Source organism: Hypomesus nipponensis, chromosome 18, assembly GCF_054491055.1.
Source record: "Hypomesus nipponensis isolate SF chromosome 18, ASM5449105v1, whole genome shotgun sequence".
NCBI classification, from domain to species: domain Eukaryota; kingdom Metazoa; phylum Chordata; class Actinopteri; order Osmeriformes; family Osmeridae; genus Hypomesus; species Hypomesus nipponensis.
In genome coordinates, this window is record NC_140378.1 from 17410669 (window position 1) to 17910000 (window position 499332).

Below are 499332 nucleotides of genomic sequence, written 5' to 3' on the forward strand. Positions count from 1 at the left end.
CTTTAGCTCCTTTTCTTTCTTTCCCTTTTGTGGAACTCACCTGCTTTGAAGTCCTGTTTTTCTCGTGAAAGAGAATGACAAAGAAGGCTAAGCTCACAAAGCAAGAACAAGTAGAGAGAGAGAGAGCGAGAGAGAAACAGAAAGAGAGAGGGAAAGGCAGAAAGAGAGAACTGATGATCAACAAAGGTTAAGAAAAAGAGTGCAGTCTTGCAGGAGGCTTTACATACCTGCAACGTCTCAGGCACACGGCAAACATCTCATCTAGATATTCTTACTATTCTGAACGGACAGCAGGAATACTTGAGAAAAGTGTGCCGTAGCAATGTGGAGGCCTTGCTGAGGGAGCATAGAGGGTTTGTAAGATCCAGTGGAAGTCTTTTTGTACTGGGCCCTCACTACCTCTCCTCTCTCCACAATGAGGCCCTCCAGAATCTCTCCCTCTCCATTCAAGCCCTGTGTTCCCATGGAAAACAGGCCCTCATCAGACTAAAACAACCCCAAACAGGCAGCCAAAAACAGACAGCCAATCACAGATACACAACGTAAAAACAAGCAGTCAAGCACACAGACAAAAACCTCCAAACAAAACAACAAAAGCAGCCAATAAAAGCTGTTTAACTCTAATAAATGACCAGACGGTTTTTTGTGCATGTACACGAGCCGAACCTTCCTCAATCATGAGGATATTGTCTTTATTTGGATATCCATGGATCTGATGGCTAACTTATATCAAAGGAAGGCTACGGCGTGTCCGCTTACTACCTTAGCAGAGACAGAGCTTCCATTGTTACCTGAGGGGTGGCTGTCCAGCTCTCCACTCACAGCCCTGGAAGGTATGTGGGGTCCAGGTGGGGTGGGGAAATACTGAGGAACACTAGTATGGTGGCCCCCTGGGAACAAAACACACTAAAGGTCTGGAACCTAGACTGTGAACAGGGAACGCACTTTGAAACAGTTTATAGGTCAAAGGTCTCTACTATCCCAGAATAATTGTCAAGTCGATGGGGAATTCTGGTATTACTTTATTAAGGCCAGTTTCTCAAACTTGCTGTCTGAAAGCCGAGTGACATCATCCTCCAGCTCTCCTGTTGTCGTTGTTTCTACAACCCCGTCAAGCAGCAACTTACAACCACAGAGCTCTGCACCAGAACACTGTAATCAGGATGTGGAGTGATGAGAGGTGTTGAGATGCAGTCGCACACACCGCTCTTCTGGGAGCGGGCTAATGAGGGTGGTCAGTGATGTTAAGAGGTGATCATACGGAGAGCTCTGATCTGGAGGGAAAAGGAGGAGGAGGGGGGAGGAAGATGAGTGAGAGAAGAGAGAGCAATGAGTGCTGGTCAGTGGTTGAACAGGCTGTTCTCTCTGTCTGCTTCCCCACCTGGGAAAGAAATTAGTTAGAAGGAGGGGGGGGGGGGGTGAGGTCAAGGCAGTACTGTGCTTGCCAGAGCGATGTGAAAGGGAGGGGTAAAGACGATTATGAAAGAGATGAGAAACTGTGGGAAAGCTCTACTCAGTTAAAATGCACTTACAGACAGCTGTCATTAGCTGAGGATGCCATGATGCTTCAGAGCCACTCTGGGTCTGGCTGATCACTGAGTGTCTAAACACTGATGACTATGTATGTACTTAGTCCCTGTCATCTTCAGACAATGTTAGCCTGCACTGTGAGAATTACCCAAAACCAGATGTTCCTGAGAAGGACACCAGCCCCACAGGACCAGATTACTAGCATGTGTCTCTATATCCATTCTCTCCACCTTTTTAGCAAAAATAGTAACTTTGTAAATCCTCAAGCATCCATTTGTGCTGCAATTTGTGATCCTGCACTGCCACCTGGTGGTGACAAAAGCTATTCTCGGGTGAACAAGGAATGCCCCAATTTAAATGCTTGGGATAAACAATGCCAAACCTTTCATATCAGACAGAACTATATCTGGGGCAGCAAACAGCCATAGTGTTTGATACTTGTCAGGACTCATTTGTAGCCCAGGACATGACTGGCATTTGGATGCTTCAAATTTCTGAAACGTTCAGCCAGCTCAGATGCTTTAGGCCAGCGGTCCCCAACCTTTTTTGCGCCACGGACAGGTTTAATGTTGCAATATTTTCACGGACCGGCCTTTAAGGCGTGGCGCATAAATACATAAAATAAAATGATACGACCGGCATACAAACGGTGGCATTTTCTAAATACAATAATAAACGTGAATCCACTGTGTACTCTTATGCAACTTTATTAGCAGCGGCCTCGTAACATCGTGCCAACAACATAACATGAATCCTCTCTGCCCTTATTATGTCCATGTCTCTGCGGCTCTGCCCCGCTCTGCCCCAAACACTCTCTGGTCGCTATGGTAACATTTAAACATGCCTTCAAAATAAGACGCAACACAAACAAATATTTAAAGTGCTTTTTTTTTTTATAAAACTGAAATAATGTAATTATTTATTCTTTCTCTGCGGACCAGTACCAAATGACCCACGGACCGGTACCGGTCCGCGGCCCGGGGGTTGGGGACCGCTGAGTTAGGCATTAGAGGAATAACCTTTGAAGGAAGGACAGCAAAGCCCCAAAAGCCTTAAGATGTCTATCAAGTTAATCTTAAACAAAACAAAAAGCTTTGATTCAAAATATGAAAAGCTATCCAACAAAAAAAAAGACACCAAGAACGTCATTTTTCCATTTTCTTTATTTAACAAAGTTTCCACTGTTGTAGCTTCTCCTTTAGAAGGTCCTGGAAAGAAAACAAAGCATTGGTCAGACCTGGTGTGTAACAAACCTCATACACACACACCTGACACGTGTACACAAGATCCGTCATCCTTACACACTGGACCGCTCTGGAAGTCTCTGAAAGACCAGTCTCTCTGAACTGCTGTTTTAACACTGAGATGGGAAGGGTGATATCTTGGGGGAGTGATAAATCAAAACAGAACTACCCTACAGTAACAGAGGGGAAAGCTTGTTCATCCATATTGTGGGGGTGGGGGCACACATTTGCGAGTGCGGGGTATTTGTCTATCCTGTTACCAGTTCAATTCCTCTTCAACAAACCAAGTTCCTCTCAGAAGAAAGACAGACAGCCATGAATACGAACTCATTGAAGTGGTTCTTACTTTGACACGATGCTGTCAGTCTTAGCCAGCCTCAGGAGAGAGTCATCAGCCTCGCCCTGTTCAAGACAAAACCACCAATTAAAAAGCTGCTGCTGCTGTGAATGAATGATAACCCTTTCATGTCTTCGATAGTTCATTCATTGCTGAGGTGATTGAGTGAAGGTGATTTTCAGGCATCCTACACAGCAGCACATTGCTATCCTGATGAGGCTGGCGAGGTGTCAAACAGAATGAAAGATCTGCTATCAAACCTACCATTCTACGGATGGCACCACAGATAGCGTAGGTCTTGAACTGACCGTTGAAGCGACCCGTTGCCTTGTCAACCTGAAAAAGAAGGATAAATAAATATGTGTAAAAGTTTAGGACAATTCTAGATTAGTTTACTTTGTGCCACACGCAACCTCTTGATACATCAGAGGAAATCATGTTTCCATGCAGGTAGTCTGCGTTTCACAGCCTCTTACAGACACGGGGATCACAGACAGGCATGATTTGGCCACTGACCTCAGCAATGTTGATCTGGATAGAGGCATGGTCCTTGGCTCCAATGATCCTGTTGCTAGCAGAGCTGCGTATCACGGGACATACAGGATGTTGTTATCACAACCTGTTGCAAAATACTATTGGACAGCATGTGTAATACACTGTCACATCAAATTGCACGTTTGCACAGTAGGATACATGTTTTACTGTGGTAAACCGGCTAAAGAACCATACTCACCATTTACGTGGGACGTAAAGGTCTACGAATTCACCAGCGTCGTTCTGCATTTTGTAAGGTTGTAGGGATGATCGCCGAAGGGGATCTGGAAATAAAGGGGTGAAAAAAACATCAAATCAGCAGGAGTTGTTGACTGTCCACAAATTGTTGATTGGCCAACACAAGTGTTCAAGTCCTAGCTAGTTAGCTAGCATTAAGGGTGCATAGCATGTCGTATACACTCTGTCCGCATGTGGCAGGCTCAGGTACGGTAGCGTCATGTGTTCTAGCGTTTAAAAGCCAATACATCTTTTGAATTGGGGATATTCAAAGCTATATTTTTTATTAACTAGTTTATTTTGAGACAGTATAAGGAAACTGAGGTTGAATTAACCAAATTCCAACAGCTTTTGCATTTACAAAACAGCGAAAATATCTTGCCTACCGTTCGTGACAAATGGCCGACGAGAAAGGAAGTGTGGGGACCAACCCGGAAGTTAAAAGATCCGACACAACAACTACTTCCTGCGCAAACCTTTTTCGTTTTTGTATATTTTTGAAATATATTTACATTCTATAAATACAGGCCAACGAAACATGGTAACAATGTTTTAGGAAAAACAGGAGACATAAATAAAATGTATCTAGCTAAATAATAATAAATAAAAGTTACAGTCCTTGTTTGACTCAAAGGAAGTAGAAACAGAGCCTGTTTAAGGAAACACAGCGCGCCCATTGGATCCATTGGATCTCGGTAAAAGTCACGTTGAGACCTGTCGTTTGAAAGGACATATCGGCATATTGCTAATGGATTTGGGTAGCTACATCTGGACGATCAATTGAGCGAAATCATAATACATAAAATAATTATATCTTGGTTTCAAGGATTTTTGTTTAGATATGGTTTTTAGATGTTGTCAACTCAATAGAAACATCATAATTGTGCACACGTTGTTATCCATCGAGATCAATAAAGCGTATTGATTTTAAGAGCATTTACTAATGTGTATGAATCTGCCCCTGGCCTGTTGCTCCATTATATTGAAGACATGTTTCCGTGATATGTACACAAGAGGGGCCGCGGCAGACAAATTGTCTCAAAAAGCAGGACGCAGTAGGCTACATGAGCTTTCAAGGATATAGCCTCATCTCTGTACTGTAAGGTTCTGCCTGTCTGTCAAGGGGCGAGAGACACTTCAAAATAGCAGGATTGATGTTAATGGTTGTGCTTTATCTAGTTAGTGCTTTATTTATCTAGTAAAAAAATTGTTTTATCTTTACTAATATATTTTTGCTTTTAATGTGTTTATTGTCTTTTTAAAAATTGTTTGTAAAACACTGAAATATATGAAAAAACTGTAACAGAAATACAATTAGATGATTTTTTGCATTCATGCGTCTGATTAGCATAACATTTATTTTAGAAAACACATTGACAGAATGGAGTCATGGATATAGGGGCAGTTATGGTACAAAGGTTCAGGACAAGAAGTGGGATAGGCTACCTGTAGTTTGATAGTAGGCCAGATGATTATCAACATGCTTATGAAAGGTATATCCATTGAATAGGGTTTTCTTTTGTTACAATGACAAATTATAAAAGCATGCGCCAACAAACATTGTTTTACATGATCGGTAGAATACAATACCTTTAAAAAAGGCAAATCCAAATTGATTGACACTCTGCTCATATTACTGTGGAACTACTACCACAAGGTTTACAGGCAATTAATATTGAATGACACTAAGCTTAGAGGTGAGGTGGGTGTGGAATTCATATCCTTGAGTAGTATATCTTGTGAAGGTATTGTTGCAAGATTCAATCTAGTATTAACAGCTGTTGCCAAGGTACCCATTTCCCAGGCAACCACTGGTTGTTTACACTTTCCTATTGAGTTTGTGCAGCATTTACTAGACTAGCTGTCTACTAGACTGCTAGGGACGGGCAACTTAAAGAGGATACGAACTAATTGACTTAAAACTGTAGGTTGTCTTGTGCCTTAAATTTTTTTTTTTGGACTACATGGAAATGTCCATAAGCAGAAATCTTGAGTAACTTTTTGGATGTGGGCTTAATGCTTAGCTAAAGGTGAAAGCAAATCTCACCAGTTCTGTACAGTAATGTGCAGCAGAACCAGTTACTAGTAAGGTCGAAGATACTTCTTGTTTCAGTCTGTAGATCATGTCTCATACATCAGCAAGGCAATGGACATTTTTCTTTTGTGGAGTGATAATTTGTACTTTTAAAGTAGACGTTTAATTTGACATACTTTTGCAGTACAGTGGACAAAGGTTAGTTTTCTTTCACACTCCAGTTAATCTTAAGTGCCCTCTGAGTCACTTTTCACATGGACTCAACAAACTCATTCCACCGTTTTTGACCAGAGGTCACGTGGTTTGAGGGTGGCTGCAGTTTTCAGTGTGACAGTGTCCAATGACAAAAATCCCTGTTCTGGTCCCATTTTCTGGGTCAGTGGTGAGTGATGTCATCTGAGAAGTGGGACGAGGCCAGCCCTAGGGGCGAGCTGAAGGTGAGAGGCCAACAGCCAGAGCACACGGAGCAGCCATGTGGAAACACCCAGCCCAGCGACAAACACAGCCAGCAGGGATCTCAGGAGGACCTGGGAGAAGAAAGTGGGTCTTCAGCCCATAGGAAAACACAGGAAGTGACATCAGACCGGCAGGTTCAGGTTCAGGAGGAGGACAGGAGGACATGTCCTGAGGAAACACAGGAGAGGTCTGCGAGAAGTCCAAAGCAAGAGACAGACAGGCAGGATGGAGGGTCAGGTGTGTGTGGGGAAAGGTGGGATTTCATTTTTGGATTTTAAAGTCATAATTTAGGCTAAACTGTTGACACTGTCCCAACAGTTTAGCACTTATTTTACACAACTATCACAAAGAGAAGTTACCATTGACCTCTCAAAATTTGGATTTCATAGACTACTCATTTCTTAATGAATGATACCTAGTTTTACTTTAAGGGTAGAATGGTTAGCGTCAGAGATCGCTGAAGTCTTTATAAGTCTCTTGCTAAAATGTGCGACTGGAGCTGGGATCCTTGTCAGGCTTGAGTACAAAAATAACCAAACTGAGTAGAAATGAGTATGCCTGCCTGTGTTATTGTAGTTGTTTGACCTTGTTATGTGCACGTGAATTTGCTGTGAATGTGTGTGCGTGTGTGCTTGCATGCATGCATCTGTGCCTATATCTGTATGTATGGGTGTGTATATGTGTGTGTGCGTGAGCAGGTGTGTGTCTGGAGGAACGCTTCCCCAGCGTGGGCAAGCTAGGGGCCTCTGCCAGGGGAGTGCCACTGTCATATCCAGAGAAAGAGAGGGAGAGGCGGGTAGAGGAGCCCAGAGGACATGGGCCTTTCTACTTCTTTGGAGGAGCGAACGGAGCTGCTATGTGTGTAATAAAATATTTTTTAAGAAGGAAAATATAACTATATTGAGTGTTTTTCTGAATTCCTTTTTATGATAGCTGTTTTCATTATGATGTCCAAAACACATTCCTGTCACACATTCATGTTTTACAATAAGTGTTAGGCCTACCTATTGTTGATGAGGGATTGTTCATTGAATAAATACATTCCTCCAGAGTGACATCTTACTGTGAGAGCAAAGGATGGCAGCGGATCTCTGACAAGCACAGAGAGGACTTTAAACTCAAGTGGTGTGAGACCAAATCAGTAGCCACCTACTACAACTTCAGAGAGGGTGAGCTGCTTTTTGCTTTACTAAAGTAGGACCTAGGGATAACTGCTTTTACAAATATTTGGATCCGCGCCATACCATACATACTGTATCTCTAATGAGCTCCCGGGTGGCTGAAAGTGTCTGCTAAATTCTGAAATGCAAACATCTAAAACCAAATGTACGACCACAGATTGAATCGTGTTGCTTGTGTCCAGGTGAACAGCTCATCTACCAGATCCCCAACAACAAGGTTCTGACCACTAAGATCGGTCTGCTGAACAGCCTGAGAGAGTACGATCGCGTGAGCAGCAAGGTCAACCACGGACGAGGACTCAGGTGAGACAACTAGAACATCTAATACTGGACTTTCTAGTATAGAGACCGAACGTTAAAGAGACTCTTGGCACAAGGGCATAATTGGCATAATGGTGGGCGATGCAGGACTGGACTCCTAAGCCACAGGTCAGGGGTCACATTACCCTGACCACAGCACTGTCTCTTTGTGATCTATAGGAGATTAAAAATGGAGGAGTTTTTCCCCGCCACCTTCCGTATGGATGTGAGGGATGAGAGAGAAGCTTTCTTTTCTCAGCAGGAAGGTAAAAAATGTCTACACTTCAACTGCTCAATATTGATACTATGTACCATATCCGTGCCATACTATATCACTATGTGACCTAAATCTAGCACATCAAAATGTCAATTCAACTAGATGGATGAGAAGGAAATGGGTAAAAATACCACACATAGACAGTATCGTAGTTCAATGTTTTTTTCATTCTCAAGTGTTGGAAAAAACAATGTACTGGAGAGGTCTCCACGACCCAGTGTTACTATAGAAACCAGCCAGCAGAGGGCAGGGTAGAGACATCCATTGATACTCAGCCACAATCCTTAATAAGTTATTATCAACAAACGAAAAGATGAAGCCACTTCGTTTCATACTATTGTATGACGACGGGGTCGGTCAAATCCTTCAGATACATGACACTACAGAACACAACACACAACAGAACACGACACACAACAGAACACGACACACAACAGAACACAACACACAACAGAACACAACACAGATGTAAAGTGTGTTTGACTGCAATACAGCAACGGTCTCTGTTTTGTGTCTAGTTGTGTGTAGGGAGGATATCAGCATGTGGATATGTAAGCCCACAGGCCTTAATCAGGGCAGGGGCATATTCCTCCTGCAAAGCCGGGAGGACATCTCCGCCTTCAGACTAAAGCTGCAGAGCAACGCAGAAAGCCAGTGCAATAGGAAGATACCTGTCCGTGTGCCTCAGGCACGTATTGTGCAACGGTGGGTTGACTCAAGTCTTCAGAACGCAACTCTACGACACACCGAAAATAATCTGCATATCGATGTTGATCACTGTACAATCGACGTTAACGGTTATATATTTCAATCATGACTGGCGATTGTCTCGGTCAGGTTACACAGTTATGGATTATGATGTTGATTGGCAGAGAACCCTGTGTATTTGCCCTCAGGTATGTCACAAACCCGTTACTCTTAAAGGGGAGGAAATTTGATGTGCGCTCCTACTTCCTGATTGCCTGTACCAGACCATACATGGTGTTCTTTCGCCATGGCTACGTACGATTGACCTGTGAACTTTATGACCCCAACTCCAATAACCTCTCTGCACACTTGACGAATCAGGTAGATCAGTAGGTTATGGTCAGTATGGTTGATGAAGTCACGTTATTTTGTGTCATGGTCTCTGACTATTTTTTGAATCAGGCTTCTCAGTAGAGACATCTTCACAGGACATCATTTCTAAATAGATCTGAAACTGGGTCATAAATCTTGTTTCTGACCAGTCTTAAAATGATGGCCCTAATTCTATTTACTGCTGCAACCCAAATGTTGGTCAAGAGGAACGTACTTGATCTAAATACGACTTGAAAAACAGGCCTCCAATGACAAAGTATTTTAAGTAATATCCCAGTGACTTAAATTTGCCATCACATTGTAGTTATTTTCCCCCAATGTTCCCAGTTTATAACAGCATTACATTTCACATGTAGTACAGTGCATTGTTTCATTAATGTATTACAAAGGATAAACCACACACTTGTTAAGATAACTCTAACGTCAAAATATGAAATATAAAAGGAGGTACTTCTTGCCCTCAATTTCCAAGTTTCTCATCTCCCCTCTGTCTGTGTGTGTTGGTCCTCCGGCTGCAGTACATGCAGAAGAAGAACCCTCTCTACAGTGTGCTGAAGGAGGAGACGGTGTGGTCCATGGAGAGGTTCAACACGTACGTCAACGAGAAGTTCAAGGACGCCAAGGGCCTGCCTGACGACTGGGTGCTGGGTGTCTTCACTGTGAGTGATGCTGACAGTTGTTGACACGTCTCAAGGACAGCATGAATGCAGGACATGTCCTCTTGACCTGAGTCACATTTTGTCTCAGGAGACTTTGACTCTGGGAAGAGGCAACTCGTCTGTCTGTCCATCTGTGTGTTTTTCTGCATTTTCCTTTTTTCAGAAGCGAATGCAACAGATCATGATCCAGTGCTTCTTTGCTGTCAAAGCCAAGCTGGAACGAAAGCTGGGCTACTTTGACCTGATTGGCTGTGACTTCATGGTCGACGAGGACTTCAAGGTGAATGAAACTCCTCAGAGACGTTTCCCGTTAAATACACACGCTGTACATGTCTATGAGTGGGACAGTGAAATAGCAGCCAGCTTGGTGCTAACAGTACATGTCATCCTCTGCTCCATGCCAGGTGTGGCTGTTGGAGATGAACTGTAACCCAGCTCTTCACACTAACTGTGAGGTCCTGAAGGAGGTGGTGCCCAGCACTGTCGTGGAGACTCTGGGTGAGTTGATGACCAGCACATGAATGTCCTTGGTTTGGTTCATTAAACAATTTGCAGCTATGAATCCAAGGCAGAAGTTAGATGTCAATAGAGATTTAGTTACAGTAGATAGTAGTAGGTTCAGTTTTACTATATGTACTCCATTCCCTTTAATTCTGTCATGACAACTTCACACACAAGTCCTAATCTCTGCATACGGATTGGTTAAAGATAGCTCATGTGTGACCTGCCCCCCTCCCTCCCTCCCCTCTCCAGACATGACCCTGGAGATCTTCAACAAGTGTCGCGGTGGGCTGAAGATTGTCCCATTGGCCAGTCAGAAGAACTTCATTCTCTTGTACGATGGCGAGACTCCTCCTCTTCCTGCCGTGACTCGTCCGATCAAACCGTCCGGGGTGACCAGGACCCAGAGGCTGGAGAGCGTTCCGCAACAAAAACCCGTCAACAAAACTCCCACAGGTGAACCTCTTGTGAGGCAGAGGTCGTGGCGAGGGGTGAACAAGATGCAGGATCCTCCCGCGACCGTTTCTCACGCCCAGCCCACCACCGACAGTTCCTCAACACTTGCTGCCGCAACAGCTGCAGTCGCCTCTTCCTCCACAGCCTCCTCCTCCATAGTCTCCTCCTCCACAGCCACCTACTCTACAGCCTCCTCCTCCACAGCCTCCTCCTCCGTAGTCTGCTCCTCCACAGCCTCCTCCCGGACATCTTCCACCACAAACGTGGCCCTCAGACCCCAGCCCTCCCCGAAAGCCTCCGAGGCCCCCAGATTCGCCCCTCGCCCCCCGAAGCCCGCACACGCCCGCGTGGAGCTCCCGCTTCGCAAGTGCACCTGGCTGGGTCGCGCCGGGAGCCCAGAGAGACCCCACAGAGCCCCGGAGCTCCAGAGCATGAGTATGATCACCTCTCTCTCCACGTCGGCGCTGAGCGACGCCTCCGGACGGTCTCTCCGCCGCGTGGCGGTCATCAAGGCCCGTCCGGGGTCCGACCTGGGACAGGCCTTCTCCTGCGCCATCAAACCCACCCGGCTCCACCTGGCCCCGCCCGGCCCGGAACAGCCCGTGTGGACTGTGGACAGTGTGGCCAAAAAGAAGGAGGAGTTGACTGAGGAAGAGGAGCCCTTGAGGACAAACAGAGCCTCAGCCAAGTCATGATGCAGTGACACGTGAGGCTGTTCTTGGTCATACAGACTGTGCTCTGCCAAGATGGGTCAAGTAGTACCGTGTGGACAACTGATGTATTTTCAGTTTTTTGGCAAAATATCAGTGTCTCTATGTCGTTGCTAAGAGAAGTACTGTGCTTGATCATGTCTCATATAGGAATAAAATATATTTATTCCTGTCTTGTTCTAACCCTTTTGTACAGTACATCTCATGCCAGCCATGGGCGGAAAAACTGTGTGTTTCAGGCTGTCATTGTTCGTTTTGACGATCCCATATATATATATACAAACAGTTCTGTTCATTTACCTTGTGCCACAATGGTGCGATCAAAATTTACAGGAAGAACAAAAGGACTGGTTGTGGTTGTGGTTTGTTGTTTTGACTGCAACCCTCTATCTCCTAGCTGTGTAACACCTAATTAACTAGTCTGTGTGCTCATTCTCAGACTCACACATACGCACACAGGGTTTAAAAAAAAAAATTATATGGTCAGCTTGATGTAATGTTTCCCAATAGGTGTGTAATTGTTTGCTTCATCTACATCATTCTCCAGAAGACAACAAAGCTCATCAGAAGCATTCCCGTTGGTTTCTGACCATGCTCAACCCCTTCAACGAGTCCATGAAGGATACGGGTGTTCCTTTCGACCAAAGACGCTCAACACATGGTTCTGTGTCAGCAGACGGGGTTAACGGAGGAGAGACGCTCTACACGTACCACTCAGTAGCAGACCTAACCCTAACCCAGCCACTGAGGAAGTCCCTCGTCAGACTGCAGACTTGACAGGAAGGAAGGGCAAAATGCACTTTGCGTTACCACATGCTTCCCTCTGCGTCACATCGCGTCTAACTTCTACATTCTAGCTTCGGCTCCAGTGCAGACAGTCCGGCTTGTGTAGTTTTAATTGAATATCTGATTTTCTTGGGGTTGAAAAAGGGCTTAGCAGGCTTAGTAAGGCCCCCGCCCCCCCCCCCCTCCTCCTCCCCGCCTCAACCTTCATATCCTCTTTCCTTGGTAACAACCCCCCCCCGTCAAGTCACTACTTCTCTCTAGTCTTGTCGTGCGGCAGGAGTGGTAAGGATGAGCGCAGGGGCAGATGGGACTCAGTGTGCGGACTGACAGCTGAGGGAGAAGGCGTGGGGCTCTGTCTGGACTGTGGCTGAGACCCTCTCCAGTCATGGGATGCTGCAGTGTGACCCAGAGGCATTCTGGGATTGACGAGGTGGGCCCCGATGAGATCGAGCTGCTGGAACTGTCGGGAGATCATTCTGGGTGAGGGCGATTTCTGTTCGTGATTCTGCACACCTTGTAACTTTAATGTTATACACAAATTCCTTGTCCCTTACGATCAGCAATGATTATCAGGAAGCCTTATAGCGTTGACAAACTCTTAGTTAGTTTTTCCCAAAACAGTCAAAATGTTAACAATATGACTGGAGTTCTGTCAAACATCCAGACATTGAAATCAGCTCCATGTTTAGCATTTTAACCATGAATGGCTGTACTCTGAACTTTGAGCAGTTTGACAGTTCCAACAACGAGAGTTGGATTTGTTTATGTTGTTTTTAATTGTTGAATGATGTTGTGTTGTTGTCGTGTACGAGCCTGGACAACTTAACTGTATGGAATGTGATGAGTTGATTGATGACTCTGGAAGATAGCAGTTTCACAGTTCCTGTCGGTGAAGGATAGGAAACAGAGCAGGCTTTGGCAGGATGTGCTAGATTCAACCTCGCCCTGACCTGGTAAAACTGGTCACATTTGACTGTCTGATCTTATTAAGTATTAAGTATGTAAAGTTACAGAGGGTATCATATTTGAGTGTAAAGTTATCGGTCTGTCAATCACGTGTTCAACCACAGGACCAATACAGACAGAATCAGACAGATATCCTGTACATGCACAACTATTTTAGAGGATAGCAACACAATCTGCATTTGCGATCTTGTAAATGTGTTTTGTTTTTTTGTGTGATACAGTTTTATGTCTCTAAAACCATAAAACCATCCCAGTTTGGAAACATTTTGAACTGACTGCTCGAGGTCCTTAAAAAAAATCAATTTCTAGATCATTCAGGCCCCAAAACAAGTCGTGGCGGGAAAGACAGCCTGACTCGTGAGATTGTGAACACAGTGACGCAGCAATAATGTGATTAGCTGTGGTTGATCCTGTCACAATAATTAAAGGACAATAGCCCTGCGTCTCAGCGTCTGCCAACACCGCAGCCTGACGTGGGCCTGGGTCTGGCTGTGCCCCTCAGTGGAGGAGGGGGGGATTATTAGAAGGGCGAAACACACCGGGAGCCCACAGACTGCATGTGAGAAGCCCAGGGATTAGCTACAAACAACACACACACACACACGAGTGTGCATGCACATACACCGACACTTAGACGTACACACATGAACACGTGCACGTTCATACATGCACACACACATGCACACACCAACACACGTGCGCGCGCACACACGTAAACACACAGATTAAATAGCTAGACACACACAGTTCTGTGGTCGTGTTCTATAAATAAACAAACACATCTCAATTTGCGGTCAAATGAAGTACTTATTGAAAGCCACCAACATGCACTAAGGCACTAGGATTGAGAAAATAGCTGCAAGTGCAGCAACAGTTATGGCTGCACCTGATGAGCACAGTCAAAAGGTGTCAGATGGCTGTGTCTGCCCATCAGACCCAAAGTAATCTGCTTATGTCTGGTGGGGTGGAAGGGTGCGGTGCGGTGTGGTGGGGAGGGGTGGGGAGTAGGCTAGAGGTGGAAATTGGGAAAGGGAACAGACACTGTTATTGACCACACCATAGTCGAAATTTGAACAGCAAATTTGCTTCTGCTGTCAGGAAAAGTGCTGAATATGTATACAGTAGCGCTGTTAAAGGTACACAGGTCACATGATACTATTCCCTGTGTAACATTGTTTCAGGATATGGAGTTTAGGAGAGACCAGACTGCAGCTCTCTGTGAGGAGCGACCAAGATGAGCCACTTCCACCCAGACCATCAGTACGACACCTCGAACCAGAGGTTAGTGGATAGAAGAGGTGTAAGTGTGTCTTTGTCTTATGGGTGTTTGTGTGAGTGTGAGACACAGGCCGTTTGACAGAACAGTTTATATGAAGAAATGCTGTGAAAAACATTGAGTGCAATATTTCCTCTTTGTACAGTCATTAGTCAGAGCTCAGCTAACAGTATTAACAGATTAAATGAATCATGGTCCACATACACTATTTCCACATCACAGGTGATATCATTTTTAGTTCCTGCTTGTGAAACCAGAGTGTCGGAGAAATGTAGAATGGAACATTATATTCTGAAAATACTGGTGCTAACATTCCTTGCCAGCAGAGAATCCTCTCCTCACATGACTTATAGATGACACTAGGCTTATATAAACAAACCGACCTAGGCTGACCATTATCATACTAGAGGTGCAATAAATGTGTTTCTGTGTTGAGTGAATTATATGGTCAAGCCTAGGGTCAGAGAACTCTGTAAGTTTCTATGCACACACTGTCTCTGGGATCGATCATATTGACAGCTGGTATGCAGAGGAGGGTACTTCTCTCCATTAAATGGTCCAACATGATAATTTGTGAACCAGACAAACTTTGTATTGCGATCAGACTTTGTCTCCTTGCTGGCAAGCATTAAACTATTGTAATTTCTTTGAATCCGACGACTCTGTGCATTACTTGAGAAATTATCCTAACACAGAGATAGGCCTAAATGACCTTCTTATAAACTGAGAAGATAAGTGGGACCTAAAACCATGAAATGGGGGTTAAAATGACTGGAAGGGAGGATCGGAAACAACAAATAAAGCTGTAAGTGATTTTCAGTTTTAGCGGTTCGATGGTCCGGTTCGAGGTTCCGGTTCTCTGTCGTGAATGTTTCCCTCCTCTCCCTAGGTGGTGCTGTGGGGCAGCTGCAGAGATGAGCTGCATCACAGGATCTACTCCCAGCCAATCAGGGACTGGGAAGGCCAGCCTGCTCACATGTATGGAGAGATAGTTCACTCGTCCCTGGTGTCTCTGCTGAACAGCTACACTCAGGTACCATCTGCTAAGGTTACCTTTGCTTAGGTGACTTCCATTGTTGTATCGTTGCAGCTGTGCCTCTGACGTCACTGCACATCAATGTCAGCAAAGTTATTTGTGGACTGACCGGGCATTTTGTGCTACTGTACATTGCATTACGAAAACATGCAGTTGGCATCCACCATAATGTATGGATATGATCATGAGTTGCTGAAACACACACCAAAAACTGTGGAAACTAACCCGGGTTACTTCCCGGTTCAGTGCGTATCTGATGCCTGGGTACACTTCACTTATCGTCTGTGTATGTGCATGTGCGTGTGTCTGGGTGTGTGTGTTTTCCACAGGAGATGACTGAACATTATCTAGTGCTGTTCTCCTTCCACTTGTTGATCCTGTCTCTGGATCATTCTCGACATGACTTCATCTACGGAGGCATGTTGCCTCTGTCTGGACTCTCCTCGCAAGTCCTCCGTCTGGACCACAACACCTCAAACTCCTTCGTGTTCCAAATCAGTGGTGAGGCCCACGACTCATCTCAATCACACACAGCAGAAGAGAACGAGATCGCTTCAAACTTGACATTTTCCCCCTCTTGTCATCGTCCCACCAGGTCCAATGCTGGAGTCTAAAGTCTTTCTGTGTACCAGCGCTGCAGAGCTGAACGAGTGGATGGAGCACCTGGAGGAGAGGAGATACAAGGCTGTGTCACCACCTCTGAGCCCCTCACACTGCGCCCTGTCCTACCTGGTAAGGTGTTCACCCGAGTGGGGCGTTTAAGTTTGAGTGGATTCTGATTCAGAGAGAGGCGTACACGACAGTCAAGGATGTCCAATCGAAATCGATCTGCGCTTTCAGTTACCCTGTGACGAAACCTGGATGAAGGAGGAGCTGAAAATGTATCTGCTCCAAGCTCCGATCTGGGAGTGGGAAGGTTCTCCTATACAACACATGGGCCCACCAGGATACCTGTCTATTGTCCACATCATTAACACAGACAGACAGGTGAGCCAACACCAGACAACATCCATATTTCAGTTATTTACCAAAGTTAACTTTAACCTAAAAAGCAATAAATGGATTGTTTGTTGCAGGGACTTCAAGAAAGACTTATGGTACTCTTTCCTCAAGACGTTCTTCTGCTGTCAGTTGATAACAAGCGTCTCAATATAACTTATGAGGTAGGCTACTGTTAGATATAGGCAACATGATGTGGAAACACTGGGTTCATGGTTTCACAATAACCCTTTTGAATCAAAGTTTCCCAGGTTTTCCTCGTGTCAAAACAAAGTACTAAATTTCATATGCAGTCCAGCAGACAATGGGAATTGTGTGATTGAAGACACATCCATTCTTACACCACAATGGAGATGTGTGCAAGTTGAGGGTGACAAATACAGACGTAATCAGATCTACTTTAATAGTTGTTAAACGAGCATATTGTTTAACAAAACACATAAATCTGAAGATTAATGGAGGTTGTCATCCATTTTTGGTAGGGTTCAAATTACGGGGGGGATTGGGGGGGGGGGGGGTTGACCCACCTATTTAAGACTTGGAACCCCCAAAAGAGATAAAAACAACAGGTCGGTGGTGTCAATACACGCCCTGGAGAAGAAGTTGGCCCCCCCGATTGTCATTGTATAATTTGCACTCTACATTTTGGTGTGTGTGTGGTTTGTAGAGTGGGAACAAAAGCACCAAGGACATGCCTGTCTCAAGCCAACACTGCTCGCACTGTTACCAAAGCTCTACTTTCATTTGGCTTTAGGGTAGATTACCTCGGAAAACCATCAAAGCCGTAGAGAGGTCCCCCTTGCCTGGAAGACTGCAATTTGAGTTGACAGGTAACATGTTCATACATTTTGTGCTGTTCTTGAATGCGTCCATTTTTTATGTGCTGATGTGTTAAATGTGCATCTGTTAACTAGCATGGTAATATATTATGTGTGGTGCAGGGGATTTTATGGATCCCATGCAGGTCTCATGCACCAGTGCAGAAGACTACCAAAACTGGATGTTCCAGTTACAACAGGTATGGCCTTTAACCGTCGTGATTAACAGAAGCACAGAATAAATCCGTCTGTTATTAATAATCCAATCTGTCCTTTACAATACAGTATACAGATGATCAGAAACCTTGCTTAAGCAAAATGGTAATTGAAGTGTCTGGTTTGTTTTCTTCATAGCCGGAAAGTAATATTCAAGGTACCACAAATCACACTGCTCCACCTCTTATACCACAGAAGAAGAAAAGCAGGAAGGAGTCCCAGGAACCCATGATCACATGACTGAACCACACACCAGGACAATGTCATGCCTGAACCACACACACACCAGGACGATGCTATGACCGAGACCCCCCCCCCCCCCCCCCCCACACACACACACACACACATACACACACACACACACCAGGATGAGAGCATCAGACTTCTCGGTGAGGTTTCTGTCTCACTGGTCCTGGTGGAACCACGTGTGGATGGTGTGTGATGTACATATGCAATCTGTATTTGTAGTGGTACTTCAAAAAGAAGAGGTTGCTGTAAAGCCGTAGACAGGATGTGTCATACAAAGGAAAGTATAACAGTGTATTATTCTGAATTTTAGAATTAGACCTGTGAGTTAATCATGTAGTGATATTTTAAGTTGTCTTTTGTTACAACTTTCCTTTCTAATACAGATTGAATAAAATATTTTTCATAAACAAATATTTGTACGGCCATGGCCACAAATGGTAAAGTACGCTATCAAAATCTTCCAAGCTGGCATTCACAACACAGATTGAAGTATTTTCATTTATTTGAAGGGTTAGACATGTACATCCTTGTGCTTACATCCAGTTAAACACCCAGACCCAGGTTCCCAGACATAGATTAACCCGTAGTCCTAGACCAACATATTTTTCAATGGACATCTTAATTGAATTGTTCTCTTACTTTAGGACTAGTCTTAATCCATGTCTGGGATCCACTGGATCCCAGTGTATTGCCTCCCTTAGCCTTCAGCTATCCACATTGTTCATCACACTGTCAGTTTATTAAAGGCTTATTTTAAAGAATAGGGAATATTTTTTGGCAGACCTTGGCTTATATAAATTACAATTCAATATAGTGAATTAAGTGTTATACTATTCATTTCAACAGGTAAGTACATCTACAATATGACATTTACATCATTATATCTCCATAGAGAATAACCAGCTATAGGAGCTTCAACAGGAAGGACTTAAATTAGTACTACAACTCCGTAATACAACAAAAAATATATATCGAAGAACAGTAAATGTGCCACTGGAATTGTGAACATCTGTGTAGATGGAAGTGGTTGGTCAATAGTGCAAGCCTTTGCACAGGACAGTAATTCAATGGGTAAATCAAATCATACACTTTTAAGATTTGGTCTCTAATAACATTGGCGTGATGCTGTGGTGTTGAATGCAGTCATAGCAAGCATGAAAGAAAACGGCCGCTAACCAGCCCTATTGCTTACAGTATGTTTAAGACGAGCCAGTATTTCGGTAAACACCTTGTTAGCACCTGCTGACACTAAATCAAAACTCCCACTTCCACCACTTATAAAACTCAATATCGTTTCAATGACATGAAGCAGTTCTAGAAAAATACTTGAGCTGGATAACCGTGAAAGTTTACAGTTTACAGTTTGACATTCTGAGTGTATCGAGTGAATTAAAGGTGGCTGTTTAAAAGAGCTCGTCCTCCAGCTTCTGGGTGACACATTTGACGCGGATGTTCTCGCGGAGGTTGCGGAGACGTGCGCTTCGACTCGTGATCTCCTCAACATAGGTTTTGGGGAACCAGCCCCGCTCTCCATCAGACAGTCGAATGCCCTCCACCCAACCTGCGGATACAGGTTCAAACTATAACGCCCACCCTGAGCTCTGGCGTTCTGTATCATGTACGCATTTCAGGATGAGTAACAATAGGTCATGTTTTTTCTTGTTTGCTGGATTTTCCCCTTTAAAGTTCAGATTTTAAAGTATTTCCATCGTTTGTTAGGATTGAATCTGAGTCTTACCGTCACTTGTAATTGTCTTTGCTTGAAGAATATCCGCTTTCTCCAACGTTAGCTCATCGTGCTCCTGGGCTTGGTAGCTCCTTATGCACTGAACCTGCGAAAGATCTGAGTCCATACCATACAAAAGAGAGAAAATGTGATTTTCAAGACTTTAACTCAACATAATCCTCAGTGTTAATGTACAATAGTATCGTTGAGAACTGAAATGTAATGGTACATTTATGCTAACTATTTATGCTAACTTCTAACACACCATCGTTGATGCTGGCTTGTTCAATGTCCTCCAACGGATCAGATCGTAACATTGCTGTGATCCATCTCTGTTTGCCACTCCTGTATGGACACAAAACATCACTGGTTGTGAACTACTGACTACTGCACTGGTCTATCACCTACACTGACACTGGGAATTCAAATGACGATGTAGGGTGAGATGTATTCAGCGGGAACTGAATATTAGTCTCACTCTGTGTGGGCCTTGAGCAGGATCTGGTGTTTGAGCTGCTGGCCTTCACAAAGCTGGAGGTAAAATATGAACCCTGAGAGGCCGTGAAGCTTCTGACCGAGGTCCTTCACCTTCAACTCCCCGATCTTCGCATGCACAAACACCATGAACTTCCAGGTGCTGCAAACAGGGAGAGGACAGCGGGATTTACTCCAGTTTACTGGGTTCACATTCAAACCATGCTGTGTCACGCACAACCTTTAGACTATACTTATTAAATAGTGTAAGACCTTCCAGTGTTCCCACAGAATTAGATTATATTTGTGGTGCCAGACTATGGAAGCAAATCAGTGACATCATGTTTTGAAAGGCATTGAATACTTAATTTTGAAATTTAAACACTACCAAATTTGTTGGTTTGGATTCACCTCTTTAAAATTGAAATAGGAATTTATTTAAATCTGAAAAAATTCTGATCTGAAAATTCAAGTTTCAGAAATTCAGGTTGCTCAAATTCAAACAGTAACATTCAGATTGTCAAAATTCAATAAAAAAATCAAGCTTCAGAAATTCAAATTGAACAAAATTCAGGCTGCTCAAATTCGAATGGTGAAATTCGAGTGATGCTGGTGATGTAGGTATGTTACTGTGATCATTATGTATAACAAGTTTTATCTATACGTAAGTCTTTTACATTGAGAACACAGGGGGAACATATTTCCCTGGAGGCCAAAGAAAATCCCACTTTTTTGGGATCTGAATTTCACCATTTGAATTTGAGCAACCTAAATTTCCGAACCTTGAATTTTGGGATCAGATTTTTCTTTACATTTAAATTAATTATTTTTAAAATTTTAAAGAGGTGAATTCAAAACCAACAAATTCGGTGGTGTTTAAATTTCAATAGTAAGTATTCAATGACTTAAAACATTTAAAAACATTATGTCACTGATTTCCTTCCATACTTAGCCCCAACCTAGCTCCTAGTATAATTTTGATCTGAGTGTAAATAGACACCGTAACATGTTTAAGCATGAATTTGAGCGCTAAATCGTTTTTGAGCTTTATGTAATATAAACATTATACTGGACTCATATTGTTATCCACTACAGGGCCTTAAGATAGATGGCCCCTCGAACTCACTATTCATTTTCTACTTGAACTGTGTGGTTGTAAGTACTCACTCTTTCCTCCTGGACAACAGAAGACAATCGTTGAACAAGTGCAGGTACACAGGTTTAGTGGGCAACTTGAACTTTGACCCGGAAATGCTCATAGTCTGTGTGTCCACCTCCAGCAGTTCACCGTGCTTCACCAGCCAGCGAGACTGAGAGATCAGAGGGAAGATCTGATGTAGAAAGAGAGAGCAGAGAGAGAGAGGGTAGAGAGAGAGAGGGCAGAGAGAGAGAGAATGCAGAGAGAGAGGGTAAAGAAAGAGAGAGAGAGGGCAGAGAGAGAGAGGGTAGAGAAAGAGAGAGAGAGGGTAGAGAAAGAGAGAGAGGGCAGAGAGAGAGAGGGTAGAGAGAGAGGGCATAGAGAGAGAGAGAGGGTAGAGAAAGAGAGAGAGAGGGTAGAGAAAGAGAGAGAGAGGGTAGAGAAAGAGAGAGAGGGCAGAGAGAGAGAGGGCCGAGAGAGAGGGCCGAGAGAGAGAGAGAAGGCAGAGAGAGAGAGAGGGCAGAGATTGGGGGCTTAATGAGAGAGCGATTTGTGCCAGTCATTGTAGGGTATATTTGTTTAGCCACTCATAGCAGATAACATTGTAAGTATTTTATATCCTTGACTTTTATTATTGTGATTTAAAATGGGACATTTAAGAGATTATACTAGGTTTATGTACCTTGCCCTCAAAGTTGATTTTCTTATTGAGGTGAATTAGCTCCTCCATCCTCTTCATTGACTGCACGCTGGAGTTACATTCCTTAATGATCTATGAAAATACAGTTACAGCATCTGTGTCACACATTTGACATTGAAAGAAAGACGGCCTTTGTTTATGCCTCTTCAAAGACAGCACCAGTGATATCCGCTGTTTGAGCTTGTGTCTATCTCTGAGCCTGTGTGAGCTTGTTGTTGGCAGGAACAGGGCTACCTTTTTCAGTTCATTGAAAGCCTTGGTGGCTGTGTCCTCATCGCGAGAGCCTGGCGTTGTCCTCTTCAGAATGTTCTAGAAAACAACCGTGGAACAAACTAAAACATCGAGACAAAACTGAAAAGCTCCTTGTCTTTCTGTCACACAGTGCTAATGTCAACTCTTGAACAGCAAAGAGTTTCTGTTGAGTCGAGTTCTTTTGGAAAAGTCACTCGGTTGGAAAACTATGTGCTGTCCGCTATCCCTTGCACGCGATCGGTCCTGTACCTCCACCAGCATCTTGAGCCGCGTTATCCGCTGAAAGGGCAGGATGAGGAAGGAGGTGAGAGGAAGACGCTGGCAGATGGGGTCTTCCTCCAAACGAGCCAGAATACCAGGGAAGCGTGCATTCTCCTGCCTGAGTGGAGAAAATGGCTGCCATTCAGGGGTTTCATTTTAGTCACACAAACCTCATCATTGCCGTTATCTTCACATTCAGTTTGAAACAAGCCCGAGTGGAAAACACACGCAAAGTAAGAGTTGCTCACAGCAGCCGCTGGTAGGTCTGTTCCTGGTAGGCCTGGTTGGTGACGTAGGGGAGGTAGACCCGGCGCAGGGCTGGACAGTGGGCGAACACGATGTCACACACGTCAAAACGCAGTATGTCCTCCTCCAGCCTGTGCTCCAGGTCTTGCAGGAACCTTAACGTTAAAGAGAGATTCAGAGAGAGAGAGAGGGGGAAAGATTTAAACCAAGCTCAATGATTAGTGAAAAAAGATGTGATGGAAGCAGTGGTGTACGTTTGTTTTCAAACCGGGGTGGGTCCTCTCTCGTTGATCGAGGATGCAGCCATTAAAAATGTTCTTAATCAAAAGTGGGGGGGACAGATTTGCCGTTTTCAAAAAATATTCACGTACAACGAAACCTCCCCCGGATGGAATAGATAGAAGTGAGACATGGGTGAGACATGGGTAAGGAGACTGGGGGGAGGGGGGGGGGTAGAGAGGTCTGCCTGTACCTCTCGCTGACGTCCTTGACCTCAGGGAGCTTGGAGAAGAGCCACTGTCTGTCCTGTACCCCAAGACATTCCCCCAGCTCCTGGGACTGCATGAAGTGGTCCACAGCGATGGTCAGGCTGCGGATGTACGACGCCTCCGACGTCACCAGCTCAAACTTGGCCTGCCGTCGTCACGAAGGACGTTGATAAACAAACAAACAAATAAACAAGACAAAAAAAACCTTGTTGGCATGAATTTCAAACCTACAGAAGTGAGTGAGGAATGGGACGCTGTGCTGCGTTCAGGTTCACCTCCTGCAGCTTGCACTCCTCGTTGCTGAAGTTGTCCAGCTGGCCGCTGGTCCGGACGTCGGGGATGTCTTGCCACAGGGAGAAGGCGGAGCCGCGCGAGGAGCGGAAGGAGCTGGATGGAGACAGATTGGACGGAGACGGGGTGTCACCTGACTCCTCCTCTCTCGGCCCCTCCTCCTCCGTGCCTGGCTCCGCCCCCTGTTGCCTCTGGATCTCTCTGTTGATGGCGACGTCGCTGTACTCCTGGTACAGAATGGCTGAGAGAGGCAGTATGTGAACGGAGAGAGGAGGAGAGGAACGAATGTAGGTTGAAAGGAAGAGGCTACTTTAATCAAAGGCAAGAAGTAATTCAACTGTCTCGGCCAAATTAAACTTCCTCATGATATACACTATTGCCATGCCAGTCAAGCAGAGTAACACCATAGTAACACTCACAGCTGGGAAGAAATCGCGACAGGCGGTTGGAACTGCTGAGAGTGGGAGGAGAGCACCAGTCCTCCTCCGCCGACTTCTTCCTCATGCTGCGGAGAACACGTACGAGAGGTTAACGTACGTCCGATGAAACACACATTCCAATTGGAATGTGGGACACTCCGTCTCGATTGGCTCTCGATCACCTGAGTTTGGTGCTCCATCGATGCAGCGTCATGTTGCTGTCTGTGGGGGGCAGAGGTGGGGCGGGTCCTACAGGGCTGTGGGGGGCGCTGTCACAGGAGCCCCCTGAGCAGCGGTGCCTGGAGGTGGACTTACCTGCAGAGCAGGAAGGCAGCAGTTAACGGGGAGAGAAGCAGAAAAAAAGTGTTTATTTATTTATATAAATTCTGTTTTTGGTCGATTAGATTTCTGCACAGGTCAGACAAAACGGCAAGCAGTAACCATCGGTGATGGTGTTCCTTGATACGGCTACTCACAGTCAGGGTTAGGGCTGAGGCTGTTGGGATTCTGCCGCTCTCTGGAGGCCACGCGAGCCGAGAGGGACTTCCCAAGCTTCAGGGTGAAGGAGTTCTTCCTCTGGGACAGCTGCAGTCTGGAGATAAGCTCCGAGGCTGAGAACCGCCGCCGCTCATGGTCTGTCGAGCGGGCACGAGTCGAGGAGCTCCCCCTGGTGGCGAGCGATGTCTCTGCAGCTCCGCCGTCCTCTCTGATCCCTGGTATGGAGTCTTCAGACAGCTGCAGTGGCTCTGTGGGTAACAGTAGAGTCTTTGGGCAGTTTGACGTTTGGTGGTCCACAGCCTCTGTTGACAAGGGACTCGTTGACTCCTCCAGGAAAGTCCCGCCCTCTGGGTCCTCCTCCAGGAAGGACGCAAAGGATCCTGGGAAAAGGTAGTCAGTGTCCAGGACGGGGCTGTTAAGAGACTCGTCGCTCAGGCTGTCTGGGGAGTACACTCGCATTTTACGCCCTGGAACAAGACATAAACAACACTATAGCAGAACTATAACTATAGTAACTTGGCTACTAGATGGAGTGCAATATGTGTCCTAGCTCATTCGCTCACACTTTTAACTCGCTGACAAAGTGATTTGCACGTGTTGACAAAGAGATCCATATCGCATGCTGATCAAGTCGAGTGTCGCTTTGGACTCTGCACTTACGGATCGACTTCTCTTTGAGGGAGCCCTGCGACGTCCGTCTCTGGGGCTGACAGGTGTCTGGGCTCTGGAACCCTGGGCCCTCTGGGGAAGGTGGGGAGCCAGGCAGCTGAGAGTCCCAGGAATCCCTGTCTCTGTACAGGGAGGACAGAGGGAGAGTCAGGGGGAGGCTGAGGGCAGCATAGAGGGGACGGCACACGGTGGAAACCGCCAGGGGCTTCTCCTTTGAGGAATCCGTTCTCGCGTTGTTCTGGGCTTCTAACTCATCGTCGCCCCCTAGGGACTGGGCGTCGAAGCTCAGGTCTGTTCCAGTGTCTCGATCTGGCTTGTTTCTCTGGTTTCTGTTTTGGGCCCCGTTGACTGTGTTGTTGAGGCTGTCCAGAGAGAACGGGCTATGCTTCGTGTCCAGAAGGCTGGACTTGGGGGAAGCCTGTCCGTTGATTTTGGGCGTCACTGGAGGCTGTAGCTCGATAAACGCCAGCGTTTCTTGCTGGCACACGGCAACGTGCTTGTGGTGGCATGGCCTAAGGAGGGGCCTGTCATCCCGGGCCTCGCTCAGAGCCTGGGTCTCGCCTGAGCCGGGGATCCACATGCTGGGGCTCTCTCCTCGGCAGCGGAAGGCGTGGAGGTGAGGCTGGAAGTCAGGGAGAGGGGAGAATCCATACCCGGGGAGCATGGCTGAGAGAACGCATGGAAGCTGAGGAGCAGGAAGAGAGAAGAGAGGAGGAGGAGAATGAAATGAATATATTTGATCACACTGAAAAAAGTACGGAGAACGACAAACTTGGACCAGGGAACGCCTAAAAAGTTGGCCATGCCTTCAGAAAACCATACCAGCAACAAAACCATATTGAACAGTTGGCGACGTCTGACTTGTCATGTCGCCAGAGGGTTCCCTGGAGTGAATCAAGTGTGACACAGCAGTGGCCAGAGTGTTCCAGTGTCTGTCAGGCCTTCTGGATCTGTCCTGGAGCTTGTACTGTTCTTTCACTGTACACTACTTACGGTACGTTTCCAATAATACCTGTCCATCATATCTGTGTCTCACAGGATATATAGCCTGTTGAAATCCATCCATCTGGACTCACTACAAGGTGGCTAAACTCAGAGTAGCCATGCATTGATTATATAAACACCCTGAAACTGAGTTTATATACTGAGTGCTGATATTCTGACACGTGCAGGATGTGCTTCCCTCTAACTCACTCACCTTCATACACACACTCACCTTCATACACACACACACACACACACACACACACAGGCCTCTAAGTCTGGCCTATGTGGCTGTTGATCCGTGTCTTCCTGCTCTTAATTAGAGGCTGCTTCACACACTGTTCTTAGCCCCTGTACTTATCCCCTCATCACACACACACACCCACACACACCCACACACACACACACACAACCCCTTCATCTTCATGTGCAGATGGCATGCTGGGCCTGGCCAGAGCTCTCTATGTCACACAGCAGATACAGCACAGACACTGACAGGACAGAGAAGTCTGTCTGTCTGCTTGCCTATCTGTCTGTCTGTCTGTCTGCTTGCCTGTCTGTCTGTCTGCTTGTCTGCCCAACTGTTTTCCTGTCCATTTTGTCTACACAGCTACCCATTTTCCTTTTTCCAATATTTTGCACTAGAATCACCACTCAGTTAACACGAACATGCCGCAGTTAACCGCTAACCAGTCTGCAGCACAGGACACCTGAGAGGGTGTGGGAACGTCTAACTACTTCTATGCACATACAGTTGTGATACAATGCCTATTACATTTACATTTACTCATTTAGCAGGCGCTCTTATCCAGAGCGACTTACAGTAAGTACAGGGACATTCCCCCGAGGCAAGGACACAAACGCCGGGAATTGATATGGCAGCCTTCAGATTACTAGCCCGACTCCCTCACCGTTCAGCCACCTCCCTCACCTTAACTCTATATTCTACTCTATAGATATTAGAACTCACCTGTTACAGGCAAAGTAGAGCCGGCAAACAATATATACTTCAGATAAATGTGGTTGACATTCACACAGTTGGTTTGTATTGAATTGATTTCAGCACATAGGCCTACAGCAATTCCAGTAGGATAAGTTAAATAACTCAGGATGACTCCCTGTGTTTGTAACAAGCAACATTTTAATCTGCAAAAAATCCACGCACTTACATTCATATGAGGCAGGTGTTGTGTATTGGTGTTCTGTTTGTCCCTTCTGGTTCCCGGTAACGCCCCCCTTTCTAGCGGACGTGGAATCTTGTATGCAGTTTGTTAATAAAGGAACGAGTAATGTGGTTTCTACTCCCATCTCATGTTTAATGTCTTTTCTAGGCGTATAAGGTGCACTATAAAACAGCAGGGGTGTGAATTCCATGCACAGATATCATTGTCACAACGCTGCGTATTCAAAGGGTTTATAATTTGCCTTATCATAAGCTGTTATTTGTGAGTGTTATGGACTTTGCTTTATGAGGTTCTCCCTGTAATCTTTGAAGGCCTCTGTTAGACAGAATGTCTACATAGTTAGTTAATGAGTAGCACCTTGGCATTGCTTCTATGGCAGTTACAGTACCATATGATTAAAGGGTATTCAACATTGATGTGCATCTTAATCCCTTAATAGAATAGATGGCTTGCTCACATGAACATGACCTCAGTGCTGATTTAGCTTCATGAAAAGCTTTGAAACTATTACAGTTGGACACTAAAAAGTGGCTTGGCACTTTGGTGCAAACGTCATGCAGTAGGCAAATGCATCATGTGACTTCCCTCATAATGATATTGTTTAATTGTTAACGACTGTGTCATGAGTATGCTCATGACACAGTCAGGTGGGGGGTCAGATGGCTTAGCGGTTAGGGTTATTAATCAGAAGGTTGCCGGTTCAATTCCTGGCCGTGCGAATGACGTTGAGTCCTTTGGCAAGGCACTTCACCCTACTTGCCTCGAGGGGAATGTCCCTGTACTTACTGTAAGTCGCTCTGGGTAAGAGCGTCTGCTGAATGACTAAATGTAAACTCATTCTAGGACCATACTTTGTCTCTCAGTCCAGTGTCAGAACTTCATTCTTTTCAACAGCCACTAAATCCGGTCTAAACCTTTCACGCCTCCGCGGGTAGATCATAACATTGGAAAAAGAAAGCCTGTTTAAAACAGTGGCTTATATCCCCTCCCTTGTCTGCCCATCTTGTCTCTGTCTAATAAGTCTTTGTGTGTGTGTGTGTGTGCACGTGTGTTTGTGAGTATGTGCGTGCGTGCATATGTGCATGTATGTGTGTGTATGAATCTGTGTGTTTGTGTGTGCATGAATGTGTGTGTGTAAGTGTGTGTGTTTGAGCAGACGGAGTGCAGAGGCCTGGCAGGGAGGTGCGACTAGGTCCTGTGTGTGTGTGAGGCAGCCATGATGCTCTGTCGCAGAGGAGTACTAATTGTCCTGAGGCAGACAGGAGGACTGCTCTCTCAGGCTCACTGGGTCACACTGCTCTCTCAGGCTCACTGGGTCACACTGCTCTCTCAGACTCACTGGTCACACTGCTCTCTCAGACTCACTGGTCACACTGCTCTCTCAGGCTCACTGGGTCACACTGCTCTCTCAGACTCACTGGGTCACACTGCTCTCTCAGACTCACTGGGTCACACTGCTCTCTCAGGCCCACTGGGTTACATCAGAAAGACAACCCAGTCTTTCTGCAGAGATGCGCTTAAGATCCACTACACACAAACTATTCTAGACACGTTTGAAGAACGACTGAGGTTGTTGTAAATATAAGAGCAGTATACCGTGTATGACACTAAGGTGACACAGATCAAAAATGCCATCCTGTGTATGAGGAGAGATGATAAGTTCAGTACATGTTGCCAAATAAGAGAATAACAGCAAACAGCTGAAGGAACACTCTCTAAGAGCACATCTCAGCATCCCAGGAGACAGGGGGTCTATCCGTCTTAAAGCGTGTGGAAAGAGGATATCTGTGTTTTCATTACGGCCGTGGTAGAATGTGGGTCAAAGAGTTCCATTGTATGAATCTGCCTTCTGCTCAGTGTACACACAGGTGAGCTTCCCAGAGGCAAGAAGAAAGAACCCCCCCTCCCACTAATGTTTACACATGCAGTGGGTCCTAATCCTGTTTTTAAGCCCCGGGGGCAACTAGCCGTGTCCTACGAAGACACCATGCAGGCCCGTACTGACAACCTGGCTTAGGCTCTCACAAAGACCTGACACATGGAAGACCTTGGGTGGACCGCACCTGAATGAGGGGCAGTGTGATGCCAGCTGCCTTTGATTGAAAGCGACACGACGTAAGAAAGGCTCCTCGTGACCCCGGACGACCCCTGTGACCCCGGACGACCCCTGTGACCGGCTGCTCGGCATCGCAGCTAATAGAAACCGGCAGCACAAACAACGAAAATCGTCCTTAAAAGCCCACAAAAATGGGGAACATCTCGCATGTAAACGCCAAGACTGGAGCACTTTGCCTTCCCACTCCCGCATCCTGTCTTTTTCACAACCCCCCCCCCCCCCCCCCCCCCCACCCCAGTCTCACCCCCGCCAATCAGACAGACTGTGTTAGTGGACGCATGGACGCACATGAAAACATTTCGAAGCTCCCCAACACAGAAACTTGTCTAAAGAAAGTTTTATGGCTATCAAGCACTGAAGTGGGCTCTAGAATGATTAGATCTATGATAACGATTTAATTAACTAATGAGTCTGAGAAAACGTCTAAGGCCAAAGAATAACCGTTAACATTATGGTGTTAAATTCCAACTTTTGGTTAGGAAGACTCAAACGGTTTTGTTGAGGTTCTTTGCCCTCAAACTGTCAATCCGATTTGTTAGACCTGATTACCTCAGTATTACATTCATAGAATGACCTACTTTGACAACTTGCTGATAACTCTTGTGTTCCTATGCGTCCGGTTCGAAATCTTTCTCTCCATCCCTGTTTTCGCACTCAATCCCCATTGCTGTTTTCAACCAAGCCATCGTTTTCTTGTCGTTGCTAATGTTTGTTATCTGGACAGGTATGGACAAGTCATCCCCAGCTTTGCTTGTTGTGAAACCTGATCGAATGTCAGAAACACACCTTGACGCTGACCATGGAGCAGGTCTCACGGAAATGTGTTTCTGCCCGTAGGTGAAACTACATAGCAATAAAGACTAAAGTGTGTGCAGTCATTAGGAGTAAGTGGTGAATGGGAGGGAAGTTAACTGGCGACAATACAACAGATAAAGAACTCCATAATTGTCTCCCAAGCTAGCAGCCGCGTGAATCGTTTAAATCGAATAATTGTTTAGCCTATATTTATTATCTTTTATATATGTATATTTATCTAATGTGCCTTTTCAAAAAAGGCCATTCAACTTTTAAACTGTAGCCTATGCATGAACCTGAGGAATTGAAACTCACCTTATTAAAAGAACTACCGTGGTAGTTCCCAGTCTGACACAGCCTGAAGGCTACAGTCCTAGACAGATGTGCATGCCACTCAGGCGGAGAAGCGCCTCATTCACGCAGCCACGGGGCTTGGCCTCTGTTAATGCTTTTACACTCACTTTCACAGGGGGGCAAACTCTCTCCAATACACACAAGAAAAGAAAAAGAAATAAAGGACAATTTTGTAGCAATTTATCGAAATGTTACCCAAACACGAGGTGGCCTAGGACTACATCTGAGACAAACCAGAACATTCAATCATGTTTGATGGGTTTTGTTTTGGATATCCACAGCAGGTCTATAGATGTAAAAAAAGAGTTGAGCATTTCAGAACAACTTCGGTGTTTTCAGTCATAGTCAACTGTTCATGTAATAGCCCAGCCTATCAAGTAGCACATACAATCACACACAGTCACAAACAAACCAACAAATACGCGAAAAACACCTGGAAAAAAAAATACAGGCTACTGTTTTTTCAGCGGGTTAAGTTACAAGTTCATGTCCAACTTCATTACCACCCTGCCCCCATCAGGACTCCTTTCCACATTCCCTTGATTACAAGTCTCCTGTCATTCCTCTGAAATTACCGTGTGGAAGAGCGGCAGAAGACAAACAAAGACGCTGGACTTTCCACGTGCAGAGGCAAAGACCGCTATTAGTACATATAGACTATTTAGGTCACTGTTTTTTGGGGCCGAGGTGTGAGAGTAAAAGAAAGTGGTTAACCTCCATGAAATACGTATCAGTGAGCATTCATTTAACAGGTGGCTTTGTTCAGTGAGTTGAACACACAATTGAGTGTAGTTCGGTTTTTGGAAACGGGGTCAGTTAAAGCAGCGGTCCCCAACCTTTTTTGCGCCACGGACCGGTTTAATGTTGCAATATTTTCACGGACTGGCCTTTAAGGCGTGGCGCATAAATACATAAAATAAAATGATACGACCGGCATACAAACGGTGGCATTTTCTAAATACAATAATAAACGTGAATCCACTGTGTACTCTTATGCAACTTTATTAGCAGGGGCCTCGTAACATTGTGCCAACAACATAACATGAATCCTCTCTGCCCTTATTATGTCCATGTCTCTGCGGCTCTGCCCAGCTCTGCCCCAAACACTCTCTGGTCGCTATGGTAATATTTAAACATGCCTTCAAAATAAGACGCAACACAAAAACAAATATTTAAGGTGCATGAAAAATACATTTATTTTTATTTTTTATAAAACTGAAATAATGTAATTATTTATTCTTTCTCTGCGGACCGGTACCAAATGACCCACGGACCGGTACCGGTCCGCGGCCCGGGGGTTGGGGACCGCTGAGTTAAAGCATTTCACATACTGCCAGCAAAAATAGGCAAGTATGTCACTCTTGTGATCTGATTTTAATAGCACAGCCTCAGTCCGAATCTGAGGGAGTGTGTGTGTGTGTGTGTGTGTGTGTGTGTGTGTGTGTGTGTGTGTGTGTGTGTGTGTGTGTGTGTGTGTGAAAGAGCTGGATAGGCTATGGAGTATGTGAGTGCAAGTTCGATTTGCATACAAGGTCAGAGAGAGAGATAGAGAGAGAGAGAGAGAGAGAGAGAGAGAGATAGAGAGAGAGAGAGAGGTAAACACAGACAGGGTGTGGTAGTGTCCTGTCCTGTAGTGCTCCCTGTACATCCCTGTACTGTACACATACAGTCTGCAGTGACTGACAGGTGATGGGGCAGGTGCTCCAGACTCCAGCATAACAGATTTAGAGAGAGGGAGGGGCAAGAGAAAGAGAGAGAGAGAGAGAGAGAGAGAGAGAGAGGGGGGGAAGGGGAGAGAGGGAGATACAGGGGAGAGAGGGATCTTGGAAGGTACAGGGGCAGGATAACACTACTAAACTTAGTTCTACATCTCAGAAAGAGCCCATGACTGAAGTGTACTACTCAAAAAAGCTTAAGATCAAGAAATCAACCTTTGGCAAAACTCAAAAAGAAAGAATGTGAGTAGTAATAACTGGATAAAATACTACTGGATATTATCTGTCTAAGATGACTACTGAGCCCGTGGCCGTTTAAAATTCCCGGAGGCGTGTTACTTGTAAGAGGCCCTCAACCAAGGCAACATTACACTACATTTGTAGTGCACATGCACAGTAGTCCAAATCACAACGTGACTCAATCTTTCACACACTACGCTGAACCAACCTACAGTCTTTATCTGAGACAGCACACACACACTGTTTGTCTGACCTCCAGCTGTTGTGTTGTCTGTGAGGACTGTGCCAGACAGGTCACGGCTCAGCCATCCGACAGACAACAAGGTGTGACATCACAGACGGTTAAAATCCAAAGACTTGCTTGTAGACTTGTCTACAAATCAGCATGGTTCAGGTGAGTCCTTTACCATATCAAAATACTTAAAGTGCAACAAGTGTGGATTTAGACCACCTGTGTTGTGACTAGTATCCACAATGGATTTATCATATCGCACTTCGTCAATTCATTTCAAGGCACAGTAGCATACACACAAGCTTAGACACACTATTCTGTTCGGATGACAGCACCCTTATTCATCGTCTAGACAGACAGAGAATCCAAGGGATTGTTGCACTTACGTCCCCTTATCTTACCCTCTCAACTCAGAACCATTTCTGATGAATTATCTATAAGCATCAAACTTAGAAGAAGTCTTTGGGGACATGTCCCACTTCCAACAGGTCGGGGGAAAAGCGTGCCTAAGAGCCAGTAATAGCCTCTCAAGCACTGAACACATATTGCCTAGCTGTTGAATGCCATCATTGCATCGTTTGTTTGTCCTTCATAAGAGAGTGTAAACAACTCAGGTCAATAGCAGTTCTTACGACACAGCAGAGTAAACTGACAAACAACTTATAGCGGTTGTGAGAGAGGAAGACAGAGAGGAAGAGAGAGAAGAGAAAGAAGGGAGAAGTAAAGAGAGAGAGAGAGAACGAAAGAGAGGCTGTGTGTAAGAGAGGGAGAAGCCTCCCCCTGCAGAAACACTGCCTCTGAGAAACACAAACACACACAAACACACACAAACACACACAAACACATGGGCGCTCCTTGGTTTACAGCCTAGGGTCACTAAACCAGCTCTTGGACGGAGGAAGGCAGCAAAAGGAGTGAGAGAGAGCACGACAAAGCTCAACTGTCCCTCTGGAAAGAGAGTTTATGCACCTCTGTGCCAAGTTTCAGCCATGTACAGTCCCCCAACATACTCCAGACATGCTGCTACTTGCCCCGTTTAGCTGCAACTCAGCGCCTCACACTGGAGCTGTTACAGTCAGGTCCGTGGCTCGCAAATGGCTCACCAGCTATGCCAAAACATTATCAATTCAAACAACAACGCTGTATTGGAATACATTTTCATGTCATGACCAAGCTTAAGAGGATATGCCTCTACTTGCATTAGTTATGAAAGTAGCATTTGTATTAGCGTAACGTTAGAAAGTTTGCGTCCTGTACCAGCAGTGATTTGTTGCATGTTTTGAATAGTGTTTGGCTAAAGCATCATTGAACGTTCTCCCTTTTCTCCTTTCTGCTTTAACCATTAAAGGTTTTTTTTTCTCCAGTATAATTTATTGTTGCATGAATAACCTACCCAATACTAAAACTAAAAGTACGCAATACTAGTCTTTAAGCTCCTTTAAGATCGGGCTTTCTACCAGTGAGACTATTTCATGCACCATGCTGAGATAGACACAGCGCACCTGACACACAGCCAAACACAACTTTCCTAAAGTAAGCACAAGGAACTGTTACCTCTATCACCAAACAAAACAATCCCCATTTTCACACATCCAAACCCCCCCCCCCCCCCCCCCCCCCCCCAGCCAGTTCTTCACTCTCAGTTCTAATCTGGTGACAACTGACAACTGGTACACAATTCATTAGACTACAATTCGGGTTGTTCCTGCGACCAACACAGATGGGGACTCCCAGACAGACGGTATGGATGTATGTTGTACCTCATGGGTATCAGTGTCTTGTGGGCTGGACCGCGCCAGCAACCGTGTTCAAATCCCAGCCATCCTAGCGTGATAGTCGAGCCACTGTGTCATCCATGACTGCCTTGAGTTCCTCACGGCTTCTCTTCCCCGTTCTCTCGCGTTTTAACTCCACTCTTCCACAGACAGGACGGCAGGGCAGGAAAACCGTCCCGAGACGCTCCAACACTCCTTCGTACCAGTCTCCTCTTTTCTTTTCCTTGGCGAACAAAAAAAAAAGAAGAAGAGAGGCAGAAACACTGTGCTGGCTGTGCCGGCTACTTACAATGCAGATCCCTCTTCAGGTTCTCTGCTCCCTTTCCTCGCTCACATTTCTCTCTCCCTCTCTCTTTCTCTCTCTCTCTCTCTTTCTCTCTCCCTGTCTCTTTCCCTATTGCTCCTGTTGGGGAAGTGCACTTTCCCCGTTCCTGTCTCTCCTCCCTCCCTCCCTTTTTTTTTCTTCCTGTCTAATAGTTATTTAGTGTTTCATTTCAACACCTGCTTATAGAGAGAGACAGAGAGAGAGAGAGAGAGAGAGAGAGAGAGAAGAATGAGCTACCAGTCATCTACTTGGAAGAAAAATGGTTCCTTCTTTGTGTGTGTGTGTGTGTGCTGCGGTTAGATTTGTGTGTGTCAACAGAAGCCTGCTGGTGTGTAGGAAGCACAAAGGGGGGGGGGGGGGAGAAAAGGGAGGTTGACTCAGTGGGTGAGGATTCAGGACAGTGTTTAATAAGAATGTGTCTGTGTGTGTCTGTGTGTATTTGTGTATGGTGACTGAGTGTGTGCACATGCCAATAGCTGCACTGTGCCTGTGTGCATGCAAGCCATAAACTGGCAGTTTGAAGAAAGAACTGCCAACTCATGTTGAAACTATCCTTTTAATTCAATCCATCTCCCTTTCACTCCTACAATTTAATCACTCTAATTACTCCCTAAACAGACCTGAAAGGAGGGGAAACAGGTTGCCACGGGCTGACACTTGCTTCAGCGTTGATGAGCAACAAACAAACTGGCCTGAGATGACACCACAGACTACTCACAGTATCAAATAGACGAAAAACAAGCCACTGAGATCTGATAGATCTGAAACAATAAGCCGTATTTTTTTTTTAACCTTCGATCAAGCCATTCATTAGTAATGCCCCGCAGTTAAAATGACAACAGAAATGTGCACATTTTAAGTCAAAATGATCGTTTAGCCAGTATGCTGTGGGTTTCAATCCCTCTCGAGCATACGTTGTATCACAGGTTCGAGTCCCACACCCCGTGTAGATTCCATACATAGTTTATAAGTCGCTTTGGATAAAAGCATCAGCTAAATGAATACGAGGGAAACAAACACATAAACATCAGGATGATTTGGCCTCTTCTCTACCTCTGCGTCACAAGGTTGCAGAGGTGCAGGATTCTTCTTCCCTTGTACAGTCATTCTGCCCTCTTGTTTTACATGTCGGGGAGATCATCCAGGACGGCTACAGAGACTGTATTAGAGTACAGTGCTGGAGAGGGCCTGGTGTCCAAGCTGCATACCTCTGCTACCTGACATGTACTAACGCACTCTTCCTCCAGGCACAACGGCAGAGGCACGCTCAGCAATCCAAACAATCAAAAAGTCGGTGAACTCTCAAAGAGAAAGGGGGGGGGGGGGTGGAGAGAGAGAGAGAGAGCGAGGGGGGGTGGAAAGAGAGATAGAGAGATGCAGAGAGAAGGGGGAGACGGAGAGAGTATGAGAAAGAGACAGGGAAATACAATAAGAGAAGGATATGGAGAGAGGGAGAGAGAAAGAGGGGGGGGGGTGGAGAGAGAAGGAGAGAGAGAGAGAGAGAGAGAGAGAGAGAGAGAGAGAGAGAAAGAGAGAGAGAGAGAGAGAGAGAGAGAGTGGGTTGTTCAGCGAGAAAGAGAGTGAATCGAAGATGAGGGTGAGAGAGTGAGTCAAAGATGGGAGTGAGAGAATAAGAGAGAGAGAGAGAGAGAGAGCGAGAGAGAGAGCAAGAAGGGGAGAAGGGAATGGACGGAGAACGAGAGAGAGAGGGAGGGAGATGAATAAAAAGAGCAGTAGCCCAAGGCCTCAAGAATATTTTCTAGAGGGCGGAGGGGACGAGAGAGAAATCATTAAGAGAAGAACACCTGTCTCTTTTTGACTCCCAATAAATCAACATAGTTTCATCTGTCTCTGTCCCTGCAGTTTGTGGCATTTTAATTTGCTGGAATAAAAATGTGCTTATCACCAGTGAGCATTTTATCATTCAAAAACAAGAGGCTTTGTGTTTCACATTCATCACATCATGTTTATTTCCCCAAAGAAAAACATTCAAAACGGACACACTTACAAGTCACATAGATGGACTTCCATCTTCAGTTTACATACATCTTACAGTCACAACTCTTATACCAACAATATTCCCAATGTATTCAATCTCTATATAAATATAAAGCAATACTGTAGAAAAGCCATAAACATTTAGGCACATTATATTTACATGTCAGTAATGTAGCATGGCCTAAGAGAGGTGCAGATGTTAAATTTATGTTAACGTTAAGTTCAAAGGTCAATTACATTCCAACACTGTAAAATGTCAGTAATTATTTTTATAGTAACCGAAGGACAATAATTACCAGCTCACCGTCAAGCAGAATTGTGGATCAGCAAAAATGTACCCATCTCGATTCTATTCTGTAAACCTGAAACCTGGGTTCGACCAGCCTGCACAAGGGGAACCCCCAGAACCCTCTAGCTTCTCTTTCAGCACGTGAATCACTCAGTTACGAGTTTGGTGCTATGCCAATCATGCAAGACATGAATTCAGGGTGCTGATGCTGGTTTTTGCAGAACAGAACTTGACGACACTGGAGAGTTTCAGAACCAGACCAGAGTTCTGCTGTAAACAATGTCATGGACTGACAGTCTCACATGGTCAAGCAGCCAATGAGAAAATAAGTCAGTGTTACTATAACAACCCGTTTTAAAAATCGATTTTGCATATCCCACTGAACCCCCATGCCCCCCCTCCCAAACCCACCCACCCCCCCCCCCCCCCCACACACACACACACACACACACGAAACCCCCCTCCCTTTCTTCTTCTTCTTCTTCTCACTGTGCACACCCCCCAGCTTCCGCACTGCAGTCCTAACTCATGTTGCCAAAGGACGCGTCGCTTGCTTCAGGGCACACAGCATAGTTGAGTTTGGACAGGGAGAGTTGAGAAGAAAACAGGCAGGCAAGAGTCTTCAGACCAGAGCAGTGTAAAATAGCTGACACATGAACCACTACAAACTGACACAAAGAAAACTGTCCACATATCGTTTATCTGAATACACTACAATTTCTCCCAAGTCCATTACACTGTTACACTCCAGGATTATATTAATGTCTAAGCAAAAAAATAAAAATGATAGCAAGACAGGACCAAACATGTACAAACGACCACGGTGGACTCATCGTAACAGCCCGTGCTACAATAGACTACAAGAGGGAGTGTGTGAGAAGTACTCACCCCAGCTTAGACATCAACCACACGAAACACACCACGACAACAGAGCAGTCAGAACACGAGGGCACACACACCGACAGACACATCACTGACCTCACAACGCTGATGGACAGGCATGTCTCAGTGGGAAGGAGGGGGCAGGGAGAAATGTGTTTGTATGGATGAAGACCTGCAGTGATGCTGCAGTTTAGTGGTTAGGGTTTAACCTTTAGCCTCCACATACAGTATATAGGCTTATCTGTATCAAGATGTCCACAAACATTACATCCTGTCAAATGTGAATAGTAAATAAAACTGTTGTAGGTAAAAAGTCAAGGTTCGATACAAATAAAATATTTGTTATTTGATTAATTTGATCAATTATTATGGAGCAACAAGCTGATATAAGCAGCAATGCATCTACCTTGTAGTGAGCTGGTCTCTCTCCTTGAACAAGCTCCCAATTGAAACTTCCAGATTTCCCCCCTCATCCAAGCAGTGGGTGAAGCACCATAACAAGGTGTGTTTTTAGAATCCCTAAAAGGTCTGGAATTCATTGATTGGAGATTCTGACTCCATATGTATATGATATGTAACCTATTTACACCATAGTTCCAACCTCTACGGATCAATACATTTACCTGAGTGATTCATCATACACCCCCACAGAGCTTCACCCAGCTTGGCGTGAACTCCTGTGTACTTTAGTAACTTTGTGGGCACATGATGACACTGGCCTAAAACCACAGATGTGGAAATGCTCGTGTTTGAGGGCTTCTTATATTTGGTCTGAGGAAGTTCACCTTTTCTCCTGTCTTTACCACTCAACCCAGTCCCCCTCTAGGTGAATTAACTGCGCTATAACTAAATTCATCTGAATCTGGTTCCTGCCATTTAAAAATACAGGGACAGCTACCATGGGCCATCCGAAACAGACCTGGTGTTTGCTTAACAGGGGGAAAAACTCTCTCACACACACACGTGACATGGAGGTGGCTAGGGGTGGGTGAGTGTGAGTGTGTGTGTGTCTGGAGGTGTGTGTCCCCGTTGCTGTGTTCCACCGACCTGGGCTGGAGAGAGGAGCTCCACTCACCAGCAGCTGGTTGTCTGCCAGCGCTTGCTTGGCCAGGTAGCGCTCCCTCTTGATCTGCAGCTCCAGAGACTCTGGAACGTCAGGGACCATCCAGTCTATCGCTCGCAGGACGAAGAACACCACATGCTGAGGAGAGGTATGGGGGAGGGAGAGAGAGAGAGAGAGAGAGAGAGAGAGAGAGAGAGAGAGAGAGGGAGAGAGAGAGAGAGAGAGAGAAGGGAGGGAAGGAAGGAAGGAAGGAAGGAAGGAAGGAAGGAAGGGGAAGGAGGGGGGGAGGGAGCAGGGAAGGGATGGGGGAGAGCAGGAGTGAGATCGAAGTATTAGACAGTTAGTGGTAAGATGTAGGAGTGAAGGAGAAAGGAAGGAAGGAAGGAAGGAAGGAAGGAAGGAAGGAAGGAAGGAAGGAAGGAAGGAAGGAAGGAAGGAAGGAAGGAAGGAAGGAAGGAAGGAAGGAAGGAAGGAAGGAAGGAAGGAAAAAAAAGAAGGAAAATAGCAAGGGAGGATGGTGGATGTAAAATTACAGAGGAACTGTCCAATAGAGCGTGCGTGAAGAAAACTGAATGTATGGAGTGAAGGTGATAAACTTAAAAGAGATAAACACCATTTCAAAGACGGAGGGCTGAAGATTACTAGGGAGAGGGAAGCTTCAAAGGATCCCAGAAACACAATAACACCCGGGGAATGGGCAGCAGGGATACTGAATGGAAAAACTGACATCCAGGAGGAGAATGATCAGCAGGTGAGAGAGAGAATGCCGGCAACAAAAGAAAAGTCAGAGAAGAACAGAAAGACAATTCTGTGACAGGAGGAACCCTATAGACGGAGAGACAGAGGGTCACTTCTCTACCTCAAAAGCGATTATGAAGCCTAGCCTCACTGCAAGTAGTTCCCAGTAAACCAGGGTGTAGCTTCCATTGTTGTCCCGGAAAGCTTTGTACCTAAAAGGGAATAGAACAGCAACAGGAGGCGGCAAAATGAACACGAGTCAAAAATATAAACACCAATACTGCCCTCTGCTGGTGACTTGTCTGTCAACCGGGAGAACGGACGGTGTTACCTGCACATGGAGTGGTTTGTGTAGCTTGGTGGTGCGTAGGCCAGGGTGAAGTTAACGTATCCACTCAGATTGTTGTCAAACCTGTACTGGTACAGCAGTCGAGGTAGGAAATCGGACGTGAAGGCAATCAAGAAAGCCTGTAAGCAAATTGTCCATTGTATCAGTCTAGACTAACCCTGTGGGTAAATGGTATGACTCTGCTGACTTGCATGAGGCAGGGGGACTCACATTGACGATGACCGACAGGTGCGAAAGGGCTTCCAGGATGTTGAACCACACTCCTATGTTCTGGGCGCGCTCTGCCACCGGCCTGCGGTACTCACACACAAACTTGTGAGCGTCCAGGCGAACCTCAGCCCAGTTGTTGAGGAGGGCGAAGAGTGGAGCCAGAGGGAACGCTGCCACGAAGATGGTGATGAAGCCAAACTGGAGCACTACAGGGTGGAGGACAACAACCATGTTGCTGGGGAATTACACTGAGCAGCCATCCCTCTCTCTCATATCTCTCTCTCTCTCTCTCTCTCTCTCTCTCTCTCTCTCTCTCTCTCTCTCTCTCTCTCTCTCTCTCTCTCTCTCTCTCTCTCTCTCTCTCTCTCTCTCTCTCTCTCTCTCTCTCTCTCTCTCTCTCTCTCTCTCTCTCTCTCTCTCTCTCTCTGTGTGTGTGTCTCTCTCTGTGTGTCTCTTTCTGTCTCTCTCTCTCTCTGTCTCTCTCTCAATCTTGCTCTTCATATCTCTCTCTGTGTCCATCCATCTGTCTGTCTGTCCATCTGTCCAGTGGGTGTCCAAATGAGTGACAGTTTGGTTGCTGGCCAGTGATTGGAGGGCTGCTCACCAATCTCCAGGTACTCCTCAAACAGCCCCTCACACTCCACCAGCTGGTAGTCCTCCTCCCAACGCCGAGACTCCTGGGAGAGCCGCGGGCCCCTCACCTTGTCCAGGGCCCGCTTCTGTCTCCACGCCTTCACTTTCCTGGAGAGAGGAGGGTGAGGAGAAAGAGGAGGTGGAGGAGAGATGAAAGAACGAGGGTAAGAATGTGGAGGAGGTGGAGGAGAGATGAAAGAAAAAGGGGTAAGAAGGTGGAGGAGGTGGAGGAGAGATGGAAGAGAGAGGGTAAGAATGTGGAGGAGAGAGGGTAAAAAGGTGGAGGAGGTGGAGGAGAGATGGAAGAGAGAGGGTAAGAATGTGGAGGAGAGAGGGTAAAAAGGTGGAGGAGGTGGAGGAGAAGAGGAATGATGAGGAGGAGAAGAGAGAATGTGGAGGAGGTGGAGGAGAGATGAAAGAAAAAAGGGTAAGAAGGTGGAGGAGAGAGGGTAAAAAGGTGGAGGAGGTGGAGGAGAGATGGAAGAGAGAGGGTAAGAATGTGGAGGAGAGAGGGTAAAAAGGTGGAGGAGGTGGAGGAGAAGAGGAATGATGAGGAGGAGAAGAGAGAAGGTGAGGAGGTGGAGGAGAAGTGAGATAGTGAGGAGAGATGAGATGATGATGTTCACACACACACACACACACACACACACACCACATCTACTGGCTGTGCCAATGCTGCAGCAGTGAGTGTTGTACTGTTCCAGTCACTGCAGACCCAAGACACTCAGAGCAGATTACAGTAAAGCTGTAAAGCATCATAATGCAGCACCAGCGCACCACTGGGTGTGAAAGCTTCCTTTCATCTCTGTAGTACGTGTTCCAGCATTACTGTGCATACATACAGAGAGAAATAATACTGTATGCAAAGCTAGCTGGAGGTATGTTTGATATAGAAGACACTGTGACAACAATATCTAAATAAGTCAAACAGTTATTTATAATCAATGTTGTTTTTTGGCCTTATGTATCCAGAAGAGTCCAACTGAGAAGTGCGTTTTCCCCAAGGCTGTTACAGTCTAGTCAGACAGCAGTGAAGCATAGGGATGCCAAAACATAACAAAAGCAGTCGTATTCCTGACTCTACAGGATCTGAAGACTGAAGAAACATACGGGATGACAAACTCCTGAACGTTGCTGATGAGCTGTTTCCCCACCATGATGATGAAGAGCTGTTCAGCAAGCTCAATGAGACAACCGCCGGGGCCACACTAAAATACACACACACACACACACACACACACACACACGTATACACAGTTTCAATAAAATACATGCTCACACTTGCAACATCATTTTTCACAATCACAATCTAATTACATTTAATCATCATTAAAATATCAGTCTAGAAATCAACAGCCTCAACTGACACTTACATCCTCATTCCTCATCCCGAACAGAGTTCCATAATGACCCGGGAACCCCACAAACCTGTCAATGATAAGGAAACAAACAACCCAGTTTACAATGGGTTTTCATTAGTTTTTAAACAGACATTTGCTCCTTTCCCCCCCCTCACCTTCCCTTGAAGAAGGCCACATAGAAGGGAGAAGAGTAGAAGTTGACAAACTGGAACACAAACACCTTGAACGTGAAGGCGTCTTCATACTGGGTCTGGGTTCTGTGCATCTCTGTGCAACGACAACAACAGCAGCAGCATGTGTACAGTTATCACAGAAATACATTCATGAGAGGAGCAACCAGGGAGAGAAATACAGCTCGACTTTACGCGGTAAAATAATGTGACAGTGCCCTGTCTAAGTGTGGATATAAATGGCCAGTAAATAAAAATAAGTGCCCACTACAGTGAGAGGCCCTACTGGATCAGTCAGTGCTTCGGGTATTGGCAGAGTTACAGCGTTTCCGATTAAACACAAATTGCGATTACAAATCTTCGACCCTGAAACCTCTTCTGTGAATAAATTCAGACACTTAAAATCTTAGCACTGCTTCCCCTGCCAGGAGCTGGGTGGTGCAGCCCAGGGGGCCTGGGTGGTGCAGACCAGGGGGCCTGGGTGGTGCAGCCCAGGGTGGAGAAGCAAAGCTGTTCTCACCCCATTTGGTGAGCTGCTCTGCTAACGCTGTATAAACCTGCCCCATCAGCAGGATCAGAGCCAGATTCACCATGCTCCCCGAGATGTTGGCAATGTTGCCTGCCTGAGGAAGACACACATATAGACACACACATATAACATACACACACACACATATAACATACACACACTCACACAAGCATCACACACACATAGACGTAACATACACACGCACATGCAACACACACACATACACACAAAGACACACAACGAAGGTCAACCACATGATCAAAGTATACAGGTTTCAGTGACACTAAGACTAAATTAAAATATTTTAATCAGAACCAATGCATGTGCTGGCACAAGTCCAGCAATCTGTCAGGTGTTAGGAAGATGCTACTGCTGAGTTAGCATCAGTGTTGCAAAATGAAAATCTCCCTCAAACTCGCTTTTGGCTCTCTGAATAGTAGCTAGATTACGTGATGACGTGAATTCAAACCAAATTGAGCCCCTCATCCACACCCTCGCTATATATAACATTTAAAAATGTATTAATATATCCAGACTATCGCAGCTCTGGAGGTGGCTTTTTCTATGTGAGGGTGAGTTTTCTATGACAACATGAAAGTACATATCCAGTTATTTTGCTGCCGCTCAACAAAGAAAACAGAAATTGCTTTTAGCTGCTAGATTTGCCTTCAGCTGCTAGATGAGAGCTTTTGGCTAAGGAAAGGTGAAAAGTCGCAAGACCGCTCAGCAGTAAATTAAATTGGCAACACTGCTCAGCATACCTGAGTGCGCAAGACGGCGCTGCCCGTGTCGTACATCTTGACACTGATGATGCCGCGGTACATGATAACTGTGACCAGGAAGATCATCACCACGCACAGCTGTGGGCAGACACACAAGCAGGGAAACGCGCATAGGCTTCCACACTCTGATATAGTATAAACAAGGTTATGTCAATGACAACACGATACGTTACAGTATTGGAACTAACCAACCACCCGCACACCACACACACAGAGAAACGCAAACTGTAACACACACACTCCTACAGTGAGTCAGATGGCTGAGCAGTTAGGGAATCTGGTTATTAATCTGATGTTTGCCAGTTTGATTCCCGTCCATGCCAAATGACGCTGTGTCCTTGGGCAAGGCACTTCACCCTACTTGCCTCGGGGGAGGAACGTCCCTGTACCAACTAACTAAGTCGCTCTGGATAAGAGCGTCTGCTAAATGACTAAATGTAAATGTACAGTAGCTCACCATGACGACGATGACCATGGAGCCAGTGAGCATGCGGGAGAGGCGGGCCTTCTCAGGGAAGTAGGGCTCCTTCACGCCGGTCACTGGGTTGTGCTCCATGGCAGGAGCCATGGCAGCAAACTCTGGCCTCGGACGCTCCTGCGACAAGGAGGCCATGTAGAGAGACACGTCACTCACAGAGGTTTAGAGAAAGATTGCTATGAGGACATGGGGCGAATGTCAATGAATGATGTACCGTAAAAGTCTAACTTAATAGGAATCGCCATAAAGTACTTGGAAGGAAAATTCCAGTCGGGACTGAGGCAATGTCACTAAACAACCGTCGATAAATGCTTCTACAAGCCTTGTTTTTACAGTGAAACCATAACCGTGCTAAATGGCTTACTTCCTCCTCGTGGAAATCCATACAGTCCCAGTGGTGAGCCAGGGTGGCCATCTTGCGTTTCCAGTACTCCAGGAAGGTGACGGCCCAGAAGGACATGAAGACGCTGAAGAACACTGTACCAGGGTGATCGAACAGGTAGCCCATCTGCACACAGATAGACTACAATGTTGACATGTTACACAGTACAATAAGGCACCCTATTATAGTCTTGTGGTATTTGGTAAGACACCATATGTGGTCCTGTGAAGAGAGAACAACGATATTGTTAAGTTTAGGTATTGTTTCCTTAGTTCTGGATTTACTGGATGCTCCCATGGAAGCAGGGAAATGTCCCTGTTGAGACTTCCTGGTTTGGGTCACATGGTTAGGTGAACGTCTGCGATGGTTGGCTGGGTGTACCTTGGCCATGGGGCAGATGTCAGACATGTTCCAAGCCTGGCATTTCTCACAAAGAGGACACATCAGGAAGCTGGACCCACTGGAGCAGATCTCCTTGCTGTCGACAAGAACACACACACACATACAAACACACATACACACACACACACAGATGGAAAAAGTACACACATCCTTCACTCAAGTAGAAGTACAGTATAATTGTGTTTAAAAAGTCTGGGCTCTTACATAATTAAGTAAAAAAGTAGGCATTACTACAAAGTGTTGTAGTGTCATGCTGGTAAACTGGACCTCACACCATATTAATACATGAATACAAAATTACACTATAGACACGCCGCATTCGCCAGGAATCCTTTTTGACACCGACGATATCAACACGACACAAACATTTTCCAAGTTTTAACTTTTTTCTCAATAGTTTAAACCTTTCGAAACTTTTTTGTTCAAAACTTTTTTGGCAAACTATTTTTTTTGTTGAAATAATAGTTTCAGCCATTCCAAACTTTTTTATTTTATTTATTTTCTCTCAATTTTTTTCAACCTTTTGAAACTTTTTTTCAAAACTTTTTCCCCCACACAAAATGAAAGGAGAGGAGAGACAGAGATCATGCCATCAAATACAGATTCAAACTAAAGTAACAAGCCTGACTTGAACATTTAAGAAGTACAGATATTTGTGTAAAAAGTTTAAGGAGTGAAAGTACACAACGTTGTGTAATGAAGTACTGATACCAAAAATCTACTTCAGTGCAGTAACAAAGTATTTGTACTTTGTTACTTCCTATCTCTGTGCACACACACACACACAAGCAGAATTTACATGATGGCAGAGATAAAGAAGAGCGAAGGAGATGAAAGGATAAACAGGAGGGTGAGCTGGAAGAGGATTTCTACACTTGTCTTGGTAGGATGTGAGGTACATGGAGACAATACACAGCATGTCACATATCAGATATATCGACATACACTTAGCTGACTGAGAAACTTCTTGTCTGCCGTCGATGTAATGGGAAGATCATTATCTGTTGATTGCCTACAGACTTTACACTACATCAGCCCGAGCTAATGTTTTTTGGCTTTTCGCCAATGATCAATGGCTCTAATCTCAGGGATATGTTGGTAATTACAGTAATCCCCTCGTGTCTGCAACACTATACTCCTTTTCCTTCTTCCTCCCCTAGCTTCCTCTGACACTGGCAATGGCTTAATGTTCCACCATCTTATTTCCTTGAGTTGTTCATGTTTATAGCTTTATAAATCTACCGCTAGTCACCCAGGACCCTCGACGCACGTCCCCAGGACAGTGGTTGCACTGCGGTTGCCAAGGAAACACATCGGAGCCCAGTGAACAATCAACGAGACCTACCTTCTGTCTTCCCTTGTGCACGCACACACATACACTCACACAATCTCTCTCACAGACATTACACACGCACACGCTTTCTCACACACAAATGTGAAAGCATGCCAGTGTTACTGCTTGGTTTAAGACAGAGCAGAACACTGGAGGAGGAACAAGAATTCTTCCAACGTTTCCGCACAGCTTGTTGACCACACGAGCAGATGTGGCAGCAGCCCACTGTATCTCTCAAAGCAAGCTGGCGCTGCCCAGCCCCGGAGGAGGGGAGGGAGGAGGAGGAGGGACGGCCTGAGGAGGAGGTGCAAACCTACGCAGGGGTGTTGCTCCCCATGGACATGACCCCAGACACGAAGACGAAGGTGCCCACCACAGCGGCGGGCAGCAGCCAGGCGGTGTAGAAGCCTGCGGAGACACAGGAACCTTCTCAACGCCCCTGGCTCACACACAACACTGCAGGGGCTACTAATTAACCCGCTTTCTGGCCGTATCGTGCTGCCGGTGACAGCTCTATACTGGTGAACGGGTATCAGATGAGGGTTTTAAATGGGTAGCATCTCCTCACATTTGACGCAATGTCTTGCTGCTCACAGTACAACAAGATACACATTACTGTAAACAATCTGGACTTCCAATGAGCATGCCATAGTGTGTGAGGGGTTCTGCTTACCCAGCCAAGCAAAGTACAAGGCTATCTTCTCTCCAAAGTACTCTCTGATGTGGTCCAGAGGCTGGTACTTGTACCACCTGGACCAGCGGGCCCAGTAGTGGAACAGAACCTGCCTCTGGTTTAGCTCGTCTGGCCGCACCTCATAGTCTGGGAGCTCGAAGGGACCCTTGTGAATGAACACGAGTCAACAGAAGGGCATCAAGCAGGACCTACACACACTCACACACACTCACACACACTCACACACACTCACACACACTCACACACACTCACACACACACAAATACAGTAGACACACGTGGCGGCACAAATAAACACACAGAACCCCCCCCCCACACACACACACACAGTGTGTCTGACCTCGTGCAGGGGAAAGGCCGCGGTGAATGCCCCCTCGTTGAGCAGTCGGGCCACGCCCACCTCCGCACGCTTCCTCTTGCCATACAAGGTCCTCGACAGAATCTCATACACCTGCAGTTACACACAGATCAGGAGCTATGTAGATAGGGTTTTTTTGTAACAGATCCATTGATACAAAAATCTATAGATTCAAATTGATGTTTATTTGATGATTGTCTGTTAGCCAAAAACTTGGGGTGTAGAAAACAACGGACTCACAATACGGTGTCTCTGTGTGTTTGTGAAATAGGTGTCACGTTTTTCACAGCCTAAAAACCTGCAAAGGAACAAAATTGGTTAAACTAGTTGTGGGTTACAAGCTCAGACATTTGTACGAGGATGTACTCTCAAACAGAAGTAATTTTTCTATTAATTTCTAGGATAAAATACAACCCTCCTTAGTTCCATGTTTGATTCAGTGCAACAAGATGGATTACAGTTGGGCTTTGCAATGAATGACCATGGCTGTTTACGGTCTGTGTGAAAACTCACTTCTCCATCTTGGACTTTCGGAAGGCACAGGTGTAGTAATCCAGGGGTCTGTTGGGAACAGACTGCTCCATGATGTTTGGAATGCACATTTTCCTCAGAACCCGAGCAGATGAGTTGAAGTCAGGGTTCGGCTGGGCCTAAATAACAAAATGCACTTTTGACGAACACATTTCAATCGAAAAAAAACGTTAGACAAACGGTGTGTCATTAGCATCAAGTGAGACGATTAACTTTCACGGTTGACGTTTTTTCTCTCCAAATTGCAATACAAGCGTTGACCTGTAGTGGCGCTCTAAGGCAGAGCTCCTCCGCGTAGTACAGCAGCACCTCCCAGGGAGCATTGAGTTTCAGATAATGGATGGTCTTCTTCTCACTTGATGTTACTTCCTGACGCAGTGGCCAAAGACAACCCAAAAAAACAGCAAAATTAAACAAAAGATATCAACACGGAATACATTTACATTCAGTCATTTAGCAGATGCTCTTATCCAGAGCGACATTCCCCCCCCCCCCCCCCCCCCCCCCCCGACAAGTAGGGTGAAAGGCCTTGCACAAGGACACAACTTCATTTGGCACAGCCGGGAATCGATCTGGCAACCGTCAGATTACTAGTCCAATTCCCTAACCGCTTAGCCATCTGACTCCCGGAATACATGAATACACCAAGTTTCCACAGAGCAGGGGTGTCCACCGTTTTTCCTGGAGAGCTGCCTGCCTGTAAGTGTACACTCCAACACGAATCTAGCACAACTGATTTCAATAATTATCTGGTGGATCAAGTAACTAGTGTTGAATCAGGTCAAACAAGTGTGGTTGGAGCAAAAACAAACAGGCAGGTGGCTCTCTAGGAACCCGGTTGGGAGACTCCTGCTGTACAGTAACCATCTTCATACCTTCTCCACCAGCAAGCCGGCAGTCCATAGATTCTGGGTGAATTTGTCCCTCCAGCGAGCTAGCTGGGCATGGTGCCTCTCGGACCTGCTCTCCTCCTCAGCGCCCACCTCGTCCCCGCCCTCATCTCCCCCGCCCCCCCCTTCACCGGCTGCCCCCGCCCCCCTCCCTTTGGAGCGACGCTTTTTCCGGGAACGCAGCTCCCACACCAACACAAAATCTGACGCAGGGTCAAACACACAGAGCTACAGGTTAAGAGTCTATCTGGTTCTGCTTAGTTCCTTAAGGAACATTTGACATACAGCTCTGAAGTGAGTAACAAAAACCCGTGTTGAAAAACTGCACAGTGCAACTCAACGTTTTGTGATTTGATACACGTAATAAAAGTGCTACGCTACTCCACAACTGTGAATGACCTATTTTGGTTCTTCCGTCTCTGAAGTAGTTCCCAACGGGGGGTGCTGGTTGGCTGGTTCTGGCGTCACAGTGGATGTAGATGGGGTCATCATGATCATCCTCCTCCAGTCTGTCACCTGTGGCCGCAGTGGAGAGCTGAACAGATATCAGATCCATGAGAACACACAGCACATTCACATCCACCATCTTACACCAGTAACTTGTAATGAATAGGATCACTTATACAAAAATTCTCTGGATGAGAATTTGGAATGCATTTTACTATATTAAGTCAATCTGACATACTGTCACAGCAATAACATAATGTATTCCCACAGAGCGACATCTAACCATCTAATGATCTCTTGGTAAAACGCATTGCGATGAAAGCCTACACTTCACAATATTGATTGAAGATTCTATCGTCATAAAAAGAACACTGGTTGAAATGAACCAAGCGTCTTCCAGATCACAGGAAAATCAATACAGCCAAGTGGAGAGACCCGCGGTCAGATGAGTCAAATCCCTGCTTGAATCTAAGATCATCTGGGACTCGATAAAACTGCGAGGTTCTTTTGGAGTCAGCGTAAAAGCCCCTTTCAAGATTGACTGCGCCGTCCAGGTCAGTGGAGCGTGTGCAGTGTGACACCAGGGAGAGGAGTCCTGGAGGGGCTTGGGGGAGGTGGGGGGAGGTGAGGGGTGAGGGGCTGGGGGGAGGTGGGGGGTGAGGGACTTGGGGCTTGGGGGAGGGGTGAGAGTGGGACTCACGTATCGCTGTGGGATGAATCCCCCGTTGTGCAGGCTCCCGTAACAGTCCATAGGTTGTGGTTCGCCCGCGTCGTCCAGATCCAACAGCACCTCCCTGTCAGACATCATCCGCTCTGAAGTCTTCCTCAACATGATGAGGAGGATGGAAGGATGATGACGGATGATGACAAAAGGGCTAAAAGTGAGTCTCGGTCAAGCTGCAGAGATAAACAGAACATGGAATGCAAGCACTCTTTCCTCACTCTCTACTAAAGCAGTCTTGTGCAGTGTTTCCCCTCATGATGGTTCACATGCCAGTGTTTAGTGTCTCATGTTTCTATCATTTCAATTAAATAAACTGAAAAACATACAATTATTGCGTCACAGATAGAAATAAGTAAGAAAAGAGCAAGATACCTAAGCATCAGTGTCAACGGTCCTGTAGGCAGGACGAAGATGAAAGAGTGGGTATGGTGCATTCCCTGCCTATCCTCTCTCTCTCTCTCTCTCTCTCTCTCTCTCTCTCTCTCTCTCTCTCTCTCTCTCTCTCTCTCTCTCTCTCTCTCTCTCTCTCTCTCTCTCTCTCTCTCTCTCTCTCTCTCTCTCTCTCTCTCTCTCTCTCTCTCTCTCTCTCTCTCTCTCTCTCTCTCTCTCCCCCTCCCTCTCCTTGCCTGCATCCCTCTATCTCTCCCACTCCACAGGGAGATACCGGAGCAGTGTGGGATACCGTAAAGCTCCCAATATACGGGCAGAAGGCTTTTGTTTCAGCAGAGGAAACATACTGTTCAGGAACACAGATGCCTGCTGGGTCATACATAATACATGGTTTTACTGAGTAGGATTTTGAGGAGGAGAATCTGAGAGGGCGGAATCCCAGGAAGCTTGTAGGAGAGATGAGTGCCTCTCTGATCTCACTGTCAGACTGCATGCTTCCTTGATTACCACCAACTGTTAAACATAATATAATGTTATATTTAACGTAATATAAAAAAATAATCTAATTGATTATTTACACTACAGGGTTAACACAAGCTGGGGCTGGTCTCTCGTCAACAGTCAATATTCAGACCCACTCTGAGTCAAGCCTTAGTAGCAGAATATTGACACTGTCTGGATTATATTGATTTATTGATATTACTTTTGTGACTTTCTCTTCCCCTCTGTCACTTTCTCTCTCTTGCTCTCTCTGTTCCTCACTTTTACTCTATCTTGATTGTATAGTGATATCTATATAACTCATATTTTCTCTGCATTGCTTCAGTCACACTAGGAAGAAAAAGAAGGGGGTGAAATATTACAAAGTATCTTGAGTGCAAGAGGCTTGAAGAGGAAATCAAGTTTGTTAAAAAGACAACTTGGTATAACGGGGAAGATAAACTACATTCCATACCAGTGCTGAATGATACGTTTTCCAAAAAGAGGTGCAACAACATCTGTGACAGTAAATACCTTTACAAGGAAATGATGTGTCCATTATTACAGTAAACTCATTCATGAATCACACACCTAGCAAAGAATGGGGAAACATCATAGAAACTTTTGTCACAATCCACAAAAGTAATATTTGGAATGTTTACAAAGAAAAAGTACTTGAAACATTTTCCGAGTGAGACTCCGCCCATACAGATCATGTTGAAGATCCTGACTGGTAACATTCAGACAGTTCTGAACAGTTTTCAGTTTATCAGTCAGCATACAAGCCTACAACATGGACACCAACCCTTGGAAAAAGGAAGAAATCAGCTGCCTGGTTTGTTTGAATATTCTAACAAATCCTACTACTCTTTCATGTGGGCATAACTTCTGCATGGAGTGCATCACCAAATACTGGGACCAGGCTTTCAACACTGGTATCTGCTGTTGTCCCTGCTGCCGACAGACTTTCACCCCAAGGCCCACTCTGAAGAACAACACCATGTTGGAGAAGATGGTGGTCAAGCTGAGCAAGAAAGTCTGTCATGACGGCCCTCCATTTCCTGACCGTGCACCTGATAACACACCCGTATGTGCTGTGTGCACAGGGAGGAAAGGCAAAGCCACAAAGACATGTTTGGACTGTCAGAAGTCGTACTGCCAGAGTCATCTCAGAACCCACCAGGTGCGCGCTTTGCTGGGGACACACACCCTAGTGGACGCAGAGCTGGGGTTTCAAGGGAAGCTGTGCCCCCAGCACAATGAGCTACTGGATGTTTACTGTCGAGAGGAGAGGCAGTGCATCTGTCAGCAGTGCAATGCAGAAGAACACCAGAACCATGAGACTGTCCCTGTTGAGACTGAGAGAGACAGAAGACAGGTAGGAGACTAATGGCCTTGGATTGCTTGTGAAATCATTCTAACATTCAGCATTTCATCAGAATAAAACAATTGTTATTCTAGCCACTCACAGAATTGCATAAAGCTCATGTAAAAGGCCAACTTGTTACTATATCCAGTGATTTCAAACAAACCATGTATTGGCTCCATAACAACACTGTTTATCAACTGCATTTTCTTATTTATCTAACCTTTAAAAAATATTTTTGATGATGGCACAAAGCAGTATTAAACTAAGAAACCATTGAAAATGAAGCATCAACAATATAAATAAACCATATAACTGTGTGTGCACAAAGGCCCAGCTGACTACAGTGCAGGATCATTGTAGATGTCAACTCCAGGACACAAAGGTGCTACTGAGGACACTGGAGGAGGCTGTGGAGGCTCTGAAGGTAAAAAGACTACAACATGATGATAAGATGACCGTGACAGTATAACATAATCCACAATTTTTCAAAGAATATTAAATGCCTTCGATTCTGCTTTCTGTCTGTCAAATCCGAGTGTTTATAATTGTGATTTGATAAACTCACCAAATTGACTGAACTGGATACACTACATTTACATTTAGCAGACGCTTTTATCCAAAGCAATTTCCAAGAGAGAGCTTCACAAAAGAGCATGGATCACTGATCATAACAACGAGATAGCCCCAAACATTGCGAGCAGCCAAAACATGAAGCATACATTGCGAAAACCAAATAAGTGCCAAAGGGAAGAACCATAAGAGCATGCAGTTAAACAAGTTACATTTAGTCTTTTAGCAGACGCTCTTATCCAGAGCGACCTACGGTAAGTACAGGGACATTCCCCCCAAGGCAAGTAGGGTGAAGTGCCTTGCCCAAGGACACAACATAATTTGGCACAGAGGGGAATCGATCCTGCAATCTTCTGATAACTATCTCGACTCCCTCACCGCTCAGCCACCTGACTCCAAGTGACAACAACATGAAACTCAAGATGTGCAAGAGTGTACCTGTGGAAAAACAATCAACAGTAAAAATAGTTCACAGCGAGTACCATCATGTAAAACACCTAACCAACAAGAACAACAAGTCTCTCAATAAGAGTCATTGTGATACTGGAGGAAACTAACATCAGGTCCAGCCTCCGCATTCCACCAGATACCCATGATGCCTTGTGCTCTCCCACAGGTCTCAGCACAGGCTGCAGAGGAGGACAGTGACAGGACGTTCTCTGAGATGATGAGCTGTCTGAAACAGAGGCGACAGGAAGTCACAGAGTGTATCAGATCCAGGACGAGGGCTCTGGAGGACAGGGCAGAGCAGAAGCAGGCCCGTCTCAAACTGAACATCGAGACCCTGCAGAGGATAGACGTGGAACTGGAGACATTGAGGAACATGCAAGATAGCACCCTGTTCCTGCAGGTGATGAACAGGAATGACCATGTGACTAGTCTCACAAGTCATGACACAGTGTTTACATGCAGCTCAAGGTGAAATAGGACGGTTCGAACTACCTTGCTAAACGTGGCTGACACAAAATCAGTGCATGTCTGTAAGTCTGTGTGACAAGTCTCCCTTCTTTTCAGACGTGGCAGCCAATCAGGACGCTGCCTAAACGCGACTCCAGCATTGCTATCAGTGAGAAAGCAACATTTGATGAAGTGAAGACTGTCATCAGTGAATACAAAGAGCTCTTTGATGACATTTTGAATGATTTCTTAGAATTATTCACGCACGCGCGTAAGTAAGACTCCCGGTATTGAAAACCAAAACCCAAATCCCTCGCTCACAATCTATGATGTGGATGTAATGTTTCAGTTCATTAGTAGGTCTATCTTACCGTGCTGAATGTTGTATTTATTCTGTCCAGTTGGGAATGTGCTGATTTTGGAACCTCCAGTGACCATGGCGAAATCTCACACCAAAAACCGTAAGAACTTTTGTACACACAGCATCATCCCTCCCTCCCTCCCTCCCTCCCTCCCTCCCTCCCTCCCTCCCTCCCTCCCTCCCTCCCTCCCTCCCTCCCTCCCTCCCTCCCTCCCTCCCTCCCTCCCTCCCTCCCTCCCTCCCTCCTTCCCTCCCTCCCTCCCTCCCTCCCTCCACACACAGAAGTATACTTCTCATCTTTTTGTTCTTTCAGTGAGACGAGCGGAAACTCAACTGCTGCCAACACCACCAACACCCCTTCCTAGACAACGCTCTAGTGAGTCTACTTAATTGTTATCGCTGTTCATTGTGAACACAAGATTTTAATAATTGAATGAGGGGATACAGATGGTCTTGCTCTTGTCTTTCCAGTGCATGTCATCAAACCTCCGGTTCCACCACTTCCGAGAAGCAGAGCGGACTTCTTACAGAGTGAGTCACCACGTCGATAAAATCTTGCATTTGAAATACGGACACTAAAACGTCTGACTGTCAAACACGTGACGTGACCACATACCGTAATAGTGACAATTCGGAAATAGTGAATCACTTTTCATTTAGCGCTTCATGTTCCTCCAGATGCTTGTCAACTCACCCTTGATCCAGACACGGCACACCCCAGCCTGGTCCTCTCTCACCACAACCTCAAAGCGACGGCCAAACCAGGAAAGCAGTTGAGAAGACCTTCCTCAAGGAACTTCAACCACTGGGAACAAGTTCTGTGTCGGGAGGGCTTGACCGGCAAACAATACTACTGGGAGGCAGAATGGACTGGCAAGGAAGTGGTTATGGGTGTGACCTATGAGGGGATCCAAAGGAAAGGGAAGGATGAGCAGTGCATGCTGGGCCACAATGAGAAGTCTTGGAGTTTGACGTGTTCTGAGCTCCATTACTCTGCCTGGCACAATAACGAGGAGATCCGACTGACGGCTGAGGTGTCGTCTCCGAGGATAGGTGTGTGTTTGGACCACCGAGCAGGCACTCTGACTTTCTACAGCATTTCTGAAACCATGACTCAACTCTATAAGTTTTTTGTGGGGGAATTCACAGAGCCACTCTACCCTGGTTTTGGAATTGGGGTGAAGAGCTCTTTGAAAGTCTGTAAACTGAGGTAAATGATGATGATACAGATTGGGAATGTAGTTTAGCAATAATCTTTAATTCATGACTAACATCTGAAGCAATAAAACGAGGAGAAAAAATCAATTTTCTTTTACCTGTCGTTCCATTTTTTCCTTGGAGTGTCTTGGTTTGATCTTGACTATGAACCCCTTTGTAACATTTATTGAAAAAAGAAAAAAAAAAAGGTTAAACTGTACCAATAACATTTGACTGGATTGGGTTGCTTGCAGTAAGATGGATATTTGTATTTGAATAGCATTGTACCCTCAGATATATATATATATATGGATTTTAAAGAAGAACCATTTAAAAAGAGGTGGTATAGATTCTTTATTCATGTTGTCCTATTCACAAAGTAAATGTGTACATTCGTTATCATATGTACATTATAAAAACAATCAGGACATGCAGTGTTTAGTGTGACAGAGTATTAGAATGTATTAATCCTAAATCTTCATACAACTCAAATTTTTAAAAAAAACAGCTAAACGTAATACAAAATAAAAATCCAACATATATAGAAAAAAATCAAAGTATGTAATTCCATCCATAAGTGTCCAATTCAATTAAAAAGGTTTAATCCATCATTGGCCAGCAATGCCCAACATTTCTGTTCAAATAAAGCACTCATTTCACTTACATGTCCATGAGATAGACTTCCATAGTACACATTTCTTTTCACCGATTGCATTGAGTTTTCTAGGACTCACAGTCAACTTATATTACAATTGGAGTCCTTCTCAACACTGGACTTGTCTTAAAAATAAAAATAAATCAGTGGGTTATCAAAATAACTACACTAAAAAGAAGAGAAGAGTAAAGAATTTAAAATAAAGAAATAAAAAAGCACATCAAATGCAGGCAAATCAGATTTTAAACGTGTTAAGGTGTTGGGTCTTTCCTGCTTGAAATACTATTTTGAACCTGAGATAATAGTGTCCTTCAAAAACAGCAAAACAGTGGAGGGACTGAGTGGCGCTTCCAGCTTCTCAGAGCAGGAGAACATGTTCAGTGGTTACAACATGTGTTTGGACTGACAGTGGGCACACAACACACACACACACACACTGTATGAACACACTTTGACACACAGCCTCAGCTACACAGGATCAACACTGAGGCCAGCTGCTTGGTGCCACATCCTTCCTTAGGTTCTTAACCCTGGGGCTATCAGTCTGATGCACTAGTGGTTTTTCTGCACAGACTACCGGCTGTTCCAGCAAACAGCCACAATTCACGATTCACTGACAGTCAAAACACATCTATGCACTGCTACCCAAGTTACACACTAATGTTGAGAGTGTTAAAATATAAACATATATAGAATTATATTTTACATAGATGGCCTATTTTGGGGCAGTTGAATTCAGAAATGACTTGCAGGGGTGTGACAAATACTTATTATCTCACAGTTGGCTAATACCCTTCCACACAGACCGACTGTACTGACCAAAGGACCAGTGTGGGGAGAAACAAGTTAACATTGAATCCCGCAAAAGAGCACTGATTGTAAGCCATGTTTCAATAGCCAAGAGGAGATTAAGGCCACATTCAGCAACAGGGCTTTATTTGGTGTACCCCTATATGCTATAATGTCCAATCAAGAAGATTATCAAAAAGGCCACATAATTATGGAGAAATTGGCAATACAGCCTTTAAAAAAAAAAATACTCTGCTTGTTCAAATTCTGATTATTAGACAGACTTTACGTACATTTTTAAACAGTTGAATGAGCCAAGAAGTATTTTTACGCATCATTGTCAAAGTAAGATTGTGAGAAAGTTAGAAGCACTTTGACCATGCGATGAAAGCAATGATGGATAATATCTTTTAAATAAAAAGAAAGATGGTGGATGGATTCCTGCAGGAGGCCATAACAGTGATCAGTTAAAAATGAGCCCTCCTCATTTTCTAAATGCATATGAAACACTAGCATATTCAACAACCCATTTTTAGATACAGGTAATACACAAAACTAAAACTACTAACCTTTAGCCACTTGTCCACAAGAGCATTTCTGGTCAGCCATTTGACTGGTCAGATAATACTAGACAGAAACATGAGCACTTATCCCATGTGACACACAAGCACTTATCCCATGTGACACACGTGCACTTATCCCATGTGACACACGAGCACTTATCCCATGTGACACACGAGCACTTATCCCATGTGACAAACGAGCACTTATCCCATGTGACACACGAACACTTATCCCATGTGACACACGAGCACTTATCCCATGTGACACACGAGCACTTATCCCATGTGACACACGAGCACTTATCCCATGTGACACACGAGCACTTATCCCATGTGACACACGAGCACTTATCCCATGTGACACACGAGCACTTATCCCATGTGACAAACGAGCACTTATCCCATGTGACACACGAACACTTATCCCATGTGACACACGAGCACTTATCCCATGTGACACACGAGCACTTATCCCATGTGACACACGAGCACTTATCCCATGTGACACACGAGCACTTATCCCATGTGAAACAGTGGCCGACGATCATAACATCAACCTCACAAAGACCTCAGTTGAATCCTATCCTTCACACTGCCCACCAATCACAGACGTGTGTACCAATAGACACAGCCAGAAAACCTCAACATTTCCCCGTCATACAAGTACAAGAACAGTTACCATACAAATAAACAATAATTTGCTCCCACTATGTTTTAATTTAAAAAGCAGCATTCAAAGATCGTAATAATTCCCACACAACCATGGTTATTTTATCAGTACCCATAAAAAAAAAAAACTCAAGTTCTGTGTAACTTCAAGACCACAGTCATAAAGTGTTGTGCAAAGTTGCATCCCACAACACAGGCCCATCTCCTGTCATCCATATGACAACCGTGTCCACGACACCGGTTTTTGAAATAGAGAAACAAGTCAACCAAATTGACAAAAAAAAACACCCCCCAGATTAACTTAATGCTGTAACAGATCAACTGTAAACACCCCATGTCTATCCTTTCTTCATATGACCTTGGTATACAATTATCCCAAAACTTGTGCATCGTCAGAAAAGGCTACAATAATGTTGCTTCCTATGTTAGAGACTGGAAGGCATTGAGAACTGAAATCAGAACAGTACATCTTAATATGGACAGAATATACATTAACACTGTACAGCTTAATAATGTTCTTCTAAATGATAACACAGCTGCACTATTTATATACATATATGCACTAGGAACATAGTGCACCTGTGTTATCATTTAAAAGAACGTTATTTTCTGTAAGAAAACAGCTTCATCTTAGTCCAAAATGTGACATTGAAAACCGCTGTCTTTAGTAGTTAAGCATGACATACATGATGTGTGCAAAACCAGGAGTGTGTGAACTGAGATTGAAACAAACCTCACAGCATCCCATGACAGTATTACCACCACTTCATTTGACACATAAGACTCCAACTTTCCCTCTGTCTTTATGGCTTTTCATTGTCCCACAAAACGAATTCAGGGTCCATTAGAACTACGGTACATTCAAAATCGAGTTTCTGAACTGAAGAAAAGTCGTCGCAGTCAACGATCGGGCATTTTGATCATGAGCTCCTGAATAGGAATGGTACTGGCCCCCACCCTTCTGTGGAGAGGCCACTTTGTCTGAAGTCTCTTTATCACTGAAGTCTCTTCCTCCACATTATCTGTCTGTCTGCTCCCAGGGCTGTGTCTGTTTGTCTGTCTATGTGTCTGTCTATGTGTGTGTGTGTGTGTGTGTGTCTGCTCCCTGGGCTGTACCTGTGTGTGTGTGTGTGTGTGTGTGAGTGTGTGTGTCAGCACCATGGCTGTACCTGTGTGTGTGTGTGTGTGTGTGTGTGTCAGCACCAGGGCTGTGCCTGTGTGTGTGTGAGTGTGTGTGTCAGCACCATGGCTCTCTCTGGGAGCGTCCTCTGGCCAGGCTGTCACTCCTCTGCCAGGCGCTCTTCATCAGGGCCAGGGCCTCCCCACAGCGCTTCTGCACAGACGGGTCCAGCACACTCTTACGAGGGAGACACACCTGGAGCAGGCACATAAGACACACACGTATATAGATATATATATATATATATATACATAGTTTTACATGTATTCATTTAGCAGACACTTTTATCCAAAGTGACTTCCAAGAGAGAGCTTTACAAAAATGCATAGGTAATTGATCTTAAACAACGACAAAAACATTGTGGGTAGCCAAAACATGAAGCATACACTGTGAAAAGCAAATAAGTGCCAATGGGAAGAAACACAAGAGCATGTCGTTTGTCTGTAGGGTTTCTCTCCCTTCCTCACCTGGAAGATTTCTCTCCAGGAGCTCTCTAGCGCCTCCAGCAGGCGGTCTCTCTCCTCACAGCCACTGAAGTAGAGAACCCAGGAAGGCAGGAAGTGGGCCCGGTCTACTGAAAACTCCTTAACAGAGAAACAAATAAAACATTTAAGTTAAAAAAAAAACATAATAATACTAATCATTTTACTACCATTTGCCGTATTTTCTTTTTGCCTTACAACGACACAGTACTCCTTGTCAGCCTCCACGCTGACAGCGATGACATCACAGAGCTCGGCCCCGCCCAGCGAGCGGAAGAAGCTGGTCTGGCAGTCCTGATGACAGGTCAGCAGCTTCCTGTCTGTCACCACCAGGCAGCACGGGATACAGGGGGTGGGGGACACACCCTGAGGGATCATCTGGAGGGGGGAGAGAGAGAGACAGAGAGAGAGAGAGAGAGAGAGAGAGAGAGAGACAGAGAGAGAGAGAGACAGAGAGACAGAGAGAGAGACAGAGAGAGACAGAGAGAGACAGAGAGACAGAGAGAGAGAGAGACAGAGAGAGAGACAGAGAGAGAGAGAGAGAGAGAGACAGAGAGAGAGACAGAGAGAGAGAGAGACAGAGAGAGAGACAGAGAGACAGAGAGAGAGACAGAGAGAGAGACAGAGAGAGAGAGAGACAGAGAGAGAGACAGAGAGACAGAGAGAGAGACAGAGAGAGAGAGAGACAGAGAGACAGAGAGACAGAGAGAGAGACAGAGAGACAGAGAGAGAGAGAGAGAGAGAGACAGAGAGAGAGAGAGAGAGACAGAGAGAGAGACAGAGAGAGAGAGAGACAGAGAGAGAGACAGAGAGAGAGAGAGACAGAGAGAGAGACAGAGAGAGAGACAGAGAGAGACAGAGAGAGACAGAGAGAGACAGAGAGAGACAGAGAGAGACAGAGAGAGACAGAGAGAGAGACAGAGAGAGAGAGAGACAGAGAGACAGAGAGACAGAGAGAGAGACAGAGAGACAGAGAGAGAGAGAGAGAGACAGAGAGAGAGAGAGAGAGACAGAGAGACAGAGAGAGAGACAGAGAGAGAGAGAGAGAGAGAGACAGAGAGACAGAGAGACAGAGAGAGACAGAGAGAGACAGAGAGAGAGACAGAGAGAGACAGAGAGAGAGACAGAGATGGAAAGGGAGATGGAGAAAGAGTGACACAGACAAACAGCAAAAGGAATAATGGTCAATTTTAGTTGTTGGATTTTGCTTCTTCACAAACAGCACAGCTGACTAGGGTACTGGAATCCACATCGTGTAATCCTACAGGGTTCAGAGCTCATCTCAACTGCCATCTCAGCTGTGTTTATCAGGGAAGGTCCATCCACACTGAAATACTAGTATGCCTTGACGTTCTCACATGGGGATGTCAGCAAAGGCAAGATGACATAAGTTATAGTCTTCACATGTGCTTGAATGAGACACACTAGGTGTCAAATCATGGAGTTCTTCCTGTGCAATGCACAGTCTGTCCTTTCTTGGTAACAGTTCAGATACATTTCACAGCTTAGAAACCAACCTCTGGTCTCTCTCTCAGGCAGTCTCTGTGTCTCTGCTGCGTGCGGGTCTGACTGGAGAACAGTGTGTACGTACTGGGTGTGAATGTGTGTGTGCAAGGCGTGTCAGCAAAGTGTCCAGTGTATCCGTATGCTGTGTTTGTGTGAAAACATGGGCGTACAGCATGTGAGAGTGTGGGTGTCTTTGTGCGTATGCATGTTAACATGAATGTAGAGTGTGTGTGTGTGTGTGTGTGTGTGCATGTGGACATGGGTGTACAGTGGGTGTGTTTGTGCTAACGTGTGTTCAGTGTGTGTGTTGTTCTCACCCCTTTGGAGACGGACTGGCACAGCACCAGCATCCATTCGGCCATGTCCAGCTCGTTATCTGCACTGAGCTGCAGAGGAGGCCGCTCAGTCAGGATCACCTGGAAGGCATGGGGGCGCTCTGTGCTGTTGGAGCGACGACACCCTCCACAGTGTTCCCCTCTGAGGGAGGGAGGGAGGGAGGGAGGGAGGGAGGGAGGGAGGGAGGGAGGGAGGGAGGGAGGGAGGGAGGGAGGGAGGGAGGGAGGGAGGGAGGGAGGGAGGGAGGGAGGGAGGGGGTTGTAGAAGCAAGAGTAGGTGAGAGAGAACTGGTTATTTACAGTTCAGTACTGCATGCAACAATCACCATCACTGTAAAAAAAATGCCCACAAGCAGTTTTGAGATGCCCTGAGACTCAGATCCATGCAGCGCTGGCCTCTCTTACCCCATGGTGATTGACAGCAGAGGCTTCACATCCGTCTTCTCTGCATACTGATACAGGATCCCATTACTGCACATAAAGAGAGAGAGAGACAGATAGACAGTGAGAGAGAGAGACAGAGAGAGAGACAGCGTTACAACATCACACCTCTCGATAGAGGAGGCACCACATCAAACACACCGTTCCTTAGCCGTGAGTCAACACAGAAACACTATTCCAACTGTGCACTTCTGCTCTTTGATTACCAGCTGTATTTCCTGCTGCTAAATGAATAAACGTCTCCTTGACGACCCCACTGTGTTGTCTACCTGAGGACGAGGTAACAAGGCTTCCACTGCTCCATGACCAGGTAGGCGGTTCCAGCTTTGTAGAAGAGAGCGCCCTCCTTGGTGTTGGAGGTGTCCCCTGAGCCAGGAGGCCCGGCCTGGGGGGTCAGGGCCGCGTCCATGGGGTCCTCCCAGTGCACCAGGGAGTACAGCCGGATGCACACCTCAGACACCTGCACAGACGGGTGGAACGAGTGGACAGGAGCTCAGTGAGCTTAGCCGAGATATCAGATATCAAAAATGTTCAAAGACCTTTGTGCCTCTGCTTAAAAAAAGGGGTTATACAAATAAAAGTTTGATTTGACTAAGTTTTGATGGTGTGGTTATATAAAGATTATAGACAGTAATAGACTATGGTAGCGAAGGATTGTCTAGGTTGTGGTACCTCGCAGTGGGACTCCTGGGAGACAAACTTGGTGAGGGCCAGTTTCTCCATGGTGGCGTCGGTCAGGATGGAGGGATATGGAGGCTCCCTGCAGCCCTTTATCATGGCTGACTTCAGGGCTGCAACGAACCAGCTGGGGGAGGAGAGGAGGGGAGAAGGGGCATGGGGAGGGCCAAAGAAAATCTATTTTAATCAATCATCTTACTACCATGCTAAGACAGAGAGATACAGTGAAAGAGAGCAAGCAGCAGATACAGAAGAGAGACAGAGACAGACAAAGAAAGACATAAAGAGACAGAGAGAGAGAGACATAGAGACATAGAGAGAGATACGGGTGTGGCACTCACTCTGTCAGTGAGGAATCCGCCGTGTCCAGAAGGAACTGGCGTCGCCTGTTGGTGCACACCAGGGTGACAGTCTGCTGGTCCAGACCCACCTAGGACACACAACACGGCTTTGACACCACTGGACACACAGCACAGCCTTGACACCACTGGACACACAGCCAGCTTTGACTCTACTGAGGGGAGGCTGTATGGACTTCCTGATGTATAGTGATGTTTAGGTATGGCCAAATCTTTGTTAGCAGTTATGAACAAGATTAAAGTCTTGTTACAAAAACAACAGTGTCAACTCAAGAACCTTGTGACTTGTTGCCACAGACACAGCTTCAAACCTCAGCCTTAGACGAAAAACACAATGACCTTAACTATAGCCGAAGATTTGAAGAAGGCCATCCTGGACCAAGGCACTAAGCACTTGAACACGTAAACACAGCGGCCTTGCGACACTGTGAGGCCATCTCATCCCGACCAGAATAGACTGATAACACATCTGTGCTGTAACTCACAGAGACGTAGTCCAGCTCGTTGTAGGAGATGGCGTCCTCCACTGTGTAGGGCTTCTCAGCGGCTCCTGTGTCAGAAAGGGAGAGGGGAAGGAGGGAGGAAATCACTAACGTCAACAAAAGACACACCGAGTAGGACTGTAGAGAGATAATGTTGCCATTTCCTGAAACTAAACCTGACTCATTGTCATGAAGACACTGTTCTAAACCTGACTCATTGTCATGAAGACACTGTTCTAAACCTGACTCATTGTCATGAAGACACTGTTCTAAACCTGACTCATTGTCATGAAGACACTGTTCTAAACCTGACTCATTGTCATGAAGACACTGTTCTAAACCTGACTCATTGTCATGAAGACACTGTTCTAAACCTGACTCATTGTCATGAAGACACTGTTCTAAACCTGACTCATTGTCATGAAGACACTGTTCTAAACCTGACTCATTGTCATGAAGACACTGTTCTAAACCTGACTCATTGTCATGAAGACACTGTTCTAAACCTGACTCATTGTCATGAAGACACTGTTCTAAACCTGACTCATTGTCATGAAGACACTGTTCTAAACCTGACTCATTGTCATGAAGACACTGTTCTAAACCTGACTCATTGTCATGAAGACACTGTTCTAAACCTGACTCATTGTCATGAAGACACTGTTCTAAACCTGACTCATTGTCATGAAGACACTGTTCTAAACCTGACTCATTGTCATGAAGACACTGTTCTAAACCTTGTTGAACTGCACAGTGAGAGTAGTTCTTTGACAATATCATTATTGGTTGTTCAGCTCATATTCAGCTACGGAAGTCTTTATAACCTAGTATTATGTGGTCCTTGTAGACTGGGATCAGTGTTGTGAGTGAGTGTGGTTCAGCCCCCTACCTTTCCTCAGCAGGTAGATGTAACAGTCTGTCAGCAGCAGAAAGAGAGGCTGCAGGTCTCCTTCCATGTGCCCTGTACTCATCTTCACCATCTGGGAACACACACACACACCTCAGGGTCCGGTGCACACTGCATCTTCTTGTTCCTCTCAGAGAAGGACCCTGAACACTGTCCTCACCTTGAAGTGCTGCTCCTCGTTCTCTCTGAAGACATGGATCATGAGCAGGAGCAGGTGATTGTTGTCCACCCTGAGACATCAATGAAACACCGTTACTGAGGAACAACAGCGTCACTATGGAGTACAAAACGCTTTGCTGCCGATTGTCAAAATTCAACCGAAATGATCGATCGACCGTGTCTTTCTTCAATTAGCTCCTTACTTGAACTCAGCAGGATGCGTGACGTCCGTCGGACTTAGCCTATCATCTTCATTCTCCTTCACAGGAGCTCCAGAAGCAGCCAATCCGTTCTCGACGACCACCTGCAACTGCTCTCCCGTGTCACTTCCTTCCCCCTCCCCTGCTTCCTCTTCCCGTTTCAGGACGTCTTCCTGTCCTGCCAGAGCCTCTGTCTCTCCCTCACCTTCATAGCTACCAAGAAGAGCCTGCGACTGGCCATACCCTGCAGTGTCATGGTGGCCACCACCCTGGGCAGAAGGGTCTGGACTGTGGGGGGTAAAGCAGTAGAAGTCAGCGGGGGCCGGGGGGGCTTGCAGGAAGTTGGGGCTGGGGGCCAGAAGTCGCAGTGAGACTCCAGCCGGGTCGGGAGGCTCGCCCCCCGGATCCCCTCGAAAGGGCTGCTGCCCTGTGGGGTGTGGGCCCGAGGTCGCCCCCGAGCATGGTCCTCCTGTCCCGTTGTGGTGGCTCTTATCCCCTCCTCCTACCCCCCCCTCCTCCTCCTCCGCCGCCAGGCGTTCCCACACCTCGCCCCCGTCGAGACGGTCGATCACGTCACGCAGGGGCTGACCCACGCTCTCCATGGATGTGTCCGTCATTTCCGGCAGTCTCAACAGCCCCTCCGCCTCCTCACCATCCTCCTCCTCCCCCGTTCCCTTCCTGCTCCTCCTCCTCCTCCTCACAGTCTCAGAGCCGGAGTCCTGCGTGGGCCCCAGGGAGGAGCTCCAGGCGTCGGCCTCCCCGGCGGCAGGCAGGCTGAGGTCTTCTACAGCCTCCACCTGCTCCAGGGAGGACGTGGGCTGGCTGCTGGCCGAGTCTGTGGAGCCCTTCCCCCGACGCTTCTTAGCAGGCTTGCGTCGTCTAGCCATCCTGGGGAAGATGAAAAAACAGGCTTCAGGGTTGTAATTTTTAACAGGTGCAAGTACACAGTACAGTTCTAGATCCTGGTCCTCTTAACTGTTGACTAGCCGTCTGACCTAACATGGTGATATGGCCCATCAGATATGCGTAAGTAACGATGCTCATAAATAATAAACCATGTAACCGTTAACTGACAATATGGATGTTAACCGGTTAATACTATCAGTTAAACAGTGTTGCCAATTTAGCGACAACGTTGCTAGATTTAACCATTTTTCAACTTACCCTATTGACAAAAAAAGTTGCATCTAGCGGCTAGCGACAATTCTAGCAACTTTCTGCTACTTTGGCAGTCTCCGTTTTCGTTGTTGAGCAGCATCAAAATAACTGTAATTGTACTTCTGTGTAGCCGCCAATCATGTAGGCACAACCGGCTCTCTCGGATTTAATCTGTTTTTGTGTTGTTGTTGTTTATGCTGCTATTAAAAAATATTCCCCTTATGGGAATAAGAAAATTGTGGTATTTTTGGGGGGGGCGGCCACAGACACTCGTCCATTCTACATTTTTAATCTTGTCAGTTAGATTAATGGCTGTTAAAGAGTGTTTTATTTATATATTATGAGCATTACTATGTGAAACTGTAATAAAATCGAAAACAAAACACACCTGATGACCTCCAGCTCGTTGCTGGTGCTTTCCGTGTCGTCCCCGGTGGTGGCGTCGTAGCGGCTAGCTGTGTGCACGGGCGTGACGTCGGTGGATGTGTTGGTATCAGAGTCCTCGTTGAAGGGGTTGTGTCTGAGAGTGGGGCTCCGCGGTGCGGGGGGTGGGGGAGGGGCCACCTTGACGACGACAGAGGAGGCGCCGATGACCGACTGGGGTTCGGAGCCGGTGGAGCGAGGACAGCTGACCGGGTCTGTGAGATCTCCCTCTGAGATAAGGGGAAACGGGTCAGATGGAGCTAGTGGGATGACGGAGCAGTCTACACCCGCACCCACCCGCGCACTCACACTGGTCAAGCATGCACACGCCATACATTTGAAATGGGGGGGGGGGGGGGGGGAATATGGCGATGTGGACAGGACAGACGTGCAGAAAAAGAATGACTGTATGGGTGCGTTGGATAAAAACACAGAGATAGATGGACATGCTTCATCTCGTGCCTGGGTAAAACCATTCCACCATTGCTCACACTGGCCTACTTGTACTACAGCTAGTGCAGTAGCCTATAAACTACTTAGGCTAGCTGTTGTCAGAAGTTGGAAATATTGAATATCTCCAAATATAATATTCCCTAAAAGATATAAATTTACATAGCTTAGACCTAAGGAATGACAAAACGGATCGGGGTTGCTTACGCTTCTTAAAAAGTCAATTAAGCCCCATGTTAACCTGCTAACTGTCGCCATGCAACGGCTGACAATCCAAGCTATGGTGGTTCAGTTACACCTCAGGACAGAGCAATGAGCTTCCTCCTGACACAGCTGAGAGCAACACACCAGACAGATTGAGCACCAGTGGCATCGAGCACCACACTTCCCCTTCGTATAACGAGACAGAAATGCAGAGGGAGCATAAGGATCATGGTTCCCTGGGGGAGGCGGGGGGGGACTGCAGTTTTCGTAAAACACGATTCCTCCCATCCAACAAGTCACCAGCGGATAGCACTGCCCACACTTACCTGGAGGATGGACTAGCACTACTGCAAAAGTTTTTTCTTGGCTTCATTACAAAAGGCTACTGTACAAAAGTAGCTTATATTTTCACAACTAAGCAACTATGAGTAATGCAGCCTATATTACGAATGATATCAAACTTTGAAAACTGTAAACTGTAAAGAATGTGTGCATCTTCATACAGAAAATGTATATTCATCTTTCTCAAGGGAACATTAAAGCGTTTGAGTTAGTTGCTCTCCATCAAAGTTTTGCTTCAAGCAGTAGTATTCAGTTATCTTTTTTAAAGGTGGTTTTGCCTTTGAATAGCAGAACAGCATTCATTCAGCACATACTGTGTGATGAGCATGCATGATGCTGTGAGAGGAGGGGAGAGGAAGAAGGAGGGAGGGGGGGGTTTAACCATGTCCCACCTTCCCAGTCTGCAATGGGTATTGACTGCAACACGGGGAAGATGTCACCGAAATCATAATCTAAAAAAGGAGGGATGAGATTCAGCATTAGACAGGGAAGGATGAGACAGGAGACTGATGAGAAAATGACAACAGAACAACGCGACATGAAACGCATGATAACAACAGACACGGAGAGAAACAGAAAAGCTCAACCCGATGGTGACTATTAATAGGGTCACCGTGGTGACAAATGAATAATTGTCAGGGGCAATGGGAAATGTGGCAGCATTCACACACAACTATGAAACCAAGGCAATCGGAAGCCTTCGGTTTATCTACGCCAGCCATTCCCGACCTTTTTCACTTTGCGACCCACTTGCATAGCTCAAATATTTTTGGGGACGCCCGACATCTGTTCACTTAATTTGCGCTTATCAAATGTTTAACAACACCGGAACCAAACAGTTCGCTTTCACGGCACAATTTATTTAAGCGATTAAAAAACACAAAGCAAAGAGTATAGAACCCCTTTTCCCTTTTGCTTGAAGGGCAGCAACATAGGATTCAATGTCCATTGCTTATTGTCATTTTGGGAAGAAAACCCAAACTCATAAAAAAAAGGGCATTTTGTGTTTGAGAACTAACGTAACTGCTCGCTACCGGACGTTGTTGACTTGGATTATGTCATATGCGGAAGTGATCCATGCATGATGTTTTTCGTCTTCCTTTTTTTAATTTTTATATAGTGGATTTAAGCAGGCGTATGCAATTTTTTATTAAAAAAATTATTTTGCTTAGGCAAGTTAAGGCGGAAATGTCAGTTGGTCATTCGTCAACGTGCCAAGCGTAACTATTGGCATTTCAGTCATGATAAATTAAAGGCTAAATATAATTAAAACATTTATAAGAATTGTAATAATCATTTGCCAACAGTATATATAAATATTTTGATTCTGAAATTTTTAATTGGTATGGTGGTGTAACGGGTGTCAACCTGTGAAACTCACTCCTCAGCTATGTAACAGGCCACCCGCATCAACAAAGAGCTAGCTTTTCTTTGGCGTAGTTGGTAGTGGTCATGCTTGGCAGGTCGGAGGTTGTGTGTTCGAGCCCAGTGAGTGGTGAACGAGCCTTGTCGTGACGGAGCGTGGCTACAGCTGTTACATAGGCGTCACAGTGGCACCCTTGTATTACCCTAGCGGCAGCGGCCCACAGATTGGGAATTGCTGACCTATACGTTTCCGATCACATGAGATCACGCTGAGTGCCCATCACGTCATTTAATAAAGAGCACTTCTCATCAAGATGAGTTCTTGCCAATCATTTCTACATCTGTGAGTCACTTGTGCCAGCCAGGACTGATTCACTTGCTGGATCGATATTTAATTACGTGGCATCAGCCTATAAATGAGTGCCTCTGCATGAGACTAGGAGATGGATCGAGCAAGAGGGGGAGAGAAAGAAAGAGAAACAGACACAGAGAGACAGAGAGAGAGAGAGACAGAGACAGAGAGAGAGAGACAGACCGAGACAGACCGAGAGAGAGAGAGGATAGTGTTCCTTACCCTCGCTGGACGGGGCTATGGCACTGTCGTCCCACTCCAGGTTGGTGGAGGTGAGGGAGGTGAAGGAGTGCAGGGATAGGCTGTCAGAGCTGGGCAGCCTCTCCTCAAAGTCCAGCAGGTTCTGGGGCTTGTAATATTCTGGCATGTAAGGGGCCACATCCAGGTAGGGCACATCCTACAGTAAATGTGGGACTTTACTTTAACGCTGATGTGGGATTTTATTTTGACAGTGATTTAATCCTTGTCAAAAACTCAAAAACTCTGTCAAGTGAACAGTTCACAAGGCCTGTGTGCTTTCATTACTAGTGTCGTTGACTAACCAGCTCAAGGTCAAAACGAATGAACTCCAATCCAGACACCAGTGTGAGGAAGAGGGTGAGGTGGTCGTGGCTGCAAACCAGCGCATTTCTGAAAGAGATTGATTTCTGAATCAGTTACTTAATTTGCTTAAGTGGAGCTGCTTGCATTTATCTTTTTTTTTTTTATGATGAAAATTGTTCCAATAGGACTGCACTTACTTGAAGTAATACTTCTGTAGCAAGCCTTGATTCTCGTGAAAAAGACGGAGGTAACTTTCTAGAGAGCTCTCACTAAGAGCAAGGTATAACCAGGCGCGGCCTGCGGCAGAGAAGATAAACACTAGTCAGTCCTAAACGTGTGGACGGTAATTGGGTCTTTAAAGACCTATGCATTCTTTCCTGTCTGGTGTTGCTAACGGGTCGAGTCAAACCCAAACCCAATAATCTCCTCTCTGTAAGGACAAACGCATAAGCTACACCGTAGAGAAGCTAAGCACTCTAATCCACAACAAAACATCCTAGACGTCACACATCACAGCGACTTGAAAAGGCAGTTGTTTCTCTGAGCTGGGACCAAATGTTGACACGCAATGCGTAATTGGGTTTGTGAAATGGCTGGTGTCTTACTGCGGCCGAGGTTGGTTGCAATGTGTTGCAGCTCTTCTATCTGTCTGACCGCCTCTCTGCGGGTGAAGTGAAGGACTAGAACCCAGTAACCTGAAGAAATATCCTGAAGACTGCAACACACACAAGTTAGGCAATTTATAAAGCTTTGTTATCCCTTTCTGCAAAAAACGCTTCACTGTTTATATTAGTACATTGTATGCACCATTAAACATCCTGTCATTCTTACACGTCTCTTACCCGTAGAGTAGAGCGTGGTCGAGGTGTTCGCACAGCCTCTGCAGCACCCGGTCGTGATTACGAATGGCTGGAGTCTCATCTTCACAGGCAGCAAAGTAACTCTGCAGCTGCGGAACGTGAAGGACAGGGGGAGATGGTCACATAAGGAACACCACACACCATAAGGCCCCCACTCATGACAAAGTGGAAACATGCATTCATGCTTGAGTAATGTTTGTCTATGGAGAGTGCCAACGGAATTATGTGTTGGAATTGAAAAAGGCTGTGAGGCTGGCATTTCGTTGCCTGTCTGTCTGTCAGTATGATGATGATACGCTGTGTTTACAAAATACTGTAAGACTTACTATAGATATATCACGTAAATCTGCAAACGCACCACTGAAAACATTTGAACATGGAGCATAGAAGAATTTGAGTTCCTTACAAATTCCTATCACCTGACTGTCATGTGACCATGAGACTTACGGAAACATTCAAAATATGGGCTAAGCTATTTCAAAATCATATCATCCAAAGTGTACACTGCACTTGCCAAGTCACTTCGAGTAGACTTCATTGGAGTCAACCACAACGCATAGTTTTAAACTGAGCCAGGGACAACGCCAACAATAGCACATTCAAGGAAGGCAACCGACACAAATATACCAAAACAGAGTAAGTCCTTCAGACTCCCAAGGACTAATACACAAAATAAGCAAAAACGCTGTTACTACACTGTAGTTCCAACCAAGTTTATATTCGCTGCATTAACAGGGACTAGCGCGTAGAAGCACACCGAGCATGTTTACATCATGACAGCATCGGTATGCCGCAGTCCAGCCCTGGCAGGATGGTTAACCCACCATCAACGTGGTAGTCAATTAATGATAAATGACAGCTAGACAACAAATGAGGCAAACTGTTTAGTTTGCTGTAAAATCATTGCCGTTATCAGATTACAATGGTCGCACTTTCCGTTTCTGTTCTAGTACACCCAGCTGTTCTCAGTTCAATAAGCAAGGCCCACACTGCACTGCCCAGAGTCAGTGTGTTGTTCAAAGGAGCTGGCACCCTTCAGAGAACATGTAGATTAGCTAGCTAGACTAGACCGATATGCAGTGAACAACATTTTTACTGTACACTCCGACTGGGCTTACCTTTTTGACTGACAACGAAATGTTCTCCAATATTCGGTCCTTGACTTTGAGTTGATCCATCGCTGCTTTGCTCTGGTCTTGTCTTGGCAGCCCACAGCTGTCAGCTGATATGTTGCTCACTTATGTTGGCTAGCGCGGCAAGTTAGCCTGCCTGCTAGTGCTACTCAATCAGTTTGAACTTCATAAAAACTGGTGGCAACATGTACTGTACCCTTACATATCCAACAGCCTTGTTACATAAATGTCTACCATTCCGTCAAACACTAAAAACAGCAGAAATGTTAGCTATTTTGCAAAAGTACTAGCACTAGCTAAAGTAACTTGTAGACCAGTCAGTTAGATTAGCGCCCACTTCTTTGGTGTAGCCTTACTAGCTAATTAGCACTAGCTAGCTAACTTGAACTAGCTAGAGATAGCAACTAAATTTGATAGTGCAATAAGTCATTTTATGAGGCCGACAGTCAATTTCAGCAATTTCCTTTACCTGTAACTATGTATTTCGACAGGCAAATTTCAATAAGTTAAAGTTGTACGCACTAACGCAGTCCATTATTTATTTCTCGCTGTCGCGCTAAGCTAGCTAGATAGACTGGCTTTCAAGCGCTGCTATATCCATTTGTCAACCAGCTGGCGGCTAGACAGTACACACTGAAGCTCTAGCTATAACTGACTGCTACGTCACTTACCGGTCAGTTCAAGGAGGTGACAGATCGTATCAAGTATCAGTCGGTAATCATTCACACAATTGTATTCAATGGGATGTACAATGTCAACATTTTATTGTGGCTTACATGTATTTCTGGAACTTAATATAGCAAACACCGATTAGACCAAATATGATCAGGCAACAAAATATTCAGTGCATGTACCACATTGTTTCCGAAAAAATAACAAATGACATCCTTGAAACGAGTTTAAACAAGTGTTCCACCACTTCATATTGAGCTCATGAGTAGATCAACCATATCCTGACTGAATTCATACTGCACGGATCCTGTGAGTGATAATTACACACAAACAGCATTTATTTTCTTTTAGTACAAAAACAAAGCTTAGTCGCAGCTTCTAAATGCTGAACGAGTTAAACTTGCAAATCCTTGGCATAGTGTTCCCAAAACCAATAATGACTGTCACATTTTCAACTGTCAAAAGGTTTCCAAGTCTCTTTCTCAATTTCAGCAACCAAGACCTTTGATTGATTTCAAACCCTCTCCCCCACACAAACCAAATTTATAATTTCTTCTTCCTCCACCTATCTCTCTTCTTTAGTCAGACTTCTCCTTTTCTTTCATGTGAAGGAAGACTATGCTGAAGACAAAAAGGCCAGCCATCATGGAGAAGACACTGGCATAGTAGGGATAAGCTGAGGGGATGAAGCGCTCGTACTGGGTGTGCTGCAAAGGGCGCACCGATACCTAGGGTCAACAAAAAGATGTAACATTTGGTCAGAAAACAGGAAGTTAATTTCTTGGTTATGCTCGATGCCAGAGTTCTTTAAAACACATAATCAGGATCAGGAAAACAGTTCAGCGGTCTGGGCCATTGTTAGGCAATCCCTTTTGACTCTCGCAATAACCTCATTTTTTATGTGTAATGCCTGGTGAATATTTGAATGCGTCACCTGAGTGGAGGAGTACAGGTGCGTGAAGCCTAGCCTGTTGTAGTCCACCTTGAACTGGAAAACTCCGTACACGTCTGGAAGCTTGAACTGCACACTGTATTTTCCTCCTATTGGAAATAGCATCATTTAAGTAATATTGAGAACACTAGTATTGCTATCATCATAACAGCGAGTTCTAACGAAACAAAAATCAGTCAATTAGGTTGTGTCAATAATATAATTGTCCATACCATTTTTCTTTAGGTAGGTCCTGACAAATGGATCGATCCTCACAAATTCCAGCTGAATGTCATCGCCGTCGAAGGGAACCCAGTGACCATCAGAAAGCATCTCAATAACAACGCTGTACTCCTGTGTAGGAATAGAGAGTGCCATCATTGCCATGTTTTAGAAATCAAGTAAAAGCGAAACTCCACGTGGGTGCCAAGAAATGTTCTCCACTGCCTATTAGGGTTGTTCCTGCATTGAAAAGGCCCGACTAATGGCTTCTAGTAGAAATTGTGCCCAAAAAATATTGGTGGATTTATTGCTGCAATTAGGGCAACCCACCAGTCCGTGGTGCTAGACTTTCATTACGATATTCACGATAGCCGCAGAAGACGAAGAAGACCAACCTATTAACGCTACCTTTCAGAGCTGGATAAAATTGAAAAAGACGTGTTGATAGATTGCATTCAGTAAGCTGCAAACCGCCACAACAACAACAACAATAATTGTTAACAATGTGCCCCCCCCCCCCAGACTATTTTGGAGCTTGAAAAAACCTGTGCTATATGAAAAGAAAACAAGCATGTTGGAACATAATCAAGGCTTAAGCGTCAGTTACAAAGTGTTTCACTAACATCAAGATCATGGATCATAGACAAAAATATGCTCACCACAAGGTCAGTGATGGTGTACGCAGCCGGAGGACTGATTTCACCAACGGGATGATGGGAAACAGCTCCCACCCTCAGAACCCCAGCCTCCTTAAACACCCACCTGGAGAGGGCTTCTGCCAGCTCCATGTTCCCATTCTGAGCATGCCTAACACAGGACAAGAAGTCAAAAGACCTGGTTACAATACTGTAGTACATCCTCTCGGTTAATTCATACACTATAACATTTGTTCAATTAAACAATGTACCCCTGGGAGCCAGGTGTTGCCTTCTGCACAGCAGAGTTGAAGAAGGCGTCGCTGAAGAAGAGCATTGACCCGCTGAAGACGACTCTGGCGTTGTTCCTGGCCTGAAGCCCGGCGATGAGCAGCGTGTTCTTTCCAACAGCATGAGGGTACTGAAGACAAGTCGACAACAACGCTCAGAAATGAGGCGTCTTAAAGGCACTATGCAGACAAAGATTACCGACTTTTTGAGAGCAACATTTAAAAAATATAAACTGAGGCTAATTTTACGATACCTGAGAAATTGGTCTGTCAGGGAAGTAGGAGTAGGAAGTGGAGGAACCGGTCAGGATGTCCAATACCAGAGGGTTTTCTGGATCTGCCACCATACTGGAGATGTAGGGAAGGGATTAACGTGTGGTTCAGCATCATTCAAATTCATATTACTTGTTCACCTATATCCCTGACGAACTGCAGGAACATTATCAACATCATACGATTTCCCAGTTTATGATGCTGGACTTACCCAACACCCTTAAAGAGAATGGGTTTATCTGTAGCTTTGCCAACAATGGTGGAGGCTTTCAGTAGATTTTCTGGGTCAGCAACAATCAGGGTGTGCTAGGTGAAGTAAACAGAAAATATTTATATCCATACATTGTTTTTCAAAAAATGGGGATTCTGACACAAAACATTTGAGTTTGTTTAAACTGAAACTATTGAAACACTCTTACTTACATCACCGGGATCTGACACATCATAGTTGTGGTGATCGATGACAGCAGTCTTCTCCTCATCAAACTCGATACCACACTCACTGCCCAACTCTCTCAGTGGGTCACCTTTAATAAAGGAGTAGACATAGCAGCAGCATTCAATTATATATACGCATTACACTAGCTGAGTCGAAAGTTAAGATTGATGAGTTCAAAGTGAGTCTGTGGCTTTGCAAAAGGATACATGTGATTAAATATGTGTAATGTTATCCATACTCTTACCAATATCAGAGCTGGCAGCAACAAGGACATTTCCTCCACCATCAATGAAGGCAGTGATGGTCTCAACATTGATATTGCCACCAAAGTCTGAAAGGAAAAAGTGAGTAATTGAGTATTGTGTGGTGTCTTAACTCCTGATTGAGTGGAATAGGGGAAACGTATTCATGCAAATAGTCCGTCAAATATTTGTAATACAAATTATTATTATTTTGGAGCCTTAAGTGTTGAGCCACATTAGGCATTGAAATGCAGAGGACTGAGTTTAAGACTGAAACATACCCTCAACTGATGGGGCGAAGATGACAAGGTGGTCGTAGAGAAACTGTCCGTATTTGATCAGAGAAAGGGACGAATCATCTGCGGTCTTGAAGGTTATATCAAATCCTCGGTCTAAAATGAGAAAAAGTAATTTAAGCTCTACTGTCATGTTAGTCAACTGCTACTTTGGCGACAGGATTTCACTCTCAGCGTCGTTCTCTTATCTGTCCACCCTGTGTCTTGATTGAGGTTGAGAGGGAGGGAGAGCCAGTTAGGAAGCTAGCTAGCATTAGCATTGAGTTGTAAATGGTACATGCACACGCTCTTGAGACAACACGGAAGTACACTAACAATACAGATAATAAGATACCCAGTTGCCGATTTCATAAGAAACTGCAAAAAAAAAGTTGCATAAACTAGTTTGCTAACTAGAGCGGCTACTGTAGATTGTACCTGCCAGACTGCGGAAGAAGATTGAATGGGTGTCTCGGATGTTCATGTTGTCCAGCAGAACAAGGGTCTTTCCGTCAGCCCATGCCGAATGCATCATCAATGATATCGATAGAAAGAAAATAACCCCGTTTCCTAGCATTGTAGACTTTGTGTTGGCCATGCTAAAAGATCGTTTTTTGGACGATAGTGGACAAATAGACCGGATCGTTTGCATGACTGCTGTCAACGTCGCCATTTTCCTGCAGTAGAAGTAGACGTCAGCGTTAGAAGAAGGCTAACCTTCCGCCTCGTGATTCAGCCAATCACATACAAGAACGCGTCACCGAAGTACCCATGATGAAGTGAACAATCAAAAATGAATTTCTTCAAACAAGTGAAATCATTCCAAGAACAAAACCAAATTAAAAAGACAAAGGAAAGATACAACTGATTTAATAAATTACACAATGTACTCTCAATCCATTGTTATTGAATCTTTATTAATCTCTGTGTTAGATGAAACATTTTTGTTCGATCATAAATATTTTATTTTCAACACAGGACCTACTAAATGTTATCATTTAAAATTAGTTGACTGACGAAAACATACCTGCATAAACGGAAGCATACAGGAATGACCCTGCATTTGTTAGTGTACCCTAACCCATTTGACTGAAACCCCTCCATGCTTATGACGTTAACAGTAAATCTGCAATTCATACTTTTCCTCGTTTCCCTTCACATCAACAAACGAAAACAACACTCCCATATTTTCACAGAGGAGGTCAAACATCAACATGCACAGCATTTAACAATGTTTCCCATGGACGTGTCACTGAGAAGCAAGACCAAGTCAGGTGATCGTGACTCTCTTGTCGTCGAGTAGTTAGAAGTAGTCTAGAAAAGTCCTCCCAACTCACTTTGCCCTCACATATCATTATTGTACTTGTACACTGTGCTTTTAATGAAAATATTTTAACTAAGTATACCAAAATACTGTAAGTGGAAAATAATGCACACTGCATCTCAGTAGGGCAATTTGTTTATCTAACACACAAGCTAACGTATCTGTGGTTTTACTAAGGAAAGCTCACAGACGTGTAAAATCTACAGGTTGTTCGTGGATACCAAGCCTAAAGATTGTCGACATAATGAGGATAACCCAGTTCATTACTTCCATTTATACATCTTGCATACTGTGCAAATCTACCTTTGCATGTTTACAGGCTACTGCTGACATTTCTAGATTCTAGAATAAAAGAGCTGTCAGCATCAATACTTTTTTTTTTCCTTCTGTAAATGAAAGGTGATCTCAGTAATATACCCAAATCTGCCCAAGAGTTGTCATTGTGAGTTTGGCAGGCGGCTGGAGTTTTTGGTTGACCAAGTGACCTGACCACAAAAACTCTGAGCCCTTATCATAGATCCCCTGTACTTCTATAAGTAACTACGGTGGACTACTTCTAACTCTTTCCCATGTTGTCAAATTTTTACTCCTCTGCTAACCTAATCCTGACAATCCATCTCTTCTCCTTCTCCACTATCAATGGTCTCATTCTTCACCTCTAACAAGGTGTCAGCTTGGGCCACCTCCTCTCCCTCCCCACCTCCCTCTTCTCCCTCCTCCTGTGTCTCTTCCACACCCTCGCTTTCTTTCGCCTCTCCCTCTGCATCCTGGGTGCGGAAGATGAGCTCCCCTCCCTGGATAACTTGCTCGGTGGTGGGTTGCCAGGTTGTGGTCGTATCCCCCTCAGTGGTGGCGGTGGTGGTGTACTGGTAGAAGTCAGAGTCAGCCTGGAACATGACCAGGGCCTGTGCTGTGTGGATGCGTACATGCTGGGCTAATGAGCTGGCATCCAGAAACTTGTCACCACACGAGTCACAGGCATACAGGATCTGGGTGTTGGGGTCTGGGAGGATGAAAGTGGGGGTCATGTAGAAGTGAATCATACAGAAGGAACAACTGCGATTTTTATTGATAAACTTTATAGAAGCAGAGCGTGTACTACGCTACTGTTCAATTTATAGCTGCCTTACTTACCCGCCTCTTGCACCTTCTCAACAGCTTTGGTGATCTCTGCCTTCAGTGCCTCTGTGTCGTCTGCCGACACATCTGCAGCCATCGGTACCACTGGAAACACAGATATGAAACCATGTCAACACATAACACAGATGAGATTAGGTGACCCAGTCCTTCTTCTGTCCTACACTACCCAGAATGCTCTCTGACCTGTCAGCTGGGCCACAGCACTAACGGCCAGGGCCTCTGTCGCCAAGGTGACAATGTCCTCGGTTGTGACGGTGACGATGTTGATCTCGCTGTCAGAGGTAGACATGCCTGGGTAGCTGTCGCCCCCATCGTCACTGTCTCCCCCGGCAACCACCAGACGCTTCATTCCGGCCTTGCCCTGGTGGACGGTTTTCACGTGGGAGCGCAGGTTGTCAACGCGGTTGAAACCACGACCACACTTGTCACACAGGAAGGGTTTCTCTCCTTGGGGACATCATGGAGGAAGATAAAAAGAAAAAGCCCAGATGATAAATTAATGAATAAAATCTATTTGGGGGTAATGCAGTGCATGCAGAAGTTACAAATTTCCTATATTCCTGCAGTACCTGTGTGAATTATGATATGCTTGGAGAGATCACCAACGTTGACAAAAGCCTTGTTGCACATGTGACACTTGTGTGGTCGGATGTTATCATGATGGCGGATGTGATTGGCCAGCTGACTGGACTGGACAAACCTACATTTTGAGGGATCAAAAAAAGCTACTTACATCACAAAATGTACATGTATTGTAATATAGTGTACTGCATGTATGTTTCTACATTCTGCAGTGCAATTCTTTAGATTTCTACTAGTACACAACTATTATATACATATAATAAAAGTTGTATTTGATTTGTATTAGATTTAAAGCATATGCTTTCATATAACATCTTTATTATATATATATATATATATTTCGTCATTTAGCAGACGCTCTTATCCAGAGCGACTTACAGTAATTACAGGGACATTCCCCCGAGGCAAGTATGGTGAAGTGCATTGCCCAAGGACACAATGTCCTTTTGCACGGCCAGAAATCAAACCAGCAACCTTCTGATTAATAGCCTAAGTCCCTAACCGCTCAGCCACCTGACTCCCGTCATAACAACGTTTGTTTGGGATCCAGGGTTGTACCTTTTGCCACAGCGATCACAGACGTAGGGCTTCTCTCCAGTGTGCTGGCGGACGTGGGCGATCAGGGAGCTGGCCTGGGTGAAACCCTTCCCACAGATGAGACACAGGCAGGGCTTCTCTCCTGCAACACACACACACACAACACTGAGGTAGATACTTCCTGGTCTCAACATGCGCAAAGGCATTTCAAAAGCCACTCCCAAATGATGTGACATTACCGGTTAACAGATGCGTTCAGCAAGTCTACCTGTGTGTATGCGTTCGTGCCTCTGCAGTGCCCCTGGGTCAGCAAAAGCCCTCTGACAGTGCATGCATATGTAGGGCTTCTCCCCGCTATGCACCCGCAGATGTCTCTTCAGGTTCCCTGTAACCACAGACTCCACAGTCAAATACCCAAACCCAACCCCATAAGTCAACAACAAACTATTCGAAAATTGCGGTCACATTAACGTAGGAAAATTAGACACCACAACAGAAACACGTAGAAGTGCATCTAGTTTTTCCTCACCTGAAGTGGTGAACTGTTTACCACATTCTTTGCATTTCAGTGGACCGTCTGTGATATGGATCTTCAAGTGAGCCTTTAAATTCCCCATCTGCATGGGCAGCAAAACAGACCGAGTATGTCATATCCTGTACACACTGACCAATCAGTAAAACTCCGTCGAGTTTAAATATTACCCCAAATCCCATTTGTAGCCACACTTAAACACATTAATTAGGAGCTCCCCAATTAAAATAAACGGGAACATTGCCTCGCTTCCTAATCAATTAAGAGCCTCTGTCTCCATGACCAGTTAGCATCTCCTGACCTGGTTGAACCTCTTTTCACAGTGAGGACACTTGTGCCCTTTGTCTGCGTCATGCGTCTCCAGGTGTCGCATCTTGGCCGTGGGGTCGGAGAAGGCCCTGTCGCAGTAGTCGCACTGGTACGGCTTCTCGCCGCTGTGCACCAGCTGGTGGCGTTTGAGGTTACCGGACGTGGTGAAGAGCTTGCCGCAGTCCTCGCAGCTGTAGCGGGCCTCCCCCGTGTGCCGCTTCCTGTGCAGGTTGAGCAGGCTGATCTGGCGGTAACTTTTCCCACACGTGGAACAGCAGTACGGTTTCAGAGGGCTGCAATGAGAGCGCAAAATGGTCAGGAGCCTGAGGTTTGATTATATGCACATTATATGTATGGGAGTCAGATGGCTGAGCGGATAGGGAATCGGGCCCGTAATAAGAAGGTCACTGGTTCGATGTAATTATATGTGTATTATTATTTTATGCACCCCACCACACACACACACACACTTTTTATCAATAAAATCATATTTCACGTCTGCATTTTCAGTAAAAAAAAAGCTGTCCCACCTACATTTGAAAACAAACCTACGCCCCTTGAGAGGGAAGATTCAACAAGGATTCCAAACATTGTTCTGGTGCGGGGAAGCTTGCTCATGCAGGAGCTTACTCAGACAGACCTGTGTGTCTTCTCGTGGGCCTTGCAGGCTGCCGGGTCAGAGAAAGCCTTGTGGCAGTCCCTGCAGCTGAAGGGCTTCTCTCCTGTGTGGATGCGGATGTGTCTCTTGAAGTTCCCGGTGTGTGTGAACTTTTTCCCACAGTCCTGAAATAGATCAGTGGCTATTTATATATTTTAAAAGGCACGTTTTCTATCTACAGTGTATGCAATTTGTAAAAAATGAATACATCAATAAATAAAATTGAAATACGTGGAGTCCTTCGGGTATAAACAACAGTTTTCAGGGGTGAACAGGAGTTTTGTGAAAGTGTGTAGATTTTTCATGAGAACATGGAGGTGATTTGACGGGACATCCAGGGTTTCCATACCGGACACTCACCTCGCACTTGTGGGTCACTGAGCCGTAGGACCGAGACTCTGTTCGGTCGTTGATCGCCCCGGAGCGCGTCTGCCTCCCCTCTCTTCCACTCTCTGTGTCGTCTTCCTCCATCTGGCTGTCATCATCCTCCTCCTCCTCTCCTTCTTCTTCCTCCTCTCCTCCAGCCTCCCTCTCCTCCTCCCCTCCTTCCACCTCCTCCTGATCCTTCTCTCTCTTCTCCTCGTTTGCAGACTTCGGCACGCTACCTTCGTCCGAGTCATCTGGGAACGGGACACAGTGAAGACATACATCGCTCACTTGCCTTTGGAGTGCATAGATGGATTGGAGAACAGTTTGCTGGTCGTGGTTGCATACAGTATGCAGATCTATAGGGCCCAGACATCCATGTCCCAGTCCAGGTGCATGATGCTGAAGTTGGTTACCTGGGGGGTAGTTCCGTCTCGGGGCTCTCCTGGTTCTCCTCCTCCTCGTGCTCATGTACGATCTGCCTGCTGAAGACTTGAACGGGGACTCTAAAAACACAGAACACCTCTATAAGACACACGGGGAGTTTATAATGGTCAGACTGGGTCAACTGGGCCAATCGACGTCATGACGGACGGATGCGATAATACATGGGACTGACTGGGGGTGTAGTCGGCATCCGAGGGGTCGTCCTGAAAGGGCACGTCTTTGGCTACACTCTCATCCTCCAGGTCCACTTTCTCAACCAATGTTTTCTTCAGTGCCATGTGCGAGGCGTTCTTAGGGGGTCTTCCTCTGCCTGGGGCTGGTTTGTCTGCGGTCTTACTGACTGTTTCTTGGACATTTGCGGCGGTGTCTTTGGGATCCTCCTCAATGACATCTGACCCTTCCTGCTCCATAGAGGTGCTTGGGGTCTCGTTGTCAAGGGGACCCATCTCTGGAAGTGGTTCTTTGGATTTTGGATCTGTTTCCTCTGGTCTATCTGTTTCAACAGAGATGGAGAGGAGGAACAGTAAGAACGTTTTGTTTCATTTCATTTTAACGTTAAACTGTTTATTAAATGTGTGTATATTGATTTGAGATCAATTGGGGGATGTTGGTGTACTTACGGGCAGTGCAGTCTAGTGGTGTGGCTGATGTTGAGGAGGCGACTGACTGGTAAGCAGAGCAGGCATTGACAATCTCCTGCATCTGGAGAAAACTGGCGACCGCAAAAACATCTTCCACATTCTGGGGGCTTAGACTCAGTTTGGCTGTGTACATGAACTCCAGGACTTGGCCCAAACCTGAAGAAGAGAAGCTGATCTGTGAGATGGGATATCCTCTGTAGGATTCAGAAAATGATTGGACATATGAACCATTTGTATTGACCCATGGAGTGTCCTAGGCAATATCATAGATGAGAACAAAGCTCTCACCTGCAGCATTACTGATATCCAAATGCACCACATCTTTCTGGTCCAGGAACAGCGTACGAAAGTAGGCGCTGCAGGCGGCGAGAACAGCCTTGTGGGCTTTAAAGTCCACTCCATCTACCACAAAGGTACAGTCACACAACAGACCCAACTGACGCTGGTGGTTAAGTTGCTCCAGGACCTTAGAGCTGTGCCAGGGAAAGTCCATCTTGGAGATTACATATGGTACCAGTAAATCGGGTCCGGCAAACCTGCTTCAGCTTTAATGAGCTGGAAATAATGATAACAGAAAAAAAAAACAATAGTGATTATGGGAAGGTGTTTGAATAGGATAAATAACCTAATAACATGCGCGTTTTATTTATTATATACAAGGCATCTTGTCTTTTACATTTCATTGAGAGTAATAAAAAGTGTATAACATTCTCAGCAGACTTGACTCACAACAGAATGACATTATGACAATGACAAACAAGACTGCTCTTCATTTAAAAGAGAAACAAAGACAATGTCCGCGTAATAGTCTATTTGGGCGAACGAACAATCATGAAAGCCACTATTTTTATGAATTAACTTGAGAAAGTTTAGTTTGACGATGCATCCGATTGATTATCAATCCTCTATCCTTGTGCCTTTGCTATCAGGGATTAATTCAGCTTGCCTAGACAAGCATGTTATGAACCAACAAGATGGCGTTTAGCTTGAAGGCCTTTCTTTTTACTCGTCCCTTCCGATCCTAGTCCTGTGTGTAACTACGCACGCCATATTCTGTGACGAAAACGCTGGAATTACCTCTTACGAAACGTTACCTTTTCTGCTTCACAAGCTTGTTGTGTTCTCTTTCAAAGTATTTTCCAAAAGTCTCCAGGCTGAATGCGTTCAATCGAGTTTTTCGGCGATCGATCCAGTTCTACAGACTCGATTCACCGCCATCTTCCACTCTCTGATCGATTGATAGTGGCCGGGTGGATGGTTTACATAATGCACATGCGTAGTTCAAGCTCGCGGTCAGCTGAAATTTACCACGCGATGGCGCCACACAACAACTTTTTTTTTTTAAATCTCTACCACTAAGAACTGGCAACAAGTCCACCCTGTATATGGCAACAGAAAAGTGTGACTAACTTCTTAGTTGTTACAGTATACTTACAAGCAGTAATATCCGAGGTACTCAGACTGTGAATAAAGTATTTGTTGACTTAACTTTTGAAAGATGTTTATTTTATTGTAATTATTTATGTCATACGGTTTTGGGTAATGTGGTTTCACACTGGAAGTACTATTACTTAAATGTTGGCAACATTTCTGCAGTGTTGTCAATACATAAGTCATAGTACTTGAGATTTCATGTTATGTTAAAATAATTGTGTTTTAAGACATTAAGTAAATTATTAATAAATTCGACTTTTATCCTTAATATTGGAATATTATCCGTGATCAAACCTGCAATTTTATTATCATGATTACGGAAAAATAACAGAAATTGATGCACACACCAGTTTTTTTTATTGTCAAAACAGGCAACATTTATTCAGACTTAAATGTACAATAATTCATCATTATACAGAGAGTTGAGTAAAACCAACTGTTCACAAAATGACTGAGTCAACAAGACTTTGTGGTAAGTACTCTCTTAATAACGTCAAACTAATTATTCAAACAGGAGGTGTGAGTGCATGTGTGGTGATATTGAGGTGACGTTGCGCTAATGACAAATTCATCGTGGATATTAATTTAATTAATAGTAAGTGGTAGCCTATAATGCGAGGCTAGTCTTCGAACTGCAAGAAAGCCATACGATGTGTCGAAAGTTGGCATTAATTGTGAAGGAATCCGGGAAGTAACCATCAAAATACAGGGACAAAGGGAGTTAAAGGAGAGCTGGGCTATATCTTGATCTCAGTGCGGAAGGTCTGAGTGAGCTCATGTTTGGAAGGGTTTCTGCGAGCCCTAACTGTCAGTGTTCCCTCTGCCTCCAGGGATGATGTCACTGAGGTGGGGTCGACATCCTCTGGCAGTTGACACTTGTGGGTGAACGTGTTCATCACTGTACCATCAGCTGCCAACTGTAAAAAAAAAAAAAAATGCAAAATCAAATAAAGATGAAAAAGTCAAAAGAAATATTTCTAAATCACAGTGAATTTAACTTTGAGTTACAAACCGAAACACTCATCCAGATGAGACTGGATCAAACTTTAAGCAAAGTCAGAAGGCGTAATCAAGGCAGGTTTGATCATTTAAGTTTTGGGTGAATTCAACTTTTTCACCTTCTCTGCCCGGACTTCAATCTGGTTGTTGGAGGTGGTGACGATAACATCTTCGGGGGAGAAGTCTTGGACATCCACTGTGAACTGGTACGTGTCTCCAAGGGTCTTAATGTTCCCTGCTGCCCCTGGTCGACCTGGAAACAAAACAGGATACAAGTTTATTCACCATTGACTGAACTACCCAGTTGTGCAGAGACATAAACACAGAACATTTACAAATAATCCCCTGACCCATATCCTTTCCCCCTTGTAAAAAAAAGCCTATAGTGAGAAAAAAAGACTTGTGAAAGCCATTCTGATCCATTCTCAGAGCTACTTGAATACATAAATGCTGTATGGACTATATGAGCACATGGATGACTGGTGTCACCCAATTGCAAATGAGCAGTGCTGGAAAGGAGCGACGTGGGCTTCAGCTCAACACACTTGACGCTAAATGACGCCACAGATGTACCAGTTTGTGTGTGTCTGCGTGTGTGTATCGTATTGCCCGGCAACCGTCTGGCCCACCCTCTCCAAGGCGTCATCCCAGTCATTCTCTGTGCGTGAGCTAACAACGCTGGCAGGGGCTGGAGCATTCCTCGGTGTGTGTGTACACCCTCCCCTCCTCCCTCCCAGTCTGTCCCCCAGCACCCTCTACACCCCCTCCCATGCCATGGGCACACACAAGCATACCAGTAGCAGTACCAGAATACCCTGCTCTGCCTTAATGCTGACCAACCTATCCACCCTTACCCTCTCTCTCTCTCTCCCACACACACTCCCACACACACAGACACACACACACACACACACACTGCCCTACCCAGACCCTGGTGAGAAGTCACAGGCTCAGACACATGGGAGGAAATGTATTCAGTAGCTTGAAGGGAGTTCAAAAGGCAAACTTATAGACATGCACAACACGTAGACGTGTAAACAGATAGGGCAGTGCACCCATGTATTCACAAAGCATTCTCAACATACTGTATACTCGACTGTATTGTCGTTCTTAGACCGGTTAGACCAGGGGTGTCGAATCCTGGTCCTCAGGGGCTGTTGTCCTGAATGTTTTAGATGTTTCCCTGCTGCAACACACCTGATTCAAATTAGTGGGTTGTTATTAAGTCTTATAACAACCATTCATTTGAATCAGGTGTAATGGAGCAGGGAAACATCTAAAACATTCAGGATAGCGGCCCCCTGAGGAACAGGATTCGAAACCCCTGGGTTATACCATGAACATCCCCATCATCACAAACAGTGGGATCTATACAGGTGGTCCATAATATACCAGTGTCTGTGACAATCAACTCACTGGGAAATCCCAAGGCATCATTTCCAGGTCGCATGAAAGATCCAAAGTCCTCCGCAAAAAGTCCTCTGCTCTTCTCCATGTAGGGGTTGGTGGAGGAGGAGGAAGACGTTTGGTGGAAACTGCGCTCCGATCGGTAAGCAGAGCTGTTGGTCCCACTCATGGATGTCTTGGTGTGCCGTAGAGAGAGAGGGAGAGAGGGAGAGAGAGTGAGAGAGAGAGAGCAAGTGAGAGAGAGCAGAGAGAGAGAGAGAGAGAGAGAGCGAGTGAGAGAGAGCAGAGAGAAAAGAGGAACTCTTGTTTTGCCTTTCTCACCGGCCCAGTCCCACTCTGGTTGGTCGTTAACGGGAGACAGATCTGACAATGTGTTGCCCCCTTCTGTTCTTTCCTCTTTCCACAGTGAGTTAACTGTGTACCGTGTTATCCAGTAAGATGTTTTGTCTGTCTTGCATCTGTTTGTCTGTTTTCCCTCAGTGTGTGTGTCTGACAAATGAAAAACAGAAGTGTCCAGAAGCAAAGCCACTGTCACAGAGCTCTTATAGTGTGTGTTTAAAGGCTGGGGGTAAGGGAGGGGGGGGTCACCACTCAAAAGCATAACACTGGGCTATATTTATAATTGTGTGGGGGGGGCTGTGGTTGGAAAAGTTTTGTGTGATGAGGGCTCAAAGTTAAGCGAGGAAGAGAGGAAAGAGAGAGAGCGAGACAGAGAGAGAGAGGGGGAAGAGCTGTTAGCATTCCAGACTTCCCGTCTGAAAAAGATTTTCACCTTTTTTCCTCTCTCTCTGTTTTTATCCTCCCTGTTTGCTAAACAATAATTATCATTATTTTGTAAAAGTACAAATGGAAAAGAATGATTTGCCTTCAATAAATCAACATTACAACAGGATCCGTTTAATCTCTAAAAACACATCTTCGATAGAATCTTCAACATGGAAAGAATCTGACTTGAAACTAGGCTGTTGGTCAGACGATTATGGTTTGACCTGGCGGTCGATGACATTGGTTGTGAGAATCCCATGTCTAATAATACCCATAGCCAGGACAGAGCATCCATGTAGAATGTTCTCTTGTCAGTATTCATGAGCTCATAGTCAAAGATAGTCATCTGGTGATGATGCCACACGATAAACCAACAGTGTACCATGACACCACAATTTTTATTGTACAATTCACAGATAAACTGCTTTCTTTTTCACTTCCAGGATGGAATAAGGGGTGTCCAATGACGCAGCACAGGGTGACACATCCTATTCCACGCTATCTGTACAATCAGAAAAGTCCTCTGCTAATCGTCTAAATCCAGCCCAGCAACTCGCCAGCTTCTTGACAGACAGCAGAGCCCCCGTCAGCAGCCCAGAGAGCTGTCTGAGTAAACTTCTATTCTAGAAAGATAGAGTAAGAGAGCGAGAGAGGGGAGAGAGACATAAAGATAGAGTAAGAGAGAGAGAGAGGAGGGAGAGAGAGAGACATGAAGATAAAGAGAAGCGTGGGCCGATTTGGGAAAAGAAATGGGCAGATAAAGGTCAGCAGTGAGAAGAACTAAAGACAGTGTGCATGTGTGTGTGTCTGTGTGTTTGTGTGTGTGTGTGTGTGTGTGTGTATATGTGTGTGAACTTGTGTGAAGCTGTGTTAACACATTAAAAATGAATCCAATACACAGTGTACCAGTAATCCCTGTCTCTATCAGTGACATTGAGTCACCTCTGCAAGGGGTTACAGGCGCCATTTGCTCTGACCAGCACAAGTGCATGTAGCTTGGCTTAATATGGACAGAGGCACATTCCAGACAACAGGGGTTTAAGATAGTGGGATTGAACCATGATGCACACAGTACACACAATCATATGCACAAGGGCTCAAGCACACTTGCTGCTCACACAAACACACAAACACACACAACACTTAAACACTAATACCCCTCCTAGTACTGGCCATGTGGCAATGTTTGCTTCGTATGCCATGTTACATGATGTGCTCCATCTGTCTGCTCCACTGTGATGGGTTTCTGGGTGGAGGAAGGCAGGAAGACAACATCAAATCCTCACAAATATCATGTTCTCTGAGCTCTGTACCTAATGCAAATGGTTAGGGTTACCCCAGTGTTAATTGATAAAAGATTACATGAACAATATTTTTTACTGTGAGGTCAACTCTTATGTCACATCTACGGGGATATTCATTGTGCGTATTCTGTTTTTAACAAAGTAGAATTCGAAGATGTTTTCATTAAACCCTCCCGCCCTGTTTTCCCAACTAAGACTTATCGATAAAGGTCGGACTGTGATTCGCATCAGACCAAATCGATTGTTCATGATAGAACCCAATTTGTATTTACATTCACATCGGTGTGCTGTTTCCATGGAAACAAGTTGAAAGTTGAAACTGATTGGGTTTGTGTGAGATTCGCAGCACAGAGTATTCATAGATATAAAATAACACAAATATACGTGTTAATTGAAACCAGAAGAGATTGTTAACCAAGGGAGAAAACAAAATGATAAACATTAACTGTGTGTGTGTGTTTGAGATAGCGTTTGTGTGTGTGCACCTGTGATGAGTTTCACCTTCAACAAAAAATGACAAGGAATTATAATTTGTATCCCATCACAATTTCAAAGCCGTCGACGGGTGTAATGAAACCAAACCTTTTTACAAAGGCTTTCGAAGTATTTCTTGTGCATACTTTCATGTTGAAAGAGACTTTCGAGATCTAGGGGGCTTTTAAGCAACAGCCTTTAATGTCCACAGACAACCTTACTGAAGGTCATAGTTGTGGGATTCCATTTATATCTGTATTAAAAACACTCAAACCTCATTGTATTTTACTAACCAATTTCACTAAATCCTAACTAGCAGACAAGCCAAAACAATCAAAAAGCTGACAGTTGGGATATGAACATGACACAGAATAACATAATAAACATTGCATTGTTATTCTTCAATTTCTATGTTTATCATTATCGACAATATTGGGGCTTGCTTCACCATCAGATACAATTTAAAATGAAAACATAAATTCATAAAATGCATAAATTAATAAGAAACTAAAATTAATTTCAGCCGTGAATACAGATTTAAGAAGAGAGAACAAATAGAAACATTTTCGAAAATGCGTAACCCGTGATCAATTCTTAGCTAAAGACTGAAAGTGAGGTTCACTGTCTTGTAGGTTTAAACGGTAATTAATTCCACTGCCTTCAGATCCTGTGGGAAGTTTTCCAGAGCCTGAGGCTGAAAGCTGGTCATGGTTCTAGGAACTACAAAATGAGTCATAGTCATCAAGTCTCACGTACGTATGATGTAAGAGGAGTAATATAGGATATTAGTTTGGATCTAAGGGTCAACCGAAGTCACAGGTTTTCAAAAATGAGGTGATACTGTTGGCTCTTTCTATCCGGTCTGTCTGAAAACGCTGAAAACAAGCCTTTTGTACAAGTAGCAGCTAAGCTCCTGACTTCATGGACAGACCAGAAAGAAACACATTGCATTATATGTATTCGGCTGAGGCACATTGTACTGTTATAAAATCTATCAAACTCACAGTGTACAAATGTAATACTTTTGGCTTTGTAGAAATTATCTTTCAAACATATCGAATAGTACTTGATAATTCTAATTACAAATGATGTGAAACCTCCAAGTTAAAAAGACCAACAAATGAAAACATAAAAAGCCGTCAGAATTACAGGAAAAATGAAATTAATGAATCACCCTTGCAGCAAAAACAGATGAAGGGCATTCTCTTGAACAACTCTGTGATTTTCCAACTGTGACCACTGCACAACAGTTATGCAAAATCACCTTCGGTCTGCTTGGTGAAGAAAACACTTAGAGGCCAAACAGACCACAGTGAGGAAAGGTAAGTTTTTACAGAAGGTTAACTCAATCTTTGAATTGAATCTGAGTGGCTTATTATGAAAACCTTTGATTGGATCCTGTCTACATTTACTTTGTTGGAGTTCTGAAATGACAAACCAACATCTAGACTTTACAAGCAAAGTCGAGGAGGGCTGCCTAAAGGACAAAGAGACAGAAAATCAAACAGGAGAACAACACAATGAGGCTCTTCTCCTTGCAAATCCATGGAAACCATGGCAACGATCCCGCTCCTTGGTCAAAGGTCAGATAAAAGTCAAACGTCTTTACTGGTGGTTGATGCTAACGCATTCGTTATATCGGACAAGCTTTCAAAGAAATCTTTATATCTTTTGTGTGGCATAAATGTACAGTCTGTGTATGTGCCTGGCCCATTGTGGCTTCGACAAAAGCAGGCTTGGTCAGACACCTTTATGTATTCTCTCCAGGCCGTGTGCCCAGCACACTGTCCTGCCATATTACATGTCTTTCCTCCGTCAAGTCTTTTTGCATGAATCGTATAAACCAGGAGTTGTCCAAATCCGATCCTCGAGGGCCGCTGTCCTGCATGTTTTAGATGTTTCCCTGATCCAGCTCACCTGATTCTAATGAATGGTCGTTATAACAACCCATTTGATTGAATCAGGTGTGTTGGAGCAAGGAAACATCTAAAACGTGCAGGACAGCGGCCCTCGAGGACCGGATTTGGAGACCCCCCTGGTATAAACAGTGGCTGTCCTTACCAGCTCCAGGTTACAGGATTTTGGCAGGAGTGCCCATTTTGTTGTGTTCTGGGGTGTCCAGAGAGCCTGGTGTGGGTGAGGCGTGGGCTGGGCCTGCTGGGGGGAATGGAGTGGTACTGCTTCGCTGCTCTGGGAGTCCTGGCATCTTTCCTCAGTTTCCTCATGGATCTTAGTGTGGCCAAGCTGCTGCGAGGTTAGACTGGCTCACACACACACATATACACACATATACACACACAGAAGTGCCCCACACACATGCATACACACACGCACGTACATACATTCATGTACAGTACCAGTCAAAAATTTGGACACATTTTCCCATGTGTCCAAACTTTTGACTGGTACTATATAAGTTTACCTGATGAAATAATGTTGTTTTTATTTTTTACTCTTTTCATCCCTTTAGCTCACCAGTGGCTGTATGTGAAACTAGAGGGCCACATGCTGCTTCAGTTTCTTTGCTGGACCCTGTACCCCGTCTCTCTGTGTGCTCTCTCCTCCTCCTTCACACACAACATCTGCCCATTTTCAGCAGGTAGGACGAAGCAGGACCACGTTTCACAGCGGGCAGGGGGGCGAGGGGGTGGACATCCTCACAAACAACACGTTGTCCTCACAAGTAGAAAAAGCTTCTTGAAAAGCCACATTGGCATTTTGTGGGAGTTATTTTCTTCTGTTTTCTACCTCTGTTTGTTCCAGGTTCTGGGGTTCCTGAGGTGCGAACAATGCTGTCAGGTGTGGAGATGCCTCATTACTTATCTGTGACCAACCTGTTTGTCAAGGTTGTGGGTCTCATCTGCACCTTGGCAGCTGGTACTTCAGTGTTCCTGGGGAAAGTGGTAGGCTATTTGCCCTGCTTTAACACCTCTGAATCACCGCCTGTCTCATTGTAAATCTCTCTTCGTGTATCTCTCTCCTTATCTTTCAGTTTCTATTGTTTGAGATGAGTTCTTAGCATCATGAACGATAGAAGAAAATTGGTCTGGTTTAATTTCAGGGCCCGTTTGTTCATCTAGCAACCATGTTAGGAGCATATCTGAATCGTCTAGCCACTCTCCTCAGTGGAAAAAAAGAGGTACGTAATATCACATTTCTTTGTCCCTTTATAATCCCTTTGTCCATTGTAAACAAAAGATAAGTTGGAATGGTGATTTTTCCTGTTAAATAAACAATTTATGAGCGCCCAAATTCAACCTGCGTCCTCTCCTTGTTGTTTTAGGAGAGACCAGCGAGGGCCATGCTGGCAGTTGCTTCTGCAGTTGGGGTAGCTAGCTGCTTTGGGACTCCCATTAGTGGTGTGTAAGGCTATACCTTCCTCTGACGCATATGCCCTGTCAATCAAAGAGCCCCATCATTTCAGTGTACCCCATTTAAATACATATTGTCATTTTATCTGTCCGTCTCTCACTCGTGAAATTGATTTTGCACTTTCCCTCGCTTGCTTCCTCTCTCCTTGCTATCCCTTTCTCTCTCTCTCCCTCTCTCTGTATTCCTCACTGCCCATCCGATCCCTCCCTACCGCTCTATTCTATTTCTTAATCTTTAGATACTCCACCCTATCTCGTCTCTAACTCCCTTGGCCTCCCGTAACCCCGTCTTCGATTTCTTTTTCTCTTTTTCCCTCCTCCACGCCACTCCTCTATATCGTCTTATAACAGGGAGTCAGATGGCTGAGCGGTTAGGGAATCGGACTAGTAATCTGAAGGTTGCCAAATCAATTCCTGTGCAAAATGACATTGTGTCCTTGGGCAAGGCACTTCACCCTACTTGCCTCGGGGGGAATGTCGCTGTATTTACTGTAAGTCGCTCTGGATAAGAGCGTCTGCTAAATGACTAAATGTAAATCTTGCCACATATCGTCTCTCCCATGCTCCTCTTCCCCCTCTCCTCCTTCTCTCCAAGGTGTGCTGTTCAGTGTGGAGGTGATGTCTTCTCACTTTCCTCTGAGGGACTACTGCCCGGGATTCTTCGCCGCGGCGTGCGGAGCCGTGACCTTCCGCCTCCTCGCCGTGTGGAGCGGGGAGGGAGGTAACAGCTCTCTCTCGCCACCCGTTGGGTGATCCGGGGAACAGCTACTGGCCAGGGGTTAAGTACCCTTGAAACATATTTATTCTAATAGAACAAGTGTTCTAAAGATCTGTTTGTGCTGTTCCCAATGAAGAGTTCCTGGACCACCGGGCAAGGACTGAGAGGGTCGAGGGATGATTGGATTTTCTCGGAATTCAATCTAGATATTGTAGAAAGCAAAATGCAGATTTGATTATCTAAGGCCAGCAGACATACATACATGGTAAAGTGATTTGGGATCTGATTGTGTTTCATTCTTTTGCCTCCAGATACTGTTCAGCCCTTGTTTAAAACCAGCTTCTCCGATGACAAGCCGTTTTATCCACTTGAGATCCTGGCCTTTTCTACAGTGGGGTAAGACAGCTTATCTCAACATTGCAGAACCTTGGATGTGTTGGACAGGGTTTAAAATCATTTGGCCAGATAAATATACCATCCACAATCCCATAATCCAAATATCTGTGTGTCATTTGTATGTGTGATTTTGTAGCGTGTCATTTCTAAGTGTGTTGTTGCTGCAGCGTGTAGATATTGTGTTTTCTGCTTCTGTACGTGTTCTATTTTGATATTCTCTCAAATTGATTTCAAACATTTACATTTAGTCATTTAGCAGACATTCTTAGCCAGAGCGACTTACAGTAAATACAGGGACATTCCCCCCGAGGCAAGTAGGGTGAAGTGCCTTTCCCAAGAACACAACATAATTTTACACGGCGGGGAATCAATCCGGCAACCTTTGGATTACTAGCCCGACTCCCTCACCACTCAGCCATCTGACTCCCATCAAAAGCTCCCATAGATCTACATCTACCAACCCCCCCCCCCCCCCCCCCCCCCCCCCCCCCCTGTTCCCGTCTCCATCCTGTTGCCACTTTGCTTTTAAAAAAAGGCTTTTGTTTCCATTGTGACATTGTATGCTCTTCCAGTAATGACTTCCGATGGCCCATGGCTGCCAGGTCTATAAATACCCTGCTTCTCAGTGTGTATCTGTGTGTCGGCTCTGTCCTGCTCTAAGACTGCTGTGCGGAGCTGCCAGCTGTGTCTACCTCTTCTGCCACCGCTCCATCCTCCGCCTCGTCAAAACCAACAGAGTCCTCGCAAAGATGTTGACGACAGAGTGAGACCTGTTTCCCGACCAAGCACTGTTTTGTGACTGAGTGATTCAAGCCTGCCTCGTATTGTTTGACGCTAATAACTTCGATTGCTTACTGCTCTAGGTACATTGTATACAGTTTGTTCTGTTGGACGTGCTTGTGATGACAAGCAGTAAAGTCTGGAAGGGCACTGTAATGCCTTCTGAGAGGCAATTTGTGGCACAGCACAGAACATAGGACTATAGAAACACATTAAAACAAACACACAAACAAACAAAACGACAGTCCAGCGTCTCTACAAAAGGGAGATGATGTCATGTCATTGTGTGTTTGTCTCCTTCTACACGCACGACCCTCTATCCAGGAAAGCCCTTTACTCAGCCATGCTGGTGTTTCTCCTGTCCTCCATCACATTCCCTCACTCTGCAGGTCAATACATGGCTTCCAAGGTGACACACTTTAAAACACTTTTCCATTGAATATTTTGAAGGATTGCCTCTGTATCTTCTGAGCTGGGCCTTAAAGACGTGTTCTCTGTCTCTCTGCAACAGTACACTATGAAGGAGCTCCTCTCTTCTTTACTGGACAGCAGGCGATGGGACTCCAAATCCCACAATGCATCACTGGAGCTGGGGTCAGAGTTGAGTCCTTGGTCAGAGTGGAGCCCAACAGGGATTCCAGTCCATGCTACTCTGGTGTGCTTTCTGGTGATGAAGGTATGGAATGTTCCTGCACGTAATTCTGTCCTACTAATTGGGTGATGAGAGCACATAGCATTATCCGGGTTTGAACACTCGTGCTTTAGCAACGTGGCAAATGCAATAGAAAGATCACAACATCACATATCACCATATTCCGGATCTAAGCACACTAATGCAAATGGGAAATGTAAATTTATATGATTTTTATGATTGTTTCCTCTGTGGGGGGGAATTGATTCTGAGAAATATCTTAATACAAACAGATTCACAATGATTACTCGCTAACTCAAGTAACAATGCAGACAGGCACTTTGGCAACATCTGACTCCCAGTCTCATTCATATTCAGCTGTGGATGCTTGTCTTGGCTTGCACCTTACCCATCCCCGCTGGCTACTTCATGCCTGTATTTGTCTACGGTGAGAGGGAACACGCCAAAAACAATACACCTTTTTCACACGTTTCACTCATTGCGACCACTTGCAATTATCATCAAAATCAATCGACTCTTGACTCTGAACGGGACATGACCTGACACGCCTCCCTGCCCCTGCCCCTGCCGCTGTGCCTCAGGTGCTGCGCTGGGCCGTCTGGTTGGAGAAACGCTGGCTCACGTCATCTCAGAACAGGGTGGGAGTCCCATCAACCCCGGCGGCTACGCTCTCGCTGGTAAACCAACCGACTGTTGTTACATAACAGGCTTTCAAAAACGCATCAAAAAGCAACAGTAATGGGGATGCCTAAGTTGACATAAGTTAACAAAGTCAAGGCAGAGTTTAAGGCGTTGCTCGTCTTGATGCATGTGGATGTTGTGAAGTGCCTCTTCCGTCCTGTCATGGGGGAAGCAATGCATAAAAGACGCCTCATTTGTTGTGCTATGAGGGACTCAACATGCACTAAAGTGCCTCTTTTCCCTGCCTCAGGTGCAGCGGCCATGTCAGGAGCGGTCACTCACACTCTGTCGCCCGCTCTCGTGGCTCTGGAGATGACGGGCCAGTCCTCCCACGCCGTCCCCGTCATCCTGGCCACCCTCATATCCAACGCTCTGTCTCGCTCCGGGAAGAGGCCATCTTTTTACGACGCCATTTCCCTCTCCAAGAAGCTCCCGCACCTCCCCTCCTTACTCAGAGCCTGCCCCAAGTGAGCCTGATTAAAACCGACACCCAATTAAAATAAGCAAGGCAACTGTTCGTGAACACTTCTCTGCTCGCTTTTGAGAAGGTGTTTTCTCTAGTGTGCTACCAGTAGGTCAGACTTGATGACTGGGAGACTATATCTGGCTTGCATAAGTTGTTTTCATGTTACGTGATGTGTTATGGCTCTACTCTGCTTCTTACATTTACATTTAGTCATTTAGCATACACTCTTATCCAGAGCGACCTAAAGTAGGTACAGGGACATTCCCCCCGAGGCAAGTAGGGTGAAGTGCCTTGCCCAAGGACACAACGTCATTTGGTAGTCAGCCGGGAATCGAACCAACAACCTTCTGATTAATAGCCCGACTCCCTAACCGCTCAGCCATCTGACCTCCCCCCTCCTACCCCTCAGGATTTCGTCTGTCTGCCTGGGACAGGTTCTGTGCCCTCGATGGGCCTTGCTTCATAGGGGCGCTGGGCCCAGGGAGGTTGAGCAGGTCCTCAACACTTACACAGACCCGGAGGTTGCTGTGGTGGAATCACTGGGTGAGAGCACTACAAAGTTCTGCTAGATTGGACTCACCTTGTGAAGGGGCTCTTGCTGCCTTGCTAGTATTGTTCGCTCCTACTTCAGCAATAAACGACAAGCACTTCCCTAACCTCACAGCAAGCATTGTCAAAGAAATACAAGAAAGAAAACATTGTAAGGTCTCAAAGCGTTCAACATCCACAATGACCCTGTACTATTGAGAGACAAAATGTTCCCTTGAGTGAAAGAATCGGGTGAAAACAATTCTGCCAGATGAGACCTGTCACAGCAGTCTTACTGAATTGAATGAATTAGCATATCTTTTATTTGACAGAGTGGCATGTTTCCTATGGCAGCATAATTCACTTGAGAGTTTATGACACTCTCGGCTTGTAGGTCTGCTTCAGTCAGTGAAATGAGGCTGTCGCTGTCTCACCTGTTCCTTGCTGTCTTCTCAGACTCACCGGTTCTCCTGGGGTCAGTGAAACGGTCAGACCTGCAGGTGTTTCTCTCCCACACCAAAGATAACGTAAGACGAGACACTTTTCGGGGGAGAACATTTAACGTGCTGTCCTTTCTCACCCACATACACCATCGTACCTGTGCCTCCGATTTGCGATTCTCCAGGTTTTGAAATCACTGGAGGACGTCTGTTCCATCAAATCACCTTCTCTCCAGATCTCCAATGACACCACAATTGTGGAGGTAAACGAAATGGGAGTGTGGATTTCCTTTACCTGACAGTTTATTTGTCAAATGACTCTGTGACTGATCACATGCAACCGGTGTTGTGTGTTGTCTCCTCCCCTGTGTCAGGCTCACGGCGTCATGAGTGTGATGTGTGCAGAGATCTTGTACGTGACTGAGAGAGGGAGGCTGGTTGGAGTCATCACATGGCTGGAGGTGTGGTAACATGTGACACGGGCAACACACTGCACATGAAACATCACATGCTCTAACTTCAACCCTGGCCGAAGAAATAATAATACGTGTCATTTTGGATTGTTACCTGAATTTTGATTTTTAAATACTATGAGGACCTTTATGGATTTTGTGTGTGCGATTTGAGGTAATGACCTTGCTTCAGTATGTTAATCGGGGGTTGCTGGTAATGGAAAGGTGGTGAACCTTAAAGTGATTTGAAAGGGTAATACAAGAGTATTCCCAGGAGACAATACTGTCAATTCAAGAGTCAGAAGGGTATGCTTTTTTAATTAAGCTTAAAAAAGATTGCATGTTACAGTCTATTTGTTGTATTGGTTTGTTGTGATTTTGTTGTTTGAATGCATCCCTCTCTCTATCTCTTGATCTCTCTCCTTTTACTTTCACAGATGAAAAGAATAATGGAAAACTTGGCCAAGGACATCTAACTCATTTGTGAGCCCAGGAGACCGACTAATATCAACTGTAATAATGACACGTTGTTTCTAATTCATCCTCATTCTGAGATGACAAGATTGTTTCCTCCAGCCAGCAGTAATTTGGCTTCAGGGCCATGTGATAAACATCTATTAGAGCTTCTTGATGAAGCACTTCTTATAATTACGTAAACCTTTAGCCAGCCATGGGTGTTGGATTGGCTCATTAAATAAACCACAGACATCTCTCACATCTCTCACGCATTTCCTGAAGGGAAGATATTGTTTTTTGAAATGTTTAATATTCATCACAGAAAGTCCTGATGTCATAAAATGTTAGATTAAAGGTCAGTGATCTGAAAGCAGATCTAATACAAAGAAGATCTGCTAAGCTGGACCGATGACCTTTCTCAGTTGTCTTTGGCAAGGCGTGTGAGAGTGAAATAATTCACAGGGCTGCCAGAATGATGCCCCACAGAACACATACACATTACTAAAGTGCATTGTCATTAGGTAAACAAAATTTCATTATCTATAATTGCTTGTCGTTTTCAACCATCAGCACCAATGCCCTGACCGATTTTCCCAACCTTTGAAAGAACATGGCTATTGTTTGAAGCCACTGTCTAGCTTTCTTCCCTGTGTTAGTCTCGCTTCCATTGTGTGTGATTTTCCACCGTGAGCAGGACAGCTACCCTATTTGTTGCTGTCGATCTCCTATTAATATTCCAATTAGGAGATTGTTCTGTGGAAACACATTTGTTTTCTGAATGAGATCATATTATCCCTGTCACTTCCTTTGTCCTCGTTATCTTATGGCCTCCACTTTGTCTCCATTCAGTGCTGTAATGGGGTAACAATAGCAGGCCTTCATGTGAGACACAACAAATGGTTCAGATTGTGTAAACTTCTATTAAAAGAATGTGGGACAAGATAGCACTAATATTCGCCACCATTCTCCTTTTATCTCACTCTCTCAGGACACCATTTTTTTCTTTCTTTCTCTCTCTCTTTCACTCTCTCTGTCTCTGTCTCTGTCTCTCTCTTTTCGTCTCCCTCCCTCAAACACAAAAGGCTACACATGCGCAGACACACACACAAAATCACTATTTTCTTCACTCACTCTCACGTACAAAATATCAGCAAACACGTACCCACATCTCTGACTTTCCTGCATCTCTGCCCCTCTCCCTCTGCCCCCCTCCGCCTCCCTGGCGGAGATGTGTGAATAATGGCTAATCATAGCTGAGACTCAGGCAGATAATTGGGTGCGCACTTTCTCTCCTCCGCTCCTCTTTCTCTCTTAACTATCTCAGTCAGGAAAAGGAGACTCCAAATAGACCGATTTAAAATATATATATTTTTACATTTCAATGTACCTTTTCTGTTGTTTGAGCGTGTCAATTTTTTTAAGACTGTAATCCGATATGAAAAATTAAACCTAGAGTAACATACAAATAGAAGTACAATCTGTATCACAACATACTCAATGCACAAAATGGAATGGCGACCTTCCATGTACTGTTCTGTCCTTCACACAACTTGAAGAGATGTCTGCTGCCGTACGTTCAATACATACAAAGGCTACAGGTGGATCTAGATATCGTTTTGGCGATTTATAAAAACATAGATTTTAACAGTTAGTCAATAAGGGTTCCATAGCTGTCAACCAATGACATTGTGGAACCTCCCCAGGAAACTCACTTTCAAAAATACTTTTCCGAGTGTTCATGTGTCGTACAACATGGCTTTTTGACCATCAGTCACTGGTCCAAAAGTAAAGGCCTCCCATTGTGTGTGCTTTCAAAGACTATGACATCATCAAGTTAGAAACTGCTCTACAAATGCCTCCTCTTCTCAACTGACCAGAATCTAGTTGTAAAACACCTCGTCCTCAGATAAGGAGCTGCTGTCCACATGGCGAACTGTGGCCCCTGCCGCAACAGTCCCCCCAGCCACCAGGGGGCGCTCACTGTCTGGCTGGGAGGCGGACATGGGGGAGATGGAGGAGGCTGGCTGAGGGGGCCCCAGAGTGCCATGGTAGTTGTTGGCCTGGGCATGGATGCTGTACAGATGCTGAGGGACTCCGACACTGCCACCGTCCAACAGGAAGTGAGACAGGAAGTGTCTGTTCGTGTCTGCGGACAACAAATGGAGAACCATTCAACAGTGAGAGGAGGAAAGATAAAACTAAAATTAGGCGAAATTAATAAACCCCCCAAAAAAGACGCTGGATGCACTGGATCACAACTTGATACATTCAGAGCGGTTCCGAATGTTTTGCAGGCTAGCGTACCATGTAAAAGGTCCGAGCTCGTGCAGGGATGGTCTGAACCATCGTGGTTGGACCACATATTCATGGAAGCCTCCGCCAGAGCGAACTGCTGAGCCACTCCTGTGAATGAAAAGTAAACGCCGATTTATTCTGGAGCTTCTTCATGTAGACAACCACCTGCTGTCCTCTCCATTGAAATAAATATCGAGGACACTGGGTTCTGTTTTCAGGACTTGGACCACCCATGTCTTTTTTTTGTATCGCTCCGCAGAAAGGTTTTAAACACAGAGGACGAAATCAAAAGTCGAGTCATCATCAGAAAGTCAATTGAAGTCTAGAGGGAACCTCCCGCGATTCTTCCCTCAAGACGCATCCCTCCCCCTACTCACCTGCGGCGAAGCGGGCTTCCTTGATCTCGTCGGTCATTTCGGAGTAGAGCTGCTCATCCTCCTGCAGCCCTAGTCCCGCCCTCCCCCAGCCCCCTCCGCCCCCTCCCTCCCCCCCTCCCCCCCAGCCCTTCCACTCGATGAGGTGAGCCACACGACCCTGGGCCATGGCTGTGGGCTTGGTGATGTGCTCCTTTATTGTGGCAACCAGACCTGAGTGAGAAGGAGAGATGTAGAAAGGGAGGACGATTTTGAGAATAAGGATAAATAAAGAGAGAAATAACATTTACAGGTAAGAAATAGATTCAGCTCGATAAAATAAGAAAACTGCAGGGAACAATCACATGCTTGAAGGAAATGACATTTACTCATCTTTTACATGTCTGCATCACCACAACAAAAAGACACAGCTCACTGTTTTATTTGAATCTGCCAAAACACCACAACTACATACAGTATCTACACAACCAGTTGGCCACAGTGACCATTTTTAAGGCATAATTTCGATATTCTAAGAACTGCAAATATTGTTATAATTTTATTGCAGAGCAAATTTAAGTTGTTTTTGAAAGAGAATTACCAATATAAGAATGTCTTTACCAGTGAGAAAATCGGCCTACCTTTTCCTAGTTCTCCAGCACACACTCTGTCACTAATATATTCATTGGTTTTTGATCAATTTTATAATTACTCTGTCGGGATTAAAAGCTTCTTTCCTTGGACACTTTCATTCACACATTAGTCTAATAATTAACTTACAGAAGAGAGGTTCGCTTGAGAAATGAAGGTTGAAGACCAACGTTAGAAGTTCAGAACTAATCAGGCAGGAAGGGACAGATTATCCAGAAAATTGTGTGTGTGTATGTGTTTAAAATAGTAAATGCATGTTTTCTGATTGAGTACTGTGTGCGTCTGTAAACATGTGTAGGACAAATAGAGAGAGGGAGAGAGAGAGGGAGAGGGAGAGAGAGAGAGAGAGAGAGAGAGAGAGAGAAAGAGAGAGAGAGAGAGAGAGAGAGAGAGAGAGAGAGAGAGGGAGGGAGGGAGGGAGATAGAGAGAGAGAGAGAAAGAGAGAGAAAGAGAGAGAGAGAGAGAGAGAGAGAGAGAGAGAGAGAGAGAGAGGGAGGGAGGGAGATAGAGAGAGAGAGAGAAGGAGAGAGACGGAGACAGACACAGAGGGAAATGGAAAGAGAGGGAGGGAGAAGAGAGAGGGGGAGAGAGAGACAGACACAGAGACAAAGGGAAAGAGAGACAGAGATGATGAGGACTATGATGATGATAAGATGCACCACAACAAGGAAAATTACATTAGCCATCTCCTGTGGAGACAGCTTGTTTTATTCCCCCCCCCCCCCCCCACATGAATGATTCATAAATAAAACAGAGCGCAGATAACAACAACATGGGCCTCACCCAGCAGAGATGAGGTGGCCAGTTCCCCAATGTCATAGCCACTGTTGCTCTTCTTGTCTGCCATGCTGCCATTGGACGGCTGGGGGTCATCCTAAAAGAACACAACCAATCAACGGGTCAGAGAGCTATACTGTAAAATGATGAGTAAAAAGTAGGGTTGAGTTTTGCACCGCAAACACAAAAAACACACAGATGCAAAAATACATACATTTGCACACATGAGTACAGTCATTACGCCCCAAGCCCAAAAAACACTAATTCACCCCAGCTCCTGCAGGTGTGCCCACTAACACAAGCTGAAGTGAATCTAACAACGAACATGGAATTGAATTTATAGACATTGTAATAATAATGAATCACTCGCACACACACACACAACCGAAAACAATCAGATACAGAATCTCAGTGGCTTTCTGAAGTATCTACCAAACAGGACTTTAGATTTCTGCAAACAAAACATTGCATTTTTCTGGCTGAGAACAGACCTTGTCTGTTGGCTCCCCCTCAGACTGCAGTACCACCATGGGGTGCTGGGGGGCACTGTGGAGCTCTGTAGAGGACCAAACACACGCAGCGGTATTATGTTTGGAAGCAAAGTGTAGCTGGATTTTAGGAGATTTGTGCATGTGTGTGTGTGTACTTATTGGCAGGGCCAGAGCCTCTGAAGTTCAACATAGCTACTTTGAAAGGCCAGGGTCAAGCCTCATACATAATGGATGAAAAAGAGAATAAGAGAGAGGAATAGAGAGAAAGAGAGATAATTAATGATGATTCGAATGAACAAAAGGCGGGCTTACTGCAATGAATTCAAATTCATTAATATACAAGCTGCCCTGTACAACACAGTGTTCTCAGGCCCCTGTTCACTGGTTTATTGACTAAATCAACAATGACATAAAATATATTAATTAATGTGGTCCAAGACCTTTCTCTAAGGTGCTGGTGGAATCAGTTAAGCTAATGAAGAAACTGGACACACACACACACACATTGGGTAACCCCTGGGAGATGTTGTCATGACTGTTGGCTGTCGCTATGGAAACATGAGAGAAACAGACTGGGAGTGATCCCCTTCCATTTACCTCAGTCACATTGACACACACACACTAAATTACACAAGAGAACATACAGACACTCACACGTAGAGACACACGTTAATAAACAGCCCACGCCACACGCACACACACACAGATACGCACACACAGACGGACACACAATTATAGACAGCCCCCTCTGGATCAAGGATTTACAAATCCATCTTATTGGACCAAGGGGCGATATCTCCGCCAGCATCAGCAGGCTTCATTATGAGGGAGTCACATTCTCCATCCAATCCTCCGTCCTTATGAGGTTAAAACAGAATCCCCACCTTCAGCAATAGGGAATAACACCCTGGAAGGTGGGGCATGTGATGTACAAAACTGCCCCCCCCCCCCCCTCCTGCCTCTCTCCATTACAGCCATCCACACAGACATGCACACGAGCACATACACACACCCTCATCCCCTCAGAAATTAGGAGCACCTGAGGCCAGGGGGGAAATGGATGGAGAGAGACATGTATTGATGTCCCTTTGCTGTCACTGGACAGCCCTCCTCTGTCCCCATCTCCAGACACACACACACACACACACACGCACACACACACTCAAGCACAAATTAACTCTGTCTTTTTCTCTCTCTTGCTCCTGTCTGGAACAACTGAAGGTTCTGCTGTGTTTCCGGTTCTTCATACAACAGTTTCCACACAGACTTCAACACTCATTCAGAGCAAAAGAAAAAAATAATGTCCAGCTTGTGTCCAGCTTTTTATCAACATGTATTACTGTATTTTGTAATATTTTACAAACTGGAAAAGCAAGTAAAACAAAACTGTGAATTAAAGTAAACCTGTGTACTAAATGCACATTCGTTTTTTTTTTTACTGTCTGGTTGTGTTGAACTGGTGTAAACCTGACAATCACTTTGAGGTTTTCTGAGATTGTTAAATGGGACTGAGACTATGACTTGGTGCTTGTCATCCAGTTGAGAGCTATTCGCACATACATGTATCTGATGATCTCTCCGATATGTAAAAAACTCCTTTAAACAACATCCCGATGCGAAGAATAAAATGTACAACTCGGTCGTAAGATCCCCCAAAAGGATCCAAGTACCTAAAACATTTGTTTGAGGTAAACATTTGTTTGAGGTAACAATGTTTTGAAAGGACAAACAACTGGATGGTGGGATGAGCTGAGAGACAGAGAGAGTGATGAAGGGACGGACGGACAGAGACAACAGTAGTACAGACAGAAGGACGGACAGTACGACTGACCTTTGTGACCTCTGCAGAGGCATGCGCCCATGGTAAACGAGACAGCCAGTCAGTTATCTGTTGACCATCGTGGTAAAGGGAAAGAGAGATGGATTCAGGGAGAAAAAAAATAGTAAAAAGATAAGCAAAGAGAGAAAGAGAGTTAAAAGTAAAGCACTGTAAGAAGGAATGTAAGAACTGTCTCTTTCCCTTCGCTGAATTCTCTACCACTGCCTTCCATCTCCGGAACTGGAGGTGAGAAAGAGAGATAGATAGAGTTAGAGAGAGAGGGGGATAGACAGAGAGGGAGGGGAAAGACAGAAAGGGTGTGAGAGAGAGAGACTTTGAAGTAGAGAGGAGGCAAAGGAGAGTGAAGGAGAAAGAGAGAGATGGTGGGAAAAGGGGAAATGTAAGTGTGACCGTTTGCTGACGATTCAGTCTCCACCCCTCTGCAACTCTCCTCTCTGCCTTACTCACTCTCCCTCTCTCTCCCCTACACTCTCCCTCTCTCTCTCCCTCTCTCTCCCCTACACTCTCCCTCTCTCTCCCCTACACTCTCCCTCTCTCCTCCCTACACTCTCCCTCTCTCTCCCCCTCTCTCCCTCTCTCTCTCCCTCTCTCTCCCCTACACTCTCCCTCTCTCTCCCCTACACTCTCTCTCTCCCTCTTTCTCTCTCTCCCTCGTTATTCTCTCTTTCTCTTTTTAGCTGTCTCTTTCTCTCTCTCGCTGGACAGGGACACCCAACTGTTGCTGAGGGGCATGGTGCTCAGAGCGTCAAGATATAATTATTGCTTCAACAAACGACCCCTGGAGGTCCTGCAGGAGAGGATCTAGAACACGGTTCCTCCTCTCTGTTCTCCCACCAGTGAGAGGATGGTAAACATTGTGGATCGTCCCAGTTACAGTCTGGGTTATGAGTTAGTTTACTTTTATCTTCTGTAGACTTAAGAGTTTAGGACCTCACTTGACACTGCCCATCCACGCAGACAGACATTGGCCTGGAACATTGGTTCTTCACAAACAGAGGGAGGGGTGCTGTGAGGGAGATTGTATCATGTTATCTTTAACAATGTCAAAATTAGAGTGTGGACTGTCATTAATTGTTTGTCAGAAAATGAATGTACCAAAAGCCCATTAGGTATGAATTGTTTTAAGCAAAGGACTACCAAGCCTGATTTTGAGTTCCAGGTGAATTTGGTCTTTGTGATTACATCTTTGCTATTTTAATCATGTGCTCCACTGATTTCCATTAACGGTTTGGTAAAGCTTATAGCCTACTGTACATATAGCTAATAAGGTGACCTATATATATATACACGCACACAATGACTATAAAGTCCTCGTGTGTCTCAGACCCTCTCAAGACTAACACAATCTTAACAGTGTTCCAGTGACATCATCCCCTGCAACGACCAAATCTTTGTCACCGGGAAAATCCTGTTCCTATGGCAACCCCCCTGTTCCACACTTTCAAGCTTTTCCTGTGCTAGGGAAGCTAATGTGACGAAGCTAATGTGGGAAGCTAGTGTGATTAGTTTAGATCATTTTAACAAATGCTGCAAATTTCCTTCTGTTGATGTACGCGCTTTCAACTAAGAAAAATCATACTTGGTGGTGCTGTGATGACAAAACTGAAGCTCTGGTGAAGAGTGTTGAGAGGTCGATCATGAGTGTATGTGGAACAGGAGAATCCGTGCAGTTGGGTGCAGCCTGACCTCTTGTGGTATCATGGTTAAAGCACAACGTTTTGACATCTAAGCAATTTAACTCAATTGTTATAAGTTTCCAAGATTTTGTTATTTTAAGGACGAAGGCCAAAACACGAATGCTTATGGCTAACATAAAAGTTGTAAATGATGGACATTCAATGTATCCCAGATCTAATGAAAAATAACAAATAACACGTGTACTGAAACACATCCTTAAGTGATCAAAGCTGAGTTTATAGAAGATAAACATAAGAAAAACCAGATACTGGAGGAGAATACAGACTCTTCTTTAATCCTGAGGGGACGTTAAGTGACATCCCTAGAGAGCGTTCTGCTTCTCAGTCCTCAACGCTGCTCACGTTCCCTCCCTAAAATCCCATAACCTGCCTTGACCTCATTTCTTCTGTAAGCCCACTCCCAAGGAGAGTAGATAAATAGCGATTCTCAATTCTGGTTCCTACATTCTATTGGAGCTTGTTATCGCTGAGGGACTTCCCAAGTTCCTCTCTTCTGTTTGTTTTTACCTGGTTCTGTAGCCAAGGATGACACAAACAAATCTATATTGTGCTTAATCCAAGATCTTATTAAACGGGAGTTTGTGTGTTCTATACAGGGAGATCTGTGAACACAGTGAGGTGTTCAAGTAAAACATGTAATTTGTTTTCCTCATTGAATCATCAAATGTACCATTGTTTCTATTGCCACAAGTGGCACCGTTTCCCTTCATAAACTATTTATTTAGCATATATACAAATTATTAAAACAGCGGGAGATTCAAGTTTTTAGTTTTAAAACAGTGGATGTGTGGAAAACACATAAACAAATGTCTCTTGTCTATGTATCGATTGCTTGGTCAATTACTGAAAGTGCTACATTTGTACGTTTAATGCACTGAATAAACTGCAGGAGTTCAATCTGAGCAAACTAAAACTCAAGATTCATAATATTGTCCTTTAAGGACCTGTGGAGCTTGTCCTAGGCATAGTTCACACACACAAGAGCCAAATACAACAACATGAGAACACCGGGAACAGGTCCATGAAACAAAGACGGGTACAGAAAGTGATCCAGTCCAGCTAACCATACGAGAACTTCCACGGAAGTGTGAGGGACATTCGGGGGTTTTGTGGACTGTTACTGAATGATTTCTTCCCGTTTGTTTCAGTGGCTCAGGATCAATGTTGCCTGTGCACACCATGTCTTAAAGCCCCGTGAACTCCCATGCCCGGAGCAGTGAAATGATAATATGAACTCAAGAGTCGCATGACCGCTTTCCTTTCCCCCCTTCTCGCCACGCTCTCCTCATCCCTCCGTCTCCCTCCGTCTGGCCTTCTGGGCTCCACACGACACATGTGGATGACACAAAGCTAAATGGCAGCCTTGTCCTATGGGAGTTTAGCGGGGTGGGGAGAGGGTGGGGGAGGGCGGGGGAGGGTGGGGGTGAAGCGGAGGGAGTGCTCTTTCGCCTGCAGCTAAGTTGGCAAGGTCCATCCGAGGCGGCTCTGACAGGAAATTGCATTAATCCAAAACTGGGCTGAAGTAATTTCTGCCTCTGGTGGGTTGAAAGTGATGCCAGAGAGGAGCTTGAGGACCACCTTGACAGCGCCGGCCGTCCCGATCCTGGCTGAGGGGACTGGGAGGCCTCAGGGCCAGACCAGCCCTCCCCTCCATGCGCTCCCTAATTGGTTTAATGACTGTAATTATCTGCTGGGGTTCACGTTGAGCCGGGAACGATTAATGGCCTCCAAAACACATGTAGACAGGGGGGGAATAGGGAGGGGGGCGAGGGTGGGCAAGAGACAAAGAATAGCAGGGTTAAAAAAAAAAGAAAAAAGAAAAAAGGCTATAAAGTTTGAAAAAGACAACATGCTGGGTGAAACTGTGGGGCCAAGAAAAATGCAACGAGTTTGAGAAGTTTCTGTGTTTTAGTGTTTTGGCCATAAGACGTTTTGTTGAGGTTTCATATTCCCAAAGGAGGTTTAACTCAAGAGTCTATAGTAGGCTTTAGCAGCTTAATATTTATTCAAATTGAAAGGTAAAAAGAACGTATGGCACATACAGTATGAACATGCATTTAAGAATCCATCCCACCCACGCTGTATAGTTAAAAGCGAAAATTGGAAGCTAGACGTTTTTATGGAACTAAATCCCCCTCTGAAGAGAAGTACATGTCAAACAGAACAACTGCCTACCCCGTGATTACATTATATTCAACAAAATAGGCTAAATAAAATCTTGAGCCCAGAATTATTCTGTGAAATATAGAGCCCCACAGAGAGAGCTGACACAGTGACTTGAGGGGAAATGTCAGTACACAGCCTGTCTCCATGGAAACGGGGTAATATATTCTTTGTGTATCTGATCAGCCTGCACAAGTTTGACTTTCTTTAGTGACATATTACCCCAGTAATCCAGTGTAGTAGAATCCACAGACATTAGGAGCATATACGTAAAAAATGTGAGGCCTGAGTTCGAAGTAGGTTCACAAAGATCAGACACCTAGCCAGAAGGACTGTGTTACAGTTTTTAAAAGGAAACTGGAATTTGATCAATCTGATCTGCACTGCGTTAAAAATGTGTAATCATTGAGAGTTATCTTTCAATAAGTTATGTTGTTAATGTTTCCCGCAAATGTTCATCTTGAAAAAGCTGTTTTTATTTACACAATAATGTTTTGGGCCAGATATTTACTTCAATGAACAAGTTTGTTTATACATTTTGAACCATCAAAAGCAATATCAACAACATCGACGAGATCTGCTTCAAAGGAGTGAGTTTCTGGAGTGAGACTGCAATAAAACCTGGAAAATTCAATTAGGCGAGAGAATTATTTTAAAAGTGGGAGGCTGAGCTAGATGGAGGTTGAGAGGGAAAGAGAATGAGACAGAGAAAAAGAGAGAGAACGAATGAGAAAGAGAGAGAGAGAGAGAGAGTGGAGAGAAAGAAAGAACGAGAGAATGAAACAGAAAAAAGAGAGAACGAGACAGAAAAAATAGAAAATGAGACAAAGAAAAAAGAGAGAGAAAGAGAGAGAAAGAGAGAGAAAGAGAGAGAGAGAGAGAGAGAGAGAGAGAGAGAGAGAGAGAGTGGGGGGAGCAGAGAGACGGACGACCAATTTAGACAGAAATTGGAGGATGTGTTTTTGGTCAGGAACCCATCTCTAAAATTAGCAGGGATGTAAATTCCACAGAGGTTTCAAATCCGCACATGAAAATGTGAGCTACCCAGAACAAAAAGAGAAGTACACAACAGTGCATGAACGGCAGCATGGCCTTAGAAGCACGGTTAGTTACTCTTTCTACATGGACATTATCTTAAAGACCAGAGACATCTTAAAAGCCACTGGAAAGGATGAAAGCTCAAAAAACGGAATCCGCAGCCGCTACACAGAATACTACACAGGGGAGGGCTCAAGTACCAGGCATCGACTCACAGCCTTCAACACAATCACCAAACATGCTATTGCGGCCTACAACTAAGCCCTGGATGGTGCAGATACACATGCTTTGGGGCTCTCTGGCTCTCTAAGTATCGCTCTCTCCATGACTTTCCCTGTCTCTCTCTCTTTTTTCCACTCTCTCTCTTTGAGTCTCTTCCACACAAGTTGCATGATACTGCTTTCTGCATGACTTCGTTTACAATTGCTTACATCCTGATATGACTTTACTTGCATACAAACATGGATGCACACATTTAGCAATGAAATTGTTTAATGTGGTTCATTCTTGTTTTTCCTTCTGGGAAAGAAATGTTTTCACCACATATGAGACACGGGCAGAAAAGGATGGAAAAAGTGCAGAGCACTTTCTTGGTTTGTGCTTCACACAAAGCCATGACTATTTCTAGGCATCCTACTCACCTCAAAGACACATAAAACACACACAATGCAAAAGTCAAGGACGAAAAAAATAAGGAAAAGAAATAACGTCTCCCAAGTTCCCATATTGTGTCCACCTGTACTGTTGAAGTAACAAAGTACAAATAAGTTGTTACTGTGCTTAAGAAGACTTCTCTGGAATCAGTAGGCCTATATTACTGATGATTTTTCTGACAACCTTTGAATTTCAGTCCTTACATTTTTACACAAATATCTGTACTTTTTACTTCATACATTTTAAAACCAGGCTTGTTACTGTTGTTTTAATCTGTATTTGGTGGCATGGATTTATGGATGAGACAGAAGGACTTAACCATGTCGACATGACTGAGAATGGAGACATTCCTGATCAACCATGGCCATATGAGGGAGAAATAGTCGGCGTCAAAAATAATTCCTGGCGAGTGTCTACAGTGTCTTTTTGTATGTACTAATATGATGTTACAGTGTGACTAGGGGAGCTAACTGTCTTGTATTTATCCGGGACATATTGGGCCTAACAGGTTATGTAAACCCATAGGTATTGCTCTCTTATACCTACACTCGGATTGTGCGGCTTCTCACTTTTTTGCATGGAATGTGAGCAGGTCGATCTCTCCCATTTCTAGATTTATGTTAGTAGCCTAACTTCGAAATCCATGTTACATCATCCACAGGGAACCAATACTGACTAGTGTTGATTATTTATACGATGACATTAACGACTAGCAAGCAAGCTGACAATAATTAAATACATTATATTATAGCTTTCAGGGCTACCAAATTGAGATTTTGGAGTGAAATTTGGTGGGGCCAACCACATTTTTGCTGTGTACAAACCAACCTTCTCAGCGTGAGAAATACAAGGTGTGCTGTGAGGGCATGTGGACTGGTGTTTCACGGCCAATGAGTGAGAGTTGGCTGCCCTTTGGAAAATCAAGTTTCAAAGATACACATCTTCTTTGCGCATGAAAAATATGGTTTTGAAGATACAAATCTATATACAAATTCAGTTTTACACTTGCAAATCTTTTTGACCCATAGGTCAACAACTTCCGGTAGCAAGCAGCTACGTACCTATGGATTATGTAAAATCGTGCTTGTGCAAATAGCCAGCTATCATTATGACAAATGGCTTGAAGCAATACACTGTATATTTACACAAAACCATACCGTGGCACTAAAACAGTAGTTGTAATGACTACTTTTTACTGAAATATGTCAGAGCCAATACTTCTTTACTGTAACTTAAGTGAAAAAGTGTAGTCAGTAGGCTACTAAAACTTTTACCAGTCTCTTTTTTAAATCAGTATCTGTCCTTTACTTGAATGAAGGATGCGTGTACTTTTTCCCTCTTTGACTGTTTGTTCTTTGTAGGTCAAACTTGGCTGACAGATTAATTCACTATCCAAATATTGACATTCCTATTTTCATACACTCCTATTCGTATACACTCCTATCAGTGGAATGCATTAAAGGCTTTGTTACAGACATCGGTCAAACATGGATGATAAATTCAAAATGGAGGGCGTCAAATTAATGGCTCTCCCAACACTAGGTAATCTAGTAAGAGATTAGGACAGGGTTTGGTGAAAAATAATGGGCCTGGCAGGTCTGGTCTTGCTGATGCATTGTTGCAGGCATTTCATAGACTCCCATCATGTTGACTTTGACCTTGATGCCTGACGGTGTATCTGTTTGTCTCAAATATCCATTGATTTGACTTTGTTTCCAAACAGATTTATGAATTATAAAGTAGCGGGGTATCAGTAACGTGAAAAGCAATGATGTGAACTTCTAAATCCCTCTTTCCTAAATCTAAGCAATATTTATTGTTGAATATATTTTAGTTGGTCGATGTACCCCCTAGTAGAAGCTTAGCAACACTTTCTCAGAATACGAATGCCCATCCATGACTGATATCAAGTCTTGATGTCACACTTGTTTCAAACTAATTAAATTCTGCCTGCAGCTTTTATCTCCTTAACTATAAAAGGGAGGATGCCAAAATAAATAAAATGGCAGGCTTTATTGGAAGACACGGTCATGAAGATCAGACAAAAATATAAACATGATACAAACTGATGGATAAAAGAGATCAAAAAAAATTTTTTTTATTGTGACTGAAAAACAACCTTCAATTATGCATAAATCCCAGCTCAATGTTATGAAAATAAATACAAGTAAAAAATAAATAGGCTATTAAATAAAGTAAAAACAAAACAGTGGAGAAAATAAAGAATGAAGCAACTGCTATTTGTCAGAAAGACAGATCTAGTAAGAATTGTAGGGGTTATGGGGTCAGATTCTCAAGTCCAAAACAATATAAGGTAAAAAGAAAGAAAATAATCCCTTTTTAACAATGAGGACTAGATATCTAGCACACTAAAATAAAATGCTGTAAAACTTTTTTACGGATGCATATATGATGGAAATAAAACACAAAATTCAAGTAATGGGGAGGGATTCAGTAACAAAATGATTTGCAGTCATTATTTAAGAGCATTGTGGTAAAATAAGCATGGGCAGGTGGAATCTTTGAGGCATCCAAGGTATTTCCATTAACACAGAATCCATCCACTCAGTGGAATGCATGAAGTGGATTCAGGATATGCAATGAAAAAGCAAAATGTTATCTTGACATTTCCTTTTACTAAACTTCAAAAACTATGAAAATATAATATCCAGTTTCCAGATGTAAAAATCTGGTCACATTGAAATTGGAAACCAAACTAATATATACATGATATGAAGACATCAGAGACATAACAAAAGTTATCTGTAGAAAGCACATGTTTTGTTTACTGATTGAAAAAAGATCTTGCAAACTATGTATTCCTAACTTGCTGAAGTTCGACACAATGCATTTGAAAGGTAATCCAGATATATTTATTTAATTCAAGCATAGTATTTCATTTGTCTGTTTCCTCATTAACTTAAAACATGAATACGAATAATTACAAATTAATCAAATGTTATCAAACCCAACCAAGAACAATGGATTCTAACTGATATAAGTGCTACATAAGTGATGTTTTTGAACAAGCAGTGAGAGCAAAAACAAAACCTAAAAACTAAACATGAGTACCTCATTTATTTTCACTTTTAACTCGTAATTATATCATAGCTTAAAATCGAAATAAAGCCAGTAGTAGGCATGGCAACAGCCAACAACATCCAACTTTATGGAGATCTCAAATCAAACCTATGCAACTTGTTAACTTCTATGGCCAGCACATGCATGTTTCAGTCCGTCCTCTGTATGGAGTGCATCGTTTAGCAGGAGACGATGTGGACTATGGTGTTATTACTCTACTCTCGTGAGACAATACCACCACTGGCTTTCTTTCCCAGAATGCTCAGAATGCTACAGCAGACCACTTTTCCCCCCACACAGTCTCATCGATTGAACAGATCAATGTCATTGAGTGTCCTTTTCTCTTTGGCAATCATGGGGCCTGCAGCTACGAGAGACAACCGAAACGTTTTTATTTAACACACCAGCGTTAACAGGAAAGGCTTCGCTTGGTTGACTCGATCGCTTTCAAACACTTGATATTATGTGTGGGTTAAAGTTGGAATGCAAAGAAGAAAATATACAAAGCTTGAGAAATGGCTTGTATGTGTACACAAGACATGGATAATAAAATATATATAACTCTCATCTACAAAGGCTAACTGGCCAATCTGTTACTGTGTATTTTTACCCAGTCTTTTTTTTGTATGGATAAATTGAACTGTTACAAATCTGTTATCTGATACAGAATCTGTAATCTGGTACAAATCTCCAAGTACAGCAAGTCAGTCTCTTTTGGCTGGTCATGATCGTCAGGCTTTGCCGGTCCAAAGCCGTCCCCGCAGCTTCATCCAGCTCAGCTTAGTTTAAAGTTCAGTCTGAGGGCTGCCCATTTCAGTGTCCGATTCAAATTCCTGTGACAGTGGGATCAAGTCACACTGCAAAAACACTCAGGGTGCTGGTCTGGTCTTTCAGTCCTAAGATGCTGTAGGCGATCCTTTTCAAATGGCCGGGCAGTCTCACGCCAATGTTCTTGATATCCCTGTGAAATAGAAGAGACAAGTGTGTCAGATCCAGGACTGGCAACCTTGGCTTTGTTCTAACATTTCAAATGTATTCTTTGATGTAACGGTTTTATTGTTTGTGAGAGGTTAAATTCCCATTCTAGTGTACTATATCACAAAATCATCTCTTAAATTTTATTTAAAAAAAATATATTTCAGGAAATCCTTCAATCTTCTCTTTGAGATAACAGAGAGAGCATGTAACATCATTACAGTACACCTCCCACCCCACCCCCCTTGACAGAAATCTGCAGAAGAAAAGAAGAAGTGCGACATCCCAGCCCTTCATTACAGCTTTAATTAAAGCCTTGATTACTTAACTAGGATTCTCCCTGCCAGCCACGAATCACATATCTGGTGAGCAGAGAGTGTTGTAAATAGCTGATGGTTTTGTTAGAGTGCTACCAGATGACAGAAGCTGGAATATAGGGGATGTAAAAATCTCACCAAAGAATACAGCACTTCAAAGACATGTTTCAGCACAGCCCGCACTAAATCATGTCTAGGATTATGGCCTTAAATTAATTAAAATCTCTATGCACCTTTTTTTTCCCCCTACACATACAAAAACTTTTTGAATAGAGATTCAATTATTTCATCCTGACAACTTTTTGAATAGAGATTCAATTCTATGCCAGTGTTCTCCCGGTATCTCATTCCTGCACCCTAATTAAGAAATCTTTCCCTCGGAATTTCCACCATGTTACATGCATCTCTTCCATCTTTTAAGACAGAAGTGCAGAGGGCTTAGGGGGCAACTCCAACTACTCCATCCCCCTAATCGCCACATCACCCTTTCTGCTCTACTGGAGTTCTGCTCTCCTCCTCCACATCTCACTCCTCCTCCTTTTTAATGCTGTGGAAACCACAAAGGCCTTTGCCCTGCACAGACAGAGGCAGTGGGTTTTAGCTCAAGAAAAAGTGCTGCCCAGAGGAGGGAGGGAGGGAGGGAGGGAGGGAGGGAGGGAGGGAGGGAGGGAGGGAGGGAGGGAGGGAGGGAGGGAGGGAGGGAGGGAGGGAGGGAGGGAGGGAGGGAGGGAGGGAGGGAGGGAGGGAGGGAGGGAGGGAGGGAGGGAGGGAGGGAGGGAGGGAGGGAGGGAGGGAGGGAGGGAGGGAGGGAGGGAGGGAGGGAGGGAGGGAGGGAGGGAACCAAAAGCCGCCACCACCAGGCAACCACAAATGAGCCTAGTCTTTCTCTTTATCCAGCATATTTTCCATCTCACTCGTTTCTCATGTTGTAGTTGAGGCTGGAGTTTATATTGTGCATAAACTATTCTACTGGCTGTTAAAAGTGGCTATTTTTTAAACAAAAACAGGACAATAACGCTACTCCTGACCTCCTTCAAAACACTTCCAGAACATTTCCAGTATAACACAGCTCGGGAAACAGAAGCAATGAATGTGTTTTGTCACATAAACTCTGTCAGGGTTAATCATGATCTTCTTTTTAAAACATGCGTCATTCTTTTAATGTCAAATTCATCTCCACTTACTCATTTTTCATCTGCAGCACCTGATCCATGGTGACTACGCCAGCACAGGAGAAGTTCTCGCTGTACTGGTTCATCTTAATGGACTCCAGCCATTCTGACACCGACCTGAAGGGGGAGCCGTCCGAACCACTGGTGCTAGGCAGGCGAATGGACACCCTTGATGAAACCAAACAGATCCCAGCGATAATCACCAACAGATCCTCCCACCCATCAGTCACAGCACAGCAAAGCAAAGGATGTAATTATAGTGTTCCGAGAGGAGAGAGAGAGATAAAAAACCAGTTGGGGCAGTTGGGTAAACTGATAAGAAAGGTGATCGTGACAACTCTATTCTCTCGTCATTTGTGACTCTCATTCAGACGAATATGCATTGAAACACACATACAAATACAACCACACGCAATCACTAACGCTTTCCCCTGTGCTGTACTGACTCAGACCCGACAAGACTTAAAAAAACAACTTTGTATTTTTCCACATAGAATTTTGAATTCCGTTCGAATAAACAAAGCAATTCAATTGGCTTTATCAGTCCCAAAAGAAATTCGACATCATAAGTAAGCAGTAAAGCTGAGAGTAAACAAGTCCAGTAATGCAAACGCTACCGTGGGTCAAAGTCCGCGATGGCCTTCAGGGAGTCAGGGCTCCGAAGCAGCTTGTCCAGCAGGCTGACGATGTCTGGGAAGCGCGGTCTCTTGGAGCGGTCCTGCAGCCAGCACTGGAGCATCAGCTGGTAAACTGCCGACGGACAGTCCATGGGCGCCGGCAGTCTGAACGCCTCGTTGATGGCCTTCATCACCTGCCACAAGAGGTCAAAGGTCACACGAAGATCTCAGACACCCCCGAACACTGGTGACTGTTACTTCCTGAGACTTTGGTGCTGGTGTGAGAGTCTGATTTACGAATGAATGTCCAAATGTTGTATGTGTTGGCGTTTTCTAACAGCAAATAACAAGGAACAGAATCAAATCAAATCAAATCAAAATCAAAGGAACAGAATGATAAGACGAGAACACCCTGGGCAGCAGGGTTTGAAGCTTACCTCGTGGTTACTCATGTCCCAGTAGGGCCTCTCCCCAAAGGCCATGACCTCCCACATAACGATGCCAAAACTCCACACATCACTGGCAGAGGTGAACTTCCTGTAGGCAATGGCCTCTGGAGCTGTCCAGCGAATGGGGATCTTACCTCCCTGTTTGGCGTGAGGGAATAAACTCCTTCAGAACTGGAAGCACTTGGATTCGGGGACAGAACCAGTCCGGTATGCTCAATAAAATCTATACCTAGCTAGAAAACCTCATTCTGAATCTGATTAAGAGCTCCTTTAGTATATTCAAGCTAACAAGTTGTGCAGCTTCAACTCACACTGGTGGTGTAGGTTCCCTCGGGATCGTCCTCGAGCACGCGGGACAGCCCAAAGTCGGACACCTTGCACTCGAGGTTGTTGTTCACCAGGATGTTGCGAGCAGCCAGGTCTCTGTGGACATAGCTCATGTCTGACAGGTACTTCATACCGGCCGCGATGCCCCGCAGCATGCCCACCAGCTGGAAGGACGACATCTCACCGTCGTGGTCCTGGAGTCATGCACAGACACAGACAGAAAGACAGACAGTTGTGAATGCTCAGCTACTTCCCATCAACACACTGTTCGGCTCTTATTCCCCACTGCTTTGAGGTGGGTGGACTGCTGTACACGTTTAATGAACTCACCTTCAGGTACTTATCCAGAGCTCCATTCTCCATATACTCGGTGATGATCATGGCATGCTTGACTGAAAAAAAAAAGAAGAAAAGCCAGGTAATGTCAGTCAAAGGAATGAGATGTACATTTATGTAATTTTTTTTTACTGGCCAAGTAGAGAATGTCGTATTTGAATAATCATCGGTGAAACTGTTAGGATTTGAATAACAGTTTGTTGTTGAGGGTGTGGTTAAACACGGGTGGGAAACAATAACCAAGTGGGCTCTTACATTTGGTGACAACCCCCTCTAAGTGGATGATGTTCTGGTGAGAGAACTGCCCCATGATGCTGGCCTCACTCAGGAAGTCCTGTCTTTGCTTCTCTGAGTAGCCGGGCTTCAGGGTCTTAATGGCCACTGCCACCTCCTTCCTGGCCGGAGGCTTCAGAATACCACGGTACACCTCTCCAAACTCCCCTGTAGAAACAAACATATATGTATGTAAGTAAATAAATAGCACAAACAATTGATCCAGAGTTGTCTTTTTTCTAGGGGGATCGTTTTCTATGCTTTTGTCTGGGTTTTCTTAGTTATTGGATAAGCAAAGCGTAAACAAGGCTGCATCCAGAGTTGTTTTGCTTTGGGCGTGTGCTGAAGGATTGTGTCAAAGGCGGTGAGATCTGATTGTTGGACGGCCGGCAGTGTGGGAGCATGAGAATCAGCTGTTGTATGGGGGGGGGGGGGGGGGTTGAGGAGAAGGGGGGGGGGGGTCAAGCAATGTTGTCGTGGGAAATGAAGGGGTGGGTTTAAAGGTTAAAGGTGGTCACACCAAAATAAACTGATGTGGTATTGAGCTGAGGAGTTCTCTCCTCTTTCAATACTTGCTTTCAGGTCCAACAACTTTTCTATACAGTGATTATTTGCTATGATTACAGAGTATTTAGAGTCTAAAACTGTGGTCCCTCCTGAGCCTTAAGGAGTTGCCTCACATTGATATGTCCAAACTTGTTGAGTGGGAACACAAAAAGAAATGTAACCACCGTCTCTCAAAAAGCTAGTCTGTAAAACTAACAAAGCTGACTTTACAGTGACTGGAGATGGAAAAACCCTTCAACACTTTCGTCTCAAACCCCCGATTCAGATTGTTTTTACAGCATTTCTCACTCACCAGCTCCAATGACTTTCTGCTTGGTTACATGGTTTGGATGAATCTCACTGGCAAACTTGAGGACGGCCGTGTTGGGGTCCTCGTAAGTGTGTGGATCCACATAGGTCTTCAACGGCTTAAGTTGCTCTAGAAAGAAATACAATTAAAAGGTAATATATGTTAATATTTTGCCAAATAAAATGAGGAAAAAGAGAGAAAGGAGCTTTTATTCTTTTGTGTACCTGAGCTGGAAAAATATGTGTCTTCTGGTCCTTGTCTTGCATGAGAGTTCCTTCTCCTGAACAAGAAAAATAAGCAACTGTCATCTCAATCCAAACACATTTTTCACTTTTCTCTTTATTTCCATGCTTCTTTTATTATATTGGTTGATAGACCAGGCAACTCTACTCAGCAACAATCGTCTCTCTTTTCAAGGAGAGCTCAGGGACGAGCTTGTCTCAATAGAAGCCTAGTCATTGGCACACCGCGTCTATTCACTCAAACAGTGCTTTGATAAAAGCCAAAGACAATCTGTGTTTGCCATTCCATTTACCAGACAGACAGACAGACAGGCAGGCAGCGGGCAGACAGACAGACAGGCAGCGGGCAGACAGGCAGGCAGGCAGGCAGGCAGGCAGGCAGGCAGAGACAGACAGACAGACAGACAGACAGACAGACAGACAGACAGACAGGCAGGCAGGCAGGCAGGCAGGCAGGCAGGCAGGCAGGCAGGCAGGCAGGCAGGCAGAGACAGACAGACAGACAGACAGACAGACAGACAGACAGACAGGCAGGCAGGCAGGCAGGCAGGCAGGCAGGCAGGCAGGCAGGCAGAGACAGACAGACAGACAGACAGACAGACAGACAGACAGACAGGCAGGCAGGCAGGCAGGCAGGCAGGCAGGCAGAGACAGACAGACAGACAGGCAGCGGGCAGACAGAGAAAGACAGACAAACAGACAGGCAGCGGGCAGACAGGCGGCAGCACTACTCTTGGAGCAGGGGGGTCACCTTTACAAAATGGCTACAGTCTGGCACAGAAAGAGGCAAGCAGCCCTCATCAGTCACAATGTCCCTCTCGGGCTCATTTCCTTTCAAAGCCCAACACTCACTAGAGTATACTCATTGAGCAATGACAAGCCGCATTCAACACCAATTCTTCCCCAGTGAGTGCAAGGACACAGATACAGATAAAGAGAAAGTGAGAGTAGCAAAAAGGGAAAGGAGGAGGTAGGTGGAGAGAGAGAGGTGGAGAGAGACTGAATGAAGGGGCAGTTGGAGCCCTCACAAAGGAAAAAAGGGAAGCATGAGAGAGGAAACTGCTAAAGGAGTGTGTATTATGACTGTTTAACAGAAGTGCGAGGAAGTGAGGAGAGAGAAGGGGCAGGGGGGTTCGTTATGGCTTGGCGCTGACCGTTTGCGTACGAGCAGGACCACCACCACGATGAACAACACGGCTGCTACCATTGCAGCTGCGCCGAAGATCACCGCTGTGTTGTTCTGGGCCGAAGAGGCTGGAACACAGAGACACACGTTAAACACACACCGAGGGAGGGAGGGACTTGATGAAATTGGGATCAAATTGCTTCACCACTGAGTTCCACCCATCCCTGTTTTCCTGTCTTACGTTCAGACATCGTCTCAAACTCGTCCTCCATGCCTGAGCCCCAGGGAACGCCCTCAAGGGAGAGGGGCTGCACCTTGAAGAGGTAGGCCATGCCTGGGGCAAGGTCAATGATCTGGGCTGAGCTCTTGTCCAGGACCAACACTGTGTACATGTTCACGTTGTCATCCTGGGAACAAAGGACAGGAGACAAAAGTGTGGGCAGAAAGAAGGGGGGAAAGGATTGGTCAACTAGGAGCTGGTGAGATCTGGTCGTCGAAGGCCTTGGCGCACTATTTTTGGAGAGCTTTGCTGCTGGGCAGAGGGAGGTACCTTCTTGCGGTAGATGAGTTCGTATTGGATGGGCCTGGGCTGAGCCCTGCGGGGGGCCACCATCCAGGAGAGAGACAGGCTGGTGGAGGTCCGCTCGTCCAGACGCATGGAGGTCACCTTGGGGGGCTCTGAGGAGAAGAAGGGTGCAGGGAGGGAGTTAAGAAAACACAGATAGATCGGCACATATATAAAAAGGAGCATGTGCACCCCCACAAGTTGTCATGAAGTCGTTGCCGTTGAACTCTCTCGTCGCCCACCTGTGTAGTCCAGGGCGGTGGTAAGGGTGCTGGTGTAAGGCCGGTTGCCCATGCGTGGCGTCGCCTGGCTGGCAAACTGAGACACGCCGCTGTGGGCCTCCACGGTGAAGGTGTAGTTGAGGTGGGGCTCCAGGTCGCTCAACGTCACCTGGGTGTCCGTCAGGCCTCCGCTGGCCGGATCGAAGCGGACCTTCTCCCCGCAAGGCTGGCAAGCGGCGCCATCGCACCGGCGACACTCCACGCTGTAGGTGATGTCACTGCGCCCGCCCGTGTCCAGAGGCCCGGTCCAGGTGAGAAGCAGCCGGCCCGCCGCCAGCTGAGTGGTCGTGGCAACCAGGTCACGAGGCTCCGATGGCGGGCCTGAGGAAAGGTCAGAGGTCAAGTAGAAGGGTTAGGTCTGTCTCAAGGTTTTTGGTCTTTCAATTATTTTTTATTTTTTTATGACATGTTTTACTTTAGCTCCTTCTACTACCATTCTAATTGTCCATCCTTTTATTAAGTAACCACTTTTAGCCTGTCGCAAAACGTGTGTCATAAACTTCAGTTGTTTTTCGGACGTCCCATAAAAAAAATAAGAAAAAGCACATGACCCAGTTTGGCCTCCTCCTCACCTGAGCAGGGGCCAGTAGGAGGATCGTCCGGAGCTCGGTAGAAGCCCTCCGTGCAGGCGCAGAGCAGTGCTCCGGGGCTGAGAAGCTGGGTGTTGGCAGGACACGCCTCGCACTCCCTGCTGGACGCCGAGGCTTTGAAGAACCCTGGCTGACACTCTGAGAACACAAACAGAACAGAAACTGCATCAGGCGCCGATTATCCGAGACTCTGGTCCCCGTCCAGAGGACAACCCTTCTGAGCCTTTCATCACAGACGTGCGTGTAGATCTAAGAGGGTTAAGGGTGAAAAGGAATCTTCCTGTGGCCTGTTCATGGTTAGGCTGAACGGCCATCGCATAGCTGAGGGTGAGAGGTTGTGTCTGGTCAGGGCCATTGGGTTGAGATATAGGAAAGAAAACATGGCAGATCTTCTGTACAGTGTTTACATTGGTGATTAATACGCCGCGCTCAGATCTGAGTGTCGGGGTTCAGAAACACAGCCAGACTCCCTGCTTGCTCTGCACTTTTAGTCCTCTGTTTCTTCTTCTTTCGAACCATCCCCCTCTGTCTCTCTCGGTCTCTCTGTCTTTCAACAAACAGAACCAGTCATCCCACATTCCAGGACTGAAAGTCAGCCATCAATGCTTCAGTACCGGAGAAACTGAAGGGAAGGCTGGGCTGAAGAAGCTGCAACATCCCATAGAGTCTCAAAACTGCCATTTTGCGCATTCTTCAACTGCCTTTTTCAAAGACACCCTGCGCAGAAATGAAACAGTATCACTTAGCTAAGATGACTGCTAATTTCACACATACGAGTTTTGAGAGAAATGCAGGTATAGGATCCAGCTGTGCGCCACAGTAGTGAAATCTGAACTTAATACGGTGTGAAATTTCACTGTGAGTGCCATAAAGGAGAGTGAAAAGAAGAAGGCTCCCCCCTTTTGCCCTCTGAAAACATTCCAACGACTGCTGGTCATGTCCTTGGCTCTATCCCCTTTCAAGTGCACACACACAAACGCACGCAAACACCCACTGGCCCCTCAGAAAGCACATCTGACATCAGAGAAGGGATTATCGGCCTCTCCTTGACACCTGTTCTTAACATGAAACAAACACGTATGCAGACACTCACTCACTCACACATAATCTAATCAGTATCCTGGAAATCTCATTAATCTCGAGTATTGTCTATTTCATAATGTAAATAGTATGAAAAAACGAAACAAAGTAAAACAAAAACTAAAAAATGTTCATGCTGCCAACCGTACCACAAGTATGACAAGTGGGTATGAGTGTTGGACAGAGAGTGTCTTGACTGAAAAACTACTCGCAAGAATAAGGGGAAAAAAATATAATCTCAAGTAAAGGGCCAATTATAGTGACCTGTGAGGGAGGCAAAGTCATGTTTTAAGTGAGTCACTGATTTATAGTTTTAGTGTCTCTGAGCCGAATCTAAGACAAGATGAAAGGGAAACTGAGAGGAAAAAGACATATCATATTTCAAGTCATGCAGTATTATCTGTGATCCAGTGGACTGCTTTGTGGTCAAGTTGACTTAAGTTCACTTGGAACCCACATGTGACCACACACACTACAGACAGAAACCACACCCGTCCCATTGACAGGATATCAAGGCCATTCGCTCAATTGAGTATGAGAGTTTTCTCTGAAATCCATTCAGTCTTTGTCTCATTGTGGTTCCAAAGTTGTGGTTAGGGCAGTTGTTTCAAGGGATACTTAAATATAGCTATACACCACTCTGAATGAATGACAGCAAACGCATTCTTTGATATTGAGAGAAAATTCTTAGCATGAAAAGAATTTGGCATTTAACACGCATCCCAGAGCCTGGCATGTTGCTCATTCCTCCTTTCAACACAAACTCTTGTCTCTTTCTCTCTTTCTCTCTACCAGCTGTTTCACAAACATTCACGACTACTCATTAACACAACCTGTGCAGACAAGGGGCCGTCTGAAAAAAGAGACGGATAGAAGAGAAGCAGAAAGACTGAAGAAGGAGAGAACAGAGAGATTAAAAGAGGGATACTGAATCCTACTGGGGAGTTAGGAGGAAGAAAAGCAGAGAGTAAAAGAGGGAGGGGAGGGGAGGGGAGGGGAGGGAGGGAGGGAGGGAGGGAGGGAGGGAGGGAGGGAGGGAGGGAGGGAGGGAGGGAGGGAGGGAGGGAGGGAGGGAGGGAGGGAGGGAGGGAGGGAGGGAGGGAGGGAGGGAGGGAGGGAGGGAGGGAGGGAGGGAGGGAGGGAGGGAGGGAGGGAGGGGGTATATGAAGAGAATTACACTATTGAGTGGGCCTAACAGCTGCCGCCCCGAACCCCAATTCCCATCTACCTCTCCTCTCCTAATCCTCAGATTCCTCCATCCCCACCCGACACTCCCCAGACTCAGAGCCACCCCATTAACATTACCATTCAGCCCTGACCAGCAGCCCGGCAGAATGCCACGCCATTCAGCTCAGAAGAAAAACACTTGTTGCAAACGGGGAATAGCCCAGATGCCACATGGCAACTGAATAGAAGAGACTAGCCTCTTCTTTTTTTGTTGTGCGTTCCAGGGGCCGCCCGAAGACCGACTGCAATGCATTGTGGTTAGTGCAGTGGGGAAGATGGCCTAACACTGGGAGCTTGACTCTATAATCAACATGCATTCCTGCACACACCACCCAACAGGAGGCACAGCCATGGCCATATTTGCAGGCCATTTCCTGAACAGCCATTCCCCATAAAGGTCAGCACGAGTGAGCATGTGCAGGCCGCGTGACTCGCACGGACAGTAAATGAAACCTACGAATGTGTTGATGGGTTGATGGGGTATTCACCAATGTATTCCTCGACAACAAAGTGAAGCACGGTTAAGGAATGTTCCTGGGCAGGAGAGAGGAGGCGGAGGGCTTTGTCTTTGCCTTGTTGCTGGACACAACAGGAAGCAGGAAGAGCCAGGCTGACGCGGCGCTTCCTTCCTCGAGCAGCCAATCAAAGTACTGGTAGGGAAAATGAGCAAGAGTCAAAGAGCCACAGATTGAACGCGACTCTCTGAGATATAGTCTAGTGAAAACGAATACCAGGGGATAACTCAACTGATTACTGAAGGGCGAGGGATCGGAGACTCACGGAGAGTAAAACCCCCCCTGTCATTTCTCACGTAAATAAAAACCTGTCAACCTCTTGAAAGTCTGTCTCGGCTGAGAAACTTAAGATCAGATGTCTCTGTTTTCCCTCCGACATCCCTAGAGTTGGAGGTTCTGTTTGTCATCTGAGAGGCCCCGTCGCTAAGTACCTCTGCGTTTGTTTATTGTGAGCGAGCAGCGGGGCCAGTTTCTCTCTGGGAGCCGAGTGGGGCCAGTCTGTCAGCAGGAGTCAAGATGGATGAGATGGAGACAGTGATGAATGTATGGTCGGATGGATGGATGAATGGGTAACATGGTGGCTGGACGACAGAAATCTCCCCCAGGACTTGATTTAAGTGGATGGGGTGGGGGACGCACAGAGAGAGAGAGAGAGAGAGAGAGAGAGAGAGAGAGAGAGAGAGAGAGAGAGAGAGAGAGAGAGAGAGAGAGAGAGAGAGAGAGAGAGAGAGAGAGAGAGAGAGAGAGAGAGAGAGAGAGACAGAGAGCGAGAGACAGCGAGAGAGCGTTGATGGACTTGTGGAACAAAAAAACTAGTCTACCCTGGCTCTTAGGGTTTAAAAGCTAAAGGGTCACGTCTGCCCCAGGGTAGCAGTGAGTTAAACTGTCCTCGACAACAGTGAGTCGATGGCCAACTAAAACAAACACAGGCTGGAGTGAGCTCAGAAGAAGGGAGGAGGAGAAGGGAAGAGAGGGGGAGGAGGACAAGGGAAGAGAGGGGGAGGAGGACAAGGGAAGAGAGGGGGAGAAGGAGGGGGGGAGAAGGGAGGGAGGAGGAGAAGGGAGGAGAGGGGGGGAGGAGAAGGGAGGGGGAGAAGGGAGGGAGGAGGAGAAGGGAGGAGAGGGGGAGGAAAGAACAGCAGCAAGCACCTTATTTCACAGAAAGAGTGAGAGGTTCATTTCAGAAAGATGGCAGACTTTAAAAGAAAAACCTTTAAAAGAAACTGTAGGGGGAAAACACAATGTCTAGATTCTTATCAAGACAAGCCCTTCAAAGGGTCGATTTGCATGGAAACATCAGCATTTCAAGTCAACATATCTCACCAAGCCCGTAGGCCCATCCTCAATTTGAACCCTCTCACCCCCCCCCCCCCAGCCCATTACATAGGTCACCCAACCCACCCCTCCTTCCCCACCTTTACTATGTCATGTCACCATGTTTATAGGTGCATGACAACTTGTCATTTGTCAGATGGTTGGGGGCTGGGTAGTTGAGGGTAAACAATGGAGGTCTCTGATGGGGGAGGTGTAATGGTAACATGAGTCAGGGGTCACCAAGACAGAGAGTGGGGGTTAAGGTGTGGGGGTGTTGATGATAGGAGGAGGGGGGATGCATTAGTCAAAAGGATTAAGGGACCAATGGGGAAGCTGTAAGGGAATTACATCTGTTTTACAATTCTACTCTGGCTTTCATCTTGGGGTTGTTAACAAACACAATAAAATCTGTAATCCCCTTTCTTTTCACGCTCTTCTATCCCTCGTGCTCACAGGAGAAACAGAAGGGAATGGAGAGACGGAGTGACAGAGGGGGCAGAAATGGTTTGAAAAGAGTGAAAACAGAGATAAGACAAGTAATGGCTGAAGTCAAGTGTAAAGAGTGAAGATCTGATTAGAATATTTCTAAATCTAAGGCCATGCCAAGTCTCACTGACCACAGACTGACCACAGTCCCAGTCACCTAGGACATATTTCCCCTACACCCCCCCCCACCCTTCCTAAAAGTCAAAGCCAGACATCCAGGTGGCAGTAACACATGTCGCATTCCAAACAAGTGTCTGCTTCCTGTACAAAACAAGAGGCCAAACTCACCAATAAACAAAATTAGTTATCAGGGAGGACAAAAAAATGCAGCAGTTTGACTGAAGCGAGCGACTGAGGGGCAACAATGGAAAGCCCTGATACAACGAGTAAGAGAGTCACAGAGGGGATTAGGGTGGCCTCCGGTTTCCGCTCTTGCTTGTCCTGTCCGACCTAGGGGGGAGGGGGGGAGGGGGGGGGGGGACGAGGACGCCAGACTGACGTGAGGAAGGAAAGTGCTGACCTCACAAACCAGCAGCACAATACAGTCCACACGGGCCTATATCTGCCCCATGGCCCCCAGCAAAGGAATGTCACAGAAAGGAAATATGTCCCTCCGCAAAAGCATACTGAGTAAAATGGCCCGGAAAATACTTCAAAAATGCCAAGGCATGCAGAATCCAGAGTAGAGTTCATGTCAGCTGGTCTCAACATAAAGACGCTTTTAACGCATCTCAAATATTACTTTTATCAGGTTGTTTTACGGTCAAATCTAAACATCTACATCTTCAACCCTCCCTATGACAGAAGGAGAGAGAGACTCAACTTGCAACCTGAAGGTAATATCTGACATTTCCTTGATATGCATTTAATCTATCCGAAGTTCAGGCCGACATGAAACGAACGTCAGACCAACAGACCACATCAGTAGCGCACGTTTTTAAAATCAATCTTTACGATATTGGAAGCCAACTCTCTCCCAACCACACTTCCTGTCATCATCTCAAGAGTTCACAAAATAACCACGTTTCCTTAAATTCATTCCAAATGGAGCTAAACAAGACGGTGCACGACAATGCTTGGAGGCATCTCCAGAGCCCCCATCTCCCATTATCCAACCGTCTCCTCAGAAGCACAGTTAAAAGGTTGACATTGACTTGGCAGGAGATCAAAAGATCCTTGCTCAAAGTAATCATGACCACTCCAGAAAACCTTGAATTCTACCAAGAGCCTACAAGACAGAAACATTTACACAGTATGGGCATCCGAACAAAGTGTAACCAAGTCTGATAAGACGATGACTCAGACTTTTTTTCTGTCTGTGCTTAAGGAAAAAAAGTAATCACGGGCCCAGGAATACCAGTAGACCAGTAGAATAATAGCATGGATATAAAGATAATCTCCTAGGATGAGGATAATTCCATCAACTTCAATCCTCTGACTCAGAGGTAAAACGAGTTAAAGTCAATACACACACCCAATCAGATAAGGAGACATAGGAGTGAATCCTCACCAGAGCACTATGGTATTAGAGAGGTATGAGAATGACTGGGATTGCCAAGTTGACTTAAGTAGCAGATACTTGTGATACTGGAAAGAACAGTTGTTCTCAACTTCTTCATGTTAAACAACAGATAATCCTCTTGTTCTATAACACACTCATTATCTGTCTTGGGTCTTTAGCTCCCAGATCCCTAAAGACACGTACAAAATTAAACTATCTTGACTAAATGTTTGTGTTTCTTGGCTTGAGTGCAAACACTGACAACTGTTTCCCCTGCGAGAACGTCATATCTGCACCAAAAAATGTTTCACAGATTGGGAATACTGGTCAAATGAATACTCTATTTATCTTTTGGAGACAGTTGTCCAGTTTGCAAGCTTGTTTATTTACTGGGGAACACAGAACAGTATGAAGCCTAAACAGTCTCATCTGGGCCGTGTGAAATGGGATGTTTAAAAATGATTTGTGTCACACTCACTACCTGCGGAGGCCAAAAATAACACAATCTTCATAATCCGCTAAACAGAACAACATTTTGCAGTTTGTTACACACGGGAAAACTTGTGATGCACGATTGTCAGGAAACTCACAGGAGAACCGGAAGTAAGAAAGGGTAAAGGGACAAACTGAAAACATAAGATATGAAATAAATGTTAACAAAGAGCAAGAGAAACAGAAACTGATCACGTGTGCACAAGTGAAGGGTATAGGGGGGAAAGAGGCAGAGAGGGAGCAAAAGAAATTTGACTACAGGAAGACAAAAACGCAAGCCGAACCAGTAGTTACTTAAAACACACACACCCAAGTCAATTACTACCCATACAAGTCATTCACCACACGGCACAGTCAATACAGCTTCAACTTAGTCACCAGCAGTTGTTATATGAGTTCAGGGAAAAAAAGGGGGGGGAACTAGATTACTGGAACCTTTCCTAAATGTAATGAGAAAAACAACTTTACCAAAACCTATTTTCTAGTACCATGAAGACTCCCATTCTTCCCACAGAAACTATTGTAAAGAACCCAAACATTCAACATTCAGACTTAATCTGTAAACAAGAACATTTGGGAACTCTATATTTGCCCTGCTTTGGGAAGAGTGTGTGTACAGAGCTTTACTATAGTACTCAAGGTGTGGGCAAGGACAGCTGCTCACAATCCAAGGAGCAGCCAAAAAAGCAAATGGATCTTTGTGTGGTCACATAAGGTATGTGTTTCCATTGTGCCAGCTAAGATTATGTGTAAGGAAGGGCGTTTTAAGAGAAGGAAAGCTGTGTCAATGTCAACAATGAGTCAACTGGAACTTACATAGGAAAGGAGGAAGAGTGGGTGTACGCGCACGTGTGCAGGCGCGCACTCACTTCATGTGAGCATATACGTAGCGATAGCTTCATAGAGTGTGTGTGAGATGACGGCTAACCGCGACCTCCTTGTTCATTCGTCTTGACCTTCCATTGTACTAAAGAGAACCTCAACCTTCATTTCCAACCGATTCAGTTTCTCAAAACCATTGCCTCTATCCATTTCCTGGTAAGGGCTGGCCTGGGTCTCTCCCTTGGGAAATTCTCAGGTCGGGGGTAATCCGTGAGGCAGCTCAGTAAAGAGAACAAGAATGTACCATCCGCGAGCACTGGTAGGGGAGGAGAGCACCCTCCAGCAATGAACACAGCACTTCATTGTTCCTCTACCTTTGCATTCCATTCCTCACCTTTTTATCACACCACTCTCTCAAACACAAACACACACGAGCTCTCTCTAGCCCTGCTGCCTTCTCTCATCTGCTCTCTCTCGCTCTCTCTCTCACTTGCTCTCTTTCTCTCTCTATTGCTCTCTCTCTCTCCCTCCATCCATCTCTTTGGATGTGTTTCTCTTCCACCAGAACCAGAACAACTGACTGACAGAAAGTTCTGTCCTGTGATAAGACACTGTTGGGTAACAGGGAAGGGAAATTAAGTGTGAAAATCCATAAATCATATAAACGCATGCCTATTCAGGGTGTGTGTGTCTGTGTGTACTAAGCAATCCAGGTGATGGGAGTCTTGTGGTGCTCTGACACGGAATAAGTCCCAACAGGCCCTAGCACGCCGGCCCCTCTCTAACACGCCACTGTAGTCAAACAATACACTCAAATGATGGAACCCCTGTCTTAGAAAGAATCTTGAAAGGGGTGGGTGGGTAAGAGACATACAAGAGAGAAAGACAGAGAGAGAGTTGGGAAACACAGAGAGAGACGGAAATGCAGAGACTGAGTCCGGTAGGGAACAAGCCCAGTCACAAGAATGGAGCCAATTTCTCTGATGCATGTAATGAACAAAGTAACAGGGGAGCCAGGCAGGTCCTTCCTCCCCTCATATGCCTTGAAGAAGAACATCCATCACTGGCGCATTTGCTCAGTGACTCCTCAACCTCCTGTCTTTGATCAAGTCCTGTCATCTAGGCAGCACCCCAGGACAGGGAGGCCTCTGATGAGAACCTGATGAATGCATAATGGTTGCAGCATGACAACAAAGTTAAATTGCTGAATTACGGTGAGACTTTAGGACAAGCGTTTTTTTTCTAACCTTCTTAAATGAGTGATCGAGTGGTAATAAATTACCTGGAAACTACCTTACAACATTGCCAACGGCCCTGATGAATATTACTACAGTACCATACGACAGTACCATTAACAGTAGGTGACTACAGAGATACTTGGGAGTAGAACAGATTTGAAAGGATTTACTAGAGGCTGTGGTTCCTTGGATAAGTACGTGGTTCCACATGTGCTGAGGTCTTACCGCAGCGGCCTGGGGTCCAATCCAGCCCAAGCCCTTTTCTGTATGTATATCCCCTCTCTCTTCCCTGCCTTTTTCTGTATATACCTTCAAAAGGATATACTAAGTGAATGATGAAAGGATGTACCCTTTAGGGTTTAGGTTGGTTATAGGTGTCGATCTATGGGCATCTGTGAAACCCTCTGTGGTATGAAATTGGCTTTGATTTGCTACTGTGTGAAGAAATCATGCTGTTCATCAATAAAGCATGTTTCAGTCCTGTGCTGAAAATTCCTGAAAGTTTTTGGATAGGGTAATTTAAATAACCGAACCACTTTGTTGCGATTTCAATTATTTGGTTTAAGGTCAGAGATGATGCCTCTACATGTAGAAAGTAGTCTGGGCATTCTTTCCATCTCAGGAGAGTCAGCTTGCCCCGGGGAGAATTCCAACACAATAATGAGCCATACCATAATAAATAAACTGCCTTGCATATTCGCATGTTTTGCAACCAGCACCAAAGTCAAAACAGAAATGAAAAATGACCCTATAAACATCTCAAGAGGGTAAAGACACTCTGACAATTCACAGTGCCATGGGGTTCAAGACAACACGATCAAGACAAAAACCTTCCTTACCTTGACATTTGCTGCCAGCAGGTTCATAGCCTGGCTTGCACTGACAATGCCCCACAGGCACCACCCACTTCCCATCCAGAGTGCAGTAGATGACGGGCGACTCTTCGCTCACGGCGTTCTCCACGCACACCCCTGCCACCTCCCTCACCGCCTGGTTCTCCACCCCGGCCACCGTCTCGGGGAACTTGGCCAGGCTCTCCACCGTTGCCGGGCAGGTTTTGTAGTAGACTCGGACGGAGAGGAGAGCAACGCAGGCCCCGATGTCCTGGAACGCCAAGTAAAAGCCCTTCCTGGACAGGTTCTCCACCACCCGGGTCTCCATGTTGATGCGAAGCTCGTTATTGCCGGTGATTTCGTCGGGCGCGATGGTGGTCACCTTCTTGAACTGGCTCTTGCGGAAGCTGGTGCCCACGTCGGCGTCCGCTTCGGAGGCGAAGAGGTTGAAGGTCTCCTTGCAGGTGAGCGAGGGACCACCGAAGGAGTTGCAGTCGCGCACGATGAACTCCAGGTCCACGAAGACGCGCGAGGCAGATGGACGGCGCTGGATGAAGGTGGTGCGGAGCCAGTTGTCCTCTTCGCGCTCCCCTACGTTACACACAGAGTAGGTGTACAACTGAGAACCGTTGATGGTCCTCTGGACGACCTCCCACTGAAACACGGCAAGGTAAACCAGCAAAGTTAGAAACACACATCGCTCCAGAGGAACTTCTAAAAATATTGGTCTAAGTTACAGGGGCCCCCCATGTTGATATTTTGCAGGCTAATTGAGAAACATGATATCTATAGACTTTAAGCAGCAACCTGGAAATTTGAACCCTGAAACCACAGAGAGTGTACGTGTGCGGGGGGGGGGGGGGGGGGGGGTAAGCCCCAGGCCTCTAGATTGTTTTTCCAGTACTTAATGCTTTCTGCTTTAATGTTTTCTCTCGTGAACTATTAAAGTTTATACTACATTTTTTCCCCAATACATGTTTCCTTTCAAGAAATCTCAAAATACTTACAGTCAGATGAAGTCTGATATCTTTAGAGGCACTTGACGTTTATCAAGATGTAACACTTACTCTATCTAAAAGATCAGGGTAACTGATACCTAAAAATACCATCCAAACCAAAATCTTTGATATACAAACACTATCTTGTGGTTCTCAGTATATCCAAAAAAACTCTTTGTTGCTATAGACATCTGTGTGAAAAGCTTAACAACGTCCTTTAACCTAATGGTGGGGGTGGCTGAAATATATTTGGCCCTACAGGGTGAGAGGCTGTGGTTTGCTCTCTGCATGTTGCCACCATGCTATTAATTAAAGGAATGTGCTTTGTTGGCTGACTCAGGGGCTCTGCATATAAACTTGATGTGCATCTAGTGCACCAACACCTCCATAAAGCTACTACTGAATGTTTTAAAGGGGTATTTAACCACAATAAAACTGATTTAAAAGATGATCATCATAAATGATGACGATAATGACGGTGAGTATGCCAGTAATAAATTTAAAGTCTTAAAAGTTGAGTATTTCAGAACTACAAATGTAATATGCTAAATGACTAAATGCTGAATGACTAAATGTAAATTTAATATTGCAAGAACAAAATAAGAACAGCAGCCAGGACAATTGTTGATAACAAAAAAAGATTATGGCAGACGTTGAATATTGTGCTCGAAGGTGCAACACGTCCAAACATGATATTGAGTCATCAGCACATCCAATAACTCCATGTGCAAAACATTTGCATGAACCTGATCGGTCACTTTATATGGCAATGTAACATTGGTCCCAAGTACGCATACACACACATGAACACACACACTACACACACACAGAACAACACACCAGCTGAGAGAGTCACAGATATAGACCACTACTGTAATAAAAATGTCAAGCCAAATCATCTTGTTGGAGGATAACTCAACATAATAGCTGGATTTACATTTCCCCCCCCAAAAAGGCACCATATGTTACAAACTTAAAAAGTTAATTGTAGCCTAACATCCCATTCTGGAGCTACTGCCCTTAAGCCACGAGAAACCACAACTATTCTGTACAAAACTACCAGCTCTTCTCTTGGCCGTCTTTCCCCAGGAGCAGCCGAGACAGGCTCAGACCCAGTCTGCAACCCCTTCCCTTGCTCAACCATCCATTAGGCTTTCACTATTGACGACTGAAAAGCATCAGCACTGATGAGAACCAATGGACACTAACCACAAAAGTCAGATGCATTCTCCATACACATTCTGCATACACACTAAACAATATAGTCTGTATCAGGAACACTTACCCCTTGCTTGTCCCCTTGTTCTGAATGCCATGTCAACCAGCCCAGTTCACTTCCCGATGCCTTCATGTCCAAAAGCACTTCTGAATAGATGGGAAAACACATTGAGCGCATATTTCGAAATTGTTCAGTGAAATGTGAGAGTCATGCGTTTTTAGATTCCAATAAGCATCTGCATCAGTGGAGGTTTTAAGTTATATGACAGAGGGCAAGGTGGGGCAAGTTTGTCAATGGGTAAAGAAAAAAAAACTGATAAGGACAAAAAGATAGCCTTAATCAGATAGAATATTGGTATGAATCTAACTTGGTTAATAAGCTCCAGTAAGATAAGTTAAATGTTATAAAACATGTAGCCTATGAATTGCAGCCTGGCACATGAGGGATCCCGTATCTCCCTGTCAGACTGAAAGTACACAATGATTATCGGATAATAATTCGTTTTGATATATTATTTATCAAGACTAAAGTCAAAGTGAACGTTGCTTAAACTCTGAAACTTAAATTGCTTCGCTGTCGGGTCTAAAGTGGCAATGTTGTCCGGAACAGGTTACGCACTGAAAATTACGACAAAAATAAATTATTGTCGAGAAAATGGTTAAAGAATATCCAAGAGCCGATAAAAATAAAATGAATATGTCCAACACTGCTCTATTTAAACATATATGTCCAACACTGCTCTATTTAAACATATATGTCCAACACTGCTCTATTTAAACATATATGTCCAACACTGCTCTATTTAAACATATATGTCCAACACTGCTCTATTTAAACATATATGTCCAACACTGCTTTATTTAAACATATATGTCCAACACTGCTCTATTTAAACATATATGTCCTTGCGTCCTATATCTCTTATAAGACACGTGTGGAAGTTTAAAAACCTGTGCGGACTAGCAGAGCATTTACTTTCTGAAAGTTTGCAAAAAAAATCAAATTAGTTGAATATCACTTACCTTCTTTACTTTGTAACGTAATAAATATGCCGTTTATAAATACATAGGAAAACAATACACGTTTAATTCCCGGATAATCCATTTGGCAAACTGTTCCTTTTACTTCTTGGCTAAACTGGGACCCTTCTACTCAAACTTTAGTTGTTCTACTGAACGGTGTGGATATTTCGGAAGCCTCATTCACAAACGGGAACGTCACCGGCTCCGCCTGTTGGAATGTGCTCCACATTGGAAGGGGGTGTGGCACACGGGAAGTGGCTGTGGTTCCTCTACAACTCTACCTGTGCAACAGGCCCGTGGAAAGCGGTTCAACGTACTTCCAAAACAAGTTTAGGTTGCAGTGGATTTTCAATGGTTTATTGTATCGCGTTAACAAAGGGTGAAGAAGTGCGTTTTTTTGTTCATATAGTTCACATAATCCAGTCACACATCTTTGGACATTGAGTCAATGTGACAAGCGCAGACAAATTTATTCACAAAGTAGAATACCAGGATTCAATAGCCATAGACTACATTATTCTTCTTCAGAATTAAAAAGGAAATATCCCCCCCAAAAATGTATCCAGCCCACCGCTTGAATATTGGCAAAGTTGGAGTTAGGGGGGGCTGAGGGGCTGAATCTAAGCTATTATCTGGGGAATGTAGGGGAGAGAGAGAAGGGAGTAGAAGAGCAAGCTGGTATGATTATCTGTAATGAAAGAATCCTTCACCTAGCAACTACCATGCAATGGAATCTGTCAAAGTCTGTCTAGTTTTATTATTTGTTGCACACCACCCTGTAACTATGGTAAAATATTGAGTAATGTGTTTGAGAATTGCCTTGAACAGTTCTTGTCCGAAGCTTGTTCTTTTTCAAACAATAACCTCACTGTAAAAATGCATGAATGCAGTATCTCCTCCACTCATAAAAGCCTTGGTAAATGTTTACCTTTGAATGCTAGGCCTCAGAGTAGGACACTATTATACAGTGTGTCATTGATTGGACATGGGTCACACCTGTGACACTAGCTGCGAGAAAAGAGCTGTAGGCATCTTTCTTTTTCTTGTCACAATAGCCTGGGCCATGTCCAGACTCCCAAACCCATCAACTACCCCCCCCCCCCATCACACACACAGCACCCCACCACCCCCTGATCCCCGCCCCTCTCTCCCTCCCCTCTCTCCCTCCCCTCTCTCCCTCCCCTCTCTTCCTCCCCTCTCTCCCTCCCCTCTCTCTCTCCCCTCCCCTCCCCTCCCTTCCCCTCCCTCCTTCCCTCTGTTTCACGTACCCCCAAGGCTCCAGTTTCACAAAGCCCCTCTCACACTGGGGTAAATGCCTTGGGTCTCAACAGGCTTTTGAACCACTCAAATCCCCTCATCTCTCTCCTCTCACTTCACACAAGTCTCCGCTCTTTCTCTCACCTTGTCCTCTGTTCCAGATGTAGAGAACAGGGAAGAAGGAATAATGAAGACAGACAGACAGAGAAAGACAGAAAGAGGCAACCAATAGAACAAAAGGTAGAGAGGGTGTGTGTGTGTGTGTGTTTGTATATGTGTGTATGTGTGTGTGTGTGTGTGTATGTGAGTGTGTGTGTGTGTGTATGTGTGTGTGTGTGTGTGTGTGTGTATGTGTGTGTGTGAGTGTGTGTGTATGTGTGTGTGTGTGTGTGTGTGTGTGTGTGTGTGTGTGTGTGTGTGTGTGTGTGTGAGTGTGTGTGTATGTGTGTGTGTGTGTGCGATTGAGAAAGAGAGAGAGAGAGAGTTATTGCATTTCCTTGTTATTTGGTTTAGAATTTGTATGAAACAAGCATGTTATTAAATTATGTTGAAACACTTTAAGGGAACACTTATTACGGCTGTGACATACTTCTTTGAATATGCATTGTCCTTTGTAGTGTACCACCAAAAGCAAATGCAGGATGTAAAATGAGAAGTAAAGTGGATGGGGGCACGGACTTGGGGTGTAGGGTTTGAGGCACAGGTGTAAGGCAACTACAGCAGGAGCAGACGGGCGAACAGCAGGCCCATTGTGATCGCCCCCTCGACAAACACACACTCACAAGCACACACACACATTCTCACAAGCACACACGCACAAGCACATACACACCCAAATGCACTAAATAGCACACAGACACACATAACTGCATGCATGATTGTACATGCACACACAGTGGAGAATGTGACAGCTTTGAGAAAGCAGGATGTGGCCTCATTTGTTAGTCTGATTACCACCATAGATGAGAGCTTCCATACCTTAAATAATTATGCTCCAAACTTGATACTGTTGAATTGTGGCTACTCTATACCTTTAGTTTGGCATTGCTTGAATAAGACATTGTTCTATGTTTCCTGTCAGATTTACCTATTCAATCCTGGGCAAGGTTGACCAAACTATACGTGAGGTATTAAGATTATAAAGTGTTACATTAAGAGGGATTTTCTGAGAGTTTGAAAGAGGATTGAATGTTTATAGGACATCTGAACCCAGGTGCTACACAGTACTAATTGCTTTGTCAACCAGATTAGCATAAAATGACAACCTGGGGACAAATCAACATATGGTATAGTGTGGTTAGTTTGTATGTTTAAGATGTGTACATGTTGGCATAAGCAAATGTTGGTGGTCGTGGGGCCCAGTGACAGTGTTGGCGGCAGGGGGGTGGGGATATGGGGTATGGGGGTGGGGGTATGGGGGTGGGGGTATGGGGGTGGGGGTAGGGGGGGGGCAGGCTTTTGGGGGCAGCTGTGACCTATGTGTTGAAATGTAATGTAAACCTGCCATGTGTGGCTGGATTGAATGCAGCTATGTGGCCCCTATACAGAGGAATGAGTATGTGAAGTAAAACTGCCTAAAACTGCTTTTCCTAGGCTGTACGGTGTGAGTCTTCCTAGCTGTAGACCGAGCTAAAGGACATCGCTCTCAGAACCTGCAACAAGGGCTTCTTCTTATCGAAAGGATCTTCCTCTTATAAGGATCCTTGAACAAGGAACATGACACGGCCTCGGAATTCCATGTCGAAACCTCATTCTTAATTCCGAACTTATCTTGGAAAATTACAAATCTTCCCTACCCGACCTGAATACCGATGGTAGATGCCTTGTATTCATACGGTCGTTATCACAACATTATCTCAACATTCCGATGCCATGAGCTGGAACACACTCACCCTCTTTAGCCTGCCTCCTGTCTTTATTGGAGATACAGGTCACGCCACAGCGAGCCAGCGAGGGCAGATGTTCAGTTTGCTCGCCCAAGCAGAATGCCCCGATCTTTGGGCCATCTCCTTCGTTAAATATCAGATGACTACTAGCCCAAAGGGCATTGTGGGCTGTTGGCGGAAGCGCGGAGAGCTTTCAGAATGTGTGAGATGGATGTCCACAGAGCTTAGAGCTGCCTTGAGTCCCGAGGTCGTGAGAGTGTCCATTGATAGCCACCTGTTAGTTCTGTTCCAAGTGACCTGAGAAGGTCAACCTATCGGATGTAATAGCGCAGGGCAAGATAGAGCTGTGTGTGTATCTTTATATCTATGACAGATCAGCATGCCATTGCTTAACGTTCACAGACCTTTCTGGGCATTTCCAATCTCATGTTCGTAGCTGTGTGAACTGTGATTTACATTAACATTTAGTCATTTAGCAGACGCTCTTATCCAGAGCGACTACAATACATACAGGGACATTCCCCGAGGCAAGTAGGGTGAAGTGCCTCGCCCAAGGACACAAAGTCATTTGGCACGGCTGGGAATCGATCCGGCGACCTTCTGATTACGAGCCCGACTCCGTCAGCGCTCAGCCATCTGACTCCCCACTGGTGGCACTGCAGAAGCACCTGTCCTGGAAGCTCTCCCCTGCAGACCTCTAGGGGTTTGTGGTCTGCTGAGGTACAGTAGGCATGCGAAGCATGTCGGATTCCACCCTATGTGCCACCAGTCGCTGCTTCCTGGTAATCGAAAGTGATGGAACAGCTGAGCAAAGTAGTTGTGTGTGTGTGCGTATGTGTAAGGCTACCATGTTCCAAACTCATATCAAATGATATACCACATAAATACCAGGTAGGTGTGTGGGTAGACCTGGTGTACCTGCGTGAGCTTGCATGTGGTTAAAACAGAAATAGCTGCATGTGGGGTGATATCATTTCACTTCCTTGTTTATAGAACTTCACACAGGTGGTGCCATCCAGCTGTCATCCTTGCAAGAGAAGACCCATTTTCCCGAGTCTTAACCCTTTAGAATCCCACAATTACTGTCCAGATGACAAAGCACTTTCTTACCCCCCCCCCCCCCCCCGCCACGTCAACCCAATGAACACACACACACACAACACACACACACACACACAGGCAAACCACAATGATTGACTTACACATCGTCTTTGGGGAAAGTAGTGTACGAATTACAACGTTTAGACAACCAATTGCAGCTGTGACATCCATAGGGAACAAGTGTGGGAGAAGGGGGGGGGACAAACAGGTGTTCCCATAGCAGTCTTAGACAGCCATGTGTCAGTGGTACCAAGGTAGTTAATTGCCCTCTTACAACAAAGCAACACATGACAGCTGCGAGTGGAATGGCAACGCATATCAGGGCCTGTCTTTCACTCCCCCGTCCTGTTATGGAAGACTTGCCCCTGCTTGTTTGTTCTCTTTCAAAAGATCTACAGTAAAAAAAAAAAAAAAAGGAAAGTAAAAAAACAAAAGAAAACCTGTCAATCAATTTTTCAAGATGGTGCAGAATGCACAGAAAGTCTGTGAGCGTGTTTGCGTGCAAGCGTGTCTGTGGGTGTGAGGCTTGAGTGAGAACACACGCACACACACAAAAAGTTATGTAAATTTCAAGATGGATATTTATGTGTGATTTTCTCAAGACCTCACATGTTGGCTGCCGTGGAAACATGTCCGGTGCTGTGACAAGGATGTTTGACTGTAATCTAACATTGAGTTCAACTGTAATAACTCATTCAATGTGTCCCTATGTGACTCCACAAGCTGAAATACTTTTTACAAAGCATAAATCAATGTTTTATGTAAAACCAGACTTTGTTGATTGGTTGAAACCAGATTGGAATCGCAATGCCATGTAAATCATAATAAGAGGTTTAGAGATTTGGTTTTTGATATTATTGTAAACAAGTTAAGGTTTGGATGTGGACTGTCTCTATAGTGGCACTAGTCAACCAACACACACGCACAACGTTTCAAAACATTCCACAAAAAGAAATGTTTTTTTCTTGGTTAACAATGACAAATTCTTGTTCTTTAATTAATTTTTAGCCCTCTGGCACCAATTTCACTCTGAGAATGTTTGTTTTGAAATGTACTACTTGTAGAGAACATTGGTCCAATCATCTGTATGGGTTTAAATGTCTTAATTGCCTTCTTATTTACCCTATTTAGTGCTGCCTTCTCCTTCTGCTGCCCTATGACTCACTAGAACATACAGGTGATACATAACCTGAGGTGACCTCAATCAAGCTTCACCGACCAAAGTATCCAACAGAATCCTCCTTTTTCACACTCCTCCTTCACTGCCTGATTAGGTTTCAACGCTGGAGTGGTTAAAACCAAAATGGGAGGTGCCCATGGACCAAACTGAAAACCCACAGAAGCCCTCTTATATACATCTTATATATATATACAGCAGGATATATATATATATATATCCACTGGAAAAGTGAAGCGGCCACAATAGACATCACAACCCGTCGGAGCCTCATCCCGCTCAAACTCTCTGTCGACGGAAGGGAAAAATAGAAGAGAGAGGGAGTAGTCATAAGAAAAAACAATTTGAGGTGATTAGAGAGGTAAAAGAGATGAACCCCCTACCGACTGACCCCCCTCCAGCAGCCCCCGCAGCCCCACCAGATGACACCCACCACCACCCTGTCCAGTTGATCTCACTGCCGTCGCAAACAGTTTCAATGCACAGGACATGATTTGAGCAAACCCATATAGTTAGCGGTTATCGGGATCAGATTGCAGCCTGGGAGAAGAAGATATGATGTAAGAAGAAGGTGGTATATTCACAGTATATTGCCATGAGTCACCAGGGTGAGAGCCATCCATACCTGTAGCTGTCTCTGTCCCCACCTTAGTGTACTATGACCCTGCGACTACTTGAGTTACTTCTCAGCCACTCCTGTTCTGATTATACAAAGGTATTGACAGTTAGAAAACAGAACTTTCGCATCACGTCATTTTTTCATTGGTTGTATCAGGTTCTTCACTATGACAACATTGACCTTTCTGATGCGGCCCTCGAACACACTCTAACTTATGTTAAGATCAACTGTAGCCTACTGTCAACGTCATGCTGCAAACACTGTTGCTGAAGCGCCACCCTTTTTTGTAAGACCAGGGAACAGGGCCAAACACAGACTTAAAGCGATGTGTTTAAAAGAGATTTGTGAGATTGAGCAATTTAGACAAAGTTACACTTTAAAGAATATGCCCAAGCTGCAAGGTTATATCTAATGAGGCATCATGTTTTCATTGCTTATTGGATAAATGGTGTGTATATTTATCCACATGACCTTTGCCCCCTTGTACTTCCTGGTTATGTTTTGCTGTTGAAGCAGCTTCTTATCAATGTCTCTCTCTTTCTCATTCTATGTTGTCTGTGTTTGAATCAAAGTTCTTGGATTGAGGAGTTTACATTCAGGCTTCAGTCAATGTTTTTCTCCAAAACATTCCACATGTGAATATTTATGATTTGGACCTTTGGAAACGTCAGTTCAAGTGTTCAAGTACAACAAACGAATGCAATTTATTATTAATCAATTATATCCAAAATGTAGCATCCAAACATATATTGTTCGTCCATTTATTTTGATGGGCACAGCATTGCCATAGCACTGCAGAGCACACACCAGCATAAAAGAAATGACAATTGTGGTCACTCAAACAATCTGCTTTAAAACATATTTACTATGGAAATGGTCGAGTAAAAGTTATTTGATCATAAACAGTCCCACACACTGCAAAGCCACAAACAGTGGTTTGGGTGATAAATCTTCTCACGCTATAAAGAATCTGCAGGACCTCAACTAAGGAGGGGATCTCTTAATCACTCCTCACCACCCCCCCACCACTGGAAATGAGAATGACCTGAACCACTCCACAACACCCTGTTATCATGTCCGCCCACACATTTGAAGGGAGGGGTGACTTAAGTGACATTCTGGGGGTGTCCCACAAACCAGCCATGGAAAAAAAACGCAAACGTTTTTTTTCCCCTCACCCCTCAAACGGAGAGGTTACTGAACATCCGTCCTCTCATTTGTCAGGAGGGACACAACTCCTCAACTCCCCCAGGATACAACTACCGGTCAGAGTCATGAAAAGTCCTTGGATGGGGTTACGCTAAGGTTACTTCACTTTACTACATGCACTGTTTACTACTTATACAACTAGCTATCAACTGAAATTCAACTCCATCTTGGTTTAAGTATACCTCCAACTGTTCATTTTCTGCACCAGTGTTTCATTCTAACAGATGCAGTCTAAATAGGTCAACTCTCTGTTTTCTACCTTCGGCATTGAAATTGTTTTGTTTTCAAAGACACTTTAAAACTCAATATAACTGAAACTTGGCTGTTACCAGAGCATGTCAGTAAGCACAGAGCATCTTAGGCTCCTCTTTAGTATTGCATTGAAGCCTCCACATCCACGCCCTGTAAAGTTCACTGAGCAGCTATGAAACCACTCACCCATTGATCATTGCCTCTGCTCTCAAAGGTGGCTTGAGATTCCAGCTAGATGCGCTCTTTTTTGTTGTACAATAGCTGCTCATCTACCCATGGAGATTGCTTGAGAGAGCAAACACATAGAATTTTCGCCGCACGACACACAGGCTTCTAATGTACACCCTTTTAGAACTGCAAACACAATTTTAGAATCATTGTAAAGTTCTAAGCAACATGCTGTGTGTGAAATCATTGTGTTCATGCTATGGTTTCCTTTATCCTAAGTTGCAAGTCAGCCTTGGATAGCAGGCCACATTTGTATGGAATGTTAGGGTATCAAGCCAAAAATAGACAAAACAAGAAAACAAGCACTTATCAGTGTCAGGAAAAAAAACAGACCCCAGAATTTTCTGCATGCTTTTAACATTCTCTTCCTAAATTCTCTTTTCTGTTTGCAGGCGTAGAAATATAAATAATTGTGATGGGCCATCGTGCTCAAGAGAAGTGATGAGGTCTGCCTAAAAAAGTGTCTCTTGTTTGCCCTCTTGTCTCCTCTTCCCACTTATGTCCTTTTACTATTATTCTCCTTTGTCATATAGGCTGAGTCTGTAATTTTAGATGGCAGGGTTGGAGAGGGGAAATTGGGTGAATTGTAAGGGAACAACAGCATCTTAAGTTTCCCCTTCAGCCTCTGTGTCGCTAGGAGCTCTGCTTCTTCTCACGCTGCAAGTTAGACATCAGTTAACATTCCTCGTCTTGGCCTGTCAAGGTACTATAAATCGCTTATGTTTCACCTCTTTTGCCAGGTCTCACTCTTCTCTTCCTGCTGTGATGACAAGACACGGGGGGAGGATGTGGGGCTGAGTGTTTTTCAGGGTTTTAAATGTGACCCTTCAAACCCTCTGCTTAATTTCCAGAACTACTGTCTGTCTGGATCTCACAATCCATCCGAATCATGCAGCTTCATCAACTATTTAGGCCACCTCTCTACGTAAACTTCTGCAAAAATGTGTAAATCTTTAGGACGAAAACATATAGAGAATATAGAGAAATTAAATATAGAAGAAAAAACAAACAACCAACAAACAAACAAAGAAAATAGAAACAGTTTTACAATTCACTTCAAGAAAATTGTTACATTTTGAAGAGGGTCCTCTGAATACTGAAATTGAGGGGTACATAAACCTGATGATATATAGTTGGGGTGTCCTCACAGCAGTTGGTTCTCCTTGAACACATTCATTTTACCCAAAAGAGTAGCCCCAACCCTAGCCCTAACCCATGATGAGATACCCAACAGGCCTGACCACAGAACATTCCCAGAAGGAATTCCTTCACCACCATCTCCCCGTAGTCATCCCACTGAGGAATCTGGAGTGTGCTCTTGAATTTGATGGGAGCAGCTGGAAACCAAAATGTTTAAGGAGGAATCTTAAAATTCCCAAAACTATGAAACTCCTTGCATGGGGGGACATGGACAAAAACTGCAACTGAAATTTCCTTCGCACTGGTCCTCCTTTTAGGGGTCATTCCACACAGTCATTAAAGTCAACTCGTTTTCAGACCGGCTCTACGAAACGCTATCCAATACTGATCGTCTCAAAAGCACAACACTGTATAGAGGAGACAAATGGTATTTTGAAAAAACTTTACAATATAACAAATCCCAAGGATTAAATAACTCCATTGTCAAAAAAACTCAGTCAACACAGAAGTCAGTCCTGTTTCACGACCTACCTGAATAGAAAGAGCACCGATAAAATATTTGGCCAAAGTTATGGTTTCATAAAAGCAGTTAAGTCTATGTACATATTTGCATTGGCCAGGATCTCGTCTCAAAGGAGAATTTTGCTGACGTTGTTTGAGCAGCTCCATGTCCCTAACATGTTTTGGGTCTTTTGTAAACAGGCCTGTGAGGACATCTTGTGACCACAGGACATACTGCAACTATTCATAGTCTGAATCACTTTCATTTAGCAAACGTTTTAATGCTAACTGTAAAAATATAACATCAACACAGTGCAGGAATTTGCCTTGATTGGAAATTTAGCAATACTATTAAATTGACTCAGAAATATTACTCTGTCATAAGAGTTTAAAGTCGAGTGGGAGGATCAAAGAAAAACACAAACCAAGAATGACCATTTAATGATCTGTAGAAGCATGTTAAACAACCATTTATTTTACAGTTTAAAATGTCCTCATGGAGGAACAGCAAAATACACTCAAAATGAAATTAAGATTGATCAAAAGACAAAGTTTAACATTAATCATTTTGTTTCTTTTTTTTCATTTTTCTTTTCATTTGTGTATCAAAATTATAAGTGCCTTCAACGTAACCATGACTGTAACTCAAGTCTGCGGTCAAAGAAATATGTACACCAGAAAAACTGAGTCGTAGTTTGCTTGCATCGGTTCACACCTAGCTTGTCTCTTTCAGACTGCTTTGTTTCGTCACACAAAACAAAACGAGGACCCTGGAAGGACACAATAAGGAAAAGAAGGAAGTACAAGAGCACAAATTGAGAGCGTAAGTATATACAGCTTGGCTCAAGGACACACAAGTTCTGAGGAAGGAGACAGATTTACAAACCCATTTGCGGCATGATTTCAAGTCACATTCTTGCCTTATGGATTAACTTGACCCTTTTTGAAAGTTCAAAAGAAGCATGCTGTTGTTGACATAAGCCATTGCCTTTTACACTAGGGTACTGTACAGACACTGATGTATAGCCAACTCAAACAGTAGAGGGCAGTGGAGGACACAAGGACAGATAATGACAACTGGTAGTTTGACGAACAGCATCAGAAATTATTTTGATATTAAACATCAAATACAACTGTTCATAGCACTTCTTGGAAATGTAGACAATTTCACAATGTTGAGTAATTACAGAAAATTGACCAGATGAAAAGAAATACAAAGTAGTCAAAACAGAGGCTATTACATCTGCGTTGCAAATACAAAGTGGTCAAAACAGAGGCGATTACATCTGCGTGGCAAATACAAAGTCAAGTATGAAAATAGGTTCTGGTTATTTAGATACATTGGGTTCTTATCTGAAAAAAGACATTTTGGCACAGAATCTATTTCTGAAGAACCAAGATTTCAATGTCACTCCAGCGACAAAAGTTGAAAGTGATGAGCTTGTCAGAGTTAAGTAATCCACAGTATCCTTCCTTCTCTTCAGTCTTAATATTTATAATATTTACAGTTTTGCAATTGTTCACAACACCTATAGGCATAAAGAGGAGCCAAAACAAAATAAACAAATGATATCTTCTTTTTACATACAGTCCCCTGTTGAGGCATTGAGTGTAAACTGTACAACTCCACAAAATCCCACTTTAGGTTCCTGGGGAAGGAACATTGAGGATAGATGAAGTTGATTCTGGAAATGAAGTAGAAGTACATTAACTCGGCTGATTATGATTTTTTTTCAAGTGGGTTGATCAAGCTATCATGATTCTCAAAATGCAGATTTTTTTTTTTAATAACAACTTGCACTAGCAAAGCTTTTCATAACACGTCATCATTTTATTCTCGAATCTGTACAAAGTTTTCTTTAACATAGTGCAATGACTGATAAGATCAGTTTTTAATAAAAAAATCAACAACAAAAAATCACAATATATATTTTTTTCCCAATGAGAGTAAAAACATCCCTTAATCATCCTTGTCTGTAAATTTCCTCATGCAATCCGGTTTACCTCCAATTATGGCAAAAAGTGACATGAATGATCATAGAATTGATCATGAAAAAACCCCATTCCACCCTTCCATAAACTCTTGGAAAGTAAAAGAATTGTGGAATTAGAGGTGGAAGGATGACTTAAGGACTTGGTGACGCAAAATAAGTGTGACTACATGGTTCATAAAAGACAAAAAGGTCAAAGCCTTTTAAGAAAGAAATTATGAGGCATTTCCAGTCTTCAAAACTGGATGAGTTCAACAACAACAACAACAACAAAAAAGGCTGGTGTTGGCTTCGCTCTGGAGAAAGGAGGTAATTAAACTGAGGCAATGACAATCATTAGGTGAGGGGAGATGCTGGAGATGCTGTTGAGAAGGTCCGGAGCGAGCCGTGACAAGTGGATCTCGGAGAACTCGCACGGTGGGAAAATCTGCACCACGTAAGCCGGCTGTGGATGGGGCGGGGGAAGGATTTAGGGATAGAGCACATAGGTCAGAGGTCTTGTATATGTATCTATGCTAATGATAATTCACATCAATATAGAATGAAAGACATTTGATACGATGATGTTATAATCAAACCAGAATGCACACAGACCTGATTGGAGCCGGGGTTTGGTACGTTGATGATGCCAGCTGCCTGTTTGGCCTGCAGGTAGGTGATGAAGCCTCCCTTTAAGGCGTGGGTCTGACTAAGTACGTCATCTTGGTCTCTACCGCACGGCAGAGCCAGCAAAAGGCAATAGTCACTGTCCACCTAAAAAAAATAAAACAATGAAGAGCAAAACATCTATTTAATGATGTCCATAGTTTGTTAGATTACGGGTTCATCTTTTCAAAATAATGCAGACATTACAACAATGGAAGACAAATTAACTCACCATCATTCTGCGGGCCACACCCTCCAGTTGAACCCCCTCCAGTCTCATTCGCTGGGCGATGCGGAGCAGGGAACCTCCCTCTGGGGGCGGAAGGGAGCGTTGGGCCAACACATTGTTCCCAGAGACAAAGTGAAGCTGGACAGCCGCCTGATCATTCTTCAGTGCCAACAGACCTTGCCACACAATAGGGTATTTCTGCACAAAGATAGAAATGAGTTTAAACATTATTTTTTTTTTTTTAAATTTAAAGGTAAGTTAGAGAAATGTTAAAGCTGAGACAAAAATCTTGACTGAGGCCAGATGAAACAAAACGTACAGTCGTCAGTCATGACAGAAAAAGAATCAGCAAATACATTTTTAGTGTTCACAGTTATTTAATGAACCTCCCTTACCGTTAGAAGCTGCACTGTGTCAAGGGACAGGTGTCCGGAGTTCTCCATTTTACTCTCAGGCCGCAGCTTTGATGGGAGAGCTGTTGTTGGGGGGCTGGACAAGAAGGCTGGTTGGCTCTTTTGCAGAGTTAGTTCCTGCTTGTGGGAGAGAGCCATGGGTGATGGATACGAAGGTGAGACAGTGTCCCTCTGCATGCGAGACATGTTGGAGAGGTCCATGGTGGCTGTGTGACGAAGGTGAGCCGTGTCCGATTTTGCATTGCTTCCTCCACCTTGTGGCCCGGCAGACAGTGACTGAGACAGCTTGCTCCTGTGACCCATATCATCCTCCTGATGAACCTAAACAAAAAACGTTAAATCAACCTCAGTGGATTCCCTTTTTTTCCCCATGAACATGACAAACATTGAAAAAGTTTGATTTTCACAACATTGGAAATAAAAAAAAGCATATTCTCTAACCTGGGAAGGTGTTAATCCAGAGGAAGTGAGGTTCAATCCCATTGAAGGGTGGTTGGGGAACTGGGAAGGGAAGCCTCTCATGTCCCGGTACACAGGAAAGGATCCTGCACCGCCTGGATGCATCAGAGGAACCCCTTGAGGATGAGGCGACACCATGACGGGAGAAGACGTGTGCACTCCCATGATCCTACTTTCTGCATGAGGTGGATGTGACATCTTTCCCTCCATGGGCTTGGATGTTTCTTTGACAGGCTGCAACATACTTTTCCCCATCAAAGGACTCTTAGAAGGCGCAGAGATGTTACTGAACGAGTTTCCGCCGGCTTCCGGGGTGCGTGACTGCCTGGCATCGGCGGCGCCATGTTCTCCTAGCTGATGGTGCATGAGTATGTGCATGTCCCGGTACTGGTCCAGACGAAGGCCTGGACGCAGCCCTCTGTGTTCTGCCTGCAGCATCATCACATCCGACTGCATCTGTGGGGCGGAAGGGCGGCGTAGTGCCTGGTGGAAGTGCCTGAGGTCCTCGTCTGTGTTGTTGCTACTGGGAGGTGGCCCGGCTGTACCAGTGTGCGAATGCAGCACCATGTCTCTGATTATGACCGGCTGAGGGGTATTGGATCTCTGTGGAGGTCCGCGGGGCGATGGCAGGGAATCTGCTCGCCTGCCGTAGTTTATCCCAGAGAGCTGCGGGGTGTTCATCCTGACCTCACCGTGTGAGATATGGCCTATGGACGCTGACTGGGTGACACTGTGAGGTGGCATTATGACTGACTGCTCTGGGTGAGGGTGATGCACACTGGGGGCATAAGGAGACATTGTAGACATGCCAGAACTCATGACCACGGAGCCGATGGGGGAACTGTTGGGAGGACAAGCTTTGGCAAAGGGGGACGGTGAGTGTCCCATCGTTCGAGGGGAGATGGGTTCTTGCTTTAAGTGTGGAACTGTCCGATCAGTTGGGGTGATGGGGCTGGGGCTCATTCGGTTCCCAGCCAAAGATGGGTGGTGTGGGCTCATGACTGGGCTGAGGTTAGACGGTTTGACCAGGTCCTTCATTGCTGTCGAGTCTGCTCCAAGACCTTTCTTGGCATGCTGCTGCATCACAGTTTGATTGTAAATCAATACTTGAGAATTAGTGACTGGTTGTTGGAACATCTTCACTGGACCAACTGGGGGTCCGTGGTGATACGAAGCTTCAAGTTTATCTGAACACTGATTTTCTTGCTTAACAGAGGATATAACAGGCTGGGAATTGTACAACTGGCCAGTAAGGAGCACACCAGTATGTCCATACCCAGTGGGAGTTGGCTGTCCTTTTGGTGTTGTAGGTTGGGATGGGGTCAGAAGTTCTTGTTTAATCTGAGACTTGGAGACTGACTGCTGAAACTCTATGTCACCTGCACTGGCTTGTGGGATCAGGCTAATTTTAGCACTTATCCGCTGAGGTCCCTCCATTTTCTGACCAGAGTAACTTAATACCACCACACCCTCAGAAGTGTTGACCCTCAGACCAGGACTGGAGCCTGTGTTGTAGGGTATGTTCTCCACTACAGAACGCCCTCTACCACTTCCATCATCTGATGCCTCTATGCCATGATACCTGTGATTCTCATTCATGCTTGATTTGAATTTCTGCTTGGGCAGTGACAGACCAGAACTGCGGTTGCTAAGGGATATCCGTGGGGCTTCGTCAGTGTCGAAAGGCATCGGTATCCTGCTTATGACAGAGGTGGTAGAGGATGAAATGACTGAGTGCATCTTTTCTCCAAAGTTCTGCTGGGTCTCAGTGAGTGGGGATGGTTTTTGTGGAGTGTGCTGTAGTGTCATAGATAACGGTCTGTCTTCTGCATGTGGGTGCCTTGTGTCAGAAGAATTTTCATTCTCTGACATGCGCGGGTCCGCTAGGGTAGTCGTCAACACAGTTGTGGCAATCGAGTTGCTGTTAGATACCGTCACATACTTTGGTTCCATCAGTATTTTTCTCAGTGTACTTGAACTTGGATCAATGTCTGATGCCTTAGTATCAGGGGGTAATGGAGGATTCCCTGTAGGGGTCCCAAGAGTGGTTACTGTTGGTGCCGAGGAAGCGACTATAGTCACCTGAGATGCAGGTGTAACATGGATTCTACTCTCTTCAGCTCTTGGATGCCAGTCTGGGGACAACGGCATCTTACCGGGGCGAGACGGAGGGATGTTAAAATGGGTGGAAGGTGGTGTGGGGGCTGGAGATGGAGATAGAGTAGGGGCTGATGTTTTTGTTGATGTTTTTTTACAGACAGAGATGCTGGTTGTGCCAGAGTGAAAGGCTGATTCTTGGGGTACTGGTTGCTCCACAGCAGGCTGTTCCGCCTCCTTGGGGGTGTCAACGGTCATGGTGCACATAATACCCCGTTTGCAGGTAGCAGCTGCGGTGACAACCGATGCTGCTGTTGTTGCTGCAGCTGTGACTGTAGCTGCTTTGGAGTTGGTCTCTAGATCTTCAGGAATGGAGCCTGGTAGCTTCAGAAGGGAGGGTGTGGGTTCTGACACCTCTTCAACAGTCTCACCCTTTCTGTTGATGGCACCTTTCCGACTCCTGGATTTCTTTGGAGTCTTGGACCTGATTTTGCTGGCCTTCTTGGGGGTTTCTGGTAAAGGGCGGTCCTCTGGCACAGAAGATGCTTTCTTTGAATCAGGCATTTCTGGTTTGGCACGAGGCATTATGACACTAACATCAGAGACTGTTTCATTTATATTGGTGATGACCATGTGCGTTTCAGGTTCCATTACCTCACTGGAAGGAGGCGAGACCAGTGGTTCAGGCGTGGGAATGAGTGCAGTGTAAGTAGGAGGGGCTGTAAATCCATCTGTATCAGCAGATACGTCTTCAGCAGTTATGGAATCGATGGCAGCGGCAAGTTCGGTTTCACTAGCCGGGTTTGCCGGCTTTTCCTCCTCAACCTCTGCTTGAACTTCTGGCTCCACTTTGACAGGAGGACGTAGGATAGGTGGTTCTGTAGGTGGTTCCTTAAAGGGTTGAGGAGGTTGCTCTTGTGTAAGTTTGGCTATGTTTTCAACTGCTCTTTCAAGTTCCATCTGCCGTGCCAAAAGAGCTGCTGCTGGATCTACAGGGGGCTCAGCATCAGATGAAATTTCTTCTTCTTTTCCCTCTGTGCAAAGCTCATCTGCCCCTTTAGGATGAGAGGTAGTCTTTTCTTCTGCCGTTCCTGGTTTAGTCTTTTTTGGAGGAGCCTCTAAAGACTCAGCTTCAACCTCATCTGGGGGTAGCAATCCCTTGACATCATCAACACTTACTCGAATCTCAAGGTTTCTTAAGCTGAGGGACTTTTCTTCGGTCACTTGTTTAGTGTTTTGAATCAACCTTGGGGCTTTACCTTTGATACTCTTTTCAGATTGTTGTCTCTTCTCCACACTGGTTGATTCCAACTTCTTGGCCTTTTCGGTCGATTTCTTCTCCATGTGATCTGTTGCGTCTTTTTCATTTTTCAGCACTGCGGTTCTATTACTTTCCTCCACTGAAATATGTTCCACCTGCTCAGACTCGTCATTAGCATCAAGCTCAGGATCTTCAATAATTGTGTCAACGGTCTTATCTGTTGATATCATTTCGGATTGTTTATCTACCCTGCTTGCCTTCCTGCCAGCTGAGATTCCAGAGGGGGAAGTATTTTGAGCTGATTGCACTTTCAGGGTTCGCGGTGAACGCCAACCCTCAGAAACTTTTGAGACATCCCCTGTGCTTGCAGGCTCTTTGATATCAGTGTCATCCTCTGAAGTTTTCTGATGGTCCCCTTTTACTGGCAATACATCTTCACCCCGCTTGCGTGCCTTGGGAGGGCGACCTCGCCTTGTGTTAGTAGCTGGATTCTGTCCATCTTGCTGCACAAGTTCTTTGTCAGCTCCACGCTTACGAGTGGAGCGAGATGACTCCACTACATCTTTGCCAGCTTGTTGAGCCTCTCCATCCTGCTGTTTCGCATACACTGATTTAACATTTCTGCGCCTAGCCCTTCCGTGGATTGAGTTGCCGTCAATGTTTTGCTCAGAGTCGGTGGCATAAATAGGTGACTTATTACTGGTTTTGGGGTCAGTCAGTGCTTTTGAGACATCCCCTCGTGGAGATGAGGCCCTTTTGAGCTTTTCTTTGTCAATTCGTTCACTCTTCCGTGTTGCTGGTTTCTCCAGGGCTGCAGTTTGAGAGGACTGTGGCTTTTGAGTTGCTGACACATTAGACTTGGCTCTTTTACTCTTGGGCTGTTTGCGGGTTGGTTGTGTTGCTTTAACTTCAGCTTCCAGGACTGGCATCTGAACCTCATGACAAGTTTCCGATTTCTGTAGCAGCTCAGAGTCTACGGAATCAATTTTCTCTGCTTGAGGCTCCGTTTTGACCAATTCCATATTTTCCTTTAGCTCAGGAGAAGCGGAACTGTGTAATTCCATGGGTTCTACCTCAAAACTACTTAAAGAACTGCCAGGAGTGAGAGGCTTGTCTTCAAAGAGCGTAGTATGTTCCCTCAAATTATTTTCTTTTTGGGGTTTGTGCTCGCACAATTCTTCTTTTGTTTCCACTTTAATCTCTGGCTCGGTCAGGACCAAAGGAGAGGATATACTTGAAATGGGGACAGCCGGTTCTGTTACCTCTGGAGGGGATTGTGGAGGAGACACCTCGTGAATAGGTTCAACTTTTTCCTCTTTAATAAGTGAGTTGGTTTGCTCTGGAGATGAAGTTACAATAGTTTCTTTCTCGTGCTGTGGGGACATCTCTCGGGGTGAAACAACAACTGGTGAAACTGGAAGAATAAGTGAGGGACTCACAGGTTTAATGTCTGAATGCATTTCAGGTTCAGTCATCATGGAAAACTCTTCTTTATTGCCAATTTGCCCTTCTGTTTCAGCCACCATATCGACACACTCAACCTGCTCTCCTTTCTTTTGCTGAAGTTCCAAAAAGCGACTTTGGAATAGAACTATGGGCTCTTGAGGAAGGTCCCCTCCTTCTGCCACAGGTTGTCCTTCAACAGCACCTTGTTTGACGTGATGCTTGTTGACCCCCGTTTCAAGATCCTGATCTTTGCCTTTAAGATGTTGCAGTCGCCTTGAATCCTGTTCAAAGATTGAGCTGTGAAGAAAACGAGAAGCAAACAGCTCCTGTCGTTCTTGATCCTGTGGCTTGAGCTCCTCTTTTTTAGCAGACATCTTTCCTTCAGAGTCAGTACGAATCTTCTTCTTCTTCATGTACCATGAGGGAATAGGTCGAGGTGCCAGTTCTACTTTCTCTTTGTCTGAACAACTGTGGGAACTTGGAAAGCGAGAGGGTAGAAAGGACCAATTATCTTCCCTTGAGGATGACAGTGACCTGGCCCGCTCTAGAAGTGCCTTTGTATCAGGAGTTATGGTCTTGTCCAGTGCAAAAGAATAAAACTTGTTCTTCTCCAAAGAGCCTGAAAGCTTTAGGTCCGTCAACCTTTCTTCGCGTTCCCCGAGTATGTAGGAAAGTGAGGTGCTTGACTTGGGGGAATGGTGTTTGTTCTCTCCGTCATCGTCCGAATCTGACTGCACCTCTCCTGGTTCCAGTACACGGACAAGACGCTTACGGATGTCCTCGCTTTTCACGATGCTACTGGGGAAGGTCATGTCCAGGTTGACAGAATCAGATTTGATCCGTCTCTCCCACCGTTGCAGCAACTCTTCATCACAACCAAGCAACGTCGTCCTGAGTTTTGGACATTCAGAATCAGGAGACGGAAATTGTTTGGCTGTCATGTCGAAGTCGTATTTCAGTGACTCAATCCGTGAGAAGACTTTTTCCTCTGCCTTTAGACAGTCTTTAGGTTCTGTATTTGTGACTGACTGTGATAACTGGGACGCCTCCTCTTCCTCATTTGAGGGAAACTGATCCTTGCCTGTCGATGATGTGATACGTTGGTCAAGGTCTTCATGTAATAACCGGGAACTCCTGTGGTTCGGTTCTTTCTTGAGAATTTCAAAATCTAAACTCTCAGATTTTTTCCGTTTATAGGATACCGAATTTTCCAGGGCTTCATGAGGTAGTTTTCCTGTCTCATGCATGACACTGCACCTTTCGATGTCATCCATGTCAGAACCCAGAGGGCTTTCAGATTTGCCAGAATTACCCGACTCTTCTTTTTTCTGTTGAAGTGTTTGGCAGTGAACTATTGGTTTCACACAGCTCTGAGAATGGTAAATGTCAGAGTCAAGCTGTTCTTCACCCTCTTCTATGCTTTTGACCTGTCCTTCTACGTGATCTTCACTTTCTATTGATCTTCCTGTCTGATTCTCTGCAACTTCATCCAAGGAAAGACTACCATTGTCAGAGACATTAAGGAGACTCTGGCTTTTCAATCCTTCATATTCCATTGTAAGACACGGGGGCTCTAAATAGTCGACAGCCTCCTGTGTCGGTTCCCCGAGTCGAGACTGCAGTTCCAAACTGAGACCCATTCCCATAGAGATACTTTCCGACTCTTGTGGTTCATCATTTGGACTATGAACCGTGACCAGTCTATCCGATTTAGACTTCCGGTATTCCTTCTTAAGTATCGCTTTCAGCACAATATTTTTGTCTCCTTCTGTCTCTTTAACAAAAGTATTTTCAACTAGTTTCCTAAACCCTAGTTTACCATCCTCATCATCTTGACTAGGTCTCTTAAGTCTTTCAGTCTTTCCCATAGACTCCTCAAAACGCCTCTTCCGTGCGGCTAAACGGTCATATTCCATTGAAATGGATCCATCAAGGTCAGATTTTCCACGTTTCTTGGCTTTGATTTTAACATCAAGTCCAACAACTTCAACCAGACTTGCCATGTTTTTGTCTTTTGGCACCTTTCCTTGCTTGGAGACCTCTGGTTTCTGAGGTTCCAAGCGGAAGAGAGGACTCCTCTGATCAGTCGAAGGCGATGAAAGCCCAGGACTTTCAGTCTCTGCTTTTGGTCTCAGTTTTTCCTGGACAGTCGGGCCGATAAGTTTGCCTTCCTTTTCTTTCACTCTTGTTAACTGCACAACACAAGGCGGAAGGTCCAGCTGTCCTTTGCCAGCACCATCTTTTTCCTTCGCCAGAAACTTGAAAGTTTTGCTTCGGAGAACTGAATCCGGGTTGACATCACATTCAGGTTCAGGGTCGGTCTCAGATGATGGAATGCTAGGTGACATCACCTTCAGCTTCTTCAGCCTCTGTTTCTCGCTTTTTTCCTTTTCGCTTTTCTCCTTGCGTCCAGTTCGCTTCTCCTTTTCACTCCCATTCCCACGTTCAGCTTCAACAAAGAGTCTCTCCTTCTCCGGCTTGTCACTTTTGTTATAGCGATCATTTCGTGCCTTGTCAGGCTTTTCAAATCTAGGTGGGGAAAGGGAACTACAACTTTCACTTTGTTCCGAAGACCGACCGCAAACCCGTCGGTCTGAATCACTAGGTGGACGCTCGGAGAGGGAGGGAGATGCAGTGGGGCTGGCCGGACGTCGTGGATGAGAGGGGCTCTGACTCCGCTCGATTGTCCTCCGTCCGTGATCGCGTTCACGGTCGGTTTCAAAGCGCTCCCTCTCCCTTTCTCTCTCTCGTTGTAGGTAACTGTATTTGCGGATATCCTGCTCATAGGGGTCCCTGTACTCTCTGTATTCACGGGGGTCGTCGAAGTATCGCGGGTCATAGAAATCTCCTTGATAGGGTTCCCATTCGGTATAGAATTCACGGCCTCTGGCTGGGTACTTGCGCCGTGGATCTTCAGTGTAGGTTCCAGGGGTTCTCACATTCTCATAGAACGCTCGTTCTGCTGGAAACTCATATTGAGGTCTGCGCTCATCCCTATTCAAAGAGAAACAAAAACAATATGTTTTTATTCCCTTTTCATTGGAGGTTTGAATTGATGATACGCATGTATGGTTAAAAATGACTCTTGGAAACTATGCAAACCTTCGTTCAGATAGGATTTCATAAAAGTCTCGAATATCCTGTCCAGAAGCCTGCATTGAACGATAGAAAGCCATCTGACTTTCTTGATTTGCAAAGTCCACCTGAAAACAAAAACATAGAAACTTAAGTCAGAAAATATCCAAATCTTGCGATGACAAATACTAACTACAGTACAGTGTGATATCCTCCATTCTATTGATGATTTGAGGTATTTATGTAGTTACATTAAAAAATGGTAGAGAAAAAAATATCTATATTAATTCCAGTTCACCTTGATTTTATTGCCCCCAATCTTCCAACCCTTGGTCTCCTTGACTGCTGCCTGTGCATATTCTATGTTATTGTACAGAATTAGGGCCATTCCTTTCATTCTGTCAAAGACAACCTGTGGAGGATGGAATAATAAATAAATACAAAAGTATTGCTGAATTTTAGAAGTATTTATATGGGTGAAAAGAATGGAACGTTTACCTTTACAACGTGTCCATAGCGACAGAAGTGACGGGTTAAATACTGATCCGTGGTGTTTGAGGCTAAACCGTCCAACCAAACACAAGTTGTGGGCATACTCTTTCCAAAACCAAGCTGGACAAGAGACAGACATAACACAAAAAAAAAGGTTAATTTTCACCTTGATTTCACACAACACAGCCTTCCTCTGTAACACAATACAGGTCAACTACCATCGACAAAACATCTCAGCTTAAATAACGCCATTGTCAATCATATAACCACCGTTGTGTAGAATAACTGAGGTAGTCAATTAAAATTAAAAAGTAGTCATTTTAAATTTCTTACCTTTAACCTATTGTTGCCAAGATATTCCCCATCCATCTTCTTTATGGCCTTGCAAACACTGGCGATATCGCAGTATTGCAGAAAGGCATATTGAGGGGCACCATTAACTTTCTTGATGTCAATATCCTATGTGAACAAAAAGAAAAGAAAGTGCAATGAATCAGGAGGTGCAGAAAAATCAACTGCAACATGCAGCATGACTTTACTACTAATGATCAAACACTCCCCCGCAATCCTCTAGAACATACCACGATTTCCCCAAAGCGTTGAAAGATGTTGAGGAGGTCATGGTAGCTTGTGGTCTTCTCCAGATTGCCAATAAAGAGCGTCCGTGTGGCTTTGGGGTGAAATTCATCTATCCTCTCATCCAAAGGCCGGAACTCGTTCTCGCTTTCTGTCTCTGAAAAGTGCAGTAGCTTCTCGTTAATGCCTCCATTGACCTTAGCTGTTTCTCTTATTTTTTTCTCAAATATTATTCTATTATGGGAAAGTAGTAAAACTTACCAGGGCCATTCCAGGCAGTGACATCAATTTGCATGCCAAAAAACAGCTTCCCCTTCGATGCACTAAAGGCCTTCTCCTGGTCCTCTTGCTGGCGAAAGAAAACAAGGCCATACCGGTCCTCTGATGCTCCGTGGATTTGCACCGATGTTACCTTTCCATACTTCTTAAACTCATGGAACAGGCCATCTTTCAGACTCGTATCTGAAAAACAAAGAGGGGAGAGAGACAGACACACACAACATGTAAAACATTTCAGCTTGACAACAAGCATGAAAACCATAAATTTACAAAAATCAAAGAAAAAAAGTTTGTTTGAAAAACAAAAACAAATCATTCATACATTGTGGACATGTGACAGGTGCAAGTTGACCACTAACCTGTAGATCGCACAGGAAGATTCTGGACTTTGATGCCAAAACTTTTGCGAGGCTCATCCTTGTCAAGAGCAGGTAGAGGAAGTGCTGATGGTGCAGGGACAGCAGCCGATTGGACAGATCGAGCTGGGGAATCATCACTCGAACTACTGCTGGAATCACTGTTGCCAGAAAAGAACCGCTTTGGTGAGCATCATTTAATAATAGGTCACCTTTAGATATGGTTAATTTAGACTGACTGACTATTACACACAACATTTAACCTTATCTAGACAGGTTAAAGTGATATTTTTGTAAAACAAAGGAGAATATGTAATGTCTGTCTGGCAGTGGCCAAACATACCCAAATCAAGTATTTCTGGTGTTCACTAGAAACACAATTTTACATAATTTATTGTAATTATGTGCATAACTATATCAACCACAAAACCTAATCAACAATGACTGTATTTATAGAGAGCTGTTCAGCTGTTCAGTATTTTAACATGCAGAGGAAGTATCAAAAAATGTATTAAAGAAAGTATTTCCACAAATGTCCGGCACAAATGTACTTGTACCCCACTTCCGTTACGTCAGTATAACTGAGGTTAACAGAGGACAACAAGCAAGGATTTACAAGCAGTGGACAAAGCCTGCCTTTTGATTGGACATCATAGAGCAACATTGATGGAGGAGGTTGCCGTCTACAATATTAACAATGGCAAGATACCTCCTACATTCACATACAACAAAAAGGAACCTATTTTCAAGACAATGGTGATTTATTTCTTAAAATTTTGGCTTGCAGTAGCCCGTCGTAAATTCATATGATCATAAATCCCAGTATTCCCATGCCCGTCTCTGTATCCTAGCTTTCCTCTGCTATTTCCTCCTCTGATCCTTCTCCCAGACACTCCCGGAAGTACAGCTGATAGAGGCTGGCCTGTGGGAGTGGGCAGGGAGCCAGCAGTGGCCAGAAATTTCCAGTTCCAACTGGATCTCACGGAGGGGGGGGGGAAACCCTCACCCATTCATAGAGGTAGGCAGTGAGAAAACACACCAACCATCTCCTAAAATTTCCCAGTAGCATTTTTTTTCTTCTTTCTTTCTGAAACCTGAAATGTGCTGCTGGGTGAATTCAGATTTCTGAGGTCTGTTGTGTCTGATTGAACACTGAGATTTTTTTCTTTTTCTTGAATAGCGGAGCCATTTCTTTTGTGCTGTAGAATTATCCTTGTGAGGTTACATTACAATACCTGTACTGGGTAATTAGCTGAATTGCATACACACAGCACATCTAGTTTTTACTTTATCTATTTAAATCTACCATTTTCAACTACAACAGTATTTCAACATCAAATACAATCGTATTATGCTTATTTTAACGTAACAAAAATTCGTGAAGGACTCATGTTATACTAGAATTAACATTGTTGGGTTGTATGAATTCATAAAAAAAACAGTTAAACACGATTTGTCATTTGGGTTTTGGAGAGATTCAATTAATTTTGTGCTGTTTTTAACCATAATTGTAGGAATACCAAGTACTGCAAATTAAAAGCAATTTCATGGAAAATGATGTAGAATATGGCGCAGGATTTGTCTTTACTGTTCATTAAAATTTTTGCATCATGTTTACATTGTATTGAGTACAAGCTTGGCTTGCTTCTATGAAGGTGAACAATTAGTAATCGGACAATCGCCTATCTTGTCATTACGCTTTATCGTTCATCAATATTTCTTGGGTAAAGAAACACTAATCCCCGGACATTTGAAAAAGCAATAAATTATATACAATTTAAGGGCTTACCTAGTTTTAATAAAATCTTTTTTTAATAATGTAAAATGTTTTACATTAAGCATCACATTCTCAAGGTTTCGCTGAATCTATAAACATTTTCAGTTGATTCTAAATATTTTAAAGTTAGTGGATGCTACTATTAAGACCAAAGGTCTCTTAATTGGCAATAGAGCATGTGTCAAGGTTGCAGGTAATGATTACATTTCAATCATGACGGCCCACCTCAAACAGTTTAACATAAAGAACACAGAAAATCTGTGTAGGTATAAAAGGTATAATACCTTCAAGACCTCGTCATTACCAGGGCCGAAGAGGCTTGTAGTGGCAACTGAAGGTATTACGCTTGGTTTACAGCTTAAGCTATAACACTATACCAGGGGTGTCCAATCTTGGTCCTCAGGGGCCACTGTCCTGAAAGTGTGGGTCAGATGGCTGAGCGGTTAGGGAATTGGGCTGCCAATCAGAAGGTTGCCGGTTTAATTCCTGGCTGTGCAAAATTACGTTTTGTCCCTGGGCAAGGCACTTCACCCTACTTGCTTCGGGGAATGTCCCTGAACTTACTGTAAAGTCGCACTGGATAAGTGACTAAATGTACGTTTTAGATACTTCCCTGCTCCAGCACACCCGATTCTAATGAATGGTCGTTATCAGGCTTCCACAGAGCTTGATAACAACCCATTCATTTGAATGAGGTGTGCTGGAAACATTAAAACATTCAGGAAAGTGGCCCCTGAGGACCAGGATTGGACGGCCTTGCACTGTACACACACCATGGCTGTTAACCTGTTCAGTATCGGAGTGCCCACCTGTCGCTGGTGCTGCTGCTGGTGCTGCTGACGGAGTCGGAACTAGAGGACCGACTTCGGGATCTGGAACTGCTGTGGGAGCGAGGCTGGCCCGTGGCCTGGCTGGCCAGCCTCTGCGGAGAGGGGTTCCGCGAGTGCGACGAGTGCGGAGACCGGCTTCGGCTGTGGTGGTAAGTCCGTTCCCCGCGACGTCCCCTCTGTTCTCTGTAAAGATCCCTGTGGACCGCGCTGGCCAGGGTGAAGGGTTCTCTTGCACGGGGGTCATACCGAGGGTCCGTGGCCTCAAAGCGACAAGGGCTCCGGCTAAGCGAACGATAGTAGCCCACTCCGGAGGACACGGATGCTCCGCTCCCCCCAACGACAGTACCACTGATCCCAGGCGCCCCGCTGCCGTTGGCACCGGCACCCACAATACTTGCGCCAACTCCAGCCGGGACAGATCCACCAGCTCCACTGACAACGCTGGAGACACTCCCACCAGCGCTAAGAGTCCTCTCCCTGCCGTCACGGTAGTAATCCGTTTCGTAGTGGCGTTGGCGGTCAAAGCTACTACCAGCACGGTCATGATGTCCATAGGCACTGTGATCGTATGCACGTTCCCGACTCTCAGCGGTCCTGAGTGAAAATGAGAAGGGTGAAGAGGAAATAGAGAAAGAGATGGCTGTTACTTTTTCTTTTTTGAATGAAAAATAACGTAGCTACACAGGATATAAGGTTAAAGACTGGCTGAAACAAACCGTTCTGAGCATTTGGGGTTTTTCATGAGAAGAGTATTAAAATAAAATTGTATTTGTTTTTGTATTTATCTGCTTTACAGATACAATAACGACTAAATTGTCATGATTAAATGTTATCAAATATACCTATTTTCTTTCAGCAAAACAGTGATTTTGTTATTAACAAAATAAAAAAAGATTGATATTATGGCTCAACCTACATCTGCGGAAGCAAACTAGGGATGTGAGCATTCACCACAAAAGGATAAACAAAACTTTACATAATGACCCACATTCCACAAAATATCATGATGGAATCTTTTTTTTATGCTGAGTATCATGTTACATATAACATCCAAATGACTGATACCACTATTCTCTTGACCAGTAGATGTTTAAAATGTTGAGACAATCTGTTCATTTATATCTGTACTTTTTCATGAGACGATTTAACAGTAATATTTAATACAGACAGGATTATTTTGCAATGTAATATGTTTTGTTATTATAATAATTGTCTTTTTTAAGATTAAACAAACCAGTACCAGATGGAGCAAAAACATTAAATCAGATAAGACTGACAAGAACTGCAGAGGCTAGCACAAAAAGGCTAGCATGCCTGTATCTAAATAATCATGCTTTTGATATTCTCTTTAATCTTTAAGAAAAATTCATGCAAACGTTAAAAAAAAGAGCACAGTACAAGAGTTAGATTTAAATTAACCTGAGAGTTTAACGGGTAAGATCTAAAAGCTTTTCAAAGATCTAAAAGTTTAATGACTGTATGCAGGACTTAAAGGATCATTTTGACCTCAATTTGTAGTTTTGAAAAACTGTTTTGATGACCTGAAGCTTGGTGTTTAGGCAACCCATGCCGCTTTATTATTCATTTCGGACCAAACTTTGGTTTTCTTTTGGTGATCTGTTAATTTATTTGCCAAAACATTCATTAATATTCAAATGCAAAGGATATGTGGTCTTCATACCTTTATAATAGACAAGGATCTAATATAAACTGGAATCAAACCTCCTGGTTTTTGTTAAGCAAGTAAAAATATGTATTGACATTAATGGGGTGATAACAGCCATTGTAATAATGACCCAGGTAAATCTAGAATCCTTTTGCCCCACATTTTAACAGCAGGCTTGGGGCCAGCAGTGGGATTCAGAATACGTTAGTAGCATGTGTGTTGTAAACCTGACATATTACCTTGACCTCTATGTGCCCTTAAATGTGCTAATGAAGCAATGAATCATGCCTGTCCAATAGAAATCCTAATATTTCAACGTCGCAAACACACAAAGAGAACACATGCATACATTTTTCCTCACGCACTCTCTCATACGCACATTGAAAACACACTCCATTTTCAAGCTATTTACATTATTCATGAAGCCTGAAAATAATTCAATCGCACACTATGCACGACCACTTTCAAACAGTGATGGATTAGCAGTATGGTCCTAGATTATACCTTATCAACAAATTCCTTCTTTTGGTCTTCAGTTACATTTTGTGTGATAAAAGTAACATGCCTACTATTTGAGACAATCTGGCTCCAAATCACTTAACTATTCTTTCTTGTTGACAACGTAGCAATATTGTAACCATCTTTAATACTCTGAATTGTATGGGGCTGCATCTAATTCTCTCAAACCATGAATCTGGCATATTTTATTTGTATTCGAAATCAGAGCCTAGAAAATCCCTGTGTTAGCACACTATACTGAAAAGAGGTGTACAATGCCCTAGTTTCCATGGTTACCACCTAAGCCGAAACAGTCTCAGGATTCTACTTTAAGTGTAAACCCTGGGGCAGTACAAATGTACGGTTATGTAGTAAATGTGAAATGGCTACATTTTAGGTAATTTAGGTTTTAGTTCAAGAGTAAAGAGGTGCATTGCAGCAACAGTCTTTCCAAGCTACGCCCCCTTTGTGTTTACATTCAGCCGGTCTCAATCGAATTGCATTTTTTCATTCTCATCTCATGAAAAATGCTTCAGCAATGAGCAACTACAGGCTAAAGGGAGCAGAGGTTAGGAGCTGGGGTGTGGGGTAGGGTATGAGCACGGAGGGAAACAGGTAAAGGGGTACGGAGTCTGGAGCAGTTATGACTTGGTCTAAATTACCAGCTACTTCTGTTAGTGGGGGAGATGAAGAGAGACAAGGGATCAAACTAGGGGTTAGAGAGAACAGCGAGAATACACAGGGCAGGGCATACCAACCTTTTGAGAGAGCGGTAACTCGACCTACAATCCCAAATACAATCTAGGGAGACAGAATTTGTGAGCAAAAAAAAAAAAAAAAAAGCAACAAAAAAAAATGTTTATATATATATATATATATATATATATATATGTATATAAATATATATATATATATGAGAAGTTGCGCGGGCATGAAAAAAGGGAACAAAAATGTAGGTAGCTCATTGTTCCAAAAAGGTAATCCTTATTGCCACATCGGGATGCTTTCCTTGTCTGGAAGGGGTGCAATGCAACATTTTATTCCCCACAAACGTCAACATGATTGGGTTCGGTTGGATAGAAGTCTATTTCAGCTGTCCTTACACAAAAAGAAAAAAAAAAAAAAGAATTGCATAAAACAAATCGATTGAATTATGTAACTCATTTCATGGAAGAAGCCAGTAAAGTCCCGTCATATAAAGAAATAATATCCACAAGGCCATCTTCAGTACTATTGATCACCCACCAGCAATAAATCTCAAGGGGAAAGAAGGAGTCTTTCCGTCTTCTTCTATAATTGTCCAGCTCATCCTACTTCCTTCTCAATCTGAATATTTGGGAGTTGTTACAACAGTCACAAAAAATAAAAACATATCTCTGGGTGATAATCCAGGTGTATTCAGTCCATTTTCATTTCATTGCAACCTTTAAGTCAGCCTTTTATCCATGTTTCTCCAAAGCAGGTTAGTAAAGTGGCAAGCAGCTGGACTCGTCAGGCAGGAAATGATACATAACTGATTGTATCCGTGGTCAGGTGTGGTTACAGATTCAGGAATAAATCCACGACAAAATGCAGGTATCTCCGTTTGCACCGTCAAGGCTCGGAATTCCATTGCATTTCTTTGATTTGTACAATCCCAAACGTACATCCAGTACGTGTGATCATGTGTGAACTCTTCTCTCCGCTGCAACCACCAAATAAGTCTTTCAAAAAACAAAAAATGAGGGGGAGAAAAATTCCCAACGGAAAAAAAGGTTTGGAAAAAATGCTCACTGTTTCTGTCATCTCTACGAAGTTGATCACCAGTAGAGGTCTCCCCGCAATTAATTGTAAAGCCCTATTACCAGACATAATCCAAAACAAAAACCAACCCATACCTTTATTGCACAATAGAACATCCTTTTGAAGTTTGGCCGGGATTAATCCAACAGGAGAATACATGTCCTGGTTAGGTTATCCACATGATTCCAGGCAACGAGGTAAGCACATAACACCGAAGGAGATGCAGAATGAGGAACGAGAGCTCAATTTCTATTAATCCAAATACTAGTTAATGTGTCTTAAATGTGTAAATATGTAATCTTGGTTGTATTGTTACATGACAATAAAAAGGGTGATACATTAATCCACCAAGAAGGGCACTGTACTCCAGATTAGGGCGATCCCAGGAAAGGCCGCTGGACCAATCTCTCTCCAGCATCCAATAATCCTGGGGAATTTTTACGATATCCAATATATTGCCCCGTACTTTCCGCAACTGTGATATCCACCACACAGAATAGGTATAGCTCACAGATCAAGATCATCGCCAAAAGCCATAACGCTATTCGCGACACAGATGGAAATACATTTGTGTGCGTAGTATATAACATGCTCATGTACAGTGCATCTTGGTGTCTAGCATAAGTATCAATCCATGAGTGATGGCAACGCTCAGAGGACTTTTGAGGGGATCCCTAAAAGATTAATTCTTGAGTTACGAACTTCTTTCATATTCCCTCTTTTTTTTCAGTTTAACCCCCAAACAAGTAAATGAATAGATGGTGGAAAGATGCTTGGGGGTTAAGGCGTTACAAGAAACCAAGGTCCCCCCTGCCTTCAGAGAAACTTTGTCCACTTACCCGTCTAGTCTGCGTTCAAAGCGTCCCTCTCTGGTGTGGAGCGACGCAAGCGGCCCATACACTGGGCCCCCTGCTACTCTCGTGAACCCTGAAACATCCCGGGCACGAGAGCCTAAACTCAGACTATCGTCCAGCCCTCGCGCGGCACTAGGGATCGTGCCCGGCTCATTGTAATCAGTGCGGAGGTCTCTGTCCCCCATCTTATTGATAGAATTGTGAGCCTTCTGAGCACTTTTAATGTCCACGAAATCCACAAAGGCTGCAACTCCGCCTTCTGACCCTCGCTTTGGTAGCACCTTGACACTCTCAACACGTCCATATCTAGAAAATAAAAAAGGGGAAAAAATGGATTAGCAGGGATTTTCTGTTTAATTTTATTTCTTATGTTTTTTACTGTATTTAAACTTGTCCCATTAACAAAAACTGGATTCTCACTTGCATTAACACATAATTCAGCAAATTAATTATTCACATGACTGTTGATTGATGAAACTAATCAAGCAACAAAGTTTGAAAGACTGGCATATTCAATAAAGATGAAAATATATGCATGTAGATGTATTGCAAGACTACTAGCATTGCTCCAAAAGACCTTATCAGGAAGGTGCTTTATTGAGCCACCTGAACAAGGTCTGGGCAGATGCCTGAAGACACGTGACATTCCTTGTAAGCTTCTTGCGTGTTTTCCGATTCTTATTATGCAATTCAAAAGATGTATCAGTTAGGTATGCCCCAAACCTCGTCAGTTTTTCAACGTATATGCGCAAAACAATACGTTTCCAGTATAGCCTGCATGTCCGTGGGAGGTTTGAACACGTGGGCCATTTCAAAAATAGACTTTTTACAAATTTGTAGGCGTTACTGTCCGCTTCAACAATCGTGAACATATGCCTAAATAGACGCACATATGGATGGATAAATAGGTTAGTTTACAATTCTAATGACAACTGCGACGCAGTAAAACAATAGGCTACATTGTTTTCGGTAAATAAACAATCAGGGCACGCTTACGTGAAAAACTTCAATATTCATATTTTGTTATGAACACAAAATGTGTATCTATAAACGAAATATCACTAGGTCTACATTTTAATTTCAGTTGTAAACATAATCAAATTACTGAAAATAAATCGTTTGGTTGCCCAGGACTCCGGAGGATAACACCTGGAAAACTGCCCATAAATATATTGGTATGCCAGTTCCCACATTGAATAGCTTCTGACGCCATTTTAGAAAGCCGTTCACACTGCTTACTCATTCTGCCGTCCCCCATCTTCAGTGACTCCTATCAGACATTGGATTGTCATGCACCTGCATACTGACTCTTGTTACAATACAGCTTGAGGGTCCGCTATACGCACTCAAATGCTCCCCTGCAGATTCACTGCTCTCCTATTTTGTGTAGACATAGTGCAGCATCAGCGCAACAGTGTTTTGAGAATATTTAGGCTGTGCAGATTTAGGCTATATAAAAACACGTTTGTGGACCGATTGCAAGTAAATAGTAACACATACACACAGTATGAAAGAAAGGCTTAAACCTATTAAATATGAATGTCATCGAGTATCTCAATGCGCGTTAAAATGATTTAAAGGTTGGACCACCTAATTTAGATGTGCATTGGTCAGTAGGAATGTAATACACATGCAATATGTTAACCCGTATTGACAAAGCACATGTCAAATCGTCATACTTCAGATTGATGATCAAGCTCGTGAAATTGTCCCACTTTGTATGCTTGGGTCAATTAGAAATTACAAAACGTAATACGGAAATTGTCTTTCAATTAGCCTTGCATTCGTGCATAGATTGACACATTGGTGGGTTGTTATTTCATTGACAGCCACGAGGAGCGAGACAAGCGCTCCACATCAGTCAAATCCAGGTGGAGTTTAAACCAATGTTCCTCTGTTTTGTTTTGACGTTTAATAATGTACGATGACACTATCCACATATGTGTCACATTTATTGATTTGGAATCCAATGGATTGCATCTAAGAGCCATTTAGACAAATATGTGCAGCAGGCGCAGTGTCCAAAGCACAATTCTAATTAGTTGAATTCTGAATGGATACAGTAGTGGGGAACATTAAATCACAATCACCGTCCTAAAACTTATCCTTCATACAACAAGTTGCAAAAATGATCAGTTCTGCTCCCCACGCCCCGCAAGTACAACCTCAATTTTGCAACAATGTTGCAGAGTGACCACCATGAAGACTAGCGTGCGACACAGCTGTTGGTAGGTGACTAGCTACTGGGAAGCGATTTTTATTTAAAGTTGGTGTTGGTCAGCCTACCGGAAGGCGTATTATTGTTTCGCAAGCGTACATTCATTGCACGTGGATAAGAGTTTCGCATTAAATGATAGATTGCGTGCATTTTAAACTCTCGATCTGGTGAAGCGCTAACAACAAGGCACAACTGGACTAGAGTCCACTTTGTCAGGCACTGGCAAGCAAATCCATTAAGTTCAAAGCTTGCTTTGCTCTGATGCAGATTCAGCCAGCCAGTTATAAAGTAGGCTAATTAACTGCAAAGCTTGACTGGTCCTTTCCACAGCACGAGAAAGACTATAAAACGGCAAGGAAAGAGACAGGTAAACGGTTAAGTTGAGTTATTGGGGGGTGTATACCTTGCCACCTCGCTTCCTCATGGTCACAATTTTGTGAACAGTCGGAGCTGGTAAGCCCGAGCTGACACGACTGTCACTGGGTAACGGCAATTCACCACAGTGGGATTCTTTGACTTTATTAGCGCGATGCTGAACAGTAACTCTTTGTTACACTAAATAGGCTATGCAGCTGCAACGTTTACTCACCGTTTGAAGTGCTCAATGATTTTCTCTTCTCGAACATTTTCGGGTAAATTTCCCACCCATAGATGTCTGGTTTCCCGGACCATACTGTGCGCTCCTGTCCCCCGATCATACAGATGAGTTTGTATAGTCAATCCCTTCCAAAACGAAATAAAATGGAATTGTGCGCAGTAAAATACTGCATGTAAAGCATCGACGTATTGTTCTGACCTAATATAACCATTAGGTTGAGTCTTCGCACGCTGTTTTTGATTCTCTTTGCTATTCAAGCGCGATCTTGGTTTACGAGAACGCGCTCTATTACAGTTCCCGTGACAAGGCGCGTCCCTGACACCATGCGACCTTTGGCTGTCGAAAGAATGCTTGTAGCTACCTAAAAAGATGCAGCAACCTCGCTCGTAATGAGACGCATACGGCGCACGCGTGGCATTGTGTGTGAACTATTTTTTTCTCTATTCGATGAGATCGTTTTTCATCTTGCGCATGCGTCAGTAAATGTGTGAGCTTCGGATTTATGACACAGTAGAGTAGACCTTATGTTATGGGGCCCATAGCAACATTGTAAGTGAGGTAGTGTTATGCATGACAAAATAACATGAAAACATGAGAAGGCCATGGGTGCTATGAATCTGCTATCAGTCTATGTGGCTAGCCTATAGGCCTAGCCTGTATATGTATTATTCATAGCCTATGTATTGTTCTATGGACGTATAGTTTTTTATGACAGTATCCTAATGTGACGTGCCTAATTGTTCAAATCCATTGATTAGTCCTACCAACAATTAACAGCATTAAGGAAGGAATTAGACCTCAGATCTTTGTGAATTGTAGACTAACTGTGAACAAAACGGTAATTATCAATAACATTGAACTCTTTCACCAACAAAACAAAATGTCATATGTGTCATATTTAATGTAAATTCATTCGATTTAACGTAGGTCTACGATGGAGGGCCGGCGCGATGGCGTGAGCAGGTTGGTAAGAATTTCCCAGGTAATATTAAGTCTTATACTCTGCCCTCTTGTTTAATAATTAACTACACATAACAGGCAAAGTCCAAAAGTCCAAGATGGACAACTTCAGTTAAAGGTAGATAAGACAAAACACGGATTACTACTGATCAAAATCAAGCAATCACCACTAAATCTTTGAATATTTTCTTAGCAATGTAGATATTGGCAGTTAATCCAATGTAAAGAACACCGATTAAGGGTTAACAAAGCGGTTTGAATAATGGCATTCAGAGGGAGCATTGCCCAAAATCAATGTACGCATGCGCCACAATGCGGTAAAAGGAACCGAACAAACAACCTAGAAAGCGCATGCGATTGAAAACGCTATGACTGGCCACTGATCAACAGACATTTCTGGAAAAAAGAAACAAAGAAACTGGTCTTTTTCAGGAGAAGTAATGTAGACGCATTAAAATCTGTATCGTAGTTTCATGATTGATGGAACCTCTTGGAAGTGGTCTCGTTTCATCGAATCGAAATCTTCTGATTTAAAAGGAACTACTCAATAAAGTCTGCCATTACCTTTTGGATAGTACAATCTTCTACTAAAGCACTTTGGAATTACTTGATAACTAAATTCGTTTCTTGGTAATGCTCTTCTGGATTATAATGGATATATTTGTAGACCCCACTACTATTTCTTGCCGTGGAAGGAATAAGCGGGGAAGTAGTCTATACAAGTGGGATAGTGAAAACATAGCCTAATTCACAGTAACTTAAAATATACCACAGTATGAATATTTCTTGTCTGGTTACAAAACAAAACGTGTGCCAGGAGACGTTTGAGCTAGAAATGGCTAGACTACTTAGAGCCTTGATAGGGCGTTCCGTGAATTATATGTTTTTGCTGATTTTTGGTATAAAGTTAACATATTAAGCATTTTGTCGGTAGACTACACGACATATTTCATGATTCCTGTTTCAACAAACGATATTCGCATAGGCTACAGAAATGTTTTGAAAAAGCACTTTATGCCAATCATTTGTAAATCCATGTGTCTATCAAGTAGACTATTCAATCAATAGATTGTATTCGCATTGATATCGACTTATTGTTCCTTGTATAACGCCATTTTGTGATTTTGCAAGCATTAACATTTGTTGTCAGCCATTTTGCCCACTTCAATTCAAGCAGTCTTGCAGTCTAGAACACTCAAGGCGGTTATAAAATGAGACTAGAGGCTACGTAGTAGTTTTAAGGCCACCGTCCCCCCACCCCCCCCTCCTAAAACGGATGGACTACAAACAATGATGTTCATTACATAGCTAATTGCTGTGAATAATTGCAAGTATTTATTTGATTAAGATCTGTGTTGCAAAGCTCTTGAAGTAGCTTACATTGAAACACATTCATCAGAGAAAAATAATAAGGCAAAGCCTATAGGTGTGCCAAGGAGTACAGACAGCATCAGAACCAATGTGAAGACAGTGCAGTGAATTGAGCTGGTAGGTCCAACTCTAACGTTTGGCTAGTAAAATTGCCATATTATTAAGGTTTGCAGATATACTTTGTTTTTAGGTTTCAACACGTTTTCAATTTTTTTCATTTATATTCACATACGACAAATGTGTTGCCCACTGTGTACAGTTAATAGGATATCAGTCTCACATTGAATACAAAATAAACTAATAGTAGGCTGAGCTCAGACAGTTATCTCTTGTGGCTTGTGGTCTTTTGAATCCTCCAGTTTTCAGTGTCCGGTCTCGAAAACTGCTCATCTTCCTACACACAAACAGAAAAAAACTATAGAATTATACCACTTAAATTAGCAGGCAGTGATTTGTGACAGAATGGGCCCTTCATGCTCACCTGTGGTGTAGCCTCCAGGAGATCTGTAGTGGGAATCAGACAGCCTGCTTCACCCAGGAAGCACATGAATATGTGGAAAACATCTGCCCAGCGCCCGATAGTCAGCATCAGCACCATTAACCCCCCAAGACGCACTCCCACTGTGTTGAGAACAGCCTGCCCACTGGACTGGCGGTGCTGTTCCTCTGAGAGAAGCAGGGTTGGCATTAGTTTGGATGGTCCCCTATGAAGTCTATCTTTAAATACCAGGCTGTCTAAAAGTGAAACGTGTTAAACATCACAGGATCTACTTAAGTCAAGAACTGCTACCTGTTTAGGCTCACCTCCAATTTTCTGTCCTCTAACAGCCCGACTTCAAGCCCACACAGCACTACTTTTATCATTTGGGCTACAGTTTGAAAATGTTTTGTGCAGTTATCAGTCTCTCACCTTGCATGTACACTACCAGCAGTGTGTAGCAAATAGTCAGTGGTGTCCAGAACCTGAGTGCTTCTGAGGTAGAGAGGAAGTGTTTATTGATAACCGATATGGCAGCCACTGCAGCAACTGTGAACGTGATCACAAGGGCCTTGTTTAGAGATGGTAAAACAGAGCTGCCCGATGACAAGAGCGAAATGCACACTCCGCAGTAGCGCTGGGAGCTGTGGAGTCTGTACAGTCTCCTGACATGGAGATGCAGGCGCACTGCTTGCTTGGCCATGTAAGAGCTCAATGCTGCAGCCAGAAGCAAGCAGAGCCAGCGTTGTGCCGCCCCCTCGTGGAGAAAGTGGAGACTGCAGCTTAGCGCACAGCCAAGAGAGAATTGGCATTGAACGAGCTGCTGCCGCAGAAACGTACTTGACTCCTGCAGCGGGAAATTAAAAGTTGGTTTAAAAAATGACCGACATTTTAAAATGTGACATTCCAGAATCATAACACATACAACGTACTCACAGGCCCAGCAGTGAACCAAGCGGAGACTGCTCTGAGGGAAAATTCCAAAACCACAAGGGAGGTTACTCGAGAGCCCACAACAGAGATTATTCCTGTTAGGAACCAAAACTGAAGTGTTCCACCTATCCCACTTGTAACATTGCCTTGATGGCTAGATTTCTTCTGGCTTGATGTGTCTTCACTGCTGTCCTCGTTCCTGAGGAATGCGTGAAATACGAGTGCTTGAGTATTTTAGGCAAGGCCATTGCCATGCAAGGCTAGGCCTACTTATATCGTTGATAATAAAGTATGTTGATAATGACGTGGCTCACGGAGGCTGTCATCAAGTAGGACTACATGAATGTAAAACGCGTCTGGTACACTTGGCAGGAGATTTTAGTAGGTCATGTATCCTATTATTGTGTATACCTAACCAGGGTAACATAATACAGACCAACTTTATAGGCTAAATTGAAAGTGTCTCAGTATTTGTGTGAACATTAGTAACTGACCTTTCTGACTCCAAGAACAAGTGAACTCTCAAAAGGTTGCATAGTATTGATATTCCACATGCGCCCACAACTCCTGAATAAGAAAACAAAATTGGATTGACATCACCTGTGACACACGGCACTTTCAGTTGTTGACAGCTTGTTAACAATTGTTAGAACACCTGGAGCATAGTATTACAACAAAATCTCACCTTGAAGTAAACTCTCCAGAGGATTTGCGTCCAGCGTAAGCCATTCCGGTAAATTCGGGAGAAACGATGTTATAAATGAAAACATTGTTACTGTCTGTCCACGTTTCAAAGAAATGGTTGACCATTGGCCGTAGGTTATTATTGGGTGTGCGTGAGTTTCGTTTTAAATTCGACACAAAACAAACGATTTAAACTATAGCCTAATCAAAACTAGAGGCTATTTTCTTGTTGTAGGCTAGTTGGCTTAGTCGGGAACACCTGGTTTACTTTCTTGAATCCTCGAATGATGGAACTCTGGGTTTGCTTGTGTCCATAGGCTACTACTTTAAATCAGCGTTCAATCCATGATCTGTGCTCTGTTTCAAAGGTCATTTGACAGCGTCAACCCAGTGAGGCCATGGCCATGCCGACTCTATAAAGTGTTAAATTTCACATAATCTACCTGTGCTTAAGTAATCCACGCATACTTTTAAAAAAAATACATTATTTTTTTTATTACGTCAACATGTAGCCTAAATTAGTATCATTATTGAAAACAGTTAACCCGTAAGTATATCCTTGTGCCATTTTCAAGTATAGAAATCAATAAATAGAAACATTCATTTGCATTATACTGTTTTGACATTAAACGTGTTGATAAAATGCAGCAAGTGGGTAGAATACAGAGATGTCACTGACTATTCTTTAGTGTCAAAATGGTGCTCTCTTAAGTGCAATGTAGATAGCCTATTTTATATTAATAGAATAATAGTTTTAGTTTTCACTTACAGTAAATACTTTGAACAATGCCCTCTTCACAAAGATTATCACATTTAGTTGCTCATTGAGTATGCTTGTGCAATTTATGAGGGAGATGGGGGTCAGATGGCTTAGTGGTTAGGGAGTCGGGCTATTAATCAGAAGGTTGTTGGTTCAATTCCTGGCCGTGCAAAATGACGGTGTGTCCTTGGGCAAGGCACTTCACCTTACTTGCCTCAGGGAGAATATCCCTGTACTTACTGTAAGTTGCTCTGGATAAGAGTGTCTGCTAAATGACTACATATCATGTTAATGAAAATGTAGACAGTATAACTGATTCTTGATGATTGTTGAGGATTTCAAGTACGCACATCTAAAATATTCTTAAACTGAGAAACAAAATGGAATGTCAACATCAGCCATCATTGTGTTGTAATGTTCTTCAAACGCTTTGTTTTCCTGTGAACTAAAATGGTTCTTCCAGTCTCCGACTTCTCCTGTGAACACACAACAGCGCACAGAATGAAATGTGGTCAATTCAATATGTGTAACCCTAGAGCAATCCCCACAAAAACAACACTCACCCTTCCTTAAGAACTCTGAAGCCTGACGATCGAAGATGGTCTCTGGTATTGTAGAGTAGTTGGCCATGGGGTTTTCTCGCATGGCTGCAAAGGTCGTCATTTGCATGATGTTGTCAATCAGCTGATCTGATATCATTTGTCCCAGGAATTCAGATATGCGACGAATCTCCTTAGCAGGGTCCTAATTAGCAAACAGAAGAGAGCAGAACTATTTAAATCGCTGACGATTTAGTTGTTTACATGGTCATGTTCTTCTTTAAAAAGGAGACGTTTGTTTTGAATTCTCCATAAAAATTCAAATAAATACTACTTTACCTTCTTCATGTCCTCAAAGAAAAGGTAAAGGATTGGCTTGTTTTCTCTTTCCCTCCAGTAGCCTTTCACATGCTCGTACCAGGAGCCCCACCCTACTGCACAAAAATAACATTTACATACATTGAGTCATTTAGCAGACGCTCTTATCCAGATTGACTTACAGTAAGTACAGGGACACCTAACCCCTAACCACTCAGCCATGACTGACTTAAATAACATAATTTATCAACATCTAAAGAAATAAATATAACAAAAGAGACATAACCAGTGATGCTACTGTCAAGTTATTAAGTGTTTGGAAAACTCACACTGTCCTTTCATGAACTTGTGCAGATACTGTGGCCACGGCCCGGGCTCAGGCTGAACTAGATTCATCCGATCAAAATGAAAATATGACACCACGTTGTCCTTAGCGTTGCGTGCCACGTAGATGATCTTAACAGATACATAAACATGTTGTTTAAATTGATGTATATGCTGTTGTCTGCATCGTTATGTCATTCCTGAAGGAGTACTGCGCATGTCGAATATCGTTTCTCACCTTGCAGCCTGCGTCCCAGAATGTTTTAGGAACAAGCTGGATGGGAAGATGAGTCTTAATGACACGAGGTGGTTCCATCTTCTCTAACTGTGTAATCCCTACAGGTGAGAAATAAGATCATGCATGATTATACTATGAGGGGGGGGGGGGTGTTTATCAAACCATATGTTTATGTTCTAGCATTCATAACCATGCTACACCTAAGCTAACATAGGCATTGCAGATATAACACACCACTGACCAGAGAGAGTTGGATTCGGGGCAGTCATCTCTAGAAAAGGCATTCGAACATGTGTGGGTGCACGCCTGGCCAGCTCTGAGTCCCCGTGATTGAGGATCAGATCCACTATCTCCTGGGTCCATGTGGTTCCTGGTGTAAAGTTGATCACACAAGCTGTAACTTAAATACTCATCGCATATGTTGCATCTCCTCTCAGTTTGTTACATTTCCTTACCCGCTTTTGGATATGTGGCAATTAGCAAGTCCTCTGGGAATGCTTTGAATTTCTCAACTCTGTCCCAGTTTGTCACGATTGGCTCTAACAATGGTATTCCTTGAATCTCTTTCAGAGAGGAACGGGTCCTTAACTCTGGCTGAGCAGAGGCAAAATAGATTTCAGTCAATTATTTTAATTCTGTTAACAATAATTTTGGTCAATTAGCTTAAATCTAGTCCCAAGTAAGGTATGCTGACTATGATTGGTAGAGTAAGACTGGCATTTCCCATGCCATTGGTTGAGAACATTACTGGTAGCTCGGGCATCAAGTTTATAAACAGAGGTTACCCATTTGAGGATAACATATTGAATAGTGTCTTATTCGCTAATTTACGCTTCCCACATGACCACCGTGGTGACTTGATCAGACATGTACTCGTGGTAGTATCACTTAGTAGGCTACTGGTCTGCTTACCTTAGTTTGATCATTGTTTGCCATTTGATCTATTTTGTAAGTCGTTGCCAATTGCCGTATTTTTTAAGCAGACGTAAGCGGGTTTCGTGTTTAGATAGAAGTTTGTTTCCGTTTCCGCTGTTTTTGCCTCACATTACAAACTTACCTACTCACACCTTCATTGTCTCATATGACAGATTATCGCGTTTATGGCCGAGTGTAGTTGCCAAAACGTTCCACTTCGTAAAACATGGGTTTCAGACTTGTTATATTAGTTTGAGTTGCAACTTTGCTGGAAAGTACAGTCATGTGAAACGTATTATTAGACCTAGTCAAACTACTTCACTCTAGCTAGACTAACCTAGCTCTAATAATAAAGTAGATCGTTAGCCTGTTGTTTGTGTAGACATGAGCATGTATGGACATTTAATTGTGTCATCATATGTGTCACTTAATTAACCATTATCCATATAAATAAGATAATAAAGAGTTGGAGCTATTTATAGTTAAGGATAAGCTAGCCAACGCTCGTCTACTTACATTGCCGTCTCATAATGATGTCAGTGAAGCAAGGGGCGGATTTGCACGGAGCCCACGAGAGCAAACTCCCTAGCAGCGTGTCTGAAAGAATGAAACATGGATGATGAGGTTGCCGAAAGTTGGGAGGAAGCCGCAGACAGTGGGGTAAGAATTAACAGTTGGGTACAGGGGAATAGTAAAGTCTAGTTTTCCAAGCTTAAAAAAAACTAACATTTGGACAGAAGCTTTGACCAACGTCACCACATTTAGTCGTCTCATGCCATGGTTGCAGTCATTGTAGCCTGTTAGCGGTGGTTCAGACTATTTCCTGAAATGGAAACGTTTCATGTAAATTTCACTTTCGTCCCATCGGTCTTTTTTTAATTTGAAATGTTAAATTGGAAAGTCTCAAGTACAATGTATCTTGGAAACAAGTCACTGAGATTTTTTTACCGTACAAATGTCAATTCACATGTGAATAGTGGCTAGCTAGTAGCCATCTTGCTAGCTAACAAACGTTACTTGACCGTCTCGTGGGACTAGCTGTAGACTAATTCTATTTCAGGATGTAGACTGGGCCTACAAGGTAGCTAACTTGTACTTATGTAGCAGACACATTTCAGTATCTTACATAGACAAGCTAGGTAACGAGGTTGGTGAGCGGGGCCAGAAATGGAAGGCAAGTGAGACGATGTTATTTTTAGACATAGCTAGAGGTGCGTAGTAGCGTCTAAATTCACTTGTATTGGCGGTTTGCTCAAATGTACAGCAGGCTAGCCTAACTAGCTAGCTTTCGGTTCACGCTAAGATTCAATCATTACAGTAGCGCTAGCTTTGCTATCTAGCAGTGGTAATCCTGTCTGTGAAACAACTTGCAATTGATGGCCAGTTCGGTAGCATAGCTCGATTGGCTGGCGCGGGGGACTCCTATCTGGCAACAGGCAGGCAGAGCTAGCTTATCTATTGCATCTAGCTACTTAACCAACCAACTTGGTATGAAAGCTCCAGACAGAGCAATGAAGTTGGCTAGCGAACAACACGAGGAATTTAACAGTAGTCCAGATCAATTTGAACTAAAGAGAACGAGTTGACATTCAACTACGCAGTATAGTACGCTTTAGCTTGCCTATAAGGTCGTATTAGCTCTCCAAAAAGATGAATAGGGCGAATAATTTTCAACAAAATCGATCTTTTCTACAGATGGCCAAGGGTTCTACATGTGATTTGGGAATAATCTCTATCATTATGTTAGCTAACGTTGATAAGCCATCATACATTTGAATAGATAATCTATTGTTTTTGTCCCCAGTTATTCAGTGGTGCAAGTGTCCCTCAAGCCACCGTTGAGCTTTGCCACAGCTTGGCACTATCATCCTGATGTATAAATAACTTGAAATTGAATCCAACTCACCATAGTTCCCAGTCTTTTGCACCTGACCACCAGCACATTTCTAACAGTTTTCTAATGTGTTCTGATCAGACATTCATAATTCTTTTTTGAATGAAACACAGGAAATGGAAAGAAGATTAGAAGAGAAGCTTAGGATCAGCCAAAAAGAAAGGTAAGCAGTGGAAAAAGTTCAAACTATTAATCCGAGAGAACTCTTAACCGACCAACAGACACACAACCCCTTAGTAAACTTTTCCAACATCGTGTCCGAAGTTTCATTCGTCTCAAACACTCTCTACCTTTTTACCGAAGCATTTAACTAATTGTATCTCAGAAGTGTTTTACTACTTTTATTAGTTATATTATTGTTGCTATTTTAATTATGACTTTTATCACTTGTATTATTGTTTTTATTGATTTTATGTAAAGCACCTTGAGCTACAATTCTTGTATGAAATGTGCTATATAAATAAAGTCTTACTTACTTACTCTTGCCCCATTCTGTGTCACAGGGTGTCCAGCAGCAACACTTCACATTCGCCGTTGAAGACGGCCATCGTGATCCAGGACGACTCCCTCCCCGCGGCCCCCCCACCCCAGATACGCATCCTGAAGAGGCCCTCCAGTAACGGGTCGTTAGGGTCCCCCTCGTCCCAGAACAGGCCCACGCCGCAGGTGAAGTCCTTGGCTCAGCGTGAGGCAGAGTACGCAGAGGCCAGAAAGAGAATATTGGGGAGTGCCTCTCCCGAAGAGTCGCCTCAAGAGAAGCCTAACATAGAAAGGTAAATCGGTTGATTCGCCAGATGTTGTCAGCGGAGCTAGTGCCGTAAATCTTGACGTGTAACCCCAGAGTTAGTGCTGTTACGATGCAGAGAACAAGCACATTTAGTGTAGTATGTGTGGTTACTGTTTGTCTGTGAAGGAGGATTAATGATTCGAGGATGGAAAGCATGTCAGTTCACACATACATGTTGTTTTTCTACCGCAGCTGCAGACAAGGGCGCACAAACTCTGCTCATCCTTTAGAGGAGTCCCGATCAAACAATCAGGCAGTCCGCCAACCAGCAGGGCCTGATGGCACACAAGGTTTCCGGCAGCACAGATAAGAGGGAGTGAGGCCATATAGCCATGGGGGAGTAAGAGGGCTGGAGAGGAATATCAAATGACCCCAAGGAAAGAGGCATTTATATAAAGAAAAAGGACTTCCTTCAGTGAGCACAAATGCATATCCCCTTACTCCCGAATCCCACTTTTTAATGTGGGTGGGATGGGAGGTGATGTAAAATGCATGGAGGTACTTTGTGTACATTTACAAAACGCATTCTCTCTCCGACCCCCCCCCCCCCAACACTGACACTGTGATAAAGGACATTTTTCTGGAATCGGCTCACTGTGATGATCCCTTTAAGAAACCCCACCGATATCCTCACCTTACCAGGTAGTTCTCTACTTCTCTCCTCATCTGGCACCAACGTTGCTGCAGGAAACCTAAGGGAATGACGAGTGTTTTGTCATGGATGCCTTTGCAAAAAGACTACTTGTTGCAGAGAAGGAAGAGACACCGAAGAGAGGAGTAGTGATCGGTCCTTAGCAAAGCGATAAATGGAAGGATGGCTAATGGTATCGTCTTGTCCTAGCAATAATACAGAAATATCACTCAATCCCCTGCCTATACAGCCTATATAGCCTGGTCAAACTTTTTGTATTTGTCAAATGTTGTCCCACTTTGTTTTACTTTTGATTTATATTGTTGGTAATGTTATCTACTTTGCCATTTATTTTTAAATTGAGGGTGGTGTGTGTTTTTTGGAAGTTTAGTTTTCTGATCAGTTCTGTTTACGATTTGTCTTTTATTTTTTTGCTTTTCTGGCGTCTTCCTTGGACTGTCCTGAGTTCTATTTAAAAGAGAAAAATAATTTTAAAAAGTGAACAAAATTATGAATTGACACAAGATTGCGGATTTCAATCCATTTGAAGCAGTTTTCTGCCTTTTTGTATGATATAGGTAGTAATGTCGGAGCAGTATTTTAATCCAAATAAACTACAACCCTTCAACTTTTAAATCATGCTGTAAATATTGGTTGTTTTGAATGCAGTCTTTTCAGATTGTACTGGCAGGAAATGGCAGGGTGGGCCAAATAGGGAATGAATTAACTGCTGTACCTTTTCGGACGCTTGTAAATCATCATTCACTGTCAGCTGTGTTCATTTCTTAATGTTCTTCACTGAAGTAGGAACTCAGGTGCTTGTGGAAGAGACCGAATGAGGTGTTCTGATTGTAAAGTCGTTGGGATTGATTACGTGTGTGTAGAGCCCATTGGCGCATGCCAACTACAGCACAAACTACAATAGAATGAGTTTGTGCTTATAAAAACAAGTTATGAGTCAAGGTATACCAAAATTCCTTCCCTGTGAAAAGTAGAGGATTTAATTTACAATACAAATGATTTGGAATTGGTATTTCACTGGAAGTAATATCGTTTTGTACCTTTTTAAATCAAACCATGTTTCCCGTAAACATGCTCTGACTCTGGAGGGTATTGGGCAATGGAAGATTGTTCCCCATGTCAGTATCTGAAACAGATACTGTAATGCTGTTCAATGTGTGAACATGTGGGGTGGGGGGGGGGGTCACATGCCCCTTGAATTTGTTCCCAAATGTTCCAAGAATGCATGATGTTTGGTATGAAAGAAAGCAATGGATGCCAGTCCAAGTTTATCAGGTGGTTAGATTCTCTGCTTGTAATCCCACCACTATACCAATGGTATACTATTGTGGAGAGGTTGGAACACCACTCCCTTGAGTGTTGTTTAGTCTGAAGTCTCTGGGTTGTTCAGCTGGGATGTTACTTGATACTCAAAATACTAAAGCAATGTGTTTAACACACGGTCCAGAATAGGTATCTTAATCTGACCTAGGGTAATGTTAATCAAGCGTCTATTTTTCATTTGAAGTGTTCAATAACATTTTACCCTCTGAATATTCATAGTTTTCTCAGTGTGATGTCACAATAAGCCTAGATGTGGTCATGGGTTAGCCAACTGACCATGTTAAGGCATGCACAGTGTATCAAAATGCTTTGAAATAGAAACTGAAAGTCTTGTTTTAAATTGGCTCAATTCAGGTAGTGCCTCCTTTTTTCGTGCCTATGGATGACCTGTTTTCTATGAGTGAAAAAACTATGAATACTTCATGGGGAGCCCTCAAATACTGTAAAGATAATTCTTGTAGTCCTCTCAGTAATGACAAACACAGCCAGCTGGGAGGAAGGGAAAAGATCTACAGGGTGTGATGTGCCCTGAGCGAGAACCTTAAACTGCCTGTAAATACTGATTTAATAAAATGATTTGTAAAACACTTTTTTTTTGCCTCTACTGAATAGGTAACTGTTGAAGGTGTTCAACTCTGGTACTCACAATTGGAAGTTTCTGTAAAAAAAACATTTGTTCCGGAATATTGACTTGCCCTTTCATTTGTGGCAGCAGTGCACCAAAGCTTTTTGAATCTCAAAACAATATATATATAAAAAGGCTTTATTAATATAATTTCAACACATGATTGCACGGTTAAAGCGAGTGGTACAATACTGCACATTGTCCATAAATATACATACAGTATAGTTTTGGTCCACAATTAAGCCTTGTGGGCGTGGCTCAAAGACCCGTGGCACTATGGCTGGTAAGACAATTGTCCAATTAGAGGCAAGGTGCTAGCTCAGGCCAATCACTGTGCACTGGGGTGAGGATAGAGATTGGTGCAGTGGGGGCCAGGACGGTGAGTCTGAAAGCAACACGTCTAGACGCTTATACAGTTTCTTGGACTCCCGGTTCCTTCTGACCACGCGCAGACAGCTGACCAGCCCTTTGTCTATCAGCACCTGCAAGAGAAAAGCCATTGGAACACTGATTTTATTTGAAATTAAGCATTTCACATAATTGGATGGACTTGGCCCTGTTTTCCCAGACATGGATTGAGCTGAGACCTAGAGTAAGATCAATTCAAAGAAGATTTCCATTGAAAACTTGGTTTAGGACAAGGCTGAATCCATGCCTGGGAAATTGGGCCTTGGAGTCCGGATCGATTTCTTAAATATTCAATTGGGTAAGAGTGATTTGTTGGCATGGATACCTCCAGGACGAAGCAGGTGAAGAAGTTCAGCGCAGCCACGGCAACCAGTAGAAGTTTGAAATTGATGTCCCGGAAATCATAGAGCTGAAGTATATTTTGAATAGCCAGAGGGGGGTACAAGACTAGCCAGTTCATCAGGGCGAACAAGATGAGGATTAGAATGAAGAAGACCACTGAAAAAAAACAAGAAAAACATCCCCACACTGCGTCAGTTGTCAGTAGGTTGTACCTTTATCCAGATTCTTTGCACAAATGTGTCCAAAATAGATAATTTCAAGTTAAATAAAATAATATTCAAAGTTAAATACAACGTAACATTTATAAAAACGATTTTGTGCTAGAATTAATGCACGCGACGCGCTCGCATTACTTGTTGAAGACATTACTCTCACATCTGACAGATACTTGGACCTGCCTACTGCCACAATTATAATTACAGTCTGTGAGAAACACTGAATAGCTTGAAGACCATTTAAAAAAGTTTGTAGAAACTCTCACCATTGTTATACAGAGGTTTCTTGTATGGGTAGCCTTTGGTCACCACCACAGCCATGATGATGTATTGGTAGCCCGACAAGGCAAACACACTTGTATCCTCCATGTTGGGTAAATTATCTGCCCCTGCTTTTGTTGAATTGAGAGGAACAAACCTAAAAAAATAAGGAAGAGTGCATGCAATTGTTACATTAACTGGATCAAACAGATGCGCTGTCTCTACATCTTTGTACGAGAGCCATTGGGGGAAAAAATAATGATTCCAAAAGTTCAAACGCTAATTGACATTACATTTATTCATTTAGCAGACACTTTTATGGGTAGGAATTTTAACAGGAGTGCTACAACAAGCTCTTTGGGTCGTACCAGTCCTGGGAGGTGGTGATGAACAAGGCCCCCAGCTGACCAAGGATGAGCAGACAGGTGTGCAGAAACAGGCTCACCAGGACGGGCAGGGCTAGCAGGCGAGCTGGAGGCCTCTGGGAATGCAGCACAGAGCTAGGCCCGCCCTGACCCATCACAATCGCGAGCAAAGTCACCAGGAACATGTCGACAAATAGGAACTGCAACTCGCCCAGGTTGGTTTTCACCTGAACGGACAAAATGGTGGAGGGAATCACATATACACACACACACACACACACACACACACAGAATTGCACGTCGACAATTTGAATAACGAGGAATGACGGACAACACAGCTACTCACGGTGTAGAGGATAAGCACAGAGCTGAACTGAATCAGGCTGTACAGGGCCATGTATTTGAAGAGACTGAAGGAAGTCACCAGAGAGCACCTGCCCTCCCTGTGGTCCGGAGCATGAAGGGGGCCGTTAATGGGACGTTTATCCAAATAAGTAACATTTAGTCATTTAGCAGACGCTCAGGGACATTTCCCCGCGAGACAAGTAGGGTGAAGTGCCTCGCCCTCAGCCTTCTGATTAATAGCCTGATTCCCTAACCGCTCAGCCATGTGACTAAGCACACAAATGTTAGGAAGATGTGTAGTGACCTGCCGAGTCGTTACCTGATGAGCAGGGGCACACAGCTGATGTTGTCAGACTTGGAGGTGAAGGGCGAGGCCACGGACGCCTCCGCATCAGACAGAGACACGCCCACGTCCGCCGCCCTCAGAGCCCCGCAGTCATTGGCTCCGTCTCCGCACATGCCCACGCGGTAGCTGCACACCAGGGAATGGAGGAGGGGGCGGAGGATGGGGAGAAGAGAGGGATTTGAACTCTTCTGCCTTTTCTCTGTACAATCACTGCCTTTGTTGAGGAAAAACTTATGTTCCCATTTTAACTGTGATGACATGTACCGAGACTTACATTTAGCAGACGCTCTTATCCAGAGAGACTTACAGTAAGTACAGGGACATTCCCCCCCGAGGCAAGTAGGGTGAAGTGCCTTGCCCAAGGACACAACGTAATATTTCACAGCCGGAAATCGAACCGGCAACCTTCTGATTAATAGCCCGCTTCCCTAACCGCTAAGCCATCTGACTCCCAGATAAAGCAGGTAGGTTTAACCTATAACTATAGACCAATGGTGCTCTACTGTTAATGCCTAAAGTACTTGCTGTGTGAATGTGGATGACGTTGATGTGGTACGTTAGTCATTCCTGACTACATACCACTAGACATCACTCTCTTGATCTCTTACTTTAGTTTCTGCAGCTCTTGCACCAGCTGTGTCTTCTGTTCAGGGGCCATCCGGGCGAAGATTGTGCCCCTCATCAACACCTGCAGTCATGACACATAACACAACAATACAGCAACTTTAGGAATCACTGTCTATGTCTGTTCTTCAGCAACACAATGCGTGTGTTGGATGAAATCACACATTACAATGTGAATAAATGAATATTATAGTAATATAATAGTAAATAGAAAGTAATAGTCTGGAGCAATACGTAACTGAACCAAGTACCAGTAATGACGCAAGACATGGATGATGCATTTTAAAAATTAGTTTACCTTTGGTAAGTATTCAGGGAAATGGTCACACAGGGCAGAGAAAGACTTGCCATTGATGGCCATGTGATAGTTCATGCCACTCTGGTACAAACCCTGAGTAAGAGATGATTGAAAGAAACAAACATGTACAAATCAGACAATAATTCTTTCTCTTTCCGGTGACCATGCCAGCTTATAACCTGTGCAACAACAAAAAAAGAAAAAAAAAAGCATCTAGTAAAATAAGACGTCTCCTAGGGGGCAACATTCCAGCTCAGAAGCTTCATGGAAAATGGCTGTAAAATGGAAGTTCCCACCATTACTGACGTAATCAGAGCTAAATAACTGAGGTTCTGAGATGAGATGATCACAAAGGCTGGCGGTGCCTCCCATACAGTCAAGCCCACAGAACTAATAAGCTGAGCCAAAACTCCCCTAAATCTCTCCACATACTCCTCTTGATTACCACTGAATTAAAATCAATGATTTCTAGTCTGACAAACCATGATGACAAACCTGTGATAAGACTTCCGCTGAGTTCTGGCTAGAAGTGGCCCCTCCCTCTCCAAGATGGAATCGCAGAGTGGGTCTTGACTCGGCTGTGTGGGGGGTGGCGTGGACGAAGATCACCCTCTCGTCTGAGCCAACCATCTCACAGCTCCCCGCCACGTTCACGGCCGTCAGAATGTTGTCACCTGCAGCGCCAACGAACGCAGAGCTCCTGAAGCTGTTTGACTACACTCAGATATACACTCATATCTACAGGTGAGCTGTGTGTGCCTTTGGATGCCAAGAGTTCACTTGCATACCTGTAATCATGACAGTGCGAAGGTTCGCTTGTCTCAGAGTTTTGATGACCTCTGCACTCTCGGGCTTCACCAAGTTTTTCATCACCAGTAAACCCAGGAACTGCATGTCTCTCTCTACCTCTTCTCTGTGGACAACCACATAATAGCATTAATAATAGTTGAAAGTAAACGATCCCGGAAACAAAACGCAGAGCTGAAATCAATAAAAACATCCTGGCTTTGCTCACCGTTCAATAGTCTTCAGATTAGTCTCCCGATCTAGGATTTTATATCCAAGGGCAAGCACCCTGAAGCCATTGCTGGCAAACTTCCGCAGCGTGTTTGAAAACTCTGCGGGCACTGAAACACACAGGAAACAGGAAGAGTTACATTTACATTTTACATTTAGTCATTTAGCAGACGCTCTTATCCAGAGCGACTTACAGTAAGTACAGGGACATTCTCTCCGAGGCAAGTATGGTGAAGTGCCTTGCCCAAGGACACAACGACATGCGCACCAGTCGGAAATCGAACTGGCAACCTTCAGATTACTAGCCCGATGCTCTACCCGCTCAGCCACCTGACTCCCCTCGACTCCCTTGGTTACACATGAAGCGGTAGGCTACGTGTCGGTAAACTCAGAACACCACAGGGTTCCTCTAGTCTCCCGTACCGCTTTCTCTCAGGCACAGACTGGCCACCATCTCAGGTGCTCCTTTGATGAAGGCCAGCCCAGTTTGTCCCCCCGGGGCCACTGTCACCACACTCATTCTCTGGAGGGAGGATGAGAACGGGTAGCGCCGCACAATAGCGGTGGTCTCACTGAGGGGCTGAAAGAGGAAAGAACAGAGGATGTCGTTAATGACCCAAGGAGAATCTAAACTATGTGCACTGTGGGTATAGAAAGTCACTACCGCCCCCTTTTTAAAATGTTCACCTTTTGCCGTCTAACAGTCTGAAAGTGGGGAGGGGAGTACTTAAAAGTCATCATTGACAATGCCTCTTTAAGATGTGTCCGCCAAGGTAAAGATGTTTCTCACCATGGCTTCAGCCTGGAGTTGATGGGAAGGCGGTCTCATCACCGCCAACACCCTGTGACCTCCCAACTCCTCTAACATCTTCTCATCTCCTTCTGGCTCTTCCAACTCCTGGAACAGAGGCAGGCGTTAGATCTGTGGGCTAACACTGCCCACAAGCACACATATTTGCCACAGATGACAAGCAACACCGTTGTTCAGTATCAACTCGGTTACATTTACATTCAGTCATTTAGCAGACACTCTTATCCAGAGCGACTTACGGTTAGTACAGGGACATTCCCCCCGAGGCAAGTAGGTTGAAGTGCCTTGCCCAAGGACACAACCTCATTTTGCAAGGCCGGGAATTTAACCAATAACCTTCTGATTAATAGTCCGACTCCCTAACCGCTCAGCCATCTGATCCCCACGACAAACGCTGCCCCACAGCTGTGCAGCTTAACATTTCGAACTTGTCTCACCCATCCAGTCGACTCAATCATCTTGAGCTCCAAAGGGTCTCCCAGGGGCTGGCCCCCAAGCAGCACCACACTGTGGCAGCAGGCCAGGGCAGACAGTAAGGGCCCCGGGGGAAGGAGCTGGGGGTCTGGGACCAAGTCAGAGAACCCGGCCCCTCCGCCCTCCATCACCCCCCACACGTCCAGACCCTCCTCCGTCAGAGTGCCAGTCTGAAGGCATGGAACAGAGAGGGGGAGAGAGAGAGGGACAGAGAGAGGGAGAGAGAGAGGGACAGAGAGAGGGAGAGAGAGAGGGACAGAGAGAGAGGGACAGAGAGAGGGAGAGAGAGAGGGACAGAGAGAGGGAGAGAGAGAGGGACAGAGAGAGAGGGACAGAGAGGGAGAGAGAGAGGGACAGAGAGAGGGAGAGAGAGAGGGACAGAGAGAGGGAGAGAGAGAGGGACAGAGAGAGGGAGAGAGAGAGGGACAGAGAGAGAGGGACAGAGAGAGGGAGAGAGAGAGGGACAGAGAGAGGGAGAGAGAGAGGGACAGAGAGAGAGGGACAGAGAGAGGGAGAGAGAGAGGGACAGAGAGAGGGACAGAGAGAGGGAGAGAGAGAGGGACAGAGAGAGGGAGAGAGAGAGGGACAGAGAGAGGGAGAGAGAGAGGGACAGAGAGAGGGAGAGAGAGAGGGACAGAGAGAGGGACAGAGAGAGGGAGAGAGAGAGGGACAGAGAGAGGGACAGAGAGAGGGACAGAGAGAGGGAGAGAGAGAGGGACAGAGAGAGGGAGAGAGAGAGGGACAGAGAGGGGGAGAGAGAGAGGGACAGAGAGAGGGGGAGAGAGAGGGACAGAGAGAGGGGGAGAGAGAGGGACAGAGAGAGGGAGAGAGAGAGGGACAGAGAGAGGGAGAAAGTTGGAGCGCAAAATGCAACAAAAAAAAAACGTTCCGTCCACGTTAGTCACGCCTGTCCCGTTTCAACTCACCTTGTCGAAGCAGAAGAGGGAGACCTTCCCGCAAATGTTGATGCGCGGGGGGCTGATGCAGAACACCCCCTGTTTCTTCAGCCGCCTCTGGGCATAGATGGTTCCTGTGGTGATGGCGGCAGGCAGGGCGGGGGGAACAACTATGGTCACGATATCCAAGACCCTGATCAGACGCTCCCACCACTTAGCCTACACAAAATGGATTGTATTTTTAGCTGTTTTGGTGTTTTGGTGCGTAATGATAATAATAATAATAATAATAAATTAATAAAGGAAATGCGCCCTTTATGCACTCGAAGCGCTACAGTACAGCAAAAATGTGTTCTAAAACATAATATACAATAACAATAAGAGCAGACAATTAAATTAACAATTGAAATATTGATTAAAAAGATATGTTTAAAACAAATTATTATAATAGTGAAACAAAGGTGCATTTCTGATGGAAACAGGTAGTGAGTTGCACAGTTTAGGAGTGGTGCATGAGAAAGCCCTGCCACCCATGGTTTTACATTTGCAGAGAGGCTAGTACAGAGTGATAGAATCAGCTGAACAAAGAGATCAGGAGGGAGAATGAGGTGTTACCAAGTCACAAATGTAATCTGGGGCCAGCCCCATACACTGCTTTCAAGGCTAACAAAATCAAGCATATACAAATAATAAAAGCTGTCAGACCATTTAATCAAATATAACTTTATGGCCAATAATTAGACTCACGTTGGTTCTGCTTAGGACCACAGAGCTGTATATTGTGCCCATCAGTGCTGAAACAGAACAATATGAAAGTTTACTTTAAAGCCATGTAATTCAAGTTTGTGAGTCATCAAAGATGGCAATGCTCATCAGCAGTTCATAAAAAAATTCCAAGACAGACTTCAGATCACATGACTTAACAAATAACCCTCCTCTTCCCCTTGTCCTTCCATGTCAGTTCTTACCCACAATCCCCAGGATGAGCAGGAATTTGGAGGCATCTTTGTAGAAGTGAAAGTTAATTGGCTGGGGGTACAAGATGGAGCTTACTAGGTCACCCTTCGCTGTGAAGAACCCTAAAGTACAAACACAATAAAGATGAACAGAGAACAAACAGTAGGCAGAAACTCACACTTAACAGTCAACCACAATTAAAAAAAAATTCCCTTCGGAACTCAAATGTTAACTTGTGTCTGTACGCCATTTCTCATATACAGTACAAGTTATCTAGGTACAGTCCACCTAAATAAGACACCTTACCTGTGTTTGTAACAACAGCGATGACCCCTCCCCCACCTGGCCCCGCCCCCTTGGCCTGGATGAGCTGCGTGCCACAGTACAGGGTGTGTCTTCGCTGGACCTCTGGGTTGTACCGCCCCCCGCCAGGAGGCAGCGCAGTCTTCATCACAGGAACACCCTCACCTGGACACACAGGGGGCAGGGGGAGGGCGTGAGAGGAGGTCTGTTCAACCCCCTCCATTAGAGGAAGTGGATGAACAGTTGTGAGTAAAGACTGGGCTGGGAATATCATGTGAGAATTTTGTGTGTTTGGATTGTAGACATTGGTCTCAGTTAATTTGTCACATCGGTTAAACAGATGTGATTGGACACACGAGTCAGTAAAGAAATGTTTCCCCTCATCCTACTATGTCAGGTCAAAATGTCTGCACTATAACCAATGATTACTGTGCATGACCGAATATATCCTGCATGACCAACATACTGTGAATGATCATATTCTGCATGGCCAACATACTGTGAATGATCATATTCTGCATGGCCAACATACTGTGAATGATCATATTCTGCATGGCCAACATACTGTGAATGATCATATTCTGCATGGCCAACATACTGTGAATGATCATATTCTGCATGGCCAACATACTGCGTATGATCATACTCTGCATGACCAATCATACTCTGCATGCCTTGGTCTGCATCACCTGTAAGCATGCTCTCATTGACCAGGCACTCTCCTGTCAGCAGGGCGGCATCACAGGGCAGCACCAGCCCCTCCCGGGGGATCACCAGACAGTCCCCTGGGACCAGCTCCAGCGAACTCACGCTCTCCTCCTCCGCTGGAAGGAAAAGAATTACACTCATAAGGCTCCGTCTCGTGTCTCTGGAAACCCACATCCCACATCCTCCCCCGTGAGCATCTGCCCTAACTGGCTGTGTGGACTCTTGGGGTGGAGAAGGAAGAGTGTAAACAAAAGATTGAGTGAGAAGAGCATGACTCACCTCCAAGGCCCCTGCGCACCGTGACGTTGCTTATAAGGCGGGCCATGCTGCGGAGAGTGCTGCTTTGCTGAGGGAGAAACAAAAACAGACTTGAAATCGATCACGCACCGGACTGTGTCACGTCTATCAGAAAATAGGGAATGGAGATTAAAAGTTTGGACCTTTTAAGCAATCACACAGCAGTCACACAAATGAATTAAGTGGCTGTAGGAAGTACATAGTTCACTGTCTCTTACCCTGCGTATCTCGTAGAGAGAGATACTGATTGACGCTAAGGAGATGACCAGTATGCAGATGGCGTAGTAGTAGTATTGGTCTATCATCCATAGGGTTACACTGAACACTTGGAACATGTAGAATGGGTTGAGGACCTGGACAGATCAATAGAGGGAGAGAATAAAAGAAAGGCAGGTACAGCATAAGAAGGTGTCCCTACTTCTGTCGATTTACAAAAGCATGTACATTTACTAAATCAAATATAGGGGACAAAACATGATTATATAAAAAAGGAAAGACTTCACCTCACCACTACACCTCTTCCACATGTTAATAGCACATCTGACTAATTCCCCTCACCTCCTCAAGCAGCAGTTGCAGATAAGACTTCACAGGTACATCTATTAGGTTGGAGCCATAGACCTTACGCCTGTAAGAATAAGAGGCTGTGGGGGTTAAACAATGGATGATAACAGGGGGAGAAGAAAAATGAGGGTAGGGTAGGGTAGGGTGGGTCAACCATACCTCGAGCTCTGCTCCAGGCGACTAAGACCCTCCTGGTAACGGTGAAGGTCACCACACGACCAGTCCTCATTGAGGACACTGAAAAGGAGGAGAAACTCAGAAACTTTGGAGCATTCTTTCAAATCTTGATGTTATTATAAATAAGAGGCAGCAAGCCATTGACACGAGGTTAATTGGGCGCCAGGGCTTAAAATTAACAGCGTCCCATCGTCCCGGGGAAAATGAAAACATGTTTGGGACAGTTCCACACAGACTTGATGTCTGGTATAGTTCAACACAGACTTTAAGATGACTGAGGAATGATAGCCAATAAAATATTAGAAAATATTTTGGAAAATTTTGAAACTTTCTTTCAAAACTTTAGAAACGTATTTTTCTAAACATTTTGAAAACCTTGGGACAGTTCATTTTGCACTTTGAGACGGTACTGGGACAGTGAGGAAGTTGCGGGCCCTACTGGGCGCATGACTAGATTTGCTTGGTTATCAGAACATACCATACTTTGGGTAGTCTGTAGCACATACTCCATTCAAACAAGTATCATCAAGCAACTTGCAGTTTTAGTCCATCCATCATCAACCCACCTAACCCGGCAGAAAGCTCCTTTCCTGGCCACCCAGATGTACCGTAGACCCTCAAACAGGTAGTATCGCAGCAACACTTTCTAAAAGACAGCAAGCAAACAGCCAAAGAGCAAAGGACACATTAGGTCATATTAGATCTGAGCTGATCCTTGCTCCTGCCTGAAATGATACGGCCCATTCTCTCACCTCTTCTTTGTGTAACTGCACGTTATCTCTCCATTCATTCTCCTCCATCTCTCCCCCGGCTTGCTCCACACTGCAACGCGAAAAATTAACAAAAGTGAAGAACACTATACAATTGTGTGTTCTAGGAAAACAGAACAAGAGTCTTTGCAGTTCTGACTCTTATTGTACGGTTAAGTATGTGTAAAAGTGCTACAATGCTACAAATTTGTATACACTGCCAACCTGCCCTCCTCCATCTCTTCTGTGAGAACCTTCACCACATATTGTTGGCCAAAACTGTCCTGAGAAAAAGAAAAACACAAGAATACAAAATTAACAATTGCCTAGCCTCCTCACACAGTAACTGCAAAAGCTACATAAGCTTATGCACACACATTAAATCATATCTAACTCCTCTTTCTTTGGCTATCTGCTTACCTTTAAAAGAAGAATGTCTGCCATGGCTGGTGGGCAGGACTGGCAACGGCAGCGGACACTTAAACGCGGGCGCCATCGAAACACGAGCAGGAGCAGGCCGAGCGACAACACGGCCCCGAAGCGGCACAGCCAGACACGCCAGCGCACCCACCTGTAGCCCTGAACATCCTGGGAAAGAGATACATAATCAGTCTGTGATTTCATGAAATACAGATTTTATAAAGTGTTTTATTACCAAAACTATTTTGCTCGTAAATACAATGCAATATAGGCTACAATAACTTAGTAGGCAGCCTACTGAGTTACAAAATACTCCAAGGCACTCTTTAGAAAATAATTTAAATGCCCCTATTATCATGGCAGGGTCCAAATAAACATTTCCTTCAGAGCCTAAAATAAACCTAAAAAAATGGTCTTCATCAGGGAATCAAAACTTGTTGTTGATGTTCCTACTTCATACCTACCATGTGTGACTCAGGGCGGTGGTGGGGGTCTCTTGGACACGGAGTGGGAAGCCCGCTCCGAGGCTCCTCCACAAAACCTTTGGAACATCATAGTGATTAGATATACTTCTAAACCAAAAAACTGCAAATGCAATCAAGCGTGTATACAACTGCGCATTAAATAACACATCGTTTTAGTAGACATATCGCTAATCCATAAAACAATATAATTTAGATTTGTGGGAAGTGCAACGTGTAACCTATCAATCCCTGAAGAACAATCAAACTTCCGGGTGATGCACATTAAATACACGTAAATGTTGTTCTAGAGATAGACATACATCTTTCAATAATATCTAATTAGATACACTTTCTTACCGTCAATGCGAATTCATTGATTTATATCCGAAACTGGGATTAACCGACGTTCACGTTCACTTCTCTTGTGGTATAGCCGCCTGTCTTAAAAAGGGTACGCCTGTGTTTACCTTCCTGTAAACCTATCTCCACCGCATCCACCTGACCGAATCCTATCCAGGTGGGGCTTAAGTTTGTGTCTCATTTAAAATATTTCGGTTGGCTGACAAACGAGTCAATGTAATTTAAATATGTCTAACTTTATTTGACGTTGGCATCCAGTAGGGGGCCTAAACACTTAACATACATTTTTTTAAATCACTTCTGACCAACTAAATTACAACTGGATCAAGGAGCCTTGTCTTTGTTTGGTATGTTTTAAAGCCTCAGGCATAGTTTGGAACTTCCAACTTCATAAACACCCAGTACCAATGCCACACCATCAATACATCATTCAGGAGGAAAATACAGGCAGTTTAATGTCATAGTGATGAAGATGGCCTCAACTTTTTCAAAAGCAATTTAGGATCTACACCAATAGGCCTTTGGCATGTTAAAGAACAAGATGATCTGTATTCACTGCCTAAATCTGAAGTTTATTTTGTGAATGTGTGTATTATACAACAGTTTACCAGTACATTTATTTTTTTGTGTGTCATTCTTGTCTGGATAACTTACCATTGATTTGTAACTAAAGGAAATGGAAACGCTGAAACTCTAAGTGCATGACAGTCATCTGAGCCGAAAAATCCGTCCTTTAAATATTGACCTCAGCAAAATATCCGATGCAACTCCATCAGACACAATCTGGCTCTCTGCTCTCTTTTTCTCTTCCTCTTTGATGTTTTCAACAGGGAGCTATTTCTCCTTCTCACACACATGACCCACTATGGACAGTTCTGAGAAATAATGCCATTCTACTAATTGTGGCTGGCAAGACGTGGAAAAACTAGCCAAAGGAGCATTCAAAAGTCAGACTGCTCTTTTGGTTTCGATAAAATGCATGACAAAACATAAAGATGACAGATATGCAAACAGCACTCCACCAAATGGAAGAACTGGGTTCTAGACATATCAAGGACAACAATGCAAGAAATGCTGAACCACCAAGCAGTTATTTTGTGAATTGTAGCCATCATGATAAAAAAAAAATATGTATAATTTAGCTCCATGTGATATTGTAAATATAGATACAGTTTTACACATACCAACAGTATTTGCAAGATTCAGATCAGACAGCTAACAGTTGGCTAACAATAATATAGCCTACCGATTGACAAAATTATGGCTAGTCATATTTGAAAGGGGATTTTTCCATTACTGTACTCCTCAAACTCACCATTTATGTCCATTGTTTAGTGAGACTGGCTTTGCATTTCAGAACAAAAGTGTCCAGTCTCCCTGGTAGAGACACAGCTTGGCCATGGCAGTTACCCGCTACCTCTCTGATTTATCTTGATGTGACACTAGCGCCAGCATTTCTACGGAAAGCCGTAAGCGTCACATGTCTCAGTTTAACCTCCTTGCTGGGATTCCCATACAGATGACAGTGGTATTATAGTGACAGTTACTGAGGTGGACATGTATGAATCTATGCGTAAGTTCATCATAATATTCCCTTCAAGAACCAGTGAATTTCGAATACAAAGTTGGTCAGTTTGTTCATTTGAAAAATATTGAGTCAACACAGCTAATATTGTGGTATTTTTGTTCATTTAAAAACTTTGTAAGTAAAATGTGTAATATCCACACATGGTTGAGGTAATATGCGGTTGTCTAACATAATAACATTCTTAAAAATTGCCTTTGTTCTCTTTTTTACAATACATTTGGCAAGACACAGAAAAAGTTATACAGTTCACATCATTTTTTATTGACATTGAGTTGTTTAAATTAAACAAAACCAATGATGCATTTGTTATTTCAAATAATTAATTGATATGCACTTAAATAATATTTACAAGTTAAATCATATTTTGTCCATTGTCCTCCAGCATTATCAATGCCACACAGGGAATCCACTGAGCAAACAAACATTTAATGGTGGTCCAGGAGCTTATCATCATGTAACCGTAAGGATGTGGTACTTCATTTAGTAATCAAACATCATCCTACACTGCCTGTTATTTCTTATGAGGACAGATCCTTTCCTTCTCTTCTATTCCCTCCATACCATTGTTAGCTATCTGTGCTGTACACATCCACTCTAACATGCATAAAGGTTCCTTTACAGCTGGGTTGGGCCCATTTCCACGACAGGCATGATGTTTGTGACACCACAACTCATTTATTTTTATATTTTTTTATATGTACTTGACTTAAAAGGCAAGTGTGCAATGAAAGTTTCAGTATGGCCTAAAATATTTATATATACTTCAGGGGTTAAGTTAGAAATTTGAGGTGGATGTTGACAGCGTTCACAAGTTAGCTGACTTCTTCTCCTTGTAGGTCGCCATCATTTTCTTGATCTCTGCAATAGCTTTTCCTGGGTTAAGTCCCTTTAAAAAGAATAAAACAGACGGCAGGTTAAATAATGATTGACAATGATGCAACCAGTGATACCTGACTATTATATTTTGTATTTACCCAGTTTGCAGGTTTAGAAATCACTCAAATGTTTACAGTGGCATGTCTGAGTGTGTGTGTGTCTGAGTGTCTGTGTCTGTGTGCGTGTGTGTGTGTGTGTACCTTAGGGCAGGTCTTAGTGCAGTTCATAATGGTGTGACAGCGGTATAGGGAGAAGGGGTCCTGCAGCTTGGACAGACGCTCCTCCGTGAACTCATCACGAGAGTCAATCATCCAACGATACGCCTGTTTAGGTACCAACAGATTAGGAAACTCCGGTTAAAAAAAAACCCTCATCATTATCACCACAGTCAAACAGTTTTCTATCAAACGTACGTTCATTTATTATATTGTCAACCATTTAAATAACCATAATAAAATAAATAACATTTATTAATAGGTTTCGAGAATGATTGTGAAGGTTAACGGACAAATACACACCTGCATGAGTACAGCAGGTCCCAGGTATTTGTCACCGTTCCACCAATAGCTAGGGCAGCTTGTGCTACAGCAGGCACATAGAATACATTCATACAGGCCGTCCTGTTTCATAGAGGATAGAAGAACAGACATGTAGAAATCCTTTTAGCTTTGTACCATATTGAGCCTTTCATCATGTGTGTTCCTGTTGTCAGACTGTTATATTCAAGGAACTGCTTGTTACAGGAACTATATTATGTGTAGTAATGCGGCACTATGTTTTATTATAGAGCCGCATATTGATACTGTTTACAGTGATGCTTGGAGTGATCCTGTCTATAAAGTATCAGTAAAGAGTTTGTGAATTATATTCTCCTGCATGGTTATTCATTTGTTAAGTGTAGAAACATAACACAGACATAAAGAAGAGGATTATTTAAACTAACCAGTTTTTGCCTGTCTTCTACTGTTTGGTGATACTGCTCCTTGCCCTCCTGTGATTCGTCCTTCTTCTTCAGGAAGGGCTCAATGGATTTGTATTGCGCATAGAAGTTACTCATGTCCTGAGGTAAATCACACACACAAACACACACATAAGGTCCATGAGGTATTCAGATATATTATATCATATGACTGATCATAACAGTAATCATTTTACATTTTGTTTCTTAATACATTAATAGAATATAATGATTTTCTTTATTTATCTAATATCCACATCGCCACTCACCGGCACCAGATCTTTGACGACATACATGTGTGGAAGGGGGTAGATTTTGGTTGCTTTGCTTGTGTTGGAGTCTATTTTGTTCAGGCAAGCCAGTGTGTTGCCTCCATTGATGTTCATGGCACATGAACCACAGATACCTAAACATAAAAAATGCAGCATTATTAAAACCGGTAATACCACCGTATAGCCAGATTAATTATAATATTTGTGTGCCACAATTGCTTCAAAAACATCACAGTAATATGTGACGTATTATTTGATGTGTTCAAAAATGATTAATCCTGAGGATATTACATCGGACTATCTCTCTGTATTAATACCTTCTCGGCAGGAACGCCGGAAAGTAAGGGTGGGGTCCATCTCATTCTTGATTTTAATGAGTGCATCCAGCACCATAGGTCCACAGCTACAGAGAGAAAACAACCAGAACTTAAACACTGGATTTGACTGACAGGAACTTCTGCAAACAGGCAACCTTTGACCTCATGGCTTTTTTTACCCCCTTCCCCTCTGTGGATATCACTCACTTGTTGAGGTCGATCTCATAGGTCTGCATGCGTGGCTTATCACCAGTTGTGTCAGGATCCCAGCGGTAGATCTGAAATTTCTTTATCCTGGGCTGAGGAGCAGGGGCAGCAGCTGTCTGGGCCCAGCGCACCATCTGGAAGAGACACGGAAATATGAATCAATGACCTCGGACAGGTATCAGAGTAAACCTACAGTGTATTGATTTTCTTTGTTTTTGGTTATTCTCAGAGTCAATCAGAAATGTAACTTTCTTTAATTGTTATTGAATGTCTTTTTTTCTGCTGTCTAGGTATATCTTCAATTACAAGGACTTGAAATTTTTGTATAATGTATTGCTCACAGCTGAACAACTACATATTAACAGTTTATTTATGTAATTTGTTGGCACTGAGGGTAGGGCTCCTCTTTAGTTTTGTAATCCTACGCCTGCACAAGTACAATTCTGCCTTTCATAACAAGGTTCAGTCGCCCTCTAGTTGTAAGTAGGTGATACTACCCTTCGAAATTACATCACAGCACAATTTCAAGTTACCTAACTAACATTGTAGACACATTATGTTATGACATTTTACTCTTCATCAAGTTAATTAATTTCAATTCAGTATTTATATTAGAGAACAGTTACATAGGCTACATTTTAATAAAAAGCAACTTGATATGTTGTACATTTCCAAAGTGCCGTTTAGTTGTGCAACATTCTGACAAAGGACAACTCAAATATGCTGTGTTGAGGTTTGAAGTCGAGGGGTTAGCATACCCGACTGTCTAAATATCCAGTCACATATGCCACACAATTTAGTTTTTTTAGTAATTTTAAGTTCATTGACTATACTAGGCTAGAAGCCAATATGATGTCACATAATGGAAACACAGACACGAATCAAGCAAGTGAACTATCGTATACAATTTTATAGTATTAATACTTTGAATTAATTCTCATTTACTTACCACCATTGCACCCGCGTTCTTAAACGCAACTGCTTTTCTTCCGACAGAGATGCTCACCACCGACATCTTTCTGATACCGTGTCAATATTTTACTGACTAAGACCGAGAAACTCAAGTCTCTTTACCTACCCGCCTGCTTGACGTTGATATTCTGACGTCGGTATCACGCTGCCTTCACCAAAAGGTTACCAAACCTATGGAGTACATAGAGGATATTATATAATGACCTCTTGTACAACGCCCATTGCTTTAAGGGCGTTCGGTTATTGTGTAGAAGATTTGACTTTGACTAAATTTGTAAAACCGATTTCAAATTACCAGACAGACAATAGGCCACTAATGACAACGTTGTCCGCACATTACCTGATGATAACCTAGATCTACATCCAATCCCAACAAATTCAGTTTAATCCTAGTTGACTATTTTGGTGATAATTATCTATATATGATATGGCCCTGTTCTTAAAGACACGTGGTACAGCAGACTAGAGACCAATTTACTGGGTGTTTTGCGTATATTGAGTAGCCAACACGGGTGCTCTAATTATGAGATGTGTAATGTGTTGTTAGGCTATTGTATAGACAAAGAAACTATTACAGTAAAAGTTTTTGGATTGTTTGGCATCGGGTTTTGAAGGGTATGCCAAGTGCTTGTCCTTGTTTTCAGTCATATGATGCAACTCATGTCGTTTACAGATTATTATACAGTGTAAATAGTTCTTACACTTTTTACAGAATTAGATTCAACAATAACTAACAATAAAAGCGTAGCCGCAGTGGCTTCGAAGAGTATGCCTACGTAAACCAATACATTACAGTTTAATTCCAAACCCCGCCCCACAATGTACTGCGCTTGCGTGGTGAGTAGCTCCTAACGCATGGCTGAATGTAGGTGTGTGTAGCTATAGTGTGCAGAAGGAGAAGAGCAATTTTCTAAGAAACTCTGAACCCTCCGACCACCGAAACAGCACGAGGGGCGAAAATACTCCATTGAGCAAGCATGTCGTGGCTCTTTGGCTGGGGAAAAGGATCCGGTACTCCCCCGGCGGACGACCAAACGACGTCCACCCCGGCCGAAGGGGGTTCGGGGGGTTCGGGAGGAGATAAGCCCAAGGACAAATGGAGTAACTTCGACCCAACTGGACTTGAACGAGCAGCAAAGGCAGCAAGAGAACTTGATAAATCACGTAGGTATCGTTTTGATAATGGTGTAATATGGAAATCGATCTGTAGGCCCATAATACTTAAAGTTGCCAGGATTTTTGCACGGCTTAGTTTAAGATCAGATGTTGCAACAGTTGCATATAATATGATCAGACATTGTATAAAAATGATATTTAGACTATTAATCACGCGCTTTGCAACAATGCATCCGTACCTTGTATACGGTTTAGTTTATTTCACACTATCCGTGTATACGTTGACAGTACAAAGACAGGTGTCATTTGCAACAGGCTCTTTTTGGGGGGCGTGTCGATAAAGAAGGGAACAAAGTGTCCCTGGTGGTAGTGAGAGCCGGCTGTAGTTCTGGTTCAGGGATCAGATCACAAGGCCTTGTGTGTTGAAATGGTCATGTGTGTCTCTGTTTGTGTTGCCTACACGGGGCAGTATATATTTAGCCAATGAACGTGTGTGGTGCTTGAATGGCACATACTGTCCTATATGTGTATGTGTACAGTATCATTACGTATAGGCCTACTGGCAAAGAACAAGGTTCAAAGCTCAACAACGTGAAATTATCCAATAGTGTTTCTGAAAGTAAAATACCCCATTGAGTGTGTATTCAGTTATGAATTATTGTGTATAGTGTGTTAATAATGTTATCAATTATTGGAAATATGTAGATAATATGAAGTTAAGTACGGTCTTAACTGTGTTTCTACCTCAACTCTGTAGGCCATGCAAAAGAAGCACTGGATCTTGCTCGTATGCAAGAGCAGTCTGTACAGTTGGAACATCAGAGTAGAGTGAAGGTTGGTGGGATTCTTCCAAACATGTTTAAATCCTATGAACAACACCTTTAAATTAGTGTTCACTTCAAGACTCTAGAGTTTTCAGTGCCCCTACTGATTCCGACCGGAAGGTTCCGTGTTAGAGTTGTCGGCTTTGGACTCAGAGATAATCAGAATTCTCTGTGAAAGTTCTACACATGACCCACAGCCTCTGCTCTCCCTTGTGTAGGAGTACGAGGCTGCCTTGGAGCAACTGAAGGGGGAGCAGATACGCCTGCAGGGAGAAGAGAGGCGGAAAACCCTCAATGAAGAGACGAAACAAAACCAAGCGGTATGGAAGTTCTTGTGTTAAGTATGACCATCAGGTATCCTCTCTCTTTGTCTTTCTCTCTCTCTCTCTCTCTCTCTGTATGTTTATGTAGACCAGTTATTGAAATGTTATTCATTGTGTTAAATGTCCTTCTGAAATGTGTCAAATGGTCTACTGTTACCTCTAGAGGGCACAATACCAAGACAAACTGGCCAGACAAAGATATGATGATCAACTCAGGCAACAGGTAAGCACTTTTCTCATTGTGGTGAAATCCCTTTACTAATCCGCTTCCTGACTAATTTAGAACTTTGACCCAATGACCTGCAATTGCATGCTGGTAGTGCTCTAGTCTGTCAATCCGTATTGGATGTGTAATAGCCTACTTTTATCTGCAGCAAATCCTCAATGAGGAGAACTTGCGCAAACAAGAGGAGTCTGTCATGAAGCAGGAGGCCATGAGGAAAGGTGAACAAAGATGCGCAATGCTATCAGTCATTTTTCCTCACAACGTTGTCATAGCTCCCATCCAGATGCTTTGTACTGTATGTACTGTGCTGATACTGCTGTCACCCTACACAAGTGGGTCCTCAGGGCACCCTGTCTTGCCTGTTTTAGATGTTTCTATGCTCCAACACATCTGATTCAAATGAATGTGTCCTTATCCAGCTCTGCAGAAGCTTGCTTATGACCATTCATTTGAATCAGGTGTGTTGGAGAAGGGAAAACCGCTCAAACAGGCAGGACAGGGGTGCCCTGAGGACCAGGGTTGGGAACCACTGCCGTACACATACCTATTCAGGAGTGCATGCTCACTTAATCTATTTTTTCCGACTAGCCACCATTGAGCATGAGATGGACCTGCGGCACAAGAACGAGATGCTCCGCGTGGAAGCAGAGGCCCAAGCTCGCGCCAAGGTCGAGCGAGAGAACGCAGACCTGATCAGAGAGCAGATCCGGCTGAAAGCAGCAGAACACAGACAGACGGTTCTGGAGTCTATAAAGTGAGCTTAATCATAAACAGGACCCTGGCCGTAAGATTCAGTCGTTAGCTGGGTATCACTAGAATCGTAAGGCTAATCTTTTGCTATTTCGTTGGTCATTTGGCAACTCATTTCTCACAGTCTGTTTGGGGCGAGTGCTCAATAATATAATCTTAGAATTCTTGGAGGAATGTGGAGATTAAAATGGAAGAACTGATTGTTGTTTGACAAACATCGGTCCATGCATTATGGGGTTTGACAAGATCTGAGACGGTTTTCATTTGCACTAGCCTCTTCTTGGTTGGTATTTAAATAAAGTTAGAAAACTAAGTGTCCTTGGTGGTGCTGGTGGCTGGCTGTAGTTCTACTGGTTCAGGCATCTGATCGCATGGCTGTCCTTGTTCATTTGAGATCATAATGGAAGCAGTGAGTGTGATAATTATGTTTTGTTCGTGGCAGGACTGCAGGAGCAGTGTTTGGGGAAGGATTCATGGCCTTCGTATCTGACTGGGACAAACTCACCGCCACGGTAATAAGTTAATCCCTGTCTGCTCACACCTCACCTTGAAACATTTATTGGGTCTCAAACGTGTCAATAAAGTTAAGACAATGACATGAATATTTTATTGTACATTTTACTTAATTCTAATTCCACTTAGTTACTGCTAGTTATGTACCCTTAGAAATAGTTAGTCCCTTATATTTATATTTAAGATTCCTATATTTTTTATGTATGCACCTTCCTACCAAAGCAAATTCCTTGTCTGTGCAAACTTTCATGGCGAATAAAACCCATTATGATTTGAAAAGGGAATATTATTTTCTCTATTTTTCCATCACCAAGTACTCACTCATCAAGTTATACACGTGTTTTCTGAATCTCTATGCAGGTGGCTGGCTTTACCCTGCTGGCAGTGGGCGTCTACTCTGCCAGGAACGCCACGGGAGTGGCTGGACGCTACATCGAGGCCCGTCTGGGAAAGCCCTCCCTCGTCAGAGAGACCTCCAGGATCACTGTTGGAGAGGCCATCAAGCACCCTATAAAGGTGAACTGTTTTACATTTTATTCATTTAATTGACGCTTTTATCCAAAGTAAAAAAAAAAACGAATGATTAATACTCAAATGCCTTTATGTTGTCCACTGGACAAAGATTAAAAACCAAACCTAACTTTTGACCTGTCCCACATCAGACGACAAAGCGTCTAAGGAGCAGACCCCAGGATGCCCTGGAGGGAGTGGTTCTCAGTGTGAGTACTGTTCCACATACAACCCATCTAAAAGCTGCAACGCAAAACAATAACATCTACTTAGAAACACTAGATCATAACATTTTTTAAATAACTGTTGAGAAATCCTTTTGCTGTTTTCATCCCCTCATCCATCATGTTTGAATGAAAACCTTTATTGCCCCAAGGGGAATTTGTTCTGCACCAAGAGCGTAAAAACAGATACATTCAACACTGCAGACAGGACAGTATAGTAGACATAACATAATTATTAACAAGCATAGCAAAACAATGCAAAAATAAAATAATACAACATACTAAATCTCTTCTTGTCTGCTGTGTTCTGCTTGTCCCTTGCGTAGCCTTCTCTGGAGGAGCGCGTAAGAGACATTGCCATCGCCACTCGTAACACCAGGCAGAACAAGGGCCTCTACAGGAACATCCTGATGTACGGACCACCTGGGACAGGCAAGACACTCTTTGCCAAGGTATACCAAGCCATTCTCAGTAACACGAAGGAGAACATAGTTCACGACCTACAGTAGAATTGGCCATTAAAGTAGAGTTGGAATGACAGTTATGGAAGATGATGAGGGCAGTTGATACATTTGCTGTATCGTTATCATCTGGAGAAGTACTCTTTTCAAAAGGAAGACATTGTGCTGTTCTGTTACTTCCTGACTCGACGATCTGTCACCCTACAGAAACTGGCTCTCCATTCTGGGATGGACTACGCCATCATGACAGGAGGAGACGTAGCTCCCATGGGCCGTGATGGGGTGACGGCCATGCACAAGGTCTTTGACTGGGCTGGAACAAGCAGGCGCGGGTAAGGATCCCTCTTCTTTAATCAGCACTGCCCTTTGTTGCAGGGTTCATCGGTTAAGGTTTAAGGAGTCAGGTGGCTGAGCGGTTAGGGAATCGGGGTAGTAATTAGAAGGTTGCCGGTTCAATTCCCGACCGTGAAAAATTATGTTGTGTCCTTGGGCATGGCACTTAACCCTACTTGTCTTGGGGGAATGTCCCTGTACTTACTGTAAGTCGCTCTGGCTAAGAGCATCTGCTAAATGACTAAATGTAAATTTAAGAGACAGATGATAAATCTTAGATTTTGGTGTCATCTGGGGCTACCTGCTAAGATAGAGGTGAATACAAATGTTTTAAAGTAGATAACTGGGATGACTCCCATCTTTCAGCAGGATAACATGTGCCTCATTATTAGACTTTGTTCTGGAATGTCTCGTAGCAACTGCTATGATGTTACCAACAAATAACTCTTTTTCTCCTTCATCATCTTGATCATTGTAGCGTCCTGCTGTTCGTAGATGAAGCCGATGCATTCCTGCGTAAACGATCCACTGTGAGTTCAACAACAGTTGGCAGTTTGTGTTTACAGCTAACAGTTAGCTAATTTGCTCATACATTATTTATTTGCTGTTTTATATTTCTGCTGCTTTAGGCTCAGCCTCCATTGCAGGCTATATCATTATAATTGTGTTTTTTTTGGGGGGGGGGTTCCAGGAGAAAATCAGCGAGGACCTCAGAGCTACCTTGAACGCATTCCTTTACCGCACCGGAGAACAGAGTAACAAGTTAGTAACAGCCCTCGTCTCTGTATTATTCAATATGCGCCGTCAAGCGTGAAAAGGTCATCGCTTTGACTGAGAAGGTCATTGACTGCCTTTTAAATAATCCTATTTTACCTCTCCAGGTTCATGCTGGTGTTGGCGAGTAACCAGCCGGAGCAGTTTGACTGGGCAATAAACGACCGTATTGATGAGATTGTAAACTTCGCCCTCCCTGGACTGGAGGAGAGGGAAAGACTGGTCCGTCTGTACTTTGACAGATTTGTACTGGGGCCAGCCACTGTAGGCAGACAGTGAGTATACTCCTGTGTTCTGAGCTCTGGAGTTCCTCTTTGTGCTTCCCTCTTTTTGCGTGATTGTTAGGAGCCAAAATCTGAATTCCACAGAGGCTACTTTGATAATACAAGCTCCATTAATGTGACTTGTTCAAAGTTGTGACTTGAAAGTCAAGAAATATCCCTGTTATAAAAGTGTTAAGGGAGACTTGTCAACAGGGGGTTGCAGTAAACAAACAGGGTGTGGATTGTTTTTGAACGCCAGTCTGATGCAGAGCTTGCTGTGTTTGATCTGCTCTGCAGGAGGTTGAAGTTGGCCCAGTTTGATTACGGACAGAAGTGTTCTGACATTGCAGCGCGTGCAGTGGGCATGTCTGGACGTGAGATTTCCAAGCTGGGCGTGGCCTGGCAGGTAAGCTTCCAAGCAACCTATGACTTTCTTTTTTTTTTTTTTTACCTTTGACCCTTAATAAAACACGTTCTGAAAGAAAATCTGTGTATTAAAAAATAATCAAAATACCACAAGGTAACTTCTCTTCCATCTTCTCCGTAAGGCTGCTGCATACTCTTCAGAAGACGGCATCTTGACCGAAGCCATGATTGATTCTAGAGTCGAAGATGCTATCAAGCAGCACGCACAGAAAATGGACTGGCTGCATATGGAAGGCGGTGGCGAAAGTAGCAAAACCGGCATCGTGATCCCCAAGGGAGAGGGCGCCATTGGCTTCACAACGGTTGTAGAAGCCGCTCCGCTGGCCCAAGCAGCCGTCCCATTGGCCCAGGCTTCAGCCCCGCTCATTCAGGAAGTGCTCCCAGTCGTGGAGGCGATGATCTCCAGCGCCCAGGCAGCAGCGGCTGCTGAGCCGGCACATGAGGTCCAGGCAGGAGCCATCATTGAAGAGGCAGCCGCCCTGGTTAGAGACGCTGCTGCCCCTGCTGTGGCCGAGGCCGCGGCTCAGGCTGAGGTGGTCGAGACCGTCGTCAAGACCGTCAAGATGGTGCCAGAGGAGCCTGCGGCTGCATCTGCTGCCCAGGAGGCCGTGGTGCCTGAAGTGAAGCTGGTGGAGGTGGATGTGACGGCGGAGGTCAGGGAGGCTGAAACGCTGGTAGATGTGGCCCCCGTCATCAAAGTTGAGCCAACTGTCACTCCAGCTGCCCAGGAGATGGAGGCCACAGCAGTAACCAAGGAGGCTGAAGCCGTTGTCGCTGAGGCTGAGCCAATAGCAGCTGAGGTTGCAAAAGAGGCTGAGCCAATAGCAGCTGAGGTTGCAAGGGAGGCTGAGCCAATAGCAGCTGAGGTTGTAAAAGAGGCTGAGCCAGTAGCAGCTGAGGTTGCAAAGGAGGCTGAGCCTATATCAGCTGAGGTTGCAAAGGAAGCAGAGCCAATAGCAGCTGAGGTTGTAAAAGAGGCTGAGCCAATAGCAGCTGAGGTTGCAAAGGAGGCTGAGCCAATAGCAGCTGAGGTTGCAAAGGAGGCTGAGCCTATAGCAGCTGAGGTTGCAAAGGAGGCTGAGCCAATAGCAGCTGAGGTTGCAAAGGAGGCTGAGCCTATAGCAGCTGAGGTTGCAAAGGAGGCTGAGCCAATAGCAGCTGAGGTTGCAAAGGAGGCTGAGCCTATAGCAGCTGAGGTTGCAAAGGAGGCTGAGCCTATAGCAGCTGAGGTTGTAAAAGAGGCTGAGCCAATAGCAGCTGAGGTTGTAAAGGAGGCTGAGCCAATAGTAGCTGAGGTCGTAAAAGAGGCTGAGCCAATAGCAGCTGAGGTTGTAAAGGAGGCTGAGCCAATAGCAGCTGAGGCTGCAAAGGAGGCTGAGCCAATAGCAGCTGAGGTTGTAAAGGAGGCTGAGCCAATAGCAGCCGAGGTTGCAAAGGAGGCTGAGCCGATAGCTGCTGAGGTTGTAAAGGAGGCTGAGCCAATAGCACCTGAGGTCGCAAAGGAGGCTGAGCCAATAGCCGCTGAGGTTGTAAAGGAGGCTGAGCCAATAGCAGCTGAGGTTGCAAAGGAGGGTGAGCCAATAACATCTGAGGTTGTAAAGGAGGCTGAGCCAATAGCATCTGAGGTTGTAAAAGAGGCTGAGCCAATAGCAGCTGAGGTTGCAAAGGAGGCTGAGCCAATAACAGCTGAGGTTGTAAAAGAAGCCCCTGTTGCTAAAGAGTCAGAAGCCCCTGTAACCCCGGAGACAGACGCCACAGCAGCCCCCGTAACCCCGGAGACAGAGGCCGCAGCAGCCCCCGTAACCCCGGAGACAGAGGCCACTGCTTCTAAGGTTGACACAGAAACTGTCGTTGCCAAGGACTCTGAGGCTACTGAAACTACAGCCACCAAGGACTCTGTTGCCACAGCAACTCCTGTCTCTCAGGAGGCAGACAGCAGCAAAGCTGACAAATCTGCTGCTAAAGATGAGGGTGACCCAGACAAACCAAAAGATCCCCCGAAGAAATGGTTTAAATGGTGAAACCGATGAAGCTATGGGTCAGTGAGAAAGAAAATGAATTAAGAATCAAGAAGATGTACTGTATTGATGGATTGTCTGTCATTGTGATTAAAGGGCTTTTGATGTTGGTATCAGCTTGTGCCTTATTGCACTTGTATTGAAGTTGGGCAACAACAAAAAAAATGCTAATGGTTTGGAGGCCTCAAGGAAAGGAGGAGAGATTGACCTTCAGAGCTGCTTAAGTGCATATAGCTCTCTCATGTCAAACGATCGCGGCTATCTTTACATACCAACATATAATTTGACCCATTATATTACATGGCTTGCCTCTAAAATTGACAATTTCTCCGCCAGTTAAAGATGAATACCATATCATGAGTCCTGTTCTGAGATAACCCTCTCATAATGTCTAACAAGCACTGCATTTCTACAGAAAGCCTACACACACTGATGTTGAGGGAATGACACATTCAAACGTTAGGGGTCACTGTTGTGCTTCAATGGCACTTTTAATAAAACAGACATTTCATCCTCACAACAGCAATGTCTGGACACAAAGGGGGAGGGGGGACCGAGCGAGGGTTCCCTTTACTGATAGGCTGGTTGCTTCTGATAAGGATGAGGGAATTGGATCTAGCGAATCGGGAAGTGCTATTGGACATGATATTGGGAAGACGAGGGAAGCACTGAATGGTCTCTGTCTTATCTTGGCTGGCATCAATTTCTCCTCTCATTTCACATAAAACTATATTATAACACAGCACAGAGAACCCAGACCACAAGCATAGGCTCCCCTCCCCCTCATATATATACAAGTAAAATTAATACATTCATTTAATTCACTAAGTAACAAAGCTAATTAATCTGTGTTTTTTTTTGTCGCAGAAATCACATGGTTCATGTCCAGTCATCTGACTTATCTTAACGTTCTGTTTTTCTCTATACAGTCCATCAGGTTTACTCTTGACACACAACCCCCCCCCCCCCCCTTCCTCACACCCTTTTAGATCCCACACCCATATATTTATAACTATTTACAGAAGCAGCAACTTATTCATCCAATCACAAAAAGCCCCCTTTCTAACAAGTCAAATACACTCCAACCCAAACTGAAAAAAAGATATTATCATGGCATCCGATTCTCTCCACCCATTTCATACACTGTTACCCTGTTCTAAAAGAGCATGCCAAGTTTCAACAATGAACACATAAAATGTCTATACAGAAAACACCCTTAAAAAGTTTTTTTCCCCTCCATCAATAGTGGACATAAGACAATATTTCAGTGGCAACTATCATGTTCTTCTTTCTCTGCTTGAGTTGTGGGTTGGTTGTTTTCTGACTTTCGTCAGTCAGGTCGTCATAAGAAAGTTCCGTCTTGGGGTGTGGGTGGTGTGGGTGGTGGAGGGGGTGTGTTATGAACAGTGACAGGGCAGTTTTCAAGGGTCTCTGAGGCAGCAGTTGGCCATGGGGCAGTTTGGGGTAAGGAGTGGGGGAGGAGGAGGTGGTTGGGGGTCTTTTTTAAAAGTCAAAGGTGGCGGGGGCTGGGGTGGCCGTTGTGGTAGAGCTTCTGCTTGATGTGGACCATGTTACCGCTGGAGTCTTCCAACTGTCTGAGCTGGGCACGGCGACGAAGGTCTCGAAGGTTGCAGAACTGGGGCAGCCACGACCAGGAAGGGGTGTCTGGGAGAGTGGAGAGAGGAGGGAGAGTAAAGAGAGGGGGAGAGTAGACAGGGGGGAGAGTGGGGAGAGTAGACAGAGAAGGGGGAGACAGAGTGGGGAGAGTAGACAGGGGGGGAGAGTGGGGAGAGTAGACAGAGAAGGGGGAGACAGAGTGGGGAGAGTAGACAGAGAAGGGGGAGACAGAGTGGGGAGAGTAGACAGAGAAGGGGGAGACAGAGTGGGGAGAGTAGACAGAGAAGGGGGAGACAGAGTGGGGAGTGGGGATGGACATATGAGATCAGTGAGGCAAAGTTATCAAAACATTAACAATATTTATTGCCTGAATCTCTATTGACTAGTTATAGATGACAGTAGAAACAAAAAACACAATGCTGTATTTACAACTATTACGCCTAATATATACATTTTGTGTGTGTAATACAGAGTTTTGTAATTTAATATGTTGTGGGGGTTTGCCACTTAGGTTGTTTCTCTGTATCACAAAATTCTTGCCAAATCTGTGAAGTGAGAAAAGTGAGTAAAACACGTCATTAAATGGAGTGGAAGCTTCTGGACAGGGGCATTACGCTATTGGATGAGCTGAGAATCAATCTATTAGAGTGCATTCTATGCCCAAGTAAACTTCAGACCTATACTACTCTGTAATAAATGTCCTTTGTTGATACTCTATCTTTGAATTGATCATGTTTTTTGTACACTATACGGTAATTTACCTGTGCATGCGGTCGTTATGTAGATCAGGTTTTTAATTAAAATAGGCTCATCTCAATTGGACTAACCTGGTGAAATAAAGGTTGGATCTATATAAAATATATAACCATAAACATATAATAATAATAAAACCATATGCATGTGTGACACAGTGAATAACACAGTGAACAACCTTTATCATTCCAACCTCTCAGGCCATACCAGCCTGTGTAGTGCATCTTTCAAACTGTAATTTCCATTGAAATCTTAAAAACAGGAACTGAAACTAAATGATCCAGATTTTCTCCCTCGAGGCATGTGTGTATGCGACGCAGTGTGTGTTTGAATAGAAGTGCAGGGATTTGTCTGTGTCAGACTGGAACGTAGCTGGCAAAGCAAGGCCCACTGAGACAGCAAGGGAAGGAGGGGGGGTCCCAGACTGCACACCCACTAGCAAATGGCCCCGCTAGAGGTTGGAGGGGGAGGGAGGACTGGGGGAGGAGGCAGGTGGCGGGGAGGGGGGGGAGTCAGTGGGAGGGAGGGGGGAATTATTTATAGCTGTGAATGGGTATGCAATCCACAAGGACTGTTCTGAAGGGTATCCAAAGGAAAGGAGAAAACGAGACAGGTTCCTCTTCTCATTTGAATAAAAGGATGGAAAGATGGAGATGGAGTCAGGAGAAAAATTAAAATGGTAATGTAATGCGGAAAGTGGGGTGAGGGCATAAATGTAAAGGTCTTTTGTGGAGGCAGGAAGGGAGAAATGGTTATGCCAAGTCATGATTTTACCCCTTTTTTGTTATCTCTTTGTTTTTCTATTTTGATATATGAAACGTATTTCCAAAAGAAGACATGGGTGCCAGAGGAAGAATGCATTAGATATTCATGGCAATATACAAAAAGAAAAACGACCACATCTTCACCACTGAGAGGCTGTGTAAAGAAAATAGATTGGGGAGTAGATTCAATAACTGAATGGAGAGGGGAAGAGGCTTGGGCTGTAGATGGAATTACAAAAAGAAAAAAAGAATCAATGTGCACCTCAATGCTGTGTGTGTATGTATGTGTGTGTGTGTGTGTGTATATGTGTCTATGTAAGCGAACATGTTTCTCCCCTCGCCCGCCATTCCAGCTGCTCCCTCTCATTCTATTTATAGCTTCCGAGGAGAGAGAACGTGTGTGTGTGAGTGTGTGTGTGTGAGAGAGAGAGATAGAGAGGGAGAGAGAGAGCATAGGTGGGGGTGGGGATGTGACAGTATCTCCAACACCACCCCCACCCACGTCTCGCTCCGTCAGCCTCACCTTCACTCCCCATCTCAGGCAGGCTAAACGACTCTGACCCGTCATCAACGTCACAGCCAAACACGCCATCAGAGGGGCATTCCCTGCATTCTCTAGGATTCCAGTGCTTAGAAAAAGCTATAACCATCACTCAACAGCTAGAGGTAATGCATATGGATGTAGGCTTTCAACTTGTAATTTTGTTTTCTGGATGTGTGGTACGTAATGTGCTGATGCCTCAGCAGAGATGGGGGTATTGACTCACTGCTGCACTGCTATACTGTATGTTTGCGTGTACATACTGTCAATACAAGGGCTGACATCAGAGATTTTTTTGTGTGGTTGAAATTTAAGCTCCATGCTCTCTATTCAGTGCTAACTTAGAAACAAGATAAATGGAACACATGTCCGAAATATACAGCATCAATCTTTTTCACTGTGAAGTAAAAGGAGCTCTCTCCAAATCACCCCACCCCCAGCATTGGTGGTGATTTTAATGGAAGTAATTGGTTATTAATATAACTTGACACCTACTAGAGAAATGCACTTAGCTGTGGGGAACATTTTAAGGAGCTCCTCTGGGCTGCCAGAACATATAGGTCATAGACTCTATATGACATAGAGCCTGCGTTCGCACCGACAACTAAAGGTACTATACGGAACCCTTGTCAGGCCTGAAAGATCTGGAACTCTTCACAGTTCAGGAATTTGTATAGTGTTCTAAATTCTAAAATGATTCAAGAAAGAGCAGCTTTTGTTTTTTTGAGTTTGTGTTAATAGCACCCAGCAAAATCCAAATTTATAGGTCTTATTTTAGACAGAGAGGTACACAAGAGAAAACTGATGTTTATGGAATATTCAAACACATACATAAGGGTAAAATACTGGAGAAGATGAATAGGACTATTCTCATACCCTTTCACTCTGGCACAATCAAGGTCATTGATGCGTATCTTTCCAATGTACAGAAATATATAGCTGTCCTGGCGAATGTTTTACGGAAACCATTTCTGAGTTTTTCAATATTCTATATTTCGCCTACGTGGTTGCACAGTTATCGATGTGTCCTGCACTATGTCTCTCACTGGTTCAGTAATTCCAATCTGAAACCTTAGCACAACTGCCAAGTCTACTATGCGATACAGCGGGCATCCTCTGCATTGAAACATTTCTCTTTGTAATATAAACAGGAGCCCAACCGCTTTATCAATACAACATTTTCTTTGGGGTGGGTGGGCAGGAGGAGGGGGGGGAGAGGGGGGGGGGCGTGGCGGATTCTTTTTCTTACACCTTTCCATAAATGTTACTTGGTAGTGGACTTATCACTGCACTGTACCACACAAAGTACAACCATTTTGCTGTTTATCGAACCAGAGCACCACCATGCTAGTGAGCTGGTTGACTCACCATAGTAACGGCTGGCCCTCCAGGCCCTGACGGCACAGTGCAGCACCCCATCCAACCACAGCAGGAGCCAGCTGATGCAGAACCCCAGCAGCAGGCCCAGCATCAAGTCCATCTCCTGCTTGGTCACGCTGTCACTGACAAAGTAGTTCTCTGACGAGTCCACCAGAGAGTGGTCGCCATCGTAGGGGATCACGTAGTGGACGTGGTGCCTGTGGAAAGATGGAGGAAGGGTTAGCTTACTGTTACTGGAAATGTAAAAGGATAATGGATGGAAAATCATGTGTATTTCTGTTGTTGTTGTTGTTGTTGTTTTTGATGAAAGCGGATTTACAGAGGTGATAGTGAGATGGAGAGAGACAAAGATGAATAAGGAATATGTAGTGCATTGGAGAAAGGATGTGGAGTTATGAACTATCAAGTGAATGCTCAAGTGACAGTGACTTCAACAGAACACAATGTGCGTGTTGGGAACTGTGGATGTTACAGTGTTGGTGTCGACTAGCGAAAACTGAAATTTTTTGCTTCTCCACACTGAAGCCAGAGACTTTCTCAAACAGCAGTTTCAAGCAATATTACTACCAAAACTGGAACCAGGATCTGCCAGAATCCCCCTCACACACTCATAATCCTCATCTAATTACTGAAATTCCGTCATTCTGTCATTGATACGTACTGACCACCATTCACAATCAGTCAGACGCCGGGGACACTTGTTCCTCTAAACAGCGAACAACAGGACCGTACCCATCTGGTGATTGGAAGTCCGAGCCTCCGTCATAGAGCAGTACAAGGCCTCCTGGCTCCCATGCAGTCTCTGCTGCCAAATGAAATGACGGTGGACGTGTCCTCAAGCCTGATTAGGTGTGCACCCGCCAACGCGATGACGCCTCAAAACCTCACGTTCAAAAGGTAGACTCAGCATTCAAGCTCAGGTGCTCTCTCCCTTTTCATCTTGTCTATTCCGCTTAACATTCACCCTCAGAGTGTAAACATCTTACGTAAAACTCTTACTCAGGAGCATTTCCAGGTCAGTGAAAGACATCCATTTGACAGTGAATACCCTGGAATACAAGTATAGTTTGTAGTAAACAGACAGTTCCAATATCAGTATGGCTCAGAAATTAATGTTTTTTATGCCCATAGATATCAATGAAACCTGTTTGTGTTACCTAAAAATATTGTATTAAATGTGAGGAAGGGAACAAGATGACCAAGATATACATGCATGGTTATCTAACTTCTGATGGTGGCAAGAATACCAGCCCTGACAGAAAAATATACAGTCACACACAATGCAGGCACAGAGGCATTGAAAAGAGGCATTGAAAAAAGTATTACTCCACAAATCACATCTCCAACCTTGGCCTGTCCATGGTACATAATAGCCAAGATACATACCCTGCAAAAAGCCTCTAAACGTGTTGGAGTGTTTGAGTGCTGCCTCCCACAAAGCTTTTCCTAGATGATCCCTCTATGACAATGCTAATCTCACAAATACCTGATGACCCATATCTGGATGTCAGACTGAACTTGGCCACAACACAAAATGGCATTACTCTAACACCATGACAGCTAGGTAAATGCCTGTTTGCAGATAATTTAGTGAATCAATAAGCCAAATGCTATGTACATTGACCACAGACCGACCTTTGCATATAGCCTTATATGGGATATGATATATAGACAACTAGGACCTTCAACTGCTGGCCTGAGCAGACAATTCATACCTTAATACCCTCATAACAGTTAAAGCTGTATGCGTATTCACTACATCACAGGCTCTTCCCAAACCTGGCAGAACACTGTTGCCATACCCTTAATCAAGAAAGGACAATTCACTTAAAAACACAAACAAGATGAAAGACACAAAGGCCCCCACTCTATGACTAAGATCTCTGTCCTGATTTGAAGCTTTAAATCAATCTCCGGATTTAGCATAAATACTGCTTTGTTTGTTTATTGTTTATAATACTGTTTATAGTAGGCCTAAATAATTGGTGTTTTTTATAAACACCAGATAATTACAACTTGGTGTATTCTTGGGCTGTCCAAACCCTCACATTAGAGAAGTCAATTTTTCAAGCATGTTCCTGATATATCAGGTTGAATTTCCTGTCCTCATAATCAGTTGGTAATTGGCTAATCACTATTGGCTTAATATTACAGTTCTGTCAGATAAGAAAAACTAAACACGCACTTGATGCTCAGAAGCCTACCAACTGTGTGAGCTACAAGCGTTCAAAAGGATCCCTTATTTATCATAATTCATTACATATTTATGGCTCCAGCACACCTTCGTATGCAGTAAAAACGGAATCACTGCTAGCCTACATTGAGACCGTCAAACACTGCATCGTAAACAAGCCTTATACCGTGAGACACAACCCACGGATAAAATCACATTCGACATCAATTAGTGAGTATTTCACGGGCTTACGCATTGAGTAGGCTATGTTACATTTAAGAGCTTGTGAGAATGGCTCATCGACAGAAATCATTCTAGAGGCCTATTGAGCAATTATAATTTGACAGAGAAAATCCCAGCGTTTTTAACGCTGCCCCTTCGTGTGATATGTGTCACACATTATTTTCTGACCAATTATTGTGTGCTGTTGGGTTTTTACCTTCCACAGTTGCAATGACAGACGCGGTCTTCTCCTCGTAGATGCGGTAAGATGTAGTTGTGAAAGCGATCCAGTAGTGCGTTCATGTCCATTAAACAGGCTATTGCCTGCAAAGAACCATTCGAGTCAACTGGGACATGACAAGCACTATTTCCAACATAGCATCATTATGACCTGGCATGGCAGTCAGTTTCAAAGGAAACAGAAAAAGCTACTGGAAATCCAGTAGAATTATTTGGAAAACACTCTTCCTCCTAAATGGACTGGAGATTACTTATTTATGATAGTCCTGGTTAATTATAGGTAGGCTAGCCCACTTTAAAAAGGCCAACAATCTGTTTCTTATACAGAAATGTGTTTATTTATCCGAGGCCTAAAGTCGTAAGTTTTAAACTGATGTGGTGCTCAGTGAGATCATTCATGATGTTGTTGAAATAAAATAAACATCTTACCATAACAACTGAAGCACCAAGAATCATAAAAATCATGGTGGTTGTGATCATATGCATCAAAACTTCCAAACTCTCCGCTGTGCTCGAGACTCCTCTACCCGCGGCACTGCAAACGCTCCGGCTGGGCTCTAGGCACTCTGTCCCGGGAGAAGACGCTCATTGAGGCGCCCTGACTACACCTGACTCTCCGTCCCTTGAAACTCGCCAGATTGGTGTGCAATGAAACGGCGTAGCTGCAGGAGCTGAGCCGGCCCGGTGTCCTCCTTCCCCCCCCCCCCCGTTTGACACAAGCCCTCACTAGCCTTCACTCTATTCTCCTCATACAGCAACGTGTCGATTCAATGTTGCGGACCGGGTCGTGAATAGTTGCGCGTTGCGCTGCGCCGGGTTTGGTTGAACGAAGGTGCTGGTATAGAGGCTTTCCAGGCCCCCCGTATAACCAATACAACAGCGCTCAACGCTACGATCCCATTCAGAAAAATTCAGCAAACATGAAAAGGGGTTAGCCGGTCGTTGAATAGGGATATCCTCCAGGATTATGGCCCCCTCAAGACAGCACGTTATTCCCGCCGTACAATTAGTTAATTGACGAGTTATCGATAAATAGGAGCCTCCATCGATGAACACTCAATTGCTCTTGCCTATAGTCTAGATATTTCAAATAATTGCAATAGTACGTTTCTTAGTAGTCCTTGTCCTCTTGGTACACAGAAATGGCTTGGTAACATCGATCAAACTGAATCGAGACATAGAACCAGTCGGAACTGGACCCACCCTACCCTCAGTCCAGTTGAGATCAGGCAACAGCAACTGCATCAACGCCCGGAGACAGACATGCATGATTATCCCATCTTGTCTTATCGCAACCAGAAGCATCCACCGCCACCATCCCTTTGCGCGCGCGTGTGTGTATGTGTGTGTGTATTTGTGGGCGGGAGATATCCTACGGAGAGAAGATGAAAACGGAAAATATGTTCATCTCTTGCATTTTTCTGATGCAAACATTCAGATCCAGTCGACCAGATAATTCCAATTACGTTTGCAGCGGTTTACTTTCTATACTTTTTTCTCTAGGCTTTACACGTTTAAATCACCATCGCCACATACCCCCTCTCTCTCTCTCTCTCTCTCTCTCTCTCTCTCTCTCTCTCTCTCTCTCTCTCTCTCTCTCTCTCTCTCTCTCTCTCTCTCTCTCTCTCTCTCTCTCTCTCTCTCTCTCTCTCTCTCTCTCTCTCTCTCTCTTCTCTTTCTCTGTGTCTCTTTCTCTCTAGACGTTGCAGTTAATTTTCTGATTCTGCGCCATTTCGCCGGGCTGTGTTCATATACACACAAGCTTGCCAATTTAGCTTTCTAATTCCTAGCCTATATCATGATCATATAAAAATCATATAAAAGTCGAAACAATTCTTACATGCTGGCACATAGCCTACTTCATTCTCAAGCTCGGTCACTTTTCTCCAGGAGCTCCGTCCATCTAGAACAAACTGAGATGTTCATGTTGAACATTACCCCAGGGTGAATGTGAAAAAGTAGGCTATATCCCAAATGTCTCAATCCTTCAAAACACTTTGGCGTGATCCAAAAATCAACACACTGCAAGAAAACTTGTGTTAAAGGAACGATGTATTACAGTAACAGCCTATGTTTTTTTCCCTATAGGGCCCCAAATGTATTGCACATTGCACGTTGGCATGCAGGCACGCGGGGCCACTGACCGTTCAGGACCTTGGACAGTAGCCACCCGGGTGATAGTCGATTGGCTAAAGCAGATCTATAGAAACCAATGGATATCTTCCTCCTCGTGGATTGGAACAAATTGGTTAAAAGAGCGGGCAACGTTACATCTTCGCTATAGCACACAGTTTGGTCTGTTTGAAAAGATTCATATGAGAAAAAAACCTTGTTTTCATGATTTTATTTTAATTTAACACTACAATATTTCCATGTGCCAGAACAAATATAGCCTATACAGACATCATGTTGACCTGATTTTGTTCAGTTTGTAGCCAATGAAACTGGAATGACATTTCACTTAGATTCTGTCTTCCTTTAGTTTTTTTACTCTCATCCTGTTACTGTTGCATTTTTAAGTCCCGGGGCTGTTTCTTTACTCACTGTGGTGCTGGTGTGCAACTCTCTCTCTCTCTCTCTCTCTCTCTCTCTCTCTCTCTCTCTCTCTCTCTCTCTCTCTCTCTCTCTCTCTCTCTCTCTCTCTCTCTCTCTCTCTCTCTCTCTCTCTCTCTCTCTCTCTCTTCTACCCACTCCTCCCCCGCACACATTCTCTCCAACGACATGTTGTCATAAGGAGGATTGGTGAAAAAGATGGAACAGATTTTTGGAGAGGAGAGTGGAGGAAAAGAGAAAAGAGTGTGATGATGGGGGCCTGTTTTCCTTCAAAACACATAACTCAACTCCCACCTCATCCTGAGTCATACACTGAAACACACAGCTTTGCAACATGAACATGACTCAAAGCTTGATTTTTGACTGCCAGGCGTCAGCTAATACTTCACTTCTTTATTGAGTTGATATTGCAAATCCAGACAACCTTTTTACAGCACGCCTTATGTTAACTTACTAGCTTTGTCTCAACTTAAATTGAAGATATTTAGAAGAAGCTTCTGGCCTCCGACTTCAGCTCTTTTTTATCCATGTAGTCTTTAAGAGCAGAGCTAGGCACATACAGACAAAGAGAGAGTGGATTGTAACATTGAAAATCTTGTCCAAAATTGTCAAACAAAACCTAAATCTATAGCCTATTCAACCATTTATGTCATATTTATTATTGTATCATAATTTACATTTCGGATATCAGTTATCTCTAGCTTCTCCATTAATATTAACTAAGCTATTGTGGACAGACATTTATCAGCTAACATAAACTGGGTGATGACACAACATTTGGTCCACTCAACGTACCGTACTTTCATTACGAATCCGGAAGAATTTTTAGGGAAAGGATTGTAAACAAAACTCACGAGTCCGTACTTGATTAGCTTCAAGTAAAATATTCTTAGGTCTTTGTCGATTGTCGACATATCCAACAAACTGGAATGTGAGTATTTGATGAACTTGCTGGCTATATAATGTTGTTATTATAACAAAGAATAACTTGGTGTGTTGTGTTACGGTTGAAACAGTGGTTTCGCTGTAGGTAGTCTGCCAGTTAGCTAGCTGTTAACTTTAGTGCTAGCTTAGCCGCCATAGCACGGTCACTAACTAACTACTAATCAACGAAATATGTAAAATGGCACCGTGCCGGTCCCATTTCCTTCTTTGTTTGGTAGCAATGCTGCAGTTCTGCTGGTTGATCTGATGTAATTTAACTTGCTTTTTTAGCTAAATCTATAGCTAACCAGTTAATGCAGCCCTCGCTAGGCTATGTCGTTACTACTTTCGTACTAGAGTCTAGATCAATACAGTCTGTAAAATAACACGACAGCTGCATGCTAACCAAAAACATGCATAATGACAGCTAAATTGCCTGTAGTTTGTTGCATAAGTCATAAACATAGTTCTACTCTGTTGTAAACTACTTCTCGTCTGGCTGGCACAATTCTCTTCAAACAAATGTCTCTTCTTCTTTAAGGAACTCAGTGGTCTCCATGCATCAGTGATTAGGAGATCTGTATCTGTAGCACTGTGCCAGCAGAGGTATTCACATCTGTGGAGACAGCAGTAAGCATGTCCAGGAAGCAAACAGGAAAGCCTGTGCGCGGCAACAGGAAGGGCGACGCTGAGCGGAAACGGGATGAGCGTGCCGCCCGGCGTGCCATAGCCAAGGACCGCAAGAACCGCCCTCAGGACGGCGCCGACAACGGTGAGGAGTTTGTCAGCTTCTCCAATCAGCTCCAAGCTCTGGGGCTCAAGCTGAGAGAGGTTCCTGGAGATGGGTAAGACGATACGACAGTTTCTTCACCCTGTGGTTTATTCCTCAGTCAGGTATTGTACGTGTAGCCTACTACAAGTCTCTCTGCTCTCTGTAGGAACTGCCTGTTCAGAGCCCTTGGGGACCAGCTGGAGGGACACTCTCGAGGACACCTCCGTCTGCGCCAGGAGACTGTGCAGTATATGATGTCACACCGTCACGACTTTGAGCCCTTCGTAGAGGATGACATGCCATTTGCTCAGCATCGTAAGGAAAATGACCTCAGCTAAACCAATTTGTTCCTGGAAAAAACTATAATCTCCTGTAATGCATGGGAAAGAAAGTAAGGTCAGATTGTATTTTGTGTGTGTGTGTGTGTGTGTGTAATTGTAATCATGACAGAGTAAAAACCTAGTGGATTCAATACGGCAGGATAAAAAGACAATAACAATGTCATGTAGAAAGTGTTAAGTCACTCAAAACCATTCTATTCATTATTCTGTCACTTTCATTTTCACCCAGTATCCAATCTCTCCCAGCCCGGTACTTTTGCTGGCAATGATGCCATTGTGGCTTTTGCCCGCAGCCAACAGCTGAAAGTAGTCATCCATCAGCTGAATACTCCACTGTGGGAGGTAGGAAACAATAGCTGTATCCACCCTATAAGATTAATTCTATGGCCAGAGGCATATATTCATTGTCTAAAGACAAGTGTTGGTTACCTTGAAACACACATAGAATCTCATAATGACGCTTTGAAACACGGTAATGTTCAACTTAAACATTTTTACAGATGCTGTATGGTTCAGATTTGACTTGTAGTGCAATACAGATGCCTCTAGTGATACTTCTGATTTCATACCAATTCAGATAAATGGTGTGGAGAAGCAAGTTTGTAGAGAGCTTCACATTGCCTATCGTTACGGCGACCATTACGACAGTGTGCGACCCACTGGTGACAACTCTGAGAGCCCTGCTCTACTGCGTATTGAGGTAGGCCCTCAAACTGACGTCAGCTGACCTTCTATAGAGTAAGAAAGTCCTGCCTTGTGTTGTGGCCTGGAAGTACATATGAGCAATGGTAATTAAATATATTTGTGAATAATAAGTCAGATGGCTGAGCGGTGAGGGAGTCGGGCCAGTAATCAGAAGGTTGCCGGATCGATTCCCTGCCATGCCAAATTACGTTGTGTCCTTGGGCAAGGCACTTCACCCTACTTGGGGGGGATGTCCCTGTACTTACTGTAAGTCGCTCTGGATAAGAGCGTCTGCTAAATGTAAATGTAATAAAACTAATATATAAATACAAAATAAACACTGCCATTGTGACAACAAACTTTCACTGAGGCACCATTAGAATCATTATGCTGATAGTTTGATTTAAGAAATCTAACTACATGTCCCAGGTGTAGTTTGTAGTTAATTCTCCGATTGTAGTTCTTTTTAACACTTAAATGACACAAAACTAGATAGGCCTTTGATATACTAGGAATTGAATTTTTGTCAAGTAAAAGGTTTTGGGAAAAGGAAATTTCAGCACATGTTCATTGAAATTGAAAAATCCCAATCCTTAAATTAACATATTTGAATCTTTCACTTTCAGAACCTCCAGAAAGCCATAGGGCAGCAGCGTGAGTTTGGGGGCGGTCAGACAGATGGGGGGAAGTCCCCCTCGCCCAGCCCCTCTGAAGAGGACAGTGTTATCCTGAGCTCCCTCAAGAACAGGGGAATGTATTGTAAGGAACCTTCCTATGAGATAGATCTTACTGTCAGAGACCACTCCCCTCACAATCGAGAAATTGCAGTCAATACGGTGTGTAAATTATTTATTTCTCTGCACTGTATCGTTCAGGTGAGGAGGAGAATCTGTTCCAGCTGAGTGCTGCCACCATTAATGCAGAGTGGCTGATGGAAGCTGAGCTACCAGCCCCATCCTGCCAAGCCCAGTGTGCCTCAGGATTTTGCTCTGCCTGTCAGGGTGAACCAACAGAGTGCAGTGACCACAAAAGACCACCAGAGGGGAGCAAATCCCTCAAACCCAAGGTATGGCTCGTCCACACACTGCATTCCCTCCCAGCACTACCAAACTGTGACGGGAAGAGATGCGTCAACACCTTGTTTGGTCTTCTCTAGTCCGGCATTCCTTACTTAAGTGTTTAATCCTTTCAGGTGTCCAACAAGCAACGTAAAGAGCAGCAGCGCGTAGAGAAGAAGAAGAAGCAGGAGGAAAGACATCGTCAGAAGGTCCTCCAGAGCAAAGGAGCACCAGACCAGAATCAGAACCTGCCAGAACCGGTTACTCTTGTACCTGCTCTCAACACACTCAGTATATAAAATAGAACAGAATGGCCTAACAAAACTAGAAGTGCGAGGGATTATGGCAGTGTTTTGCACATTCAATCAACGTCAATCATATTGGACTTGACGTTTTCAACAACAACAAAAAAAGAAAATGCAAATGCTTTTTTTTTGCAAATGTACAGTGCCTGAGATACGTGTGTGTGTGTGTGTGTGTGTGTGTGTGGGCGTGGGCGCGTGTGCATGTGCAAGTAGAAGTTGACATGTGTTTGTGTTCGTCAGCAATCATGTACTTAGGGTTTGTTTGCTACTTGGTTGGGCTCTTCATAGACACACTGGCTAGACTCTTCTGATGCTGGTGAATGAGGAAAGGTTTTCACAAATGACAATACAGTGTATCATGGGGCTTCTCTGTCTCCTTTTGAATTGAGTTTCTCTGTTTCTAGCCAAAGAGAAAGCAAAAAAAAGATATGTTAATTAATGATTGTTATGCATTCTGTCTGATATGGTGTGGAATGCTGCAATAAATCTCAATCTTTAGTTATTAGAGTTGATGTTTTGTTATGAATGGTTTTTATTTTTTAATTAAATGATTAAGGGTGGGAGGTTTAATGCAAACACACATCAACCTATTGTGAGGCCATAAACACATCATACAGGTTGACAAGTTCACAATGTTTACTATAGAGAGATTCAGTCAAAACAGTTTGGTAGTATATTGGTCCATTAAAACACCATTGTTTGAAAGTTTCAACGTGGTGGACTTCTGTACTTTCCTCCTTCCCATATGTAATGATGTCACAAATGGATTCCATGATGACAGTTGTGCACAACTGTATCGCAAACTATTATACGTTTGTTCCGCGATCTGAACAGACTTATAAAAGCAGGATACTATTTTGAATCTGTAAGTTGTTATTTACATGTTTATTTATATTAAGCTTGATTATTGAAAACACATTTTTGATCCTTGACCCTCGATTTGTGTCTACACATTTTCGTGTTTCTCAATTACTGGAAAATACCAGCACAATATTTAAGATGTCATTTTTTAAACCGTTCATTGACATGCCATTACGAAAAACATGTAGGGAAGACGAGGAAGAGTGGCCCTTAGTTAGGCTTGTCTTACATTTTGGTTACACAGCTATCTAGCGCCATGTCTTGTTACAATCTGTGTGTGCTGACCCTTCCAAACAAGAAAGGGAAACATTTACAGCATTGTTCATCAGCCAATTAAATGACTGGCACACTTAAACACGTTTAAAGAGTACTCCTACATGAAAAAAGACCACCAAAAAAGCTTTATGAATGGGTTGATGATTTTCACCAATTCTCACATGAAATATAACAAAAAAAGAAAAAATAATGTTGGATGTATAGTACATTGCTTTCATAGGCATGTCCAACTGACTAAATTGTGTAAACATTATTTTAATTTGTAAGACCATCATAATCCAATAGTGGATTAATCCCTTAAACATATGTCAACTAATTTGCATAGAATATCAAGAAATCTATAGTTAAATAAAATCAAGTTCAGAATACTAAATTCAGTGCAACCTTTAAATGACCAATTTTCCAAAATTGTCTGTAGAGGGCAGTAGAGACTACTTAAAAATAAAATCTTTGCTTCCATACCCCATATTGTTAAGACAGACCAACATCACTGAAAAATTGTAATGAACTGTGTCTGTTAACCTGTCTGTTTAATGTTTCTTTATATCAGAAAACATAAACTGTACAAATATTCAGTAAATAGCAGTTTTTATCTTAAAATCTCTCAAACGCAGTCTGTGTGCAAGCACATGAAGGCATGTGGAAGGTCTGTTTGTAATTTTTCATTGGTTCCAAGTGCTCTGAAGTCCTCTCTTATTAGAGATCCTGTGTTCACATGCCCTTCAATTATACTCAAAGATCACAGACATGCACTCCCACACACAAAACCAATGATACAGGATATGTAGTAAGATAGAAATCCTCTTGTGCATTGAATAAATAGGATGTTTTGCACATCTTCCCTCACTTTAGACCCTTCTTGAACTGGAAAAGCTAAATTATTTTCTATGCTAGCCTTTTCTACATTGTAAACCTACATAAAACAAATACACAGTGAGATTACAGGTTTAGACCACGTACAACATTGACTACAATGAGAAATTAATAAGCAAGAAGTCTTTGGTTTTTGCAGGTGACAGCATTGTAACTTTTCTTAGAACACTTAGAACATAGTGTCTATTGCACACAAGTGCTCTGCAGGCCACACAATCTTACACATGGTGTCCAGGAAGGAGTGTGCGAAAGAGGAGTGTGCGAAAGAGGAGTGTGTGAAAGAGCATGTTGAAAACAAAGAGTTGGCTTCTATTCCACCCCTCCTCACCATCCTTCAATCCCTGTCCTTGTCTGATCAACCAAGAGAAGTTGTGCTAGGATCTGTAGCCATATGAAAAGGCGTCTAGAGTGCTAGAGAAACAAAGAGGGGAAAGATGGGTTGAGAGAAACAATGACAAAGGTCATTCCATGGAATACGGTGTTGTGTTCGGTAGTTTCCATGGAAACAGTCTTCCTCCTTCTTTCCTAACCCGACTGAAACCGTGCAGAACAGCAGATTCCCTCCCCACGGGCCGTCCGGTAGACGGGCGACACACACACCCGGGCGGCAGGGGGCAGGTGTGTGAGGCGGGTGGACAGGGAGCTGGAGGGCAGGTAGAGGGAGGAGTGCTGGGGCCCGGCTAAAGAGCCTCTCTGGTCCTGGTCCTCCCAGGTCAGCCAGTAGCCCCTCAGACCCTGGGCACTGGCCTTCCAGTCCACCTGGACAGAGTCGCTGCCCACCTTGGTCAACTGCAGGTCTGCTAGGGCTGGTGTCACTGGGGGCACAGGGAAAGGATGTACAAGGGGAGATGTGAGGTTTGAGTGTGACAGGGAAATATAAATAGAAAGGGAGAGAAGAAATAAGAGATTTAACATAATACATTTAATCATTTAATTTAGCTTTAGTTCAAAACCAACCCCAGGGTTTGCTAGGCGGTCTTTCTCCATTCAAGTGTCGACCGAGAGTAGAAATACAAGCCAAAAAGCAGTTAAGCTGTGAACCCCTCCCTCTATTTAGAAAAGAAGGATTAAAGGATTGTAAAATGATCCCTTACCCAGTTTCCAAGGCCCCCATTTCCCACCAGGCTCCTTACCTTCCTGGGTGCACATCTTCACCGACATGGCCCTCTCCTTCCCAGAGGAGTAGCGGGCGCTCACGGTGACCAGGTACTGAGTGTCTGGCTGCAGGTTAGTCAGAACCGTAGAGTTCTGCCATCGGCCCGTGGTGACAATGTGTAGCTTCCCCCCGGGCAGAGCAGAGTACTCCACCTCATAGCTCTGCACAGCCTCAGGCTGCAGAGGGCCCCAACTCACCCTCACAGAGTTCACGCCCGACTCGGAGACGGTCACCGTGGATGGGCTCATCACCTCTGACAGGGGACAGGGGACAAGGGACAGGGGACAGGGAGAGGAGGGAGAGACCATTTAGAAGGGAAGTAGAGAGGAGAGTTTCTTCCTTGGTGAACATACCACAACAAAAGTCCAAAACCTTTCTAAAAACTGATTAAAACAATAATCATCTAACACTCAGCAGAACTGTTGTATTGCATAATTAAACGTGTTCTTTAATAGAAATTAAAAACTACTTGAAAGCATTTGAACTAAGTACCTAAGTGGGGGTTCATTTGATTCATATGTCCCAATGGTATCAATGCAATACCCAAGATAAATCAAGTGTATCCAACTGTTCCACAGGAGTTTCAAATTTTCTACTCAAATAGACTGATGACATACATTATAAACTATAGCTGGTACCCGCTTGTTGTCTCGATAATGAAGGCAGATGTACCTGGTTTTGTAGTGAAGTTGACGGAGAGTGAGTTTGACAAATGCTCGTTGGACTCGGGGGTCAGTGTGGCTGAATAGGTTGTGTCCGGCCTCAGACCGGTCAGCTTGACGTCGCTGGCGTCCCCCGGCCGGATCAGTCTCTGGTACTGACCGCCGCTGGTACTAGGACTGGTACCACTACTGCCACCGCCTCCTCCACCCACAGTACCGGTAGGAACTGGTCCATACCGGATCTCGTAGTAACCGGTCAGACCGGTTAATACAGGCCTCCACTGCAGCACGGCGCTGTCGGTGGACACATCTCGGACCTGGAGCCGCTCAGCCCGTATGATCTCTGATTGGATGAGAAACGGGGAGAAAAAGCATGGGGGTCTGCGGGTCTAAACTGGACCACACTGCCGACAGAGAGGCGCCCGGTGTTTACAGTATCACATGGGGATGCTCTCATCTAATCAACTACAGCTATAATTATAATTATACTTAACACCTGCAGAAAGATGCATCAGATGCACACCAAGGGTCTTACCAGACAGACATTACAGAAGAGAGACAGGCCTAAGCTCTTCAGACAGACAGACACACACACACACAGACAGACACACAGACAGACAGACAGACAGACAGGGGACCCCAAACACATTCAAAGCCTGTGCGATAAAACCACTCAAAATAGACAACCCAGTTTGGATGGTTCCCCTGCTACACAACAGCCGGCCACCTAGGAGAGGACTCAGGGTAAAAGATACCCACGGAAGTACGGGAACAGGACGCATTTACTCCATGCATCATGTCTTCCTGCTACATAGACTGACTTTACTGTCCATGGGTGCATTATGGTTGTTACCCTATCTATCCAGAGAAATATTCTCCTGTCTATTTATATCTACGTCTGACACTCCAGGGGGCACAGGAGGGAAGGACGGGGGTTAAATAATTTCTATATTAATAGCCCCAACTCTCTCCTTACAGTCTGTCACACACACGCACACACACGCACGCACTGTATCATCTTTCCCTTTCACCCCACTGTCTCTGGGAGGGTATTATAGTGTGTGTGGTAAGTTGCGGTGGAACGACGTCAAGGCAGAAGAGGAGGGAAGTCTGACTCAGGTGCAGGCAATTTAGGAAATGACACGCAGGGTAATCAATGATTTAAATTGCAACAGGGATTATGCACATAAGGACATTTACCAATTGAAATCGTGTCGCCTTCAATTACGGTGACACCCCCCCCCCCCCCCGGCTTCAGAAAACAAAAGCTAAGCTCCTTTACTGAAATTTAAAAAAATGAACAAGTATCCCATTCAGAAGACGCACTGCGGATTACGGTAGGCCTAAATATGACCTCCACAACACACACACACACACCAACGCCACCAAAACTCACCAATGATGGCGTCCCTCAGATCCTCTGTGATGATACTCATGTCATCGATGTCAATAAAGTACAGATGGGATTCCACGGGTGGGCTCACCACCTGACTCAGCACCTGGTAGTTCCCGTGGCCCGTGGACACCACCAACACCGCCACACCCTCCTCTCGCAGCTCCGCCGTTGGTCCAATCACATCGCCCGGTTTCACTCCATCCGTCAGCCATACCAGTACCCTGGGGAGCCCCGGCCTCGCCCCTCCTACCCCTCCAGGCCTCAGCACTGAATCCTGGGCCATCCTTAAGGCATCCTCCGTGTTGGTGTCACCCCCAAGAGGCCTGGTGCTCTTGAGCGCCCGCTGAAGGCCAGCTTGGGTATTAAAGAAGTTGAAGCCAAACTCAAGGCGGGGTTGGGTGCCCACTTGCAGAAGTCCTACTCTGACCTGGTCCTCGCCCAATGAGAACGGGAGGAGGAGTTCGGAGAGGAAGCTGAGCATTCGGGTGTGCTCATAGGACGAGACACTGCCCGAGGAGTCCAATAGAAAGAGAACGTCGCCCTCGCAACAGTTGAGCACTGGAAGAAAGAGAGATAACAATATTTAACCGGAAGAAAACAGGTTTATCCGCCAATAACAATGGGCTCCATTGCCTCAGTGTAACTGTTCCATTATGACGTCCTCAGGGTAACGGTTGTTTACAGGTAGTTTGTGTTTACAGTGATAAGACAATCATGAGGATAACGTGTGGTCTTGCTAACACACAGGTGGAATGTTAAAAACATTACCACACATTTATAGGCTTAAGTATAATCCCAGTACCTAGCTATGCAACCATAGGAAGAGAATATTCAACAAGCACTTAACCAGCTAGCACTCTCAAAAATCCTCCTTCCTCCCTCAACTTTTTCCATTGGTCTCCTCCCTACGCACACACACACACACACAATTTCCCTCTCTCGCCATCCACCTTCTTGGAATAACACAGTCACACAGTCATTAAAATCTTTATAGCAAAGCCTTAAGCCTGAAAGCAGGAGACAACTAAAACTGAGAAGGGAGGCGTGAGCAGACATAGGAGAAGGGAAGTGAGAAACAGGTCATTACAGAGATAAGAACGGATCAAAGCCAAAACAACGGAAACTATAAATAGGGATGAAGAAGCCGAGACCCCAATGCCCGTCAAACACACGCAGTGAACACAGAGGAAGAAAACTACTCTCCACATTTCATAAAAGAAGCAAGGAGTCCATATTAAGACAGAAAGGGAATGACATAACTGTATTAAGAGAGTAGAGTGGGAGTGAAGAAGGAGTTGCGGAACAGTGGGGCTACTGGGTATTGGTGTGAGGGAGGGAGGGAAAGAGAGAAAGAAAGGGTTAGGGGGAGGTATGCATTGGCTGTTCCATCCGAGAGAAAAGAAGGAATGTACCATAGCAAAAAGCGGAGGGAGAGAAAGTAGGAGAGACAGAGACAGAGACTGTGTGCATGTGTGCATGATTGAACTGGTTCCAGTACATCGTACCCACAAAGACAATATTGGTGAAATCACCTACCCGACGTTTGACCTCAGCTAGTTGGATATTTCCTTATTTTCTTTAGACACCTCTCAGAGAATTTCTTAACCCTTCACATTGACGTTGAGAGGTTGTACTGATAAGAACTGTGTTGAGAGAAGAGCACTGAGGCATGTATGAACAAACACACTCGCATATTCTCTCTTACCTCCTTAAAATGCCCTACATCTGTCTTATTGTTTGGACTTTGCACTGCAGGACCCTAGGTGGGAGGGGCCAGAGCTACCAAGCACATATGGCCTCTTCGTTCGTGGTCCTTCCCTGTTCTCAGCCTCTATGGGCATGTGTGTTTATCTAATACCAAATGTTTGGACCTAACATTCAGTAGCAGAGTTCAACTCTGAGAGAATCTTGGAGAGGGCTTTCAGAGTGGAACCCATCGTTGTAATCATGATTAGATTATATTGCAAGTGCAGAACTCATGAATCATGAAATGTATAAATCATGGAAGTGAATTAGCATGGTGAGCTAGGAAGCAGAGTGATGAACTCCTGCCTTTGAAATGGAAGAGTGAATAAAGTGCACACACATTCTTTCTTGGTAGGAGATGCTAGTTTGGTGGACATGGCTTGGCTTGTGTTAATACGTACACACACATACTCACGCACACATACATACATACAGGTCAGGTGTGCTACAGATGTGCATTCAAACAGTCTAAATGAGCCTGAGGAACTTGGAATTTCCTTTTCTGGAGTTAAAACACTCCAAAGCTGTATGATGCTCCCATCACATGACCAGTGAATGATGATACATCTCCAGTCCAGAGGGAATAGGTAGACCCATGGTGTATCCACAACCCTTCAAAGTTAACATGGTCTTTATCGGTATCAAAAGCTTAGGGCATCAGTAATTTGCGTGTTAATTTATTCAAATCCCTTCTGGTCTCTATAAATGGAATAGGCTTTGAGTGGACCGATGATATGTGCACACTGAGTCACACTGTTAAACCCACTCCGACAGACTTGAGTCACGACCAAGTTTAACTTTTAAGTGCTGTGACACGTTATATTCCACATTCAACTGCTAAAATGGGGCCTTGCTCCTTGTATATTGTTAATCAATTACATATTTAAATACTATCAAAATAACCAACAAGATAATTGTGGCTAGTACTAAACAAAATTGTTTTCCAGGTTATTTATCACTGTCGCGTTTCAAATGACTGTGACCGTTGTGATTCGACACTCAACTACAATCCTGTTTCCCTTTGTTACCTAACCCCCCAGGTACGCCACCGCCAACCACCTTCAAAACTCACCTGCTTCAGGTAGTGGGTTCTGTGCAATGGACGACTGCAGGAAAACGCAGGACAGCATGCATGTCAACAAAACTCGACTCTCCATTGTAGGTAAAGTTTTTGGATCAAAATCAACTACACAAACAATAACTCAGGTTACCGCTATGATCCACCTATTCTTTACAGATTGAACAATTCATTTCACAAAATGTTACATTATTCCGACGTTTCCCTTTGGTGACTCTATAACTTGAGCATTTTGTTCTAATCAACAGTTCCTTATGCAAATATTATTTGTGCAACTCCAATGTCGGTTGATTATACTCCTTTAAGCGCGTCAGGTGCCTTGAACGAAACAAACTAACTTGCGTCCGCGTGTACAGATCCCAGTCCAGCCCATTGAGAGTCCTTCCGATTCCAAGCCTTATCCCCTCCCTCCCTATCCTACTTGCTTCTCCCTCCTCTTTTTACCGTCTTACAAGTAACTCAGAATAGCAGTGCCCTGTCCTAGAGACATCCTTTGGGCTTGAGTCCATTTCTCCAAACAACATTCCGGTTCTCATTATTTTTGACCATGAGGAAAATAGCACCTGTTTCTTTTAAATAGGGTACAAATCGGCTTAGTCCCATATGCCGAATAAACAAGTGCAAAATTTAGGACAGCTCTTAACCAACTTAATTAACTATTAAGTAAAAGCAGGGGCATCTTGTAATGTGTGCTACTTTGTGTCCTTGGCTGACCAGAGACACAACCACATTCAGCCTTTACATCACTGGTAATGAGAAAATGGTAGTCTGGGTAAAAGTAGGCAGAGTGCCTATTAAATAATGGGCCACATTCAAGCATGTACTATCATGCTACATCTTAGATATTAACAGTTTGGCAAAAAAAAACGTATCAAGAAAAAAAGAAAGAAAGAAAAAAAGAAGAGAGAACTCAATGAAAGAAAACAATTCAAAGAAAGAAATCAAAGAAAGAGAGAGAATGGGTAGGAGGGAGCGACAGAGGAAATGGGATTTACAAGTGGGATTGAACAAAGGTCAGGATTCCGTCCAGACTCAACATGCTGTCCAATATTTCTATTGTGCCTTTGAGACATTGACTACACCCCAATGCGCACACACACACACCTAGAAACTAAACACTGTCACACAATATAAGGTTTTCATAAAAGTTCTGGGACAACATCTCATTCACAAAGGTTTTCATGAACTGTACACTTATATTTATAACTGTCTTTGGTTGCTATTGAAAGATGCTTGAATCTAGACTGATATTACATTTGCTTGTATGGAGTGACTGGTTAGGGATTGCATCCTGTTTCAAAGAGGTTTATGTTGCTCCAACATGAAGTCCTGTGGCCTTCTGGCCTTTTAACCAACTGTTGAGATGGGAGACCCACTCTTTGAATTGTCCTGTGAGCTGTAAATCAGTCAGGAATCCCCACCTGGAATAACTTTAGATGGTATGTGTGTGTGTGTGTGTGTGTGTGTGTGTGTTTGTCTGTGTGTGTGTGTGTGTGTGTGTGTGTGTGTATATATGTATGAATACAGGCCTGTAAGTGTGTGTTTGTGTGTCTGCATATTGAGATGTGAGATGTGTGCCAGTGTGGATCATGTGACCTTTACAACTGATGTAAAGTAATGCATTTACTGCTGATAATCTACAAGTAGTCAGGGTTTACACCTGTGTAACCGTTCTGTAAATTAATTTTAAATCCAATAATATATATAACCTCTTGAGTTACAGAGAGAACATTGAAAATAGTTCTCATTCTGCACTACTTAATAAGTCAACACATTTCTTCTCTGTCATCCATGTGTTAGATTAGGCAACCTAAAGGGATGGTCTGTTTTTAGTTATTTGCACATTCCACTGCAATCCCCGTGGAGCGATAGTAAAGCTTTCATGAGATGTGCATTTCGCTCCGCATCAGTTTCACCAAAGTGTAACACACAAGGATGAAGTGAGGAGTCAGAGTTGACTCTTTCTGCAGTAAGCAAGGCGACAAGGCCAGAGGAGAGATGACAAGCAGGAGGACAGAGAGGGTGTAATGGAACAGGCCGCCATGACGTATTATAAGCCTGTTCATGGTGTGACAACATGGAAATATAGAGAATTTCTTTTTTTGTTTTGTTATGAGACAAGAGGGATGTTTTTAGTAAAAAAAATCTGAAACACTTGAGGTTTATACAAGTGAGTAGCCAGAGTAATTGGGATTCATACACACCCTTGATACTTTGGCACATGGTAGTGTTCATGCTGCACTTTACCATAGAGACCAGAGCTGAAGCTAATCTGGCACCAAGGTGGAAAACCCATTTCAGTAGTTAAGTGAATTCTCCACTTCTCCCTGTGCCAGGTTTCCCGCCTTCCCCCAAAATCTTTGGCATGTTTGTGGCATTTTGAGGTTTATAGCATATCATGTTTGGTGGAGTTGTGTGAATTAAGAGGTGAAGTGTTGACCTTTTCCCTTACTTTTTGGGATGGAACCCAAACCAGTGTGCGGAGAGAGAAACATAGGGGAGCATGAAGGATAACATCAAAACGTGGAATTTTGAAAGGTGGGGGTTGTGGAGATGTTGGGTGCAGTGGTGATTAAAGACAAGATGCCATAAAAATGTAGATGGGGTGTCTGAATACAATGGAGGTATAGTCAAAACACAAGTAAATCTCTGCTGAATGTCACAGGCAAATGAAAAATCTCAAACTCCCAAGAGAAGCCAAGAATCCTCCTGCACTGGAGCGCTTTGGATTCTGGCACCAGACATAAATAAAAGCCATTAAAGTAAACTTAAAGTACAACAGAGGGAAGTCAGATGGGTTTCCCATCACTGTGCTTTGTTGAAGTCCGTAATTGCCAAAATGCCCACTGTCTTCCTGACCAGCCTTGAACCCTCCGTTCCTGCGTCAACTGTAACTTCCTGCTTCTCATGTGTCACATCCTGTGTATTTCTTCCTTCTGCAAAAACATTGTTAGCATAGTTGTTTGTGAGGTGATGGCTTTTTAAATATTTTTTGTTGTGCTCCCAATGCTGTTAATTTAATGGTTCAAAGGATGACTAAGGGTTGCACACAAAAATCTATAGCTTTTAAGACTGGGTCTTTGTGTTCATTGCATAGTATAAATTAAAGTAAACTTTCGGGAGAAAAAGCCCTGACACAGAACAGGATATCCCACCATGCTTTAAAGCCAAAATGAACAAATCACAGGGAACTTATCCATCTTCAGGTTTCTTCAACAAAGTTGACAGGTTACACTAACTATCTACAGTGAATAGTACTCTGAACATCGTTACTCAAAGAATCAAACCTAAAGTATTTATTTGAGCTAAGGGGATAGAAACATAAGTATGTGTGCACTGTGTAGTGTGACTAAATGACAGACAGATTCATTGAACATATTGAAACATCTGCTTTGCTATATCTTGCAATGAGTATTCCAAACAGCCAACACCCTCAATGTAATATTGCCGTTTTCCATAGTGAAGTATTACAGTCTTGCATTTTGCCAAGGTTGTCTCATGGAAGTTTTCTCTAAAGCTGTGTTGGCCTCTCTAGAAAGGACACCTCAGACAATGGCGTTATTGTGACGGGATTTATACTACCATGGCTATCTTTAGAATTTGGGTCTAAAAACCACAAACGCATAAGGGAACATTTTCATATATTATAACTTAAAGAACATGTAACAGCTTTATATGTCTTTGCAAACAATTTATTTACCCCGTTGCTATTTAAATTAGGCCCACACGATGCAAGAAGTAATGAGAATATGCAAAGATTTGCAGACTTTGTTAAACATCGACATGGCTGATTGAATCAGTGACCCAAAAGCAACCACATCAATTTTCCTTGTTCAATATATTGAGTTTGAATCCCATCCAATGTTAAACCATGTGTGCCTTGCAAACAAATGTAAAATATTAAAGCCAATTTTTTCAGAGTAAAGGTCAGTGGTGTGATTCATCCCTGTAACAGTCCAGCAATATCTGACTCCGGTCTGACAATCTCTAGGAGAGGGACTGGCATAGCAAGTGTAACCAAACAAGCTAGAAAACTTGCAAACACACACACAGCCCACACACACTTGAACAGAGCTTAGCTCTGTGAAGATTGTTTATATCAATGTTCACATTGCAAGGATTCCTACAAGGCTCCACAGATTCTCTCTCTCTCTCTCTCTCTCTCTCTCTCTCTCTCTATCTGTCCCAGTTTCTCACTCTCTTTGCTCTCCTTTTTCTAGGCCCACATATTCTTTCTTTCTTTTCTCCTCCTAATGTAACAGCATTAAACGTTTTTCCCCTTAATTCTTTCATTCTATAGATTTTTCTTTCCTTCTTTTATTGTTGTCCTGCGTGTCTGCTTTGACTGGTTCAACCAGTACAATCTCTCAGCATGTCTTGGCCATTGTACATTGCAGCTGCATGTTCAATTCTCTCCGCAGTCTGTAATATCATGACCCTTATTGCTCACACACTCCCTTTGGTGTCACAGCTGCCTTCCACCCTTAGTTACGCTTATGTATATTGTACACACACACACACACACACACACACACACACACACACAAACAGACACTTCTTTTTATACCCAATAGCTGGACACACTTTCTCACTAGTCCTCTGAGTAAGTATCTCCAGATGTTTTATGAAGTAAATGTCTGTATTGTCTGAATCTGTATTTTTCTACATTGTTTTTTGTTTCTTTACTTTAGTGAACTGAGCGGATGCAGGGCACGGAATGTTTTCTTTGTGATAGGTGAGCTTTGATTGGCTGCCAAGGCACCCCCACCCTGAATCTGTCCTAACAGATTCCTCAGAGGGTGTATATGCACCTACAATTAATGTGTGGCACATCTATGTTTTAGTAGCTTACAATCACACAAAAAAACATCCTAACTGAGTGTATGTGTGTGCGAGGGAGGGATAGAAAGATAAACAGAGAAAGAGAGAGGGAAAGAAGTAAAATAGAGGAGCAAAAAGAAAACGAGAGTAAAAAAAGAGAATGAGATAGTCTATAAGTGCATGTGTGCATCTGTGATTTTGTGTGGATGCGTGTGTTACAGCCAGTCTCAGGCCTCTCACCAGATGGGATGCGTAGCGTCACCCCACCTTAATGACAGGGAGTTAACAGTCAGTGTATGCAGGCCATCCTGCCTGCTAACAACCACCTATGATTAATTGGCTACTCTCGTTCCAGTTGTCTGTCACTTCGCTTTCTGTTTTCATTCTGTATCCGTCTTGTTCAACTCCCCCCCCCCTCTTTTTGTCTTTCTCTCTCTTTCTCTCCCCCTGCCTTCCATCTTTCCCTTCCTTCCTTATGGCCCAAGGGGTGATACAGTGAATCTGTGACTTGTTTCAACTTCATTCCTCTTGTCAAGGTGACAGAAATGCGCAGGAGGTGAAAAGAGGCATAGCATTGTCTGTTAGTGATATGGTACCGAGGGGCTGTGTTTGAACTTGTCTTCCATGACTGCCTCTGTCTACCTGTCTGCAGCTGATGAGTAATCCATCTTTGTGGTGAGCACATAGCATGAGGGGAAATGGCTGTTTTAACCCCAGGGTGAAAGGGTGATAAGAGACATGGAAGCTTGGAGGTGAAAGGGTTTGTCCTGCCACTCACACAGGAAGTAAAGACAAGTCACCTACCAAATTTGTTTTTGTTTGTTTTGTTTTATTTGATTATGTTATATATATATATATATATATATATATATATATATATATATATATATATATATATATATATATATATATATATATATATATATATATATATATATATATACATATATATATATACATATGTTTAAAATAGACATATTATACTTTATATAAGGTATCTCTCAACTTTGAGTAATCCATATTAAACAGTCGTGGCCTAAGGGTGTGGTGAATTTGAAAAATTTACACTTGACACAAATGTGTCTATTAACTCAGGGGCCCTCATGTACTAACACTTTTGCGCCCACTTCAGGCGTATTTGTTTCGCAACGTGCGTGTAAAAGCATGGCGAGGTATGTACAAACATGCCGCACTGCGGTAAAAGGGCAGACTGCCTGTCGCAGGAACTGAAAATGGCAAATTGCGCTTTTCCATGTCATGCATATGCATTCACGGCGGGTAGGGGGGGGGGGGTTCAAGGGGAAAGTGGGAGTTTCCCATAAAGAGATGGGAGGGGATGCGTAAAGTGCGCCTCATTATACGTACAAAAAACGCTCAGGAAAACACGCCTCTATTTTGCGTTGAAAATTCTCTGCTTCTTAAAAGCAGGTGTGATCCAGGATGCAGGTTTCCTCGCATATGCCCCCTGGTGAAATGGCAGCAGTAATCCGAGAAAGACGAAAACATAGGCCAGGTAGACGGCGCAGATTGCCTGATGAACTGAAGGTTTGATAAATATACTTAAACTGAAGTATTACAGAGTGCGCTTTCTGCGGGTTGGCCATGGCGCTGATAACGCTATGTAAGTACATGAGGGCCTCAGTGTATTACAATATTCAGGTCACGGTGCAAAGCAAGGTCTATGCTTCAGGGCCAAATCTAGGTTCCCACTTTTGGGGGGGCTAAGCCCCGAGATAAAACCAATTATTTTCCCTGTGACCCAGCAAAACTAGGTGGGTCTGGCGGCATGTTTCCCCCAGAATACATTTAAAAAATATCCTTTTAAATAGTGTCCTCTAGTGGGTTTTAGGAGGAGAAATTAACAAGTTTAGATTTAAAATATGAAAAAAAGGGCTTGATACGCCCATGATATGCTTTATTTAACTGGCAACTGATTACTCAGCACAAAAGTATTCGGCCTATTCGAGTTTCTTACACTTTATTATAGTCTTCTCCACTCAGTAAACATTTGCTTTCCTTGAAGGTCATGGTCAACATTTGATACTAGGTGTGCCATACCTAACAGAACCAACCTTGATTGCTGGTGCATAGCATGTGCATGCTCCAAAGCATCCAAAAGACTGGAACAGTATTGAACATGAATGCAGACATTGACAAACGGATTGAAAAGACACATTTTCTCTTTAACCACCCACAGGCATTTTTAATGGGTCTACTTGAAAGCAGTTCAATGATTAGCTACTGCTGTGAACCGGGACCATGAACAAGGCTCTGCTGAGTTTCCCCTGGTCTGTTCACACAGAGCAAAGAAAAGTTTATATATATATATATATATGTCTAGGCCTCCTCCACATTTCAAAGCATTGTATATATAATTTTTCCACTAAATTAAGAAAGAAGAAATGATTATGATACAAAACTCAAGACAACATAAACAGGATGCTTAGCAAAGAGAGACAAAATAAACAGCGCGTAGGCAGGAAGATTCCACACTGACACAGCAGGATATTATTGTGACAAAGTACCTAGGTTGTACTAACAGTTTCCTCTTTACATGAAGGCCTTGAATGCTTAATCCACCCCCACACTTTCCTGTGTTTCCATATAGGCCTACTCTTGCATTAGTCTTAACAGCACTGAACCGGTAAAACTTGAGAGAGTGAGAAAGAACAGACACACAAACACACAGAAAGTTGGTTTGAAAATCTGAATTGAATCTCCATCCAGAAAACACCGAAAAACGGCCACGATGTAAAGCAATACGTACAAAACGAATGTTCACTCTTTGTGATCAACTCCTTTGAATGTTACTTTCAGACATTCCATGTTTCGACACAATTTTATGCTGAATTTGCGTCAACCATCTCAACTATTCTCTCAGTGACCTTGTTTTATTGTATGTTTCTCATCTGACTATTCGTATGGGACCCACGAGAGCCTTCCTGCCAGGCCTCTTGACCTGCATTCAATGAATGCTTACATGTATTGCCCTATCCATACAAACCGATGTTTTCTGTAGAATTTTTTTTGTCCTTCGTAAAGGATGAAATCGTGATGCCTTACATTTGAAATGGTTGGAGGCGACTCAGTCCCACTAATGTAGAAGGTGAACAAACTAGCATTTATTTACGACAACCAGGTATACCTTTAGATAATAAGTCATACTTGTTTAAGCAAATAATCATTAATATAAAGAAATGATTAACTTGAGTGAAAATCAACATATTACGAACAAACTTAAGATGGTTGGTAACGTCAACATTCGCATCAAAATTAATGTATGTAACACTTACATCTACCGGTCAAGAAGGGTACTTCGCGCTGTCCAGCAGCAAACAAGTTCAATCAACAAACCAACACATGGATTTGTATGTGTGATTTCCTGTATAATAATGTGTCTTTATTTATCAATTTTTTCTGCTGCACCGTTGTGGATAATTGTGTTTATTTGTAGATGCAACATAACGAAATAGTTGGCCGCTAGATCTATTTGTCATGAGTTACAAAACACTTGTCTTTCCTTCAGGGTAATTAAGTTATTGTAACAATTAATTCATCTGGCTAGATTGTGCTTTTTAAAACTTGATTTATTGCAAAATAGTTAACAACATGGGATTGTGAATACTGTATTCACTAACAAAAACGTTATTCTGTAAAAAAAAAAAATACAACCTTAGATCATCCAACATTTTGGCATGTTTGGCTAATCTGCAAGGCCAAGTATACAGCACAAAGCTCAAAATGCCCGACAAGCACTGGCGAAAATGTGATATCCTGGTATATCTTTAGTGCTTATGAAATACAGATAGGCCTGCCGTATGGGAAGTAACCAGTAGCCTGGCCTACTAACTTATGTCGATTGTTCTGGTATCATTACTTGACGTCACAATAAATGTTTTGCTTTCACTCCTTCAATGTTCTGTACTTTCTTCTTCTTACATTATAAAGCCAGGCTCGTTACCTTTTTTGAATCTGTATTGGGTACCATGATCAATATTAGTTAGTCATTGCTTTTTTCATTTCCTGGCTATCATCAGAGCAAACGTAAGCTTGTCAACGAAGCTACCAGGCAGAAGGCAACAAGAATAATATTTTTATTTTTAAAAAGTGCATAATTAATTAGTATTTTTTTGGTTGCAAAAATATTTTCGGAAAAAAGTTTCTAAAGGTTGAAAAGAATATATATAAAAAGGTTTTTTTTTTCGCAAGGTTGCAAAAATATTTGAGAACTTTTTGTGTCGTGTTGTGTGTGAAAAAGTGAAGGATGTGCGTACTTGTGCCATCTCTGATGAAATACAATATACAAAATATACATGAACTATAATTGTTTGGAGATTGTTGGAAAAAAACGTTGCTCAGTTTTGCAATCTTGAACACGATCGTGGTACCTTGCGTCTCATCATGTGAGAGGGTAGCTTGCTAGTAGTGGACGTGGACGTAAAAAGTTGAAAACAAAGTTCAGTTAGCTTCAATTATCATGCTATCCCGCGAGGTGACAGTATAACTGGTGGCTATGGAGGCAGATAAGAAGAATTTGGGATCAGTCTTGGCCCCAGGTTATAAACAAGTTTTGTTTGATATACTTGAATCTTGACCCGTTAAGCGTGAGTAGAGTAGCGCAAGCATGTCGTTATTGTGTCAGAGAATGGGGCTTGTTTCTGTGTCAGTAGCTACATTAGCTTAGCTTAGAAAGTTAACAGCTGTTGTTGTTGGCTTACACATGCCTTAAGCAGCTTCCTTTGTCGATTATAGGAATTGATTGTTCGTAACCTAAATATTCTGCAGGTCTGTGACATGTTATCGGCTGGTCTGTATTTGAGACAGACATGACGTTGACAAATCCAGACTAGTATAAATTGGCATGCTAGTTCAGTAATTTGTTGTGTTTTGAACCAGCTATTAACCAGCTGGAAGGATTTTAACTTTTTGGAAATAATAGTAAATACGTGATGATAATATATTAACCACTTCTCATCAAGATATCACCGCATCCAGTTTTCATGAATGTGCACGCATGAGCTAGCCTGACGTTGTCATACTCATAATTCTAGTCAGAATATGAGTCTGCAAACTCTCCGTTGGGCTGTGACTATGGGGCGTGTTTCAACCGAACTCGTAAAACAAATGCCTCTTTGCTCAATTGGATAGACCTACAACCAATCAGAGCAACGTAATATGTTGTGTGTTGAAAACGAATTCAACCCAAGGGCTCTTTCGTGACGTTGTTGATTACGTTACTGTTGATCATCTGTCCATCATCTTATAAAGCCCGCCCTGGCAATTTCATTGGTCCGCCCAGATCCTGGTTTTATATAGTTGTTCCCAATAGACCGTCCAGACCCAACTTCCCGACTGCATTTTTTTGTGGGCGAGGAGAAGTTGGGCTGGCAGCCAGGCTACGCATGATCTGCAAGGGTTATGCAATTCAAGGTTGAAATTCCAATGCAATGTTGTGCGCAAGCATTCGTAGTTTCAGTTCTTTTCGCTTCTCTGACCTGCTTTTAACATTTTCTTTGTTTACCGTCCTTGTTCAAGGCAAACACAATGGATGTTTTGTAGTCGTTCACAGCCAACTTGACTTTCATAATGTGTCTATTCAGATCTCGGAGGAGAGGAGCCAACTGTAGATAGACCCGAGAATTTGGGCCCAGAAGCAGTGATTGGCAGGCAGCTCAGCGAACCAGGGCGCTTTGCCTACGCTGGGCTCTGTGGGGTGTCTCTGGGCCAGTTGTTCCCAGGTGCCGAGAACAGGTGGGTCTACTGTCAGTGGTTCTTAACCCTGGTCCTCAGTGAACCCCTGTCCTGCATGTTTTAGATGTTTCCCTGCTCCAACACACCTGATTCAAATGTGTGTTCGTTACCAGGCTTTTACAGAGCTAGATAACGACCCTTTAATTTGAATCAAGTGTGTTGGAGCGGGGAAACATCGAAAACATGCAGGACAGGGGTTCACTGAGGACAGGGTTAAGAACCACTGGTCTACTGTCAGTTGCCTCAAACAACCCCACTTTACCATTCCTGTTTTTCTTACTCAGTGGATTATAGGCTGGTTTAGACCATGTGAAAGGCCATTGGACGTGTCTGTGAGCTAAATCTAGCAAGCCAGTCATGTAGAGAGTGCTCTGTGTGTGTAGGTGCTTCCGGGAGCAGTATCTGCAGGGTCTGGTGGCCTGGCTGGGCCTAGATGAGTCCGTCATGCCTGTAATGGGGGCCTTTTTGGCAGGGCTTGGCTTCGAGGGTAGCGACACCTTCCTCTCCATCCTACAGGCGGAACCACTCCTGTCTGCTGGAGCGACCCTCATTACACAGGTGGGTTACCTATGTTACCGATACCTGGTTGACCCTGTAGGTGCTAAAGTACCCGGAGGGTTGATGTATAAACCAGCTTCTAACCACCACTAAACCACCTTCCACACGGGAACCCGAACAACTCGTGCTGGAATACATTAAATACAAATTTGGCTTTTTCATTCACTGTTATGGCTTATCATAAAAAGTTTGTTTCTAATAACTCTTTCTTACTTTCTCTTTCCTCCTTTCTATTTTCTGTCTCTCTCTCTGTCCCTCGCTCTCTCTCTCTCTCTCTCACGCTCTCTCTGTCTGTGTCTCTCTCTCTCCCTGTCTCTCTCTCTCTCCCTCTTTGTAACAGGACCTGGTTTCTTTCTCTGTCAAAGATGGTAAGAGTGTTTTATCAAACTGTCTTCTGTTTTAGTTTCCCGTGGCCTGTCAGTATTTAACCGGTCGTCAGGCCTGGACTGGTAATCTGGCATGGTGGACCGACGCACTTGGGGCCGATATGATATTCAATATAGAAACTTACATTTTTTAATTATTATTTTTTTTACTTAAAATTGTCCAACGACCGGCCCATAAAGCAGGGACAGCGGCCCATTGGTTCATTTTCCATACTGATACTGGGCTGGCCCAATCACATCTCTTAACTCTTTTGGTGTATTAGTGGGTGGTGTCCGATCGATTGTGGTGAGCCGGTCTGAGCGTGAAAAAAATGGCCAGGGCCATTTTTTTTTGTCCAAGTCCAGCCCTGCCGGTGGTGACCTCCTCTCTGCCTCTCCAGCCCAGTACGACGCCAGGTCTCGGGTCCTCATCCGCCATGTCAGCTGTCTGCTCCGAGTCTCCCCTCAGCATCTGGAGGAGTTTGAGGAGTCTCTTGGCGAGAGACTGAGGGAGGGAGTTGAGGAGAGCGAGTAAGTGAGGGAGGGAAGTATGGCAGAGGCTTGATGGATATGGATGTTTTCCTAACTTGATGCAGTGTGTTATGTTTGTAGGTAGCAGGGTGGTTTGTAATTACTGTAAATATTCACTGTACCCTTCCCTTTGTGTCACTGCTTTCAGACTGGACAACCACAGTAAGTAGTTGGATTTCTAGATGCAGTGGTGCATTGGATAGGTGTTGTTTTGTATAGATTAAATACAATTTAGCAATGCATGTACGTATATATATTTTTATGTTCTGGCAGAGAGGAGTCATCTCTACGACAGAGGAAGGAGAGAGGGCGCAAACTACGTCGCTACCTCCTCATTGGCTTAGCCACTGTGGGCGGAGGAACTGTGATAGGTCAGTGCTGAGCATTGCCAGAGAGTGGTTTCACACCCATAACAACATTCCTCGTACAAATATCGAATTCTCCAGTGATATAATTGGTGCGCAATATTTGTAGTTTTAGTTCAAGTGAGTACCTTATACCATACCTACAGTCCTCCGTCTACACTTTTTTCAGGGGTGACTGGTGGACTGGCGGCCCCGCTTATGGCTGCGAGCGCGGGGGCAGTGCTGGGAGCAGGTGGGGCGGCAGCTCTGGGTTCAGCTACAGGCATCGCCATCATAGCGTCCCTGTTCGGAGCAGCTGGGGCCGGCCTGACTGGTGAGTCAGGACGGCTGGGCGCGATGAGAAAGACTCGTCAGAGTACATTCATATGGTGTGTGTGTGATTTAAAAGGGCAGTCTCTCTCATTCGCCCTGTCTCTCAATTTCTCGTCCTGTCTCTCTCCTTTAGGCTACAAGATGAATAAGCGAGTGGGAGCGATTGAAGAGTTTGAGTTTCTTCCTCTGAGCTCTGGGAAACACTTGCATTTGACTGTTGCTGTGACTGGCTGGCTGTGCAGTGGCAAATACAGTAAGCTGACACCATGTCCTTGTAATTTAAAAACTTGAGTCAGAATTGCCTGTGTCTGTATGGAATAGGAAAACACAGATGGAAGCAATCAAGACATTTTAAAAACAGGACAAGCCTTCTTTACCCAAGTCTCTCGTCAAAAAAAAATAAGAAAGAAACCGAACTCACTTTAGATACAGTAGGGACTTGGCAACGCTGAACCCGCGACTCTCCACAGGTTCGTTCCAGGCTCCGTGGTGCAATCTGGGCACATGCGGGGAGCAGTACTGTCTGGTGTGGGAGTCTCGCTTCCTCAGGGACCTGGGCTCAGCCATGGCCTCGCTGCTGGACGGCCTGGTCAGCATGGTGGCCCAGGAAGCCCTCAAATACACCATCCTCTCAGGTAGCCCCTCTGAAAACCCACCGTGGTTCCCTTTCAGAAGAAAGGCTTTTTGTTCCCATTAATAAATGTCTCCATTCAGTGGCTGAGAGTTTCTTTCTGGTCTCAGTGTGTGGTAGAGAACTCGACTCTGAAGGTCTGTCTGTGACTCAATTGTTGCAAGTTTCGCCGTCAGATACTGAATGTTTTGTACGTGTCGCTCGTTGGCAGGTATCGTGACAGCCTTGACGTGGCCTGCTTCTATCCTGGCGGTGGCCAGCGTTATAGACAACCCCTGGGGTGTCTGTCTCAGTCGTTCTGCGGAGGTGGGGAAACACCTGGCCCAGGTGCTGAGGAGCAGGCAGCAGGTACGCCAGTCTCCCCCTTTGTGAACCGAAAGTGACCAGCTAAGTGTTGGAGGGGTGCTTTACTGCATTTCTGCTGCATAAGTCGGCAATAGATATAAATGTATTGTTTACATCTAAAGGTCGGTGTGATTTAGTGTTACTCAAATGTAAGTATTTGTACAAAATAGTTTTTGCAGTTATGAGAAACATATTTAGCCCGTGCATGAGTGATCAGTAGAGGGTGAAATGTGTTCGCTTGTGTTCTGCTCCTCTCTCTTACCAACCGTCTCTGGAGGAGGGAATCCCTCTCTGAATTGCTCCTCCCAAGGTTTCTTCCATTTTTTTTCTACCGTTGGGAGTTTTTCTGGGAGTTTTTCCTTGTCTTGCTTTAGGGTTTAGGTTGGTTGAGGGGCAGTTCTATGGGCGTATGTGAAGCCTTCTGTGACATGCTTGTGTGTAAAAAGGGCTATATAAACACATTTGATTTGATTTAAGGGGTGAAATGGAGGTCGCTCCTAATGCTCCATCTCTCTCCCCACTTCCTCCTTAAAGGGAAGGCGCCCTGTTAGTCTCATCGGTTTCAGTCTAGGAGCCAGAGTTATCTACTTCTGTCTACAGGAGCTGGCCAATGACCAAGGTAGGATAGATAAACAAAACACAGGTTGTTAAGCATCTCAGTGGTTGATTGTACACATTTTTTCACTAACGATTCACTGCATTCGCTAAGCTAACATATTTGTTAATATACGAATTATTCTTGCTATGCTTTGCGATTGGGCTGTTAGTATTGTTGTTTTACATGAAATGTCAGGGTACATTGTTTTCGCAAACGACTTAAAAAAACAACAACTTCTAAACAAAAAATGTAGTATTTCCTTTATTTCCCTTGAGGTTGTGAGGGAATGGTGGAGGATGTTGTCCTGCTGGGAGCACCGGTGGAAGGCTGTCAGAAAGCCTGGGAAAGGATGGCCAAGGTGGTTGCTGGAAGGATAGTTAATGGCTACTGCAGGTACACAAACAAACAAAAAATCTATAGTATATGTGCATATGTATGTATGTGGACCGTTTGTTGAAAATGGAGATGTTGTCTGATGCCCTTTTGGAATAAATGGGCATATTGAGCATCGTTAGGTGTCCTGTTTGTCAAGTGCCAGAGTCTTAGTTAGTCTATTAATCTGTGGATGAGAGAATAACATTTGCTGGACTTTCGTCACACCAAATGGGTGATGGTTTGTTAGGAAAGAAGCAGTAAAATCATGCACAGGCATTCTTTAAAGGTGCGTTTTAATCACTGGTCCATCTCCCTGTCAGAGGGGACTGGCTTCTGGGTTTCCTGTACAGGGGTTCGTCTGCACAGATGTCCGTCGCAGGGCTACAGCCAATCAGCTTGAACGATCGGCGCATAACTAACGTCGACCTGTCATCTGTGGTGAGTGGAGGACTTGGCACACATTTGCATGCTCACAAAGGCATGTAAATCAGTCAAGGGTGAGGTTCGTTACCATCGCAACTCCTAAGGGTGTGCTTTCATTGTACCTTGGTAATCTATGTTCGAAGGTCAATCACAGACAGGTGTTACAAGAGGGAAAATCCATTCTCTACATTGGTATGCTACGAGTGAGAAATGTTGTGTGAAATGTTTTTAACCATGCACTCAGACAGATGTTTTTTTTTATTATTTACACCATTTATTAAAAATAACTACTTGATACTTACTGACAGCTTGTACCGACTCTAAACCATTCAGTTACTGTGTTTCACCCTCAATGAAAAGTCAATGTCACAGATGAATAAATAAAAAAACCAATGTGAAGTGATGCTCTGCAGCAACACACACACAGTTCCACAGCAGCTACACTAGTTAAAACCCACTTTTAGTATACAAAAATGTGTGTAATTTCCATACCTGCATGTCCAGGCCCAAAAAACGTGAAAAACTGTACAGAGACATATTTTTTACATTACTTAAAAAATGTAAATGCAGAAAAGGTTTGTCATGTTCATGTCCTGGAAAATCAATTGGTGAAAAAGTGTTGGCGCAGTAAACAAAATTAAACATGAAATTTACATAACACACTTTGTACATAATGCGCCTTTTCCATCCTGTGGCACACATCCTGTCCTGTTTCTCCTTCCTAGGTGAAAGGTCATCTGGATTACATGCGTCAGATGGACACCATCTTGGTGGCAGTGGGCGTGCCCACCAGAGAAGCTCCCGGGGCATCGGCAGGTCCTCTTCAACCAATCACAATATCAGACGGGAAAGTGGACTTCCTTGACCAATCACTACAGAAGGAAGTGTTGAACGAGCAGGATATTGAAAGTAGCTCGGTTAGTGTAGAGATGGCGGAGAGAGGAGAGGAGAGGGGAGTGAAGGAGGAGAAGCATACGGATGACGGTTGGGACATCCCTGATATTTCAGATCTGCTTAACTCCCTGAATGATACAGGTGTTGAAGATGAAACAGTAGGTAGGGATAATTCACCACACAGTCTTGAGGAGGCTTGTTCGCAAACAGGAATTGTTACTCCTCTTGAGCTTGAAGAGGCGGAGTCAGATGGAGCAGAGGGGGAGGGGTCAGACAATGAACACATGTCGTCATTGTCCTGGAGTTGGGACACACACTGGACCGCTGAAAACACGCAACAACATTCACGCACAGGACACAGGTTGCAGGACCAACTGTCTGATTGCGATCCTACTTCTCAACTGCCAAAAACACACTTGCGTGATGGTAGACGGCCTTTGCCTTCTCAACAGAGTAAGATTTCGGAACACACAAAGGACTCAAATGGCAAATTAAAATGATGAACTTAGACTACTGGAACTAACCATAAATCAAATTGGTACCTTTTTAGATTCATTTAACAATGTGACCTTAACATGTATTGTCTATAATATTTTACAGATGAAAAAAATGTGTTGCATAATTTCAGTATTGAGTTTAAAAGTATTCTCGGCATGTATATACAATGTAAATTACAAAACCACATTTCAAATACAAGACTGTAAACCTAACTGTTTTTGGTGGGGTATAAAATGATGTAACAGGATGAGAACAACAGCCTTTCTTCCTCTGTGCTTTTGTTTTATTTCTTACAGCCTAGTTGCCATGGTTATGTCACAGAAATGTGATGTCCAGAAGGCTATGATCAATATAGTCACCTAGTTATTCTCAGGTCAAAGCCATCTCTTGTTCTCTCTAGTCCAGCATCTCACTCAATGTCCGATTAAAAACGATTTCTGTCTCACTCGCTGAAAAGCCCCTTTGTGCTGTGACAAGAGTGAGGTTGGCCCTCTCCTCATAAAATCAGCTTTATCCATTGATGTTTACATTAAAGCAATTGTGGCCTGCTCATTTCCTCTCTGTGCGACCTCCCCGCGTCCCCCCTCAGTCCAGCGTATCCACCTGATTGGGCAAAAGCAACGGCAGTTCCATCCCCGCGTGCTCGGCGTCGAAGAGGTTAACGGCGTCCGTGGCGGTGGCGGGCGGCTGGGGCGGATCCGACGCCAGGGAGGGCGGCTCGGTTGCCAGGTTGGGTTCCCCGGAGTTGCGGAGGGAGAGCGAGAGGGCCGGCGAAAACCTCCGAGGGGAGTGGGAAGGGCAGCAAGGCAGGAGCCTCCCGAAGGCTCGTTTGAAGTCTCGCATGAAGAGTGGGTAGATGATGGGGTTCATCGTGCTGTTGCAGTAGCCCAGCCACGTCATGGCCTCAAAGAGGGCAGGAGGCACACACTTGGGACACACCGCCTGAGGAGAGAGAGAGATGAGGAGGGGGAGCGTTATGCGTTTGACACCCTCTGCCTCTCATCAAAAGGTCATTGCCGTGTACGGTTCATCAGACGTCACACGTGTTTTTGCACTTATGATGTGTTTGACCTTTTCTCGGTTCACTGCCTATGAGCGTACTGGGCACGCGCTCATGTATAAACTAGGATAAGCACATTTGCAGAGTGGAACGCAGGGTACACAAGCATATTTCAAACTGCTATTTGTTTAAATCACAAGTGTCTTCGTATGGCCTGAAGAGAAGCCTATTTGGGATGGGAACGCATGACATGATAATTAGTTATGTGACCTCCATGTGGGAAATGGAGTGAGAGCAAACAGCTGTTGGAGGAGGACTCCAATACTATCAAGACAAGGAAAGGAAGGAGGCTGTGGGAAGGTGGAGAAAGGGAGGGGTGCGTTCACACACCATATTGAGTGCGAAGAGGGAGGAGAAGGCGTATCGCTCGAGTCTTATGTCTGCTACGTTTTTGTGGGAGACGAGTGAGGGACGCAGATGGGGATTTTAAATGACTGGATCATTGAAAGCTTGTAAGCAGGACAAGCGTAATTACCAATTTAGATTAAACCCTTCTATTTCACTTTCGTGTGAGTTGTGTCTTCCCTTCATTTTTAGTTAATGAACCAGTTGAGAGTGAAGTAAACGGATGGGATGCTAAAACCTATCAAGTTAGATCCGTCCAAAACCTAAAGAGTTCATGTGACTGCACAGGCTTCCTGTTTCGTTGTTCATGCCAGTCCTTTAAAATGATGCCTATTCTCTTATTGGGTAGCTTGGCAGAGCGACAGCCTGAGAACTGCCCAATGCTAAAATAGATTGGTATCCAAGCACTTTTTTTCTCCCTTTTTTTTCACACTTTGATTTCATGCTCGATGCAATGGCAACACTCCAGAAGCGATCCTGGGGTGTTAAAACAGTCAAAACTCCCCTCTGAATCACCCAGCAACATAGAAAATGGAGTTCTATCAAAGTCAACTACTGAGAATAGTAGGTTGTTGATGACTTAATCTTAAAAAAAAAACATCCTCATCCGTAGCCCTTATCCATCCTCACAGATCTTTCTTGGTCCCACGCTATGCCAGTCTGGACCCCACTGACCTGGGCCATGTTGGTGATGAAGAAGGGCAGCCAGGCACCGAAGAAGAGGCCCAGGAGGACTCCCAGGGTCAGACTGGCCTTTAGTGCCCTCCGACCCTGCCTGTGAGCCAGCCTACGCTCGCTGTTCACCGACAACTGAGCAGAGAAGGGCAGAGAGGTTGGTCAGACAGAGGATCTCAGATCTGGTGCTGTCATCCAGTTAAAACCAACAGCTAAATCCTTTACCACGGACATATCATTAAGGTTATACTGTATGTCGAGAAAGAGTGCTCAGGAAATAAATCCTTCATAGACGAGCTGCATTTAAATCCCACAGATTTTTATTTTTTATGCAATAAACTATACTCAATACAATTATTTCATCAACTGCTGGTAAAAGCTTTGAACTCTGACATTAAAACTTACCTGAAAAGAAGCTGGATGAAAAGATATGTTGAAAGTACCTATTTGCCCACTTTCAAACTGACATTTACTTTCAGATGCATGCTATCAATTGTCAAGCTTACCTTGAAACCTGTGTGAGTGTTGGGGGGGCATTCATGTTCAAAAACACTTGTGGTGCACAAATTACAATTTACCAACCTTGAGATAACCTTACATTTTAGCATGATCAACAACAGCTTATTGTAGACCTTGTATGTAGACCTTTGCTGTTGACTGTTGATCCCCATCCTCAGAAAAATATATTTTCAAGCCTTTTATTTTGTAGCTTCGCTTTCATCTTGTTGTCCTAAATTAATTTAATAAGGCCTCTTGCCCTTCCATTAGCTTAGTGTAAAATGTCACATCTTATTAATTAGGCCAAGGAGGGAATATTTTGTATTCATGTCTGTTACTCTGCAAGCTCATTTTAACAGAAGAAGGTAAGTGGCGGAAAGGCAAGGCCAAACCACTGACAGGTACTTGAGTGAAAATATTTAGAATATTTTCTAATCACACTAATCTTTCAGATATTTGGGGGGGTTTGGCTTTTAATTTAAATATATATACTTTCTATATGTATATACTTTCTGTTATGGTTCTTTCCTTGCTCCTCTTATCCTCCTCCTCTCTTTATCCTCCCCCCCCCCTCTCTCTCTCTCTTTCACGCTCTCTTTCTCTCCTTCTCTTTCTTACCGGCACATTGCGTGACACAGAAGGTTCCGGGTGGCTGTAGTCCTCCCCGTGCATTGCCATGCCCCCTGGGGTCGGAGGTCGTGAGGGCTCCCGAGGAGAGTGATACGGGTACGGCGGGTGACTGAGAGTAGCTACCCTCCTCGCCTGCCTCCTTGCCGCCAGCAGGATGCGACAGTAAGTGAAGCAGATTGCGCTGGAGGGCAGAAGGAATGTGAGGACGGATGCCACCACGGCGAAGGGCAGCGTGACGTTCAGGCGACACTGGAAGGACAAGCGCCCGGATGTAGACACCAATTCCCTGAAGTAGGATTCTGGGTAGAGAGCCCTCAGTTCGAGAGGGGTACTGATGTTGGTGCTGGCAGCAGACTGCCCCAAGCTGTGCCAGTTCATCTTGATGGAGAGGAAGGAGGCCAGGGCTGCCAAGCCCCAGGCCCCTCCCACCAGCAGCAGAGCCCTTGGAGGGGTCATCCTCTGCTTGTAGCAAAGAGGTGAGATAATGAACAGGTAGCGGTCCAGGCTTATCACGCACAGGTTGAGAATAGAGGCGCTGCAGCACATGACGTCGAAGCATTGCCACACTGGACAGAAGCCCGGCCAGAGCACCCAGGCGCCGCACAACACGTGCAGCATGGCAGGGGGCATGACCACTAGCGCCACCATCAGGTCGGAAAGGAACAGCGACACCAGGAAGCAGTTAGACGTGCAGCGCAAGGAACGCTGGGTGAAGATCAGGGTGATGAGGAGCGTGTTTCCACAGGCAGTCATCAGTATGATGAGGGACAGTACGCTCGCTAGCAGCCAGGGACCGCTTCCCCTGATGCACCATGCACTACTGCTGGAGGAGCTACCATTGTAGCTCCCTGAAGGGCTAAAGACATCCACACCTGTCGCGGCTCCAGCTCCCTCTAATCCAGATGAGGTTGAGTTGCCCATGGCGTTGGCTGACATCAGTTGAAACTGGATCAAGGTCCTGGGTGCTTCTCGTGGTTGGAAGAACGGCGTGAACTGCACAGGGAGGCAAGTCAGCGGTGAAGCCTTTCAAAGCTATGCTCCTACTTTTCTTGAGAGTGGATAAAAAAAAGAAGCAGAGACAAAAGGGTCTTGCCTACAGATGCCGTTCACTACTCAATACCGTCCCACCCAGAGTGGCTTGTGACTCATGGCTCTCCTGACTGTCAAACTCCAGTTGTCCTGCCGCCACCGTGATCAGAAGTGCCCGCCGTGTCTCCATCTCTCCCTCCTGTCCTCCAGTACTGCCTCTCCCCAGCGTGGAACCGGAGTGAGCAATTCTGTGACTGTCAGTGAATTTCAAAGCTGCGTGTCATGATGTCACACACTGGGGGAGGGTAAATGGGGAGTTGGGCAAATGGGCTCGAAGCTTTTGAGAGGAAAGGCAGTTGGAAGACATAATAGGTGAAAACGTACATTTATCTATATGTATGCATTGGCGAGGTCATTCTTTATACACAACACGTGTGTATAACTAAATAATTAATCAGTCTCTAGATTTCTTTTAACACTGAGTTTAATGGTGTGTGACAAAACAAACACCATTGTACGGCTGTCATCTCCAAGCAAGACTCTGGTTTCAAGTGTGTACAGGTATACTGGTTGATGTAGTGCTGACTTTAACTCCCCCGCTCCAACTAATCCGTGTGTCGGCCACTTCAGCGTGCCTCCCCACCCAGAGCGCTCGTTTCCTGGAGAAGGAGCGTGTCTGAGCATTGAACCGCTAATACATGCCGGTGCACAATCACAGCCTGGCAATGCAAATTTATTGTCAATTCTTTGTCAAAGCAAAATAGGTAGTGTTGGTGCTTTACTGCCATACTTCTGTGTGGTTTTAGATGTTGGGCATTTAATATAAATATTTTGTGAATGGTACTTTTGGAGTCCAGATTTCTTTGATATGGATATTTTATTTAAATATGAATTTTTATTTTTGATATGACTGTTTTTTGGGGGGTGTCAAACTGTCATTAGACTGATTGGCTGTATTGCAATTTTGACTATTTAACTGCAACATACAATTATTCGCTATATTTAATAACCTCCACAATAGATATGAGAAAAAATCAAGACTGATGAGAACATTGTGTATTAGACGAGTATGTAAATTATGTGACACTGTTTTAATTGGCTTCATAGTCGAGGCAAATTTGACTGCTCAGTTGGAGGGCACTTGATTGCTAATAAGCACTTATGACATGAAGCTGTGGAGTGAATTGTCTTTCATTGTAGGTGTTTGTCAGCACAAATTACCCATTTTATTAAAAATCACTGTATGAATGACACCAAGGATTGGATACTGAATATAATAGCATTTTAGCATGTAGAAAAACAGACCCCATATTCATGATTTTATGTTTTATTAAATAAAAACTGATTCAGTTTGATTAGGGCATATACACATCATAATTTAGTTCAAATTAAAGTTCAGTTAACAGACACAGGCTAAATAAAGAAGAGTGCTAGAGATGGCCACCACAGAACTTGAGAGAAAAGACGACGGTACAACGGTGCTTCTTGACATGCAGTTACTGCTCCTGTGGAGAAGGTAAAGAGAATCACACTCGCAAACATGTACATTAAGATCTAGCCGTTCTCGTGAATTATTACCATGAACTAACCTTGGTTCTGTGTTGTAGATATTGGGATCTCAAATCATTTTGGCAGTTTGAATACGCCATGCCAAGGCCCCCTCCTAATCCAAATGAAATTGGCCATGTGTGTCCTGTTGGAAGAAAGCAATGTTTCTAGCCATTTAATAAGGTTAGAAAATGAACCGCACCCACCAATAACGCCACTAACAATTTTAACTCAACTATGTTTAGCGCCCATTTAATTATCGTCTTGAAGTTTGCCAATGATGCATTATTTATTGATGCACACTCACGTTTGAAGAATACGACTGAAAATACGATTCCAAGGCCCAGACCAGCACCTATGAGGAACAGCTCTGCATTATACTTGAGAATGAGCCATAATAATAGCATCACTTGTAGCTGCTTAACACTGCTAACTTTGAGAGACACTTCAAATAACATTGTTCACAGAGCCAACAGTATCACAAAGCAGATCTCTGGACATCTAGCTAGCAAGCTACGTCAATACATCCCATACAATATGGGATGTATACATATTTTTGTATCGGTCAAGCTGTCTTGGATCAATTTAGCGAGCTAGGATTCGAAAGAACGCCAGAGCGCGCAGTGGTTTCGCTAGCTAAATATCTGGGTGGCAGAAGTCGTGTCCTTAGTGGACCTCTGGCATACGACATATACAGCCTAGCCAATGTAGCTTCACACAAGTGACAGTAGCAACGAGTGGCTAAAAACAGCATATATATTTCCTGTACAATGCCTTTATTCATATAACATTCATAAACATTAGAATTTACCAAGTTTGACCACGCTATCTGCAATGCATTGGTCCAACTTCTTTCCAAGCTCCTTTTCAGACATGACTAGCTCGTTCTATCTAGACTAAAAACGTGAAGTCTGGCTACGACTACCGCCCGGTCAACGAATTTCGCCGTCCTCTGTAAAGCCTCGCGATAAGTCGTATAGAAGTGGGAAAAGTCGCCTCCCAGCGACATAACTTGGAATAAACCGTGTACATGCTGTAAAACATACACTGGAAATACCATAGAATGTAACTTAAATGAAAAGCGTTTATTTGACACATTAAACCAATACATTTGCTCACGATCTTTCAAGCCAATATAAGACTGTTTACCTGAGATGACATTACATGCCTTGATAAAAATGTACTTCTATATGGGATTGTAAAAAGAGGAATTACTGTTGGAGATTGAACATGAAGATTACAGCTGTTAGGAGAACATTTAGGGTATAAAACCATGGACACTTGACTATGAACACTAGAAACAGCAATCTCATAGCAAAGAAATAACTACAAACTAATCCAGGTATTGTATCCTCCAATTCATAACTACATGGAAAACAATTAACACAACAAGCAAGCAACACCTCATTTGGTAGAACTTTGATGGTGACTTGGAATTGTATTTGTTGAAGATAAGTCGTTTCAACAGAAGACTGAAACCAAAGGTATCCTGTTTCAATAACCAAATGTGATTTCCCTATCCCAAATCGGACATTCACACACCTATCTGTTGGCTTGTTCTTCCATCTGTGTCTGTGAGGTGCTTTGGCCTTTTATGGATTTATCTTTGACAATGTGACAAATAAATCACAGTACACATTAAGGACTAACTTATTTAAAACAATGGGACAGACAACAGACAGAGGTGAAAATGAAATGAATCTTATCTCATGGCCCTGATGTGTATTTCCACAAAACATTCTGATGACTCTCTATGGACTCTACATTTGATCGTTTGTCTGGTTTGCCTGAGGTTGGGGTTTGTCCTCTGTGGCCCGCTGGCTAGGATCTTCACTGTGGCTCTTCACCACTGTGGCCCGCTGGCTAGGATCTTCACTGTGGCTCTTCACCACTATGGCCGGCTGGCTAGGATCTTCACTGTGGCTCTTCACCACTGTGGCCTGCTGGCTAGGATCTTCACTGTGGCTCTTCACCACTGTGGCCTGCTGGCTAGGATCTTCACTGTGGCTCTTCACCACTGTGGCCTGCTGGCTAGGATCTTCACTGTGGCTCTTCACCACTATGGCCGGCTGGCTAGGATCTTCACTGTGGCTCTTCACCACTGTGGCCCGCAGGCTAGGATCTTCGTTTTGGCTCTTCACCACTATGGCCGGCTGGCTAGGATCTTCACTGTGGCTCTTCACTGAGATCTTGCTGATGCTCAGAAGGTCACGCAGCTCTTTGTTTTCAATCTAGAATTGATGAAAAAGGATTTCGAATCATTTCCATTTTGACGGCAGTAGGTAGTAATATACACAACCTTATTCCCTGACAATAATGTTGTGTTTACCTCCAGTTGGGCTAGTCTTTCTCGGACAGAGCAGTAGTGCTGATCATCCACTTGAACAGCTCTTCTCATCACCTGACCCATCTCACAAATTCGCTCCAGTTGACTTTGCACTTCCTGAAAAATAAGAAAATACGTTTCTCACATTTATAATTGTATTATATAATTTTCTTGTACAAAATTAATGTTACAGGTGTCATTTTAGGTGCCTCCTAAACGTGCCCTTTCCATGGTTTAATCTTTGGTCCTCTGAATCAAAATCACAACTAAACACAACTTGTGTATAATAAGCACCAATTTAGCCATCTATACCAACTTTACGAAAGTAACGTGGTATAACTGGGTCTTATGGACACTGAGGAAAGATTCTAACCAATAATCAATTCACCAAACAAATTCAAATGAACAATCAGTATACCTTGGCATGGTCCTCATGAAGATTAAGGACAGGCTTTGTGTCAAGCTCCTTCTTTCCCATCATTAGCTGAAGCATCTGCTTGCGGTATCTACCCATTATCAACTCCAAAGCATATTGATGCTCCTCCAAAGACACCCAAAGTTCTGCAGAAAAAAAAGAAATAAACCGAAGTCATTATTTTGCACACTGACTGACAACCAAATCTGCAGTACTTTTAAGAATTTATATTTGTTGTCTTGAACAGCAATGGAACCAGAGAGACAAATTATAAAACTGAAATATGTTCTTGCCTTTATTCTCTTGCTGTAGCTCCTTTATTTGAGTATTTTCTTGACTTAGAAGGACGTGGGGCTTGTACTTTGACAAGTCCTGTATTTCAGAACTTTCCTCCGGGTACTAAGGAAACAGAGAACACATAAAAATTACTGTACATTCAGTGGTTATCAAGGTAAGTAACCAAGGTAGCCAAGTTGATATCTTTCAGGTGTTGTATCGAAACCAGTGACCCATCGAAAACTGTGACCAATGGTCGCTGTTCTAGTAATGGCTTGCGATACTGTTAAACACATGTTAAGGTTAAGTTTAGGGTGAAGGGTTAAAGTTAGGGCTCGAACATTTGCTGACTAATGTGGCAAGCCATTAGAACAGCAACCCTTATTCACAGTTTTCGATGGGTCACCGGTTTCGGTACAACACCTGTTTGAGTCTGGATAGCTGCAAAGCAAGATAGACGAAATCCTACCTTGTCTGGAAGTGCGTTTCCCACTTCTCTCATACCCTGGACCCTTTGGCTGAGTGCTCCTGACTGCTCGATTAATCCCTCTGCTGCCGTGTCGTGCTCTTTTAGTCTTTCCAGAAGGGTGCGCGCATCTCCAAGAACCTTTTCCAACGTACACGCCATTGATACAGCTCCAAAACTTCCGAGTAGGCTATTGCAAACTGAACAGATAACTAATTAGCTAGATGGCTAGCTTGCAGCTATGCTAAATCTAAACCCGTGGTGAATAGCTAGCTATATCTCTCACTAACATATATCTAACAGCAACATGAGATATATTTTATTGACTATCTTTCCAGTTAACTTGTCAAGCTGTGTACATTGCATCTGCAGTGAATTTATGACAATATAAGTCAACCCCACACAGCCAGAATCCCGGAACGTATCGTCAGAGCCTGTTTAAGGAGAGCCTTGCCACTCCCTATTAAGCCCCATTGTACCGAATTTGGCTGCAGTTCCACCAGAGTTCCACTGGGGGTGATCGCGAGCGAGTGCATGTTGAATGGGAGTCTATGGAGCTAAACGGCTACATTTGTCTCTTTCGCCTGATTGTCGTTGAAAAATCTCCGATTTGATTGTAGTTTGTGCATGTTCAACATGGATTATAGGTCGAAAGTTGAATGAACGAGTACTCATGTCCTTTTGATTTCTTACATGGTGAGTCGTTGTTGCACATAACACGCTAGCATTCTGCTAATAAATGCTGATTGGTTAGTGAAGGACTGATACGACCAGAGCTCCCGCTTGATGGCATCCGAAGCGGAATCAGAATGTCAGAGCATAAGCAACATTAGCAACAACATTAGCAAGCCAAAACTCTTTCTAGCATGTGTATTGACAGGGAGAGCCTAACCTGTCAGCTGCGTTGTCGATGCCCTGAAAGAAAAAAGTAAGTGACCAGAGCTTGCCGTCAAGCAGTAGCTCTGGTCGTACGATGTGTATGACGTCAATGACATTTTCAAAAGCTTTTTAGAACAGAAAGGCGACTTTCAAAAAATCTAAAACCCGGCAGTGTGTATTTTTTTGGCCTCCCCTTTCGAATTCAGAATTCAAATTACTGGACAAAAAATTATATCCTGAGAAAAGTGGATTTTGAGGGGTACCGCTCCATAGACATCCATTCATTCTGCACTCGCTCGTTAGCGCCTTCACATGGAATTTCAACCAGTTCAGAACCCGGAAGTTTCCAGAGAGTGGCAGTTCTCTCTATATTAGACATTCTCTGGTATCGTGACGGATACGTACCCTCTTACATCACTACCGGATTTAGCAACAACAACAAAAACGTTTTCAGATTGCAACGTTACCCAGCCTAAACCCTATTTAACACAGAACTGCTCCTCTCAAGGTCTCTTCCATTTTCCGAGTTTTTCCTTTTCTTTGAGAGTTAAGGATTGGTTTGAGTGCAGTTCAGTTCTATCATGGACTTGTGTGAAACCTCTGTGACATTACTTTATTTTATCTTTATTAATTATAATGTTCTTCAGATTTCAGAGGCAATGTGAAATGTTTCTGATTCTTTGGAAACCAACTCAATCATCAATCTTGTTTGATAATGGACTGTGTGATTTGGATATTTGGATAAACAATGTAGGAGATATTCAACCTAGCATGAACCAAGGAACTATTCAACTTATATGTAGGCCTAGTTGATTTTGGATAAGAGAACTACTAAAACAGGGTTCATCTAAATAAGAAAAGTCCAACGTGTCTAAATACATACAACACAACTTTCATCAACCACAAACCTTCTCACATCTTTCTGTAATCGGACCCATATATGACCCTAACGTTTTGCTCTTGAACACAGCCCTACATTCCAACTAGTCGTCCTGCCTCCGGGTTTATGTGAGCACTGTCAGTGGAAATATCGCGGTAGTACTCCATTCCACTCACTACGTAATGTGCCGTGCTGCTTCTGGCGGCGCTGGTGACAGTGCTGAAAGCTGTTGGGGTAAGTTTATAAAAAAAATCAGATTTAAAAGTATATTCTAAATATTTTAGGACAAGTATAAGACCTTATATGACATATCAAAGTTTACAGGCGTTTGTAAGTGATTCCGTGAGGCAATTATGTCCTTCTCAAGATTAGGCCAGGGCGGGGGCAGTGGTAGGCTATTATTTCCTTGGCTTCATCTAAAATCCTACCAAAGCTAGCTTCCGAGCTAACCATGTAGCTAACGCACCGACCGGTTGGCTAATATTGTCTGGAACGACAACAATTTATTTGTTTTTATGTCAATTTGTCCAATCGTATATGTGCACGGGCTCTGCCTTGTATGAACTAATTACATCCCCGTTAAATGTAAAAGGATTAACACAACAGGTTATTAATGACCCACCACGAACCACGTCAACTGCATGCACGAGCTCAAATAGTAGCTCGCTAACAAGCTAGCTGTGCTAGCGGGCTTAGCTAGACTAGCCATCAGTCGCAGTTTTTCTTTGTTGTTCCCTTCTCAACTAGCCGGCCTGGCTAGCTACGGACATAAGGTCCGCTGGCGTCTTTCTTGTCATTATTTTAGCGACGTTTGTCGCTGCTATTTTTGTATATAGCGTATTTGTCCTGCCTGGTTGTAATGAAAATGTTCAGACTTCAATCTCTTAAACTAACCTAAAAATCCCTTGACACCTAATATGACATTTGAGATTAGCTAATCTTCACAAAGTTGAGTTTCACTGGCTGCTCAGGATATGTCTTCACGTTGGATGGCTAAATCTGCGTTTGCAGGCAGGCACTGAGCGGCGGTGCTTGTTACAGACAACTAGGAGTAGGAAATAAGATAGGCCACGTCGTGTACTAGCGTTTGTTGTATTGAGCATGGTGGCCAGAATCTGAAATCACATGGTAGCCCATCGCAAGCCCAGGCCTAGGGCATGGTATGGTCCTAGACATGATTGCGTAGGGTAGCAGTTAGACGACCTAACTTAAACATGTACATTAAAACAACATTCGAAATGCACGTAATAGAATATTTATTTTGGACAATGTCACTTTAAAAAAAAATATTGGTTTGTAGTTATCACGGAGAGTTGAACCGAGCCTGCGGTATAATAAGGCCTTCAGTCCAAGGAGTCGTGTGTGTATCAATTCACCATCAACGAGTAAGATCGCTTCCATCAGCATTGTACCAGCTGATGTGAATTCCAGTTATTCAGAGCTGAAACGGCCAATCACTGTCAGTGGTTCAGTGGGTGGACAAGGGTGTAATGTGACTGCGTCACTTGCGTTTGAAGACTACTATCACGTGTTCGAAAAGGTTTCTTCACCGCTGCTTCTAACAAAGGTTGGTTCATTTGTGTAGTTTCTGTCACATTTGGTACATATCGGTTCCCAGAAATGCCGTGATTTGTTGAAGGGTTGACAGTTTAACAACGACACTCAGACATGCACCTGCAATGTGTGCGTTCTCCCAGTAAACAACTCGAGCCTCAGTGCCAAGTAGCTTTAAAGGTCCCTTCCACTCCCAGAAATGAGATATGATCTGTGTTATTCTGAACACTTTCACCTTATTTTAAACACTGAAACCATTTGGAATGCTCGTTGCCACACAGCCATACCAGATTAGGTTGCATGTCTTGGGTTACATGTCACCCTTGTTTGCCAGCTTGTTTTCATACTGCAACATTGAGGTCAGTACTCACCACCAACAACATTTAGATCATAACTCTGGAAACATTTTTTTCTTTTTTTGGAACAACCATCGATTTACTATTGCTCTTACTCTAACAAATGCTGAGTATTTGTGTGTTAGGTCAGTGCAACGTTAAAATCCATTGTTTCTGATTTAAAGTAACATCCCTGGTCAGACACTGACATAAATATCAGCCCAACCAGAGGAATGCAGGGGCATGTTGCTCTAGTACAGACAGAGACAGGGGTTCATGTAGTCAGCTGGCATCATAGACTCTAAACAGGCAACTGAGGAAAGACTATTTTTAGGTCCATGAGGTTGAAGAAGAAGAATCTCTTGTCAGATTCACCAAAAATGAAATCGCTCAGGGGTCTGGTGCACTGGCCTCACCTACTGGTCATTTATGTAGAAAGGGTATAGGTCTTTTTATTGACATGCTAGTGAATCCCTTAAAATGTCGGAGCACATACTTGGACTGTCAGTTCAAGCAAATGCAGTTCAGTATTGGCTCTAAACAAACTTGGACTGGCTAATGGTATAAATTCCACTTTCCGAGTAGAATATGATCAATGTATTAAACACCGATGTGCAAATGGTTTTTGACTAATGGAATTTCTCTTCCTCAACAGTATGAAGTGAAACAGAACAGAATTTTTGTACCATCCGCAACTGCTTCTTCAAGTTCAGATCACAACAACGAAACAAATCAGAGAAACATCCCAAAACAAGCGAAGTTGCAACTTTGAACAAGACAAAAGGAAAAAACATCACTTCTAGGGAAAAAAAACACTGAAGCAACCAACGAAACAACCGAAGACGAGACACGGCTACCCAATTGAAACGCGCGCAAGAGAAGCAATCCTATGCCAACGTTGTAAAACTGAGAAGATAATATCTGATCTGAAACCAGAAGTTTGTGCCTACTCAACAGCTTTGACAAAGCACACGTCCCAACGCTGCTTCCAGCCCTCTTCATCCTCACTGCACCACCGACTCACCCCGGGGTGCGGAGAGGGCTGCTATCTGCTAGTTTTTTCCCCCCTTCAGTTCCCCAACTGTCTCCCCATCTCTTTACTCTCCCCTCTCGCTCTGCTCATTTTGTTGCAGTGTTTTTGCACCTGCATTTTGCCTTTTTGCTCTAGTTTTTTTTCTCTCCTCACTGTTTTTTTTCGTTGCTTTATGCAACTCTATTATACATCTGTAGTACTTGTGCCAGAAACGTGTAACACAAAGCTGTGTGTGAAGAGAAGGCCTGCCGCATCAGCATTATCATCACGTCCCTGACAACTGCAAGTTTCAAGACATCAAATCAAGGTAGGCCCCTTTTCTTTTGTTTGTTTGTTTTTTATAACCATTTTCAGGGTACAACTTTGTCTGCATTCCTGCTGGAACGAACTGCTTAACTTAAATCATTGATTTTCTGTCAGACAGATGTATTTACAGTAGTTACTTAATATAATGGAAAAATACATTTGTCCAATTCAAGGGCATGCAAAATGACGAATAGACATTGATTGTAACCAATGGTATGCGTTTTTATGTGATTTAAGGTGAAACGAAAATTTCTTTGAACAGGCTTCATTTTCTGGGAATCCAAGATCAGATGTTTAGAATTGGGAAAGGGTCACACTCATTGGCTCTGGTTCCCTGCTGTGCGGTCATAGAAGAGCCAACGCACTCTGGACATTTTTCCCCTCGTTTATTTACACAAATAACCCACTGAAGTTCGAAAAGCTTTTGCTTGACTAAACAACCCTGCTCACGCCAATATACACTATTTTAACAAGTGCCTCATCAGTTTTAAGTAATATGGCAAGAAGAGGGTTTCTTGTTTGTTTAGTGTTATTGGCATAGCGGCATTGATGACAAAATTACTTGCGTTAAGGTAAATACAGATAGCCTAGTTGTTTTTAGCTCTAAGCCTTCATTGGATTTCCGGAATGTTCTACGATTGATAAACCTGAATTACTTATATCTACATTAATTGGCTTTTTTCCAACCGCGTCACAGAGATCCTACAATTTGAGGGGAATCATCATCGGTTTAAGGGAATTGTCTTTAGTGCCCTTCCTTTTGTCTTTATCCTGCACCACATTTTCCCTATAGTCTCCTACCTGTTGTTCCCTAGAGATTCCCACAGCCCTGTGAGTGATGCCTTGCTCACTGGCTGTTTATGCCTCTCCTTTTTGATCTCATCCCTTTCCTCTCTCACCCTTTGCAGACGTCCGGTGGTGTGTATCATTGGGCGGTAGAACCACACAAAAAAAAAAGATAAATAAAAAGTTTGAGACGTACCAGTTATCAGGTACAACCAGAGTTGGAGTCGGGTCTGAGTTTATGGAAAAATATGGGCAGCCCTTGGAAAGGCTTTGTCGAGTTTACCTTGCCTGCGTCTCCGCCCACCGCGTTCGTTAGTGCTGACCTGAGCAGCCCCCCACCAGTCGGGCTCAGCCTGTCACCGTACGGCCGATCCGTAAGTTCCAACCCCTTCCACTTCCTTCCCCCATCGAACACCCATCCTCCCACCACCTTGCCCTGAATCTCTCTGCTCTGACTGGCCTAAACTCTCCATTCCCCTGTGGGCTCAGAGACCAGCCTCTGCGTAGGTGCAGTGTTGCAGGTGTAGGGTGTTTAAGATTTGTTGGGGATTCGGGAGTTATGTTTTTAAGTCTTTCATTTGGCTTTCCAAAGATTCACCCCAAAAACTTTTTTTTTTATATAAATGAAAATTTACCTTTTGAGGAAAATGTAATCTAACTGGAGTCTACTACCGCAATTCAGATTTGTTTCAAACATTTGATAGCTATCCGGTCTAGAAGGATAATGGATCTTGAGCCACCTGGTGTATCAAGAGGTCAGCAAAGGACCTAACAGCTGAGGCTGCTCTGGAACCCTTCATATAACCTTCATTTTATTACTGAAGTCCTTCAATTTAACCTCCCATCTTCATCAGCATGGTTTGACCTCTGCTCATTTCTTCTCTATGATTTAACTGCACCTCAGGTATCTATGGTCAAGGAACACCGTTCCCTTGCAGTGAAGTGTTAAGTTGTCTTCCACTTTTTGATCCAATTGACTTTCTTCAGTCAGGTCTGCTTTAGATATGTCAAATGCGAACCAATGTCTGGTCTTGGAAGTATAAAAAAATCATGGCATTTGTTTCTCTTTCAAGGACACAGGATGCTTTCCACCTTGTTTTGTAACAATGTCATGTTGTTCTTGTAGTTGTGCTTGGAAACATATATTTAATGATATAACAGTGGGGTCAAAAAAACAACTCAAGGGTGTCAAGCTATTTGAAAATGGTGGTGCGGCCCTATTCCTACAGTGCCTCCCAGTCCAAACTCCAATGTCTAAAATGGAGAGAGGCCACTCGGAACCTCCGCAGGGGCGCAACACAGCCCCTGCCCCCTCCACCTCCGCCATGCCCATACCTCGCTGCTCCTCCTTGTCCAGCCGCCCAAACCCAGCCGGTAAAAAACACAAACGGACCCCCTTGTATCAGAGATCAGTAAGTTGGCATGCGGTGTGTGCCTGTAGCATAACTAAAGCAACTCGAGAGCTGTAACTGTCACGGTTGCAGTCCGTTTACCTGGAGTTAACTGCATGAGTTAATAGTTTGCGGTTCCTTTTTTTCTTACAAACCCCAACCGAAGATGTACAAATTCAGTTATAAATGATCAGCTGACTATGTTGGTGCCGGATTGGCTTTGATGACAGTCCAAGTCAAGACTGCATGTTTTTGCCTAACTTTCTGGATTTTTGGAGTATTGTGGACAAAAATGTACTGATTGTAATATTGTGAATGGAATGGGATAATTCTCTCGAGCCCACTAGAAATGAGCCCAGTGGCCTTTTATTGGTACTGAATGGTCTGAATCCACAGGAAAACCCTATTCTGTTCCGCTCTATTCCACCCAACAGATAATGCCAGAAAGACGTTTGAGTTTGTCGTGTGATTCAGATTGCGCGTGTGTGTGATTTTGTAAGGTGTTATGGGTACTTGGTAACAAGGGTTTTATTGCAGAGAACCGTCAGAACGTGTACATTAACACCCATACTCATACTTGTTTTTTGTGGTTTTTTTCTGGTTTCACGCCGTCATCAGATATCAAGGACCGCTTTTGACGCTTGGCTCACGTTGGTTAAGACTTAAACTGTTTACTTTCTCCCCCTACAGATGAGTTTTGACCCGGGCATGCTCCATAGCAACGGGCATACTGCGTATGCCAACGGTACAACCGCAGCCATTAGGGAGACGGGGGTGGTGGAGAAGCTGCTTACGTCCTACGGCTTCATCCAGTGCTCTGAACGGCAGGCGCGCCTGTTCTTCCACTGCTCCCAGTACAACGGGAACCTGTTGGAGCTCAAGATAGGAGGTGAGAGCAGAGCAGAACACGCACACACACACGCGCGCTCCAGTTGGTTCCACCCTTGAGTCAGTTGAGAACCGGCTGCCTTGCCCTTACCTCTGGAATGTGAAGCCTGTAGGGGACGAATCAAGAACCGCCCCTCTCCCCCAGAACTCACTGCGAAAAAAATGAAAAGAAAATGTAGATCTTACCTGGATCAAACTTCCTCACATGTAACTTCCTTCCTGTCCCCCCCCCCCAGATGATGTGGAGTTTGAGGTGTCCTCTGACAGGCGCACTGGTAAACCCATAGCAGTGAAGCTGCTTAAGATCAAACCAGAAGTGCTGTCAGAAGAACGCATCTCGGGCCAGGTGGGGCGAGAATCGCACGCCTCTCCCTTTACTGTGCTGCATGGTTATATTCATCCAGTTAAGGAACACCATTTTACTTTTGGTTCTGTTCTTGTCTCGTGTCACCTCAGTGTCTGTCTCTTTTGTCGTTTTGAATGTGGGGGGGGTTTTTCCTTCTAGCTCATTGTAAATCCGTTCACCCATTTCATTTCTTTTATTTTGTAATCTTTTTTGTTCACGGTCATTACTACATTGCATACTTGATGCAGTATTAAGGACAGACCTTTTCATATTCCTAGTCACATCTCTTTTTTTTTTCTGTGACTGTTTTGATCCGCACTTGCTTCCAAGCGCTGATGGCATGTTCTGAGATTTACAATGGGCTGGATTGTCCTTGACATAAATGTTTTGTGTTGGTGTTCAGGGGTGGAGGTGTGTTTGTTTAAGCAGCAAATAGAAAATATATAGTGTTTAATTCCCCAAAGCCTGATTTTCAAGGGATTTTTAGTGAAAAAAAAAATTCTTGTAAATTTGTCTTATTCAATGTATAAATCACAATTACCTCTTCCCTATGAAAATCAACTGTTCTGTTTCCTTACGGTATAGTGAAATTGGGACTTAAAAAAAAAATACAAGAACCAGATAAGTACTTTGGCAGGTTACGTAGTTTGTGTATTGACGACATCCAATGCCAATCTTAACCATATGCCCCACCTGGGTTAACCCTGTTCTTCAGGTTGTTTCTGCGATTCCCACTCACCTGGATGGCAAATCCGCTCCAGGACAGGTGCCTACCGGCAGCGTCTGTTACGAGAGAAATGGGGTAAGAGCCTTAGATGGCACAGCGAGTAAGGGAAATTCTTCGTCAAAAGAGTGTTAGTCAATGTAATGTAAAGTATGGATTCCACCCTTGGCAGGAGGTATTCTACCTGACCTACACCCCAGAAGATGTTGAGGGAAACATCCACCTGGACACCGGAGACACAGTCAGCTTCCACATGGAAACTAACAAACAGTGAGTTATATTTTTATTTTGGAGGAGGAGGGTGGGGGGGGGGGGGATTAAATCTCTTCCTGCACCCCGACTTATGTCGGGTTTCACAGTTCCATTGACATCTTCATACATCGTACTACTGCATGTTCCAGCGACTCTGTTTGTTTCAGCACCGGTGCGGTCAGCGCTCACAACATCCACCTGGTAAAGAAGAAACAGATGAGCTGCCAGGGGGTGGTGTGTGCCACCAAGGTAAGACCTACCTCACTTCCTGTACCCGAGAGGGCCCTGGGTGGGACCATGCCAGGGGAGGTCACCTGCACGGCCGGAGTCTAACCCTCCTGCGTCCTGTGTTTGACAGGAGGCGTTTGGATTCATCGAGAGGGCAGACGTGGTCAAGGAGATCTTCTTCCACTATAGCGAGTTCAAGGGTGACCTGGAGGCATTGCAGGCTGGGGATGATGTGGAGTTCACCATCAAAGAGAGAAATGTAGGTGCCAGATTATTGGGGGTTTGATTGATATCAAAGTTAACAAATATTAAAGTAGAATTAAAGTAAAATATTAGTGTTGAAATAAAAAAAATCTGTGGCAGTCTGATATGTTAGCTTTTCTCTATAACTTGTAGCTATCCAAAATACACCAATGTCCGTTCTAAGACTCCATGTTGTCCGTTGTCAGGGGAAGGAGGTTGCTACGGAGGTGAGGCTTCTGCCACAAGGGACTGTCATCTTTGAGGACATCAGCATTGAACAGTTTGAAGGGACAGTCACCAAGGTCATCCCCAAAGTTCCAAACAAGAACCAGGTAAACAAGCCACAAATGTTGACACATGGACCAACTGTCAAGTTCATATTGATGAGTGATGAAGAGTTTGGAGTCTGATGGTCCTATTGACGATGGGATGACGTCGTCAACCAAGGTGCCGCATTCCACGTTGATGAGTAACCGCAGTTAACCTTTAGTTTTTCTACCTTGCAGAACGATCCCTTACCGGGCCGCATATCTGCCAGGATCAGTTTTCAGGACAAAGAGCTTCTGTTTGGGGAGAAGGACACCAAGTCTAAGGTGACCCTGCTAGAGGGAGACCACGTGCAGTTCAACATCTCCACCGACCGTCGCGACAAGTTGGAGCGGGCCACCAACATCGACATCCTGTACGACACCTTCAACTTCACCAAGGAGACCCGTGAAATGGTGAGTCCTTTCCCACAGTAAGAGTTGTCAGTCGTGCTTTCTTTCCAGTGCCTGGATGGTAATTCCCCCCCCCCCCAGTTTAAATAAAAGTGCAACCAAGCTAAACTTGAGGCCCAAAGCACTGCATCTGGAGTGTTTTTTAAACTTGTATCTCTCCTGGCATCGGTGAGGATTCATCCTTAGCTCTCCCTCTCTCCCAGGGTGTGATCGCTGCCATGCGTGACGGTTTTGGCTTCATCAAGTGTGTGGACCGGGATGCCAGAATGTTCTTCCACTTCAGTGAGGTTCTGGAAGAGAGCCAGCTGCACATCTCTGATGAAGTCGAGTTCACTGTTGTGCCGGTAAGTCTGAAAAACACTTGAACCTGCAACTGCCCTTTTTCCTTAATTACCTTCCTTGCTTATCTTACTTTTTATAAAGTCAATTTTCCAGAGCTACTGAAGCAGATATTGAATTTCCAATGTATTAATGTCCTTGGATACACAGGATGACAACAGCGTTTTATTTATTTAATTGTTTTGGGGGGGGGTAAAGAACTATTGGATCTAAAAATAAATATTGAATAAGTCTCTTATGACCAACTCCTCCCCTCTCTTCTGGGTTCAGGACATGCTGTCTGCTCAGAGGAACCACGCGGTGCGCATCAAGAAGCTGCCCAAGGGCACAGTCTCCTTCCACACTCAGTCTGAGCAGCGCTTCGCGGGTGTGGTGGAGAAAGAGGCTGTGGCAGCCGTCACCAACAAGACTGGCAGTCCCAGCAAGATCAAGGAGAAGGTAAGGCGGCAGCCCACCGACGCACCAGTTTGATCACAGCACCACATGCCCGCATACTCTCTATCGTCTAATCTGTCGCCTGTCATTCTCACATCCATTCCCCATGTCAGTTAACTGAGAATGGATCTCGCCCTGCCTCTCTTACGCCCTGCGTCTCACTACCATTCTCACTCGCATTTAGTTTTTTTTTTACCATATACTTTTTTTAGTTCTAATCTTACTCTTTCCTTTCTCCTTCAACCCTTTCCCCTTATGCTCCTTCTCTTCATTAGAAAAAAGACAAGGTAGGCTTTTCTGGCTTGCATGATGCCATACCCCCCCCGGTTAATGTTTAAAAGATGTACATCACTTCTACTGAGAGATATTTTCTCAGGGTTGGAGGATTTAAGACTGATGTGGAACATGCTACTATTTATATTAGCATTTCAGGGCAACTCTCAAATTCAAATCCTTTTGTAGCCACTGATTCTATTATTTTCATATCTTCCCATTAGCGATTCTTACCAATTCTAAAACTATCTGAATAAAACGGTTAAAACTTCAGCGTTCAAGCAGACCCTCAGATATTTTCCTAATTGCGTGTTCTCTTGTCTCTAAAGGGTAAAGTTGTAGAGAAGGTCAGTGGTGTGGTCTGAATGAGCTCCTCGCCCCAAGGTTGAGTGCATGGGTTCAGTTTGACAAATTAACGAACGGAATGTGGACTATGGATCAAACTCGTTTCGACAGTCTTTGACCTGTCAGGACTGGTTCACATATGCAGATATTAACTTGGAAAGTTGTTTATTAACAATAGTTTTAGAGTTGCTGGCTGACCCATCACTACCAGCTATTGCTAACGGGGAGGTACTAATAGGATTTGAAATGTGTGGTGTTGAATATACTGATGACTTACTAAGGCAACTTATCTTGTACACAACCCTACGATGTCCTTTTCACTGATATGGCAAGCCAGTTCCCTTTTCATATTAGTGACACTTTCAGAATAAGTGTGTATCTGTGTCCTTGACATTTACATAAGCCCCAACTGATACAACAACTAAAACAACAAGGTAGTTTGTGTTACGTAGATCAGCCCTAACACATCTGATAGTCAGTCTGGTCTTTAAACCCCTTATCGTGTTCTGATGTCTTGTCGTTGCCTACAGGAAGCCGAGGAGGGCGTGATTGGGTATGAGGACTGTGGAGTGAAGCTGACGGTGTCCTATCACGTCAAGGATCTGGAGGGGGCCAGCCAACCACAGGCTGGAGACAAGGTACTCGTCTCACCCAGGATTCCCCTGCTGCTGTTAGGCAGAGTATTTACATGCTGTCTCCCTGATCTCTATCGGCAAAGTAAGATTTAACTTTGAGTAAGAAAGTTTACAGATTGGGGTGTAAAATACATTAGCCTGTTTGTGCCAAATCTAAAATGTTTGACTTCAGTTGCTTAGATGGAGCAATGCGCATCAGCAACTCGTGTTAATCCGACTTTGTCCACTAGGTGGAGTTTTCCATCAATGAGGTGAAGAGAACGGGCCAGCAGAGTGCGGTCTCCATCAAGATTCTCAACCGTTCAGCTAACACCAAGAGACTGCTAGGATTTGTTGCCACTCTGAAAGACAACTTCGGCTTCATCGAGACCGCAAATCATGATCAAGAGATCTTCTTTCACTACAGGTAATGCTTTTAAGTCATTTTAACTTTGTAGTTTGCCTGGCAATGATTGCAGTAGCTAGGTTACCGTGAAGGGATGTGTCAGGTGGTTGATCGTTTTGTTTGTCTGTTCCAGTGAGATGTGTGGAGACTTGGACAGCCTGGAGCTGGGAGATACTGTGGAATACACCTTGTCAAAGGGCAAAGGAAACAAAGTCAGTGCAGAGAAGGTTACCAAGGTGGCCGCAGGTATGAATCAGTTTTGCCGTTGGCCTTTTATCTTGCATACCCGCTAGGGGTGGGGGCAAAAAAATCGATTTTGATTCAGTCTTCAAGCGATTCACAACGATTCATGTAAAAACATTTTTTTTTGTAATGTAATTTGTGCCAGATTGTATTATGTATTTTATAAAATGTGTATTTTAATTTTAAAAATCGTGAATAGTTTTTTAATCGACTCGTGAGGTACCAAAAGATACCCGCCGATCTTTGGCTTCTGTTGTCAAACTGATTTTTGTGCACCACCACAAGCAATTCTTTTTAGCCATGTATCAACTTCCCTATGACCTGTCATCTGATCTTCCACTGACTGATGCCTCTTATTACAGTTAATGGTGTGGGGGAGGATGTTGGTGCAACAGTGATGCTGGGTAAGGTGGTTCGTCCCCTCCGCAGTGTGGACCCCTCCCAGACAGAGTACCAGGGACTTATTGAGGTTACTGAAGAAGGTGAGAATAAACAGACTCTGTATTTGACCAACATTGATAACCTTAACCTGGTGAATCCATTGATGTCCTTCAGTTTCTCTGATCTAGACATTCTTCTCCTCTCTTTACCCCATCCAGGTGGCACTAAGGGCCAGAATTATCCCTTTGGCATCGTCGGCATGGCGAACAAGGCCGATTGTCTGCAGAAAGGAGAGATGGTGAAGTTCCAGTTGTGCACCGTGACCCCCACGGGGCAGAAGATGGCCTGCAGCGTGATACCCCAGCGTAGAGCCTTGGTGGAGTGCGTCAAGGACCAGGTAAACAAGTTTGCCATCGTGTAAACTGGGGCTAGACTGCCAATTTAGTTGAAAGCAAGTTTTGATCCCCCTTAAAGTACTTTAATTCACTTCTTAAAAAAAATAATATATATATATAATCTAATGCGTTTTCCTTTTTGCCCCAGTTTGGTTTCATCACATATGAGGTGGGTGAGAGTAAGAAGCTGTTCTTCCACGTGAAAGAGGTGCAGGACGGCCTAGAACTCCAGACCGGGGATGAGGTGGAGTTCTCAGTCATCCTCAACCAGCGCACAGGGAAGTGTAGTGCCTGCAACGTACGCAGAGTCAGGTAAGCACCTCAGGAGGCCCACACGCTTGTCTACCTCAGGAACACCCAAGACGCCATCTTTGTATTGTCACCCTGGGCCCCTTTTATTTATTTTTAAAACATTTTGCAACCGTGTTGTACATTTAGTCATTTAGCAGACACTCTTATCCAGAGAGACTTACAGTAAGTACAGGGACATTCAGAGGCAAGTAGGGTAAAGTGCCTTGCCCAAGGACACGTCATTTTTTTCACGGCCGGAATCGAACCGGCAACCTTCTGAGTAATAGCCCGATTCCCTAACCGCTTAGCCATCTGACTCCCTGTGTTGTTTCTCTGCCCGTGCAGTGAGGGGCCGAAACAGGTCGCGACGCCTCGTCCGGATAGGCTGGTGAACCGGCTGAAGAGCATCACCCTGGACGACGCCAGCGCTCCCCGCCTCGTCATCGTGAGACAGCCCCGCGGCCCCGACAACTCCAAGGTAGGTCCGACAACAAAAGAGTCTTGCGCTTCACGTGAAGCCATTCAGCTGGACCTGCTGCTGTTTTAAAGTGCCCAGTCATTTCATCAAGTCAAGAATTACTTGTGAAATATCTACGTTTTAGGTCATTTTGAAGTGCTCAGATCTGTGATTTGTAATGGTGGTTGTATTTGGTTGTCAGGGCTTCAATGTGGAGAGGAAGACGAGGCAACCTGGAGTGATTGACTGAGCTGGCCAGCCCCCGCCTGCTGAAGGTGGCCATGATTTATTAACGTAATCCCATAATGGACGAAATCATGGGAAAGGAATTTTTGCTATCACATGCTCGTGCTCTTGACACAGGCCCATATTTGCATACAGAACTAGACACACACACACACACGCATACAAATAGGCATGTGTAACCCCTATCCCTGTCCCCATCACCTGCAAGGAACATTCTCATTCCATTAGTTCCCTGCTGCCCGTGTATGATGTACTTGAGTCAAGTATACATGGGAATTAATCTTCTGAGTGTGTGTGTGTGTGTGTGTGCGTGTGTGATTGTTGTGCACAAGGTGTTTTAGCAACGGTAGAGGTTATGGTGCATCAAAGAGGGGTTTGCTTTTGAGGAGCCCCGCCTCTCAATATCAGAGGTGACTTATTTTATTATTTTTGTCCCAATCTTTTTTTCTTTTCTCGTTTTTTTGCTTTTTTTATGTCTGGAATTCTGCACCTGAAACCTGTCATCTATTTGTGTGTGTACGAGTGCTGGCATGTACTGCAGTCCATCTGCTTTGTTTTCTCTCTCTCTCTTCCTTTGTGGAAACGACATGAAACGTATTTGTTAGTGGTTTCCTCTACTGTAGGCTTTCCTTCAAATCACATAAAGCAAAGCAAAAGTTCCCTCCATAAGGAGGATCCTATTTCTCATGTGCGGGCTTTAACAGGCTATTTCTCTGCTCGGTTTTTTTGAGCAGTTTTAAAATGCTTTATTCAAGAGCTGAGCGTGAAAGCATGGTGTTGTGTGTTGTGCAGTATGTGAACGTTAAGTGATTATTTTGATTGGGATTTATTTTCTCAAATATTGGAGTCTTGAAATACCTTTTTGGTATTCACATGCTCCTATTAAGCAATTTCCCCAGGTGCAGAATTTCTAATGTCATCTTACATCCTGCGGTTCTTTTATACATATTTTTTTCTCTCTTGCACATCTGCTCTTGTTCTGTTGAAACTCGAATTCTGCTAAATGACTGATAACTGAAATAAAAAATAAGGTGCCTAAAAATGACAGACAAAAAAAATTAGATGTATCCTCTGTCCCCTGCCAACCGCCAAAATATAAAGAACAATCTTAGGGTGGCTTTTTTTTTCTAGTAGAAATAATACTGGTCTGCATCCCAAATACCTGTGGGTTGAAATATACTGTATGTAATGTGTGCTTTTTTTTTCTTAGTGAAAGATTCAAACATCAAGATATAACAATAAAAACCAATTTAACTTAAAGTGGGGGGAAAAGTAACAAAGTATTAGAAATAATTAAGTTAAAAAGATCAGGATATCTATTATTGTACGCTGGAGACGGGTGGATGAACTGTTGTGCCTCTATGCACTCATGGAGTTGGTCTGAATAAATTTCAACTCTGGAGAGATCACTGGGTTTCTGATGAACTGCTTACAGGGGCTCTCCAATGTACTTTTGTTAATGGTCTTGAATGAAACAATTGAATTAAAGTTTTATGAAAATCATAATTTGCTTTTTTCTTTATTTAGTAGGTCTTAAAGATTCTGGATTTATATTGCATGAATATGTATGTATGTGTGTGTATATATATGTATATATATATGTGTGTGTGTGTGTATATATATATATATATATATATATATATATATATATACACAAAATGACAATAACATCCAACTGGGTCAGATGCACCCAACTATAAAAAAGCTTCTACGTTGTAACATCTGAACACTTCTTCTGTCAGACCCTAGTGCTGCCCAGATGTATGGTGATCTCTGAGCGATGTACGACTTTGTGTTTTGCTTCTGGTTTAGGGCTCTGTGCTTCAGACCAATGTGTCCACCATTCTCCCAGCTGATTGGGCCTGGAGGCATTTGGCTCCTTGATCTGATTTGATGAAATAAGAGCACTGGAAACATTACAATCCTGTCTGGGAGGAAACTTCCTGTCTGTATTTACCTCACAAGCTGCGCTTGATCTTTGCTGATTGACTTCCTTATTTGGAATATCCATGCTCTCTACAGAGCCAGTTGTAATGGCTGCGGTTGGAGCCATCTCTTTTCCCTCTGGCCTTGTTCTTTGAACCCTACCGAGATCAAGGCCGGCCATCTTGCATTTGTACTCCTCCAACCTCGCCTTGCACTCCACAGCTTTCTCCCTCATCTCCAGGAACTGTGCCTGCAAGTCTTTCTCAAAGCCCTCCTCTGCCTTCAACTCGTTCTCCCAGAATTGCAGCTGTTCTGTTTCTTCCTCGATCGTTTTCAGTTGAGCTTCCTGTCCAGCTTGCTTGGCCCTCTGGTGCTCTTCCAGCTCACATATCTGTCTTTCTGTTGACGTGATCTGGGCTTGCAAGCCTTGCAGACTAACCTGTTGCAGTGTAATGATATGTTTTAGCTTTCTTTTGTCCTCTTCAATCTTTCTGGCACCGCTTGGGTTAATCAGATCCACGGCTTTTGTTCTGCCCGTGTTGCTGTCTGTGTGTGCGGGAGAAACGTTGCCATCCTTGCCCTTTTTTTTTTCATCACAACTGCCTGTGGTACTATTTGGTCCGTTCTTGCCTTGATCTCCAATGCAGCAGGAGATTTGCTGTTTCTCAGTTGATTTCCCGCTCTTTACGTTTTTCGTTTTGCTGCGCAGACCTCTCTGGGCGGGCGCGTCCTTGGCAACGGTGATGGACACGTCCAGAGAGGTATCATTCCTAACGCCTGCCTGCTCTTTTCTCCCCTTATCACACCTAGACTGCTGGCTGCTACCCCTGCCCAGGTTCTCCAGCCACCCCCAGGCCTCCTCCATCAGTGTCAGAGACTTCCTTTTGGGACGTTTCATTTCCTCCGGTGGCTGCTCTGCTTGTTGACGCAAGCGGGATATTGGCGGTAGACTTTGACGATGTAAAGTGGGGGCGGCGCTGTCCCTTCGTACCCGACCCCCAGCATCGACACTCCTTAGCGGAGTTGGACCAGCGAGGTACCTTCCTCCTCTCGGCCTGGTCGCTCCTTCCCAGAGAGAAGGTCCGTTATGAAGCAGGGTTAGCTGGACGTCCCTGGCCTGCTGGCCGTACTTCTCCAGGGACTCCAAGAGCCGTTCACTGGGTGTCACACTGCGCTCAAAGTCTTTGAATTTCTCCTTCAGTGTGTAACGGCCAGGGCGACCTGCAACACACATCGTGATCACTGATCAGTATGTTTGAATGGCGTTCATAATGAAGTGGTAAAATGAGCTGGGGTTGGTAATGTACTCACCAAGAGATTGAGCCAAGGCTATCACCACTTCTTGGTAGGTTGTTTTCTCTGTGACTCCACAGACCACACGAGGGATGCCCTCCACTGACACCTTGACCTCCATTGCTCAGTCAATCTATCATTGGAATGGAAGTGGGTGATCGCACTATGAACACATGACTAAATTTAGCCCCATAATAATCATGATATATGAAAATTACAGATAAATACTTAATGAATGCAGCTTTCAAACAGATGCATCTGGGTAAGCATTTAGACAGACAAATTAGGCTACTCTCATTATCTGTTTCCACAATCAGGCATGCCTTCCTATGACTGTTGGACCTTGGGGCATTCAACCCACACAGCGTTGTGGATAATAATACAACCAAATTGAAGAAGAAGAATCCAAACAGATTCATCAATACGTATTTAACCAATCAGGGATGAAAGATATAATTTTGAGAAAATATCAATTTAGGAATACAGCGCATCAATCACAAAATGTGATTAGTAGTTTTACAAGCACTAGGACTATGTTAAGGACAATCTATATCATTAGTAATTAAATGTCAACTAACATTTGGAAATTAAATGTAAATAATCAATAAATTACTATATATTAATTTGTCGATACTTACACATTCTTTGCATGGAATCTAAATCTTATTTGAATAATACACCGAATTACTATCAGACCAGATTTACGAGTTTGAATCCAACATGAGCTTCATACTTCTATTACTTGTCTACAATTAATGTCGTTATATACCTGTTTATACCTGTTAATTAAGTGTACAATTTTATAGAAAGCAGAAAAGTTAGTCAACTAACCTTTTAGAGCTGAAGTGAACCAGATGTGTGGAACTGTCCCCTTCTACTACAGTCATGCACAGTTCTGTTTGGGATGGTGGCAGTTGAACATAATTGGAATTCCCAAAGGCATCTCCTACTGGAGGATAATTTAGAAACCCACCCCTCTTACAAGGAAGATAAACTGATAAGAGAAGTTTCCACACGTAGACCAAATCCTTTTTTTAGTTAAGTACTTCCACATCGAATTTATTTTGATGTCTTGATCAGAATGTTACGGGGAAAAAACGTTATTTGTGTCAACAAACAATGCCAACAGTACACAATGCCGCCATCTAAATAAAACACTTATGTGGGGGGGATCATGACTCGAGGAATGTAGTTGGAATCTTCATCCCATTCCTGCCTCAGGGGGATGCAACATGTTTACTTTGTTGGTGATATTACCCAACAGAAAAACTATGGAACAAAAATATTCAAGAATGTGATTGTGTGTTATGAAATATGGATATATCTGCTAAATGACTAAATGATATCAATTTGACAACATTTCAGAACATGAAAATATAGCATTCACATTCAGATGATCAGTGAATTAAGAAATATATATGTGTGACTGTGACACTTCATTGATCCCTACCTCATTGGTAGAAAGGTAATACATGAATGTAATACTGTGCTTTCTCTGTGCCTTCAGGGGCACCTGTTGTGGAGCTTGGTCCCGTCTGGCAATGATACGTGGTGATTTAAGTATTGAAACTTGACTGCCCTACCCACATGTACAGCTGTCTTACTGGATGTCTCATAGCTTCATGCACAGGCAGAGATATCTGAGCAACGATAGAAGAGATCGCTCTTGTCAGTGTATTCTGTGTCTAACAAAACCGTTTTAGACACAGAGAGCCTCATTTACGAACATTGCGACCGCAGCTTAATCTGCGCCTTTGCTTTGCCCAACCGCAAATAGCGGACGGTGTATTTCTCCAGATCCTCGTCGGGCAATCAGCGCCCATTAGTGTTAATTAGCACGCCGTTAAAAGTAGGGAACAATCGCCTGCATGTTACTGCCACCATGGGTGATTCGAGGAAAGGAAAAAACGGGTCAGCGAACAGGAGCTAGAAATATACACACCCTTTTCCCTTATACCCTCCCAGCAGCGGTAATACGCGTTCTTACTCAAGTGCGCTGCCTTTGTAAATAGGCTACGGTGTTATGTCCTTTACCCGCTATTTCACGCCTGAAAGGGGTGCAATCCTGTTATTAAATGAGGCCCAGAATGTCTACAAAAGTTCCACAGCAGTTTCTAAGTCTGTGCCAGTTGGCAGCGCCCGTTTGTGGCGAATGCTACTTGCATTCATATAACTTCTGAGTGCAGTGTCTGTTTTACCGAGATAATTAAATGTAAATGAAATTCAAATGTAAATCCATCAAATTATATGAAATAACAGACCGTAAAATGATCAATCGATTATTCAACGAATAAAATAGGCTAATTGCAGGACCTGAGTGAAGTGCACGTTTTACAACAGCCGTAACAGATGATATCTATGCAAGAGTTAAGGAATCATGTTTCTTGACAGGAATGTTCATATATGACCACATATTAGTTTTCCTTAACTTGGGTAAACTGCTGTGCCACTGCCCTCTCTGCCATCCTACCTCTACTGACCAATGTACCCATCCATCACCTGATCCCTCTCACTGGCACTGCACACTATAGCTTTGACATTTAGAAGAGCATTCCCTAAATAGATGGCTTGAGCACATCTTCAGGGCTGCTTTGAGCAAGTGTCTAAGGTTTAAGACATTCGTTCAATTAGACACTGTGAACATGACATTACAAAACACACAAAAGTGTTCTTTGCTCCCAAAATAGGCTTTGAAGTGAAGCTTTGTTATGTTTTTACTGTATTATACTGCACCCCACAGATCAGCTGTTTAGCCTCATACCTGAGCTACTTTTGATTCCATAGAAGCCTGTGGCACTTGACACTTTTACAAGTTGTCTCTGTATGAGTTGAGTCTATAGGATCCTGCAGATATTATTGCAGGCCGGGGTACACTTACAATAAATATCGGTGAATGATTATTATAATAATGTATTTATTGGATATCAGTTCAAATGTCCACATGCATGTTAGAGTAGGTTATGTAGTAAACCATTCAAAAGAAACTGCATTTCAATTGATCAATTTTCAAGGCATTTCCACATCGATTACGTTTGCCTTCTAGAAACTGAAACTGATGAGTGCATGCCCATGAACTTGACCAGCTACCCAGCTTATGTAATACCAGACCCTCACCCTCAACACCTCTGTGTGTGTGTGTTTGTCAGAGAGACCCACCCGCATGTTAAAACTTAAAATAGAGTGGGCACACAAGATCCTGTCCTCGCAAATCCAGTGTGGGCAGAACAGGCTCTGGTTACAGGGGGGGGGCAAAGCGGCCTTAATATGGGACTGGAGAAGTGGAGGGCTCCACACATCATCACTACATCGACCAGGTAGCTGACCTGCATAGTCCACTCCTCAGGAAGCGTGTTTGAGCAAGGGAACAGCCGTCACCATGCCGAAAGTTGCAGTGCCAGGTGAGTAGGTCCCTGTGCCCACGGTTGACCCTCTCCGTCTCTTACAGACGCCCCCCTGGCTGGATGTTCTTACAGATGGATTGCAAGACTAGGAGACTCCCCAGGGAAAAACTAGCTACTAAAAATAATTTGATTTTTTTTACCCCAACACATTTTTATGTGTGGGGGTAATGTGCTCTGGATAAGAGCGTCTGCTAAATGACTAAATGTTTATGTATTTCAGTCCTAGTAGTTGTATGCATCTTCTGTAGAAAGGAACGTTTGTATCTCGTGAACTTTTCGACTTCTTTTAAGACTTCATAATACCTTTTTACCTTTTGGCACGTTTACAACTGAGGTTGTGTCAACATTATCTCATAAACTGTATCTCATTGGATAAAAGTTAAACCACATTTAGAAAATGTTGGGGTTTAGTAGTGTTAACCTCTCTAATCTGTGATAATCCCTTTGAATTTGACTTTAATATTTTGATTTACTGAGAGTCACATCAGGTCCTGTGTCTGTCACCAACTGTTTAGGTGATAAATTCCCAATACTGCACTCACAACCTCAGCCAAATCCACGATGATTGATGGACATAGAACTGGACTGACAGCTTACTTGCTTGATCACTGTGGAGACAACGTGCATACAGTTCCAATATAAAAAACTAAATTTCCTAAAGAAAATTTGGTCATATTTGCACTTCTCATAGCAAGTTCATTACGCCATCACATTTTTGGACAACAAATCCCAAAAGGTTTACACCACACGCATACACACCCTATGTGACACCTTGCAGAGTGTAACATTGAACTTGAGCTTGACTGGAGTACACATTATGTCCTGTTTGGCTGTTGGGGTCATAGGTCTTGACATGATGTCAAGGGGGCTCTTTCTAGGAAATATGTGACAGACATTAGATAGGGGTGGGTGGGTCTTTTGAGTGGTTGGGTCAAACATGTGCAATGGGGAGAGTGAAGTTTGAATGCTGTGGTGTGTCAGCAAATACTTTTAGGTCAAGTGTCGTCAATGCAGGACATCTTGTGACTTCCTGTATTATGTGGAATGTTGAGCTTTATTATGTAGTGAAGCTGAAAGAAAATATAACATATTCTATATGGTGTTTGTAGCTCAATTAAAATGTCCTGTAAATATTGAAATATAATATGTAATTGTTACTAATGAATTACCATTGGATAATCTTGTAACAGGTCACCAAAAACATTCATATATATATATATATATATTTATGTATTTCTCATATATTTCTTAGCATTTTCAGCTTTTTTGTTGTTGATAGTTACAGTTTGAGAGAGACAGAGACAGGACCATGAGGTATTCAGTCTACCCAGTAATCCCCCTCAGGCCCCTCTGAGAATCACGTCAGTGACACACACATGGCCCACTTGCCGAAGTACAGATGGGAGGGCGGGGCACAGGGTTGTAACTTGCTACTGAGGTTGCTTTTTTCCAAGTGGTAGAAAATAGAAGCGCTATCAATCATACGCCTACTGTCTAAGGAGCTTGGCTCCATGTCAAGCTAAGGGGTGTAAGAAGAGTCTGGATATGGCTGGGTATGGGTGGTGCGTAGACTGGGTACAGATCGCACGAGACCCAGTGTAAACACAGGGACATTCTTAGATGACAACAATGGCATTGGAATCCTGATCTGTAAAAACAGTGATTTGATCTATGCCACCGTTGTCAAGGCTTATGTCTGGATGCCTTAGAATAGATCTACACTACAGGTCAACATTACAAATGTGTAGCAAGTAACACAACCAATACATTGACTTTGTTGATGACAGGACGTAACACAATCTTATACTGGTTTGTTTGCAGCTAGGTTTCAGGTGATAATGGAACACCAACCAATGAACATTTCATTTGTTATTTTTCTTACTGTATAATGTACACGCAAACACAGAATCAACAGAAACAGCAACTGAAGAGTCGTACATTCGAGATTCAAGATTACTTTAGTTGTCTCTGTAGGGAATTTTGTCTCAGACATAAAGACTGCCACACAAATACACATAGTGCAGCAACAGACACAAACAAGAACACACACAAGTGCAAGAACACGTAACACAGCCCCTCATTTCACACCCTCCTTACATCCTGAGTTTAGGAGATTCTCTAATAGGAAATGAAAGAGGTGTTATACCTACCTCGGGTATCATTTCCTTTATTTAATTGAAACCCTGTAGCATCGACCCGGTGGGAGCAGTTTGTATTCTGAACACAGGACATGGGAGGGATTAATAACAATAATAAACATTGATGCAGCCAATCTTTTCTTTTTCTCAGTACCTTCTCTATACGAGATAACAACAATTGTTTTGTTTGCCTTTCCTTTACCATGACTGTCCTGTCTGATGGGACATTTGGCTAATCTACAGAGGAAGAGAGTAAGTAGAAGGATTTGAGGAAGGGGTCTTGGCGTCAGCTAGAAAGCACTTCCAATGCATGGATCGAATGAATCTTCGGACTACAATTGGTTTGAATCCTTTTACACCTTCCTCCGATCGTGTTCACAAAGGTTCTTTGGGGGGAGAAAACGTGCACTTGTCTGTTACATACGGTTGAGAATGTTAAAGAATTAAAATGAAACACTATTCTTGGAGCTTGACAAGTCAGACGCCATTTATCCAACAATTGCTCACTCTTTGCCGGGAAACTACGGCATGGTTTTAATCAGCTCCCTGGGAGGGTCTCGAAAAATGTTTTCTCTCAGTAAAGCATGTCAAGAGTGAACACATTGTTGAATAAATGCCCTGCAGGTGGCCCAGTGACAGAACATTGAAGTGCATGATCATTATGGTTTCGGGTCAGGAGCTGTACAAACAAGCCCTCTTTGTCTTCCAGACTTGTTTGAACTTCAAAGGGAGGGTTCATGTTTTTATTTTTCATCTTGACTCTTGGGTAAACATCTACAGTATGCTGCATGGGTCTTTGAGATGCAAGCATAATGATTCCGTCAACCAAGTATTCACTTTCAACTTTAATCATAAATTGCACTGCTATTAACTCCCACTTGTCCTTTAAAATTAAAAACCATTCACAATGTTAATTCAATTTTAATCCATTGATAATTCATCTACATTATTCTATCGTCTATTGCTTGTGAACAGTGAAATGTTTAACCTTGTTGAACATCTATCATTGCTTGTTTTGATTTTGTCTTGTTGTCCAATCACAAAGTAATCCATGCCCAAACTCATTTGTACTATTTAAATTACAATATTCATATGATGTTAATGTTTCATAATGATAACAATGTTAATAACTGGTAACTAATTATTCCTAAAATGCTATTTTAATGACTGTAATTTCTGTGTTGCATTTCTGAAAAGGAACAGTGATTACCATAAATCTCATCTTACTCATACTAGGCTGCCTACATGTGTAACACCCCTCGCCTTTCATTTCCTAACTTGACTTTCTTTTCCATTGGTTCCAAATCGGATCTGTCCTCTGCTCTCTTGCTGGATGATTTCTTAATCAGGCGGTGCTCAGAGTAAGTACACTCTGGTGCGAACAGACACCCACTGTGGTCTGAATGGACCACAGATCTCCCTGAACGTCCGACTGTAGAAAAAGCTTGACTTGCATTTTTCATAAATTCATCTGTTTGCCGTAGAATAGGATAATCTGTTGTGTGGACGGTTATGGCAAATAAATGAATCGATAAATGCCTGAGTCGGGTTGTCCACCATCCGGTGTGGGGGCCCTTTCTATCTGTGCTCGTCAATGTGCAGAGAGCATGGGATGTCTGACGGAGGCTTATCCAGGTACGCTGTGACTCCATGAACAAGACATGTTGGGTGATGCTGCTCCTGTGCAGCATCCAAGTCCCCCTTGTCTTGTTTAGCACCAACACCAGTGCCAACGTTTCTAGAGATCCTGTGTTTGTGCCTGAATGTAAATGTGAGTTGAGTTCACTGTTTGTCTGCGCTGGATTACTGTAGTTCTCTTCTGTCCGCATGACACTTCACAGCCGAAACTAGTGATCGAGTCGGTGCTGGAGGTTCTGATCTTGTCATACACTACAGAGCATGTGCTACTGGAGTCTTTGTTTGTTTAGTAAAGTATTTGTCGTTTGTTTCTCATTCTACACATTTAAAAACAATCACTTTATTCAAGACAAAACATCCAACCACCTTCATGTACTTGAGATTTGTTTGCTTCATTTGACTGTCTTGTTTTGTAGTTCTCACATTTGTTTTTGGGAGATACAAGTTGACGTAAATAAAGATCACACGAGAAAAGTAAATACATATGATTGGTTGATGTATAAACAGATGGCTGACTGACACGTTCTGTATTTCTCTGGCAGAGACCGATGATCGCATGCGGGCCTTCGCGGAGAAAGTCTTTGCGTCCGATGCCAAAGACGAGAATGTCCGTGACGAGATCGACATGTTTGACGTGAAGGATGACTGTCCTATCCTGCACGAGGAGATGGCACTCCACCTGCACACTGACGAGGATACAGAGAAACGGTGAGAAAAGCAGCGAGAGGGGGTCAGATGGCTGAGCGGTTAGGGAATCGGGCTATTAATCAGAAGGTTGTCGGTTCGATTCCCGGCTGTGCCAAATGACGTTGTGTCAATGCACACCCTACTTGCCTCGGGGGAATGTCCCTGTACTTACTGTAAGTTGCTCTGGATAAGAACGTCTGCCCAATGACTAAAATGTAAATGTAGAAGCCTTAAGCTGGACTCCTACTGTGCTGCCATAACCTATCCAAAACTCATCTCTCAGGAAGGGCCCTTTGTGACACACCCAGTTAGATCAAAGTTTTTTTTTATTCAAGCCCAGCACCAACAGACATGATTCCCTCCACAGGAAGAAGAGACTTCAGCGCTGTCGTAACATTGCTGTACCTGTTGCCGGGAGTAAGGGCACACCAGCTTTGATGGAGGTGGAGGTGGATACCCCTCTATACCTGGAAGTACCAGATTTCCAGAGGGTGGCCATCATCGGAGACTATGCCTCTGGGGTTCGTGCTCATGCGCTCATTTGTTTTCATGGAGAGAAAAAAAAAATGACATGTCTTCCTCTAGTATGGGTCAACATGTGTTCAAGTTTCAAATGTGAAATACGCCAAGCATCCACACACACAAAAAAATACTCCTTGTATTTGGTTACTTGTTCGTTGCACTCAATGTGCTGGTTGGTGGTGGGATGACACTGGTGTCTGTGGGGCTGTACTGTAATTTGTGGTTCTGGTTATTGGGGGTCACTGAACTGTTGTATGGTCTTACAGCTTACACAGGAATAGAAACGGAACTCATTGAACTCTTGTACTGTACGGCTGTGAATGTTTATATTTCAGGAATGAGGACAGGTTATTTAGAGAGAGATAAACCATACGTTCCTCCTCCACTTTCTATGTTTGCAACCGTATTTAAAAAAAATTCAGATGCACAAAGACAGTTTGGTCTGTTAGACACAGTAAATACATCAAGTATTCCGTATATATTAGGCTTGTTTTAAATATAATAATTGTGTAATGCATAAAATATTCTCAGTTAGGCATAAACAACATGTTTTGGTCAATCTTAAGAGATGACATAGTGACACAGCATTATCACCATAACCCTTCACATCCATCCTAACTTTTTCACACCATTATTATCTCGACTACCAGGTGACCATGGATGACTTTGAGCTGTCCTGCAAAGGTCTGTACCGTGCTCTGACCATCAGGGAGAAGTACATGAGACTTGCCTACCAGCGCTACCCTCTAACCACCTCCCAGTACCTGCGTGACATTGAAAGCGAGCCATTCAAGCCTGAAGACCAGGTGCAACCAGGTAAGCAGACCAGATGGACAGTGTAACATTTTTTGGGGAATACGTTTTACTGTGAACCAGCAATATTTCCAGTCACGTTTAAACCTCATGTATTATTGTTTATATTGGGAAACCACACTGTGTCTCGAGATACCGCAAAGACTGCGGCCTGTGTTCAGAAGGGTTTTTATTACTTTTATTACTTGTATTAATGTTTCTATTGATTATACATAAAGCACCTTGAGCTGCAATTCTTGTATGAAATGCGCTATATATAAAGTCTTATTATGTATCTAACATTGTGTCTAACCTACGACCGTGTGTTTGTTTGCCAGTGTTTACATCTCCCCCAAAGGACGGAGAGGATCCCTTCGATATCAAGTGCCTCCCTGAGAACCTGGGCTATGTAGCCCGCATGAAGGATGGTGTCATCCATGTCTACAACGACGCCGCAGCCGCCGACAAACACCAGCCCAAGGACCTACCCGGGCCCGACTTCGAGACCTTCATCGACGACATGAACTTCCTCATTGCTCTGATTGCACAGGGCCCAACGTGAGTCTCTACATTTACCGATGGCTCACGTGACGTGACGTGTCTGTAGACTGAGAGTCAGTCACGGTGCTGTCGTGACTCTTCTTCCTCCCTGGCAGGAAGACGTACACTCACCGTCGGCTGAAGTTCCTCATGTCCAAGTTCAATGTCCATGAGATGCTGAATGAGATGGAGGAGATGAAGGAGCTCAAGCTGAACCCCCACAGGGATTTCTATAACTGCAGGAAGGTACGTGTGTGTGTTCCCCACACACAAACACTCACACATACACACCCAACACACACACACACGCACAATTTTGTGCAGTCTTTGCACTTAGCTCCCTCTTTTGGTCAAATGTGATGATTACACTACTACACCCAACACTACAAACAAAAGTTAAATCGTATTTACACTTATGTGCGCCCTTGCAGGTCGACACTCACATCCACGCAGCGGCCTGCATGAACCAGAAGCATCTCCTTCGCTTCATCAAGAGGTCCTACCGTGTGGACGCCGACCGCGTGGTGCACAAGCTCCAGGGCAAGGAAGTGACGATGAAGGAACTCTTCTCTTTCCTCAAGCTGCATCCCTATGACCTCACAGTCGACTCCCTGGATGTGCACGCTGTGAGACAAACTCTCAGCTAACAGTTCGAATAAGTTATCTTACGTTTAACCTCATGGTCGATTCTCTGAGGGTTCATTGAACTGAAATGTTTGTCCCCACTCTCGTCTCTCAAGGGCAGACAAACCTTCCAGCGTTTTGACAAGTTCAATGCCAAGTACAATCCCGTGGGAGCCAGTGAGCTGCGTGACCTGTACATGAAGACAGAGAACCACATCCACGGCGAATACTTTGCCACCATCATCAAGGTTAGACTTACAATGACTTAATTATTATCGCACGTTCAGTGTAGAATGAACCCCCTACAAAAAAAGGAGGTTACAGACAGAAAGCTGACAGAAACCATCATCTCCTGTAATTTGACTCTTGACCTAATCAGGAAGTGGCTTCTGACCTGGAAGATGCCAAATACCAGTATGCAGAGCCTCGCCTGTCCATTTACGGCTGCAAGAATGACGAGTGGGCCAAGCTATCCAGCTGGTTCAACAAGCACAGAGTCTACTCTCCCAACCTCAAGTGGATGATCCAAATTCCCAGAATTTAGTATGTTTAATACTGGAAAGCTCATTTTGTGAAACATCCATCTCATTACCCCTTAGTGGTTCTAATCTTTGCGTGACAAATCTTTTTCTTCCATCACAGTGATATCTTCAGAGGCAGAGACTTTGTGCCTCACTTTGGAAAGATGCTGGAGAATATCTTCCTGCCAGTGTTCCAGGCCACCATCAACCCACAGGACAACCCTGAGCTCAGCATTTTCCTCAAGCATGTGAGTGAGACAGGAAGGAGGAGCCTGATTGGGGGAAGGTTCTAATTGTAGTCTTAAAGGGATATTTCCCCAAGATATTCACGTGATATATTTTCTCGTATGAAAATACCATCATGGGGAGAACGATGATGTTCATGCAGGAGATTCATGGAAGGTTTAACAGTCTGTTGTTTCTCCTCCTTCTTTACTTTCTTCCTGACATGAACTGTACAGGTGACAGGTTTTGACAGTGTGGATGATGAATCTAAGCACAGTGGTCACATGTTCTGCACCAAGAGCCCCAAGCCAGAGGAATGGGACATTGTTAAGAACCCCTCTTACACTTACTACATCTACTACATGTATGCCAACATCGCCGTGCTTAACCAGCTGCGCAAGTGAGTATCGCCACTCGACCACGATAGAAGTGACGATCCATTCCAATAGCGCCATTAAAATAGTGTTGTGTGTTAATAGTAACAACCGCATCCTTTCATTTGAAGAGGATTCTTATGGATCATATCGTAAATATGATCGCAAGAAGTCTGAGACAGTGTTTGTCTTTCCACACTCCAGGCAGAGGGGAATGAATACCTTCCAGTTCAGGCCCCACTGTGGTGAGGCTGGGGCCGTAACCCACCTCCTCGCTGCCTTCATGACTGCTGACAACATCTCCCATGGTCTCAACCTCAAGAAGGTCAATACCCCTGTTTAAAAAAAAAAAATTGGCCACACACAACTCTCTACCTACGTTGCTTATGCAGATGTTTCTGTTTACTCCACCCCAACAGAGCCCAGTGCTGCAGTATCTGTACTTCTTGACGCAGATTCCCATTGCCATGTCCCCACTCAGTAACAACAGTCTCTTCTTGGAGTACGCCAAAAATCCTCTGCTTGAGTACCACAAGAAGGGCCTGGTGGTGTCTCTGTCTACAGATGACCCCATGCAGTTCCACTACACGAAGGTAAGGCTAAACCTTCACTGAAAATTGTTGTTCATTGTTAAGTCCTTATATAGTAAGTATGAACTTGTAGGTAAATGATTGAGTCATATGTTTTGTATGAGCAGATTGTAACCAGATTTTTACAGAACACATTCATGACACAGCAAACATGGCTTAGTTTTGAGTGTGTATACTTAGCTTTTGGGATCAGTTTAGCATATTAATCGCACACTGCTGCTCTGCTTGTGTGTCTTAAGGAGCCCTTGATGGAAGAGTACGCCATTGCAGCACAGGTGTTCAAGCTAAGCACCTGTGACATGTGTGAAATCTCCAAGAACAGTGTGCTGCAGAGCAGTCTCTCTGCTGAGGTTAGAAAATCTTTTATTAAGGATTCCTTGTCGGTGATGCATCAAATCATATTAAGCGCCAAAAGTAAACAAAACACTAACCTAACAACAAACTAGCATATATTGTTACACACAAAACAACATGGTATGAGTTGCTATAATGCAGTCTTACCCCTATTGCCTCTGTATTACTTAAACATTTTCCCTGGGTTCATTCCTGCAGGAGAAGACTCGTTTCTTGGGTGCTAATTACCTGAAGGAAGGACCTGAAGGAAATGATATCCGCAAGACCAACGTGGCACAGATTCGTATGGCCTATCGCTACGAGACACTGTGCTATGAGCTTAACCTCATCAAGGAGGGTCTGAAATCTGACTAGACACACTTACGCACACAAACAAACACACTCACACACACACACTCACATACAGATGAACACAAACACATTTTCAAGGGCTGGGACATTGTCTTCTTTAAAAAAAGACTGGAATGCAATGTAAACATAAATGTTTACTCAATGGTTTTGAGTACAATTGATGTAAAAAGCTTGATTGAAAGCAAAAGCCACTGCAGTGATGATGCCCCACCCTTAATGGCAAAGCCTTCTTAACTTCTGTTCTCTCCATTGAAAGTAAAAAATGTGTTTTAGCACAGTGCCATTTAGTTATTTGTATTCATTTTACAACAAATCATATTCTTATTTATCTTTTTGCTACATAGTTTCATTGTCCTGGGCTCATTTTGTTGAATGTATAGATACGTAAATGTATCATGGAGGGACACGATGTACAAGAATGATCTGAAACGATTAAAAGTATTTAAAATCTAAGTTATCGATTGAAATTATTTATCTTCTTCTGTTTAGTATCATTATGAGGCTTCTGTCATTGTACTTTGTTCACATATTTGTGCATTGTTGGGATTTATTATTGAAAGGCACGTCAGCCTTAACGGCAGATGGTGACGTCCGCTATTCGAAACCCAAGATCTCTGTGGAGGAGTTATCAACACTTTTTTTGAAGGCGGTCAGTTAAGTGTATCTCTCATTTCCCTCTGCTATAATGTCAGTTGACGGAATAAACAGTTTGGATTTTTAACATGCAATTGTGACTAGTTCGCTTAAATACTGTAGTCAGCCTGGCGAGTTATTTAAGGCTACCTTACCAGCTAGCTGTTAAACCAGCAAATCTGATATAGCCATCCAATTACAAATCGCTAAAACGGGTTTGTCCTCTCCTAGTATATTGGCTAATCAGCTCGCTCGCTAGCTAGCTTGCTAACAACAAATACCGAGTTTTTCAAGATCTCGATGACTGGGAGAACATTCAAGCCAGCACAGAGGAGAAAATGTCAAGGGATATAGTCGGGACATCTTACTTTCTAACCGTACTTCCGACCACATTGTCGCTTCATCTAAGCACGAGATATATTTGAATATAATAGCACTACATACTATTTGTACAGACATAAAAGTTAGTTGATCAGTCGTCTACTGGTTTACGTTCCTCCTGTGAAAAGAAAAGTTTATCCCAACATCCAGGACTGACCGAACAACTTCGAAAAGGTGGGTAGCGAGTTATCTAATCTACTGGCACACTTTACCTTACTTTTTTGGTGTTAAATAAACTAGAGCTGGTTGTAAGGTACTTTCGTCCTTTCAACGAAACAACTTGACTTATTGTAGCTTTGTGAGAGATACTGCACTTGGCTTAAAATATGTTGTCACTCTTTAGTTAATCTTGTTACTAATTCAGAATGGTAGCAAAGTAATACATTGTATGTTTCTAACTTACATGATTGCATTTTCTATCAGGTGACCAAAGGACGACTTAGTAAACATTTCAACACTAATCACACAGTGGCACTAACATTGTGTCGGATCAGTCAGTGTCCATTCAGTTACTCTACCATTTGCTTTAGCTAAAGATGATGAAATATTTTCAGTATCGCTAATATAAGTGTATAGAGTTAAACATGGGCAACGAGCATGAGAACATGCAGTCGATTTTAAAGTCTAGTAGTTGCAGTGCGTTCGCAGTTTGTTTAAGGGAAGCCAAACTGTCCTTCCCCTTTTATTGGTACCCCACCTAGAACATGTTTTGTCATGCATCAATTCTTGGAGAGGGCGGTTTATGGGTGTTCTGAACGTGTAATTAGGTTTAATTCATCACTGCTTGGTGATGACAGGGTATGTCGCTTTCATACTTGTGTCTGGTTTCTTCTGGGGTGAAGGTAGTGAGTCAGTAAGTTTCACTCAGTTCACAAAGTATCCAGGCAGATGGTTTAACTGCCTTGTGTGGTAGGTAGGTAAGACTACAGCTATGGCTTGTTATTGGAGCATGGTGTCAATAGAGGCCCAAATATTCTCTGGAAATGTCATAAAACACTGTTGTGTTTGTTACCAATGGATACACTGGAATTATGTTTTTCAGCCTTTTTTTTTTTTAAATTGCTATGGATTCAATTTAAAACATTGCTGAAATCAATAGCTTCGGCTTTGTGAGTGAAAATCTTCTATCACCATCATTTAAGGACGGTTTGCTGATCCTTCCTTCCTGTCTTGCAGGAAACACAAGCCCGGCCATCCTGTGCACTCACACACTCATGGGGCAACAAGTGGGTCAGTGTAGAAGTGACGGTTTCAGTGTAGGATGGGGCCTAGCCGTGATGTAGTGAGATTCCAGTGCATGCGTTAGATTTAGGTCAAACCAAACAAAGGCGTCATTTGCTGGCCTGACTGATGGGCTGTCTCTGGTCAAATTTATTCCCCTGCCCCCCCCCCCCCCCCCCCCCCCCTCTCTTTGCTGGCCTGGCTGGAATGCAGCACATAGAATTATTATAATCGTGAGCAGCACCGGAATTTTACCATGTCTCCCCTCTGTAAACGCTTGCAGCTTTTGACGTAATGTGCAACGTGTCCCAATGGTTCGGTTCCAGCAAGCAGCCTTCGTAAGGGTACAGTAATAACCCCTATGACACGAAGAGATCGGAATAGACATGAGCATTTTTCATGAGGCTATTCTACTCTTTTTCTGATAATGTGCACGCCAGTCAAGGTTATGAATCTGGGTAATGCCTACAAGGCTGCAAACGATCCAATTTTGTATCTTAAATATTAAAACAGGGTGGAATGCACAACTCCAACTGTTCTGTATTAGCATACAGTGTTTTCACTGATGGCAGATTCTCATGCCTTTAATTATTTCTTACTTGTGCGTGCAAACAACAAAAATGCTCCTATCTTCAGTTAATGTGTTTTGATGACTCCCCAAGCCTTTTAAGTCAGTGTAAAATACTTGGAATACTCGTCCTTCCTGACCCGATGAAAGAAACCTTTCAGACAAAAATAAATTAGATTTCATGTTTTAATGTGTGGAGTTGTTTCGTAATGGGCCAGCTGTGTGGTTGGGAGGAGAGATGGGGCTCAGCAGTGGGCTAGCAGGGACAGGGTCGTCGTGGAAACCAGACAGACACCTCTGCACAATGCTGTAGTCGGGATCTTGTTCCTGTCCTTGTCTCCTCCGCTCCTCCGGGTTTTTATTTTTGGACACTGACCTCGAGCAGGAGTCTATTCTTCCTGGCTTCCTCCAGCCACACACACATCCCACACTGCCGCTGGCCCCCAAGCGCAATGACACAGCTGGACTGTTGTGCTCTTGGTTTGGCTGTTCTGGAGTGCTGTTTGGTCTTGTTGTGAAGTGTTGAGCAATCGTTGAATGATGACCTTTGTGTCCCATCCTTTCAGGTCCCCTCTCTGTAAACGGACAACGAGGAAAACATTTATTCCCCCCTCTCCCCCCCCCCCTTTTTTTATTTATTTTTAGCTCGTAGAAAGAAAACAGATATAACGAAAGAGGTGCACACACCAAACCCCGCGGAGCCCCGTTCAGGAGACTTCATTCTGGATCACACCAAGACGAGGACAGACTCACTGGGATGTGCAGTGTCTCTGTCTGCCCACCATGAGGTCCCTCACGCCTCCGTCCATGACCACCCAGTGAGGGTGAGCTGGCAGTCTGCCTCCCTCTGACCATGCTGGCTCTGGGGCAGGAGCAGGACAGCCGGGCTGGAAGAAGAGCTGGCGAAGGGGGGCAGGCCCGGGCTACTGTGGCCTGGCACAGTCCTTCTCCAGGAAGGCCCCTCGCCCAGGACCCAGGCATCAACATCAGGCAGAAAATATCCCAGTGGGAAGGCCGGAGCCAGGAGAGCAAGGACAGGGGGAAGTCCCACGCGCCTTTGGTGACCAGGACTCTGTCCGGAGATGTCTTGGCAAACGGAGTGTCTGGGGAGAGCTGGAGAGGAGATGGATCTCAAGGAAAATCTAACGTCTCTAAAGCTAAAAGCCTGGGTTTGGATTTCAGGGAATCGCAGGCGCAGGCTGGACGCGCGGGGCCTGCCAGGAAGTCTGAGCCCTCACCCAGCCCTTGCGGCAAGATCACGACCCAGAGTCCTGCTGTTCGGGTTTCAACCCCGGGTCATTCCAACAAGCTTTCCACCCCACTCGTGGATTCCAAGGCCTTCACAGTTTCCCTACAAACTCGTGCAGTCAGAGACTCACTCACAGACTCTAACACTACCAGCAGTCCGGTGAAGCGAATCATCACGACGAACGGAGAGCTCAAGGTTGGCTGCGTCTTGGATGTCGAGGTAGAGAAGCTCTTGCCTCCGTCAACAGGGTACCATGAGGAGAACCTGCCCCCTGGGAACTTCTACACCTGCCGGGGATTCTGGCGGAGGATGGAGGGAGACAGGTTGTTCTGGGAGAAAGGCAGAACTGCCTCGTCCGAACCGCCTCTACTGCCTCTACCGCCTCCTAAACCACAGCGGACCTATAAGTATCAGGGAACGGACAACACTACTGGTGCCAACTGGGTCCAATGGGATTCCAAGACCTCGCCTCCTATGGACCAATCAGACACCAGGAACGGTGCCTTAGCCCAACCTCCTAGTTTCCCACCCCCTCCATGCCCGGTCACCAATGGCAACGGATTCTCCAGACACAAAAAGAACAGGTAAAGTGGTATGGGAGCTTAGACTGAGGGTATAGAATGACAGCATCCTTTTGTTTGTGACATTAAGGTGTCGTTCAAACTCAACTAATGACTGTCGTGCAGAGGAAACAGCGTACAATAATACAGGATTAGTCTTCAGACTGGCCAGGTTTTTTGTAGTCTTGACAGTTAAAAGTGTTTCTTTTTCCTAATGTATTGTTGTCCCCGTCTAAAAATAAGCTTTGCTTGGTTTAAGAATTGTGTTGTTTATTGAAAAAAAGGGGAAAGTTAGTGTTCAAGAGGGAATACAGTAAGGGGTTAGACTTTGGCCCGGCTCCAGGTGTAATGTCACATGATCTTTGGCAGCATTATCACTATTGTCTGGACATGGCCTACTTCCAGTCGCCAAAGGTCCAGGGGTCACATGTAGTTGTTTTCGCAGACATGCACACGACCCCACATGCAGCTCCCACACTGGCAGTCACAGCCTCTCACACGATGACACACAAGACTCACAGCTCGGATTCTGTCGAGTACCACTCTCCCTCTTGTTAAATGTTCTTTCTCATTTCCTACTTTTTCTTCTCTCTCTCTCTCTCTCTCTCTCTCTCTCTCTCACTCACTCACTCACTCACTCACTCACTCACTCACTCACTCACTCACTCACTCACTCACTCTCTCTCTCTCTCTCTCTCTCTCTCTCTCTCTCTCTCTCTCTCTCTCTCTCTCTCTCTCTCTCTCTCTCTCTCTCTCTCTCTCTCTCTCTCTCTCTCTCTCTCTCTCTCTCTCTCTCTCTCTCTCTCTCTCTCTCTCTCTCTCTCTCTCTCTCTCTCTCTCTCTCTCTCTCTCTCTCTCTCTCTCTCTCTCTCTCTCTCTCTCTCTCTCTCTCTCTCTCTCTCTCTCTCTCTCTCTCTCTCTCATCCTGTCCCTTTTGCAGTCTTATCAACTTCACTATCTTGTTGGGATGCACACAATGTAGAAGCTGTTTGGCTGAACGTAAGGAGACAATACAGTGAACAATAGCTTGCTGACACAGCTGACTGTGTATGGAGCGACAGCAAGGCCCCTGTCTCAATACCCCTCCCTCCCTCCCTGCCCCTGTCTCAATACCCCTCCCTCCCTGCCCCTGTCTCAATACCCCTCCCTCCCTCCCTGCCCCTGTCTCAATACCCCTCCCTCCCTCCCTGCCCCTGTCTCAATACCCCTCCCTCTCGCCCTGCCCCTGTCTCAATACCCCTCCCTCTCGCCCTGCCCCTGTCTCAATACCCCTCCCTCCCTCCCTGCCCCTGTCTCAATACCCCTCCCTCCCTCCCTGCCCCTGTCTCAATACCCCTCCCTCTCGCCCTGCCCCTGTCTCAATACCCCTCCCTCTCGCCCTGCCCCTGTCTCAATACCCCTCCCTCCCTCCCTCCCTGCCCCTGTCTCAATACCCCTCCCTCCCTCCCTCCCTGCCCCTGTCTCAATACCCCTCCCTCCCTCCCTGCCCCTGTCTCAATACCCCTCCCTCTCGCCCTGCCCCTGTCTCAATACCCCTCCCTCTCGCCCTGCCCCTGTCTCAATACCCCTCCCTCCCTCCCTGCCCCTGTCTCAATACCCCTCCCTCCCTCAATGCCCCTGTCTCAATACCCCTCCCTCCCTCCCTGCCCCTGTCTCAATACCCCTCCCTCTCGCCCTGCCCCTGTCTCAATACCCCTCCCTCCCTCCCTCCCTGCCCCTGTCTCAATACCCCTCCCTCCCTCAATGCCCTTCCCCCCCCCCCCCCCCCGCCCTCCCTTCTTCTCCACAGGAAGTCTTTTGAGTACGAGGATGTGGTGCGGTTGGTATCGCAGCCGGGCACGCTAGGGAGCGAGGCCCGGCGATCGGAACTCTACCACGCCTACTCTGACGACAACATTTACGAGGACATTATCTGTGAGTGTCCTCCGTTACACAGACAATGACTGATATGAAACGTTTACGACGGGCCATATTCCCCGATCCCTTCCAGGATGTACATTTTCTCAGTGCCACTAACGTGGGTGAGAAGACTGGGCATAGCTCACATATACATTCATCTCGTTCATGTAAACCCACTGGTGGAAGGCATGGCACTGACACTGGTGGAAGGCATGGCACTGACACTGGTGGAAGGCATGGCACTGACACTGGTGGAAGGCATGGCACTGACACTGGTGGAAGGCATGGCACTGACACTGGTGGAAGGCATCCAAGGAAAGCCAGCCGTTGCAAGATTATTGTGAAACAGTGAACGCACACTTGACTCACATGTGGGCTGCTGTTCCTCTGACCTTTGACCCCCCCCCCCCTCTCAGGTGACTCCTACGAGGACGTGAAGCTGTCGCCCACGTGTCTGCCCCTCGGACGAGCCCGACCCCGGACGGTGTCTCAGAGACAGAGCCTTCACATCCCCAAGGTAGTGACAAGGTCAACCACAGTTCGCTCTGCTGAGCTAGTCTCCCCCAGTCTCAGGTGTTGACTCCTGCTCTCTTGTGCTTCCAGCTTCCTCCTAAGCCCAAGACCCTGCGGGGCTACACAGACAAGGCAGAGAGGAGAGCGTCACACTCGGTGATGTCACACTCGGTGATGTCACACTCGGTGATGTCACCCAGCCCTACGTGCCAGACAGACATCTCCAGACCCGTCCCAGCCAAGCGCCCCACCACCCACAAAACATACAGACTGCCTCAGGTAATTCACACGCAAACTAGTTTGATTCTGTGGTTTGTCTCGCAAGGGAACAAAGTTGAGCTTCAAACATGTGCTACTGCAAGGTTTTTTAATGATAATTTGCGTCCGATTTCACTAGTAAAACAATGTATGCGTATACATGTCTAATATAATCATATAGTATGTGAAGTTAGTATATTAAATGTTGAGGACAAGACCAATATCGTTATATCGTAAGAGCTGAGGAAGGTGGAGTCTTGAAGCAGGATGGAGAGACAGACTGGAAGAGACAGATAGCGGTGTAGAGATGTTTTAAGTAAGGGCTCCATGGTTCAGACAGTGATACCAGGAACACGCTCTAGTGAACAACCCATGGAGGAGGGTTGGGTATGGCGAGATGGAAGCCCGGATAATGAGGTACAAAAACAATAGAAAGATTTGACACAGACAATGGATATTACAGACTGTACATATAAAGAGACGACTTGTTTTTGGCAGTGGACTGTATTTTGTGTGCTCTTTGAGATAAGTCGAGACTTCCTGTTTTAATTTCCGTGGCTTTTACAGATGCACAACATGGGTTCCTATTCAACAGAACCCGTGACCAGTACAAATTGCTCTGTCTGACTGCACTGTAATTATTGGATTGATGGCCGTTAATACATACAGTTGTGTGTGTGTGTGTGTCTGGTTTTCCGTGACGCAGTACGTCAACAAGATTCATATGATCTTCGACGCCAAGAGAGGGAGGAAGAGGGTGAAGAGTCAGGGAGGAATTGCCCGAGGTAGGAACCTCCTCCAAATACCCTCCACATCCACACATCATCCACACATCATCCAGGAGATTAAGATGAACAGTTTTCTGGAAATACCCAGCTGTTTGATCATGCTCAAGGCAGACGTCCAGTCCCTGACAAGCACACAAAGACATACCCTGTCTGACCTAGTACTTTTATCCACCCTCATACACACACTCTTTCTTTGTATTTCCCCCTCTCTCTCTCTCTCTCTCTCTCTCTCTCTCTCTCTCTCTCTCTCTCTCTCTCTCTCTCTCTCTCTCTCTCTCTCTCTCTCTCTCCTTCTCTCTCTCCTTCTCTATCTCTCTCTCTCTCTCTCTCTCGATATGTCTCAATAACTTTGGAAAACAGATGACAACAGTGGAACAGAGAGCGATCCTGAGGACAGCAGCAAAGGTACCCAAGCAGAGCGCACATTCTTCACCTTCCGCCCATTATAGTTTCCGTTCAGGATTTTGACAGAACGGGGAGGGGTTAGGGAGGTTGCATCGGGGTCTGTGTTTCCAAATGGCTGTGTTTTGTGTCAGATGTAGCGTCTGTGATTCCACATGGCTCCGTGTTGTTTCAGATGAAGCTAAGGGGTTGGTTCTGTGTTCTCCAGCAGGGTCCAGGCGCTCGGTCTACGTCCAGTCCACCTTGAAGCGGCGGCCGGGCTACCGCACCCTGGAGAGAGACCTGATCAGGCTCCAGCAGCAGCAGCTCTTCCAGCACTTTGTGGTCGTCTCTCTCCGGAAGAGTCCGCCAGGAAACACATACTCTCCTGAGATTACTCAGCAGTTTCCCAACAAGGTAAGAGGAAGGCCAACATATTAGCCCCCGCCAAACACTAAGCACAGTTAGCGGCTTAAAACACGGCCTTGTTGAGTAAAAACACAGCATTTTGTACTTGAGTCGTCATTTTAACACTTGAAGTTGACCTCGGACGGCGTGATGGACAGTGAATAAGTGTCCCTCTGTTGTCATCCTCGTCTGCAGTTTGAGAAGTCATCTCGTCACTCGAAGCAGGCGGAGGACAGGTTAAAGGCCATCCCCAAGTTCTGCTTCCCAGACGCCCGAGACTGGTGTCCTTCTGCAGACATGCCCAGGTGAGCAGCTGTCACACACACACACTCACACACTCACACGCGTTCCCGTACACACACACACACATTCATAAACACACTCACACATTCATATACACACATACACACACACGGATCTTGCATAACAGGGAAGGAGTAGTGGACAGGGAGAGAGATGCAGGGAAAAAAATAATCTTAAATGTCTGCCTGTAAACATCCCATAAAAACCCCTAAACGGCTACAACAGTAAACCACCAAACATGCCTGCAGCCTCAGAATGTCACTGATCCCTTCTCGTGTGGATTCTAGAAGGATCCCGTCACGCCACATAACCACTGCATCTTTCATCCTATAATTGCAGTGAAACCTTCTCCTTTGTCCTGACTGGAGAAGATGGCAGCCGGTGGTTTTGTTACTGTCGTAAGATTCTGGTAAGAGTGCTTGTGTGTGGTTCAGTCCTAGTTTTGAGTGACTCATAACTTGGCAGTATATCGCCTGAGTAACATCTGTTGGGAATACTTGTTCTGAGTCATACACCATAAAAACCTCTGAACAAATGACCCAGATCAGAAAAAAAATCAGCATTTCCCATTTGTCAAAACCCTCAGGTTTTAACGGTTGAAAGCCTTTCGAGTTTGTGACATGGTCGTCTTCCAATGTTGTCTCGGCGTTGGATGTTATGGAACGGAGATTGTAAAATGCTCCGTGTGAATTTTCAAGCTAGTTTTGTCCTGTGTGTGTGTGTGTGTGTGTGTGTGTCCACCAGCCCAGTGGAAAGGGGAAGAGGCTACCTGAGGTTCACTGTATCGTCAGCAGACTTGGCTGTTTCAACCTGTTTGCAAAAGTAGGACCAACTGTCTCTTTGCATATTGGTAGCATGTTATAGTCTTATGTTATAGTCTTTTATGTATATGTATATGTGTGTGTGTTCACGTGTGTGTGTGTGTGTGTTCAGATCCTGGAGGAGGTGGAGAGGAGGAGGGAGATCTCTCCTCCGCTCGTGTGTTCCTTCATGAGGAGCGTCATGGAGGCTCCTTTCCCCGCCCCCGGACGCACCATCACAGTCAAGAGCTTCCTGCCCGGCTCTGGGAATGAGGTACAGCCAAACACCAAAGACAAAGCTCCATTAAGCAGAATGGTTGCCGGTTCGATTCCAGGCCGTGCAAAATTAATTTGTGTCCTTGGGCAAGGCACTTCACCCTACTTGCCTCGGGGGGGAATGTCCCTGTACTTACTGTTAGTCGCTCTGGATAAGAGCGTCTGCTAAATGACAAAATGACAAAATGTTAATGCAGATTATGAGATTATGAGCTGTAAACTTTTGCTGAATTTGCCAAATGTGGGGTCAAAGATGTATGCGTCACAACTGATTTACTGCGTATGTGTCTAAATCCAGGTTCTGACATTGTGCCGCCCAGTGGACTCGCGGCTGGAGCATGTGGACTTTGACACCCTGCTGCAGTGCCTGAGTGTGGGTCGACTGCTGCAGGTGTTTGCCTCTCTGCTGCTGGAGAGAAGGGTCATCTTCATCGCAGACAAGCTCAGGTGAGACATCCTCCTCACGCCACGCTCTGTAAGGACGTCCTGCAACGCCGACACGACTGCCTCATTCATGTGTCACAGGCTTTATTCAGGCAGTGGATCGTGTGTATATATATATATATAAATATATATATATATATATATATATATATATATATATATATATATATATATATATATATATATATATATAAATATATATATATATATATATAGACTGATTCTTTTGACCAAATGTTTCTTTCAAAGCCTAGTAACCACACTCATACCCTCACCTACCTCTCTCTCTCTCCCCCCTCTCCGTGCACCTCCCCCCCCCTCTCTCTGCCCCTCTCCCCCCTCTCTCTGCCCCTCTCCCCGCCTCTCTCTCTCTCTCTCTCTCTCTCTCTCTCTCTCTCTCTCCCCCTCCCTCCCCTCCCCTCTCTCTCTCTTCAGCGTGCTGTCTCGCTGCAGCCATGCCATCCTGGCCCTGCTCTACCCCTTCACCTGGCAGCACACCTTCGTGCCCGTGCTGCCTGCCAGCATGCTGGACATCAGCTGCTCTCCCACTCCCTTCCTCATGGGGGCGCTGGGGCCCTGCCTGCCCCAGCTGCTGGAGCTGCCCATCGAGGAGGTCAGTTAGGTGCAGCCTCAGAAGACTTCTGCAGGGATATTTGATATACATGAGCTTTTGTACGACGCTGAAGTCATAGTCTGGGCCTATAGGCTGCTTTAGAGGCTAAACCACCCAGAGACATTTTCGTTATTTCAGTCATGGAGCTTTTAGCTGATTGTGGACTTCCCAGGCTTACTAGTGAACTTAAGAGTGAACAGCCCTGTAGCCATCCTGGTATGTTAGTACTGTGAATGTCAGTGCATTCTTCAGTGCATTCGAATTGAATCGATTTGAATTGCCCTTGTCAGTGATGGATATCTGTTTTTTTGTCCAGGTGCTTATTGTGGATTTGTGCGCGGACAAGTTTGTCATCCAGGTGTGTACCCATTGTGTCAAATGTCAATGGAAGGCGTGGTTCTATAACATAGCAAGTGAACAAGAGACTGTGATGGATTTGTCTGTACATGTATGTTTCTACTGAAATGTGTCTGGTAATGACTGTAACTGAAGCAGTACTGCCCTGCTAACAGTAACACCCTGGAGCTTGCAATTCCCTTGTGCTTGAGCCAAACACTAAGGTACTGGACTGGGAGTAGGAGGAAGTAATTGCCAGAGTAATTTGCTTTTGTTTCACATCGGCGGAATTGTACTGGGCTGGAAGTTGCCTCATCTCTATGGCAACCGGTTGGAATACTATACTGATGATATCCTCCCTCCTCCACCCCCACCTCCCCCCTCCCCTTCCTCAGCTGAACGACGAGGACTGCATCCTGCCCAGCAAGCTTCAGGCTGCCCTGCAGCAGATCCTGGAGGAGAGAGAGCACATACTGAGGCAGGAGGAGGGAGACCGGCCAGGAGGTCTGTACTGCACCATGATGGATTAGGCACCCGCACACTTCCAGTCCTTTTATTATCAGCCGCTCTGACTATATGCATTGTTTGATATAAGCTCTGCTAAATAGAGAAACTTCCTTAATGTGTGAGGAGTGTAATCAGCAAGCTCATTTTTACATTTAGCAGACGCTCTTATCCAGAGCGACTTACAGTAAGTACAGGGACATTCCCCCCGAGGCAAGTGGTGTGACGTGCCTTGCCCATGGACACAATGTCATTTTTGCAAGGCGGGGAATCGATCCGGCAACCTTCTGATCACTAACCCGACTCCTTCACCGCTCAGCCATCTGACTCCTCGAGGGTCGCCCCTGTCCGTCTGTGCCCCTGCAGGCCAGCAGTGCGATCTGAGCTCTCTCATGTCAGAAGCCTTCGTGCGCTTCTTCGTGGAGCTGGTGGGGCACTACTCCCTCCACATGAGCAAGCCCAGCGCCCCCAGTGGCAGCCCCAGGGAACTGCAGCGGGAGAGCTTCCGAAAGTCCCACCCGTCCCGGGGAGTCCGGCAGTTCCTGCAGCTCTTCATGGACACACAGATGTTTGCTGGCTTCATTCACGACAGGGAGCTGCGCAAGGAAGAGGGCAAAGGTCAGAGTTCGCTTTCCACCCATTGATTCTCACTACACTATACTACTACTATACTACTCTAATTATGGATAAAAGTACTTCTCTGTTCTCTGTATCAGAATTTGGTTTATTCGCCATGGATCCGTCCATCTCTCTCTTTCTCCTGTGTGTGTGTGTGTGTTTTACAGTTGAGACACTTGCTGTGTAGTGTGCTATTAAGTTCTGCAGTTGCCTGAATGTTGTGTTTTTTCTTCACAGGGCTCTTTGAAGTGAGAGCTGCTGAATATCTGGGATCAAACCCTGAGCCAGAACCCAGCGGGGTGAACAAATTCCTCAAAGGACTTGGTCAGTCCCCCTTCAATCCTCATATCTAACTTTCAACTGTTGTTTTGTCGGCACGTCTACTTATTGTGCACATACGTGTTTTTTTGTTTTTTTTTCAGGGAGCAAGATAAAGTTCTTGCAGATAAAGTGAGAGGCGGCTTCAGTGTGGCTGAGGTCACATTCGTACAAAAAGATAATGCAAGACTGGATGAGAAACACGATGACACATAGTGTCCTGGACGTACTTCTGCATCGCTTGCCTGAATGTAGTTGTATGGCTGTGAGCTGCCGTAAAAGTTGTACTATCAGGTTGCAGTTGAAAGAGGTTTGGTTTCTTCCAGCCTGCCTAGAAACACCTCAAACTGGAGGGCAGTGCAATTGGAACTGGATGAATACTGGAAATGGGTATTTTTGTTTTAAATATGGTTTGGTGAAACTGAAGAGACACAAGGGGGTTTCCAAGGAGTGTGAGGGGATTAGCACTATGTCCTTGTGGGAATTTACAAAGAAACGGACGTTTCAGCTAGAAATCTTCTAATTAACTTAACAAGATGTTATGCTGTCGTAACTAACCATGGCTCTAACTTTCATTTTTTTATAAAAAGTATTAAGGTGTTAGTGCAAAAGTGTTATTTCTCTTTTTTTTCTTTTTTTTTTACTTATATTTTTTAAATTTTGTATTTTATTAAATGCAGCGACTCAGCACTCTGATACAGATCTGATGTAGTCTATACTTTGTGATGTGTCTGAATGTCACTTTAACTATTGTTAATATTAAATATTTAATGTCTAGAGAAATTAAAATGTTATACTGTCCCAGGCAAAGGCATGCTGAGATAATATCCAACTAACCATGTGTCATTTCATATACTTGGATATTTTCTTGTTTTCCTGTAAGGACTTGTTTACAAAGGCTATGTTTGCTTGTGTGCTTGATTGCAAAGCTACTTTTGCATACGTTCATCTTGATCTTAGTGTATTTTGATCCAGCAAGACTAAGTACTCTAGAGGTGCTGGTAGAGTAGATGGATGTATGTGATCAGCACAGCTAAACCTCAAATATTACAGATCTATAATATTTCAATGCTATAAGAACATTATTCTTTTTGCCCTAAAAATCCGTTCTCAGTCATGTGAAATATGAAATGGGAGCTAGAATCTGATCACATCTCCTTTATTAGTAACTACAATTGTACATACCTTTTTATTTTCTTTTTTACCTTGTATCAACTGGCAAAGTTACAGACTTTTGTACAGCATTCTGTATATATTTTTTTAAAGCATGAAATGTCTACTTTGCCCTCTAAATAAATGCCTTTTGAATGTGTCATGTTTGCATTGATGACGGACTATCAATTCCTGATATGTTTGGGTATTTCCTTTGTTTTGTTTAGTACGTTCTAAGGATGCAGCCAGCTGGCCAGTGTAACTTGTGTTGAAACTTGTAGTCTGTGGACCATGTTTTACTTCAGTGAGAGCAATGTCGGAGGTAAAGGGACAGATTGAGGGGAAACTAATTGGATATTATCGACACCGACCCTGAGAGGTGGGAAGACTTGTAGCAGAGTTAAAAGGAAGGCGTGAAGATCATCTCGACTCTGTTTCCTGCATCTGTTTTTTTTTTAAAGGGTAACCGGGCTGACGAGCAGGATTTAGACATCCGTGTCTCACTCCAGCGTAGTATGGCGGTAATTAAGCAAAAACTGTAAATGCCAACCTCCAAGCACCACCGAAAAATCGGATTATTCCCAGAGAACGTTGGGGAGAACTCAGAGAACTGCCACTCTCGGAAAGCTTCCGGGTTCTGAACTGGTTGCAGTTCCACTCTAGTTTCATATGAGGGCGCTAACGGGCGAGTGCAGAATGAATGGAGGTCAATGGAGCTATACCCATCAAAATCCACTTTTCTCAGGATATAATTTTTTGTCTAGTAATTTGAATGTTGAATTCGAAAGGGAAGGCAAAAACAATACACACTCCTGAGTGTTTTTTTTTAAGGTCGCTTTTTTGTCTTAAAAAGCATTTTAAAATGTCAAAGACGTCATACGACCAGAGATACTGCTTTCGACGTCGTACGACCAGAGATACTGCTTTAAAGCAAACTCTGGTCAACAACAGCTACATTTAATTCATAGGCATACATAAAGCCTTTGACACTGTAAGCATAGTATTTATTTTGATGTTAGATTTTTTGGGCTTTGGTCAATACTTCAAAAGAGCAATACAAACTTTGTATAGTGACTGCAATAGTTCAGTTCAACTCAACTAGAGTAACATATCTTGTGGTATAAATCAAGGAGACTCTGCAGCCCCGTTCTTGTTTGTCTTAGTAATGCAAGTAATGGCCATACATTTGTATTCGAACTTTCAAAGCATTAATGTTGTAGGGAAATAAATAAAATGTTCCCAGCTAGCTGATGATACAACCATTTTCTTAAAACATGAATTTCAAGAAATTTTTTATTGTCTTAATGTGTTCTCAAAATTTTCTGGATTATTAGCATAAATATTAAAAAATGTACCCCTTTTCCACTCAAAGAAAGCAACATACAACAGGGTATCCAATATTTGTAAAAATCTGACAGAAAGGATGAAATCCAATTTTCAACCTCTCATTCCAAAAGTTAAAAATACATTTGATAGATGGCTCATGAGAGATTTATCACTCAAAGATCGGGTACTTTCGTCCAAAACTGAAAGATTATCCATGATGCAAACATGATTGGGATAACCATTTGATTTGGACCTATTATAATAAATATGTTGTTAATTATAAAGTCAGTGAAGTATATTTCAAAATTGTCCATTGCATCTACCCAACAAATCAAATTTTAAAGAAATATAAATCTGATCTTTCTGAATCCTGCATATTTTGTGGTGTTTTCATAGAGAGGATTGCACATTTGTTTTTTGAATGTTTTTATGTCAGATTGTTCTGGATTGTAAATGGTCTGAAAGAAAACCGAATATTCACCAATTTAAAAGTGACATGAACTTATATTTTGAAACTTTAAAAGAACTGGCATCCAGAACTGGCATCCAGCCATTCAGACTCTGAACAAGGCCTTTCAACCTCTTTAACGTTAATCTCATGCGCCCCTTTTTTCATGAATGTATGTATTCATTTAATGTTTTCAGTGTGTTTTCGTATATGTACTTTAATAATAACGTTTTTTGAAGTTAAAAAAAAAAAAATGCTAGAAAGAGTTTTGGCTTGCTAATGTTGTTGCTAATGTTGCTAATGCTCTGACAAGGACATAGACTCTGAGATCTTTAGACAGGCTCTGTTATTCTTGACCGTTCCAAAGCGCTAGGTGGCGATGTACAGACAATGCTCACCCATTTAACATTTAGCCGCGGAAGTAGTGAGGACAACAAAACGGTGGAGGAGGCGTCACGTTCAGGAAAGCTACACTTAACTAAAATATAACTACAAGCGTTCATATTTGTAAAACATGTCTGGGACTTCATCGGTGGCTGGCGAAGTATTTGTAGATGCTTTACCATATTTTGATCAAGGTTATGATGCGGCTGGTGTCAGAGAAGCGGTAAGTAAAGCCCGACTTTTGCTAGCTGGCAGTAAATCACAACGTGTTGGATTACTACTCTGGCTCTTCATAACTGAGCAATTCATATTTAATACATTACATGTATATGGGTCATTGGTTGTAGCCCGACAGTTCGATTCGAGCAGGTGTACCATGGCTTCTTGCTTCTGGTATTCCATCTACTAACTCGCACGTTAGCAATAAGGGCCTACTACTGTTGAAGACAACTTGATTAGAATGGGTGCGTTATAACTTATTCCTTCACAGGCTGCAGCGTTAGTAGAGGAGGAAACAAGGAGATACAGACCCACCAAGAACTACCTAAGTTATTTACCCACACCTGACTTTTCTACGTTTGAGGTAAATGCTCAGTTAATAGTATATTGTATGAAACAGGTGCATAAAGTCTGAAAAAACTGCAGTTTTTCTTTTATTAGTCCCAAGGTATTTTCACATGTAAATAGATTTTTTATGAAGCCTAATGTATTTGCAATAATTCAGCACCATGAAGTGCATTAAGTAGAGCAATGTTTTTGCCTTATTACAGACTGAAATCATGAGAAATGAGTTTGAAAGACTAGCAGCTCGACAGCCTCTGGAACTTCTCAGCATGAAGAGGTAAACACCCACACACAGTACTTCTCTAGACTACAATAACGCTACATGAAGACCTTTTAAATTTATTTTTTACTGCGTTAAATACCCCTGCATGCTACACTGTGTCTGCTCCACGGTCTGCAGCCGTGTCTGACTTCTTCTTCTGTGGATCCTGTGCAGATACGAGCTCCCAGCACCCTCGTCAGGGCAGAAGAATGACATCACAGCGTGGCAGGAGTGTGTTAACAACTCCATGGCCCAGCTTGAGCATCAGGCCGTGCGCATTGAGAACCTGGAGCTGATGTCACAATACGGCACCAATGCATGGAAGGTCTACAACGAGTAAGTAGCAGCAGCTCTAATGATTCGGTTTTCAAAATAAAAGTCCAACACTGTATGTGATTTTAGTGTACATTGATAAAGCATACAATATTCCTGAATTCCTAAATTTACATTTAGTCATTTAGCAGATGCTCTTATCCAGAGTGACTTACAGTAAGTACAGGGACATTCCCCCTAGGTGAAACGCCTTGACACAACGTAATTTGGCACAGCCGGGAACCGAACCGAGGACCTTCTGATTAATAGCCCGATTCCCTAACCGCTCAGTCATCTGACCCCTTATTCTGTATACTGTATGAATTGCTGGTCCTTGAAAATTTGAGCCCAGGCCTCTGTGGTAAGGCCTCAGCCAGTGTGGCGAGCCACCGGGTCATTGGTTCTCATGTATTTGTCGTCATCGTTCAAGCCATCGTTTTTATCTCGTTCTTACAGTAACCTTGCCTTTATGATTGAGATGGCTCAAAAGGAACTACAGAAATTCAGGTAAGATTCACATGATGGAATTTAAGATTGCGTGATGATTTATGAATTGCAATTAAACAGTGAAATGGGCATGACGTTGCACGCATTTCCGTACAAATGTGTAAGCTTTCAAATGTGTAAGTATTCTTTGATAATGTGTGTTTTGCAGAAAGCAGATTCAGGACATAAATTGGCAGCGAAAGAATGATCAGCTTGCAGGAGGTGGCAAACTCAGAGAGCTGGAGTCCAAGTAAGTTATGAGAATGTAGTTTGTGTTTGTAGCGCTGTCCTCTGCATGAAATGCAATCTTGACTATTGTTGTTTCCATCTATAGCTGGGTATCTCTGGTCAGTAAGAACTATGAGATTGAACGTGCCATCATTCACTTGGAGAACGAGGTTTCACAGCTCAAAAACCAGCAGGGAGACGAAAACAAAGAGAACATTCGGCAAGACTTCTAGAACACTGGAGCGGTTCTAGAACACTGGAGCGGGTATTCTGGGTTTGGAACCTTGAGCATCACAAACCAGCAACAAAATAACTTGGAAAAAGTTTGTAGTTTCCTTAGTTTGGCATGTCAAGAATCTTAAAAAGAGGCAGCAATTTTGTTTTGACAAATCTTCTATCATTGTCAATGTTCCTTTCGAATGATCTTTGAGTCACGGCTCTGGAGTGTGTTCATTTTGGGCAATTTCAAAGGCATGTCATAAAGTTGACAGCATTCTGCATAACCAAACAGCAGTCTACTAGTTCAATACAGTCATGTCAACAAATACAGATACAAGCTAGTTTAATTAATATTAAAATGATATACTGTGTTATCATTTTCATTTAGATTGAGGAAGGAGACACATAGCTGTCCCCCACCAATATTTGTTAATTTTTATACAAATATAACTCTTTTCAAATAAAGTTTTTTACACAAGTATTAAAATGTCAAACATAGTGATTTGTTTGTATTTCTTTCTCTGTCTTTAGTCTAACTTTAATTTTGGCACCACGATCACTGACACTAATCCTGTGCATAGAACTACTAGACAATAATAACATGGAGTGTCTAACCTGCACAGTATGTAAAGCCGAATAATGTAGACGCTATATATTAGACAACACGACAGTACTAACGTTGGCCCACTGACCCTTACGCAACCCTACACCATCTCGGTGACACAACATCTGAAATGAGACATGGATTACAAATTCCCATGTGATCATGACTCAGAGCATATGCGACGAGTTTCTGATTCACACATGATGGATATGGACCAATTTCACAAATGCAATTATTCATGTAAATATTCTGTTTCGAAGAACTGAACTAATTGACTAAACATAATTGCATTCTACAACGATTCTCGACAACAACAACAAAAAACTAAGCCTTTCTACTTTTTTCCCAGTGAAAAAAAAGGGCGTGATGACGTAGCAGCGCGTTTTTTTTCACAGACAGTACGTAGAACGTTCAGCGGTTCAAAGAGGAAGGAAGATGGCGGACAACAAAGACGAGGGGGATATGGAAAGCTCTGCCAAATTGGATGCGGCACCTCAGGAACAGGAAAATGGGGAACCAGAATCTAAAGATTCAAATGCCGTTATTGTTATTGAGCCAAATTTGACGGAAGAAGAATCTTCGCAGTCTCAAGAAAATGCTTCTCAGGCGCCGACACCCACCAGTGGAGGAGGGGACGCCAGCGGCAGCTCTGGCGCAGGGGAGGAAGCCAGCACGAGCACCAGCCCGGTTGAAAACACTAACGTCGAAACTACCGAGTCCTCGGCTTCTGGGGAGACCGCAGGAACTGCTGTCACAACCGACATGTCTCCCCCTCCTACAGTTCCAGCTGTAAATCCTGCGCCTGTCCCAATAAACCTTTTGGATACATGCGCCGTGTGTAAACAAAGTCTCCAGAACAGAGACTGTGAACCGAAACTCTTGCCTTGCCTCCACTCATTCTGCTTGAAATGTATACCCGAGCCAGATCGGCAAATAACTGTGCAGGTGCCTGGGCCACATGGACAGCCCGATACCCATATAGGTGAGTGAGGACAGTTAGCTATTGGCTAGTTATCTATTTATTCATCCCCCACCCGTGCACATGGTTTGTGTTGTGATCTGACTTGTCGAGGCAGATAGTATCAGCGATCATTCCAAACCCTTAAACTAAATGATACCTAGTCTTTCATGATTACATCTAAAGCTATTTAGCTTCCTGTATTTTAAATACCACCCTTAGCTTTTGCTCTGACTGTTAGTATTAACAAGCCGTCTTTATTGTCAAATAATCTAACAAACTTAGAGGATTCCAGGATATTTGCATGAGCCAAATGGCTGCCGTTAGAAGTGTAATGATAAGTTGTTGTTGGCCAATTGCAAGATTGAACATCTGTCAAAGCTGTTTGAAGTACCCCCTAATCTTTCACTGATCATCTGCTTGACCCTATATAAGAGGTTTGCTGTCAATGGTTCTCCAGCCTGAGAAGCTATTTACAGGTGACATGTGATAAGCAGTCACACTTGAAAAGCACAAGAAATAAGCTGTGGCTATATCCAATATCCAACATTTTAACGATATGTTTGGCTAATATGTAGATCTTGTGTTTTGTCTGTGGTACCTTGCTACTGCAGAGCAGTCTTTACGATTTTGCTTTCAGTTGGGATCTGAGATGTTTCTTAGTTTGTTGCCTTGAAAACATTGCATACATCAAAGTTGATTCCTTGAAAGCTTCTCATGATTATCATATGTGCTTGATCATTTGGTTGAACCAGGCTGGCTACAGTTAGGGTTGTAACCCAAACCTACAGCAGAGTAGCTTTTAGGGATTACAGGCCTACAAGTGTCAATTGTTAATGATCAGTTTCACCTAAGGTGAAGGGTAGTTCCATTTGTCTTTTTACTGTAATAGAAGTGCAGGCTCAAGGCAAGCTTCAGTGACTTGGTTTATTTATTCCTGAGGTTAGGAGTTATGGTTGCTTTCAAGTTTACTGGTTTTCAGTTATTCATGCATTATCTTAATAGTAAATTGTTCATTTACAAGTATTTATGTTTAAGATTAGTTAAAAAGACAGACTTAATTTGCAACCACATAGAGACTTCTGATATTGTTTAATAGCCTATCTCGTCAGTGGTTTATGCTTGAATGCAGATTTTTCTGAGAAAATAAATGGAGCCTTGTTCGTTCCTAAAATGGAATGTTTAATTGTTTTTAGGCAGATAGTTTATGCGATTATGATTTAATCAGGAAACTCAGGTGTGCAAACTGAAATATTGGAATGGGCAGTGGATGCCAGCATGCTTCTGCACAGAGATACAATCTAAAAGATCTGTTGATCAAGTCTGTAAAAAAAAAAAGAAAAAAAAGGGAAGGAAGTGCATCATTTTGTCACAACCTTTTGAATATTGGATTTTAAGAACAGAACACAATTTTACTCCATCCCCGCACTTTCTCGACTGAGGAACTACATTTTTAAATACACCTTTTGAGTCTCTCATTTTAGAAAATAGTAATTGAAATTAATTATCTACATTGATTTGCCAAAACTGTAGACTTGTAGGTGGGCGTCTCTGCTCTACTGTGTCTATCCTCCCATGCATCCAGGGCATAATGGTTGTAATTGGCAATTTGTGTACGCAGAATATTACCATACACCATGAGAGGATGGTTGAACCAATTAGTTTGCACACGGAGCTTGAGTGTTATGCACACGTTTTATCAGTATAAATGAGCCTGGAACAGGGCCACAGTCTTGCCTGTGTTTTGGAACCTTGAGCTGTAGCACTAACAGTGCCTCAGTTCAAGGAGACTGCATTTTGTTATAAACATTTCTTGGTGCTGAAGTGAGGATTTTAAAAGCAATCCAATGCAACAGCATTTAAAGTCAAATCTATCTGCTACGAGAGTAACAATGTACTGTTGGGGTTACTTACCTACTGCAGGCTCCCTTGAATTCAGGCATATAAGACCTGCTTTTTATGTAACATGTTTTTTGTGTTGGGGGGAGGGGGAGGGGGAGGGGGAGGGGGGGGGGGGTCTACATCTGTGTGCGTGCATGTGTGTGAGTGTGCCCGCTTCAGTTGAAAGTGTAACAGCTGCAGAGGCAGATCTGCCTGTGTGTTGTGGTCTCAACCCAAGCCCACTCCAGCTGCTCTCACAGCTAATCAGTCAAAGTCCCATGCAGCTGGAGCTTATACAAACCGGCTTTGTGCAGTCCAAGCCGGTATAAACTGGTTCAAACTGGATTGGGCTGGCTAGTGCAGCAGCCAGTGGGGGATTAGATTGATGGATTAATGGGAGGTAGGAGGAGTTTGTGGTTCAGATTGGGGGAGGGGAAATCTAACATGCTGTAAATGTAATCTTTTAAAGTTGATTTTATATTTTATCTTTCATTATACCCTGAATAATGTAATGGATTGTATTGCAAATGCAAAATCTGTAATAAAGCTATTTGAGAATAATGAAACTGGGACACACCAGGAAATTATCATTTCTAAATTAAGGCAGATTCTTATTTACAAATAACCTAATTAAAATCCTGTTACAATGGTACACTGGCACACTATCATTTAATTGTAAGAATTTGTAGTTAATTCCCTTTAGTAATCAAGTATTTCTAATGGTTTGCGGGCATGTACTTTTTTTTGTTTAATATGACCAATTATTGCTAGTCACCACTGTTTTTCCTTGCTTTAATGATTGAATGACTTGTGACTTGTTTTCTCCCTCCTTTTCCACTCCAGTGAATGTGATGCGATGTGCAGTGTGTCACCAAGACTACAAACAAAGTGACATAATTGACAACTACTTTGTCAAGGATAACACTGAGTCTTCCAGTACATCAGATGAAAAATCAGCTCAGGTATGTTCTCCAAGGTTACCTGTATGGGCACATGCAGCGATCGAGGCCAGGTGCCCTTGCCCTAGTCCAAACGGAAAGTTACAGAATGCCAGCGGACGACATGACCTTTGTTTTGTAAGTGTAGGTCTGAGTAAGTGACCTCGTGCTTTTGTTTCTCCCAAGGTGTGCACCAGCTGCGAAGACAACGCCGGAACCATCGGGTTCTGCGTGGAATGTGGAGAGTGGCTGTGCAAAACCTGTGTGGAGGCGCATCAGAGAGTCAAAATCACAAAGGACCACAAAATCCGTACAAAAGAGGACGCGAGCGATGGTAAAAATGACGACCAAACTTAGCTTACTTAAAACAGAACTTCCTTTGGTTCCTTTTTTTTTTTTTTTTTTTTTGACGGTAGAAAGATCCAGGCGGGACACGGAGCTGTGCTGGGGGGCTTTGGTGTCTAGGGGCATGGTGGGAGGTATTCCAGGCCTGTCGGCTCCGTGGCTGATAGGCTGTTGCCATAGTGACGGAGCTGCAGGGTCCTTCAGCAGATTGGCCCTGCTGTTCCCCCCCCCAGTGTTGCTGACATGCAGTTGCCACTGGCATTCTGGCAGGGAATGCTTTTCTGCAATATGCACTTCTTTCTGTCTTCGTAAGACTCTCAAATGAAATATTATTTCGTATTTTCTAAGATCTCATTTTACAATGTCATTCTCTACCCTTCCCCCTCTCTTTGTCTCACTCTCACACTCCCCCTCGCACCTCTCACACCCCATATATCTCACACCCCCTCTTAACACTATCTCACCCTCTCCTTTTCTCACTTCCTCACCCCCCGTCACTTTCTCTCTCTATCTCTCTATCTCTCTCTGTCTCACACTCTCTCTCTCTCTCTCTCTCTCTCTCTCTCTCTCTCTCTCTCTCTCTCTCTCTCTCTCTCTCTCTCTCTCTCTCTCTCTCTCTCTCTGTCTCACTCACTCACTCACTCTTTCTCTCTCTCTCTCTCTCTCTCTCTCTCTCTCTCTCGGTCTGTCTCTCTCTCTCTCGGTCTGTCTCTCTCTCTCTCTCGGTCTGTCTCTCTCTTTCTCTCTCTCTCGGTCTGTCTCTCTCTTTCTCTCTCTCTCTGTAGAGACTATGGGCTCGTCAGGAACAAGGCGTGTGTTCTGTCCAGTGCACAAACAAGAGCCTCTGAAGCTCTTCTGTGAGACGTGTGACACGCTCACCTGCCGGGACTGTCAGCTGCTTGAGCACAAGGAGCACAGGTAAGCAGGCCAGGCTAGGCCAGCACCACCACGACCCAGTGGTGAAGGGCTGTGAGGACGGGGGGACATTATGGAGCTGCTCTCTTCTCTAGTCTGTTTCCACAATGGTCTCTAAAGATCTCTTATGAAACCTTTTTTAGAAAAAAATAATAATAAAAAGTGTGTGTGGTGGTGTGTTTGTGGGGGAATTATGTTGCTGAACAATTACATATACAGGCTGCAGTTTGAATATGGCAGGCAGTTACCCTGTAAAGGGCAGTTGTGTTACGTAACTCAAGACACAACCGATATTTAAACTGGTATGTTGTGGTCTGTTGATGGTGTGGTGATCTCTTTCTCTCTCCCTGGCAGGTATCAGTTCCTGGAGGAGGCCTTTCAGAACCAGAAAGGAGTCATTGAGACCCACATGGCCAAACTGCAGGAGAAGAAGAACTACGTCCATTTCTCAGTGTCTCAGGTGCAGAGCAGGTATGACAGACTCCTGCTTTGCGCACTGGTAACGGCATCGCCACAGAAAATGGTGGTTCACCGAAACTCACCTCAACTTTGGAGCGATGCATTCATGCAGTATTTATTTTATCATCTACTAGTTATAAGCATGTTATTCCCAACTTCTAATCCAGGATAAAGGAAATGAATGACACTCATAAGAAAGTGGAGCATGAAATCAAGATAGCGGTGTTCACCCTTATCAACGAAATCAACAAGAAGGGCAAGTCTTTACTGCAGCAGCTGGAGGTAAAGATTCCAACCCTAACTACAAAATGCACATCTAAAAAAGGTTTTAATGCTGAATTTGCCAGCTACAAAGCGATTGGTTGCTTGAGGTAATTGAGTGTGGTAGAAATGTCCAGTTTTCCTTGAGGTTTTTCTCCACATAATTCTGGTAAATCATCAGCAGGTCACCCCTAATGGCAACACCCACACTGTAGGGCTGAGCTTCCCAAACACCCCATACACTTGTAACATGAGAATATAATTACATTAACATTTAGTCATTTAGCAGACGCTCTTATCCAGAGCGACTTACAGAAAGTACAGTGACATTCCCCCTCCATGGCAAGTAGGGTGAAGTGCCTTGCCCAAGGACACAACGTCATTTTGCACGACCCGGGAATCGAACCGGTAACCTTCCGATTAATACCCCGATTCCCTAACTGCTCAGCCATCTGACCCCTCGTAATTATATGATTTAAACGTGGCTTTGCCGTTGGTTTGGATAGGTCAACGCGTGCTCACTGACCCCTGTAGGCAATGTGGGTCAAGAGGTGGAGGACCCTCTCCATTGGTCAGACACTGGCCAGCTTCTTAACAGGAACATGTGACACCCCACAGGTCTTGTTTATGCAGCTAGCAGCTACCTCCATTCATCCAGAAACTTCCCTTTCATGGTTGTGTTGGCAATGGCGTGTGTAATTTTAAAGAACTGTTCAGTGGTTGCCAGTGATAAGTTTGAAAAAGGAGAATTGGCATGACAGGAAGTTGGATTTGGCATGAAAAAAGGCAGAACTACTAGCTTTACTAGTAAGCTCGCCTTTTAATATGGTAAATCAGGTTAATCATAAACATGTCTGACCCGTCAAACCACAAACACAGCCAAGCAGCCACTATTAATCTTTATCCTTGGTGTGGAAGAGGAACCGTTTTTCTTTGATTAAATGCTGCAGCATTTATTAAACAATGTTTATTTTTGGTACAGCATTTATTTGAGGGCTGCGTTTAATTAGTAAGAGAGATTTAATGAATTGTAGCTGCAATGCGGCAGAGACATGTTTCTCACTCATGCTAGCGACGTTGTTGCTAATAAAACCAATCAATCTTTTCCTAATCGTCGTGCTTCTGTCCGGTCTACCTGTTAAGAGGTTTCATCCTTACATGTATATTCTAGAATGATTGGGTATTTCGTGTTGGTGGAGCTGGATCTAGTTGGTAAAGTGTGTTGGTCTGGTTTCCAGGGAGTGACCAAGGAGCGCAGCATCAAGCTGCTGTCCCAGCAGAGAGACACCACCCTCCTGGCCCAGCAGATCCTCCATGTTCTCAACTTCAGCCACTGGGCCATTAACAACGGCAGCAGCACGGCCCTGCTCTACAGCAAGAGGCTGGTAAGTACCACACTTCACCTGATGATCAGTAACTATAACACGTGAGCGCATGCGTCGATCATGTTCCAGCCGTGCTACACTTGACCTTGACGACCAGCGATGCGCCGAAATGAAAAATCTGGGCAGAAACTGAATATTCAAGATGCACTTGGCAGAAGCACTGCAGATTGCAAATTTGATCAGACACTTTGAAGTGTATCCACATTCCACTTTCAATGGCATGCATTCTTTTTCTGATTTTTTAAAAATATATATATATTAAAAATAAAAAAGATCCCCCTTTCCTAGGATAATGGCTAGATCAAATGAGAGTGAAATTTGAGTGCTGACCACTAAAGGGGCGGGGACTGTAACGTGTGTGTGTGTGTGTGTGTGTGTGTGTAGATTATGTTCCAGCTGCGCTACATCCTGAAGGCCAGACTGGACCCTGTTCCTCAGGCCAACGGGGCTGTGCGCTTCTTCTGTGATCCCACCTTCTGGGCCAAGAACGTGGTCAACCTAGGTGAGAGGAAGCCCTCTGACTGGGGCGCTGCCCGGGGGGTCACTCATCCCTGTCGTGAGGGAACCCGGCTGCCCTTCTACGTAGAAAAACAGAACGAGGGGCTGGAGGCTCATCCGGTAGAGCGCGTACCGATCAGGCTGAGGCCATAACGCAGGGACCTGGGTTCGATTCCCGGTCCAGGCGATTTCCTGCATGTCTTCCCTTCCTTCTCTTCCTGCCTTCCTGCCTTCCTGTCACTCTCTCACCCCCCCCCCCCAAAAAAAATCCGGAAAGCCTCCTAAAGAATATATTTATATAAAGAGAAAAGCTAAAGATAAACAAAAAAGACTTATCTCTCCCGTCTATCCCAACTGTAGGTAACCTGGTGTATGAGAAGACTCCCCAAGCCGTCCACCCGCCCAACGTAATGGTGGGGGGACCGGTGTCCCCAGGCCACGGGCACCCCGGCAAGCACCCCGGCCAAATCAACTTGGCCCAGCTCAGGCTGCAGCACATGCAGCAGCAGGCCTTCGCCCAGCAACAGCAGAAACAACACCAACAGCAGCAGCAACAGCAGCAGCAACACCAACAGCAGCAACAGCACCAACAGCAGCAGCAGCAAATCCAACAGCAGATGCGCATCGCCTCCCAGTTGCAGCACACCAGACAGACTGGCCCTTCGCAGATGATGCAACAGCAGGTGCGGTGGTAGTCAGGGTGGAGTGGGTGATGGTGGAGAACAGGACAGCATCACAATGGGGAGGTCTTGAGGTCAACAGGGGGCCGGCGGGGGATCCGGTGGAATGCACAGAGCTCGTCACCTATGACAACAGAACCCACTGAGTTGGCCCTGGGTGAACTGTTGTTCTATAACAGAAAGGAAATGTGCAAACGATCATTGCTATAAAGAGGTCTTTAATCCTGTGAAAGTTTTTTACAGCCAATAACAGACCTAAATTGTTCAGTTAACCAAAAATGGTGCCAAGTGTGTGTCCAGTCCATGAGCACTTTACTTCCATAAAACACACATTGGCTCGTGGCTAATCCAAACCTTCATATATATTACCTTAGATGATGACCTGTAGAAGGGCGAGTGTGCCATGTTTTGATAGTCCTGCTGACCCTCCATTTAGAATGTCTGTTCTGGAAAGTTATTGGTTTCTCAGACATGTGATAGTGTAGATGTCGGTAGATTCAAGCAGGATGTTAAAATAAAATGGCAAAAGGCTGTCAAACAATATATACGTAATCTCCCACCTTCCCACAGGTTTAATAATAGGCATACTGTCTTGGATGAACACCAAGTATCTCTCCTACCCCCCACCTCTCCTCTCCCCTCCTGTGGCCCCCTCCCTCCCCCCTTCCTCTCCCCCCCTCCAGCCTCCCAGACTCATCAGTATGCAGGGCCACCAGAGGGGTGCGCCGGGGGGGATGAACGGCTCCCCTCACATGTACCCCTCCTCCCACCACATGCGCCTGCCCCAGCCTCAGAGCCGCATGCCCACGGCCCCCCCCCAGCCTCGGCTCCACAACGGCCAGCAGTACTCCCCCATGATGCAGCCCCAGCTGCAGAGACAGGTCGGTCTGCTGCCCTGAACCACAGCTGTCGCACGGAGCTCATGGAAATTTACTGACACCTATATTTGCAAATGTATTCTTTTACGACGGCAGTTACAATAAGTCTGAATGTTTTTTTAACTAACCTCGTAAAAGGAAATATTTTGTGTCTCAGTGAGAGCCGCTCTGGCGAGTGGTACTTAACGACGTGGATGTAAAAATTGGATGTTGAAAGTTAATTCGATTTTTTTTTTAAATTATTATTATTTTTTTTTTTGCTTAGTTCAAGTTGATATATGCTAAATGAATACTCACCCAGGCAATAACGGCTACAAATGAACGAAAGTAGCTAAAAATGTAGTTTTATTTTTAATTTTGAGGGGGGCAAATGTGCATGTACAGTTTGATCACGGTAAGAGCTTTGTGAGCTATGGATGCTCTCTTTTTGTGTCTAGATGTCTGTAGATTCTGAGATGAACCACCAAAGGTTTCGTTTCTTACTTCAATCAGGGGTTTGGCAATCTTTTCCACTTGGACTTCCAGTGTCTTGTGCAGCATGCATTAGCCTGCATGTCTTAGCAACTCTTTCCCTAAGCTTTTGCAATATAGTGTTCCAGCGTCCTTCAAAAGAGTAACTTTTTCGAATCCTCTTGTCCTATTCTCTTTACGTCCTACCTCTCCTCATTCCCTATTTCCCCGTGTAGCATTCCAACCCGGGTCACGCGGGGCCCTTCCCGGTGGCGTCCCTCCACAACGCCAACCCCACCAGCCCCACTAGTGCCAGCATGGCGAGTGCCCATGCCCATAGGGGCCCCGCTAGCCCCATCGTGGGGGCCATCGAGCTCATCCCCTCGGTTACCAACCCAGAGAATTTGCCCTGTCTACCTGACATCCCACCCATTCAGGTAAACACACACACACACACAGGTCTGGACTGGGACTGAAAAACGGCCCAGGACTTTGATACGCAGACCGGTCCACGACCATTTATTATTATTATTTTTTCATTATGCCGCGGCCGTTTGACTGTGCGTTCGGGAGATATCCCGACTCCCCCGACAGCCAGTCCGAACCTGCACACACCCCTTGTCAGTGCTCGACTGTGGTCGATTTTCATTTCCTGTGTGACTCGTTTCCCCTCCTTTGGGGTTTGTAGTGTTAACCACTGCTGATAAGTCAGTGGCATGGTAAATTGAGTGCACAAACACCAGATAAAATCACACTGTTTACAAACAAGTGGCGAGTAACAGATGCCTGACTTACTGTATAATGGTCAAATTAAACCATAGAGATTTGTTTGTGTAAAACAGCGGTTAGCAAACATTTTAGGCCACGCCCCCTTCTACATCCCGACTGTGTTCACACACCCCCACACCTTAAAAAAAGAAAAAGCTAAACAGTCTATTTATAGCTGCATTAAAATCGGACCAATGAGAGAACAGTTTGCTAGCGCGTGGAGTTTTTTTACAAGATTTAGTCCACCGTTAAATGTTGCTGTTAGTAAGTTGTTTATTATATGACATTTTTCGCTCCAAGGAAAATAAATGTTAATTGTTAATAGAAAACATGTTGTTTTGTTCAGCCGTCAAGTCATGACACAATGTGTTTCAGGTGTTGCGTAGCAACTTACTACTTGCTAACTTCAAGTTACAATAATCAATACAAAACAGACAACTCGGCTCAGCGAAAATGGCTTTAATTTACAGTCAAGTAACAACACAAGTGATTCGAACTATAGTTTCAAGTCTTTTTCATTACTTTCAGTAACACATTTTCACTGCTTCTAAATGTCCTTATGGCTGTTGATGTCTATCAATATTGCTTATTTTGAAGATGATCAGAGGGCAATATGGGTCCATATCAGACCGGCGAGGAGGTCAATACACATCTGGCAAGACGACCCATTAGCCAATCAGAACGCTCGTACTCCTTGCCATATAATAATTCATATTAATTATTACACCATTAGACCACCATTACATTTTACCTCTCGCGCACCCCACACTTTGAAAAATCCCTGGTGTAGAACTAGATTTGAATGTGTAGAAATAGATTTGTATCTTTAAAAAAAACAAATGTAGAAAATAGTCCAACATTGCATATCCTTGGGGTCTTGGCCATTATACCGCCGCATTCAAACGTCATACAGTGCCCGGTTCTTGAGATGATCAAGCCGCAGATAAACAATCCTGGAATTATAGTTGGATGTCAAACATTATTTCTCTTCTTCTGGTTTCTTTTTTTCCCTGTGGCGCCCTCAGCTGGAGGATGCTGGTTCCAGCAGCCTAGACCACCTCCTCACCAGATATCTCTCTGCCAGCAAAAACCCTATGTATGGAGCTCCAATGGAGATGAACCCCTCTCCTGTGCCCACCACCCACTCACCTGGCTCCTCAGGTACTGTACTCTACTCCCTCCTCTCTTCTTCTGTGGTGTGTCTCCACTCCACTCCCTCCTTTTTTCTTCTTTGGTGTGTCTCCACTCTACTCCCTCCTCTCTTCTTCTGTGGTGTCTCCACTTTACTCCCTCCTCTCCTTCTGTGGTGTGTCTCCACTCCACTCCCTCCTTTTTTCTTCTTTGGTGTGTCTCCACTCTACTCCCTCCTCTCTTCTTCTGTGGTGTGTCTCCACTCTACTCCTTCCTCTCCTTCTGTGGTGTGTCTCCACTTTACTCCCTCCTCTCCCTCTGTGGTGTGTCTCCACTCTACTCCCTCCTCTCTTCTTCTGTGGTGTATCTGCAGTCTATGATACTTGCCATGGCATATTGCCATGATTATGAAACATACAGTTTCTGTTACTTTTACCTATTGGTTTTCTCCCTCTCTCCCACACACACAGGGTTATCAAACTCCCACACGCCAGTGCGACCCTCCAGTTCATCCAGCACAGGCAGCAGAGGGAGGTAATGATGAACACCATCCCCCTCCCACACACACACACACACACACACACACATATGCAAACCCCCAGACACGCACACACATCATCCCCCACACACATACAAACACACACATACTACATCATAGGGTATTTCTGTCAGTGCTCATTACTTAAGCCTCTGAATATTGAAGTGTGTGTGTGTGTTTGTGTGTGTGTGTGTGTGTGTGTGTGTGTGCCTCAGCTGTAGCTCAGCAGGGAGGCCTGGGCCCTTGAGCGCCCCGGTGGAGCAGGTGAGAGTGAAACTAGAGCCGGGATTAGAGGACGAGTGCAGCCTCTCAGGAGCCGCTTCTAATGTCAAGACGGAACGAGGAAAGGAGGGGAGGAGTGCATGCATGGTAGGACAACCTCTCTGCACATGACTGCTCTCCAACCTCTCTCTGCACATGACTGCTCTCCAACCTCTCTCTGGACATTCTAACTTTCGTGTGTGCGTGCAATACACATGCATCCTATAGACATGCACTGCCTGTATTGCTGTATTGATATAATGTGGACAACGGTTAGGAATGCTGCTATCCCGTTAGTTACAACAAGATAGCTGTAATGTGACATTACTAAGGAAATGTAAATTCATGCCGTCTCGTGAGAACCCCACAACCATCTTTCTTTTTTCTTTTTTTTTTAAAGCCTTAATGACGTTTTAATATCCTTTAAGGCATCAAGGCTTGATGTGTTTTTCTTTCCCCCCCCCGCGCCTCCGTAGATGAGTAGCCCGGAGAGCAGCCCTCTCCCAGCGCAGGGATCCATGTCCACTGGAAATGCATCCAGCGGCTCCGTCCAGACCATGGTCAAGATCGAGCCCAAGGAACCCTCTGACATCCCCAGCGCCGCCCCCTCGGCGACCGCACAGAAAGACGACAGCACGACAGCAGAGCCGCCTCTCACCAACGGCACCGCCGCCCCCGCCTCCTCCCAAAGCGGCGAGGGCGGAGCCACGGAGATGGAGACCAATCAGAGTGGGGCGGCGGAAGGGAAGGAGGACGACCCCAACGAGGACTGGTGCGCGGTGTGCAACAACGGAGGAGACTTGCTGTGCTGCGACAACTGTCCCAAGGTGTTCCACACCACCTGCCACATCCCCACGCTCAAATCCCTCCCCAGGTGAGACCGACGTCACCACCCACGCTCTCTTGTTTCCATCACGCCTGTCTGGATCTCTGGAGTGCTTTAGGCTCATTTTACAAAGGTGTTCATCCAGGAGTAGCGTCGCACATATGTGATCGTTCGAATGCGTAACGTCGCACATATGCGATTTCGAACATTCCAGCTGAATATTTTCCAATAGATGACAAACTCTATAGTATGGCTTCAAAATGTACTAATGAAGAAGCTAACAAGTAACACTAGCAAGTAGTAGCAAGTAGCTTCAAGTATTATGCTAGGTAAGTGGTTGCTAGGTGGAAGCTAATTAAAGCTAGCTAGCTTAAAATAAACAAAAACAAAAAAACTCACGCTGTGGGGACCGTCGTAAATATTTAGAACTCGCGCATCTAAAGGTTGAAACTTTTTTTTTTTTTCTTCCCCTCCCTCTGGTTCTGCCCTTTCAGCGGAGACTGGATGTGTACGTTCTGCCGGAACCTGTCCAGCCCGGAGATGGAGTACAACTGTGACGATGAGAAGCAGAGCAAGAAGGGCAAGACGGAGCCAGGAATGAGTCCAGAGGACCAGCGGGTCAGTGGTCCAACACAGGGGAAACCCTACTCTCAAACACAATGTGTACATCATGTTTACGGACAGAATAGTCCTATATTTTGTTCATAATATGTGCTTCATGTTTTGGCTACTCGTAATGTTTTGGGGCTATCTTGTTGTTATTATCAGTGGACTATGCACTTTGTAAAGCTCTTTCTTGGAAGGCGCTTTGGATAAAAGCGTCTGCTAAATGAATGCATGTAAATGTATATTTTTATATATATCTTTCACGTTCGAAGATTTATTTTGGTTTTTATTTTTTGCCAGCCTGAGATGGAATTGTTAGTATTTTTTGTTGACAGGTTGACTTTCCAGTCCTGTATCTGCTGCTCCACCTTCACTCATTCATCTCTCACTTCTCCTCCACCTCCACTCATTCATCTCTCACTTCTCCTCCACCTCCACTCATTCATCTCTCACTTCTCCTTCACTCATTCATCTCTCTGACTTCTCCTCCACCTCCACTCATTCATCTCTCACTTCTCCTCCACCTCCACTCATTCATGTCTCACTTCTCCTCCACCTTCACTCATTCATCTCTCACTTCTCCTCCACCTCCACTCATTCATCTCTCACTTCTCCTCCACCTCCACTCATTCATGTCTCACTTCTCCTCCACCTTCACTCATTCATCTCTCACTTCTCCTCCACCTCCACTCATTCATCTCTCACTTCTCCTCCACCTTCACTCATTCATCTCTCACTTCTCCTCCACCTTCACTCATTCATCTCTCACTTCTCCTCCACCTCCACTCATTCATCTCTCACTTCTCCTCCACCTCCACTCATTCATCTCTCACTTCTCCTCCACCTTCACTCATTCATCTCTCACTTCTCCTCCACCTTCACTCATTCATCTCTCACTTCTCCTCCACCTCCACTCATTCATCTCTCACTTCTCCTCCACCTCCACTCATTCATCTCTCACTTCTCCTCCACCTTCACTCATTCATCTCTCACTTCTCCTCCACCTCCACTCATTCATCTCTCACTTCTCCTCCACCTCCACTCATTCATCTCTCACTTCTCCTCCACTCATTCATCTCTCACTTCTCCTCCACCTTCACTCATTCATGTCTCACTTCTCCTCCACCTCCACTCATTCATGTCTCACTTCTCCTCCACCTTCACTCATTCATCTCTCACTTCTCCTCCACCTTCACTCATTCATCTCTCACTTCTCCTCCACCTCCACTCATTCATCTCTCACTTCTCCTCCACCTCCACTCATTCATCTCTCACTTCTCCTCCACCTTCACTCATTCATCTCTCACTTCTCCTCCACCTTCACTCATTCATCTCTCACTTCTCCTCCACCTCCACTCATTCATCTCTCACTTCTCCTCCACCTCCACTCATTCATCTCTCACTTCTCCTCCACCTCCACTCATTCATCTCTCACTTCTCCTCCACCTCCACTCATTCATCTCTCACTTCTCCTCCACTCATTCATCTCTCACTTCTCCTCCACCTCCACTCATTCATCTCTCACTTCTCCTCCACCTCCACTCATTCATATCTCACTTCTCCTCCACCTTCACTCATTCATCTCTCACTTCTCCTCCACCTTCACTCATTCATCTCTCACTTCTCCTCCACCTCCACTCATTCATCTCTCACTTCTCCTCCACCTCCACTCATTCATCTCTCACTTCTCCTCCACCTCCACTCATTCATCTCTCACTTCTCCTCCACCTTCACTCATTCATCTCTCACTTCTCCTCCACCTCCACTACATTCATCTCTCACTTCTCCTCCACCTTCACTCATTCATCTCTCTTACTTCTCCTCCACCTCCACTCATTCATCTCCCTCACTTCTCCTCCACCTTCACTCATTCATCTCTCTCACTTCTCCTCCACCTTCACTCATTCATCTCTCTCACTTCTCCTCCACCTCCACTCATTCATCTCTCACTTCTCCTCCACCTCCACTCATTCATCTCTCACTTCTCCTCCACCTCCACTCATTCATCTCTCACTTCTCATCTACCTCTACTCATTCATGTCTCCGACTTCTCCTCCACCTCCACTCATTCATCTCTCACTTCTCCTCCACCTCCACTCATTCATCTCTCACTTCTCCTCCACCTCCACTCATTCATGTCTCCGACTTCTCCTCCACCTCCACTCATTCATCTCTCACTTCTCCTCCACCTCCACTCATTCATGTCTCCGACTTCTCCTCCACCTCCACTCATTCATCTCTCACTTCTCCTCCACCTCCACTCATTCATCTCCCTCACTTCTCCTTCACTCATTCATCTCTCTCACTTCTCTCCATAGAAATGTGAGCGCCTCCTGCTGCATGTCTTCTGCAATCAGCTGAGCGTGGAGTTTCAGGAGCCCGTGGCGTCAGCTGTAAGTACCTGCCAGGACACCCCAGCGTCCCCTCCTGCTTGTGAGTCATCATGCCTCTCAACACAGCCTCTGCATCTTCCAGGTGCCCAACTACTACAAGATCATCAAGAGACCCATGGACCTGAAACTGGTGAAGAAGAAGCTTCAGATGAAGCACTCCCAGCACTACCAGAGTCCCCGGGAGCTGGTGGCAGACGTGCGTCTGGTCTTCAGCAACTGTGCCAAGTACAACGAGGTGAGTGGCATGAGTCCTAGTCCTGGTATGAGGGCCTGACAGAGTTGTCGTGGGCACAGGGAACCACACAAATGTATACCAGAGGCTGTGGGTATTAGCAGCAGATGGTTTGTTTCTTTTTCTGCATGGCTTTGCATGCACCCTCTGGGTTTTTTTTAAGGGTCTTTCACACTGATGGGAAGGGTACTCCATTTATCAGCTACGATAGAAAACATGTCATGATGCCAGCAGACAGTTATGGACTGTGATAACCCCCCCCCCAGAGGAAAAGCTTGTAGCTGGCTGATCCAAACTTATAACAATTGCATGGTTTCATCACCACTATTGAGGAAGAAGTGTTTCGGTTGCACTGCTTTTGTAAGCTACTGATGCATGGACAATATAACAATATAGACATGGTCTGCATAAAACAACAGGTGTCCATGTGATAAGAAGGGCGACAGTCTTTTGATGCAGATCACTGCAGGTCCAGTCTGGATCATACTCGTCTATTGTGGAAATCCCTTTACATAGTGGATAGCTATAAGCAGTTACTACACTCGCTTGCTTTGGAATGGCCACCAGAAATGTTGTGTTAATCCTGTGACTAAGGTGCCATATTAGGAAACTTAACACATCTGTGGTTTTACTGTTTATTCTATTATACTATTTATTATACTACCAAATATTCCCTATAAAATGCCCTAGTGTGGATCTGTTTGTGTAGGTCACCTTTTTATACAGCTTTTACAGAGTATACAGAGTATTTACCTATAATATCACAACCTCCAGAGTGAATATAAAGACAGAATGTAGGACATTTTTTATATATTTATATAAAATGGAAATAGTTCTGGCATGATCATGCTAAATTAACCATCTAAAATCTCCAATGGGTCAACAGTCAGCACAACCAGCAGCATGGTCAGCTAGTCTGATGATTTCACTGTGGGGTGGGGGGGAGAGGATCCATTCATAGTCAACTATGAATGCCATATTAATCCAGTCTTTAGCAACACAGTTTTTGCAACTTCAGTTGGGCATAAACTGGAATTTTGAAAAAAAACAAATCAAGTATTTCAGCAAGGGGTGTAGGCCTGCACTCTTAGAGAGAGCGCTTACAGTACACATGCTGTGTTACCTGACCAGCCTGTGCTGTAAAACATTTCTCTCTTCCCCCCTCTGCTGCCTTTTTGTCTTTATTGTACTGTTATTACCCCTCTTTAGATGTCTCGAATAATCCAAGTTTATGATGAGGAGAAACAGATTAATGTGCAGGTAAGCCGTTTCCAATACAAGCAAGGTTTAGCCAGGACTCACCCTACCACTGGGATTGTTAACCCACTCAAATGTTCTCCTCCTCCTCCTCCACATACCCCCCCCCTTCCTCCTCTTCATCATCTCCACCTTCTCCCATTCGTTCTCTCTCCATTCAATGGTGTCTTTTCTTACCCTCCTTCTTTCATTCTATCCCCCCCCCCTCCTCCTCCCATGACAGGCAGACTCGGAGATTGCGGAGGTCGGCAAAACCATGAGCGTGTATTTCGAAGAGAAGCTGCAGGAGCTTTACCCCGACCAGACGTTCGCAGTGGAGGCAGAGGAGGAGGTCAAGGCCGCAGAGGAGGAGGACCTCACGGAAGACTCCGAAGACGAGTTTGTGGAGCCACGACGCAAGCGGTTAAAAACGCACGAGAAGACTCTGCACATCAAGTGAGATCAGACGCGTTCCACGAGGAACAAAGTGTCTTCCCTCACCTTCTACGCTTGACTTTTTCCCCTCCCTCTGTGTATGAGGTTCAAAAGGTCAACAGGTGATCTATTGTACAGACTGGTATATTTTATGTTTTGCTTTTGGAAGAGTTATATTGTAAAATAGATTTGATGTGTGTCTTTGTCGCCCGGTAAATTGGACTTTGAAGACATGCTTGTGCTTTTTCTTTCTGTGGCGATGTGGATGCTTAGATAAACGCTTGTACAGATTTCAAAGTTTGTTTTGTTTTGCTGTAGTTAAATTAATGACTGGTTATTTCTTTTTCTATTATTTTCCATCTATGATCATGTTTGTAAATCTATTGTGAAACATTCTTTATAAAACATCTTAAACTCCCCTTTCAAATCTTAATTAATGTACTATAAAGTTTGAAATGAAATACCTACCAAGTATTTGTATGACTGTGTTTGTTTAAACAACGAATAAGATCAATCAAATTACTAAAGCAGATTGCAGATTATATGGATGGATATTAGGGGTTAGGCTTATAGTCAAAATATTTTTCATCAATATTAATTGCAAATGGTATCAGTGGTAGAATTATGTGATTGATTCATCAGAAAGTTTGCATTTAGTTCTATCGGTTCGAACAAAGTAAGCCTTTTTTCCCCTTAATATTGTTATGATCGTATTACCAAATGTAAACAAAGTTGAAACCTGAATTAAGAAGCATCAATAAAGCATGCAACCTATTTCTTAGGTTAGAATTGTCTGAACACCAATATTGTTTTTTAGGAAAAGGCAACTAAACTATGAATGTGCGACTGTTGGGTTGGCTTCAGTGCGTGCACCTATGTGCATCTACAATGGAAATAATGTGAAACTGATATGTAGCTGACTACTCTGAAACGGAAAATACATAATTTGTACTGACACCGTGTCTCGGAAAATAGGGAAGAAGAAGTTACTTTAAGACTTGGATCAGCGTACTTTTGTTTGCTGACTCAGGTGAAACCGGTCAGCTGACCGACGGTCACCTTCCCTCTGTCAGTTTTCGGGTAACTCAGTCGCGAGATCGGTGGATGATAAATTCGCTAGAGTTTTCCTCGGTGATTAGGAACTTTTCCGTCCCAAGGTAATCTGGTTTGTTGAATAAATCAATATACGTCAGAGTCAGGTGTTATTTAATCAGTTTGACATATTGCGTCGGTTTGGGTTTCATGAAATAGTGATGTGCCCATGGCACAGAACTAGCAGTTTGTCAGCATGCAACCAATATATTTGGCTAGATGACACGTGACGTATATGTGACGAAATTCGTGGATTGCTTGAATTTTCTGTAGACATAGACCGTGATCTTCGGTTTCACAGGGTCGTGAGAAGAATCTATGGGCCGTTGCAATGAGGGAGGCTAATTACTGAATAAATTACCATGCCGATAAAGCAGGTTAACATGAGCTGTTGATATGTAATGCAAACATGTGAAAATGTGGCCATATTAGCCATGTCACACGACGCTATAAGGGTGGGCATTGTTCTGTACATTATCATGTACTGAAGTCTTAATGTTGCAATTAAAGTTTGACCGGCGAATAAATAGCTAGCTGCGAAAGAGAAAGTTCAGCCTCAATAAATAGATTTCAGCTGCTTTATGGTACCGGCTGAAGTTCCTTATTAAGACTTAAGCAACAATATTTGTTTTTGTCTAAAGTCCATGGTGAATGGGAATTTGAGTTTACCGATAATGTCAATTTCGGAAAGCTGTCATTTCTAAACTAAATTGATTGTAGATTCTATATTGGAAGTTGCTCACTTCACGTTTAAGAACATTTTACTCCGCCTTCTCCCGGTGACGCGTAGACTCATGAACCAATCATACCTTCCTTTCGTCCTGGTAAAATTGTTTACAGGCTGTGTTGTTTTTTTCTTATCATAGGCAGACTTTCTTGCGTCCCGGGCGAGCTTCAATAGCTATACCAAACCCCAGGTGAGACTTAGAGCTATATAATATTCAATCTTTGTCTAATCCGGCTTGTTATATTTTAAGGTTAGATGTATTGTTTAAGCACCTAGACAAAGGGCCATATCAAGGCAAGCAAGCTAATAGCTATTTGACTTTGCTATGTTACAACCAACATACCAAGACACCAAGCTCTACCTAGCCTTACCTTTTTTCACCCTGTCTTGTTTTGTTTGTGTACGTAACGTAAGCAAATAAGCAGCTAACCTCAGCCTTACCTTTGACATTTCAGTCTGTTCAGTTGGGTCAGTTAAGTAAATGGCTTTTTTATTGACACATAGCTAGGTTTGATCAGTTTGACCATTAACCATCTCCTTTATTTAGTGAATATGCGGACGGAAGGAGTCCTCACAAGGGGAACCTTTGCGGGAAACAATGACGGAAACTTCAGTTCTGTATGTCCCAACGGAACGGAATGGATCTGGTTTGGGCTTGGGGAATGCGCACAGGGTTCCAGGGATATGGCCAGCGTCATGCTAGGCCTTTTGTCCATACTGTGCTTCATGGTGTCTTCAATGCCGTAAGCCTTGCATTTTTATAGTTTACATTTGTATATGAAGGGCTAATTTTGTGGACACGTCCATTTTTTCTAATATTTCTGTTGTCATGTTCTCAGACAATACTACAGCTCCTGTAAGACTGGAAACATGGATAGTGCTCTGTCCATTTGGTTTCTATTGCTGTGGCTGGCTGGTGACACCTGCAATTTAGTGGGCTCCTTCCTAGCCGACCAGCTTCCACTCCAGGTGAGTCATTCATACTTGCCAGGGTTTGGTGCTTATTGCTGAGATTTCTTGGACGAAACCCAACAGAAATCCAGTTGGTGTATATTGTTTTAGGTATCTGATTGTTACCAAGTGTGTGACCTGTGTGGGTCTGACGTTCTCAGTATCAACATTGTACCAAGATGGACTTAAACTGATCTGAAACCACCTATGTCTCTGTTTCTCTTTCATCAAACAGACGTACACAGCAGTGTATTATGTCCTGGCAGATTTGGTGATGCTGGCATTGTACTGTTACTACATGGCTAAGAACAAGATGTCTGACAGTGAGTTGAGCCCTTGTTTCTTTGTCTGCTGTGACATCTATGTGGTTTATGACTTGTGCTCAGACCACACACTTATTTAAGAGGTTAACAAACTAGGGGACCTAAGTTTTGTTCCCTGACACTGGAAAAACACTGGATCAGGTTCAGTCTCTGCCTTCCGTGCAGTGCTCCTTGTCAAGAAGACTTTATAAAATGTAGGCTTACATAATCAGTCATGCATACTCAGTCACATGACAAAAAACTGTGGCGCTTAGCAACTAAATGAACCACACCAAAGGTATGTTTTGCAACAACAACAAAAAGTGTTTTCAGGCTAGTCTACACGTGGATTGTTTTTGGAGCTGAGCGTCAATCAATATATGGACCCAAGCCTACAGGAATTTGCCGAGACATCAGTCAGTGCTGGGTTTACATACAACAACTGAGACCAGTAAACTGTAAACAGTTTTGCAGTTTTTTGATCACTTTTTTTTTGATAACTTGTAGATGATGTAAAACTAGGATCTAATGGCTGTTCAATGTGAATCCATCTCAGATATCATGTCCTTGTCTCAGGCAGGTCATCGCTCAACGCGTTGGCTTTGATCTACCTCCTTGGATTCACCGCCAGCTTCCTCACCCTACCTGGGTCAGGACCTCAACAGGAAGTGATGACGTCTGGGTTCAAAGGTCGGGCTTTGTTGTCAACCGCGGAGGCTGGTGTTTCTAGTATTCAGGTGAGAATTGTTCCTCGGTCTCGTCAAAAACCAAGGTTGACAATGTTTTTTGTATCTGGAGTGGAAGGTTGATTTATATCTGTCTGTCCAGGCTTTCACTACCAAGGAGATAATAGGGTTCACCATTGGCTCGGTGTCCTCTGTGCTCTATCTCTGCTCCAGACTGCCACAGATGCACACTAATGTGAGTATGATAGGCTGGGAGGGTTTAAAGAAGAGTACCTTTCCATTTATTCAGCTTTTATCCAAATCGATGTTCTAGTGATGTAAATAAAATAAATGCTGAGAGAACAAGCTAAATTTAGAAAACACACACACACACAAAAAAAATCCTCACATGCAAAATCGAATTCAGGATTCCTTCCCTCAATCAAATCCCATTTTAAATCCTGATTTTCTCTCCTTTTGCAGTACAAAAGGAAGTCGACCGAAGGCGTGTCCTACTTCCTGTTTGCGCTCGTCATCCTGGGGAACACTACTTACGGCCTCAGCGTGCTGCTGAAGAATCCGGAGCGAGGCCAGGGCGAGGAGAGCTACATCCTCCATCACTTGCCCTGGCTCATAGGCAGCCTCGGCACCCTCTCGCTCGACATCCTCGTATCCTAACAATGTCCACCCGGCCTTCAGAATGTCCTTAACCCATGTACTTGTAACATTCCAGGCCTGGCAAGAAATTGCCTTGTAGTATTTAGACCTTGCACTTGAGTCAAACGGAAAACAAGTTTATACGAATAGGCAAGAAGGTGATTATTGCATGTGTAATATTAGTTAATCAGTGATAGTCAATCACTGAAAGATTATTTTGGAATTGCTCAGATGCTTTAAGAAAAGGGGCTCCGGGTATGGTTTTGTGATTGGTTAATATTATTTGAGTACATTGCTATATTTAATACTGTTAAGGCATTTGTGCTGGTGTGATATAGCATGTTTCGCTAGTGACAGTAAGTATTTCTCTGTCCAGAGGGATTTGACCAGATGTCAATGGGTTTTTGTTCATTTCCTTCACTCATTCATCAGATCTCCTTCCAGTTCCTCATATATCGAAATGCTTCTGTTGTGACGGAGAAGCATAGTGATGAGACTGCTGCTTTGCTGGGAAACTGAAAGAACCTCGAGTCTGTTGGATCAAATGGTTTAAGATGAAGCAACAGTCGTTTACAACTAATGAACTCTCCAACTCACATTCCTGACACACAAGACAGAAACACAGATTTTCTTTTCTTGCAATATTTTTTTTTCTCCATTTTATTTATTATGTAAAAAAACAATTGTATAGTAATTCTTTTTCTTTTTTTTTTCTTTTTTTTTTTTTGTCTCTGTATGGATTGTGAAAAATACGCAACGGTGGTCATTAAGATGTCTGTAGCATATTTTCTTGATTGCTTTTAATTTGGGTTTTTTAAAGGGACCTTGAAATTTAATGTCTTAATCAAGGATGGGAAACTCTAGTCATTGAATTGTGTCAGAATGCTGACTTAATCACCCACTAAGATACATGTTTAAAATGAGTCTTTTCTCATTTACTTTTCCATTTCCTCTCCTACTGAAACAAGAAGGTGGGAAAAACAACAATTTCTGTCCATAATTTGAGATGCTTCCAACATGCTTTCAATCTATATACCTCCAGTTTTTCAAACTTGCTACAATCAAACTTTTCAAACAGACAATCTTGACACTAATCACTGCAATGAGCCTCACAACGTTCACCTACAAGATCTCCTGTCTGGTTTGAATCATGTTTACAAGGCACAACAATTACTGTGTGGATTTAAATACTGGAATTTGTACATGCGAAATTATTGTAACTTTTACTTGGTTATGTGTAAATGTGTGCAGTAAAGTACAGTTTTTCATGTTATTTAACCATATGTGGTGATGGCCTTGTGTTGAAACTTTAAATATGAATGCATTTTGTGCAGTTATCTTTATAGTCATGTTTTGTTTCAATAATTGCCTTTTACTTTATTTTTTATTTGGAGACTAGACATAGTATCTTTGCTTAGTGTCAACGTACATTTATCACAGAATTTATCCAGTGATGGAATAGTTTAGTTTTTTGTAAATGGTTTTAAGTTAACTTAAATTGTTTCTTTTTTCCCTAACCCATGTCGTGCTTTATCACAAATTACATGTTTGCACAGTCGTGATTTATGTTTGTCACAAATAATCACATCCTACTTCTTTGATCAACTCATATCACTTTAAATGTTCCAATGAGTTAGGTGTAATAAAGGGAGCTTTTAATTGAAATGGGAAAACTGACAAGAACTGAAGTAATTTTGACAATTGTATGCATGTGTCTAATCATAGAAAACTGTTCAGCTTTTACTTCACCAGTGTACGCTGAACATCAATCATGTGAAGGGAGAGGTTAAAACCCAGTCACAACCCTGAACCCTGCCCTTCTCTCCCTGCTGAGGGACCTTGTTAAACCTTTCACTGACACTCATGTTCCTGGAACACACACTGACAGCCATGTTGTTTTTCTTCATTAGTGGAGTTACTGTTATTACTGTCCTGTTAGTGAGGAAGACGAGGGGAGGAATTCTGACCCTGGGAATCCTATCTTTCACACACACACACACACACACACACACACACATTCACTCACTTTTCTTTTCTCTTCTTACACATTCTCTTTTTACACTTGTACACACATACACATTCATGCTTTCTCTATTCACACACACATATACACAAAAACACAGTGTCTTGTTACACACGTGCACACACACACACACACATTCTCACTTTCTCTTTATTCACACACACACACACACACCCACACACACAGTGACATTGAGGGCCCACCCAGTGAGGAGGAGAGGTCAGAACCACAACGGGGTCAATGAGGAGTGGGAACTACACGGGGGATCTTGCGAGGGAGTGTGAGTGTGCGTGTGTGTGTGTGTAAGGTTGTGAAACCGTGGCAATGTTGTGTTCCTACAGCCTAATGTAGGGGTGCAGCAGGAAGAACCAGCGATAGCAAGACTCCATCCATCACAGAGATGACCAAGAGGCTGTTTATAAACACACAATACAGGGAATGTCTTAATGAGCCTTCTCTCTCACTGGGCTGCTTTCACCGTACTCATGCAGAACACTGGGTAGCTCCGTCACCTTTCCTCTAGGACCAAGACCTGCTGACGCCACTCAACTGCCGGGTCGGCGTAAAAAATATAATATTTTTTCCTGAGTACTTTTTTAACCGTTTTATTTTTTTAAGGGTTAGAATTTAACCATTTGAAAGCAGAATTGAGTGACACGACCTGTAGAGCACGTAGAGAGAATATAAACTGAACAAGGACAGGACAGCTGAACAGGGTCGAACGGTCAGCTTGAATCACTTACCTGCTTTATCATCCCCTTGTAGTGGGTTTGCTTTGATTTGAATCTTGTACATTTAAATTAAGGGGGTTTACCTCATTAGATTCATGTTGTTTCGTTAAATATCCCTTTACTGCTGCTGTGCCCAAATATAGAGTAAACACAGAAATGTTTGCATTGTCAAACGATCAGTGACTCATGATAAAAAGGGAAAGTACTATTTTCTGTGTGCGTGCGAGTGTGTTTGTGGGTATGTATCAGAGTGTGTGTGTATGTGACTGTGTCAAACTGCACGTGCGTGTTTGGTGAGTGTAGAATGTCAGAGGCTGGACTGGAGTCGACACCAAAAACGTAAGAGGAAGAAAACCCAGGAGGATGTCAGAAGAGTCGACACAGAGGCAGGAAGAAGACCACCAGCAGTGAGTTGATCTTTCTCTTTGGCTTTGGACTGTCGTGTTTGAAACGTTTGAAAAGAATCAAGCATGTGCTGTCTTATGACGAATGATCTTTATGGTGGATGCGGTTATTTTGAGGACTCATTTTGAAGTTTGAAGGTCATGATGGACATGTTTCGGTTAAAACGGTGTGTGTGGCCTCTCCTGTTGTCCATGCTTATTAGGGTGCTGGACTAAATACGCGACCAATGAATCCTCTTCAACCATCGCGTAGATAAAGAAATGACAGATGTTTCAACTGTAGAGCAGAGACCTCTTCTTGGTTTACTGCTGGTCAAGTTAAGGATGCGTCTCTGAACCTGCTGTTGTTGAAATGTATGTCCGAGCAGACACATTAGGACTTGGTGTTCTTGATTTTGTTTGTGTTGAGCACTGATTTGCAGACCACACTAACTGAGATTGTAAATATTAGTGGTAAGACTACGTGCATGTAGTCATTCAGATTAGTTGATCTATTTTGCGTGTGTTTTGAGTTGAATTCAGTTGAAATGAACAAGGGTTTTAGAGAACAGCATTGTTTCAAAGGCAAGTACAGGACAGTACCAAGCCTTTCCGATCAGTTCCTCTCCCTTTTCATTGAAACAGATACTGCTGTGGGTGTTCTTTTACAGATCTTTCTGCAATTATCCTTTAGCAACATCAACATCACTATCAAAGAGCTTTACTTTAGTAACTTTTGTAAGTATTTACATACCTTGTGTCATTAATGATAGCTTTGCCCCCCCCCCCCTCCCCTGAATTTTGCAGTGGACTTTACCCACACAATCCTTCCCTGCAAGGCCACACTAATCTAAGCGTCTGTTTCCTGCAGGAATCAGTAAACAGCCCACAATCTGACTGGCTACCAGCAAACAGCACACATTGATAAAGAGAGCAAGTGGAACAGAGCCAGGGAGAAAGAGAGAGATTTATATTGAGCATACTGCCTTCAGCCCAAACGCTGAGTGAATCAAAGCTAATGAGTTTAAGCTCACCCTCCACTCCTCTCCCTTTTATCCTCCACCTCCTCCTCATTCGACTACGTTCCCACTGAGCTGCGCAGCAGTCGGGCTCTTGTCCAACTAAGTGACATTTCAACCACACTGGAAGATCCACAGCCACATTTACTCACTCTGAGAAAATGTCACCATAACTCAGTGTTATGTGAGAATGAATGAACATCCTACACACTGTCTCTCCGTCTCTCTCTTCTTCTATCGCTTCTTTTTTCTCTCCTAGTGTCAGGACAGCTTTGAGGGATGGCGAGTGTTTCTTGGTAGAATCACATTGTTTTCGTCTGTGTGTCCATGTTGTTCCACACAAAAGCTGATTACAAGATACAGAACCAGTCAACCATCAAACAAGACACAGAGTGAGGTCTCTCGTAGTCCTGACCAGTTCTCCTATTCTCCTGACCAGAGAACAGGTGTGCCAAACCACCTGAACCCTTCCTCCACACAGACAGGAAGAGGTCCCAGACTCAATTACCTACACGTATTGATGTCATGGTTGAAGCTGCTATACTTTTATCCTGCCTTTGAATGTAGCTAACCTCAAATTGTTTTCAACGTGCAGTTCACATGCAGTTCAGCATACTGTATTTGCATGTACAGTCATTTAGCAGACACCCTTATCCAGAGCGACTTACAGTAAGTACAGGGACATTTCCCCCCAATGCGGTGAAGTAGGGTGAAGTGCCTTGCCCGAGGACACAATGTCATTTTGAAGCGGCCGGGAATCGAACCGGCGATCTTTAGATTACTAGCCTGATTCCTTAACCGCTCAGCCACCTGACTCCCTATTTACTGGAAAGCAGTAGTTCACAGTTCAGAACTGGGAGAGGAGGAGTCATCGTGGCTCATCCAGCGTGATGGTTCACTGCTGGCGGTGGTACTGCTGGCTCGCTCAGCGCTGCGTAAAGAGGCAGCTGGGGTTTGGCTCCTGGGTGGGAGGCCAGCACAGGCTCTCTGTCAGCATGCTGCATGTCAGACACCATTAGTGATAGATAAGGGCCTGAGCCGGGTCATGTTCCCCTGGCTGCTCTGGCCAGGCCCGGACCCAGTTCACTGTGTGTGTGTGTGTGTGTGTGGGGTGTGTGTGTGTGTGTGTTGGTTGGGTGGGGGGGGTGGGGGGGTGGGGGGGGGGGGTATGCCGGGTTTCTCAAAGCCCTAAATCTGCCCAGCGTCAAATATTAACTGCAGCACAAACAGAGCAGTGGCAAACATGAGTCCAAGTAAACATACGCACACACACACGCATGCATATGTGCACACACACATTCATGCCAGTAGTCGTGGCTAGCTCCAATGATAATGACTACGTGATAACGTGAGTTTAAGAACGTCCTTAAAAACAAGAAGACTCTGAATTCTTCACTTTGTAGACAATTCCTCTCCAACGTATGCCAGGGGACGTTTGATTCCCCGCATTCCTTCACAATGCTCCTTTCCCACAAAAACCCAGACTCAGGTGGGTGATTATTAAGCACAGATCCTCCCAGCTGCTTTCCAGGCCACCTTTCCAGGCCAAACCTGGAAGCCCAGACCCTCAGGGACAGGCCCCCCATCGAATAGACATCACACTGCCCCCCCCCCCTCCCCCCCACGCCTCATCTTCCCTCTGAACTCCGGGCCAGGACCATCTGTTTGGACGCGAGTCACCATCTCTCTCCCCTTCTCACACTTTACTTGGTTGGCCCTGGTCTCCGCTGCTGTTTCCCCCCGGACCAGCGAGGCATCGCAGAGCTCAGCTGCGTCGCTCCGCTCACAAAGCGCTAACCTCGGAGAGACACGGAGAGGCCAGCGTAAAAATAACCAGTGACATCACAGCTTAGGAGACCTGCGAACACTGCTATAAAGGAATGTTGTGGAAAGTTTGAGATATGTTCCGGCTGTGGATCCATGGTGTTTTGTGAGTGAATGTGTGTGTGTGTGTGTGTGTGTGGATTCAATGAGAGTTAAGGGAGCATGTGTCTTCTGTACAGATGAGAGAGTGGAGCGAGGCAGAGATGTCCATGACTGCGGGTGGCTACCTCACCAGCTCTGAGGGATACGGCACCACAGAGCCTCTGCAGTACTACGGTAAGTCTCCCCTGGCTTGACTCACGCCGCAAAGGTACTTGGTTTTGAGGTGACCGAATAGAACGCTGGTCCTCTTTCTTCATTCACACCACGACACGATGCATTGTGTTGCCTTGTTTTGTCTTGAGAAGGATGTGTACGTTTTATACTCTTTGATGCTTTTCTTGTCTCCAGTCCCCTTCGACAGTTATTTGAGTTTAGACGAGGTTTTGACTTTAGTTCTACAGTATAGAGTAAGTCTCGGTGGTTAGAGCATTTCAAATGTATGTCGCTTTGGGGAAAAGTGTCTGCTAAACAAATATATTATTATTGCAATAGTTTAGCAGATGTTACCAGGGTTAAATCTCTTACAAGTTCATTTCACAGTTTGTTCTCTGGTCACAATGCTCAATTGAAAATGAGTTTACAATGTCCAAAACACAGGATGCTAACCAAGAATCTTTTGAGTGGGGAAAAAGTGACTATTTATAAAGAAGAGCTGGGACCTGGCCCAATCTCTCAGAGACGTTCTGTAGTCTCCACTCCAAGCAGGGATGAACATCAGGACATGATGGGGGGTAGCGTTCACTAGCATGAGGAACGGAGGGGAGGCAGGAAAGTGTTTACACAGCGCTAAAATGGTTTACAAACAGACCTCACCACAGCTTTGTCAACCAGCAAGGAGTCAACCCAGCCCCCCTAGTCTCACCATGACAGGAAACATCTGGAAGAGGAGAGAGAGAAGACGTGATGGAGGAGGATGTGGGAGGTGAGGGGGGGGGGGGGGGGGGTTGGGGGAGGGGGGGGGGGTGCAGGCTGTATTTCGATAGTTGAAGTGGCAACCTCACTTTGACAGGTTGTCCAGACCTCTGGTGTGAAAGAAGGAATGAGTGAGAAGATGTGAGAGACGATAGGAAGGATGAATGGAGAGCTCTGGAGAGGGAGACAAGAGGAAGGAGTGAGAGGGATGAAAGGAAAAAATGCTGAAGTGAGGAGGTGAACACTATCCCAGGTCAAGGAGAGGTTCTGGGGGTCGTTGTGATGGTGTGTGTCAGGACGCCAATCACGCTGTCCCGTGAATAAAGAAGACACCATTTGAGCGTGACGTCGTCGAGCCAGAACACCAGAGAGGTAGAAGATAACATCACGTTCCTGTGGCCTCACGTGTCGAAGAATATCGAAGAAAATATCAACGCTTTAATTTCACATGCTGATTTCGGTGAAGGGGACTGAAGCAGATGTACAGCCAGAGGCGACACATGTTCCCTCTGTGGAAACAAGCCTCCATAGCTCTTCCAGTCACCCCAACATGCTCAAACAGACACTGAGCTGAACTGCCATAAAACACAATAAAAATAATAACAGGGAATCATAAAAATCCTAAACAGCACTGTAACCTCTCAGCTGCATCCTGTTTCCACAGTCCATACTGGTTCACAAAGTCTCGCTCCAAAGTTTATTTATTACATCCCACAGGAGCCATTAAAGACATTAGGTCACACATGAATTACATTAGATGGTGATCAAGGATCAAATTCTTCAGATGCACTTTGACTGGAAACCAGTGTGACTGAAATTGTGACCTTGGGTGACATGTTGCAATCGTTTCCTTTTTGTGCGGAACCCCTTAGGCAAGAGAATTCCATTTCACCGAGGCTGGAGCTGCTCTGAAAACACGTTTCTTACTGTTGTTCTTAACATTTACATTTAGTCATTTAGCATTTACTTATCCAGAGCGACTTACAGTAAGTACAGGGACATTCTCCCCGAGGCAATTAGGGTGAAGTGCCTTGCTCAAGGACACAACATCATTTGCCACTGCCGGGAATCAAACTAACAACCTTCTGATTAATAGCCCGACTCCCTAACCACACAGCCATTTAAACGTATGTTGCGTTTGTGTATGTGTCTTCTCATCCCATGCAGATGTGCTGGGGGACCCGCTGGGCTACCCTTACCAGGATCTCGACCTCCAGGGCTTCCCCTACAGCCAGCAGCAATACAGCCCAGTCAACGCCACCCCCTTCTCCCTCTATGGACCCCCGTCCTCCTCCTCTCCCCATCCCTGCCATTCCCCCTACCCCTACAGCTCCCACTGCCTGGAGCCTCCCAGCGAGCCCAGCCTGGATCCCCAGTGCGGGGGCCAGGGCAAAGGAGGAAGCACGGGGGTTGTGCCCCTGGTTCGGAGGACCAGGCTGGGCCACAGTGGCAGGGTGAGAGGCCAGGATGAGCTGTGTGTGGTGTGTGGGGACAAAGCCTCCGGGTATCACTACAACGCTCTCACCTGCGAAGGGTGCAAAGGTACAGAACTCACGAATGACGGTCATCCATCTGTGTCTGACCAACTGTACTCCTCCTCCTGCCCTCGTGTGCTGACCTCTGTGTGCTGACCTCTGTGTGCTGACCTCTGTGTGCTGACCTCTATGTGCTGACCTCTGTGTGCTGACCTCTGTGTGCTGACCTCTATGTGCTGACCTCTGTGTGCTGACCTCTATGTGCTGACCTCTATGTGCTGACCTCTGTGTGCTGACCTCTATGTGCTGACCTCTGTGTGCTGACCTCTATGTGCTGACCTCTATGTGCTGACCTCTATGTGCTGACCTCTGTGTGCTGACCTCTGTGTGCTGACCTCTGTGTGCTGACCTCTATGTGCTGACCTCTATGTGCTGACCTCTGTGTGCTGACCTCTATGTGCTGACCTCTGTGTGCTGACCTCTGTGTGCTGACCTCTGTGTGCTGACCTCTATGTGCTGACCTCTGTGTGCTGACCTCTGTGTGCTGACCTCTGTGTGCTGACCTCTGTGTGCTGACCTCTGTGTGCTGACCTCTGTGTGCTGACCTCTGTGTGCTGACCTCTGTGTGCTGACCTCTGTGTGCTGACCTCTGTGTGCTGACTTCTGACCCATCCACCCTCCTGTGTTCCAGGCTTCTTCCGGAGGAGCGTGACCAAGAAGGCAGTGTATCGCTGCAAGAGTGGCGGAGGCTGTGAGATGGACATGTACATGAGGAGGAAGTGTCAGGACTGCCGTCTGAGGAAGTGTCGTGCCGTGGGCATGCTGGCTGAATGTGAGAGAGAACGCCATCTTGAATTTTCCTTCTAGATCGAAAAAGGAAGAATTAATTTGTAAAACGTACCACAGAAAAACTAAATCCATAACCTAAAACAAAATCAATCAATTTAAGAACAATGCCCATGATGGTCTCAGCTAGTGGTTGCCAAGGGCTGCTGCGGTCTCGGTAACGCATCTTTCCCCCCCGTCCTCCTCAGGTCTGTTGACGGAGGTACAGTGCCAGTCCAAGAGGCTGAGGAAGGGAGCGAAGCTCAGGGGAGGGCAGGAGGAGGAGGACTGTGTGGAGAGCAGGAGCGTCACCTCCACCAGCTGGCTGCATGGACAGGTGTGCTCCTCTCCCCCCCAGAGAGGACAAATAGTTCACTAACGTCTCAATTGAATGTTTGTGAAATGGACAGCTTAACACATTTGCATTATATTCAGGTTTTTCTACGCAACTGGAAGGGTGCTTAAAATGCATCGATTTATTCCTGTGCTTATTGGCAACTTCAGTGTAGATGTATGTTTTTACTCCATAATATCACTTGGGCTCTTCTCTTCGTGTTCTCCTTCGTCTTGGTTAGTTTCGGCTCAGTCTGAAATTTCCACGGATCTGTTCCTCTGGCAGGCGTTGTCCACCAGTCTATCAAGAGAACAGCAGCACGTGCTGCATAACATGGTGGAGGCCCATCGGCAATACAGGGCCCAGGACTACACACACAGCAGGGTGGGTAACACACCACCCCCACCCCCCCCCCTTCCAGTTACCGCTAACGACAGTTGCCGTGTCCGTTGTGAGTTTAGGCAGCGATCGAGTAGCTGATCGCTTTCTTGGTGTCATGATCATCATAAGCTTTATTTCGGACACTTACCCTACTAGGTCCACAGATTAAAAGACAACATACAGACAAACATATAATAAAGTCACGAGGTACATCATTTTTTGAGGAGGCTCAGACACCAGTGAGTCCACAAAAAGTATCGTACTGAACCTAGAGCCGGATTGGTCAGTACCAGGATGATACAGTTCATAGAGTGTGTCTGTTCTGTAGGTGTTTGACTGGTCCTGTGCAGACGGAAGTGGAGACAGACTAGCTGAGGCCGTCTCTCTTCCCTCTCAGAGACTGCTGCATTTTGCCAAATGTCTACCTGGTCAGTCCCCCATCATGCTTTCACTTCTCGAGTTTTGCTTGTGGAGGAGACGCTCTCTGCTGCCCCTCCGACTGAAATCTGATGTTCTCGTAGGGTTCGATCTTCTGGACTTTTCGGACCAGAACACTCTGCTCTCCAGCTGCTCTGTAGAGGTCATGTTCCTCATGTCAGCTCAGCAGTTTTCCCAGAACCCAGCAGGACCCAGCCCAGGTGGGTCTATTGGTGTTTGAGGAAGGTGTTGTCCAGAATAATGTTGGTCAAGGATGCAAGATGGCGATAGGGGGGGTCACGTGGAAAGAGAGCATTTGTGCCCAAAGGTGAATTGTGAATTCCCTTTCTCAGCGGCACTACAACCTTTCAACATCTCAACTCATCACTGGCTGAAAACGTTAGAATCAAAGGAAAACATACACAGCGGTACTTCAATGAACTGTGGTAAGGCAAAAGACCCAAACATCCTTGGGAAAAAAAAAGGACTTATAATAAAAAAGGACAACTAATCTTTAGAGCTACACACACTGGTCTGAGAGAAGTGTTTGTGTGTGTGCGTGTGCGTGCAGGAGTCAGTGAGGACCTCCTACGACCAGTCCTCAACTTCTTCCACAGTATGACAGCTCTGGGGGTGACAGAGGCTGAATACTCTTTACTCACCGCGACATCACTGCTCTGCTCAGGTGAGACCAGCTCTCCACAACCATCACGCCTTCACACGGCAACCCACAAACCTTCAGGCGTCTCATGCTCTGAACTCGCATCGGGTCTCTCCATCCCCCCCCCCCGCCAGACCGCGCCTCGCTGCGGGCTGTGGCCTGCGTGGAGAGCCTGCAGGAGCTGATCCTGGAGCTGCTGTCTAGGGTGTGTGGGGCCCACGGCGGAGCTCCGGTGTGTGGGGCCCACGGCGGAGCTCCATCCAAGGGCCCGGGCCCTGCAGGGCAGCAGCGGTTCGCCCGGCTGCTGGGGAGGTTGACAGAGCTGCGGACCCTACGACACAACCACCTCACCCTGCTCCGACCGCAGCAGCCCTGACACTGCCTGGGAGGGGGAGCTTCTCTGCTTTGATTTGGGTGATTTTGTATGTGCTATATATAGTGAGTACGAAAGATTTTAAAGAAATATTATTGGCCTGTTTATTATTGACATACTTAGCATTTTTTTTTTTGTATTTTTACTTTTGTCACATGGTTTTAGTTATCATAATGAAGAATACTGGTCAATAAAAAGTTTTTTTTTGTCAGACGACTGCTGTAACTTTGCATTTCTTTTACTACATAAGAAGCACATGTACAACATACAACTCTGTCTCTTCAAAATAACATTTATTTCCCCACATGAGAAAATACTGATTCAGACAAGGTATTTGGCAGGTAAGTAAAATCTGCAGTTTGTACAAGCATAGAAGTATTCTATTCTTCTAATTTCTTGACAGGGTTTGGGATTCCAGAAACGACTCAACAATAAATATCTCTTTCTGTGCTTTGTGGTGGGCTAAAAGGTCAATCTGGACTAAAACTGCTGACAGTACAGGCTAACCCCTGAATCAAACATCTGAAAACCCCAACAGTCGTGGCTGTACGTCTTAAAAACCTCATTCAATAGCTTAAATAACAGATTTAATTCTCACCTTCAACCAATATATAACTGTATTTCTATATTTCTGTCTTCCATAAATAAATTACATTTCTCTGTATCAAAAAAATGAGAATTTATATATAAAGAACCATAAGCCATTGTATTGTGTTATACAGATGCACATACAATTAGCTGACTTTAAGGACAAGCTGAATACACTCTGTTGCAAGTAAATAATATTTTTTTTTACAAGTATATACAGCTTATTAACTCATGGGTGATTGAATTCGCATTTAAAAAATAGCGACTTTAAATTAGATCAAGTGTGATATACACAGACATATATACACAAGTGTCTTTACAATTTACAAGTGGTTTTGAAAAAACGTTAAAATGTAAAAAGCTATTGTAAAAAAAGATGGCAGTAATCCATTCATACGTCTTCCTTGTTTCATATAAATATGATAATCTCTTAAAACCTTTTGATTTCTTGGCAGTAACGTCATACAAAAAGGTTTGTAGAATTCTTTAAATTTTGATCAAACCACCACAGCTTAACCTATCCTATCTGCTCGCATCCAGACAGCATTTGCAGACCTCTAAAATCTCTTAGGGGGCAGTAATGCAATCTCAGGAAGGGGGGGGGGGGGGGGGGAAGGGGGTTTACACATTGGATACCTAAAAATAATTCATCTTCACCGCCAAGGCATGAGCCCACCATTCTCTTTGGGAGAGTAGTTGTTTGGTATTGTGGTACTAACAGACACCCAGCCTGAAGCCTGGGTCGTGCGCCAGACTCCTCAACACAACTAATCAGATCTCAGAGCGCTGGGATGGGTGCATCCGGTTGCGCCAAGCGGGCCAATTACACCCATCTGGTCGTATGAGATCTATGGGGAGTGTTCCGTTCTGCTGGGTGGGTGGGTGGGTGGGGGCTGAAGGGGTCTGGAGGAGAGGCAAAGGAAGCCGTAGATCTCCAAGTCGAAGCGCGGTCAAGATGGCCGCCACTCTACAGGTAGTTAGAGGCGACGAAACCGTGCTGGTGACTGACTCGGCTCTGGTGGATCATGGCGCGGTCGTACGCCACCTGGACCGACTTGCGGATGCTGGTCTTCCTGCCCTCCATCACGCGGAGCTTGTCTGCAGTCTCGTCCACGCCCAGCGGCGTCACCTTGTCCCTCGGTAACCACTGCCTGTGGAGCAGGGGGTGGGGGGGGGGGGGGGGGGAGGGTCAGGCGGCATCGACACCCTCTGCATCGCACAGCACTTCCACACGCGCGCAGCACTTCCACACGCGCGCAGCACTTCCACACGCGCGCAGCAGCACTTCCACACGCGCAGCAGCACTTCCACACGCGCAGCAGCACTTCCACACGCGCAGCAGCACTTCCACACGCGCAGCAGCACTTCCACACGCGCAGCAGCACTTCCACACGCGCAGCACTTCCACACACGCAGCAGCACTTCCACACACGCGCAGCACCTACATACTTCACATTAGGCGGTTAATCATGTCCGTACAGCTACAGGCATGGCAGCAACGCCGGCGGGACGTGCATATACCCGAGCGACTAAGACAACTTTTATTAAAAGATGGGTGAACACCAGCGACTCACCAAGTCCTCGTTGTAATAAATAAAAAAAGGAGGGATACATATCGACCTGAGACAGAGTTCCTAACACGAGCGGACTAGAGACTCACCACGTCCTCTTGTTGTCGAAGAAGAGCACCAGGAAGAGGGGCTCCCCGGCCTCCTCCTGCCTCTGCTCCCCCAGCTGCAGAACCTCTTTGGGGGGCACGGGGATGGGCACCCCGTTGTGAAACATGCCATCCTGGGACATCTCTGGGTCTATGATCTGGACCGAAGGAGGGACGGTTAGGTCTGCTCTAGCGCGATGGGAGCATTTATCCTCTCGTTTTCTTTTTGTTGCGGGAGCGTTTAAAAACAAAAAGCACTGCACATTGTAAAAGTATTTATCCAAAAGCCTAATCCTACCCTGAATGAACACACTGATGTGTGTGTGTATGAACTCACCAGAGCAGGGTAGGAGGGGTAACCACGACACTTGGCCCAGACCAGGTCCAGAGGCTCCAGCTCAGTCTCCTCCTCGTACGGCAGGATGCTGTTCACTGCGCGCACGCACGCACGCACGCACGCACGCACACACACACACACACACACACACACACACACACACACACACACACACACACACACACACACACACACACACACACACACACACACACACACACACACACACACACACACACACACACACACACACACACACACACACACACACACACACACACACACACACACACACACACACACACACACACACACACACACACACACACACACACACACACACACACACACACACACACACACACACACACACACACACACACACACACACACACACACACACACACACACACACACACACACACACACACACACACACACACACACACACACAGAGCGTGAGTTGTCTTCTTCTCATTTCATGTATTTTAATATTTAGTTTTTTTACTGGGGGAAAGATTGTCTGGTATGTTCCCCCTCCCCCATTTCAGGACGAGTCTTGACAATGTTACATAACTAGAAATAACTCTTTTTTGGGGGGGGGGGGGGTAACAAATATGAAACGATTTTGCAAAAACGTACAAGCTGCTGCTTCGTTTTCTTGCCGTGTTATATACTCCTCTGTGGCGTACCTGCACCAGTGTAGTCAGAATCCCCGTTCACCGTCTCCAGAATGGGGACTTTGGACAGCGCTGGTTTCCCCAGACTCTTTTTGGGTGGCGACCTTATACTGGAGAACAGGACAAATCAGTCAGACGGCTGAGCGGTGAGGGAGTCGGGCTAGTCATCAGAATGCCAAAATGACCTTGTGTCCTTGGGCAAGGCACTTCACCCTACTTGCCTCGGGGGGAATATACCTGTACTTACTGTAAATCACTCTGGATAAGAGCGTCTGCTAAATGACTAAATGTAAATATAACATCATCACTACGATTAAACTATACTAGGATTTAGGTTTCTACACCGTTTTTAAAAGAGCGTCTTGATGCATCAAGACACTAGATTAGGTTCACGTACAGTTTATGTCAAGAGAAAAAGGTGTGGAAGTGTGATAAAGAAGGTGTTACATTTGTTTGTGGAGGATTGGACAGGGGCTGCAGTCTGTATCCGAGTTGTCATCTTTGTGCTTTCTGAACCCGTTGGTGAGTCCTGAGAGAGACAGGGAACCACTCAGACAACTCAAAAGAAATCCCGAGCCAACATTTGTTTTAATTTAGACACCCTGTTAAACTCTCTTTGAGGGAGAAGAAATGACCCAAGCAACGATCGAGGAAAGTTAACGATCCATGACCAACTCACCACTCTCCAGTGCATGGTTAGGCGTCTTCTCCAGCTCGCTGTCAGAGTCCGGGCTCAGGCGATCCGGCGAGGGCGGTGCTGGGCTCTTCTGAGGGGTCTTGGTGGGTGTGGACAGAGGGGTGCTGACAGCAGAGCTGGGGGTAGGGGGGGCACTGCTGGCGTTCCCGTTCACCAAACCTCCATCTTTCTCCCTGAACAGCTTGGCTCCGTTCTTGGCCTTCTTGAAGAGCACGGAGGTCCTGCGTCCGACGCCTCCCGTGGCGGGTTGCAGAGGGGCGGGCCGCGGGGGCGTGTGCTCCGCCAGCCCGTTGGCCACCGCCGGCCCTCCGACGTGCAAACCCGGCGACGGCGGGTCCTCAGTTTTCTTAGTGCAATTTTTGTTCCCTGAATCGGCGGGCGTCGAACCTCCGTCGGAGCTCTCGCTGTCCAGCTTCAGGCGCTTGCACGGACGGCCCGAGGTCCTCGGCTCTCCCGTGATTGGCCGCAGGGTGGGCGGTTCCAGGGGCGGGTCGCCATGCCGGGGGGGCGGGGCCAAAGCAGTAGGCTCAAGTGTCGGGGGAGGGGTCGACTTGAGGTCCTCTGAAAAGGGGGAACGGAACATGTCAAACTCTTTTGCTTCTTGAACGCTCACCGTTCAAGCATGAATATTCATTTAGTATGCAGTGTGTAATGTCAAATGTTCTAGAGTATTTGCACTGGAAAATGATGTGAAATTTTCAATGTTCTTTTCCTTTTTTGGGGACTATTTTAATCAAAACAAAAAAATACAAAATAAATAATACTTCACAGTTGTCTAATATCATTTCAGGCTGTGACTAAAAGTCTGAAAAATAAGTAGAATGATGAGTTTGCACTCAAAACTCTCACAGTAGATACACACAAGGACTCCAAGGAACCAAGAAGTCACACCATCAGTGACGGTATGAATAATAAGTCTTTATTTTTACACAGAGCTCATTCGGCAGCTCTCAACAAAAGCAACCGTGATTTCCACTTCCTGTCCGTGGTGAGTATCCCTGATTAAACCGTTTAACCCCTTAAGAGCGACTACACCGGTGTCAGGGTGGGATGGGTCATGACATGTGTGGCCAATGGAGTGGTAGAGTCTATGAAGGGATGCAGAGAGGTGAGAAGGAAGTGTCAGTGCACTTGGAGAAGGGTTGTGAGGCAACCATGGCTAACAAGACTCTATGGGACCCAACTTACTAGACTGGAGACAGTGGTGTGCTTTGGGTTGGTGCGTGGGGGGGGGACCCTGGCTCAATTACCTGAGGACAATGTTCGGTTAGCTCATGTATGCAACTGTTCTCCGTCCATCAGTTCACAACAGCCTGTTTGTTTTTTCTTTTTTCTTTAGCTGTAATGTACCACATGGGATACAGGTTGACTTTATCCTCCCACCTTTATCAGAAGACGACTTCTCGGCGTCGGCCTTGTCCTCGTCCTCCTCCTTGACGTCCCCGTTGAGCAGCGAGTGACGGTGGTGCTGGCCCTGCCGGTAGCGCACGTTGTTGATCTCTCGGCGGAGCAGGCGGATGCGTCGCGTGCGGGCGCCGCTGCCCCTCATGGAGGTCACCACGTCCAGCTTGTCCAGCAGGCCCTTCAGCTGCTCCTCCACTGACATGTGCAGGCGGTTGGCCGGGTCCAGCAGGCTGTCCACTGCGGAGGGAGATAACAGCGTCAGCTCCTGACTCAGGAGGTGCTACTTGCTCTGAACGGTTACATCTCGACAGCTTCCGAAAATAGCCTTCGCTGAAGAGAGTGTTCGCAAACTCGAGCCTCAAAAGAGAAAATCACAACTAAGTGATGAATCTTAAAGGATTAGCGGCACACGTATCGCTAAATCTTCTGACCAGAGACTATTTTTAGAGGAGTCTCGTGTCTATCACAGCAGCTGTACCACAAACTCCTCATTCTCTCTCTCCTGCCTCCACTCCTGCCTCCACTCCTGCCTCCACTCCTGCCTCCACTCCTGCCTCCACTCCTGCCTCCACTCCTGCCTCCACTCCTGCCTCCACTCCTGCCTCCACTCCTGCCTCCACTCCTGCCTCCACTCCTGCCTCCACTCCTGCCTCCTCTCCTGCCTCCTCTCCTGCCTCCTCTACTGCGTCCTCCTGTCCCATTAACTCACCGTCCTCCCAGGTGCAGCTGTAGAAGTCGTGTTTCTGGGGAGACTCCAGCAGGTGCATGCCAGAGTCCAGGTCCAGGCCCGTGTTCTGGGCCTGGCGCTGGGCGTGGCGCAGGATGGCCCCTCCCAAGTCTCGGAGCCGCTGGCCGGCGCGGTGGAACACGGTGTCCTTGCCGTTGTACAGCAGGCAGTTGGACACCATGAGGTTGAAGTCGGTCTCCAGGTCGGCCAGCGTGCGATAGCCGTGGGCCTCCAGCTTGGAGCGCATGGTGGAGAAGTCCATGGGCTGGCTGACAAACTCCAGGTAGTCCGGCACCTGGGGACACACAGGAGTGAGAGCTTGTTAAGGCCAGTTCACACTGCCTCAACAATGTCAAATAATGTCCAACAAACACCAAATCTACTGTTGGCTGTTGGGTTTAGAATGTTTGGGAAGATATTGTTCAAGTTCAACTTTATTTATATAGCAAATTTACAAACAGCCACACGGCTAGGCCAAAGTGCTTCACAGTGCGTTTGACAATTACACATACACTTAAAAAAACATAACAGCCATTTTCCCACTGTCCAACACAGGCCAATACATCAAACCAACACAACCCAACAACTGGTGACTGTTGGCGTGAACTGACCTTTAGTGATAGATTTACATACATGGCCGGCAAAGAACTAAGCTAAGCTCAGTGGAAACACTGGTCATTCCTAGATGCATGTAAAAGGACATTTTATTCTTATTCTAATACCCAGTGTCAAATAAGAGCTATTATATACAGTTTCCGAACATCCAGTGTCAAATTAAGACCACGCTTTAAAGCAACACAGCAAAAACAGTGTGACTTCGGAAAAACCGACATCGGTCCATCGACTCAACGCCTCGCTAACTGTCGCCTCACCTCTTTGACGTCTACGGGTTCTGAGAAGATTTGGGCGTTGTCTTTCTCCTGCAGCTGGTCCAGCGTGGAGCGTAGGAGAACCAGCACAGGGGTTAACTGCAGTTCCAGGGCCGCTTGCTGGAGCTTGAGCTGGGGCAGGGAGCAGAGGAACCCACATGAGACCACAAGAGAGAAGCTGGCACAACCAAACACTGTTTCCCAAAAGAACTTTTTTTGAATGTCAAACTGATCGTATTACAGACAAGGAAGTGTGGTAACGATCTACCCTTTATTAAAAATCCACCCCCTCCCCCCCCTCTCCTCCTCATATAGTCATTGTTCATACCTGCTCCCTCACCCCCCTCTCCTCCTCATATAGTCATTGTTCATACCTGCTCCCTCCCCTCCCCTCTCTTCCTCATATAGTCATTGTTCATACCTGCTCCCTCTCCTCCTCATAGTCATTGTTCATACCTGCTCCCTCCCCTCTCCTCCTCATATTGTCATTGTTCATACCTGCCCCCCCCCTCTCCTCCTCATATAGTCATTGTTCATACCTGCTCCCTCTCCTCCTCATATAGTCATTGTTCATACCTGCTCCCCCCCCCTCCTCTCCTCCTCATATAGTCATTGTTCATACCTGCTCCCTCCCCTCCTCTCCTCCTCATATAGTCATTGTTCATACCTGCTCCCTCCCCTCTCCTCCTCATATAGTCATTGTTCATAGCTGCTCCCTCACCCCTCCTCCTCATATAGTCATTGTTCATACCTGCTCCCTCCCCCCTCTCCTCCTCATATAGTCATTGTTCATACCTGCTCCCTCCCCCCTCCTCTCCTCCTCATATAGTCATTGTTCATACCTGCTCCCTCCCCTCTCCTCCTCATATAGTCATTGTTCATACCTGCTCCCTCTCCTCCTCATATAGTCATTGTTCATACCTGCTCCCTCTCCTCCTCATATAGTCATTGTTCATACCTGCTCCCTCTCCTCCTCATATAGTCATTGTTCATACCTGCTCCCTCCCCTCTCCTCCTCATATAGTCATTGTTCATACCTGCTCCCTCCCCTCTCCTCCTCATATAGTCATTGTTCATACCTGCTCCCTCCCCTCTCCTCCTCATATAGTCATTGTTCATACCTGCTCCCTCTCCTCCTCATATAGTCATTGTTCATACCTGCTCCCTCCCCTCTCCTCCTCATATAGTCATTGTTCATACCTGTTCTCTCTTCAGTTTCTCCCTCTTGCGGATGAGTTCCACCAGCAGCCGTGCTCGTTCCAGGTCGTGTCGCAGCTTCTGCCAGTACCTCAGCTCCTCTCTCACAGCCGACACCTTCTCGTCCACCTCCGGCTGTCCAAACAACACAGAGGCCACAGTTGGAGATAAACTACACACTGACAACACTGGGGGGGGGGGGGGGTACTAGCATGTTTTCAAATCTGATCTGTTTTATTGGTGCAGCCCTATTTAAATTAGAGTAGCCTCTCTTTTAAAGAATTGCGACAAACGGTTTTACAGACGCCCATCGACCCCCCCCCCAGCACTCCAGAACCAGGCAAAAACCTTGCTGGGGGGGAATTGTTTTATGCTACTTAGTAGTTACAACAACATGCGTGTCATTCAGCACACAGTCTTCTCAGTGATCAAGAAGCTCAGCTCTGCACTTTCAGACGACGGACCCGCGTGACTCTGGGGAAAGCGTGACCTCTGACCTGTTCGGTGTTCCTTGGAGGTTGGACGTGCGCATGCACCCGTCTGATGAGAGGCACCCCGCTCCTCGACTGCCGTTTCAGCAGCCAGTAGTTGTGCAACCGCTGCATGAACTGGCTCTTCCTCTGGAACAGGATGCCTTTGCAGATGATGTTTAACCTTTGCGGAGAGACAGACAATCTTATCCTACGACCATCCAGCACACTTTCTCTCTCACACACATCAATTATTGTAAACGTTGGAAGGATTCTATCATTCGCAGACCACTCATTGACAATTTGTACTCAAGTGTTGGATATGATATGTTTATAACAAGCTTGTGTAACTTGTCTGGTGAGATTATAGTTTGTTTGCACACCAGATCTCTCACTCAGACAGACCTGTGTGTGGGGATCTGGGGTACGGTAACCATGGGAGACGCCGCCCTGCGAGCCGCCGCCTCAGCAGCCTTCTTCCCTTTCCTCTTGCCCTCCGCGGCCTCCTTCTTCTTACTCCTCTTCTGCACCGCAGGGGCCACGGGGGTGTAGGCGCTGCGCCCGCGACTGGCCCTACCCCTGCCGCCCACCACCCTCCCCTCGCCGTCCTCCTCGTCCGACGCCGGCTCCTGCCCCGGGGGCGAGTGCGCCTCGCAGAACGCCGTCTTCTTCACCGAGAAGGTGGTGCCGTTGACGTTGGTCTCGCGCACCGGGTCGATCTTCATGAAGAGGCCGGCGCGCTGGGCGCAGGTGACGTGGAACGCTGTGTAACAGTTGGCCTTGTGGCACTGGATGGAGGCACCTCGGCCCTTCTGCTTGCACAGGTAGCAGGTGAGCTTCCAGCGGGCCGAGGGGATGTTGTCCACCCCCTCCACGGGCTCCAGGAACACCGTGTTGGCGAAGCACACCTCGGGGATCCAGATGGCGCACACCACGTGCGCCCAGCGGCTGTCGCTGGTCTGCTTGAAGGCGCCGCCGCGGTTGGGGCAGAGCACGCAGTCCACGGGCCGCTGCGGAGACTGCAGGCAGCAGCGGCACAGCCACTGGCCCTCCGGGACGTAGGGCACGCCGTAGCACTCCTGGTGCACGGCCAGGTTGCAGGCGTCGCAGAACAGGATGACGTTGCTGTTGAGGCACTCGTCGTCCAGGCACACGCAGCAGAAGGCGTCCTCGTCGATGGCGCTCTGCGACGGCGCCCGGCTGCGCGCCTCCCGGTACGACTCCTCCTCCAGCCTGTCTACCAGCAGCTCAAAGGTGTCCGGGGAGATGGCCGAGTTGCCCTCCGACGCCCTCTTGGAGTTGACCATCTCCAGCCAGGCCGCGTCCTCCTCGTCCATGTCGTACTCCGCCTCGGCCTCCTGCTCCTCCGAGGAGCGCTCGATGTAGCGGTAGTACGCCGTGGGCAACGGGGCCACCTCTGCCGGGGTAAAGGTCTCCAGCACGCGGAAGGAGGGCTCGGGGAGAGCCGTGAGGTGCCCGTGTGAGGAGTGGGTCTTGTCATTGGCGCAGTGTTTCTGGGCGGAGGTGGAAGTCGGGGACGAGGTGGAGGAATGTTTGGAGTCTTTCCTGCGTCCTCGGGGAGCGGGGGTTTTGCGGGTTCCGGGTTGGGGGCTCGCCGGGGCGAAGGGCTGCTCGCTGTTCTCCTTGTTGCTGTTGCACTCGGCGATGTCCTGCGCCGTCATCTCGTCCTCCGTGATGACCGTCATGGGGTCGAGGATGGAGATGCGGTGGAGACGGCCGTCCAGGTCCACCTCCACCACCTTCTGCGCCTGCGAGTAGGTCAGGGTCTCGCGGGTGGGGGATGCTTTGAGGCTGTAGGGAGAGGGGGAGCGAGGGCGTGCCCCGCCCCGACCCCCACCCCGCCCCCCGACCACTCCACCATCAGATCTCCGACCTCCTCCTCCCCCTCCTCCTCCACCGGCCAGCTGACCCCTCCGCCGTGGCTTCCTCATGGGCCTCCGACCAGCCCTCCACGCTGCTGCAACTAGACAGGACGAGGGATAAGACACACCTGGAGTTGACAAATCAACAACTTTATATGTCAGCGGCACAGCCTGTGAGATGAAACCCAACATGTAAATGCTTTAAAACAACATGCAGAGAATAAGCTACACTATTCGTACAGCCGTACGATCAAAAGTTGACTGTAAAAGGCTGTAAATGTCCAACAGCTGGAGAAAACTTTGTGCTAGCCAACAAATGCATTCTCGTTGACATGCCTCTAACTGCATTACCAATGGATTTTTAATGTATGTGTAGTGTCTGCGAGTGTCTAATATTATAGAATGAGCATGTGGATTTAGATCATTAAGCTAAAATTCTCTAGTTTAAGAAAAAAGCTTCAACAGAAAAGAGAGACATTTTATTTTAAATCTGACAAAGATTTTTGGGGGTCTAATAAAAGAAAATGTATCAAGGCCAAACTCGTGTGTATTGTTATTTTCATACTTTTGGAGGCGGGATCATCCAGATGACTAATTCCTTCACACTATGAAAGAGAAAAACTGAAACTGAGTTGGCAACGCGAAAGGTATAATAATTCATTTACTGGCTTTCTAGGGCCCTGGTGTCAATTGACACTGCAGTGCAATACCATGGGCAAACAAACTTACCACACAAAATAACGACTTTTCGAGACTTTAACTCATAAAACCGCTAGCAACTGAACTACATGGCCTGGTCGACACAACAAAAGTGGTGTGTCCAATCATTTAACCCAGTAATTTGATTGAGTCCTCTATGAGCCAATCGCTTGCAAGAGTTCCATTGCCAAGTGTCCTTATTTCAGAGCGAAATGTCAGCCATTTTTACCGCTTTAAAGTCAGTATTGAAAGCTCTAACATTAAACATGATAAACTAGTAAGGACGACAAATTAAGAACGACGGCAGTACAGCACGCGAAAGCTGTTGAATGAAATGGCCATTAATAGAAGAATGTCTGCAAAATCACAAAACGTATTAACTAGCTAGATGGCTGGCAAAGTAGATACAAAGTGGGTTAGCAGCAAGTATAGCTAAGCTAACCAAGCAAGCTAACTAAATACTACCACTAGCAAACTCGAAGGCTATTAAAAATGACAAGTGCATTTAAAACACAAAAATACACAACACGTTCGTAATCTATACATTCATGCCAATAAGACCGCAATTATTGGTTCTCAGCAACACATTATCTTACCTTATCTAGCTAGTAACTGACACGACCGCGGAGAAGGGAATAAACAGTTTGCACGGCAATGGCTGGTGTTGTTCGCTAGCCAAGCTAGCTTGCGCTCTATAGAGGCTGGCTTGCTCACCACTTTGGCCGTACAAGCCGGTCTATAATTGCCGTTAAAAAAGCATTTGTCTACTCAGCACTTCATTTAAGATACGAACAATGACTTCCAATACCGACGTAGAGCATAGATCGTGCAGTGTACTGAAGTTGGTTATAAATATGAGTAAGTCCACGACCTAGTTAAGATAGTGACGAGAAATGCTAGCTAGCTAGCTTCAGCTAACTGGCTATTTTGGAGCCTCGGATGTGCGCGCCGCTGTAAGCTAGTATCAGAGCGGGGCTGGCATTGAACACGCCCCTTGACAAGAACAGGCCAGCCAGACTGATATTTTTGCGCGCGGGTTTCATGGTAGACTTGATTAAAACTGTAGGCATTTAGGGAATAATGATTTTGTTTAAAATGACTGGATGGTTCGTGATCGGTCGGCTAAATTTAATGCACCCAAAGTGCACAAGGAGCAACGTGCTTACCGTTGTTCAAACTTGCAGAAAGTCGGTTAAGAGCAACTTAAGCGCGCACTGCATCTCAATGTGCACCTGGCGGCGCAGTTTAACTTCACCCTAAAATGCGTATTATTTTTAAGGGAAGTTTACTTTGTCGAAATCACAATGCATGTGTTGCTGTACGCCTAATCACTAAACGTCTCTTGAACAATTTGTTCTAAACATTTTACATGTTAATATAAGGTATGAGCACAGCACTAAAGCCAAGATTCGTCAGATATGAATGTTGTCAACTGCTTCGTGTTGCATTCCACAAAACGAACCCCAAAGCACTGTGTAGAATTTTCCATTTATTCAGCACAACTCAGATTGTACAGATTACGTAAATCAGAAATGTATGAAAATTCCTGAGACATAAGCGTCATACCCTGTGAAAGACAATTAGTGAGGACATGAGATTCATTCACCTACAAAGTCCCACAGAAAATGTGATGTGCCACATCTTTAATATCTTTAGAGCATACTCAATATGTCTTAACATAGAAAATACATTCACAGTGACACTAAATAGCAAGACCAATAAAAGTGACATTATATGTCTACATTAAGACTTGACCTGACTCCTGGGATGGTGCAGGGACGGAGAACAGAAATTGATGAAACACTAGGTGAATACTTGAAATAATATCCATATATGTTTGTATATATAGACATATATACATACACACAAAATACTTCCACCAAGTCAGTGCTCCACCTTGTAATAAGTTCACCACATTTCATCATTTGTGTGTGTGATTCTTAGGAGTGTTAACACAGTTTAGCGATGCCCTCACTGGGAAATTGTCAGTGTGTTTCTTCTCTTGGAATCCCGTCGTGGAAATGGTACAAAGCTCTTCATCTCCCTAAAGGATAACCCTGCCAAACAAAAACAACAAAACTGAATGACAATATTTGTACCAAACAAAAATCGATAAATCAGATCAAAATTAAATGGATTAAAAATGTAAATACATCCCCGCTTTTTTTACATAATCTCATGGACAAAACTACAGAGACTTACGCTTCCACTCCTCTAGGGGCAGTGTGGCGTTGTCATGGCTGTCGTCATAAGGCTTTGGCTCAGGGCAGTCCTCCGGATCTCTCAAGCCGTCAAAATAGGGGTGTGCCAGACCTCCTTCTGCAGTCAGCCTCGCCTCACCATCAAGAACCAGCATCTTTTCTAGCAGGTCGATAGCTGTAAAAAAAAAAAAGGGAGAAAGTCAGAAACATGCAACAGGTTACCATCCCCATTTTGTTTATCAAGACTGACTAAGAGTGCCCTGTACACAGCAAAGTATTAATGCATGCTGGAGATGTTACGACATATCAAGTAAATCCTTCATGGGTGATGGTAAATGCGGTGGTTGTAGGGTGCGGCTTTCTGAACGCTTGTTTTAAATCACCATGTGCACTGGCTCTAGGAAACAACGCAGAGAAGTCCTTTCGGGGAAAGTGAGGGAGGGATTTCACATAGTTCTTAGCCTGTGTACAAAAGGGAGAAACATTTACATATTTAGCAGACGCTCTTATCCAGAGCGACTTACAGTAAGTACAAGGACATTCGCCCCTGAAGTAAGTAGGGTGAAATGCCTTGCCTTAGGACACAACATCATTTTAACTGCCGGGAATCGAACCGGCAACCTTCTGATTACTAGCCCAATTCCATAACCGCTCAGCCATCTGACCCCCATCCCAGATGTCAGAGTAAGACAACATCCACTGCACACATTATGAATCCAGACATAATCTAGACATTATCTAGACATCGAGTCAATTCCACCCAGGACACCATTCATCATAAATTATACATTGTAATATCTAGGTGTGTTAAGTGCCATACGTACCTCTGGACTGTCCAGTTTCTGAATGAACTCAGGTCCTGGAACTCCAGTCACTTTCATGATCTGTGTTAGTTGGTCCATATCTGGGTACAGTGAAGGTCTTCATCAATCTGTCCGTCCATACATCCATCCATACATACATCTTAAGACATGTAAAGTGTATTCAGACATCTCAGTGGGGTTCACAAGGGTAGAATAGCTCCTTAAGTCCTTGCATCCTCTCCTGAAAACACTATAGACAAGTCCCCCTTAAAACCTTCCCCTACTTTAAGTATTGACAAGATAGCAATCAATTAATCAAAATGCCTATGAGCTTCAGCTAGGTTTTAGGAGTGTGTCAACGAGCATTAAAGGATACAGTCTTTGCCTTTGAAAAGGGTCTTCCCATTGATCATTTCTCCCATGATGCAGCCCACAGACCAAATATCCACTGGGGTTAAGGGGAAAAAATGTAAATTAGATAGCTAGTTCTTTTACAGAAAGTTCTTTCATTTGAAAAAACGTGATCCGACTACCAAGTTTCAGAATACATCTGTCTTTTGGCAGTTACTAGACCAAATAGCATTTGTAAATGGCAAGCCCCAGGACAGGTGAGAGTGAGAATGTGTAACTGCTATGGTTTTCTTGCCAGTTTGGGTGTAATGCATCCAGTTTAGAATGACCTCAGGCGCCCTGTACCAACGGGTCACTACATAGCCCGTCATTTCTGCCTCAGCATGGCGAGCCAGGCCAAAGTCCAGGATCTGGATCAACAAGCATAGTCAGGAATGGTTATCATCACAGACTTCACTTCTGCATGGATTTCTATATTGATGGATTCTTGATACAAACCTTCAGCTCGCAGTCTTGATTGACAGCCAAGTTTCCTGGTTTAAGGTCCTGCAAATTTAAAATTAAATGTGTCATAAGGAAATTAAATGTCTTGGATAAAATGTATTAACATAGGGAAATTAATAGGAAGAACTGAATAATAAGGAAGACTGCACCAATTTACATAGAAATTACTAGCAGAAAAACACTGCATTGCATACAGGACCTTGCATCATCCCTGACTGTGTATGCATTGAGAACTCCCAATTATTACTTAACAATGTTCACATTGTATTTACTTAATGTTACAATGACTGTCTTCTAAATTGCTGAATCTCTAGCCAAGGTGTGTCTATAACAACTCCCAACATGCTTCTGAGCATCAGATTTAATCACGCTCACACTACTCATCATACTTGTTAGGGCGGGGCAGGCATCAATCAAACTACAACAACATTTTCCTGCACAGATGTCAACATTTTCCCGGTTGCTAACGCAACAAACTTACCCTGTGAATGATGCCAGATTTGTGAATGTACTGCCATTGCAAGAAAAAGGAAGGAAAAAAAGGAATGCATTATTAGTATCGTTATCGTAATGAATTTGAAGACTTTCTAGTTATCGTATCGCTCTAGATATAACAAAATCACGGGCCGCTACTGCGGTTGAATGCCATCAATTTGTTTGAAAAAGTGGTTTGTGTGAGTAGGTGATGGAAAAGCAAGATTGATGATTCCACTGCCAGATTTTTTGCCTGTAACCTCACCCTAAGTCCACAGAGCATCTGATAGACGAGGAACTGGATTCGGTCCTCAGACAGAAGCCCTCGCACCTTTGACAAGTCAGTAAACATGTACGGCATCACCAGATAGCTGTGGACAGAGAGAGAGACAGACATGCCACTATCATCACACTTCCCAATTTCATTTCCCCATTGACAGCCTTTATGTGGATGATGTAACTAACATGAACGCAGAAAAAAAAATCATTGTTGCCAGACACAGAACCCAGATTAGTCAAACTAACATTATTTCTGCCTAAACCATTGAGAAGAGGTATTCACAAGTGACCTCTTATCATTGTCGCAGGGCAACATGAACCTGTTGTGTAACCTGCTGGCCATTTTTTGTAGATTTCAGTGAGTGGTGTGCAATTTGCAAATGAAGCTCCAATGCCTCTATGGGGCGAGTCCCTTAAAGGAGAGGTATCCATTTCCTGTGTTCTGAGGAGAATAGTTGCACCAGATAACAATAAAACTAGTGTAATAGGGGTTGTACAAAGCCGTTTAATACATGTCATGGACCAGGCTATCTTCCTGTTTGGCTATAGCAGTGAAAGTTAGTCCCTGCCCTGAAGGGCTTGATTTTAAAATTGTAATTAGTGTATCTATGTGTCCTGCCAAATCATCAGACACGTAGAACTCCACCTCAGCCTCAAGTCTTTTATGATGTCACAAAAGCTAAATGTACTCACAAGTCATGAAAATGGTCCAGCTCATGTGCTGGAGTAAACACATCCAGAAGTCCTATCACCTGTAGAGAGAGATGGGGGGGGGGAAGAGAGAGAGAGAGAGAGAGAGAGAGAGAGAGAGAGAGAGAGAGAGAGAGGGAAGGGGGGGGGGAGAAAGGGAGAGGGGGGGGGAAAGAGAGGGACAGCTAAGGAAGAAGATTCTGAGTAATTATAATGTACTGTTTATTGAGAATACTCACGTTTTCATGTTTCATGTGCTTGAGAAGTCTTAGTTCCCTGTAGGCCCTCTTAGCAAATATTTCAGACTGGAAGGGCCTGTGTAGCTTTTTAATGGCCACTTTCTCTTTAGTCTTCTCATTTATTGCTGAACTGAGAAAGGGGGGAATTATATCAATGCGGTAACAACACAAATCCGCTAAAAACAGATATTCATCTTGGAAATACATATTTAGTCGTTTTGTTTATAACTGTAACCTACTGCATGATACCTCAGTTGATTTTGATTTTACTGATATGAGCCTTAACAGGCTAATTCAGGAATACATGTTCCTGAGTTAGTGATTCATATTAACAAAACAAACACATTACAAAAACTGACATTATATTACACTTAATACTTAAAAATTACAGTCATAATTGTGCCTCATCATGTTTACTTAGGCCAATAGGGGGGTTTATGTTCAACAATCTGCACTGCAGCCGTTGCAAGTGAAAATATTGTGAGTACATTTTCCTATTTACAATATATTTGACTCTCACAAATAGTTACAACCTATTCTGTACCATTAGAAAAGTGTGTACACATAGCATAGCACTCAATGCAATTTTTCACAGCCTATGCACAATTTATTTAACCCCCAAAAATCGCAGTGGGCATTTAATGTTTACCATTACTGCGTCATTGGCATTGACTATGATCTCGTTGCTTCAGAAGATACTTTTTACTTCACATGTTGAATAGCTACATTATAACTAGGTGGTAACATCATGTATGGGTTTACGCCACCATGAAGGCTACTATGATACACTGCTCGACAATAAAATCGGTCAGCATGGGTCGACAGCAGGCAACTCGGCCACTCACCAGACGGAACCGTATGCCCCTGTCCCAATTTGTTTCAATCGTGTATACTTCTCCGGGACTTCCCATACCGTGCTGTTGATCTCCTCTCGGACAAATCGTGTCTGCGCCTCCATGTTTAGCTTCGACGCAAGTGCTCAGAAGAAAGACGAGCAGGTCGGGTAGTTCTTCGCACCTCCTACGCTTTTTCTCCACCAGCACTTGTCAAAAAGGTCACGGCACTACTAGTTAGCGTTGTTAGTCTACTGTGAATTGTTCAGTGTAAACAGAGTGGTCTAGGCAAGGAGTGGAGACAGACGCTCTTTGTAAACAAATGCACTACTTTTCTACAAGCTCAAAAATATGTAAAAACGCGGTGCCCGTTCTCAGATTTTCATGCTGAAATCTGAGAACAGACTAATGAATCATGATGTAATCACCGCCCTTGATTCCAAATAGTCGTGCCTTTCTGTTCTGTTGTGCTCGGAGGGCTAGCTATAACATGTCAATAACGATGACTCTGGTTTCCGTTGACACCCACACTGGTAGGTGATGGTACTGTACTCGTGATGAATAAATATTCTAAATGGTTCATGAATCAGACCATCAGAACTCAAAAGCAAACGTCAGGAACACAAATAACAACAATAATTTAATAAATATGTCAATAATGCAATGCCCAAATTTCCCCATTGTGGGACGAATAAAGGTATAGGCTATCTTATCTCTTATCTTAATATACGCCTATGATTTATAGTTTTTTCTTTAGAAATGGCAAACTCAAAATATTTGACAGGCGACTACAAAACATTACCAGGCCCATTACTAATGTTTTGTAATAGTTTGTGAATTAGCTGGTTAAAGGTTTCCCACTCTCTATTTGCAAATGCTGCTATTCCTGGTAGTTCACATTGCATTGTTATTAACATTTGTAGATTTTTACTAATAGCCTTCCTATGCTTCCTATGTATATCTCAAACACAATCCTATTTTTTTTGATGATGATGATGATGATGATGAGTTTATAATATTAATATACGGTAAAATCTGTATAAAGAATCTGAACTGGGAGAGAATGTGTGCCCATGCATATCTAATAGGTATGATTAGTAGCCTATGATTTCACTTCCTGATTTGTCACTAGGTAGACCTGTAAAGAGTTGGCTGATAGGGTGATCCATCATTTCACAAAGACCAGTTGGCAATGGTTTGTACAGTCTCTTCAGATAAATGTACTTTCACAACCAAATCAAATTAACGAGTTAAATCGACTCTTACTCGAGAAACATTATAATCCAGTTCCCTGATATCAATTAATTCCACGTTGTCCTAAATTCCTTGCAGTTACCACAAGATGGAGGCAAAGCATCGCATTCTTTGTTTGGATCCTTCAATAGAACGCTAATCAACTAAGCTTCCACTTTAATAACACTGGCACTCACACAAATGCACACACTCCAGCAAACAATGAAATATGCATGTGTACTAAAATGCATGGAAATGTTTTTGTGTATTAAATGCACCTGTGTGTTTGTGTCTCTGTGTGTGTGCCTTAAAGAGAGTTATCATATTAATTGTATATTCATATTATATATTAGCCTATATGAATGCACCGATACCTCAAAGGTGACTTGAATGATCTGATGTTTTTACAATGATGGTGTGATTTCAGTTTGAGTACTAAATGCAATCGCTTAACAAGTTACCACTTAAAGCCGTTTCAGATTCCTTGATTTTAACTGTTCAAATATGTAAGCCTGCAGCAGTTGTCATTTTGAATAATAAAAAAAAAAAACGTTTTGGGCACCCTTAAGCGGATTTCTGTGTACCCTACACAAAGAAAAACTACTACTTGATTGTAACACATTGCATCTTTTTGCCTCGCCATTCCCCTCTTTTAGTTTCTGGTTCAACAGCTCTGCAAGGTCACTCTGCGTGCGGCCTATGAATAAGTCAGCACAGTGTATATTCTTATACTAGTTTTGACTTGAGAGCTGGTTCGACATCTAGTATGAACGTTTAGATGAAGTTTGACCAAAAAGATGAATGTCATCGTTTGACAGGGTGCATGCATCTTGGATTTATGTCATTTACTATGTTCATGACAAACCCAGCCTTATGGTATGGGTATCCAGTCCTCACAGCAACATTGCATAGATAACATTCTGTCTCATCATAGTTAGCCTACCGTGAGCAGGACTTGGTTCACAATTGGTTGATCCATGTGTTGTGAAGAGATTTAAGTCGAGTGCCAAGGTTGATTCCTTTTATATTTTGACCTCTCTCATTATTCACTCTTAATAACAATGTTGCTCACGTTTTGACTCACTTCCCTAATTGATCCCAATAAGCACGTATTGTTACTTATATGCAAATGAAAGAAAACAAATAACTTAATTTACACAACTGAATCAACAGCCAACATGTAATCACAATTCACAACATGCATCTAGCCACATACAGACATTCACCTGAACAGTTTCAACAAACCAAACAATATGTCCTCTAGGGGGTTTTCTTTTTCCTGCTACTTAAAGAGAATTAATTATTGGTATCAATCAATGATGCTATCTCTCCACGCCTTTTTGGTTACGAAGGAGGGCAGGAAGACAGTGGCATTTAGCTATGATTAATGAAGTGACCTTCCCTACAGCCTTCGTTGTGTTCTGGAAAATCTATTTCATTTCAAAGTGACCTCCAGGACTGGTGGGAACACCAGTGCTCTTCGCATTCAAATGTGCCAAAAACACGCTGAGATACCGAGTGCGTGAAACTGTGTGTCTCTCTGCTCATATCCCTCCTGCCGTGAGGAGGACACAAACAGTTGGGATTAGAGCGCGTACCCTCCATGTCTCTCCCGCCATGCAGATGTTTCATTTGTTTTTCGATAGATTAACATGAAGTGAACAGATGGGTAATACAAAAACAAGCACGTCAAACAGCGATCAACACACCTATTAAATTTTGTACAGTATTTGAGGTTGGTCTGGTGCCCGAATTGGTGCCAGCTTTGCCAACCTGTATCATGGCAGTCTTTCTGAAAGCCCCACTGAGCCTTGGTGCTGAGCCCGTGAGGCATGTACCTGACTTGGCAATCATTTATCTTATCTGCTCATTATTGATGGTAGCAGAGAAGTGCAGCATGAGAGATTTTAGTTTACCCCAGTCTTTTGGCTCTGTGCCCACTTTGGTGCACAAGCGAATCAAATCTAGTCGATTCTGTGGTAAATTGGTGGCAGTAGGGTGGGCTGCGGAGTTGTGTGGGTTGTCTGTGACACTGGAAAGGGTTTAGAGGTAGAACTAATAATATAGTACATTAAGTCTTTCAAATATTTTACGATGACCTAAATTACGAGTGAGCCAGCTGAGTTCACTTGCCAAAATCTTTGCAGGGTTCATTTGTGTGTGTAAACGAAATCGCTTATTGCACTGTTTTCATGTCAGTTTACATGTGTCTATGTATAAGCTTCTGAGTTTGTGTGTGTTAAGGACCATGATATTGTCAGAGAGAACGTGTGTTTGCATGCCTCTCTTGCATGTGCTCCTGTGCATGTATTTGAGCATGTGTCACAGTTCGTTAGTGTACGGGGAAAAACGTGTTATTTCCGCCTGTCATCCTCCCTCACCGGCTGTCGGGCGTGAGGTGACAGTGATGAGCCGTGTCCGGATCCCTGACCCAGAAGGCCTGTCACCTGAAGGAAATGGCACTAACCATCATGGACAGACAGCCATCACTGGTGGGTCCACCCAACACACTGGACACTTAAACTTACACACTCTCTCTCTCTCTCTCTCTCTCTCTCTCTCTCTCTCTCTCTCTCTCTCTCTCTCTCTCTCTCTCTCTCTCTCTCTCTCTCTCTCTCTCTCTTCTCTCCTTGTTCTTTACAGTGTTTAACAATGCAGTCCCGATGCTTTTTTGTTCCATCAATAAAATGATGTCAATTTGTATTCATACATTCACAATAGACAGTTTTCACTCAACCCATATGATCTTACATCTAATTAGTATAGTACCCATGTTATTAAGCTTATTATGAAATGTACTCTTACTTTGATTTGACATCTCTGTGTTTCCCTCTCTCTCTCTCTCTTTCTCTCTCTCTCTCTCTCTCTCTCTCTCTCTCTCTCTCTCTCTCTACACACATGCAGACACACACACACACTCTCTTCTTCTCTGTCCTTTCCAGTGGCCCTTGGCTAAGATTGTGTTGGCTCTGTCTCTGAGGCCCACTTTGGTTAGTGCCAGATGACCTAAGCCTGACCAAGGCCAGTGGTCCACGACTAAAGGGAGCCAGACTGCCTGGAAGGGAAGGGTTCTCTCCCTGGTTCCACTGCTTCTTCCTCGCCCTTTAAACAGGCATTCCAGTGAAAATAGTTTTTCATTGCCATGCGAAATAAACAGGAAATACTTCCTACCGGTGAATAGGTGACCCTATTTTAATGTGACTGACTAATCAGTGATGTTTATATGTATGTGAATGGTTATGTGTGTGGGCATTTGTGTTTGACCGATTGCAATTTTGTCTGTGTGACAGAGAATAACTGCTCAAGCAGCACCGACAGAACACAACATCTGATTAACGATGCCTATCCAACCCTCCCTTGGTTGCCCACATATAAACAGAGGACTCAACTGTTTCCTAGCAGTGTAATTAGTCAGTGATGACAGGACTATCTCTCTCTTGCATTGACAGGACAAACACCTCGCATGCTGTCAACATGGCCCATTGCTGCTGCTGACAGAAAGGTTAGGATTTACATACAATCCATCATTCATTTTCCTTCTGTATACCCTCCTGAGGTTTTTCATTATTTTGATTATTTATGGCTGTCTTTTCTCTCTCTCTTTCTCTCTCTTTCTCTTTCTTTCTCTCTGTTTCTCTCTCTCTCTTTCTCTCTCTCTCTCTCTCTCTCTCTCTCTTTCTCTCTTTCTCTCTCTGTCTCTCTCTCTCATTCATTCACACACACACACACACACACACAAACACACAGACACTCTCTCACACACACACACATATACAGCAAGGGTATAAAACCTGTCATTTGGTATTATTGTAGCATTGTGGGCATGACTAGGTTACTAATAAATAGCTTAATTCCCTGAAGGAATAGAGAGACTTGTGCATCTACACATGACACATAACTTTCCCCAACAAAGCAAGGCCAAAAGTAATTATCCATATACGCTAGTGATCCTAATCTGCTATCCTGTATCCAGACAGTTACTAACAGCCTTCTCAGTGCTCAGATATCTGCAACAACATCCTTATTTGGTCAAGATATTTTTCGTTGATGTGCCAATCACTTCCATGAATGACAAATAGTGTTTTTATTATTTTTCATTTACATAATTTCAGGAGCGGCTTGCTTTATTACTTGCTTTTTATTCCTTCGTTTCTTTTTTCCCGCCTTGCTATCAAAGTGCTGCATCATTACACCGGATAATGCCATTTTTACAAAGCTCGCTGTCGCAAGTTTTTTTTTTCTTTTTTTTCTTTTTATGAGCTGCGTTTTTTTCCCTTCGTGGAATGGTGATGAAACCATATGGAGACGGGGGGTGCAGCGGCGTAAATGACTTCTTAGCAGTGCAGCGAAATGTGAAGGACAGACTGACAGGAGACGGCACGGCAAGCAAACTAATGAGCTACATGCTTCACACAGAGACACAAGGGGGGAGAGGGGCAGAGAGGGAGAGAGGGAGAGGGGGAGAGAGGGAGAGGGGGAGAGAGGCAGAGGGGGAGAGAGGCAGAGGGGGAGAGAAGGAGCGGGGGAGAGTGGGGGAGTGGGGGAGAGAAGGAGCGGGGGGGGGGAGAGGGGGAGAGGGAGAGGGAGAGGGGGAGAGATGGAGAGGGGGAGTGGGGGAGAGAGGGAGAGGGGGAGAGAGGGAGAGGGGGAGAGAGGCAGAGGGGGAGAGAAGGAGCGGGGGGGGGGGAGAGGGGGAGAGGGAGAGGGGGAGAGATGGAGAGGGGGAGTGGGGGAGAGGGGGAGAGAAGGAGCGGGGGGGGGAGAGGGGGAGAGGGAGAGGGAGAGGGGGAGAGATGGAGAGGGGGAGTGGGGGAGAGGGGGAGAGAGGGAGAGGGGGAGAGAGGGAGAGGGGGAGAGAGGCAGAGGGGGAGAGAAGGAGCGGGGGAGAGTGGGGGAGTGAGGGAGAGAAGGAGCGGGGGGGGGAGAGGGGGAGAGGGAGAGGGAGAGGGGGAGAGATGGAGAGGGGGAGTGGGGGAGAGGGGGAGAGGGAGAGGGGGAGTGGGGGAGAGGGGGAGAGGGAGAGGGGGAGTGGGGGAGAGGGGGAGAGAGGGAGAGAGGGAGAGAGGGAGAGAGGGAGAGAGGGAGAGAGGGAGAGGGGGAGAGAGGAAGAGGGGGAGAGAAGGAGAGGGGGAGAGAGGGAGAGATGTGCCAGAGAGAAGGAGAGTGGGTTCCGGGAAGACAGAGCTGTGGTGATGGGGGAGAAAACAAGGAAAAAGTAAGAGAGGGGATGGATGAAGGGGGAGAGGAAAAAAATGAGGGAGAAAGCGAGAGAGGTAGAGAGTGATAAAGGGAGACAGAGAGAGGAGCTTGTATACATTTTGAAGAGAAAGAGGGAAGGAAAGAGGGTAGTGAATATAGAACAACATGACTGATGACCTTTGGCTGCAGGGTTTTCTCATCTATCTCTCAGATGACACCAAACGATAAAGTTTGTTTCGCTGTGTTATTGGGCGGCCATGCCATTTCATGCATTTATGACTGTCTTTGAAAGCATTATGCCTCACTGCCAGCAGAGGTAATAACATTTCTGTTGTGTTGTGTGAGCTTCCTATAAATGATCATCTGCAACAAAAGATACAAAAAAGTTCTGGTCAATTAATTGTGGCCTTGGTTATGGGCCTATTTGTCTTCATCAACACACATGGTTACTCTCTATTTAAGCAGTAGCATAGCAGAATCAATAAGGCAGATTTGCAGTTTAGCAATGGGGAGCCTTTAGCCTGACACTAGTCATAATTCTAGTCAGAATATGAGTCTTATAACTCTCCGTTGGGCTGTGACTATGGGGCGTGTCTCAACCAAACTCGTAAAACAAATGCCTCTTCGCTCAATTGGATAACCTACAACCAATCATAGCAACGTAATATGTTGTTTGTTGAAAACAAATTCAAACCAAGCACTCTTTTGTGACGTTGTTGATTATGTTACTGTTGATCATCTGTCCATCATCGTATAAAGCCCGCCAATTTCATTGGTCCGACCAGCTCCTGGTTTTATATAGTTGTTCCCAAAACGAGCCCCTCCAGACCCAACTTTTCTACAAAATGTTTGTTGTGGATGGGGCTAAGTTGGGTTGGAAGCCAGGCTAGTGAACCTTACCTTCTCCTGCAGGTAGATGGTTGACATTTAGGTAGCTTCTTTGCTGTCCTCATCAAGGTCTTATGAGCTAGTACACAGGAAATACTGCACAACACACATCGGAACTATCTCTCCTCACTCTCTCTCTCTACATTAGTAATCATGAAGTGATACAGGTTGATACATAATATGTAAAAATGCATCCACATGCATGTGAAGACTGAAGAGAACAGGGGAGTTAGGGCCTTTAAAGCTAATTATGGAGTGTTTTTATGGCCTAAAAGGAAAGGATGTTTGCTTTTGGGTTACTAGTTATCATTAACTGAGTGAAGTGTATGTAATGGCCAGGATAAAGTTATTGCCACTCGATTTAAAAGGCTCCTCAGTTCTTCAAGGTTATTCTACACAATCAAATAGTCTAATCACTTCTAACTGGAGTTGAGGGATGGGTAACGTATGAATTTATAAACACTTTTCCTTTTTCCTCCGAGGTGCCATTTTAAAGCTATTTAAATCTCTCGCTTCTCCTTTTTTTAACTCAAGATAAGAGTTCATTACCAGTGCTTCTCTGCTTCACTCATTAATGTAAAAGTCCCTCTTTTCATGCCAGAGAGCTTGGCAAAGTAGCAAATTGCTTGTCCCAGTAATACTTTATTAGGGTCTGTGAGTGTGTGCACTCTCTCTTTCAAACCTACTTTCCGTCGAACTCACTCACTCACTCCATCAATCACATGCCTCTCTAACTCTGTGTCTCACCGTTCTCTACGTCTTCACACACACACACACACACAGACACACATACACACACACAGTTACATAATATCGTAGGCAGTACTCAGTAAACCTTTGCATCATCAATACACAGATCTAATGAATGCATTTGACAACCACAAACTGCCTGCAGCTCAGATCATGCTATCTAATATGCCAGGGGAGTAAGTAAGAGTAAAAAAAAAAAAAGAACCTGCCAGGGATTTTATTTCTCTACACTTAGTTTGACAGAATGTAGAGGAATTCAAATCCAACTGAGCACAATATAGCTCCTTTCTGCTTACGAAGAAGGGCTGACAGATTGCTGTATCAGCTCCAACAAGGATAACCTGATGGAGCTGGTCCAGGACTTGGTTCCTCAGCCCTGCTCACTCCTCTAAACCACAAGGCTGAGGATTGAAAGACAGATGAATGATGATGATGAATGGTAGGCCCTAGCTAGATAGTCCATCGTTTCTACAGCCCTGCTCAACTTTTTTTTCTGGGGCCTGGTTAGTAAAGACAGCTTTGACAGTTGCGTTGTAACGCCTAAAACTTGAAATTACGTAGTGGTGTGTTGCCTCTGATCACATGACACGACAAAAAGACTGGACCATGTAAAGCCTCACAGCAAAGTGGATTCATTTCCTTCCTTACACCATAGCAAAAAAAAGACAAAGAAAAGAGTTGTAAACGCCTTGTCAAAATTCCCAAAGTCTATATCTCTTCTCTCCATGGTAATGATGTGCCCCTGTCAGAGATTGCTGCCCGCTGGGGAGAGCTGGGCGAGGAGCGTCTGACATATTGGGTACTTTGATGAAACGTGTGTGAAGGGACGGAGAGAAGAGGTGGTGTGGGGGGTTGAGATCTGCTCCGGAACAAGACGGAACTCCCTGTGGTCTCAATTACCAAACCCCTGTTGGTGTCGCGACACTCTCCTCTTTTCCACGCTCCAGCAGCACCACAGGACGGCCGAGTCCGTCGCTCTGTACCGCTGAGATCAAACACACCAGCTCACACCCTGCTTTAATGACAGCACTGGGCTCCTGCAGGGATTCAGGGTCTTCCAGACCTCCTCTTGTCAGTTGCTCGAGACAGATAACTTCCGCTGAAGTTGAAGGTACGGTTTGACTGTTGGGGTTGCCCCACTAAGAATAAGTAAGAACGTCATGCAGTGGCTGTGGGTTGGAGTGCCTACAGATTATAAAATATACAATGTATGAGCTATTATGTAGAGAGAATATATAGAATACAAACAATCGTTTAATCACAATTTTTATGGACCGAATCCCCTTTCGATGAGATAGATGGACAGTATATAGATGTGAATGATAAATCAGAGTGTTTTCTGAGGTTATGGTTTAGATTGATGATACCTCATCCTGTAGTGGCTTACCTTCTCCAACCTCTATGATTAGTCCTGAATGGCGATATAAAATGATAGTGCCGTTATGGTGGTACTTACCACACACTGAGGGCACTTGACAATCCAAGGTCAAACGGCAGAGTAGGAGCAGTCATTCTGAAAGGACCTTTGTCATGTCCTTATTGAAATTCATCAATAAAATTCAGGTCTGTAAGCCCTTTCAGAAATAAAATTGTCATGCTAATTCATTTTGATTGCCACGTTGAAGTGGCTAAACAAAATGAATTGCTTGGCCAGATGTGTCCATTGAGGCGGAAACAGGATATTTCATACTGAATTACCCTGATCGACCGAGCTCATGGATCTCTGTGCATTTCTGATCAAAAGCTCACACATGTGGAATTGCAATCACCGCTTTTTCGCTCCAACATTGATTTGTGTGTTGAAGAAATACAGTCTGAGGGGTCCTCAAAAGCATTGCTGCTGAGTAGGATTTTTTAAATATATTTTGATTTTCACATCAACAAAGGAAAAATAAGATTGGAGTTTTTATTAAGAGACTCTTGATTGTACATGGTGGAAATATCAGTATATTCATGAACCACTGTAGTAATGTGATGAATTTGATGAATGACTGACTGAAAATGTCAACCCTGTGAAAACTTTTTTCAATTCCAATTTCCATTTCAAACCTTAGGATGGATTCAAGTAAAACTTAACTGGATAGAATCACCTCTGACCCGTTACTTTGTATTGAATCAAATCTTACACTGTCAATGAACAATGCAAATACATAGTACCAGAATTTAGAAATTACATACTAATATTTCTGAGAGAAATAAAAAACCCTATGCACCAAATAGGATTATATATAGAACCTCACAGACCTGAAATGGGTTTAAAAAATTGAACTGTTTGGACCAGGAAAGGATTCCATATGAAAGGAGAGGGTTCTATACAAATGTTTTATGTAGTAACCAGAAATCATCATAAATTGACTTTACAGCACCATGTCTCCTCTGACCAAAGAGCAGAGAGCTCTATGGGAATACCAGACGTCTATTCTGCACTACGAGGACCAGCATGCTGTTGGATGCAAGAAGAAAAGGAAACGCTTTCAAGTGAGCCATCTGGACATGCATACCCCAGAGGGGACACAGAGCAAGACATGCTCTCTCTCTCTCTCTCTCTCTCTCTCTCTCTCTCTCTCTCTCTCTCTCTTTCTTTGTCTTTCTCTCTGTCTCTCTCTGTCTGTCTCTCTCTCTCTCTCAGTCTCTCTCTGTCACTCTCTCTCTCGCTCTCTCTCTCTCTCTCTCTCTGTCTCTCTCTCTCTGACTCTCTCTGTCTCTCTCTCTCTTTCACTCTGTTGCTTTATCTACCTTAATCTCGCGTTATCTGTCTGTCTCTCTCTTTCTCTCCATTTTTCTCTGTCGCACTCAATACATCACATAAAGCTCACCATTAGAGTTAAAAAGGCTAACTGGGATGCTTTTCCCACTCACTGGTAATGACTCATTGACAGTATCTGTTTGATGCCTTCTCCTCATTCATCTCTCTCTCCATCTCCTTCTCTCTCTCCATCTCTCTCTCCCACTCCCTCTGTCAGATTCAGGGCTGCTGGGGCCCTTAGGGTATTGATTGGGCTCAGCTTGATGCTGTCAAAGTGATGGGGGTCTTGTGAATCTCAGACAGGCTCCTGGCCTGGTATTCACTGGGTCTCCCTACCCGTCTCTCTCTCTCTCTTTCAACCACACACACATATGCACGCACGCACACGCACATTCTTCCCATGTCTTTCTCTCTCTTTCTCTATTTCACTCTCTCTCTCTCGGCTCTCCTGACACCCTCAATCTGTCACAGTTAAAACCCTCAGGAATAACTGTTCAAACCAAGATGACTTGGACACTGCATTGAGCTCAGGAGTTTGAGCTAATCAAAATTGGCAATAACAAACTGCCTGGAACGCCTGACTTTGTTTACTTTTCAGACATTTTACAGCTGAGTGTATCTTGTTTCCTGGGGTTTCAGGCACAGAATGAAAGTTTGTCCTGGAGGGCAGGCATGTAATGTGCTCAATCACCCATAATGGAACTCAAGACTACCGGTTTTAATGGAGTCTGTATTCCCCTAGTCGGATGTTTGTAAACGAGAGGGAGGAGAGGGAAATAGAAAATCGAGGCAGGGAGGAAGAGATTTTCGTTTGACTGAATTCTGTTGCAGCACATTTAAAAAACACCATCATCAAGTAAATGTAACAGTGTCTGCACACTGCGTTGCACTTCGCAGGGTTTACACATATTACTACTGAGATCAACACAATTCTTTCATTATGCTTTCATTCCAATACTAATACTGCTGAACGTTTAAAAGAGAGGCCTGGAGAGGTAATTACTGTTCTAGAGAAAAGCACAACGCAAATACGGTCTTGAAAAATAGCTAGCCACAATGGTCCCTACTCGGGAGGGGATTGACAAATACCAGCTGGACAGACTTGCAAGTAAACAATTATGTAATGCACGGACCTCAGTGTTAAATGGTGCCACTCACTCCAAAATCCAATACAAAAGTCAATAGCCCCGTACGGAGATTGCAACCTTCATCAGAGTTCATTTCCTTACTCCCCGAGCAAGTCAATGACACTATCATGGAGGGTGGCTTCTTAAAGGGAAATTTCCAGGCACAGCGAATGTTGTTCTTCCTATATTGCCTGCTATACGGAGTAGGCCACAACGGTATGTCAGTTTCTTGATTCAGTTGCTCCTCTGTGGTTGGCAGTGTTGTGTAGCTGAAGACTGAATGAGTTGTCTTGGAGGGAGGAATGACTTATTTAAACATAAGCCTACAAATAAACATTCCTTTATGTATGTTTTACTAATAATGTTTCTCATGAAAGTCATACATCCAATAGAATGAATATGACATGTACAAAGTTATAGGCACATCTGCCAAATGGGTTTAAAGATGCATCTGGGAATAATAACAAATAAATTAACATGAGAAACCGCGCCTTCAATTCGCTTTACTCCAGCAAGAGTTTGATAAACAGTCAAACTATGATTGACGGTGGTTTCACAAAATAGGCCAATGGACAAGCCTGCCTTGTCAAAGGCAATTGGCTGGAATAGGATTGCTAGGATATAATTGGCTGGAATAGGATTGCTAGGTTATAATTGGCTGGAAACTAACATGCAGGTCCAATCATTAGAAATTGACATTTCACAGGCACTAAACTGCAGTGTCTCACTCAGAGGGTCTCATTAGATTGTACAATATGTTAATAGGGGAAGAAAACCTTTCTCTTTTTATTGAAAAAATCGTACTTATTCTACCTTTAAGCAGGCAAATCGAATCTTCTAAGCATTACAGCTTAAAACCACTGTGGTAACGTTGTTCTAGTGACAGGAATCTGAACACATTTACAGGTGCAAGGCTGACACCCAACTCTATAGAGTAACGAAATGAGTGAACACAAAACATGAAAGACACTTCTGAAGTAGGCCTATCAGCGCTGTATTTAGACTGCTGTTCATTGCTTCTTCAAGAAAACCTAGCCTACTCTTAATTATTGGGAATGCGTAGAGAACATGTGGGGTTCAGATGGCTGAGCGGTTAGGGAGTCAGGCTATTATTCAGAAGGTTGTTGGTTCGATAAGTGACGTTGTGTCCTTGGGCAAGGCTAGCCTTGGGGGGAATGTCCCTGTACTTAGTAAGTCGCTCTGGATAAGAGTGTCGGCTAAATGACTAAATGTAAACATGTTGAATGGGTTTACTACAGTCTATAGTTCGTGTCTGTGTTCTCTTTATATTTTGTCAAATGACAGGGAAGCTAAATTTGGGACCAGCTTCTCCTTGACTCAGTAAATGAGGGGAGTGAAGGATGTTGTGCTCCCTTACATAAACGCTTCTGGCAAAATAGACTTTATTAAGACTCATAAAAAACACTATTAAAATTCACAACCCAGGGAGCGTCGGCTGACCCCTAGAGAATGATAAATTAGCCTTGTCGCTCTAGCAAAACGACCGTTTTACACCTTTATCTCCCAGTGCTGTTCACAGCGTCTCTGCTACACGGGCAGACACACAAAGGCTCAGTGATTGTGTTGAAGAGGCTCAGCATTCAAGTCATTTATAGTGAAACACGTTCCTTTTGTTTTGGTCGAAGAAAAAATACACTTGTTTGGTTTTGGAACGGTCTATGTGAAGGATGTTCACTTAAGCTAATTGCGCCGTGTTAACACTTAATTTAATCTTTTCATTGTGCTGTCTATGAATTCGCTTATATTGCAAATTGGGTCTCCAGGGATTGTTTCTATCAGTCAATGGTAGCTTGTTCCAGTGGTGTCAGAAGCTCGAAGCTGGTTTAGCACCCAAATTCTGTTTAGGGGCGGGTGGGGGGGGGGGGGGGTGGCGACGACATGTTTTATGTTTTTAATTCGTGTAGAAAATAGCTTCGCATTGGCAGTGCTGAAGCAGACCTGACTAGGTCAATAGATAAAGTCGAAGACGTGGTCCTTCTGCCCCACAAGCCCCTGTGTTGCATTGTCCCTGTGCCTATGATAACGATGAGCTAGTTAAAGTCTCCAGTGAGTCATCATTGGCGTCTCATTAGCGCGATGCTAAGGTAATGGGTCATCAAATGGACTTTTATGCAGGCATTAATGCTAATTTGCTATGCTGCGGTGGTGTTCAACGATGCTGTTTCGAAAAATCAAGCCCTGTGAGAATGTTTGTGCCTCATTGGGTGTGCCTGGGTGAACTTCATAATAAGATTCAGGGCTTGGAAACTAAACACAATGTAATTCCCCAAACCAACCCCATTGAGGAAGTTTATATTTTGATCTTTCTTGGTATCCCAAACCCCGGGATGTAAAAATACAACTAGCCTGATACAGCCATTAAATAAGAGGGAGATTCGACGTTAAAGATATGGCTTTCAAAGTGTGCCATGTTCGAAAGTAGCAATCAAAAGTGTGCCTTGCAGGCAATTATGACCATACACAAAGATAATGGAATAATTCACTCAGTCCTTCCATTTTCTTCCTGAGTAACCTTGATTGCCGCTTGTATCTCCTCTGCGGTAAAGTGCGAGACTGCCACGAACATGACTCAAGTATTTATTTCCCCCCAGTCTTGATTTTAATAAAAAAGCACATCTAAAATCAAATTGACTTTTTATTTGTGTTGGATTTAAAGCAAAGAAGTGGAGGAAAATTACAGAGGTACAACTCGGCAGAAGGTCAAAGTTAATGTGGACAGCTGATGGTAGTCTTCTTTCCAAATCTATGCCATAAGAATAATGCAACTACAACCACATGCACGTGCACGCACGCGCACGTACCCACGTATGCACGCGCACACTCCTTAGTCACTCAATCCCACAAATATGCACATACTGTAGGCTATACAAAGAAGGAACTCTCTCCCAGTCACTCATTCACTTACACACTGGCCCACATAATTCTCAAAGGCAATAATATGAACCCCAGAGATGTCAGCTTTTTCTTTTATCATATTTTTAGAACAAAAAGAACACATATATTAACATAGATACATTTCTGGCGTAAACACCGGCTGATTTTTCTGTGATTCATGTACAACACTGCCTGGAGCAGTCTCACTATTCCTGAAATGGCAAGTCTCTCTCATGTTAGCACAATGTTATCCTTGAAACTTAAAAATACAGTGAATTCAATGTATACATCATATCAAATATAAGCAACTGTTTTTAGCAAATGGTACTCATACCACATTATGGCATGTAATCTCAAAATATATGCAAATTTAAGCAATAATTTTGAAACACAGTTTAATGAATCCAATGTTTCACATTAATGGACACATTCACTGAATTTAAATTATATGACATACATTTCCCAATATAAATATATCTATGTAATAAAAAAAAACAAATCATACACTATAGCTTGAACATACAGCTGTGAACTTGTAGTGATATGTTTATTCGGCTGTAAACTCCTACAGAGGTCAATGGGGTTTAATGAGAGAGATAGTACTGTATGTGTCAAATCAATGAAAAATCATGACAACCATTTTTATTTCACAGTGAGGAGGCAGATACACACACACGTGTGCACACACACACACGTGCGCAAGTGATGTAAGTCCGACAGACAGTGCCTCATAAGCTATGAGTTGTATGGACAGAATGTGTTTGGGGAATTTGAACATACCAACAGTTCCAGTGGTCTCATTGTGAATCAAGATGAACAAAACCTTGTTTTTCGGTCCAGCCATTCAGACCACAGTTATGAGTTTCTCCTCCTCCCTCCCCCTCTTTAACTGCACTGTAGAAGGAAAATGTACTTCCATATTACTCGTAGTTTCCCCTCTCCCTCTCCCCCTCCCCCTCAACCCTCCCCCTCCGCTCTCTTACTCTCTCTCACACACACTCACCTCATACCCAACTCCTGCATTCCCACAGTGAGACAGAAAAGACTAGGCTCAGAGGGAACAGAGGGTGGGGCATGTTGCTTCTATACACGGGAGATAAATAGATCTGCATAAGGCTAGCATCCATATGGTACTACATCAGTTAGCTTCACGGCTCCACCATCCAACAGAGGCATGTTCCTCTCTATGGAGTTTACAGTCTGTCCTTGTTGATAAGAGTGAAAAGTGTGTATGGTTCTTGAATCCAGAATCCACAGGAGGGACAATTCTACCAGGACTGACGTCAAAATGGACACACTAAAAATGAATTGATGGCCGGATGGATTTGTGTCCGTTAAACTCCACATGATTGCCTGCTCAGATGGTTGAAAGAATATCGTACCGTATGTCTCTTCTAGTTTGGAATAGGGCGGTTTGGTTAAGTTTCCATGACAATGTTGGCAATGTTGGTTTCTGGAAACTTGAGAGTTCTGAGAATGTTGGGTCGTAGGGTAGAGCTGTCTGTCAAAGTCACCCTGGGTGGCATCGCTTATTGATGGAGGAGGATGCTGATTGGCTGGAGCTCCAAAGGTGGTAAATGGACAGACAATGTTATAGCCTGGTGACTGTGACTGGCTTCTATTCCCCTTACACCATGAATGCCAATATCCCTGCAAGAGAGAGACACACACACACACAGAGATAGCAAATTAGTAATTAATTAATTCCATTGAGCAGATTGACTTTCTTAATACAATGAAATAAATTGTTACTAATTATAATATATAACACATTTTATTGATTAAATTATTTTAAAACTCTTCACATGTCTATCAAACTCTAAAATCAAAAACTATATGATAAAACTGTCATCAACTTGTATCTATAATTCCAAATGAATTAATTATTCATGGTAACAATGAGCAAATTTGACACTCAAGATTGCCTGTATGAATCTTTCATACACTTAAATATGAGTGTGCAAATCTGTAAAGAATGTCATGAATTCCAAACCCTCTGCAAATAAATATTTATGAAGCCCCCAATTCCCCTTTTCTCCCTGTCCCTGGTAATTGTCTGTGATTCATTTTGTTTTCTTTGTGGAAGAAGGAAAATCAATCTTGGAGTATTGGCTCTGAGACACAAACATGCAGATTTAACTGCCTCCAGTTCATCTGAGTATAACTAACATTCATAGCTGCGACACAGGCGTTTTCTGTTGTAGTATTCCATCGATTCCGAATTCACAATTCTATCAATATTGTGAAGGAGAACACTTATTCCATGCTGAAAAAAACAATAATGAATGATACTCATCAGTTTAATGAGCTGCTAGTTTAGAGCCTTCTTAGCTAGCCAACAGGAACCATCCCAAAACACCTCATCAAATACTTCCATCATGGTGTATTTCCTTGGTACTCTCGTACATTGCAGCCAACTAAAGATGTTTTTTTGAAGTTTCCTTTTGAAGTCGACTCTTTGGGCTTTATTAATTTGTAACCTTTCACTTTTCAATACTTCTACTGCCTGCTTCCTTTGATTCCTTTCTTGGCACTTGCAGGCATCAAAGCGTCAGGATATTCTCTTAGGAACATGAAGAAGCCAGCGGTGTATTTTATGTATAAAGGAGAGGTTTGACCAGGATATACAGTAGGCACGTTTTACCTACTGTATTTTGTAAAAGCAGTGACACCATAAATAACAATCAAGAGATTTCTTTTTACCTCAAGTTCCTGTGATGGAAATATTTGGATCCCAGATCATCACAAGTTCTGATAAACTTACAACATGCAGTTTCTGCATACTAATGGTTATTGACAAGTAGCTAAAACCAACGTTAAAGTAGTGCCTGCGGTTTCTACCTCCAACACTGCCTCGTCCTATTTCATGACATGGTAAATGTAAGAAACAAACACAGAATGAGACTGGCACCAAGTCTACAAACCATAACACACTGAAAAGCATACAGTTTGAGGAAGAGTAGAGGCAGACTCACCTACCCACTGATTTCAGAGCTCCTTATGACGGCTCCTTGGGCAAAGGCTGGAGAAGAAAAGAAAAGGTCAGAGTCATAAAAAACACTGGAGGAAGTGACTCTCTTTCTCTCTCCCTATCTCCCTCTCTCCCTCTCTCTCTCTCTCTCTCTCTCTCTCTCTCTCTCTCTCTCTCTCTCTCTCTCTCTCTCTCTCTCTCGCTCGCTCGCTCTCCTTCTTTCTTACTGTCTCGCTCTTTCTTCCTTTCTTTCTTTCTTTCTCTACCGCTCTTTTCTCTCATCAGGTAAGGTATCATACATCCCCCCCTCCAAATTGCCTTGAGAATAGAGCAAAGCAGATGTCCATTTCGAAGCACAGATGGCCACGTCTCTCAATTATATCTAAGGCTAGCTGACGGAAGCTCAAGGTTGTTATTCATTTCACACTTTCATGACCTCCATGGACCATGCTCTGACTGAGGGACACTTGTGAGGAAGACCATCAGGGGGCTTCTGAGCTGGTGGGCCAGGCAGACCTCTGCCCCCCCCTTCACCCCTGAAAGATCAAAGGAAGATTCACTGAAGTGAAAACCGTAGCACACTTCCCTGTATGGTTTTACAGTAAAAAAGATACTTCTCTCATTTCCCCTGCTCACAACTTTTTGGGGATAAACACAGCCTTGCTTTTACTCACTTAGGAACTAGGTCTCACTCTTCCACAGAAACCCGTGAGGATTTTAAGTAGCCTAAACATAAAACAACTGTTTTTCTTTTGCCGCAGGATGGTGGAGGGGTTGGAGGAGGAGAGGTGGCTAGTGCCTGTTGAATGTGAGGAACGATATACTTGTGCGAGAGGATAATGGCTGTGCTAATCATGATCAGGAAACTAATGGTCTGTTCAGCCAATTGAGGCAGGCAAGAGAGCGCAGCGCCCTGCGAGCAGCGCATTGGCATTCCCGACAGTCTCTGCTTGGCCGTACAGCGACGGGCAGAGTTTGGTATTCTGCTGCCCTCCCGCCTGTCTGTCTCTCTGTTCATCTGTCAGTCTGTCCATCTGTCCCCGGCAGGGGCTGAGAGAAACAGTGGTAGGAGCAGGGCCGATCCCATCACACCTCTCCTCCAACATGTCATCTAAATGCTAAGCACTTCTACTGCATCTTTAAATCAAAACAAGAAAAGGGGGTGAGAGTGGGGAAAGAAAGCTCATAAGAGCACTATAGAATCCCTCCAGCATGGGCAAAGTTTTTTTGTTGCTGTTGTTGTTATTTGATTTCGGGGGCTGAGTAGCTGGAATATTCTCTGGTGCTGTGTGAAGAGAATGCTAAGGTTTTGTCATCTGTTACAAAAGCAAAACAGCAGAAGAGAGGGGCAGATATTGATAAGCCCAGCTTTGGCACTTTTCCCTTGTTTTCTTTTAAAGAAAAGCATTCCCCCCACACACACACACACACACACACACACACACACACCCTCTCTTAAGACGTCAGGTGGGATTGTAGCAGTAGAAGCTCCAGTGAGGGGGCGTCCCTTCTCTCTCACCACGACTCTAAGCTATTGATTGCAGGGATAGTAACTCAGTAGAAAGTGCTGAGGCGACAGACACTGGCACTATTAACTGCTTACACTAATTAAAAGGCTAACAAGGTGAACTGAGCCTTGAGAGACAAGGTGTGGGGAAAGATAGAGTAACCATTTCAGCTGCCAGACACACACCTGGGCTCAGGAACACCATGCAGAAGAAGAGACAACAACACAAATCAGGTTAAAGATGGAGACAGAGAAAGAGAGACAGAGAAAGAGAGAGAGAGACACACCTGGGCCCAATCTTTACGGGACAAGGTCTCAAGAACACCATGCAGAAGAAGAGACAACAACTCAAATCAGGTTAAAGATGGAGACAGAGAAAGAGAGACAGAGTGACAGAGTGACAGAGAAAGAGAGACAGAGAAAGAGAGAAACAGAGAGCGAGATATATATATATATATATATATATATATATATATATATATATATATATATATATATATATATATATAGAGAGAGAGAGAGAGAGAGAGAGAGAGAGAGAGAGAGAGAGAGAGAGAGAGAGAGAGAGAGAGAGAGAGAGAGAGAGAGAGAGAGAGAGAGAGAGAGAGAGAGAAACTGGGATTTTCAAAATGGCAGTTTTCTCCTAATTAAAAAGATTGGGTTTAATTCAAACCCATGAACCCTGTCCCTGAAATCCAGGTGTTCACAGCTTGGAGTGGCTCAGCTGAACAGTTGTCAAAAAAGACTCAGGAGAGAAGAGAAAATACTGTTTCTTTTGTATATTTTTAAATGAGGCTCATAACTAAATGCAATTACATTGTTGTGCCAAGTAACCTGGTACCTCTGGAGCATAATGTGTGCTTGCTTTCTCTATAACTAACACCACAGTCTCATACAGTCTCCATTCAACAGGCACATAGATATAATCCTTATGGCGCTTGTTTGAATCCAACTGAGAAGAAAAACTGCTCACACATAAATAATCTACCAATATAGTCACCCTCCATGACCCTTTCGCCAACCACCACACAGCCCCCTACCCGCCCTCTAGCTTGTTGACAACAGGGAGGAAAATAGCACCATAATTTGGGCAAAGTAAAAAGTACACAGTGAGGACGCTCATTCTCACCCTAACAGCTCCCCGTGACACTGTAAACACCCCAGGCACTCCGCTATGACAGTCAGGATCACAGAAATACACTCTCCCGTCCCCAGGACATCAGTAGCCAGGGCATTGATGTGCTAGCCTTCTGGAGGGGCATTTATCATCTAAAGACTCATCACGCCTTCAGACTCAAGTCACAGACACCAAGGCCGCTATCGTCACAGTGAGGTTCAAGGCTTTGGCCAGCGGCGTGCTGGAGAGCATGCTAACAGATTACCACACAGCGTTTATGTACAAAAACCAACAATGGGGTTTCCGATGACTGGAAGAAGAAGAGAAAAAAAAGTGAGAAGGGATGACGGTAGTTATCTAACATCTGTTGTCGTTTGGAATTAGCATGTTTCTTTGAGGACTACAACCAGCGACAAAACCCAACGCCTTCTGTCTGCTGTCATAGAAAATGCCAGAGAGAAATGCAGGGGAGGCGATACGAGGAGAACATCCACTGTGTACGCTTGGTGGTGGTCCAGTCACAACCTTGATGAGGCCAGTTCTCACATTTTATGAACTAGGAATCTGTCCGCAGACTAAGTTATCGGTTTAAGCATTGAGAATTTACTGGTCCATAAACATTAATCTTTGGCGTGATACGGCCCTCCTTCAGGAAGCTCTCTGCCCAAGAACCCATTAGCTTTAAAAAGGAAATAATGGCAAAGAGCATCATACAATTCATCATCCCCCCCTTACAGAAACTGTGAAACAGAATCTAAGGTGCAGGCAGGGGTGAGGGAGGCAGCAGACTTACCAGGCAGATGCTTTTTGTCTGCTATTAGCTGGGCTGAAAGCTGCAGCAGTTACAACGACGCACGTCACTGCACCAGAGTTGAAAGTGTGTGTGAGGCTTCCTGGTCTTTCTGACCGGCTGCCTCATTGGGCTCTGTGTGTGTGACTGGCACTACCTACGATGATGCAACATTGACCATCAGCCAGTGCCAACAGCTGCCTGTCATTAGTGGAATTCAGGAGTCGTTCACCAGCTAGAAATGCAGGGTAGAAAGCCAAGCTAGCAATCAGGCTAAGTCTGTTATCTTTATCAACAGGACTGTTTTCTTTTCCATTACTACCGTCAAGTAGTCTGGCTGCCAGCCCAACTTAGCCCCGCCCACAAAAACATTTGGTCGGGAAGTTGGGTCTGGAGGGGCTCATATTGGGGACAAACTATATAAAACCAGGTGCTGGGCGGACCAATGAAATTGCCAGGGCGGGTTTATACAATGATGGACGGATGATTAACAGTAACGTAATCAACAACGTCACAAAAAAGCGCTTGGGTTGAATTCGTTTTCAACAAACAACATATTACGTTGCTCTGATTGGTTGTAGGTCTATCCAATTGAGCGAAGAGGCATTTGTTTTACGAGTTCGGTTGAAACACGCCCCATAGTCACAGCCCAACGGAGAGTTATCAGACTCATATTCTGACTGGAATTATGAGTATGACAACGTCAGGCTAACCGTCAAGAGACCAAGGAATCCAAACTACTTCTACCTCTTGCAAATTAACTTGAAAATGCGAACTTACTCTCTACTTCATTGCGAGGGCTTCATCGCCATGACATTCAAGGCAGACCTTGTGAAGTCGGATATTTTCACACCAGAAGAGCCCTCAGAGGAAAAGCTGAGCTGACTAAAACACAAATGGCAGTTCAAAGCAAGCCAATGACAGTGCTTCAGATGGGATGCAGGCTCAATGTGCTTTAAGTGACAGGGCGAAAGGCACGGCGGTCACAGAAGTCCCTCCTGACAGAAACAAGAGCGGTAACATACGCTGGGGCGAAAAAGAAAAAAAGACCTGAATTAATAGATAGTGGCAGCACCAGAGTAGTAACAAAAAAGGGTTCTTTATTTATCTGCACAAGGAGGGCAGGGGCCTAAGGGACATCAGATACAGCAAATTAAATCATTAAATGAATTTGCTGCTAAGACGGAGCTTAAATGTAAAGACGTATCACGAGATCTACAAGAGCGGGCACAGAGGAGAACATTCCAAGTGATTTAAATGGTAATCAGTCTCACTACATATGTTCCCTTATTATCCGACTGTGTTTTCTCTGGCCTCTCCACCCGTGTCTCCATCTCTTGTCCCCATCATCTCCCCATCTCTGTGGGGTCAGATGGCTGATCGGTTAGGGAGTTGGGCTATTACTCAGAAAGTTGCCGGTTCGATTCCTGGCCGTGCAAAATGACGTTGTGTCCTTGGGCATGGCACTTCACCCCTACTTGCCTCGGGGAGAATGTCGCTGTACTGTAAGTCGCTCTGGATAAGAGCGTCTGCTGAATGAATACATGTAAATGTAATCTCTTCCTGTCTACTCTCCCGCAGCAAATTACACAAACTAATACATCGCAACATTGATTGACGCTACTTGGTTCCAAGATAACATTTGGACAAAACGCCATTCGTGTTGACTCGTGAAATGCATGATCAAATGGGATCAAACATCCAAACATCTGAATGTTTGGTAGATTTGTCATATCTATGGTTGGAGTTCAGAATCAACCCACTTGTTAAATAACAAGTGTAAGTCTGTTTTACAAGGCTGGATGTAAACAGCGATGTTTGTTGATTGGAACCAAGCACGGAAAAATGTCTGAAAACTAAAGAAAATTACACCAGGTTTTTATTCCTTTGAGTTCAGAGCTCATTTGAAGTCTGTCAGTTGCCTCAGACAGATGAGGTGGCGGGTATATCAAAGGAACTATGTATGGTCCTTGTTAAACATGACTTGGCTGGTTTGTTGTCACGGACATTAAAGCTCATTTTTACCGTGGCACTGTTATCAAGGCTTACATCATCTGTGTTGATTTGGTAACTTGCTTTCTGTGTCTGAGCTGGAGTGATCTAAGACAAGAACACACGAACAAAGGAATAAACAAGATTACAAGAACAGACAAAACCAAGAACAGGAAGGTACCCAGAAGATTTGACGCTCCTTCCTCCAGCACCACTACGACATGACTTCATTATACAGTTATAGAGTATAAAGTTAAGACATTGCAGTGGTGTAGTTAATGACATCTGGAATGCCTCCCATCTCATGACAAAACCACTTCATCAAGCTCCCTTCTGATTCACAAGGACATTTGCATTACATTTACATTTAGTAGACGCTCTTATCCAGAGCGACTTACAGCAAGTACAGGGACATTCCCCCCGAGGCAAGTAGGATGAAGTGCCTTGCCCAAGGACACAACGTCATTTGGCACGGCCGGGAATCGAACCAACAACCTTCTGATTAATAGTCCGATTGATCCCCATCTGATCCCCATCACATCACCTCCAGATGTTCCTTTCTCTGTCACCACAGGACTTCAGACACGGTTCCTCGTAGTTGGACCTCAACAGAACCATCACAGGCGAGGAAGAAAATGTCTAAAACCTTATTGGAATTCTCTCTGACCTATTGGGTCATCTAGCACTTGCTGTAATTTTTTGTTCTTTTCAGTCTTTTTTAGTTCTATTTTTGTTGTTGTGTAAAAGGCACGACAGCAACAATTCCTTGTATCTTTTCCCGGCCTCAACAATAGCTGAGCTTTGACAGTTGCTACGTGGGCGAAAAGAATATGTGAGCAACTGAAGCTTGTCTGGTAGAGATTCACACTGAACAACAAACAGGAGCTATGATCAAATTAGAGTTAAAACTCTTCACATGCAATCCCCAAGCAGGTCTAGCTGTGCTAAGAATACCCTGTGTATCTAAAACCCTAACCCACACCCCATTACATCCCATTTGGAGCTTACTCTTTCAGTTTCCTTTTTATAACACAGAATTGTTTTCAGCTAGCAAGATTTCAATTTCATCCAATTTTCTCTGCAATGGTGCCGCAAAAATACAGTGCCTCCATTCGAACCTGACACCCTGGTTTCCTTCGATCTAATCTCCTGTACTCAGTCTCAAAATCGGAGGGAGTCGGATGGCTGAGCGGTTAGAGAATCGGACGTGTAATCTGAAGGTTGCCAGATCGATTCCCGGCCGGGAAAGGCACTTCACCCTACTTGCCTCGGGGGGAATGTCCCTGTACTTACTGTAAGTCCCTCTGGATAAGAGCGTCTACTAAATGTAAATGTAAAATCACACCTCCCACATCAGCCTCCTCTCAAGGCTGCCAAGCACAGGTTACAATCGGCTCCACTACATAGACACGCCGAAAACGCCGTTACGCAACCTGTGTCCATGAATATTCAAAGGCTCCCCAGAGCACAGCGAGAAGCCTGGCCCAGCCACGGTCCTTCAACAAACCAGCCACCCTTACAAGCCCCCCTGTCAAGTTTACGAAGCCACAAGCACATTCCTCCCTCCCTGCCAGGGTCTCAGCTCCAGAGAATATCATATTTGAACCTTTCAGCAACTCGCTAGTGAAGACAAATTGCCGGCTTGTTTGGAGGCCCCCGTGAGTGATTCATATTAATAGCTGGCTGCCATGGGAGCATGCTGCATATGCAAACTCCATTAGCAGGTTAGCCCAGAGAGTGACCTGGCAGAGTGTCACTGTTACACACTCTGGGGGGTGACTGCATTTAGAAAGGGACTGCAGGTACAGGGGTGTGTGTGTGTGTGTGTGTGACAGCACCACCACCGGTCCCCCAACATCAACACACACACACACACACACACAGGTAGACAAAAAGATCGACAGGGACAGAGGACATGAACACCTGGATGGACGCAGAGACACAATACATAGACATAGAAATGTACACACACTGAAAAAATAAAAAAGACAGGGACAGACACACAAACACACACACACACACACGGCTTGCCAAACCGCAGTCTGCATCACTCTCTTTTCTCTGACCTTCTGTTCCCCCTCTCTCTCTCCATCTCTCTCTCTCTCTCTCCCTCCCTGCCCACCAGTCTCTTCAGCCCTCTTTATGGATTTCTCATTTACATCCATCTTCCAGAACATTCTCCTCTCCAATCTGAGGTAACGCCTCTTTCTTCTTCACTCCTGAAAGCCGGTCTCTCTCACCCAAAAACAAGAAGCCCCCTTCACAGGCACCTAATTGAGAGAACCATTCATTCACTTGATGAGCGTTTTCAGCCATTTACCAAACTAGCAGACACAAACTCTACTGGGCTGTCACCCTGCATCCTGTACCCAGGAGTAGGCAAGCGTGAAATCAGCAGCAGCTGCCTGGAGCTCCCAGACGCGCCGTAGTAGACTGAAATACATCAGGCACGCAAACAGCGACTGGACGACCTTTCACCCCTGTCTACCTGACAACGAGGACGTCGCTCTCTCCGTCCTTCTCTGACACAAACGCTCGCTCGCCCGCTCAATCACTCATGTTCGCTCTCCAGCTAGGTCACCGCATCTCGTTCCTCTGCCTCCTTAGCTCTGTCTCTCACTACAATTGTCTCAAGCAGTCACGCTTCATTGGCATATAAAACATATATATATATATATATATATATATATATATATATACACACAACCAACATTCAGGCTTTTCCATTTCTAAGAAAATCTGTTAGCCGTCGGAAGAAATTCGGCACGCCTCAACCAGACGTCTCCTCCTCCCCCCGACCAGACGTCTCCTCCTCCCCCCCGACCAGACGTCTCCTCCTCCCCCCCGACCAGACGTCTCCTCCCCCCCGACCAGACGTCTCCTCCTCCCCATGACCAGACGTCTCCTCCTCCCCATGACCAGACGTCTCCTCCTCCCCTCCGACCAGACGTCTCCTCCCCCCCCGACCAGACATCTCCTCCTCCCCCCCGACCAGACGTCTCCTCCCCCCCCGACCAGACGTCTCCTCCTCCCCCCCCAACCAGACGTCTCTTCCCCCCACCCGACCAGACGTCTCCTCCTCTCCCCCGACCAGATAGCAGACCGGCGTTCTGGAATCGGAGGCGTAGATTAGTCGGAGTAGTCCTGCAACGCGCCGGTTTGGCTCTGTGACTACCTCCGCTGCCGGCGCACTGCCGGAACAACAATGACTACCCCCATTCCATGCTCGTACCGTTTATACAGAACGGCATGAAGCCGTAACATTCCCGTCTTGAACAGGTCGTGTATAAAAGGGGCTTACTGACCAGACGTGTCCTCCCCTCCCCCCCTCCCGGGTAGAGAGCGTGGTCTTACCGTGACGGTCTTGATGCGGCCGCTGCCTTTGGTGCAGGTCCAGCCGGAGCGGTTATAGAGGAGGCCGCACACCTCTCCATCCAGGCAGGGCCCCATCTCACACCACTGTCTGCTACGCACGATACGCGCTGCAGGGGGCGACACAGGAGGAGAGGGGGGATGGGGGGATGGGGTGGATGGGGAGAAACCCGTTAGAGAAGCGTCTGATCAATATGCATGGTCACAACTTCCTGGTATCGTCTTGTCTGTTCTTGATGGCTGACTGGTTTGCTAGATCCAGGCTCTCATGCGGAGATTCTCTTTTGTACGACTTTAGTTCAAAAGCTTTATAAATGCAATGCAACAGATTTGGTCGTGGATTCAACAGGTTGACAGCTAATATTGTGCCCTGTACCACTGTAACGTGTTACACAGCACACAGCAGGTAGAGACGGTGTAAATACCTGCCTGGATAAACATTTCAACGCTGCTTACTATCAATACCAATATGCAGATTGTGTAGCGTCAACATTCACAAATGAGCATTTTGGACCAGCTGATTTTTAAATCATAAGTGATGAGACCAAACAGAAAGGAAAGAAAGACCAAACGGAAGAAGCGAGCATGAACATGCAAATCAGACAAAAACCTCTCAAATCTGATCGTCTCTGCATTATTAAATCTCCTCAGTCGCCTGTCTAGATGCCCCGTGACGACGGAACCACTTCTGTTCCAGAGACACTCATGCCTGGTTGACATTGAATTAGCCTTTGTCTCCTGTTGACACTGATACACAGCGATTGTTCTTCCGAGTACTCTGTGGTGGAGCCCACTCAAAGGTTATCTGTTCTCTAGGGGCTCTGGCCCAGGCTACTGGGCCTGCCAGAGCACTTCCCACAGGAGGCTGGTGGGCTGGGGCTTAATGACCAGCTAAAAGACACTGATAGTCTAGAATGTTCCCCTACAGACGTGAGGGGAGGTTGTTTGTGTTGTGTCTAAATTGTGAAATGGAACTAGACCTGTATTCCCCTTTATGCTCCCCTTTACGCACAAACATATATATATATATATATATATACACACACACACATATATAAACACATATATAAACACATATATATATATATATATATATATATATATATATATATATATATACAGATACACAACACTTTTCCTCTTCTCAGGATGGAAAATTATACTCATGCTGTCATGGGATCTTGTTTTTGTTAGAACTCAATTTTACTGAACAAAATAACTCTTTGTCACTGCTCTATTGTTGGAATGAGACGGGATAAACAAAAGGCGAAGGAAACAACGAAATGGATTTTTATTAAAAAAAACATATATTTTGTTTCCATCATTCATATCGATCCCTTGATCAAGATAAACAGCAAAACGCCCCTGCCCCTGACACAGCAACATCTCTTCCAACAGCTGGTTTTTAGCTATCTATCAAGCGTGGCGAAGCATAGATTTATCAGTCACTCTAAAACGTACTTGCCAGTACGTAGCACGGCAACAAAACCCCGATGCTGCAGAAGAAATAAAGCTGAGTTTGCACAGCAGTGTGCATGCTGAGTTGTGCACCAAGGTTACACCGCCGCCCCCCCCCCCCCCCCCCCAAAAAAAAAAAAAAAACCTCTATTGCATTGTATTCTAATCTATTCCATTGTATTGTACTCTCTTCTATTCTCTTGAGACACCTGGGTGGCCACCTTGGCATGTCTCAGTGACGGTGCCACCCAGGCCGTGTGGCTGGCAGCCCGGGCCTGTCAGCTGGAGCGCCTGAGAGCCAGCGCTCCTGTCACTCTCTGAGGCCCTCCCCAGGATCACACATGTGACCATCTGTCCCAGGGCACGGAGCGCCAAGCAGACCTCAGCACCGCCGCCACTGCACCACCTCGTGGGGGAGGGGAGAAGGGGAGGAGGGGAGGAAGGGAGGAGGGGAGGAGAGGAGGAGGGGAGGAGGGGAGGAGGGGAGGAAGGGAGGAGGGGAGAAGGGGAGGAGGGGAGGAAGGGAGGAGGGGAGAAGGGAGGAGGGGAGGAAGGGAGGAGGGGAGAAGGGGAGGAGGGGAGGAAGGGAGGAGGGGAGGAAGGGAGGAGAGGAGGAGGGGAGGAGAGGAGGAAGGGAGGTGGGGAGGAAGGGAGGAGAGGAGGAGGGGAGGAGAGGAGGAAGGGAGGGGAGATGGGGAGGAAGGGAGGAGGGGAGGAAGGGAGGAGGGGAGGAGGGGAGGAAGGGAGGAGGGGAGGAAGGGAGGAGGGGAGGAGAGGAGGAGGGGAGGAAGGGAGGAGGGGAGGAGAGGAGGAGGGGAGGAGGGGAGGAGGGGAGGAGGGGAGGAGGGGAGGAAGGGAGGAGGGGAGAAGGGGAGGAGGGGAGGAAGGGAGGAGGGGAGAAGGGGGAGGGGAGGAAGGGAGGAGGGGAGAAGGGGAGGAGGGGAGGAAGGGAGGAGGGGAGGAAGGGAGGAGAGGAGGAGGGGAGGAGAGGAGGAAGGGAGGAGGGGAGGAAGGGAGGAGAGGAGGAGGGGAGGAGAGGAGGAAGGGAGGGGAGATGGGGAGGAAGGGAGGAGGGGAGGAAGGGAGGAGGGGAGGAGGGGAGGAAGGGAGGAGGGGAGGAAGGGAGGAGGGGAGGAGAGGAGGAGGGGAGGAAGGGAGGGGAGATGGGGAGGAGGGGAGGAGGGGAGGAGAGGAGGAGGGGGAGGGGAGGGGAGGAGGGGGGAGGGGAGGAGGGGGGAGGGGAGGAGGGGAGATGGGGAGGAGAGGAGGGGAGGAAGGGAAGGGAGGAGGGGAGAGGAGGAAGGGAGGGGAGGAGGGGAGGGGAGAAGGCAGGGGGAGATAGAGGGAGATGTAAAGGTGAGGGGGAGGAAAAGAGTAAAAGTGTGGAGTATAGGAGAAAAGGGAGAGGGGAGGGAAGGAGGGAGAAAAAGAGAGGGGAATTGGAAGAGAGAAATGGCGAAAGAGGAGGGAGATGGAAGGTTTGAGAAAGAGTGAGATTGGAGGAGAATGGAGGATGAGAGAAATAGAGAGGAGACAGTGGGTGAAGGAAAGAGAGAGAGAGCAGGTGGGAGCCAGGAAAGACAGGAAACAGAAGCCAAGGGAGACCATGACAGAGAGAGGAGGAGTGAACAGCCAATGATTCACTATTCAACAATCTCCATATCGGTCTCTATAGCCCTTTTTTAAACAGAAATCCCACCATATTACTGTTCAGAAGACTACTCTTTGTAGAGGCTTTGTTGATTTCGACTGAACCAAACAAAGGCAGAGTAATGCCAGCCTGTGTTAGGTTTAAGACAGCAGACCGGCGTTCTGGAATCGGAGGCGTAGAGTAGTCAGAGAAGTCCCGCAACGTGTCGGTTTGGCTCTGTGACTACCTCCGCTGCCAGCTTACTGCCGGTACAACAATGACCCCCCTATTCCGTGCTCGTACCGTTTATACAGAACGGCATGAATCCGAAACATTCCCGCCTTGAACAGGTCGTATATAAAAAGGGGCTTACGACTCCAGTCACTTGTTCAAAAAAATCATTTTCAAAATGAGGCTTAGGATGGCAGGCAAGTTCCCTGTTCCACTTCAGTAACAACCGCTGGGGCCCAATCTCACTTGATCTGTCGTGCATTTTGTTCGTCTCCTTACGAACCGTTTCCACACAGCTGACCACAGCTTCTTCACATGTGCGTTTATGCACTCAGTCCATAAAGACATGTGAAGCTACAAAGTGCCCCTTCTTCTCATTAATGGCAGACGTGCTGAGCCAGCCTGTAAGCAACAGGTCCCTCTTTAATGTACTCGGTATTAATGGACCATAGGAGCAGCAGCAGGCGGCCAGTAATAATCAATTTCCTGCTGCGGTAATCATAGTTCTCTGGTAGTTAATTAGAGGCCGAGCTCCAGGGTTGTGTAGAGCTGTCTGCAATGATGCATTCAAAAATAACTGGTAAATACCTCGGCCTGATTGGTCTGTAATGTCATTGCTCTGCCGAGCGTAACGCGAGTGTTTGAGTTCAAATCCCCTCCACCACCCCACGACAACCCGGCCCTTCGGCTCTTTCGCTTCCTTCTCACCTCGGTTTTCCCGGATCTCTTATGCCTGGAAGTGAAAACAGGCGGTTGTATAAATTGGTACAACGTGTATCTCCCACTCACCGTCTACGCAGGCAGGCCTCGCCCGCGTCGTGCCAGCGATCTGGCCTCTTCTGCAGGCGCAGCGGGCAGTCTGCCGGGCGATGGTGCGCCTGGGCACGCTGCTGTCCCTGTTCATCATCACAATCTCACAGGTGCCCACCACCAACTGGCCTGCCAAACACATACAGACCGCACAGGGGAGAACACGTTAAAGCCCTTCACCACACGACAACAGGTCCACACGGCAGGTTCTACGAAGACAGCCAACCTGGAAATGAAAGAATGGCGAGTTAGATTTAACATATTTATGGAATCGCTTTAGCGAGTGAAGACTTTGTTTATTAACGCCAGCGGTCACTTAATGACTCCCAACAACTCATTCAGCCTGAGACATATTTGGGAACAGGTTTGGGAACATCCGTCTCGCCCAGTATGACTGTTGCATTAACATGACATGTTACTGCCTCCTGGGAAGTGTTGCCCTATTACAGTCCACCGAGTGTTTACATATTTAAAGCAAGCTAACTAACTGAACTGTAACAGTACAAAAGCCAAATTTAAAAACCAAATGACTAGAAGCCCCAAAGGGTCTCCCTCCATTCGTTCCCTAATTTGAACTCTTAAAATGGGACGGTTAGAAAACGCTTTTATGACCTTACCTACAGAAACACACCAGAGTTTTGAAGATCTATAGCACCGCTTCTTGGTCGGACTCCTGCCATTTCTACGCCGCCACTACCGTAATGTGCTTCCTGCATTCATCCAGCAGCCTCGCCCGTTATCTGGTCAATAATCTCCTCACACACAGCTGAGTCAGAGAAACGCCCTCTACTGATGAGCTCTCTCTGCTGAACTGCAGACAGGACACGTCGAGTGGAGGAAGAGTCACATAATGTGGCTTTGTTAAGAGTTAAATGAAGGTTCAAGGGAGCCAAGGTCCTTACAATGGCCTTTAACAAAGGCGGTCCCTTCGATCGGATTTAATTAAGGAACATTGTTAAATCTGACGGGGGAAATCATTCGGGTTTTATTTTCACTGCAATTTAAATGAGACAGGTATTTACCAGAAAATATGAGAAATTAGAAAAAAACTGGGTAGTTAGACAAATATAGTATAATTACGCCTCTTTGTTTCCTGAGCTTATATTTAAATGAGTCCAGTAAATGGGAAGGGAAAACCCCAAGCAGCCCTCTTGAAGGTTGAATCTCCCAATCGTACATCCTTTCCCTCTTACGCACTTAACATAGGCACCCACTATCACACACTGTGACACAGTACATGCTAATCTTTGACAGGGACTGCATTACGATAGGAAACCTCACATGCTATCACCCTGGAACTCAGTCGGGGCTATGTTCATTTCATTTCACCACATCGCCCAACACGTTCCTAACCCACACACTCTCCCTCCCACCTTCCACAATTCCAGCGAGTCCCTGTGTGTGTCTGCGTATGTGTGTGCGCGCGTGCACAGTATGTATGCGCGCCAGAATGTGTGTGTTTGTGTGCTCCGGGGGATGGCTGTGCCATCAGATATCAGTGCCCTCTCCTGTGTTTCAACAGCTAACAGATGAATGGGCCACATGCGATAAGCCCAGAGAAGACGGGGGATGAGGATGGGGGAAGGGGGGGGGGGGAGTAGGGGGTGGGGGGCATGAAGGAAGAAGTAGCAACATGCAGAGAAGTGGGGGGGGGGGGGAGAGGGGGGGGGGCTTTTTAATGTGCCCCTGGCTGTGGCAGGAGCTCAATCTTACAGGGGGGAGTTAATTCATGTGACAGGGGGTTTCTGTCACCACATGGCGCGAAGGCACTTGGCCTCGTCTCTATTTCCGATGATGAAATGCACATACGGCGTCGGGGCCGGGCTGTGGGGGTGAGGGATGGGGTGGGGCGTGGATGCTTTGGTTTCCATCACACATGACGACTGAGGCCCGTGACACCCGCTACCGAGCGAAGAGGCTGGCTTCCAGGACGGACTGTCAGGAGGGCAAATGACCTTATCACTGAATCACACACACACACACACAGGGATGGACACGCACACAAGGACACACACACTGAGACACATACACTAATAAGCTGCCACACACAAGCAGGGGCCAATACCAACGCACACACGCATGTTTTACATGATTGTGGTACTATCCATGTGGTTGGCATCTTGTGGATCAGAAAATGAAATGCCACAAAACAAAAATGTTTTGTCCAACATATGCAGCTGTAGGCTAACATGTATTCATCCTCGTCTACAAGCTTCTGCCATATTTTCTTTTCTCTTAATCCTGCCACAGACAACTGAATATTGGATGCCAGGGCACTACACCTCCAGCACAGTGATGTGCATCTCATTAAACTGTGGCCGTAGGCTTGTATCAGCTTACTGTAGGCATTTTAAGCCCTTTATTTCCATGGATCTACGAATCCCTCACATCTCAGTCATCCTTTCATTGGGATAATCTGTAACACTTACTATTTTTGCAAAACATGACACAGAAACAGTTTTTTTGTTCTTGTAGCCTGGGAGGAAACTAACCACGACCCGTGTTTGACTGAGAATCGCAGCACACACAGCACAGGAAAAACCCTTTTCTGTCACTACCTTCAGTAGGAGACCATCTGGCGTGAAAGGCAGATGTTCATTGACCTTCTTCAACTGTTCTGCCTCAACCATGAACCTCTGCTCCTGTACAACTAGGCCAGCCGTGCACTGAAGCGCTGCTGCATTTACAGCCCATCTTTTAGACATGACCTGGCTGGCAAGGCCTCAGTCTATACAACCTTGATTTACATGTGGCTTTCCAGTGTTGGCCAGTAATTGCTGCCATTACCCAGTCCATCTGTGTGGTGTTATTACAACATTTCTGGTCCTGAGGATTTTTCGTAATTCAGAAGATGTCCTTTCCTACCTTTGATGAAAAGACAGTGTAATATAGCACTGTATTGAAGGGAGACTGCCACAATTGTAGTGCTTTTACACTGCCTCTAACATCAGACATTTTTGAGTCAAATGGATTCCATAGAGAAAACACAATGCAGAAATACTGTCAACTGAGCAATACACTCAACTGCAATGGGAAGGAAACAGCTGACGGTTGTGTGAAATATAAGCCTTCCGTGCAGTCAAATCGAATCAGCAATAAAAACAATTGCGTTTTTTTTCCATAAACATCGACATAGTTCCATGGCTTTACTACCCATTGAGACATAAGTGTCCTAAAAGTTGGTTCACGCTTTCCAGCATGCAAGGTTGTAATCAAAGCCATCCTCTCTGTGACTAATTACTGCTGAGCTAAAGACATTAGATAAATGAATGTTTTAACTTCACAATGTGCGTTTCAGCACTTTTCTTGTGAATGGCCAGTACTGCTAAATGACTAAATGACTAAATGTACAGCCCATCTTCATATTCTAGACCTCTGTGGTTAGTGGCTGTGGAAAGATACCAACAGAACAGCCGTTCCCTGAAGGACTAAGTTGGTTTACACTTTTACCCCACTGTGCAGCATCAGGAATGGTGCAACTAAGTACAATATCCAATTCATGGATCAACCCAGGTGTGCTGCTGCCTGATCGATGCTGTCCACAAGCAGAGTGCTCCTATCCTTGCTTAAAAAACCACCGACACCTTGCTGTACACCCCCCCCCCCCCCTCTCTCTCCCTCTCTCTGGTCTTAACCCCAATACAGCACGAAGGTTTGCTGTTGACACGGCATAGAGGGGTCTTGGACCGCACCAGTGAACCGGAAATCTGTTCCGTTGAGGAAATCCAGACATTTCAAAATTTATCGTTGAATAAACTGGCAGCGTGGAAAGGGGGCCTGACAGGTCATCCATCTGCGCGGGCGCCGGCCCAATGGCGTGAGCGGACAGGCTACTGCACTTTGATTTCCTGTCGGTGCCGCCATGACGGATGGCACGGTGATGCAAGGGAGGCAGAGCAGTCACGACACGACCCACCGCCACTGCCCTGGCTGCCCGCTAACCTCTTCCCGCTACCCCCAAACCACTCTCTGTTCCTGGGGCCCCCGGGGGAGCGGTGGGCGGAACTTGCTGGCACGCACCAGGCCCCGGACGATGAGGAATGAAGATACGGTCGTCCCCTAGCTCACAGAATAAAAGTGTTGTGCTTCGCTGATTAATGGATACTGTAGCTCAGTGTTCAGCATTGTCACGAGGATGCTGGTGGAGAACTTGGGATATTTTGTTTACAACAAGTAGAAAAACATGGCTGCATTGGGAAGAGGGTCTTGTTGGGGAAGGAGAGTGAGTGAAGAGTATTTCAGTATCTTATATTGTAGGCAATAATGGCAAACTGTTAATCCCTGAGTAATCAATTAGAGTTATCTATTTAATTTATCACAGGGCAGAAAAAGGTCCCACGTGTGAGATGAATATCTGAGGACCCAGGCCACGGTTTAAGAGAGAAGATCCTTCAGCTCTCAGATGAACAAGATAGATTTTTTCAATAATTTGCACAATCATATGAGAGCCATCAACAATCTGACTTAAGTGATTGGTTTGTATCAACACCTTCTAATAAAATAACGGTGTGAATCCCATTTGAAAGTATGTTGATACTATTGAGTGAAGGAAACAACTATCCCTTTTTCCCTTCAGGGTCATAAAATGTTGACGGCTTGGCAGAAGGCCCTGGATGTCACAGTGGTTATTGGTTGTAAAGTTTAAAAGGCTACCTGATGTGTTTGATCCTATATGCTTGAGGAACACGAGGGACATGGCCTTCTGGACCTGAAGCACAATATAAGCAGGAGAGGGATTCATGCTTTGATTTTCTTATCTCCTGGTAAAATGGGCAGCCAAAACATCTTGCTCAGTGTAATAGACCATGAAGAGAACTAAAAACAGGCTTTTGCTTTCTCGTTTGTGGGCGCATGAACTGAAGCTGTAGCTGTTTAGAACTGTGTACATTATTTAATGGGGAAGGTAACTGTCATGGCATTACAATTGCAGAGTATGCTTTCAAATAGTATTCTGTTATTATTCCCTAAATAAACCTGTCATGCTGTCATGAAAAATAACAGTCAGGTAGAGCATATTTCATAGAATAGCCCCCACACTTTTCACAATAGTTTGTGTTTGCAATAGCAATGTTCAGCTGTAATCAGAAGGTCATGTATGTTAGTTTACATCAAAGATATGCAACACAAATAAACAACAACAAAAAATGATGTAACAGGAAAAAAATGGTTAGGGACGGGCGAACTGAGTGAAAATCGCAGTGTCCAGTTATATTATCATGCCAATCTATTCACCACATGTCGCTTAGCTATTCACCAGAAAGTAGCATTGAGAAAGAAAAGCATTGTAAAGAGTAGACGCACTTACCCTCTCTCAGGAGGTGCGAGTAGATCACCCACAGGAGCAAAAGACAGCAAATTGACGCTCCTCCACCTGCGGAGAGTGCCCTCACTCCAGTCTGCATCCTCCTCCGTCCTGTCGAATTTTATCCTTGATCTTCTTTCCCACTTTAGAGGGGGTGTTTAAACACTGTGCTCGAACCCGGTAAAGGGTGAATACTTATTCCAGTGGTGTTTCGATAGCCCGTCGTTGGCATCCATTTTGAGGGGTAAATTAGTGCAGGAAAAGCCTGGAGATTATGATTGACAGGAAATCCCTTTTATCAAATTCCGTCTTTTTCTTCAGCTTGTTATAGTCACTAATGTTGCAGTTGTTGACTGCGAGGTCGATCGATGCGATTACCTCAAGTTCAAGTAAAATAGAATGTCATTGGCAAGTTTAAGAAACCGCGGTTAAAAACCGGATAAAACTGTCGTGATATATCAGTTAGTTTAAATGAATAATCCTCCCCATATGAGGCGGAATTTAACAGTTTTATCCTCAGACTGCAGAGTGGTATTCCCGATTCAAAGGCTACAAGACGCAACGTTGAAGCGCAAGATCTCCGCAAGCATCGTCAGTTTCTTTGCGGCTGGTCGACGACGCACCACTTTTCCCCACCAACTCTTCCTTCACATGAGGCTGAGCGAGATCCTGTGGAAAATAAAAAGTTATTTCGAAGCAGAATATTGCCTGGTGTCCTTGTAGTTGGAAACATGGACACGCAGCAGTAAGACAAATCTCTCACAACTAGCCTATCATCCTAGACACAATCTGATCAAACGAGATAACATTTGTATTAGGTTTATATTAAGAGTTTTACTCTTTTAAATGACAAACCGTGCATATATCTTACACAGAAACTAATTTAAGAGGCATAACAATTTTAACATCTGTGGTTAAAATGCAGTGCATAATATCTGTCATCACCGAGTTAATTTACGAGGTGATGATAAATAATCTTTGCACAAATCACCTATCCTTTGGATTCGAATTGACATTTACCAATTTTTGAATTGATCTCGCGAAATGTCGGTGTTCCTTTTTTCAGTCACTTCACCTACCTCGTGAAGTCCACGGAAGCTGGTCTGTGTCATTTACCGACGTAGCCTCATGCCAATTCAATACTAGTAACGTCTTGGTTCGTCTGGACGGGGCAAAATCGGATAAGTGAAAAGCACAACATTTTTGTGCTATAAATAAAATATGTAGGCCTACCGTGCTGATTTTAGAGTCGAATCGTCCACGTCCCTGGAGTCACTTGCACATTTTAGGTTACACTCACTGGATCTCCTTCTATTCATCGAAAGAAAGTCTGCATTGCCAGTTGCCTTGAGTTCGCGCGCTCTCTCTCTCTCTCTCTCTCTCTCTCTCTCTCTCTCTCTCTCTCTCTCTCTCTCTCTCTCTCTCTCTCTCTCTCTCTCTCTCTCTCTCTCTCTCTCTCTCTCTCTCTCTCTCTCTCTCTCTCTCTCTCTCTCTCTCTCTCTCTCTCTCTCCCCACCCCACACACACACACACACACACACACACACACACATAAACCGGTCTCCTTAAACACTGAACTGAGCAACCTCAGTTTGAAGGGCGTATTAACCCGTGATCTAATCCAAACAACGTTTAAACCCAGACAAAGCAGCCCTGAAAGTAGGACTAAACTAGAACCCACTGTGAATATCATCAATGCCTGTATAGGCTACTACTCCCTGCCCTGGAAAATTGCACCTTTGTGCAGTGAAATCTCCTTGAAGCTGCAATGGGGACATCATGAGGCTCTACTGGAGCTCCTCTACGAAGGATGCAAGAGCACCCTGAATCTTGCGGGCTGGGTTTGGTATGTAGGTATTGCTGTTGAATCTCACACACACACACACACACACACACACACACACACACACACACACAGAGACATAGGGCTCTGCAGATGCCACTCTATCTTTTAAATGACCACCATTAAAACTCCCTGGCCGTTGAGTACCATACCTATAACTCAGCTCTCTAGTCTATGGCCAGCCAAAGTGCACTTTATTAGCAGATGGAGTGATGGCCTCTGTGCACTTCAATTGCAGGCCCTCACCCAGTCTCAAAGGAAAGGATATCATTATGACGTATGGGCCGCTGATGTGAGACAACCACAAACTAGTTTCAACCCATCATCCATGTCCATACAGGGCTCCAAAACTGAATTTGATACAGTTGTTTTTTTTTCCCGTTGAGTTCTATCTAGGCATTGTAAATGCTGTTACTAATAATCTAATAACATAAGAATAATATGAATAAGCATGTTTAAAATGGCAACGTACAGATATGCAGATCTGTCACCTGACCAGATGTGTGGTTCTGGTGTCTCCAACATCCTGTTCCACCAAACCCACTCGGATGAAGATGCTCATCCTCCTCCCGCGCTCACAGATGCAGCGGGGCTCCACCGCGTTCCACGCCGCCGAGCGTTTGGTTCTTACTAAGATGACTTCCTTCCAGGGCATCTCTCCTCCTGGACGAGCGGAGCAGAAGCGATTATTTCCGTGGCCCGTTTTCTGCTCCGCTGGAGTGGGAATCACGATGACAAGCCTCCGCTGGAAGAACTGAGCGTCTGTCTTTTTGAGACGCGGCGGACCTTGAACAACACATCCGAGACACAACAAGAACTCCCTGCAATGACCATGTGTGTGATGTGCCTCTCACATCAACAGCAGAGCCCAGGACTTGTTCCTATTTGAACAGTTTGATTGTTTCCTGTTGTTGTCTGGGCCGAAGGGTCGAAATGTTAGCATACAGCAACAGGTGTGTTTGACTAAATGGGCCATAGTGAGGGTTCTGACACCATGTTGTTTTTAGATAGGACACAACTTATGAATTTCATAAGTCAAGTCATCCATCGAGACTGGTCAGTTCTGTTGAAGGCTCTTCGTTTCTCAATCGTGAGAGACTTCCTTATGGTTTGACACACGAGTGAATTATTTCTGAGTAAAGTGACACTAGAAAAGGAAGCCTGGTCTGAACTTTTAGTATTGCAGACATCCCAACGTGCAGAGACTCATTTGCGGGGCGTCTGCTAAATGACTCAATGTAAATGTCAGTCTAACCGCAGGAGTCAGTGACTCTGGACAGAGCCGTCCTCACACTGTGTGGACTCAGAGAATAGTCCCCTCAGTTTCTCTCACCATAAAGTCCTCCATTGTTTATCTTCTACCGTATTGTTGGAAAGGAACTGAATCAGTCTTGGAGTGTTTGTTTTTGATTAGCAGTGTTTAATGATCTCAACACATTCAATTATCAGCAGCCCACATTTCCAGTCGATAGTCATCCGCTCATTAATGGAGCAGAACTGATTACCAAAGAGAGGTGGGGTGAAATGTGATTTATTCAAACCACTAATTAAATCCACTCACAGAAGAAAAAAAAACTGTTTCATCCCAGGTTGAAAAAACTTTCAATACATTTCACTTTCCATTACTTAAAGTTTAGGTTGTGAACTTTGTAAAAGCATGATGATAAATCTAATGTAATTGTATAATTGTATGTAAATGGGATACTTAGGGGCATCTCCTGTAAGCACAGCCAGGAACCAGATCTTTGGTTTATCTCTTAGAGTTTGTTATTGGTCGGCAACTAAAGCCATTTTTGACATTGCTTGCTACAAGATGAAAAATTTGATTTGACTAAATATCCTTGTTGGATGCCAGATGTACAAATTATTATTTAAAGATCATGCTACCTTAGGAGTAAGAAAATATACTTTATTTATAAATCTATACTAAAATATACCTATACTTCCTATACAGAAGCTCAAGGCTCATGCAATCCCATCCAGACATGAAGGTAAAATGACCAAGCACCACCACCAGCTCCAAGCACCACCACCAGCTCCAAGCACCACCACCAGCTCCAAGCACCACCACAAGCTCCAAGCACCACCACCAGCTCCAAGCACCACCTCTTGTTCCAAGCACCACCACCAGCTCCAAGCACCACCACCAGCTCCAAGCACCACCACCAGCTCCCACCGCTCAAGAGCGCCCGGTCCCAACACAAGCTCTTCTCCTGTCTGGCCCCCCAGTGGTGGAATCAACTCCCCACCTCCATCAGAGACACTGACTGTCTCCCCACGTTCAAGAAAAGGCTCAAGACACACTTGTTCCGGGAGTACAACGGTACTTAGGAATGATTGGCTGGACCTGATGTTAGTTTCCTCCAGGATCACAATGTCTCGTATTGAGAGACTTGTTGCTCATGTTGGTTAGTTGTAACTGACTTAAAATGACTGTACTTGCTGTGAATTATGTTATTGTTGCTTGCTTTTTCACCAGGTACACTCTTGCACTTCGGAGGTTCATTTTGTTTAATTGTAACTTGTCTAACTACATGCTCTTATGGTTCTTCCCTTTGGGACTTATTTGTTTTTTTCACAATGTATGATTCATGTTTGGGGCTATCTCGTTGTTATAATCAGTGAACTATGCATTTTTGTGAAGCTCTCTCTTGGAAGTCTTTTTGGATATAAGCTTGGATAATAGGCTAAATGTATAAATGTAAATGTAAAATAGTTTGTGTGTGCATGAGTGTTTGTGTGTGCACGTGTGTAATTGGATATTAAAATGCTGTGTATGTGATTGTGTGTCCGCAGTAGGATAACGTGTGCATCGGTGGAAGTGTGTATGTGTGAGTGTGTGTGTGTGGTGGTGGTGGGGGGGAGGGGGATTTCATAACATGCCGCTAATTTCATTGCCGTGATACATGGTATCAACGCGTAGAAGTTACACTCGGCCCAATCGCGCGCTATCTAATTTGAACCCACTTTCGTCACACGTCAACAACATAATCTACGGAAAGCAATAAAATGTTTTTACTCTAGGTCATTTTCCTCCGCGGTACACTGCCTTGATCTCAGAGCTCATTTGTGTGTTTCGTTTAATGTAATCACTCTGAAATAAACGAGTAGCTGCTGCAGTACGCAGGCCAGTAAAGCACAGGTGAGTAATGAAGCTTTGCAGGATGTTGGTCGCATGATTAATGTAAAATGCCAGGCAGTCTTGGTGGATAATTGGGATAGGCCTATAACCTGTGGGATCGATACGTTAGTTATCACTAAAATTGCAGACTTTAAACTCATTCAATCAACATTTTCCATTTACTTCTTCCAAATTTTCGTCCATTGTCACACTCATCCGTATCACCAGCATCATCATCATCGGTGTCATTGTAATTTAAGCAATCCTCGCAATCACCATCATCATCATCAGCAGCAGCAGCAGAAGAAAAGTTAATATAGGCCTAAAAGAAAGCGTTGTCAACTAATGCATAAAAAACTCGGCAAAACCAAGCTTAGAAATACGAGGAGCAGCAGAGGGACTTTTCATTGTATCTGTGTAAGCAGTTAGTCAGAAGTGAATCACGATCCAACATTAATGTGAGCGCAGACCTGCCGGGCCGCTAGCTAGCTCATTAGCTCTGGGGCGGTGTTGTGACAACACAAAGTATTGAACTGCATGTCCTCCTCAGTACTGTTAAAGCACACTTACAGTGCGCGGCTCCCTGTCTGCTAGCCCGCTGAGATTGCAGCCTCTTCACGTCTCCTCCCACAGAGCCATGCCAGTCCACATCCTCGTCAACAGTCTGAGACTGGCGCTATTGTAATGATCGCCTGTAGGGCAGGGAAATAGCTAGCCTACATCTTGACTCGGAACACTGTGGACCTCAGGCCCTCGATATCCACCCAGCTTTCCTAGACGGTGACACCAAATCTAACAGCGGGGAAGATTTTTTATTTATTTATTTACCGTTCAGATATGGGTTAGGCCTATGTAGGCCTGGGTTAGGCCTATGTAGGCCTAACTAATGCCAGTCATGTCATGTTAAAGTGCCTATCCAAAGCTGCATAGTGTGCTACTGTTTTGAGAGCTAGCCTAGTATTTCTGTCCTCCTTGTCTTCCTACTCCTATGATGCGTTTCCATGAGAACAGCGATCTCGTTTGGGTAGGTAGGCTAGAGATGTTGCTGTTACTCTGCTTTTGGGAACGTCCTACAAATCTTTTCATCATGTTCAGTATCTATAGTAACAAATCGAACTAAATTGGCAAGATGTTTTCATGTACACTCCCACATATGGTGCACTGCATCATGGTCTCACAGGCAAATAACAGTTTGGTAGCTCACGACAGTCATACAGACAAATTAACTGTAGCCTACACCACTGACCACACTACCTTATATGCTCAAGCTCTGAGAAGAAGCCCTGCTTTTGGGTTTCTGGGGTTCTGGGAATAGCCTAGTAGCCTCCTACATTTCATTCTGCCCATCCATTTGATAAGATCAGAGTAATGTGAAAATGTCTATTCTTGAGTCCTGCTTGCTCAGTCAGTCAGTCAGTCAGTCAGTCAGTCAGTCAGTCATAATATCCCTTTCTTTCTCTCTCTCTGTGTGTGTCTATCTCTCTCTCTCATTCTCTCTCACACACACAAACAAAAGCGAAGATCCTTAGGAAATTCATTCTCTCTCCAAGGACTTCAGAAGTTGCCTGTCTGTGTGTGTGTGTGTGTGTGTGTGTGGGGGGGGGGGGGGGGGGTCATACAGAACTAGGGTGTGCAGAGCCAGACGTCCTTCCGAAAAGAACTAGGATGTTTCAATGCTATTAGAGCTTCATAAGCCACCGTGACAAAGTGGAGCCATGCAGTCCTATTCATCTTCCAGCTGTGGCCCGGAGACTGTGACACGTCTCCAGACAGAGGGAATAGGAATGGGGCAGCGAGCAGCATGATACTGTATCTTCTGAAAGATTAGGCTTATCTTGGGGCTGTTTGGGCAGCCCTTCATAGTGTAAACAACAACTGTGTGAAACATAAGGCAAGAGGAGGAAAACCATCAGCGAGAAGCGTGATGAGGCCGCAATGTTTACCGCATTATGCGGAGCGCAATTCCCGAGCACAAACCCCTCCCCCCCAAAAAATCAAGTGTGGATCATTCTCCGCTGTGAATGTCATCTTGGTTATACATTAACGCCTCGCCACAATCATCTTTACAACACTCGAGTCATGAACTCTTGCGTCCTCTCTCAACCAACAGACATGATTATCTCCTCAGCGGGAGAAACCAATCAAGACACCTCATCCGCTTATCACTAACTATCGCTCGCTCCGGAGAGTTTCCCATTATGACATTGCTTTCAAGTAGTAGATGCCCATTTTTGGGCCTGATATGGGAATCTCATGTAGCTACCACATTTAAAGCATTTTAGCAATGCACAGAGAGTACCGTATCAAATATTCATTTTCCGTTTGCACATCTGCGTTGCATGCTGAAACTTTGTCCACAGCCCAGACTAAGGAGGAAGCGCATGGCTGGAAGCAGGCATTCTTTAAATGAACGACACGATGCTCAGCATGTATTGTAAACTCTTTTTTTTGTTTTGTTGCAAACTTGACATCAAAGACCAAAACCAGAACTCTAAAATCATGTTCACTGAAATATTCAGCTCCATCCCCAGCTACTGTCAGAGTGCACCCTTTCTGTATGGTGAGCTGAACCCATTTCTAAAGAGCTGTGGGGTATTCTGGTGTCAAGTAGTCAGCTTTCAAAGTGACCCCAAAGTCTTTAAGTAGCTACAGTGTGTATCTTGTCTCTGCTACTTCCCTGCCTACAGTTCCAATGTCGTCTCCCTTGCATCACCAAAACTCTCCCCACCCTGAAACCACAGGTGGCAGGGAACAACACATAAACATTTCATGAGTAGGCATTCAGAGGACTCATTTTCCACGCCTCTCAAAACCTGTGTTTGAAATTGTTTCAGAAAACATGACCCCATGCTAGTAGTGTCAGTGGTGGAGTAGAATTGTGTTTTTTTTCCCTTGATGGCGTAGATTTTACTCCTGGTTTATTGCTGTTATTGTGATAGGAGTTTTTCCTTCCTGAATCTGAAATGGCAACAGAGTTTAATTGAAACTGTGGAAGCATTGACAGTTGTAGCGTTACTCTACAGTACTTGTCATTTTTCATATGTATTAAGCACTCACACAAATTAAGATCGTAATCTGTGTCTATTACTAATCATACCATTATCAATATGGTCAACCATGAAAGCTTTAATCAAATTCTAAAGCTACCGAAAATTATACAATGCAACAATGCAATACCATGTACAATAAAACTATTTACTACATAACTTAAAAGATTTATAGGAAAAAGGATAAATTATAGAACTAGGGAGGGATAGAAAAAGAAAGAGAGAGCAAAGAGAGAAGATAAACTAAGGGAGACAGAGAAAGCAAAGCAGATGAGAATCTAACCAAGCACACAGGATGGGAGATGAAAAGGAGGAGAGAGAAAACTCAGATCAGAGGTAATCAACCGTGAGGCCGTTGTGCAAAATTTACAGCTGTAATTTAGGATCCCTGGGCCTCGGTCTGAATAGAAAGCCTGTCACATTCTCATTTACCAGAAACGTCTATGCCTGGCGGCTTCTCTACCTTTTTCTAACGGCTCAGGGCCATGGCAGGATGTCTCTCCCTTCCTGCACAGTTCAAATTAAACCTGCATAACAGAAGACAGGAGCCGTATAACTATCACACCTCAGCAGTCAGTCAGGATAGAAGGCACCAGGAGGATTATGACAATGAGGAAGCAAAATCCAAGGATTGGGAAGGACGGAGGCATGTTTTCATTCTATTCTGCAAGAACTGCAGCAAATAAGCCAGATGTAAGATAGCGAGTAAACAAATAACAAAATAGTCACCTTCGAAACGGGGCTTGAGGAGTCGGGCAACAGCCCACACTGTTGATGCTGGTTTATCAGGCCTGGAAGTAAACACACTGAGTGAGAACTGTTAACAGGATTTGATACAATCTTCAGATCTACTCGTGGTGTTCATCAATGAGGTTCCTTTGTGGTTCCACAGAGGATCATGTCACTGATCATGTTGGTGATTACGCAACTCGGTGTGCCACCTCTGAACAAGCTGTATCACACTGTGCAGTTTGATCTAGTAGAAATCCCTCAATGGGCGCTTTCCTATCATCTGGCTACCTTGAGGAGCTGCCTGCTGTTCAGTGAGGGAGCCTCAGCTCTAGGGTGAGAGATGGAAGAGGAGGAGGCATGGTTAGTGATTGAGCACTCAGTCTTTTCACACAGTGGTGAAAGTACAGAGTGAGAGTACAACCAAGAGTCAGGAGAAAGGGAGGGGAAGCATGGAGAGGGCCCTGCACTTTTGACGTCCATTTTCCTTTGAAATTATTGTGGTACGGAGTGTGAGAAAAAACATAATTGTAACTGTGTGCAATAATATCAAATGTGGAGCGCTGTAGGTATTCCGAGAGTTTATGCTTTTGTCCTGTGTGTGTTACCGAGCATTTAAAAAAATAAATGTTGGTACTGTATGTTTATATTGTGAATATGTTCATACTGTGTGTGTGCTCATACTGTGTGTGTGAGTGTTCGTACTGTGTTTGTGTGGGAGTCGGTATTGTGTATGTCGGTATTGTGTGTGTGTCGGTATTGTGTGTGTGTGTCCCCTATTTTGACGATCTGAAACGCAAGTATCAAAACGCAAAGCGCAAGTAACTTTGTGGGCGTGACTTCAGCTTGGTTGTTATTTTGCCGGCGGGATAAATGACTTTGCGCCTGGCGCAAATCTAAAAAGGGTTGGTCTGAAGTAGCTACATTACTAATGGGTGTGGTTTGGGCGTAACGTGCAATAAACCAATCAAAGCATCATCTCACATTCCCTTTGAGAGCAGCGCTTGTTCCATAGCGAATTGCTATTATAACGGCGGATTTGCCAGGCGCAAGCCAGAGGTTCACAGCCGAGGAGATCGACGTTGTCGTCAGGGCCGTAAAAGATAGAGAAGCATTGTATGAGAAAGGCAGAGCAGTTTTCTCATTGCACTAAATTGCCCACTCATGCTACTCATTCAAATTCTTATTCTTATTTTTACATATATTTAATTTTTTTAAATTGTTATATTTTAAAATTGTTTAGTTCTTAGAATTAGTTTAAGTAATGTACTTAATTTATACCAGCATATGTTTATTGTTTGCACCTTCCTACCACAGCAAATCGCGTATTTGTGTAACATAAGCTTCATGGCGAATAAACCGAATTCTGATTCTGATGGGCATGGGAGAAGAAACCTAACCAAATTAGCTTCGGTTAAACAGTCATGGGAGGAAATTGCTACCGTTGATACAAATGAAGTTCACATACATAGAAATTTCTTATGAAAATATTTTTATAATCATTGAAGAAATGTAACACGCCATAAATCAAAACAAAGTAACTTAGCTTCGCAGAAAGAAGACCCTGGCCTCGCCAGCAGTGCGCACGGACCAAGCTTGCGCCCTTAAAATAGCATCTGAATATTACGCCATTGACTTTAAACCACGTTTTTCCCGGTCAGTGGCAGAATTGTTTTTCGGAAACTGCAAAATAGCACCAGGGAACGTTTGCGCCGGAACACGCCTCCTTTTTCGCTGAACCGCCCACGGGAGCGCAAAGTCATTTCGACGTGCGTCTGTGGAGGGAAAAGTCGGCTTTGCGTCGAGTGCAAACTAGGAATGACACTTGCGTCGTTGACTAAGTCAATTGCGCTGGGTGCAAGATAGGGCCCTGTGCGTGTATCTGCACAGTTCACCCTTCAGCTGCAGTAGTGCCAGTGTTTCCTCTCAGGCTGCATGCATAGCCATGCTGTAGCTGGCTAGCTGGCTGTGCTAAGCAGCCTGCCCTTTCCAGGACAGCTCCCACGGCAACACCGTCTGAGTGTACGTCCTAATGTTCCCATGATGTCTTCCAATGGAGGGGACTCACTGGTGGGTGCCTGTGGTTTCGCTGCGTAATGAAATATGTCTGCTGTGATGTATGACTGTAGGAGAAGCCCAAATCGAAAATTGAATCACACTAACTTAATTTGTGGTAGGGGCAATCAAATTACTTGTTTTGGCTGCAGTGCTGACGATGAATTCATCTTTGTGACAAAGCTGTCAAGGCCACATATGAGGGGGCGGGGGAGATTGTGTGTGTAGGGGAATGGAATGAAATGTACTGTAGGTACCATATGTTGTAGAGCAGTAGTAGTGCAGTGTGGCCATGTTAATGCTAATCCTCTACAGGATGTGACTGTGCTGTGGTGGAAAGGCCTTGTGATAATGGCGCTGTAGCGGTTTGCTAGCCCGCTACTGTTGAATATGCTTCACGAATGCCGCGATAGCTGGATGGTCACAAGGATATGCAGGCTGCGATAGGGACTAACAAAATTATAAGCTCCATCACTCAACACTTAATGAACAGTCATCTGAAATTCCAGCACCACCTAATGCCACAAGCCAAGAGGCTATTATGAACGGCAAGTTTATATCGATCAAAGACACTTGACATTATCACCTGCAATGTTTTTTTTTTCTCTTTTTTTCATTACATGAGGTTTTATGAGCTTGTGGATTTTCTCCTAGAAAGAAAACAAGCTTGATCTCCTCGAAGCGGTTCAACAAGCCACGTTTTCATGGATCGTTTTCAGTGCAAATTGCCGGGCTGAGAATTGTGAACAGCGCAGTCTAACCTTGGAGCTGGAAGATCGGCAGTGACAGTTCAGTGTAAGGAGAAAAGGAGAGAAAAGGAGGGAGATGTTTCCTTTCTCTAACATACCCTGTCCTAAAGATCTGCCTCACAGGCATGGGATGGTGATCCAGCAGATAAATATGATTCAAAAAAAATAATGACCGACGTCTTTTATCCACTGAGGTATACGCAGAACCCATCAATTTCGAAATTGCGGTCACTGTTCAACCAATTATACCGATTGTGGGTAAGTGTTTGACAGGCCGTTCAAGATAACCACAGATACGCACACACACCATTCACATTTCACACTCCTTAACAGTTGGCGCACACACACACTGGCAGAGTACCTGAATAGTGAAAGAAAATCTTTCCTGTGGGGGCAAGTGCAACCATGCACAACTGATGCAGCAGATATGCAGCACACATCCAAGCTTAAGTAATAAGGTGACACATGAGCACCCTTAAAGCACAGGCCTCTGAAGAACAGTGTTTATCATGAAACTGTGCCTTCCCTGCAGAACCAAGTCATAACTGTAATCAATGGACGACATGTCTTATTATTATGTCTGATTATAATAATAAGACATAGACATCCCATAATGCCAATTATGGGATGCTGGATGGGTGTATTTTAGACAACATGAAAACCACCTCCCACATGTGTCATACTCGTATAGTTAGTACACAAGTTTTCACCTCTAACTGTTAGACAACAGGCAGACAACTCACTTGGCTCAGGTGTCACACTGTGAAAGCCTCAATACCCATCTCCCTCACACACCCACAGACAGACACCTCAGTCTTTCTCTGCTACTTCGAACACAGAACACCTACTTCTCTCCTCTATCTCCCCATTTCCTCTCTGTGTCTGTGCAGTAGAGTGCACTGCATTTAGCTCCTTTAGGGAAAACAACTCTCTCAACACTATAAATAGCTTGTTTACCCCTCTTGTGTTTTTTCGTTGACTCTCTGTCCTGCTGTGACTGGGTGCGCGCAAACTCCCCGTTTTTTTTTTGTTGCTTTGGCGGTGTCACAGTCTATAATGAATAGACTAAAACCACAAAGGCGAGCTAAGAAAGTGAGAGTAAAAAGAGCAGTAAACCTAGGCCTGTCTGTGAAAGAGGAACACATTATTAAGGCAAACGCATGACAGATAAAAAGGAGACTGAGTCGAAGGAGATGGGGAAAAGAAAAAAAATCTAAGAGAAAGACAGGTCCTTTGAGACTTCCTGATGTAGGTCCACCTGTGAGGTCCTGTTGTCACGGTAATGACCTGGAAGGACGTCCTCGTCGTTCCACTCCAAGGGTCGAACATGGCCGTCTCTTTTGTCTTTCCGGCTCTCCCTCTCTCATCTCTCTTCACTCCGGAACACCGTGCTAGTGACTAATTGATCCTCCGAGACAGGCTTTTTTGTCCCTGAACTGATGAACAAATGGTGTGAGGTGTAAGGGGATGGAGGACTGTGGAGCAGCATACAGAACAGGCTCTAGGGCCCTGGCGTGCTCTTTCTGATACAGGGTAGGCTGGCGGAGTGAGGTGGTTTCTCCACCTATCACCCCGGAGAAAAAAGGGGTCAAACTAGTTTACAGATAAAAAGAAAAAAATAATTCAATGGAGACACTCGTTCCTGGACTACATGCCCTAAACTAGATGAAAAACAGTATGTTCAGACAATATGATTGCAAGAACACAGACTACAAAGCTGGCACCATCTTAGACAAGCTACATGATGGGACCTACTGGAATATATCAGATCGCAGCATCACCTCCAGATCTCCCCCTCTGGTCTAGCCCTGCCCAGGTTAGAGAACCCCCCTGCCCCTCAGCCCCCCACAGGACCCAACCGAGTAAACCAGACGCTTCCAGGAGGGAAGGAGACAGACGGTGCAGAGGGAACCCAGCTAGAGGTGGAGGGAGAGAGTCCCAACCACCCCTCCTCCCCCAGCACCCCCCCAACCACCCCTCCTCCCCCAGCACCCCCCCAACCACCCCTCCTCCCCCAGCACCCCCCCAACCACCCCTCCTCCCCCAGCACCCCCCCAACCACCCCTCCTCCCCCAGCACCCCTCCTCCCCTTGCCCCAAACACCTCTGGCACTGTCAGACATGGTTATGCTTATGAGACACAGGCTGAGGTCACTGCACCAGCATGTATTATCATCCAAACACACATAGGCTATGATAAGAATAGACTACTGACTCACAGCTTACTGTAGTCTTCTGTGGAGGGATGGATGAGGAGTGGATTAATGGATCTGGCATGCAGGCTAACATCAGAGGCTATTCACACGCATAGGCTACTGTGGACATTCGGGTATGGAAGACTATGATGGGAGGGAAAATAAATAAATTAATCGCTGTTTTTTCTCTTTTCTTTTATCACCAAAGAAGATGAGTCACACAATTGAAAAGTGACTGTAAATGTGTTTTTGTAGATTCCTTCTGTCATTATGCTTCACGGCCATGCACTGTTGATGTGTGGACAGCTACCTGAGGCAAAAATATAAAAGTAATAAACAATATACAAAAATACAAACAAATAAAAGGAATGTAAAGGAGAGATAGTACATGGACAAAGAACGATAGTGAGGCCAACAAAAAGTGAGAGTGGGAGCGAGAGAGAGAGTAGGCGATTTGTTTAGCATGCCGGTTAAAAATAACTAAATGTAACCTAACTAATAAGAGGCAACGCTGGAGAGAAGCCCCTTCGTCACTTGATTACTGAGTGTTGCCTTTGCATAACAATAAATGTTGTGTAACAGAGTGGCAGTAAACACATCTAATTTGTCATTGAGAGTGCTACTTTGAAAACCATGTTCAAGCTGTAGACATGGTGAAAAACATACTTTAACTTCACATAACAATGATTTTATCTCAACGACATTAGCCCGTAAGTGACATCCCTGTGTAGCAATGCTGTCTAATGTCTAGCTGCTTGTACCGTAGAAGCAGATTAGCAGGTGGCAACTACTGGGATATAAAACAGAAGCCACCTTTCAATTCTCCACTTGGTTCCCCCCCCTCTCTTCTTGCCACAGGAGCCATACCCCAGTTCACCTCCTCCAGTCGCCCGCATTCCTCCTCTCCTCCCTTCTCATCTTTTTCACACCCTAATCGTTGAGACTTATAGAAAAATCAATTTCCCCTCCCTGTGGGGGTTGGGGAGTGTTTTCGGCGCTGTGTCTGATTGATGACGCGGAGACGCCTCCCTCACACCGCGCCGCCTTTTACAGGCTCACTGTTGATCGTCGTTCACCCGCAGCTTTATGGCTAATAATAACAAGGAATGTAATGACCCGAACTGGAGCTAGGTAAATCTGCCCTGGGAGACAGGATGTGGTCAATGGAGACAACTGGGGCAAGGTTCCGGTCCAGAGGATTACTTACGGGAGGGTAAGGTGGGGGAGAGAGAGGGGGGGGGAGTGGTGGTGGTGGGGGAGTGAAAAAAAAAAAAGAGAAACAGCACTACTGTACCATAACATCTATAATAAGGAGCAGTGAGGCCCAAGTGACTCATAGCTGAATGTTCAGAGGAGTGAATGGACACGGTCACTAAGTGTTACGTGTGACAGTTGGCGACTGGAACCTACATAAAGCACAAATCCATCTTGGCACGCCCGTGGATTTGGGTAGGGCTGATACGTCACAGGAGTGAGACTTGGTTTGACAGAAACCAAATAAACTTTTAGAAAAGTCTCCTGTTAAGGCCTGCCGGCTGAGGGGCAGGGAGCCTGGATAAAACAGGTCAGGCCCGGGGGGGGAGGGGAGCGGGGGGGGGTCGTGTCCCCTGAGACCACAGCTCAACACAGCTAAACTGCTGTCAAGTTCATCGATAGGGAGCTTTTCACAAGACTGCACAAAGACAGCCTCGTACAGGCCTCTAGCTATGCCCTAAACACAACAGCGGCTGCTATTGAATTCCCCGATCCGTCAATATCACCCTTCCCTCTTCCCACCAGTTAGCCACTTCGGAGGGAGAGAGGACACGGATGTGTGGAGGGGTGGGGGGGGGGATGGTGGGGGAGGAAGTGGAGAAGGCTATAGCTGACAACAGAGGGTAGACAGCAGAGCAGAGGGAGAGGAGGAGAGCAAGCTCACTGGCCCACTTCCATGGTGGGAGCTCGTTTCTTTTTAAAGACTGAGACCGTGCCCTCTTTTTTTTCATTCGATTAGAAAACAAGTGTATGGGGCGGAAAATGTGTTCACACTCATATACTGTGACAGCCTGTGAGCATGAGCTCGGGAAAACAAGATTTCAACCCCGGTTGCCTGCGTGCGTACGTCTCAGAATAACAACTTTAATAAGGACATAATGAAAGGTTGATTGAAACTTTCAAAATAGAGCGAGGAAAGCGATTCGCTACCAAGGAAGGGGACGGTAGCCACGATACAAGCTGATGGCCGAGAACGTCTGCACGGTGCTTGGGCGACCATCCCACCCTTCCAAGGTTGAGCCTGTGGGGCGAAGAGCAAAAAAAAAAAGGGGGGGGAAAGGGGGCCGTGAAAGGCGCTGGTCCATCCGTCTGAAGATGAACCCAGGTGAGGCGGGCAGCCGTGAACACCTCAGCGGATGCCATTTGTCCCGGTGTCTGCCTCAAGGTCCCCGGCCACCTGTGACAGGCGACGTCTTGATGTGGCACGGCGGCCTCCTCCCACCTCCACGCTCAGGTCCTTCACCTTCCATCATTTAGGACCGTTGTCTCCCTGCGAGTATCATTTGTCACCATCGACTGGCTCCACAGCCTCCCCTCTCCTCCCCGGCCTTCTTCCCATCTCCTCCACAGTAAATAGCTAAACCCCCTGCCCCTCTGCCGATCGATGGGGCCTATTTAACTTGAGCTATTGACTTGGTGGCCAGGCCCCTCGAAACACAGAGAAGAAAAATACAAACAAATTAGACGGGTGAAAAGGAACCGCGCAAAAAAAAGAAAGAAGGGAGGGTGAGGCGTCGAACGCGGGATTAAAAATGAGATTTTGAATAACACGTTTAGAATGGAGTATCAACAGAGGGAGAGAGACAGAGCGAGACAGAGCGAGAGACAATAAGGATGATAGAGGGGAAGAAAGAGAAAGAGGACAGAGGAGAAATCGATCAATGCGAGGAGATAATCTAGGACTCTGTCCCGATGTGTAAATGCGTGACATTGCAGGGGTGGGCACAACAGGGAAGAGATCAATTCGAGGCTTTTTGTTGCCCAGTAATCCTTAACTATCTATAAGTAATTAACCTTCAGAGGAGAACAGGGAAACAAATAAAGAAATAAATTGAGCAGCCGACTGCTAGTGTCTGCGAATAGCAATGAGCTCTTGTTTGTGCAATGGCAACTTCTATTGTACCCAGACTTGACCTGCAGCAAAGGAAGCAACATTGTTTTCTGGCCGTTAACTTAAATTCAGCCACCAGATGAAACAACATTTATTTTTTCATCCCTTACTGTTGAACTGGCGTTTATTTAATCGTCTACAGGTGGCAGGTGTCGGATGATTTGCTTATAAATTCAGAGCATTAGCAGAAAATATGAAATGGGTCAGCATCCATGCATCGTGCCTGACGCCTCATGGTGGAGAAAGGTTCCCTTTATTAGAGACGCAGTGCCCTCTGGGGGTGGGTGTTCAAGAATATACACCACCTCAGCTCACCTCTTCTTTGTGTTGGAAACAGCACAAGTCTTGGTGCCCATTTTAGAAACTGACAGGTCAGGAACACCTGCTCCCGTAAACACACACACACCAAAACGAACTGTACTGTGCAGGCACCGTACACAAAACAAGCAGCCAGAGATCTTTACACAGTTTTATTGGCATTCAAATGCCGTTACTTATCAACGTTTCGAATTGAACACCCCTCTGGTCGTTCACTTCCAGTCACTGACATCCTCCAATAATGCTTAAGTTAGTAAAAAGCACACAGCCTGTTATTCAAAGTGTCACAGTAATACACGCTAAACACTAGTGTCCTCTATGAAGCGTACATACAGTGTGCAACAAGTAGGAAACGGCCCGTCTTCACTTGTCATAAGTATGGCAGCTGTAGAAAGCTGAAGCAAAAGACAACGGCATTAAAAATCAAGGTGGCACGTCCCTCTCTCCCAGGCTGTGGCAGAGGAGCTCACAGGACTGCCAAGCAGCTTGATGACAAACGATGTGTGGACGCTTGCTGGAGCAATTACTGGGAAATTGGTGCTTATATCATTATTCACACCAAATCAGTTTGATAAAAAACAAGCTTGTGTACTCAACATACACCCTCTCCCCAACTCCCCCTCCGTCACTTCTTCTCGCATCTAAAAAAAAAAAAAAAAAAAAACCTTGACTGAGAAACCCAAGCCTCGATGCGATGGTTTCTTTTTCAACAGCACAATAGGATCCCTCTCCTCTGCTGTCCAGAACCGTACAGTACCAGTATAGCCACTGGGTGCTTTCATCGCAGGACAACGTGCCCAAGCTCCTGTATCAGGAAGTGTGATCATGAGCTGGACCTCCATCAAAGCTTCTCTACCAGAACGGACACCTGGAGAGGAAAAACAAGATCAGTGACAAAGCTCACAAACAAAAACAACACCCCTGCTGATCAAAACATGTCTCAAATGAGCAGGAAAGAAAGCTTCAGCTCCAGACCACTTCCTTGCTTGCCAGTACAGGATTTTGTGTTTTTAGTTCAGTATTTAACAAGGTATCTATCTCCCATTGTGACAGCTGAGTATTGAACCAGCCTGTGGGGCTTGGGAAACTGTGGGATTTACGAAAGAAACAAGAAAATAACAGATGAATTCAGAGATGAATAATAAAAGAACCCCCCCCATCCCCCCTCCCAGTTTCTCCAAACCCAACAGTTTTCTTTCCGAGCGTTTATTTCAAATCAACAAAGAACACAGACCAAGGGAGAGTGAGAACCAGCCCCCAGGCTGTGCGAGGCAGCGTTCCACCCATACTGACCATCCGATGTAGCACTGACACAGGTTCTCGTGAGAGGTAGCCTGCTTGATCAGAAGCTCCACCTGCGTGGGGACGTCCAGGGTCTCATCGTGTGAGAAGTCTCGCCCTGGAACAGAACACATTAGGACCCCCGTCAGCACAGCATCTTATTTACATTTAGTCATTTAGCAGACGCTCTTATCCAGAGCGACTTACAGTAAGTACAGGGACATTCCCCCCCCCCCCGTGGCAAGTAGGGCGAAGTGCCTCGCCCAAGGACACAACATAATTTGGCACAGTGGAAAATCGAACCGGCAACCTACTGATTACGAGCCCAATTACAAGCCCGATTCCCTAACCGATCAGCCACCTGACTCTTATTGGCTGTTGGGGAAGGGGACGGTGCGTAACGTACCAGTGAGTTTGTCTCGGACCCGGTTGATGATCTGGATGGCCTTCTTGTTGAGGGCTTCGGGCTGCACAAGGCCGTCTCCAACTGCAGGGACACAAACACAGCACTGCTGACACAACACTGCATGTTCCCTGGCCGGCGGCAATGCCGACTTTTTATCTGATGGCACTCTTCGCTTTTCCGCCTCGGCAAAAGGACTGCGGGAATTTCTACTCTATCGCAAAGATGTTTCTGCAGCGTTTTGCGAATACAGCCCTGATAAAGAGAGGAATGAGGCCGCGTGTGACGATGCATTCAACCTGGCGGGACAAGTCAGGCATGAGGATAAACCAGAGAGGATTCCAGAGACGGGACTCACTGAAGGAGTGGATGGATTCGGGCACGGTGGTTCCTGGTTTCTTGAGTGTGGCTTCTCCCAGGTCGATCCCATCCAGGGCTTCTGCACAAGACAACAGCAGAAGACACATTCAGGTGGCTTCAGAAGCGACAAGCTTCCAAACGATCTAAAGTCGAAATCTTCGGCCTGTGATTAAAACCACCACGACGACACAAACAGAAACTAACCGACGGACTGTCCGGCAGTGTAGGAGTCTGTCCTGGTCCTGGAGCGCTTGTTTCCCTTGGTGTTCGCTGTGGACAACACAGGAGAGACATGTTGGAACACTTCCTACAGTCCAGTCATGTCTGGTAAATAATAGGAGGGTGGGTTACAGGTCACCATCTGTTTGAACCCACCTTTAGCGACTGTGTAGAGATGAGTTATGGCAGGGTGAGAGAGTTAGGGTGAGACCGTACAGACGTGGTTATAGCAGTTTTAGACAAAAAGATTGTGTACAGATGAATTATAGCAGGGTTAGACAAAAAGATTGTGTAGAGATGAGTTATAGCAGGGTTAGACTGGGCAGAGGTGGTCAGAGGTGTGCGGAGACTGTTGGCGAGGGCTGTTGGCAAAGTCTTACTGTCCATCAGCCTCCAGTTGAGTAGCGGGTCGTAGACAAAGGCCTCCAGGACGGCCATCACGCTGTCCCTGTGTTCCCTGAGCACCTCCATCACCGTGTGACACGTGATCCGGTAGTTACCGTCGAGACCCGTCACCTGGGGCACGCACACACACACACAGGCAGGCAAACACACACAGGCAGGCAAACACACACAAACACACAGGCAAACACACACACACAGGCAAACACACACACACAGGCAAACACACACACAGGCAAGCACACACACAGGCAAGCACACACACACAGGCAAACACACACACAGGCAAACACACACACAGGCAAACACACACATGCATGCACACACATGCAGGCAAGCACACACACGCACGGACGCAGGCAAACACACACACACGCAGGCAAACACACACGCAGAGATAGACACATTCACATGTGAAGACAGACATACACACACATAGAAGAGTTTCAATGCTAGCCAGGCTACAGTAGTTTCATAATAAAATGGCTTTAACAGGCTAAACAGCGGCCTCACCTCCATGGCGTTGGTCAGCATCCTGGTCAGCCTGAAGGGGATCTTCTCAGGGAACTTCTCTCTGGTCATGGCCACCTGGAAGGAGGTGCCGGCATTTACAAATATTTCACGTAACTTTTCCAGATAGCTATCGAGCAGGAGTAAATGGAAAATTCCCTCACCTCAAAGCAGTCCCCAAAGTCAATGTGGAGGATTTTGCCACTCAGTCGATCCAACATCAGATTAGATGGATGTCTGTGTAGAGAAAAGGAGAGAACCAGAATGAGAGAACCAGAATGAGAGAACCAGAATGAGAGAACCAGAATGAGAGAACCAGAAGGAGAGAACCAGAAGGAGAGATCCAGAAGGATAGAACCAGCACAACTGGAGCCCTGATAACATGTTTCCTCACTGTTTAATAGGGGTGGGGGGAAAAATCGATTCACATTTGAATCGCGAATCAGTCTTCTAGCGATTCACATCGATTCCCAAATGTAAAAAATGTTTTTCTTTTTTTTGTTGATTTTTTAAATATTTTGATAAAAAATTGCAACAAATTATACAGCGATTTTAAATCGAATTGGGACCCCAAGAATCGATTTGAATCATGATGTACCAAAAGATTCCCACCCCTGCTGTTAAACTATACTAAGCATTTAGTTCCTGAGTTGTTATTGGTGGAAGGGCTCACCTGTCACCCAATCCCAGGATGTAGCCCACCATTGACATCACAGCCAGGGAGCGCGTGTAATTGGTCCTCCTGTCAAACCACACCTACAGAAGGATGACATTTTCTCACTGTTACATATCTAACGCACAGCTGAAAACCCTGTTCTGGGAGAGCTACCTTCCTGCAGGCCTTCCCAGCTACCTGATTCATGAATGAACCAGTTTTGTCCTAATCTGAGGTTAGAATGACCTGCAGGGGGTTCAGGAAGTAGGATTGGAGAGCTGCCATCCAATTCACCTCTAGGTAGATGTGTGTGTGTATCTGTATAACTTCCAGGCAGGTGTGTGTGTGTGTGTCTATCTGTATAACTTCCAGGCGCGCGCGTGTGTGTGTGAGAGCGCGTCACCTCCAGACAGGCCCGACAGGGTGTGTGTGACAGGGTGTGTGTGACAGGGTGTGTGTGTGTGTGTGTGTGTGTGTGTGTGTGAGAGCAGACAGGGTGTACCTCAGAGCTGGGGCTCTTCAGCCACAGTAGCCTGGCCAGGTCGTCTCCAGCTGTGTTGTTGACCGCATGTTCAAACACCTCCACCTTCTCCATCAGAGTCAGGTGGTCGTAGTCTGGAGCCATCTGCAGATCACAGAGAGACACATCACACACATCACATCGCATCTGCAGACCACAGGGAGACACATCACACACACATCACATCTGCAGATCACAGGGAGACACGCATCACATCTGAGACTGTTCAGTGCTCCTCCTTCAAGGGGGCTTTCTATGTTTTTCTTTCTATGTTCATTTTGCCACAATTATACGGCATCATATCCTAATTCATATTTTGTCAGTTAACCGAAATAACAGCTAGCCGTTATCTTTTTGGATATAGGATTGTGTGTTCCTCCCATATGTGTGAAGGGCTGAGTGTGGAGGGGTTCAGTGTGGAGGGTTCAGTGTGGAGGGTTCAGTGTGGAGGGGTTCAGTGTGGAGGGTTCAGTGTGGAGGGTTCAGTGTGGAAGGGTTCAGTGTGGAGGGGTTCAGTGTGGAGGGGTTCAGTGTGGAGGGGTTCAGTGTGGAGGGCTGAGTGTGGAAGGGTTCAGTGTGGAAGGGTTCAGTGTGGAAGGGTTCAGTGTGGAGGGGTTCAGTGTGGAGGGTTCAGTGTGGAGGGTTCAGTGTGGAGGGGTTCAGTGTGGAGGGTTCAGTGTGGAAGGGTTCAGTGTGGAGGGCTGAGTGTGGGGGGTTCAGTGTGGAGGGGTTCAGTGTGGAGGGGTTCAGTGTGGAGGGGTTCAGTGTAGAGGGGTTCAGTGTGGAGGGGTTCGGTGTGGAGGGGTTCCTACCCGGAGCATGATGCGGTGCTCTATGTTGAGCAGGATCTTCTTCTTCTCCCGGTAGTCTCTGATGAGGGCGTGGAGCGTGTCACAGTGAGGCACCCAGCCAATCAGACCAGAGTTTGTGGAGAGAGGAATCACTGCGTACCTCTGGATGCTGCCACACAAAACACACACACACACACACATGAACATGCAGACACACTAGTAGCATACACCAACTGTGTTCTTACTATGTGTGAGTATATGGAACAGAGTATCTGTTTGTGTGTATGTGAGTGAGTGTATGGGACAGTGTGTGTTAGCGTATGGGAGAGTGTGTGTGTGTGTGTGTGAATGTATGGGAGTGTGTGTGTGGGTGTGTGTATGTGAGTGAGTGTATGGGACAGTGTGAGTGAGCTGTCTCCAGCAGTCCCAGGTCTACCTGAGGTTCTTGCGTAGGGAGGCAGGGTCGTTGGCCAGCAGGGTGTTGACCAGACCGAACAGCTGCATCACCCTTTCATCCTGCCTCAGGTCCTCGTGACCCTTCAGCAGGAACATGAACTCGTGCCCGTTACTGCCTGCAGGGGGAGCCAACACACTGCATCACAACACCCACAACACCTCTGACGCTGCCATGACGACGTCATCAGAATGTAGCCAAGTGATTCACAAAAGCAATTCAGCATGTAATTAAAATGCCATATGAAATTTATCAACTACTGTTTTTTAAAACGGGAATCATCTCAGGAGAAAAAAGTATGGGTACGTTTTAATGATTTTCAGAAACGGCTCCGTTTCCAGGAGACAGTGAATAATGTCTGGCGGGCTAGTTAGCTAATACTCAGTGGACCCGCTAGAACAACGGAAGTGATCCGAGTTTCCCACTCAACCGTCCCCACTGAGCCAGATGTTACATAAGGAGACACCCAGGGACATGATGTTCACACAGGAGAGAACCAAGGAGACGAGTGTGTGCCTGTTGCTAGGAGACAGAAGTCTGTTGTCCATTTCCCCAAAGTTATTTCTATCAATAGTGTGTGGGTGTACTGGTGATGTGTTAAGGTTTGAAGGGTAGAGGCTAAACAGTGTTTGGGTATACAGTCTAGGCTAGCACGGAGGCCAATACTGCTACACAAAGAATACGTCTAATTCCACTTAAATACAATGATATTAAAAAAAGTTTTGTGATGAACTGATGTTTACGGTAGGCATCTCTCCTATCAAGGAGTCACAGTATCTTAGATCGTGCTACGTCCAGGCATAAGTACAGCAGACTAAAACAACAATGAAAAAACGAACATAAATACATCCTGGCTTGTTGGCAGGAGCAGCCAGGTGATCAGGTCCGTGGAGGCGGAGGGCTTACCCATGATGGTGAGCTTGCGAGGCCGCTGTTTGGAGGTGATGACCTGGAGCGAGGGGGCGATGGACTGGATGCGGATGATGGGCTGGTTGGGGTCGTAGGTGCCGGGCACGGCCAGCTCCAGGTCTCGACACATCAGCAGCTTAGGAGACACGTACTGCAGCTCCAGAGACGTCAGCTGGGGGACACACATACACACAAACACGTTAGAGATTTGTATCCATGTAGCTGTACAGAGGGCAGTGTTTGCGTGTGTGTGTGTGTGTGTGTGTGTGTGTGAGAAAGGGAGGGCATGTGTGTATCTGTGTGAGATGCGGTGAGTCAGAGATAGAAGGTGACTTAATGTTAAGCGTGGTTGCTTGTGTGCAGTGATCGACATTAAGGCTTGTCCGATTGCCCGGGACAAGTAAAACAAATTGTAGGGTATAATGAAGACTGAACTTGCCCGAAGGGACAATATAACAAAAAAAGTGTATTCGTCTCAGTGCAAGAAAAAAATAAGTTTGTATTTCTATAATGCAGCTACAGTCTGACATCTAATCGATCCGCGTGTCATCCTGCTCGTGCCGTGAATGTAGCCCGCCGGCGCCAATCTTATAGCGATTGTGTCAACTTTAACTCTCCTTACTTTTCGTATCCGTTATCAGTGACCAGTGATCTGACATTGGCGTTTAAAGTGGAGTTCAGTGAGAAAATGTTTCTTAATACACCGAAACCTGGGCAAACAGCGTCCCATCCCTCCACCACGATTAAACACGGATCAACCTAATGCTAAAAATGCCTTGTACGAGGCGAAAAGAGTGAGGAGATTCGTCCCGACCAGGCCAGAAGTTTCCCTGGCTTCAATACTGATGATGGAGAGAGATGATGTAACGCTACTCCTCTAAGGGATTTCTCTGGTATTGCAGACAGGTAAGTCAACTGTCATAATTTAGCTTAAACAAATGTAGCTCTAGTTATATAGCCTATCAAACTTGATCTCAGAGAATCAGTGGCTTTAAACCCATATTTCATTTTAAGATGGCGTACGCTACACCACTGAAAAAGTTAGCTTTAGTTATTAACTTTCGTAGCTTACGTTAGCTTTCCAATGAACCAAGCTAAGTTATGTCGTAACATATCAGAACGGAAATAAGTTGGGCTAATTAGAACTTTTGATTCACCTCAGCCGCAATTGTTGGGGCATTTATTAGAGCGCATAATAGTTTTTTGAGCTTTATAAACATTTTACAAGCCGTTTTCAATTGGTAAAATCTTGTCTACAGAAGGTGATGACTTTTTGTCTCTTCATTTTTCAGCCCCACGTACCTTGGGTTTCTTAGCCTGGTTTAGCCAAAGAGCTCTCCACCTTTATTACTAAATTAAAAACTATTTGATAAATGGAATATAAAAGCATTATAGAATGTAAAGTAACAGGTAGCTGGCGTCAGTTACTTGTAAAATGCATGTTTAACAGTAAAATCTCAATTTAGTTTGCACCTAAGTTAAAACATAATTTGAGTGTGCTAACATTACCAATTACGTCAGCTAGTTTGAGGTGTATGTGGGAACCATAAAATTAGCAGCACATTTCCCGTATTTAACAATGATTAAACATGGATCACCTGAAAGTGATGCCCGCGGGCACCATCGAGCAGTCTCTCTCTTTCTTTTTTTCTTCCCCTGACTCCTGTTATCTTTTAAAGACCATTTTATAAAAGTTGACCTAGCCTACTGTCAAAGTTCGTCAGGCCACTGAGATAGGGAAGGGCACCCACAGCGAGCTTGGGAAGTTGAGTGTGTATTTGTTTGTTTTTTTGGGAGGGGGGGCACCATCATAACTTTTTTTTTAAAGAATTTAAATAGGCTATATCTCTTGTTATGCCTGTTTTGTAATATACGTGCCTAAAAACTGCCTAATATTTATATAGGCCTACTGAAATAATATCGGAATTATAATAGCCTAACTATGATTTGTTGGTGCCCCCTCTGGTGCCCTACGCACAGCGCGTTGTGCGCGTTATGGGAACAGAGCCACTGTTAAGATGTGCATCATGCGATGCCAGGCTATATCTCTTGTTCTGCCTGTTTTGTAATATACGTGCCTAATATTTCTATACTAAATTAATATCGGTATTATAAGTATTATAACTTCACTGTAAAATGTTACCAGGATTTAACAATATTTAACTGCAATGTTTCACAATAACTCATCGTATTATAACTTTACAGGCTTTGACTGCAAAAATCCCAATATCATGTTGTAATGTAGAATACATAGGAAACGATCACTGCAAAAGAGCTGCAGTTCCGGTGCAGACAGGAGAACCTAGCAGAACGCCTTCTCTGTAACACTCCATCCAGTCCAGAACCCGGGGTCCTGAAGTCTCGACTCTTACGATACTCAAACGATGCGATGTTAATATACCTCTCTGATCTAACGAGTCTGGCTAACTGTCGTGACCTCTCAGGTGGGCTATGGCTGCAATGGAGAGCTGGAGAGATGGTTGTTCTGCTAGGTTCTCCTGTCTCTGCACAGGAACTGCAGATCTTTGGCAGTGATCGTTAATGAGCCTATTGACGAATCATGGTCAGAATTATGATGGCCCATGCTACACCCCTTCACCAGATATACTGTACATATGTATATAGACGGTACTACATTGTTCAAAAAGTGCCCAGTTGCCCTAATGGTTATTGCGGCTTTGCTCAGCTGACACTGACAGTTTGTTAGCTGGCTTTTCAAAATCACCTCTCGCCCTCAATATTCTGTGAGAACACGTCCCATGTAGTAAATAAAGTTCCCTGTCTCCCACTTTACCCCCTGACCCAACCCACGATTTGAAGGAGAAGCCCCCGGATTTCAGGATCTCTTCACCCCCCTCTGTTATCTTAAGTTGACATCATATTACATCGAGTATTACATTGAGTATCAGTCAAGGGACTGATTATTTGCTTTCTACTTTAGTGACATTTGGTCTATACTTATGGTACCTTCGGGGAGCACAAACCATTGTTAGCTCTCATATATAGTTATTATCATTATTATTTTCCCACCCCTAAGAATCCCTCAATATTTGGACTACATAGACAACGTTGGTGTCAAAAGGTTTGTCTTGGTCCCGATTGAGTTGCTTATATTCACGTCGACGTTCCGTTTGTTTTTGACAAGTAAAAAATATGTCTAAGTTGCCTGAAAGACAAGTGGCCCAAAAACTTAATGTCAACCCCTGGTCTCTCCAGCCATCCATCTCTCAGGGCCTCGTTTACTAAAATTGCGGTCGCAGCTTAATCTGCACCTTTGCCCAACTGCAAATAGCAGACGGTGTATTTCTGCATTTTGCGTGGTATTTATCAAACCAGATCCTCGTCGGGCAATCAGAGCCCATTAGTGTTAATTAGCGCGCCGTTAAAAGATGGGAAAAATTGGCTGCATGTTACTGCCACCATGGGTGATTCGAGAAAAAAACAAATTCAGGGAACAGGAGCTAGAAATATACACACCCACTTTCCCTTATATCCTCCCAGCAGCGGTAATCTGCGTTTTTACTCAAGTGCGCTGCCTTTGTAAATACGGTGTTATGTCTTTACCCTATATGCTATTTCACGCTTGAAATGGGCGCAATCCTGTTAGTAAATGAGGACCTTAGTCTCTCCATCCATCTATCCATCTCTCAGTCCCTCCATCCATCCATTTATCTCTCAATCTCTCAATCACTGCCAGTTTGATGCTTTCTCTCACGACTCTCTCTCATAGCTTCCCTTTGAAAACAACCTTCCTCCAGGAAATCATCTGTGCAAATACAGCCTAAGAAAAGAGTCTTTGTCTCTCTCTGGCAGTGCTGTCTCTGTAGCCTACACAATGTTGTAACAAAGTCTCTACAGTGAGGTCTCCACAATGCTAACACAGTCTCTACAGTGAGGTCTATACAGTGAGGTCTCCACAATGCTAACAAAGTCTCTACAGTGAGGTCTCTACAGTGAGGTCTCTACAGTGAGGTCTCCACAATGCTAACAAAGTCTCTACAGTGAGGTCTCTACAGTGAAGTGTCTACAGTGAGGTCTTCACAATGCTAACACAGTCTCTACAGTGAGGTCTCTACAGTGAGGTCTCTACAGTGAGGTCTCCACAATGCTAACACAGTCTCTACAGTGAGGTCTCTACAGTGGTCTCTACAATGAGGTCTCTACAGTGAAGTCTCCACAATGCTAACAACTTTTTACAGTGAGGTCTCTACAGTGAGGTCTCTACAGGGAGGTCTCTACAGGGAGGTCTTTACAGGGAGGTCTTTACAGGGAGGTCTCTACAGTGAGGTCTCTACAGTGAGGTCTCTACAGTGAGGTCTCTACAGTGAGGTCTCTACAACGCTGTCCTTGGCACGGTAGGATGTATATGTGCTACTCCGAGTGATGGAAAACTATTTGAAATGACTCATCACATGGCTATTGTGTGAATCACTCTGGTTATGGACTGGGATCTGACCCAGGTGAATCAGCTCCTCTGTTCTGCCACACCTGGGCAGGTATGCCTGAGCAGCAGGGGAAACATGCATGTCTCCACAGCTGCTGAGAGACAGGAATGCACACACAGCATACACAGGAGCCAACTGTACACCCAGGAGGGGCCAACTGCCACCCAGGAGGAGCCAACTGCCACCCAGGAGGAGCCAACTGCCACCCAGGAGGAGCCAACTGTACACCCAGGAGGAGCCAACTGCCACCCAGGAGGAGCCAACTGTACACCCAGGAGGAGCCAACTGCCACCCAGGAGGAGCCAACTGCCACCCAGGAGGAGCCAACTGCCACCCAGGAGGAGCCAACTGTACACCCAGGAGGAGCCAACTGCCACCCAGGAGGAGCCAACTGTACACCCAGGAGGAGCCAACTGCCACCCAGGAGGAGCCAACTGCCACCCAGGAGGAGCCAACTGTACACCCAGGAGGGGCCAACTGCCACCCAGGAGGAGCCAACTGTACACCCAGGAGGAGCCAACTGCCACCCAGGAGGAGCCAACTGCCACCCAGGAGGAGCCAACTGCCACCCAGGAGGAGCCAACTGTACACCCAGGAGGAGCCAACTGCCACCCAGGAGGAGCCAACTGTACACCCAGGAGGAGCCAACTGCCACCCAGGAGGAGCCAACTGCCACCCAGGAGGAGCCAACTGTACACCCAGGAGGAGCCAACTGCCACCCAGGAGGAACCAACTGCCACCCAGGAGGAGCCAACTGCCACCCAGGAGGAGCCAACTGTACACCCAGGAGGGGCCAACTGCCACCCAGGAGGAGCCAACTGTACACCCAGGAGGAGCCAACTGCCACCCAGGAGGAGCCAACTGCCACCCAGGAGGAGCCAACTGCCACCCAGGAGGAGCCAACTGCCACCCAGGGTCCGGTGGGTTCCTGAAGCCTGCATGCCCCTCTCGTTTCAAGTTACGAGACTTGTGTCCTACAGATGGACATGACTAAAATTGTGAGTGTTAACATGAGACAGAGACATCAGTGTGGCGCGTGTGTGACAGCGTGTGCGGTTGTGTGTTTGTGAGTGTGCATGCATCAAGACAGTGTGTTTCGCAGACCTGTGGCAGCTGCTTGGAGATGCGTCTGAAGACGTGGTAGTACAGGTCCCAGGCCTGCGTCAGGTCCTTCACGTTACCAGAACGCATGTACTTCCTGCACCAGTCCTGGGCCTCCATCAGGTCCCGCCCGTACGTCTGCATCAACAACAACAACTCATCCACGAGAACGACAGCACATCAACCACAACCAACACACCCACATCAAACGCAACAGGAACCACAACTCTGAATCCCTTCCTGAAAAGCGGAGCTCCCTAAGACAGCGCGGCCTGCCGGCCAGCATACCTGGTTGAAGGAGGTCTCCTTGAGGGTCTGCGGCCCTCTCTCCATCATGGCATGGAGGGGCTCCAGCACAGCGAACATGCCCTTCACGTTCCTCTCCCCGAAGTAGAGGCGGGAGGCTTCCTCCAGGCCCTCATGCCACATCTCGTGCCACAGGATAGCCACGCGAATCAGCTCCTCGCTCACCTGGGGGGCACGCATGTGGGGGGGGGGGGGGAGTTAGCTGGGAGCTGTGTGTGTGTCGGAGCGTACGCGGGCTTCTGAGTGTGTCTGTGTACTTCTGAGTGTGTGTGTGTGTGTTTCCGAGTGTGTGCGTGGATGTCATATTTGTGTGTGTGTGCGTGTGGGCATGTGATATGTGTGTGTTCTCACCATGATGGCCTGCTGCACCAGAGCGTTGCAGTGCTCACACATGTTCTTGAGGATCTTGTTGGCAGCGTTGTGCCGGGCGGTGGTGGTGGACTTGGACGCCACGGTCAGAGGATAGATCAGAGCCTGCGGAACCAAACAGCCAATCAACGAGGGATCGACACTAAAACCCTGTCTCCATCCTGTCTGCATCCTGTCTGCATCCTCTGTAACAGCAGGTGAGGTGAGGGTGGGGGGGTACCTGGGGGTGGTAGCGTCCAATGTCGGTGAGCAGCTGGTGGATGAGACGGCCCACCAGGGCGCGGGGCGTGTCAATCCGAGCGATCAGCTGAGGGATCACCTGTAGGGGCGGGGTTAGGGGCGCGGGGTCAAAGGTTAACCTCTGGATGCTTTGGGATTTAAGGTTTTGTTTCCCAGGGGTGAGAGGACTCGTGGGCTACTGCAGGGGTCCCCTCTCTGGGCTCCAAGGAGTACACGGGGAAGGAGGGAGGCAGAGAGTACAATGGGGAGGGAGGGCAGGGAGGGAGGGGAGAGAGTGGTGCTCACCTGCAGCCAGGTGTCTATCTGGATGGTCTTGATGCCCTCCACCAGCCCCTCGTTCACCTCGGGCCAGTGCCCGTAATCAAACCACAGAGTCAGAACCCTGGAGGAGGAAAAACCACAGAGTCAGAACCCCGGAGAAGGAAAAACCACACAGCGACTGAAAATGACAAGCTCACTTCTCGGAACATTCACCCTGTCCACCCTCAGAGTACCTCCCCATGCTTCACTGGCACGCCGGGGCATGCAGTAAGCTTTCCTTCCACCAGAGGTCTCCCTTTCCCCACCCTCACACCTCCCCCCCCCCCCCCGGCGGGCTGCTCACCTGAGGGTGTCCTGCAGGTTGTTCCCCCGGGACAAGGAGATGGACCGGAAGAAGCCTTGGACGGCAGGCACCGTGTACATCAGCAGGGTCTTAGACAGGTCCTGAGGGACAGACAGAGGGGGGAGAAGATATATGTATATTTATATATATATATATTTATATATATATATATAGGGAGTTAGGTGGCTGAGTGGTTAGGGAATCTGGCTAGTAATCTGAAGGTCGCCAGTTTGATTCCCGGCCACACTAAATGACATTGTGTCCTTGGGCAAGGCACTTCAGCATACTTGCCTCAGGGGAATGTCCCTGTACTTACTGTAAGTTGCTCTGGATAAGAGCGTCTGCTAAATGACTAAATGTAAATATATGTAAATATATGTATATATGTGTACATATATATAGATGTAGCTGTTTATTATGTAGATGGATTCTCCCCATGTTGTTAATTTCCTTTAAAGTGTGTTTTGTGTCTGATCGGCTTTTGTTTCTCAGTGTTCTTTAAAAGAAAAAAAAAATGTCCAGCCTGATTTATAATATTAGGCTCTTCTGTGATCGTGTACAACGTCTGGATGACTACTGATGCCTCGGCATGAATGAAATCCCTCTGATGCTGAGTGAATGTGGCTTAGCCTAATGGCATGTCAGTTCTCTTTGCCAGTCTTAATACGTGTGAAATCTGCTTGTCACTTCTCCTCGCCAAGATGTTAATGAATAATCTGTTCAATGTCTTGAACTGGGGCCATTAATTATGGCAGTTACTGGTCAGTATTGTAAGGATGTGTGTCAAAGAGAGAGGCAAGCCTCTAATGTTCTGGGTGAGTGTGTGTGTATGTGTGAGTCTTTGTACGTTTGACAGAACCTGGTTTGATTTTCCTTTCGACAAGTGGCGGAATGGAACATTGAGACAGTGTGTGTGTTTAGTGTGACCTCACACAAGCCTCAGTGTGTGTGTGAAGTGTGTGAGTGCAGCAGCCCTCCTCACCTCGCTGGCCTTCTTCTGCCCGGGTGAGGGCACAGGGCTGTGATCTGTGCTGTCCACTTCGCTGTCGCTGTTGGACGCCTCGCTGGTGGCGCTGGTCCCACTGGCGTGGCGCTGCTTCTTCTTGTCGTCGCGGCCCTGGTTCTGGTGCTTGTAGTGGAGCACCGCCTCAAAGTTCATCACTGCCCAGGCGTGCCAGGCCTGGACCAAGGGGAGGAGGAGGGAGACAGTGGGAGGAGGGGGGAGAGGAGGGGGAGAGAGGAGGGGGGAGAGGAGGGGGAGAGAGGAGGTAGGAGGGGGGGAGAGGAGGGACAGGGGGGAGGAGGAGGGGAGGGGGGAAAAGGAGGGACAGGGGGGAGGAGGAGGGGAGGGGGGAAGAGGAGGGGAGGGGGGAAGAGGAGGGACAGGGGGGAGGAGGAGGGACAGGGGGGAGGAGGAGGGACAGGGGGGAGGAGGAGGGACAGGGGGGAAGAGGAGGGACAGGGGGGAGGAGGAGGGGAGGGACAGGGGGGAAGAGGAGGGGAGGGACAGGGGGGAAAGGAGGGACGGGTGGGAGGAGGAGGGGAGAGGAGAGATGGAGGAGAGATGGAGGAGGGAGTGGGGATTGGGGGGGAGAGGAAGAGAGGGGGTGGAGTGGGACAAGGTGGAAGAGGAGGGGGATCAGGTGAGTTGTCTGAATGTCAGTCATCACGTCTAGTTTTCACTTTTTACTGAGGAGCGGATAAATGTCCCTGAGGCGGATACTGTTTACTGAGGAGCGGATAAATGTCCCTGAGGGGGGATTGGGTTAGAATGTTTTTCTGGATCTGAACAGATGTCGTTTCAAAGCTTATGTAATTGGCAAATGAAAGCCGAGGGGTGAAAGGGAAGGAACAGAAAAGCTTGCTCTGGATAGAGAGAGCGCTCAGTTAAGAGTCGCCTCCAGCCTGGGCATGGTCATCACTGGTTAGGCCCTGCCGGGTCCTTTCAAGTCAACACTTATCTTTGACGCACCAGTGGAAAGTACACTTGAATGTGATGCTTTGAGAAGTGATGATTCACTTCACACAGGTAGCGCTGAAAGGTTTTATTTATGCAACCTGACTAAATCCAACTTCAATCACTTCAGGCTGTACGACGCTACGGGTTTGGTGTTCACCGACACAACAGAGGGGCAGGGACGAACCCCTGGTTCTCTACATGGACCGGGAGGGGAGTGTGAAGTGACAGGGAGAGAGCGTTGGAGGGACTAACCTTGTACCAGTTGCGGTCATGCTCAGTGGAGTGGCTGTAGTACTGCAGCACCTTGGGGATGGTACTCTCGTTGATGCCCTGCAGACTCAGCTGCCACTCTCCCAGCTTCAGGAAGCACCTGGAGGGAGGGAGATAAAGGGCGTGTGGGTGAAAGGGAGGGAGGGGGAGAGAGTTAGGGTGGGGGAGGTTGGGTGAGACGGAGGCAGAGAGGAAAAGAGAGGGAGGTTGGGTAAGAGGTAGGGAGGGCGAAAAGGGGACAGAGAGAGAAACCAAGGCTTTGGTCAACAGATTAGCGGTTGCATTAGAGCTCTGATAAATCACGGAGGGCAACCATGAGAAACACTGATGTCAACAGCCACAGCACGACAGCAGCAAGCCCTGGGCTTGTTTTGCTGTTAAGATGAATAGGTTCCACGTGCGTTCTCTCCGACACAGCCGTCTAGGCCTGAAGCCCAGGTCTGTGGTACACTCTCTAGGAAAAAAATAACACATGAATTCAATTCCTAGTTTCACAGAAGACAGCGTTCTGCTGTCCCGCGTCCAGGGAGACAAATCTCACCACTCTGCTGAGTGTCACGGCTTGTCGAGAGGGGACTTGGCCCAGGTATCCAAACCCACTGCAGGACAGTGTGTTAAAGGGACATGGCGTTCACATACAACACTCACAGTAAAGCACCATTAGCAGAAGGCAGTCGTGCATTTAGCCAATGAAAGGTTCTGGGATCACTCAAAAGAGGGGAGTGTCACAAAGTCAATAATTGGAGAGTTCTTGTGGTCTGGGAGCAGTGCCTTGTGGTCTCCATCCAGCTGCTCTAAGCTCCCCCCATCACTCTCACAGACACCAGCTCTTCAGAGCAAACACTCAAATCAAACTAGCCGTGTTTGATTTACCTGCGCCAGAACACATAACCGGATTATAACACGGCGTGACGACAATTGTCGAGGGACTGTCGGCCGTCTCATCCATCAGCCTCCTCCTGTACTACAGCGCTGCTATTTCCAGAACACTCCTAATAAATTAGCCATTCAGGTGACGTCATCCCTGTTGAAAGCTTTTCCATGTGCGGACGCAGCGGTGGCAGAGTGACAAGCTGGCGTTGACTGCACACGCTCTGATCCTATCACTGTTGGGCCTTCCAAACTGCTCCTCTGTGCAAACACAGTAGGTAAAACCCTGAAATTACAATGCATTCTTTGGGAAGATGGCACGACACATGTGTTTGTGTGTGTGTGTGTGTACACGTGTGTCTGTGTATGAGTTAGTTTGTTAGTTTGTGTCTGTCTTTGTGTGCATGTTTGTGTGTGTGTGAGAGACAGAGAGAGCGAGACAGAGAGAGAGACACAGAGACAGAGTACAGACCAGGTGTGCACCATTCCACGCTCCCAACCTGTTTTCAAGAAAGTGTGTCATCACATCTGGAGCCCCACGGGGGCCAGCTAAGACCGTACAGGTGTTTTCCCCAGCAAGCATTCCTGGGACAACACAACCTCCTGTCTGAAGACAGGAAAATATCGTTCCTGGTGCCATGCTCGCTTGTGGCCTCACATGAATTATGAGGTGTGAGTGTGTGTATGTCTGGATGTGTGTGTGTTTCCCAATGATGAGTGTTTTTACAGTAGGTTTAACTGTATGTCGTCTCTGACTAAGTGGGAGGTTCTCTCTCCTTGCATAATGAAAACACGAGTACTGGTGGCCTGCTGCTTGTTGTTTGTCCTGGGTGCAACCCTCCACAGCCTCTTGCTCCAGCTTCGGCAGCAGTACACCGTTCCCTCATAGACTGACTCGCCCTTCGTAGGACTGGGATGCCCCTCCTGGGTCGTCATGTCAAGTCCTGAAGGCCCCACAAAGAGGGCGGCCGTGGCTCAGGGGGTAAAGAGGGTCGTCTGATAACCGCAAGGTTGGCGGTTCGATCCCCGACTCCTCCCAGGCCCATGTGCCAAAGTATCCTTGAGCAAGACTCTGAACCCCAAGTTGCATCCTCGGGCTTTGATGTCTCGAGGGAGCCATTTTGGAAAACTCGGGGGAAGGATATACCGATTCTTAAATTTCTACTTCTGCTTTTGATGCCCTGTCTTAACTCTCTAGACAGACGTACGGTGCCAAGCAGATAGTCGTGCAGGAGCACAGCAGGAGAGGCTGGGGTGGTACTGGCTACTGCAGGGTCACGCCCAGGTGGAGGTGAAGACACGGTTGCTGGCACAGAAGCAGGATGCCAGGTGGGGGGGAGGGGTGGTAACGCACCTGGCCCCTGTACCTGAGAAGTTCACGCTAACTGTGGGTCGGAGAGAAGTAGCTTGACTTCCTGCTGCCTGGAGGGCTGAAGAGAGCGCTTGGCTGGTATTTGATGAAAGAGAGAGATGCCAGTAAACGAGTGAACCGCCGCCGCCAGTCAGGTTACGGGAACCAAAGAAACGCTTCGCTCCACGCCTGACCTCTGGTGTTCCGAGCACAAGAGCGGAGAACCTGGCTGACCCCCTGAGGCCACTCGGTTCCTCCACAGGAACGATCTCTATTACGCTGACTGTTCCAGTCTAAGATGCTGCCAGATGCACACAGCCTTCATTACAGCAAGGGCTGAGGTGGTGAGCTACCTTCCCTCTCAGGGCACATAAAGAGCCTGATAAGTAACTACACAGCAATTTCAGCTTCTCCAAAGAGCTGTTTTCAGCCAGGACCAAATCGTTCTCAGTCCCATCTGGTACATGATAAAACCCAAATGTTGCATTTTGGATGAATAGTCAAACGATTTGAAATGTTGTTCGGTGACTGAAAGTAAAGTCGACAGTCGAGACATTTCTAAAAGGCCTATCAGATGCTGGCACACTGGATAACGTGCTGCCTTAGAGACAGACGATGTGTGTCCATGTTTGCGTGCATGCGGGTATTTGTGTGTGTGTGTAAGGGGTGCTGACCTGGCCATGAGTTTGTGCAGCTCCTGCTTGTGCTGCTGGTCCTCTGCAGCAATGGCATGCTGGGCCTGCTGCTGCATGCCCTGCACAAAGTGCTGCATGTGCTGGAACGCATCGATCTGAAGAGGGGAGGGGAAGGAGGTCATCAAGGAGACGGAAAGAGAGAGACAGGAGGACATCATAGAGACAAAGAGAGAGAGAGAGGACAATATCAGCTCTACGTGTCGGAGAATTAATGTTTTTCTTGTATGTATATCTAGCGTGATGAAATTCTGTTGACCCTGCGAAATAGATCAGCGCTTAAATCTATTTCCATATCCCGTTCCATTAAACTTGAGATGGGAGTCGAATCGTTTTAACTTGATTTAATAGAATAAATCCCAAATCGATTAGAATTTTTGAAGGTTATCAAATTTATCATGCTCAACAGCTGAGATTTAATTAAAGTTCCCCAAACAGGCCGATCCAATATCCATAAATCTGCTAAAAATGATTCTTTACGAATTTTAACTTTGTTATATTCCACCCTTCGTAATCCTTCAAGATATCTGAGTCCACAATTTCCGTCTTCATTTAATAGACACTTTTATCCAAAAGAGTGGATTTGAACCTGCAAACTTGATCTTTGAACCTTGTCTACCACTGAGCTATACTTATGAGAAATGGGTCTAGTCTGGTGTATAGTGCGTGTGTGTGAGTGTGAGAATGTGTGTGTGTGTGTGAGAGAGTGTGTGTGTGTGTATGTGAGAGACTGTGTGTGTGTATGTGAGAGAGTGTGTGTGTGTGTATGTGAGAGACTGTGTGTGTGACGGTGTGTGTGACTGTGTGTGTGTGTGTGTGACTGTGTGTGATTGTGACTGTGTGTGTGTATGTGAGAGACTGTGTGTGACTGTGTGTGTGACTGTGTGTGTGTGTCGGTGTGTGTGACGGTGTGTGTGTGTGACTGTGTGTGTGTCATTAAGATTCCAGCCTGATGAGTGGAGCTGCTCCTGCAGCTGGCCCCGTGGCAGACAGCGGGCGGGCGTGCGAGGATCACACTTACGTAACCTCTCCATCACAACAGGCTCCAACACTTCACTAATGAGACACACGCCAGGGGGGCCCATGCCCACTGGGGAAGACACGTGGGAAGGGTGTGTGTGTGACAAAACGTGTGTGTGAGAGTGAGAGAGGAGAGAGTGAGAGAGGAGAGAGAGAGAAAGTGTGTGTGTACTGACAGAGGTGTGGGGTGGAGTGGATGAGTTCCCCTGCTGTTATAAAGACCTGTGGTTGGAATGATGTGACATTCTTCACTACTGCACATTATTCCTGTGAGCATTCTCCAGGAAAAAACCCATCCTCACACGACAGCCTCCGCAGGAGTTTCACCAGAGGACATTCCAGTCGGCTCCTCTCTGGCCTACCCTTCCCTTCACCAGCGTTTTGTGAAGAAGATGCACAAAAATACCAAAAGAAACCTGCCGCAGGACCAACTACTGTACCAGGAACCAGGTGTGGCGTCACAGACCCCCCCTCCTCCCCCTTCCTTTCCCTCTCCTCCTCCTCCTCTCCCCTCCTTTCCCCTCCTCCCCCTTCCTTTCCCTCTCCTCCTCCTCCCCCTCCTCCCCCTTCCTTTCCCTCTCCTCCTCCTCCTCTCCCCTCCTCCCCTTCCTTTCCCTCTCCTCCTCCTCCTCCTCTCCCCACTCCCCCTTCTTTCCCTCTCCTCTTCCTCCTCTCCCCACTACCCCTTCTTTTCCCTCTCCTCCTCTCCCCCACTCCCGTGCCCCCTCCCCCGATGCCCTCACCTTGCGGGTGCTCTTCCACATGTACTTCATGTAGGCGTAGGTGACGTGGGGGTGGGCCGTGGGCAGCGGGTGGTCCAGCTGCTTGGAGGGGTCCACTCCCAGGAGCAGCACCAGGGTCTTGTGTGCCAGGGCCTGGAAGGGGGGGAGGGGGGGAAGAGAGAGAGGGGGAGGAGAGAGAGGAGAGGGCGGGAGGAGAGAGAGGAGAGGGGGGAGGAGAGAGAGAGAGAGAGGGGGGGAGGAGAGAGAGAGGAGAGGGGGGAGGAGAGAGAAGAGAGGGGGGAGGAGAGAGGAGAGGAGAGGGGGGGAGGAGAGAGGAGAGGGGGGAGGAGAGAGGAGAGGGGGGAGGAGAGAGGAGAGGGGGGGAGGAGAGAGAGAGGAGATGGTGGTAGGAGGGAAGAACACAGTGTCAGAGGGTTAAATGGTTGAAGAAGTGTTGGCCCCTGAAGGTCTCCACAGTGATCCTGTACCTTAACAAGCCTCTGTAACGGACACCAGCCTGCTGGAGCCACATGGCAAATAAACAACTCAATTACAGCTACGGAGGGTGTGTGTGGGTGTGTGTGTGTGTGTGTGTGGAGACCTGAGATGGTGCCTCCCCCAGGGAGTGTTTTATACAACAGTGTGGTCATTATTGCCCCTGTTCAGTCATCTACCCCCTGGTTTTCCCTTCATCAGTCCCACCCCCACCCCCCGCCTGTGTTTGATCTGCACGGCCAGGAGCCAGGCACAGCTCTCTGTAAATGACACCATACCGGATGTTGCTGGAAGAATTCTATGTGTGTGTGTGTGTGTGTGTGGTAATCTGGTGTGCTGCCTGCAATATAGTACAATCACCTAGAAAAACAGTAGAGCAGAGAAGGAACATTTGTGACACTTTTATTGAACAGATTTAAGCTAGGATTTCTAAACAAAGTGATTGGGAAACTTACATTACATCCATCAGTAATTTCAGAAAAGCTTTTTTTCCCCCCCCGGTTTGATTTCCATTTTCTTCATTGTCACAGCAAACTGAACTAAGCTTGATTTGACAAGAGGCTTATTTATAAAAGTCAACCTTGTTTCCTTTCTGTCTGAAAGTGTAGTTTGTGGGGTCAATCACATATTCATGTGTTTGGGTTTATATCCATCTCACACAGGCTACACGACCATGCCTTTCTAACTCTAATGAACGAGGCATTAACTGATGTACTGACAACAGGAGATGTGCACAGGGTTGTAGGTTTGTTTTCAAAAGCTTTTTTATTTATTTATTTAAAAAGCTTAAATCAATAAAAAAATATATATTTATCGACGATGTGGTTGTTAAATATTTGTGTTTTATTTTCATTTTTTGTTGTTGCAGATTTGCAGTTTTCCAAAGTGTGTGGTACATGTCCCAAAGCTAGGCCCTTGGACGTTGGACACGTTGTCATGACGAGGCAGCGTGTTGCCGGAGCAACGTGCGTACTCACCAGGCGTCCACTCTTGCCACAGAGGCTGGCGTACTTCAGCCAGGTCCTCATGTCCTCGTGGGGGTTAATGACCAGGGAGCGCACCATCAGGATCTTCTGCCAGTCCTCCACCACGCGCTGGCAACCCTGGAGGGGGGAGGGTGGAGGGGAGGGGGGGTGAGGGGAGGGAGGAGGGGAGGGGGGGAGGGGAGGGGAAGGAGGTTGGAGGGGTGAGGGGAGGGTGGGGGGAGGGAGGAGGAGGAAGGGTGGGGGGAGGGAGGAGGAAGAGGGATGGAGGGGAGGGAGGAGGGGAAGGGTGGAGGGAAGGGGGGGAGGGTGGAGGGAGGGAGGAGGAGGGGGGGGGAAGGAGGAGGAGGGGTGGGGGGAGGGAGGAGGAGGAGGGGTGGAGGGGAGGGAGGAGGAGGAGGGGTGGAGGGGAGGGGGGGGGGAGGAAGAGGAGGGGTGGACAGCAGAACACTCTGTCAACACAGCACAGCAACAAACGTCTGTCTCCTGCCGTGCGTTCTGTAACCAGCACAGTCTCATGGGGAGTCCAACACTTGAGCAAACAGAGAAGTGAGACAGATGCTGCTGGAAATACCTGTGGGACACCAGCATGTACACACACACACACACACAGTCGCACATTATCACTCACACAATCTCTCTCTCACTCACGCACTCACACACAGTTACATAACGTTGATCACAGGCGCTGTGTGTCTGTATGAAGGAGCTGAGGAGGACCACAGGGATGCTAAATGGCGAATACACACGCTATGTGGTGGTGATGCAAGTTCCTAAAACTCACTGATTCATTCCAGCCTTTTGACAGACGGGAGAGGGGGAGATAGACAAACAGAGTGGTGCGGGGGGGGGGGGGGGGGTGAGTGAGATGGAAAAAGAATGTGAGAGTAAAGGACAGAGTTAGAGAGAAAGTGAGAGGGAGAGAGAACGAGAAGTGGTGAGTCCTTGACAGATGTGTCAAGTTAGCCGCCAATAAATCCCAGCCAGCCAGCCGGCCGGCGTGCTGAGGTCTGGAGCTGCCATCAGGCCCTGGTGTTTGTTCAGGGAGAGCCTCTAGATCCAACCACTTCTTCCTCTTCCCACAAACGCTCCACAGCTTTTATGAATGGAACAAGTCAAGTTGATCAAGGAGGTTTTGACAACATAGAGAGTGAGGGTGTGTGTGGTGTGTGTGTGTTTGTGAAAAGGGGAGGGGGGGGGGGGGGGTTCTCCCCGAGGGCACATACAACCCTCCGGGGAGACATTTGACAGTCCTGAGGAGAGACAGTGTGTGTGAGTGTGTGTGTGTTGGGGAGGGGGCCACCTTTATGGCACATGCGCCCCCTAGGGGAGACACACGAAAGTCCCGAGAAAAACGTCAACAACTGCCTTGTTGGGTTGTTGCCTGGGCAACGGGCGTGGAGAGTTTTTTTTGGCTTGACGCTTCCAAGAGTCGAACACCTGAACTAGCACGGAGGGTCTGGAATGCCCGAAGAGACAGGAGAGAGACATGAGAGAGACATGAGAGAGACAGGAGAGAGACAGGAGAGAGACAGGAGAGAGACATGAGAGAGACATGAGAGAGACAGGACAGAGACAGGAGAGAGACATGAGAGAGACATGAGAGAGACAGGACAGAGACAGGAGAGAGACATGAGAGAGACATGAGAGAGACAGGAGAGAGACAGGACAGAGACAGGAGAGAGACAGGACAGAGACATGAGAGAGACAGGACAGAGACAGGAGAGAGACAGGAGAGAGACATGAGAGAGACAGGACAGAGACAGGAGAGAGACAGGAGAGAGACATGAAAGAGACAGGACAGAGACAGGAGAGAGACAGGACAGAGACAGGAGAGAGACATGAGAGAGACAGGACAGAGACAGGAGAGAGACAGGAGAGAGACATGAGAGAGACAGGACAGAGACAGGAGAGAGACAGGACAGAGACAGGACAGAGACAGGAGAGAGACAGGAGAGAGACAGGACAGAGACAGGACAGAGACAGGAGAGAGACAGGAGAGAGACATGAGAGAGACAGGACAGAGACAGGAGAGAGACATGAGAGAGACAGGAGAGAGACAGGACAGAGACAGGACAGAGACAGGAGAGAGACATGAGAGAGACAGGACAGAGACAGGACAGAGACATGAGAGAGACAGGACAGAGACAGGAGAGAGACAGGAGAGAGACATGAGAGAGACAGGAGAGAGACAGGACAGAGACAGGACAGAGACAGGAGAGAGACATGAGAGAGACAGGACAGAGACAGGACAGAGACATGAGAGAGACAGGACAGAGACAGGACAGAGACAGGAGAGAGACAGGAGAGAGACCATTAGCATGTCACGCTGGGTATCAGGCATGTCTGGAGGCGATGCCGTCACACGCAAGGAACGGCTTCGGGTCTCAACCGTTTACCCTCCTCTCCTCCACACCCTCCCGGTGGCACGTTTTGGCCTTTTGGTAGCAACAACAGGCTAAAGCAAACCACCGAAGCCACTTCAGTCACAGCTACGGCGCCGGTAAAACCAGAAGACCAGTAAGACAAACAGGGATTCATACTTTCGTCTGAAACTACGGTCATCTCTTGACGGGCCAGCATTTGTATTGAGTTACGAGAGCTTGGCGGTGGGACCTGTGTGTTCCGACCAGAGGTGGTTAATGTGCTCATCTCGCTCTCACACTGCCTCAGCTGATTCCATTAACTGTCATAATCACTCTAATCATAATCCAGCCTTCCGGAGGATTGGGCTATGGGCGCTTGGCAACGCTTGAGGTTTGGACGCTAGACACTGGACCTTAGGGTTGATACAGGGCTTTAGAAATAAGGAAATAATTATATTAGCCTTAGAAGAATGAAGAAACTAATCTCCTGCAGCTGAATCTCGTTTTTTTTTGTACTTGGCCCCATTAGTCAGCAACAAATAACATTGCAAAGTAGCTATTAGTAAAAGCAGAGTTATTTCAACGAGTAAAGGCATGTTTCCTATTTGGGACACAGTAGTTAGTTGAATATAGATGATGTCATACAGTTCTTGGTCGGCCAGTTGTGTGTAGACAGGTCCAACTTTTGAAGATGGATGGGAATGGTCATTCAAAGATGCGCTGATGATGTTTGTCTGTGAACTACTCTCATCACCTGGAATAGACTTTCTCTGTGTGTCTTCTGGTCTTAGGCACGCTCCCTCCTGACACATAACTCCTTAGACAATGCATGTGTGTACTGTGTGTGTGTACTGTATGTGTGTTTGCTGTGTGTGTGTGTGTACTGTGTGTGTTTGCTGTGTGTGTGTGTGTGTGTGTACTGTATGTGTGTTTGCTGTGTGTGTACTGTATGTGTGTACTGTGTGTGTGTACTGTGTGTGTGTACTGTGTGTACTGTGTGTGTGTACTGTGTGTGTGTACTGTATGTGTGTCTGCTGTGTGTGTACTGTGTGTGTGTACTGTGTGTGTGTGTACTGTGTGTGTGTGTACTGTGTGTGTGTGTACTGTGTGTGTGTACTGTGTGTGTGTGTACTGTGTGTGTACTGTGTGTGTGTGTACTGTGTGTGTGTACTGTGTGTGTGTACTGTATGTGTGTTTGCTGTGTGTGTACTGTGTGTGTGTGTGTACTGTGTGTGTGTACTGTGTGTGTGTACTGTGTGTGTGTACTGTGTGTGTGTACTGTGTGTGTGTAATCACCTGCAGCCTCTCCCACCAGGTCTCTCGGATGATGTCCCTCCTCTCTGGGACCAGCTTGTACTGAATCACCTCCTCCAGCTCTGACAGCATCTGGCATGACACCATGGCCTGCACAATACACACACACGGCAACACACACACACGCACAACACACACACACACGCACAACACACACACACACGCACAACACACACACACACACACACACACACGCAGAACACATTCGTACACAGTCATTTCAAATCCTAACGACAGTATGTTATAACCGTTCCATAAGACTGAAGGCACTCACAATGAACCAGCAACACATTCATACTCGATGATGACATTCTCGATAAATCTTTATTTTATTTTTTGCGGTAAATTTCTAAACATCACATGTTATGGTCATGGTTTAGGTGCAGACAGGCAGAAGGGTTGCTATAGAGGGAGCCAAGCAATTTCCTCTTTCCTTTATCCTACTGATATCAGTGTCAGACCTTATGTTAATGAAAGTTTTTTTTTATTTTATCAAACAACATCTGTATGAGATAGGCTCCTGTGATGCTGTTCCAACTGTCATCTGGCAATTTATTATATAATTCAACAGAAATGGATGAGGGAAAATACAGTTCAGTCATGTGGAGTTCACTGTAAGGACCCAAACTGCAGTTAATCTAGTCAAATTCAATTATTCTATTAATATAAATATTATAATGAATTAACACTGAATATGAATATTTTAGACAGAAGAGAGACGAGTAGAGAGAGACCCACCCCATAGGCTCTACTGTAACTCTCTCCAGCCATGGCTGTCAGCTCAGCATCCAGCAGGTCCCTGGCCTTGTCGATACACTGGAACACAAAACACACACACACACACACATTATTAAGCTGCAAACATGTTCCAAGCAAATGTCAGGACAGTCAAGTCAGGACAGTCAAGTTAACAGTAAAAACAAACACGACCAAGTACAGTTTCTGACAACCACTTAACATTTGAGGGCTGACGAATGAGCATGTCAGGAACAAAATCGCCTCACCTTCTCTCCTACCCTCTCAAACACCCTCCTACACTCTCAAACACTCTCCTACCCTCTCAAACACCCTCCTACCCTCTCCAACACTCAGTGAAAATAACAAGGAGTGAAATGTGCCATTTCCTCAGTAAAGAAAACGAGTCTGGAACCCAGACCGTACAGTGAAGCAGCGACCAGAACCCTCCTAATCATAACCTCGTCAGCTCCTGGCACCTCCGCGACGAGAAAGGGATTGAGCTCGGCTCACATAAAGGCCCGGATCAAACACAGGCAGCATGAACACGCCGGGGAACGCACCCCTTCTTACTACAGCTCAGACCTGCCAACGCTGGCACGATGGACTGCTTTGATTAAACGAGCCGTGTTAACACTGGGGTGTTTGTGTACACACATCGCCTCTCCCTGTGCCAGGTGCTGCATACGAGACAGACAGCAGCCCTTCGTCTGAGCAAGCGGGTTACCATAACTGCCGGGATTGTTGATTACTGTTTGACAAAGTTTTCAAGATCCTTTTATGTTCTTTGCAAACAGCAAACCAAATAAGGAGGCCGATATTAACCTAAAAAGAGCGAAGAGATAGCGGAGAAAGAGGGGAAACAGACAGAAGCAGCTCTGTAGAAACATCCCGACAGGCAGGCAGAAAGGCAGGCAGGTAAATAGGTAGACAGGTAAGCAGGTAGACAGGTAAGTAGGTAGACAGGTAAGGAGGTAGACAGGTAAGTAGGTAGACAGGCAAGTAGGTAGACAGGCAGATAGTCAGCAAGGTAGGAGGGCAGGCAGCTAGGCAGGTAGACAAACGGACAGACAAACAGCCAGGCATACCGACAGACACAGACAGACAGGTAGACAGGAAGGCAGACAGTGAGGCAGCCAGACAAGCAGGATTTAGCAGACTGTAATTAGGCCTGGGACCAGATGAGGGAGGATGGAGAGGAGGCGAGACAGCAGGGAGGGAGGGTCAGAAGGGACACAGCTGTTTCAGCAGGCCTGGAGCAATTACTTTTTTGGAGGGGGGAGTGATTGCGTGCCAAAACACCCAACAGGCATTCACAACACGGGGAAGGGAGGAGGAGCGGGTGGGAGGTGGGTGAGGTCACTCAAACGAGGTGACAATGAGGCTGGTTCTTTATTATCCGAGTCAACTAAGGGTCTGTTTACTCAAGGCTCACTGTGCTGTACATTCAATTGAAGTCTTGTCTAGTTGACTCCTGATAAATGCCATGTCTTAGCAGCATCCTGAATGTGTGTGTCTGGGATGGTGAGCGTGTCTGGTGCAGGTTACAGAGTGCACGTCAACAACACACAGTACACGCATTACCCTCTACAAACACGTGCAGGCAAAACAATGATGAATGTAATCGTTCAAATGTGCGCAGACATTTTCCTAACCAAGATATTGTACACCCTGACTATTGTCAAGGCGGCTAGCAGCATTGTTAGGCCAGAGGGCACCCCTGTTGTGTCTACACAGCTACAAGAAACAGATCAATCCCTCTTAGGTTTACAGTGTTGAGTTAGATCCCTTCCAGAGAGATCTGTGCTCCTCAGAGCTCACGTCTCCACGTAGGAGAGAAACCTCCAGGAGAACAAGGTCTGGAACCAAAGACTTTAAGCCACAGGATTAGCATCCATATCCGGAAGACAGAAGTGAGCTCATGTTCACATCGAAGCTTTCACTGTGCTCTTCTTTCCTTCATCTGCTTCTCATTCTGCCTTGCTCACTGAGAACCGGCCCACCCTCCCCCCCAAAAAAGGCAAAAGTCACCTTTTCTTTTCAGAGAGTGCTTAAGGCCACACCTGGTCTTCGTCTTCAATTAAAGGGAGGGTTTGGAGGGGGACGGGGGGGCAACTCCGTCAACGACTCCTGAGAGTCTGAACAGTGGGTTTGTAGCGTTGTGTTGGGCCGTGAGGCCCCTGCTGGTTCAGCATCCCGCTGGCATCCAGCCTGTACAGAGCTCTCTCTGGAGACCATGGACTCATAGAAGTACTGCCTCGGCTCTCGGCCAATGAAGAAATCAGTCGCTTGACCAGACCCAACCTTGTTGATAGCCATAAAGAGGGCTCTGTATTCGCCCCAGGCTGAGTAACGCCGATGACTTACGATTCTGGACAGTTTTATAACGTTTCCAAACAGAGGAAGTGGCACATTGTTAAAAGAAGGGTTGAGGGGTTTTATTCATTTCAGGACCCGGCTGAAAAAATTACGAAATCCATTATGATATATTTGTGAGGCCATTGATGCATTCCTTTAGGCCTTTTATTAAACTGGTTGCTAAAGCAATATGCAGTCGTTTTCCACTTCTGCGAAACAGTTAGAAAAGTGTCTAACTTTTAAAACCTTTTTAAAGTCTTAAGCAAAGGCGCCAGCAGCATTGAAGCCAGACAAATAAAAATAGGGTATGAACATACAATATGTCTCAATGTACACTGTTTCCAAGTGGAAAAACACCTTTGTTAAAAATAAAAAATAAACTGTCAATCAACTGATCTACAGTATATAAAACACCCAAACTGCCTTCTCCTGTTGGCTGGGCAGGCTCCTGTAAGTGCTATTTGGTGATGTCACCCACCTGCTGGGCCAATGAGAAGAGGTCTTGATGCAGGGCGAGGACAGCTCTGTAGAAGGCCCCGTCGTGGGTGTCCCTGGGGATCATACAGGTGTACTCCTCCATGCTGTCCCAGTGGCCTGGGGAAACATACACACACACATCAACATACACCACAGTGGTCCAGACCCATCAGTGTCTCATGAGGAACTACTGGCAGCTACTGGGCTGGTTGAAGTTAGCCCGTGATGGATGGTGATAGACAGATGGTTCATCCAATCACGTGGCTGCCCAAGAAGTCCTTGGAAAGTTTGGAAATGGGCAGGCACAAAAAAATACTTTTGTTATATTGTGTGGATCCACTTCTATTAACCCAACTGCTGTTACACAACAAACCAAGTTAGATAATAGCAATGTGGTGTGATTTTTCCTGTGGAATTTCTTTTTTTTTTATTTTTTTTTATGTCATCCGTATGCTTCAGGGTTAGTTAGAGCTCCACACAGAACCACCAAAGACTGTTCAAATGTGTTCTTACATTCCTTGTGATTAATAATAGACTAAAAATAGTCTCATTGCTCAAGTACCGCTGTGGTTTCTGAATAAACCTTACAACATAAAATAATAAAACAAAAAACTGGAATGGAATAAAAATCTAAAGAGTGTGGCTGGAGTTAATATTTTGATTTCCCAGAACGTCAACGAGTGTGTTCAGGGTCCAAGTGGACCTGGCCTGTGTGTAAGCAGGGTCATGGATCAAGTTTTCCTGTAATGAAGCCCTGGGCCTCGGGGCTCAGGGAGCCCCCGGTGTGGTCTCTGCCCCGGGCGCACTGCAGAGCAGGCTGGCAGGGTAGGGCCTCCTCTCCATCTCTGCACGTTATGAGATGGTGTGTGTGTGTGTGTGTGTGGTGTGTTGTACGTGGGGTTTGGACGAGTACAGTGGTTACATGTATTCTTAGAGGGATTGCAATTCAACTAAGTAAATATGTTGTAAGTATAGCTACTTTATTTTTAATTACTAAATAAGTACAAAATAAAGGGCAGGCAGGTACTTTTAGACTTTAGTCAGAAGGTTGCCGGATCGATTCCCTGCCGTGCCAAATGACGTTATGTCCTTGGGCAAGGCGCTTCACCCTACTTGCTTCGGGGGAATGTCCCTGTACTTAAGTAAGTAAGTCGCTCTGGATAAGAGCATCTGCTAAATGACTAAATGTATTTTATTATTATTTTCCCATTCAGATGTTGTTTATAGTCATCATAAATGTTGGATATCGTATTAGCAGTAAAGGTCATATGAAATATTATATTGTAAAACTACTAGAACAGTTGACCCAGAATGTGAGGCGGTCGTGGTCTCTTACCCAGGCCCCAGGCTGCAGCCGCGGCCATGCGAGCCATCTTAGCCTGGGTGTCCTCAGTCACCAGGGTCCACTCCTCACAGCACTGCTGGTGCAGCTGGCCCCTGGACACACACAGATAGTACACACACACACACACACACACACACACACACACACGCACGCACACACACACGCACACACGCACGCACACACGCACACACACACACGCACACACACACACACACACACACACACACACACGCACACACACACACGCACACACACACACACACGCACGCACGCACGCACACACACACACACACGCACACACACACACACACGCACGTTTCAGGAAAGGCATGGGGTGAGAAAAGGGATACTCGTTTTGGAAGAAAAAGAATTGGTCGATAACTAGGGTTGCCAACTTTATCTCAACTTTGTGAATATAGTGTATTGTTTGGCTATATGCACACAACAGTGATACGTATTTCCGGGGGAAAATGGGCCAGCTGTAAAATTTTCGGTGAAGTTGGAAACGTGATTTTTAATAACCAGCACAGGTTATGTGTCTTACATCAGAGACACATGATCAAACTCAAAGAGCCACATTTACATCGTCAGAACGACAACACTTATTGAAATCCATCCCTATGATCGAACCTACGAACTCTGAATTATGGATTGATCTTGGATGGAATTTCCCTTCACCGCACCCCTGCATTCTGTTCCCACTGACCCTACATTCGCTTTGCCCGTAGAGCTCTTCTACCCAGCAGAACTGGGATGAAAAGAAAAATAACTCAATAAAGGATGCTCAGCTTCACTGAAAACCTGGCCTCTTCCAGCTCTCCTCCAGCTCTCCTCGACCGGGGACGGTATGGCTCTGATAATCACTAACCCAATAAAAACATTGGTTCCCACCATGACTAGGTGAACTCACCCAACCTTTAAATGACACAAAGTACCGAACGGTACTGCCTGTTCCTTCACCCTGCTCCCAGAGGAAGGAACCCTGGTGGTTGCCCCCTTGCACGTGCATCATGGGAAAGACATTTGAGCAGTAGCATTAAAGGTTAGAGGGGACAGGGAGTTAAGACAGGTTTGGTGGGGGTGGGGGGGGGCTGGAGGTAACGAGAAGAAGAACTTCCCCAGCTGTCAGGCTTGGATAATTCATGGAGGCTACAAAAACAAAAGGCCCCTGTCACCACTGCTGTGCGTGACTCTCGTAGTCTGACGTAGCGGGGAGAGCACAGCGGAGGTACGACCAAAGCAGGACCCGGCAGCACATCCTTCAACCTGCTGGAATTCCACTGAAATAATATTCAACAGATATGGTGAGACTGAAGGGGGCCATGGCTTCTTCTTATTTTAGAGGCATTAGGGGCCCCCTGTTCATCTCACCTGTGGTAACCTTGCAATGTGGAAAAATGATATGAGATCTAACTGTAAAGGCAGAAATCTGTGTGTCTGTGGCTGGATTTCCTCAAGAACCGGGCACTGTCTGAGGATTACATTTGCTAGGTATATTGCTTAGGAAGTGCAGGGTTGTCATGTGTAATGTTGTTTGGAAAAGCGTAAAAAAAAATGGATATAACTGTTTGCAGCCATGTGGAGCTGCACTAGCTGATAGAGCTGTGTGTCTGTACTGTCTATACTGCACATTGCACTAGTAAAATGAGGTGGAAGATACTAAGTGCATTTGTGCCTTTAAATACCACATTGTGGAACAAGACTTTCTTTAGAAAAAAAAAAGTGTGAAACTCAATTTTTTTTTATTGAACAATTAAATAATACTTAGGCCAAATCCTTAATTTACGGTTGAAGCCTGTGTGCTCTATCAACAAAACAGATTCACATTCTGTACCTTCAATCCGAACAACTTCTGCCAAACTTTGACTTTGGAAATGTGACTAAACAGAACAAAATGTGCAAATTCCACAAGGAAATAGATATTACCGTGAGAGCACAATCCTTAACAATTAAGAGAATTATAATGTTCTGTTCCGTTCCCTCCCTCCCCACACACACACTTGAATCATGTTTTTGTTCAGGGGATATACAACTATGCTCCAACATCACCAGCTACATAAGCTAGTTAGGTGCTTTTAACAGAATGCTTTTCACGACACTCCAACTTTAATAGGGAACATAATTACAGCTTACAAAGACAGACGGTGAGGCAATTTCTGCAGGAACCTCACCCCCCACACACACACTTGAATCATGTTTTTGTTCAGGGGATATACAACAATGCCCCAACATCGCCAGATACATAAACTACATGTTTATCATCAGGAACTATGACGCTGCACATTTCTGAACACTTTGGACTCTTTGCTTCCTAATAACTCCTGGAAGAACAGACAGACCCACCTGATTCAAGGCAGACATGAGAGAAACAACAGGGATAGAAGATGAAGAAAAGGGTGTTCTTGGCGTATGGTAGATTTGAGGTTTCATCTATTTCTGAACCACAGAACCATTCACTGTCCTGGACTGACTGTCCTGGCACTTTCCAGCAATATTCTCTCATTACAGGAAATGTAAACATCTCTCTCTCTCCCTCCTTCGCACTCTCACTTTTACCATCTCTCTCTTTTTCTCTTTCATTCTCTCCCTTACTCTCACTCTCATTTTTACCATCCCTCTCTCTTTTTATGTCTCTCACAGATCCAGCCATCTCAGAGCCTAATGTCAGCTTCCATTAGGAACAGGTTGCTGATTTGCTGTGTTCAAGTACAAAGTGCTGAGGACAGTTCAGCTTCCAGCAAAGCTCCCCTTTCACAGACCTCATCTTCCTCCATTACATTCAGGAGTTCAAACTTCTTTAAGCAGGGAAGCGATGGGCCCAGAGCAAAGAGGGATTTAGTGAAAAATGTCAAGCCAAAAAATAAAATCAGGCCCTGACAACTTGAATATGATGAAACAATGTTTAAAGTCACACTTTATGACGTTTGGCCAATATTTTGAAAGCTAACAACATAGAATACTTCTACCTTGATGAACAATTTGAAAGAGAAATGTCATTCTTTGGCTTGGCCCTCTTCCAACGAGATTTAATGGAATTGTATTGAAATCAAACTGTATTTAAATCAAACTGTATTTAAATCAAACTGTATTTGAATCAAACTTTATTTGTACCGATTTGAACAGCAGTGTGCTCTGACTCACCATTCTCCCAAAGCCTCCAGGCAGCGCATGCGGCCCAGGATGAGCTCAGGGTCTTCGTCCTTGTTCATGTCGATCTTCTTGTCATACGCCACCAGGGCGTCCTCCCACTCGTGCAGCTTCTCGTACCAGGTGGCTTGGATTTCCTGTCAAATGATGACACCGTGACAAGATACGCTTCTATGAGGTGATGAGTGGTACATGTATACACAGCCCATATCAAGAACATGGGATATATCTGCTTTATGAATACAATGACTTATGGATATAGGAGGTGGGTTTGTAGCATGACGGTACGTCAATCCCGTGAAAGCAAAATGACTACAATGAGACATTCTTAATCTTTCAGATATTTCCGTTGAGTTATTTCATGTATGTACCAGTCACAGGTCTGCCACTGAAACAGACTTGAGAAATTACATGGGAAGGGACAACACTTTTCCCGTCACAGGAATCTCATGGAACTGTGACCGTCACGTGACTTCCCGAGTCACCGCTGCGTGTTGACGTCTTGTCAGTGACCTGAGGAAGGGATTCCCAGACCTGAGGAGACCTTCAGCGACCTGGTGATGAGCCTGACTGGGAGGGCAAACAGAACATCGCCCGCCCTGTCCATGGTCTGCTAGTTCGCTCTCGCAATAAAACGCCTCAGACTGTTTACCTCATAAACAAGCTTTCTGGAAGTGCTCTCCAAGGTGTTTTTAACCGAATGCTTTTCACTACACTCCAACTTTAACAGGGAACATAATTACGGCTTACAAAGACAGGCGGTGAGGCAATTTCTGGAGGAACCCCACCTGTGAAACAGTCGGAGGTCCAACAACCGGACTCTGGGCTTAAAGTAGCCACTTAATAAAACACTAGTGGCACATACTGTAAAATGTACATTTAGTCATTTAGCAGACGCTCTTCTCCAGAGCGACTTACAGTAAGTACAGGGACATTCCCCAGTGGCAAGTACGGGTGAAGCGCCTTGCCCAAGGACACAACATCATATTGCATAGCCGGGAGTCAAACCGGCAACCGATTAAAAGCCCGATTCCATAACCGCTAAGCCATCTGACCCCCCTTCTGTTTGGGTTGTTTCTACACCACTTGTTCATCCTTGTTTTCCACAATCACTGCCAGTCACTGCTGGTCATGTGCATCGAGACTTCCCAGCTAATTTTATATCTTTTCCTGTTTAACTTTCAAGTAAAACTTTGAGTTAAGTTCATATTATTTACGAGCCGTGCTTATTTTCAGCAAGTGACAATGCCGATACACATCAACTGGCTGATCAAACACAATAACAGACTTGTGTAATTACTGGAGCAGAAGGAGGGAAACAATCGGGTCCAACAAGGAATGCTTTTCTGGAGTGTTACGTCATGGATGTGGAAAGCTGGGGTGAGGGCTTCCAAGACATGTACTCTGCTTAGATCTGTTCTTTTATATCTGGACCAGCTCCCTCTAGACACTGTGAGAGACTCTGAGCAGAGAGGTACTAGCTAGCACAGTTAAAATGATGCACAGCTTCTGAAAAATCTGTTAAAAAGGAGTCAGGAGGCTGAGCGGTTAGGGAATCGGGCTAGTAATCAGAAGGTTGCCGGTTTGATTCCCAGCCGGGCAAAATTACGTTGTGTCCTTGGGCAAGGCACTTCACCCTACTTGCCGCGGGGGGAATGTCCCTGTACTTACTGTAGGTCGCTCTGGATAAGAGCGTCTGCTAAATGACTAAATGTAAATGTTTAAATGCAAAGAAAATTTACTAATTATCCGAGAGTGTTCGATCAAGAATGTTTTTATAGGAATGACACCACCTGAGACAGTGAGAATGAAGCTGCAACAAGTTCAAAAAGTGACACATTTTGGACCCTTGATTTGGCATGTAAAAAGTCCCTAAGGAACACGATTAAATACTGTACAGTGAGTTATATAGTGGCTCTGAGCAGCTTTCACAGTTAGATAAATATTACTGCAAGCAAGTTTGGTATGGAACATGAACTGCATAAGTTTGGAACAAAATGTCTACAGTCACAATCTTCACAGACAGAGACATAAAAAAAGGAGCAAGTACAGGTGAAATTCAGAAGAAAGAAAAACCAGAAATGTCACCCATTTAATAGAGGGGGAACAGCCCCCTCTTGCCCTTTAACAACACGAATACTATCGACCATTGAAGCAGATGCTCTTCCCACATGTTGGGAAAAGCAAGCTCCACGTGCCTCAGACAGCGCTGGTCCTCTGGGTAACGGAACGATTCACAAGACACTCTGATGGACCAGTTGTGAGTATAAAACACAGATGAATAAAGAAAATCACGGACGATCAAAGACTCACCAGCTCGCCAAAGTGTTTCATGGCGTATTCCAGCACCCCAGACGCTGCCTCTGGCTGCTGCAGTTTGTTATTGATGCTGCGACAGACAAGACCGAAACACACTTAAGACAGTTTTCATACACAACATGGCAACACAACACAAAGACAGCCCTCGAGAGTCGCTTGGAGCGTTGTCAGGGTGATGGATGGCAGTTGAGATCATACATATATATACGCATACAATCAGAGCTGATGAAATAGGAGGAACAGGATCCAGGCACTGCTGTCACTTTGTGACTGATGGGTCTGAACTAGCACTTGCTGATGGCCAAGGAAAATATTTAGGAGTTGCTGAACATGTTGCTCACATGCGAACACCACGAGTTGTGCAGTTGTGCTATCTTAAGATGATATATAACTGTCTGATTCACAAGCTGGGTTTCTACGGTCACTACTATCAAGGATGAACAAATTACCTATCAAACCTTACCTCACCTTTGCCTTTAGGGTGTTAAAACACCTATTTTAACATGGGAGTCAGATGGCTGAACGGTGAGGGAGTCAGGCTAGTAATCAGACGGTTGCTGGATCGATTGCATCTTTTAATCGGTTGCCAGTTTGATTCCCGGCTATGCAAAATGACGTTGTGTCCTTGGGCAAGGCCCTTCACCCTAATTGCCTCGGGGGGGGAATGTCCCTGTACTTACTGTAAGTCGCTCTGGATAAGAGCGTCTGCTAAATGACTAAATGTAACAAAGGTGTGTATTCTGAAAGGTAATTGTGCTAGGCAGTGCATCAACACATGACACATTTAGGAGATAGATGATGCGTCCCCGTCCCCCCCCCCCACACACACACACACAAACCACATCTGGAAGCACTCATTTGAAACGCAAGTCTGTAGTTTTTCCTAGAGTGCAAAAGCCTCTCTCGCCCACTGCCATTACATCTGTTAAAATGTAGTGTTGGAAGGAAGCTAGGAGGCAGTAGGGGGGCTGGACAGCGGGTGACAGCGTTGATGAAGGAACTGAGACTCTATATGTCAGAATCAGTAGATGACATGGAGCCAATGGCCAGACGTGATGAGACACAGCAAGTGGTCGTCATTTTTTTTTTTTACCATAAAAATGGTTCAGCATATCCACCACCACACAAGTGTCCTGCATACAATATGAATCTTATAGAAAATAACCATGACACTTAGGTTTACTTTGGCCGTATGGAACCCGTCTTTAAAATAGCGGTACCGTAAGGGTCCTGTTACGGAGCTTGTCTGTTTCTGAGGATAAGAGGATATTTGAGTAGTAACAATTTCTTCAAACTAATTTTGATAATCAAAATGTGAATTAGGCACACACTGCCTGACTGTGTCATACAATCAAACACTGACTTATGCTTTTGGTGCTCAAAAGTAAATAAATAGATCAAATATACATCTTGTAAGGACCCTTCAACTTATACGATAATCTATAATATCGTCCATATGATATTCTACTAGGGGTGGGAATCTTTTGGTACCTCAAGATTCGATTCGATTCTTTGGGGTCACGATTCGATAAAAAATCAATTAACGATCTTTTCGATTCACAATTTTTCAAATTTGTTATCAAATTTCGATTCAATATATGCTTACATTTGATTCCAGTTTGCTGTTTAGGGTTACTTGTTTCTATTTGACTGTGATAGGCAGTTAAGCTTTGTCTAATCGATTTTTTCCCCCACCCCTATATTGTACATCACCGTTTAACACTGTAATGACCTTAAGTGTGGATTTTCAGAAGGCTCGGAAGTAGCCAGGTGACAAGGTAGAGAGAGGGTATGTGATGCCAAAAGGGCAAGAGTCAAACACTTGAGCAAAATCAAAATGGACGTAAAGACAGCGGTTGTATCACACTGGGGGTGAACTCAACTCAATAAATGTGTGTTTGTTTCCGTGTGCGAGACTAACTGGAACGGGAGTACTGCCCGTTCAGATAAGGTTTGATTTGAATGTGAAACATTTTCTGGCATGAACACCATAAACGTTGAACATTTACTCACACCATCTTGTTTACGGCTCGTGTTTAAACACCATCCCTTTCCTTGGGGCCTTTTGATTTTGATCCCGAAACGAAACCTGTTTAAAATAATCAGCGAGTACATAGAAGCACAACCTTCAACAATAAAGAAACACGAAACCTCTCAGCATCCAGACACAAGCAGACTCGCACTAAAGCTACCCACATGTGGCTGCCTGAGATGACGAATTGGAACAAGTAACAGTTTTCTCTCCCGTGAACCCTGGGGACTTCACTGTCCCCCAGACTGCGCCATCTGGCTCCGAGTCCTTTATTTGTCTAAACACATCCAGATGACGGGGGCTCACGTAACATGCTGCACACCGCACCGGTCTCCATCAACACACGGCTAGCCAGCAGCCAACCTTTCAGGACTGGCCAGCCAACCTTTGTTCCCTGGCCCCTTGTCCCCCACCCGTCATTGCCAAAGTCATGGCTGGTCTGACACCCACAGTTAATCTGATCCCATGCAGAATGACCTCAGTCACAGGGAAGTTACTCCGGAAAATGCGAGCGCTAAAATTATATTACCTGTAAAATGGTAATGAATGACTACATGTACCCCAATAAAGAATAGACAAAACAAGCTGTTGTTGCTCCTCTATAAACCTTGATGGTTAAAAACTATTAACTAAATCTAGGTTGAGCTTTTGCATCCTTAGTCATTTGTGTCATTTGAGTTTATTATGGTAACTTTAAACAACTTCAAGATATGTTACTATGTAAGAGTTGTATACAGTACAGTTTGAGGAAATTTAACAATCGGGCCATGTCTGTGGATACATAGGGAAATATGCTTTTTGTCTTTTGTGGAACATTGCTGAAATATTTTATTTTAGCTCATAAACCATCATGGGTACAACAATTCACATGTCACCTAAATATCTTTGTTCAGTGTACATTCGAGCCTCGTTTCAACAGGTTCGGTTTAAAGGTTTACAAGTGACCAGGGGCCTCAACTGAAATCTCCCAAAACAGTTGTTTCCTTTAAACCATCAGAGCCCTAATCTGAACACACATTTCAACAAGTCCCCTAAGCAGAGTAAATACAGTGAATATATTTTAGGGCTTTCATTCAGAGCTGACTGCCTGCTTACTTTTACAACCCTCTTCACTAGAAAAACAAGAGTTCTGCATCCTTTGTCATCCATCATGTCAGATAGGTGGGGAGAAAAGTATTTACACAGGTCTTAGACTAAACCTCATCAAAACCCTCCAGCAAAATGGTGCTTCTGACAAAGGAAGTTCTTAATTTGTCAGCTGTAATACTGCGCATACTATTAAAACAGGGCTGAATACTAATCAGGACTTTTTGCAGATCCAGTGTTGCTTTTTGGACCTTGCTCTGACAGGATAACACACAAACTGTAGACTCACAAAACTCCTCTCTCACGCAATCACCTTGTCTCCACTATGCAGTTGAGTGGCTTGGCTTTCTGTTCAATGACACAGAATATGATCCTTCAGGAAAACCTAACTTCCCCCCACAGAGCGTAACATATGTGAAAGAGAGAGAGGGAAAATCGTGTCTCACTACTGAACCTAATCTAATCTAATCAGGACAGTATCCTCTAGATCCTTGCAGATTTTTCACCCTTTAGCCTGCCAAACATTGACTCTGTTCCTTTGAACAAAACTGTTTCTCAGTAGAAGTGGCAGTAGAAGATTTTCACTGACAAACCGCAATACTATTATTTCTGGTTTTGAAAAGTTTTCAAAAGGCTTGGGGAAAGTATGAATCAAGTCCAACAAAAAAAAGCCATTTGCTTTAATTGAGGTTTGCCCACATATAAGATGTGTATTTCCTCAGTATGACTTACATAATCTCAGTGGAAGCGGTTCAGGCAGTGTAGATTTGTCGATTCCTCACATGAACTGGGTTCACTAACAGAGCTGTACCCTCGACTTTCCACTACTAGGAGTGTGAAGACTGAAACACGGCCCAACCTGATGACCGGACCCGCTAAAATGGACTTTTCCACTGTCTTCACCAGTCCACAAAGCTTTTCCCCATCAGTATCTGCTTTGCCTCATTCATTGTTGCCATTCCCATACAATGTGGGAGTCAGGTGGCTGAGCGGTTAGGGAATCGGGCTAGTATACTGAAGGTTGCCTAATCGATTCCCGGCCGAGCCAAAATACGTTGTTTTCTTGGGCAAGGCACTTCACCCTACTTGCCTCGGGAGACTGTCCCTGTACTTACTGTAAGTCGCTCTGGATAAGAGCGTCTACTAAATGACTAAATGTAATGTAAATGTAATTTCGATAATGACTGGCAGCAAAAAAAGGCAGAAAAGGAAAAGAGGGGGGGGGGGGGACGAAGCAACTGGAAAATGCCAGAAGGCGATCAGCACCTCCTGCCAGTGTTCAGGGAGCAGAGAATCCCACGTGCAGGCCACACCTGACCCAAGAAGAGCTGCATGTGAGGGGAAAGTTATTGAGGTGGTCATTAAATAAAAAAAGACTTCAAGCACCAGCAGCGGCTCTCCTGGTGAGAAGAGAGGGGTGGTGCCCTGATCCATCTGCCAGGGAGACAAAACAAAAAAAGCCACACACATGGCACCTTTCCAGAGTTTGCATGCGACTCCAACGCAGCAATGGCCTCTGTCTGACTTTTAAATGGCCATTTAATTGGTGTGCATGAGGGACTACTCAGGGAAACTAGGGGGAGGGGGGATGGCAGGCTGGCCTTCGAGAGAAGGATCTCGGAATAAGCAAAGATTCAAGTATCGCCGAACGTAACTAGACGCCAAATAGACACTGGCTATGTATTCACGAGAAAAAAAAAACGTATTTGATTGGATTGTCTCTAAATGGTGGCGGGTAATCCTGAGCTCTCTGACAATGGAAAAGGAAGAGTAGAAGGAGAAGTGACAACGGGTGTTTGACGAAACTCTGGCCTTGAACCATTATTTGTGAGGCGCCAGATTGCAATCAATGATGGTTTAGAAGAGGGGCCAGAATGAGCTAAAGCATCTAGCACTGTAAGGGTATTTTCTTCCATTGCAGCACTTCTTTCCCCAGAAGACGACATAGAGGGAATGGCAGAGCAAGCTGACAGCTCACACTTCAACGCTTCCAGAAAACCACTTGGTGTGACACAGCCCCCCCCCCCCCCCCCCCCCACACACACACACACACAATTTGACAGTACAACACACAGAGAGGCCTTTGAATGAGTGAAGCTCATTATGTTGCAAACATATTGCTCGATATTGAGTTAGACAGCCGGCAAATGCGGAACAGTGTGAACAAAACAGCGCAATGCTGTTCTAAAGTGAGGCTTCGTTATCTACATTGACTGAGAGCAACTCGAGTGTCCTGATGGCCATTCAGAGGGTGGCGGTACGTAGACAGCATTTCCATCACTGTGAAACAGGACTGTTCGTGTACAGAGAAGTACACTTTCGGAAAAACAAAGTTGAAGCGATGCACGCATGATTTGCTCCAGACAAGGAGCTATTAACAAACGTCACTTTACATCAAACAGTTTGGACTTACAAATACAGTAAGTTGGATGCGTTTCCCAAAATACATCAACCCTTTGCCCTTTACTTTTCCCTCTTTCTGAACCAGAGAAACCAAAAAAAATGATTGGTATCGAGTTCTCCACATTAGTAAGCTAAATGATAGCGAGCAATGTATGATGGTTAGCCAAGACCAGTTTTGTTTTCCTGTTCCATCCCTAAAAATCTGCACCAACAGGCCCATTTCAGATTAAGGCTATTAGAAAATGACTGACATAATTCGACCCAGAACGTTCTTGTTTTTTCAGCTGGGTATTCCACAGGACCATGGCTGAGCTTTGAACAAATGATGGAAATGATATTTTTCCATGGATAATGGAATGACACGTATAGAGAGGGACATAACTGTCTGATGCCTCTTTACTTGCGCTGTGTTAGTTATTTGTACCTGATCATTTGTAAATACTGACCTGCAAAGAACACGAATAATTATTTTAATAAAAGGTCAAGTATATAGTCAATAGCATCATGTATTGTAATCTTGAAGAAATCAATATCAACAGCCAAAGAATGTTCTGGTATTGCTGGTATCGTAGCAACCTGTAGGACTTTGTTCGAAAAGAAGAGTGCATGACAAATTTGATGAGTGATGTAAACATCTCAGATTACTTGAAGCAAACAATGACATAACCAACCAGAAAAAGACCTGAAGATTTTCACGCTACATCACTTAAGTTGAGGTGCCTCATCCTGACATGGTGCACACGTACACACAGCATAAATCCTGTGATCCTGACACGACCCTGTCAGTTATACAGGCGCATCTCAACTTAGAATACACAAAGCGACCCCAAAATTCCAAACTGTCAAACGGAGACCTTGACCGCTAACTACTGAGCGGGCAGTGACACATCTTTCTGCATGCGAGGAACCCAGGGCTAACAGGTCAGCCAAGTCATGTCCCTCTTCCGCCACAGATGTTGCTGTCATGTGGGTGGTTAACTACAATCAGTCAACCTTTACACAGTTTACACCTTTACACAGTTTGACTAGACTAGACCACTGTTTCAGAGGATTCCCCCAACGAAACGATTCCCGAAAACCGTGTTGGTTTTGTTTTTATCACCTAGGATGGTCGTTTTCAAAAGAAAACCATTGTGGGGAAAAATATATACATATATTAGGTAACATATCATAAATGAATTAATCATTTTGTCACTACTTTTAACTAATGTTAGTTAGGGTTAAGGTCAAGGCGTTAGATGGAGAAATCATTCCATCTTTGTTTATGCCATGCTGTTAACACATTGAGACATTGCCACAGAATGTGTCTCGCTAGTCCTTCACCTCGGGGTCAAAAGGTCAGGGGAAGAAAGGTGCCCCTCTGCCTTTGGAGTCACTGAGAATGACCTCATCAGAATGTTGCTGTTGCTATGTGGACGCAAACATGGCAACCATGGACTACTTGGTGAGAGACACTTTCCATCCATATTGAATGAATTTAACAGTAAAATTAGCAATCCAACATATTTTTATTGAATAATTATACTTTTCAGTACCAGCACAGTCATTGAGCTTTTGTTCTCCATAACAGACGCATGTTTTTGAACTTTTTCTTCCCAAACAATGGAAAATGAGCAGCATGTAGTGTTGCCTCATTTCTACAACAAAAGGATTATATTTGAATAGATACGAAAATTGTCAAAGCAACAAATGTATTTCTTTGTGTATTTTCAAAGTTATTAGTTACATTTTGCCTTTGATATTAAGTTATATAAACAATCCCATTCAGAAATTCCGTCCTTAGGTCATTGAAAAATACTAAATGGCTTGACTACAGACAGTTATATAATATATCTAACGACAGATGCCAGGAAAAGCCAACCAAGCACATCCAGACGTTGAAAATTCACAACAAAAAGAGAGAATCCTTCAGTACCCACAGATATGCGCCCCGCTCACTGGCACGCACAGGCTCTTTGATGAAGTGCCACACAGTCACATAACATAGCAGACGGCTCAAAATGGATAAGGAATAAGGAATCTTTTTCTCTCTCCGCAGTATCCTCTGTCCCGGCTTCTGTTCCGCAGTGTCCACCAAGCCATAATCAACACCACCTGGTCGTTGTGGCAACCGAAGCCACCAGACCATCCAGTAGACTGCAGGGGCCTGATGCCTTCCGCTCAGTGAGGTGGCGAGTGCCCGGGCTAATACAAACTATCTCATTACAGGCAAATACGGAATGGTTTGTTCAGACCTCAGGCATGACTGGCAATTCCATATCTGGAAACGTAAACATCATGCCCGGGGCGCTCTGGTGGCTCACAGGTCAAGTGTGCATACCATGTACCTTAGCACAGCGGCCTGGGTTCGAATCCGGCCTTGTCCCTTTTGCTGTATGTCTTCCCCTCTCTCGCCCCCTGCCTTTCCTGTCACACGTCAGAAACTGTCCAATGAGGCATAAAAAAATGCCCCTAAAATATTTATCTTCAAAAAACTATACCATGCCACATTATTTGAAATGTAAATAGATGTAAATCTTTGACTTGGTGGCTAAAAAGGCTAAAACCTTTTTTAAACCTTGCCTACTGTATAACTTTTGTTGGTACAGCCCACACTGCACCAACATAATTACACTATAAACATAATTAGGTTAGTCACTCACAGTGTGGGATGTAAAACATCCTGAAATGTGGTAGAAATTGGGTTAAGCTCAGTGTATCAATATCTATCAACAATGAGGTTCTCTTCTATAATTATCCACTACAAACCCACAGGTAGGGAGATGGTGATCTCTAAGAAAATAATAAACAGAAACTCTATCTGCGATAGAGAATATTAAGAAAAGTAAGCACCATGCAATAATGGCATCTTATTTTCTAATCTAAGTTATAATAAATGGTTAAAAAAAAACGATGGCCTGCATTGAGGTATTGAATTCAGGTGCAACGCGCTACGTTAATAAAAGATGATATTGTTTTAGTTCTTGCGAGAGGCAGTTCTGGAATTCTCTGGCTTCCGTTTTACGTCCTCCCTTCTCCTTAATTGAACCCATGAGTGCTCTGACAGACTGACAGCTTGGCCCCTCCGGTCACTGAACAGTCTGATTTCAAACTGTTTTACAAAGCTCCTTTTCAGAAAGGATGACTTGGCGGTGAGCAATTCCTGACAAGAAACACTTGCACAGTGAGCTCACTCTTAACAGAGATCAATGGGAACCAGGATCTGAATAAGGGGCCAAGCTCTAAATATGTTTAATAGTACATGAAAATCAAAGCAAAAACGTAGCAAAACAAGTTTTCCACTGAGGCGTATGGGGGGGGTACACTTAAGGGTCTCTTCTCGGTGTGCGTTAATTAGCTCCAACACCTCCAAAGTCGAATGGAGCTCAGCATTCTTCCCACAGAGCGCAGGAATACATGTTGAGACGGAAAAGGATGTGTAGGGCAGGAACAGCATGATGCTGAAGGCATAAAGCAGCATCCAGCTGGACCTAACGGCACCGAATGACAGAGTCCAGATCTAGAGAAAATCTGGGGCCTGGGGACACATTGCTTGAGAGAGAAATGTGACTCACAAGAGTCTGAGCAGTGAGAAAATCCAGGAAAGCTAAATATCCAGGAAGGCAAATTATCCAGAATTTTCCAAAAGAGACAGTCACTCATGACGTAAAAAAATGTTGGTATAGTGACTAAGATGGATTCGATGTGGAAATGGACATGGTCATCCTTCAGTCATTAGAGGACTTTGAAAATGTCAGATGGTTATGAGCTTTGGGTTCCTGTAAGTCTGTTTTTAGATTGTAAAAACACGTTTCTTTTTTTTGAGGTGAGGCACATGGATAACATTTGGAGGCTTCTGGCATTCACATGTTTTTTCTTCTATTTTCAGAAATGCAGAAAATATACTTGATCAGGAAATGTAAAATCATTGAGATCCATTTACATGGTCAAAAAATATAAGTTATTTTTCACAAATGTATTCTTAAATTTTCAAATATTTATTCTAAAACTGGTTGTCCCCATCCTTGATTGTGATTGGCTATATCGCATTCCATGCCGTTGTAAAATCCAGCATAACCTTACAGGTCCTCATAACATTCTTTAACATTCCATATTACTGCGAATTGAATATTTCAACAAAAAAATTAACACGGCAAAGGTGTCCATCTGGCTGTTGAGTGGCAACGATATATGTAGGAACTATACTTTGTAGTGGCGGAAGAATGACGGTTTATTATTGAACTATTTTGTTTCTAATTGTTTTTATTTATGAAACCATATCAAATATTTGTAGTAACAGTTTTAGAAAAGCAATAAGCTTTGCGTCGTGCCTAACAACTCCCCTTACCTGTTCTAAAATCAGCGCAAAATACGGCCTCTTGGGGCTTATTGCTTAACAGAATCGTTTAAGAAGAGATCACTCATTAGCGCACCCAACCACATTTCCTGATGACTTAAAAAGTTGTTGGTGACCAGACACACCGATTGTTTCCTCATTGCTCGCTTCCCCAAAGCGAGGAGCGTTTTACAGAGGGATGCCTGCCAACCACCAGCGGGAGAGGCATAATAAAGGGGCGGGGCTGCTGGAAAAATAAGACAGAGGTATGGACGACAGGTTATGTAAGAAGGTGGCAAAGAAGGGTGAAGGTGGTGAGTTTTATTTGTTTTGAAGTGCTATGAATTCCACTGCAAAACCCCTAATACTTCTGAAAAGCTTTTATCAATAAAGACATATCTTAGCTTGTAGGAAATGAGTCTTCCTTATTAGTGATTGAATCCTTTGTGACACTTGGTTGCTTGTTCCCTTGTTTTGATTTCCTTTTAATGTCTTTACTTTCGGAGCCCCTGTAGTTTGAGCTGTAAAATGATCTAAAAGAAAAATAAACATCAAACACAAGGAGAGTGTACTGGTTGCTTAATTCTAGGTCGTAGATGCAGAAGGCCTGTAATTACATTCAGGACCAGACATAACCATGACAATGTCGTTTAGGGAAAATTCTGAATGTTCTTACAATAAGAAAAATCTGAAGGAAAATATTAATGAGGTCTAAACTGACGTGGGAGTGAGAAATCTCTTTACGGACACACAAAGTACACGGCACACATCCCTTTCAGTAGAAGCCATAAAAATGTTTTCTGTCGCATGCTGGTTCACAGAGGGAAAAAACAGTATAGTAGGTTCCTGTTTTAGCTGTGTTGATCTTGGGATCAGATCTTGGGATCTGTGGGAGTCAGATGGCTGAGCGGTGAGGGAGTCGGGCTAGTAATCAGAAGGTTGCTGGATCGATTCCCCATCATGCCAAATGACGTTGTGTCCTTGGGCAAGGCACTTCACCCTACTTGCCTCGGGGGGAATGTCCCTGTACTTACTGTAAGTCGCTCTGGATAATAAATGACTAAATGTAAATGTAATGTAAATCTTAAGGTACTGGTCTTGGCAGGGCAGTGTCATACATAAGCGAAAGCTTTTTACATGTTGGAATGACTCCCAAGACTTAGTCAGCCTCCTTGTGGGCAAATTCTTTCCGCTTAATATCCTCTGTGCTATCAATGTAGTCTGTGTGCACTGAACTTGAAATATTCACAATGCCCCCTAGTTCTCTTCTAAATGATTTCTATATATTTCTTTGTTTTCAGGTCATGTTAAAGCCACTTTAGACTCCATGCCACAACAGGAGAAAAACGGTGGCATCAATAATACCCTAAACCCGTAATTAAAGAGTACTTAACAACAAAAGCTATTCCTTTGAGATGTCAAGAGGCAACGTTTATTGAAGAAACATCCCCTTAAGGGTGTCACGCAATCTATCATTAACTAAAACTCTTACCTTAATGTGTGAAATACACTGGGAGATAATCGTACCATTAAACATTACTAACAGCTGCAAACACACAATAATGACTGGCAAGGTGTGTCTTTCTGCAGCTGACTCATTCAAAAACGGAAGGCGATCCAAATGAAAAGGTAGGGCGTAACTCTACTACTAATATCGTGGGGCTTAAGTGTGCTTCGGCGGGAGTGCAACCCTTGTTTTTGTTCCCTTGGCCCTTTGTTTGTCCAGCCACACAAAAATACAATCTGTCCCTTTGACAAAACCCCTTGCAAAGAAAGTAGAGAACTAACAGGAGCAGACACAGTCAGAGTGAGCGAAAGTAAGAGGAGAGGTGAGGGGAGGGAGGGGCGGAGGGAGGCAGGGGAAGGGGAGGTTGGGGAATGCCCTCCACCTCGAGTGTCTGAAGGGGGTCAGTGGCGACTGGTAAACACTCCCAGAACAGGAGGAGGGGCCGACCGTAAAGATATTTAAGATGCACGAGCACAGCAGTTCTTCACGGAGGAGACAGGACAGAGACTGCATGATCAGTTGTCTAGAAAACAGCTCCAGGTTCAACCAGTGAGGGCGTCTATTCTTAACTTCACCAAACCAAGCCTGTTCGTTCTCGTCAAGACCTCCAGCAGAGCAAAGAGTCAGCTGTTCACCAGGACAACCGGTAGACAAGCCAGAGACAAAACCTAGACTTTCACTTCAGTTCAAGATCTCAATTCGCAATACTAAGATGTCGGTGAGGATAGCGGCTCTGAGCGTCACCTTGCTTCTCCTGCTGGTGGCAACGTGCGCGCAGAGTCCCAGGAAGAGGCTAGCACCCCCCAAGGTCCCCAAGGCTCAGTGCTGCGACGAGGTGCGGTCCCTCAAGGTGCAGGTGGCCAACCTGACCAGTTTGCTGGAGGAGATGAGCCGCAAGCAGGAGACAGACTTGATGAACGTGGTGAGGCAGATGTTGGAGCTGGATAAGCAGAATCGGCAGCAGGAAGCCCGAGTCACCGAAGCTGAGAGCAAGTACTCTGAGATCCACAACCAGGTGGAGATCATACAGCTGCAAGCTGCCCAGTCAGTCACTCAGTCCTCTTCAGGTAAGGATCGTGTGTGTTTGTATGTTTGAGGTGTATACTCAGAGGGAGAAGTACATTGTGTGTACCGTACTGCAATTTGTCAAAAAAAACAAAAAAAGTTGATGCAACAAGAGACATTACTAGAAAGTTGAGCTATGTTTTCTTATGACCGAGCAAAAAAGAAATATTTCGCTGTAAGGAAAATACAAGAAATGTGGTCAGCTTCATATGATAGTCAGCCCAGCATTGAACCACATGACCCTCCACCCTCCCTCTCATTTATGATTCTGCCTCCCTCTCGTGTCTGCACCCCAGCTGCTGTCAGATACTCACCCCAGGTGTGAAAACCATATCCATGACTGACATTACACACAGCCTTAAATATTAATTGCAAACACTCGTGCGAAAGACAGGAAATGTTTTTGGACTTAAAAAGGCTACCCCTCCATCCCTTCTCATGATGACTACTTCTGTCAGTCTTACCGTCTGAAAACTACTGAACAAAACCTGTCTTTGTCAATCAATTGTTAGGCATCATCAGTACTCTGGAAGATGCCCTGAAGACTGTGGTACTTAAATAAAATGGTAAAAATGGTTCCACATTCTGTTTAGCTGTGGAATGTAAATTAGTCTTCATTCCAAATACCCACTATACTCATGACATTCCTTTCATTTTACAGGATACTATTCATATATTTTAAGACGTAAAAAACTATAATCAACCACGCACGCTCTGAATCCACCAGACAGCTGCCATCAATCGATGATAATGGAGATTATAGTGGGCAAAACGTCTCGGGGTGTCCTGCAGAAGACAGAACCTGTAATTCAGACACAGTGTCAGGCTGTCACTAAAGAGCCAATTAAATTGCCTCCATCAGTCATTTGAACTTCGGCAAACCATTAATCAGCATTGCCACCACAGAGATTTAACCAGGCATCGCTCAGAGTATTATTATAATACCCAATTAGCTGTGCTACTTTTATGTCATGGCAAGGGGAACACAGAGGGTCTTTATACAGTCTCTGCAAATTAAAGAGAGACTTTGCAGACTCTGGGGAGGCAGAACAGGAAGAAAAGCACAGATTAAAGTGGTGGTTTCCACTTCAGTCTCAGACAGCCACCGAAAATAAAATAAAAAGAATCTATGGACACTTTTTTGTATATATACACTGGATCAATTTCTCCCCAGTGATCCCTGAGAAATACTAATGGCATTGCCATGCCAGGATGGGAACAATGGAGGGAACTATACAAGAATCAGAACCATGCTGCGAATAATTTCCTTCTGTACAGAAGTCTTGGTGAAAGACATTTTTTCAGATGCCAAGTCCACCCCCCCCCCCCCCCCCGCCAGACGTTTATCCCCAAGATACCGTTTACAGGCCATTAGCATTTTTCAAACCAACCCATAAAACAACATCTGTTTTTTCCATGACTGACGAGACCTTTTCTTTCACTAGATGCCATCTACGACTGTGCTAGTCTGTACGAGCGCAAGAATTACAAGATCTCTGGGGAGTACAAACTGCCTGCAGATGACTTCCTTGGTACTCCTGAGATAGATGTAAGTAACACGGTTAAACTGTAAAAGGATAAACTTAAAACTGACCCCGACACTGAAACTCTGATCATGTCGGCCCAGCGGTGGAGTTCTCTCGACAGAACGATAACACCATGTGGCTAATGTGAAGATGTTCAATGTGTTTGGTTGATTCCAGGTGTTCTGTGACATGGAGAGTCATGGCGGAGGATGGACCCTCATCCAAAGGCGCAAGGTTGGCCTGACTTCCTTCAACCGCGACTGGAAGCAGTACAAGAACGGCTTTGGAACCATCCGAGGAGACTTCTGGCTGGGCAATGACAACATCTTCCGTCTGACAAGGCAGCCCAGTGTTCTCAGGATAGAGATGGAGGTACGAGGGGAGAGATTGGGTGTCTGTGTTTGATAACAAAAAAAAGCCTTCCAGGCAAGGCCCCGGCTACAGGGAGGGCCATTTGATTTACTCTCTCTTGTTCTAGGCCTGACAGATAAAGGCCCCAGACTAGTAAAAAAAAACTCAAAGTAGCTTAGTATGTAAAATCCTCAATCTAAAGTGATGAAAGATTTTTTTCATCGGTAAATTTAGCAACCATAAATATTTCAGAAGGTTCTGTATTCTCAGTTGCATAATTTTCCATACAATAAGTCGTTACAAAGAGCTAAATCTTGTGCTATGTGTTCTTGCTGTGTTGTGAAGGACTGGGAAGGACAAACCCGCTACGCCGAGTACGGCTATTTCACTGTGAGTAATGAGCTGAACAGCTACAAGCTTTTCCTCGCCAATTACAGTGGAAATGCCGGAGACTCTCTGCGTTACCACAACAACACCAACTTCAGCACCAAGTACAAGGACAATGACAAGTGTGTCGACGACTGCGCTCAACTACGCAAAGGTACGAAAACAGCCGCAACCGCTAAGCGACTAAATCCCAATACTCAAAGTGGCAAAGGTTAAAGAAAACTGGTTGTTAAAAAAAATTAAAAAATAGGACACACAACTGAATAATTTGAAACGTTTTTTTCTTCAAACAGGGGGCTACTGGTATAACTGCTGTACCGACTCTAACCTGAATGGTGTGTTCTATCGCGGCGGCGATCATACCAAGAGCACAGATGGGATCACTTGGTACGGATGGCATGGACCCAACTACTCCATGAAGAGAGTGGAGATGAAGATCCGGCCACAGAATTTTCATCCATGAAGGCTTTCAAATTTAAACTCTAACTGAAACGCATGCTTGCTGAGAGATACATGAACCAAACTAAAATGTGACTCTTCTTTGATGAGGAGAGACATAGATGTGTTACTTCTGGACAATTTCTAAGGGTTGAATGTGTAATGATTTGATTGTAAATTGTAGTTAATTTCATATTTATCTTCGAAATATTTTATTTTCTTAAAAGCTTTGACAGAAGCCTCTTTACCACTCTTCCGTAAGGGTAACTGAATGTTGCTTCCCTCTATAATTTTGTCTCAAAACATAAGGGTGTATTTATCACATCACAAGCTGTCTAGTAGACTGTGATAAGGGTGAATACGTGTTTGGAATTGGTATAACAATGCGGGGGGGGGAAATCATGAAGATACATAGATTGTGTTGCCATGGGAACGACCACCCATGGTCCTTCCACCACAAGTACCCAACAGATTTTATCGAGAGAAAATGTGTTGATTTTGTGGAATTGACATTTGTAAAATGTGTACAGCTCTATATTGTGTGTTGTGTTGTGGGATAGAAAAATAAACGTGTATTTTTTAAAGGAGTGGTGTTACCAAGTCAGATTACATAATGACCCCAAGCCATAACAAAGTGTTAAGTTCCTGACAGGGCTGACACATCTGCCTGTCTAACAAAGAGCGTGTATTTTCCTTCAGCTACTGATCTTAACATTAAGGTCACATTCTGACATTCAGAGTAGAGGTCAAAGTAACCTTGTTTTTAAAAATGAAGACCACACACATCAAATAAATCACTCTAACCAAGGGCTAAACAGCAACTGCATTGCAAATGTTTTTGTAAAGATTCAGTCCGAAGAACCGAGCACTTCCTCCAGCACAGCTCCACTGATGTGAGGTCATGGAAGTCAGGGCTCCTAAATATCTTACTGCAACATCCAGTAAAGATTCCTCATCATTCTGGGAAAGAGTACAAAGTCATTCAATAGCAAGTCCTTGAGAACATTGGGGCAAGTCCTTCGTGACCAGGCTATTCTATTATAAAGGAGCCTCTTGTGCCTTCGGCACGTTCCACTCGACTTCCACCGGTCATGGAGTGGAGCTTGAGGTCCAGAGGGAAGACGCTAGGTCGGTTCCCACTGGGGTCCCTAATTAATGAAGGGAGGAACCTTGTGGCCTGGCATAACCTTCTGGCTGCCTTGTGTGGAACGCCCCAATCTGAACACACTGACAAGCTTCATTCCTACATCCCCGCTGATTCAAGGTCTGCCGGGAAATTTTATCATTCGATTTCTAAAACTAGCATAGTTTTAGACTAGCATAAAACGATATATATATATATAAATATATATATGATGCCTATTTTACACGGTTGCTGTACAGAAAAGCTGCATGAAAGAGTCAGGACAGTCAGTGTTGGACGAGTACTCGTCTGAGAGGATGGGGTTCTGCTTAAGAGGTTACAGACCCCTTTACATCTGAGCATACCAGACTTTATTTGAAATTCCATTTCCATGGTGCCCGGCAAGCTTATGGCCACGTGTTTACTATAAACAGATGGGCTGGATGCAGTGACACTCTTTTACAGTCACTGCGTTGGGAGATTGGGCTACCGGCCTCACATTTTAACTGTAAATAAAACAGGCATCTCTTAAAGAGACCTTTATTGGGAGCTACCACACTAGAGACTAGGTCCGAGCTCTGATCATTAAATTCAATGGGAAAAGCTTTCAATCCAACAAGCAAAATTCATAATAAAAAAAAAAGCTAAATAAAATCATCAGGGCTCAAATAAACATAGGATAAAAAAAATATTTTAAAAATTGGCATGGTAGGCAGATTACCAATCACCTGACACTGAAAACATAATTGACTTCTGACATCGTCTGGATCTATGTGATCTGAGACAAATCTTAACGTGATACAAAACATTTACCAACGATAACAAGTGTCCCTTCTCTCCTTTTACAGGTAAACTTGACCTGACCACCCTTTGATTTGGTAAAGAGTAGCTATATTTGGATATATAACCTATATAATGGGTATATTTTTCCAACCACCAAATGCCTGACCTCAAGTTGGCCGCCAGTATCGCAGGCCCTTTTTGCCTCAGACCATGCTTAAAGTACGGGGGGTCTGAGCACATAATAGAGCTCCTTATTCAATAAATCCCTAAATCCCTCATGTCTTATTCATACGGTGAACCCCCGCATCTGGACTGCTTGAGGAGAGATCTTGAAAGTCTACCTCACTTCCTATGTTGAGAGCGTGGCTAATGCAAGAATGTGCATTTCCGCTTTACTGACGGTAAATGCCTTCACCAGACACAGAAATAACAAAATGCACAAAAAAAGAGGACCCGTATGGTTTGAATTGCAGTACAGTTTGAAAAGCTTACATGTTTATCTATAAATGCAGGAATCAAGATTTCACAAAAAAAATCTTAAAAATAAACTAATAAAAAACAAAGCTTTATCTTTTTCAGTTTTGAAAACTCAAGCCAAGCCATTTATCCTAATTCACTACTCTGCACTAAAAATAAGTGATTCAAGCAAAGTAAAATGACAAAAAGGCAAGGACAATTTATCAATATAACAAATTCTATCCATGTTAAATTGGGATGATTACCTATCATGTGACCCCTGCACATCGCTAGTCGATGTGTAGGATAGAACAGTCTATACACAAAGAATTTAGACTTTTATGGGGAATCCTGCAAAGGTGAGAACCAGATGGAGTAACTAAAACCGCTGAAGAGCTGGCTCTTCATTTATCATCATCAAGGCCCAAATAAATTGAAAACAGGCCACCAAGATACACTATTCCAGACACTTTGCATGGAAGGAGGCAAACGTCCAATTAAATGGCTGGAAAACAGATTTCTTCTTACAATGCTAACGTAAAAACACAAATGGCAAGACGAGTCTGGAAAAGCTGACATCATATGAAAATGGTACCTGATGGAAGATATGTGAACCATTATCTATTGTAATAAAATTGACTTCATGAAGTAAAGACCTGTTAAGAATTTGTTAATCACAAACATTTTGCTCAACCAACTTCTAAATAATGCTGAATACTGGAACTAATGTTGGCAAAAAGGAATTTAAAGTCAAGGGTGAACAGCTGTTGAACAAAGTCTTTACGACCTTAACCGACCTAAACACTACCACTCTAGGTTAAACACTTGCAGCAAGGTATCCATCTTAACTAAACAACGTCTACAACTTATGAGATCATTTAAATCAATTAGCTGTTCCGTCTGCAATAAGCAAACATCTCACAGAAATGCAGAAATTTGTTTTCCTTTTATACAGAAATTATCCACTCCCTCAACATTCACATAGCTAATGATTTCAATGCTCCAAGTCATAGGGGGGAAAAAACACATTTAACGTCATTCAAAGGTATGGTTATTTCAGGATAATGCAATTAGGTAACATGCCCTCTCAAGTATTTACACTTAGTCACCAAGACAAATGACAGCTGCTTTGAACTACTTAACATCAGGCATTTCTCTCTCAACCCATGTGCCACATTCCACAAAACTGACACCAGCAAGACAAAAAAAATTGCCCCTAAAAGCACAGTGTCTTTAAAGCTACTTTGTGGTTTCACCTCAGACAGTTTCTTGGGAGCCCAACACAAATTGGAATTATATAACCTCCAAGTAGACAATTATTTATATATTTATATATTACTAGTCACTTTGCTTTAGAAAAGGAAATTCATGAATTTGCTACCAGTTTGATCTCGGATTAGAGCTGGTGATCGAAAGTGAATCTCTGTGAATTGAAATGGTGCTTCTAAATTCGGTGTTAGAATTTGTACACTTTTTTGATACGTTTTTCCATCTTTGACAACTCTATCTTTTGTCTTTTTGTATTCATTATTTCACTTCTTTGCATTTTTTGGGGGGTGGGGTGGGGGGAATATATTTTCAACCAAAAAAAGTTATTTCCGCACTTGACACAACCCAAAAAGTTACTAGTTCATTGTAAACTTTTTTTTCAAAACTTATTTTAGATTATGTTTTCAATCTTTTTAAACTTTCTTTCCAACTTTTTTTGCGCTTGTTCAACCATATCACCGCTGTTGGAGAGCGGGTGCGGTCTTCTTACCTGATAAGAGATTCCAAGATCTGAGGAGATGGGCCTTTCTGGAACTCCAACTCTTTGTAGTGCAGGGCCTTGGCATAAGCTCGGCATTTAGCAGCTCTTTCCCCCAGCAACACTATGCCGTTGTCGTCTCTCAGGGGTAGAGGGCCCTGAAAAGACAAGGAACATTTACATTTAGTCATGTAGCAGACGCTCTTATCCAGAGCGACCTACAGTAAGTACAGGGACATTCTCCCCCGAGGCAAGTAGGGCGAAGTGCCTTACCCAAGAACACAGCGTCATTTGACACGGCTGGGAATCGAACCGGCAACCTTCTGATAAATAGCCCGATTCCCTAACCGCTCAGCCATCTGACTCCCTCCCAAAATTTGTTCGAGGAATCCGTCACCAGGTGAATGAACCATTGGCGAACGGATGGGTAAGCCCTAATTTAAAACGCTTTTAATTACAGACCCCTTTAATAACCTTGGGTGTTTTTTGTCGAATGGTCGAATGGAGATTGAGTTATGAAGCCATGTAAACATGTCCCAGCCCTGCAGCTCACCTTGTCGCTGTGCTCCATGAACTCGGCGAGGTTGAGCAGGGTCTGGGTGACCTCGGCTATGTCCTGTGAGGTGAGGGCCAGCTCGATGCTGCGGATCAGCTCGTCCTGCTGGTCCTCACTCAGCTCAGACCAACATGACAGGAACGCCGCATTGAACAGGTCCCTGCAGTGAAGGGGGGGAGGGGGATTTCATGACTGGATCTTCTACATATTTCATTCTCTCTTTTCAATGGCTCGTAAAAGACTTTGTCTGGAGATGTTTATCCATCGATACTCTTGCAGAATTCCCACTATTTGATGTCGATTCATATTTCAGTTCAAGATCAGAAAACTTCCAAGTCACTTCAAATCTCAAACATGCTGTGCGATGCTACAGTCTGACAGAGGTCAAATCAGGTCTTTCACCGATCCGCAACTCGATCCAAACGGAGACGCTTAGAAATGTATGAGTTGGTACTGTAGGACGTGGAGGCAGACAAATGGGTGCAGGAGAGGAGAGGGGTTACCGGGCCAGGGGGATGTAGGTCTGGGCCAGCGACCAGCAGGACCGCAGGGCAGGGGAGGACGACTCCTTCAGCAGCACCACGCTCAGACGCCTCAGCCACTCCAGCCAATCGTCCTTGGATACCTTCCTTGCCGCGCCCCATGCCTAGCGACACCAGAGGAAAACACAAGGGCCGCTTTCTTTAGTAAAATTTGGGCAAAGGTTGCTGGAATATGCCTGAGCATAAACATTTACCTTTGGCACTGGGTCTGGGGAAGTCTTGCACTGATTTGATTAGTAGGGTTAGTTAGTCTAATCTTAGTTCTAATTCTAGGGTATATATGTCACGGTGTGTGATAGGGGTAATTGGTGGTTGTAATGCTTGTAAAAAGTAAGTGCAAACGTACTTAATCCGTGATCGTTACATCTGTTTATAAAAAAACAAATACATAAAGAGTCTTGTGGTTGAAAACATTGCTGACCTTCTGCAAAGCAGTGGTGCTGACGTGGAGCTTCTTCATAGGTCCCGCCTCCACCGGCCCGCTAACGAGCGTGTCGCCTTGGTTACCACGCAGGTGGCGATGCTGGAAGATCAGAGAGTCCTCTTCTTCTTCCGCAAGCGTGTACCCCTGAAGTAAACACAGCTTGACTGAGAAAAACACAAACACACGCAAAACCAGCCCACACAACAAGTCCTACTAAGAAGGCAGTCTTCCAAACATGTGTTGTGTACAGCTACGTGTCTTCCTTGATGAGTTATTGTTGACAAGCAATGCAATTTGTCTGTATTCTATAAACTCTGAGGTTGGTGCTGAAATTACTGTCAGTTAATGGCTTTTTATTATCTTCAGACATGTGCTGGTACATGTGCTTACAACGTCAACATGTTAGGACTTTGAGTCTGTGAGGGAGAAATATAATAAACAGTAATATAAGTGGTTTTCCAAATTTTGCAGACACCATCCGATTGTTCCAGTCTCTCAAGGCGAAGCCTAGACATAAAAAGACCATTTCTGTTAGAGGTTTAGCTCATGCCAAACATCTTGCATGGAGAAAAAGATGGAGACTGAGGGAGAGAGAGATATAAAGAGAGAGATGTAGAGATAGGGGGAGAGAAAGAGAGAAATGGAGAAAGATGGAGAGAAAGAGAGGGAGATGGAGAGAAAGAGAGAAAGAGAGAGGGAGATGGTGAGAAACACGGCAAAGAGGCTGACCTTGACAATCCGACAGATGAGAACGTCATAGCGCTGGTGATTGATCCTGTGCTTTAACATGACTTTGTTCACCATGGGGATGAAGATCTGGTACTGGAGATGAGAAAGGAGAAGGGAGCCAGTAAAAGTGAGCTTGCGTCATGGTTTATGTGTTTAAGCTATTCACCTCGCCCCTTTGCCATAACCAAAATGACAGACCTGCATTACTTTGCATTTGACCCCCGTGGCATTCTGTTAGACCTGTCTCTTTCAAGTCCAGCCAGACATGCCCACATGTGGTTTCTATGGTTTGGGGTGTAGCGGTAAGTGTGTGTGTCTATGTACACGTGTGTGTGTGTGTGTGTATACTTGTGTACGTGTGTGTGTGTGTGTGAGACTTAATCGCTATCCATAAACACTGCTCCGGCTGCCATTCGGTCAATGTGTGATGACATCATCGGCCTCACAGGAAGTAGTAAAAGCGTGCAGGCGGAGGCAGGCATTGTGGGAAACCACTCCTGTTCCACCAGAGGCAGGGTCTGGAAGCGTGCACATCAAAGCATATCTAAGAGGGCCCTGAGGGGTACCCCCCACCACCCCCAACCCCCCGCCCCCCCCATCACCCCACCACCATCCCCCACCCTGCCAGATACCTTCTTGCCCAGCTGGAAAACTAGTGAAGACAACGTGTCCATGGAGGTGATGCGCAGCTCCGGGGTGCTGTCCAGCGCACGCACGATGGGGTGGATGATGCGCGAGGCGTAGTCCGTGAAGTCTAGGGACTCGGTCAGACGGTCCAGCGTTTCCAAGGCAACCCTGGAGGGTAAGAGCAAAACACAGATAAACAGCGCTACTTAAGTGCTACTAAAAGAGGCAGATGTCTTGTTCCTGAAGGTTTGGATGCATAAAAAAAAATTCACAGCGCTTTGGAAGCTCTCAACCGTTAAGTATTTGTAGACTCCCTGAAGCCCTGAGGGGTAAATAAAATACAGTACGCAGCTCTGGCAATTTATGGTGGAAACAGTAGAGTCTCTTTAGTGCTGACATGAATGTGTTACTGCACACCGATATACAAACATGAGTAGAAGGAAAATGTTGTTTTGAGGAGTTGAACTCACTTCCGAGCCTGCAGGGGTGCATCCGGGGCATCGAACAGCTTGACAATAGGGGGCAGGAGTAGGTGGAGGTAGTCATCCAGGTTGGCCCCAAACAGCTGGATGGCATTGAGGAGCTAAGGAGAGAAGCAGGAAACCAGTTTTATATATACCATTTCACAAACACTGATGAGAAAGCGTTTATATTAAGTATTTGTAATAGTCCGAAAGCGCCTTCATTGGTTGGCTGTGTTTTGTGATTTTGATGAAAGGCGCTATACCGTATAATTTCTGATTTGATTGGAGTAAGACGAGAGATTCAATTGACAGAATGCATGTTTTACACTGCTGTTACTGTTACCATCTGAGATTAAACTTGCTATTAGTACTTTCTTTAACTTTTTTTTTTTAGCAATTATACTGTTTTAACACCGAGCAGGGAATTTCACACACTCTTTCAAAAGCGATTCTCTGTAACCATAGTTACAAAATGATGATTTTTTTTTTTCATACACATATTCCTCCTACATGCAAGCTGGTTCCAGCACATGTCTGAATCAAAAAGATATCAGTACATTTGGTCAAGTGGGTGGTTGTTCCGTGTGGACTTCACCCACAGTAAAGTCTTCAATGGGAATGGTCGTGTGAGTCTGTGTGTGGGCGATTGGCTGGTGTTTGGGTGCCAGGCTGAGCTGAGGGATGACGTACCGTACCCAGACCGAAGACCCCCAACCTCTAAATTGCGCTCGGCGAGACTACAGGAAGCTGGGGCCTCGACAGAACAGCTCCCGGAATGATGGAGCTCTGTTTTCTTTTCTTTTACTTGGTCTGGAAGGTAACCCTACCCCCTCTCCCTCCCCCTCTCCCTCCCCCTCTCCCTCCCCCTCTCCCTCCCCCTCTCCCCCGTCCATGACCTCTAGTATGATACGTGTACAGATTACCCAAGGCCTCTCTGTTATTGACTAACCAGACGTGGAACGGTGGAAGCCCAACATCTCACTGTCTAAAAGGACACATAACATGTGCTATGCCACGGAGAGGCTTTATAACTGTGGTTGGGTTAGAGAGCGGTGGTAACCCTTGTAGATTTTATTAAGCTGATTGGTGATTTAGTGTTGAGCGGAAACCTGGATCCGTATCGGGGTAATTAGAGAAACTGGATAGAGTGCAAGGCAGCTCTGCTTGACTGGCTGAGGTAGTGTTTGTGAGGGCGCCTCAGCTAGACTGGAATTTCAAGGTCGGTTTCAATATCAACCACGAGTTGGTTTACCTGCTTATAATAACCACAACCTCCGTTCGATGAAAACGACTAGCGTGGTTTGAATGAACGGCTTTGGCCAACAGTTTAGAGAACAAATCTTTGTACGTTTCCCCCGATAATGTTTGTAAGCCTAACCATCCTGAGAGGACCCTGTGGCATGGTTTAGCTTGCACTGTGTATATGCCTATGATCTAGATGCACTGGACTGTGTAACACATGCAGCTTTTGGATAAAAGTGTACGCTCAATGAATAAAACGTTAATGTAATAACAGTAACAAGAATGTGTCAGACACTTAGCAGACACTGTTATCCAAAGCGAATGTAAATTACAGGGGGAGATTCGAACCTGCGCCCTCTTGATCTGTAGTCAAGTGCTCCAACCGCCGAGCTATACCTTCCGATTCAGCTTCGTCCAGGTTAATTAGACGGTGTGAGTCTTGCGGTGGCCTTACCTTGATGGTGACACTGCGTCCTGTGCTGTTGTCATGCATGAAGACGCGCAGCATGTGAGGGATGAGCTGGGGCAGGTAGAGCTTGAACTCGCCCCCCAAGGCGACCACGATCTGCTCGATCAGCAGGATGATGGTGTTCTGCATGGGGTTGTTGGGCGTCCAGTACTCCTGAGAATCACACGTGTCAGGAGAACGTGTCAGGAGAACGTGTCAGGAGAACGTGTCAGGAGAACGTGTCAGGAGAACGTGTCAGGAGAACGTGTCAGGAGAACGTGTCAGGAGAACATGTCGGAAAGTTGCACTACGTCGTAAAAGCGCATAAGCCCTAGAAGAGACGTTACCACCGTGGTCAGAAATGTGTTTTTCCCCCCACAACTAAGAGTGACCTGGTTTAACATGGGTCTAGGGTAAAAGGCTGGGACGATGCTGCCAAAGTGCAAGCTACCAAATGCTACCTCATCCTCCCTAGTGCTATATAGGGAGGCAGGGAGGCAGGTGGCTGAGCGGTTAGGGAATCGGGCTAGTAAATCAGAATGTTGCCGGTTCAATTCCCGGCCGTGCAAAATGACGTTGATGATGTTGTGTCCTTGGGCAAGGCACTTCACCCTACTTGCCTCAGGGGGAATAACCTTGTACTTACTGTAAGTCGCTCTGGATAAGAGCGTCTGCTAAATGACTAAAATGTCAATTTCATCCTCCCTATTGCTTTTTGCTATATAGATGGTGCGGGTCTGGGTAACTGGGTCAAACTAAAGTGGGGTCTTCTCATAGCTAAGCAATAGATCTGTAAGATTCCACAGTGCTGGAGACCACGTGGGGGACGGACGTACATTTCCTGTCAACTGAATTGACACCACGTCCTGGAACCACTCCATTTTGGAATAAGGGGGAGCTAAGTTCCAGTTAAAGCCAATGGACAGATGAGAGATGGCGGGGATGTGAAAACAAAAAAACAACCAATAAAGCTCAGCTGTGAAAGCTTGTGATGTTTGTCACTGGCTAGGAGTCCTACCCCCGCTTTCCTGCTCTGGAGGATAGACAGAAAAGCTAACCATTGAGATGAATGTGCCTTGAATGGCTATTCCAGCCCTTCATCTGGATGCATGGAGTAGACCATGTTACTAAAATGAATAGATCCTTTGTTTGACTGGCCATTTATTAACTCACTGACTCAAGACGCAGTGAAAAAAGTTCCTTTTTCCTGAGAAGTTAAAGCTGCCGATAAGTTATTGAGATTTCAATGAGGAGAGGACATTTGATATTTGGCTCCTTCGTATTGAGTATGTGCTTGACAGCTTGAGAGTGTGTGTAGGGCAATGGGTTTAACCGACATTTTAGATGTTTCACATCATTTGATAAGTGTGTATAACTCTCAATCTCAGGAAGCTGTCGTGAATATACAATAGCATGACTGACCGAAGTGGGAAGTCCAAATCACATATACAACCAATGCGAGAAAATCAAATTCTCATTTCTGATTAGAATCTCCTTTAAACTATAATTATTTCCTCATCAAGTCCTTCAAAAAAAAAAAAAATCATACTATACCGACCCCAGTCATTGTGTGCAGACACACATGCACAGTGCCACAGCAAGAGTTAAGTTCAAGGCCCGTAGCACATTAAGGCTAATGAGGAAAGGAGAGAAGTGAACTGAAGGAATTAAGAGTTTGCAGCTGTTCTCTGAGTCCCCCCCCAAAAAAAAGAGAGAGAAAGGGGCTCATTGTTGAACAAAGCTACTCACTCTGATGAGGGTGAAGATGTCATCCATGTAGGGCCGGATGTGGATCTTCACAAACGACACGACCATCCCCATCTGCTGGAAGAGAAACTGAGAGAAGGACAGAGGGAGAGAGAGGGAGGAAAGGGGTGAGAAAGCAGGTGTAGCCAAAACATGTTGATTGGCTTGAGTCCGACAGCTCTGAGGAAAATATATGGCGAAGGAGGTCATGGATTTAGTCACAGGCTGTCTAACACTACCCTGACACGGTACACCTCTTGTTAAAGCTACCGAGTGGAAAACGTGTGGTTGTGATGAAATAGCCTGAGTCAAAAGCACATTCTTGGCTGAGGGCTTTGAATAGTGAGTATAAAAGGTATTCCTGTTAACGTGACAGTAATCAGGTCACCTCAAGTACATCTTCTCTTCAACCTTTTTCCTGACTCCCCTCTGAAGTTTTACAACATTCTACAAACGTGAAACGTTCACAAAAAAGGAATGGTCAACATCCTTAACCCATAAAACACACTTGTTTAACGGAAGAAAATCGGTTAAAACGTAAAACCAATACATTTAACGAATGCGTTAATTTGCATTAGCTACCTCTCGAATGCTGGTGTCGCACACCCGGATGACATTGAGGAAAGTGGGCATGACCTGGGGCAGGAATTGAACACACTTGAGGCCCAGAGACTTGAAGATGAAGGTGACGGCTTGGACCACCATGGTGTGGTGGTTGGACAGCGAGGGGTCCCGCAAGATACGCATCAGAGTCACTATGGCAACCGCCGGGTAGAACTCATCCAGGGGGAGGTTGCCCATGTTCACCAGCATCTCACTGGTGCTGTAGTCAGCTGAGATGGGAAGATGAAGAATAGATTAAAGAGAGAGAGACAGAGAGAAAGACACAGAGAAATATAGATTTGCTATGGAGAAACACCATTTGTCTCTAGTTTTCATACTAACTTCCACATCAGATTTAATTTGGCACTGAACAATGTATTTTGATAGCCAGTTCTCTCTTGGGCTAGTCGTAATTGTAAACTGATATTGTGAGTGGATTCCTAAGTGAATGAGAAACTCTCTAATCAGTTTGCCGCCAAGATGATTTCACACTAAGCATCAACAACATTTCCCACTTCGAGGACTCGTCTGGTCACAAGGTCGTACGTGACAAAGGGCCGTCTCCGGGGCAGTCAGAGTGTCTGCTCCAGAGAGGGGTCTACAAGCTTTTATGGGAGAGCTGGACAGACAACAGATGTCTGGTATTCAATGTTTCATTGGTCCGGCATGAGGGTTCGGTTTCAACAGAAACGCAACGGCGCTCTCTGGCCCTTTACGAAGTCTAGTCAGACACAGCACGTTTACGGCGGTTTTTCATGTAAAGGCAGACAGTCGAGCTGTTTTTATTGTTAGCTATCAAAACACTTGTAAAAAAAAAAAAAAAAAAAACGTTTTACGAGTCAAAGGTGACCGAAAGATTTAATTACATTCATCATACACCACCAACCACCATATCACCAATTAAAGTCATTCAGTTGGCGGTGTGTGTACAGTCAGGTGAGGTGAATCCGACATTCAATTCCTCCCTATATAACTGTTAAATATTCTGCTAGTTCACAGCGATTGCCACAGACTCCTTAGCTCCATTAGCTCTGACTGTACTGCCATTTGGAGAGATGGCCCCCATTCCAGTCGCAGTCCATTTAGTAGCCTAACACTGCTAAAACTATCACCATAAAGCTCAATGTCACATTCACAATGCATCTGTGAATTGAATACACATTCAGCAAGTTTTTTCTGCACATCCACAGCTATGCACGCAGTAAGCTGATTCAGTGGTTCGCTGGAAGATAACTGGACAAGTGAAATCCTTATTTAAACAAAGAGGTGAGATCAGCAAAATATCTTCAGCGTTTTTGTTCTGTCGTTTATCTAGGTTTGTCTCTGGACTAAAGTGGCCGGTCAGATGCGATTATCAGATGTGCAGACTTGTGTAAACGCAATGATGTAATATGGCATTGACATGGAACCATCTTCACTGATACGGCCAAGGTATGAATTTCCCTCGAGGGGGCCCTGTCTAGAACTGTCGATCGAGTCTGCACCTGCGATAGCGATGAGTGATTTATGATCGCAATATGTGAACACAATTTACACATGACAAAAACAAAATCTTCATTCACAAAGAATATGTTTTGACATTTTGATTGTGCATAGTCTGAGATCAGAAATTACATCACAACTCAAGTTTTGTCTATTAGCTCCTATATGAAAAAATATATATCAAACCACAGCACCGTGGTAGCTGACTGGGTAAGTGCATGCTCCTGGTAGGCTGGGGCCTTACTGCTAGATTCAAATCCTGTCTTGGCCCTTTACTGCATATCCTTTCCTGCCACATTTTATTTTCAAAACTGTCCAATAAAGGATGAAAGCTGGCAAAAATAAATAAATAAACTCATCAAATCATAGCTTACAGAAACTGTGGTGAACACATTAGGCGTAGGGTATAAAAGGTATAGTCTCCTTTCACTGTGTCGTATCGTCTGAAGGGCTGGCAGCGTTATGTAGGTCACTTCTGATCATATACCGGACTCTGACAGGTTTTAAAACACTTAGCATCATCATGTTCACTCTGAAGGCACTTCTTTGCGCCGGGTTTCCTTGGTTCAGGATCTAACACAAGTCAGGAGACATTTTAAGGTCCTGGGGCTCCAACAGGTTGTAAACCCCGACCATTATTTCTGTTGACTGTGCTCAATCGTTTCATGAGTTATGAGTTTTGATGACAGAATGGATACTGGAGGAGTGGTGCCTTGCTTGCAGTGGTCTCCAGTTTTAACAAAGGCAATAACTCATTCAAATACACACATGGGTCAGTCTAAGGAGCTGTACTACAGCCAGGTTCGACACCTTTGATAATTGAAAAGTTTTATATTTTTCATCCATTGTAATGGCCATACACTTTAGAGAGAACGTGGACACCATCAGAAGAATTTTTCTTCCACTTTATGTGACCTAATCTGCTCTGCCAAGCAGGTAGCCATGTGCCTGTGTGTGTAGTCTGTGTTGCTTTAATGAGGTGTGTGTGTGTGTGTGTATATAGTCTGTGCTTCTGTAATGAGGTGTGTGTGTGTGTGTGTGTGTGTGTGTAAAGCAGGGACTCACCAGAGTCATTACTCGACTTGGACTCTGACAGGCTGACAGCAGAAGCATCTCTTGACTGGTCGATCATGCCGATGTTGACCTTGTGCTTATAGGGGTCTAGGGCTCCCAGCAAGCCCAGCACGCGGATAGCCTGGAGGACAGAGAGAATGGAATATGAGCATATCTGCACGTCCAGCAAGGTTAAAACATTTCAAACGTGGTAACATAGTAAATACTGTATTTTGAGGCACTGATATGTTTTTGAGGTGAATAATTAATAATAATTAAGGCGGGCATGAGATGTACAAGTTTCTCCAGGACGTAATGTATTGATTTCACTTAGCAGATGCTTATAATAAGCATTTATTGCACAGGGAGATTTGAACCAGAGATCACTTGATCTGGATCTGTCAAATACTCTAACCATTGAGCTATAACCTATATCATGTTTAGGTAAAGTCAGGTTCACATTGTTAGCCTTGATTGTAGCGACAGGGTCAAACTGTGGGCATTATTAGACCTGTTTTTGTTTTGTTACTGTTTGTCTTACTGTAAGTCGCTCTGGATAAGAGCATCTGCTAAATGACTAAATATTAAAGCTTTGCATCATGGTTTGGCAGAAGACGGGAGACATTTTGGGCTAGCAGCATGTTGCCTCAGGCCCTATACTGCTTTTAACCAGTGCATCTGCTAAACGTTGGAAAATGACAAACTGAGCCAAAATGGAGGCACCTCTCTCCTGATTCCCTGGTTCTGCTCTGTCTTCAGAAAGTTCAGCAGCACCTCAAGGAGTGAGGGGTACTTGCGGTAGGGGTCCACAACATAGCCGGTGCTGGCGACTTGTTGGCCGAGGGTCCACAGCGCCACCTGGTGGGAAAAGGAAAAGAGGAAACTACACTGTCAAAGTAACCAAAAGTTTTTTCTCCATCACGAAACTGCATGACAAAAAAAAAAAGGTTTTGTTTATCTTGAAAGGGTGAAATCTATGGAGCATACCTGTCTCTTAGCCAATGAGGAGGAGTCCTGAAGCATGTCCATGATGATGGGGAACAGCTCATCCATCCACTTCCTCATCTCCAGACCACTCACCTGGACGACAGGTAAACAGCAGCCAATGAAAATACACATCCCTTGTATTTGTTTACAGTGTTTTTGCTTCAATAACTAATGGACTCCAAAAGTTTGTGCACAACCAAACTTGGCATTCCTCAGTCTTCAATTCCCCCCTCACATTTTCAATGATGTATCTTTTGTCCTCTCTTTTGGTCCCTTACGGTGCCCCGACAAACTGACTCCTCTGTTCTCATACAGGTTCTTTCCCCCCTGTGCAACTTCTCCATAGTGATTCCAGGGATGGCCTCTGACTCTGACCTGTCCTTGAACCGTCTCAGAAAAAACTCTCTTGTCTACTCTGGCATCTCCAGCACTCCCTCTGCGCTGCAGGCCGAGACGACCCCTGACCCTGCTCTCCTCTCCCCTGCCTGGGCTCTGCGAGTTCACCTGGCCAAGGACAGGGATGGGGATCAAACCCTGAACAACAACATCATTGGAACTCTCTCCAGGTGAGGTTAGATTTTTTTCTGCGACTAGGAAAGAAAAACAAATTATGTATACAGTCTAATGACTCTGTGGAGAATATATGCAGTTCCGTGCAAAAGTCTTGAGGACGGTGTCTTTTTATAGATACACACAAAAAAAAATTATATATATATATATATATATATAATTTAAATTAAAAATACATATTTGAAAACAAAATACATTAATTATTCAATTTTTGGGGGGGATAAAAAGCCTTTTGCACAGCACTGTATACACACTGAATCTAACAGGAACTGGTTGTAGCTTACAGATAGCTAGGTGGGTTCCTGCTGGTCTTACCTGAGCCAACTCTCCGATGGTGGCCAGAACACTGATGACCACCCCTGGGTTAGGGTCTGTGTCTTTCAGCTTCAGAATCAGAGCCTGGGGTGAACAGACAGAAAGAGGTGAAATCAAGTCATTCGCAGAAGTATTACAATTATGGGAAAGCTGTTATTTTAAAACTTAATGTAACACAATATAAATCGCTTTCTGCTAAGCCGCCAGCTTTCAGGAGATAAAGAGGTTATATAGCCTTTAATGGTGTGAATACGGGTGCAGTTGTGACAGCTGTACCTTCAGAATGGGCTCCATGTAGGGTCGGATGAGACGAGGGGCGTTGGACACCAGGTGACCCAGCATCCGGGCGCTCTGCTCCTTGTTCCTGCCCACGCCGCTATGCTCCAGCTCTGTCAGGATCTGTCAGGGTGGCAAAAACAAAACGCTTCAACAAAAACACTTCGAGCTAGTCAGAAGCAGGGTTCAAACACAACCCTCAACAAACAAAAACCTCGCCCCCACCCCCCCCAGCTCTCTTCGGACGTTCTGTTTAAAAGTCAGGTTCCACGACAGGCGGAGGTAAAGGGAGCCCGTTGTTGCTATGGTGCCGACCTGGATGAGCATCTTGCGGAGGAAGGGCATGACGAAGGCAGGGTTCATGCTGCTGAGGCGACCGATGGTGCAGATGGCCAGCTCGCGGATCTCAAACACCTCGTCGTTAAGAGCCACAAACAGCGCCTGCAGGTTCTCGGCCTGCGCCAGGTGGGCGTCGAAGCGCTCATCCAGAGAGGCCAGCACGCAGTAGCGGATGTCAGGATCTGGGAGAGAGAGAGAGGACAGCAACGGTTAGATAAACACTTGGGGGAGGGGTGGGGGGTATAGCTCAGTGGCAGAGCATTTAACTGCAGATCAAAAAGTCGCGAGTTCTAATAACCCCCTAAAAGCATCTGCTAAAGGGACACATCCTTATTATTATCTTCAACGACACGATTATTCCACAGACTTCATCCGTGGTTTTACTGCTGTAATTATAGTACTGGAGCTCAAAAGCGTTTCCAGCCAACTGAAAAACAGACAAATACCCCATCAGGGCCTTTTAAACGTTTCAGACTGTATTCATTCAGCAGATGGTATAATCCAAACCCTTCACTTGGCACCGTGGAGCCAGCGAGACCTCCCCCCTTCTCACCTGGGTCGGTGATGCCCACCACCAGCAGCTTGCTGAGGACGTCGGCCACCACCTGCACGGCGGTCTGGCTAACCACGTGGCCGTGGCCGCTGATCAGGTGGATGGAAGGCGTGAGCAGGCGCGAGCAGGTGCGAGCCGCCTCCATGCGGATCTCCTTGTGCTCGCTGTTCAGAAAGTGGTCGGCGCAGTGGCGGACGAACTGGGTCAGGGAGTGGCCTACCGGGAGGAACAGGTGGGGACGAACAGGGAGGTTTGAATTTAGATTTGGAAATGGAGTAAGGATGCTCATAATCAACCATGTGTTTCTTTGTGTGTGGGTGTGTTTGTGTGTGTTCCAGCGATAAGAAGCCTCAGGTGGTGAACCTGATCAAAGCCAAGGAGAACATCAACGTTCCTCTGAGGTGTCCTGTTGGAACCCTAACCGACAATACGAATATTTACCGATTAATACTATCGGTTAAACAGTGTTGCCAATTTAGCAACAATGTCGCTGGATTTAGGTTGGAATTATTGGTCTTTCTCCTCTTAACAGTTTCTAACCTAAATGTCTTGGTTCTATTCCTCTTTTCTGTGTGAAGTTAACCCTACATAAACTCTACAATACAACCTGGCCAAGACGATAAACTACTTTCAGGTTTTGACCAGCGTCTCGTGAAAGGCCACACCTTCAAACTCGAAGCTGCCCAGCGTTCTGAGAGCCAGGGTGATGCTGCCCACATCACTGGCCTCGGGGATGTTGGTGAGGCTGGGCGAGGCCAGCTGGTGGGCCAGGCCCTTGGGCATGCCGGGGTGGCGCAGGGGCTTGTGCATCAGCACCAGGGAGAGCATCTTCAGCAGACCGTCCTGGATGTCCTTCTTCAGCTGAGGGATCTGACGACTCAGGTCATACAGAACCGCGGTGAGGGCGGGGCTGTGGGTGGGGGGGTATACAGTGAGGGGGCAGGTAGTTGCTCATTTACTCACTCACAGACCCTCGCACTCTCATACTCACTCATATAGACACACACACACACACACACACTTGCACTCTCATACTCACTCATACACACACACACAGACAGACATCACTCACGCTCTCTCTCTCTCTTCATGCATTAAAACACCTTGACCCTACCTGAGGCCCACTGCCAGCATGGGCTCCAGAAGCTCCTTGATGTCCTGCTGTATGCTGGGGCCCATGGCCCTGGACAGCATGCTGATGCAGGTGAACACTGTAGCGTCCACCTGCATCATCTTCTGCCTCCTACAGAGACACGAGGAGAGGAGAGGTCAGCACAGCACCACATTACAAACACTCAACACAGGTCCCCATCATTATTTCTCACAAGAACTAAATAACTCTGCCCTCTCTATGCGACAGGATCTGACCATCAGGTTCAGTGTGTTTCATACCCGTAGGTGAAGACACCAGGAAGATATGCGTGGCGGCCTGCGGACATCCTTCACATGGTGAAAATGTGACTTTCTGGGTATTATACATATTTGAAAACTACAAACGCTCCTGAATACAAATCTATTGAAATTACTCAGATATCTTTATCACAACTGAAGTTACATCATTTTAAAGTTGACCTGTGTCAAAAAGTGATAAGGGAGAAAACTGCATTCAAAAGTCCACTCTGTTTCATAATTATATTTGACATGACTTGAAAATCTTGCTAGCTAACGTCCGAAAAGCATTAAAATGAACTGTTTTTCATAAGTAATCATATACTTTTTGTACCTTACAATGAATTTTAGGGTGTTAACAATACAAAACATCAAAAATCTCAGTTGACAGAAAACAATTTTTGATCTTTTATGGTTAATAGCCAACAATGAGCGGCCGCGACATCCGACGGGTTTCCGCAGGCCGCCACACATATTCAAGAGAGATTGAGAGGTGACAGACACCTCATACACAAACCCACTGACTCACAACAACAGCTCTTACTTGTGGGCAAAGTCCTTGGGCGGCAGGGCTGCCTTGATGATCTCCAGGATCTTGGTGAGGTAGGGCTGGATCTCCGTCCTCACGGCCACCACCAGCAGACCCAGGGCCTGGAAGGCTAACGTCCGCTCCTTCTCCTTCTTTAGGCAGCCTAGGAGGTAGCCCATGGTGTCCGACAGGTACTGGTCTGTGGATGGAGAAAGAGGAAGGAGGAAGAGAGAGGGAGGGGGAGAGAGAGAGAAGTGTCATGAAGAGAAAAGAGCCTGGGATTGTGTGAGATAAATTAAGAAGTACAGGAGAGGTGAAAAGAGAAAATAGGTTCTATTCTGACCCGTGAAGGTGTTTGGCTGGAAGGCGGCCAGGCGGGGAAGCAAGTTGAGGGTGGTCATCTGGATCAGAGGGTTCTTACTGGTCCTGTACTTCAGAACCCAACGACACACCTGAGAGCCGGACACAACAGAACCTGTCACCATCACGACCAGCGACCTTTACAGAGGCTGAGGGGTCGACACGGTGAGACTTACCAAGACCTAAAGTACGTATTGCTTTAACAGAAAGTGTCACATACACCCTTTATAACTCAAAACAAGTTTTTCCACAAATTCAATTGATACATGGATACAATTGGATAGAACGTAGTGGGATTTTGAACCTGCAACCTCTTAAGCGATCAAATTGCTCGAACCACTGAGCCACACCCCATTGACGTGACCGGTGACAAACCTGGTCGAAACGCTCCTCCATCTGCTCCCGGCAGTAGCGGCTTTCCACCAGGGAGCTCTTGGCAGGCACGGGCGTGGCCCCGAAGCTGAGGAAGCCCTGGGGGGTGCTGTAGCCCAGCAGGCCCAGCAGGGCGTTGGACTGCTGCGGCTGCACCGACTGGAAGCTGGTGAACGGGGTGATGTGGCGAGGCTTGGTCCCAAAGCCCATCAGCTCTTTGCAGTAGCGGTCGTGCACAACCTGCTGCTGGGCGATCTCCTCCATCTCCTCCCGCATGCGCTGCAGACGGGTGAGGGATGATGAGAGGACGTCGTTGAGAATTAGGGCGGTAATGTCAGATGGCTGAGCGATAAGGGAATCGGGCTATTAATCAGATTAATCAGGTGCAAAATGACGTTGTGTCTTTGGGCAAGGCACTTCACCCTATTTGCCTCGGGGGAACGTCCCTGTACTAACTGTAAGTCGTGCTGGATAAGAGCGTCTGCTAAATGACTAAATGTAAATGTATAAGCGATGCGTTCACTCGTCTAAATTTGAACCTGTAAACCTCTTGCTATTACGGGCAAATAACCTATAACCCTGACGAAAGCATCTTAGATAGATGGCATGGTGCCGTTCTAGGAGACGCTGTTTCACCTCTCCCTCCATGCTGCTGATGCGGACCAGCTCGTTGAGGATGAGGAGAGCCCCGTGGACCCTGTCGTCCCGGTTCATGCCCTTCTCCTTGGCCAGCGTCTCGTCAAACCCCTTTTCTGCTTCCTCAAAGGTTTGCTATGGAGAAGAGGGGGTGGAAAAAAAGAAAGCAAACTAAGAACGAGGGATTTTGAAAGATATCGTCGTCATACTAAAAGCTGTAAGCTGAGACGTAGATAAAAACAATGAAATGTGAAAAGCACTGGTTTGGTTCTCTCTTACTTTGTACCACTGTGGTTTCTGCATCTCCTTGGTTTCCCTCTGGGTGGTGAGGATGAGGCTAGCCCTGAGGGCAGACACCGCACCCTCACGGATGGCCTGCTTGGGGTCCCAAACCGCATAGAAGATGTTGTCGAAGAACGGCTGCACTTGCTGGAAGAAGAAGGTGGGTGCGCTCACAGCCAACTCCCTCAGAACGAGCACCTGGGCAGGTAAAGGTGAAAAGAATTAGTCGCTAAACTCACTTTCCATTCAAAGGACATGTAAACAAACGCTTATCAGGGCTCAAGAACAGCCCCGACCAGTGTGAGAACCCACCTAATCAAAACAAAGCATTAGACGACCAACGCAACAACCCCAGGGACTGCAACATTGACAAAACAAACACACCTGGGGCCTGTTCCCTAAAACAAGTTCACAGAATAAGCCAGGCTCATGTCGGTTACTTTTCCCTGACATAAGCACCGGGTTATTCGGTAAACTCGCTTTACGGAACAGGCCCCTCAGGCCTCACTGGCAGCCCCCGAGTTGTGACCTACTTACAGCAGCGTGGCGTCTCCCTTCGTTCCTGTCAGCACCCAGCCACTCCAGCGCCCTCTTCACCTCGAACTCCACGTACTCCGCCGTGAAGGTGTCCCCCGCCATGGACAGGTGACCCATGGCCTTGGAGGCCATCTCCATGACAACGGGGTCACTTGAGGGCAGCAGGTTGCGCAGGTAGTTGGCGAAGCGACTGATTCTCGTGGCATTTCCTCCCTCTACTCCGATCAGACTCACTGAGGAAGAGTTAACGATTGGAGGATTTTGGTTAAGGTCATGGTTGATGACACTCGGGGGGGAAAAGAAAAAAAAGTATGTGTGCTTCTGAATAGACTTACCTATGGCGAGAATCCCTCCTTTTTTCTCATTTACATCCGAGCTGGACACCAGCTCGAATATGTGGTGGTTTAACTCATCATAGAATGTGGTGGCCTCATCTTGGCTCAACTTGGGTAACATTCGAAACACACAAAAACATTTAAGTATGAAGCATAACAACGTTTTAATCATGTTATACAACTGCTAATAACGACTGAATAAGGATGGACATAAAGGTAATCAACAGCACCACGGCTGCACTTCAAAAGGCCTCGGAGACTAAAGCCTGGAGAGTCTGGGGAACGTACATGACAGCCAATTAGGAGACGTGTCCTAGGCTACTGCACAAGCAGTTCAAGTACAACTCACCTCTCTGAGTTCTGTGGTTACATAGTGCTGAAGATCTTTGGCAGACTTTGCTCGCGTGTCCTCATTGCGACTCTTTAGCCCACTCACGAACTGCTGCAGCACAGTGGCTGTTCCCGACATGATAACCATTGGAATGGCCGGACCTGTACATTAGAGTCGTAGGCTAATATTATAACTATTCAAACAGATGCGAATCTAAACACCCGAAATTGTAACAGCAACTTACTAGAACGTCCATCAGAAATCTGGATACTTGTTCCAGCTACAAAAACTTAACTAGCTGTCATTAACTCAATGTTATTGTAGCCCATCTGGGCTGTTTGGCTGAATAAGCTAGCTACTGCAATCAAGTTCGCTGATCATTTATGCATACCTAGCCACATGCTAGATAATACTGTAGAAATGGAACAATTGTTATGCTAACGTATTTCCGTTTTTTTTGATGCAAGATTCGATGCAATTTGTTAGCTAAAGCTAGCAAGCTAGGTGCCTAGCACTGTAGCACCACCAGCTAAACTAGCTAGCACTTACGTTACTCTGCTGAGGCAAATTACATGAGCGCTTGAATTGTCAAGCATGCAGACAACAACGATAGCTAAGTCTTACTTTAAGAACTTGTCTCGGCGAAGAAATATGTCCTTATTCCGGCAGAAATTAACTCATTGCTCTGTCTTGTTTTGAAATATGGGTAGGAATTTTTCTGTTTAACTAGCTGGCTGGTTAAGGTAAGGGTGTAAGCAAGCAAGTGCTATGGACAGGGGTCTTGCAGGGAGCACGCCAACACATTCTCAAACATCATATTGCGCTGCGCAGCCTTCACGAGGGATGCACAGGATGTTTCAAGTTTCAATTTTATTTGCCGTTCACGGATCAAGTACAGGTACATTGGAATTATTTGTCAAGCTCCTGTTGTCAGTCCATAGCGGCCTATCTAAACCAAAAAATCTAAACCTAAAATAAAAACTATAATTAAGTCCTGAACAAATAGCATTAACATAATTAAAACGAAATGATTGTATTGTTACAGATCTCTCCTACTTCTTGTTATAATGTACATTTACATTTAAATCATTTAGCAGACGTTAAGAGCGACTCACACTAAGTACAGGGACATTCCCCCCGAGACAAGTAGGGTGAAGTCCCTTGCCCAAAACACAATGTCATTTTTCACGGGCATGCATGAAAATCATATTTTTCAATGGCTCTGGTTTGTAGATATAAAGTCAACAGAGAATATCTGCACATTGTAATGGTAATTGCAATAGTCTACCACTAGGTGGATCTATTGCCTTGAAAATTGTTTGACAAAAGAGAAACCTACCCAACATGCAGAGAAAGAAACAGACCAATTCATAAAAACACAGAGGTCGTTATACAGCATACAAATATTGTGCACATAAATCGTGACGTTTTCAAATGATACATCAATTTATTTCTGTATGATATTCGCAAAGCATTAATGATTTATAAATAGACCTCTTGATTTGGAGGGGAAATTATCTATTTTTTGCATTTGTCTGCACCAGAGATCATCATCATTATCATTTTTCTCATCATTGCATTTAATCGTCATTTAATGAGTGGTGGCTGAGAATCCCATCTTGTCTATATTTCATTTACTTTTTGACATTTTATAGTATTGGCTAGTATTATTTAGATGCTGTTGTTAATTTCCAACTTTTTATATGTTTACTGTATGCACCTTCCTGCCATAGTAAATTCCTTGTTTGTGCAAACTTACTTGGCGAATAAAGCTGTTTCTGATTCTGGTTTCTGAGCAGCACATATACAGCTGATGAAACACCTGAATGTGTAATACGATTCCACAAAGACATGTTTGGATCAGAGGAATTGTTTTATCCTAATGGTGCAGACAGGTTAGTACAGTTAGAGGAGGTGTAGACAATAAGAAAACAACTCATCCAATCTCATCATTTTGCCTTTCTTTCCAAACCAAAGGTTTGATTAAGTCATTGTGGTCGTTTTGTTCATAGTCAGGCAACTTCTGAATCAAAGCAGTTCCAGAAGAGCCTTTACTTTCTCCGAGTGAAAGGACAGAGAAGGGATGTATCGTGCTGCACGTCTGGATGGATGGGAGGATTAAATCGACAGGACATTTCCAGGGGACACACGGCAATGAAACCTTGTGATTCATGTCTGAGTCAAGCAATGGTTCAATAACGGCCCACGCCCCAAATGGAATAAGCTAATTGATTAAATCAAATGATAAATCGTTGATCCTCTCCTGGGTGCCTCACGAACTCTGTGTGACATTGAAGAGATGGAGCCCTTTTTGTCTGTGTCATCCCTCACATTCCCAAAGCATAACTGACCGAGCGAACGATTCACTTATGATTCATAACAGTACATAACTGTAGTCTGATCAAGCACATAATGACTCACTCACTCGTAACTCACTGAACCAGGTTGTATTAACACACACGATTTTATAAATTGTTCCAAAAGGTCAGTGGGTTTTCTTTCAACACATGTTCTTGTTCAATTTGAGGTGCAGATGTGCTAGTAATCGAGAGTCTATCCCCCCCCCTCCCCATTCCTTCAGTCATTGTCAGTTCGAGGGGATGCAGTGTTCTCCATCATCAGCACAGTGGTGAGAGATTGACCTCTCCTTTGGCTCAGATTCAGAGAGGAGGGATGGCAAAAAGCTTGTCAGCAACATTTCCTGGAGCCAGTGTCTGTGTGTGTCTGCGTATGGGTCGGTGTGGTGTGTGTGCCTGTGTGCGAGTACACGGATAAGTGTGTGTGTGCGCGTGTGTGTGTCAAAGTGTGTCTCTGTGCACACAGTTTGACTTTGAATGTGTGTAGAAATCGGTGGACATGCCCACACACACCCACACACACACAGATACACACGTGTGTATGCGTGCATCGTGTCTGCATTCATCACATCCCAACAACTCCAGTTTAAAAGGAGCCATGAAAGGAAGCACCTGCTGCAGATGGCCCACAGAGTTTGGAAGGAAATTAGGAGGCGAGTGGGGAGAAATGAAACGTAAAGACAAAGCGAACATTGGAGCAGTAGGATACTTACTGGTGGTGCGCATACAGGCCTCCCCGGCTGGCCAGACATACTTCAATGATGAGGCATTGAAACGCTGCAGGCATCGTCTCCAGTCTGTTTGCTCCTTGCTCTGGGACTCACCGGGAAGAGGTGCATGAAAAGGGGAAAGGGGCCATTGTACCGGCACACAAACATGTGACTCACTCACCTAGTCGGATGAACATGCACGGTTGTGCTCACACATACTCACTTGACACACGAAAAGGCAGGTACTCTGCTTCAGTTCTGTTTTACCAGCAAAGGGCACTCTTATCGGCACACAAACAGATGACACACTCACCTCGTCGGATAAACACATTTAGCAGACGTTCTTATCCTAGAGCGACTTACAGTAAATACAAAGTACAGGGACATTCCCCCACCCCCGAAGCAAGCAGGGGTGAAGGACACAACGTCATTGGGAACGGACAAGAATTGAACCGGCAACCTTCTGATTAATATCCCGATTCCCCAACCGCTCAGCCATCTGACCCCCAAGTGCACAAAGGCCCACTCACGCTTGTGTGCTCACACACACTCATGCCACACACACAAAAAACAGGTACTCTGCTTAAGTTATGTTTTACCAGCATGCATTAACTGAAACATCATATACAGACGGTTCGCAAGTCCCAACAGGCAGCTGGCTGCTTCCGTTGAGTGACAGACAGGATGTTGGGAGCACTTTCATCACTCGAGCTTTGATTTCTGTGGCTCTCTGTCTCCTTCTCTTGTTTTTTTTGTGTGTGCTTGTTCTCTTGAAATGGTTCTATTATGACGCATACCACTCCTCACAGACAAGAAGAATGAATAGCAGGTCGAAAGGTCTCGACAACCATCTATCTTCACTCCATCCTTTTGGGTTATTTTTGATCAAAAGAACGATTTTCTCTTTCAACATTGCATTTCCACCTCGGGGACAAGATGATAGACACCCATTAAAAACCGGTGTGCAACAGAAAAGACAAAACCAAAACAGTTCAGTGGTATCAACTGTTACGTGTTTTGATCATCATTCTGATCAAATTCTCTTTAGTCACCCTAGCAACCTGCCCATTGTCCTCGTGAAGCAAATTCAATATTTTATTTTACATCTACAAGCATGTGTTTGGTAGCCAAATACTACTACCTCTGGACACTGGTTAAATTCACCCTCCTGACAAAGCTAATCAAAGCAACCTTTATGATTCCATAAATAAAGTATATGTTTTTTTGGTGGCCTTCTATCAAACTTAAGCTAACACGACTCAAATTCATGTTCAATAAGCATTGGTGTAGATCCAGTTGGATATTCTCGCTGCCACTGGCCTCTATTACCAAGAGAGGAAGCATCAGAGACTCTGGGATTGGATTGGCGTGATTCAATATGAGTCAGATGTGAAAGTATGTATATGAACATCTGTTTCCTGATGTTGTGGGAGGCTTTCGTCCCCTACCTGGCCATCGCACACTAACTTACACAATCTGGCCTCTACTCTCACCAAGGGTCTCACACCTATCATCAAATAGCAAATGTGCTGCAAACTACCAACTACAACAATAAAACATCATGGATATATGGAGGAGTGTTTGTAAAATAGGCAGGAATTTATGTGGGGCCTGTTGGAATGAAACCAATGTTTCGTTTCAAACATGCAATAAGTACAAGTACTGGTACATTGAAAATTATTGGTCTTGCTCCTCTCTACAGTAAAAAAAAAAAAAAAAAAGTAGTCAATCCTACAGTAATTGTATCAATAAAAGTGTTAATGTTGCTCAGTTAACTTTGGAGAACTTTTCTTTCTTCGGTCTGGTGTTGTTCGGGTATTTCATTGTTTGGTTTTCTTTTATGTAGTTTTGTGGTATTTTATTGAAAATTCAATCAATTTAGTAATAACAACTCTGGAGAACTAACTTCCTTGGAGAAGGGTCTAGACAGAATATTAAACTTGCTGGTTAATGATAGCAAAAAAGTCTGACTCACTCAATGGAACTAAGTCAACAGCAATCAGTCAGATGAATCAGCAGAACGCACTGACACAGTGACAATAGCGCCTCAGCAATTAGCTAATGCAGCTGGGTGGCCATTTTGGAATGAGGGGGCCTGTGATTGAGGAGGATCTGTAGAATGATGTTCTCTGTTGCAGTGCTTAGCTTTAGCCATCACTCAATTCCATTTCAATAGAAGTTCTGGCAGGTCCACAAGCACATACCATACAGTACACACACACACACACACACACATATATATATATATATATATATATATATATATATATATATATATATATATATATACATGTACACATACATACATACATACCTATATTGATTCTCTATAGGTTCCTTCCAGGGCCAAGATACATTGATCAAATGCTAATGCTAATACACAAGTCAGATGGAAGAGGTTTTTAGAGAACCAGAGGTAGGCCTGTGCTTATGGAAATGAGAGCTCATTTCGATCTAATTTACATCAAAGGCTGATTGACAGAATAGAGAGGATGAGAAGAGGCGAAAGCAAAGGTTTCAGAAACACCATCATCAGTCGCTTTTGCTTCCTCTCAGACAATGCGAACTCATCAGTCTGCATTGTCTGTGCAACTTGAGAGGCAAATCAATCTAGTTTTTTCTTTGCTGAGAAAACCTTAAATTCTTTCTATCACAGTATGTACTCCTTGTAACGAAATTAGTCTGATGTATAGTAGACAGGTTTTAATTTCCATTTTGTCTACTCTGGTGGCTTGGGAGACTTGGACGGCCCCGATCGTGCTCATTTCCTAATGGACTCGCTACGACGTCTGCCAAAGAGCGGCATCCATAAAATAAGATGGACGGTAATACTGGCCATCCTGCGGAGACAGCCTTAGCTATGACACAGACGTCTCGCATGCCTCCAAGACTTAATGTAATGTCCCTCACTATTAGTCCGAGTTATGTTGCTGTTACTGTTATAGGAAATACATACACTGAGAAGGCTATATGACAGCCATTCCGGAGACTAAGGTCATTTGCCTCTCCTACTGTACATTTTCAGTTTTCACAGTCCTACTTAAACATGTATGAGCCACCACAGAAGTACTCAGTGATAGCAGATAGCGCTGCTTGTTCAGCGGATGCTAATTAAACAACCCAACTAAGGGGAACACTATCCATCCCTCTTTCAAGAGAGGGACAGAAATACCTGATTGGCCTGATCTGGTTTTCTTCAGGGTCAGTTTCCTATCTGTGCTAGCAACTGTATCTGGCAGTCATTTACGTAAATGTAGATGAGGTACTCTGTGCTGTCAGAGAGAGCCCTGAACACTACACTGGAGCTTTGTCCTACAGGTTCTCCAGATTGTCATTATAGAGATAGAGACTGTAATGAAACGTAATGTTTAGCCATGTCTAAATCTTTGTCATTTCAGTGAATTAGATTCCTTGATGAGTACTGCCACACAGAGTGTAAAACGCCTGTGGTCAGACAGTGATAGGACCAATACTGCACCTTTGTCTGTTTCTGTGTGTGTGTATGTGTGTGTGTGTGTGTGTGTGAGAACAAAGATAGACGGAGAGAGAGAGAGTGAGAGAAAGAGGTAGAGTGTGTCTGTACATCTAAATGACACACTCCACTACCAAGCCACAGTTCCTGTCATCCACCACAATGCATCCAGATGGGGTCTGTTTGCCTGTTTGTTGACAGTGTTAACAGACTACAGGAAACATTGCACCTCTACTCAAACAGTAGATAAGAGTGTCTGCTAGCTCTCACTGTCTCTCTCTCTCTCTCTCTTTCTCTCTCTCTCTCTCTCTCTCTCTCTCTCTCTCTCTCTCTCTCCCTCTTCGCCTGTAATATAACGTTCAATCTCTTCCACCCTACTGGAGAAGAAAAGAAAAGTGTGTGTGTGTAAGAGAAAGAGAGAGCATTCCAGCGAAACAGGGAGGATAAAACCAGGTGTGAGAATCACTCTCCTGTATAGACTTGAGATCACAAAGCAAGACAACACCTGGCAGTCGACAACCTGCCCAGCTACATTTAGTCATTTTAGCAAACGCTCTCATCCAGAGCAACTTACAATAAGTACAGGGGACATTCCCCCACGAGGCAGGTAGGGTGAAGGACACAAGGAAACAACGTCATTTGGCATGGCAGAGAATCGATCCGGCAACCTTCTGATTACTAGCCCAACTCCCTCACCGCTCAGCCATCTGACTCCCAGCTAAACACTGGCTGTTTGCTGCACATCCACTGTTTGCCTTGGGAGAGGAGACTCGGATGGGATTGAATGTCATTGGCAAATGCCAGAGCACTGTTTTCTCCTGAACCGGCCACTCACACATATCTTACTGTAACTTTGTGACTGAGCCCACAAAGCTATGGAACAATTTGACAAGATGCCAACCACATGCAATTTTGTGCTGTGTGCTGATATGGATTTTAAAGTCTTTGTAGTTTGTTAGGGGGTTCTACAACAGTTATGTATATTACCATATTCAAATTGAGTTTTATCGTGCACAAAAGAGAATGAGAGTGGTTTTATGATACACTCATAAGCAACCAAAACAACATTATTTTAATCATTTTTAATATTTTCTCCTTGAAACAAGAACACTCATTATCATTATACTCTAGATGAGCACAGTGACTTAAGGAGAGCTTCCATGCTGTGTCTTCAGTCAGGATAGTTGCACGGAGAGACAGTGAAAGCAGTAAGGAGTCAGATGGCTGAGCAGTTAGGGTACCCGGCTGGTAATCAGAAGGTTGCCGGTTCGATTCCCAACCATGTCAAAAAATGACGTTGTGTACTTGGGCAAGGCACTTCACTTTACTTGCCTCGGGGGGGGGGAATGTCCCTGTACTTAATGTAAGTTGCTCTGGATAAGAGCGTCTGCTAAATGACTAAATGTAAAACAAGCCATGTCTTGACAGTAAAAACAAGCCATGTCTATAGGCTTTGCTATGCTGGTGAGGATACTGGACACTGTATCTGTGGACGCAGGCAGATGCCAAGGAGGCCAGCCTCCCTATTATGTTCCCAAGCTGATACCTGATAATGGGGATAAGCTTGTCCTCTGGAAAACAAAAGAGCTACAGCAGACTCTTTTGATAACGTTGGAATGTGTGTGTGTGTGCATGGGTTAGTGTGCGTGTGTGTGCGTGTGTTTGCATGGGTTAGTGTGTATGTGTATGTGTGTGTGTGTCTGTGTACAGGAATGGGGTTACTTGCGCTAATGGTGGCTTGTGAATCTTTTGTGAGTAGTTTAACACACACACACACGCAGAATACTAAAAGACTGGGACAAGGGGAAATTCCTATTCACAACCTAAAGGATATTCACAGCGCAATTTTCACAACACAGAACAGATAGTGATTAATTATAGGAGGCATTGTGCATTATTTATGTAGTATGCATTGGGGGATATCACTTACATGACTCATTCACAGTAGACTACGTATGGCACAAAGAAGAATATAAGTTACGTTGATAGCTGAACTGCGACAATTTCATTGATTGGACAGAGGATTATGACTATGCGAATACACCCACAGTGCTGCAGTAAAGTCAATAGCCAGCCATGGGCTATAAGTTTAAGTCTACACTGCAATTTTTTCAAAGCTAAAATAATTCACCCTTCTTTTTCTTGGATCCACAATATTCATCTGAAAACTATGTTTTGTTCCCTTAAGTATATACAGTTATATATGTTATAAATATGTAATAATTTTACAGGTAGGTGTAATGCACGTAGCTTTTTGAACATAATCACTGTCTGTGAGACTGTAAACATTGGCTTATATTAAGAGGCAGAGAGGAATAGGGTTCACAAGACCAGAACACACAGTCACATGGCCAGATAATGTCCCAGTGCCCACATCATCCTGTTTTTGGTATTTACCAGTGTTGCGTACAGTTTACTGTGAAACAATCCCTCATGAAGGATTAGATAGGAGCAAGAGACCAAACCAAATCCATATAGAAATCCAACAGAAATGACGTGTGGGAACATTTTCAATACTACTTCTAAAAGTCAGCATGTTTCTTTTCTTCTTTCACTATAATGACTTCTCCTTCACTGTTATCTTGACAAATAACCAATGAAACAGTCTTCCCAGAGATGGCTGCTTGTTAAAGCTTGTTTACTTCTGGACTTCTTGTGTTGAAATATTTGAGGGATGAGAGGTGCTGTCCCAAGACAATTGATGGTGAGATGAAACATGATGTTTCATGATTTGGATGGTTCTTGGCTGGGAAAGATGCCCCATAGTCAGAAACATTGTCTTTGTAGAGAGTATTGAAGACAACTCTGCTCAGATCAAACTATTATTATTAGGCTTTCTTGCACTTCAGCTATAGTTTAGGGTTGAAGTAATATTACCTCTAATATTACCTCTAGGCCTATTAGAGGTTACCAGAAGCAGTCATAAGAATATTGGTGATTCGGCCTTTGCTAATTATGCCCCAAAACCATGGAACAAATTACCCATAAATATTAGGGAAGCAAACAAGCTATACATTTTTAAAAGACAGTTTAAAACCTACCTTTTTACCGAAGCATTTAAGTAATTTGATCTCAGAAGGGTTTTACTACTTTTATCACTTGTATTATTGTTTTTATGTAAAGCACCTTGAGCTACAATTCTTGTATGAAATGTGCTATATAAATAAAGTCTTATTTACTTACTCAGCAAACCAATATCTAAGTATGACTGAGCCGAATATTAGATCTTAAATTTGTTTTGGCAGCAATAAAGAGAGATGAACTGAATTGAGTCTTTGAGTGAGAAATAAAATAAGAGCTACTGTAACATGAACAATTTCTAGAATATAGTTTGTCAGTAGGCCTATTGCGCATCGCCAAGCCTGTCATTTTCCAGGAATAGATTGACGGGTAGTTAAAATTACAGCTTTTGAAAGAGGGGAAATGGCTGCAGTGTCTGATCCTCAATGGGAGCTGTAACAAAACACACTGAACCATTTACAGAATTTTGAGATGGAAATAAGAGGAATTATCAGATTTTAGTGGTGGGGCAAATACTATTCAAGGTATAGTTCAAGGCTGCTTATTTGGTCGTTATTAAACTCATTTGATTATTTATTTTAAGATGTTTAAGCTATTTACAAGTGATTAAACCTAAAAAGTATGTACATAGTAGTAGCTTACCTAAAAAGTATTTATAAAACTTAAACGTTTCTTGCATGCCATTTGTAAATTATAATGTCCAAATAACAAAGGTTCCATGATTCTAAGTTTATAGATGTGTTTTGTGTGCCTAATGTTTATAATCAACAAGCTTATTAAAGGGAAGTAATACATCAAGAATGCTTTTCCATCACCATTAGAAGTTACCCAAATAAAGAGATTTAATGCCACTTGCACTTGCCCTAAAACCATTGTTTCCCTTGTGGATATTGTGTCGTCTGGGGCGCAATCTCTCCAATGGGTGGCGTTTTACACCACTGTCAGCAACAGCCATCCTCAACCCGCAAACCAGGTCCCTTCACTGCCCGTATCAGCAATTCAGACTACATGCAAATCAGGAACGTCATTCTGAAAGAACCGAGTGTGAGAGAGGGGGAGAAGAGCAGCGCATTCCTTGAGAGAGAATCCTACCCTTTTCTTCTCTCTGCCGGCTTGCAGCGAGGGAGCACAGCTCGTGCAGCAGATGCATGAAATTTGGCTCAAATTGAGGGAGATTCGTGGTCTGTAGGGAAGTTGGGACAGGATTTTAGGCCATTCTAAAGAGCGGTTATTGCTTATCACGAATAGTACCTGGCGTCGTGAAGCAATTTAATCTTTTCGTAACTTTTTTGCGTTCCGTTTTGTGACCATGGGTTCACAACGGATACACTTGTACGGGTTTGCAATGCTCATAGTTGCGGTTTTCTGTCAACGATGTCATGGAAGTTGCCCGGAGAAGGAGTTGGAAAAAAGGGAAGAGGAGGCGAACGTAGTTTTGACTGGTACCGTAGAGGAAATCATGAACATGGATCCTGTGCACAATACCTACTCGTGCAAGGTAAGTCTGCCTCAACGTTACTCCAGTTTGTGTGGAATTCAGTGACTGCCCATGACTAGTCCAATACGAAAATGTTACAAAGTCGCTCAGAAACTCAATACTGTATGCGTCGTGCGATATGTAGGCTAATAGAAAAGTAGCACCTGTCAGAGGAGTAGGGTAGCCTAGCGAATTTTACGATTACTTATACAAAATCGAATGTGACAGCTGACTTTTCTTTCAAATTCTAATATTTGTGTTCCATCCCCAAAAATATTTTAGTCAGGGCATCAGGTGTGGTGCTTTGCCCCTTGCCGTCAAGTGAAAGAACTGTTCGAGCTGTGAGCAGAGTTTTAACAACATGGTTTTTATTTGAAATGTGTCCAGCATTTGGAGGTTTCGTATGAGTTAAACCATCATCAATTATACTACAGGGCTGGGCCACTCATGTACGTAATCACCCCAAACATCCGATGCTGTATTCACATGCTGTGAACCGCCATGAACTTTGACTTCCATTACAGAACTTCATACATGCATGACGATCCCAGTAAACACAAGGCCTAGTATAAATGACTAGTGTTACTGCTGTGCAGATTATAGTCCTGGCACAGCACAGCGTCCAGGGCTTTGTTTTAGGTACAGCAGGTGCTGAACTGCTCTCTTGTAGTCGTGTGAGCAGTAAAGGGATGGTCCACAACCTTGCTGTAAAATTCAACAAGCTCAGATCTTTCTTTATAAGGAAACAGCAACACACCCTACCTCAGCTAACTCACACATCCGTCTTACACAAATAGAACGATCTAGTCTCGGCCATTTATAACACGAAAAAACAAACAAACACCACACATTTTCTGTCCACAAATCTTTCCATTTTAAAACCAAGCAGTATGCAGTGCTTGTGGTATTTTGACAGCTCTGTGTCTGTCCCATGACATGAGAATCAGATGGAGCAGATTAGAGGCACACGTCTCCCATTCTGGGAAACGGAAACCACCCACCACCAAAATGGAATGAGTCCACAGAGGAGCCTAAAAAGGAAAATCTGTCCAATGAGGAGAAACCGTCTGCTCTGATGCGATTAGCCAAGGTTACTGCGGAACACATGCAGTATGTTGTCATTCCACCCTCATATTTACCCCTATGTAATAACCCATACTGCCAAACCATAATACCATGTCATTACATAAGTATTCCTATGCAATGACAATGCTATTACCACAGGTGTTACCACAGTACCTAAGTACACTTAGGGTAAAGTGTCACCAAAATGACAGATTGAACATGATTAAAAAAGACGCGAGCTTGTTTGTGACCTATTTTACTGAGGAGCACCTCTCTGGAGAAGCATAAACAAAAAATATCTTGACCCTGTTGTCCTGTCTCCCGTGACCTTTGTACAGGTGAGAGTTTGGCGGTACCTGAAGGGTAAAACCACGGTCAACGGAGAGATTCTCCTCGACGGCGGAAACAAGGTGATGATCGGTGGCTTCGGGGACCCGGGCATCTGTGACAACCAGGTTGCCACGGGTGACACGCGCATTTTCTTTGTGAACCTCGCCCCGGAGTACACGTGGCCCGCACACAAGAACGAGCTGATGCTGAACTCCAGCCTCATGAGAATCACGCTGCGCAACCTGGAGGACGTGGAACACTGCGTGGACGGTAAGACGCCTTTATTTGTATAGTGCGTTCGTGAACAGTATGTATCCGACACTGCTGCCTCGGTCTCAACTGGCAGTAAGAGGTGGGGGGCTGTGTTCTTTTGAGCCATTCGCATGTCCAATAATGTTGGGTGGTTGTGTTTCATAGATATGGTATATGACACACGTCGGTGTTGTGCAAAAACGGTGTTAAACTCCCGGCGGTAGTTCATCACTTTGAGAGACCCTGGAATTCTTTTAAGATGAGTGGTTTGTGATTTACATAGCTCTAGGCTATCTAAATCCATGTTTTAACTTCACTCCAATACATTGGGACACCTGAGTCATTTTAGGAGCTTGGTTGTCATGGTGATGCCTTGGCTTTTCCCAGGCTGACTTGAAATTGTGGTGGGTGTGTCTTCTTTGAGAAACACCTTGAAGGACAGCGAGTAACTTTCCTGAGGTTTGACTCCTGATCTTCGGCCCTGTCAGTGGGGCGTCTCAAAGTCAGAGAGAAGCTATTCAAGTGACTGTCAACTCTTTCTCCTGTTGGGAGTTTTTCCTTGTCTTCCTTGAGGGTTTAGGTTGGTTGAGGGGCAGTTCGATGGGCGTCTGTGAAGCCCTCTGTGACATGCTTGCGTGTAAAAAGGGCTATACAAATACATTAGATTTTATTTGACAAACATGTTCCCGCTGTGTTAGCCACCACAATTTAGGTTTTGTGGAAAACCGACTAATGTAAGTTTCTTATTTGATGTAGACTACACTGAGGAAGAAAAGGGGTAACAGGCAGAAGCAGGACTCAGAGAACGAATGAACTGATCAGGCTTGTCTGCGCTTCAGAACAGGCCTTAAAAAATAGTTTTTAAGGAGCTTCCTGAGTGTAAGAGGCGAAACAGAAGGAAACAGAAGACATGAAACACATTTCAGTCAGCTGCAGCCTGAGATACAGACCACTTTTTGGGGGAAGTCAGTTCAAACTTTTTGCTTTCTTGTTAGTGCTTTTCGCCAAGAAGTCATTAGTCAGGCACGATGAGAAGGTTTGTATAGCCGTGACTAATAAGGCCTAATATCTGCCATGACTGTGCCTGTGTTTGCCCTCAACGCATGCAAGCGAGGCTTGTTACTCCTCGGCTTCTGCGGGTGCTTGACAATGCTGGCAGTCGTTCAAAGTCCACCACTCATGCAGGCCTCCCAGACCTGGGGGGAAGAAAGTTTCAGGGCTTCTAGAAGTCGCTAGGGGCCAATCGAAGCCCCTCCCAGACCTGGAGGGAGAAGGTTTCAGGGCTTCTAGAAGTCGCTAGGGGCCAATCGGAGCTCATCGTGCTCTTCTTCACTGGTGTCACCAGTGGTGTTTGGTAAAATCTGGCACACACATAAAAACTCCTTATATTTCCTGTCCAGACACGAAAATCGGTACTGCTAACCTTTCTAATGGTGAGTGGCCAACCAACCAACCATTAATTTTCTTTTCTTTTCCTTGTTGTGCGAAGGGAAGGTTGTTGGCTCTAGCGATCATTGTCGAGAATGTGTTTTTTTTTTGGCTTGAGTGCTTTGAGTTTCGAGAGGGTCTTGGCACAAAAGATTTAGCTGAGCATCCTATTTCACATAACCTAATGTGCTAAGGGCTAAGTTCTTAAATACTGAAAATTAAGATTCAATTGAATGGTGAATAGAACTAATTATTATTTTTTGTCATACATAAGATCAATACCATTTTGGGGGTTTGTAAGACGTTTTTGCACAGTGCAGTACTCTACGCTACTTGCATGCTAATAGGCCTATGCATTTTTCATGCTTAGGTCTAATCCTTTACTGTATGGCATGGCCTGTAACAAAAAACAGACAGCTTGAAAACCTCATTCAGAACATTGGCTAAAACTTGTGATGCTTCTTGTGAACTGCCAGTCTGATAGAATCATTTGTTTTTTTTCTGTGGATCAAATTGACCAAGATGATTAGATTGCATTCCTCAGTCCCATGAAGAAGGAGCTCAGAGGCTCGCTATAGCGCAAAATTTTAATTAAGAAAGTCAAGTTGGATCTCATCTTGTGTGCAACCAACCACCATGCGCTCAGGAGACTATGGATGTTAGTACGGCCCGACAAGACTCTACCTGCCGCTTTCTCATTGTACCCTTCTCCCCTTTCTCCTCATTCTCCACATTTTCAATAGTCAGGAGAGACAGAGGAATGCTTGGCAGAGCAGGGCGGGGAGGCACGTCGTCAAGATGTGGAAGGAAGGAGAAAAAAAGGGCTTTGTGTAACTTTCTCTGGTAATGATGAGTTTTGAAGATGAGTTTGTGGAGGGGAAAAAAAGGTGATTGATGTGGAAAGGTAGAGGGAGAAGAGAGAGAGAGAGAGAGAGAGAGAGGGGGGGGGGGGTATTTGAACCAAGAACAAATTCCTTGTACAGGTGTGGACTTGGAATTTTGGGGGATGTTTTGTTTGTCGTTTACCACTCTGAAAGAGCGACTAAAGCTCTGTGGAGATGGACGCCTCTCTGCATCATGTCTCCTCCCTCACCCCTCCACTCTGCCAGGCCAGCCTCGCTCGGATGACGCCTTCGTCTTGCCGAGGCTGCTCTCACTGGGATTTCAGTAAACACACACGCCGGCGGCACTCTTTAAAACACCCAAGTAGTATTTCTCTCCCTGCACGGACAAGCCAACCGACGTCCTCCAGGTTTGAATGTGCTATCTGTGTTTACTGGGCCTCTCTGAGGCGTTCCCGAGACTGAATGATGAGAAACGGAAAAGGCAGAAGGGAACTCTCAGACTGAGATGCGCGCCCCCCCCCCCCCCCCATTGTTGAGTTACACCTTGCAGGAGCCGATAAGAGACAAGCCGCAGTGCTGAATCTTCCCATCCTTTGTGTGCTCCGCGAGCAACTGTTCAAAGAAATGTTACCACATTCAATTGTGCCACGCGCTGAGTTGTCAGATAATGTGACAAAATCAACCGGAGCCATTTGCGATGCTTCACGACACAATGAAGCCACAGTCTCAAACAAATGAAGTAAGGGATTCAGGACTTAAAAATGAATGCCTGGGGCTTTATTTTGTGTAAGCGAAAGGGAAAATGTTTGTTGTAATTTTTCTTTTTCCTTTGCCCGTAAAAATGAAAGAGAGAGAGTGAGTGAGAGAGAAGCACTACAGACACACACACACACAGACGTACACACACACAGAGAAAGCCACAGCAAAAGGCCTGAGAGTGAGTGAAGGAGGATGCCAACTTGATGGATAGGCGTTGAGGGTACAAGGAAACGTTATCTCTCCTGCTCCGTTTATCAGCTGTTTTTGTTTTCGACTCAACCTGATGCCGGTATAGTCATCCCCTCGAGGCTCAACAAGGCTTCTTTTTTTTTACCTCTTTGTGGATCCTCTCCTCTCCTTTTGAGTCCTCTCTTAAAGAAGTCCTTCAATGGCAGGTTTATAGCAGTGTAACACCTGTCTCCAATAAGCGAAGAGATGATCTGTCCTTCCATTGATACTAAAAGAGGCCACACAGCGTAATTGGGTGCGTGTAACCGAAGCACGACAGTTGCTCTCCGCAGTCGATCTAGGGGACCATATAGGCCGTTTATGGTGTGTGTATAGCTGCTGTATATCACTTGCGCTCTACGGTGTGTGCATAACCCCGTGAGGGCTGTCGGTGAGCAGTATGGGGTTAGCCAGCTAAGCTGGGATTGGGATGGGGGTCCTGATTTGCCGGCAGGTGGTCTTGCCTAATGATGGGCGAGCAGACAGGTCTGCGGAATGCTCCTCGGGGTGGGTGGGATGTTGAGTAAACCCCCCCCCCCCCCCCAAACCCCCCCCCCCCCCCCCAACCCCCCCCCCCCCCAAACCCCCCCCCCCCCCCCAAACCCCCCCCCCCCCCCCCCCCAGCCCCTCAGCGTTTCTCTGGTGAGTAAGCCTTGGCCACCGGAAAACCGTTCCGCGTTTTTCCCCACTGTTTGTTCAAGGAGGAGGCCTGGAATGTCTTGGAATTCCCCCCCCCCCCCACACACACGCAAGGCCCTACCTGGTTCCCTCCCACCTTCCCCCCTTCCCTCCTTCGAACCCTTCGTTATCAGTTCTCAGACGGCAATAATGGAGTGAAAAGGAAAAATTAGGGGAGGGAGATATGAAACGGAAGACTTCTCTCGTTTTTTAAATTCTCCATGCGGAAGGAGCACACGATCATGGAAGAACCTCATAGACACGCATAGGAAGTTGAATCAGAAGGCAGTCGAACCCTTGTTCAAAGGACCTGCGTGTTGCTTCCAGAGCTTCAAAAGGAAGCAGCGTTTGTTTGTTTTGAGATAGTGAGGGGTTGTTTTGTCTGAGGGGTCATTTGTCAGCCATGGTTAATCAGTGACTCGAAAGGCTCTGGAAGATGACTAAGTGATGCAAGAGCATGCTGGAATGTGGACTGCACTTCCTTTTTAGACTACTTACTTAGTCCCTCACACCAGATAAGATTATCAGGGAGGACACACCAGCCATCAAATATCACCCTCTTGTACGGGACAAGTATGCATACTACTGAGACAACGTATGTAAGTATGTATTAGCATACTTTTTGGGGGCCAAGTAGGATTTGTATTTCCAAGATTGCGGAATAAGGGGAAAGTGAAGGAATTTGACCAAGAATGAATCTGTCTCTCCCCAGATGTGTGAAAGACAATGCAGTCGTGTGTTTTTATCCTACGTACGTGTTCACAAGAAACCCTTTGTGTTCAGAGAGTCATGGGGGAGTCAAAGTCACGACACAGAGAGTTATGGGGGAGTCAAAGTCACGACACAGAGAGTCATGGGGGAGTCAAAGTCACGACACAGAGAGAGTCGTGGGGAGTCAAAGTCACGACACAGAGAGAGTCATGGAAACGGAAACCACACACCACCCACCAGCTAAATGTGGATGTCCAGCACGCACGTGTGTGTGTGTGTACGTGTAGGGGTCGTGCGTTAAGACAAACTCATGTGCAATCAGGTGATAATGAGGCTTTGATGTGAGCTAAACACAGAGACAGGCGAGGCCGGAGATGTACCTGTTTGCCAGCTAGCCCCGAGTCTCCAGAGTTATTATAGATTTTAATTAAAAATGTGGAAGTGGAGACCTTGTCTGGAATACCGATGAAGGGTTCAAAATGAAAAAGCCACGAAAGATAGAGAAGAGGGACAAAGGAGAGAGAAAGAATGAGAGAGAGAGAGAGAGAGAGAGAGAGAGAGAGAGAGAGAGAGAGAGAGAGAGAGAGAGAGAGAGAGAGAGAGAGAGAGAGAGGACCTGTTGGCACTATCTGGCTTCACTCACTGGTCTACCTGTGAGTATGTTTCTCTTGCCTGATAACAATCACCAGATGGATAGATAGCCCACAGTGATACATTATCATATTCCTGGCAGTGTGTCACTGCTTGTGTCACTAGATTCACAATGTGGGCTTCACAAACACATGGGATAATGTTTGCGGTATAAAGTATGAAAGCCATAGCGACGGTTTACAAAACAATAAGAAACCAAAACCCCCCTATTGTAATTATGTGTCGGCGCAATCTGTGTGTTAATAGTTGCACAAGCCTCTAGTTGAATGTCATGCATTTTCCACAAGACATTATCTCAAACCCTCATCTCATCACGGGCCATGACTCACGGCACAGTTACGACACATCCAAATAGATATTGTGGCCTCTGACAGATTGGCTTATAGAACGGTCTAGTCCTGAACGTAGCCTCCAGGCACAAAACGGAAATGGAGATTCTATGTACAGTACGTCACTAAAGAAGCGTCCGTAGAGGGGTAAACATATAATTTCCAACGTGACATTTACAAATGTTACCCTTGCTTGAGAATCAATCAACAGCATAACACAGCAATCAGGAGACCCTGTAACCAATAGCCCCCCCCCCCCCCACACACACACACACACACACGCACACACACAAGAATATGAACCTCTTCCAGGCAACATTGTCGTTTCTCACAAGCACAAGCTACACCTCTGAAATATTAGATACACACATAAGTAATGCCAATGAGAGCTTTATGTCTTGGGGACAGCAAGAAACAGCAAGAAGCCGACAAGCTTTGAACGAGAACAACTTATCCTCTCATGAGTTCATCTCTTAATTCCAAAAAAACATCGACATGACAGCAGAGTTCACCCCCCCCCCCAAAAAAAGTGCATTTAAAACGAACATAAAAACATTGATGTTGCTAAAAACCACAGACATGACTTATGAGAGTATAAGTCATGCTAATGACAGTATGAGTAATGCTGATTAGAGTATAAGTAATGCTGAGGTATTCTTCAGGCACCGATAGGGCACCGTCTGTGAGCCACCTGTAGCTAGAGTAAGAGGAGGCCGCTCAGTCCCCGCTTCCCCAGCGAGCTCCCGGGCCTCGGAAGCACAGCCAAGCGGGAAAACCCCCCCTGGATCTCAGACACAATGAGAGCAGCAGCGGGAGGCTGTGGGATACGGACTTCCTCGGGTCTGGGTCTGAAACAACATACCCCACTTAGACTCAAAGTGTCTCACGGGCTGGACA

General features: G+C 44.8%; 42 protein-coding genes and 1 long non-coding RNA gene across 85 annotated transcripts in view; 19 read left to right on the top strand and 24 right to left on the bottom strand.

The window, feature by feature from the left end:
* Positions 1–2675: 2675 nt before the first annotated feature.
* Positions 2676–4350, bottom strand: rps21 (ribosomal protein S21). 2 transcript variants are annotated; one of them, XM_084681303.1, is made up of 6 exons: positions 4269–4350; positions 3845–3929; positions 3628–3691; positions 3376–3447; positions 3121–3176; positions 2676–2738 (listed from the first exon to the last, which is right to left on the bottom strand). In XM_084681303.1, the coding sequence occupies exons 2-6, from the start codon at positions 3892–3894 to the stop codon at positions 2729–2731; spliced, it is 252 nt and encodes an 83-aa protein (XP_084537429.1). In that variant the 5' UTR covers positions 3895–3929; positions 4269–4350; the 3' UTR covers positions 2676–2728. The 2 variants fall into 2 exon arrangements, with proteins under 2 accessions (XP_084537429.1, XP_084537430.1); XM_084681304.1 differs by lacking the exon at positions 2676–2738 and having other exon boundaries at positions 3117–3176.
* Positions 4351–5707: 1357 nt separating this feature from the next.
* On the top strand, positions 5708–11684 carry ttll10 (tubulin tyrosine ligase-like family, member 10). Of its 2 annotated transcripts, none has more exons than XM_084680239.1 (12): positions 5708–5806; positions 6298–6610; positions 7072–7231; positions 7424–7542; positions 7737–7857; positions 8035–8120; positions 8650–8836; positions 9028–9199; positions 9730–9870; positions 10034–10150; positions 10275–10368; positions 10624–11684. In XM_084680239.1, the coding sequence occupies exons 2-12, from the start codon at positions 6307–6309 to the stop codon at positions 11520–11522; spliced, it is 2400 nt and encodes a 799-aa protein (XP_084536365.1). In that variant the 5' UTR covers positions 5708–5806; positions 6298–6306; the 3' UTR covers positions 11523–11684. The 2 variants fall into 2 exon arrangements, with proteins under 2 accessions (XP_084536365.1, XP_084536364.1); XM_084680238.1 differs by having other exon boundaries at positions 5713–6115.
* A 944-nt stretch (positions 11685–12628) lies between these two features.
* Positions 12629–17956, top strand: LOC146252493 (putative pleckstrin homology domain-containing family N member 1). Its single transcript, XM_084679156.1, has 10 exons — positions 12629–12803; positions 14471–14570; positions 15455–15598; positions 15931–16102; positions 16197–16333; positions 16442–16588; positions 16678–16764; positions 17355–17430; positions 17542–17618; positions 17773–17956. The coding sequence occupies exons 1-10, from the start codon at positions 12709–12711 to the stop codon at positions 17872–17874; spliced, it is 1137 nt and encodes a 378-aa protein (XP_084535282.1). The 5' UTR covers positions 12629–12708; the 3' UTR covers positions 17875–17956.
* A 411-nt stretch (positions 17957–18367) lies between these two features.
* Positions 18368–34838, bottom strand: arhgef19 (Rho guanine nucleotide exchange factor (GEF) 19). Its single transcript, XM_084679150.1, has 16 exons — positions 34426–34838; positions 25037–25730; positions 24355–24843; positions 24061–24193; positions 23879–23964; positions 23444–23700; positions 23153–23313; positions 22683–22835; positions 22423–22552; positions 22156–22230; positions 21904–21993; positions 21251–21414; positions 20088–20246; positions 19875–19954; positions 19622–19726; positions 18368–19444 (listed from the first exon to the last, which is right to left on the bottom strand). Exons 2-16 carry the CDS (start codon positions 25707–25709, stop codon positions 19287–19289), a joined length of 2913 nt encoding a protein of 970 aa, XP_084535276.1. The 5' UTR covers positions 25710–25730; positions 34426–34838; the 3' UTR covers positions 18368–19286.
* Positions 34839–37500: 2662 nt separating this feature from the next.
* ano11 (anoctamin 11) lies at positions 37501–50360 on the bottom strand. 2 transcript variants are annotated; one of them, XM_084679151.1, is made up of 23 exons: positions 49984–50360; positions 49236–49371; positions 48822–49039; positions 48208–48315; positions 47929–48065; positions 47656–47713; positions 47398–47508; positions 47038–47203; positions 46682–46772; positions 45011–45107; positions 44612–44755; positions 44227–44364; positions 43749–43847; positions 42979–43081; positions 42444–42555; positions 42301–42355; positions 42038–42135; positions 40899–41035; positions 40295–40500; positions 40067–40203; positions 39857–39947; positions 39010–39135; positions 37501–37605 (listed from the first exon to the last, which is right to left on the bottom strand). In XM_084679151.1, the coding sequence occupies exons 1-23, from the start codon at positions 50113–50115 to the stop codon at positions 37579–37581; spliced, it is 2727 nt and encodes a 908-aa protein (XP_084535277.1). In that variant the 5' UTR covers positions 50116–50360; the 3' UTR covers positions 37501–37578. The 2 variants fall into 2 exon arrangements, 1 of the variants encoding a protein (XP_084535277.1); XR_014731999.1 differs by lacking the exons at positions 49236–49371; positions 49984–50360 and adding an exon at positions 38031–38175 and having other exon boundaries at positions 37518–37605; positions 38982–39135; positions 48208–48311; positions 48822–48932.
* Positions 50361–51662: 1302 nt separating this feature from the next.
* Positions 51663–54159, top strand: LOC146252496 (E3 ubiquitin-protein ligase TRIM47-like). The gene is made up of 4 exons (XM_084679154.1): positions 51663–52255; positions 52575–52670; positions 53433–53984; positions 54115–54159. The coding sequence occupies exons 1-3, from the start codon at positions 51671–51673 to the stop codon at positions 53736–53738; spliced, it is 987 nt and encodes a 328-aa protein (XP_084535280.1). The 5' UTR covers positions 51663–51670; the 3' UTR covers positions 53739–53984; positions 54115–54159.
* On the top strand, positions 54038–55379 carry LOC146252497 (tripartite motif-containing protein 16-like). The gene is made up of 4 exons (XM_084679155.1): positions 54038–54174; positions 54388–54450; positions 54546–54605; positions 54753–55379. The coding sequence occupies exons 1-4, from the start codon at positions 54093–54095 to the stop codon at positions 55286–55288; spliced, it is 741 nt and encodes a 246-aa protein (XP_084535281.1). The 5' UTR covers positions 54038–54092; the 3' UTR covers positions 55289–55379.
* A 229-nt stretch (positions 55380–55608) lies between these two features.
* Positions 55609–72163, bottom strand: plekhm2 (pleckstrin homology domain containing, family M (with RUN domain) member 2). The gene is made up of 20 exons (XM_084679149.1): positions 71492–72163; positions 70356–70462; positions 70119–70228; positions 69711–69810; positions 69513–69600; positions 69193–69367; positions 67646–67705; positions 66223–66487; positions 64680–65564; positions 64478–64547; positions 64300–64390; positions 63414–63478; positions 62911–62999; positions 62564–62696; positions 62161–62351; positions 61856–61921; positions 61433–61592; positions 59808–59987; positions 59595–59711; positions 55609–59322 (listed from the first exon to the last, which is right to left on the bottom strand). Exons 1-20 carry the CDS (start codon positions 71549–71551, stop codon positions 59185–59187), a joined length of 3150 nt encoding a protein of 1049 aa, XP_084535275.1. The 5' UTR covers positions 71552–72163; the 3' UTR covers positions 55609–59184.
* An 85-nt stretch (positions 72164–72248) lies between these two features.
* Positions 72249–76192, bottom strand: ddost (dolichyl-diphosphooligosaccharide--protein glycosyltransferase subunit (non-catalytic)). 2 transcript variants are annotated; one of them, XM_084679153.1, is made up of 11 exons: positions 75924–76192; positions 75492–75602; positions 75213–75299; positions 74953–75056; positions 74741–74835; positions 74511–74604; positions 74239–74387; positions 73991–74138; positions 73343–73463; positions 73113–73219; positions 72249–72906 (listed from the first exon to the last, which is right to left on the bottom strand). In XM_084679153.1, the coding sequence occupies exons 1-11, from the start codon at positions 76156–76158 to the stop codon at positions 72757–72759; spliced, it is 1401 nt and encodes a 466-aa protein (XP_084535279.1). In that variant the 5' UTR covers positions 76159–76192; the 3' UTR covers positions 72249–72756. The 2 variants fall into 2 exon arrangements, with proteins under 2 accessions (XP_084535279.1, XP_084535278.1); XM_084679152.1 differs by having other exon boundaries at positions 73991–74144.
* A 191-nt stretch (positions 76193–76383) lies between these two features.
* zbtb17 (zinc finger and BTB domain containing 17) lies at positions 76384–83257 on the bottom strand. 2 transcript variants are annotated; one of them, XM_084681128.1, is made up of 15 exons: positions 83116–83257; positions 82310–82576; positions 82001–82177; positions 81553–81873; positions 81350–81439; positions 80928–81187; positions 80550–80692; positions 79902–80202; positions 79598–79685; positions 79337–79453; positions 79090–79210; positions 78519–78649; positions 78133–78396; positions 77944–78033; positions 76384–77812 (listed from the first exon to the last, which is right to left on the bottom strand). In XM_084681128.1, the coding sequence occupies exons 2-15, from the start codon at positions 82512–82514 to the stop codon at positions 77409–77411; spliced, it is 2712 nt and encodes a 903-aa protein (XP_084537254.1). In that variant the 5' UTR covers positions 82515–82576; positions 83116–83257; the 3' UTR covers positions 76384–77408. The 2 variants fall into 2 exon arrangements, with proteins under 2 accessions (XP_084537254.1, XP_084537255.1); XM_084681129.1 differs by having other exon boundaries at positions 83099–83257.
* A 543-nt stretch (positions 83258–83800) lies between these two features.
* hspb7 (heat shock protein family B (small) member 7) lies at positions 83801–86387 on the bottom strand. The gene is made up of 4 exons (XM_084680272.1): positions 86183–86387; positions 85871–86036; positions 84574–84707; positions 83801–84372 (listed from the first exon to the last, which is right to left on the bottom strand). The coding sequence occupies exons 2-4, from the start codon at positions 86028–86030 to the stop codon at positions 84193–84195; spliced, it is 474 nt and encodes a 157-aa protein (XP_084536398.1). The 5' UTR covers positions 86031–86036; positions 86183–86387; the 3' UTR covers positions 83801–84192.
* A 3446-nt stretch (positions 86388–89833) lies between these two features.
* clcnk (chloride voltage-gated channel K) lies at positions 89834–97596 on the top strand. Its single transcript, XM_084679080.1, has 19 exons — positions 89834–89987; positions 90527–90658; positions 90875–91003; positions 91168–91307; positions 91466–91543; positions 91688–91763; positions 92371–92496; positions 92805–92889; positions 93551–93652; positions 93994–94078; positions 94181–94345; positions 94679–94748; positions 94903–94998; positions 95253–95469; positions 95878–96011; positions 96453–96523; positions 96622–96699; positions 96811–96897; positions 97326–97596. Exons 1-19 carry the CDS (start codon positions 89834–89836, stop codon positions 97362–97364), a joined length of 2064 nt encoding a protein of 687 aa, XP_084535206.1. The 3' UTR covers positions 97365–97596.
* A 38-nt stretch (positions 97597–97634) lies between these two features.
* Positions 97635–103885, bottom strand: fam131c (family with sequence similarity 131 member C). Its single transcript, XM_084680214.1, has 6 exons — positions 103744–103885; positions 101913–101977; positions 101428–101518; positions 100017–100226; positions 99649–99747; positions 97635–99490 (listed from the first exon to the last, which is right to left on the bottom strand). Exons 1-6 carry the CDS (start codon positions 103772–103774, stop codon positions 99225–99227), a joined length of 762 nt encoding a protein of 253 aa, XP_084536340.1. The 5' UTR covers positions 103775–103885; the 3' UTR covers positions 97635–99224.
* A 7413-nt stretch (positions 103886–111298) lies between these two features.
* Positions 111299–133393, bottom strand: epha2b (eph receptor A2 b). Its single transcript, XM_084679743.1, has 17 exons — positions 133259–133393; positions 132303–132382; positions 130026–130674; positions 120494–120649; positions 119883–120242; positions 119626–119753; positions 119317–119482; positions 119104–119203; positions 117932–117987; positions 117711–117836; positions 116834–117019; positions 116573–116634; positions 116227–116436; positions 115904–116053; positions 115467–115660; positions 114862–115017; positions 111299–113346 (listed from the first exon to the last, which is right to left on the bottom strand). Exons 1-17 carry the CDS (start codon positions 133338–133340, stop codon positions 113238–113240), a joined length of 2970 nt encoding a protein of 989 aa, XP_084535869.1. The 5' UTR covers positions 133341–133393; the 3' UTR covers positions 111299–113237.
* A 9660-nt stretch (positions 133394–143053) lies between these two features.
* Positions 143054–166494, bottom strand: spen (spen family transcriptional repressor). Its single transcript, XM_084680131.1, has 15 exons — positions 166162–166494; positions 163340–163660; positions 158534–159148; positions 155951–156108; positions 155574–155774; positions 155318–155469; positions 155070–155195; positions 154743–154856; positions 154543–154656; positions 154272–154372; positions 146348–154163; positions 145889–146227; positions 145497–145691; positions 145214–145372; positions 143054–145064 (listed from the first exon to the last, which is right to left on the bottom strand). Exons 1-15 carry the CDS (start codon positions 166242–166244, stop codon positions 144933–144935), a joined length of 10626 nt encoding a protein of 3541 aa, XP_084536257.1. The 5' UTR covers positions 166245–166494; the 3' UTR covers positions 143054–144932.
* A 1948-nt stretch (positions 166495–168442) lies between these two features.
* Positions 168443–170961, bottom strand: tmem82 (transmembrane protein 82). The gene is made up of 6 exons (XM_084679046.1): positions 170598–170961; positions 170407–170479; positions 169916–170111; positions 169412–169826; positions 168983–169167; positions 168443–168895 (listed from the first exon to the last, which is right to left on the bottom strand). The coding sequence occupies exons 1-6, from the start codon at positions 170680–170682 to the stop codon at positions 168824–168826; spliced, it is 1026 nt and encodes a 341-aa protein (XP_084535172.1). The 5' UTR covers positions 170683–170961; the 3' UTR covers positions 168443–168823.
* A 113-nt stretch (positions 170962–171074) lies between these two features.
* Positions 171075–174551, bottom strand: sult1st5 (sulfotransferase family 1, cytosolic sulfotransferase 5). 5 transcript variants are annotated; one of them, XM_084679555.1, is made up of 8 exons: positions 174418–174543; positions 174207–174287; positions 173231–173369; positions 173017–173145; positions 172776–172873; positions 172543–172669; positions 172235–172329; positions 171075–172100 (listed from the first exon to the last, which is right to left on the bottom strand). In XM_084679555.1, the coding sequence occupies exons 4-8, from the start codon at positions 173057–173059 to the stop codon at positions 171720–171722; spliced, it is 744 nt and encodes a 247-aa protein (XP_084535681.1). In that variant the 5' UTR covers positions 173060–173145; positions 173231–173369; positions 174207–174287; positions 174418–174543; the 3' UTR covers positions 171075–171719. The 5 variants fall into 5 exon arrangements, with proteins under 5 accessions (XP_084535681.1, XP_084535679.1, XP_084535682.1 ...); XM_084679553.1 differs by lacking the exons at positions 174207–174287; positions 174418–174543 and adding an exon at positions 173688–173776 and having other exon boundaries at positions 171075–171832; positions 171920–172100; XM_084679556.1 differs by lacking the exon at positions 173231–173369 and having other exon boundaries at positions 174418–174551.
* szrd1 (SUZ RNA binding domain containing 1) lies at positions 174155–178933 on the top strand. 2 transcript variants are annotated; one of them, XM_084679557.1, is made up of 4 exons: positions 174155–174350; positions 175698–175747; positions 176088–176357; positions 176564–178933. In XM_084679557.1, the coding sequence occupies exons 1-4, from the start codon at positions 174303–174305 to the stop codon at positions 176679–176681; spliced, it is 486 nt and encodes a 161-aa protein (XP_084535683.1). In that variant the 5' UTR covers positions 174155–174302; the 3' UTR covers positions 176682–178933. The 2 variants fall into 2 exon arrangements, with proteins under 2 accessions (XP_084535683.1, XP_084535684.1); XM_084679558.1 differs by lacking the exon at positions 174155–174350 and adding an exon at positions 175179–175564.
* Positions 178934–179093: 160 nt separating this feature from the next.
* On the bottom strand, positions 179094–191820 carry atp13a2 (ATPase cation transporting 13A2). Of its 2 annotated transcripts, none has more exons than XM_084679548.1 (29): positions 191688–191820; positions 190013–190089; positions 189549–189716; positions 189354–189412; positions 189132–189201; positions 188946–189025; positions 188362–188439; positions 188197–188266; positions 187857–187991; positions 187621–187687; positions 187323–187457; positions 186637–186798; positions 186342–186452; positions 186121–186167; positions 185404–185592; positions 184441–184647; positions 183983–184090; positions 183616–183772; positions 183191–183302; positions 182964–183088; positions 182671–182849; positions 182176–182268; positions 181862–181941; positions 181227–181379; positions 180909–181005; positions 180566–180789; positions 180203–180354; positions 179705–179877; positions 179094–179453 (listed from the first exon to the last, which is right to left on the bottom strand). In XM_084679548.1, the coding sequence occupies exons 1-29, from the start codon at positions 191698–191700 to the stop codon at positions 179286–179288; spliced, it is 3489 nt and encodes a 1162-aa protein (XP_084535674.1). In that variant the 5' UTR covers positions 191701–191820; the 3' UTR covers positions 179094–179285. The 2 variants fall into 2 exon arrangements, with proteins under 2 accessions (XP_084535674.1, XP_084535676.1); XM_084679550.1 differs by lacking the exon at positions 191688–191820 and adding an exon at positions 190370–190613.
* A 550-nt stretch (positions 191821–192370) lies between these two features.
* Positions 192371–196261, bottom strand: LOC146252510 (succinate dehydrogenase [ubiquinone] iron-sulfur subunit, mitochondrial). Of its 3 annotated transcripts, XM_084679900.1 has the most exons (9): positions 195903–196261; positions 195669–195733; positions 194591–194724; positions 194384–194469; positions 194064–194200; positions 193780–193896; positions 193355–193456; positions 193037–193159; positions 192371–192846 (listed from the first exon to the last, which is right to left on the bottom strand). In XM_084679900.1, exons 3-9 carry the CDS (start codon positions 194722–194724, stop codon positions 192766–192768), a joined length of 780 nt encoding a protein of 259 aa, XP_084536026.1. In that variant the 5' UTR covers positions 195669–195733; positions 195903–196261; the 3' UTR covers positions 192371–192765. The 3 variants fall into 3 exon arrangements, with proteins under 3 accessions (XP_084536026.1, XP_084536025.1, XP_084536024.1); XM_084679899.1 differs by having other exon boundaries at positions 195669–196261; XM_084679898.1 differs by lacking the exon at positions 195903–196261 and having other exon boundaries at positions 195540–195673.
* Positions 196262–196402: 141 nt separating this feature from the next.
* LOC146252511 (uncharacterized) lies at positions 196403–204436 on the top strand. Its single transcript, XM_084679897.1, has 16 exons — positions 196403–196726; positions 197436–197512; positions 197721–197822; positions 197989–198048; positions 198200–198269; positions 198640–198805; positions 199244–199313; positions 199675–199830; positions 199977–200033; positions 200375–200500; positions 200717–200841; positions 201321–201372; positions 201534–201604; positions 201724–201891; positions 202177–202285; positions 202428–204436. The coding sequence occupies exons 1-16, from the start codon at positions 196540–196542 to the stop codon at positions 204324–204326; spliced, it is 3495 nt and encodes a 1164-aa protein (XP_084536023.1). The 5' UTR covers positions 196403–196539; the 3' UTR covers positions 204327–204436.
* A 353-nt stretch (positions 204437–204789) lies between these two features.
* tmem240a (transmembrane protein 240a) lies at positions 204790–212704 on the bottom strand. The gene is made up of 4 exons (XM_084679901.1): positions 212443–212704; positions 211991–212097; positions 209367–209575; positions 204790–205988 (listed from the first exon to the last, which is right to left on the bottom strand). The coding sequence occupies exons 1-4, from the start codon at positions 212497–212499 to the stop codon at positions 205834–205836; spliced, it is 528 nt and encodes a 175-aa protein (XP_084536027.1). The 5' UTR covers positions 212500–212704; the 3' UTR covers positions 204790–205833.
* A 2676-nt stretch (positions 212705–215380) lies between these two features.
* otud3 (OTU deubiquitinase 3) lies at positions 215381–219162 on the top strand. Its single transcript, XM_084679697.1, has 8 exons — positions 215381–215497; positions 216032–216335; positions 216429–216577; positions 216833–216945; positions 217181–217303; positions 217914–218046; positions 218163–218353; positions 218480–219162. The coding sequence occupies exons 2-8, from the start codon at positions 216127–216129 to the stop codon at positions 218642–218644; spliced, it is 1083 nt and encodes a 360-aa protein (XP_084535823.1). The 5' UTR covers positions 215381–215497; positions 216032–216126; the 3' UTR covers positions 218645–219162.
* vwa1 (von Willebrand factor A domain containing 1) lies at positions 219163–227079 on the bottom strand. The gene is made up of 5 exons (XM_084679695.1): positions 226693–227079; positions 223875–224432; positions 222489–222821; positions 221794–222069; positions 219163–221475 (listed from the first exon to the last, which is right to left on the bottom strand). The coding sequence occupies exons 1-5, from the start codon at positions 226775–226777 to the stop codon at positions 221186–221188; spliced, it is 1542 nt and encodes a 513-aa protein (XP_084535821.1). The 5' UTR covers positions 226778–227079; the 3' UTR covers positions 219163–221185.
* Positions 227080–235911: 8832 nt separating this feature from the next.
* tmco4 (transmembrane and coiled-coil domains 4) lies at positions 235912–243423 on the top strand. 4 transcript variants are annotated; one of them, XM_084679693.1, is made up of 15 exons: positions 235912–236075; positions 237120–237270; positions 237654–237828; positions 238169–238196; positions 238595–238724; positions 238998–239095; positions 239259–239402; positions 239535–239654; positions 239872–240036; positions 240244–240380; positions 240912–240996; positions 241251–241368; positions 241671–241788; positions 241917–241965; positions 242499–242784. In XM_084679693.1, the coding sequence occupies exons 1-15, from the start codon at positions 236033–236035 to the stop codon at positions 242636–242638; spliced, it is 1701 nt and encodes a 566-aa protein (XP_084535819.1). In that variant the 5' UTR covers positions 235912–236032; the 3' UTR covers positions 242639–242784. The 4 variants fall into 4 exon arrangements, with proteins under 4 accessions (XP_084535819.1, XP_084535817.1, XP_084535818.1 ...); XM_084679691.1 differs by lacking the exon at positions 241917–241965 and having other exon boundaries at positions 235916–236075; positions 242499–243423; XM_084679692.1 differs by lacking the exon at positions 241917–241965 and having other exon boundaries at positions 235933–236123; positions 242499–243423.
* Positions 243424–243564: 141 nt separating this feature from the next.
* Positions 243565–247309, bottom strand: htr6 (5-hydroxytryptamine (serotonin) receptor 6). The gene is made up of 3 exons (XM_084679696.1): positions 246362–247309; positions 245246–245380; positions 243565–244107 (listed from the first exon to the last, which is right to left on the bottom strand). Exons 1-3 carry the CDS (start codon positions 247307–247309, stop codon positions 243751–243753), a joined length of 1440 nt encoding a protein of 479 aa, XP_084535822.1. The 3' UTR covers positions 243565–243750.
* A 1404-nt stretch (positions 247310–248713) lies between these two features.
* Positions 248714–249911, bottom strand: micos10 (mitochondrial contact site and cristae organizing system subunit 10). The gene is made up of 4 exons (XM_084681102.1): positions 249762–249911; positions 249258–249305; positions 248992–249095; positions 248714–248907 (listed from the first exon to the last, which is right to left on the bottom strand). Exons 1-4 carry the CDS (start codon positions 249823–249825, stop codon positions 248899–248901), a joined length of 225 nt encoding a protein of 74 aa, XP_084537228.1. The 5' UTR covers positions 249826–249911; the 3' UTR covers positions 248714–248898.
* A 103-nt stretch (positions 249912–250014) lies between these two features.
* Positions 250015–253544, bottom strand: sike1 (suppressor of IKBKE 1). Of its 2 annotated transcripts, XM_084681100.1 has the most exons (6): positions 253326–253544; positions 252437–252633; positions 251985–252090; positions 251695–251837; positions 251280–251393; positions 250015–251181 (listed from the first exon to the last, which is right to left on the bottom strand). In XM_084681100.1, exons 1-6 carry the CDS (start codon positions 253426–253428, stop codon positions 250711–250713), a joined length of 1134 nt encoding a protein of 377 aa, XP_084537226.1. In that variant the 5' UTR covers positions 253429–253544; the 3' UTR covers positions 250015–250710. The 2 variants fall into 2 exon arrangements, with proteins under 2 accessions (XP_084537226.1, XP_084537227.1); XM_084681101.1 differs by lacking the exon at positions 253326–253544 and having other exon boundaries at positions 252437–252898.
* A 753-nt stretch (positions 253545–254297) lies between these two features.
* Positions 254298–268928, top strand: csde1 (cold shock domain containing E1, RNA-binding). 14 transcript variants are annotated; one of them, XM_084679640.1, is made up of 24 exons: positions 254298–254426; positions 256737–257421; positions 258329–258580; positions 259436–259618; positions 260288–260486; positions 260722–260888; positions 261547–261633; positions 261707–261825; positions 261957–262056; positions 262166–262294; positions 262485–262610; positions 262785–263000; positions 263201–263341; positions 263607–263774; positions 264047–264058; positions 264374–264391; positions 264920–265027; positions 265255–265430; positions 265543–265655; positions 266015–266134; positions 266252–266430; positions 266577–266740; positions 267065–267197; positions 267379–268928. In XM_084679640.1, the coding sequence occupies exons 3-24, from the start codon at positions 258455–258457 to the stop codon at positions 267424–267426; spliced, it is 2832 nt and encodes a 943-aa protein (XP_084535766.1). In that variant the 5' UTR covers positions 254298–254426; positions 256737–257421; positions 258329–258454; the 3' UTR covers positions 267427–268928. The 14 variants fall into 14 exon arrangements, with proteins under 14 accessions (XP_084535766.1, XP_084535776.1, XP_084535777.1 ...); XM_084679650.1 differs by lacking the exon at positions 258329–258580; XM_084679651.1 differs by lacking the exons at positions 258329–258580; positions 259436–259618.
* A 232-nt stretch (positions 268929–269160) lies between these two features.
* rassf11 (Ras association domain family member 11) lies at positions 269161–270762 on the bottom strand. The gene is made up of 2 exons (XM_084680791.1): positions 270660–270762; positions 269161–270569 (listed from the first exon to the last, which is right to left on the bottom strand). Exons 1-2 carry the CDS (start codon positions 270760–270762, stop codon positions 269161–269163), a joined length of 1512 nt encoding a protein of 503 aa, XP_084536917.1.
* Positions 270763–273894: 3132 nt separating this feature from the next.
* ampd1 (adenosine monophosphate deaminase 1 (isoform M)) lies at positions 273895–283851 on the top strand. Of its 2 annotated transcripts, XM_084681383.1 has the most exons (16): positions 273895–274039; positions 277530–277541; positions 278361–278526; positions 278873–279026; positions 279678–279843; positions 280158–280377; positions 280476–280605; positions 280791–280985; positions 281100–281231; positions 281363–281526; positions 281626–281752; positions 281966–282129; positions 282308–282428; positions 282523–282696; positions 282933–283043; positions 283246–283851. In XM_084681383.1, the coding sequence occupies exons 1-16, from the start codon at positions 274018–274020 to the stop codon at positions 283399–283401; spliced, it is 2214 nt and encodes a 737-aa protein (XP_084537509.1). In that variant the 5' UTR covers positions 273895–274017; the 3' UTR covers positions 283402–283851. The 2 variants fall into 2 exon arrangements, with proteins under 2 accessions (XP_084537509.1, XP_084537510.1); XM_084681384.1 differs by lacking the exon at positions 277530–277541 and having other exon boundaries at positions 273927–274039.
* Positions 283852–284001: 150 nt separating this feature from the next.
* Positions 284002–297781, top strand: dennd2c (DENN/MADD domain containing 2C). 2 transcript variants are annotated; one of them, XM_084681381.1, is made up of 19 exons: positions 284002–284586; positions 286768–288034; positions 289800–289924; positions 290326–290426; positions 290513–290701; positions 291387–291465; positions 291829–291873; positions 292079–292266; positions 292453–292562; positions 292900–292969; positions 293305–293382; positions 293494–293634; positions 293935–294083; positions 294516–294693; positions 295010–295051; positions 295425–295533; positions 295900–296151; positions 296389–296475; positions 296574–297781. In XM_084681381.1, the coding sequence occupies exons 2-19, from the start codon at positions 287055–287057 to the stop codon at positions 296603–296605; spliced, it is 2955 nt and encodes a 984-aa protein (XP_084537507.1). In that variant the 5' UTR covers positions 284002–284586; positions 286768–287054; the 3' UTR covers positions 296606–297781. The 2 variants fall into 2 exon arrangements, with proteins under 2 accessions (XP_084537507.1, XP_084537508.1); XM_084681382.1 differs by having other exon boundaries at positions 292082–292266.
* Positions 297782–299783: 2002 nt separating this feature from the next.
* Positions 299784–302344, top strand: bcas2 (BCAS2 pre-mRNA processing factor). Its single transcript, XM_084680227.1, has 7 exons — positions 299784–300002; positions 300270–300362; positions 300550–300620; positions 300780–300941; positions 301374–301424; positions 301573–301653; positions 301738–302344. Exons 1-7 carry the CDS (start codon positions 299910–299912, stop codon positions 301862–301864), a joined length of 678 nt encoding a protein of 225 aa, XP_084536353.1. The 5' UTR covers positions 299784–299909; the 3' UTR covers positions 301865–302344.
* A 514-nt stretch (positions 302345–302858) lies between these two features.
* trim33 (tripartite motif containing 33) lies at positions 302859–320995 on the top strand. 6 transcript variants are annotated; one of them, XM_084680057.1, is made up of 21 exons: positions 302859–303436; positions 306137–306255; positions 306418–306565; positions 307362–307494; positions 307846–307962; positions 308118–308232; positions 309450–309596; positions 309981–310098; positions 310455–310777; positions 311458–311655; positions 312090–312146; positions 312339–312539; positions 313896–314031; positions 314472–314535; positions 314755–314908; positions 315277–315674; positions 316121–316244; positions 318551–318625; positions 318708–318860; positions 320067–320117; positions 320338–320995. In XM_084680057.1, exons 1-21 carry the CDS (start codon positions 302890–302892, stop codon positions 320551–320553), a joined length of 3594 nt encoding a protein of 1197 aa, XP_084536183.1. In that variant the 5' UTR covers positions 302859–302889; the 3' UTR covers positions 320554–320995. The 6 variants fall into 6 exon arrangements, with proteins under 6 accessions (XP_084536183.1, XP_084536182.1, XP_084536185.1 ...); XM_084680056.1 differs by having other exon boundaries at positions 309981–310097; positions 310451–310777; XM_084680059.1 differs by lacking the exon at positions 320067–320117 and having other exon boundaries at positions 309981–310097; positions 310451–310777.
* A 588-nt stretch (positions 320996–321583) lies between these two features.
* Positions 321584–326595, top strand: slc66a1 (solute carrier family 66 member 1). Of its 3 annotated transcripts, none has more exons than XM_084681374.1 (9): positions 321584–321685; positions 322487–322537; positions 322895–323090; positions 323187–323316; positions 323534–323621; positions 324177–324337; positions 324429–324521; positions 324749–324934; positions 325355–326595. In XM_084681374.1, exons 3-9 carry the CDS (start codon positions 322900–322902, stop codon positions 325439–325441), a joined length of 936 nt encoding a protein of 311 aa, XP_084537500.1. In that variant the 5' UTR covers positions 321584–321685; positions 322487–322537; positions 322895–322899; the 3' UTR covers positions 325442–326595. The 3 variants fall into 3 exon arrangements, with proteins under 3 accessions (XP_084537500.1, XP_084537501.1, XP_084537499.1); XM_084681375.1 differs by lacking the exon at positions 321584–321685 and adding an exon at positions 321850–321997; XM_084681373.1 differs by lacking the exon at positions 321584–321685 and having other exon boundaries at positions 322304–322537.
* A 1375-nt stretch (positions 326596–327970) lies between these two features.
* Positions 327971–336595, top strand: nr1h5 (nuclear receptor subfamily 1, group H, member 5). The gene is made up of 11 exons (XM_084680975.1): positions 327971–328083; positions 331082–331178; positions 333084–333458; positions 334083–334223; positions 334426–334553; positions 334836–334934; positions 335260–335359; positions 335453–335569; positions 335702–335794; positions 335920–336033; positions 336144–336595. Exons 2-11 carry the CDS (start codon positions 331082–331084, stop codon positions 336383–336385), a joined length of 1506 nt encoding a protein of 501 aa, XP_084537101.1. The 5' UTR covers positions 327971–328083; the 3' UTR covers positions 336386–336595.
* Positions 336596–336658: 63 nt separating this feature from the next.
* On the bottom strand, positions 336659–348742 carry brpf3b (bromodomain and PHD finger containing, 3b). Of its 2 annotated transcripts, none has more exons than XM_084680972.1 (13): positions 348187–348742; positions 345414–346992; positions 345036–345192; positions 344542–344673; positions 343345–343473; positions 342455–342767; positions 341725–341982; positions 340324–340902; positions 340092–340173; positions 339657–339754; positions 338965–339059; positions 338631–338785; positions 336659–338121 (listed from the first exon to the last, which is right to left on the bottom strand). In XM_084680972.1, exons 2-13 carry the CDS (start codon positions 346958–346960, stop codon positions 337938–337940), a joined length of 3729 nt encoding a protein of 1242 aa, XP_084537098.1. In that variant the 5' UTR covers positions 346961–346992; positions 348187–348742; the 3' UTR covers positions 336659–337937. The 2 variants fall into 2 exon arrangements, with proteins under 2 accessions (XP_084537098.1, XP_084537099.1); XM_084680973.1 differs by having other exon boundaries at positions 345414–347019.
* A 322-nt stretch (positions 348743–349064) lies between these two features.
* On the bottom strand, positions 349065–354484 carry mapk13 (mitogen-activated protein kinase 13). Its single transcript, XM_084680974.1, has 12 exons — positions 353977–354484; positions 353132–353261; positions 352896–352954; positions 352189–352294; positions 351931–351960; positions 351444–351491; positions 351241–351355; positions 350971–351042; positions 350616–350695; positions 350175–350253; positions 349793–349966; positions 349065–349647 (listed from the first exon to the last, which is right to left on the bottom strand). The coding sequence occupies exons 1-12, from the start codon at positions 354087–354089 to the stop codon at positions 349562–349564; spliced, it is 1092 nt and encodes a 363-aa protein (XP_084537100.1). The 5' UTR covers positions 354090–354484; the 3' UTR covers positions 349065–349561.
* On the top strand, positions 353594–355424 carry LOC146252529 (uncharacterized). Its single transcript, XR_014732135.1, has 3 exons — positions 353594–353611; positions 355101–355159; positions 355297–355424. It is a non-coding gene; the product is annotated as an uncharacterized LOC146252529 (long non-coding RNA).
* A 13153-nt stretch (positions 355425–368577) lies between these two features.
* tafa5l (TAFA chemokine like family member 5, like) lies at positions 368578–391367 on the bottom strand. Of its 2 annotated transcripts, none has more exons than XM_084680466.1 (6): positions 391062–391367; positions 389986–390651; positions 384660–384809; positions 380534–380661; positions 371782–371824; positions 368578–370452 (listed from the first exon to the last, which is right to left on the bottom strand). In XM_084680466.1, exons 2-5 carry the CDS (start codon positions 390080–390082, stop codon positions 371801–371803), a joined length of 399 nt encoding a protein of 132 aa, XP_084536592.1. In that variant the 5' UTR covers positions 390083–390651; positions 391062–391367; the 3' UTR covers positions 368578–370452; positions 371782–371800. The 2 variants fall into 2 exon arrangements, with proteins under 2 accessions (XP_084536592.1, XP_084536591.1); XM_084680465.1 differs by having other exon boundaries at positions 371778–371824.
* A 15953-nt stretch (positions 391368–407320) lies between these two features.
* mtor (mechanistic target of rapamycin kinase) lies at positions 407321–480895 on the bottom strand. Of its 2 annotated transcripts, XM_084679097.1 has the most exons (59): positions 480747–480895; positions 480141–480283; positions 479792–479900; positions 479457–479689; positions 478917–479117; positions 478638–478772; positions 478005–478280; positions 477613–477721; positions 477285–477468; positions 476466–476594; positions 476017–476261; positions 475352–475567; positions 474775–474980; positions 474460–474582; positions 474184–474267; positions 473674–473802; positions 473299–473391; positions 473035–473169; positions 472324–472453; positions 469756–470006; positions 469177–469263; positions 467434–467601; positions 465744–465856; positions 465279–465441; positions 464647–464739; positions 463915–464061; positions 463455–463597; positions 462949–463111; positions 462408–462553; positions 443171–443246; positions 440852–440994; positions 437702–437802; positions 436367–436482; positions 433534–433611; positions 432778–432885; positions 429110–429235; positions 427659–427790; positions 425878–425993; positions 422965–423082; positions 421735–421932; positions 420753–420853; positions 420434–420530; positions 420129–420227; positions 419891–420013; positions 419522–419704; positions 419237–419371; positions 413685–413859; positions 412761–412896; positions 412346–412493; positions 411516–411638; positions 411032–411114; positions 410523–410595; positions 410362–410436; positions 409827–409962; positions 409432–409497; positions 409226–409306; positions 408871–408951; positions 408477–408582; positions 407321–408051 (listed from the first exon to the last, which is right to left on the bottom strand). In XM_084679097.1, the coding sequence occupies exons 2-59, from the start codon at positions 480267–480269 to the stop codon at positions 408036–408038; spliced, it is 7689 nt and encodes a 2562-aa protein (XP_084535223.1). In that variant the 5' UTR covers positions 480270–480283; positions 480747–480895; the 3' UTR covers positions 407321–408035. The 2 variants fall into 2 exon arrangements, with proteins under 2 accessions (XP_084535223.1, XP_084535224.1); XM_084679098.1 differs by lacking the exon at positions 473674–473802.
* angptl7 (angiopoietin-like 7) lies at positions 454989–458873 on the top strand. The gene is made up of 5 exons (XM_084680364.1): positions 454989–455586; positions 457030–457133; positions 457288–457482; positions 457807–458002; positions 458142–458873. Exons 1-5 carry the CDS (start codon positions 455232–455234, stop codon positions 458309–458311), a joined length of 1020 nt encoding a protein of 339 aa, XP_084536490.1. The 5' UTR covers positions 454989–455231; the 3' UTR covers positions 458312–458873.
* Positions 480896–490740: 9845 nt separating the features above from the next.
* Positions 490741–499332, top strand: part of agrn (agrin) — a 204278-nt gene continuing 195686 nt past the window's right edge. Inside the window, exons 1-2 of the mRNA XM_084679083.1 lie at positions 490741–491180; positions 492563–492824. Coding sequence (XP_084535209.1) covers positions 490992–491180; positions 492563–492824 — 451 coding nt within the window. The 5' untranslated portion in view covers positions 490741–490991. The remainder of the gene's footprint in view (positions 491181–492562; positions 492825–499332) is intronic.

Coding starts and splice junctions, on each gene's coding strand:
- rps21 (XM_084681303.1), bottom strand. CDS start 3,894: ATGCAGAACGACGCTGGTGAATTCGTAGACCTTTACGTCCCACGTAAA. Junction 3,448..3,627: donor TCCAGATCAACATTGCTGAG/GTCAGTGGCCAA, acceptor CTTCTTTTTCAG/GTTGACAAGGCAACGGGTCG. Junction 3,177..3,375: donor GTGGTGCCATCCGTAGAATG/GTAGGTTTGATA, acceptor TGTCTTGAACAG/GGCGAGGCTGATGACTCTCT.
- ttll10 (XM_084680239.1), top strand. CDS start 6,307: ATGTCATCTGAGAAGTGGGACGAGGCCAGCCCTAGGGGCGAGCTGAAG. Junction 7,543..7,736: donor CTACTACAACTTCAGAGAGG/GTGAGCTGCTTT, acceptor GCTTGTGTCCAG/GTGAACAGCTCATCTACCAG. Junction 8,121..8,649: donor TTTCTTTTCTCAGCAGGAAG/GTAAAAAATGTC, acceptor TTTTGTGTCTAG/TTGTGTGTAGGGAGGATATC.
- LOC146252493 (XM_084679156.1), top strand. CDS start 12,709: ATGGGATGCTGCAGTGTGACCCAGAGGCATTCTGGGATTGACGAGGTG. Junction 12,804..14,470: donor CTGTCGGGAGATCATTCTGG/GTGAGGGCGATT, acceptor ACATTGTTTCAG/GATATGGAGTTTAGGAGAGA. Junction 16,103..16,196: donor CTTCGTGTTCCAAATCAGTG/GTGAGGCCCACG, acceptor TCGTCCCACCAG/GTCCAATGCTGGAGTCTAAA.
- arhgef19 (XM_084679150.1), bottom strand. CDS start 25,709: ATGCTCCCCGGGTATGGATTCTCCCCTCTCCCTGACTTCCAGCCTCAC. Junction 22,836..23,152: donor GTCAAGGACGTCAGCGAGAG/GTACAGGCAGAC, acceptor TTTAACGTTAAG/GTTCCTGCAAGACCTGGAGC. Junction 19,955..20,087: donor CTGCTCAAGGCCCACACAGA/GTGAGACTAATA, acceptor GTGTCCATACAG/GAGTGGCAAACAGAGATGGA.
- ano11 (XM_084679151.1), bottom strand. CDS start 50,115: ATGTTGAGGAAGACTTCAGAGCGGATGATGTCTGACAGGGAGGTGCTG. Junction 48,316..48,821: donor CCGGCTTGCTGGTGGAGAAG/GTATGAAGATGG, acceptor CCACTGCGTCAG/GAAGTAACATCAAGTGAGAA. Junction 39,136..39,856: donor GCTTCATAATCGCTTTTGAG/GTAGAGAAGTGA, acceptor ACCTCTCCTCAG/CATGTGGTGTTCTTCGTCCT.
- LOC146252496 (XM_084679154.1), top strand. CDS start 51,671: ATGGACACCAACCCTTGGAAAAAGGAAGAAATCAGCTGCCTGGTTTGT. Junction 52,256..52,574: donor CTGAGAGAGACAGAAGACAG/GTAGGAGACTAA, acceptor GTGTGCACAAAG/GCCCAGCTGACTACAGTGCA. Junction 52,671..53,432: donor AGGCTGTGGAGGCTCTGAAG/GTAAAAAGACTA, acceptor GCTCTCCCACAG/GTCTCAGCACAGGCTGCAGA.
- LOC146252497 (XM_084679155.1), top strand. CDS start 54,093: ATGTTGTATTTATTCTGTCCAGTTGGGAATGTGCTGATTTTGGAACCT. Junction 54,175..54,387: donor GAAATCTCACACCAAAAACC/GTAAGAACTTTT, acceptor TTGTTCTTTCAG/TGAGACGAGCGGAAACTCAA. Junction 54,451..54,545: donor CCTTCCTAGACAACGCTCTA/GTGAGTCTACTT, acceptor TTGTCTTTCCAG/TGCATGTCATCAAACCTCCG.
- plekhm2 (XM_084679149.1), bottom strand. CDS start 71,551: ATGGATCAACTCAAAGTCAAGGACCGAATATTGGAGAACATTTCGTTG. Junction 70,463..71,491: donor TTTCGTTGTCAGTCAAAAAG/GTAAGCCCAGTC, acceptor CACGTTCCGCAG/CTGCAGAGTTACTTTGCTGC. Junction 59,988..61,432: donor GCCAGTCCGTCTCCAAAGGG/GTGAGAACAACA, acceptor TCCCCCCTCCAG/ATGATCCCTCAGGGTGTGTC.
- ddost (XM_084679152.1), bottom strand. CDS start 76,158: ATGGCGACGTTGACAGCAGTCATGCAAACGATCCGGTCTATTTGTCCA. Junction 75,300..75,491: donor CTTCGCCCCATCAGTTGAGG/GTATGTTTCAGT, acceptor TTTTCCTTTCAG/ACTTTGGTGGCAATATCAAT. Junction 75,057..75,212: donor TGCTGCCAGCTCTGATATTG/GTAAGAGTATGG, acceptor CCTTTATTAAAG/GTGACCCACTGAGAGAGTTG.
- zbtb17 (XM_084681128.1), bottom strand. CDS start 82,514: ATGGACTTTCCCTGGCACAGCTCTAAGGTCCTGGAGCAACTTAACCAC. Junction 79,211..79,336: donor GCACGAACGCATACACACAG/GTAGACTTGCTG, acceptor TGTGTGTTGCAG/GAGAGAAGCCCTGCCTGTGT. Junction 78,034..78,132: donor TGCTGTGGCCCAGCTGACAG/GTCAGAGAGCAT, acceptor CTGTGTTTCCAG/TGGTACCGATGGCTGCAGAT.
- hspb7 (XM_084680272.1), bottom strand. CDS start 86,030: ATGAGTGGGACCAACAGCTCTGCTTACCGATCGGAGCGCAGTTTCCAC. Junction 84,708..85,870: donor TGATGCCTTGGGATTTCCCA/GTGAGTTGATTG, acceptor TTTTGTTTCCAG/GTCGACCAGGGGCAGCAGGG. Junction 84,373..84,573: donor TTGAAGTCCGGGCAGAGAAG/GTGAAAAAGTTG, acceptor TTTTTTTTACAG/TTGGCAGCTGATGGTACAGT.
- clcnk (XM_084679080.1), top strand. CDS start 89,834: ATGACAAACCAACATCTAGACTTTACAAGCAAAGTCGAGGAGGGCTGC. Junction 91,544..91,687: donor TCCTCAGTGGAAAAAAAGAG/GTACGTAATATC, acceptor TTGTTGTTTTAG/GAGAGACCAGCGAGGGCCAT. Junction 96,898..97,325: donor GAGTCATCACATGGCTGGAG/GTGTGGTAACAT, acceptor TTACTTTCACAG/ATGAAAAGAATAATGGAAAA.
- fam131c (XM_084680214.1), bottom strand. CDS start 103,774: ATGGGCGCATGCCTCTGCAGAGGTCACAAAG. Junction 100,227..101,427: donor GGCCACCTCATCTCTGCTGG/GTGAGGCCCATG, acceptor CTTCTCACTCAG/GTCTGGTTGCCACAATAAAG. Junction 99,491..99,648: donor GAGCTCGGACCTTTTACATG/GTACGCTAGCCT, acceptor TGTTGTCCGCAG/ACACGAACAGACACTTCCTG.
- epha2b (XM_084679743.1), bottom strand. CDS start 133,340: ATGGATTATCCGGGAATTAAACGTGTATTGTTTTCCTATGTATTTATA. Junction 120,243..120,493: donor TCCTACTGGCCCCTGCTCAG/GTGAGGAGGAGG, acceptor ACCTTTCCTCAG/GCCCGCCATCGGAGCCTCGT. Junction 117,988..119,103: donor GTCCTGCTCGTACGCAAACG/GTCAGCGCCAAG, acceptor TTTCTTGTTCAG/GAGAAGGAACTCTCATGCAA.
- spen (XM_084680131.1), bottom strand. CDS start 166,244: ATGGTCCGGGAAACCAGACATCTATGGGTGGGAAATTTACCCGAAAAT. Junction 155,196..155,317: donor AACGCTTTGGGGAAATCGTG/GTATGTTCTAGA, acceptor TTGTTCACATAG/GATATTGACATCAAGAAAGT. Junction 145,692..145,888: donor ACACAGTGCAGCTTCTAACG/GTAAGGGAGGTT, acceptor ATCTTTGTGCAG/AAATACCCTATTGTGTGGCA.
- tmem82 (XM_084679046.1), bottom strand. CDS start 170,682: ATGTTTTCATTTATAACATCGTTTCTCCCGAATTTACCGGAATGGCTT. Junction 170,112..170,406: donor TTGTTCTTGGAGTCAGAAAG/GTCAGTTACTAA, acceptor CGCATTCCTCAG/GAACGAGGACAGCAGTGAAG. Junction 169,168..169,411: donor GCTGGTAGTGTACATGCAAG/GTGAGAGACTGA, acceptor TGCTTCTCTCAG/AGGAACAGCACCGCCAGTCC.
- sult1st5 (XM_084679551.1), bottom strand. CDS start 173,711: ATGGCAAACAATGATCAAACTAAG. Junction 172,670..172,775: donor TCTGGGACGCAGGCTGCAAG/GTGAGAAACGAT, acceptor GTATCTGTTAAG/ATCATCTACGTGGCACGCAA. Junction 172,101..172,234: donor TCTTTGAGGACATGAAGAAG/GTAAAGTAGTAT, acceptor TTTGCTAATTAG/GACCCTGCTAAGGAGATTCG.
- szrd1 (XM_084679557.1), top strand. CDS start 174,303: ATGGATGATGAGGTTGCCGAAAGTTGGGAGGAAGCCGCAGACAGTGGG. Junction 175,748..176,087: donor AGGATCAGCCAAAAAGAAAG/GTAAGCAGTGGA, acceptor TCTGTGTCACAG/GGTGTCCAGCAGCAACACTT. Junction 176,358..176,563: donor GAGAAGCCTAACATAGAAAG/GTAAATCGGTTG, acceptor TTTCTACCGCAG/CTGCAGACAAGGGCGCACAA.
- atp13a2 (XM_084679548.1), bottom strand. Junction 184,648..185,403: donor CCCTCTTCTGCTTCGACAAG/GTGAGTTGAAAC, acceptor CCATGCCTTCAG/ACTGGCACTCTGACGGAGGA. Junction 183,303..183,615: donor TCTGTGCCTGAGAGAAAGCG/GTACGGGAGACT, acceptor TGTGTGTTTCAG/TGCCCGCAGAGTTTTCAAAC.
- LOC146252510 (XM_084679898.1), bottom strand. CDS start 195,605: ATGTCGGTGGTGAGCATCTCTGTCGGAAGAAAAGCAGTTGCGTTTAAG. Junction 194,725..195,539: donor AGAACGCGGGTGCAATGGTG/GTAAGTAAATGA, acceptor TGTCTCTTCCAG/ATGGTGCGCTGGGCCCAGAC. Junction 192,847..193,036: donor GCACTAAGACCTGCCCTAAG/GTACACACACAC, acceptor TTCTTTTTAAAG/GGACTTAACCCAGGAAAAGC.
- LOC146252511 (XM_084679897.1), top strand. CDS start 196,540: ATGTCGTGGCTCTTTGGCTGGGGAAAAGGATCCGGTACTCCCCCGGCG. Junction 196,727..197,435: donor AAGAGAACTTGATAAATCAC/GTAGGTATCGTT, acceptor TCAACTCTGTAG/GCCATGCAAAAGAAGCACTG. Junction 200,842..201,320: donor GCTGGAACAAGCAGGCGCGG/GTAAGGATCCCT, acceptor TGATCATTGTAG/CGTCCTGCTGTTCGTAGATG.
- tmem240a (XM_084679901.1), bottom strand. CDS start 212,499: ATGCATATGATCACAACCACCATGATTTTTATGATTCTTGGTGCTTCA. Junction 209,576..211,990: donor TGTCATTGCAACTGTGGAAG/GTAAAAACCCAA, acceptor ATCTTTCCACAG/GCACCACGTCCACTACGTGA. Junction 205,989..209,366: donor GAGGGCCAGCCGTTACTATG/GTGAGTCAACCA, acceptor CCACTCTCCCAG/ACACCCCTTCCTGGTCGTGG.
- otud3 (XM_084679697.1), top strand. CDS start 216,127: ATGTCCAGGAAGCAAACAGGAAAGCCTGTGCGCGGCAACAGGAAGGGC. Junction 216,578..216,832: donor CATGCCATTTGCTCAGCATC/GTAAGGAAAATG, acceptor ATTTTCACCCAG/TATCCAATCTCTCCCAGCCC. Junction 216,946..217,180: donor TGAATACTCCACTGTGGGAG/GTAGGAAACAAT, acceptor ATACCAATTCAG/ATAAATGGTGTGGAGAAGCA.
- vwa1 (XM_084679695.1), bottom strand. CDS start 226,777: ATGGAGAGTCGAGTTTTGTTGACATGCATGCTGTCCTGCGTTTTCCTG. Junction 222,822..223,874: donor TCTGAGGGACGCCATCATTG/GTGAGTTTTGGT, acceptor TCATCCAATCAG/AGATCATACGGGCTGAGCGG. Junction 221,476..221,793: donor GAAGATGTGCACCCAGGAAG/GTAAGGAGCCTG, acceptor CTGTGCCCCCAG/TGACACCAGCCCTAGCAGAC.
- tmco4 (XM_084679691.1), top strand. CDS start 236,033: ATGGAGGCAGATAAGAAGAATTTGGGATCAGTCTTGGCCCCAG. Junction 239,655..239,871: donor GCTGTGCAGTGGCAAATACA/GTAAGCTGACAC, acceptor GACTCTCCACAG/GTTCGTTCCAGGCTCCGTGG. Junction 240,997..241,250: donor GGAGCTGGCCAATGACCAAG/GTAGGATAGATA, acceptor ATTTCCCTTGAG/GTTGTGAGGGAATGGTGGAG.
- htr6 (XM_084679696.1), bottom strand. CDS start 247,309: ATGTCAGCCAACGCCATGGGCAACTCAACCTCATCTGGATTAGAGGGA. Junction 245,381..246,361: donor CTGTGTCACGCAATGTGCCG/GTAAGAAAGAGA, acceptor TTCTCTGCTCAG/TTGTCGGTGAACAGCGAGCG. Junction 244,108..245,245: donor TCATCACCAACATGGCCCAG/GTCAGTGGGGTC, acceptor CTCTCTCCTCAG/GCGGTGTGTCCCAAGTGTGT.
- micos10 (XM_084681102.1), bottom strand. CDS start 249,825: ATGTCTGAAAAGGAGCTTGGAAAGAAGTTGGACCAATGCATTGCAGAT. Junction 249,306..249,761: donor AGATAGCGTGGTCAAACTTG/GTAAATTCTAAT, acceptor TGTTCCTCATAG/GTGCTGGTCTGGGCCTTGGA. Junction 249,096..249,257: donor TTCAGTCGTATTCTTCAAAC/GTGAGTGTGCAT, acceptor TTCTTCCAACAG/GACACACATGGCCAATTTCA.
- sike1 (XM_084681100.1), bottom strand. CDS start 253,428: ATGTCATTGACGTCATACACATCGTACGACCAGAGCTACTGCTTGACG. Junction 252,091..252,436: donor GAAACGCACTTCCAGACAAG/GTAGGATTTCGT, acceptor CTGTTTCCTTAG/TACCCGGAGGAAAGTTCTGA. Junction 251,838..251,984: donor GCTACAGCAAGAGAATAAAG/GCAAGAACATAT, acceptor TTTTTTCTGCAG/AACTTTGGGTGTCTTTGGAG.
- csde1 (XM_084679640.1), top strand. CDS start 258,455: ATGGGCAGCCCTTGGAAAGGCTTTGTCGAGTTTACCTTGCCTGCGTCT. Junction 259,619..260,287: donor CCCCCTTGTATCAGAGATCA/GTAAGTTGGCAT, acceptor CTCCCCCTACAG/ATGAGTTTTGACCCGGGCAT. Junction 260,889..261,546: donor TGCATGGTTATATTCATCCA/GTTAAGGAACAC, acceptor CCTGTTCTTCAG/GTTGTTTCTGCGATTCCCAC.
- rassf11 (XM_084680791.1), bottom strand. CDS start 270,762: ATGGAGGTCAAGGTGTCAGTGGAGGGCATCCCTCGTGTGGTCTGTGGA. Junction 270,570..270,659: donor AGCCTTGGCTCAATCTCTTG/GTGAGTACATTA, acceptor TGTGTGTTGCAG/GTCGCCCTGGCCGTTACACA.
- ampd1 (XM_084681383.1), top strand. CDS start 274,018: ATGCCGAAAGTTGCAGTGCCAG. Junction 280,606..280,790: donor ATTTCTATAACTGCAGGAAG/GTACGTGTGTGT, acceptor GCGCCCTTGCAG/GTCGACACTCACATCCACGC. Junction 280,986..281,099: donor ACTCCCTGGATGTGCACGCT/GTGAGACAAACT, acceptor TCGTCTCTCAAG/GGCAGACAAACCTTCCAGCG.
- dennd2c (XM_084681381.1), top strand. CDS start 287,055: ATGCTGGCTCTGGGGCAGGAGCAGGACAGCCGGGCTGGAAGAAGAGCT. Junction 294,694..295,009: donor TGGAGCTGCCCATCGAGGAG/GTCAGTTAGGTG, acceptor TTTTTTGTCCAG/GTGCTTATTGTGGATTTGTG. Junction 295,052..295,424: donor CGGACAAGTTTGTCATCCAG/GTGTGTACCCAT, acceptor CCCCTTCCTCAG/CTGAACGACGAGGACTGCAT.
- bcas2 (XM_084680227.1), top strand. CDS start 299,910: ATGTCTGGGACTTCATCGGTGGCTGGCGAAGTATTTGTAGATGCTTTA. Junction 300,363..300,549: donor CTGACTTTTCTACGTTTGAG/GTAAATGCTCAG, acceptor GCCTTATTACAG/ACTGAAATCATGAGAAATGA. Junction 300,621..300,779: donor GAACTTCTCAGCATGAAGAG/GTAAACACCCAC, acceptor GATCCTGTGCAG/ATACGAGCTCCCAGCACCCT.
- trim33 (XM_084680056.1), top strand. CDS start 302,890: ATGGCGGACAACAAAGACGAGGGGGATATGGAAAGCTCTGCCAAATTG. Junction 307,963..308,117: donor GTGTCTCAGGTGCAGAGCAG/GTATGACAGACT, acceptor CTTCTAATCCAG/GATAAAGGAAATGAATGACA. Junction 310,098..310,450: donor CCAAGAACGTGGTCAACCTA/GGTGAGAGGAAG, acceptor TCTATCCCAACT/GTAGGTAACCTGGTGTATGA.
- slc66a1 (XM_084681374.1), top strand. CDS start 322,900: ATGCGGACGGAAGGAGTCCTCACAAGGGGAACCTTTGCGGGAAACAAT. Junction 324,338..324,428: donor CTGGTGTTTCTAGTATTCAG/GTGAGAATTGTT, acceptor CTGTCTGTCCAG/GCTTTCACTACCAAGGAGAT. Junction 324,935..325,354: donor CCCTCTCGCTCGACATCCTC/GTATCCTAACAA, acceptor CTCATTCATCAG/ATCTCCTTCCAGTTCCTCAT.
- nr1h5 (XM_084680975.1), top strand. CDS start 331,082: ATGAGAGAGTGGAGCGAGGCAGAGATGTCCATGACTGCGGGTGGCTAC. Junction 334,554..334,835: donor CCAGCTGGCTGCATGGACAG/GTGTGCTCCTCT, acceptor TTCCTCTGGCAG/GCGTTGTCCACCAGTCTATC. Junction 335,570..335,701: donor CCCAGCAGGACCCAGCCCAG/GTGGGTCTATTG, acceptor TCCCTTTCTCAG/CGGCACTACAACCTTTCAAC.
- brpf3b (XM_084680972.1), bottom strand. CDS start 346,960: ATGAGGAAGCCACGGCGGAGGGGTCAGCTGGCCGGTGGAGGAGGAGGG. Junction 343,474..344,541: donor AGAAACTGAAGAGAGAACAG/GTATGAACAATG, acceptor TCCCTGCCCCAG/CTCAAGCTCCAGCAAGCGGC. Junction 342,768..343,344: donor AACCCGTAGACGTCAAAGAG/GTGAGGCGACAG, acceptor GTGTGTCCCCAG/GTGCCGGACTACCTGGAGTT.
- mapk13 (XM_084680974.1), bottom strand. CDS start 354,089: ATGGAGGCGCAGACACGATTTGTCCGAGAGGAGATCAACAGCACGGTA. Junction 353,262..353,976: donor GGGGCATACGGTTCCGTCTG/GTGAGTGGCCGA, acceptor CCCCTTTCTCAG/TTCAGCAATAAATGAGAAGA. Junction 351,961..352,188: donor AGATGCTCTGTGGACTTAGG/GTGAGGTTACAG, acceptor TTGCAATGGCAG/TACATTCACAAATCTGGCAT.
- tafa5l (XM_084680466.1), bottom strand. CDS start 390,082: ATGCAGACTGGAGTGAGGGCACTCTCCGCAGGTGGAGGAGCGTCAATT. Junction 384,810..389,985: donor CTCGCACCTCCTGAGAGAGG/GTAAGTGCGTCT, acceptor TGTGTTTGGCAG/GCCAGTTGGTGGTGGGCACC. Junction 371,825..380,533: donor GCCGCATCAAGACCGTCACG/GTAAGACCACGC, acceptor TTTCTTCTCCAG/CCTTTGCCCAAGGAGCCGTC.
- angptl7 (XM_084680364.1), top strand. CDS start 455,232: ATGTCGGTGAGGATAGCGGCTCTGAGCGTCACCTTGCTTCTCCTGCTG. Junction 457,134..457,287: donor TTGGTACTCCTGAGATAGAT/GTAAGTAACACG, acceptor GGTTGATTCCAG/GTGTTCTGTGACATGGAGAG. Junction 457,483..457,806: donor TTCTCAGGATAGAGATGGAG/GTACGAGGGGAG, acceptor TGTGTTGTGAAG/GACTGGGAAGGACAAACCCG.
- mtor (XM_084679097.1), bottom strand. CDS start 480,269: ATGGTTATCATGTCGGGAACAGCCACTGTGCTGCAGCAGTTCGTGAGT. Junction 476,595..477,284: donor CCCAAGGACTTTGCCCACAA/GTAAGAGCTGTT, acceptor GTGTCTCTGTAG/GAGGCAGAAGATGATGCAGG. Junction 432,886..433,533: donor GTTACAGTAGAGCCTATGGG/GTGGGTCTCTCT, acceptor TGTATTGTGCAG/GCCATGGTGTCATGCCAGAT.